Genomic DNA, 573,140 nt, shown 5'->3' with positions numbered 1-573,140 from the left:
GCCCCAACATCGTGCAGCCCGCCTCCAGTGGTGTCGCGACAGGCGTGAATGGAGGGACGAATGGAGACGTGTCGTCTTCAGCGATGAGAGTCGCTTCTGCCTTGGTGCCAATGATGGTCGTATGCGTGTTTGGCGCCGTGCAGGTGAGCGCCACAATCAGGACTGCATACTACCGAGGCACACAGGGCCAACACCCGGCATCATGGTGTGGGGAGCGATCTCCTACACTGGCCGTACACCTCTGGTGATCGTCGAGGGGACATTGAATAGTGCACGGTACATCCAAACCGTCATCGAACCCATCGTTCTACCATTCCTAGACCGGCAAGGAAACTTGCTGTTCCAACAGGACAATGCACTTCCGCATGTATCCCGTGCCACCCAACTTGCTCTAGAAGGTGTAAGTCAACTACCCTGACCAGCAAGATCTCCGGATCTGTCCCCCATTGAGCATGTTTGGGACTGGATGAAGCGTCGTCTCATGCGGTCTGCACGTCCAGCACGAACGCTGGTCCAACTGAGGCGCCAGGTGGAAATGGCATGGCAAGCTGTTCCACAGGACTACATCCAGCATCTTTACAATCGTCTCCATGGGAGAATAGCAGCCTGCATTGCTGCGAAAGATGGATATACACTGTACTAGTGCCGACATTGTGCATGCTCTGTTGCCTGTGTCTATGTGCGTGTGGTTCTGTCAGTGTGATCATGTGATGTATCTGACCCCAGGAATGTGTCAATAAAGTTTCCCCTTCCAGGGACAATGAATTCACGGTGTTCTTATTTCAATTTCCAGGAGTGTAGAAATCGGCGTAACTCACCTATTGTTATCAGTTGTTGGTAATTCAAGATCGCCTCGATCCTCTCTTGAGGAGGTTGTGTTTCATGGGCATTGATGGTGTGGCCAAGAAACTGCACCTCTGGTGCCCTGAAAACACACTTCACTGGATTTATAAGCAAACCGTGTGCACGAAGATGGTCGAAAAGCTGGCATAAATGGTCTAGGTGCTCTGTCTCTAATCTGCACATCACAAAACATCGTCGATATAGACGAAACAGAAATCAATGTCACGTTTCACTTTGGCCATAAACCTTTGAAAAATTTGAGCAGCATTGCATAGGCCAAATGACAACCTGGTAAATTCAAAAAGTCCAGGTGGAGTACACACTGCAGTTTTGGGAAGTCCTCTGGTGCGACTGGTATTTGATAGTAATATATTGTTGAGAAAATGCATTTACCATGTATGATTTATGCAAAGTCCTCAATGTGCAGCACAGGGTATCGATTGAGAACAGCCCATTTGTTGAGCTGATGATAATTACCACAGGGTCATCATCCATTAGTTTTCTTTGACATGATGTGGAGAGGCGAAGACCAGATGCTACTAGATGGTCGGCAGATTCCCTGCGCTAGCATTAAGGCATACTCCAGTTTTGGTGTTTTAAACTCATCCAGTTTCAACGCCATGGTAGTGCACTGGTCGATGGACCATGGGTTGTTAAAATGTGGTGCACCATATTGTGTTGTACTGGCGCAAGCGTGGGTGACTGTCACGTAATCTCGATACTGCTGAAGGCTGCGATATACAGTGAATCACCTGTTCGTATTCTGGCTCAGTCGCTGTGATGAAATCGACTCTGTCTGCTTATGTTGCATGTCGTATCCAGACAATCTGATAAAAATGCTCTTAACGCCTTTTTAAGAGACAATCTCCACTCTTTCCGATCTTTTCATGTAAGCATAGAAAGGATGTGGAATGATTTCAAAGAGATAGTACCAACGGAAATTGAGAGATATATACCACATAAATGAATAAGTGATACTGATCCCCCATGGTATACAACACGAGTCAGATCGCTGTTGCAGAAGCATCGAAAAAAGCATGCCAAATGTAAAAGAGCGCAAAATCCCCAAGATTGACAAGTGTTACAAAAGTTCGAAATATAGCGCGTACTTCAATGCGAGATGCTTTTAATTTCCACAACGAAACTCTGCCTCAGAATCTGGCAGAAAACCCAAACAGATTCTCGTCAAACATAAAGCACACCAGTGGCAAGACTCAATCAATACCTTCACTGCACGATAACAATGGTGAAGTCACTGATGACAGTGTCACAAAAGCAGAGTTATTAAACACGGTTTTCTGGAACTCCTTCACCAAAGAAGACGAAGTAAATATTTTTGAATTTCAATCAAGAACAACTACCAAGATGAGAAACATAGAAGTAGATACCCCCAGTGTAGCAAAGCAGCTTAAATCACTTAATAAAGGCAAGCCTCCGGTCCAGATTGTATACCAGTCAGGTTCCTCTCAGAGTATGCTGATAAATTAGCTCCATATTTAGCAATTATACACAACCGCTCGCTCATTGAAAGATCCATACCTTAAGACGGGAAAATTGCTCAAATCACACCAATACCCAAAAAGTGAAAGAGGAGTAATCCGCTGAATTACAGGCCCATATCACTAACTTCGATTTGCAGTAAGGTTTTTACATTACGAATTACCTCGAAGAAAAAGGTTTATCGACACACTGTCAGCATGGATTCAAAAAACATCTTTGTTGTGAAACACGACTAGCTCTTTATACTCATGAAGTAATGAGTGCTATCGACTGAGGATGTCAAATTGATTCAATATTTTTGGATTTCCAGAAGGGTTTCGATACCGTTCCTCATGAGCATCCTCTAACCAAACTGCATGCCTATGGAATATCGCATCAGTTGTGCGACTGGATTCGTGATTTCCTGTCAGGAAGGTCACAGTTCGTAGTAATAGACAGAAAGTCATCGAGTAAAACAGAAGTAATATCCCACGTTCCCCAAGGAAGTGTTACAGGCCCTCTATTGTTCCTGATCTATATTAACGACATAGTAGACAATCTCAGGAGCCGTCTTAGATTGTTTACAGATGATGCTGTCATTTACCGCCTTGTAAAGTCACCAGACGACCAAAATGAATTGCAAAATGATTAAGATAAGATACCCGTATGGTGAGAAAAGTGACAATTGACCTCGAATAAAGAAAAGTGTGAAGTTATTCACATGAGTACTAAAATAAATCCGGTAAATTTCTATTACGCGATAAGTCACACAAATCTGATGGGTGTGAATTCAACTAAATACTTAGGGATTACAATTGGAAACAACCTAAATTGGAATAGTCACATAGATATTGTTGTGGGTAGAGCAAACCAAAGACTGCGATTCATTGGCAGAACACTTAGAAGCTGCAACAGGTCTATGAAAGAGACTGCTTCTACCGTGCTACTTTGCCCTATTCTGGAGTAGTGCTGTGTGGTGTGGGATCCGCATTTGGTGTTACTGACAGATGACATCACAAGAGTTCAAAGAAGGGTGGCTGGTTTTGCACTATCGTGAAATAGTGCCACAGACATGATACATGAATTGGACTGGCAATCATTAAAACAAAGGCATATTTCGTTGCGATGGGATCTTCTCATGAAATTTCAGTCACCAGTTTTCTCGTCCGATTGCAAACACATTATTTTTGCACCCACCTACATAAGGAGAAACGATCATCACGATAAATCGGGGCTCGCACAGAAAAATTGAAGTACTATTTTTTCCGCATGCCGTTCGAGAGTGGAGCAGTAGAGAGACAGTTTGAATGTCGTTCACTGAACCCACTGCCAGGCTCTTTAATATGAATATCAGAGTAATCACATAGAGGTACATGTAGAAGATGGCGGTGTCTGAGGTCTGGAATTAGTCCAAAGTATGACAAAAAGTCTACTCCTAACATTGGATGCACTACGTTGGCTACTATGAACTGCCATTCGAATCGACGTCAGAGACCCAGTTTGAGAGGTAATGTTACCTGTCCACATGTTTGAATGGTGGAGCCATTGGCGGCAAACAATGTTCACGACTATGACGAGGTAGACATTTGTCCAGGTAAAGTGACACATCTGTTCTGGTATCTACCAAGAACGACTGATTCGTGTTTTGCTCGGTGACGAAAAGGCGACGGCTTTTATCTGTTGAGTCAGTTGCTGTCATCGCTGAGCCCCTGTCGTTGCTTCTCATTTCACATGGCAGATTACACTTCTTGGCCTCTGTACCGAATCATATGTGGTACCAACATACCCTCGTGGTTGACGGCGAGTGAATATGACCCCGTGTTGATCTAAGGCGCTGACGTCAGTTGGTACTTGTATGTAGAGCCACGACCTTGCTATAGTCTCTGTCAGTCGTACCTGTAAAGATGCAGACGTTGCTGTGGTGAGACTCTCGGGTTGTGGTGCGCAGCTGCCACACTTGCAGATGGATACATTTCCTCTATATGGTCGGCCATCTCCGCGAGCGCATCTAAATCTACCACACAACTGTAAGTATCTTTTGTGCAGGCATGATATACAGATACATTTGCCAAAGTGCGCAGATGATGTAGGAATTATGACGGAGTGCGAGAACCTAGCTTTTACTTGCACAGCAATTTCTCGAGTCTCACAGTCTCTGACTGTGACAGGCATTTGATTAGAGTGCTTTTAATTGTTGCATACAATTTCATGGCTCAGGGTGCGGGTAGCATATTCTGTATTTCCCTGGCCATCTCTTCATTTAGTGCCACAACGACGTAGTGGTACTTCATCTCGTTGGATGTGACATGCATCACCACAAACTGGTTCTCCAATCGAGCAAACCACAGCACTGGGCTTGGTTAGCAAAAGGGAGGTGGTTTGAAGGATATGAGGCTGACTGCCAGGATTGCTGGCGTCTTGCTTGTGGCTGTTGGCTCATATATGAGTGTGCCTAGGCTCCTCTGTAAGTTACGGGGGAATTACATGATACGACTGGCGCAGTCGTTATGAGTGTACATCAGTAGCAGGACAAAGTTCGTGTGCCCCTACTCTCCACTGTTGCCAAATTTATTCAACATGGCGGATACAAAATGGCGGCGATAGTTATGGCAATGTCTCAATGACGTCATGGTGGGAAGTTCAATTTTGGTGAAAAAAAGGTCACTTGGGCTACCTCCGCTAACCTAAGAAAATGGCAGGAAAAATGGTCACTTTGGTTACCTCCACTAACCTAAGACATCCGACCGCCACCTCTTCCTTGGAACTGGTGGGAAAAGTACTCAGCCTGTGCCGGGCTGCTGGAAAGGACGGACATAAGTCTTTATTTTGCAGACAGTGTTTATTTAAACAATTTGAGGCAGTATTTTTATCCAGCATGTTCACCATGAGGTCTGGAGTCCAACTGATCTAATGACAGTGCCGCCACGAGAGGGCGTTCTTCTCCCTTCCCTGACATAATCCAAGATGATGGTTGAGGGAAAAATGGTGGGAAAAGAACTCAGCATGTTCTGGGCTTCTTGAAGGGAAGGAGTGTACTTTATTTATTTTGGAACAATTTATTTAGGAACAGATTTCACATAGTCCATTTATTACACTGATACAAAAACTTCGCTCTCACGTGCTTCGGGTCTCAATAAATGGCCTACAGACCTGCAGCAAACTACTCGTAAATTATCGAAATAATGAAATACACTGATGTGCAGACACGCAAAAACCCCGTAAATTACCGAAATATGCATTCAGACCCTAAATACCGGCAAATTACTAGTAGATCACAAAAATGATGCATGTAAAACGCTCTGCAGACACTCTCATTAATAGTAAACTGTCGAAATAATGCATTTTACAGCCCACAGACATGCAAAACATTCGTAAATCACCGAAATAATGCAGTACACAGCTCTGCAGAGCGGAAACAACTCGTAAACTGTCAAAATAATGAAAGTAAAACGCTCTGCAGACACGCTCACTAATTGTAAACTGTCGAAATAATGCAGTACATAGCCTGCAGACCTGCAAACTACTCGCAAATCACCGAAATAATGCTGTATAACGCTCTGCCAACACGCTCACAATGCTGAAACAGCCGAAAATAATACAGTGCACGAACACTCATTGCAAGTAAAAAACGCATTCGAACTATCGCCAACTGCAATGTATCAGAGGCTCCAACACATGCACGTGCCAACGCCGCCGCTAGCCACTGCTGGACAGACTAACGCAGAGGCCCGAGCCATTGCTCTCAGGCCACTGTCGCCTACAGCCAGCAGGTGAAAGTCGCATCTATTTTCGGGTATACATTTAGAATTCTTCGGGTGTTGTATGACTATGTAAGTAAGAGCCAAGTGACCTCTCTACCTGCGGCTCAGCCAAGACCTAGCGACTCAACCTTGCAGATGCAGCTAACAGGTTCTCAGTATTATACTGACGTCACAGGTCGCACTATAGAAATCTGTTCGAATGCTTCCCAGAATTGCACAGGGTCCATTCTGCCTAGCGATCCTAATGGGACATGTGAGACGCCTCCAGCCATGCACATGTTTACTGTGGCTGACGCATAGCAGCGATATGTTCTCGTATCGAGTCACCATCACAGGCGCATCTAAAAGGTTCTCATTGTTGTACTGATGTCTCATGTCTATGTAAATAACAGCCAAGTATACCTCTTGGATATTGTAAAGCGCCTTAGAAATAGTTAATGGTTGCTTTTGTGGGAGCTTTTGTGATGTCTTATTTTGTCTGCGTGGAAATTTTTGTCCTAACAGAACCAGTTTACGAAAATAGCCCAGAATAGCGCCGAATTTATTCCTTCTGATGGTCCCAACGTGGCATCACGTCCATCACGTGTTACCTTTCCTGGAAGTCGTTAAGTCCTGCTTTCAAAAAACATCTTTGAAACCCAAACGTTCTCACCGCAATGTAGAGGCTCCTACATCCCAGGACAAAGCATGTCTTGTGAACGAATGGAGCATTATGATTAGCTCTTATTGAATTTACCCTCTGAATTCCTGATGCCGCCGGTGTGGAATCATTGTTTGCCATTTTTTCTTTCTGTAGATGAGACTTTCAGTGCCAAAACTGTTTTGTACAGATTGACATACTGAACTGACAGTTAAACCGGGCAAAAATTGCCTACAGATCATCAAATACAGAATGACGCTTGGTCAATTACACTGCTCTGCCACTGTGGACATAAATTTGAATATTTCAGCGCGAACAAATCTCCAGCCCAGTAAAATATCGTCGGGTACTGTGTCGTTGTAGTAAAAATACTATTCGTATCCTGCGCGATACAAAACCGCCCTTTTTGCACCATTCATATAGTTGTCGATCGCCAGACACTTGTACATATACCGTGAAGACAGACAGCGTAAGCACATGCACCGTAGGACTTAATTACACTGCTCTGCCCCTGAGGACAGAAGCTTGAATATTACAGCGTGAAACCGAGCTCCAACCGACAATTTATCACCACATTCCATGTCAATGTAGTAAACACACAGTTCGTATCCTCTTCCACGCAAAATCGCGCCTTTTGAATCATTCAAGTTGGTATCGACCGCCAGACACTTGTACACCTATCGCGAAGACAGATAGCAGAAGGACATACACTGTAGAGGCTCAGATGTTTCTGCGGAGATCTGGGGTGCAAATTTCTCGACCTCCGCTATCGTGTGGAGAAATGTAGGGTCTCCCTGAATAGTTCAGGCGTGCACTACACGCATGACGTTGCTACAAGGCTAGCGAAGTACGTGTGGAGTGCACATGAGGGTGCACTGCAGAGACAGGCTGGACAGTTAAGCGGGAGGCGTGTTTATAGCGATAAGAGGTGCAATAGTATCGAAGGAAATGGACAGAGATCCGAAATGTGAAATAATCTGAGTGAAGGTCATGGTTAAAGCAGGCTCAAACATGGTAATTGGATGTCTCTAGAGGCCCCCTGGCTCAAAAGCTGTTGTGGCTGAACACCTGAAGGAAAATCTGAAAAATATTTCGAGTAGATTTCCCGACCATGTTATAGTTTTGAGTGGCGATTTTAATTTACCAGGTATAGACTGGGAGACTCAAACATTTATAGTGGGTGGCAGGTACAAAGCAGCCGGTCAATTTTTTTAAGTGCATTATCTAAAAACTACCTTGGGCAGTTAAACAGAGAACTGACTCATGGCGATAACATATTAGACCTTCTGGTGACAAACAGACACAAACTATTTGAAACAGCTAACACAGAACAGGGATTCAGCGATCATAAAGCGGCTACAGCATCAGTGATTTCAGCCGTAAATAGAAATATTAAAAAAGGTGGGAAGGTTTTTCTGTTTGGCAACAGTGACAAAAAGCAGATTTCAGAGTACTTGAAGGCTCAACACAAAAGTTTTATCGCAAGTACATATAGTGTTGAGGATCAATGGACAAAGTTCAAAACCATCGTACAATATCCGTTGGATGAGTATGTGTCAAGCAAGATCGTAAGAGATGGAAAAGAGCCACCATGGTACAACAACCGACTTATAAAACTGCTACAGAAGCAAACAGAACTTCACAGCAAACATAAACATAGCCAAAGCCTTGCAGACAAACAAAAAATACATGAAGCGAAATGTAGTGTGAGGAGGGCTATGCGAGAGCCGTTCAACGAATTCGAAAGTAAAGTTCTATTTACTGACTTGGCAGAAAATCCTAAGAAAGTTTGGTCTAATGTCAAAGAGGTAGGTGGATCAAAACAAAATGTCCAGACACTCTGTGACCAAAATGGTACTGAAACAGAGGATGACAGACTAAAGGCCGAAATACTAAATGTCGTTTTCCAAAGCTGTTTCACAGAGGAAGACTGCACTGTAGTTCCTTGTCTAGACTGTCGCACAGATGACAAAATGGTAGATATCGAAATAGATGGCAGAGGGATAGAAAAACAATTAAAATCGCTCAAAAACAGGAAAGGACGCTGGACCTGATGGGATACGAGTTCGATTTTGCACAGAGTGCGCGAAGGAACTTGCTCCCCTTCTTGCAACGGTGTACCGTAGGTCTCTAGAAGAGCGTAGCGTTCCAAAAGATTGGAAAAGGGCACAGGTCATCTCCGTTTTCAAGAAGGTACGTCGAACAGATGAGCAGAACTATAGACCTATATCTCTAACGTCGGTCAGTTGTAGAATTTTGTAACACGTATTATGTTCGAGCATAATGACTTTTCTGGAGACTAGAAATCTACTCTGTAGGAATCAGCATGGGTTTCGAAAAAGATGATAGTGTAAAACTCAGCTCGCACTATTCGTCCACGAGACTCAGAGGGCCATAGACACGGGTTCCCAGGTAGGTGCCGTGTTTCTTTACTTCCGCAAGGCGTTTGATACAGTTCCCCCACAGTCGTTTGATTATCAAAGTATAAGCATATGGACTATCAGATCAATTGTGTGATTGGATTGAAGAGTTCCTAGATAGCAGAACGCAGCAGGTCATTCTCAATGAAGAGAAGTCTTCCGAAGTTAGAGTGATTTCAGGTGTGCCACAGGGAAGTGTCGTACGACCGTTGCAATTCACAATATATATAAATGACCTTGTGGATAACATCAGAAGTTCACTTGGGCTTTTTGCGGAAGATGCTGTAGTATATCGGGAGGTTGTAACAATGGAAAATTGTACTCAAATGCAGGAGGATCTGCAACTAATTGACGCATGGTGCAGGGAGTGGCAATTGAATCTCAATGTAGACAAGGGTAATGTGCTGGGTATACATAGAAAGAAAGATCCTTCATCATTTAGCTACAATATAGCAAGTCAGCAACTGGAAGCAGTTAATTCCACAAATTATCTGGGAGTAGCCATTAGGAGTGATTTAAAGTGGAATGACCATTTAAAATTAATAGTCGGTAAAGCAGATGCCAGACAGATTCATTGGAAGAATCCTAAGGAAATGCAGTCCGAAAACAAAGGAAGTAGGTTGCAGTACACTTGTTTCGCCCACTGCTTGAATACTGCTCACCGGTGTGGGATCCATACCAGATAGTGTTCATAGAAGAGATAGAGAAGATCCAACTGAGAGCAGCGCTCTTCGTTACAGGATCATTTAGTAATCGTGAAAGCGTTACAGAGATGATAGATAAACTCCAGTGGAAGACTCTACAAGAGAAACGTGCAGTAGCTCGGTATGGGCTTTTATTGAAGTTTCGAGAACATACCTTCATCGAGGAGTCAAGCAGTATATTGCTCCCTCCTACATATATCTCGCGAAGAGACCATAAGGATAAAATCGGAGAGATTAGAGCCCACACAGAGGCATAACGACAATCTTTCTTTCCACGACCAATACGAGACTGGAATAGAAGGGAGAACCGATAGAGGTACTCAAGGTCCCCTCTGCCACACACCGTCAGGTGGCTTGCGGAGTATGGACGCAGATGTAGGCATACATCTCGCAGCACTAGATATTTTCCCGCAAGGTCGGGCGGTCATTGACCACAGCCGACAGTCACAAGTCATCCAGTCCCGACGCGTGACCAGAGCGCCCTCAGCAGACCGAAGTCACTGTCTGATCCGTTGTGCAAGGGCGGGCTCGTTTCCCCTCAGCGCAATGGCGTTACTGTTTCTGGCCCCGACTTGCATGCTTGCTTGCTTTCTAAATGCATCTCCAGACTCTCAGATTACAAGAACATATGTAATTTCACATGGTTTGCCGGAATTTCATACCGTTTACGTGATACTTCTTGATATCAAGCACACAGCAATATTGCTTGCATATCAGTACCGCTCGCACAGTATAATTCCAAAGATACAGACTGGAAATTATTTCTGTAGAAACTCGAAACTTCAGCGAGGTGCAGTGTGCTGTAAACCACTGAGTAACTAGAACCTTATCCCGTCTGCGAAGACTTTTACGTGAGAACTCGAAAGAAATAGAGGAAACTGATATTTCCACTCGCAAATACTGATGTCTGTGATATAACACATTCCAAATCATCCTTACAATTTACAAAGTCAACTAAGGTGTTTCTCATGTCTAGAGAGCCAGCAAACGTGTCCTCCAGCCGTTTTTCGCCTGCTAGATCAACATCACAATCGATGTTCTCTCAACCAAATAAAGACAGGAAATGTGAAGAAGCAGTGAAACGGACAATTTTCATGGGATGGAATAATGGTCCAGCGCAAACACACGTCCATATTGTATCTTCCCAAATTTCCACGCAGTCACGAAAGATATCCAACTCATACTAAGTATCAGTCCGCTATTCAGCCGTCTAGAGGATGACATGGTTAAGTCAATTACATTCCTGCATCGCAACAGGCCTTTCCATTTCGACAGCTCCTGCCGTTAGTCGGAAACGTGAATCACTCCCGCCAAGCATGCATAGACAGAATCGTCCTAGGAAACGAGCCACATACATATTTTATCGTTATGCTTACAATTAAATATTACGATCGCGGTCTCAAATGGATGACATTTGACAATGAGCGAAGTATCGGAAATACACCCTGATGACGGCTGCGGACCTGGAAACAGAAATATCTGCAAGGAGTATACCTACGGTGCATATGCTTATGCTGTCTGTCTTCACGGTATAGGTACAACTGTCTGGCGGTCGATAGCTATAAGAATGGTGCAAAAGGGGTGATTTCGTATGGCGCAGGATACGAATTGTGTGTTTACCACATCGACATGGTATGCACCGATAGATTGGTGGGTTGGAGATCGGTTTCACGCTGAAATGTTCAAGCGTCTATCCTCAGTGGCAGAGCAGTGTAACTGAGCAAGAGTCTTTCTGTATTTGACGATCTGTAGGACACTTTTTCAGGGTTTAACTGTCAGTGCAATATGGCGATCTGTACAAAATAGTTTTGGCGCTGTAATTCTCGTCTGCAGAAAGAAAAAAAAGGTGGACAGTGCTTCCACAACGGCGGCATCAGTGATTTAGCGGGTAAATTCAGTAAGAGCCAATCATAATGCGCCATTCATTCACAAGACATCCTTGTGCCGGGACATAGGAGCCTCTACATAGCGGTGAAAACGTTTGGGTTTAAGAGATGTTTGTTGAAAGCATGACTTAACGATTTCCTTGAAGTGTAACACATGATTGGACGGGACGCTAGGTTAGGACCTTCAGGAGGAATGCGTTCAGCGTTATTCTGGGCTATTTATGTAAACTGGTTCTGTTAGAACAAGAATTTCCATGCAGACAAGCTGAGACATTATGAAAGCTCCTACAAAAGCAACCATTAACTATTTCTAAGGTGCTTTACGATTTTCAAGAGGTAACGTTTGTTGTTATTTACTTAGACATGAGACATCAGTACAACAATGAAAACTTTTTAGGTGCGCCTGCGATGGTGAGCCACTATGCAAACATTTCACGGCTATGTGTCTGCCACGGTCACACAGTCACAGCCACATGCACTGCCGGAGGCATCTCGCATATTCTGTTGGGATCGCTAGGCACAATGCACCCTGTGATATCCTGGGAAGCATTCGAACAGATTTCTACAGCGGGACCTGTGACGTCAGTGTAACATTGAGAACCTTTTAGCTGCATCTGTGAGGGTGAGTCACTTGGCAGTTAGGTCTCTGCTGGAGTGGAGGTAGAGAGTCATCATGCCAGCAACAGTAAACATGTGAGCGTCCAGAGGGTGACTTAATTCTTTTTTACATAGTCATTAGTGGGTTAGATTAGTGGAGGTAGCCCTACTTACTTATTTGCCCAACAAAATTTTAACTTCCCGCCATGACATTACGACATGCCATATCTGTCACCTCCACCCGGAACAAATTTGGCAAAAATGGAGAGTGGGGCCATACGAACTTTGTCCTACTACTTACATCATGGCATGGAGTGTTTACGAATATGCTGTAGGCGACATGGTCGTTTAACTTGTTAGTGGCGCTATCACGTCGGGTTCACGACTAAATGTTGTGTAACACATATCTTGTAGTGACCATTTTCGCAGCAGCTGTATATAAATTGCAGTTGTTTCAAAGAAAATGCCTTTTTTGCGTGTTGCACATTGAAATTTTTATTTTTATTTATGCAACCAGATGCGTTTCGCCTTTGTTGCAAGGCATCTTCAATGAGTATCCTGAAATATTACATGATTTGTCCGTTTTACACAAAGGTTATGGTCTCACACCTACATTATAGATTTTGAAAACAGTTCCTTAACGTTTTGTATGAAATGGAAAGGTACTTATGGGTAACTTCTAATTCACTGCATCTAAGCAAACTGCTTTTTCTCATCTGGCAACCAGGTGGATGTCTTACAGTTTACTGTTTACATTACACATCACTGTAGCTACCATCTATTTAATACAGAGTTTCATTTGTTTTTCTAAGTGTTACCAACATTATCAGTTTACTGCATCCAACTGTTTTGTGTGTGTGTGTATTTGTGTATTAGAGAGGGAGAGAGATTTTTTAATAAAATAAAAATTATTTATTTTATTTTATTACTATTTTTATTCATTTATTTATTCTTAAAAATATATTAATTATTATTATTATTATGCTTTCCTATATATACTTATCATAGGAATCAGATGTGTAATCATTTGTTGGAATATCTGTCTATTTTATGATCAATCAATGTAAACAGCGAGTTGTTAGTCATATTTCCTTGGTCATTTTGTAGTTGTTTCTTTTCAGTCTTTGTTTGTATATATGATAATGAGGATGAAATGATGATGATAAGGACAACACAACACACATTCCCTGAGCAGAGAAAATCTCTGACGCAGCCGGGAACCGAACCTGGGCCGTTAGGTATGACATTCCGTCACATTGACCACTCAACTACCAGGGCAGACATCTAAATGTGCGAAAGCTAATTAGAATACTGAATACATTATTGATAGTTATCCTTGATTACCAACATGTAGTTAATAAAGTCACAGCTGCAAAATACTAACGCGAATTCTTTACAGACAAATGAAAAAACTGGAAGAAGCCAACCTCGAGGAAGATCAGTTTGGATTCCGCAGAAATGTTGGAACACGTGAGACAGTACTGACCCTACAACTTATCTTAGAAGAAAGATTAAGGAAAGGCAAACTTACGTTTCTAGCATTTGTAGACTTAGCGAAAGCTTTTGACAATGTTGACTGGAATACTCTCTTTCAAATTCTGAAGGTGGCAGGGGTAAAATACAGGGAGCGAAAGGCTATTTACAATTTGTACAGAAAGCAAAAGGCAGTTGTAAGAGTCGAGGGGCACGAAAGGGAAGCAGTGGTTGGGAAGGGGGTGAGACAGTGTTGTAGCCTACCCCCGATGCTGTTCAATCGGTATGTTGAGCAAGCAGTAAAGGAAACAAAAGAAAAATTCGGAGTAGGTATTAAAATGCATGGAGAAGAAATAAAAACGTTGAGGTTCGCTGATGCCATTGTAATACTGTCAGAGACAGCAAAGGAACTGGAAGAGCAGTTGAACGGAATGGACAGTGTCTTGAAAGGAGGGTATAAGATGAACATCAACGAAAGCAAAACAAGGATAATGGAATGTAGTCGAATTAAGTCGGTTGATGCTGAAGGAATTAGATTAGGAAATGAGACACTTAAAGTAGTAAAGGAGTTTTGCTATTTGGGGAGCAAAATAACCAATGATGGTCGAACTAGAGAGGACATAAAATGTAGACTGGCAATGGCAAGGAAAGCGTTTCTGAAGAAGAGAAAGTTGTTAACATCGAGTATAGATTTAAGTGTCAGGAAGTCATTTCTGAAAGTATTTGTATGGAGTGTAGCCATGTATGGAAGTGAAACATGGATGATAACTAGTTTGGACAAGAAGAGAATAGAAGCTTTCGAAATGTGGTGCTACAAAAGAATGCTGAAGATTGGATGGGTAGATCACATAACTAATGAGGAAGTACTGAATAGAATTGGGGAGGAGTTTGTGGCACAACTTGACTAGAAGAAGAGATCGGTTGGTAGGACATGTTCTGAGGCATCAAGGGATCACCAGTTTAGTACTGGAGGGCAGCATGGAGCGTAAAAATCGTAGAGGGAGACCAAGAGATGAATACACTAAGCAGATTCAGAATGATGTAGGCTGCAGGAGGTACCAGGAGATAAAGAAGCTTGCACAGGATAGAGTAGCATGGAGAGCTGCATCAAACCAATCTCAGGACTGAAGACCACAACACAACACCTATTATTAGGCACAGTGTAATCTTTGTACAGCAAGAATTACTGAACTTGCACTTTCAGCTAACAAACTCAAAATAAATTACGTTTTTTTAAAGTGGTGTCTCTTCATAGAGTCATCTTAAAAATCGTCGTTCATTCTCAAGTTACACCCTATGGAACACCTCAAAAAGAAATCTTTGTGTGGCACATCCTCTGTCCTAGCTGCTCATTCTGCCATGATACAACACACTCTACCCATGACTCAACAACTAATACCGCACAAGGCTACAAGTGTACTTGACCAAGGAGGTATATAAACTACATAGAGTGGCTATCTGTGAGGTAACAGCGCTCCCAGCGGCAGCAAAAAGCAACACCGGTCGCCATTTTTTGGAACGTCTACATGTCAGTATATTTACATTTGGTGTATAGTACTGATGTTAGAAATTCACTGTTTTCCCGCTGTAATTTGTTTTAAAAGTCTTAGTGACCGATCGCGAATCATGCCCAGTGTATAGGCAGCGTACAATTGCGCTAATAGAAGTGATAAAACAACTGGAATATCATATTTCAGGTGAGTATCTAAATCCTTGATGCACTTATCGTCTTGTCCATCATTTTCGTGTTTAAGCTGGTTGCAAAATGTAAATAAGCTACTGTATAGGCTACACATCTCTTTATTTTTAGATTTCCTCTGAAAAAGAAAGAGCTGTTAAGTCAGTGGGTAGCCAATATGAGGCGAGATAAGTGGCAGCCAACTCACTATAGCTACATATGCTCGTTTCACTTTGAAGATTGGTACATGTATATTACAAACAAGAAAAGGCGACTTCTGGCAAACGCAGTATCGACAATATTTACGTTTCCTGACCATCTGCAGAAAACAACTATAGTAGAGAGAAAACCAAGGAAATGGCCTGTCAGTGAAGAATCAGCTTCCTTATTAAATGAACTAGGTAAAATAGTCTTCCTGTTATTTATTTGCTATGTGGGTTGTGTGTGAATTTTACTATTAATCAATGTAAAGAAAAATAAAGCTTCATAAGAATACTTCATTTTTGTAGGTGAAAGAGTGTATCAGAATGATCATACAGATCCTCCTTACTGTTTGCTGAGCCCCAAAAAATTGGAACAGAATTATGAGGCACTACAGAAAAGGACCGAGAAGCTGAGGAAGCAAGCGAAACGTGCAAGGCAAAGTGTTTCAAGAAAGAAGAAACAAATTGTGACTCATAAAACATTGATTGCAGGCCTAAATAAGAGACTTCAACACTGTGCTTCTGAAGTGATAGGATGTGACAAAAATAGTGATATTCTGAAGCAACTTTTTGCAATGCAAAACAAATGTTCAATTCCTGAATATCCTAAAGAAATAAGACAGTTTACCCTTACACTCAATTTTTACTCCTCCAAAGCTTATGATTATTTGAGGAAGTTTGTTAAATTACCCCATCCTCGAACACTCTGCAGGTGGGCAACTACAGTAAATGGCGGTCCTGGATTCACACAAGAAAGCTTTAAAAAATTATCAGATGAGGTTCAAAGTAGTTCAGGACCTACTTTAACTGCACTTATGTTCGATGATATGGCTATTAAAAAAGACTTAATATGGGATGGTAATAAGGTCTGGGGTTATGTTGACTTAGGGCATGGATGGGAGGAAAGTGATGATAGCCAAACAGCAAAAGAGGCACTAGTGTTTATGGTCACTGGGATTAATAGGAGTTGGAAAATTCCTGTTGGCTATTGTTTCTTTATGGTTTAACAGCAAGTGTGAAACTTAATTTACTGCAGCAGTACCTCTGTAAATTGGAGTAAACAGGCGTGCATATATACTCCTGGAAATTGAAATAAGAACACCGTGAATTCGTTGTCCCAGGAAGGGGAAACTTTATTGACATATTCCTGGCGTCAGATACATCACATGATCACACTGACAGAACCACAGGCACATAGACACAGGCAACAGAGCATGCACAATGTCGGAACTAGTACAGTGTATATCCACCTTTCGCAGCAATGCAGGCTGCTATTCTCCCATGGAGGCGATCGTAGAGATGCTGCATGTAATCCTGTGGAACGGCTTGCCATACAATTTCCACCTGGCGCCTCAGTTGGACCAGCATTCGTGCTGGACGTGCAGACCGCGTGAGACGACGCTTCATCCAGTCCCAAACATGCTCAATAGGGGACAGATCCGGAGATCTTGCTGGCCAGGGTAGTTGACTTACACCTTGTAGAGCACGTTGGGTGGCACGGGATACATGCGGACGTGCATTGTCCTGTTGGAACAGCAAGTTCCCTTGCCGGTCTAGGAATGGTAGAACGATGGGTTCGATGACGGTTTGGATGTACCGTGCACTATTCAGTGCCCCTCGACGATCACCAGAGGTGTACGGCCAGTGTAGGAGATCGCTCCCCACACCATGATGCCGGGTGTTGGCCCTGTGTGCCTCGGTCGTATGCAGTCCTGATTGTGGCGCTCACCTGCACGGCGCCAAACACGCATACGACCATCATTGGCACCAAGGCAGAAGCGACTCTCATCGCTGAAGACGACACGTCTCCATTCGTCCCTCCATTCACGCCTGTCGCGACACCACTGGAGGCGGGCTGCACGATGTTGGGGCGTGAGCGGAAGACGGCCTAACGGAGTGCGGGACCGTAGCCCAGCTTCATGGAGACGGTTGAGAATGGTCCTCGCCGATACCCCAGGAGCAACAATGTCCCTAATTTGCTGGGAAGTGGCGGTGCGGTCCCCTACGGCACTGCGTAGGATCCTACGGTCTTGGCGTGCATCCGTGCGTTGCTGCGGTCCGGTCCCAGGTCGACGGGCACGTGCACCTTCCGCCGACCACTGGCGACAACATCGATGTACTGTGGAGACCTCACGCCCCACGTGTTGAGCAATTCGGCGGTACGTCCACCCGGCCTCCCGTATGCCCACTATACGCCCTCGCTCAAAGTCCGTCAATTGCACATACGGTTCACGTCCACGCTGTCGCGGCATGCTACCAGTGTTAAAGACTGCGATGGAGCTCCGTATGCCACGGCAAACTGGCTGACACTGACGGCGGCGGTGCACAAATGCTGCGCAGCTAGCGCCATTCGACGGCCAACACCGCGGTTCCTGGTGTGTCCGCTGTGCCGTGCGTGTGATCATTGCTTGTACAGCCCTCTCGCAGTGTCCGGAGCAAGTATGGTGGGTCTGACACACCGGTGTCAATGTGTTCTTTTTTCCATTTCCAGGAGTGTAGTTGGTGTTGTTTGTGATGGAGCTGCAACTAACAGATGTGTTATGGACAAATTAGGAATTAAGGTAGGTGTAATTAACTACCAATTCTGGTTTCCTCATCCCTCAAATGATGACAAATGGTGACAAAACTTTTTTGATGTTGCTCACATGTTGAAATTAATGAGGAATACTTTATGTGAAAAAAATAATATATGGGGACAGTCAAGTAATTAAGTGGGAATATTTCTAGTTGAATTGCAAGAACAGGAAGGGTTGCATGTGGCAAATAAAATGAGGAGGACACACATTCAGTTTGAATCTCAGAAAATGAAGGTAGCGTTGGCTGACCAGACTCTGAGTAATTCTGTTGCTGATCCAATGATTTTTTGCAGCGACTTACAGTTACCATAGTTTGTCAGTTGTGAGGGCACTGTTAAGTTCATAAAAATGGTGGATACTGTTTTGATTTATTTAATTTGTGCAACCTTATGAACAAAGGTACCAAAACACCAGTGTTTAAAGGTAATAAAATAACAGTCTGTAAAATTATTGAAAAATTGATTCAGTATTTTATGAAAATGAAACTTTCTAAAGGTGATCTACTATATTTTTCAGGTAGAAAAATGGGTGTTTCTGGAATGGTGTTTGATCTCTTAAGCTTAAAACAAGTGGCTGAAATGTATGTATGGACTGAATCTCCAGTGCTTAAGTTTATTTTGGCAAGGAGGATGAGCCAAGAACACATAGAACAAGTCTTCTCTAGCATTAGCAGAAGTGGGGGCAATAGGAATAATCCCAATGCATTGCAGTTTAGATCAGCATACAGAAAGTGCTTGATAACACAAATAGAGCCCTCAAAAGATTGTAATAGCACTGGAGGAGATTTGGAGACACTTTTGGTGCTAATATCAAATCCTGTAGAGAATTCACATGTTGTTTAGGAATTTGACCATGATTAGTGCATTCCAGAGTACGAAAGGTTAACTCTATATTCGGAAAGGCTGGTAGAGTACATTTTGGAAGTGTTGTCAGGCATGTGTGTAAAAAGGTTAAATGTGTAGGTTGCTTACAGGTTCTCCTTTCTGCCCAAACCGAAGGAAAATAGATTTAATTGCACTAAAAGATATCAACAATAGTTTGTATACTGCACCTAAGAATGTAATTGTTGTGTTAGCAGAAGAGCCAACACCGTGTTACTAGAGGAGTCCGAAATGCACGCGTTTTAGCTTACACAGGCTGGCGTGAGGAGGGAAGGACTATACTGACGTGAGGTCTGGAACATGACAAGGAATTTGAATTCAGAAAGCGGACGTAATTAGTTTGATACTTAACTTTAATCCATTAATGATGAACGTCGCTCTTGACGGTACATAATTCACAATATTATCTGTTCAGATTATAGTAACTGAATATGGCGCCTTGCTAGGTGACGTAGCTAGGTGATGTGGCTGAAGGCTATGCTAAACTGTCGTCTCTGCTAATGAGAACGGATGTAGACAGTGAACCATCGCAAGCAAAGTTGGCTGTACAACTGGGGTGAGTGCTAGGGAGTCTCTCTAGACTAGACCTGCCGTGTGGCGGCGCTCGGTCTGCAATCACTGATAGTGGCGACACGCGGGTCCGATGTATGCTAACGGACCGCGGCCGATTTGAAGGCTACCACCTAGCAAGTGTGGTGTCTGGCGGTGACACCACAGGAATCAGATTGTTGACAGTGGCAGAAAGGGTCTTCAGGAACTGTCAAAACTTAATATGGAAGAAGAGCTTTCATTTGCAATTGTATGTGGAAGTGTTCAGAATGTTGGGTGACAGGCCGAATTTATTTACTCGATTCTGACTATCTAATGGTGCCAGCTGAATTTAGAAAAGAGTCACATTACTCTTTTCTAATCAGGATGGCATTAAAATAGTATTTTAATTTTAAGTTACACCATTTGTGCAAAAACCGCGCCAATAGAATAAAGAGCGACAAATATATACGAACTTATATTGTTCAAGCGACAATGAAACGTCCTGCGCTGTCAATTGATCGTTTTTGGACTACTGAACTATTTAAAATTGTTTTTGGCCTAATCTATATGGCATTGCAGCGAAATGAACTGCAACATTTCGTAATAAGCTTTTCAATTAATCGATGTCAGAAGTGTGTTTCATTTCTTTTAGCGCTCATCACTATATGTTTTACAGTAGAGACAATCAGAATGTCAGTGCAGATTGCTTTTTTTTTACGCCATGCATAGTAAACAATGACAACATTCGGTATTAGCAGACGACGAGTAGGCTGCACCTTGACGTCACAAGATGTGGCGGCTCAGTTTTCAAGTCACTTCAAAGATGGTGGTGTCATAGCCAGTCTATGTTGTTTATCTAGGTCGTTGTACTTGACTGTTACCTACTTACTTGCATACCCTCTAGTCAATAACGGAACCTCTGGAAATCAGAGTATGTATCACTCATGTGTTCAGCATGCTAAGGTGTTTAAAGAGGCAACATTCCGAATAAACTATTAATTTTTGTTGTATTTTCAATCAAAGATGCATAAGATGTTAACATACCTAACAAACTGTGTTTTACTACTATTTAATTTAATGTATAAATCTCTCATTTACCAACAATTAAGACGTTATCCCGACGATGGTGAATTTTTACTACCCCTACCTTTTAGTGTCAGCTTCCATTCAAGTATCTCTGGGAGGCAGTGCTGCTCGCCCTCCTTGCATCATCTGCGCAATTAGCCACTGTTCTGGACGACAGCCAAAGAAGTATTGGTGCTACTGTCCACCAAAAAGTCAACAATCACTGGTTATCGTTAAGTTTTTTTCCAAAAAATTACAGCTATGGCAAACAAAATTTAGAGATTATGATACAGGGTTATTGGCGTTAAAGAGATCGTGAGACATTTTCATACTCAAACAGAAGCACGAACAGTGATAATCTATACATATGCTCATGTTTACCTTCAGTGCCAGCAGTTCAAGGTGGAACACTATATTCATGTAGAAATCGGACATTTCCCTGGGTTACCAGCCAGGAGGGTTCAGTCACATACACATCAAACTGTTGGCACTCTACCGCCTTTAGTAGGCCACAAGTACATTCTCATGGCACCTGACACATGAATGAGGTGGCCAGAAGCTATACCAATCACAGACATATGCCTTCTACATATTAAAACAGACCAGGGCCAGTAATTTTCGTCCAGTCCATTCAATGAACTGTCTAAACTGTGTGGCTTCCAATGGTGCCACGTTACAAGTGTCATCTTAATAGCGAAAGCATAGTTGAAAGGTGACATAGAACTTTAAAGGCCACCCTCATGTGTCATCAACAGAAGTGGACAGCAGCATTACGTCTGGTCCTTTTAGAACTAATCCTATAAAGTACAGCATTGCTGCAATGGTGGCCAACATTGTTTATGGGGAACCATTGAGGACTCTGGTAGACTACCTCAAATCTACACCACTGTCAGACCAAACAGCACTGCCACTGTTAGCACAGCAGATTTGGAAGCATGTGGCAAAAATTTGACAGCCGGTGGATTTGTACCACGACAAATGACCGATTCTTGTACACAAGGCATTGGCAAACTGCTCACATCTGGCCCACATGATACACTGGACAAGTAAACTACATTTGACTCCAGTCCATCAGTAGTGACCACATGTACACTCAGGAAGCATTCATTTGTAATTATCATTTACATATGTGTTTAACTTACATAGTCAATATTTTATTAGAGTTTCTACACAGTAGTTATTTAAGCTTTCACTGCTCTAGTGGCTTCATTTACATTTTTCATGCATCTGATTTAATTTGTTTTCTTGTTCTGGGATACATGTAGGGCCCAGATTCTGAAGATTACATAGAAAAAAGTTTCCTTACGGAGTTTATGCTCTGTTTCCCTTTCACTTCTCTCCACTTCCTTCTGCTTTTGAAGTTACTTTTCCAAGTAAACCAAACCACTTACCTTCCAATAAAGTAATATGATAGTACACTTGAATACTTGCAGTTACCAAACAAGCAATTATTTTCTATCTCAGTTACCGAAATCCATTCACTGCAGAAATTGGATCTCAATTACGTTATCTACATCACTTCGCTAGTGCTTCCTGCTATGTCTGTTCAGAACTCATTAAATTTTATCAGTGGGCACTGTATCTCACATTAACGCTAACACCAAACTGTACACAATATGTAATATGGCATGCAATCGTAGAGCAGAAATATCTGTGGAGTGAGTGTTGCATTCTGCCACAGACATACATTACTTGACTGGCAATACTGTGTGCAGTATCATTGCTGTCACTGAAGCCTGCAATATAGGTCAGCAATATGGAGGCGAGCGCAAAGGACGTGTACATAACTGTTTTTTACTGATTAAACACTCATTATAAGTACATCACCAATAGAGTTTTGACATAATGGCCCATACATATGTTGTGCTGTGCTGTAATTTTTCATAGAATAGACAGAAGATACAAAGAAAGGAACATGTCTCATTGCAAACATAACTAGAAACATCTTACGTATTTTTGCTTTTGTACTGTATACAAGCCTAAATAATTACATCACATTTTGTCTTGTTGGAAATACCGACACTATTTAAATAATTTATGTATATTTTACGGGGTTTAATAAAATATTATTAACAGATGTAGCTTAATGATATGCTTTCAATAGTTGAGATCAACTTCAACTTTTCTTCGAATAGTAGTCTCGCTATGAAAGTGCTCCTGTAAGTAGAACGTGCTATTTGTCGTTGATAATAAGTGTAAGCTAATAAGGTAAGGAATGAGGAGGTTCTGCACATAATCGGAGAGGAAAGGAATGTGTGGAAAACACCGATAAGGAGAAGGGACAGTGTGATAGGACATCTGTTAAGACAAGAGGGAATAACTTCCATGGTACTAGAGGGAGCTGTAGAGGGCAAAAACTGTAGAGAAAACAGAGATTATAATACATACAGTAAATAATTGAGGACATAAGTTTCAAGTGCTACTCTGCGATGAATAGGTCAGCACAGGAGTGGAATTCGTGGCGTACCGCATTCAAACCAGTCAGAAGACTGATGAAAATAAATAAGAAAAGTGTCTTTATTCATGTGGCTGTTCTTATGAAAACGTAGGCCAGTTTTAACGTGTTAATATATAACTTGATGCTCTTCTCATAACACGATTCTACACTGTGTTTGTTAAACTCAACTGTTGTTGTTGTTGTGGTCTTCAGTCCTGAGACTGGTTGGATGCAGCTCTCCGTGCTACTCTATCCTGTGCAAGCTTCTTCATCTTCCAGTACTCACTGCAACCTACATCCTTGTGAATCTGCTAGGTATATTCATCTCTTGGTCTCCCTCTACGATTTTTACCCTCCACGCTGCCTCCAATGCTAAATATGTGATCCTCTGATGCCTCAGAACATGTCCTAACAACCGGTCCCTTCTTCTTGTCAAGTTGTGCCACGAACTCCTCGTCTCCCCAATTCTGTTCAATACCTCCTCATTAGTTATGTGATATACCCATCTAATCTTCAGCATTCTTCTGTAGCACCACATTTCGAAAGCTTCTATTCTCTTCCTGTCGAAACTATTTATCGTCCATGTTTCACTTCCGTACATGGCTACACTCCATACAAATACTTTTAGAAAAGACTTCCTGACTTTGATGTACTGTGCTGTAATGGTTACATTTTAAATAAAGGTTTTACCCCTCTTGCTGCTGTGTCATTTCTTGTTAGTGATTTGTATAAAAGGCTATTTAGATTTACAGCTAGGAAACTGGCTTTTCTTTTGATAGTGGTAAACCAGAGAAAAGATGCAAACGTTGGCACCTTTTCCACACTGTACATTTATGGTAACTCCAGCTGCATAATTTGTGGCCATTTTGTTTGTTTTAAACTGAAGTGTACATCCCAAGCAGTACTGTGTAACACTAAGAAACAGTTCCATGTTTTATTCAAACGCAAAATGCTCATTAAATGCTCCAGTTGTGGTTGGATAGGATGTTTTGCAAAATAGAGAGGAAAAATTGATTTTGTGCATGTGTGTGTGTTTGTGTGTGTGTGTGAGAGAGAGAGAGTGTGTGTGTGTGTGTGTGTGTGTGTGTGTGTGTGTGTGTGTGTGTGTGTGTGAGAGAGAGAGAGAGAGAGAGAGAGAGAGAGAGAGAGAGAGAGAGAGAGAGAGAGAGAGAGAGGGGGGGAGGGAGGGAGGGAGAGGGTTCAGAGGGGGGAGAGAGAGAGAGGGAGGAGGGGGTACAGAGGCAGAGAGAGAGAGAGAGGGGGGTGCAGAGAGAGAGAGAGAGAGAGAGACAACTTTTTAGACTGCAGTATGTAAAACCAAGAGTGAACAGGAAGTTAAATATATGGTAATATGAATGTGAACTGAAGATACACAAAAGCTGGGAAATCTGACATGTTGCATTGAATGAAATTTCAGCAATTATCTTAAAGACATTTCCTGCATAGTCTTGTACAGAACAATTGCTTTTATTTTTGTCACAATACTGGCATCTTTACACCTAGGCTGTATATTCAGCTTTGGAAGTAACTCGCTAAGAAATCTAATGATTGAACGTGAATCATACCCATGGGGAACAAAAGTCAACAAAATAATCATATCTGGCTTGGTAATGCATTTACATACATTCATACATTAATCTTTGTTCCATAGATCATGAATATGAGATATCATAATGATTTGGAACATGTCACTGTAACTTAAGTTTTCTTTATACAAAATAATTGAACTTTTTTTCCTTTTACAGTTACTACTTCATATGTAAGAAGTAATCTATTGAGTAGAAGTTGTCATTCAGAAATTTTTTCAATTTGCTTTTAAATGTTGGTTGGCTATCTGTCAGACTTTAAAAACTATTTGGCAAATCATCAAAGATTTTTGTAGCAGCATAATTCACCCCGTTCTGTGCCAAAGTGAGATTTCATCCAGAATAGTGAATATCGTCAATTCTTCTAGTGTTGTAGCTTCGCACTTTGCTGTTATTTTTGAACTCAGACGACAAATTTCATAAGTGAATGTATGTATTGCGAAGTTGCTGTGAAAATTCTGAGTTCCTTTAATAAATGCCTGCAAGGTGATTTTGGGTGGGCACCAGCTATTATTCAGATTACATACTTTTGTGCAATGAATACTTTCTCCCTTAATGTCGAATTGCCCCAAAATGTGGTGCCATATGAAAGCAGTGAATGTAAACCGGCATAGTATGTTAATTTACTGATACGTTTATGACCGAAATTTGCAATAACCCTAATAGCATAAGTAGCCGAACCTAACCCTTCCAATTCAATTTCTCATTAATGCACACACCCAAGAATTTTGAGTATTCTGCCTTAGCAATAGACTTCCGTTCATAGTCTATATTTATCAATGGTGTTATGCCATTTACTGTACAGAATTCTATAAAGTGTGTTTTATCAAAATTTAGTGAGAGTCCATTTGCAGAGAACCACTTAATAATTTTCTGAAAGACATTATTTGCAATTTCCTCAGCTGATTCTTGCTTCTCGGTTGTGATTACTATACTTGTATCATCAGCAAAAAGAACTAGCTTTGCATTTTCATGAACATGGTATGGCAAGTCGTTAATAGATATTAAGAACAGTAAGGGACCCAAGACTGAACCCTGTAGGACCATTCTTGATATGTCCCCATTTAAAGGACTCTGCTAGTTTTGCAGGGTATCTGTACTGTTGATTTCAAGCTTCTGCATTCTTCCAGTTAAGTATGAATTAAACAATTTGTGCAATGTCCCACTCATACCACAATACTTAAGCTTATCTAGAAGAATTTCATGATGCACACAATCAAAAGCCTTTGAGAGATCACAAAATATCCCAATGAATGATGTTCAGTTATTAAATGCATTTAATATTTAATCAGTGAAAGCATATATAGCATTCTCTGTTGAAAAGCCTTTCTGAAAACCAAATTGACATTTTGTTATTGCTTCATTTCTACAGATATGTGATGCTAGTCTTGAATACATTACTTTTTAAAGAATTTTGGATAAAGCTGTCAGAAGTGAGACTGGGCAGTAGTGTTAGCATCAGATCTATCCCCTTTTTATGCAATGGTTTAACAATAGCGTATTTCAGTCTACCTGGAAAAATGACCTGTTTCAGTGAGCTACTACATATGTGGCTGAGAATCCTACTTATTTGTTGGGAACAAGCTTTTAGTACCCTGTTGAAAATACTATCAATTTCATGTGAGGTTTCACTTATGAGTGAACTATTATTTTCCTAATTTCAGTAGGAGAGGTGGGTTGAATTTCAATTTTATCAGATTGCACAGGTACTGCCTCTTCTGTATACTGCTTTGCATTTTCTTGTGAATAGCTGGATCCTATCTTCTCTACAACACTTAAAAATGATAACTAAAAATGTTTTCTACTTCTGACTCCTTGTTGAACATTTTATAGTGTTTGATATAAATACAGTCTTCCTGCACTTTCAGTTGCCCTGTTTCCCTTTTCACAATATTCCAAATTGTTTTAATTTTGTTTTTAAATGTGCTAATCTGAGACATAATGAACATACTTCTGGACTTTTTAATAATTTTTCTTAATACAGTGCAGTAGTTTTTATAATGTTTCATTGTTTTGTGATCATTACTCCTACTAGCTGTAAGGTACATTTCCACTTTTCTGTTTACCAGATATTTTTATCCCTGTAGTAAGCCATGGCTTTTTACATGGTTTCTTACAATTATATTTCACTATTTTCTTAGGGAATCTGTTTTCAAATATACTCACAAAAGTATCATGAATTAGGCTAAATTTTAAATTAGTATCATGTTCCCTGTAAAACTTACCACAGTCTAACTGTTGCAAGCTTTCCCTAAAATTTTGAATTGTTAAATCGTTTATGCAATGCACTATTTAGGAGGACTATTTTGCATTACTTAATGGAGCTTTGTCATGTACTGTAAATAGCTGTGCATCATGATCAGACAGACCATTCTTAACGGGAAAAGTTTTTATTTGATTAAATTTATCTTGGTCTATGAAAACATTATTTGTCAGTGTATTGATTTCCCGTACAATCCGAGAAGGAAAATCAATAACTGATGTCAAATTGAAAGAAACAAGTAATACTTCAGTTCAAGCTTTCTATCGGACTCTTTCAGAAAATCTACATTGAAATCCCCACAAACAATAATTTGCTTTCCTTTGTCTGACATGTAGCACAACAAAGAATTCAAGTTTTTCAAAAATATTTGAAAATTTCCCAATGGGGACCTATACACGGCTACAATTATAATAGTGCCATTATTTAGTTTAAGCTCACATCCACATGCTTCTGTGTGTTGCTTTATGCAAAACCTTCCCTCCATGAACCGTGGACCTTGCCATTGGTGGGGAGGCTTGTGTGCCTCAGCGATACAGATGGCCATACTGTAGGTGCAACCACAATGGAGGGGTATCTCTTGAGAGGCCAGACAAACATGTGGTTCCTGAAGAGGGGCAGCAGCCTTTTCAGTAGTTGCAGGGGCAACAGTCTGCATGATTGACTGATCTGGCCCTGTAACACTAACCAAAACGGCGTCGCTGTTGTGGTATTGCAAACAGCTGAAAGCAAGGGGAAACTACAGCCGTAATTTTTCCCGAGGGCATGCAGCTTTACTGTATGGATAAATGATGATGGTGTCCTCTTGGGTAAAATATTCCGGAGGTAAAATAGTCCACCTTTCGGATCTCCGGGCGGGGATTACTCAAGGGGACATCGTTATCAACAGAAAGAAAACTGGCATTCTACGGATCGGAGTGTGGAATGTCAGATCCCTTAATCGGGCAGGTAGGTTAGAAAATTTAAAAAGGGAAATGGATAGGTTGAAGTTAGATATAGTGGGAATTAGTGCAGTTCGGTGGCAGGAGGAACAAGAATTTTGGTCAGGTGAATACAGGTTTATAAATACAAAATCAAATAGGGGTAATGCAGGAGTAGGTTTAATAATGAATAAAAAATAAAAGCTACTTCGAACAGCATATTGACAACATTATTGTGGCCAAGATAGACACGAAGCCCACGCCTACTACTGTAGTACAAGTTTATATGCCAACTAGCTCTGCAGATGATGAAGAAATTGATGAAATGTATGATGAGATAAAAGAAATTATTCAGGTAGTGAAGGGAGATGGAAATTTAATAGTCATGGATGACTGGAATTCGACAGTAGGAAAAGGGAGAGAAGGAAACATAGGGTGTGAATATGGATTGGGGGACAGAAACGAAAGAGGGAGCCGTCTGGTAGAATTTTGCACAGAGCATAACTTAATCATAGCTAATACTTGGTTCAAGAATCCTGGAGATACTAGAAGGTATCACATAGATTTTATAATGGTAAGAGAGAGATTTAGGAACCAGGTTTTAAATTGTAAGACATTTCCAGGGACAGATGTGGACTCTGACCACAATCTATTGGTTATGAACTGTAGATTAAAACTGAAGAAACTGCAAAAAGGTGGGAATTTAAGGAGATAGGACCTGGATAAACTGACTAAACCAGAGGTTGTACAGAGTTTCAGGGAAAGCATAAGGGAACAATTGACAGGAATGGGGGAAAGAAATATAGTAGACGAAGAATTAGTAGCTTTGAGGGATGAAGTAGTGAAGGCAGCAGAGGATCATCGTCATCATTTAAGACTGATTATGCCTTTCAGCGTTCAGTCTGGAGCATAGCCCCCTTATAAAATTCCTCCATGATCCCCTACTCAGTGCTAACATTGGTGCTGCTTCTGATGTTAAACCTATTACTTCAAAATCATTCTTAACCGAATCCAGGTACCTTGTCCTTGGTCTGCCCCGACTCCTCCTACCCTCTACTGCTGAACCCACGAGTATCTTGGGTAACCTTGCTTCTCCCATGCGAGTACCATGACCCCACCATCTAAGCCTGTTCGCCCTGACTGCTACATCTATAGAGTTCATTCCCAGTTTTTCTTTGTTTCCTCATTGTGGACCCCCTCCTGCCATTGTTCCCATCTACTAGTACCTGCAATCATCCTAGCTACTTTCATATCCGTAACCTCAACCTTGTTGATAACGTAACCTGTATCCACCCAGCTTTCGCTCCCATACAACAAAGTTGGTCGAAAGATTGAACGGTGCACAGATAACTTAGTCTTGGTACTGACTTCCTTCTTGCAGAAGAGAGTAGATCGTAGCTGAGCGCTCACTGGATTAGCTTTGCTACACGTCGCTTCCAGTTCTTTCACTATGTTGAAATCCTGAGAGAATATGCATCCTAAGTACTTGAAACCATTCACCTGTTCTAACTTTGTTCCTTTTATTTGGCACTCGATCTGTTTATATTTCTTTCCCACTGACATTAATTTCGTTTTGGAGATGCCAATCTTCATACCATAGTCCTTACATTTCTGATCTAGCTCTGAAATATTACTTTGCAAACTTTCAATCGAATCTGCCATCACAACTAAGTCATCCGCATATGCAAGACTCCTTATTTTGTGTTCACATATCTTAATCTCACCCAGCCAGTCTATTGTTTTCAACATATGATCCATAAATAATATGAACAACAGTGGCGACAGGTTGCAGCCTTGTCTTACCCCTGAAACTACTCTGAACCATGAACTCAATTTACCGTCAATTGCTGCCTGACTATCCATGTAAAGACCTTTAATTGCCTTCAAAAGTTTGCTTCCTATTCCATAATTTCGTAGAACAGACAATAACTTCCTCCTAGGAACCCGGTCATATGCCTTTTCTAGATCTATATAGCATAGATACAATTCCCTGTTCCACTCATAACACTTCTCCATTATTTGCCGTAAGCTAAAGATCTGGTCCTGACAACCTCTAAGAGGCCTAAACCCACAATGATTTTCATCTGATTGGTCCTCAACTAATACTCGCACTTTCCTTTCAGCAATACCTGAGAAGATTTTACCCATAACGCTGATTAAAGAGATACCTTTTTAGTTGTTACAATCTTTTCTGATTCTGTGTTTAAAGATTGGTGTGATTACTGCTTTTGTCCAGTCTGATTGAACCTGTCCTGACTCCCAGGCCATTTCAATTATCCTGTGTAGCCATTTAAGACCTGACATTCCACTGTATTTGATGAGTTCCGACTTAATTTCATTCACCCCAGCTGCTTTATTGCACTGCAATCTATTCACCATTTTCTACACTTCCACAAATGTGATCCTATTTCCATCATTATTCCTATCCCATTCTACCTCGAAATCTGAAACATTTCTGATCGTATTTTCACCTCCATTGAGCAACTCTTCAAAATATTCCCTCCATCTGCCCAAGGCATCCACAGGATTCACCAGCAGTTTTCCTGATCTGTCCAAAATACTTGGTCATTTCCTTCTTACCTCCCTTTCGAAGACTGCTAATTACACTCCAGAATGGTTTTCCAGCAGCTTGGCCCATAGTCTCCAATCTGTTTCCAAAGTCTTCCCAAGATTTCTTCTTGGATGCTGCAATTATCTGTTTGGCTTTGTTTCTTTCTTCAACATAACTTTCTCTGTCCACCTGAGTTCTAGTATGTAGCCATTTTTGATATGCCTTTTTTTCCTTTTACAGGCTGCCTTGACTGTGTCATTCCACCTAGCTGTTTGCTTCATCCTACTTCTACACACTACTGTTCCAAGACATTGTTTAGCCACTTCTAGTACTGTGTCCCTGTACCTTGTCCATTACTTTTCCAATGACTGTAATTGAATACATTCAACTGCCTGGTACCTTTCTGAGATCATTGTTATGTACTTGTGCCTGATTTCCTTATCCTGAAGTTCCTCCACTCTTATCCTCCTACATATGGACCTGACCTCATGCACTTTCGGCCTCGCGATCCCAATTTCACTGCAGATTAAATAATGATCAGTGTCATCAAAGAATCCTCTGAATACATGTGTGTCCCTCACAGCCTTCCTAAATTCCTGATCTGTTATTATATAGTCAATGACAGATCTGGTTCCCCTGTCTTCCCAAGTATACCGGTGAATGTTCTTGTGTTTAAAAAAGGAGTTTGTGATTACTAAGCCCATACTGGCACAGAAATCCAAGAGTTGTTTCCCGTTCCTGTTGGCCTCCACATCCTCTCCAAATTTACCCATAACCTTTTCATTCCCCATTTTTGGTTTCCAGTCCTGGCGTTAAAATCACCCATGAGCAGAACACTGTCCTTGTCCTTTACTCTAACAACTACATCACTGAGTGCCTCATAAAAACTATCCATCTTATCTTGATCTGTCCCTTCACAATGCGAATATACTGACACAATCCTAATTTTCTTGCTAGACATTGTCAAACCTATCCACATCAGTCGTTCGTTTACATACCTTATTGCAACTACCCTGGGTTCCATTTCTTTCCTGATGTAAAGCTCTACACCCCACTGTGCTATTCCTGCTTTGACTCCTGACAGGTAGACCTTGTATTCTCCCACTTCCTCTTCTTTCTCACCCCTTACCCGAATGTCACTAACAGCTAAAACGTCCAGCCCCATCTTACTTGCAGCCTCTGCCAGCTCTACCTTCTTCCCACAATAGCCCCCACTGATATTAATAGCTCCTGATCTTATTACCATTTGTTTGCCAAGTCGTATCTTAGGAGTCCCTGGTTTGTCAGTTAGAGGTGGGACTCTGTCACCTCCAAAGGTCCGAGGCATTTTGCTCTGATTATTGCCAGTATCATATTTAAAGTACCAGGGAGGCAAGTTACTAGCCTTACTTGCCCCGAGTCCCATTGGTTTTACCCCTAACGGTTGAGGGACTAACCGGTGGATTTGGTAGTCTTTGCCATATGAGCACAAAGGTGACCACACCTCAGAATATGTCCAAGGTGCCCAGCCTTATTCCGAAGTAACTGGTATCCCAACTGTCGGGAGCACTTACTTAGCCACTCATACGTATCCCGTGGTTCATGAACTAGGACATGACTACAGGAACTCACACCATGATCCTACTTGAAGCAGAGGATCAAGTAGGTAAAAAGACGAGGGCTAGTAGAAATCCTTTGGTAACAGAAGAAGCATTGAATTTAATTGATGAAAAGAGAAAATATAAAAATGCAGGAAATGAAGAAGGCAAAAGGGAATACAAATGTCTGAAAAATGAGTTCGACAGGAAGTGCAAAATGGCTAATCAGGGATGGCTAGAGGACAAATGTAAGGATGTAGAGGGTTATCTCACTAGGGGTAATAGATACCGCCTACAGCAAAATTAAAGAGACCTTTGGAGAAAAGAGAGCCACTCGTATGAATATCAAGAGTTCAGATGGAAACCTAGTTCTAAGCAAAGAAGGGAAAGCAGAAAGGTGGAAGGATTATATAGAGAGTCTATACGAAGACGATGTACATGAGCGCAATATTATGGAAATGGAAGAGGATGTAGATGAAAATGAAATGGGAGATACGATATTGCGTGAAGAGCTTGACAGAGCACTGAAAGATCTGAGTGGAAACAAGGCCCCGAGAGTAGACAACATTCCATTAGAACTACTAACGGCCTTGGAAGAGCCAGTTCTGACGAAACTCTACCATCTGGTAAGCAAGATGTATGAGACAGGCGAAATACCTTCAGACTTCAAGAAGAATATGATAATTCCAATCCCAAAGAAAGCAGGTGTCGACAGATGTGAAAATTACCGAACTATCAGTTTAATAAGTCACAGCTGCAAAATAATAACGCGAATTCTTTACAGACGAATGGAAAAACTGGTAGAAGCAGACCCTGGTGAAGATCACTTTGAATTCCGCAGAAATGTTCGAACAAGTGAGGCAATACTGACCCTACGACTTATCTTAGAAAATAGATTAAGGAGAGGCAAACCTACGTTTCTAGCATTTGTGGGCTTAGAGAAAGCTTTTGACAATGTTGAAGGGAATACTCTGTTTCAAATTCTAAAGGTGGCAGGGGTAAAATACAGGGAGCAAAAGGCTATTTACAATTTGTACAGAAACCAGATGGCAGTTATAAGAGTCGAGGGGCATGAAAGGGAAGGAGTGGTTGTGAAGGGAGTGAGACAGGGTTGTAGCCTGTCCCCGATGTTATTCAGTCTGTATATTGAGCAAGCAGTAAAGGAAACAGAAGAAAAATTCGGAGTAGGTATTAAAGTCCATTGTGAAGATAAAAACGTCGAGGTTCGCCGATGACATCGTAATTCTGCCAGGCTCAGCAAAGGACTTGGAAGAGCAGTTGAACGGAATGAACAGTGTCTTGAAAAGAGGGTATAAGATGAACATCAACAAAAGCAAAACAAGGATAATGGAATGTAGTCGAATTAAGTCGGTTGATACTGAAGGAATTACACTCCTGGAAATGGAAAAAAGAACACATTGACACCGGTGTGTCAGACCCACCATACTTGCTCCGGACACTGTGAGAGGGCTGTACAAGCAATGATCACACGCACGGCACAGCGGACACACCAGGAACCGCGGTGTTGTCCGTCGAATGGCGCTAGCTGCGCAGCATTTGTGCACAGCCGCCGTCAGTGTCAGCCAGTTTGCCGTGGCATACGGAGCTCCATCGCAGTCTTTAACACTGGTAGCATGCCGCGACAGCGTGGACGTGAACCGTATGTGCAGTTGACGGACTTTGAGCGAGGGCGTATAGTGGGCATGCGGGAGGCCGGGTGGACGTACCGCCGAATTGCTCAACACGTGGGGCGTGAGGTCTCCACAGTACATCGATGTTGTCGCCAGTGGTCGGCGGAAGGTGCACGTGCCCGTCGACCTGGGACCGGACCGCAGCAACGCACGGATGCACGCCAAGACCGTAGATCTTACGCAGTGCCGTAGGGGACCGCACTGCCACTTCCCAGCAAATTAGGTACACTGTTGCTCCTGGGGTATCGGCGAGGACCATTCGCAACCGTCTCCATGAAGCTGGGCTACGGTCCCGCACACCGTTAGGCCGTCTTCCGCTCACGCCCCAACATCGTGCAGCCCGCCTCCAGTGGTGTCGCGACAGGCGTGAATGGAGGGACAAATGGAGACATGTCGTCTTCAGCGATGAGAGTCGCTTCTGCGTTGGTGCCAATGATGGTCGTATGCGTGTTTGGCGCCGTGCAGGTGAGCGCCACAATCAGGACTGCATATGACCGAGGCACACAGGGCCAACACCCGGCATCATGGTGTGGGGAGCGATCTCCTACACTGGCCGTACACCTCTGGTGATCGTCGAGGGGCACTGAATAGTGCACGGTACATCCAAACCGTCATCGAACCCATCGTTCTACCATTCCTAGACCAGCAAGGGAACTTGCTGTTCCAACAGGACAATGCACGTCCGCATGTATCCCGTGCCACCCAACATGCTCTAGAAGGTGTAAGTCAACTACCCTGGCCAGCAAGATCTCCGGATCTGTCCCCCATTGAGCATGTTTGGGACTGGATGAAGCGTCGTCTCACGCGGTCTGCATGTCCAGCACGAACGCTTGTCCAACTGAGGCGCCAGGTGGAAATGGCATGGCAAGCCGTTCCACAGGATTACATCCAGCATCTCTACGATCGCCTCCATGGGAGAATAGCAGCCTGCATTGCTGCGAAACTTGGATATACACTGTACTAGTGCCGACATTGTGAATGCTCTGTTGCCTGTGTCTATGTGCCTGTGGTTCTGTCAGTGTGATCATGTGATGTATCTGACCCCAGGAATGTGTCAATAAAGTTTCCCCTTCCTGGGACAATGAATTCACGGTGTTCTTATTTCAATTTCCAGGAGTGCAGATTAGGAAATGAGACACTTAAAGGAGTAGAAGAGTGTTGCTATTTGGAGAGCAAAATAACTGATGATGGTCGACGTAGGAAGGATATAAAATGTAGACTGGCAATGGCAAGGAAAGCGTTTCTAAAGAAGAGCAATTTGTTAACATCGAGTATAGATTTAAATGTCGGGAAGTCGTTTCTGAAAGTATTTGTATGGAGTGCAGCCATGTTCGGAAGTGAAACATGGACGATAAATAGTTTAGACAAGAAGAGAATAGAAGCTTTCGAAATGTGGTGCTACAGAAGAATGATGAAGATTAGATGGATAGATCACATAACTAATGAGGAGGTATTGAATAAGATTGGGGAGGAGTTTGTGGAACAACTTGACAAGAAGAAGGGACCGGTTGGTAGGACATGTTCTGAGGCATCAAGGGATCACAAATTTAGCATTGGAGGGTAACGTGGAGGGTAAAAATCGTAGAGGGAGACCAAGAGGTGAATACACTAAGCAAATTCAGAAGGATGTAGGTTGCAGTAAGTACTGGGAGATGGAGAAGCTTGCACAGGATAGAGTAGCATGGAGAGCTGCATCAAACCTGTCTCAGAACTGAAGACAACAACAACAACATGGCAGCTCCTCTCCTCTCCATAATGTCTCTACTTACATGTGCTGAAAATTTATATCCACCCACATTTACCATTCCAATACCTGTGACTGCATAATGTTCAGACAGGCATAGTACATCTGTTCCACCTTCAGTTTCTAAATCTTCTAAACAAACAAGAAGCTCTTCTACTTTGTTTTTTAATCCCCTGGTATTCTGATGCAATGTATTAACATTATTTTTCATTGTGCTTTTATGTGAATCTTGTGGCATACTAATATTATTTTTCACTGTGCTTTTATGAGAATCTTGTGTATTTTTCACATCTCTAGTACCTGCCTGTCTGAATTTCTCATTAAACTTGATTCCAATCAATATAGGATGAATGGACACCGATCTTAGCCTAAAAAAGTATTCCCATGAGTTTCAGTGCCCCCCTCCTCAAAGATTTTGGTATCATCCCAGCCAGTTTACCCTTCCCTTTCCTATTGAGATGTAGGCTATGTCTTGTAAACTCCCACCTACCAATATCATCAACAGGAACCAAACCTATGCCTGACAAAGTAGCCACCTGAAGCGCTTGATCTAGCTCCATATTAACCTTCCTGAAAGAGCTGTTCAATTGGGGCCGGTCATACTACATGAAAGAAGGAACCAAGCCAACATTTGTATGGTTCGTTGCATACGCTATTTTCACCAGGTCACACTCAGTATTGTAGCCCTGATCCCGATCAATAGTGCTTCCCGCTCCGCCCACTACCACAACATGATCGTGCTTTGTAAAACCCTTCCACAATGATGCTACATCCTCTATCACTTGGCTAAGTCACGTACTGGGCTTGAAAATACTTGTGACCTGGTACTTGTCACCTACTTTTTTCTGCAAGTTCTGACCCACATCTCTTCCATGGCTACTACCTAATAACAGAACTTCCCTCCAACTTTTTTTGCAACAGTTGGTTTCCTAGTGAAAGTCTGATGAGTGCTGACTACACTTACATCTACTTGAACCTCTTCCTCTGCTGACTGAGGTAGCAAGGCAAATGTATTGTTTGTGCCAATGATGAAATTGTTTGATGCTGTTCTCTTTCTGTGCCCCTGTTCCTTGCTACCACTCCCTGCCTGTTTTCACCCTCTTCCCCCCTTAAACTCATCAGTTCCATCCTAGCACTATCCAGTTCAGCCTGAAGAGCTCTGATCTTCCCTTCCCGTTTCTCTCTTTTCTTATCCTTTGAAAATAATCTGCAATACCATAGAAGAGACCCATTTACTTCACCCAAATGTAACCATCTGCCACAATAGTTGCACAGAACCCCAGAACTGACTTTCCTACGGCAGCTCAAACACTTATTGCTCATGGTTCTTTACAATACTTTTTACAAAATTTATCTAGGCGATAATAGTAATATTCTATTAACTAAAGATCACAAAAGTCACTTAAGTTACGTGGAACACTAATATACGTGTATACTATTAATATAGTAACGTAATGCAATTAAACTAACGTTAAAAATCAGAACTTGTATACCCGAAAAATTAGGCCTAAGATCGTGTATGGGCGATGCGTGCTTTACGCGTTTGGAAAGGAAATAAAAGATAGAACTTAAAACCTTTCATTCCCCGAGTAGATACGGCACTACTAAATATATGTGTAATAAAACAACCTAAATTCTTCACTTAATATTTAAAGAAATGTCTTAAAATGTATGTAAACCTACGTTTAAAGTACGCAGAAACCGGCCCTTACATTACGCTTTTTTTGTTGTTTTTTTTTCGAGAAATACTTTGAAACGAAAGAAACCTTCAATAGATAGTATAAAACATACTCTAATTAACTTCTTTAAGGCGTAATATTAACGGACAGTTATTATAAAATTAATTACTTATCTTCACGAGCTTCATATTCAAGCATGTGCAATCTGCGCCAGTGCTGCCAATTTAACCAGCGATTGTGCTTTTTAATCATATCTTACTTAAGTCTCTAAAGTAGTGAGAGTAAATGCGCTAAATATATATGTCAAAGTGTTACCAGTAAGCTAAACTGTGTGCTAGCCTACAGAAAAGAGGAAAATAAATCCATAAAAATTGGAAAAAATCATTTGAAGCAAGTGGTATATGCAGCAAAATCGGTGCTTTTCGGACAGTTTCAAGACACTAGCTTGCTATCAAGTCGTTCTGCAATACTGTCACAGCAGACTTTGTGATAGGATTAAGTTCCGTGTAATACTGAAAAATTGCGGTTGCAGACACAGAAACCAAAAAATGGGTGCGTCTGACCTACGAAACTTGTCGCAAAGAAGCTCTTCAAAGTTTAGGTTTTTGATATCCATCATTTCTCTTCAAACCGGTTTATTCCAGGTATCACATACAAATTATTATGATATTTACGAAACATCTATGGAAACACACGCCAGCTACGAAGAGAGTCTTTCTGTACTAGTAATGTAATGACATTTTAAATGTACATTTCCCTTTATGAACAAACCTACAGCATCCCAAAATCATGTGACACAGGCAACAATGTTGACAACACAAAATCTATTCTGCACACCTGAAAGCTCACTCCAGAGATCCTTCTACTCTATGTGTGGAATAGATACGGCTTAGGACATCAGCGAAAAAATATATGCCACTATGTGACGGGAGTGCATCAGCCCCTTGTTGCTACTGTAAACAGCGCTGACAGCTAAAACATTGTCTTTGCAGCTTATGTAAGGAGAAAACAATGTAAGGTATTCGTTTGATTAAGTGTATGAATCATGTACCAGTGAACCTGGCACTGCTTCACAACTGCTGAATATATATGAGAACTGGATATACATCCCGTGACGACTGCGATTCTACGCTAAGTATCGCCAAAATACCCGAAAAATACCGTGTTAACTAATGCAGTCCAAATCAAGCCGTATCTAAACAGACGTTTCTCCAAATTTTACTTCCCAACACAATATCTGACAGTGCATTTATCCCAGTTTAGCATAGAATAATCATATTAAATAAGACTTAAGGACATTGACAAAAAAATGTCTCTAACATCAATAAACAAAGGAATACCAAAGTTCAGTGATGAACCCACAATTTTACACGTCTCATTCAAAGTAATCACAACCTGTGTGGTTTGAAAGCTACCCACCTTTGAATTACCCGCTATAGAATGTTAGCACCAATAGCAAGCGAGCTTCACTGTCATTGGTCGACGTTTAAGAAATTAATGGCGGGCGCCCTTGTCTAAGTAGCAAAGCATTACAATACTTCTTGTAAATGCTACGGCACACGAATTTAGACACATACCCTCCAAAAGTAAAAAAAAAAAAAAAAAATTACACATGCAGCGGCAGCAGATTTAAAATGTAAAAAAAAGGAAATATTTAAAAGGGAAATGGCTACTGCTAATGAAAGTCAGCAATGTCTATATAGAACACACCTCTTCGTGGGGAACACTTTTATTTTAAGAAGACAAATGTTACGTGTATATCTGCCAAAAGGAAATTGAAATTGGTTTCAATAACTTTGAGTCTTTGAGAGGAGAGCGCTGCTTTTAAATCTTATCTTGTGTGTTGTGACGATGGTCGCGATATCGACGGCAGCTGACTGGTCCTGGTGAAACGCTGAGATCTGCTCCCACGGTCGTGTGATTGCAGCTGATGATTTTTCCTCGTAATAGGGCGGGCGGTGGTATTCATTAAGCTGCAAATCTGATTACAGTGGCGTTTTGCAGGCCAAGGGTTGGTCGATGTAATTGTTGTTACAGATGTCCGTATGTGCACAGTATTAATGTTTCTCGCACACACAATTTAAGTTTACTTATGCCACACACAGTTTATAAAACTTGCCGACGGCGAATTCTATAGAAAGTCAATTCGTATTATGATTGCCGCGATCGCGAAAAACCGTCCTGGGCGGGAATACACTCGCACACAATAGACAGTTCGCATAAGTTCATAACGACTGTTACTGATTATAGGCGTCCGACAGTTCATCGAAACGAGAATAAATATGTAAGTTCACAGTACTTGAGTGAACGAAAACACAGTCAAATACAAATGCAGTTCAATTCACAGACACAAAGCTACAATACCGCCCATTCTCGGTTGCACTGTCATAGTTACTTCGTCTCACAGCACAGTCTCAGTATTTACTTCGCCCAGTTTCTACACTCACTATTATCATATCACGTACTGGTATAAAAGAGTCATTCAAAATATACATCGCTTGCCACTAAACTCAATCTTCACCAGTTCGTAAAAGTCACAACTCCCACAGTAAAACATGTGTCCGTCTCTCTAGCTATCCAACAACACAAAAACCCCATTTGTTGGATAGACTATCGATATTGCTCTCTCTCTCTCTCTCTCTCTCTCTCTCTATCTCTCTCTCTGTCAATACTCTCGCCCATAGTTTATACAACATCAAAGTAAATTACACATATCTTTACACAACTATTTTCTACCAAACTTATTGCTGTAAACGATAAACAAACAAAAATTAAAGCTTTCCACAACCTATAAACTCTAAACATATTTATCCACTTACAAAAAAAAAAAATAATTTCCAGTTCCATATTACGTCTAGAAAACAACTTTTATCTCTATATTACAGGACAAAAGAAAAAGTGCGCTACAACATCAAAGATATATGAACAGACAGGGAAGAAAAGATAAAAATGTGTATCTATCGCAAAATAACGATGTCTTCACAATCCTAATCTTCTTCTCTCCCCTCTCTTTGTCAATCTCCACCTCCCTGACTTTTTCCATACCCTTCTCTTCTTCCCATCTCCTTCCATCATCTCCTGCCCCCCCTCTTTCCATCTCCTCCTTCCCCCTCTCTCTGTCCATCATCTACTCCCCCTCTTTCCATCGATCTTGTCCTTCCCCTCTCTAAGTCCAGTTTCTCTCCCAGCCCTATCTCTGTTCTTCTTCTTTTTCCCCTCTTTCTGACCCTGAGCCTTGTTTATTGTTATCTCAAACTTAGATTGTGTAATAGTGTTTCAATCATAAGCAAACTTCACTGTTTTCTGTGGAAACGACTGCCAGGAAGAAAGCAAAACAGTACAGTTTAATTTTTTTATTTGAAAATATGTATAATGGGGAAAGAATATACAAGGGAGGAAATGTTTGTCTCATGCTTGATGTGTACTGCTATAAATGTTAGAACTTACTGTGAGAACGAAAACAAAATACGCATTTTCACAGCAGAGAACAACACAGCATTTTCTTTCTAGTAGACGGTTTTTAACAGAAAACCTGTACACTGTTGTTTTAAAAAAATGTAGCTTATGTCTGTCTGAATGTTTATTAGCGTTTTGTGTATAAATTTGAATTAAATCAGTCAAGAACGTATTGAGATTTTTGGTAAAACGTTTTCCTTTCATATATTTCGTATTTATGTATATAGAAAAAATATGTAGCTTATGTCTGTTCAGATGTTCATGATAGTATCTTGTAAACATCTGAGTTAAATCAGTGAACAACGTTTTGGTATTTTTGATAACATTTCCCATCCTACATATATATACTTGTGTAAAAATTCGAAATAAATTGGTCAAGAGCTTTTTGCGATTTTTGGTGACAATGTCACCACTGTATACACAAGATAAGTCCAGAAAGTAACCACTACTGCAACACTATAGTTCGATACACACGAAAGATGACGGTTCACGCATGTCGAGGCACGGACAGGGATTTCATTGTTGACCATTCCAAGCAATAGTTGTGGAACGTGCAAGTGTATCCTTTGCGCTTGAAGAAAGCAAATATCCTGCAAACTATGTCTCTCGCTTTCATATGCAGAATTTATTCCTTACCACCACAATCAACGATGACAACTCGCAACAAATGGAATAGAAATTCACTAAACAATTCGCTACGATCACGTTTAATGTTCAAATTAGCCTACAGCATTCACAGCAGAGCGCTGAGAGCACTATTGAAGGCTCATTGGCTGTCATGGAATAGATGGTGTATGTGCGCAGAACGTGCCTATACTCGACCAGGCGAACCCCAGCGTTTGTGACTCCAACTATGATGTCACAGGTCTGCGCATTCATGTTCGCCTCTCTCGGTCATTGTCTTTCCACCGACGCCATTACAGCCGTATTTTTTCGTGTTTAGATTTTCTGGTGATCATTGGAAGTGTTTAAAACCATCTCTGAACCCACTGACTGCGATATGCAACTGCAATAACATTTTTGAATGCAAAGAATGTTAAGCCAGCTGAAATTCATGATCAGCTTGTAGAGATTTATGGTGAAAATGTAACGAGTGATGGAATGTTAAGAAAATGAGTGAGACAGTTCAATGATAACAAACCATTTTTCATGATTAAACATCAAATGAGCACCCTTTTGTTCTCATTGAAAGTTTGGTTGAGAAAGTGAATGAGAAAATTCATGAAAACAGACTGTTCACAATAAGCATGCTTTGTGATGAGTTTTCACAAATTTCAAATTTTTGCTTGAGACTTTTTCAAATGGGTTAAATGTCACAAACTCTGTCCACATTGCTTTCTGTAAATGCTTATGGATGCCAACACCACAAACTGACTTGGAAGCTATTTGATATTTCTTACCTGATACAGTGATGAGGGAGATGAATTCGTTTACATAAATGTAACCCCTCAAGAAACCTGTGTTTGTCATGGAACTCCAGAATCAAAACAACAGTCGATGGAGTGGAGACACTTAAAACAACATTGCCAGCACAAAAAGAACCCTGTGCACATTGTTCTGGGACAGACATGGCATTCTGCTTGTTGAGTTCCTTCCCAGAGGTGAAACCATAAATCAGTATGATACTGTGAAACATCTGCACACAATTCAGATAAAAAAACATGGAATGCTCACTCAAGGCATTGTTTTGCTCATGACAATGTATGCCCCCATTCTGCTGCATGATCTCGCACTTATTCTTGAACCTGGACTGCGATTTTGGTGGAAGGAATTTTGACAGAGATGACAATGCAAAAAAGGGTGTTCAACAGTGACTGTATTCACTGGCAGCATCTTTCTATAAAGTGGGCACTAAAAAGTTGGTTTCCTGCTGGGAGAAATGTCCAGTCAATGGTAGTAACAATGTAGAAAAATAGTTTAAGAAAGGCTCATTCTTGTAAAAATAAATATCAGTTTGCAAAAAGGTTTTGATGTGTTTTTTTTAAAAACGGCATTTACTTTCTGGACATGCTTCATATTAACATGTATCAAAAATATATAGATCATATCCATCCAAATGTTCATCACTGTATCCCATAAAATTGTAAAATAAATCTATCAAGTCCTTTTCGAGAGTTTTAGTAAGAACTTTAAACAATGACTTATTTTTATAGAGAACTAAAGGGTAATAAATAACATGTACATGTCATGATGTTTATTTGGATTCGTCCCCAGATCTCGAAATTCTATAGCTGTAGACCTCATTTTGCACGTATAAAACTGGGTTTAGTTATGTGTGCTTTTTGTCAAGATGGATAGAACCGTTTCCCCCCAAACATTTCAGTCAAGCAAAAAGACCCACCGCTGCAATCAGGTTCGTTTAATTAAAACGCCGTGTTTCTGTCAAAGACAGCGACTGTCAGTAACCAGTAAAATGTAAGTACTTTCTTAAACGTGAGTAACATCAAGCTTCTCGCATTCTGGCCCTCCAACACGGTGTTTTGCTACAAAACGAATATGTATAGTGACTCTGATAGGATTAAAGTGATTGTAAAACGTTTGGGCTCACAAGTGATTGAAGAAACTGAAGACGCTCTATAACGATATTGTTACATCTCTCTCAAATAGGCCGTATTGTGGCGTTACGTTTTGCCACCAGGAATACGTTTACAAAAGTACTGTCGGGAGAATACTCTAGGAACACATAACCATTGCAAATGCTGCAAACCGTATGTGCTTTGGCTGGATCTGAACTGGAGGAATCATTATGCATCTTTTGATTACGTAGGTTACCAGACAATATTCGAACAATTTTTGCTGCTTATGCAGATATACTGTTGCAAGACTTGGCATGTGGGGCAAGTGCCATGATCATTGCTTTCAATTATTTGACTTTTTGCTAATAAATCCAGCAGAGGGGAGACACTGGCTATGCAATGTGCAGGACTACAGCAGCCAATGCCCATGGCCCTGGAACACACATAAGCACATGCACCAACCGCATTGGCCCCAGAAATATATGACACATGCCAACACTGGTAGCCCCAAAATGTGCCTAGTAACTTTAAAACAATGGTACACTAACAGCGAGCCCTCTGTCGGCGAGCTAGCTGTAGAGTTGTCTTGTATTAGTGCAAAGCTAGAGAGAAAAGAACCACAGAATGACCACAACAGAAGGGGACATACAAATGGCGCCACAAAATCTGACGACAGTGAAGTGCTCAGGTGGTGCTGCTACCAAAGGTGGTTTGACAATGCTGCTTGACAGTGTACAAGGCCTTGTAATTACCCAAACTCTGCAGACACCATTCAATGTCACTATGAAAATGCTACAATGTCAATGATCAATCACTCCAAGTTGTTTTCTATCCAGGACCGAATCTTTGGCGAAGTATTCCATGCTGACTTAAGCTCAGAAATCAGTGTTTACCCTTAGAGACATAACAAACAACCTGTGACTGCTACATATCATACATTGATGACCGCCAATGGTACCAACATTTTCACCTAAATAGTAAGGTGGTTAATGTTGTATCTGAATGGTGGTTTTCATCCTACATGAACTCTGGGGGTAGCTGATGGTGAGTGGTACAATAATAATTGCCGATTTCCAACTCATGCCAAATCTATTGAACTGGTGACTACTGCATATTTCCTCAGAAAGAACGTTGCCTGTCACCCATTCTGTGTGGGTTCACCTGATGTGTGATTTGCATGTACCTGCCCACATGAATATGGCTGGTACTGTTGCATGAATCACATTGTTTCTACCAGATTTGATACTGCGTCCAACACAAGGCAAATCGTACATGCATGTGTCACATGCACAAGATTCCATCATCTACAACAGCATATCTGAAAGTAGGCCAAATAAACTTTTAGCATTAAAATACATGTAGTGCACTGAAAGCTAAAATGAATGTTATGCAACAAAAGCATCTAACCGCAAGACAAAGTAGGTAAAACTTACATAATAGAAACACATACATAAAACCACAATTCACTGCCAGAATAAAGGAACTTAAAGAGGCTAAAGTGGAAAATGAAAGATTAAACGAGGAACTCAATCATCAGTTACTATCTAGGGAGAATGACAAGGTAATGTCTGTGACAGACAAAGCTGTAACACCATCTGACGATGCATTTTTTCAAAGACTACTTCAGGAATGCCCTGCACTTACTGACCAAGCCACTGTTAACAAAAGCATCAGAATTCAACGCAATGGCATATTCGCATAATCCCTGGACAGCCAATCAGTGCACGACCCAGCTGGTTACCACCGGACAAGTGTATGGCAACAGTAGCCGATTTCGACAAAAAGCTTAAACAAGGTATTGTAACGACATCTGACAGCTCTTACGCTGCACATGGTGCGGAAAAAGGACGAACATGGAGGCTCTGTGCCTATTAGAAGGCATTAAATGGTCATACAGAGTGCATAGTCGATATTCATTTTGTAATGTAGCGGTCATAATAGTAACAGTGTGAATGCTCACATATTGATTGTAACTTATTGTGCTAAAGCGTTTTCACAGATACCAGTGACTCAAGCTGACATGCAAGAAACAGCTATTATCACTCCAGTTGGTCTGCCTCAGTTTAAATTTCTACTGTTTGGTCCGAAAAACGCAGCACAAATCTGGCAGCGTTCCATGCATGGAGTGCTAAGGCACTTCCTTTTCATTTCTTTGTTATGTTGATGGTATTTTTGCATTCTCAGCATCGTAAGAGCTGCATCTGAAATATATACTATAACTCTTTCAGCAATTAGATGAGTATTGCATTTTTGTGTTGGCCAAAGCCGAAATCCAATTACTGGGATTCTCTGTTCCATGTGAAGGCCTGGCTCTTGTTCCTGTGTGTGTAGAAGCTGTCTAAAAGGCGCCACTTGTTCCATCTACAAAGGACTCCACATATACATTTGGATGGTTAATTACTACTGCAGGTCCTCACCTCACGTAGCAACTGCAAAGGAGCTCCTTAACAAGCCGCTTAATGGAATAAAGACATGTTGAGCAACTGGGAGGTTCCATGGGCACCTGAATCAGAATTCGCCTTTCAAGATATCAAGATGGCACTGCTGCAGGCTCCACTGCCCAACCTCCCCTCCCCAGAACAGGGGTACATTTAGCCCATATGGTCGATGCAAGCCAGTCAGCAGTCAGTGCTGCCTTGGAACAACAGGTCAATGGAAGCTTACGTTTTCATTTATTGCATATTTAAAGATCTGCTGACTGTTATTTTAAAATCAGATTGTACATTATCCAGGGTGAAGCGAAATTCACGCACTCGGGCTTCGCAGCACGACTCCTCATATGCCAGCGATAAAAAAAATATGTTACAAAATTTCGTCCAGCGAGTATGTCTGGCAGAAAATGGACTTTAAAGAGTGGAAATCTGCCAACACTGTAACCACATGTATGGTGACAACCTCTGCCAGCATACGTTCCTCGTCCTGTACAGCTGGTGCGGAGGATAGAGTTTTGGATTAGCATCCTGGCTTGAGGCATGTTTTTTATTTGGTAAATGTAGTCAACGTGGTTGGTATCTGGCATCTTAATCGTCAACAGCGATTGCAGCAGGTCATCTAGAAAACATTTGCACTTACATACTACAGTCGTAGAAATGTAAGATTGGTCAGCTTTGAAAGAAACCCTTTCCACGTCGTGTGCGTGAACTTATTCACACCACTTCACCTACTAGATGCGAAATCTGTTTTCTTTCTACCCTCCTCCAATGGTACAATAGATTAGTAGCAACTATTATTCTTGCCTCGTTCAGGCCCATTACATTTCGTTAGAGCCTTACGTTACCAGTAGGACTAGCAATGTGCTTTATGAATGATGTCCAAACTCAGTTGCTGTTAGTATGTGTTATCAACATTATGCCTTTCAACACTGAGTCTGGTAACCACATGCTTTTTAGCATGTATCTCAATCCATTATTATTATTATTATTATTATTCTATCAATGGGGTTGTGGAAACATCACGTCTATTACCATTAGGGAAACAGTGTAATTCGAAACCGAACCTTTTACAATTAGCGGTGTCGAGATGAATCATGCAGAACAATATCTGTCAGAGGGAAAATACGCTTTAGGTGGAACAGAGCGTAGGACTGATGGCGTGTTTATACTGTATGTGCTGTCCACCAGACAGGGACGAGTTGTGAGCGGAGTAATGCGCCTATGACAGGCTCCAATTTACATGTGTACATGTGTCGATTTTTCTCGTTGTAAACCTCTAAACCAGTGTGGCAGGCGTATGGCATACACAAACGCTAAATATGTGGATATGCTTCTGGTCCTTGGTGCATCTGATAACCGGGCTGGTGTTGCCACTCGTGAATATGATACTAGATATCCTCGTCGACGCGTTCCAGATTGTCTGGAGCTGCGCCTTCAGGAGTCTCGTTCTCTCCTTCCACCATCGCATGACAGAGAACGTCCATGGGCTCGCCATACTCCAGCTACAGAGGAAGCTATTCTGGAGGTCATACACCAAGAACCTCAGCGAGGTGAACGTAGCATAGCAAGGCAGCTGTGTGTCTTGCAACTCGCAGTCGTTAACGTGCTGCACGAGTATGGACTGCACCACTGTCATTATGCTTCCATGCAACACCTGTATCCTACAGATGGACATCAGCGGATGCAGTTCTGTCAGTGGTCCCACCAACAACAGGAAGCCAGTGATAACTTCGTGAACACCGTAATACGGTTGGGTGAAGCAGCATTCATTCGTGAGGATGTTTTCAATATGCAGAATGTTCACCATTGGAGTGAGGTTAACCCGAACATCACCCGTGGCTGTAGATATCAAGTTCGCTTTGGTACCAACGTCTGGGCCGGAATACTGGGTTACATGTGCTTGGACTCCTGCATGTTGCCTGACCGGTTGACTGCACGAAGGTATCATGCATTTCCCTCAAACTATCTCCGTGGTGTGCTGGAAGATGTCCCACTACCTACCTGTTCAGCAGAGGATATGATTCCAACATGATGGTGCATCTCGACACTGTGGAATGTGCAACAGTATTGGACAGAATATTTCCAGGGAAGTGGCTTAGGCGTGGAGGCCCAGTTGTATGGCCACCGCGTTCACCTGACCTAAATCCCCTGGATTTCTTCCTGTGGGGACAGCTGAAGGAACCGACGAATGTGGAAGAATGAGTAGTGTGTATTCATGTTACTCTTGCTACTGTCGACGAAGCTTTGCTGCGAAGGGTCCAGAGCTGTATGATCCGGTGGATTGTATAATGTTTGCATATGCAAGGAGGTCGCTTTGAGAATCTGTTATTCTGAGAACAACGAGTTCTGTTGTGGAGGTCATGTGTACATTAATATGGAGATTATTATTGTCACTGGTTGCTAATGCGTGACATCTGAGCACTCATATTACATGTAGTATAAATGACAAGTAGATGTGTTGTTGTACTGTGCTATCATCTTCAGCATCTCGAAATTGATATTGTTTTTGTAGTTATTCTGTCCTATGACAGGTCATTTGTTTCAACTATTTCTTGTTTGGTGACCATGTATTTGTTATGTTCAGCATTACTAAATGTTATAAATGTAGGATACATGTGACCTAAGAAACGGTGTATATTACAGTATGAAATGTCAGAATGGAATTAGAAAATTATCAAAATGTGCCTCAAACTAGGATCAAACCCTCAACCATCTGCATGCTAACAAAAAACTGTAGCTACTGCACCAATGTACAGTACAACCAATATTTGCTTCAGAGGTACTTACCCTACATGTGATTACAGTGTTGCCAGATTGTCACTCTTTAACATCCTTTCTCTGCCGGATATACTCGCCGGACGAAATTTTGTCACAGACATTTTTTTATCGCTGGCATGTGAGGAGTCGCGCTGCGAAGCTTGAGTGTGCCAATTTCGCTTCACCCTGTATACTTTTATATGTAACAGTACAGTGTTCCACATTACTAGCAAAATTTGTTTTGAGGAATAAAACAAGGATAATAACAATGAGATACAAATAAAATTAAATTAGCTGTAAGAAGCAGAGTGTTAAAACAATAGATGTTAAAAATTTAGAAGTAAATAATAGGAAGATAGGAAAGGGATGATCTCAAATTTACTTTTTCTGTTAAAAAAAAGTACATTATGGTTCATGTTGTTGCTATTTCAGGTAGAAAGGCATCAGCAGAAATATCGAACCTGTCCCAAATGAAGTGGCACACACCATTATATCTTCTTATTTTATTAGATGAAATAGATCATGAGTTACTATGTGTACATTTTTTTCTACTGTCTAAGGACTGTTACTTCTAATTACTCTTTTAGGGCATACCTTGAAACCTTATCAGCGATGTCTAGAGCACATCATTTGTGTAGGTCACATAATATTTTTAATGTCATGATATTCTGTTACAGGTCCTGTGTGTATGAGCGTGTTGCAAGATAATGCCACATGTTCAGGAGACCCAAATGCCCCACATGAGCATGTAGAGCTCTGCCGAAGGCCCACATGGTTTAAATGTGTTGGATACGCGTTAGGGCCCGTCAAAGAGTGTACCAAGCCATGGTTTGTATCTGCAAACTTCAGCTTTAGCGTTTTCCACACATTGGGGAAGAAGGAGGAAATGTGACAGCCTCTGTCAGTCGTCTCCCACTCCCATTTCCACGAGTCAAGGCGCCATCTGTTTAATTGATGCATGTCTACGATGTTTTCCCTTGTTATTCCTTGTACTTTGTCAGGTCTACCCCTCTTTAGCCAGTGTATTACTGATCTGTGATGTATAGTGACGGCAATGGGGCAAGTCCTCAGAACCACACTCAAGACTTCTACTGATGTGGTGCCAAAAGAACCTGACATTGTGAGTTGTATGCTTCTCTTTCCTCACCTCACTCTGTTCCTATAGGTTACTAGACACAGACAGTGCACCAATCACTTGCTGCAAACTATACTATGGTTTTGAAGAGAGTTGTGCGACACATCCATAGTGTTTTCAAAGGTAGTCTGTGTTGTGTGGTATTTAGCATTGCAAGTTTGTACATCAGTTTCTTCACTTTGTCAATTGCCAGTCTTGCATGCACCTTGAAAGTTAGTTATATGTCAATATGTATTCTTAAACATCGTGCTATATCCAGAATGAGATTTTCACTCTGCAGTGGAGTGTGCGCTGATATAGAACTTCCTGGCAGATTAAAACTGTGTGCCGGACCGAGACTCAAACTCGGGACCTGTGCCTTTCGCGGGCTAGTGCTCTACCAACGGAGCTACCCAAGCATGACTCATGCCCCATCAGAGTTCGAGTCTCGGTCCGGCATACAGTTTTAATCTAGCAGGAAGTTTCATATCAGCGCACAGTCCGCTGCAGAGTGCAAATCTCATTCTGGAAACATCCCCCAGGCTGTGGCTAAGTCATGTCTCCGCAATATCCTTTCTTTCAGGAGTGCTAGTTCTGCATGGTTCGCAGGAGAGCTTCTGTAGAGTTTGGAAGGTAGGAAATGAGGTATTGGCGGAAGTAAAGCTGTGAGGACGGGGCGTGAGTCGTGCTTGGGTAGCTCAGTTGGTTAGTCGGCTCTCAGCCGTGGCAGCGTGCGGACGGCCCCGCGCGCCGGCCCCGTGCTCTGCTGTAGGCGTTGTTTACTTCCGCGTCGTAGCTTTAAGGCTTGTGTCCGTCTACCGTGAACATGTCGAGCGCTTACCGCCGTGCGACCCTTAAAGTTTCCTTCCCAGCTGAACATGCGCGACCTCGTGCACATGAAGTTGAAACGTTCCTACGTGAAGAAGTTCGTTTAGATCCTACCCACGTTCTCGGTATCCATTTTTCGATCACGAGTAGCGTCGTTCATATTAAAATGACGAACACCGAGGTGTGAGAAGATGTTATGTACCGCCATGCCAATGGACTTAAGTTCAAATACTCTGATGGTCACGTCGGAGCTGTAACACTTGAACTCGCAGAGTACGGTCAACGCACGATTAGGGTGTCTGAACTACCTTTTGAAGTGCCAAAGGACGTAGTTGTCTCTGCGTTACAACCATACGGTAACGTCATCGGTTACGTCGAGGAAAAATGGCAAACCTTCACAACCTGCCATGTCCTTAATGGTGTGCGTCACGTCAAAATTGGACTGAAAAAACATATACCATCATACCTGACAATTGGCGGGGTGCGCGCCATTGTCATGTACGACGGCCAACCCCGAACATGTGCGGGTTGTGGACAAGAAGGCCACGTCAGATCCGCCTGCATGCGACGCCGCCTGATCCAGACGCCGGTCGGCGAGGAAGCGTCCCCAGTGCTGATCACTCAGATCCCTGTCACATATGCCAAGGTTGCCCACGAAGGTAGCACCTCTACACAGGGTCTTCCTGCTCCGTTGACGTCGTCTGATCAGGTAGATGCAAGCGCTACTGAGATTCCTTCTGAGATGCCACAGACGCCAGATCCTGTCCTGCCGTATCATCGCAGCACTGTGACTGAAAATGCTACTGAGATGGACGTTGATCCGGGAGTGGTACCTACTTCTGCTTTCCTTCAGACTGGTCCGGAATCAGACGAAAGCCACCCGCAATCAGACTCGGAACGACCTGTTCGAAAACAAGGGTCGACACGAAAGAGAAAGAAACGTAGCCGTACACCCCCACATGAATCGATTCTACGGATGGATACCGGGGATGCAGAACCGAATATGGACGACAAACCGCTCTATGATGACCAAAAGTCTGATGCGAACGACCCGCCACAGGCGATCACAGGCAACGAACACTCCTCCTTACTGGCGCCGTCGCCCCCACAGGTCGACGTTGAAGAGAGTATATCCGCTGAGCCGATAACTACGTCTCCTCTCCACACGGATGATGTACATAGCCGGTACCCTACCGCAGTATCAGTCTCCTGGGCAGACGACGTGGAGATCGAAGGGACTGGGGTGGATGGTGCTGATGATGGGGCGCCCCTATCGGTTGCCCCCTCGCCCGCAAACTCTCCACAATAACAACCTCTTCGGCGGACCGACAACATCGACGACCTCTCGCTCCTGAAGAAGAAGCCCCACCTGTGCCTGTGGGACTCCAACACCAGCATTATCGTGTCGCAACGATTAACCTCGCGACCGCTCGTGCACCCCACAAACTAGCGCTGCTCCGCGATATGATTTATGATGCGGACATTGATATTGCGCTTTTTCAGGAAGTGCATGTCGCCGATTTTTCACCACCACATGGCTTCACGGCGCATCTTTCTCCCGCTTCGGACACCGGTAGTGGTGTTGCCATCATCTTACGAGAAGGTCTTCCTGCCGAAGATGTCCTATACCTCCCCAACGGCAGAAGTATGGCCCTTACTCTCTTTGGTGTACGCATCGTCAACATTTATGCGCCGTCGGGCTCCAGCTACCGTCGTGAACGCAATGCCTTTTTCGCAGATGAAGTTACACCCCTTTTTGTGGGACCACACGATGACTGGGTCATGGGTGGAGACTTCAACTGCACCCAGCGACCTCAGGATCAATTGCCGCGTCACTCACCATGCGCAGCTCTGGAAACAGTCTTGACGCGGCTACAATTTGTCGACACGTGGAGACATGTTCACGGTGATATTGTGGGCTTTACTTACTACACTGCGCACTGCTCTAGCCGACTGGATAGCATCTACATCTCGCAATCCCTAATTCAACACACTCGACAGGCTGAAATCTGGCCTGTTGCTTTCTCAGATCATAAGGCTTACTTCTGTGACGTTGTTCTCACAAGACAGGCAGTATGGCACGGACTTGGTTTATGGAAAATGAACACGGCACTTCTTAATTCACCTGACTGTCGACATCTAATAGAAGACACTTGGATAACATGTAACAGACGCCGTCCCACGTATACGTCTACAATATCCTGGTGGATCCAGTGTGCAAAACCTGCTCTTCAAAAAACTTTGATCCGGTATGGCAAAGATGTTGTCGCCTGGAGGAAGAGCACTATGGACTTTTACTACAGGACCCTACGAGAATGCTCCACGATGCCAGCCTCCCCTGAGCGCCATACAAGGATGAACCATGCTAAGGCCCAAATCTCCAATCTCATGCGAAGGCATTTGGAAGGAGCGATAGTACGATCTCGTACTGCTGATCGCATGCCTCATGAACATCCATCTATGTACCATATCATCCAAGAACGCCAACATCGACGCCGAAAATTGATTCCCGTCCTAACAGACCAAGAAGGGCGTTGCTACGTCACCCAATCTGCAATAGGGAATGAGCTTCACGCTCACTGCCAGCAGCTCTACGCCGCAATTCCACATTCCCCAGAGTTGATCGAGGAAGTCTCACAGTTCAACTTCGGCGGTATCCCGGCAGATGCGGCGATTGACTTGGTCTCAGAGGTGACTGATGATGAAGTCCGCGATGCGTTCCGGGCAGGAACCATCAATCGCTCCCCAGGACCCGACGGTCTTCCCCTCGAATTTTATCGCACCTTCAGTGATTTGTTAGAGTCCACCTCACCTGCATCTTTCGGGAACTGATTTCTCCGGAAGTACCTGTGCTGGACGCTTTCATGAAGGAATTATTATTCCTGTACATAAACATGTCAGTGATTATCGGCCCCTCACCCTCCTTAACAGTGATATGAAAATCTTCACTCGCCTTTTGACGGCACGACTTAAAAACGTTGCCCGATATGTTGTGTCGCCAGACCAAGCATCTTTGGGAGGGGATAATAATATCCGGACGGCTTTATGCCGCTACAGGGATATGATCGCCGTTATCCAGGCACAACGCCTCTCTGGGGCACTTGCTTCTTTGGACTTTAGTCAAGTTTTTGATAGGGTTGACCATTCGTTCCTTACGGCCGTTCTCCACCATATGGGTTTCCCAGTCGCATTTATCACGGTAGTGATGCGCCTTCTGCGGGGTACCTCTTCCAGGATTATGTACAATGGCAGACTCACTCCTCCGATAAAAATAGGTCGATCCGTACGTCAAGGTTGCCCTCTATCAGCGATTTTGTACGCCTTTTCCTTGGAATCCTTGCTATGTGGACTCAGACAACGTTTGGTAGGGTTGTCCATAGATCGATACCGATTCTGTTGCGCTGCCTATGCTGACGATGTAGTCATCTGTTTACGTAATGCCGACGAGGTTCGATCTGTTTTGACGTGGGTAGCGACTTATGGTGAGGCGTCGGGTAGCTCTTTAAACGTACATAAGTCACAAATTATGTTCAATGGCACGGGACTCCCTGTGGAGTGTGTTACACCTCTCACCACCGTTGATACCATTCGCTGTTTGGGAATAGATTTTTCATCTGATCTCCGGCATTCAGCCGCCATCGACTGCCGACGCCTCCTTTTAATGATCAGAGCAGGTCTTATGGACCATCGTCTTTAATCCCTAGATATTCTCCAACGAGCTCGATATGTCAACATATATATGGCATCCCGAGTTCCCCATGTATCACAAGTTCATCCTTTCCCGCTTACTGTGGCACGTCGCATGTTGGCAGCGATGGCATCTCTCGTCAGCTCTGGGCTGTTGTTCAAAGTTAACTATGCAACCCTTACTCTTCCCTTTGAACGAGGTGGGATACGTCTATTTCACGTGCCAGATAGAGCTCGCGCCCAATTTGTCAGCTCCCAGATGACGGTATGGACACGTTACCCAACGAGCCTCACTGGTCTTCTCCTGTCAGCATATTCGCCGGTCTCACTGTCAGCCCCAGTGATGATCTCGGATGTTCCGGCCCAGTTCCATTATATACGATACTTCTTTCTTGAACTCAGTTATCTACGCCCCACCTTACCAAGACAGCTTTTACTCAAGACAAAGGCAGTATACGATGTCCTCCAATTAGGTCTTCCACCTAACCCGATTGAACAAAAGTTCCCCCAGATTGACTGGCGTCATGTATGGCGCGCGGTTTTCACCCGTTACCTTGCCACGAATGTTCAATCTGTCTGGTACCTAACTGTCAATGGTAAGCAAATCAACCAATTTCGCATTCATCGTATCCACCTCGCCCCATCACCTCTCTGTTCCACGTGTGGAGTGCCAGACAATGATGAGCATCGGTTTGTTTGCGGACCGGCGGCGGAGGTTTGGCATTTGTTTCGTCGTATTGTCGCTTTTCTAACGCGGGACATTCCGGATCGGATTACTCCCCTTTCATTATTATTTCCGGAACGTGAATAATTTCCTTGGACAAAGACCAATGCTGTGAATTGGATTCGCGGACATGCCATTCGCTACCTATTTGGACAAACCGTAGACTCTGTACTCGATTTTTCGACATACCTCAATGACCGTCATTATGTCGTTGTCCGTCACCCAAAATACAGACAATTTTTCTCGAACTTCCTTGGGAGTGCTTTCCACGACCCGCCTCGCAGCTGGAATGTGTTAAGCCAAGAGAGAAGAAGTTTTCCTGTTTGAACCAATGAACATTTCTGAACAAATGAACAGAACACATCAATTTCGAGAAGACGTGACTCAACATATTACCAGCGGGGCGCAGAAGGCCTCTGATCAATTACACAAAAAAAACATAACAACAATAAAAATAAAAATAGAATTCAGAAAAAGGAAGATTTTGTTTTGTTTGTAAGGATAGCCCTAATATGATTTTCTATCCCATCAGGGAGGAGATTTCTCAGCAGAAACTCTGCCGAGCATCTCCAGCCCTGTGTCGTCGTATCATCTGACTGTTTAAAGCTGACAGAACTGTTGGGGTCTTAATTCGTACTGTATGTAACTTGAACGGTTCTCTCGATATGTTGTTCTGTTGTGTTTTAACAAAGTTGCCCCAATGGTTTTGTCTTGGTTTGTTTAGTTGTTTTTCTTAATTTTGTTTTGTGTCATGGTGTAGTTCAAGTCCAAGCTATCGTTCTTGTGCTAGCTTGGCTCGTTGGTAGTATCTTCTTTTGTCACTTGCATTATTTTTTTAATAATTTCTCTGGACAACAGAAGTTGTATGCAATCGACAGGGATTTGCTTGCCACTTACCTGGCAATCAAACACATCAGATAGTCCACTGAAGCTCAACCTTTCACTATAATCACGTGTCTTAAACCACTCACAACCATTTTGCAACGGGTTGCTGACCTCATCTCGACCGGTTAGTGCTGGCTGCAGTGGCGATTTGTCCTACGGCGCAAGGGGCCAAGAACCGTCATAGAAATATTCGTGCCTGAGAAAATCTTACAATGTGCAAAGAATTTAAACTTTGAATAATTTGTTCTTCTACCTCTGTTACAGGTAATTAACTACAGTCACGTCTGGAAATGGCAGTAAGCTCTTAAGCACACGGTTCGACTCGTGCACAAAATCCAGTTATGCATCCCATAGTACCACAAAAAAATGGCTCTGAGCACTATGGGACTTGACATCTGAGGTCATCAGTCCCCCAGAACTTAGAACTACTTAAACCTAACTAACCTAAGGACATCGCACACATCCATGCCCGAGGCAGGATTCGAACCTGCGACCGTAGCGGTCGCGCAGCTCCAGACTGTAGCGCCTAGAACTGCTCGGCTACTCCGGCCGGCCCATAATACCACATTCCAACCACTGAATTTGTCGGTTAAAGGTGGAGGAGGGAGTGAGGGAAGGACCTGTCTCCTATCCCGAGCATTGGAGCAACGCTCCAAACTGTATCTGTCATACAGACTCTTGTGTTGAAACTGGCCAAAAGGCGTTCTGCAAACATGACGCATAAATAGCAGATTTTGAATCTAATTCGTATCTACACTGTTCTATAACTTATAATATCTGCTGTGTCGTTGATACCTGCAAGCTACTATACTTCTGAAACTGCAATAACAAACAAGAGTTTAGTCAGAGACGATAGGCAAAAGATTGCTCTTGTTTGTTCCAGGTAAGTTACCGAAGCTTTTACTGTTTGTCACACATGGAGATTCGATATGAAGTGCAGTTGCGAATTTGAGGACATGATTTCTCAGGTGTGCACCGTCTACAGTGTGAAGATACTGTGTGTCACAATACAGTCCAAAGGCTTATGGAAACTAATATCTCTCCCTGTCTCTTGAAGATAAGCTCTGATTTGGACGTTTACAATCTCGCACTTTTGTCTCGCAAGGTAAAGGAACATGAACGGTCTAAACCACTTACGATTGTGCAGCTAGAGCACAATCTTTTAGGGAAACACTATATTAGACAAGAACTGAACGGTGCTTATAGGCAGTCAATTGAAAAATTCACTGATCATATTCACAAAAGTGGTTACATACTCTCTAAAATTTTGGACTGCATTAAATTTTGTGGTACTTTTGAGCTTGTACTTCATGGACATCATGAGCTCAGTGACTTGTCAAATTCAGTAATTATTATCAGCCTTATAAACTTCACTGCTGAACTCGATGCTCTGCTGAGCGACCACCTTTCGAAGGCTACTGTTTTCAAAGGCTCTTCTAAACGTATTCACAATGATTTACTTCCCTACATGTTGGGGCTTGTAAAAAACAAAATTGCTGCTGCTGATTTTGTGTCAGTTACTGCAGACAAGACAACTGATGTGGTGGTTGGCAGGAGAGCCAACCGTGTTTTTCTAAAGGAGGCCGAAATGCACGCGTCTCAGCTCACGCTGACAAGGGAATTAGAATTGAGAAAAACGGACGTAGCTGGTGGAATACTTAACTTTAATCCATTAATGGAGAACGTCGCTCATTATGGTACATGATTCAATATCAATAGAAACTGATCATGGCGCCTTGCTAGGTCGTAGCAAATAACGTAGCTGAAGGCTATGCTACCTATCGTCTCGGCAAATGAGAGCGTAGAAGTCAGTGAACCATCGCTAGCAAAGTCGGCTGTACAACTGGGGCAAGTGCTAGGAAGTCTCTTGGACCTGCCGTGTGGCGGCGCTCGGTCTGCAATCACTGATAGTGGCGACACGCGGGTCCGACGTATACTACCGGACCGCGGCCGATTTAAAGGCTACCACCTAGCAAGTGTGGTGTCTGGCGGTGACACTACAACTGATATTTCGACAATTTCTCAGCTTGTCATGGTTATCAGATTTGTTTCGTCTTAAGGTAAATTTTGGAGAAAGGTTTTGGTACTTCTTCACTCCTCGTGAATATGATCGCTTGCAGCAACTTTACTCTATACTGTAGATAGTTCAGATCAAGCTGTTTCTGAGACCTACGATGGTGCAGCTGTTGTGAGTGGTCGTCATTCGGGTGCACAGACTCTTCTGAAAAAGCATTTTAAACATCCCTTTCTTGTTCATTGTTATTCCCATGAACTAAATCTGATTTAAAACCAAGCAACAAACCAGAATACAAATTTTTATTACTATCCCTAGTGAGATTCCTAGTTTTTCAGTAGTTCTTCACAGCAAACTGTGATATTAATTGACTTAGTGAACAGAAAAGTGCCCCATCTTGGCAAACAACAGAATTTTAAATCAAGAATGCCAGGAGCAAATTGAGCTTATATCTCAGCAAACTTCTACAATTACTCAAGCAACAGTGCTCCACCTGAAATTAGAGCACCCTGCATTTCAAATTCGGTCGTCTATACACAGTCATTGACATGTTATGCAGTCAATTACAAATATGTGCAGTTGACCCAATGACTGCACAACAAGGGTTCGAACGTTTTAAAAGATCCGTATTGTATATCCAAGATACAGTAGTATCACTGACACGATTTCCACGCCCTTGTAGACGACGCAGATGTTATCACACCTATCACTGGCCGGCCTGGTTGGCTGAGCGGTTCTAGGCGCTACAGTCTATAACCGCGCGACCGGTACGGTCGCAGGTTCAAATCCTGCCTCGGGCATGGATGTGTGTGATGTCCTTAGGTTAGTTAGGTTTAAGTAGTTCTAAGTTCTACGGGACTGATGACCTCAGAAGTTAAGTGCCATAGTGCTCAGAGCCATGTGAACCATTTGAACCTATCACGGAGGAGGAAGTAGACGTACAACTTTCCTCTCTTAATGCCAGGAAGGTCGGTGTCTGTGACTAGGTAGAGGCTGTCACGCTAAAACAACTCCCGCCTGACGCACTCTGGCCCGTTATGGACGCTTTTAACCATGCCCTGAGGATCGGCAGCTAGCCCTCTGCGTGGAAACTGTAGGTAGTTGCCATTCAGAAACAAGGAGAAGACACGAAGCTTCCACAAAATTACCGGCCAATAAGTCTACTCCTGTTCTGTACCTCCACAGAAATTCGATTTCCAGCGATTGATAGGCATATCAAATGGAATCTTCATATACGCGAAGTGTGAGGGAATGCACATGCCCACTTAAAGGATCTTTGCCTCTTACTTAACCCAGAAACGACGCTTCCGCAACACTGTGGCGTGACGCTATATCTGCAACTGATCCAACCAGTGTTAGAATGTGTGTCCAAGTATGGGAAATTGCAACAGATTGCCACATAAGTCAGTTTCAAGGCATGTAAAGTAGAAACCTGCGACTCTCCTTGCACCTTCCGCGAGACTGCCCAACTAGGCCCTTGCATGAAAAACTGGGTATCTCTATGATTAGAGCCCATATAAAACAGATTACCCAACGTCTCTGCGAGACGTTGCGGCAGCCTGAAAATAGGCAAATTTCGAGTCTGGGAAACCAGTGCTATAGACGCCAATTCGGATTCTTGCAGGCTGAGTGTGACTAGGTGTTCCGACCCGCTTCTGCAGTTAGCTAGCTGTTCAAAATAGCGTGTCAAAAGCTCACAACACAGAAAGTCCATACAAAACCATTAGGAAATAAAAATACGGATTAAGGAAGCGCAGGAACCATTTCAGAAACTTAAACTGCACAACCAAGACAGAAAGGACTGTCTTTTTACAAAGCAGCAGGAGTACCATGTGCAGCAAGGTACGATATCTTGTGAAAAACAGAAACAAGGTTCAAATGGTTCAAATGGCTCTGAGCATTATGGGACTAAACATCTGAGGTCATCAATCCCCTAGAACTTAGAACTACTTAAACCTAACTAACCTAAGGACATCACACACATCCATGCCCGAGGCAGGATTCGAACCTGCGACCGTAGCAGTCACGCGGTTCCGGACTGAGCGCCTTAACCGCGAGACCACCGCGGCCGGCCCAGAAACAAGGAAACGAAATTCCAAAAACTGTTGCTGCATAAGAAGTTTGTGATACAATTATGCTTAGATTGCTGAACACTTTGATTTCACACGGCATCTCGTCTCTGCAACTTAATTTAATTTGGAAAAGTGCTATTATGGACTTCCAGCATACTAAGGGTGAAATAGTACCACAATTTTTCTTTATTGCAGTAAATGGTTGGAATTCCATCGCAATTTGCATTAATAAGTATCCTTTATTTATTGGTGGAGACTAGTTTCAGACATGGTGTACATTCTTAAACCATCCTCCGACATAGGCCATTGAAATACAGTCAAGGATGCTTGTTTGAAACAGCCTCAGTAGACAATCCAAGACATTGAATGTAAGTAAGCTTCATTACTTTTAAAAGAGTCAATACTATTGAGAACGAACTTCCTAATTTGTGTTGTTATTTTAGACAAATATCAACTTATTACATACTCAAATAACAAGAATAATCATACCATTAGTAAACTGTACACACAAGATGCATAATATTCCCAAGTTAAATGCACAAATGCTAATTGAAGATTCAGAAACGGAAAAAGACAATAGATGTGGGCACAGCTAGGTTTATAGCATCTAGTTTACATAGCTAACTACATAAATACCTCACAATATGAAATATTGAAATGTAAATACACTTTGTGTTGTACTAGTTTGTCTTATTCACTCACTGCACTCGTGGGTACCCTAGGACCAGATCGGTACTGTAAATGCATCACATGTGAATGAAGACTCACATCACACTCCACTCCCTGTGAATTTGTTGAAAAACAGACCCCTTCCATGATATTTGTTGTGGGCAGACAAGTGTGCAGCCAATCTGTGCAGTGTAGACTGGGAATGCCGATCTGCATAAGGTATGTGAAATGCAGGTATTACATGATGTGATGTAGTACTGTTCCCAAGAATCAGTTGTCTGCACTAAATGAGGTTGCCGCGAGGTGGTGTCGCATCATCTCATAAACACAGAAAGAGGACGAACAACAGTATCATGCCAAGCACGAAACTCATGCTGCCACACCATAAAATACATAAATAATAGTCACACACAAATTTGTTTGACCTTGTGCAAAGATGCAACCACACTCACTACATAGTCATCCCTAAAGAAACTTTTTTGCACATAAAATATATTTCTGTATTGGTTCTTCACTGGTAGTGATACCAAATTCATTAAATCAATCACGGGGAACATGCTCAATTAGTTCCTTATGCTACAACACTAGCAAAGATATTCAAAAAGCCTGTCATATCCTCATATGGCGATATTATTTCTACAAAACTATTCATTTACATTCTCTTCCATACAGCAATGGTACAATTTAATATTCTCCACATCATGAAGTCCAAAATATTTTTTGCCATTAAGTCTCTCCAATGTGACAGACAAAGAATGAAATCAACCATGTGATGCATTTACAGTGTCCATCTAGTCCTAGGGTACCCATGAGTGCCATGAGTGAGTAAGACAAACTAGTGCATCAAAAGTGTATATACATTTAAATATTTCATATTGTGAGGTATTTATGTAGTTAGCTATGTAAACTAGATGCTATAAACCTAGCTGTACCCATATCTATTTTCTTTTTCCATTTCTGAATGTTCAATTAGCATTTATACATTTAACTAAACATCCTTTGCCATTGATTAATTGAAATGTGGTAATATCAGCACATAACCTCTTACCAAGACGCAATGGAGTTCACTAAATAGTTGTGTTTTAATTTTATTTCCGGCGCCCTTCATTCTCAGTGTCTTCTAAACGATCAACAGTCCACAACAACTCACCCAAATTACTGAATGTTCACGAAGCTAACAGTTTTCTTACTTCCACAGTAAATGTTTATAAAAATTATAATTTTATCATCACCACTCATGAGGTCGTCTAGATCAGTGTTCTGCATCTGGTGTGCCGTAACACGCTGGTGAACTGCCTCAAAGTAAAGGGTGTGAGACTAACATTTAGATATTTTTGTAAGACATTACGAGATGTCGATTTTACACATACTGACAATTTTCATGTTTTTAAAGAAATTAAATGTGATTTATTTCCTTTGATTTTAAGTAAGAAGGCTCTTATGAACTCTTTAATTGTTTAATACATGGTGATAACTTACATTATCATTGAAATTAATTTATTTACCCAATATTATTGTTATACTTCGTAAGGTATCAGGCAAATCCAACACCTTCCATGAAAACCCTGACATGATAAGCAAATCCAGTAGTATGTCACATAGCTCCGAATAAATGGTGTCATTAAATTAACCAAAGTAATACGAGTAACGAGTGAGCAAATGGAAGAACACAGACTAACACAAGAATGCCTAAATGCATGTTATACCTTCCCACCGTGAGACAGACGCAGTTCAGAGGGGAGAAACGAGAACAGAACCCCTTCCACTAAATTTAGTTAGTTTTAAGATTCTTTTACAGGGAGTGCAGTGGAGCTGACGCTGAAATCATTAAGTATTTGATTATATCATTTGATTATATCATCGTTAGTCTCACTGAACTCTTTTGAATTCTACATGTCATGTGTGGTCTGGCGTCTCCTTACCAGCAGCAGGTCCTAGATTCAAACTAGTCAATTCCCTAAAAAACACACGCTCAGAGCGGCGTTGCGCGAAAGTGGTAGGGAGACACGATATAGAACAAACAGACACCACTCAGAATGTTAGAACTTCGATTATCTTAAGTTAATTGTATTCCCGCATGTATCACTGCACTGGCTGCGCTCCTAGGTTGCGAGTACTTTGTAACAGTACATCTTTTGTGTACACATGGCTGTATGTCCTTTTCCTAAAATTCTGGGGACTGGCAAAGAGCCCTTCCCTTATTATTTTTCTTGCCTTGTTTTGCTATTTGTTCCAGTTTGTAGCTGCTTCTCAAATTTTATTGCTCTGTTAGTTTGTCACCAAAAGACCCACACATTCTCATGACAATATACTACTTCAATTCAACAGTTTTGTTGTTACTCCATCAATTCAACAATATTGTTTTTATTCCATCCTCTACTTTCTACTATTTGAGTATTTCAGTTAAGTTTTATCACTGCCATGCTCCATAGTAATGTGAATATTGTAACTGCCACATCAGTATCTAGTCTTAATGTTTTATCAAACTATTTTCTTTTCATATGGATAAGTTCATTGTCTGGAATGGTCTGTCCCACAATACAAGTAGTGAAACCATTGAGTCTGAAAAAAAACAGAAAGTAGTTCAAAGAGAATGTAGTAATAATTATTTATCGTATGGCTTTTTTTCTGTGGTGACAAAGCATTTCCAATCCCCAAATGTCTTGTGTGTGCTGAAAACTCAGTAATGCTGTGATTCCAAGTAAATTGAAATGACGTTTGTAAGCAAAACATTCATCTCTGTTAAGTAAAGAAAAAGCAAGGGAAGCTTATGATTGCATCTGTACATATTTTGGAAAAAAATGTACAGGAAGCTTGATATAAAGAAACCAAACTTATCGTAAAAGCCTAAAAACCACACACAAAAGCAGAAACGTTGTTAGTGTCCACATGTCAAGTAATGGAGAAAATAGTTTTTGGTTCAGAAGGTGCTACTGAAATTTCAAACATTCCTCTCTCTGCTGAAACAATCAGCAACTGAGTTAGTGATGTGTCCAATGACACTCAAGACTTTTAGCAGAAGGAAATAAAGAGCAGTCATAAGTTCTCATTCAGATGGATGAGTGTACTAATATTATTAGTCACAGGTAACTTCTTTTCCATATAAGGTATGTTGATGAGGATGCAGTTGCAAGTACTTATTTTCTTTTTTTCCCTTTTTTTACAAAGAACTATCCAAACAAGAAACTGGTGAAGAAGTATTTCATGTGTCTAATGAATATTTGGGCCATAATGAATTACTGTGAGAGGATGGTGTTAGTGTTTGTAAAGAGAGCCACTTCTACGACAGGCTGAGTTAAATTATTCATGGACAAAGTGCCAAAGTAGATACTAACTTACGAACTGACCATTCTCTCACTCACCATGAAGACATTGGTGCTAAGTCATTACCTTTCAATCCAAAAATTGTGTGGACAAAGTAGTAAAAATCGTGAGATTCATCAAATCACTGTCCCTAAACCTGCAGCTTATTAACTTGTCTCAAGAAATGGGATCACAGTACATTAATCTTTCATAACATACAGCAGTATGAAGGTTATCTCTAGATAAAGCATTAATGTGAATGTTTGAACTTGGAAATGAGATACTTGCATTTTTTACTATTGAGGGGCATGAGTATACAGATTTATTTGTTAGATGATTAATGAGTATCTAAGTAGGTATATGTTTCCGATATTTTTGCACACATAAATGAACTAAACAGAAAAGCTCAAGATAGAAACGAAAATATTCTGACCTGTATTGATAATATTTAAGAATTTGTTAGTAAGTTGAATTTCTGTATACAGACACATGAAAATGAATTGTGTGAACTGTTTCCAACTATGGGACCTTACTAATGGCAATAAGCTTTTGAAGGACTTACTTACAGTAGAGTTTCAAATAAATATTTTGGAGAGTGAATTTTTGATCCATTCACAGATTAGAAATATCTTCTAAATTACTTAGGTTTGCCTTACAAGAGCAACTGGTACATTTCAAAGCAGACAGAACACTGAAATTGAATTGTCCTTCAATTCATTGTGATTGTTAGTAAGCAGTGAATACCTGGCTAAAACCAAGGTGGCAGTTAATGTGTTATTACCACTTTCGACTACATATTTGTGTAAACTGGGCCTCTCAACTTTGACTGAAATTAACACATTGAAATGAGGGAGAGAGAGAGACCCATTTCACTTAATGAAGAAACAGGGCATGCTTTATCAACGATGGCGCCACAATCCAGCCATCTGTGTCCATTGAAGCAGGCTCAGTTATAAAATTGAAGGTGTGAGTAGAGTTATTTACTGTAAAATTCATATTAGAGATGTCTATTTTCTACAGTGAATTAAAGATAGTAAGTTGTTAATACATGTATGTGGTTATTGTTGTTTTATAAATATAACAATAACAATACTAATAATTGATTACATAATGTCATTATATTATGATACACATGACTTTTGAGAGGACAGACGTTTGGTACGCCATGTTGAGTGTAGGTCCATCTGTATACACTGTGAGTAATAAAAGGTTGCAGAACATTGGTCTAGATAACTATTCAGTTCTCATTGTTTTTGAGGAAAGTTATGCATTGACCCTTCATTGCATTTGTAACTATGCATTTAAAATAATTTTCTTTAATACTTTGTTGATCCTCTAGTGACCAATACTTGCAGAGAAACACATTTCAAAAGTCTGCAAGTGTAGTCAATTGATCAGATACACAGTTTCCCCATGTTCTAGCCCTTACAGTCCTATGTCGAACACAAAAATCTTCTGAGACTCATTCTGAATTTGTGTGAAAGAACGCTAAATTGTCTCATGAAATCGTTTAAATGTAACTCTTTATGGTGATCGAACTTCTTAAACTGTCCTTGCACAAGCACATTATCCACAATAACATATATACAGCAACCTGCACTATGATTTTCTTATGCTAGTGTTTTTTCTGTCTGATTAAGTTTGTTTTAACCTGCATGTTGCATATTTTTAACTTATTCTTTTATCTTTAAGTTCCTGTTCTTTTGATTCTAAATTGGAATTTTAAAAACAGATTTTTTATTTTGTTCAAATGCATCTCATTATTCATTACTGCACAGTCCAGTAAAACTTGTTTCCCAATTTCCTGTTGTCAGTTTACTCAGGCACGTATTTAAGTTACATCCTCTTCTATGTGTTGGTAGTGTGTGTTAACCTCTCGCATGAATTCAGGTTTTTGCACATCGAGCAATTTGCTATATTCCTTACTAAGTTTACGGAACTGACCCTGCACCTCGTTACTAATATCTGCCCACATTTGATCCAACATACAGATTAAATCTATTTTCAATTATTTACTATGAAACTAACTCTTTAATTATTTTTTTAAATCACTGACCAACAGAATTTTCCCTGACAAAGACAACTCAAACTTAACCTATTCATTTATTAACCACAATATACAAGCCCAACGTAATCTGACTGCTATACATTGAAAATGTAACTTTCAATAACTAACACAAAAGAATGTCCCTGAATTGCAAGAAATCCTAACAATAATACAACTCTAAAAAATATGAAATTAATGAAATATGAAACTACCTCCAGCTCTGTTAATTGCCTAAACTCATTTCCATCACGATTCCTATAGTGGGAACACCGTTCTGTTTCACAAGTCACTTATCTCACAGAAAAACTTCATAACATGAACTACAGTAATTACAGCAGGTAGCAACAAAAGCAAGCTAAATAAAAGGATTCCAAATACTATTGATTCTAACTACTAGGAGACATATGATTAACAAAAGAAAATTTTTTTGAAGAGCAAACAATGTATGAAGAGCAAACAATGTATTTAGAAAGTTTTACCTTATTCATGTGACATCCAGTTCCAAAAATTATATAGTTGTCAATAATTCCACTACCCAAACATTATCAACCAGACATCCATTAGCACACCTTCCCTTGCATATTTTCCTATAAGAAATTTCATCTCACTTTACATTGCGTGTCCTACCACACAGAGTCTCCACAAAGAAAAACGTATCCATACACTTGTCCACCCACTCGCCAACTGCTGGACCATCCAACCACAGAATCTCTTGCTGAGGTTGTAGAGCAGCTGTCAAATTAAAAACAGGCTACTTACATAGCGCCCCTGTTACCCTCAACAAATTTTACAAAATGTATTGAGATGTGGCCAAGACTAAGTTGTTAAAAATTTTATATTAACAATATGAAATAATGCAGATGCTCACGAAGGTTAAGTAATATGCTGTTGGTCAATAAAGTAAAAATTCTCCTCACAGTCCCTAAAGACAATCCTAATAATTCATCAGAAGGAAGCCTACTTCAGTTTTACGCACAAATGCCCAGCAGTATATGAAAATGCAGAAGTAAGTAATGGACTACCATGCAGTTTTGAAGAACTGGTGTTGCCCTCCACACAGAAACACTGTGCTAACTCTTGACATGAAGTTTTCAGTGGGTATCATGAGATTGGTAATGAGCCACAACAGAGCAGAACCACAGCAGTATCAGTCGAAGTCTTGAAGGATATTGGTAGAATTAGTGTGTCATCACAGGGCAGATCCACTAGAGCCTTCAAAGAGATTATGATAGTAGTGACCCACCAAAGGTGCAGACACACTGTAGTCCTTGTAGAGATAGCCAGCAGCTATCTGTTGGGACTGTGCTGGTGCACAATCACAATTGAAGAGACTTGAGGATAATATAGCAAGTCCATGAACTACCATTGTGTAGTCAGTATTGATGCATATTACACGTTTCTGAGCCACCACTTATGCACTCACTAATTTTTCTTTGCAATGTCCTTACAAACAGCAATGCTTTTACACAGTCCCTTGCTGAATTATCAACACATGTGCAAGCACTAACACAGTCATATAATATCTGAATTTGATACATATAGTATGACCAACAGACAAATGTGTGCAGTAAAAAGAATTCCTACTATTCATCTAACTTGAAGAAGTGGCGTTTATACAATTACAATTTTACAGCATAAGGATATAATTACAAATGCAAAGAAAATATCACTAAAGTAAAGAACATGATAATACACATAATATTTCAGTTATACAGACTTTACAAAAAGAATAGAAATAATTGTATATATGAGTATTACAGGAATTATGACTTAAATAAATAAATGAAAAATGAGAATATCAGTAGGAACATTAACTTGGAACATAAATATTAAAAGAAAAGATAACAGAATAAATAATGTGATTCTTGAGTTTCTCCCGGCGAATTTGATAATCAAAATATCCACGGGTGTACTGCCGGTCTGTAGTGTCCAACGGGCACAATATTTCGGCGATCAAACATGTCGCCATCATCTGGTGAACTGACGGACTGAGCTCCTGTGAACGCGCCGGCACGGAGAGCCGTACGCTATGGCTGCTCAGGGGGAACTGGGTTCGGTCGCGGCGGCGGCCGATTTAAATACTCTCCGCCCGCCGCGCGCTCCCTCCGCTGTCCGCGCCCCGCGCCACGGTAGCGCGGTGGAACAGATTGCGACGGCGTCTGAGATGACGTCGGTGTGATGGCTCTGTCCGCCGTGGTCTTCACAACTATGCGTTTGCTCGATTTACTCTTGATTAACCCAATCGCTGGTTGCCAAGCCTTGCTAAGATTATAGCCACAGTCACGGTTTATGAGGTCGTCATTGGTGCGAATTTCGATGGCCTCTCTAACAACGCTGTCCCTGTATTTCGACGTCTGTACCAGAATCCTCGTGCGGTCATACTCCATAGCGTGATTTTCCGACAAATAATGTTCAGCGACCGCCGACTTGCTCGGATACATCAGTCGAGTGTGCCTCTGGTGCTCACGGCATCGATCCTCGACGGTACGCATCGTCTGACCAATATACGACTTGCCACATTGACACGGAATCTGGTACACGCCGGCCTTCCTCAAACCGAGGTCATCTTTGGCGCTCCCCACCAGTGCACGAGTTTTATTCGGAGGACAAAACACAGTTCCGACCCGGTGTTTCTTCAGAATGCGGGCGATTTTCCCCGAGAGTGCGCCTGTGTATGGAATAAATGCAGTGCCTACCTCCTCCCTCGTGACTTCATCCATCTCAACAGGTTGTGATGCAGTGGTTGGGCGGAGAGCACGTTGGATCTGCCACTCTGAGTACCCATTTTTTCGAAATACAGTTCTCAGATGTTCCAATTCCTGGGGTAGACTCTCTGTGCCGGAGATAGTGCGCGCCCTATGTACTAGAGTTTTAAGTACCCCATTCCTCTGTGAAGGGTGGTGGCAGCTGTCTGCGTGCAAATACAGATCAGTGTGTGTTGTCTTTCGATACACCCCATGACCTAGGGTGCCGTCAGCCCACCTCCTGACCAAGACGTCAAGGAAAGGTAATTTACCCTCCATTTCAGTCTCCATAGTGAATTTGATGTTGGGGTGTATGGAGTTTAGATGTGTAAGGAAGTCAAGGAGTTTATCCATACCATGTGGCCAGATGACGAACGTGTCGTCCACATAACGGAAAAAGCAAGTAGGTTTCCATTCGGATGACGACAGGGCTTCCTCCTCGAAGTTCTCCATGTACAAATTCGCTACCACCGGTGAGAGTGGACTACCCATGGCGACTCCTTCCGTTTGTTCGTAGTATTCTCCATTAAAAAGAAAATACGTGGAAGTCAAGACATGCCTAAAAAGTTCAGTGGTGTTCTCGTCAAACCTCTGACGAATCAACTCTAGCGACTCTCGAAGGGGTACCCTCGTAAACAAGGAAACGACGTCAAAACTCACCATGATATCTGACTCATCCAACCTGAAGCTATCAAGGCGTTTAACAAAATCCACGGAATTACGGATGTGATGAGGGCATTTACCCACATAAGGACTTAATATTCCCGTCAGGTATTTGGCCAACAAATATGTAGGTGCCCTGATGTTGCTGACAATGGGGCGTAATGGTACCCCCTCTTTGTGAACCTTCGGGAGTCCATATAGTCTAGGCGGTACCGGGCCTTGGGGTAACAATTTCTTATCGTCACCCTCCGGTAAATCTGCGTCCTTGAGAAGAACCCTCGTCTTGTTCTCCACCTTCTTTGTAGGGTCAACGCTGATCTTCCGGTAGGAATCGTCATTTAGCAGGCTCTGCATCTTATCAGTGTAGTCCTTATGGGAGACAACAACTGTAGCATTGCTTTTGTCAGCCGGTAAGACAACAATTTCAGAGCGTTCCCTCAGATCACGAATGGCCGCCCTCTCTTTCCTGCTGATATTTGACTTCATCGGCTTTGATTTCGTCAACGCACGACAAGTTTCACGACGTATTTCCTCGGCTGATTCTGGCGGAAGTCGAGCTGCAACCTGTTCAACAGCACTAACAATTTCTGCGACCGGAGTGAACTTGGGGGGTGGGAGCGAAGTTGAGACCTTTCTGCAAAACCGAGACCGCATCATCACTCAACACCATGCCACTCAAATTGATGACAGTCTTGCACGGAACCTGCAGAGATGGTTTGTCAAGGAGACGTGAGAACTTAGCTGTTTGACGTCCCGTAGCCTTCTTATGGGCGGAATCAGCTGACACCCAGGTGACACCATCAATCCAATCCCAGGAAAAAGAAGTGAACTTAGTAGCCAGTTGTAAATGTAATTTGAGTAATTCCTGTGAGATAAACTCAAGGCTCCAGCGGGTCAATTGCACTCTCTCACGTACCAATGCGTACCGCACAAGGATTCTGGTACAGACATCGAGATACTGGGACAGCGTTGTTAAAGAGGCCATCGAAATTCGCACCAATGACGACCTCATAAACCGTGACTGTGGCTATAATCTTAGCAAGGCTTGGCAACCAGCGATTGGGTTAATCAAGAGTAAATCGAGCAAACGCATAGTTGTGACGACCACGGCGGACAGAGCCATCACACCGACGTCATCTCAGACGCCGTCGCAATCTGTTCCACCGCGCTACCGTGGCGCGGGGCGCGGACAGCGGAGGGAGCGCGCCGCGGGCGGAGGGTATTTAAATCGTCCGCCGCCGCGACCGAACCCAGTTCCCCCTAAGCAGCCATAGCGTACGGATCTTCGTGCCGGCGCGTTCACAGGAGCTCAGTCCGTCAGTTCACCTGATGATGGCGACATGTTTGATCGCCGAAATATTGTGCCCGTTGGACACTACAGACCGGCAGTACACCCGTGGATATTTTGAGAATAAATAATGTCTGAACATCTTACTACAGTAAAGAACATGGTACAAAAACAGGGATTAGGGTTGGGGATAGCAGTATTCCTCATCATAGTGAATGCAACTTAGTATTGGAAGCAAAAAAATTCTACCAAATTTAGCAGGTAGACACAAAGAAGTAGGAATAACATAGAGAGACAAGGGTACACATAGATATGTCAGAATAACACAAAGGAAAGGACAGCATCTGTTTCCAAGTGTAAATGTGTCAATGTTTAGATTAGATTAGATTAATACTTGTTCCATAGATCATGAATACGACACTTCGTAATGATGTGGAACGTGTCAGGTTAATAAAAGATGTCTGTACAAGAAATTACATTACACAAAATATTGCATGACACTAATGATTAAGTTTTTTTTTTTTTTTTTTTTTTTTACTTTATATCTAAAAATTCAGCCAATGAGTAGAAGGAGTTGTCATCTAGAAATTCTTTTAATTTATTTTTAAATGTTAGTTGGCTATCTGTCAGGCTTTTGATGCTGTTTGGTAGGTGCCCAAAGACTTTTGTGGCAGCATAATTTACCCCTTTCTGTGCCAAAGTCAGATTTAACCCTGCATAGTGAAGATCATCCTTTCTCCTGGTGTTATAGGTATGCACACTGCTATTACTTTTGAATTGGGTTGGATTATTATCAACAAATTTCATAAGGGAATATATATACTGTGAGGTTACTGTGAGGATCCCTAGATCCTTAAATAGATGTCTGCAGGATGACCGTGGGTGGGCTCCAGCAATTATTCTGATTACACGTTTTTGTGCAATGAATACTTTTCTACTCAACGATGAATTACCCCAGAATATGATGCCATACGAAAGCAGTGAATGAAAGTAGGCATAGTAAGCTAATTTACTGAGATTCTTATCACCAAAATTTGCAATAACCCTAATAGCATACGTAGCTGAACTCAGACGTTTCAGCAGACCATCAATGTGTTGCTTCCAGTTTAACCTCTCATCAATGGACACACCTAAAAATTTTGAAAATTCTACCTTAGCTACAGACTTCTGTTCAAATTCTATATTTATTACTGGAGTTTTGCCATTTACTGTACGGAACTGTATATACTGTGTTTTATCAAAATTTAAAGAGAGTCCGTTTGCTGAGAACCACTTAATAATTTTGTGAAAAACATCATTTACAATTACATCACTTAGTTCTTGGTTTTTGGATGTTATTACTATACTTGTATCATCAGCAAAAAGAACTAACTTTGCATCTTCATCAATGTGGAATGGTAAGTCATTAATGTATATCAAGAACAGTAAAGGACCTAAGACCGAACCCTGTGGGACCCCGTGCTTGATAGCACCCCAGTTTGAGGAATCAGCTGTTTTAACATTACACGAACCACTTATTTGTCAGTGAAAGTGTAACATTTGATTCTGCAGAACTTGTGGTGTGCATTTTATACCTCTGTTTCATTTTTGTCGTTTCAAGAATATCTTTAGTGCTCGTATTTACTTTACTTTCAACCGAAACTACCTTATTTCCAACCAAAATGTCATTTTATTCTCGCAGACCTCTCTTACTTTAACATACATTTCCACAAAAAATCCAATCTAAGGATGCCATCTGTGTTTACACTTTCAACTATTGCTTATACTTCCACATTTTTCTTGCATCATCATTCATTTCCAAGAAGATCCTACCTAACCCTTTTGTCACAATATCCTAATTATACATGCTCATTTGCTCTTTCAAAAAAATTGTCCCTCATTATACAATACTCTTTGGCCAGACCTTTTCCTTGTAGCTTCTCAATGCATCTCTTCCCAACTCAAGACAACTTATTTGCTTATATAGCATACCCCTTCTTAAGCTAACTTAAACCAGCTGAGCTCAGATACATGAACTAGAGAATGGGACAATGCAGCAGCACAAAAAAATCATCACAAGCAACAATGACAAAAGTGCAAATTGGCAAAGCAAACAGCAGCATATCTAAATTAGCAAAGCAAATGCAACATTACAGCTAATATAAGACACTAGACAGCAAACAAGAAAAGTAAATAAGTGGTAAAACTGGCTTAGCACATTAATACAAAGAAAATTTAGTGGGACGTTGCCTGACAAAAAGCAGCAGCAAATGCAATAAGTTGTACATAAACATGACAAAGCACAAGCAGAAAAAATATTACAGTAATGACAGCAATGCAGATAAGGGAAATATGTGTACATATGTGATCATCAAAACTATGCAAATCGCTAGCACAAGGAACAAGATCTATACTATCTCCCCATGTGAAATGCAATGATTCTATGTCACATCTTAACACTTAAGTGTTGCACCACAACGTCTTACTGTAAAAAAAAAAGTTATCAAGTTCTTGAAGAGAAAATTATGTATGTCGTTCCTGTTACTAGTCCCTTCTCCTTCTTATTGTTCTTTCCTTTCCTAATGCTCCTTTATTTTAATTATGTGAATTATAAAATTATTATTTAACGAATCTGTTGACAGAAAGTGTTCACATTAGCGTATGAATTAAATTTTATGTTATAAAACTGATGCTGCAGCGCAGCTAGAAACCAGATATAAAATTAAATGAGCAAATATCTACGAAGAAAAGCATAAAAACATCATTCAATTGCATGTGACATTTCATAAGTCTGTAGAAATTCTCCCAACTCTCGTAGAGAGACACTTGCCATAATCAGTTGTGTAAATGTAAGAATATTTCTCATCAATTCATAAGCATTTCAGTAAGTAGCACGAAGTTGAAGTTCCAAAGTGTAATAATATGTTTACAAATAGTAGTGTATGTTGTGTTTGTGGTGTGTTCTACAAAGAAATGTCAATAGCGAAGTCAACGGCCTCTCTTTTCTACCGCTATGCGAGCACCAGAGGGAGTGCAACAAGCCTGAAAGCGTCTGAAGTGGTACCAGTCAAGTTGAAAGGCAATCCAACAATGGATATATTTCAAGATGACTAGTGCACAGCCCAGCACAGCAGAGCATTATGTCAAGGTCACATACACTCTTTACCAAAATATTTACGACAACAGTTTCAGCTACAGTGAGGGTTTCAAAGAAATAAAGAAAATTTCACTGCTTCAAAAATTACAGAAGTATGTAGAAACGAAATCTCATCAATAACAGTGTTGAAAAATTTCTGTCGACATTCTTGTACTCACATTCACATATATACTCTCTTTTCATATTGATCATAACAATATCTAGACGTCATAATACACCTCACTGTCGTAATAATATCATTATTACACATCCATCAAATCTTCCTTCAATAATCTCAAAACCTCTGAAAATGCTCTGTTTTCGCTTCAATAGCGTCATCTACCTCAAACGTACTTCAGAAATCATTGTCCATATTATATATATCACTCAAAGCTCTCTCAGTATCAAAATGGTTCTGAAAATATATGGGAACAGTTCACAACAGACAAAGTACAATTTCATAAATGCAAAGTAATTCAACTGTGTAATTACCTAGACATGTGTTAGAGATGTAGTAAAGATGTTCATTTTTCTGTGTTAAATGGCCAGATAGTTGTGTTATTCTGTGTTAAAGAAATGTGGTACCAACGTATAAAACTGCGTAAGCAAATACCATATTAGTGAGGGTCCCTTGCACTTGCCACATAATGGTACACATTGTAGGTGTACCCCCTGAGGGATAATGTAATTTATAGATTAAAACTGCAGAATGAAATGTGTTACCAAAAATCTTCTATGTATCCTTGTTGTTCAAAAAGATATTTAATAATGTTTCAAGGCTGGCCGCGGTAGCCGAGTGGTTCTAGGCGCTACAGGCTGGAACCGCGCGACCGCTATGGTCGCAGGTTCGAATCCTGCCTCAGGCATGGCTGTGTGTGATGTCCTTAGGTTAGTTAGGTTTAAGTAGTTCTAAATTATGCACTCATTAGTAGCATCGTAATATAATCGTGTAACTGTCAAACAAAACAAATCATGTGTCGTCTGTGATCTCTCAGAAAGTACTTTAATTAAAAATGTATTATCATGTAAACCAAAACGTTGCAGTAAAACCTCATTAGCAGTATGTGTTCCAAGAATGTGAACATCATAGTCGTGATATAGTCGTGCAACTGACAATCGAAAATGTACTCACAGTAAGGCTGTGTCTTCTGTTCCCTAAAAAAGTGTATTGTAAAATTACTATCGTAATATGTTCCATAGGTTCTTGACTGTATAGTTAACTTCAAAACATCGCATGTTAACAGTTTTTAAATGTGTCAAAGCACAATAGCTACTTGAAGTGAAAAATTTTATAGCAAAGACTAAGTCAGAAAGCAAATTATTTCTCCATAAACGGTTTTACATGAGAAATGTTGTGTTATCCTTAACATTTCATAGTACGCAGTGTTTCAAATTCAACGCAATTATTATGTGGTATACGTTGGATCCTGTAAGGTCCATTCCAAATTAGAAAGAATTTGTGACTTAAATGTTTCTTCTTATGTGACAATGAATGGGCTCTGATGAGAACTTTTTTACCATTGTGTTGTTTCTTTGAATTTGTCTTACTGTGTAGTTTTCTCCTTTTTTCTGCAGAAGAATTTATATTTTTAATAGCGAAATCAATTATATCTTTATGTCGAAGTTTACATGTACTCAGAAAAGGTACTAGCTCACTGATTCTGTTTGATGGTTACTCCTCGGTCAGTACAAGAGTACATGGTAAGACAGTGGATGGCTGGCTCTGAGCACTATGGGACTTAACATCTGTGGTCATCAGTCCCCAAAATGGCTTTGAGCACTATGCGACTTAACTTCTGAGGTCATCAGTCGCCTAGAACTTAGAACTAATTAAGCCTAACTAACCTAAGGACACCACACACATCCATGCCAGAGGCAGGATTCGAACCTGCGACCGTAGCGGTCGCTCGGCTCCAGGCTGTAGCGCCTATAACCGCACGGCCACTCTGGCCGGCGGTAAAGCAGTGGAGTCGTGAGGCATTTCATTCAGTACATTTTGAAATAAGTGTAAGTACCTGTCCCAGTACTGATACTTCTTGTGACAATAAAGTCTGCAAAGCTTATTAATTTCTTTCATAATGCTTTCAGATGGGTTACAATGTCGAGAGTACAATTAAATAGAAATAGATTTGATTTTATGATTCCAAAGCATGTGTGACCAAGTAGCAGATCTTAATTGTGGTCCGGTATCTGAAATGAACTTGCCAAAGTGAACAACTTCATGTAAGAAATTTTTAGCAAAGGCGTTTGATGCAGAACGTACAGTGGCTTTGGGTAACAATATGAAAGAAACAATTTTGAAGTAAGTTCAAGAGCAACGAAAACGTACGAAAATCTATTAAATGTTTTAACAAGAGGTCCCACTGCAACTGCAGTTAATTCTTTTAATGTAGTAGGAATAATAGGAAACTATGGAGCTCGATGTGAGATGGTACACAGTTTAGGTTTTTCACAAAGTTTGCAAATAGACAGAACTGTTTTAATTCTTGTTTCCATGTTTTCAAAATAACAAGTCGTCTAAAGTATGTGATAACATTTTCGTAGACCAAATTGTGCGTAGCTGAGATAAATATACCAGATGAGCTTATTAACAAAATTGTCAGCAATACAAAGTACCCACAGCTTGCCAACAACAGTGCAACTTTTAAAGAGTGTGTTATTTCTAACCAGATAATAATGACGAATCTGCATCTGTGTCTTTTGATGTAATTTGCTTTTAATATCTTTCAAATCGGATCCTTGTCTTGCTCATGAGCAACGTCCTTTAAAGATGCACTGGCAAAGTTTTCAAAAGCTACTTTTTGAATGTAAAGAATACTGAAATTTTTCTGTGTTGCTTTACTCAAGGCCAGAAAAAATGTTTTCCGTGACAGCAATGAAGACTATGGTGAAGCAGAATTGTTGCCGAAACGATGCCCAACGTTTCAACCTGTCATCACTTAATTTTGAACATAAGAAATTGCAATACTCGATGATCACTATAAGTTTTTATGTGTTTGTCAGAAAGAAAGAAACGAAATATCTCAAATGCCCAAACGATAGCTAAAGCTTCCAATTCAGTGATGGAATAATTTTTCTCAGGTTTTGTTAGCACGTGGTTTTTTGAGCAGTAATGTCATTTTCTATAACTTCACCAAGACCAACTTTAGAAGAATCCATGCTAAGACACAAATCCTGTGACAGATCTTGGCGAGCTAAGATTGAGCCCATTGAGTAGTGCTTCTTTCAAAGAATCCGATTGTGCCTGTTCATCCCAGTTCCAAATTGTGTTTTTGCCAGTGAGACAACAAAGTTTTGGAATTACTAGAACGACAGTAAATATTCACGTGACCTAGCAAACTTTGAACTTGTCTTTTTGTGGATGGAGCAGGAATAGCGCTGACTGCACCCAACTTTTCAGGACTCGGCTGAATGCCCTCAGAAGAAATATGGTTTCTCTGTCTCTCTACTATTTGCTTTGTTTTACTATTACTTGCGTAACAACTAATGTATGAGATAAAATACGTTGCTACGAAAAGAGCCCCGAAATACCTTTTAGTGATGCTGTGCTATGACTTTCTTTGGATCATTAATTTTCAACAAAACAAAATATATTATTTTCTTATTATTCTGGATCTGGCTTTCTATTTAAGGAACATTTTTTCGTTACTGTATCTCGCCATAAATTTCAACATATCTTCCTTACTTTATAGTTATTGAAAAGGTTAATGAAAATTACTTTGTTATCAATACTGATGTTACAGTATGCAATGATTATTCAACATCAAAATTTTGCAGTGGATTTTTGTTAACAGTATAACACCATTAAGTACCACGACTAACACGAAAACATGAGACTATTGTCATGGAAAAAGATGTTTTTACTATAAGGTTTACCAGACCAGAACTACGCACAGCAAGATTTCTTTTATGTTATGAAGGTAAATTATCTTTTTGCACTGTTAATAATATATTATCAGCAGTGTGCGTCAATCTGTAAAACACCTCATAAAATCTGCTGCTCTGCTCTGCAATTCCGAAAGCTGAAAGAAATAATTTTAGTTCACTATTACCTACCTGCTTCTTTGCTGTATGATTGATTTCATTTGATGCAGTTTGAATGCGCCGCGGCAGCGGCTCGTTCGTTCGTAGCGCAGCTCTGCACCACAAATAATATTTAAATAACTGAAAAATGTCTTAAAGGGATGGGATAAAATACCAGACAAGCTTATTACAAATCATAATGCAAGGTTTCACTAAGTAACTCTATTCAAAATATTTAAACAAATCAAGTTATTACACACCTTTCCAAAGCTATGACTAATGGCGTCCCTCTCACAATCTTGACAAAAGAATGCTACGCAAGCGTACAATATAATATCACAGGGTCTTCCTACTAATGTAACTACAAGAAGGCGGAAGAGAAATTAATGTTCGTTCTGTACTATTTATACTAGTCACATATTCTCCTCTTTGTTTGATATTTAATAAATATCGTCTGTGGTGATTTCAGTACTCACCGACACAGATATTATCTAAATAAAAAAAATCCAGTACATTATTCGGTACAAGAACAAAACATGACACATAATGCTTTCTCTTTATTACATAATATGTCTTTCGCTAAGAGACATTACAATGCCCCCTGGCAGCAATTAACTAACCTTAAGAATGTTCGGCAATATGCTGCCACTAACGTCCGTTGTCCATTTCGTCATCATTTGTCACCTTATTTGGAATATTCACTATTCACTGGTTTGTTCTTTTGCACTGTAGTTTTAATTACGCTCTTTATGGTTTTCTCACACTTTGCGAGGTGACCGTAAAACTGGTCCTAGTGTCATTACAGTTTTCTGGCTCCCCCATTCGGGCTACATGCAGTCAGAAAACCTGGGAAAACTGCGCCGTTTGTCGTAATACACAGTCTGATTGCTTATGAAAAAAAGGTTGGCATTTATCAAATGTTCACAGATAACGAAGGTTATTTATGATAAAATGTTAAACTTTTAGTCCCCTTGTTGAAAATGTACCTTCTACTCTCTTTCACATTCATGGTAATATTTGTGATCTGTATCACACTGAAATTCAATCATTAAATAGTTTTACAGTAGTGTAATGGATTGTCTCTACACTTACTCACGACAAATGTTCTACCAAGGTGTGGCATTTGTGTCAGTTTGCTTCACTAATATGACGAAAACATATAACATATATCATCGAAGAAATGAATATTATGAGTTTTTACACAGTAAACTAAAGAAAAAAAATGTTTGTCACGTAATTTCGTGTCCAATAAATCATTTTCATATTAGTAAATTAACAGCGTTGTTGGTAATGTTCGGTTGAATGTCGACAATGTCGTACGGAGCGGTCGGCGCGAAGCAATTGCTGCTAGCGTCGTCTGGAACGCGGCGTGTCAACGACCGCTGGGGTCGACGACCTGCTCGCCGTAACAGCGGCGGCGTGTCGGGGTGGAGCCCGCGCAGTCGCGAACCGCGCCGAACCATTCACCAATATCGGCGTGCTGCAGTTGTTTCCTGCTACCGGCTGGCTGGCGTCACGACACCCGACTCTCCTTCTCCGCATGGCTCCCAGTCACAACGCATGAAACAAATATTCCACAACGGTGTACTGTCTTTAAGGGTACAGATTATTAGCTGTGGAAGAAAATGCAACTTGGTTAAAAGCGTTTATTGTTCTGTAAGCCGTTGTTTCGCTCGTACGCACACGATGTTTTGGCGTGATGCCAGGTTTCTTGTGGCTTCACAACTGAATCGCATTGTGACACTGGTATTTAGGGTTCGTGACACGCGTGTTGTACTACACATTTTCATTTGTACTAACGGTCGATACGCTGCCAGAGCGTCTCTCAACACGCGAAAATGTTTCGGTTCACACACACTAAATGTTTCCGTCGAGCGATGTTTGTTTGAATCGACTCCGAACGGATCACTAACTACCGTTTTTACACACAGTAAATTTATGGTTCGTTGAGCACTGCACTATGACAGTTAGTTAGTCACTCAACACTTGACTTATTCCGACGTGTATATTGGTGCAAGTACAAGAGACATTTTCTGTCCCTGCTACACACAATATTCCGTCCTTTTCTAGATTGTCTATGCACATAGTTTATTTTTAATACATATCAACTGTTCTTTTGGTACATAATATTCTTTTCCTTTTTCGGTGCAGCTTGCCAGGTTATCACCCATCTAGCAAACAGATTTAACCATGTGCATGACAGCTGGACTAGGGCATATTGCTCAATAAATACTTCATTTAGTATTAGTATTTTTTTAAATGATCTGTCCTGCAGAACTACAGTGTAGTTTCCGCGTAGATTAACTTGATTTGCGTACCGCGTAATTAATATTCAAGGATGTGTACCAAGTTCACAGGCTTCAATTGAAGCATCGATACATAATAAGTGTAGGTTACACGGAATGGCTTTGTCTTTGATTGAATTCTGCTCCAGTGTCGTTCTCAGATCACTATTGGCAACAACGTTACATCACATAATTGTTTCATACTACAAAGTCATTTTTTGTCCAGTAGAGACTCTCTCTCAGGGTTCCTTAATTCTAACACAATTACACCTCTTACATTACTATATGAAATCTCATCATTAATTGTACTTACTTACTACAAATGAAAAATGATTCAAGAAATTATTCATTACTTTGTCAACAAAAAATTGTTCATTGCTTGATGAGCATATAGTATTTTAATGACACCAATTGTCTGCAAACAAAGTCTTCAATTTGCATGCTATTGCCCAGTTTGTTGATTCTACTTTCATGCTATGCTTACTTATTTATGTCTTGCTTTCTCAAAATTTTAAATACACACAAATTCTTTCTTAAAGCTAACATACTTATAGTCTAAAACACAATTGAAATCTTCTTACTGCTACTATTTACATCTGATAGGTCATTGAATAAATAATTTCACTATCCCACTCAAACATCTTCCGAATCTCTTTAGCCATTACTTCCCTCCTCGACCAAGGGATGGAGTAAGAGGCGCGACAATACGTTTTGTGGGGCATCACCTCTATGTGATAGTGGTACCCCTTGATTATTCCTGGTCTGTTGGTAAATACCATAGTATATTCCGATAGCAGCTGCGTTAACTGTTGCTTTTGTATATTGCTCAAACTTTCGGATTTCTGTACTTTGGTTTGAAATACATCAACATTTGTTTCAAAATTTTTATCTTCAATACTAGCATTATAGAGATCTGCCACATGTGAATAATCATGTAGGTGTAGTACCCACGGGTTCCTACATTTGATATTAATTCGGTTGCAACATGGCAAGAGTATCTCCTTTGATTTCATCATAGACAACTCAATCCTCCTACCATCATTAATTGTGCTTATTTTTCCCGATGAGAGGTCGATGACTGCGTCCCTCTCACGGAGAAAATCTACTCTCAGAATTCAGGCCACCTTTAACCCTTTAACAATAAGGAACGAGCTCACTATGGCTTCGCCCTCGTTACAAATCTCCACCTGCACCTGGTGCTTAACTAATTGGCTCTGTGCACTTATAGCTCCAGACACCTTGCAATTATTAACCGGGAAAGTCGGTATGCTACGTCCCTTCCCCAGCGCTTTAAACAATTCTGTACTCATTACACTCACTGAGGCACCTGTGTCGATGATTATATTCACTGCAACATCATTGATTTTCACTTCTATTATGACTTGCACATTTTCGTTGCGATATTTATTACATGCATTGGGGTTCGATCAGTAGACCTTTATCCATACTGATACCGTTGGTGTATCGGAGCATATTTATTCCAGGCATATTATTGTCATTCGTGTTGCTCTCTCTCCACCCCTCGGCCAGTGACGGAGAGCATATCGTGGCCGACTCTAGTTTGTTGGATGGCTTGCTTGCGAGGTACTTGGACTGCTATTGTCCGCAACCTCTACTGTGTGTATGTTTTGATTTGTAGGCCGCCACGACTGCGCAATAGGCGCATTTTGCAGTGGTGGTCTGTTGTTATCGTACTGGTCATTACTTTGCAGTTCTGGGCTTGGTCACTGATTCTGATTCCACTTGCGGTTACTGTCGCTGTAATTGCTATGCCACTGACCTCGCGCATTTTTCCAGCTGTTGGTCCCTGGTGGTCCGGAATCGTACCGGTCGTCAAATCGACGCTTTTTGTTATGGGACGGCTGCCCATAGCCGTTCTGGCTTCTACCATTATTACCATTTTGCGAGTGCTCTTGCCGCTTGTTACCGCCCCCACCATTTCCATGGTTGTGGTTTTGTGCACTATTATTTCTGTCATGTTTACACCCTGATCCGTTGTTCCGTGAGTGATCACACGCTGCTTTTGCGTATTCCTGGATTAAGTCTATTGAATCCAGAACAGACAGAAAATGTTCCATGTCGTTCTCTGGTACGTGTATTAGTTTCTCTTTAACATGAATGGGTAAATGTGATTTTAGGAGTCCTATTATGTCTCTTGGAGAGATAGGCTCAACCCAGTAGCGCGTCTTGTTTTTATATTTCTCGAAATACCGTCTCAGATTCCCAAGACGGGGTGAGTACGGTTCGGGATTGTATACGTCTTTTCTTAGCCACTCTTGTATACAAGGCGACCAGTATTTCGACAAAAACGCCCTTTCGAACTGTTCATACGTCATGCAGCTGTCTGCTACTTCCGTAGCCCACAACGCTGCATCACCCTGAATGCATGATATTACGTATTGAAATTTTCTGTGCTTCGTTCCACACACTAGGCAAGATATTTTTTAAGTTTTTTATGAATACTACTGGATGTACTGACTTCCGTTCAGTAGTACACGTTTGAAACTGCCTATTTTTGATCAAACTTTCGTCAACCAATATTTTTGGACTATATGGTTTGCTCCTGGGACATAGGCTGTGTGCTCCGAACCGAAGCTACACCTCTTCGCATTATCGCCTAAAGAATCACCATTGTTGCGTCTCGTGTAAGTTTGTGCGTTGCCAAAAACATTGGCTGTCGGCGACATAGTTTCATGTTCAAGATGTTTGCTGCTCTGTGCTAAACCCTTTTTCAATTCAGATATCCGTTAGTAATATTCACTTGCCACTGCGGAATGTCCTCATTGAGTATTTGTTTGATGGTTTGCACGTCGTTCTGCACTTGACTATTTACTGCGGTACTGAACGATTCGGAATCTCTATCTGCCATGGCTGGTTGCACCTTAGAATCAATATTTTTGTCGATCTCGCTTTCCTTAGCTAGCCATGAGTTGAATTCGGTTTCAATTTTAGTCGCTTGTTCGTTCCACTTCTGCTCTACAGGCTGTGTGGAATCTATTTCTAGCTTTTCTAATCGGTTGGCCAAGACGCCTATCTCGTTTACAATGTTAGAGTTTGCTACTTGCTGGTTGTTGATCTGTACAGTCAACTCCTGCATGGCCTTAGGTACTGACTCATAATTCTGTTTCATACAGGCAATCGCTTTTTTTCATAATTTCTAACGATTGCACAAGTTGCTGACCCCGCTCATCTTGCTGGCGATCCCGCTCGGCCTGTTGGGCAAGAAACTTTTCCTCTAGCTGGCGATCTCGCTCAGATTGCTGTGCAAGGAAATTTTCCGTTAGCTGGCGATCCCGGTCAGCTTGCTGGGCAAGGGAGCTCTCAATTTTTTCGTCCTTTTCAGCTTGTTGTTGCGCAAATTTTGACTGGTAATCCACCACGCGCTCTAATATCGCCTGAAGGGAATACCCACCAGGCAGATTACCACTCTCTGGTGCTTTTCTGGGGGTGGTTTAATTTCTTTATCTCCATCTCATTGAGCACTGGTGGGTGGTGGCACCACTTCCTGTGCCCTGCCCCCACATTTTCGCATGGTATATCCTCATAGAGAGTACTTGTACTGCTTAATGCACCCGTTTCTACATTTCCTGCACTAACTAATCGCTGTCCCTCAGTATCCATATTGCTCGCACGTTGACTACAATTTAACCACATTCATTCATTCCCTACTCGAACACAGGATCTGACAGTTTTGCCACTTGCACATAAAATATGGTAATTTAACTACAATACACTGCACACTAAAAATTACTATCTACACTCAACTTTGCCCTGTCATAAATGCTAACGCCAAACTACGCACGCCACTAGCGATATGAGATCACTTCACTGGAGTTAAGCTTCTACAAACAGGACAACTACACTGTAGTCTTACCTTTAGTTTATCTGATTTCGGGGTTCGGCTGCCCCCGGATTACGTAGCCATTACAGTTGCTCAGTACTATTATTACCTTTCCCTCTGACTCGCTTACAGTGGTGCGTTTTTCATGAAAGAATTTTTGTACATTCATTAATACATGGCATTAATCATGAGACACACACACACACACACACACACACACACACATATATATATATATATATATATATATATATATATATATATATATATATATATATATAAATGAAAGAAACACATAAAACAGTTACTAATTTCGTGCCCACTGCAAACTCGGGGCCCACGCTTTAGAGCGACAGTTTCGTTGGCTCTCTACTATTTGCTTTGTTTTACTATTACTAATGTATGAGATAAAATATGTTGCTACGAAAAGGGCCCGAAATACCTTTTAGTGATGCTGTGCTATGACTTTCTTTGGATCATTGATTTTCAACAAAACAAAATACATTATTTTCTTATTATTCTGGATCTGGCTTTCTATTGAAGGAACATTTTTTCGTTACTGTATCTCGCCATAAATTTCAACATATCTTCCTTACTTTATAGTTATTGAAAAGGTTAATGAAAATTACTTTGTTATCAATACTGATGTTACAGTACGTAATGATTGTTCAACATCAAAATTTTGCAGTGGATTTTTGTTAACAGTATAACACCATTAAGTACCACGACTAACACGAAAACATGAGACTATTGTCATAGAAAAAGATGTTTTTACTATAAGGTTTACCAGACCAGAACTACGCACAGCAAGATTTCTTTTATGTTATGAAGGTAAATTATCTTTTTGCACTGTTAATAATATATTATCAGCAGTGTGCGTCAATCTGTAAAACACATCATAAAATCTGCTGCTCTGCTCTGCAATTCCGAAAGCTGAAAGAAATAATTTTAGTTCACTATTACCTGCCTGCTTCTTTGTGGTATGATTGATGTCATTTGATGCAGTTTGAATGCGCCGCGGCAGCGGCTCGTTCGTTCGTAGCGCAGCTCTGCACCACAAATAATATTTAAATAACTGAAAAATGTCTTAAAGGGATGGGATAAAATACCAGACAAGCTTATTACAAATCATAATGCAAGGTTTCACTAAGTAACTCTATTCAAAATATTTAAACAAATCAAGTTATTACACACCTTTCCAAAGCTATGACTAATGGCATCCCTCTCACAATCTTGACAAAAGAATGCTACGCAAGCGTACAATATAACGTCACAGGTTCTTCCTACTCACATAACTACAGGAAGGCGACATAGAAATTAATGTTCGTTCTGTACTATTTATACTAGTCACATATTCTCATCTTTGTTTGATATTTAATAAGTATCGTCTTTGGCGGTTTCAGTACTCACCGACACAGATATTATCTAAATAAAAAAAACCAATACATAATTCTATACAAGCACAAAACATGACACACAATGCTTTCTCTTTGTTACATAATATGTCTTTTGCTAAGAGACGTTAGAAATGTGACTGAAAACTTTCACTTTTGTCCTACCAAATTCAGATTTTTCCAAATGAACTGAATTCCAGATTCAGCAAACATATGTAACAAACTTTTGAGGGTGCAATTATGTTGTTCCCAAGAGACTTGTGCTATTGAAATGTCGTTCACGTATGATGTGATGTGTCGGTTTAAAAACTCAGGTAATATGGAATTTAGCCCACGAATGAATGCTGGCGAAGAAATGTTCAAACCAAAAGGAAGTTTCCGAAATTGATAACAAACGCCGAAACAAACAAAAACCATACATTTTCTACGTTCTGGATGAAGTTCAATGTGCCCAAAGCTGAATCCAAGATTAATAGAAGACACTTTTACGCCAATGAAATTTTGAGGAAGCTCTTCCATCATTTGCAGCCTGTATGTTTCAGGGATGATTGCGGTAATTATTTGTCTGGAATCTAGAACAAGCCTGGTCGATCCATTTTTCTCCTGAATAATATGTAATGGATTATTTTATGAGCTTACCTCTGGTTCAATAATGCCCTTGTCATGCATAGATTGTCTTTTCGTTCTAACATGGTCTGTATAATGTGTTGGAACTATGTATTGTCAGACGCAAAATTTTGTATGCTCACGAGATTTGTACTGAAATCCTTTAATTGTTCCTGTTTTGTGAGTAAAAACTGTGGAATATGTAAGATGTCAAAAAGGTCCTGCCTATCAATGTCATTACAGTTCCCAAGTGTTTGAATTTTTTCTAAATTAAAACGTTAGTATCTATTACATCATCCATATCATCCCTGCCAGTACTTGTCAAATTCTGTCGAAAGTTCCAAACTGTCATCTGACATAAGATAAAGCCGATTGATTTCCTCATGATGGTTTGAATGCTAATCTTCAAATTTCAAAGCTGTTGACTTATATTCTTTCTCTAAAATTATTTCAGCATAGTGAAAGTTTAAAACTGCTTTATAGTCATTAAAAAAATCTATACCTAATATAATCTCTGAGGACAATAACGGAACAATAAGAAAATTCATAATAAATCTGTGGCTATTACTAAAGAATTCTAAGTTAGTTTGTTGGCATACATCTACACTTTTTCCAAAAATTGCACCTTGTAATTTAAATTTATGTAAAGGAAGTGTGGGGCAGTCGTTCGATTTTTTGCATTTACTGACAGTTGGTTCACTAATTACTGAAATAGAACTGCCAGAGTCAAGTACTGCCGAAAATTTTATTTCATTTGTTGTAATGTGAATTACAGGATATGCATTATTTTTCTGTTGCATGTCATGTTCCTTAAGTAAAATGTCCCTAATGTCTTTCATTTTCACATAATTGGTAGTTATGGTAGCCACTCGTCAGCCTGGGGTGCGAGTCATTGTCTATTATTTCTTTGTCCTCACATGTTCTTATGGGATTTGGAGGTCTACTTTCTACAATTTCAACTTGTCAAAAGGGCCCTCCCCTATATGAATCACGCCAGTTCTGATTGAATTCAGGTCTTTTGTCATGACTATAGCGTCTGTCGTCTTGTCGGTAATTCTGCAGTTTCTTACTTGTCTTTTAAGTGGTAGAGAATTTCTCTCAGAATCGGAATAACGAGGTGAACTGTTGTGTTTAAAGTAATTTTGTCTCCCTCGATATTAATATTCTGGTTCCCATATTGTCTATGGCTTCAGATGTCTCTGTTGTAGTCATTATCATGGAAATGTAATCTCTCTGTAATTATTGTTATTTTGCCAACTGTTGTCATATATGGTGTCTGTTTTGGTCACGATTTTCGTTATAATGGTAGACTTGTCGTGTATGGTTATTGTTTCTGTCGTCACGAAATTGTGATGGATGTGACCTGTAATTGTTGTTGTTTTTCTGTTTTCGCATCATGCGATTGTTCATCTCGATTTCCAGTTCTTGTAAAAGTCCCCGAAAAACTTCGATATCATCTTTACAATGTCCAGCCAAAATAATATGTCTTAAGTGTTCAGCAATTTAATTAAGCAAATGGGAATAAGTTACAAGGGGCTGTACGTATTTGACAAATACTGATTCTTACGTAACATTTCTTGAAAATATTTTACACGGCTGGAAAATTAAGACTGTTCAAAATGCTTCATCAATGTAATAGTGTGTTTGACTCGTCTTCTGTAGCCTGACACCAATATACAGAAAGAAAGGCATGATAAAAATCTCCTCACCCTGACAGTCGCGAATAACTGATCCCATTCTTACATTTGGTTCATTTTCTAAACAGCTACTCATCAATTCTATTCTATACTCCTCCAATTAGGAGGAAAACAATGAGAAAATTGAGGAAGCCAAGCTTGTGGACGTATGTAATTACTAGAATGCTTTAATGTTTTAAATTTACGTGCTGTGATGAAGAGCTTATCGTCAAAGTCATCGTGTTGGCGAGTCGCAAATCGGTAATTGTTATGTCGTATCGGCGGTTCCATCTCGAGGTTCTGTGCACCCTGACAACTCCTTTCAAGATCTCCAAAACACCATGTATTATTATCATTTGACTTTTCCATATTTCTAAATCCCCCTTCCCATGTCAGAGCGGGAGTATCCTCTTAAATATGTAATCCACTGACCTTGTACTTCCCATATTTCTCTTTTGTGTTGTGTATTAATTTGTTTCTGACTGTGTTTAAATTTCCTAATTTCCTCATACTCCTCTGTGTCAGTAAAGGCTACCGGTCTTGTATCATTCAAGTCATCATCTACCTTTGTAGATAAATTTGTTAACTGATCCGAAAGTTCGGCCATTTTTCTATAGTGTGATAATTCCTCAATGTGATTTTATGAGCCAAGTTTTAGTGTCCATTTGTGTCATAATCGTAGGTACTGTGCCCTTTAAATTTTCCTCATTTTTTTATAAGTTTTGCAACCGTATCAGTAGATGCAGCAGGATCGGTTGTACCCTGCAAGGTATGGTGTTTTCGTGTACAGTGGTCTGCAGTTCTTTTATTGCTGCTTCATGGTTCTGTAATGTTTCTTCACGTCGCGAAAAGTAGGCTGAAACTGCTCAAAAATTGTGTTTTTACATCGTCAGAAATGTTTTGATATTTCGATTTGATTTGGTGTATCTCAGCAGTTAAATCTTCACATGTTTGTTCAAGTGTTTGATTAATTTCATCAGTTGTGTCTAACTTTTGAAGATTTTGGTCTGTTTCATCAAAATTTTGAATTAATTGCAATAAGAATGCATTATTGACTGAAACATGTTCCTTTGTGGTTTTCGTCAGTGCCTTTGCATCGGCAATATTCGTATTTTGAAAAGCAGAGAGTGTGTCTTGACTTAACTGAGTAAAGTGTAGTGATACAAAACATGAATTTACGCTATTTGCGAGATTTTGCTCTGTTATTTCGCATTCCTGAGGCGGACTGTTACTGACCGATCGATCATCAATAGTTCCCTGTTCAATGAGTGTTTCAATTTCTGCCCCGTTATTTACTGTCTGGTTCATGTCCCTATGCATTATTACCAAATTATTGTCTTGAACATTTGTCAGTTCATTACTAGGTGGTGCTAACAAGCTACATTCATCATCACTTTCATTTCTGTTTGCTTTGCTGCCTAGTGTTATGCTTTTCACTCGCAATGATTATCGCACTATTTTACACAATAACACACAGAAAACAATTTGAAAAGTAAAAATAAGAAGAGACACTAAAATAGCATTGAAAATAATAAAATCTAATTAGTTGCAAGAGCGACTATGAGATACTTAGTGCAAACACAAATGCATGCTATATCTACTTTGCTCATGACAATACAGTACAAAAATAGGAAACTACAGCTACAAAGGAAATTCCATACATACAATCATGTGCTAGCAGTAAACAATAACTAATCATACACTAATTATTCAAACTACAAGAAAATCAGAAGATTACAGTGAAGTATCCTTAGCTAAGGGTCGACAGGTGAAGCTAACTCTTCAATTTTTTTTTAATCACTGACCAACACAATTTTCCCTGACAAAGACCACTCAAACTTAACCTATTCATTTATTAACCACAATACACAAGCCCAACGCAATCTGACTGCTATTCATTGACAACATGACTTTCAATAATTAACACAAAATAATGGTCCTGAATTGCAAGAAATCCTAACAATAATGCAACTTCAAGAAATATGAAATTAAAGAACTATGAAACTACCTCCAGCTCTGTTAATTGCCTAAACTGATTTCTGTCATGAATCTCAATAGTGGGAACCTCATTCTTTTTCATATGTCACTTTCCTCTCAGAAAAACTTCATAACACGAACTCCAGCAATTATAGCATGTAGCAACAACAGCCAGCTAAATAAAAAGATTCTTACTACTATAGACACAAATTACTAGGAGGCATATCGTTAGCAAAAGAAATATTTTGCTGAAGAGCAAACAATGGATTTAGAAAGTTTTACCTTATTCATGTGACATCCAGTTCCAAAAATTATATAGTTGTCAATAATTCCACTACCCAAACATTATCAACCATACATTCATTAGCATACCTTTCCTTGCATATTTTCTTATAAGAAATTTCATCTCACTTTATATTGCGTGTCCTACGAACACAGAACCTTCACTAAGAAAAACGTGCCCATACACTTGTCTACCCACTCGCTAACTGCTCGTTCATCCAACCACACAATCTCTTGCTGAGGTTGCAGAGCGCTGTCAGCGATATTAACACATTCTATAGCACCACCAACATACAAACAGGCTACTTACAACTACAATAATCAAATTTTTGTTCAGTTTTTTCTTAGCATGATCAAATTTTTTTAATTAACACTGCACTTATTATCATCTACTTTTTGTCAAAGTAGTCAAATGTTTTGTCTGTTTTTGTAAAAATTGCTTAAATATATCCTCCCTTCCTACATTCTCAACATGATTGTTATTCATCACTGACTCATGTGCTTCAGCGTTTATGCTGAAGTCCGAATTTTCGTTTTCAGTTGCCTCTACAACTTGATTTCTTTAATTAGCCCCAATTCATTAATTAGTTAATTAGATCCATACCAACACTGTCCTGATTGATACTGACCTCTCCATTAATTACAGTCTATTAATTACAATACCGTTGACTGACCATTTTACACTGCACACACAATTTGTAATCAATGTAACAGTTCACCTTCTGCATCCTTTTTCCTTTCCAATGTTGACTAAAGAATCAAGGTGCCACAGTAAACTTCGATTTCACTCACTGTATGTTGATATTGGCAATCAGGCTACATATTCAAAGATTGTTACAGGATGCAACATCTTTACCACTGGTCTCCATATATAACATGACACATCAGTGTCCTGCAGTCAATGATGTTGCTACCTCACTCCACTCCAAGGAGCTAATGACATGTGTATTTCATTTACTGGTAATTTGAGGAAGAGGACAATGATGGGTTCAACTGAAAATATTTATTCGAGAATCATAAACTGTACAGTTTATTACCGAAAATGTTTCTCCTTTTAAACACTTAAATTACATCTATTCTACCAAAATATCACATGCCACTATACAACATTAGTCATTTCACACTGATACTTTACATCCGTCAGAACATGGCTCAAATAATTATCCCAAGAACATATTATCAAGCGCCCCAACTTAGCCAGCTCACACATAGAGTCTACATGGAACTTAGCTCCAGACTGCCGCGCCAAGAACTCACATCAAGCAATGACAAACACTACTTCAAAATGCATTGTCAGTGTCCAAATGCTGGACTCAGTTAAACGAGTAGTAGTTGCAGTAATATAACACATAATCTGTGATTAAGCAAGTCGATAAGTTTACAATGAAATATCACAAATAGAGTAACCAGTACATACACTCCTGGAAATGGAAAAAAGAACACATTGACACCGGTGTGTCAGGCCCACCACACTTGCTCCGGACACTGTGAGAGGGCTGCACAAGCAATGATCACACGCACGGCACAGCAGACACACCAGGAACCGCGGTGTTGGCCGTCGAATGGCGCTAGCTGCGCAGCATTTGTGCACCGCCGCCGTCAGTGTCAGCCAGTTTGCCGTGGCACACGGAGCTCCATCGCAGTCTTTAACACTGGTAGCATGCCGCGACAGCGTGGACGTGAACCGTATGTGCAGTTGACGGACTTTGAGCGAGGGCGTATAGTGGGCATGCGGGAGGCCGGGTGGACGTACCGCCGAATTGCTCAACACGTGGGGCGTGAGGTCTCCACAGTACATCGATGTTGTCGCCAGTAGTCGGCGGAAGGTGCACGTGCCGGTCGACCTGGGACCGGACCGCAGCAACGCACGGATGCACGCCAAGACCGTAGGATCCTGCGCAGTGCCGTAGGGGACCGCACTGCCACTTCCCAGCAAATTAGGGACATTGTTGCTCCTGGGGTATCGGCGAGGACCATTCGCAACCGTCTCCATGAAGCTGGGCTACGGTCACGCACACCGTTAGGCTGTCTTCCGCTCACGCCCCAACATCGTGCAGCTCGCCTCCAGTGGTGTCGCGACAGGCGTGAATGGAGGGACGAATGGAGACGTGTCGTCTTCAGCGATGAGAGTCGCTTCTGCCTTGGTGCCAATGATGGTCGTATGGGTGTTTGGCGCCGTGCAGGTGAGCGCCACAATCAGGACTGCATACGACCGAGGCACACAGGACCAACACCCGGCATCATGGTGTGGGGAGCGATCTCATACACTGGCCGTACACCTCTGGTGATCGTCGAGGGGCACTGAATAGTGCACGGTACATCCAAACCGTCATCGAACCCATCGTTCTACCATTCCTAGACCGGCAAGGGAACTTGCTGTTCCAACAGGACAATTCACGTCCGCATGTATCCCGTGCCACCCAACGTGCTCTAGAAGGTGTAAGTCAACTACCCTGGCCAGCAAGATCTCCGGATCTGTCCCCCATTGAGCATGTTTGGGACTGGATGAAGCGTCGTCTCACGCGGTCTGCACGTCCAGCACGAACGCTGGTCCAACTGAGGCGCCAGGTGGAAATGGTATGGCAAGCCGTTCCACAGGACTGCATCCAGCATCTCTACGATCGTCTCCATGGGAGAATAGCAGCCTGCATTGCTGCGAAAGGTGGATATACACTGTACTAGTGCCGACATTGTGCATGCTCTGTTGCCTGTGTCTATGTGCCTGTGGTTCTGTCAGTGTGAACATGTGATGTATCTGACCCCAGGAATGTGTCAATAAAGTTTCCCCTTCCTGGGACAATGAATTCACGGTGTTCTTATTTCAATTTCCAGGAGTATATATATATATATCGGTCATCTGCCCTCTCCACTGCCACTGTGTATGGGCCACAGGATTGCCAGCCACAGTGGTGGGGGTAGTCAAATGGCATCTTTGTATTTCATTTTATGATTGATTCTAGGCAACTTTCAGTAACATCTGATTTTGTGGGCTGATGGGTGTTGATGTGTCATTTGTGTTCCAAGCATCCTTCTTCAATTGTATGAATAGTTTGTCTGACATTTACATTTCTGTACTCGCATGGTATGTAATACACTCCAGATTTTTGGAGTTCCAGTTCGTCTTTTACTGTCTCTAAATGGGATCTGGTCTTTGCTGGTGGGTGGTACACACATTTGATATTTTGTTGTCATAAAATTCTGTCGGTTTTTCCAGATACACTGCCCATCTTTTTTGGTTGGTTTTCATTGGCTCATGGCTGTGGTGTGACCTTTTGCTTGGAGATGCATCGAATTTGGAAGTCGCTATAGCCACTTTCTAAAACATGAACCTGAAGTGGTTCAGTTCCAGTTTTAGGCTTTCTTAACTGGAGGTCACATGAGCTCTGTGAACCAACATGTATAGCAATCCTTCCCTTTGTGATGGGTGATGACATGTATGAAGGTCCTAGTCTGTCTGATTTTTCTGCCAATAGACGCTGTATCCTAGTGTTCCACCCAATTTCACTATATCAGAACTTTCAAGAACGGCAGCTGACAATTTTTCTGCACTGTCATGGTTAACTGAATTTGGTTGTGGATGCACTTCAGAAATTGCAAGAAAACTTGAAGCTCATCTTTCCATTGACGCCAAATGACAAATGTATCGTAAGTATATATATAAAAGATTGTCGGTTTTAATGATGCTGAGCTTAGTGCCTTGTCCTCAAAGTCTGCCATATGTTTGTCATTTTGCCTCGTGGAAAGATGAGCTTCGACACTTGAATTTTATCCAGACTCAGATTAAAGTCACCATGGAGGGGGAGTTGCCATTTTTTTCATTTTCTGATGTGGAGAAAGCCAGACAGAACACTGGGACACAGCGTCTACTAGAAGAAAACCCACATTGAATAGTACCTTCATGTCTCTAACTTGTCTCTAACTGTCATCACCTGTCACAAAGGGAAGAGTGCTAAACACACTGGTCCACAAAGCTCATGTGATGTCTAGTGGGCACAGTCTGAAACTGGAACTGGACTATGTCAGGGACATGTTCCAGAAAAGCGTCGATAGCGACCGCCAAATAGCTAATAATATTGAGCTCGCCCATCATTTACATGCACATTTCCATCACTTCTTCGTGTTAGTATCTTTTAAACAGAACTGGAGTCCTGTAAAAAAACATGGGACAACTGTAACATGAGGAATATCTGTGATATCCACATGTTCCCATCTAGAATAGTATTCTGTCAGAAAAGTGATTCATGCATAGCAGTTAAATTATTTAATAACTTACCCAGCATGTTAAAACAACAATACAATAAAATTCATTTAAAATCTATTCTAAGTAATTAATAATAGAAGATTGCTTTTAGTCTGTAAAATTTATTGAATTCTAAACCACAACTATTGCAAACAGAAATTCATACCGTCAGAAATTTGTATAATATCAATATTTGGGTTGTTCATATTCAGAGTCCTGTTATAGCATGTGATGAATCAAAACAGACAAATAAATTGTGATGATGTGGTTTTGGAGAATATAGGACTGAATAAAGAGATTGATATTTGAGAAGTATGTAAATCTTTTAAGCACTTTCGTTTTATTCTTCAGGATGTATATGCACAAATTATCAACATTTTCTGTGTAGGTTCTAATGGGAAGTTTGCAGAAATTCTTGAAAGGAAGTTCTATTCACGGCAGTGCGAAAGCATTGCATACGTAATAGCTAAAGAAAAAATGTCCACAAATGTTGTAAGTCTCTATATGACTTTTCGTACTTAAATACAAGTGTAAACTGTGATTTTTTCCACTATTTGTGTTAATAATGAGCCTGTAATCCAGTAGAAATTAAACTTATTGTTATATATGGTAAAATCAACTTCTTAGAACGACTCCAAATGATATTACAGTCTGTATTTGCAGAAAGTGTTAGGAATATATTTTTCTTCTGCTTCGACTTCGATACTCATCGTACAGTTGAGGAATCGCAGAGCTTCGCACAGTGAAGATCGACCTGTTGTTTGTTTACTTTGTATCAAGAGGGCGTGACAAACATTTTTGTCTCTTTTTTATAAGATCTGATAGGAGTGTTTTTAAGTAGAGCAATGCAAAGTGAATGAGTGAATCAAAGTGCAGAAGTGTTTTCGCTTGTCAACTGAGAGGCTTTACCCCAAGAAATGGTACGATTTTGTTACCTGATTACTCGCGTCTCAACTACTGTGTGTTGATTTGAATATAGCTGGTGCAGCATTAGTGTTTATATTTGTGTAGTAACTCGTATTTATAATAAGTCTGTAAACATTTAAAGCAATAAATCATAAACATTCAACTCAATAAATCGTATACCCATGATCATCATTATGTTAGCCGTAAAAAATACGATTTTTGGGAAACTTTAGATAAATTAAAGTTTCAGGAATTTCTTGGGGGATTAGACGTTTACCATTGAAAATTATGAAACAGTTAGAAATAGTGATTTTGAAGGAAGAAGCTGAACATATAATTGACCGGACGGCCTTATGTTTCTCCCTATTAATATAGTAGAATGAATCTACTTTGAGGCCTTTATTTAAATCACTATGTATTGTTGCAGTGGTATCGCCGTACGTCGAACCGCGTTTGAGATTTGTGATTGACAACGTGAATTTATTTAAAAAAAAAAAATCCCCATCCATCCAATGAACACAAAACAGAAGAATCATCTTTATGTTGCAAACAAGTCTGTTAAGCATACATTCACATTTTGCACCGTGAGGCAGGCGTTATGCCATGTAGATGACGTGAGACGTTAGACCATAAATACACGAGAGGATGTTAAGTGCATGGTTCGAAACCACTTGTACCAGTCTCTGAGCGACTGCAATGTAACAGCTAACGTGGCAAATTGAACATTAAGTGAATGTTAGCATCATTTCAATATCTCAGTATGTTAAAACAGTTGAGTGTTCCTTCCAGTATGAATAACTCTTGGGAGTCGTGTGATAGGTAGAGTTTTCTATCTAACTCAGACGGCAAGCTGTATGAAACTTCATTACTATCAAATTGTAAAACCCTTTTCACAGTTCTTAAAACAAGTGAATAACACCCACAAATCTCAAAAAATAAGATATTCCTAGAATAAAGCAAAAACGGTGTGGACCATTGAGAACAAGAAGCAAACAAAAACAATGATTTAAATAATATTCAATTCTCAGAAAATAACTGTGGCAGAAAAGGTTACACATTGAAATTATTGAGCAACAAGTTCAATACTGACATCCTGACAGTGACCTCATACATTGTATCTACTAATAAACATTGGAATTATGGAGCCATTATGTTGACCTCAATGAAGGCTATTTGCACAACCAACATACTTATAGTTTCAAAAATGAACAGCTCCTGTGGATATTACAGAATTCATTAGTCACTAAAAGTGGTAATATTTTTGGGTATGGTAATGTTTCCCCTGCAGAATTGATTATGACTACTTTGTGATCAGTCAATAGCTGGTTATATTTTCTGACAGCATTAAGATGGTGTAGGAACACCCATATATAAAATGGTAGATAAGCAAATTGCCACTAATTACAGAGCCATTCCATTATATGTATTTATTTTTTTAAAGAAGATTTGGGACAGTGACCCGTGATAGAATACACATTTTTCTAAGCAGCACTTGTTATGCACTTGGTTGGGTTTTTGTATAGGATTCACCACTGAAAAATCTTTCAAAGCATACAAATGAAGTCCTGGAAGACCTAAAGAAGTAAATTTATCCTGTGGGTTCATTCTGAATCTTGTAAAAAAGTTTTAACTGTATGGACCACAGAACTGTTAGCTGGGAATTTGAAATGTTATGTCATTAATTTCCTCTCTCTTGCATGGCTGGAGTCTTAACTTCATAACAGACAGCAGGTAGTGATATTGATAGACTGTCATAGAAGCTAAGCTCAGAGCAAAAATAATTTGCCTGTAGACTTTGCCTTCAGGAATAGGGTTCAGAATGGATATACAGAGTCGTCTTACACATTTCTCAAGATTGTAGAGGGAACTTAGTAGATTGAGTTTTACGTAGGAACGCATTTCCGTAAACTTTGTCCAATGACACTAAACATTGTCAAAGTCATAGGTGCTGGCACCCGTAAATATGTGTATATACACGATGGTTCTGTGATGATGATACAAACTTTCAGGGATGATGGAGAAGGATAAATTTATGAATTTGAGGTAAGGGCTCCTTTACCAGAAATGAATGAGTTGAAATTTATAGGTGCAAACCGTCCTGATGCCTCTGACTGTGAAATATGTGTTCAGCACTGTTGTTGTGAAAATTGTAGGGTAGGCAATGTTCAAAAGCGGTAGTATGGAATAAAACAAGCAAACAATGGCAAGCAGATACTTTAAAGAGCTATGAGCACTTGTACAACAGAGGAGGTGCATTACACACTAGCAAAGATGAGCAAGTGCTCATAGCTGCTCTGTTATGCATTTGAGAGCCCTTGTTTACTTGACTTTTTTTTCTTGTCTTGGTCCATACTACCAGCTTTGAAATTTGCGTACTCTACCTTCTTAGCAACAATAGTACTAATACTTGTATTCCACTGTCAGAGGTATCATAATGATTTTCATGTGTCACTTTCAACTTGTTCATTTCTGAACCAGAACCCTTACCGCAAATCGATACATTTATCCATCTCCATCATCTCTGAAAGTATGTAACATCATCATGGAATCACCCTGTATTTACATACATTTACAGGCCCCAGCACCTATAACTTTGGCGCTCTATAGCATCGTTGGCCACTTTTACAAATAATTATATAAATTTAAGAATTGAAAATTTCTGTTATTTGCATGGCAATTAGCAATGTTCATTATGAAATTGCATGACAGGTAGTTGTGTACTATGTACGCATCATCATCATCTTGAACAGTTTCTGGCTCCTGGCTGGGTTTGTTTGGATCATAAGGCTTGCCAATTAGTCCTGTTTTCTACCACAACCTTTTGCGTTCACTCTGGTCAGCCCTCACCTCTCTCTTTCAACACACTACTCCACACCTTTCAGCCATCTATCCCTTGGTCGTCCTGTTGGTCATTTCCTTTGCATCTCCATTTCACGTATCTTATTGAAAATCCTCCTGTTTTCCATTCTCTTTCAGTACCCATACCATAGGGATGGGAAAACTGACAGGTTAAAAGTGATACCGGTATATTAGTTCTGAGTAACTGGTATTTTTTGGAATTTATTTGGTGTCAGTTTTAACAGAAGTTTTTTTACTAAAAAGTGGATAAGAAACTGAAATATCAATTGTCCATAGCAGCTATGCTAAATCTTTTTGCTTTTAAATTAACCTTTTATAGCAAAAGGGCAATTTTCATTCATAAAATTTTCATTGTTTTGAAATATTGTGTTTTCATAGAAAACAAGAAAGCTATCAGCGTTGTATTAATGCCGCACGGTTTGAGGCATCACACCATGGACTGCAAGGCCTCTCCCACCGGAGGTCCATGTCCTTTCTCGTGTGTGTGTGTGTGTGTGTGTGTGTGTGTGTGTGTGTGTGTGTGTGTGTGTGTGTGTGTGTTTTCTTAGCATTTGTTAGTTTAAGTAGTGTGTAAGTCTTAGAGACCGATGACCTTGGCATTTTGGTCCCTTTGGAATTCGCACACATCCGAACATTTCAAGCTATATTAACAACAGATGCATGGCATAAGAATAGGTACAGCATTGCTGCAACAATAATGTCCCTGTTGCCATCTGCTGTGGCTTAGGTTACACTTATGTGTGCAGTGTGCAAGACTTGCCTCCTCCTGGTCTGTATGGTATTTTCTCACTGTCATCTCTGGACATGCACAGTATATCAGAGGGGCGCCAACCCTAGTCTCGAAATATTGTAGAAAGTGATGTAACAATGAAGTAAAATGCTTAATTTGCTTTAAAAGATTAACCTTGATCTGTCGTTTATTTGACATATCAAAAGAGCAAGGAAATTATGGTAACTGCAATAAATTATAAACTTAACATTTCATTCTTAGTTTACAATAAAAACAGGAAGTAACTTATCTGCTGCCTGTGTCTACATAATATGCTTTATCTACTTGTAGTGATTGAAAATGGACAAATTAACACGAAACATAGAGTTCTTTAACCTTACTTTTCACCCTTTAGTACTGAAATTCTCTTAACACCCAAGCAGTTGTTTAATCACTGATTGCAACATTATTCTTGAGTGGAGTTTCAAAAAATTAGAATCAGTAGGTGATTCGTGATTATTTTCTTTAAATGTTCAACAACTTCTCACTTTTCAAGAAAAGCAGTGAACTGTAGACAGGCAAAGTTTTGTTTTATTTGCGTAAATAATTTTCAATCTCTGTCCGATTTCTACATGTATTACAGGAAGTAACAGGAATAAAAAACCGAAAATCAGTTATTTCAGAAACCGGTTATTCTGAGCAGTTGTAACAGTGAAGTTAAACTGGCATGGGAAAAAAACTATATAACTGAAAACCAGTTGTTTCAGTGCTTACTGCCATCCATCTTAGCCTTGATGTTTCTATCACACTCTGCAAGGATTCCTCTTTCACTATTTCCCTTACCCTTTCATTCCTTACCCTATCTCTCCTTTTTACTGCTATCCTACTTCTGAGGATCTTCATTTCACAGGCCTGTGATCTGTTCACATCTCTTTTCTTCATTATCCATGTTTCAGGTCCATAGATGAGCACTGAGATGTGTACACACACACACACACATACACACACACACACACACACACACACACACACACACACACACACACACACTACCCCTGTAGGTCTGGGGGTTAGAATCTACATCTACATCCATACTCCGCAAGCGGAGGGTACCCTGAGTACCTCTATCGGTTCTCCCTTCTATTCCAGTCTCGTATTGTTCGTGGAAAGAAGGATTGTCGGTATGCCTCTGTGTGGGCTCTAATCTCTCTGATTTTATCTTCATGGTCTCTTATACGTAGGAGGGAGCAATATACTGCTTGACTCTTCGGTGAAGGTATGTTCTCGAAACTTCAACAAAAGCCCGTTCCGAGATATTGAGCATCTCTGCTGCAGAACCTTCCACTGGAGTTTATCTATCATCTCCGCAAAGCTTTCGCGATTACTAAATGATCCTGTAACGAAGCGCGCTGCTCTCCGTTGGATCTTCTCTATCTCTTCTGTCAACCCTATCTGATACGGATCCCACACTGCTGAGCAGTATTCAAGCAGTGGGCGAACAAGCATACTGTAACCTACTTCCTTAGTTTTCGGATTGCATTTCCTTAGGATTCTTCCAATGAATCTCAGTCTGGTATCTGCTTTACCGACGATCAACTTTATATGATCATTCCATTTTAAATCACTCCTAATGCGTACTCCCAGATAATTTATGGAATGAACTGCTTCCAGTTGCTGACCTACTTGTCTACATTGAGATTCAATTGCCATTCCCTTCACCATGCGTCAATTCGCTGCAGATCCTCCTGTATTTCAGTACAATTTTCCATTGTTACAACCTCTCGATACACCACAGCATCATCTCAAAAAGCCTCAGTGAACTTCCGATGTCATCCACCAGGTCATTTATGTATATTGTGAATAGCAACGGTCCTATGACACTCCCCTGTGGCACACCTGAAATCACTCTTACTTCGGAAGACCGTCTTTTTCGAAACCCATGCTGATTCCTACAGAGTAGATTCCTAGTCTCCAGAAAAGTCATTATACTCGAACATAATACGTGTTCCACAATTCTACAACTGATTGACATTAGGGATATAGGTCTATAGTTCTGCACATCTGTTCGATGTCCCTTCTTGAAAATGGGGATGACCTGTGCCCTTTTCCAATCCTTTGGAACGCTACGCTCTTCTAGAGACCTACGGTACACAGCTGCAAGAAGGGGGGCAAGTTCCTTCGCGTACTCTGTGTAAAATCAAACTGGTATCCCATCAGGTACTGCAGCCTTTCCTCTTTTGAGTGATTTTAATTGTTTCTCTATCCCTCTGTCGTCTATTTCGATATCTGTGCGACAATCTAGAGAAGGAACTACAGTGAAGTCTTCCTCTGTGAAACAGCTTTGGAAAAAGACATTTAGTATTTCGGTCTTTAGTCTGTCATCCTCTGTTTCAGTACCATTTTGGTCACAGAGTGTCTGGACATTTTGTTTTGATCCTCCTACCACTTTGACATAAGACCAAAATTTCTTAGGATTTTCTGCCAAGTCAGTACATCAGAACTTTACTTTCGAATTCATTGAACGCCTCTCGCATAGCCCTCCTCACACTACATTTTGCTTCGCATAATTTTTGTTTGTCTGCAGGGCTTTGGCTATGTTTATGTTTGCTGTGAAGTTCCCTTTGCTTCCGCAGCAGTTTTCTAACTTGGTTGTTGTACCATGGTGGCTCTTTTCCATCTCTTATGATCTTGCTTGGCACATACTCCTCTAACGCATATTGTACGATGGTTTTGAACTTTGTCCACTGATCCTCAACACTATCTGTACTTGAGACAAAACTTTTGTGTTGAGCCATCAGGTACTCTGTAATCTGCTTTTCGTCACTTTTGCTAAACAGAAAAATCTTCCTACCTTTTTTAATTTTTTCTATTTATGGCTGAAATCATTTATGCAGTAACCGCTTTATGATCGCCGATTCCCTGTTCTGCATTAACTGTTTCAAATAGTTCGGGTCTGTTTGTCACCAGAAGGTCTCATATGTTATTGCCATGAGTCGGTTCTCTGTTTAACTGCTCAAGGTAGTTTTCAGATAAAGCACTTACAAAAATTTCACAGGATTCTTTGTCCCTGCCACCCGTTATGAACGTTTGAGTCTCCAAGTCTATATCCGGCATATTAAAATCTCCACCCAGAACTATAACATGGTGGGGAAATCTACTCGAAATATTTTCCAAATTATCCTTCAGGTGCTCAGCCACAACAGCTGCTGAGCCCGGGGGCCTATAGAGACATCCAGTTATAGTCTGTCGGTAAACTGAAGAGCGAGCGCCCGAGTCCCCACTCTGCCTACCCTGCTACATCACAGGGCGCTTCTACAGGCTGTTCCACAACATAGTACCGTCCCTGCCGTGGCGCGCGGTTTAAATCTGTGAGGACGCTGTGTACAGATATGTCCCGTCTGCGTTTGTTTTTAGACAAATGCGTTAAGATTATAAGGAAAACAAAAGACGATAGCTTCTTTGGAACAAAATATTATAGAGTAAATAATATTAACATAAGAATGGAAGTAATTTGGTTCTATGTGTGTAGTGGTACACACATAGAACCAAATGCCTGTTCATATGAATGTATGTTCCTCTATTCGTAAGACAAACCAGATTTAGTGCAATCAGTCTGTAGAATTTAAGGCTTGTTCTTACTTTGTGTTTCTACTAAGAGTTAGAAGTTTTCTTTGAAGGGCTGCATTAAAACTTAACAATTCATGCAACACGAAGAGTGTTTAAAAAGTAACCAGAAATTTATAATTACGTGTGTTGTATTAGTTCGATTCGCACTGCTTTTTTTGCCATTGTCTTCGTAAACATGTCTGAAAAGTATTTCCAGGTAAATCCCATTTCATGCAATGTGTCGTGTAAAACATATTTTTGCAACGAAAATGTATTTTTTGTTTCATGCCAGTGAGTAATTTCCGTACTGTGGGCATTATTTTTTGGTTTATGTTGGTTTATGTAAAAGTCCCCCATTGTTTGTCGAATGACCGATTTTGTGAAACTGTCTATAACGATGGGTTTCCTCCCTAAATTATTAGTTTTCCTTCGTGGCGATTCCACTAAACCATGCGCCTTGTTTTCGCTTCCCTTCCTTATGCATCCTATTTTGGTGATGCTCACGTTTGCATAAACTGCAGCCCTTTGATTGGGATTGGTAATATTAGCCAACAGTTCTTTTTGTGTAGCCTCCTTAACACAAGCTGTAATAACATTAGAGACGATCAAACGCTCGTTCTGCGCAAGTATCTCCTTCGTATTCTGCACATTTTCTTGCAATGCAGAATGATTATCCATCACTTCCGGATACTGAAGTATATCAGTGAGTACACTGAGTCAACTGATCCCACGAACAGAAACGACGTACATCACTGCACGCCGAACTACACCGCTACATAGGTAACGGGCAACAGGCTTTGGGTTGCCCTGTAGGCTAGTTGCAGTGTCCTTCTGGGAAAGGCCACTTCCCCACGAAAAGCCCTGCTCGCTCTTGAGTTTACAGACAGACTATACCATGTCTAAGCCTGCTTTAACCGTGACCTTCACCCAAATCATTTCACATTTCGGATCTCTGTCAATTTCCTTCGATACTATTGCACTTCTTATTTTTATAAACACGCCTCCCCCTTCACTGTCCAGCCTGTCTCTGGGGTATACATTCCAATCTGAGTTTAGGATTTCATTACTGTTTACGTCTGGTTTCAGCCAACTTTCTGTCTCTAGTACTATATGGGCGTTGTGACCGTTTATTAATCAGAGCAGTTCTGGGACCTTTCTATAGACGCTCCTGCAGTTTACTATTAGCACATTAATATTGTTATTCCCTGTTGCATTTTGCCTACTCCTACCTTGCCGCATCTCAGGAGGCGTCTTTTCGGGCCTAGGGAGGGAATTCTCTAACCTAAAAAACCCCCATGTGCTCGAGGTATTCTTGCCTGTCGTAAGAGGTGACTAAAAGAGGTCTCACACATTTCGGTCTGTATGTGGTGGTCCGCTGACTGGTTTGACATTCATCTCTCTCAATTTTCCTGAAGAGCAAGCCAATTGTGGAAGAGCGCTTTACCTGGTGCATCATGCCCATCATGCATTGAGATCTTTAAAGCCCACTTTCTTGTTGTCGCATTGCAGCCTCGCTCATTCTCCATCTTTTGGGTGAGGACACCTTCCTGGGTGCATTTTCCAGCATGCATTATGCAGTGTCGCTTTCTGTGCTGACAATGACCATGGACTTGTTAGCATCTCATATCCAGCATGATAGCCAGTCCATTGTGGTGGGGCTGCCATGTACCCTGTTGGTTGTAGCCCCATGACAACACACAGATCACTCTGCTGATGCCTGTGCTAATAACTCCCCACATATGCCATGGAGTAGATGCCCATCTACCTCAGGCATTGGGACTCCCAGCAATGGCCATCCTGCCAGGTGGCCCTTGCTGAGGCTGGGTGGCGCCCGTGGGGATGCACCCTGGTCGGAGTTGGTGGCATCAGGGTGGATGACACACAATGAAGCTAGTACATCATCTCTTGCTGGTGGTCTGCCGCCAGCAGTTTCTACGTGGGCAAAGTCTAACTTCAATGCTAAGAAGTATGACCCCAAATCGTTCTCCTACCTGGCCACACCATGGGAGTAACACCAGGTTAAGGATGGCAGTGAAGCTTATTCACCCCAGTACCTTGTATGTATGAGAGTTGATGGGGAATCTTTCATGTCCATGAAGCCTCAGTTTTTTGTGGAGCATTTAGATGGCAAGTTTGGGGAGGTGGAGGGCTTGTCCAAAATGCGCTCTGGATCAGTCTTCATAAAAACAGCATCCTCTGCCCAGTCTTGGGCATTACTCACTTGTGACAAGCTGGAGAATGTTTCTGTTACCATCACACCCCATAAGAGTTTAAATATGGCCCAGGTTATTACATTCCACAGGGACATTCTTTTGCAGTCTGACGATGAGCTGCGCACCAATTTAGAGCAGCGAGGTGTTCATTTCTTCCAGCACATCCATTGGGGTCCAAGGGATAATCAGGTTGTCACCCGTGCTTTCATCTTGGCCTTTGAGGGTGACACATTGCACGAGAAGGTCAATGTGGTCCTTTAAGTGCTGGAAGTTTGGCCATATGTCTTCCCACTGTACTTCCATCATCAAATGTCGAGACTGATGTCCATCACGTCCCAATACTCCATGTGCCCCGCCTCCCATCTGTGTCAACTGCGGAGAGCATAATTCACCTTGATCGCCAGACTGCAGGATTTTACAGAAAGAGTGGAAAATCATGGAATATAAGACCCTGGACCGATTGACCTACACTGAGGCCAAAAGGAAATTTGAGCACCTATATCCTATGGCTATGACCACCTCTTACGCCACCACGAGAACAGTTGTCGCCCCATCAGTTCCTCGCATTCCTGTCGCCTCTCAGAACCAGAAGACTACACCTGTTCCCTTGACGGTGGGGGGCACTTCCCTCCCTGTTGCTCCCCCACCACCTACTTCAGATTCAACACCCCCCCCCCCCCCCCCCCCCACACCACAACCATCAGGGATATCAGTCCCCACATCTGAGCCTGAGAGGCATAAGTGGGAAAGATAACACCCTCCAGTGGCTGAAGAGCCGAAAAGCTGCTGGTCGTAGGGCTTCACACTTATCCTCAGTCCCGGAGACTGAATCAGTGAAGTCCTCCCAGCCAGGGAAACCCAAGGAGCAGCGAGAGAAATCCAAGAAGAAGGTCCCCAAGACCAAGGGAATTGTGGTGGCACCCACACCACCACTACCTACAAGGTCTGTGTCTGCAGATGAGGTGGAGATTCTGGCGTCCGCTGAGGACCTAGATCTCGATGGACCCTCAGGCAAAAAGTCAGTGGCAGCAGGTGACTCTGAGGCATAAACTGCCTCATTGATTGTTTCATGGCTTCTCAGTCTCACGATGGCGTCCTCCAGTGGAATTGTGGCAGTTTTTTCCACTGCCTGGCTGAGCTACGTCAACTGTTAAGCTTTACACCTGCTTTCTGCATTGCTCTCCAGGGAACTTGGTTCCCAGCAATGCGGACCCATGCCCTCTGCGGCTATAAGGGAAACTACAGGAACCGTAGCGACTATAATCGAGTGTCAGGAAGAGTTTGCGTTTATGTCCTAAACTCAGTCTATAGTGAAACTGTGCCCCTTCACACCCCTCTTGAAGCTGTGGCTGTCAGAATAAGAACGACAAAGGAAATAACTTTCTGCAATGTATATCTTCCTCCAGATATATCAACTGTACTGATCAATCAACTCCCTAAACCTTTCCTACGTTTTGGAGATTTTAACACCCTGAATCCCTTGTGGGGTGGCACCATGCATGCTTACTGCCTGAGACAGAAATGTTGAAACTTGACTGTCTCTGTTTGACCTCTGCCTCTTAAATACTGGGGCTGCCACACATTTCAGTGTGGCTCATGGTAGTTACTCAGCCATTGCTTTTTCAATTTGCATCCTAGGACTTCTCCCATCTATCCACTGGAGAGCACATGATGATCTGTGTGGTAGTGACCACTTCCCCATCTTCCTGTCAGTGCCCTAGTGTCAGGCCCACGTATGCCTGCCCAGATGGGCTTTAAACAAGGTGGACTGGGAAATTTTCATTTCTGATGTCATTGTTGAATCTCCCCCACACAGTAACATTGACGTGGATGGTTGAGCAGGTAACTACAACAATCATTTCTGTGGCAGAAAACATGATCCCTCGCACTTTAGGGTGCCCCCTGCGAAAGGCAGTCCCTTGGTGGGTGCTGGAAGTCGCTGAAGCAATTAAGGAGCGTTGGCCAGCTCTACAGTGGTGTAAGCGGCATCTTTCCCTGGAGCACCTCATAGCCTTTAAGTGGCTCCGTGCCTGCGTTCGCTAAATTATCAAACAATGGTAGCAGGAGTGTTGTGAGACATATGTCTCGACCATTGGGTGCCATATGTTACCTTCCCAAGTCTGGGCAAAGAGCAAATGTGTTTTCGGGTACCAGACCCCAACAGGTGTAACCGGTGTTACCATAAATGGCGTATTATCTACCGATGCAAATGCGATTGCCGAGCACTTTGCTGAGCTTTTCACACTCTCAAACGGCGGCTGGAAGGGAAAGCTCTCTTGTTCACTACACGTCACAGTGAATCCTATAACGCCCCATTTCCAGAGTGGGAGATCCTCAGTGCCCTTGCACATTGCTCTGACACAGCTCCTGGCCAGATCGGATCCACAGTCAGATGACTAAACATCTCTCATCTGACTACAAGCAACTTCTCCTCATCATCTTCAACCGGATCTGGTGCGATGGCATCTTTCCGTCGCAGTGGTGGGAGAGCACTATCATTCCAGTGATAAAACCCAGTAAAAATCCACTTGATGTGGATAGCTACCGGCCCATCAGCCTCACCAACATTCTCTGTAAGCCGCTGGAACGTATGATGTGTCGGCAGTTGGGTTGGGTCCTGGAGTCTCGTGGCCTATTGGCTCCATGTCAGGGCAGCCTCTGCCAGGGTCACTCTACCACTTATAATTTGTGTCCTTTGAGTCTGCCATCCGAACAGCCTTTTCCAGATGCCAACACGTTGCTGCTATCTTTTTTGATTTAAGAAAAGCATATGACACCACCTGGTGACATTATATCCTTGCCACATTATACAAGTGGGGTCTCCGAGGCTCACTCCCGATTTTTATCCAAAATTTTCTGTCACTTCGTACTTTCTGTGTCCAAGTTGTTGCCTCCCATAGTTCCCCCGGTATCCAGGAGAATGGAATCCTGCAGGGCTCTGTATTGAGTGTCCCTCTATTGTTAGTGGCCATTAATGGTCTAGCAGCAGCTGTAGGACTGTCCGTCTCATCTTCTCTGTATGCAGGTGACTTCTGCATTTTGTACTGCCCCACCAGTACTGATGTTGCTGAGCGGCACCTACAGGAAGCCATCCACAAGGTGCAGTCATGAGCTCTACCCCATGGTTTCCAGTTTTTGGCCACAAAATTGTGTGTTATGCATTTGTCCTACCATCCATCCAGAACCAGAACTTTATCTTAATGACGATCCACTGACTGTAGTGGAGACACATTGATTCTTATGACTGGTTTTTGATGCACGATTGACTTGGCTTCCTCACCTTCATCAGCTTTAGCGGAAGTTCTGGCAGCACCTCAATGCCCTCTGCTGCCTGAGCTACACCAACTGCTGTGCAGATCGCTCTACGCTGCTGTAGCTCTACAGAGCCCTTGTTCAATCCCACCTTGGCTATGGGAGTCTGGTTTACGGTTCGGTGGCGCCTTCAGTGTTGTGTTTACTCAACCCAGTGTCCCACTGTGGCGTTTGCCTAGCGACAGGAGCTTTTAGGATGAGTCCGGTGACCAGCGTCCTTGTGGAGGCTGGAGTCCCTCCATTGCAGGGTAGGTGCGCACAACTGCTGGTCAGTTACATTGCACACGTTCGTAGTTCTCCTGCGCGTCTGAATCACTGTTTCCTTTTCCCACCCATGGCGGATCATCTCCCGCATTGGTGGCCCAGGCCAGGGCTTCCAATTGCAATTCGTGTCCGATCCTTTCTTTCCAAACTGGAATCCTTGCCTTTACCACCTATACTTGATGTCCATTCACGTACATATCTGTGGTGTACACCTAGGCTGCAGCTTCACCTGGTCCTTTCACATGGCCCTAAGGACTCAGTCAACCCCACAGCTCTCCGCTGCCACTTCCTCTCGATTCTTGACAAGTACAGAGGCCACCAAGTGGTTTACACCAATGGCTGATGCTCACATCAGCTTCGCATATGTCCATGGAGGATATATTGAACAGCATTCCTTACCCAAAGCCTGCAGCGTTTTACACTGCCGAGCTGGTGGCTGTATCTTATGCTCTTGAGCACATTCATTCATGCCCTGGGGAGTCGTTTCTTGTGTGTACTGACTCCTTGAGCAGCCTACTCCTTGAGCAGCCTACAAGCCATCAACCAGTGTTACCCTCATCATCCTTTGGTAGTGACGTTCAGGAGTCCATCTATGCCCTGGAACGGTCCAGTTGTTCAGTTGTGTTTGTCTATACCCCAGGTCATGTCGGAATCCCAGGCAACGCACTTGCCAACGGGCTAGCCAAACAGACTACACGGAAACTGCTTATGTAGATCGGCTTCTCTGCAACTGACCTGCGTACAGTACTGTGCTGCAAGGTTTTGCAGCTTTGGGAGATGAAATGGCATAACCTCAGCACACACAACAAACTGCATGCCATTAAGGAGACTATGAATGTGTGGCAGTCCTCCATGTGGGCCTCTTGCAGGGACTCTGTGGTTCTCTGTCGACTCTGCATTGGCCACTCTTGGGTGACGCATGGCTACCTCCTGTGATGTGATGACCCACCTCAGTGTCGGTGCAGTGCCTGGCTGACAGTGGCTCATATCTTGGTGAGCTGTCCTTTAGCTGCCTTGCAATGGAATCTTCAGTTACCGGACTCATTGCCATTAATTTTAGCTGACAACGCCTCAGTTATATGTTTTATACAAGATGGTGGGTTTTATAATTCTATACAAGTTTTCACGCATGTCCTTTTTTCCTTTGTGTTCTCCATTCTAATGCTTTTAGGGTGGATGTTTTAATGTGTCGCAGAGTGGCTAGCTTTTCCTTTTTAGTCTCTTGGTCAGCCAGTCACGGTCATCTGCTCTCTTGTTTTTACCCCTTCTACCTGTTCCTTGCTTCTCTCTGTGGTTTTCTTTTCCTGCTTTGTCCATGGTAGTGTTGATTGTCCTTCTGTCATTCTTCTGGTTCTTCCTTTCTCTTGTTATTGTGCTGTACATCTCGTTTCTTTTCTTCTTTCACTTGTGTTATTATTTTACTAGGAACAAGGGGCCCATGACTTCGCAGTTTCGTCCCTTCCCCTCCCTCTTTTAAACCAACCAGCCTGTTCCACTCACAAATGGATCAAGGGAAAAATGACTCTGTGTATGCTTAACTACAAGCCCTGTTTTCTCTTCTCTTCGGGATCCTTACGTTGCTGGCAGTATAATCGTTGTAGACTCCATCGCGAATGCCAATTCTCTAAACTTTCCTATTAGTGTTTTGCAAAATGGGAATTATCTTCCCTCCAGGGATTCCCATTTAAGTTCAGGGAGCATTTCTATTGATTTAACCTACTGTAACAAATTTAGCTGTATGCCTCTGAATTGCTTTGATTTTTTTCTTTAATCCGTACTGGTGGGAATCCCTGATTCTCAAGCAGTACTCAAGAATGGGTTGCACAAGTGTTTTGTACACGGCATACTTTATACATGAGCAATACATTCCTAGAATTCTCCCAATAAATGGAAGTTGACCATTCACATTCTCTACAACTGACCTTATGTGCCTGTTCCATTTCATATTATACTGTGTATAGCAGCTTAACACCTCTACTGTATTGAAACATTAAAGGATTATTTTTCATACAGCTCGGCATTAAGCTACATTTTACCACATGTAGAGCAAGCTACTACTCATCACACCAAACAGAAATTCTGTCCAGGTCATACTATATCATCCTACAGTCACTGAACAAAGACTTTCCCACACTTTGGTGTCATCGGCAAATGGTTGAAGATTCCTGTTCACCATATTTATCAGGTTGTTTATGTATGTAGAGAACAAGAGAATTCCTATTACTTTTCTGTGGGACACCCCTGACGATACTTTTGTCTCTGATGACACTCGCTATCCAGAACAGCATACTTAAAAAGTCTTTGAGACATTCACATGTTTGAATACCTATTCTATATGCTTGGATCTTTCTTGAAAGTCTGGAGTGCCACATTGTGTCAAATGCTTTCCATAAATTAGGAATATGGAATCTGCCTGTTGCCCTTCATCAGTGGTTCGCCAACTGTCATGGGAGAAAAGTGTGAGCCAAGTTTCACAGAAGCGGCGATTTTTTAATCCATTCTGTTTTGTGCACAGAAACTTTGCCCTTTCAAGGGAATTTATATTTTATTCAAACTCAGAATATCCTCAAGAATTCTGCAGCAATCTGGCATTAAGGATGTTGGTCTGTAGTTTGCATGTCCATTCCTTTACCCTTCTTACAGACACGAGTCACCTATGCTTTTTTGCAGTCTTGGGATTTTGCATTGGATGACAGATTTGTAATAAGTGCAAGCCAAATAAGGGGCCGTTGCCCAATAATGCTCTGTGTAAGCCTCACTTGGGGTTTCATCCATACCTGCTGACTAATTTGTTTTCACCTATTTCTGTTGCTTTTCAACACCATGGGTACCTGATTCTGTGTTCTACACATTGGAATTAATGCAATCCTCCCAAACAGATACTTTTTAAACACGTAAAACATCATTTTTTCCTTTGCTGTCTTCTATTGCTATACCAGACAGGTTAATGAGGACTCTGAGTGGGATCTTTTGCTAATGCCTGATGGTGGAGTAGTTTTTTGCTTCACACTTTGATCTTTTTATAGACATAAATATTTCTACTATCTTTGCTTGTCAACATTTCTGCATTCTCTTTCGTTCCAAGAATACAACAATCAGTTTTCTCAGCAATTTCCAAATTTTGTTATTAAACTGCAGAGGGTCTTTTCGAATCTGTTTATTTGGTACACACTTCTCCAGAGTGGTACTACATGGTGTTATTGTTTAAGTAGAAAGGTAAGATTGTCTGCTTTTCTGTATTAACTTTAGTAACAGTTCTGGCTTTGATGACAACGTGACTACTGATCTGTGTTTCTATACTGATATTGTTGGTGAGGTCAGACCTGTTTGTAGACATAAGGTTTAAAATATTTCCATAGTATTAGGGTTGTCAAACTGTTTGTTCAAGATAGATTTTTGAGGAAGCATTCACAAGTACTTTCCAAGACTGTCAGTTCATACAATCTGTGATTAATCCATAGAAATCTTCGTTGACACTCACTGGGGTAAGGTTTTTTTAATCTAATATTGTATTATCGTAATATTTCTACACTACTGAATGTAGACTTTCTTTGAATGACCCTGCAACTATTAAAATGGAATCGGTTGGCCAGTATAAATACCCAAGGATTAATTTGAAGTCACCTAGGCCGGTTACTCTGATTCAATCTTGACTGTGGCATGCATAGTATGTTTGTCAATGAAAATGAACGCTCTCCATCCTGTGATGTCTAATCTGCCTTTACGATATGTGTTCCGTGCCTCATTACGAATTTCAAAGCTTTCTACCTCAGGTTTCATCCACCTCTTGGTTCCTAGTGTTATTGGGTGCAACAGCATTCCTGGTGGTGGTAAATTGAGGGATTTTGTTACAAATGCTTTGGAAAATTATCATTAAAATATTGATATTCAAAGTGTTCTTACTTAGTACACAATCTGATTTCAGTCTCTGCATATTGACTGATGAATGTTCATCATAGGACTGCAAACTGTCACCTAGCATAATGAAAACCATGTGCACTTGACATGTACTCCAGTAACTACTTCCTCTGTGTAGTGCGCCCCCTAACCTACAATTCTCCACCACATACTGCAGGTCCAGGAATCTGCAGCCAAGACCATTTCAGAATCTACTGAACCTCTGGAACAAAGGACATATATCAGTTCTGGGTACAATACTGCAAATTGTAAGCTTTACTTGTGCCCCTTAAGCAAGGCCAATAGTCTTCACCCCATCTACCATCACGTGTTAGATATGAGAATGACCTCAGAACTTGAGCAACAGGAGTAATTGATGCCAACACATATCACAACTTGTGGATGATTGACTTCACCCTCGATAGCTGCAGGTCGGGGCCTTCCTGACATCTCTGCTGTCACCCCGCCCCCTCTCTCCCCTTTCCCTCCAGCAGACATACTGAATTCATGTCAAACTTTTTTCCAGCCTTGGACACTATTTCCATGAGGGGATCCAGCTCCTGATAACTAGCAAAGCTCCTCTCCCACTCGCTATGCGACTGCTTGGACCATGCTGAAGGAGTGACCACTTGCTTACTCATAGGGTAATTGGGCAAGGCCAGATGGTCAGTGTACTCATTCACCCTCCATCTCTAGTGGCACAAATGGGTTACAACCAGCCACTCATCCGAAGCAGTGTCCCAGTTTCTCCGTTGCCACCACATCTTGAGGCAGCAGCCTGCAGACAGCTGACTATGGCCAACAGCATTTTGCGCTATTCATGATCTGCAGACAGCTCCTGTATCCATACACAGCAAACATACTCCGTGTCCACCTTAATAATAGGATTTCAATGAGGGCAACAAATAAAAATTGGCCAGATGTGAGTAGGACTTGCACTCTGAGGTCTCTGTACAAACTTATATTTGTATGTTGACAGTTCATCTGTTTCGGGAATAAAAAATCTCAACTGTTTTGGCCTGTTATTGATATTGACAGTGGCTAGATATCGGTCCCAGGAATTCCAAGACTGTCGAGTATTTTTTAATTATAATTTTGAAATCAGGCAACAAATGACAAAAGAAATATTTTTTTCATGTGTTAAAATTACAAGTGAACAATTTTCTGCATTTTTCCCTTTACTTGTACTGTGAAACCTCACTTCTTGCAAATTCTAGGCTATAGGTTTTAGTTAGTGAGTTTGTGAGTGTCAAAATATGTGACATAAATGGGTGGATCTTTTGATTGCATTGGCTTGAAAGCTCAACTTTTTATACCACCAATGGAATGTCAACCTTAGTATGTGATGTAAATTTCAACTTTATTCATCTACCCTTTCATTACAATGTCATTTTAACAGGTGGATGAACAGATAGACTGTCGAATAACAGATGACAAAAAAAAATTTTTTTTGGTATGATATAATTACAAATTAATGCTATAGGATTTTTCCCTTTACTCCTTTACTTTTGCAGTTTGAAACTTTTCTTCTTGCCAGAGTCATGATTCTAGGCCAGTGGGAGACATTTCATAGGTTTCGATGAGTGAGTCTGTGAGTATCAAAATAAGTTATATAAATGGCCATATATTTTGATTGCTTTGACTTAGGAACTCAAGGGACTGTAAACCTTACTAGCATGTGACATAAATTTCAACATGATATGTCTACCCACTCCTGAGAAACAGGATTTTTAACATTCAGGAAGACAGGCAACAGTGTGATCCTATAAGGGTTCCGTTTTTACCTTTTGATTTATGGAACCCTGAAAATGACTCTGTTGTCTTTTAAACACAAGTTTGCACTACCATTGTTCTTAAAATCACAAATGCAAGCTACTAGAAAACAACGATCCTGTCTCTGACACAAGTTCACTGTAGAATGACCTCTTGTTACAAATGTGGGCAGTTACTTTCTTTGATGATACGAATGTCTTCATGTAAATATTAAGGTGCCAATAGGAGAGAAACAGCAGTTATCTTGATCTAATTAGTACGAGCAGTACATTGAACACAATTTTGTTTCCCAGAGGCCTTAACAACTTGAACATGGTACGGTCTGAGGGACGACTAGCACTGCTGCTAGCGTGGGCTTTTGAAAGTATGTGCACACATTGCTGCATTCTTCTTCTCTTAAGCAGACCACAGATTCTTGAGACGTCCTTGCTGTCCCCCTCATCCACTGGGCTCTGGCTAAGGTGGTGTGGTACAATGGCAGTGTTGGTCTGAAGTGAATTGCTTCACGTGTGGATGCAATTTGTGCCCACCTTCCCGTGTCAAACCATACGGCAGCACCAGCGTCGCTGAGGCTGTTTCCATGTCAACCTCGGGCATCGACTATGGTGACGGTGCTCATGGTGCTGATGATACTGGCATCAGCGATTGCTCAGGAATAGGTGGCGGAATCCCTACGGTGTTAGAAGCAATAGAAGAACTGTCGGTTTGGCTACCGAGGACAGATGCCCTTGCCCACACGGGAGTGGAGAACTGACAACAGCAGGTGATGTGACGCTCAGTGTGGACGGGCTCGGAAGCAATGGTGTGCCATCAGGGGGTACCCGGTTGTCCGTGCAAAGGTGAAGCTGATCACTGTGTCGCGAGCAGAGGCTGCCCTTTGTGCGGACAGTGCCCTCAACATCTAATGATGACAGCTGAAATCCATTTAGGGCGATATCTGAAACAGCACTCCCAGACAGCCACACCCGACCAGAAGAGGTGTGGCAGCTGCTTGGGTGGGTCCAGGTGGAGGACGCAGGAGGTGTAGCAGTTTCCTTGGTTGACATCCATGGGGTAGCTCTGTTGGGCTCTTCTTGCCAAATGGTATGAAACGGTATGAGGAAAGAAGCCAACCTCAAGTCAATGTCAGATGAAGAATGAGCAACATACTTTTTCGTCTGAGTTTTGAACATTTGCACAAGGGCTTCCACCTCACCGATAGGCTGTGGATTGAACTTTGGGGTGAGGACATGACAGATGCCACGGTAATCGGAAAAATGTTGCAGACTCTTGCGATGAAAAATGTGCACTCTTATTGAACGCTAACATTGTGGGCAAGCCTACAAGTGAAAATCAGTTTGGACAAGGCTGTGATGGTGCCAGTTCTGGATGTGGAAACACAATGAGTGACATACAGAAAATGAGAATATGCGTCAACAAGCAGCAGTGAGAAAGAGGGCAGCGAAATCCGCACATATACAGTTCCATACATGCTACACCCGTGGAGCTGCTTGGTGTGTTGCACCCTGTGAACAAGAGGCTCCCAGGCAGGTAACATCACTGTTCAAGCCAGGTCAAAACACATGTTGGCGGGCCAATGCTTTTGTGTGTGATACACCCCAATGACCTGTATGTAATAAACGGAGAACCACCGAATGAAGCACTGAGGGGATCACTACCCAAGGGCCTGTGTGATCTGTGTCTAAAAGCAGAACACCACGCACAACAGAGAATTTATGTCAGTTGATTTTATAATTACGGAAAGGGTCAGATGCATGAGAAGGTGGTGAATTTGGACAAACATGTTGTACAAATGGTATGACCTTTTGGAAAACGGGATCCAAAGGTACAGCCTGTGCGACCCATGTGCTGATTATGGGAAAGCCATCAATCTTGTGCTGTGCGGCAACAATAATGTGGAAGCAAAGTAATTCCTCTTGACCAAATCCTGGGTCTGGACCAGCCAGCAGGTGGGTCAAAGCATCGGCGTTTGAGTCACAGGGCAAAAATGAGTCTTGTAGTTGTAACACAAAAGCAAAAGATCCCAACATTGAATGTGATGTGCCATTTTATCTGGTAATGACACAGAAGGGCTGAATAAGGAAACCAATGGTTTGTGACCAGTGATCAGGTGGAATTTGGTACACAAAAAAAAAAAAAAAAACTGAGAATTTCTTCAAACATATACAATGCCCAAAACTTCCTTTTCTGTCTTATAGTACCTAGTTTGAGCAAGAGTTAGTGTTTGAGGCACAAGAAATAGGCTGTTTGGAGCCATCAGGATATCTGTGAACCAGTATCACTCCCCTAACCTATACTCTGAAGTGTACGTCGCAAGTACTGTGTGAAGGCCTGGGTGGTACGTCATTAAGCTGGGTACAGACTGGAGCATAGTCTTAAGGGTGGAAACATGGTTTCACAAGCCAGCGACCAGTGAAACTTAGTCCCTTTGCACATCAGTGCATGTACCCGCTGTGCAATTGTCGCTACCCCTGGAAAAAATTTATGGTAGTAAGTGACTTTGCCTAGAAAAATCTGAAGTTCTTTGATTGATGTAGGATGTGGAAACCACACACTAGTAGAAACATATTGATGCAGAGGTTTGAGACTCTAGCGAGAAACTTCAAACCCAAGATAAATGATAGAAGGTTGCATAATTTTATATTTTTCTAAATTGTACTTCAACCCTCAACCTCGAAGACAGAAAAAAGATTACAGAGATTTTGCAAAAGTTCCTCTGGGGAGGCACCAGAAAATACTGTGTCATTCAAATAGTTTTTGCACAACCCGGCATAGATGCTGTAAGTTGGTCCAAAAAACATTGGAAACTAGCGGGAGTACTGGCGACTCCAAAAGGCAACTGCAAATATTGGTACAGTCCAAAAGTGTTATTGACAACTAACATATGTTGTGACTTTGTATCTAAAGGAGCTTGTAAGTAGGCATCCGACAAGTCAATTTTTGAGTTATATTGACTACCTGACAACTTTGCAAAGAGTTTGTCTGGGCATGGTGTCAGGTATGCATCCACTACAGATTGTGTGTTCACAGAAACTTTAAAATTGCCTCAGAGGTGTAACTGGCCTAACAGTTTCTTTACTATAACTAATGGGGTAGACCATTCACTTGATGTGATAGGCCAAATGATGCTAGATTCCCTGAGGCGATCTAATTCATCTTTGACTTGTTCCCTGAGTGCCGCTAGAACCTGACAGGCCCAGAAAAAACAAACTGAGCAGAAGATTTCATGGTAATGTACCCTTGAAAATTGTTAGCACACCCCAATCTAGGAGAGAACACGAAGGAGAACTCAGAACATAATGCATTGAAGTGTGTATATGGCACATTTCAGACACTAAATTCACTTTACCTGAAATGGTGACTCTAAACAGCTTAAAAGCATATAATGCAAAAAGATCCTCTGTACAGGTATTATCTACAACAAGAAATGTAAGTGGACAGACTAGAGACGTGTAGGTCACTGGGGCAGACAATTGGCCAAGAATAGGAATACTCTGTTTATTGTAATTTACTAACTTTCGTGATACAGGGGGAAGCGGAGGGTAGTCCAAGTCATTATAAGTTTGAAAGTTTGAGAGTTTAACAATGTTACTGCAGCTCCTGTATTCACTTGTGTGTGTGCAGAACTTTATGAAAAACCATAACATCAGTGAAAAGTTGGTTTGGCGCAACATAAATAGCTGGTACAATGTTTATGTCTATATCTGCATCAGGGTAGTTGTTGTGAATTTTTTGGTTACAAACAGAACCAATGTGACCTTCTTTGTTGCAATTATGACAGGTAGCTCAGCATTTTGGGCAGTCTGGTTGCTCTGTTTAATGTAACAATAAGGGCAGGATGGGAGCATGGAATGCGTATGTTGCTGTTGATTGACCTTTTTACTTTGGTGGTATGGTTGCTGCTGGGAGCGAGGCTGGCCGCCTTGATGCTGTGATGTGTATGGACCACCATGACCTTCTTTCCCCTGCGAACTATCAGAAGCTTGGTGTGGAGGAGAGGGTTGGATTACTAATACTTCATGCCATTAACCGCAGCTCGTGACACCTCGAACGGGTGTGCAGTAGCTAAAACCTCAGAGGGATGGATTTTCATACTGGAGGGCATGCTGTCACTCCTCACAAATGGTAGCATCTCTCACCATCTGTTCAGCATACGGCTCTTTATGCACATAAGTCACAAAATGATGACGATACCTTAACCCGTGGATTTCAGCCACATATGCTTGATAAGATTGTTGTAGTTGCTTGTTACAGCCGGAAAACTCAACCCAGGATGTAACAATGTGGGTGCACTATCATGAAAGACGATCACACAATTGGTCAAACACTGAAGACGATGGATCCTACAAAGGGGCAGGTTGACATAGGGTTTGTTACAGTCTTGGCGATATCCATGAAAAGAACAAGGCATGACACAAAATAGCAACTTGAACACAGTATTTAACAAACATTCCGCAGGAACCAATTATGTAGGCAAAGAACTGTAGCAATACAGACAGAGAACTGACACACACACACACACACACACACACACACACACACACACACAAAGCACACAAACAAGTATAAGGTGTCCTCTGGGCATAACTAAGGAAGCAGCATTTTTTCTCAAAATAGCAGTGTTCCTGTTAATTTATAATGTAGCTGGCATTAGCGCAAATTGTATTAAGAAGCGTCTTTGATAGTGTATTGTTGAAGAAACTTACGGTTTGATAGTCTTTTCTCTTATTGGCTGTGTAGTGTGACACATTCTTAATGGGAACTATAGAACGTGTGGATGAATGAATGATTGAATAATGGAGGGATGCAGTAATAGCAAGATTATTTAAAACAAGGGAAATATTGATAGGAATTTACTTAACTTGAAATTGACTTGCTAGGTCTTCCCTTTAATTTTATTTGCACAGAGAGCTCTACATAAAATGTTTTATTTATTATTTTAGAATAATTCTTGAATAGAGTAAACTGATGTGTCACACAGATACTTTTTAGACTATTGTTAATGAAAGTGTTACTTCTCATTCCTTTGATGTTATTAGGCAGTGAACTGCATATTTTACTGCCATCCTGCTTTATCCCCTTTTGTGTGAGTACAAACACTTCAGCCCAGAGTGGAATTTGTCTTTCCTTCTAATGTTGTGATCATAATATTAACAACTTATTTCAAACTAAGCATGGTTATTAATGACAAAAACACACGAGACAGTAAATTTAGCAAGATGTTATAGTCATTATAACAATTTGTTTGAAAATATTATGGTATTAGGTTCAGGGACATACTTCAAATATAATTCTAATTGCTCTTTTATGATCTCAGGAGACTTTTTTTTTTTTTTTAATTTTATGTTGGCATGTTACCTCTGAATATTGTGCTGTAACATGTTATGGGCTGAAAGTAGCAAGAATATGCTGGTGCTGAGATACTGGAGTAACAAAAATAGGAGATATCTCTTAGAATAAACATTGCTGATGACAACTGTTTTACTTTCTGGGCAACGTGACTTTTCCAGTCCAACCCGCTGTCAAAATGAACACCAAGAAATTTTCAGAAGTACACTTACAGCAAGTGCTAAGAAAGGATAAAATGTGCAAAACCAGCTGTAAAAATATTATGCCAGGTCAATAATTGGAGACACGAGAGACAGTGTTTGAAAGTTCCTCTTGTTTATTCACTCACAATCAGCCATTTTACTAAAAATGCAGTAAACTATGATACTAAAAGAAAATTAAACCAGCACACAAGCCAAAAGTTGATTTGCGGACTGCAGTGTTTTACAAGGCATGGTCCTAATGGAGATGGTATGCCTTTGCCTTCCTCTAATGTTTGAACTAACTGACACTGTTATATAAAAGGCACACACAGTTTAAAATATGTTCCAAATCTCAGTGGAGCTTGAAATGTTTGTGTTACTGCAGACGAAAGAAGTCAGAATTGGCTAAGGACCAACTAGGGCAATAATCTGGAGCCTCTTGATTTGTGATTGGCACCTAGCCGCAAAGCCACACGAACTGTGCTATGCGCAACTGCAACATCAGAATATAAATAATATCCTCATTGACTTTAAATCATTCCTTTAATTCCAGTTTACACCAAAGTAAATAGATTTGAACAAGGATTTACAGAATAATTCCCCAGTGTTCACTACACTTTCCTTTTACCTATGAAGAAGTGTTTACACTTGGGAGAATGAAAGAGAATACAAAAGAATGAGCTTTGAAGCATTCAAACACTTCTCTCTCTCTCTCTCTCTCTCTCTCTCTCTCTCTCTCTCTCTCTCTCTCTCTCTCTCTCTCTCCCTCTCCCTCCCTCTCCCCCCTCCCTCCCCCTCTCTCCCTCCCCCCTCTCCCTGTCCCTCCCTCCCTCTCTCCCTCCCTCCTTCCCTCCACCCCCTCCCTCTCCCACCCTCTCACCCTCCCCCATTTTCTTCTTCAGAACTAATGCTCAGGTAGGATTCCTCTAGCATGCTGTTGGTAAGGAAGTACGCGAAATAAAAAGAAAAATGTTATAGATTTTTTTTTCCCCCAAGTATGTTAGTGGTATACCTTCCACCAACTACATCTGCAGCCTTGTTGGTATTGTTCCAAAACATTACATTACATGTTTATTGGCTAGGTTTTCACTGACTGTGATTGAGGGTGAAGTTGCAAAACCAGGCAATAACTACAGATAAACAACATTACCTGAAGAACAGTTAACAAGTAATCTCCAATTCCGAGCAACTGAGACAGTTATGCAAGTCTGTTACTTGACCCAGTCCCAAACTTGTCCTTTTTACTCCTTTGGCAGCTTTCGGTCAAACTTTATGTCAAACTCTTAGGCAACCTGACTACTGGTATAAGGCAGAAAACTGGAAATACTGCTGTATTCACAGTAAATTGGTAACATACTCCCTCCAAATTTTCTGAAGAACTGAATTTGGCATTACAGAATCCTTTGGTAAATAATTTCCGGAGCTGTATTTAAAGTCAACAACTAAATGGAATTGATGTGTTTCTGCAGAGAATATCTACAGAAAAGCCTTCCAACTTGTACTAGGAAATTTGCACCTTGCCACTAACAGCTTTAAAGTCTTCAGAAAGCTTGTGGAAAATACATGTTTTTTTTTAAGTTTGCTCCTACCCACCATACTCACTTCCCTTTGTTATCAAATTAACATTTCTTTGAAGCCTCAGGGGTGTCTTGACAGTCTACCCCTTTTTTAGCCAAGTTTCACCATAAAGTTCTTGTCTCTACAGTTCGATTCAGAACCTCTTTATTAATTATCCATTTCTATGCACCTGTCTTCAGTATTCTACTGTAACACCATATTTAGACTAACAAAAAAGCAGCAGATGGGAAGTTAGAAGGACTCTGAACTGTTCTTGTGTTTACACATCATACTTCAATTAGCTGCATGTAACTGTTTTGTTTTCTTATTGTTATTTCCATATCGGAATTTGCATCATGCTATGTAAATTATTGTATAAATGTTACTAACACTCATTCAAGTTGCAGACACGGCACAATTAAAAGATAGTTACATAAAGCTTTCGGCCACAGGATTCATCAGTGAAAAAGACACACACACACCATTCATATACACAAGCGGGCACATCTCATTCACACATGACTACCAACTCCAGCGTCTTGGGCCTAAATGCCGGCCCACGATGCTGGAGTTGGTGGCTGTGTGTGCATGAGGTGTGCTTGCTTGTGTGTGTAAATGGGTGTCTCTCTCTTGCATTTTTGCCTTCTTTAATTGTTTTATGTGGAATGTACTTACCTATACCCCATTTTATAATGGCTTTCAGTATCAGCCACATTTGTCGTGCATTTGCCAAACATGAACTATGTATTGTTACTTCATTCTTTGAACAAGTTTTCAGTGATGCACTAGCAATTCAACCAAACACAAATATTCTCCTAGCTTTCTTTATGACATTTTTGCCTCTACTGGCCAATGTTCCTGTGATAGCATCATGGTCTTTAATCCCCTCATTGTTGACATTCTGTAAATGAGGTGGCCATAAATTATTCTTTTATGGTGGGTTGTTGGACTAGTTGGTTGAAGAAATTGTCAGATAGTGTTTTCAGTGTTATCGTGTAAGTCTATGTGCCGTTATTGCTGTTAACATACTCATTGTTTTTCCAGTCAATGTTGGGCAGATTTTATCACCTGCTATGACCATATGCTGTGGGTATTTCCGTGCTACCAAATTGAATAATCCTATGACTTTTGTGTCTGAATCTAGTGGTCAGTAGAAGAATCAGATTTGTTAATTCAATTTCACAAACCCCAGCTGTCCCAGTCCGATTCATTTTGGGCTTTAGTAGACCTAATTCTTCTGCTCGTCACTATAAACACTCTTATTCCCAGAGAGTCTAATCAATCTTTCCCTTGTATGTTCCATGCAGTGTTGAAAAATTATCTACTTTCTACCTAGGATGTCAACCATTTCTCAATTTGTAATGTAATATGAGAGTGCCAGCTTTCAAGGAGGGAGGTGAGCTCTGGGGCTGAACTGTAAGTACTATGCCAATTAGCAACTAATGTTTTGAAAATGTCACTTACTGTATTTCCTACATTGTCTGTTGCAATAATTGGTTTATCTGATGATTGTTTTTCTTCAGGGGTGCTTATCTAATAAAAAAAAAAAAAGAAAAAAATGTTTCTGTTATCTGCCACGTGAGTGGCCATTTCTGGTGTATATTTTTCACCTGAGCTACTGATGGTGACTTCACAACTTTACAAACATTCCACTATTTAACGTAGGTTGAAGAAAGGTGACACCTCTGATTTAGACCCCCCCCACTCGGCTCCAGGCCACAGGAGACCCAATCAGTTCTCAGAATGATGTTGTGAGATGACAGGTGCCAAGAGACCTCAAAAGCGAGGCAAGCTGTCTTCACCTCTCCCACCAGACTATGGAAACAACTGGTAATGATCTCAGAACTTGGGTGACAGATGCTGCTGATGCCAATGTGAGTCTACAGCTGACTGCAACATGCACTTTCAGTTGCTTCTGGAGCAACATCTTCCACTTGAAAGATTGTTCCTCCTGGCATACACACTGATTGGACATGTGGTTTGTTTCCATTATGTGATGCCAATTCCCTGAGAGAAGCCATCACATGTCTAACATTGGAACTGCCTTCTGCTGACAGCCCCTTCTTTTTCCTCTGTGGGTGTCCTGAGCATGAGAGTGCAGAAATCACTGCTGAAGCAGGAGAGGCAAGGCCCGCTGTCTGTCATATTACCAGTGGGAGGCAGTGGCTCAAACATATTTTTTAAACTGTGGGGCTAGCCTTTTGGCTATTAGCCACATACAATGTTCCTCATGAAATAGCTCCAGACCTGGGCACATCGTGCTATGCTAAAGCTAACATATTTTGACTATTGAGAATGCCTATTGAATTGCTGATAGAATTTTGTGTGGTAATGCTGGAAGAATATAGTCTTTAATTATTTTTATTGGAAATATTTCGTTCTTATCCGGTGGCTCAAGGATGTGTCATGTATTGGTCATTTTGTGCAGTGCATAACTGACAAATTCTCGCAATGTTTCATATTTATAGCTCTGTAGAGGAAAACCGTATGTCGACATGAGGATAGATTTAGAAATTAATACTGTACATTTATAATAATACTTGGCTGCAGCAGGGGTAGTTTTCATTGGCAAGTCTCTGTGATTGGTGTGAATGTGTGTATTTTACTAGAAAAAGAGCATGAGCTCAAAAGCTAGTGTGAATACTGTTTTCTGTTCTGTGCATCTATGCACTACTTGTCTATCTGTTATAGGCGAGTGACTGGCTTTTCCTTATTTTAAATGCTGTAAACTTGCTGTTCAAGTAATAATCTCTTATTCTTTAAAATGGAACCTAGTGCACATTTTCTCCTTGATATCCCTTGCATTGCTCTTGTAAATATTCACTGCTAAGAACTACTCTAATGCTGGATTCTGAAGAACCTATTGAAGCTGTGGCATCGATAGGTCACATTGACCATGTAAAGCATGATCTTTGAACTCTTAACTGCTCTGATGAGTTGCCATGTTAATATTCCAGTCAGCCTTTGTGCCTTGTACAGTGTACACGTGTATCTTTCTTTGTGCTGAAATATATGTATGTATAGACATTTATGGGAACAGTTTGTTGCGTATACAGTTATCCATATTCCCATTTCCCATAAAGCTAATGCCCATGATAGTTGGAAACATACTGCAAAAGGTAAGATAACACACACATCTTCACACATACATGACCACTGTCTCTGGGTGCTGTAGATGGACTGTGGACAGCAGTTGTGCCTCATGGTAACAGTAATCTGGTGTAGGTGATGTGGATGAAGACGGGGCATGGGGCAGGGAGGGGGAGGTATAATAGGGTAGGGGTTGGGGAAGATGAAGTGCTGCTTGTGGGAGCAGGCAGGGACATGGTCGGGACAAGGTGGGGCCACTAGGTGTAGTTGGAAGGTTTGGGTTTGGTGAGGGGGAAAAGGGAATTGGAAAAGGAGAGGAGTAGGGGGGAGATAGAAGGCTGTGTAGTGCTGGAGTGGGAGCAGACAAGAAGATTGGTAAGGTGGTGGACAGGGACTAGTGAAGGTTGAGACCAGGGGGATTATGGGAATGAAAGATACAATGCAGGGAGAGTTCCCACACCTGCAGTTCAGAAAAGCTGGTGTTGATAAGAAAGATCCAGATGACACAGGCTGTGAAGCAGGTATAGAAGTGAAGCACATTGTTTTAGGCAGCATGTTTAGCAAGTGGTGGTCCAACTGCCTTTTGGCCACTGTTTGTTGGTGGCCATTCATGTGGACAGACAGGTTGTTAATTGTCATACCCATATAGAAAGTAGCACAGTTGGTACCAAGATGCAGGAGGAGTAGGGAGAGTGTCAGAGACCTGGCTGCATTTTCCTGGTGTCCAATTTGGGAATTTGAGGTAGAGGCAAGACCAGAGGCACCAAATGCAACTGGGGTCACAGCCAGAACTGACAGGTGACAGGTTCAGTGGATGTGGCAAATAGCTGACAGCTTCTGCTTTTGTCCATCCTCGAGATTGGCCAGATGTGCGTGCCCAGACATAGGCACCCCCAATTCGTAAGTGGACCTGTATGCAGGATGGGGACACTGCAAAGGACACGGGCTAACAGGATGTGATGCTGGCACCTGTATATTTTGATTTGACAGACCCACATTCATGGGCGTTGACCTATACGTCACAAGGAAGCTGTGTAAAACTGACACCTGTAAAGCATTTTGCATCTGTGTATTGAATATGTGAACTAGCCATAAGTTTCAGCATTGGAGGCAGGGTGAAAGGAGGCTGCACTCAAATGTTTGATGCTGTTATGGCAACAGAAGGCCTGGAACAGAGGAGATGTAAATTGGGGCCCATTGTTCAGCCCCAGGGTACAAGGTGCTTCTCAACAGTGAAAATCCTCTTAAGGGCATGTTGATAGCAGAGGTGGTGGTGGTGTACACACCACAAACAAGAAGGCATCCACCACCACCACCACCACCACCACCACCACCACCACAAGCAGCCATTTAGCTCCCTGAATAGCCTGGCAAATTCAATGTGAACCCTCATCAGTGGGTGATCAGGATGGAGCCATGCCAAAAATCGTTGTGCCGAGGATGCCTTGATTGAGGGAGCAGGAGCAGCTTTCATTGCTGGCATTGATGCAGACCAGTAGGCGTACTGTCAGGCCAATGCCTTCATGGGCATATTACCCCAATGATCTTGAAGTAGCTGGAAGATGTGAGCCCAGAGAAACATCGGTATGATGGCCCAGCAGTCAGAATCCATCATAGGATATGTTAAGATGTTGTGTGTGGCATTGAGCTGGTAGTGCAGTGCGAAATAATTTCAGAAAACCTGGTCGACCTGATGGGAAACCTACTCTGCTACCCTTTCTGGACTACCAACGAAACCTTCCATAGGAGTTCATTGTGGGACAATGCTGATGCATCTCACTTGACATTGGAGAATTTGTTGAGGAGCATTTGTGCGGCAGGACAGGGCTTCTGCAGTGGTGTGTTGGGCAATGGGTGAAAACATTCAAGAACTGCAGATGCTGCACTGTTTTGTCCGGAATCTGAAATAAGGAAATCAAAGATTTATTGTCAGTCAGCAGGTGGAGTTAGGTATAATGCAAATACACTTGAAATTTCTCGGCCCCAAAATGTGTGGGAATAGATAAGTTGGACAGCAATCAGCACTTAGGTGGTGAAGGCTATTGGGTGCTCAGAACCATCTGACAACTTGTGGGAGAAAACTGCCACTATGGTGTACTTGTATGTGTTCATTACCAGTGTCAATGACAGGACCAGCTTGTATGGCATCAGACATGGCACCACTTTGAGACTGACCTCAAGGAATTGAAAAGCCTGTTGACAGGTGAGTGATGACACAGAGTTGACACCCCTTTTGTGCAGCTGGTTGAGAGGGTGTGTGACTTGTGCCACTTGGCGGATAAAGTTGATGTACGTTGAGAGAGAAGAAATTATTCAGGTAGTGAAGGGAGACGAAAATTTAATAGTCATGGGTGACTGGAATTTGACAGTAGGAAAAGGAAGAGAAGGAAACATAGTAGGTGAATATGGATTGGGGCTAAGAAATGAAAGAGGAAGCCGCCTGGTAGAATTTTGTACAGAGCCTAACTTATCGTAGCTAACATTTGGTTCAAGAATCATGAAAGAAGGTTGTATACATGGAAGAACCCTGAAGATACTAGAAGGTTTCAGATAGATTATATAACGGTAAGTCAGAGATTTAGGAACCAAATTTTAAATTGTAAGACATTTCCAGGGGCAAATGTGGACTCTGATCACAATCTATTGGTTATGAACTGTAGATTAAAACTGAAGAAACAACAAAAAGGTGGGAATTTAAGGAGATGGGACCTGGATAAACTGACTAAACCAGAGGTTGTACAGAGATTCAGGGAGAGCATAAGGGAAAAATTGACAGGAATTGGGGAAATAAATACAGTAGAAGAAGAATGGGTAGCTTTGAGGAATGAAATAGTGAAGGCAGTAGAGGATCAAGTAGGTAAAAAGACGAGGGCTAGTAGAAATCCTTGGATAACAGAAGATATCCTGAATTTATTTGATGAAAGGAAAAAATACAAAAATGCAGTGAGTGAAGCAGGCAAAAAGGAATACAAACGTCTTAAAAATGAGATCAACAGGAAGTGCAAAATGGCTAAGCAGGGATGGGTAGAGGACAATTATAAGGATGTAGATGCTTATCTCATGACGGGTAAGGTTGATACTGCCTACAGGAAAATTAAAGAGACCATAGGAGAAAGAGAACCACTCGCATGAATATCAAAAGCTCAGATGGAAACACTGTTCTAAGCAAAGAAAGGAAAGCAGAAAGGTGGAAGGAGTATATAGAGGGTCTATACAAGGGTGATCTACTTGAGGACAATATTATCGATATGGAAGAGGAGGTAGATGAAGATGAAATGGAAGATATGATACTGCGTGAAGAGTTTGACAGAGCACTGAAAGACCTGAGTCGAAACAAGGCCCCCGGAGTAGACAACATTCCATTGGAGCTACTGACAGCCTTGGGAGAGCCAGTCCTGACAAAACTCTACCATCTGGTGAGCAAGATGTATGAGACAGGCAAAATTGCCTCAGACTTCAAGAAGAATATAATAATTCCAATCCCAAAAAAGCAGGTGTTGACAGATGTGAAAATTACCAAACTATCAGTTTAATAAGTCACAGCTGCAAAATACTAACGTGAATTCTTTACAGACGAATGGAAAAACTGGTAGAAACCGACCTCGGGGAAGATGAGTTTGGATTCTGTATAAATGTTGGAACATGTGAGGCAATAATGACCCTATGACTTAGAAGAAAGATTAAAGAAAGGCAAACCTATGCTTCTAGCGTTTGTAGACTTAGAGAAAGCTTTCGACAGTGTTGACTGTAATATTCTGTTTCAAATTCTGAAGGTGGCAGGGGTAAAATACAGGGAGCGAAAGGCTATTTACAATTTGTACAGAAACCAGATGGCAGTTATAAGAGTCGAGAACATGAAAGGGAATCAGCGGTTGAGAAGGGAGTGAAACAGGGTTGTAACCTGTCCCCGATGCAATTCAATCTGTATATTGAGCAAGCAGTAAAGGAAACAAAAGAAAAGTTCAGACTAGTTATTAAAATCCATGGAGAAGAAATAAAAACTTTGAGGTTCGTTGATGACATTGTAATTCTGTCAGAGACAGCAGGGGACTTGGAAGAGCAGTTGAACGGAATGGACAGTGTCTTGAAAGGAGGGTATAAGATGAACATCAATAAAAGCGAAACGAGGATAATGGAATGTAGTCGAATTAAGTCATGCGATGCTGGGGGAATTAGATTAGGAAATGAGACACTTAAAGTAGTAAAGGAGTTTTGCTATTTGGGGAACAAAATTACCCATGATGGTCGAAGTAGAGAGGATATAAAATGTATACTGGCAATGGCAAGGAAAGCGTTTCTGAAGAAGAGAAATTTGTTAACATCGAGTACAGATTTAAGTGTCAGGAAGTCGTTTCTGAGAGTATTTGTATAGAGTGTAGCCATGTATGGAAGTGAAACATGGGCAATAAATAGTTTAGACAAGAAGAGAATAGAAGCTTTCAAAATGTGGTGCTACAGAATAATACTGAAGATTAGATGGGTAGATCACATAACTAATGAGGAGGTATTGAATAGAATTGGGGAGACGAGGAGTTTGTGGCACAACTTGACTAGAAGAAGGGATCGGTTGGTAGGACATGTTCTGAGGCATCAAGGGATCACCAATTTAGTTCTGGAGGGCAGCATGGAGGGTAAAAATCGTAGAGGGAGACCAAGAGCTGAATACACTAAGCAGATTCAGAAGGATGTAGGCTGCAGTAGGTACTGGGAAATGAAGAAGCTTGCACAGGATAGAGTAGCATGGAGAGTTGTATCAAACCAGTCTCAGGACTGAAGACCACAACAACAACAACATGTGATTTTACCCAGAAATGACTACAGTTGTTTAAGGTTATTTATGGCTGGCATGACCATTATTGCATTGACATGGTCGCCCATAGGTGTGATATGTTTGTGATTAAGTGCCCCAGGTATTTAATGCAGGAGTCAAAGAAGCAGCACTTTTCAACTGACAACGTAAACCATTTCCACGGAACTGTTTAATGGGTGATTCAAAGTGCTTGTGATGTTCTGAAAATGTCGACCCCATGACTGTATTGTTATCCAAATAATTGATTTAGTGCAGAATCCCTTGAATCAGTTGTTCTAAATACTTTTGGAAAATGGTGGGTGCAGTTGCAACCCCAAACAGTAAACAGCTGTGTATGTACAAGCTGAATGAAATATTTAAAACTAACAACTGATGTGATGCATCATTAAGCAGCAGTTGGAGATACATATTCTTTAAATCAATAATCAAATAATGATGACCCCTGCCAGTTAAGTCAACAGCTCCTCTGGCTGAGGCGGTGGGTAAACATCAGTATAGCAATGGGAGTTAATAGTGGATATGTAACAACATGTTTGGCATTTTATTGACTGCCATAGGTTTTGCCCATTGACTGAAGGAAGTCAAAGAGACAATGGCTTTGTCGTGAAGCCATGCAAATTCAGCCCGAACAGCCTCAAAAACCCCAAATGGAAGCAGGCAAACTCAGTAAGATTTAGATACTGCAGAAGGCCTCAGGGAAATGTGAACCATAAAGTTATGTGCACACCCAAGTTTTGGTTAAAAAATCTCCCTACATGTCATGCAAAGTTCTACAAGATCATAAGAAGACTTTGTGTCTTGCACTAAATTAACTTGGTCCTCTACTCTGAATCCAAAACTGATAAAGGTATCTAAGGTGAAATTGCTGTTAGTGTATAAACATGCACAACTAAGAAGATTAGTATGTGTTCCACAAATTTGTACTTTGCTGCCAATGACAGTTCTCAGAGGAGAGGCTGTAAGAAACAGCCCAGTGCCAGGTCTGCCGTAGCAGAGGGTAACTGAGCTCGTGACATGTCCTCATTGATTATAGACATGGCAGCACTAGTGCCCAGTTGGAATCCCACAAATTGGCTGAACAGCATCAAGTCCAAATTGATCTTTCGCGGTGGAAGGGAATACACCTGCTCATCAGTCGTAAGTGTGTTGGCTGCAGCTGAGCAAGCAGCCAACAGGCCCAGCAGCCTACTGCATGATGCAGGCAGTGGCTTCTGATCTGCCCATTACTGCAGTCAGGACGGGACTGAAGTTTCTTCAACGTGCGTGACGTAGCTCTCAATGCTGAGGATGGAGGGTGTTTCTGACCCAACCGAGCAACATTAAGAAGAAAGTCTTCTGGGCGAGGAGGAAACAGAATAACTGACATAGTTAAATCTCTTATGAAGTGCTGGCAATCTGGACACCCTGAACTCAAGTGAGACTCGGAGGCAGAATTAGAGGATGATGAGTCTGAATCGTAAGATGACCGGTGCTTCCTGTGGCAAATAACAACTTAGGAAATATGAATTTCATTTGTAAAAGTATGCTGAGTTACTGAATCAACCTCAAAAGGTGTAGTAATTTAAAGACTTCACCAATATTAGGATCAGACTTAAACAAAGCTTTGGCTGTGGCCTTCCTGTCAGATTCAAGGCTCACAATCACATCTTGAATCAATGATTCTATGCTCAAAACTTTACGGTTCTGGCATGTGAAATTGCAATAGTGCATGAGATGCTGCGAGTTGGCACCCAAAGCTGCATATGACTGTCCATGTTGGTTATGACACAACACGGTGCATCTGCTGACCGTGGTATTCACTTAACAACACACGGAGATCATTGACAGACAGTTCGCTAGAATCTGAGAGTGGCTGCAATTTCTGTACCACTTCTTGTACATGACTACTAGAAGACAAAAATAAGCCACTGTGATTTCTACCAGAAATGCTGTAACCAAAACAGTACAGTTCAAAATAGTGAGGTAGACTTACCAGCTTTCCAAAGATTTATCAGCAGCAAATGGCAGTGAGCACTTAGCTGTGGCCATCAATAGAGGTGGTTGTTGCTGCTGAGTCACAAGCTGCAGGAGATTGGCCTGCTGTTCTTCATGCTGTTGCCACAATTGTGGCAGCAATTGCAGCAAAAGTTCCATAAACTTGTGGTCTATAACATTGTCGTGTCACCAAAAAACCAAAAACACAACAGGAGAAGTCTTTGTCATCAATGAAGTATGTGTGCCTGTTATGCACTTGTAATCCATGATCAAATCCAAGTTCATAGCAGTGAATAAACACCAAAAATGATAGCTGTTAAGTAAAGGGTCCAGAGCAGGGTCAGTATACGTATAGAAGCTAGGCTTGATTTGTAACTATACATATGGCGTACTGTTGTGGACTGAGCTGTGGCAGCCTGCTTAGCCTCTGATTGGCAATAGCTCATTCTATGTGACCTGCCTTCCACAACTGTGGTGGCGCTCCTCTCTAATGAACTGCAGTGCCTGTGAACTGGTATTGATATCCTCTGCTGGTGGGGATGTTAAACATAGGACACATCACACAAATGGGTCTTCCACAAGGTATGAGCCTGTGTCAGGTGGTTGTGATAGTCAAGCATATTTTAGCATATTTGGTTGGATGTCCTTGATTTCCACATTCAGTGATAAGTAGTCCCACTAGTGCAGGATGTGGTTATGTTGTTCCAATCAGGGGTGCTAAGGGGGATGCTTCTTTGCATCTGGTTCTTGGGAGTGGTTGGGAGATTAGGAGATGCATGTTAATATTTTATGTTATTAGTGATTCAGTTTATTTATTTCTTTCACAGTTTAATGAACACCTGTGCCTATGGAACATGTCCTCACATAGCCAGAATTGTCTTAGTGAAATAAACCTGTATTGCTAGGGTTTCGAAGTACCTCTGTTGCAAAGAGTGAAAGATTGGTCGTTAATAAGTGATCTATACGTAATTATTACTTTCGTAACCCACAAATTGAATTTTCCTGCAGGTAAGAGGCAGAGCAATAATTCAAAATCAGAATTTCTTATATTACAAATTAGCATTACTGCCGATAGTCCTCCATGTCACCCTGAATCTTCCTAATTTTAACTTCATACACTTCTCACCCAAGATGTAGTAGGAGGAAGCAATATATTGGTCGATTCTTCTATGAAATTATGCTCTTCGGTCTTTAACAGTAAGCTGCACTGTGACCCAGGATGCATCTCTTGCAGCATCTGCCACTGGAGTTGGCTGAACATCTCCATGATACTAACTGAACCTTCAATGAAACATGCTACTCTTCTATGGATCTTCTCTGTTTCCACTATTGATCCTATCTAGGACAGAGCCGAGACTTACAAGCAGTATTCAAGTATCGGTCACACGAGGATTTTGTAAGCTACTTTCTTTTTTGTTGGGCTACATTTATTGCCCAATGAATCTCAGTCTGGCATCTGCCTTATGTGCGATTAAGTTTATGTGGTCATTCCGCTTACTCCTAGAAGTACTTGCTTCCAGTGATTTTCTGCAAAAATAATATAACTGTACAATAATGGTGTTGTGTCTATGGATATGCATATGTTACATTTGTTTATGTTGAGGGTCAATTGTCAGTCCTAGAACCAAGTGTCGATCCTATGTATATCTTCCTGCATTTTGCTACAATTTTGTAGTGTTGCGACTTCTCTGCATACAACAGCATCATCTTCAAAATGCCTCATGGAGCTTCCAAACTTATCCACAAGATCATTTATATATATTGCAAAAATTAGTGGTCCTATAACACACTGTTGGGGTATGTGGGAAGTTACTTTTGCTTTTGAAGATTTCTCACTATTCAGAATGACAGTCTGTCTTCTGTTTGGTAGAAATTCTTCAGTCCATTCACACATGTGGTTGATGCTCTGTTTGCTCATATTTTGTTCATAAGGTGGCAGTGTGGAACTTCATTGAATGCCTTCTGGAAGACTAGAAACTTAACCTCAAACTGGGCACTGCTTTCTAGGTCTCGTGGATGAACAGAGCCAGATGGGTTTCTCACAATTGTTTTCACATCCATGTTGACTCCTCCAGAGGATATGTTTGGTCCCCAGAAATATCATAACACACAAGCATAAAACATGTTCCAGAATTCTACAACAGATCGACATCAGAAAAATAGACCTTCAGTTTTGTTTGTTTGTTCGGCGACAGTTCTTGAAAATGGACTGTAGTTAAATGCAAACAAAAGCAAAAAGCACTTTGCTATCTACCAGAAATGTCATAAACAAAACAGTTTAAAATGGCAGACATGGACTTCCCAGCTGCCTGAAGACTCATCAGGCAACGAATGGTGATGGGGACGCAGCTGTGGCTACCGATGACTTTTTTGTTGCTGCTGAGAGCTGCAAGCTATGGGAGAATGGCCTGTCATTCTTTGAGCTGTTGCTGTTGTAGTGACAGCTGTTGCCACCAAAGTTCTGTAAGTTTGGGGTTCATAACATTAGAATTGGTTGTGAAAGTATCACTGAAACTAGGAACTAATGCAATCTTCCACAGTACTTGGACAATGGCTTCAAAGTGTTTACAGATTCAACTTAAGACCAAACTTCTTAGGATTTTCAGTCAAATTGATAGACAGAATTTTATTTCCAAACTCACTGATCGCATTACGCGTGGCTCTCCTTGTGCTACTTTTGGCTTCATTCTGTTTTTGTTTCACTACATTTAAATTTACAGTGCAGCTGTCTTTGCATTTGTAGCAGCTTTCTAATATGCCTGTCAAACCAACCCGTCTTTTGCATTTCTCAAACTGTGCTCAGCACGTACCTTTCTAAAGCATATTGTAGAATTTTCTTGAACTTTGTTTATTGATGCTCACCATTGTAACTGCTCGACATGAAATTTTCATGTTAACTGGTCAGGTAATCTGCAATTTGTCTCTTGTCACTCTTGCTACTTAGAAATATCTTCCTAACCTTCTTTATATTCCAATTTACAGCCACATTCAGGGATGCTGTAATGGTCTTATGATCACTTATTCTGTGTTCTGTGCTAACCGATTTGAAACATTCGGTTGAGTCTGGTGTTGACCAAATCTAATACACTATTATCATACATTGGATCACTAATTAGCTGCTGAGGGTAATTTTCTAAGGCATGTAGAACCCCCATGAACCATGGACCTTGCCGTTGGTGGGGAGGCTTGCGTGCCTCAGCGATACAGATAGCCGTACCGTAGGTGCAACCACAACGGAGGGGTATCTGTTAAGAGGCCAGACAAACGTGTGGTTCCTGAAGAGGGGCAGCAGCCTTTTCAGTAGTTGCAGGGGCAACAGTCTGGATGATTGACTGATCTGGTCTTGTAACAATAACCAAAACGGCCTTGCTGTGCTGGTACTGCGAACGGCTGAAAGCAAGGGGAAGCTACGGCCGTGATCTTTCCCGAGGGCATGCAGCTTTACTGTATGATTAAATGATGATGGCGTCCTCTTGGGTAAAATATTCCGGAGGTAAAATAGTCCACCATTTGGTTCTCCGGGCGGGGACTACTCAAGAGGATGTCGTTATCAGGAGAAAGAAAACTGGCGTTCTACAGATCGGAGCATGGAATGTCAGATCCCTTAATCAGGCAGGTAGGTTAGAAAATTTAAAAAGGGAAATGGATAGGTTAAAGTTAGATATAGTGGGAATTAGTGAAGTGTGGTGGCAGGAGGAACATGACTTTTGGTCAGGTGACTACAGGGTTATAAACACAAAATCAAATAGAGGTAATGCAGGAGTAGATTTAATAATGAATAGGAAAATAGGAATGCGGGTAAGCTACTACAAACAGCACAGTGAATGCATTATTGTGGCCAAGATAGATACGAAGCCCACACCTACTACTGTAGTACTAGTTTATATGCCAACTATCTCTGCAGATGACAAAGAAATTAAAGAAATGTATGATCAAATAAAAGAAATTATTCAGATAGTGAAGGGTGACGAAAATTTAATAGTCATGGGTGACTGAAATTTGGTAGTAGGAAAAATGAGAGAAGGAAACGTAGTAGGTGAATATGGACTGAGGCAAAGAAATGAAAGAGGAAGCCGCCTGGTAGAATTTTGCACAGAGCATAACTTAGTCATAGCTAACACTTGGTTCAAGAACCATAAAAGAAGGCTGTATACATGGAAGAAGCCTGGAGATACTGACAGGTTTCAGATAGATTATATAATGGTAAGACAGAGATTTAGGAACCAGGTTTTAAACTGTAAGACATTTCCAGGGGCAGATGTGGACTCTGACCACAATCTATTGGTTATGAACTGTAGATAAAAACTAAAGAAACTGCAAAAAGGTAGAAATTTAAGGAGATGGGACCTGGATAAACTAAAAGAACCAGAGGTTGTACAGAGTTTCAGGGAGAGCATAAGGGAGCAATTGACAGGAATGGGGGAAAGAAATACAGTAGAAGAAGAATGGGTAGCTTTGAGGGATGAAGTAGTGAAGGCAGCAGAGGATCAAGTAGGTAAAAAGATGAAGGCTAGTAAAAATCCTTGGGTAACAGAAGAAATATTGAATTTAATTGATGAAAGGAGAAAATATAAAAATGCAGTAAATGAAGCAGGCAAAAAGGAATACAGACGTCTCAAAAATGAGATTGACAGGAAGTGCAAAATGGCTAAGCAGGGATGGTCTTACAAATGTAAGGATGTAGAGGCTTATCTCACTAGGGGTAAGATAGATACTGCCTACAGGAAAATTAAAGAGACCTTTGGAGATAAGAGAACGACTTGTATGAACATCAAGAGCTCAGATGGAAACCCGGTTCTAAGCAAAGAAGGGAAAGCAGAAAGGTGGAAGGAGTATATAGAGGGTCTATACAAGGGCGATGCAGTTGAGGACAATATTATGGAAACGGAAGAGGATGTAGATGAAGATGAAATGGGAGATACGATACTGCGTGAAGAGTTTAACAGAGCACTGAAAGACCTGAGTCGAAACAAGGCCCCCGGAGTAGACAACATTCCATTGGAGCTACTGACAGCCTTGGGAGAGCCAGTCCTGACAAAACTCTACCATCTGGTGAGCAAGATGTATGAGACAGGCGAAATACCCTCAGACTTCAAGAAGAATATAATAATTCCAATCCCAAAGAAAGCAGGTGTTGACAGATGTGAAAATTACCGAACTATCAGTTTAATAAGTCACAGCTGCAAAATACTAACGCGAAAAAAAAAAAAAAACTGGTAGAAGCCGACCTCGGGGAAGGTCAGTTTGGATTCCGTATAAATGTTGGAACACGTGAGGCAATACTGTCCCTACGACTTATCTTAGAAGCTAGATTAAGGAAGGGCAAACCTACGTTTCTAGCATTTGTAGACTTAGAGAACGCTTTTGACAATGTTGATTGGAACACACTCTTTCAAATTCTGAAGGTAGCAGGGTTAAAACACAGAGAGCGAAAGGCTATTTACAATTTGTACAGAAACCAGATGGCAGTTATAAGAGTCGAGGGACATGAAAGGGAAGCAGTGGTTGGGAAGGGAGTGAGACAGGGTTACAGTCTCTCCCCGATGTTATTCAATCTGTATATTGAGCAAGCAGTGAAGGAAACGAAAGAAAAATTCGGAGTAGGTATTAAAATCCATGGAGAAGAAATAATAATGTTGAGGTTCGCCGATGACATTGTAATTCTGTCAGAGACAGCAAAGGACTTGGAAGAGCAGTTGAACGGAATGGATAGTGTCTTGAAAGGAGGATATAAGCTGAACATCAACAAAAGCAAAACAAGGATAATGGAATGTAGTTGAATAAAGTCGGGTGATGCTAAGGGAATTAGATTAGGAAATGAGACAATTAAAGTAGTAAAGGAGTTTTGCTATTTTGGGAGCAAAATAACTGATGATGGTCGAAGTAGAGAGGATATGAAATGTAGACTGGCAATGGCAAGGAAAGCGTTTCTGAAGAAGAGAAATTTGTTAACATCGAGTATAGATTTAAGTGTCAGGAGGTGGTTTCTGAAAGTATTTGTATGGAGTGTAACCATGTATGGAAGTGAAACATGCACGATAACTAGTTTGGACAAGAAGAGAATAGAAGCTTTCGAAATGTGGTGCTACAGAAGAATGCTGGAGATTAGATGGGTAGATCACATAACTAATGAAGAAGTATTGAATAGGATTGGAGGGAAGAGAAGTTTGTGGCACAACTTCACCAGAAGAAGGGATCGGTTGGTAGGACATGTTCTGAGGCATCAAGGGATCACCAATTTAGTATTAGAGGGCAGCGTGGAGGGTAAAAATCGTAGAGGGAGACTTAGAAATGAATACACTAAGCAGATTCAGAAGGATGTAGGTTGCAGTAGGTACTGGGAGATGAAGCTTGCACAAGATAGAGTAGCATGGAGAGTTGCATCAAACCAGTCTCAGGACTGAAGACCACAACAACAACAACAACAACAACAACAGTAGAACAATTTCACAATATTCCCTGTCCCTACTACATGTCTTAATCATTTGTGTTTCACACCCTATATCTGCCAAGTCGAAATGTCCACCTAATACCATAACATGCAAAGAAATATTTTCCAAGTTCTTCCTCAAATGTTCTGCCACTTTGCTCCTGAGGCAGGAGCCTATAAAAGCATTGGCTAACCATGTGTGATCCACTTTTAATCTCTATGTTCACGAGCTCCCAAAAGCAAATAACCTAAAGCCTCCAGAAGTGTGTATAAAAAGGGATGTCAGTAAAAGTAAAATGGATTTATCCGCAGTAAATTAAGTATAATAAGCTGGCCTGTAGATTACAATAGTTCAAGCTTGATAAACTATGTAAAATTCTTAAGTTGTTTCTTGGAGGTATTTAATGAATCATTTCCTCATAGTTATAAGCAAAAGAAAGTTAATGGTAAACTCAAATGGATTACAACAGGAATAAAAATCTTTAGTGCCAGAAATAGAGAGCTCCACATTGAATTAAAATCAAACAGAAGTCCAGATTTTGTTATTTATGTCAAACAGTATAAAGCTGTCTCCAGAATGAGATTTTCACTCTTCAGTGGAATGTGCGCTGATATGAAACTTCCTGGCAGATTAAAACCGTGTGCCCGACCGTGACTTGAACTCGGGACCTTTGCCTTTCGTGGGCAAGTGCTCTACCATCTGAGCTACCGAAGCATGACTCATGCCCAGTACTCACAGCTTTACTTCTGCCAGTATCTCGTCTCCTACCTTCCAAACTTTACAGAAGCTCTCCTGCGAACCTTGCAGAACTAGCACTCCTGAAAGAAAGGATATTGCGGAGACGTGGCTTAGCCACAGCCTTGGGGGTGTTTCCAGAATGAGATTTTCACTTTGCAGCGGAGTGTGCGCTGATATGAAACTTCCTGGCAGGAGAGCTTATGTAAAGTTTGGAAGGTAGGAGACGAGATACTGGCAGAAGTAAAGCTGTGAGTACCGGGTGTGAGTCGTGCTTCGGTAGCTCAGATATGACACTCTATCAGGGCATCACAAATTTGGAAAACAGCCAGAAAACATCTTTTAAACAATTTGAAAAAATCACCCAAAGGGATGTGGAAAAGGAAATATTGTCTCTAAAAAACAAAACCTCACATGGGTGGGAAGAAATAACAACATCTGTAATCAAGTATGTGTACGATATTATTTCTCAACCACTTTTGATTCAGTGAACCATACATTACTCCTCCACAAATTACAGATGTATGGAATAAGAGACACTGCTTTAAAATGGTTTAGCTCTTACCTGTCAGGTAGGAAACAAAAAGTAATTTTAACTTAAAATGGAACCCATTATTCATCAGACTGGAAAACAGTTCCCCAAGGAGTCTCACAAGGTTTGATATTGGGTCCCTGTCTGTTTCTTTTTTATGTAAATGACCTACCACTTGCTATTGATGTTCATTCAGTCTTATTTGCTGATGATACATCAGTTCTGATTGAAAATGAGGTATCTGAAAATATTCCAGAAAAAGCCAAAAATACTTTAGAAAAACTTGAATCTTGGTTCTATCAAAATGGACTAAAACAAAATGTAACTAAAACCAAAATGATGCAATTTGAAGCTAAATCTGTAGAAAGGAGTGAAATAAAGATAACTTGCAATGATCAGGATATCACAGAAGCAAACCACGTGAAGTTTTTAGGCCTAAATCTTGACAAAAATTTAAATTGGAAGGTACACATAGATTACTTATCAAATAAACTGAACAACTTGGCATTTGCAATGTGTATTTTGTCAGGTGCCACAAACATGGATACCAGAAAGATAGTTTATCACTGCTACTTTGAGTCAGTTATTTGTTATGGCATAATCTTCTGGGGACATTCAGCAAATGTCACTAGGCTCCTAGTATTACAAAAGAAAGTAATTAGAAACGTGTTGCAAAAAAACAGGAATCCTGTCAACCACCGTTAAAAAATTTAAAAATACTATCTATCCCCTCACTTTACATATATGAGATGGTGGTGATTCTATATAGAAATCAACATACACTAGACACTTTCCGTTTTGACCACAACTACAGCACTCGCCACAGATATAACGTCAAACTTCTAACACATTGTTTAAAACTTTATGCCCAAACGCCAGAGTATATGGGGTTAAAAATTTTCAATAAAATAAAAGGCAGTAATATATTTAAAATGGAGATTGGTGCACTGAAAAGATTGCTGTTTACTCTTCTGGTGGAAAAGTGTTATTATTCTATTGATGAATTCATTGAGGACAGCTTCACAATCTGAACACAGGGATTGTATTACATGTATTATTTTATGTACATGTGTAGCTGTGACTTAGAAATGTAAAATATGATGTAAACTTTTGTATTTCTCTTAAAAAAGTGATAAAAGTTTCTTTTGTAAACCTTGACATGTCTCCTGTACATCAAGTCAAATGATTTGAAAATTGTACGTAATGAGATGAATAAACCACATACCACATATACATACCATATCACATTTTTAATTGGGCATTGTGGAAGAAATTAGGTTAGGAAATGAGACACTAAAAGTTGTAGATGAACTGTGGGAAGCAAAATAACTGACAATATATGTAGTGAAGACAATGTCAAATTTCAACAAGTAATAGCAAGAAAAGTTTCTCTTAAAAAGAGAAATTTGCTAACACTGAGTATGAATTTTTAATTGTTGGAAAGTGTTTTCTGAAACCATTTGTCTGGAGTGCAGGATGGCATGGATATGAAAAGTGGGCGATGAACAGTGCAGACAAGGGGAGAAAACTCTAACAGTTGTATGAGAATGTTTCCAGCATTGGTAGGGTTATAGTGTGAGGATATGTGTAGTTGCGTAGTAAAAAAGAGCAGTGCTTTTTTTATTGTTGAAAAGTGTGTCAGAATATTGTATAATACTGTAAGACAGAACCACAGCATGGCCACAATGAACCAGAGTTTATTCTTCTTCCACATACATGCAAACAACAGTTGAGAACATGGACTCAAACCTAGAAATAATCCGGGTACTGATACAAGCAGTTGCTGACAAGTATGAACACGATATGAGAGCGAGTGCCTGCTGCACTGCACTTATAAAGAAGAGGCGCAATGGATGCCGTGCCTTGTGCACAAGTCATGTGGCCCGTTGCAGGTGGTCTCTCATGGCCGACATGGAGAGATGCTTTTGGCGGAATATTCTAAGTATAGTGTGCCAGTGGCCTCATGCTGTGGTGCGTATCTAGGGGTTACGTACAGGGTTACAGCACTTCTTCCCCCTTGGGTAAAAGACACTTCGTTGATGCAGACATCTGGGTGAATGTTGAAACATCCATGGCCTGTACAATGGATGCCGAAGGTGATGATGGCAGTGGCAGAAGGAGATTTTGGCCAAGAACCGATGAATATTGGCAAAAGTGGCACAGTTGTGGACACGCGTGGCAGCCGCCCCACCGCAAAGTGCTATAAGAGAGGACTGATGACTAGGGTGCTGGTAGCATGTGAAGGCACCAGCTGCTCGGTCAGGGACACCAGTGGTGAAGTACGTGAAGGCAGCGGAGCATCCTGTGGCAGAATTGCTGGGTGCAATGAAGCATTGCGAGAAGCAAAAATAGTTGTCTCCCCCCACCCCCTCTCCCCTCCCCAGCAGAACTGCTCTGTGAGGCTGGGACAGGTGCTGAGGGAGGAGGTGCAGGTCGCAGCAGCAGATCCACAGCCCTCGCCATGGCTCAACGATGCAACTGGTCATGGTGGTGTGCCACCAGCCCATCACTGGTGTGCACCATACAGAGACGGTGGCCTCGGCAGCTTTGGCCTGTGGCCAGAAACTACTTTGGTTGCTACCAAAGCCCTGAGCCCAGACTGCAAGCCATTAGTGAACTGATGGGTGTTTGTGGGTAGACTGAGCATATGCAGGAGATTGCATGGCTGGGAGAAATGCAATATCTTGGTTGGATTCTGATCCTAGTGGCATAAACCTGTAGGAACTCAAGAAGTGTGTCAGCATGTCATTCATGGAGTAGTCCATGAAGTACTTCTTCATTTGAACCTTGAACATGCAGATGAGACATTGTGCCTCGACATTAGATTGTAGGTGAAAAAGAGGAGCACTCATGTGACAAATACCTTGATGGGCACAGAAATCATAGAAGGCCTGAGGCACAAACTTTGGACCATTATCTGTCATAAGCATGTAAGGTGATCCATCAATAGAAAAAATCTTGGTGATTGCTAGAATCATGGCTGTGGCTGATGCTGAAAGACAGTGGATAACGTATGGAAATTTTGAGAAATCATTGACAACCAACAGCCAGTAAGAATTTAGGTAAGGTCTCCTGAAATTGACATGAATGTGTTCCCAGAGACGCTGCGGTGCGGGCCATGTAGAGAGTGTTGCCCACAGTGCTACCTGTTGGGTAGTGAATTAAGAGCAGACCGTGAAAAATGTACAACTTCACTGGCGATACTGGGCCAAAACACATGTCAATGGGCCAGAACTTGGTATGAGAGACCCCAATGCTCTTGATTTAGGAGCTGATGCACATTCCACCACAGGATGGCCAGGATCACAACCCCAAGCAACAGCACATCCATAGCTAAGAGCACATCATCAAGTAATGAAAAGCAGATATGGATGGTGAAATAGTTTCGCTCGCAAAGGATCAGAAGCTGTGACCAGAGACCTATATGGCCAACTGTGCTGAATGAGATGAACAACTTGACTCCAAACCGGATCGGCAGTGACAGCAGCTGCAATCCAGGAGCCCATAAAGGTAACCCTCCCACTTCATGTTGTGCCTCAACATCAAAGTGAAAACAAGGTAGTTCATCCTGTTCAAAACTGGAATACAGCCCCATCAGAAGCTGGGACAGTGCGTCAGTGTGGACAAGCTGCATGGTAGGCCGAAAATGATTTTCATAGTTGAGACAGAAACAGGGCCCAACACTGGAGCTGATGCGCTGCTTTGTTGAGCAATGAAGCAAAAGGATTAGACAACAAAACCAAGGGCTTGCAGTCAGTATTGAGGTACATGAACACCTGAAACTTTTTGCGGGTGTAGACGAGAGCAAGTGCTTCCTTTTCAATGTGGGATTCATGCTGCTGAGTGGACTTGAACACTTTTCATCCATAAGCCATCAGTCATACTGATCTGTGAGAATGGCCCCAAGTTCATACTGAGAAGCATCTGTAACGTGAACCAGGCGGTGACCAGGATGGAAAATGACCACCCAAGGAGCAGAATGTCATTAGATTTAAAAGTGTGAACGCACTCTAGCAGGTCTAGTTTATTGAGCAGTTCACGGAGGGGCTGGCCAGTGTGGCTGCACCTGGAATAAATTTGTGATAGTAAGCAATTTTACCTAAATATGCTTGGAATTCTTTGACTTCTTGGACAACACAGAGCTATAAGACAAAGCTATGACAGTGGCAACATGATGACGTAAAGGCTTAACGCCGTCTAGAGAATCCTCAGACCCCCAATACGCAATGGATGGCTGAAAAAAGTGTTACTTGGTCACATTGCATTTCAACCTTGCAACATGTATCACCACGAACAATGTACATAAGTTACATGAATGCTCTTCTGCGGATCACCCATCAGAACGATGTTATTGAGATAGTTGATGCACCACGGAATAGACATTGTCCGTTATTCCTAAACATGAAAAGAAAAAAACATGCTGAAAAATTGTCGAGGCACTAGGGACACCGAAAGGTAGGCAGTGATACTGCTACAACTTAAAGGTCTTCTTAGTAACAAGGAGCCATTTAGAATTGTCATGCCATGGATCCTGTAAATAGGGTTCAGATAAATCAGTTTTGGAGAAAAACTGGCCCCTGGTGAGTTTAGCCAATAACTTGTTGAGACATGGCAAAGGGTAAGTGTTAATGAGAGATTGATAATTGATAGAAACTTTGAAGTCACTGCAAGAGCGAAGCTGACTAGTCAGTTTTTTTAACAATCATGAGGAGGGTAGGCCACTCACTCAGTGCAATAGGTTTTATGATCCCCAACGACATCAGCCTGTCCAACTCTGATTTCACTTGATCATGCAAAACTACTAGAATAGGGCGTTCACATAAAAAGCACAGTCGCACCATGGGTTTCAGGGTAATGGGGGCTGCACAATTAGTGGCACAACCTAACCCATCTGAGAAGAGAGACGAGAACTCGGAATGCAGAGACTCTAACTACTGGTAAGGCACCTGGTTGGAAATGCGGTGCACTGTATCCAAAATGGAAAATCCTAAAGCACTGAAAGCATATAAAATGAAGAAAATTGCTGTGACAGTAAAGTCAAGGAATGAATCACAGTTTTATACACAGTGGGAGCCGTAAATTACCCTGAAATTGGAATATGCTGCTTATTATAATTCACAAAACATCGAGTAACTGAGACAACACCAGAGATCACACATCCACATACATTTTTGAGTTCAATAAAGTCACATCTTCACCCATTTTCCCTTATAGTCTCAGCATTTTGTCCATCACTTGCACTTCCATAAACTGTTTGTTATGATTCATAACAATTCATATGCACTGAAAATACACAATTAACATCCATGTCCATGCCCTCAGGAGGGGGCTGGGAACAACATGCAGACACTGTATGTATTTTTTTTTCTACACTTGTTGCAACGTGCCCAGCGCTTAGGGCACGTGGCCCTGACATATTGCACGAAACGGTACGGCTGAGATGGGAGTGTGGAGTGTTGCATGTGCTGTGGTGGTTGTTGTTCGCTGTGTTGCTGTCTAGTGCAGCATGGAGGTGATATCACATCAAGCCTGAATCTGATCAACAGGAGCACTACATATCTCTAAAGTTTGAGCAATATTTAACACTTCAGCCGAAGATGGATTGTCGCCCTCTACAGTGTGTGTTGACAAACTTCCTCGTCAGGAGCCAACCGAAAGAAAGCATCATAGACTATGGAATCAGCATTAGAATCATGATGTGCATTGGTAAGAAACTGACATATGCTACTGCAGCTTTGGAGTCTGGCTGATCAAGACTGGTAGTGCTTTTTATGACAATGATATAATTCTACATGCATTGCAATGACATGCGCGTGTTTACTGTGATGTCCACAGTTCGTGGTCTAGTGGCTAGCATTGCTGCCTGTGGATCCCAGGTTCGATTCCTGGCCAGATTGGGGATTTTCTCTGCCCGGAGACTGGGTGTTTGTGTTGTCCTCATCATTCATCATCATCATCATCATCATCATCATCATCATTCGTGACAGAGGCTAGATAGGACTGTGTAAAAAAAATGGACTGTGTAAAAATTTTGACTTCATATGATGATGATCATCATCATCTACTGTGAAAATTTGACAACATACACTTTCCATTGAACGAAAGCAGTGCAGGTTCGTGGAGTGGGGCTAACTGGCAAAACACCTGATAGCACCTAAGAGAAATCCAAGAAATGAATGAAGTCTTACACGTTTCCAACAGTGACATCAAAGACTAGTAAGTGTTGCCAAAGTCACTTTTCTTAAGCCCCTTTGTCTTCAGCTGCATCGTCGTAGGGGGAGGTTGGCAGATATGCTGACAGCATGGAAGCCTATATAGTCAGTCTGGCTGAAAAGTTCGTACAGCAACCATAGGAGCCTGCTGTTCGAGGATGGCGGGAGCACTGCCACCGTGGACAGAAGAATTGGAGGAACAACCAAATAGGCAGAAGTAAACAGAGGCGGAAGTAAACTCCACTCTCATCGCCAGACACAAATAACAGCTTGGCCACAATGAACCAAAGTTTATTCTTCTTCCACACAGAAGTGAACAACAGTTGACAGAATATACACAAAGAAACAATTCAGCTACAGTTGCTGACAATAAGTGTAAATACAATATGAGAGTGAGTGCCTGCTGCACTGCGCTGATAAAGAGGAGATCTCTGGTAAGTGGCATGATGGGTGCCGTGCCGTGTGCACGGAGAAAGGGCTGTGGTAAGCGGCATGGTGGGTGTTGTGCCCTGTGCGCAAATCAAGTGGCCCACTGCAGGCAGCCTCTGGTGGCTGGCCCATGCAGATGCTGTTGGCGGAATATTTGAAGTGTACTGTGCTGTGGCTAATATCCAAATATTACATACAGCGTTATAGCAAATATGATCATAGAAAATAGTGTTTTTAGTGGGATTTGATGATCTATCATTGCGAAATGAAAATAAAAAATAATAAAATTCGAAAAAGTGAAACTGAAATTAAATTGCATACTGTATTTCCCATATACATGATGTGCTGAGCGGAATGTGTTCCACGGGGTATACGTGCAGATGGACATGGCTGAGCAGAGGAAGGCATAGGAGGGAGGAGATCAACAGACAGAGAGGGGGAGGAGGAGATGGACAGAGAAAGTAGGAAGGAAGAGATGAACATAGAAAGGGGAAAGGAGGAGCTTTACAAAGAGAGTGGAAGAGTGAATGGACAGACGGGGGAGTAGGAGATAGATGGAGATGGGACTAGAAGATTGACAGATAGCGGTGGAAGGATGAGATTGACAGGGAGAGGGGGATGAGGCAGGTGGAAGATGGAAAAGGATAGTGGGCACCTGGGAAAGAAAGAGTGTATGATGGGGTGAGGGGGTAGGTAGAAGAGGGGGAAAGGTATGGAGTGGAGGGGAGAGATGGAAGAGGGAGAGAGTGTGTGGAAGCAGATGGAAGTTGAACAGGTTTGAGGAGTCAGGTGGAAGAGAGACAGGTTGTGCGGAGTCAGGAGGACGATGTACAGGGTTTGAGGAGGCAGGTGAATGAGATACAGGATGTAGGTGTGGAAGTAGGTGGATCAGGGTCAGGGTGTGATTAAAGCAAGTGGAAGAGAGAAAAGAGAGGTGTGGATGGTAGAGTAGAGGAGGGATTAAAATTTTTATTATTATTTTTATGAAACAGCAGAGATTCGGGCAAGTGCACAATATATGTGACATGTGTACATGGCTGAAACTATGGATAGAAAGCTAGTTTACAGTAAAAGTTACTTCTTTCATTTTTAATCCACAGTCTGCCATCCTTTATTGTTCAGCACTGTTTTGATTTTTTGAGAGATGGAGATGACAAGGGAGCTACAAATATGATGTTGCCAACTAATGCTATCCCACATTGCAAAAACATCATTCTGAAGTACCTCTTGTTCTTGAGAATGTTCATGACACAGTAGCCAGTTTTGAATCATTAGTGCCCAAACATTCTCAGTTGGATGGAAGTATATAAACTTTACAGGCCATTCTACTGTAAATACTGCAAACTGACTGTTCAACCAACTTACATGTTGTGAAATGACTGACAGTAAAGTAAGATAAATACAGCCTTGCATGATGGTATTCCAACACCAGCAGTCATTTTGCTCAACATGCCTATGTGATAATTCAATTTCATATCCCTATAAAGTATTACACCTAGGTATTATGAGTTGGCTGATTTCAGCAGTGACTCATTAATATTATAATCATAGGACACATTTTATTTATTTATTTATTTATTTTTTGAGATGTGCACAGTTTTACATTTCTGAATATTTAAAGCAATTCACCATTCTTTGCACCACTTTGAAATCTTATCAAGATCTGACTGAATATTTATGCAGCTTGTGTCAGTCAGTACTTCATTATAGATGACTGCATCATGTGCAAAAAGCCTGAGGCTACTATTAATACTGTCTGAAATTGTCTTATGAATATACAACATAAATACCAAGTGTGCCAACCACTTGTCTGGAGCACACCCGAAGTTACTTCTACAGATGACAATGACTTTCCACCCAAGATAACATGCTGCATCCTCCCTACTGTGAAGTCCACAATCCAGTCACAGATTTCACTTGATATCCTATATGATTGTACTTTTGACAATAAGTGTAAGTGTGGTACAGAGTCAAATGCTTTTCAGAAATCAAGAAATACTGTATCTACTTGATTGCCTTAATCCAAAGCTTTCAGTATGCCATGTGACAAAAGCATGAGTTGGGCTTCACATGATTGATGTTTTAGAATCCATGCTGCTTGGCATGGAGGAGGTCATTATGTTTGAGCTCAGAATATGTTCCAGGATTCCATAACTAATCAGTGTTAAGGATATAGGATAGCATTTTTGTGGATCACTTCTATTAGCCTTCTTGTAGATGGATGTGACCTATGGTTTCTTGGGTTAGGGGGCATGCTTTTTTTGTTTGAACAATCTACAATAGATTATGGTTAGAGAAGGGTCTAACTCAACCATAGATCCAATATAGAATCTGATAGGGATTCCATTTGGCCCTGGAGCTTTTTTCAATTTAAATTTTTTCAGCTGTTTGTCAACACCAATGACACTAATACTTATTTCACACATTTATTCAGCAGTTTCAGGATTAAATTGGGCCAGTCCTTCTGGGGTTTCTTATGTAAAGGAACATTTGAAAACAGAATTAAGCATTTCAGCAATCCCAAAGGTAAGGTCTCCTATTTTTTTATAAGTACATAGACCTGTTTATGTTCAAGCTGTAAACTGATGTCAACCATTGTAGAAATAAACAGGTCTATGTACTTATAACAAAATAGGAGACCTCACTTTTGGGATTACCCTCGTACCACTAATTTCAGTTCGTGTCTAATTCACTAGGGATTGTACACTAGCTTTGGTGCCTCGAAACAACTTTTATGTGGAATATTGAGGGGCACAGGGGCACTGGAGCAGCTAGGGTAAAGGGAATAATCAGCTGTTCCACAATCTAAATGTGAAAAGGCAAAAATTACAGGAAATTATCTGAAGGTAACAGTTAATGAAGAGTAATCTGTTGGCCTTTCCCTTCCTTATACCTTCTGTACATACACTCTTTCCTTCCCTTGTTTTCTATCACAGTGTAGTGAAGCAATGTTAGAAAATTCCAAAAGTTACAGATGCAGTTATGCTTTTACACTTACGTCTATCAGCGATATTCCAGTTCTTCCTATTTTGGGTGCTAATGAATATGCGTCCCCCTCTATAGTAGATAATATTAGTATGATATCATGATTGTATTTATTTCTTTTTCACACATATCCAGTTACATGTTTTTCTCATTTCTTTTTTTTTTCAGAAGACTGGAAATATCCGTTTAAGGTCTCGCTTTGGAGAAAGTACAGATGAAAGAACCGAATTTTTCCCAGAAAGTACAAGACCATTCCATCAAAATGGCACATATCCTTGGTATTCTGCTGTCCTGATGTTGGTGATTGGTGTAATACTTTTTCTTGGATGCACAATGTTAAATAATCAGCTGCCGAAACCAGTTTATATCAAGGATGCAAAGCAAGGAACGTTTGTAGCAGAAAATGCTATTCATCATCTTCAACATTTGACAAGTATGGGTCCAAGAGTTGTTGGCAGTTATGAGAATGAAATTTTTGCTGTTGACTTTTTGAAGAGAGAAATAGGTTTTATAATGCAGCGAGCTAAACCACAGCATCTGCTTACTCTTGACCTGCAAAAGCCAACTGGCTGCTATATACTGGCTTTCAGGCCATATGGTTTTGTAAATTGTTATGAAAATATACAGAATGTTGTTGTGAAGTTATCCTCAGCTGGAAATTGGTCCTCGTCAGCGGTTATGTTCAACTGTCATTTTGATTCAGTTCCTACAAGCCCAGGTAAGTTAGACTTTTTGAAATTGCACAATGTATTACTTTCATAAATAGGAGTTCAGTACTGTAAAAGTACTAGACACACAGGAAGAGGTTTGCATGCATTTGACAATAAACACAGGCAGATAAATGAACTTCAGTTTTTCCACACTGGACTTTGAGCTGCAATATCCTTTTAAATGTAGCCAGGGTGGAATTGATGCCTTAACTTGTCTTAAGAAAACAGGAGACTGAGAATCAAGTCAGTAATGTGATGAATTTCTGGACAGTGGCAATTTGTTATAAATACTTACTTTTGAAATAATTGAAGTGCTTGAAGAATTATGGACTATTGTGGAGCTGTCCTCTGTCTGAGATATGTTTTTTGTGCCATTATTAATAACTACATGCAGTGAAAACATACATAGCCTACAAATATTTTCATGGAATGCTTGAGTTCAATCAATAATCTCCCAGTCCTGCACTCACAGGTAGCACACTGCGTCTAGTACACATCCACTGCGGTGCTTGGGAACCACAGCACCAATTTACGACACCTGAAGATGGGCATATAAGAGCCCCGAAACCGGTCGTGTGATAACAACAGAAGTTTACAACTGAAGCAGTATTTTCAATCTCTGGCTGCAATAATCTCTTGATGATGTCACTGTGTTCTCTATTCATATCCCTTCAGAGCATTTTAACACTCCCTTTAACTACTTTACTGTTGTTTGTCCTAATAAGAATAGTAGACTCTGTGCATAACTGAGATTTGTCTTTAATGCTTTTTTAAGAGTGTGTTGTGATCTACACAATCAAATGCCTTGGAAAGGTCACAAAATATCCCCATTGGATACCTTTTGTAATTTAGTTCACCTAAAATTTCATCTGTTAGGTTAAATATACGTCTGTTTGTGGAGGAGCCGTTACGAAAGCCGAACTGTGTAGGCACCAGTACGCCATTTTGTGTAGTGTGACTATAAATCCTATCATCCACTACTCTCTCAAATACCTTTGAGAACAGTGGCAGCAGAGAGATGGGCCGATAGTTGGATATTTCATCCCTTGCTCCACTTTTGTGGATTGGCATCACTACTGCGTGTTTTAACCTATCTGGGAATACACCAGTTTCCATAGATTGATTACACAAATAGCACAATATATAACTGATTAAGTCTGCACATGATTTTAAAATCGTACTTGATATGCCATCGTATCCACAGGAATCTGAGTTTTTGAGTAATTTTATGGTTTTTTCAATTTCTTTAGGGGTTGTACTTCTGAAATGAAGTGCTACTTTAGATTTTATTTGCATATGGTTAAGTAGTTCAATAGCTTCTATGTGGGACTGTTTATTATGGTTCACTGTTTTTTCAGCTATAGTGAAAAAAAAATTGTTGAAATCTGAGGCTGCAACTTTGTGTTTATTATTGTCAGGTTTTATATTCCTGTTTGTCTCACTTTTTATGTTGTGTCATACAGTTTTTATTTTATTGTTTGAGTTGCCAATTTTTTGTACATAGTGCAACTGTTTGGCCTTCTTGATTGCACTTGTTAGAATTTTACAGTATGTTGAACAAATAAGAAAAATCACTTACAGCATGTTGAACAAGTAAGAAAAATCACTTGTTTCAGCTATTTGCATCTTGCTAAAACAGGCAATGTACTACTGATCTGCACCAGTGCAGCTTCATCTCTGCATTAAAAAATAATCCTCTATTTTCATGAAATATTAATAATTTTAGCTTGAAGGGCAGAAAAACAAAATTGGGCTTTGTTGTATTCCCTTACGTGTATACTTTCTTGGTTATGGTTCATCTGTTGCCAGATGGTTCATTTTGAGACTGTTCACTTGATATGCCTATCATAAATGTGTGAGATGCTGTAGGCGAGCAATGAGCAATATGAAAAGGCATACTTTCTTTTGATGCTCACATATGCCAACTATTAAAAAGCACTGCATAATTTTCTTTTGTTGTCAAGTTTGTGCTGGGTAGTGGAGTTCATTACAGTCTTTTTATAATCTTTTGTAAAACATCCACTTTCATATGAAATTGCTACTGATTTGGTTATGATTGTGTTGCAGGTGCCAGTGATGATGGCATCAATTGTGCAGTCATGCTTGAAGTACTAAGAGTACTGTCTCAGACGGATGTGCCTTTGAAGCATAATGTAATTTTCTTGTTTAATGGTGCTGAGGAAAACCCCTTGCAGGTAAATCAAGGAAGAACGTGAACAGTGCAGCATTACTGTAATGTGGACTTCAAGTATTATTTTATAAAAATATACTGCATCCAGTTGCTGTTAGCATGCTATAGCTTGCCTTAATCCTTCTTTATATGTAACAGTTATCTCCATAGTTGACCACAATATTATTGCACCTGGGAGTGAGTGCACTTTGGTCAGATTGTTGTGCGTTGGTATTATGATATTCCACAAGTGCATGCTGAACCACTAGATAGTACATGTGCAATTGACTTGAAATCATTCATTGTGAGACACATTTTCTTTAGTCATCACTGTGCTTGTTTACTGTAAGGCCACTGCTTGTTTCTGATAACAGCCGTGAGATACCAAGTGCAAAAATATCATGGTCAGGTAGTAAATTTGTACCTTTATTACTCACATACAATAGTAGCAACATAGTTTGTTCTACATGTGACTGGCAGAGAAGATTTAGAATGGCATGTTCATGAATATTGTAAAATTCACAGTCTATGACAGTGTCCCTATAATGTCACTTGTGTCCCATACCTAAAAGTGACTTCTATGGTTTATACACCAGAGGCAACTCTATAATAATGTGCAAGAGCATTTCCTTGAGTAAGGAGACCATGCGGGTTGGATAACAGATGTTAAAAAAATGGTTGTATCAAACCCTAAAATTTGTAGTGACAAATCGAAATCTTAAGACAACTTATATCAACGTGAAAAGGCCTGAGTCTCATATAATATTAGACATCATAAAAAGAAGGCTAAAAATTATATATGGACAGTATTTGGTTTATTAAGGCAGAGCAAAATGTGTTTTTAAAAAGTACTTTAAGTAGAAATGGAATGGATATGTATGGCACAATGAAAAATAATTTTTTGTTTAGTGTGATAGAAGTTGCATACTAATTTTAGCATTTTTTGGGCGAGAGTGGCCATTATAGGCATTCTAAAGTTTAGTGGTAAAGACAATAAATTCTTAATATGAGTCCATGATCAAATGACCTTTACAAGTAATTCCATCTAGATTGTTCTAAATTGTGCTAAAATCTCAAGCTTGTCATTTGTGTTCTATCCATGATTTTCAGCCCTAGAAATAATAGAGAACTGAACACAAAATCTCATGTCTGTATGCCTTCCAGGAATGTCCTAGAAGCTGCATAGAATGAACTATACACAGGGTGTATATGACCCAGGACAACCAGGAGATCTGGGAAAAACCCAGGAATTTTTTCATCTGGGAGGAAATCGGGAAAAACCCGGGAATTTTTTAGAATCCCAGGAATTTTTCATTGTTTTAGTTTTCAGTTAAATTTTTGTAACTTTGACTGGTAAGAACCAATAATCCAATAAAGTATGTCACTACTGCAGAATAATACTGCAACAATAAAACCTGAAAAACGAGCAAAGGAAATACGCCATATGTAACAACAAAACACATTGCTCATAGACGCGTCTGCCAGCTGTAAAATGTATCAAAGGCTTTAGGAAGACTATGCAATGTGCATAACAACAAATTGCCTCTGATGAGTGCGGCATTACAATTGCTTACATTGGATTAGTTTGAGCAATTGTGAGCACATGCGCAATTGAGTCGCGTATGAGTAGTACCTTCTCCCACTTCGGGCTGCAGAAGTGTGGCAGTTAGCTGTATAAGCAATGGCAGCAAGCAGCCAGATGCACCCAGAAAAATTTTACTGGTGCCCGCCTAAGCTGCCAGATTCACGAGTGTGCAACAGGCACTGATCTAGGGGGCGGGGGGAAAACTGGAGTATCTGCCGTGGGTGGCATTTTCAGGGGGTGTCAAATTCATATTCTTGAGGAGTAGGACCTTGCCTCTCAAAGTGCCTAGCATCCAGTGCACATTGGTCTAGTGATTATTCATACAATTTTGAAATGCATCCCTGTTGGTTTTTGACTTTTTGAACAAATTCTAAGTTGATTTCTGAATGAATCATAAGTTGATTTTTGAATGTGTGCATAGTGTACATGATGTCTCTGCCAGCGGAATCCCCATTGCATGTAGAAATTAACTTTCCTGCGCACATAAGGGGATGGGGCTATAGGAGCTAAGCGGAATAAAGCCAAATGGGCGAATGCCAATAGCTGTTCATGTGATTGTCTGGGTTTGTGAATGTTCAGCATTGTTACAATTACTAGCGAAATCCATAGAGTCAGACTACCAGAGTGGAAATAAACGACTAACAGAAATACCAAATAAGAAGCATTACATATTATCTTGTCAGTGTATCCAAGAAAATGAAATTTTGAAAGAAAATTTTTGGCCAGACTGCTACACTAGTAAAGGCCAGTTGAACAGTTCCTGGGTAGCAGCCACTAGAGTTCTATTCTGCGAGTAGTGTAGGAAACGTATTGTAGGAACGTGTAATAACACCTAACCAGAGAATAAATGCAGTTAACTAAAGCTGTGACTGTGGAAGGATTAGTGAAGTTAACCGGAGAATAAGTTTTGATGCTGGTAGGAATAGTTACAGAATTAGTGACGACAAGATTGTTCGTTAGAACGAGTGAGAAGAAGAAATGGGGACATCACACCAATTGTGAAAGAATATGACAATTCTAAATTTACATAAATATTTTGTACTACTACTTTTCGATCTCATGCTTCAGAAGTTAGAATGTATGAATGAAATGTGAAACTATTTCCTAACATAAAAGTTTGGCTTGTAGTAAGCCTAACAGGCATTTGATATTGGTACTTCGTGAATTATATTCCGTTGTGTTATAAAATTGACCATTTGTGCCAAAACAGTTTTGTTTATTTGGTGTATGTTGCAATTGCTGCAATATTAGCGGGGCCTATTTTGTTTTATCTAGCAGACATTGACAAAATACACACAAACAGATTGAGAAACCACATTTTGTGTTTTCATGTTGCAAAATGTTTGACAAACTTTGTTGAGGTAATAGATTCTTTCCGACAAAGGAAAGTATGCCATGTAAAGCGATTACTGATATTGCTATATAATACCATATCCCACTTTCCACGAGTTTGGTGTATAGACTTGAACAAGACATTCTGATCCAATGAGGAGGAAGAGTTTTAGCCCTGGCATCTGCTAGTATAAAAAGGCTTGGGAGCAGGGCGATGGCCCACCCCTCGTGATGTCCTGTGGAGATGTTGAAGGTGAGGAGAAAGCTATGTTGGATGTGGCATCGACTATGAAAGAGCTATGTTGGATGTGGCATCCACTTGCCTGTGGCCTGTGAGGTGTGACATCACTTTGTAGCCACTCTGCTGCTGATCCCAGCTGAGGCTGGAGCTGGTGGCTGCAGTGCATTTACCTGCTCAGTATGCAGTGGTGGCAGTGATAGCCATGGAAGCACTTGGACCACAGGGATACGACTTCCTAAAATCCTGCCCCGAAATGAGATCCATCCTTCATGAAATCCTCCCCACTCCACCAAGAGTGTCTTTCCGCCGTCCACCTAACCTTCATAACCTCTTGGTTCATCCCTACGAAATCCCCAAACCAACTTCCCTACCCTCTGGCTCCTACCCTTGTAACCGCCCCCGGTGTAAAACCTGTCCCATGCACCCTCCCACCACCACCTACTCCAGTCCTGTAACCCGGAAGGTGTACATGATCAAAGGCAGAGCCACGTGTGAAAGCACCCACGTGATTTACCAACTGACCTGCCTACACTGTGACGCTTTCTATGTGGGAATGACCAGCACCAAACTGTCCATTCCCATGAATGGACACAGGCAGACAGTGTTTGTTGGTAATGAGGATGACCCTGTGGCTAAACATGCCTTGGTGCACGGCCAGCACATCTTGGCACAGTGTTACACCATCCGGGTTATCTGGATACTTCCCACTAACACCAACCTATCCAAACTCTGCCCATACTCTTTGCCTTTAAATATATCTGCTTGTGTCTGTGTATGTATGGATGGATATGTGTGTGTGTGCGTGTGTGTGTGTGTGTGTGTGTGTGTGTGTGTGTGTGTGTGTGTGTGTGCGTGCGTGCGTGCGAGTATATACCTATCCCTTTTTCCCCCTAAGGTAAGTCTTTCCGCTCCCGGGATTGGAATGACTCCTTACTCTCTCCCTTAAAACCCACATCCTTTCATCTTTCCTTTTCCTTCCCTCTTACCTGACGAAGCAGCTGCCGGTTGTGAGAGCTCGAAATTCTGTGTGTGTTTGTGTGTTTTATTCATTGTGCCTATCTGCCGGTGCTTTCTCGCTTGGTAAGTCTTTGAATCCTCATATAATTTAACACATTCAAATTTTATTTTTGTAATATCCTTTCAACAAGCATTTATTTTAGTAGTTACTTCTTCAAATTGATTAGAGCAAAGTTTGGATTCACTGCCTATTCTTCTGACAACCTCCATTCCATAAGTTCATCTGCATCTTTGAAATATTTGAGAATTTCATCAATTCTGAAAATACTGTGCAATTTAGTTAGCTGTTGCCCTGTGTTGACTTGCAGATTATGATGGTTACAATCAATTTTATAATTTAAGTCATTCAGTTCTGAGGTCATCTCATCCTTTATGGAATTCATGGTACAGCCAAACAATGGATGTCACATCTAACCAAAAGAATGTAGAAAGTTGTACGTAGTAAGTTGATCAATATAATCTGGGAATGCAATTCTGACCAGGGGGAGAAATCATCTTTCATCTTTCCTTTTCCTTCCCTCTTTCCTGGCGAAGCAGCCGCCGGTTGCGAAAGCTCGAAATTCTGTGTGTGTGTTTTATTCATTGTGCCTATCTACCGGCACTTTCCTGCTTGGTAAGTCTTGGAAAGTAAGCTTTTGGCCAAAAGACATTCTTCTGATTTAGACAACATACAAACACACACATTCATGCAAACGTAACTCAAGAACATGTGATCACTGTTTGTGGCTTCCGAGGTGTGACTGGCCAGTTTGGTCTTGTGTGTGTGTGTGTGTGTGTGTGTGTGTGTGTGTGTGTTTTATTGAATTCAGAAGGCCATTTGGCAAAAAACTTACTTGTTTTGCCATCTTTTCTTCTATGACTCAACATCTCCACTATATGGTGAGTAGTAGTGTTTGCCTTTCATAATATTGTCAGTTTTGTTTTTGAGATGCTGAATCATGGTAGGGTACAACAAAAAGACTGTTGGAAAGCTAACTTTTTGCCAACAAGGCCTTTGCCAAAAATAGACAGCATACACATGCTCACGCAAACGCAACTCACATACACATGAGCACAGTCTCTGGCAACTGGAGCCAGACTCAAGAGAGCGGACAATTCTCAGACAGAAATTAAGAAAACATTAAACATATTTCCAACAATGCTTTTGTTGTGCATTTCTACGACTCAGCATCTCCGCTATATGATGAGTATCAACTATCCGTTTCATTATATTTAAATACTATACGTGTAGTTTCCTCTTGCTTTCTGCTGTTCGCAGTACCAGCATAACAAGACCTTATTGGCTGATCTTATAAGGCCAAATCAATCAACCAGGCTGTTCCCCCTGCAACTACTGAAAAGGTTGCCCCCCCTTCCCACATTAAACACAATTCCAACAGTGCTTTTGTGGCCTCTCCATAGATAGCTCTCTGGTGAGGTTGCACCCCCTATGGTATTGCAAGTAGTGTCAGTGAGGAACACAAGTCACCTGACTTCAGCGAGGTTCATTATTAGTGGAGGATCAAAAAATTCTAGAATTGACCAGGGGGACTGAACCCCAAACATTGTTATCAGAGTCTGCCTCATAACTATTGAGCCACCAAGCCAAATGCAATATGCTGGTCATTGTATGTTGACACGTTATTTTGTTGTTTTCAATAGCAGTAAGCCAAAAAAAACCACATGGAATTCTAGCTCTCATGATGACATCCTTCAAAAGAAGCAGATGACAATGAGCTCAGCCATGTCCTCCATTAGTTACTAAACTTTATCAGTTTCCATCATATTTGTGTTCACTGAGTGACAAAGCATCAAAACGCACCGTGTAATGACTATATTGTTTCTCTCTGGTGTTGGACTCTGTCCTTCAGTTGTTTTTCGATTATCTTGAACAGATGTTTTAATGTTTTCTCAATTTCTGTCTGAACTTTGCGTGCTCTCTTGAACTCTTTCTCATTGTTGAACTCTTTCTCATTGTTCTCAAACCACTGCTGGGCTATTCTGTCTAAATAAAGCCAGTGAGATCATCAGTTTGATTGGATTTCTGTTTTTGGCTGCTGGCACATCTCTGATGATATGAAGTGCGTTGCTGCACTGAGGTGAAGTCTTTTAACTGACTGTTACAAACAATATGCATGTTACAAGAGTAACACTTTGTGGTGTGGGCAATCATGGGGACCGTGACTTGTTTGGTAGCTGCTGCTTCTTTTACTAACAGAATTTACACCCACATGCAGTATTGTGGAAGTGTGACTGTTTGATGCCACACACTGTAGTGAGACATAAATCTGCAATTTTGCTTTAACTAAAATTGGAGAGGGAGTACTATGTTTGTGATTTAAAATAGAAACAAGATTGCACTGGTAGGCCAGTGCAGAGCTGTATCAGTCTCAGTAGAAAAGCAGTTTTATAATAACACGTTGTGTAAAAAAACATTTGATGAAGGGCATCCTGTGTGTGAAGTGCAACTTCTGGTTACATGAGAGGTGTGCAAACATAAACCCGAAGTTCGTAAATGACAATATTTGTTGGACCTATGGTGATTGTGTGCGTGACGAACCCCGAAGATCTTTTCAACATGGTACACACAAAAAATGAAATTATCAAGTTATTAAATAGTGATATTGAAACCCTCAAGAAATAAACAACGTTCTTGAAACAAGAAAACAAAAAACTCTTAAATGGAAAAAGTTTGTGTCTAGTGAAAACAGTGAAACAGTGGTGGAAAATAGCCACAAAAACAGTCGTATTGATATTCTTAAACATGATTTGCAAACCAAAAAAAGAGTTCTTTATGATGAAACAAACATAATATCGAACTCAAAATATGTTGAAAATACAAATAAATTTACGTGGACTACACTAAAGCCCAAAAACATAACACAAAACCATCAAGAAAGTGAAAATCAAAAACAGGGCACGAGAAACGGTGCACTGTTTACATCGAATAAGTTTTCAGCGCTTGACTCAGCCAGTGAAACAGTGAATAGTGTAAACAAAAGTAAATATAACAAATCCTCTGATAAAGGCCGAAACAAAAAAAGTCTAATGCCTGTAAGCACAAAAAAAGTAATTACAGCCACGGAAAAAGCCTTTCAGCTCCCCTTCATGAAGCTATACACGATGACTATCCTGTATTCGCAAAAGTTAAACCTGGAGCTACATTAAGTGCTGTAGTTGAGAATTTATCAGAAACAAACAGTCTAAAAAAAAGATGAGCAAGTTGTAATCATTGACGGTGCCAGTGGTTTTTACAAAAATGAGAGCAAGTCAGCACCCGCAGTTTACAGTAAGTTATTGCCTAATAAACCTACCAGTGCGACATGATCTCCCGCAGTGGTCGTGTATTAATACAGAAATTGAGTGCTGTAATTTAAAACTGCAGAAACTATGTAAAAAACTAAATCATGTGCACTTGCTAGACATAAGCAAACTGAAACGTCAAAACATACCAGTCACGGACTTCACTTAAACAGAAATGGAAAGCTCAAGTTAGTGAACCAGATAACGGAACATTGTAAGGAGCTGCATAAAACTATGGACCCAATCATCTTAGATTATAATCAACAAGTTTTTTTAGGCTCAGTTTCAAGCAACATGATTTTGCTGAACTAGACCCCTTGGATTGGAAAGAACTCTGTTCACATGCCGCAGAAACTGACTTGGAAGTGAGTAAATTGTCATTACAGTGCAGTGTTAAAGACTTGTGTAATAATTCAACTGATTCAGAATACCATGTCACAAAGTGTTGTAAAATATCAGTGAACTTTAGGATAATGCATCTAGGAATAAACTCAGTTTTGTGCAAGTATTTGTGGATGAGAATTCACCACACCTGTTAGTAATTACAGAACATGAACTAAAAGACAATGAAATTAGATGGTTATGTGTTAGCAGATAGTTACTGCAGACAACTGCAGAAAGAGGGTGGGGTGGCAATATTTGTAAATGAACATCATTCATTTAAGAAAATCTCATTTGTTGAACAATACTGTAAAGAAGGAAACATTGAAAAGGCTGGTGTTGTGGTCCACATAAACACTCATTCAAGCAGGTTTGCTAAACATAAAGATGTGCTGTGACTTAACAGGGCAATTAGACAAACAGGCCCCACTAACCTTAGTGTAGTTGGAGACTTATTGATGCAATCTCCTTTAGTATAACCTATTTGAAAATAACAGGTATATTAAACTCGTGTAATCTCACAAGTATAGTGAACTCTGACACTAGAGCACCGTATTTACTCGAATCTAAGCCGCACCTGAAAAATGAGACTCAAAATCAAGGAAAAAATTTTTCCCGAATCTACACTGCACCTGAAAGTTGAGATTTGAAATTCAAGGGGAGAGAAAAGTTTTAGGCCTCACCTCCAAATTGAAACGAAGTTGATCCATTGTAACATGCGACACAATTTAGGTCGGATGGATGAAGATACAGCTACAGTAGTTTGGTTCAAGTCGTAAGCTTAGCAGTTAAGCTTTACCAGGTAGGCATTGCTATGCATCAGGCACTCCATACGTATATTTATTCAGGCACCCTTCCTTTTTCATGTGCTTTGTCTGGTTTGAATCGATTGCTTATTTTGCTTTGATTTGATAAGTGCCGTTCTCTTCCTTATAGGTGTTTGTGTCACTCTAAGCTGAAAATGCATTATTTCACTGTGTCATGCATTTTTTGTCGCATTCCGATAATGAGTGTTTACGACCTGTCGGCCCTCGTGGCATGGCTTGCTTTTATGCGCGCTACCGACACTTAAGAAAAAAGAGAGAGAGAGAGAGGATTTGTCTCATTAGCGAAATAATGGCAAGAGACTGCTATTTAATAGACTGTGTATGATAGAAGAAGTTCTGAACGAAAGTTTAGAGAAAATTTTTCTTCGTTTGAAAATGTTTGCAGATGCCTCTTTAGTACATTACATTCTGCACAGAAATTAGAGTCATCTTAGATTTAAAAATCTAGTCATTTGCCGTGCTTAATTTCTGACTGTATCACTATTCAGCATAAGAATAATAAGAATATAAACATGACATGATACATATATTCTTCCGTGTTTGTGGTTGTCTCACTCTAGTTTCGTAGTTTCTTAGGCAGACAGGATAGCAGCAAACACAAAAGAATACATGGCAGAATGTGTACAATTGTATTATTCTTATGGTGAAGAGAATACTGCACGTGGTTTGATGCAGCTCTCCACGCTTTTCTATCCTGTGCAATGCAGAGTAGCAACCCTTGTAAAAAAGAATGAAAATAATTTAGAAGTTAAACGCAGAAAATTAAAACAAAATTTTATTAGGTTTGTAATACATCTTACAAGAAATGTTTAAAATTTCAGTCATGATTCTGAATCACTATCACTCCATTCTTTGTTGCTCATTTCTTCATACAGAGCATCGTCCTCCATTCCATCTAGTGCATTGGGTATCGAACAATTTTTAAATGCTTGTTGCACAGTCTGATTTGGAACACACTTCCATGCATCATAAATCCATTAGCACACTTGCGCGTTTTACACATCCTGTTAGTGTCAGTTGTCTGTCGCTTTTCGAAAGCCAGTCTGTGTACATGCGTTTAAGCTTGTAGAGAGGATATAAAATGTAGACTGGCAATGGCAAGGAAAGTGTTTCTGAAGAAGAGAAATTTGTTAACATCGAGTATAGATTTAAGTGTCAGGAAGTTGTTTCCGAAAGTATTTGTATGGAATGTAGCCATGTATGGAAGTGAAACATGGACGATAACTAGTTTGGACAAGAAGAGAATAGAAGCTTTCGAAATATGGTGCTACAAAGAATGCTGAAGATTAGATGGGTAGATCACATAACTAAGAGGAGGTATTGAATAGAATTGGGGAGAACAGGAGTTTGTGGCACAACTTGACTAGAAGAAGGGGTCGGTTGGTAGGACATGTTGTGAGGCATCGAGGGATCACCAATTTAGTACTGGAGGGTAAAAATCGTAGAGGGAGACTTAGAAATGAATACACTAAGCAGATTCAGAAGGATGTAGGCTGCAGTAGGTACTGGGAGATGAAGAAGCTTGCACAGGATAGAGTAGCATGGAGAGCTGCATCAAACCAGTCTCAGGACTGAAGACCACAACAACAAGAACAACAGCATTGTTGGTATTTTTGTTTAAAGAAATTTATTATTGTTGCTATGAATATTTGAAAGGCTGTTACATTCGAAGACGAACAATACAGAATTTCTATTTACTTCTTTGGATAATATATGAAAATGCAGTAGTCGAAACTCGGGGCAGAGAAAAAAGCTCGTCTTCTACCTTTTTTTTAAATTTATTTACTGATGCAGAGGTTTTGGCGCCAATATTTATCTTCGCGCCTGCTAAGCATGTCTGTGTAGCGCTACATATATTTGATGGAATAAGTTAGTTGTGGTGGCACCTACTAACATTTTTCAGAACTTCCGAGTACTTTGCACTCGATTCTAAGCTGCAGGCGGTTTCCAAATGAAGTATGTAATTTATTCCATAAGCATTTTATCTCTCCTTTTGACCAATCAGCTCCTATTATAGATCTACAGGCTGGAACACCAAATGAGGTCATGGATGGTATAGAGCTCGAATTTATGGAGGTGAATCAACAGGAAATATTTAACACAATGCTTTTGTCTCAGTAAACCATGAGCTTCTCTTAAAAGAACTGCACGCGTACAATATCAGTGATGCATCAATGAAACTTCTATTCACCTATTTGGTGAATCAGAAACAGTGTACCAAACTTACACATCAAATTGACAATAAGGTTTTAACCTTTAAATCCACAAGTAAAACAGTGACACAGGGAGTTACTCAAGGCTCAATTATTGGACCTTTCCTCTTTTTAGCACATGTTAATGTCGTTGTACACCCGATTAACTCGTACATTGTAAATTATGCTATTGATTCCTCAGTTTTATTTCATGGTAAAGACTGTGAGAATCTGAAATTCTCAGCAAGTAATGGGATACTAGAATTAAATTCATATTTTCCTGTACAAGGAGTAAAGGTCTATGCAAATAAATCCCAGATGCTAATATTTACAACTGCGTAAACTAGGTACGTGGCTAGTGGCAGAGGAAGCAAATGAGTGTAAATTTCTAGGGGTCTGTCTGGACTCAAACCTCCAGTGGATTAGCCATGTTAATGTTGTATGTAAAGAAATCAGCAATGGGCTGGATCTTCTTACCCAACTGTCCAAAATGGTGTCCACCCACAAGCTTAAAACTGTGTATTGTGGGACAATCTATCCCCATCTCAGCTATTGTATAGAAATATGAGGTTGTGCTGCAGACATTCACCTTAACAGAGTACTATTGCTGCAAAAAGGAGGGTTAAGGATTATACGTGGACTAGGCTATAAAGACTCTTGCCATGATGTTTTCAGACAACAGAAGTACTTCACCATATAGTCCTTGTTTCTTTATAAATTGATTACTTGGTTTGTCTCACAGAAAACTGAAGTAACTAAATGTAGTGATATACATGACCACAAAACCAGGCCCAAAGAGAATTACTACTGACAAAGAACAAGATTAAAAATGACGGACCAGAGCCCATTTACTAATGGACTAATATGGTATAATAAACTGCCACAGTCCATGAAAAACAGTAATAAAAAGCAATTCAAATCAAAACTAAATGAATTCTTAATTGAAAAGTGTCTTTATTCACTCAGCAAATTTTAAATGGTTAAGTTTAAGAGCTGTAAAATAATGTATACAAATAATTAGCTGTATTAATATGTTTTAGATGTAATGTATTTTGACATGCATCAATATACTGTTCAATTGCTACCTGGAAGGTAAGATCTAAATGTATTTTATGTTTGTAACTATACTCGATGTTCGCAAAAGCCATCATATTGACGACTCCAAACAAAAAAATCTAAATAAATAAAAATAAAATAAATAAATAAAATAAGGTTTTTACAAATGTCTTCTTGTGTCTGTGTATGTGCGGATGGATATGTGTGTGTGTGCGCGAGTGTATACCTGTCTTTTTTTCCCCCCAAGGTAAGTCTTTCCGCTCCCGGGATTGTAATGACTCCTTACCCTCTCCCTTAAAACCCACATCCTTTCGTCTTTCCCCCTCCTTCCCTCTTTCCTGAAGAAGCAACCGTAGGTTGCGAAAGCTTGAATTTTGTGTGTATGTTTGTGTTTCTATCGACCTGCCAGCGCTTTTGTTTGGTAAGTCACATCATCTTTGTTTTTAGATAAATAAATAAACCTTTATATGATGATGCTGTGGCAAGTGGCATCTGAAGATAATGATAGTTTCCTGTTATCAATGAACAGTGTTGTTTTGAGCACACTTTTGGCATACCTAAGTCAACATGAAATATATATTCTGCAGCTGATGAATGTAAAAAAAATGCCATCTTTATATCCTTACTTTGACAGGGCTCAAGTTTCCTCAGAATGCTAGCCTGCACACCCTGGTTGTGAGGCTGCCCCAAACTTCCCCAATTTGTGCTTGTGCTCCATCTCTAAGGACCATGATGTAAACAGTATATTAAGGCCTAATCCTCCTTCCTTTTGTAAGATTTGTGCACTGTCTTTTCACACTACTTAAATCTTAGTCTTGTCACTCACTTCATGTACGGACAGCTGATTGCACTAGTCACCAAATGACAATCTTCTGGGCTCCATGAGTGGTCATAATTTGCAAACAAAGTTGTAAACTATAAAACAACAGTAACACTGGCTGCTCACTAATATCGAAAATGTTCCTCGGTTTGCAAAACAGCAGAAATCTTTGAAGCTGGATATTAAAAGTTTTCTGTATCTTGTAAAATGCCAGAAAGAGAGCTGATCTGGGTGACGGCACAGCAGCTAGAAGTATTATCTGCTCAATTATGTATTTCAGCAGTTCATTCTACTGTAGGTGCTTGAAATAACATAGCTGCTGATAGTGCTGCTGTCCTTATTTCAAAACATTGTAGCCATGATGCACTGATGAACATGCAATTGTTTTCAGCCTCATTGCCATGCCAGTACTCTTGAGACAGACAGGGAGTGTGGCAGTGCTCTGTGTCCATGCCAAGTCCAGACCTAGTAACTGAGATGAGGGTGAGTGTATGAGTGCTTGTATGTGATGTGAGCCCAATTAATACTGTAGCATAAAGCAAAGAAATATCTGTCATGCCATGTACATTGCAGGCTGAGGTCCATATGCAAGTCTAGGTCCAAGCAAGGTAGACATCAGTAAGCAAACATTGAGAGAGTAATGCTTTATGAATGGTTATGCTCAGTGGATCCAACAGTACTACTGCTTTTAATTCCTATAATGGGCCTGTGGGTCTGTCCTTAATATGCCATTACCATGAAACCTTTTCTTGTTTATATTATTGGTGGATCTGAAGAGCATGCACATAACACCTTTGGTCCCTGAGTCTGAGTAAATTTGATATTATTGGACTGGATGATTATGAAAATCAATACAGATAGTGTGTGTGTGTGTGTGTGTGTGTGTGTGTGTGTGTGTGTGTGTGTGTGTGTGTGTGTGTGTGTGTGTGTGTGTGTGTAGAGGGGGGGGGGGGGGGAGGTGTGAATACTTAAGATGGACACACAGACTGCCATGCTTCTCCATACGAAATTGAGTAGATGGTAAATGCATTGTACAAAATGACATCTCCCACACAGAGCAAATCTTATGAATAAAAATATTCAACAGGGAACATTTCATTGTGTGTTATTTTGTCAAAAAAATCGATATGGTGAGACTTGGGACCTGTGAAAATACAGGTTAATTCTTACAGTAAAATAAAAACAGCAAACAGCCCCAGTTCATTATTCTATTTATTAGGAAGAAATAGCACCATTGCCTGTTTAGAACTAACGAGCTCATCCTCAGATGCATTTAAATTACATTATGCTGTAAAAATTAGATATACAGCATAAAAAAATTACAAATGTGAGCCTGCCAACTCGAAACCATAATGGCACTATTTGTACTAATAAACAGAATTATCAGCTATATGTATGGTTGCTGTTTTTAGCTTATTGTAAGAACTAACCTGTAAATTCACTAGCTCAGTCTCCTGAACTGGATTCTACATAGCATGCATGGCACACTCTTGAGAACTGTGTTACCACTTGCAGTCCTCACTCTACCTGTGCTGTGCTGGCAGCAATTCTACAAAGAGAGAGGTATTAAATTGCCATAGAGCTTCTGGACTGCATTATTAACAGCCATACACACTGTTGTATTGCTACATAAGTAATCATACTGTGTTACTTGACATAGACCTGCTGATACATCCAGTTTCATATCTTTCAACATTGTTCAAAATTTAAACTAAATAGCTTGTCTCGAAGTGTGATTTCCTCTATTTATGCCAGTTTGTGTGTTATATTCTTTGGCTAACTATGTTTGTGACTCTTCTGTGATTTATGAGAACCAGTGTTCATAAGGAACCTTGACAGATATGTAATAGAAATTTCATCAAATGGAGTTAATATGTTCTTTATTTATATCTACCATCCAAATATGAAGAGTCCTTCATCCATTGTGTGTAATTTAAAATACTGAATACTTCTTCTGTTGATGCTTGTTAATGAGACTTGTTGAGTGTACACAACAGCACAAAACTGCCAGTGACATGCTGCTTGTTTTATACTACCAAAGTTGCTGCCTTCTGCATTGTGTCCTTGACCAATAGAGTGAAAGGTCAAGAAATCCAGAGCTAAGAACATCACTGAATTATATGATTTGTGGTTGAGACCCCTCACTTTAATCCAAATCAGAGAACCCAGATATATTTTATAATCAGTACTGCAAATAGTAATCTTTTCCATTGCCCTGTTAACAATACCAATATTCTTCACACTGTCTGAAAGCATTAGATTGAAAATGACATGTTTAAACTGTTAATTAAATAGGCTAAGTTCTTGCTTCTCAGTTGCCTTCAAAATGGACATTGATTTACCAGTAATATCTTAGCTATCTGTTTGGAAATATACTTGGGCATTTGCATATTTCCAGGGAGCCCATGGATTTATCAGTCAGCATCAGTGGGCTTCTGAAGTCAAAGCATTTATAAACTTGGAAGCAGCAGGTTCAGGAGGAAAGGAAATTTTATTCCAGACTGGACCAAAGAATCCTTGGCTTCTAAGGGTAAGAGTACACTTTCTAACCAGACCTTTAACCCTCAGATTTTGTTCTACCTTTTGTATTTTTTGTTATTGCAGTGATTGATGCTTGGATGGTTATTGGGAAACTACAGTTTTATTGATGTCTTCTTGAGTGTTTGTGGGACATTGAGGGTGGCTTCTTACTTCTATGATGTTGCCAAGAACTCTGCTATCTTAATAGTGTTATCTGTTACTCTCATTAATTTACACTACTGTCAATATAAGAAGGTAGCTCTTACTTGATTATTTGAATAGTTATTTCTCTTAATGTTTCTTTTAACCCTGTGTGCTAGACTTGATTAAATTTTTCTGTTATTAAACTGAAGCTGATATACAAGTACAGACTAAATTCTCTTATTGTAAAATAATTATCACACCTCAGCATCTGTTCAAATAAGTGTTACCTTATGTGATAGACTTTAAAAGTGAGAGGTTAATATTTGCCCAGACCCTGTGTCAGCCACTGAGATTTAATGAATAATTGCAGGCTGTGCTGTGCAAATCACCAGTTCCGTTCCCATCTTTTGCAAGTATTTATAATTTAAATTCGTAGTTTTTGGAAGTTCTGGGATTACTTATTCATGGTATAATATAATTTATTAAAAACAAAGATTCCAAGACTTACCAAGCAGGAAAGCGCCGGCAGACAGGCACATGAACAAAACACACAAACACACACACAGAATTACGAGCTTTCGCAACTGGCAGTTGCTTCGTCAGGAAAGAGGGAAGGAGAGGGAAAAATGAAAGGATGTGGGTTTTAAGGGAGAGGGTAAGGATTCATTCCAATCCCGGGAGCGGAAAGACTTCCCTTAGGGGAAAAAAAGGACAGGTGTACACTCGCACACACACACACATATCCATCCGCACATACACAGACACAAGCAGCTGCTTGTGTCTGTGTATGTGCGGATGGATATGTGTGTGTGTGTGCGAGTGTACACCTGTCCTTTTTTTCCCCTAAGGGAAGTCTTTCCGCTCCCGGGATTGGAATGACTCCTTACCCTCTCCCTTAAAACCCACATCCTTTCATTTTTCCCTCTCCTTCCCTCTTTCCTGACGAAGCAACTGCCAGTTGCGAAAGCTCGTAATTCTGTGTGTGTGTTTGTGTGTTTTGTTCATGTGCCTGTCTGCCGGCGCTTTCCCGCTTGGTAAGTCTTGGAATCTTTGTTTTTAAGATATTTTTCCCATGTGGAAGTTTCTTTCTGTTTTATTTACATCGTATAATATAATTTGTTAGAGCATTCCAAGTTTGTATGTATAGGAGCATTTTCTCCAGAGGCAGGAAGTTCAGTTCCACATGTACTTTTGTGTGTGCTCAATAAACACTCTTTCAGTGTGAAGTATTAGTTTTGTTGATGAGTCTGTTCTTACAACTGGTACTTTATTTCGGATTCTACATGACGCAGTTTTGTGGGGAGGCTAGGTATTTCTGACATCAATGCTACTGTTGCTGCAATAAGGCTATGCAAACATTGTAGCCTTCACAAACAGAAATCCAAGTACAAACAATGCATTCTGCATATGGCTTGCATTGTCAGTGAACAGTGGGTACAAAACCATGCAACTTGTGTTCAAAGAAAGACTGAACTTTTGAAATAGCGTGCTGATTAGCAGAGGTGGTGCACTGCGGTTACTATGCACGCTTAGTGGCAAGTCTGCACAACAAACTGCTGTTAGCCTTGTTTCGCTGTGACTATTGGTTGTTGCTACAACTGCTGAAGTGAGCACACACCAAACTGTTTGTCAGATTGGTGACAAAGCACCAATGAAAGAGTTTTAAGGACAGCATGTGTGTGTGAAATTTTACTACAAACTTGCTGCAACTTTTACAGAGACATTTTGACTGGTTTGCAAGAATATGGTGAGCACAGTATTAGTTTCACACAGAGAGATGAGTGTTTTAAGCATTTTGCACAAGGCAGAATGCAGGTCAGTGAGGATCACAGGCCTATACGATCTTCCACATCAACAGATGATGACCATGTCGAGAAAGATTGTGCTGTGATTCTTTGAAATTGTTGTTTAACTGTTCAAGAAGCTGGTAGATAAGTGGGCATCAGCGTAGGATCATGCCATCAAATTGTGAGTGAAAAATGTGTGATGTATCATGTCAGTGAAAAATTAATGCCGTGTTTGTTGGCTGGCTATTAGAAACAGACCCATGTTGAAATCAGCCAGAAACTGCTTGCCACTGCAAATGACATTGAAAATGTTGTGGTTGGCAGGAGAGCCAACACCATGTTACTAGAGGAGGTCGAAAGGCACGCGATTTAGCTCACGCAGGCTGGCGTGAGGTCTGGAACAGGACAAGGAAATTAGAATTTAGAAAAACGGACGTAGCTGGTGGAATACTTAACTTTAATCCATTAATGACGAATGTCGGTCTTGACGGTACATGATTTAATATCAATAATAACTGATAATGGCGTCTTGCTAGGTCGTAGCAAATGACGTAGCTGAAGGCTATGCTAACTATCGTCTCGGCAAATGAGAGCGTATTTTGTCAGTGAACCATCGCTAGCAACGTCAGCTGTGCAACTGGGGTGAGTGCTAGGAAGTCTCTCTAGACCTGCCGTGTGGTGGCGCTCGGTCTGCAATCACTGATAGTGGCGACACGCGGGTCCACGGCCGATTTAAAGGCTACCACATAGCAAGTGTGGTGTCTGGCGGTGACACCACAGAAAACATCCTTGAGAACATCATAACATGAGAAATGGGTTTATGTCTATGATGTTGAAATGAAGATGCAGCCATTGCAGTGAGAGGGCAAAGGGTTTCCTCATCCAAAAAAAGCAGATATGAGTTGGTCAAAGATCAAGGTGAGGTTGGATGTGTTTTTTGACTACAAACACACTGTCCATCACCAATTTGTACCACCTGGTCAGATGTTAAACAAGGAAGTCAACCAGGGAATTTTAGCACATTTGAGGAATATGTGCACTGGAAGGGGGTTGAATTGTGTGCAAAAACCAGACTCACTACTATTTTCTGGCCAATGCACCACTCTTTGTCCATACTATCTGCCTTACCATCCTACTCCCATTGTGACTGTCTACCCTATTCTCTGGGCACAGATCCAGCAGATTTTCCTGTTTGGCAAACGTAAAATCACATTGAAAGCACATCATTTCCAAACCCTAGAGGAGATTCAGGGCAGTGTGATGACACCTACATACCATCTCACAAAGTGAAATCTGAGAGGCATCCAAAGATGTGAAAAGCGTTGGGAATGGTGTATTGGCAGTGGAGGGGACTACTTTGAGGAGGGATTGCGATTAAATTGTAGCATGATGACCATATTTATTTTATTTTTTATATATTTTTTACAAACCTTATACATAAATAAGATGCATATCAGGCATCCAGCATAGTTTTTGGGAGTCACTGGCCAGGATTTGATGAAGTGACTAAAAGGAGTTGACTGTGTTGCTTAAATACAATTGTTAGAGTGAAATGGTGTGTCTTTTCAATCTGTCCTTAGACTTGGACAGCATAGCCCAACAGTGGTTTGAGAACAATGAAAAAGAGTTCAAGAGACAGGACAAATTTCAGACAGAAATTTAGAAAACATTGAAACATAAGGTGATAAACAGCAGCGGGTCAGCATAACAAAAAACAACTGAAGAACAGAGCCTAACACCAGGAATTCTAGTGCTTTGTCATACAATGAACCAAAATATGATGAAAATTGACAGAGTTTCACAACTAATGAAGGATGTGACTGAGCTCATCTTCAAATGCTTCTTTTGAAGTGTATCAACTCCACAGGGCACTTCACCAGGTAGTGCCAGCACATTGAGACAATGCACCAGAAAGAGTATGCTGAAACATATCTGACAATCTTCTGAATGCAACCACTGTCATGGAATCCTATATGTACTTCACATTGTTAATACAGCAATAAGTCAGAGAAAAGAGAGGAGGGTGTATGACATCTCTTAATGTTGAATCCAGAGGGTCAGAAGTATCATTGTTGAATAATGAACTCAGCCAGATGGGGGTAGCATGCTAATTCAATAAGAGATTCATTGGTCATTGACACTGATCTTTGCAAGACAGGCTTACATTGAGGAATATAAATCTCAGGTTTATGCTGCAACTATCAGGCAACATCCAAAGTTCTTGATGATATAGATGCAACAATCTTTCATACCAATTCAGTTGCCATCCACTAAAATGGACATTTAGAGAACTGAGGGCAACATGCAGGAGTGTTTCCATTGTGAACGCATGGGAATGTCTTATGCTACTGTAAAGAAAGAAGAAGAATTTTTGCCAAATATAATGCTTCAAATCTTCAGACAATAGGGCCATTTTATGTACACTAGGTAACTGAAGATGACTACAGCTTACCTGTGGGATGATACCCATTGCTGTACCCTTGGCCAGATCACTCTCCAAATGCCACAGTCATCCCCGTTTTAGTACAGAGACTCCAGCTGCTCTCATGGCAGTCAAAATTAAGAAAACTAAATGGTGTGACGATCTATAGAGGTGAGGATGCTGTAGATACTGCAGCTGGCTAGAGCTTGCTGTAATCACATCATACTATTTTTGTTAAAGAATAGGATCTTTTTGCAGGCAACTTATTTCAGAACTGAATCAGTTATGTGGACAGTTGTAGTGGGTGATTCAAGATAAAACTTTATCACTTCAATGAAAAATGGAGCATCAAATGCTGGAGCAAGTGCCTGCATTTCTGCTGACCGCCAGCATGATACAGTGAGTAGAGTAACCAGTGAGACAGAACATTGAGGGACACAGGTACCTGTATTTAGACCCCTGTGTAAAGGTCATTAGCTTTACAGAACTCTCACAGGTTTCCTGTGCTGTCATCAGTTCATATGAGTGGGTACCCCCCCCCCCCCCCCCCCCCCCCCCCCCAAAAAAAAGGAATAACATTGTCATGGGCAAAGCTTGTGTAGTACACATTTTTGCTGCTATGTATGTACAGCACAGCTCATTGCCAGTTCAGTGCCACCTCTGTCGTCAGCCTGCCTTGTTCTGTTCATCTGCATTGATTGTTTTTGCTAGTGCTGTTTTGTTCTTGTTTCGTTTTGTTTTTTTTTTTTTTTTTTTTTTTTTATGGCAAGTTTAAGTGAACAACGTGCATCTGTGAAATTTTGCTTTCTATTCAGTAAAAATTCTGCTAAAACTGTTTTAATATTGAAAATGGCATGCCAATATGATGCTACGGGAAAAACCCAAGTGTATGAAGGCTTTTCTCGATTTGAAAATGGTGACATGTTAATTGATGGCAAACCTTGTTCTGGACATCCGTCAACTGCCTGAATCGATGAAAATATTGAAAAACTTTGAGAGCTTGTGCACACAGACCATCAACAGACAATTGATCAACTGTCAGAGATTAGTGGGTTATCTTGGAGCTCAGTTCAGCGAATTTTAACAGAAGATTAGGGAATGGAAAGGGTTGCTGGCAAGTTTGTTCCTTGGGCTCTAACTGACAATCAAAAAGTGCGTTGAGTTGAAACATGTTGTGCTTTGAAACAATAGCTTGAAACTGATCCATAATTTCTGTCAAAGGTCATTCATTACTGGCGATTTGTCATGGTACTATGGTTAAGACCCAGAAACAAAGCAACAGTCAAGCGAATGGGAGATGTGATCTTCAACCCCTTTCAAAAAAATGTTGTCAAGTCAAATCAAACATCAAAACAATGCTGATTTGATTTTTTTTATGCCAAGGGCATAGTTCATTCAGACTTTGTTACCTCAGTTCAGACCATTAGTCAGACCTTTTATTTGGAATTTTTAAGAAGACTGCGCAACAGTGTTTGTCAGAAACGACATGATATGTGGCAGACAGGAGACCATTTCTCCCACTACGCAATATCTACATCTACATGACTACTCTGCAATTCACATTTAAGTGCTTGGCAGAGGGTTCATCAAACCACAATCATACTATCTCTCTACTATTCCACTCCCGAACAGCGAGCGGGAAAAACGAACACCTAAACCTTTTATTTTGATGATCATCCTACCTATGTAGGTTGGGCTCAACGAAATATTTTCGCATTCGGAAGAGAAAGTTGGTGACTGAAATTTCGTAAAAAGGTCTTGCCGCGACGAAAAACGTCTATGCTTTAATGACTTCCATCCCAACTCGTGTATCATATCTGCCACACTCTCTCCCCTATAACGTGATAATACAAAACGACCTGCACACACAGCTATCTCTGTTAGACACTGTTTGGCTAAAAATGGCATGGTTCTGCTACCCCAAGCACCTCACTTGCCTGACCTGGCTCTGTGCGAATTTTTCTTATTTCCACACCTGAAAAGGGACATGAAAGGTCGCTGATTTGGCAACATTGAAGACAAGAATAAAATGAGGGAGGAGCTGTCAGCCATTTCTAAAAATTACTACAAAAATGTTGTCAACAGTGATGGGACAAATATATTATTTTTAATGGAGTTTTCTTTTTTTTTGTTGTTTGAAGTGGATAAGGTTATTTTGTGAAAAGTTTGAAAGTATATTGGTTTTAAAAAATAGTGCCAGTTTTTTTGGGTACTCCTCATAGAAGAGAAGATGGGAGGTGTGTTCAAAAGATAACATGAAGTTTTGTTTTATGGAAAGAATATTTATTCATCTGTGTTAATGTTACCCCTAATCCCAACACACTTTTGGGGTAGCCTTTACTTCTCTTACAGCAATGTGTCTTCAATAACATAGTAACATATACACTTTTGAAATGAGAGCCCCCCCCCCCTTTTTTTTTGGAAAATAGAAAAAAGTTTTGGAGGGCCATGTCTAGTGAATATGGAGGTTGGGGCATAATTACTGAATGTTTTTGGTAGAAAACTAGCAATGAAGTGTGAGCATATATATTATTGTGGTTCAAAGGACATGAATTGTTTCACGACAAATCCAGACTTTTTTTCCGGATTGCTTCTTGCAAACAGGAATGAAATTTAGGTTAGGTTAGGTTAGGTTCCTTACTGTGGCAAGAAGTCAAGGTATACTGTGCTGTTAAAATTGAAGAACACAATTAGTTTAACCAACACATTTTACAGCACTTGTTGAGCTTTATTTGGTCTTGGCAATCCAGAATGCATCCACTCGTATTAGACAGCCGTAATTTTGATGGCAGATCTGTGAACCCATGTTTCATCACCAGTTTTGAAATGTTTCAGTAGCTCTGCATTACTGTTGAATTCACCTTGTGACTCTGGACAACTTCGCAACTTCCATTCACTGATTTATTTATTCGGGATTCAACAATTTTGGAATAAACTTTGCTGTCACATGTTTCATATCAAAAGCATTCAAAAAGTTTCACGGAATGTGCTCATTGATATGGCAAATTTATTTATCATTAATAATAATTTATTTCATTTCTCCTTGATTTCATCAGTTAATGATATGCGAGGGTGTCCAGGGTACTCCTTGTCTTCAACACCTTCATGACCTCCTCCTAAATGTTTCTACCACTTATAAATCCTTGTTTTACTTGTAACACACTCGCCAAAAGCAATATTTAACATTTATGAAACTTGGCTGGACTTGATTCCACACTTACAGCAAAATTTAATTCTGATTCTCTGGTCCAATTTTATACAAAATAAGTAATCATCAGTACTACCAAAGCACATGCAACTTTAGGCAGCTGACAGCATGCTAAATATCCAATATGGCTAACATTCTCATTTCAAATGTTCCTTTATAAAGGACAATCCAGGAGAATTTTCCTAATTTAATCCCTGTACTACTGAAAAGATGAATGAAATAAGTATTAAGTGTCAGTGGTATTGATAAACAGCTGAAATTGTTAAAATTGAACAAAGCTCCAGCACCCTATGGAATCCCTGTCAAATTCTATATTGAATTTGCGGCTGAGTTATCCCCTTTTCTGACTATAATCTGTTGTAGATCCCTTGAACAAAAAACTGTGCCCAGTTCTTGGAAAGAAAGCACAGGCCACACCTGTCTACAAGACAGGTAGTAGAAGTGGTCCAGAAGACTACCGTTCAATATCCTTGGCATCACTTTGTTGTAGAATCTTAGACCGTATTCTGAGCCCATTCATAATGAGGGGTCCTGAACAGAATGACCACCTGAACACCAGCCAGTGTGGATTTCAAAAACATCAATCATGCGAAACCCAACTTGCACTTTTCTCACATGACATACTAAAAACTTTGCATCAAGGCAACCAGGTAGTTGCAGTATTTCTTGATTTCCAAAAAGCATTTAACTCAGTATCACACCTACATTTATTGTCAAAAATATGATCATATGGGATATCAAGTGAAATTTGTGACTGGATTGAGAACCTTTTGCTAGGCAGGATGCAGCATGTTATCTGGAGTGAAGAGTCATGGCAGATGTAGAAGTAACTTTGCGTTTATCCCAGGGACGTGAGATGGGATCTTTGTTGCTCATGTTGTGCAGTAATCACCTTTCAGACAATACTAACAGTAACCTCAGACTTTTTGCAGATGATGTCATTATGTATAAAGAAGTACTATGTAAAATAAGCTGCGTATATATTCAGTCGGATCTTGGTAAGGTATCAAAGTGGTGCATAGATTGGCAACTTGCTTTAAATGTTCAGAAATGTAAAATTGTGCACTTCACAAAACGAAAAAATGTAGTATCCTATGACTATAATTTCAAAGAGTCACTGTTGGAATCGGCAAACTCATACAAATACCTGGGTGTAACTTTTTGTAGGGATGTGAAATGGAATGTTCACATATTCTCAGTCATGGGTAAAGCCGTGCCCGTGGTGGATTCTGATGACCTAGCTGTGTAGTGCCCCCCGCCATAAGTCATCATCATCATCATGGGTAAAACTGATGGTAGATTTTGGTTTATTGGTAGCATACTAGGGAAGTGCAACTAGTCTACAAAGAAGATTGCTTACAAGTCACTCATGCAACCATTTCTGGAATATTGCTCAGATGTTGGGAGCCACAACAAATAGGACTAATGGGATATTGAATGTATACAGAAAAAGGCAGCATGAGTGGTCATAGGTTTGTTTGATCCCTTGGGTAGTGTCACAGAGATACTGAAGGAACTGAACTGCAAGAGTCTTGTAGATAGATGTTAACTATTCCAAGAAAGTCTTTTTATAAAGTTTCAAGATCTGGCTTTAAATGATTACTCTAGGGTTACAACCCCCTGTATATTGCTCACATAGGGATGGGGAGGATAAGACTAGAATAATTACTGCATGCAGAGAGGCATTCAACCAGTCATTCTTCCCACACTCCGTATGTAGATGGAATGGGAAGAAACCCTAATAACTGGTACAGTGGGACGTACTCGCTGCCATGTTGGTTTGCAGAGTACAGATGTAGATGTAGAAATACAATATGTGAAATTAAAAAAAAAGTTACCATTACTTTTTACATACTCTTCCTGACTTATAAGGCACTAATCAGTTCTGGGACACTGTTTGCTCTGATATCATACGCATATCAATGGCATCTCAGATATATTACTTTCCAAGATTCATAGGCTGTTGTACTGAAGACTGAAAATGGACACGAACTTGCTTATGAGAATAATTAGAATAACTATTAGTGACAGCTAATTTGATTTTTGACATATTACCATGATGCAGCCATGATGTTGACCTTGAGTGAGACTTCTTAGAAGAACACAAACAGTCTTAGACTTCTGTAACATACTATCCAGATGGGGGAGGGCCACTAGGCAGTTGCATTGGAAAACTGTAAGTGGTTGGAAAGACCAAGTGAGTGATCGCTAACCATACACAGAACCAAAAAGGAAAAACCCAGATTAATTCAAATGTGAAGCCAAGAATCCCCAACAGCACACAAACAAAATTGGAGTAGCAGACTGAAATACATAACAAAGAACAAACATCTCACTGTGTCGAAATAGTAATGTCAATGACCAGAAAGATAGTAACGTCAATGACCAGAAAGATTTTTGTACATCAACACATTTGCCTGTGGAATGCACATGCATTTTCTTTGTTCCAAATGCCAGCAGAAGCTCCCATCCATGCCACCTGCAATGCATCCATGAAACTGTACAACTTTTGAGGGCCAATGCTGGTGTGTTCATTCAGTGTCTCAATCTGATGACAGTTCTAAATCCCTCTCCCCTTTAATACACACATAGAGCTGGAAATGACCAGATCTGTATTTCACCCTCTTTGGCAATGATGAGTGTTTCATAGGCAGCCCCGTCAGTGGCTCCGACAGCATCACAATTTCCGGGATTTCCTTCCCTATGGCATCTTCTTTGCTTGCTACTTGGTTCATTAGAGGCTGCAGTTATGGCTGAGGAGTTGAGAGTGTTGATGATTGCAGTGTTGGAGGACGTGACTCAACCTCCATGTGTTTCCAACCCTGTGCTGGTTTGGTTGCTGACTGCTGCTGCTGCTGCTGCTGATAATGATGACATGGGTGCAGTTTGTAATGGAGCTGTGGTTGTGTCCATGGTATGAATCTAAGAGCACCAGCATTTGGCAGGGATGGTGTGAAACGATGGTTGTTAAGAATGATGGTACTGGAAGTGTCCTGTGCTGGCTTGAGGAGTGGAGATGGCTTGTGCGTTTGTCGTGGCTGGAACTTGATCGGTTGATGCATCAAGTTCAGATGCTCCTGGCTGGCTGCAGCGAGGAACATTTGATGCCCCTTGTGGCCTAGAATGACTCCAGGTGCCCAACCTGGCTTCTGGCCAAATGTGCGAGCCCACATGATGGCACCCTGCTAGTAGCAGGGCATGTAACTTGGGCTCTAAGCTCTCAGGGTAAGACAGCAGACATTGGAGCATGTACTGGCTGTGCCATATGTGATACTTCAGCTGAACTTCCCTTGACTGGGGTTGACTGATAATTCGCAAGAAACTGTTAAGGCCTCAGCAGTGTGAATTGATACCAGTGTCTTCCTCATTTATGCCTTGCGGGTTCTGACCAGCCATTCTGCTTCCAGTTCCATGCCGGGTTGAAAGGGGCAGTGCCAGGTGTTGTATTCCATTGTGTGGGCAGAAAGCCTCAAATTCTGTTGAAGCAAACTGAGGTCTGCTGTAGAATACTAAGGTGTGAGGGGGGGCTTCCCTGTATGTCGTAAAAGGTAGCTAGTGCTCTGATTGTAGCATGTACAGCTGTAGAAGTGCTTTATACCACATAAGGAAAATTATTGTGTGCATCCTTCACCAGGAAACCACACTGCACTCTGAAAAGGACCAGCAGAGTCAATGTGCACCCTCTCCTGAAGGAGCTCAGTGCAGGGTAATGGAGAAAAACATTGGGCTTGGTTGCAAGTGCAAACATGACATATACGCACTGTATCCTCAATTGTGCCATCCGTCCCTGGCCAATAAATGTGGCACCGAGGTATAGCTTTCATCCTTGACATGCTCCAGTGGAATGTCTGTTGCAGCTGAAGGATGTGACCACGAAGTGGAGGTGAACAATGATGTGACATTCGGCACCCTCTGTTGAGATCAACATTAATCTCTGAACAACATTAAGTCTATGTTTCATAACAAAATAATTTTGCAACAATGGGCCTGATAGTTTTAGGAGACTGTGGCCAACAACTTTGCACTGTGGACAAGACACTACACAGGAGGGGGCTCCTGGCTGGTAGCCACTGCTGTTTTGTGAACGGTGATAGGGAAATCTTGCAAGCCATGGTGAATAGTCCTGTCCAGAGCAAAAAACACATTTTCCGTTTGGTCAAACTCAACAATGGAGCCATTGAGGAGGTGTGATAATACATCGGCATTTGTATGCTGTGCAGTGGGGCAATAATGAATGACAAAGTAGTAATTGTTTAAAAATAGAGCCCAATGCTGCAAACACTGCTCTTTTGTCTGGAAGGTGAGAGTGTGGACCAAAAAGAGAAAAGAGAAGTTTGTGGTCTGTAAGTAATTGGAAATTATTCCCATTGTAGCGGCTCCACCGTTTGGGATAGGGAAAGTCAGTTTTGTGAGATATTCTGAGCACAAGTTATAGCCATGTGCGGGCCGGATTGCAGTGAGTTATGCATACCAGCAATTGTGAAGGCAAATAGAGGCCACAGGGCATAGAACTGGCGGAGAGGGCACACACAGCAGTTTTCATGGCCCAAGTCACAGGCAGAAGGGGGCCACTGGCCAACCTAAGTGTTATGTGTACGTGGCGCAAAGTGGCATGTTGGCAAAGCAGAGGCACACAGCCAAGTATAAATAGGTGCCATTTTCTAATGAAATTCATTCAAGTGTTGCACCTCTCCTGGACGGTGGAGCATGTCACACCACCAGCTACGCACAGCAGCAGATGGGGTGCCAGCGTTCTAGTCCATGGTGGGTTGTTGGTTCGACCCTCTGAGGCCGACGCGGGGTCCGTAGCCAGCCAGCCAGCGGCGGGCCACTTTACGGCTCACTACCGCGGGCAGCTATCCTGGCTTCCAACACACATCGGTGACAACCGGGGCAAGGGTCGCTGACTTAGCTGTGGACTGCAGCCGCTTATCATCACCACATCCTAAGCAATGCCCGTGAGGGAACATGGCACGGACCATCTTGCAGTTGTCAGCGGGCTGCTCAGTGGCGCCTCGGAGCGGCGTGGAGGCAACGAGGATGAGGACAGCTGAGTTTGCAGCCGGGGCATTCTGACAACGCCGCAACTCCGCTGGCGTTCAAAGCTGGCTCGACACAGCATTGCACTGCATGAGCCGCTTTGGTGCTTCCTCAGCATTGCGGGGCTCTGTGACGCAGACTGAGGTGTATGAGGGCACTGTAGTTGGAAACAAATAAATCACTTGGAAAGTTCTTGCTGAGTTTTAGTACGGCACATTCTACCTCCTGGCCTCCACCCACTACATATGGTGTCAGAATAGCAAACGTCGTCTGTTCAGTACGAAATTCAAGCCCACCGCCTGCATTACGGCCACAACATGTGGTGAGTTGTGACCAGTTTTCTTATGAGTATTGGACATTTTCTTGCCTTTTTTTGTTTTGTTTTTTCAAGTATGGCTCCTGGCAGGCCACATTGTAGATGTTCTGCGTGGGCATAGTATTTTTTGTTGTCAGAGTAAGATTTATTTATTTATTTATTTTTCGTGGCATTTGACTACTTTTGTATCGGTTTATCATGATACTGAGTGTGATGACACGGAACTGTAGGAAGTCAGGTTGTTCTTGTATTTAAATGTTTCGTTCCGGGACTAACTGGGAACGAAAGCAACACAATGCCAGAGTCAAGGACGCAAGGAGTGTCAAAACCAGAAGTGGTGCAGATTTTGATGGAAAAGATAGCACAATTGACAGTGGACAATATGCAGTTGAGAAGTGAATTAACATCTAGAAGTGAGCAGGAAACCACATCGGATGAGTCGTCATTGCCAGGATGCCGCAGTAAGAGAGAGATCCAGCTGCCGCGAGTTTGATTACTCCGTTTTCTGGCAAGCCATCTGAGGATGTGCGTTCATTTGTGGAGGACTTGGAAATTTCAGCTGTGATGAATGGTTGGTCTGATGAACAGTTGTTACATGTAGCCAAGATTAGATTAACGGGTGAAGCGAAAATGTATGTAAGGTGTTCTGAGGCCTTAAGGAAGGCAGAACATTTTAAGCAGTTGAAGGAGGGGCTTTTACAAAGTTACAAGAAATAGAATAGCGCTCGGTACTTTAGAGAGAGGTTGAGTACAATACAAAGAAATGAGGAAGACGATGGAGAAATTTGCGTACAGGACAAGGGAAATTAATGAATATACTTATGAGTTGGGTCAGAGCGATGAAGTGAATAGTGTTCTGTTCCAGGAGGCCGAGCAAAGGCACTTGATGTATTTTTGAGAGGGTTACCAGTGCACATGTCATGGAAAGTGCATGCAGGGAAACCGAAATATTTGTATTCAGCCATTCAGCTGGCATTGTGAGGAAGTAGACGTGGCAGCAGGTGTACGCGAGAGGCAAACAGTGTTTACAGCAGGTATAAAATGTTATAAGTGTGGTCGTACGGGACATGTGCAGAGGCAATGTACCTAGTCACCAAGGAATAGAGGAAGAGGTCTCCACCTCTTCCGGTAATCGTTGTAGCTTTATCTGTTCCCAACTCAAACCTGCAGCGTGGAGGATGGAGAAGTGGAGATAGGAGAGGTGGACAGTTGTTAAACGGCAGAGGGGGCCCAAGACCCACCTAAGGGAGCTCCTGTTTAATTTCAATGATACGAATACATATGCAGAGGTGGAATGTTCAGTGGTAGGATCCATAGGAACTAAAGAGTTTAAGATTTTGTTGGACACAGGGGCGCAAGTGTCAGTGGCTACTAAGAATATAATGGGACGAAGGAAGTTAGGTTGCATGAAGTGGGGGATAAGGAATTCACTCCTTTGGGGTTGGTGATAGTTGACTTTCGAATAGAGAAAGTCTGATTTAATGCATGCATGGAGTTAGTACCATGGGTAAGCGAGGGCTATGACATGATCCTAGGAGTAGATTTCTTGCATCAACATCATGACAAAATTGACCTTGGAACTTAGTGGAATGTTATTTCAGGTAGGGGAAACTGTATCAATGCAGAGCTGTCATGAGGGGCATTCAACATAATGAACAAACCAATTGGACTGCGTACATTAGCATTAAGGCTTAATTCAGATGAGTGTGTGTCTAGTGGCACCGGGAAGTCGCTTTGATTAAGTGCGGAGTCAAATCTACCTGTGGGTACAGTGTGTGTTATTGAACCATTGGAGGGTAATGAAGTTTTGGGTTCATTGGATTGTTTTGTGGAACGTAGTTTTGTACGTGTACAGGAGGGGAATGACAGGCAAGTAGTTCCCCTGAACGTGGAAAAATGTAGGGCTGTAGATGTGAATTTGAGGAAAGGAGTTTTAGTAGCAAATTTGGATGTTCCAGATGACAAAGACTGGTGTTAGAGAGGTAGGCAAAGCGATCAACCACTAACTGCTATAGAACTGCATTGTGTGACAAAATTAAACATTTGAAAGACGGAGAAAGTGAGCATTTGGAAGAATTATTGTGGGAATTTAAGGATTTATTTTTTCCACAAGGGCTGTTACCAGCAACTCCATTAGTTCAACATAGGATACCAACAGGGAATGAAGCACCTGTTTACTGTAAACCATACAGAATACTGAGCTATTTGCAGCCGATTGTAGAGGATTTCATTGATCAGCAGCTTGTAGACGGTATTATAGAGCATAGTAATAGTTGCTGGGGAGCGGGCATTGTCGTTGTGTCTAAAAAATCTACGAATGGAACTAAGAAATACAGGTTCTGTTGTGACTACCGATACCTCAATAATAAGACAGTAATGGACGCATACCCCATTCCAAACATAACAGAGACTTTGGATCACTTCGGACAGTGCCAGTACTTTTCTGCAATGGATTTGACAAGTGGTTATCATCAGTTAGAGATGGCTCCAGAGGATCATCCAAAAACAGCTTTCTCTACTCCTGGAGGCCATTGCCAGTACAGTAGAATGCCATTCGGTTTAAAAAATGCTTCGGCAATGTTTCAGAGGTTGCTAGACAGTGTCTTGGGGGGTTTGAAACCATGGCAGTGTCTGGTCTATTTGGATGACAATATAGTGTTTTCAAGTAATATGTAACAACATAGACAGTGATTAAGGGATGTCTTTAGGAGGTTAAGAGCAGCTCGTTTGACTTTGAGCTTGGTGAAGTGTCATTGTGCATTTTAAGAAGTAAAATATTTGGGTCTTATTATCAGTAAAGACGGAGTGCGAACAGCTCTGAGGTTGGTACAGGCTGTAAGTGATATTCAGGAACCAAAAACAGTTAAGGAAGTGCAGTCATTCATCGGAATTTGCAATTTCTATTGAAAGTTCATGAAGGGTTTTGCAGATTTGGCACAGCCATTGACACGATTTCAGTGGAAAGGTGTGAAATTTATGTGGACAGAAGATTGTCAGAAAGCGTTTGACAAATCGAAAGAAGTGTTAAAATCAAGTCTGGTTCTTGTGTTTCCAGATATTGAAAAGCAGTTTATACTAGAACGTGATGCATTGAATCAAGCATTAGGTTGTGTTCTTAGTTAGGAAATTGATGGGAAAGAACATATTGTAGCCTATGTGTCTAGGCAGTTGAATGCAGCAGAAAGGAATTACTCAACAACAGAGAGGGAGATGCTTAGCGTAATCTATGGAATCACTTATTTTAAATGTTATTTATATGGGAGATTTTGGGTAGTGACATAACATGCTGCATTGAAGTGGTTATTGGGATTGAAGGATCTGTCCACTAGACTCACCAGATGGGCTGTGAGGCTTAGTGAATTCGACTGTGAGGTGGTGCAAAAGCCTGGGAAGAAGCACGGTAATGCAGATGCACTAAGTAGGGACGTGGCAAAAGTAGAAGTCATAGGTTATGACCTAGTGATATGGCAAAAATTACAGGACATGGACAACAATTGTAAATTGTACCAGACACAACCACAATTTAATATGTACGGCGGTCTTCAGTGCAGGGAAACTAAGTTAGGGCCAAGGGTAGTAGTGCCAGTGAAGTTGAGGGATGAGGTTTTAAAGGAAGCACATGATCATGTGGTATCTGGTCATGGAGGGTGTAGAGCGACAAATAAGGAGAGTGGCGGAGAGGTATTGGTGGAGACGTAGGAAAGGAGATGTGGATCAGTATGTCAAGAATTGTATACCTTGTGCGCAGAGAGCAGGTTTGAGTTGGGAACAGATAAAGCTACAACGATTACCGGAAGGAATATGTCCATTCTCTTTGCTGGGGATTGATGTCTTATGATCTTTAAGGCGAACACCATCGGGGAACAGATTTATCCTGACAATAATAGACCACTTTTCAAGGTATGTGGAGACGGTGGCTATGCCAAATCAACAGGCAGCAGTGGTCACGTAATGCATTAGTAAACATTGGATTTTTAAGTTTGGTGAACCAAAGACAATAATTACTGACCAAGGGACCAACTTCATGTCGGATTTAATAAAGAAACTGTGTAAATTGTTGGACATAAATAAGTTGGGGACGAGCGCGTTGCATCCACTGGCCAACAAAAGGACAGAGCGGGTACAAAGAACAATCAGGAAGATGCTGAGTTTTTATGTGGGTTCTCATCACCATCAGTGAGATGAGTATTTGAAGCATATTGTATGTGCATACAATGCAAAAGTCCATACAAATACTGGTTTGTCTCCATATGAGGTAGTGTACGGGTGAAAAATGCCGTCACCGTTTGATTTAGTGAAGCTACAAAAAGGAAGGGCTGGTGAATCTGTACGTCAATTCACAAGGACAACTTGGGATGTTTGGAAACTGGTTCAAAAGGCGAATATGAAGGCTTTGGAAAGGCAGGAAGATGCAGTAAAGCAGAAAGGAAGTTTACTGCAGTATAGAGTGGGGCAATGGGTAATGCTGTCCAGCCCCTACACACAAAAAGGGAAAACGAAGTAGTTTCTCACAAGGTATTAAGGGCCATACCAAGTTGTTGAAGCCACATCTCCCATTAATGTTAAGCTTTAGCTAGCATCTAGAATGATGATAGTAAATGTTGGGTGGTTATGCCCATTTAAAGGTTGCCCTGATGTGATTCCAGGAATGTTACAGGAAGGAAAGAGGAAGAAAGAGAGAGTGAAGAGAGGTACTAAGCACAGAGAAAATCAGGAAGATAGAGACAGCATGAAGTACCGTATGCTTTGAGATCCAATTAGTGGTAGAGTATTTGTAGCTTTCATTGTTTTTCTGGTTATGTATCATTGGGTCTACATAGATTAACTAGGCATTGTATTTTATATGTGTTTTCGAATATTGTGAGCCTACATGGGCAGCAGTGTTTTTGAAGAGGGAGGAAGAGTGATGGTATTCACTGTCCTCAGGTCACTGAAAAGGGAATGGCAAACTTGTGACCAACAAAGTGATTTGCCTTTCTGTATTCTTGTATTTTGCCTGTACAGTAATTTCCCTGCACGGAGGGATCTTTGGCAAGTTACATGAAATAATTAGCCGCAGCAGTGGCCGCAGCTGTGGGGAGCCCAAACACCGAAAGATTTCCTGCTTGATAAGAGAAACTGCTGCCCACATATCTTCCTGAGATTGGAACTTAATACCATTGATATCCAACTCATTCAGGATTTTATCAAGCGCATGGTCAGTTTGTGCCAAGACTGGCGTTATAGTGAACGCCGACGTTTGGTCAGGTTCTGGACACTGGTGACGGTCGTGGCGCATGCAGCAGTCAGGACAAGACTTAAGCATCAAAGGGGGGGGGGGGGGGGGGGGGGGAGTGGTGAATCCAACACTGAGGGGATCTTCTGTCATTATATAAGGAACATGATCTGTTTCGAAACACGTGACTGATTTGCATCTGTCTACTAAGTTCACTGAAATCTACTTGGCAGCAAGAAATGTTTCATTGTGCAGGACTACACCCTTAGTTCCATCCAGAGGACTAACATGTTGGCACTTGGTAGAAAGATGATCTATTTGCCAACTACCCGAAAATGCATTTTGAGCTGTTGCTGACACAGACATTTTATCATTATTTGCTATTGCACTTAGCTCCTGGTTGGATGATTCCAAAGCTCTAATGTGGACCTTCTTGTCCAGTGTTAATCGGACAACTACATCTGTGATTACAAAATCACCATATGAGACACAGCAGCTCGTACTTTCAAACTAGCATTTGCAGGTGACGCCTAGCAAACACGTTATCCAGGATGTATGAAACTAATTACTACATTTCCCATATTGGTTAAACTGCAGCTGTGCTGCAACAATATCAGTTTGATGGTGGAGATGCTCACTATGCGGATTTGCACAGTTCTGTAAATTCTAACACTTCAGGGTCAGTCTGCAGACACAGCTTTTGAACTGTTTTATAGAGACTGCTACTAGTTGTAAGTAATAGAGGCCTCTGGACTGTGGGATCTAATATCTTCCTTAACTAGCAGTACAGCATTAATCAACACAGGGAAAACTACCGCTGTTGATTTATGACATCTTACTAGTCTACAGTGACGTCAAGTGTGGCAAACAGCAAGGGCGGGGGTGGAGGTTGCCCCACAGGTGCTTGACCCACAGGCTACACTCTCACGTTTTTTATTAGCTATGCATTCTGCTTGATCAACTTGTGCACCTGCTGCTGCTGCTGCTGCTGCAGGGGTTGATGTCAACCACACCCATTCCTGCTGTTATTCAATTCTGTGAAATCCCCAGAAACTCTTGATCCATCATTACCAGCTATTTCGTACGCGAGAGTCGACCGTGGCACCCCTTTACCAGGAGTGGTACTCCACTCGATGGTTTCTCTGAAAAATGATAAGTGGCCGAGAAGAGTGAATGAGGGCTAACTGTACACAAATCTGAAAAGATAAACCAGTAGGAATTCAATCATGAAACCAACAATTGTCAATAGCATACAAACAAAACCTGAATAGCAGACTGAGGGAAATAACTAAGAACAAGTATGTCACTGTGTGCAAATAGTAAACCAACTGGAAAGCCTCAGATACATCAGCACAACTGCTCGAGGAATGTGTATGCTCTTTCCTTGTGGGCTGTGCTGCCAGGGAGTCTTGCCATGTGACATAGTGCCCGTGCAGCCTGCGGTGCAGCCAAGAAACTATTCAGTTCTGGACGGTCTGGTGCATGTATATCCATATCAGTGTCCGAATCCAGTGATAATATTAGCCTACGGAAGATTTGATATCCGAATTGAAGAAGCTCCTAAAGCAAGTTCAAGAAACGGAGTGTTCTGGACTGTTATCTACGACTGAAGAGACACTTTCGCCACTGGCATCAGCAAGTCAAGTTCTAGTGAATAATATGGATACTTGGTTAACCTATGAAGCTGTAGCTGAGTGCAAAAAGGTATTTATCCTCACAAAAGTAATCTATATGCCAATGATGATCACAGCCATTACAAATGGAGAAGGCGAGACCTCTGGGTTACCAGTTCTCATAAACATGTGCAACCGTTTTGCTAACGGTAAGTATGTATATAGAGATGAATGAGCCCAAGCAGATAGCTCCGTACCATCGCTGGAGAATCTTGCTTTACTATATGGTAGACTTGACTCTTCACTTGCCAACAGGTCCTGGTTTCACTGAGTAAGAATGTCAATGAGTATTGACCATCCTGTGTCAATTTTGAGGTTCATTCAAGTCAGTAGTGCAGACATGGCAGACCAGATCCAGTGTGAAACATCACATAAATACTGTGGATCACTACCCCCCACCCCTGCCTCCCCTCCCCTGTCAGTCACCTCTCATGTAGGGTATCCCCAACAGAATGCTGGATAATTCAACAAGAGGTGAAGAAGTTGTGACAACAACATTCTGCCATCAAAAGTCTTTGAACCTCAGCTGTGATCCTCATGAAGAAAAAGGAAGACACAAGGCATTTCTGTGTCAGTTACCAGTGACTGTACAAAATTGTTAAAATGATGTATCTCCAATGCCATGAGTTAATCACACCTTGAACTTTCTGATAAGCACAAAATATTTGTCCACTGAGGATATACAGACTGATACTGGCAGATGAAGTCATTGAAGCTGACTGGTAAAAGACTGATTTCATGAAAACGTGATGTCCTCTAAAAGTTCAAAGTTTAGCTGTTTGGTTTGTGCATCCAGTGAAGTGGACAATTTCAGCTTTTCTTCCTCCTGTCAAAACTGGCTGCCAGTCAAAGTTATGGAACAACTGTTCATGACTTTGGGCCACCTGTGCTTTGTAATATCAGTGTATGTTTATTATGTAGCAAACATACTAGATCAGAAACTCACAGTACACAATTTTAAAGAGTCTGATTCACTGAACAATTTGATATATTCTTTTGTATCCATACGAAGTTAATTAGTTGTGATTTCTTGGAATGAAGAAAAATTTAATGGCCAAATGTCACAAAATTAACAACCAGTTAACCAAGATAAGTTCAAAGATAGTAGGGGGGGTCAGATTAAAAACCTCAGAGACACATCAGCTTGTAATCTTAACCTTCCACACGTCACCATAAAGTTTTCATTCTTTGCACAGATTTTGAAAACTTCAAGAGGAGTAGGATTACAAAAGAATAACAATAACTTTTTTATTTGTTGTTGTTGTTGTTGTTGTTGCTAGTTTAAAATCTTGCTGTGTTTAGGAGAAGTACAGTCTTGCTGCTGAAAATTTTGATTTAATGTATCAGGTTCTTGAAGATGAAATAACTGATGAAGAGTTGCCTGTTGCAATAAATATTTTTTAATTTTATCTCATTCTTCTAAATCCCACCAACTTTGTAATTTCCACATTAAACCAATAGTTGCATTATTGGTGATAAACTTATAAAAATGTCTGCTTCCATCTGAGGCACGCCCACAACAACTTACTGCCTGCCTTACTCACAATTTCCAGAGTTTACAAAGCAAAAGGGTTTACAAAACGAAAGATGAATCATCGCTAAAATATATCATTATTTTATAAATTAATGCAGAAATAAATCGAATAATTCACATTAGATTATGCAATTAATAATATGAATTTTAAGTAGGCTAGAAATTTGGTAATTTCAGTTGTTCTAAAAAGAAGAGTAATTTTAACTGTTAGTACATATCGATTGTAACACATTAATTTCATTTTTATACATTTTATTGTGAAATCTTATACATCGTATATGATATGATATGAATTATTTAATGAAACAGCTGAGATAATTTTAACCTATGCAAGAATTGATAGTATTCATGGTATCGGTTATCTGTATGAAAAAAGATAATGTTAGAGGATGGTTATTCATTACAAGCTGATATCTCCAATTTTGTTGGAAACACAATAATTGGCCACTAAAACCCAGTTATATGCAAATCTAATCAAAAGCCACTTTAATTAGTCAAAAAAGACACTTCTCCACTGTAGCAACGCAACATGTGCTAGATTACCATCATCCACACCACATACCAATCTATTGTCATCTGTGTTCCTTGCATAAAGCATTATAATAGTTCTGAGATGCAGATTGATGATGTGGCCTTTCATCTACATCTACATGGTTACTCTGCAATTCACACTTAAGTGCCTGTCAGAAGGTTCATCAAACCATTTTCATACTACTTCTCTACCATTCCACTTTTGAATGGCACAAGGGAAAAAGGAACACCTAAATCTTCCCGTTGAAGCTCTGATTTCTCTTATTTTATTGTGATTATCATTCTTCCCTACGTAGGTGGGCGTCAACAAAATATTTTCGCATTCGGAAGAGAAAGTTGGTGATTGAAATTTCGTAAATAGATCTTGCCGCAAAGAAAACCGCTGTTGTTTCAGTGACTGGCATCCAAACTCGCGTATGATATCAGTGATACTCTCACCCCTATTGCACAATAACACGAAATGAGCTGCCCTTCTTTGCACTTTTTCGATGTCCTCCGTCAATCCTACCTGATAAGGATCCCCTACTGTGCAGCAATATTCCAGCAGAGGATGAACAAGAGTAATGTAGGCTATCTCTGTAGTGGGTTTGTCGCATCTTCTAAGTGTTTTGCCAACAAAGCACAGTCTTTGTTTCACCTTCCCCACAATATTAGCTATGTGGTCTTTTCAATTGAAGTTGCTCATAATTGTAATTCCTAGGTATTTGGTCGAATTGACAGCCCTTAGATTTGTGCGATTTATCGTATAACCAAAATTTATTGGATTTCTTTTAGTACCCAAGTGGATGACCTTGCACCTTTCTTTGTTTAGCGTTAATTGCCACTTTTCACACCATACATCAATTCTCTCTAGATCATTTTGTAATTGGAATTGATCATCTGATGACTTTACTAAACAGTAAATTACAGCGTCATCTGCAATCAATCTAAGGGGGCTGCTCAGATTATTACCTAGATCATTTATATAAATCAGGAACAGCAGAGGGCCTATGACACTACCTTGCAGAACGCCAGATATCACTTCTGTTCTACTTGATGATTTACTGTCTATCACTACGAACTGTGACCTCTCTGAGAGGAAATCATGAATCCAGTCACACAACTGAGACGATACTCCATATGCGTGCAATTTGATTAATAGTCGCTTATGAGGAACGGAAAACTAGGAATGTGGAATCGATCTGAGATCCCTTGTTGACAGCACTCATTACTTCATGGGAATAAAGAGCTAGCTGTGTTGCACAAGAACAATATTTTCTGAATCTGTGTTGCTTATGTATCAATAAGTCATTTTTTTTAATGAGATTAATAATGTTTGAGTACAATATATGCTCCAAAATCCTATTACAAATTGAGGTCAGTGATACGGGTCTGTAATTCAGTGGGTTACTCCTATTTCCTTTCTTGAATATTGGTGTGACCTGTGCTACTTTCCAGTCTTTAGGAACAGACCCTTCATCAAGTGAACAGTTGTATATGATTAATGAGAAAGTTAAACCAGTATTTATTGGCTCCACCCTCTTTTTTCATTTCTTGATTGCAACAGAGATGTTCCATTGTCTCTTTACGTGCTGCCAGATTTTTTTGAGTGTTATATTGTTCCCATCTTTAGAATTTTTTGTCCCTCTAAACTTTCAAACATCCATGCATCTAATCTAAAGCTGCCTTGTGTTTTCTGTTACTGTATGTCAGGAACCAGAGATTGATTATCTCATTCTGCACATGCATGAATCATTGATTTAAGGTACAGCTGCAGCTGTATGTGTTATGATACCAGGAGGATTATGGAAGCAAAGGGAAATAGTGCAAGGATAGCTACCATCTACGTCATTCATTAGAGCTAGTGTTGGCAGTTGTTCATTTTTCTCTTTGCAAACAAGTACATTGATTATGAGATGTTGAGGTAATTGCCTCCTATAAATATTAAAATTAATAAACAGATGTTGTTACTCCTGACTTGTGATTTTTGCCTTATGTGCAAATTTATCCTTAAATGAGAATTGCGATGGTACCTAATGGTTACTGCTGAGCAGCTGCTTTTTTAAAAAGCATCCCATACGACAAACCAGGTGCATTTTCACCTGTATGTTAAAAAGAATAGCTCGATATATTCGTGGGGTCGAGCTGCGCATGTCTGCTTTCGTGTGCAGCAGTGAATTCACTGCGAAATAATACCTGTAGCTGAGACCGTGCTGTCAAATAGTCTATGCACTAGCTAGAATTGTGACTTAATAAAATATACAGAATTACAAAATAAAAGTTAAATGACTATTTCAATAACAAGGGTTATGTTGTAACATATATAATTGATATAGATGACATAAAATTATGTTGAAGACTGTTTGTTCAATAAAGGACATCTCATATAAATAGGAAGTGCCCCTATGATATTCATTTAAAATACAGACAGAAAATACCTGTATCAAATGTAGTAAAGTTATGTTGAGGTCATTAAGAGAATGGTAGCAAAATACTCAAACAAAATAGTTATAGAAGATATGTGAAAATCAAGTCCATTTCATAATCACAATATATGAAATATTCACCAGTTCAAAACAGTTCAGAGTTCAACAACATAATTTACAAATTATCACCTGCAATACAAAGAATAGCTACTCATTCTCTGTGTATCCTCAGTTGCATAATTTAAGATGAAAATGTTAGAGCGTCCTTCTGTGAAGCACATTCAGATCTCTTGAAATATAAAATCCCGTCAGATGTTAAAGTATGGAAGTATGGTAGTGGCTGTTCACTGCCCAGAATCAAACACCTATATGACTGAATCACAGATGTTACAATAGGCAGGTCTGCCTTCTTCCACCACTCGGCACAAAGTGTCTAGAATCACATCCTTGAGCTCTTCACTCGAAAAGTTCCAGTCTCTACTTGACTCCCGTAGTGTTCAGCTGAAGGCCATCCCCACCAAAAATACATTCTCACATGCTAAAGGCATGATTTGACTCATCTTGACCACTTTTACACACTAACTGACCTATTATAACAATATTTAAATAAAATAAATGTTATAAACATTCAGTTACATTCATTGATAACAAATATAGGTAATAGTTGGGTCATAAATAAATAAGCCAGTATTCTTGTGTGTGTGTGTGTGTGTGTGTGTGTGTGTGTGTGTGTGTGTGTGTGTGTGTGTGTGTGCTCACACTAAATGACTGCAGATTACCATTAAATATGATTTAAACAGTTATTTATGTCTTCTTAGCAGAAACAGCTTGTGGTTCTCTTTTGTATGACAGCAAACTTTACATGCAACAGATATAATCTTAAGATCCTTTGCCTTGTAAAGTTTGCTGTCATACAATCTCTCTCTCCACCCTCTCCCTCCCTCTCATGTTCTCTTTATATTCCTTCCCCCTCTGCCTCCAGCCTTTCATATCTACCTATGAACCCCTATAAGAATTGTCAATTGTGTATTATTTTATTTTATCACTGTAACCAATATGATTATTGTACTTAAAGTTTCTAACACCTCTCCTGATTGTATAAATGAGTATGAACTTTATGCTATTTTAAGCTGTCAAAATCGTATTTACTTACTGCCTGAAGTATTTACTCCAACAAATGTATTCAACACCTCCAAATCCTTCAAAAAAGTTTTCTGTAATAATGTTGTTAGGACGTATATTCTCTGGACTTTGTGAGAACGTTTTCTCTTTTGCTGTACGATCCATGAACCTAATAGATTACGACGCCATATTTGTTTATACAATATGATAGTGTTCATGTGATGTGTTACGACTGTGAAAGGATCCTGTGACCACTGGAGGTACTTTATCTTACTTAATTTATGTTTACTGCTAGATACAAGTTCAATTTTTGTCAAAACAGACCAAGTTCTGAAATACTGTTTTGTTTTCTCCACTAGACAGTGTCACAACTTCCTCCAAAGAAATCGTAACACAACACAAACACACAAATGCCATATTAACTGATGTATATCCACCTGATGATGGAGGTTTAAACCTTCGAAACGCGTCGTGGAAACAAATAAACAGTGACTGGTAACAGTAAACTTATTGTTTCATTTAATAAAATACTATAGAGACAGACACTTAGCTTTCAGTGATGATAGCTATAGTGCAATGTTATCATTTGAGATAACATTTGTTGAAATTGCATGAAGTGATTAAGGTTTGTTGTTTCAGATGTTTATTGTGTAAATGTTTATTCACTGTGAAATATTAACTACTGCAGTTTTAAAGATATTGAAAAATTGTTGCATCACTGGGTATGTCACATATGTGAGAGATCACAGTTGCATTCAGATTCCCATTATTATCTGACTATAAATTATTATAGACTCTCAAAGAGCTGTAAGAAGCCATCGTTCAGTTTCTCTCAAAGCCCAAAGTTGCTGGGAACATAGCCGACTCTCGTAAGTGATCGACGCATCATTCAAATTCCCCATTTGAAGCCATTTTGACTATTTTTTGACCGTTACAGTCTCAAGAAACATGTAAAGGTTTTTTTAAATTACCACTACCAGTCACAAACTTTGTTGACTATTGTATTACTTACTTATTTAGCAACATGTTTCAAGGGAATACCTTATCTCTAGGCTTAAAAAAGGCATTACGAAAACAACTTTAGAATAAGGTCATACTGATGTTACATAAACTTTTTGTAAATGCTGTGGTCATTCTGTGGAAGAAGAGAAAACTTAGTAAGAGGCGATGTCACTTTGGTCAGTAATTTCTTCCATTGTCTTGTTTCCTTATCTGGTATGCCACCTCAACAGTAATGGGCTTTTTATCTGTTTGTTATTGCATTATTGGCGACGAAGATGCAATTTTCATTTTGGAACGGAATGGCCTCCTTCAAGGAGATTCTTCAGTCCTTGGTGGAAACTCTACAGCAGATTCAGGCAACACTCATGCATTCAGAAATGCACTCTAACTTGCCAGAATTGTGGGAAATTCCATCACAGGAAAATTGAACACTTTTCCTGTATCTCCACTGACAGTTCTGGCTTTCAGTAGGTCTGTCGAACCATGATCAAATAATGTCAAACGGTTGGAACAACATTTACTGGCACTGGGATCCATGACAAAAACTGAAGTTGAGCTTTTCTCTTAGCCACAGTCAGTCCACAGATGAACCCGGAGCAGTCCCCTCGAGATCTCTCATTTACTCACATTAGGGGTTGCCCTTTTGAGTACTTTGATGCACAAATACATGTCACCTCTGCACGTCAGACTTTCTTTTCTTGTTGAAAGTCCCCTGGTTGGACTTATCAGGAATGGATTACGACACTCCAGAGTCTGTCCCGTGATTGTAAATTGTGGTACACCAATGTTGCCTGCAAACAATCTTATGCGTCTTCGTTGATTTGCTATATGGTGGTGTTTTACACACCAGACGAGGGTTTTCAGGCTGATATTTAGAAGTTACAGAATCTGTCCCTCGACACCTATCTGCTCATCATTCGTGCGTTTGAACAGTCTCACCAGCTACAACCACTGCGTCTTGATCCCACTGTTTTCACAGCTCTCCAGTTGCTTAGTGCCAAGCGGGAGCCTCATTGATTTCTTTTGTCCACTCCGTGACAGGAAGTCTTTCACTCAGATTCCATCCTGTCCAGCCTGTTTCCGGACTCACCAATGGTTGGAGTGCCCCCAGTGGTGAGCGAGATGTACAGCTTGCAGCCGAGCGGGCCATATTGCCGTGGTGTCAGGCTTTACAAAAACATTGCATAGATGCTACGCTTCATGCGGACACACAGGCTTGTCACAAATCATCACCTCAGGACTTGGAAGCCTCACATTCCATTGACGACTAAGTATTCTCCGTCACTCACCAGTTGAGTACCTGTTTTCTCCTTACCTTGAAGGTCATGCATATTCCAGTGGTCTTCCAAATTGACTTGGTGTCATCCGTTTCTCTTGTGGATGGTGCTACATACCAACGTTTGGGCTTGCCAGCTTTTGTCCCTGTACACTTGTGCCTTGTGCAGTTTCAGTAATCAATATGTATCAGTCAATGGCATTTTTTCCACACCAATCTCTTACAACGGTCATTCCTTCACCACTCAGTTTTTGTGCTTGTATCTCCCGACACTACTAACCTTCTGGGTGCGGACATTTCTGGTCGTCCGAGTTTTTCAGTGCAGGATGCGGTACAGGCAGTGTTGATTCCCTCATAAGATACTCTCCTCATGAAATATAAAATGTTGTTTGCATCCTCCACACTGGAGGTGAAGGGTTTCACTGTGCATATTTAACTTCTTCCCTCTTTTTTTTAAGGCCTGCCCGATCCCCTTTGCTCTCCAAGACAGGCTCCAGGTGGAACTTTGCTGCTTACAAGATGAAGGCATCCTTTCTCCCGTTATGCACAGTCACTGGGTGATGCCTATTATGATAGTCGAGAAGCTGAATGGTGCTTTATGCATCTGGGGTGATTTTAAGGTCACAGTCAATTTTCATTCCATCGTCGATGCATATCCTGTCTCGTTGGTGGATGAAACACTCACACGTCTTGTGGGCTCAACTGTTTTTGCCAAAATTGATTTGCGTGATGCTTATTTGCAGCTGCCATTCGACAAGGAATTGCAGCAGATTCTCGTTATTAATACCCTGTGTGGCCTTTTCCAGTACAACTGCCTCCTATTTGGCATTGTTAGCGCCCCTGCCATTTTCCAACGTTATTTGGAACATCTCACAAGCCAGGTGCCTGGGGTGGCCAGTTATCTGGACGATGTTATCATTGGTGGCTCATCTGTGGTGAACCTTGCAGACAAGCTGGATCAGCTGTTTCGGTTTTTTCCTGAGGCTAACCTGCATTGCCGGAAAGGAATGGGTGACTTTTTTGCACAAGAGGTAAGCTATCTTGGGTTCACGATTGATACCCGTGGTCTACATGGGTCTAAGGAGTATTTCGAGGTGATTCAAAACCTGCGTCGCTCCACCAATGTGAAGCGTCTGCAATCCATCCTTGGTCAAATAAACTATTATTGGCATTTTATATCCCATGACACCGAGATTTCAGTACCCCTGATCGGGTTATTGTGCAAGGGTGTGTGTTGGGTTTGGGATGCAGTATGGGAGCAGGCTTTCACATGTCTCAAGTCAGCTCTCTCCAGCAGTCCTTGTCTGGCCATTTGCAATCCTTCGTTGGCTGTTAATCGTCACTGCTGATGTCTCGGACTATGGCCTGGGTGTGGTCTCTTCCAAGTGGTTGATGGTGTTGAGAGGCCGGTGGCTTTTGCATCCAAAAAATTGACCGACACTCAAACCAAATACAATGAAATTGAAAAGGAAACTTTGGTGCCGGTTTTCACCTTGGTGAAATTCTACTGTTTTGTGTATAGTCATCATTTCACACTGCAGACCGACCAAAAACCTTTGGTTTCTTTGTTTCCCCTTGTGGGTGCTTCTGTGTCCACCCAGATGGCGCCCTGCCTCCAGCGTTGGCACTCTTCCTGGTGACGTTCGACTTTCATATTGTCTACCACACCTCTGAAAGGCACGCAAGTGTTGATTTTCTGTCCCAGCTGCCTGCTGGGGCGGACCGTGAGTTTAGCGCCTCTCCCTTGGCCTGTTTCCACTTGAACACAGCTCTGGACGTGCTGCTGTTGGATGCTACTGTGGTCCAGTGGGCCACTGCTCAGGATCAGACGCTGCAAGCTCTCCACCGCCAAATTGGTGCAGGTTGGCCGACCAGTTGTAACGTCCACGATAAAGGGGTCCAGCATTTTTGGGATCATCAGCACAGTCTCTTTTTTTCTGCAGTGGCGTCATCCTTTTGCTTAGTGATTCCCAGGTGGTCATACCGCCGTGTCCTCCACCTCCTCCATGCAGGCCTTTGGGGCATCATCCTCACCAGACAGTTGGCTCGCCAGCACCTTTATTGGCGCAGTTTGGATAAAGACATTGCCTTCCTTGTGTCCGTCTGCACCACGTGTCAAACACATCAGGCAGCACCCCTGTGCCAGTATTTTTTTTGGCTGGATGCAGCGTATGTGGGAACGTCTCCATTTGAATTTTGCAGAGCTGTTTCATAGTTCCCAGTAGCTCATACTGATCAACTCCGGGTCGGGATAGCCTTATGACTCCTGCATGATGAACACCACTTCTGCAGAGACTATCAAAATTCTCCGGCACCTCTTTGCTGTTGAGGGCCTCCACAAAACGATTGTTATGGATAATGGTCCACAGTTCACTTCGACCGAGCTTAAGCGATTCTGTACTGCCAGTGGAATTTCCCTCATCCGTACTGCCCCATTGCATCCTGCGTCAAACAGCCGGGCAGAACATTTTGTGTGGACGTTCAAGACCCAGCTCGATAAGCTGCTGAGCCATCACCTGCTGGAAGATGCAGTGCTTCGTTTTTTTGCTACATACCGTGCTGCCCCTCATGCTGATAAAAGTCCAGCGGAAATACTTCATGGTCGACCTTTCCACTGTCCCTTATCTGTTCTGGTTCCTGAGGCTTCTCATCCTCCCGCCAGAATAAATCCTGCCAGTACTTACAGTGGCCCTAGCATTGTATTCACTCAGCGTAACATTATAGTAGCACATTGTATTTTGTATTGGGTAGTGTAGCTTTTGGTCAGTAATTTCTTCCAGTGTCTTGTTTCCGAATCTGGTTTGCCATCACAAGAGTTGTGGGCTTTTTTTCTGTTTGTTCTTGTGTCTAACATTTAGTGTATGCCAAGAAGGTGTTTTTATTTAATGATAATAAGGTGTGTTCAAATTGCCTGTCAATTCTTTCCTGCAAACTGCAGGACACTACAATTGACACTACACATGCTGGCAGATGACGTTCACCAGGCATTTTTCATACCCACATTCTGCCATTGGATCACCACATTGTGTACCATGATTCATCACTCCACACAACTTTTTTTCACTGTTCAGTCATCCATTGTTTACACTCCTTACACCAAGCGAGGCATCATTTGGCATTTACCGGCGTGATTTATGGATTTATGGCTTACGAGCAGCCGCTCGATCAAGAAATCGAAGTTTTCTTACCTCCCGCCTAACTGTCATAGTACTTGCAGTGGATGCTGATGTAGTTTGGAATTCCTGTGTGATGGTCTGGATAGATGTCTGTCTATTATACATTACGACCCTCTTCTTCCGTCGGCAGCCTCTGTCAGTCAACAAACGAGGTTGGCCTGTACGCTTTTGTGCTCTACATGTCCCTTCACATTTCCACTTCAGTATCACATCAGAAACAGTGGACCTAGGGATGTTTGGGAGTGTGAAAATCTCACATACAGACGTATGACACAAGTGACACCCAATCACCTGACCACGTTCAAAGTCCGTGTGTTCCGCAGAGAGCCCGATTTTGCTCTCTCACGATGTCTAATGACTGCTGAGCTCGCTAATATGGAGTACCTGGCAGTAGGTGGCAGCACAATGCACCTAATATGAAAACATATTAGTTAGTTAGTTAGTTAGTTATATTACTTGTTCCATGGATCATGAACAGGATTCTTTCGTAATGATGTGGAACGTGTCAAAGTACACAAGATTCATTTATCCCAAATAATCATTGTTAGTCTTATATACGGTACAATTGTTAATGCTTACTGTATTTATTTGGCCTATGTCTAAAAATTCATCTATGGAGTAGAAGGAGTTGTCATTCAGGAATTCCCTTAACTTACTTTTGAATGCCGATTGGTTGTCTGTCAGACTTTTGATATTGTTTGGCAATTGACCAAAAATCTTTGTGGCAGTATAATTCACCCCCTTTAGTGCCAATGTCAAATTCAATGAACGGTAGTGAAGGTCACCCTGTCTCCTAGTATTGTAGCTGTGGACTGTGCTATTAATTCTGAAGTGATCTGGGTTACTAACAACAAATTTCATTAGGCTGTATATATATTGTGAAGCTACTGGCAATATCCCCAATTCTTTAAATAATTGTCTACAAGATGATCTTGGATGAGCCCCAGACATTATTCTGATAACACGTTTTTGTGCAATAAATACCTTCTTTCTTAGTGATGAATTGCCCCAAAAGATGATTCCGTAAGAAAGCAACGAATGAAAATATGCATGGTAAGCTAACTTACTGATGTGCTTGTCTCCAAAATTTGCAATGACACTAATAGCATAGGTAGCTGAGCTCAATCGTTTCAGTAGATTGTCAATGTGTGTCTTCCAGTTTAAATTCTGATCAATACAGACACCCAGAAATTTTGAACAATCTGCTTTAGCTAAAGATTTTCCCCCACACTCTATATTTATTTCTGGTGTTATGCCTTTCCCTGTACTGAACTGTATGTACAGTGTTTTTTAAAAGTTCAATGAAAGTCCATTTGCGGAAAACCACCTAATAACTCTTTGAAAAACATTATTTGCATTTTCCTCAGCTGATTCTTGCTTTTTAGGCTTGATTACAATACTTGTGTCATCTGCAAAGAGAACCAAGTTTGCATCTTCATGAATATAATTAGGCAAGTCATTAACATATATTAAAAACAATAAAGGCCCCAAGACAGAACCCTGTGGTACCCCATTCTTGATACATCCCCAGTCTGAATAATCTGCTGCCCTTTGTGTACTATGTGGGTTTACTGTTTCAACCTTCTGCATTCTACCAGTTAAATATGAAGTGAACCATCTGTGTACTGAACCATTCATTCCATAGTACTTCAGCTTACCTAAGAGGATTTCATGATCCACACAATCAAAAGCCTTAGAGAGATCACAGAAAATCCCAATTGGTGATGTTCTACTATCCAGAGCATTTAAAATTTGATCAGTGAAAGCGTGTATAGCACTATCTGTTGAAACACCTTTCTGAAAACCGAACTGACATTTTGTTAAAACGTTATTCCCACTAATGTGTAAAGTTACTCTTGAGTACATTACTTTTTCAAACACTTTTGAGAAGGATGTCAGAAGTGAAATAGGACGATAATTGTTGACTTCTGTCTTGTCACCTTTTTTATACAAGGGTTTAACTATGGCATATTTCAATCTGTCAGGAAATATTCCCTGATTCAATGAGCTATTACATATGTGGCTAAGAACTTGACTTATCAGGTGTGGACAAGATTTTAGTTTTCTATTGGAGATACCATCAGTTCCATGTGAGTTTTTATTCTTAAGTGAATTTATTATTTTCTTAATTTCAGACGGTGAGGTGGGTTTTCAATTTCATTTGTTTGCACCGGGAATGCCTCTTTCATATAGAGTTCTGCCCTATCTGGTGAGCAGCTGGTGCCTATATTTTCCACTACATTTATAAAATGATTATTAAAAATATTTTCAACCTGTGATTTTTCATTTATAAGCTTTTCATTGTGCTTAACAGTAATACTGTTGTCCTGTGACCTTGGTTGCCCTGTTTCCCTTTTAACTATATTCCATATTGTTTTAACTTTGTCATCAGAGGTGCTAATCTCAGACTTGATACACATACTTCTGGATTTTTTTATAACTTTCCTTAATATATTACAATATTTCTTATAATGGTTGAGCTTTTCTTCATATCGACTTATTCTAGTGTCTTGGTATAGTTCCCATTTCCGGCTACAAGAAATTTTAATCCCTTTAGTCAGCCATGGTTTTTTATCAAGTTTATTTGAATTATGATTCACTAATTTCTTAGGAAAACTGTTTTCAAATATACCCACAAGTTTATCATGGAATAAGTTAAATTTAACATTTGCATCAGGTTCCCGATAAACATCCTCCCAGTCTACCCTTTTCAAGCTTTCCTTAAATTGCTTTTAGTGTTGTCTGGATGCTTTTGATCATGCCCAGAAATGAGGGACATACTATCCATGATCCTCACCATTCCACCACCCACCTTGTGATCGATCACTATACCACTCCCATTCCCAGCCCCTTACCACAAGGGTCATATCCCTGTACAAGATCCAGGCACAAGCCCTGCCTAATTTACTCATCCAGCACATCCTGCTCTGGTCTTGTCAGATGTTTTCCCTATGTCATCTGAGGCAGTACCACTGGTGAAAGCAGCCATGTCACATACCAGCTTTTGCTGAGATTTCTGCACAGCATTTTAAGTAGGCATGACCACCAACCATCTGCCTACCAGAATGAATGGCCGCTGCCAATCTGGGGCCAAGAGCAGAGTTGACCACTCGGTGTTGGAATATGCTGATGAACACAACATGCTTGAGTTCAGTGGCTGCTTCACAACCTGTGCCATCTGGATCCTTCCCCAGCCCCAGCTTTCCTAAACTACACAGATGGGAAATCATTTTTGTAACACATTCTATTCTCCTGTAATCCTCCTGTCCTCAATCTCTGCTAACCCACTGCATTCAACCCTCTACTCAACAGTCTCCCTTCCTAATCCACATCTCCATGTCATCACCATTATGCAGTGCACAAACTTGCAGGCTCTGGTCCCTGTGTCGCATTCTTGTCCTGTACACTTGCTGCCTCTCCCTCTGACATTCCTATCGCATAAACCCTCTGCTTCCCTCCGAGCCATCAGCTACCCCTCCCCAACATCTCCTCCTCCTCTTTCTTTCTCTATACACTCCACTTGAGGCCACACCTAACCCCAGTCTACTTGCTTTGCAGTCCTGGCATTGTGGGTGTGTCTGGCACAGTGTTGCTGTTTGTGGGTGTGGAGCAAAAAGGGGGGAGGAGGGGGGGCAGCAGACAGGGGTGTCCAAAAGCTAGAAAAGTTCTCTTTCTTTTTTGTGTTTCTGTTTACAATTCAACATTACTATTCAGTGAATGACTTAAGTAAAATAAATAAATGAACCACGGACCTTGCCATCAGTGGGGTGGATTGTGTGCCTGAGCGATACAGATAACCTTACTGCAGGTACCCTCACAACAGAGGGGTATCTATTAGGAGACTAGACAAATGTGTGGTTCCTGGAAAGCAGCAGCAGCCTTTTCAGTTGGTGCAAGGGCAACTCCTTATGATTGACTGATCTGGCCTTGTAACATCAACCAAAGTGGCCTTGCTGTGCTGGTACTGTCAACCACTGAAAGCAAGGAGAAATTACAGCTTTAATTTTTCCCAAGGACATGCTGCTGTACTGTGTGGTTAAATGATGATGGTGTTTTCTCGGGTAAAATATTCTGGAGGTAAAATAGTCCCCCATTCAGATCTTCGGGCAGGGACTACTCAGGAGGATGTCGTCATCAGGAGAAACATTCTACGGATTGGAGGATGGAATGTTAGATTCCTTAATCAGACAGGTAGATTAGAAAATATAAAAAGCAAAATGGGTTGGTTTGAAATTAGATATATTGGGAATTAGTGAAGTTCGATGGCAGGAGGAACAGGACTTCTGGTCAGGTGAATACAGCGCAATAAACACAAAATGAAATGGGAATAATGCAGGAGTAGGTTTAATAATGAGTATGAAAATAGTAATGCAGGCAAGCTACTATGAACCGAATAGTGAATGCTTTATCAGAGTCAAGATAGACACAAAGCTTATGCCTACCACAGTAATATAAGTTTATGTGCCAACTTGCGCCGCAGATGATGAACATACCAAAGAAATGTATGATGAGATAAAAGAAAATATTTAGATAGTTAAAGGAGACTAAAATTTAATTGTAATGGGGAACTGGAATTCGACTGTAGGGAGAGGAAGACAAGGGAAAATTGTAGATGAATATGAACTCGGTGAAAAGAATGAAAGAGGAGGCCACCTGGTAGAATTTTGCACACAGTATACTTTAATCATCACTAACACTTGGTTTAAGAATCATAAAAGATGGTTGTATATGTGGAAGAGACCTGGAGACACCAGAAGGTTTCAGATTGATTATATAATGGTTAGGCAGAGATTTACGAACTAGGATTTAAATTGTAGGACATTTCCAGGGGCAGATGTAGTCTCTGACCACAGTTTATTGGTTATGAACTGTAGATTAAAATTGAATAAATTGGAAAAAGATACGAAGTGAAGGAGATGGAACCTGGATAAGTTGAAAGAAGCAGAGGTTATTGAGAGGTTCAGAAGGAACATTGTACACTGGTTGACTAGAACAGGGGAAAGGAATACAGTAGAAGATGAATAGGTAGCTGTAAGAGATGAAACAGTGAAGACAGAAGAGAATCAAATAGGTAAAAAGAAAAGGCCCAGTAGGAATCCTTGTGGATAGCCCAAGTGATATTGAATTTAATTAATGAAAGGAGAAAAATTTAAAAATACAGCAAATGAAGCAGGTGAAAGGGAGTACAAATGTTTAAAAAATGAGATTGGCAGGAAATGCAAAATTGCTAAGAAGTAATGGCTAGAGGACAAATGTAAGGACTTAGAAGCATATTTCACCAAGGAAGAGATAGAAACCACCTGTAGGAAAATTAAAGAGGCCTTTGGGGAAAAGAGAAGCTGCTGTATGAACAACGAGAGTTCAGATGGGAAACCAGTCCTAAGCAGAGAAGGGAAAGCTGAAGGATGGAAGGAGTCTATAGAGGGTCTATACAAGAGAGGTAAATTTGAAAGCAATACTGTAGAAAGGGAAGTGGACGTAGATGAAGATGAGATGGGAGATATGATACTGTGAGAACTTATGAAAGATCTATGTTGAAACAAGGCCCCAGAAATAGATGATATTCTGTTAGAACTACTGATAGCCTTGGAAGATCCAGCCATGACAAAACTCTTTCATCTGGTATGCAATGTGTATAAGACAGGCGAACTACCCTCAGACTTCAAGAAGAATGTGGTAATTCCAATTCTGAAGAAAGCAGTTCATGATTGATGTAAAAATTATTGAACAGTGAGTTTAATAACAAGTCTTGGTTGCAAAATATAAAAATGAAATCTTTACAGAAGAATAGAAAAATTGGTAGAAGATGACCTTGGGAAAGGTCAGTTTGGATTCCAGAGAAATGTAGAAACCCTTGAGGCAATACTGACCCTACAACTTCTCATAGAAGATAGGTTAAGGAAAGGCAAAGGTACTTTTATAGCATTTGTAGACTTAGAGAAAGCTTTTGACAATTCTGACTGGAATACTCTTTCAAATTCTAAATGTGGCAGGGGTAAAACACAGGGAGTGAAAGACTATTTACAATTTGTACAGAAACCAGATGGCAGCTATAAGAGTCGAGGGGTATGCAAGGGAAGCAGTGTAGTTGAGAGGGGAGTGAGACAGGGCTGTAGCCTATCCTGATGTTATTCAATCTGTATATTGAGCAAGGTCCTGTGTATGTATCCTGATTCACAGACAGTTTTAATCTGTTAGCAAGGTTCAAATCAACACACATTCCATTGTAAAGTAAAAATTCATTTTGGAAATCAGAAGTTCTTTGGTTTTATAATTTAACTTTCGAATATTTTGATGTGATAAGTTTATGTTGATCTCTTTTTTATCTTAAAGTTGTTTAGATTCAGATTTTTTTGCTTCTTTTGATACTGGCAGCCTGAAATTTGAGTTAACTCTTAAAAAATTCTACCTTCATACCATTTGCTAAAGGAATATAGTCATTGGTGGCAATGTTGTCTCTTAAAAATTCTGCTATTAACCCAGTCAGTTTTTTTCCCGATTGTTATTGAGGTGTAGGCCATGCCTCATAAAACCCGAACTGCCAATAACTTCAACAGAATCCAAACCTATCTTTAATGCTGTAATTGACAGAAGCAGATTATCTAAACTTGTGATTCACCTACAGCTTGGAAATGTCCCACTTGTGAAATTGCTCTGCTGGACTGACACTAGACAAGCTGTCCTTGTCATTGGAATGTAAGTTAGTGTCTCATCCTCTGGATGCAGCTGCTTTGGTTTCATTACTGCAGCTATTGTTGGCTATACACCATTTCATATGTTTGTAAAATCCTGTTTTTTCTTTTCCACATTGGTACAATATTTTATTATTTGTTTGTTTTTGAATCAGAAGAATCAGAAATTGTTTTCTAGTACTGTAATTGTGCATCTATTGATATACAGATGTATGCTGATTCTGCTCCTCACCCCCATGGTACAGTTGTTGGAGAAGAAATTTTCCAGAGTGGTTTGGTTCCTTCTGATACGGATTTCAGAGTGTTTAGGGATTTTGGTAATATATCAGGTAAGGGAATATTGATTTTTTAATGCATTACACAAGTAAAACAGTGACAAAATTTCAATTGTCATTACAGTTGCATGAGAGAACACAGTGAAAGCCTATTGGTGGAGCTGACTTTAAGTGCCATGGAGTTTGTTTCTATCTTTTTCTTTTTGTTGATGTGAACTACACACTTTTTGTCATAAACTATTTTTTTTCAGGATTGGATTTTGCACATAAAGCAAATGGATATGTGTATCATACAGTCTTTGACAGTATATTCTACATTCCTGAAGGAACATTTCAACACACTGGGGACAACATGCTTGCCCTCGTCAAGAAAATCGCATCTTCCAGTGAGCTGACCAATCCGGGACAAGCCTCAGATGGTCGTGTTGTCTACACAGATGTCGGTGGACTTTTCATGGTGTATTATTCAGAGTTCACTGGAACCATAATAAATATGATTGCATTTATTTTATCACTGTACACAACAGTGTACAATATAATGTTTGTTGGGAAAGGTACTACATTCAAAATTCAATTAAAGTTATATTTATTTTGGTTATTTGTTATGCATGTACTGATTTTACTGAAACTTGTCTGAAATGTTTTTGTGGGGGAACAAATATAAGTTGAGAGCTCAGCCATAGTTAGACCAAAACCATGAGAAGGAAGGGGAAAATCAGTTATAATTTGAAAGATTCGTCTTTTCCCTTCCTTTTTATTATGTATGCTCTCTGAAGCCTTCCCCTTCGTCTTTGTCTCCTCATCCTCGAAACAGGTGGGTCCCCCTGTCAGAGTGAGATCTGAGTAACCTTTCTTTCCACTATCAATCCCTGTTTCTTCCTGAGGAAGGAACATAGAAGTCATGAAAACTAGAAATAGTTAATTCTACGTTTAAGTGTTTTTGTAAGCGGTATCTGAAATTTTGCCTTCTGAAGGTTAATACTCTTCAGCCATTCTCTCCATTGTAATTTAACAGATTCCTTTTATTATTTCTCTTATTTAAAGTAAGTTATCTTATACATATCTCCAGTTTCCATATTCCACATATATTATTTATTTATTATCAAGATTACAAACATATGTTCATGAAATGACACAAAGAAACAGGATGATCCAACTTGCTTCTTCTCCATAAGCAATATTTATTTCTTCTCCATCTCTGGAGATACTGCATTATTCAGAATTTATGGTGAATCACCAGTCTTTTTGGTGCGAAAACCTTTAAATCTCCCATCCAAATCCCACAGTCAATCATCATGATAATCATTCTAGTCAGAGATGAATAGCCTCTCAGCCAGGATTACATGAATTTGCCACATGTTTGCCTAGTGCAGGTGCCTTCATGGTTATCACTTCTCAGCCACCATCATACATATAATTTTTTAAAACTTTTTTAACTCAGAAGGGATCAAGATTCTTGGCTTTCAGCTTTAATTTTGGTCCAGATTGTGGCTGCTTTTACACTCCAAGATTACCAAATTTATATGTAAAAGACTTCTTCAGACATTGATCAAAGCTAGCCCAATTTTTGTCTTGAAACTTACTGATTTCTAATTTAATATCCTCCCTGATTTGCACGTGTTCTTCGTCATATGAATAAATAATCTGTTCTTCAGATTGTTTTGTGATGTGAAGATCATACTGTGTATGTATCTCTACTTCTGTCGAAAGCTTAAATGGAATATTCCAGTGCTTCTGTTTTATGTTGAATTCATGGAATGATGAACTCGTGGTACTGTTTTGTACCATTTGTTGTTGCATTGTTTGCTAAGCTTAGCAATGTTCATAGACAAAGAAAAATAGGTCATCTGAATTTGCACATTCACTGTAGTTCAATTACTTATGCCATGCAGTGCTCCTTGATTCATGGGAAGTAAAGCAAGTCCCTGTATCAGTAATTACGTAGTTGGACTCTGAAAATTAGTTTTTTTCTGATTTCACCTTACTAATTTACCATCACTAAATGTTGTTGTCTTTACATGATACAGCCAACTAAACTTGGCAAATATGTCAGTAATATTTAGGATGTGTCTGCATCCTTTATGAGTCAACTGAATTGTTCCAGAGTGATCTGTATATATTACTTTTGAAACTCTTTGAATAATTGGTGAAGGAAATCTGCCTTCTTTTCTGACTTCTTATTTGTGGTTATGCATTTTATACATTTGGAGATCACTCGTTGCATCTTGTTGGTCAAATTTGCCATTTAAGAACTTCATTTTCTCTTCAGTTTGCTTGAAAGAGTAATGTCCTTTTTCAGCATAAACTGGATGATGATATCTCCTTGCATTGTACATGGAATCACTAAAGTTTCTCTTCTGTTGAACTTGAAAAGAAGCCCCTCTCTTACTAAAAAGTTGTTGTAAGGTCGTTCTTTGAGCATGTTTTTATCATTGCCACAACACTGTCCTTCATTTCAATTTTCTGATTCTGCCTATTAAACCATCTGCAAAACCAAACCCTACATTCAAACAGCAACTTAAAGCATCTACATGTTTCATTCTAAAATCAGTTCAGTGGTGTAACAACCTCTTTTAGTTTTATACTTTTGGTTGTAGATGTTTAAAATCGAATCTAATGAAAGAATGTATTTGAGCATCTTCATAGCTTGTTCCTGTTGTTCTTCAAACTCTCATTCCTGGTTGTTTCTGAGCAGACCACTCAGGGGTTTGGCAATCACTGAGTAATTTTACATTAACTTGACATTAACTACTTAAAGTATCCTGTTAGTCCTAGCAATAGATTTCAGTTCTGCAAAGTTTTGAGTGGTGTCTGTCTTCTCTGAAGGAGGTCAAATTAGTCAACACTGTATGACATACCCAAAAATCTCAACAGCTCTCTTCAAGAACTACCATTTTAAAAAAGTAATTTCCACACAGTTTTCAACACTAAATATGTATATTTAATAACATCCATGTGAACAAATATGATGTTCTCTCAAGCCACTTCCGTTGATGCTGGTCTCGTCCATACCAAAGGCCAGCTACACACTTATGTTCACATTAAACCAACCAACAAACAACAATACTTACATTTTGACAGTTCCCTCCCATACAGCCTTGGCATGAGGTAAATGTATTTGTTCGGATGCAGACTCTTTACAGCAATACACCACCATTCTCACCTCGGCTTTCACTGCACATAATCACCCCACCAGCCTAGTTAAAAAGCAGATTTCCCAGGCCATCACATCAAATCCTGGCACTGCTGATCCCTCTACATAACAGCTTCAGAGAACACCATTGGTGAGTCAGTATTATCCTGATGTGGAATGCCTTAATCAGCTACTTCGGCATGGCCATGACTTCCTAAAATTATGCGCTGAAATGAGATCCATATTGTCTGAAATTTTGCCCACCATGCCTAGAGTAGTTTTCCATCACCCTCCCAATCTCTGTAATATTCTTGTCAGACCCTGTGTTCTTTCTGCACCCATCTTCCTACCCTCCTACCCCTGTGACCATCCCCGCTAAAAGACTTACCCTATGCACCCTCCTACCACCACCTACAACAGCCCTGTAACTGGCAAAACATGTACTAGCAAAGGGAGAGCCACACGCAGAATGACATGTCATATACCAGATATTATGTACACAGTTCAGCCTTCTACACCAGCATGACCGCCACCAAATTATCAATTACAATAAATGGGCACAGGCAGAGGGTATATACTGGCAATTCACGATATCCTGTTGCAGAGCACACTCTACAAAATGAGATTCGTGACCTCAGAACCTATTTCACCACATGTGCCACCTGGATTCTTCCCCCAGACACCAGTTTCTTAGAACTCCACAAGTGGGAACTAGCACTACAACATGTCCTTGGTTCTCAACACCCAGTTGGTCTTAATTTACATTAATTTCTTTCGTCTCAGCTTTTCTTCACTGTAACTACTCTTTGCTTCACTCCATTTTAGTTTCTACATCTTTAATTCTCTTTCCTGTCTATTTTTCTCTGCCCCCACCCACCTCTGTTATGTACAATGCTCTTAGGTTCTCACTCTTATTAACTCATGCATGACATTTTAATAGTAATCTCTGTCTTACCCTGTTTTCCTCCTTTAAGCTCTCAGGTTTCAAATCTCATCCGATGCAGTTCCAAACAATCTGTCTTTCCTTCTACGTCTCCCCTGACCTGCAGTTCTGGTTGACTTTCCCAAAATCTACCCCTTTTGCTAGACCTCTCCAGTCCTTTTCCTTCACTGTTCTTCCTTCCCCTTTAACCCTTCTGCCTGAAGAAGGAGCCATTGGCTCCAAAAGCTCGCCAATCACAACAGTGGTTTATGTGTGTTTTCTGCCACAGCTTGGTGGGTAGATTTTTTATCGATTCGATTAAATAATTTTATCAATAATTGATTGTTTTCATTGTTACAATTCTTTTCCTTGCTGTATTCATGTGAGATTTGACCAAACTTGTTGCAATTGAAGAGTCTATTGCCCTTATTCGTGTGTTTGCAGTTATTTAATCTGTGGCTTTGGCACCACAGTTGAAACACTTCCTGTTTGGTTCCCAAACTGTGCTTTTGGTGCTTTTGTTACATGTGCCTTTAGCATTTTTTTACTGAAATTTTTGAAATTTTCATCCCTGTAATTTTAATTATTATTTTTTGTTTCAGCAATGACTTGATAGCACTTTCGTAATGTCTCAGTTCTTTCTTGAACTCTCTCACATTTCACATGCCATAAAGCAGAAGTCTTATACTTCAGTGGTCTTATATCTCATCTATCACACATGGAATAGTGAATTATTTGTAATATTATCTCAGTTCGGTAATTTCTTTCACTGCAATAATATACGCTTAAGGTGTTGTACCCCTTTTTTTTTCTTCATAAACTCGTATTTTGTAGGTCTTTGCAGTCTGGTCTCCTTGTTGGATTTTTATTACATAACTCTCGGGCATTTCCAATTTTTTTTTCCTCATCTGAAACTGTTTCAGAAATTAACTTATTTATGAATTTGATGGCTTTTAGCAGTGCACCTGTTATATTTTTATTTATTCTTTCTGTTTCACATAACACTGTGATTTATAGAGATTTTACTGACTTGGTTGAGTATAAGATAATTTTTGATAATATTCAAAATAGCACAGTTGAATTAGTTATAGCATATGAAAATTAATGTGTAGATGAACCTGTCATTAGGAGTTCAAGAGTGATGTTCCACATTCAAACATATTTTGTGTAGTACTTTCTTTTTTCTTTGCTGGTCATTTTATCTTTTGTAACAAGTGACATTGAGGGCAGTCATTTAAATTCCTATTCCAAATGTTGTAGCCATGAAACTAATCAATTTAGGAAAATATAATATAACTGGATAGATAAAAAAAAAGTACTTCGCAAGTGGCATTAAGAGAATACACATATAAAAGTTAAGGAAATGTGCAAGCTATTGGAGCCAGTGGCTACTTCTTCTGGCAAAAGGGTTGGATAGGTAGGAAGAGGGATGAAGGAAAAGGGCTGGCAAGGTTTAGGAAATGGGGAGGTTTACAGAAAAGTTGCCCTGAACCGAGGGTCAGGGGAGACTTGCTGGACAGAATGAAAAGGAAAGACCTTTCTCCTTCAAACCTTCTGCCAGTAGGAGCCACTGGCTGCAAAAGTTTGCACATTTCTTTAACTTTTATACGTGTATTCTCTTGCCGCTGCTTTCTCAGTAGACTTTTTATCCATCCAATTACAGCATGAGCTGGACATTAGTGTGTATATATGTGTGTGTATATGTGTATATACACCAAAAAATAATTAATGTAGAGTAATGAAATTTTGGGGATACATTTGTCTAGGTAACATATTTATGTGATTAACATTGGAAGATCATGGGTTATTGCAAGTGTGAGGTAAACAACTGAAAATGTGAAATGCTGGTATATTGATTATCAATGTAACCACCAGAATGGTGAACGCAAGCATGCAGATGTGCATGATCTATGTTGCACAGGTGTCAGATGTCAGTTTGTGGGATGGAGTTCCGTGCCTGTAGCATTTGCTCAGTCACTACAGGGACAGTTAATGCTGTTTGTGGTTGATGCTGGAGCTGTCATCCGATGATGTCCATTATGTGCTGACTGTAGACAGATTTACTAATAGAGCAGGCAAAGGGCCATGTTGACACTTTGTAGCTGTGGCATATGGGCAAGCAGTATCCTGCTGGAAAACACTCCTTGCAATGATGGGTTCATGAATGGCAGCACAGCAGGTCAAATTACCAGATTGATGTGCAAATTTACAGTTGGGATGTGTGGGATAACCATGAGAGTGGTCCTGCTGTCATACAAAATTGTACCTCAGACCATAACTCCAGGTGTAGGTCCAGTGTGTCTAGCAAGCAGACAGGTTGGTTGCAGGCCCTCAGCTGGTCTCATTTTAATCAATACATGGCCATCACTGGTACCAAGGCAAACCAGCTTTCATCAGAAAACTCAACAGACCTCAATGCTGCCCTTCAATGAGCTCTCGGTTGACATCACTGACATCACAAATGGCATTGGTTTGGGGTCAGTGAAATGCACACTACAGGGTGTGTAGTTGAGAGCTGTCCTTGAAGTAATCAGTTTGTAACAGTTCATTGTGTCACTGTGAAGCTAACTGCTGCTGAGATTGCTGCTGCAGGTGCAGTATGGTGCACCAGAGTCATACAGTGAACGCTGTGGTCTTCCCTCTTGTTAGTGCCATGTGGCCATCTTCTTGCTACCATCCATTCTCGTGGCCACCACTGCCAGCAATCATGTACAGTGGCTACATTCCTGTCAAGTCTTCCTGCAATATCGCAGAAGGAACATCGAGCTTCTTGTAACCATATTACATGACCTCACTCAAACTCAGTGAGGCGTTGATATTGGCATCTTGGTTGCCTTAAAGGCACTCCTGACTAACAACAACTCACCGTGTGCAATATAATGCTCATGATTGTTACAGTGTGTGTTTGAAGCAAACCTGATTTCCATCCACATAGTGGCACTACTAGCACCACTCTTATGCGAATGACTTGAAATTGGTTAAAAACAAAGATTCCAAGACTTACCAAGCGGGAAAGCACCGGCAGACAGGCACAATGAACAAAACACACAAACACACACACAGAATTACTAGCTTTCGCAACCGATGGTTGCTTCTTCAGGAAGGAGAGGGAAAGACGAAAGGATGTGGGTTTTAAGGGAGAGGGTAAGGAGTCATTCCAAGCCCGGGAGCGAAAAGACTTCCCTTAGGGGAAAAAAAGGACAGGTGTACACTCGCACACACACACACACACACACACACACACACACACACACACACACACACATATCCATCCGCACATACACAGACAATCAATACTTGGCCATCACTGGTACCAAGGCAAACCAGCTTTCATCAGAAAACTCAACAGACCTCAATGCTGCCCTTCAATGAGCTCTCGGTTGACGTCACTGACATCACAAATGGCATTGGTTTGGGGTCAGTGAAATGCACACTACAGCACTACTAGCACGGTGTCTGTGTATGTGCGGATGGATATATATGTCTGTGTGTGTGTGTGTGTGTGTGTGTGTGTGTGTGTGTGTGCGAGTGTACACCTGTCCTTTTTTTCCCCTAAGGGAAGTCTTTCCGCTCCCGGGATTGGAATGACTCCTTACCCTCTCCCTTAAAACCCACATCCTTTCGTCTTTCCCTCTCCTTCCTGAAGAAGCAACCATTGGTTGCGAAAGCTAGTAATTCTGTGTGTGTGTTTGTGTGTTTTCTTCATTGTGCCTGTCTGCCGGCACTTTCCCGCTTGGTAAGTCTTGGAATCTTTGTTTTTAATATATTTTTCCCATGTGGAAGTTTCTTTCTATTTTATTTACATCATCATTGACTTGAAATTTGAATAGACATTATCTTTCAGAAGTAAAAATGTGCCTACCAACTTTTGTTTTTGTTGTACAACTCCTTGATGTTGCAATTTTTTTCCATCAGTGTGTATTGTTCATACAGTCTGTTATGTCATAAATTGTTCTAATAGACCTGAACTATTTAAAATTGTCTTCAGAAATCTAGATGTTGGTTATGGGTGATAGAGAAAAAAATAATTTTGGGAAATTGTCCTGTTATGAAGACATAGCTTTGCTCAAAATAAATTGTGCTATTGAAATACCTGAGGTCAAGTAGTATAGAAATGAGAGGGCTAGTGATGAGTACAGATAAAAAAATGAAAGAAAGGAATAAAAAAGAAATATCAAGGAAGAAAGAAAGAACTGACTAGAGCAAGAGAATAAACAGTAACTCTGGATATGGGGGGAATGGCTGCATGATTATAGTGCTGAAGCAAAAATGGAATTCTTCACTGTTCTAGTGCAATGTGTGTTCTTCTACCAACAACTAGTACTACGCATGTATTTCGTCATTATTGTCCAGCAAATAGGGAGAAGATCCTCCTGTGATTTGAAAAAAGTTATGAGGTATATCAATTTAGAGTAACAAGTGTTGCTTATATATTACACTAACTACAGTCAGTATTGGATACTGTTTTTATGTTGTATTAATAAGCTGCACTTGCTTTTCTTTGTTTATTTATTTTTTAATGCCACAACATAAATGCTTCACTCTTTATACAGGAAAGCTGCTGCTTCAAGAAAATCTACATTTCTAGTTATTTTATTCAGCTGCAGTTTACCAATTTGTGCACCTTCTCATTCTGTAAATATGTGAATACTTTGATGAATAGCAGTACATATGCCTGTTTTGTTTTCCTGTCTATTTCAGTAATATCCAGCATGCATTTCTCCATACTTGCTGAGCAGCCCTCAGTTTTTGAATGTTTTTGTATTAAAATCCTTGTCTCTCTTCGACAAATCAAAAAAGTGGTAATATAAAATGATTTTAAACTTTTGTTCTCAGTCACATTGGAAGCTTAGTTCAGATAATCCTACTTAGTTTCTCTGAAGCACTCCAAGCCAGTTTTACCCTTGTGTTTCTTTCTTTTTTTGTCCTTCCAGTAGTTCTCCTTAACTGACCCAAATGCAAAAGCTTATCAATTTATTGTTAAGGTGTACCAGTTTCATTGGAAGTTATTGTAGTCTTGTTATAATTGAGTTTCAAGCCTGCTTGCAAACTTTTTCTCATAGGTTCTTCCATTTGTTGTTGAAATTCACCTGTAATGGTAGCAAGCAGTAGGTCTACACTGTCATAAGCAAAACAAATGTTGTTGAGACATGTTTGGATCATATGTATTCTTTTTTGTTTTCTCAGTTTAAGCACATGAAGAGTACATCTAGGACTGTTGAGAATAGTTGTGATGATATGTAATTTCTTGGCTGATCATCTTTCAGTTCTGAATTTCACACTATTGTGTCGAAGTCTGATGGAAGCTGTACATGTTTTTCTGTAAGCTAATAAGAATAGAATCAGTACCTTACTCCACAAGGACTGATAGTACATCTTTTTTTGGAACTGAATCAGAAGCTCTTCCAAAATCTATGCATTGATGATTCATTACAGTGTAACAACAGTACTACTTTGGCCATCTACATAACAACTCCAGTGAAGAAATAATGAGAAAGTGCTAGATTTCTCCCATTATTCTGGTCTTTATTTATATTAATATGTGCTGTCCTTCCATCAGCTGTGCTGTTCTCCTATTTATTATTTTGCTTTCTAATTTATTTCCCATATCCCCCTGTGTTCCACCACTGGTTGCCTCATCCTTTTTCCCTTTTCTTCCTTCCTTCTTTCTGTGTTTTCTTCATTATATTATTTGGAGTTTTTCTACTTCATTTCGTGCTTTCATTTTTCACTGTTACCTTTTGATTTGTGCCTGTCATTGATTAATATTTTCTTCTCATTTTTTTTCTAATTACCAATTATCTTTTTCATGGTTCATAGAACCTATACTCTAAGTGACTAATTCCTTGTAGATTGTACAGCTCACCCACATTTTTGTTCTTGTTTTTTATGCTTCCCTTCTTCAGAATGACAAGAAGTGCGTAAAGATTAAGGAAGTAAGGAACATTAGGATGTAATGACCATGGCCATAAGAGGTGGAGCATAAGCTCATTGTACAGAATTATGAGGAAGAAAATCAGCTACATCCTTTTGAAAGGAATCATCTTGATATTTGCCTTAAGTGATTAAGGGAAACTATAGACAACCTATCTCTGGATAGCTGGACAGGAATTTGCGCGGTCGTCTTCCAGCTGCAAATCCAGTATGTTAGCCACTGTGCCACCTCATTCGAGTTTGGAAAGATCGAAACTACATACTCATTTTGGTGGCATTGCTTGCTGTATTGTACTTCTGCTCTATGTTGGAAAGATTTAGGTTTTTGTCTTTATTTTCTGTTTTGATAGGCTACTTGTTGTGTTTACAGTGGTGAATAATTTAACCCGATGCAAGTCAGATTTGCATCTCTGTTGCTCCCCTCTCTGTCAGTATTGCTTTTTTGTATCAGACACAAAATTCAGTTGAGGAAACTGTTAAACTTTCAAAGAGATGGAAGAAAGGCAGGCAGTGTAGTGCAAAGTACTCCAAAGAGTAAATTTAATTGGTTTGTGTTTCTGAACTTTCCTAACTGCTATTGTATTGCCTCTGTGAAAAAGCGGAAGTTGGCAGCTTATCAAACACACAAATTTATAATGAGAACTATCTGATACTGTTGCAGTTGTTGGTTTCACCACCAAATGTTCCTTGCCTTCAAGATATGAAGGTACTGTAAGTGTGGGATGAAAAGAAAAAGGAAAAAAAGAAAAGAAAAATAAATCAACCCAGAATAATGATAATGAAAAATAGTTCTGCCAGAAACAGAGAAGTGACCCAGAATTTGATTCACTTTATGTGCAGAAATTCAAAACGAGCTAACTTACAACACAGATACTACACTGTTGCTTATAAGTGAAAGGAAAAAAGAGGACTATCCAGGGATTTCAAAATATAAGATATGTATAACATTATTGGAGATTTTTCCCAGGAGAGCAAATCTAATAAGGCATACAGGACTGTTTTTGTGGAGTTTGAAAAGCAGGAGAGTGCAACTGACAGAATTGAGGATGTTGAGCAGGTCATGAGCCACTCCTGAATAGCTCAGTCATTAACAGTGTAACTCACAAAATGTATGGGTACGGGTTTGGGTTCCACTCAGATATATGGTTTTAATATTTCAGGAAGTTTCTGATCTTATTATATTTATTCAAATTGCATGTTATTTTACAGGACTGAACCGAAAGCAGCTACTGAAACAGATACTGTTGGCAGCACTTGTACCATTCTTAGGGTGGATTTTATCAGGCTGTGCTGTTGCTGCCATAGCTTCATTGCTGGATGCTTGTGGAAAGAGTATGAGCTGGTACTCTAGTCCTTACATAATATTCTTTATTTACTACTGCCCAGTTCTTGTCTGCTGTATGTTTCTTCCACTAATCGTTAATGAAGCACGTATTGGTTTCAAGGTATGTATCACAGTGAAGTTCAGTAAACAGAATATTGAGTAAGGATGGTCTTACATTTTAAAGGAATAGCTCTAATGTAACTTCTTGTTGTCCAGACTACAGCATACTTTGCAAGTCAGTAGGATAATACCTAACTCCATTCTATAATAAGTGATTGATATACATGTTTTTCCATTCTTTCTGCCTTGTAAATCCACCCCACCACGCTATAACAGTCCTTTTAGTAATTATGGTCCAGTGGGGAAGTGCATTTCAAATCCCCAAACAAAGTAAACTGCAATCTAACTTTAATTTTAGTCAACATAATGTAAATGGATAGATGAAAAATCTACTCACCAAGCGGCAGCAGGGGAAAACACACACACACACACACACACACACACACACACACACACACACGCACACACATGCACACCCACGCGCGCACACAGACACACACACACACACACACACACACACACACACACACACACACACACACACACACACACACACACAGATTCAACTTTTACAAGCTTTAAGAGCCAGTGGGTCTTCCTTCTGGCAGAAGAGTTGAAGGGGGAGAAGGAGAGGTGAAGGAAAAGGACTGGAGAGGTTTAGGGACAGGGGGTATAGTTCAGAAAATTCCCCCAGAACCCTGGGTCTGGTGAGAGTTACCGGATGGGATGAGAAGAAAAGATTGATGGGGACTGCACCAGAAGAGATTTGAAAAGCCTGAAAGCTTAAAGGTGGAAGACATGGTAATAAGCAAGATAGAGATTATTACTGTTCCATCATACATGAGTTAATAAGGGTGAAAAGATGTTTTAGCAGGAATATCTATCTTGCATATTATCCTGTCGTTCAGCTGTAAGCTCTTAGGTTTATCAAATCCCACCCAGTAAAGTCTCCAATGATCAATCTTTCCTTCTCATCCAATCAGATAAGTCTTCCGTGACCCAGGGTTCTGGGTGACTTTTCGGAAATATACCCCTTTCCCTAAACCTCTCCAGTCCTTTTCCTTCACCCCTCTTCCTTCCCCTTCAACTCCTCTGCTGGGAGAAAGAACCACTGGCTCCAAAAGCTTCTAAAAGTTAAATCCTTTTATATATATATATATATCAAGCGGGAAAGCGCCGGCAGACAGGCACATGAACAAAACACACAAACACACACACAGAATTACGAGCTTTCGCAACTGGCAGTTGCTTCGTCAGGAAGGAAGGAAGGAGAGGGAAAAATGAAAGGATGTGGGTTTTAAGGGAGAGGGTAAGGAGTCATTCCAATCCCGGGAGCGGAAAGACTTCCCTTAGGGGAAAAAAAGGACAGGTGTACACACACACACACACACACATATCCATCCGCACATACACAGACACAAGCAGACATATTTAAAGGCAAAGAGTAAGGGCAGAGATGTCAGTCGAGGCGGAAGTACAGAGGCAAAGAAGTTGTTGAAAGACAGGTGAGGTATGAGTGGCGGCAACTTGAAATTAGCGGAGGTTGAGGCCTGGCGGATATCGAGAAGAGAGGATATACTGAAGGGCGAGTTCCCATCTCCGGAGTTCGGATAGGTTGGTGTTGGTGGGAAATATCCAGATAACTCTGACGGTGTAACACTGTGCCAAGATGTGCTGGCCGTGCATCAAGGCATGTTTAGCCACAGGGTGATCCTCATTACCAACAAACACTGTCTGCCTGTGTCCATTCATGCGAATGGACAGTTTGTTGCTGGTCATTCCCACATAGAAAGCGTCACAGTGCAGGCAGGTCAGTTGGTAAATCACGTGGGTGCTTTCACATGTGGCTATCCAGGCTATCCGTGATCTGAAAGCTGACCGATCCATCATCATTCTTCCGGCTGACAAGGGTTCCACGACCGTGGTACTTGATCGTCGGGAGTATGTGGCGGAGGGACTGCGTCAGCTTTCAGACAACTCTACATACAAAGTTTGCCGAGGTAATCCCATTCCTGATGTCCAGGCGGAGCTTCAAGGAATCCTCAGAACCTTAGGCCCCCTACAAAACCTTTCACCTGACTCCATCAAACTCCTCACCCCACCGACACCTCGCACTCCTACCTTCTACCTACTTCCTAAAATTCACAAATCCAAACATCCTGGCCGCCCCATTGTAGCTGGTTACCAAGCCCCCACAGAACGTATCTCGGCCTACGTAGATCAACACCTTCAACCCATTACATGCAGTCTCCCATCCTTCATCAAAGACACCAACCACTTTCTCGAACGCCTGGAATCCGTACCCAGTTTGTTACCCCCGGAAACCATCCTTGTAACCATTGATGCCACTTCCCTATACACAAATATCCCGCACGTCCAGGGCCTCGCTGCAATGGAGCACTTCCTTTCATGCCGATCACCTGCCACCCTACCTAAAACCTCTTTCCTCGTCACCTTAGCCAGCTTCATCCTGACCCACAACTTCTTCACTTTTGAAGGCCAGACATACCAACAATTAAAGGGAACAGCCATGGGTACCAGGATGGCCCCCTCGTATGCCAACCTATTTATGGGTCGCTTAGAGGAAGCCTTCTTGGTTACCCAAGCCTGCCAACCCAAAGTTTGGTACAGATTTATTGATGACATCTTCATGATCTGGACTCACAGTGAAGAACAACTCCAGAATTTCCTCTCCAACCTCAACTCCTTTGGTTCCATCAGATTCACCTGGTCCTACTCCAAATCCCATGCCACTTTCCTAGACGTTGACCTCCATCTGTCCAATGGCCAGCTGCACACATCCGTCCACATCAAACCCACCAACAAGCAACAGTACCTCCATTATGACAGCTGCCACCCATTCCATATCAAACGGTCCCTTCCCTACAGCCTAGGCCTTCGTGGCAAACGAATCTGCTCCAGTCCTGAATCCCTCGACCATTACACCAACAACCTGAAAACAGCTTTCACATCCCGCAACTACCCTCCCAAACTGGTACAGAAGCAGATAACCAGAGCCACTTCCTCATCCCCTCAAACCCAGAACCTCTCACAGAAGAACCCCAAAAGTGCCCCACTTGTAACAGAATACTTCCCGGGACTGGATCAGACCTTGAATGTGGCTCTCCAAAAGGGATACGACTTCCTAAAATCCTGCCCCGAAATGAGATCCATCCTTCATGAAATCCTCCCCACTCCACCAAGAGTGTCTTTCCGCCATCCACCTAACCTTCGTAACCTCTTGGTTCATCCCTATGAAATCCCCAAACCACCTCCCCTACCCTCTGGCTCCTACCCTTGCAACCGCCCCCGGTGTAAAACCTGTCCTATGCACCCTCCCACCACCACCACCTACTCCAGTCCTGTAACCCGGAAGGTGTACACGATCAAAGGGAGAGCCACATGTGAAAGCACCCACGTGATTTACCAACTGACCTGCCTGCACTGTGACGCTTTCTATGTGGGAATGACCAGCAACAAACTGTCCATTCGCATGAATGGACACAGGCAGACAGTGTTTGTTGGTAATGAGGATCACCCTGTGGCTAAACATGCCTTGATGCACGGCCAGCACATCTTGGCACAGTGTTACACCGTCAGAGTTATCTGGATACTTCCCACCAACACCAGCCTATCCGAACTCCGGAGATGGGAACTCGCCCTTCAGTATATCCTCTCTTCTCGATATCCGCCAGGCCTCAACCTCCGCTAATTTCAAGTTGCCGCCACTCATACCTCACCTGTCTTTCAACAACTTCTTTGCCTCTGTACTTCCGCCTCGACTGACATCTCTGCCCTTACTCTTTGCCTTTAAATATGTCTGCTTGTGTCTGTGTATGTGCGGATGGATATGTGTGTGTGTGTGTGTGTGTACACCTGTCCTTTTTTTCCCCTAAGGGAAGTCTTTCCGCTCCCGGGATTGGAATGACTCCTTACCCTCTCCCTTAAAACCCACATCCTTTCATTTTTCCCTCTCCTTCCTTCCTTCCTGACGAAGCAACTGCCAGTTGCGAAAGCTCGTAATTCTGTGTGTGTGTTTGTGTGTTTTGTTCATGTGCCTGTCTGCCGGTGCTTTCCCGCTTGGTAAGTCTTGGAATCTTTGTTTTTAATATATTTTTCCCATGTGGAAGTTTCTTTCTGTTTTATTTACATCATCATTAATTTGAACCCAACAATTACGTTTGTTATTGTCTCTGTTGCATTTCGAAATCTTCTCTATCGTGTTACTTTCTCTTTTCGTTTGTACAAGAAGTTCCACTTTGTATTCATCTTCCATTTTTCCGTAATCTACCATACATTTTATCCTGCCTAATTATACTCAATAATACGTAATTTACTTCCAAACCATAACCTAAAATTTTCAACGCTTTCAACATAACCGCTGCTATAAAATCCATTGTTCCAACTTTACAAACATTTCGTGTAAACTCGTGAATACTATTTCACAGCTTCAGTTCCTTTCACCCATTACACAACCATCTCAGTTTTTTTCCAACAACTTTCGTTTTATTTCCATTCCCGTTTTTCCTACAAAACCGATCATTTTTTAGCAGCTTCCCACAGGTTTACACGCTATTATTTCTTCATCAAACAATTGTTAGCCTCATAATCATAACCTGCCAGTACATAACCAGTCCTTTGAATACATTTACACACATATTCTTCGAGATTTTATTCGAAAATTCTTTTCGAATTTTTTTTTTCAAATTTTCTTGAATTTCCCCACCCTTTAACGTGATCTGGGGACAACATAACTACCCAACCTTTGCACCCATTGTTGTTCACCAACCTAAGTTCAGCACATGATCAAAGTAGCTCATCTCAAACCAACACTTTTTCGACTTTTTTCACACCTTTATCTCTCCCTATACAAATCTCTCTTTACTTTCACTTTAACCTCATATTACCCTTTCCACCTACTAATACCATGTCAACCTCACAACATCCCTACAACGACCCCATTAAATTTTATTTACATTCCCTCCGCAAACATGCCTTCACCCTAGCCAGATTACGCTCCCATATTTTATTTACTCAGGCTTGTCTGACATTTGGCATTACTCCCAAAGGCCTCACACTTAAAGTTCCCATCTCTGGCTGCAATCCTTCTTTCCATCAGTCCTTATACCAGTTCCAAACAGCACAATCCATAGCCCTCACCCGCCTAATCCTTCACCTATACATCGACTCGGCCAATGAACACACCCGTCAACTCCTATCCCAAATCAAAGTCCTCAATCTTTCCTCTCCCACATCCACACCGGCTGTACATAGCATCCTCCTACAGGCCAACCGCAAATTAGAACAACATGCCACCCTCCACCTCAAAAAACTATCCAATCTCCTGGTTTCCCACCTCCGGAAAGGCAACTCACTCACCCTCCACAACCTTTCCAACAAACCTCAACCTCCTCTCATTGCACACAGACCCAGTCTCTCCCATCTACTCAATCTCCCACTTCCAGCTCCACTCCCCCCAACACCTCAAAATTCCAGTCAACACAATCTGGAACCACAACACCCCAATTCAGTAGTTAACCTTTCCTCCAAACCCCTCTCCCAATCCGAAACCTCTGTCCTATCCAAAGGCCTCACCTTCAGCCCCACTCCCAGGTTCAACCAAACTGCCCTTGCCAAGGATTTACTGTCCTACACTCGTAGTCTCTGCTGGAAATATCACTTTGCCACGAAGAAAAACAATCCTGATCCCACTCCTAATGATCCAACTCCCCAAGACACTATCCAAATTGAACCCTGCCTGCAACAGTTCCGTCCTCCATCACAGCGGGACCCACCTCCTCTTCCTCAAAATCACCCTCTCCAAACCTTCCAGGAATTTCTCACTTCCAGCCTTGCCTCTGAATCTTTCTTGAAAAACCTTAATCCTACTCCCAACATCACCACAGCCGAATCCCAGGCTATCCGTGATCTGAAAGCTGACCGATCCATCATCATTCTTCCGGCTGACAAGGGTTCCACGACCGTGGTACTTGATCGTCGGGAGTATGTGGCTGAGGGACTGCGTCAGCTTTCAGACAAATCTACATACAAAGTTTGCCGAGGTAATCCCATTCCTGATGTCCAGGCGGAGCTTCAAGGAATCCTCAGAACCTTAGGCCCCCTACAAAACCTTTCACCTGACTCCATCAAACTCCTCACCCCACCGACACCTCGCACTCCTACCTTCTACCTACTTCCTAAAATTCACAAATCCAAACATCCTGGCCGCCCCCATTGTAGCTGGTTACCAAGCCCCCACAGAACGTATCTCTGCCTACGTAGATCAACACCTTCAACCCATTACATGCAGTCTCCCATCCTTCATCAAAGACACCAACCACTTTCTCGAACGCCTGGAATCCGTACCCAGTCTGTTACCCCCGGAAACCATCCTTGTAACCATTGATGCCACTTCCCTATACACAAATATCCCGCACGTCCAGGGCCTCGCTGCAATGGAGCACTTCCTTTCACGCCGATCACCTGCCACCCTACCTAAAACCTCTTTCCTCGTCACCTTAGCCAGCTTCATCCTGACCCACAACTTCTTCACTTTTGAAGGCCAGACATACCAACAATTAAAGGGAACAGCCATGGGTACCAGGATGGCCCCCTCGTATGCCAACCTATTTATGGGTCGCTTAGAGGAAGCCTTCTTGGTTACCCAAGCCTGCCAACCCAAAGTTTGGTACAGATTTATTGATGACATCTTCATGATCTGGACTCACAGTGAAGAACAACTCCAGAATTTCCTCTCCAACCTCAACTCCTTTGGTTCCATCAGATTCACCTGGTCCTACTCCAAATCCCATGCCACTTTCCTAGACGTTGACCTCCATCTGTCCAATGGCCAGCTGCACACATCCGTCCACATCAAACCCACCAACAAGCAACAGTACCTCCATTATGACAGCTGCCACCCATTCCATATCAAACGGTCCCTTCCCTACAGCCTAGGCCTTCGTGGCAAACGAATCTGCTCCAGTCCTGAATCCCTCGACCATTACACCAACAACCTGAAAACAGCTTTCGCATCCCGCAACTACCCTCCCAAACTGGTACAGAAGCAGATAACCAGAGCCACTTCCTCATCCCCTCAAACCCAGAACCTCTCACAGAAGAACCCCAAAAGTGCCCCACTTGTAACAGAATACTTCCCGGGACTGGATCAGACCTTGAATGTGGCTCTCCAAAAGGGATACGACTTCCTAAAATCCTGCCCCGAAATGAGATCCATCCTTCATGAAATCCTCCCCACTCCACCAAGAGTGTCTTTCCGCCGTCCACCTAACCTTCGTAACCTCTTGGTTCATCCCTATGAAATCCCCAAACCACCTCCCCTACCCTCTGGCTCCTACCCTTGCAACCGCCCCCGGTGTAAAACCTGTCCTATGCACCCTCCCACCACCACCTACTCCAGTCCTGTAACCCGGAAGGTGTACACGATCAAAGGGAGAGCCACATGTGAAAGCACCCACGTGATTTACCAACTGACCTGCCTGCACTGTGACGCTTTCTATGTGGGAATGACCAGCAACAAACTGTCCATTCGCATGAATGGACACAGGCAGACAGTGTTTGTTGGTAATGAGGATCACCCTGTGGCTAAACATGCCTTGATGCACGGCCAGCACATCTTGGCACAGTGTTACACCGTCAGAGTTATCTGGATACTTCCCACCAACACCAACCTATCCGAACTCCGGAGATGGGAACTCGCCCTTCAGTATATCCTCTCTTCTCGATATCCGCCAGGCCTCAACCTCCGCTAATTTCAAGTTGCCGCCACTCATACCTCACCTGTCTTTCAACAACTTCTTTGCCTCTGTACTTCCGCCTCGACTGACATCTCTGCCCTTACTCTTTGCCTTTAAATATGTCTGCTTGTGTCTGTGTATGTGCGGATGGATATGTGTGTGTGTGTGTGTGTGTGTGTGTGTGTGTGTGTGTGTGTGTGCGCGAGTGTACACCTGTCCTTTTTTTCCCCTAAGGGAAGTCTTTCCGCTCCCGGGATTGGAATGACTCCTTACCCTCTCCCTTAAAACCCACATCCTTTCATTTTTCCCTCTCCTTCCTTCCTTCCTGACGAAGCAACTGCCAGTTGCGAAAGCTCGTAATTCTGTGTGTGTGTTTGTGTGTTTTGTTCATGTGCCTGTCTGCCGGTGCTTTCCCGCTTGGTAAGTCTTGGAATCTTTGTTTTTAATATATTTTTCCCATGTGGAAGTTTCTTTCTGTTTTATTTATATATATATATATATCTGTGTGTGTGTGTGTGTGTGTGTGTGTGTGTGTGTGTGTGTGTGTGTGTGTTCACCTGCCATTGCTTGATGAGTAGATTCTTTTATCTATCCATTTACATTATATCATCAATAATTCATTATTTTTGTTGTTATATTATTTTAGTCAGTATTTTTTATTGATCAATAACCACAGAGTCGTCAGTGAAAATGAATACTGTCAGAAATAAACAGTTTGTGTTCAACTTGCAGTATCCTGCCACTGAACATGCTACAAGTTCATATTTTATTTATTTGTATTTATTTATTTCATTGCTTGTCCTTTACAATATTATGAGAAATAAAGTTGCCACTCACCAAGTAGTGGAGATGCTCAACCGCAGATGGGCACAACAAAAAGACTTTCACAGTTAAAGCTTTTGGCCATTAAGGCCTTCGTCAACAATACACGCACATACACACAAGCACACACGCTCATGCAAACACAACTCACACAGACAGCTGCAGTCTCAGGCAACTGAAACCACACTGTGAGCAGCAGCACAAGTGCATGATGGGAGTGGCATCTAGGTGGGGATAAGGAGGAGGCTGTGGCAGGGAGGGGGACAGATGTATGGTGGGGGTGGCGGGCAGTGAAATGCTGCAGGTTAGACAGAGGGCAGGGCAAAGGTGGGGGGATGGGAAATAGCAGAAAAGGAGAGAAATAAAAAGACTGGGTGTGGTGGTGGAGTGATGGCTGTGTAGTTCTGGAATGGGAACAGGGAAGGGGCTGGATGGTTGAGGACAGTAACTAAAAGGTTGAGACCAGGAGGGATACAGGAATGTAGGATGTATTGCAGGGCCAGTTCCCACCTGTGCAATTCAGAAAAGATGGTGTTGGCAGGAAGGATTCATATGGCACAAGTGTGAAGCAGTCATTGGCAGCGTGTTCAGCAACAGGGTGGTCCACTTGGTTCTTGGCCACAGTTTGTCGGTGGCCACGAATGTGCACAGCCAGCTTGTTGGTTGTCATGCCTACATAGAATGCAGCACAGTGGTTGCAGCTTAGCTTGTTGATGACAGACTGGTTTCACAAGTAGCCCTGCCTTTGATGGGGTAGGTGATGGTGGTGGGAGAATGTATGGTACAGGTCTCGAATTTAGGTCTATTACAGTGGTGTGAGCCATGAGATAAGGAATTGGGAGCTGGAATTGTTTAAGGATGGATGAGTATACTGTGTAGGTTCGGTGAACAGCAGAATACCACTGTGGAATGGGTGGGAAGGATAGTGGGCAGGACATTTCTCATTTCAGGGCATTTCGATGTACTCTGTCAGTGATGTAACCCACCTATTTCAGCCTACATTTTCGGAGTACATCAAAAAAGTTCAAAGAAGGGCATCACGTTTTGTATTATTACGAAATAGGGGACAGAATGTCACTGAAATGATACAGGATTTGGACTGGACATAACAAGTGTTTTTCATTTTGGTGGAATCTTCTCATGAAATTTCAGTCACCAACTTTCTCCTCCGAATGCGAAATCTTCCTATACCACCCAACCTTTTCCAAGTATACATATTCCTCTTGTGGTACTTGAACAGAATATTTGCTATTACAAGTTGAAATTTACTGAAGAACTCAGTTAGTCTTCCTCCTCTCTCATTCCTACTATGAAGCCCGTATTTGCCCAGAACCCTTCTTCTACTCCTTCCCCTACAACCAATCTCCAATACCTCATGACTATTGTTCATCTCCGTTTACAAACTGAATTACTTGTTCAGTATCTTCAAATGCCTCTACTATCTCTTCTTCTTTTGCTTGCTATGCCGGAATGAATATCTGAACTACAGTTGTCGGTGTTGGTTTGCTACTGATTCTGATGAGAACAATTGTCTCACTGAATTGTTCACAGTAGCTCTCTCTCTCTACATTACCTCTCCACATTACCCTATAGTTGTCTGACCAGAAATCCTTGTCTTCTTTCCATTCTACCTTTCTATTCACAACGAATCCTAGTTCTGCATTCCCCTATAGTTGTCTGATCAGAAATCCTTATGTTCTTTCAATTTCACCACACTAATCTCCACTATATATTTTGACTAAAACTGAGCAGTTTCCTTTCCACATTTTCTAGCTTCCATACCATGTTTAAACTTATGGCATTCCATGCCCCAGCTCTTAGACTGTTACCTTTTCGTTAGTTATTCAGACTGCTTTTCATGGTCAACTCCATCTTTGCAGTCCCCTCCCAGAGATCTGAATGGGGGACTAGTCTGGAATATTTTGCCAATGGACAGATCATCATGATACTTTTTCAATTACAGGCCACATGCCCTATGGATACACATTATGTTTCTTTAATGCAGTGGTTTCCATTGCTTTCTGCATCCTGACACTATTGATCACTGCTGATTCTTCTGCCTTTTAGGAACAATTTCCACACTTCAAGGGCAAGAGAGTGCCCTGAACCTCTGTCAGCTCCTCTGCCCTCTTTGACAAGGACATTAGCAGAGCAAGGGTGATTATTTATGTGGGAAGTCTTTGGCCATCATTGCTGATGATTTTTATTCCAAATTTAAGCAGTGGCAAGCTTTAAACCCAGGACCAAGGATGTTTTTATTACTAATCAAAGATGCTATACCTAGACCACCTCCAGTCCCTACAGTGCAAACGCATTTTACCCAATCTAAAACCAGTATTGGAGTCTGCCTCAATAAAGTTGCTCCTCTGCATAATTGTGATACACTCCCACTTCCCTGGAATCATCTCCTGATAATTTTTCAGAATTTCTTAGCCTCAAACACTGCCTACCATCATTCCCCAAATCCCTCAGCAGGCAAACGAATCCCTCATCTGCAGAAAGAATAACAATCCTCCACCTGAAAACTGATTTCAGTACATCCATTCTTGCTAGGTAGTATGATAAGACAGTAGCCAATATCAGTGGCTGAGCCTATATGGTCAGACAAAACATTGCGCAAAAGTGCACCAGTGTACTTGTTTGCTATTGCATGATATTTTGTCTGGCATATAAGCTCGGCCACTATGTTACCATAGAGGGCCTGATGGTGACATAATCAAATGCTAAAACCAGTTGCCTATGGAATAAATCAGAGATGAAAATACAGCTGTTGGTTCTCTAATTGCTTATTGTACCTAAAAACTGATCACAACTTTATAGTCGTACTGGCTGACAAAGACTACACATCTGTGGTTAAGAACCATATTGATTAACTCACTGATGGGCTTCATCAGCTGTCAAATAGGTCCAAAAACAATCCTCTCCACAGTGGCTCCATTAAAAAAAAAAAAAAAAAAAGATCTGAGTTCCTCTTTAAATTCCTAGATACATCCTAGAACTTCTCCCTTGAGTCTGTGTCTCTCTTCAACCCCATTAATCCCTGCACTGCCCCATTTGACATGCTACCTAAAATACACAAACCCAACTATCAGGACACCCCATTGTATGTAGACACTTTGCTCTCACAGAGAGACCCCCCCCCTGCGGGTTCGGGGGTCAGAGTAGGCCAGCGGTATTCTTGCCTGTCGTAAGAGGGGACTAAAAGGAGTCTCAAATGTTTTGACCTTAATGTGATGGTCCCCTTAGGGGTTTGACCACTACCTTTCAAAATTTTCCGTTAGTGCATACCATTTGGGGAAGGACACCTTACGTGGTGCATTCTATATCCATCTTGCCCTAAGATCTGGTACACACAATGTTGTCATGGAGTTGGCCTTACTCCGAGCTTCCCTGTATGCTGACGACTTCTGCTTTTACTACAGCTCTATTGGCATTGCAGCTGCTGAACGTCAGCTACAGGGCGCAATCCGCAAGGTGCAGTCTTGGGCTGTAGTGCATGGTTTTCAGTTTTCGGCTGCCAAGACCCGCGTTATGCATTTCTGCCAGTGCCGAACGGTACATCCTGAGCCACAGCTTTATCTTGACAATGAACTTTTTGCTGTGGTGGAGACCCATAGGTTTTTGGGTGCCGTTTTTGATGCCCGGTTGACTTTGCTGCCTCATATTCAGCAGCTTAAACAGGCGTGTTGGCGGCATCTAAATGCTCTGAGATGCTTGACTCACACCCGCTGGGGCGCCGACCGATCTACCCTGTTATGGCTCTACCAGGTGTTAATCCAGTCTCATCTGGATTATGGGAGCCTGGCTTATGGCTCAGCATCCCCATCTGCGTTGTGGGTGCTGGACCCAATCCTCCACAGCGGGATACGCCTTGCCACTGGTGCCTTCTGGACCAGCCCTGTGGACAGCATACTTGTGGAGGCAGGTGTCCCACCACTGCAGTTACGACGCCAACAATTACTGGCTGCTTATGCTGCCCATGTTTTTAGCTTGCCTGGGCATCCAAATGATCGTGTCCTGTTCCTGCAGTCAGTCGTCCATCTGCCAGAATGTCGGCCCCGGTCGGGTTGTCCGATCGCAGTACACGTCAAAGAGCTTCTCTATGGTCTTGGGTGTTTCCCTGTTCCACTTCCTTTCCGGGCACCTGTGCGTACACTCCCATGGTGTGTGCCTCACCCTTGCCTTCGGCTCAACTTGGCACAGGGCCCGAAGGACTCAGTCCCTCCGGAGGCCTTCCGATGGACTTTTATTCCATCCTGGCCACGTATCAGGGCTCTGGCGTTGTCTACACCAATGGTTTGATGGTTGTTGGTCGTGCCGGTTATGCACTAACTCCAGGGGACCATTCCGAACAACGTTCCTTGCCGGATGGCTGCAGCGTTTACACTGCTGAGCTGGTCGCCATCTTTCGTGCCCTAGAGTATATCCGCTCCTGCTCAGGTGAGTCCTTCGTTATCTGTAGTGATTCCCTGAGCGGTTTACGAGCTCTCGACCAGTGTTTCCCTCATTCTCGTCTGGTGATGGCTATCCATGAGTCCCTGCATACTCTTGCCCATTGCGGCGGCTCTGTGGTCTTTGTGTGGACCCCCGGTCATGTTGGTATCCCGGGCAATGAACATGTTGACCGCCTGGCCAAACAGGCCACCAGTGAACCCACTCATGACATTGGCCTCCCGGAGACTGATTTGAGGGCAGTCTTATGCCACAAAGTTATCTCGCTTTGGGATGCTGAATGGCGCAGTCTGACCACCCCTAACAAACTCTGTACCGTCAAGGACACGACAACTGTGTGGCACTCCTCCTTGCGAGTCTCTCGCAAGGAGTCTGTCGTCCTCTGCCGACTGCACATTGGGCACACACGGATGACCCACGGCCACTTATTTTACCGTGGGCACCCCCTCTATTCCGCTGTGGCTTGGCATTAACAGTGGTCCACATTTTGTTGGACTGTCCACTTTTATCTGTGCTCAGGCAGACGTTTGCGCTGCCTGACGCACTCTCTGCTCTTTTATTAGATGACTCTGCCATGGTGGACTTGGTTTTCCGTTTTATTCGGGCAGGGTTTTTTTATCATTTAATCTGAGTGTTTGTTTTTTAGTGTTGATTCTGGCTTTTAGCCTCTGATTTTAAACTGAGTTTTTAATGTGTTCTTGGTGGTTGGGTTTTCCTCTTTTTTTCTCCATGGTCGGCCAACCACCGTCACACTCTGTGTAATTTTAATTTGTTTTGTCTGGTCTCTGTCAGAGTATTTCTTGTCCTGTTTCATCTGCTGTCTTTCCTGTTGTCGTTTTTTATTCTCTTTGGGTGGTTTTAGATTTTTGGAAAAAGGGACCGATGACCATAGTAGTCTGGTCGCTTTAATCCCACAAACCAACCAATCCCACAGAGAGAATCACTGTCATTGTGGGCCAACATCTTCAGCGTACTACCTCTACCCTCCTAAATAAAATACATTAACTCATTAACCATTTCGCCTACTGACTCTTGACTCTCCACAGTTCTGGTCCCTTTACCAGAAGGCACCCTGCCTGTCAGTGTCATGCCACCCCACTCCATAGTAACATCTCCAGTGTCCACTGCACTGCTGCCATTGAGCACTACCTTTTACGACACCCGACACACACATAACCTGCAACCTCCTTCCTGGTCACCATGACCAATTATATCGTAACTCAAAATTACTTCTCCTTCATCACCTACAAACCAACCTAGGTTAAAATCATAGGCACCTGAATGGCACTGTCCTATGCCAACTTTTTCATGGGCCATCAGGAGGAATCCTTCCTAGCCACCCAGAATCCCAAATCCCTTATCTGTTTCAGATTCACTGACGACACCTTCATGATCTGGACTAAGGTTGAGTACACTTTATCTGCACAGACTTCAGAACCTCACCCTTCTCCCCCATTCACATCACAGGATCCCTGTAAGCTCAACACACCACTTTACTCAATGTCAACCTCAATCTCACACATGGTTCCGTCAGCACCTTTGTCCACATCATCTTTCCAACCATCAACATACACCTCAACTTCAACATCTCCCACCCATTCCACATCAAAAAGAACCGTCGCTGCAGCCTAACAATCGACGGTCGTCACATCTGCAATGACAAGCAGTTCCACTTAAAATATTATTAGGGTCTCACTGAGGTCTTTATAAACTATAATTACTCAGCACAGTAACAAATCTCCTATGCCTTATCTCCCCTGTCACTTATCATCCTGCACATAGCCACTGACTGGCCCCAAAGGAGACTTCACCTTGTGACTCAGTACCAAGCAAGACTGGACCAACAGAATCACATTCTCTGCTACAATGTCAACTACCCCTTGTTGTGCCCTGAAATGACAAGTACTGTCCCCGCCCCTTCCATATTAGTTTTCTACAACCTATCAAACCTACTCAACACACACAGCAAGGTGGTGCAGTGGTTAGCACACTGGACTTGCATTCAGGAGGACAACGGTTCAATCCTGTGGCCAGCCATCCTGATTTAGGTTTTCTGTGATATCCCTAAATCGCTTCAGGCAAATGGCAGGGTGGTTCCTTTGACAGGGCACGGCCGACTTCCTTCCCCATCCTTCACTAATCTGATGACACCGATGACCTCGCTGTTTGACCTCCTCCCCCAAATCCACCCAACCCAATCCAACCCAACCCTACTCAACATCCTTGTCTGTTCGTTCTCTTGTCTGTAAAGTAGGTAGTTCAGTTGGAGAAGAATTGATGTCTCTAAACAGAATTTGGAAAGAAACCCTGGGTAACAGAAGAAATACTTCAGTTTATTGACAAAAAAAAAAAAAAAGGAAAGTACAAAAATGTCCAGGGAAATTGAGAAGTACAGAAATACAAGTCAACTTAGGAATAGAATAAATAAGAAGTGTGAGGAAGCTAAGGTGAAATGGCTACCCAAAAAACTGAAGAAACTGTAAGAGAAGGACAGACTGAGCATATAGAAATGTCAAAGCAACCTTCAGTGAAACTAAAAACGAGATCGGTAACATTAAGAGTGCAATGGGAGTTCCACTGTTAAGTTCTAAGGAGAGAGTGGATAGATGGAAAAAAATACATTGATGGCCTCTACAAGGTGGAGGATTCATGTGATGAAGTGATAGAAGAGGAAACAGTTGTCGACAGGAAGAGGTTGGGGATCCAGTACTAAAATCGGAATTTAAAACAACTTTCTAAGACTTAAGATCAAATAAGGCAGAAGGGATGGCTAACATTCCATTGTAATTTATAAAATTATTGGAGGAAGTAGCAACAAAATGACTGTTCACATTGGTGTGTAGTATGTATGAGACTGGCAATATACCATCATACTTTTGGAAAAACATCATCCACATAATTCCAAAGATAGTAAGAGCCAACAAGTGCAAGAATTATTGTGTAGTTAGCTTAACAGCTCCTACATTCAAGTTGGTGACAAGAAGAATGTATAGAAGAATGGAAAAGGAAAGGAGATCTATTAGATGACAACCAGTTTGGCTTCAAAAAAAAGGTAAATGCACCAGAGAGGCAGTTCTGACATTGTGATTGATACTGGAAGCAAGAGTGAAGAAAAAATCAAGAAAAGCTCATAGGATTTTTTGATCTGGAAAAGGCATTAGACAATGTAAAATGATGTTTGAAATATTGAGAAAAATATGGGGTAAGCTATAGGGAAAGGGAGCTAATAGACAATATGTGCAGGAACTAAGAGGGAACACTAAGACAGGAAGACCAAGAATGAAGCGATTGGATTAAAAATGATACTGTGATGCAGTCTTTTACCTCTACTACTCAATCTATACATCGAAAACGGTTATGGAAATAAAATAATGGTTCAAGAGTGGGGTCAAAATTCAGGATGAAAGGCTATCTATGATAAGATTTGCTGATGACATTGCTGCCTTCAGTGAAACTGAAGAAGAATTGTGGGAGCTGTTTAATGGAATGAACAGTCTAATGAGTACAGAATATGGATTCACAATAAACTGAAGAAAGATGAAAATAATGAGAAGTAGCAAAAATAACAGATCAGTATCTCTAACATCAGTTTGCTGCAGAATCCTTGAACATATTCTCATTTTGAGTATAATAAATTTCCTTGAGAGAGAAAAGTCTCTGTCCACAAATCAGCATGGTTTTAGAAAGAATCACTCATGCAAAACTCAGCTTGCCCACTTCTCACATAAGATCCTAGGAACCATGGATGAAGGGGCAACAGATGGATTCCATATTCTTAGTTTTCCACAAAGCATTTGATATGGGGCTGCACTGTCAACTGTTAACGAAGATAGAAGCATACAGAATAGTTTTCCAGGCAGGTGAATGGTTCAAAGACTTCTTAAGTAACAGAACTCAGTATGTTGCCCTTGACAGTGAGGAGTGACTCATGGAAGTATGATAGGACTGCTGTTATTTTCTATATACATAAATGGTCTGGCAGACAGGATAAGCAGCAGTCTGTGGCTAGTGGCTGCTTGCTGATCATGCTGTGTTGTAGGAGAAGGTGTCATTGAGTGACTTTAGGAGGATACAATATGACTGAGGCAAAATTTCTTGTTAGTGTAACGAATGGCAGCTATCCGTAAATGTAGAAAAATAGTTAATGCAAATGAGAAGGAAAAACAAACCCATAATGTTTGAATACACTGTAAGTAGTGTGCTGCTTGATACAGCCACATCAATTAAGTATCTAGGTGTAACATTTAAAGCAATATGAAATTGAATGAGCATGTAATGTCTGTAATAGGGAAGGTGAATGGCCGACTTAGGTTACTGGGAGAATTTTACGAAAGTGTGGTTCATCTATAAAGGAGACTTCATATATAACACTAGTGCAACTTATTCTTGAATACTGATCAAGTGTTTGGGATCTACACCAGGTCAGATTAAAGGAAGACATTGGATCATTTCAGAGGTGGGCTGCTCGATTTGTTACCATAAGGTTCAAACAATGTGCAAGTATTATGGAGGTGTTACAGGAACTCAAGTGGAAATCACTGGAGGAAAGGTGACATTCTTTTCGAAGAGCACTATTGAGAAAGTTTAGAGAACTGGCATTTGAGGCTGACTCCAGAATGCTTCTACTGCCGCTAATGTAAATTTCAAGTAAGTACCTTGAAGAAAAGATTAGAGAGATTAGGGCTTTTACAGAGGCTTACAGGTACTTGTTTTTCCCTTGCCCTTGTTGCGAGTGGAACAGAAAAAGGAAATGATTATTAGTGGTACAGGATACCCTCCACCATGCCCCATACAGTGGCTTGCAGAGTGTGCGTATATTATAAATGGATTGGTAAAAGTCTGCTCACCAAATGGTGGCAGGAGAACACACACATAACAAGGTTTAACTTTTTATGATTTCAGAGCCAGTCGCTCCTCATCCTGCCAGAAAAGTTGAAGGAAAAGGAAGAGGGGTGAAGGAGGACTGGAGAGGCCAAGTCTCCCCAGGTCAGGGGAGACTTACTGGGCAGATGAGAAGGAAAGACTTTCTTTCTCATCCCCTAAACCTGCATTTAATCATACTGGTTTGGTGAAGGACCTACTTTCCTTAACATGTAACATCAACGGGCAATATCACTTCGCACCCCAATCCCAAAACCTTTTCAACAGCAAACCTGACATTGAACCCTGCCCTGAACAGTTCTGATCATGATCCAATCTTGGCCCACCACCACTACCTCAGAATCATCCCTTACAAGCCTTCCAAATATTCCTCACATCCAGCATTGTTTCACAACCATTTCTCAGGTCCCTACAACATGACCCTAAGCTGTCCTCTGCAAAACTCCAGGAATAGTCCAGGCTCTGTGCTCCCTAAAAGCTGAAGACTCATCATTATCCTCCTAGCAGAGAAAGAAGGTGCTTGATAACAGGGGTATGCTGGTGAAGGTTTGCGATGGCTGGCTGACACCTATACGTACAGCATCTGCCATTAAGATCCCATCGCTGTGATTCAGACTGACCTGCAGTTTGTGAGCTAACATCCCAAGATGGTCGGGCTCACATGTGGTTCCTCTTCATGGAAATGTCTTGGCTCAAACTTGTCTGGGGGTTGAACCACACGTGTTGCATTGTTGTTGTTGTTGTTGTTGTCTTCAGTCCTGAGACTGGTTTGATGCAGCTCTCCATGCTACTCTATCCTGTGCAAGCTGCTTCATCTCCCAGTACCTACTGCAACCTACATCCTTCTGAATCTGCTTAGTGTACTCATCTCTCGGTCTCCCTCTACGATTTTTACCCTCCACGCTGCCCTCCAATGCTAAATTTGTGATCCCTTGATGCCTCAAAACATGTCCTACCAACCGATCCCTTCTTCTAGTCAAGTTGTGCCACAAACTTCTCTTCTCCCCAATCCTATTCAATACCTCCTCATTAGTTACGTGATCTATCCACCTTATCTTCAGTATTCTTCTGTAGCACCACATTTCGAAAGCTTCTATTCTCTTCTTGTCCAAACTAGTTATCGTCCATGTTCACTTCCATACATGGCTACACTCCAAACAAATACTTTCAGAAACGACTTCCTGATACATAAATCTATATTCGATGTTAACAAATTTCTCTGCTTCAGAAACGCTTTCCTTGCCATTGCCAGTCTACATTTTATATCCTCGTCTTTGTACCTACTTTATCCTCTGCTGCCTTCACTACTACATCCCTCAGAGTTACCCATTCTTCTTCTACTGTATTTCTTTCCCCTATTCCTGTCAACTGTTCCCTTATGCTCTCTCTGAACCGCTGTACAACCTCTGGTTCTTTCAGTTTATCCAGGTCCCATCTCCTTAATTTCCCACATTTTTGCAGTTTCTTCAGTTTTAATCTACATGTCATAACCAATAGATTGTGGTCAGAGTCCACATCTGCCCCTGGAAATGTCTTACAATTTAAAACCTGGTTCCTAAATCTCTGTCTTACCATTATATAATCTATCTGATACCTTTTAGTATCTCCAGGGTTCTTCCACGTATACAACCTTCTTTCATGATTCTTAAACCAAGTGTTAGCTATGATTAAGTTGTGCTCTGTGCAAAATTCTACTAGGCGGCTTCCTCTTTCATTTCTTAGCCCCAATCCATATTCACCTACTATGTTTCCTTCTCTCCCTTTTCCTACACTCGAATTCCAGTCACCCATTACTATTAAATTTTCGTCTCCCTTCACTATCTGAATAATTTCTTTTATTTCATCGTACATTTCTTCAATTTCTTCATCATCTGCAGAGCTAGTTGGCATATAAACTTGTACTACTGTAGTAGGTGTGGGCTTCGTATCTATCTTGGCCACAATAATGCGTTCACTATGCTGTTTGTAGTAGCTTACCCGCATTCCTATTTTCCTATTCATTATTAAACCTACTCCTGCATTACCCCTATTTGATTTTGTGTTTATAACCCTGTAGTCACCTGACCAGAAGTCTTGTTCCTCCTGCCACCGAACTTCACTAATTCCCACTATATCTAACTTTAACCTATCCATTTCCCTTTTTAAATTTTCTAACCTACCTGCCCGATTAAGTGATCTGACATTCCACGCTCCGATCCGTAGAACGCCAGTTTTCTTTCTCCTGATAACGACATCCTCCTGAGTAGTCCCCGCCCGGAGATCCGAATGGGGGACTATTTTACCTCCGGAATATTTTACCCAAGAGGATGCCATCATCATTTAATCATACAGTAAAGCTGCATGTCCTCGGGAAAAATTACGGGTGTAGTTTCCTCTTGCTTTCAGCCGTTCGCAGTACCAGCACAGCAAGGCCGTTTTGGTTAATGTTGCAAGGCCAGATCAGTCAATCATCCAGACTGTTGCCCCTGCAACTACTGAAAAGGCTGCTGCCCCTCTTCAGGAACCACACGTTTGTCTGGCCTCTCAACAGATACCCCTCCGTTGTGGTTGCACCTACGGTACGGCCATCTGTATCGCTGAGGCACGCAAGCCTTCCCACCAACGGCAAGGTCCATGGTTCATGGGGGGAGGACGTGTTGCATTATACGCCCTAAATTAGGCACTTGTGACCCTTTGGTTAAATTGTCTGGCTGGTGGCAAGTTTGTGAAATACAAAGTTAACATATCATATTATAACAGTAATAATAATATTGGGAACTAAATTAATGACCCATAAATGATGTAGTTAGAATAATGTTTATTCAGAAAGCAAACTAATAGGGAAAGTGCTCATATTTGGTGTTACTGTTACACTCGAGTGCATATTCATTTGACACAGTTTGGTAATTCACAATCTCATTGCGAAAAGTTAGTTCACACCAGGTGCGTGCCTGCTCACTGCTCAGAGACTAAGTCCCGCGATACTACACAGCGCAAAATTTTCGAAGTCATTTTACTTCCTAGCTGCCTAAAGACTGACTTTCCACTTTTTCATCTCAATCCATACTGTCCCTTTTGGTGTCTCCAGTAGAACTGTCGGTCCCCAGCTGCGTTTCCCGCACGCTCAACTGACTATGACAGTTCCCTTTTTCCTGAAACCATCCATCTGATTGGCTATAGCTTATTCTACAATATCTTGCACTTTAACATATTTAAATAATCAAAGCTTGACCACTTTCATGTTCTAAATAAAATAACAATAATATCCATTACACAATAAATGTTAAATTCTTTTACATAAAACCAATACAATTTCCTTCTTAGCTTTGAATGTCATGGCCAGTAGCCTTGCACCAATGTGCTTTCTGATAAATAAATAAAGAACAAAAGTAACTATTATGCACTAAACGTTACAACAAATGTTCTATTATCTAATGATTCATAAGGTTTCATGCTGTCAAGTAATTTAAATTTACTATATCTTTAAAAAAATAAAGTTACAGTGTTGACATTTACAAGGTTTGTCATTTTAATGATGAAGTTGCATATGAAATGTCAATTGTTAAGATCAACCAAAGTGTTTAGATTTTAGCATTCAGGTCTTTATTACAAAACTTGTTAATTTCACTTTAACAGTAAATCCTGAACTATTATAGATTTGATCAGTATTCAAGTTTTATTGGAATTACCATCAAAATTTATGGAGTATGGCAGATTAAAATTACTGTGGCTTGATTCCCTACACTACTACATAATTAAATAGTTTTCATAAATGTTTCCCTTTATGGCCAATCTTAGGTCCTCAATATTGAACACTACTACATCTCATCAACCACAAAAGCCTTCTACTGGGTTTCTCTATGACGTAAGTTCTTGTCTGTCTCACTCGTGCACTACAGCACTTAGGGCTCAATAGACAATAGACGCCTTTGAGTTTCCCCATCTTGCGGTGAATCTGCACCCTTTGTGGCATTCGGTTCTGGATGACAGGGTTCGTCTCACAATTCCTGAAGGCTGACTCTCTCGGCCATATACTTAAATGAGAGCACAATGCTCATTAACTCACAAGTTTATCCTTAAAATTTCAGGCCCCTCACGAGGACTGACACCTCAATCCACAGAACTTTTTACGCCACCCAGAACAGGCACCCTCATCTTTTGTCTTCTTCCCAAGATCCACAAATCCAGTCGTCCTGGTTGTCCTATAACTCCTGGCATTCAAAGCACCTACTGAACACATATCTGCCATAACTGGTCAGCACCTACAACCCATAGTACAAAGATTTCCTTCCTATATTAAAGGCACCAACCATCTCCTAGATTGTCTGAAATCCATACCCATCCCACCCCCACCACACACCTTGCTTGTTGCCGTTGATGCCACCTCCGTCTATATCAACATCCTGCATGTACTTGGCGTGTCTGCTTCTGAACATATCTCCAGTCATTGCCCACCTGATTCCAAACCCATGACATCTTCCTGCTCATATTAATCAGCTGTCTACTTACCAACAACTACTTCATGCTGCAGACATACTAGCAGATCAGGGGTACAGCCATTGGAACCAGAAAGGCTCCTTTCTAAGCCAACCTTTTCATGCGTTTCCTGACAGGGGCTTTCCTGGCATCCATAAGCCTTCAGTCACTGGTTTGGTGCATGCAAGTGGTACTCACATCCACATAAGCACAGTCTCTTATATCTGAAGCCAGACCATGCACAGCAGCACATGATGGGAGAGGCAACTGGCTGGGGGTAAGGAGGAGGCTGCGGCGGGAAGGGGAAGAGATAGCAGGGTAGGGGTGGGGGACAGTAAATTGCTGCTTGTGGGAGTGTGCAGGGATGAGGTGGAGAGAGGGTAGGTCAGATATGTGCAGTCAGGAGGTTAGACAGAGTGCAAGTGGGGGGGGGGGGGAGGTAAGGGAGAGAGAGGGGGGGGGGGGAGAGAGAGAGAGAGAGAGAGAGAGAGAGAGAGAGAGAGAGAGAGAGAGAGGTGGGGGGGGGGGGGGAGGAGGGGGTTAGTGGAAAAGTGGAAATGTCAAAAGAATGGTTTGTTGGTGGAGTAGAGGGCTGTGTAGTGCTGGAATGAGAACAGGGAAAGGCTAACAAACATTGAAGCTTTTGTAGACCGACACCTTCAGCCTATCACCTACCGCCCACTGTCCTACATAAAAGTTACCAAACATTTGCTCCACTAACTCTCCACCATTCCCATTCCTTTATAACACAGTGCCCTGCTCCTCACTATTGATGCCATCCCCCTTTACACTAACATCCCTAATGCCCATGGCCTTACTGGTATTGAACACTAGCTGTCCCAACACAACATTCCAAATCAGCAACCTCCTTCCTAGTTGCCATGACCAATTATATCCTCACCCACAATTACTTCCCCTTTGAAGGCATCACCTACAAACAAATCCGGGGTATGGCTATGGGCATCCACATGGCGCCAACCTGTTCAAGGGCCAGCTAGAGGAATTCTTCGTATACACCCAGAATCCCAAATCCCTCACACGATTCAGATTCATTGATGACATCTCCATGATATACATTGAGGATGAGGACACTCTATCCCCATTCCTTCAGAACCTCAACACCTTCTCCTCCATTCACTTCATCTGGTCGTATTCAACCCAACAAGTTACCTTCCATGATGTTGACCTCCACCTCAAAGATGGCTACATCAGTACCTCTGTCCACATCAAACCTACCAACCACCAGCAATACCTCCATCTCAACAGCTGCCACCCATTCCATACCAAAATGTCCCTTCCATACAGCCTAGTCACCCATGGCTGTTGCATCTGCAGTGGTGAGCAGTCCCCCTGGAAATATACAGAGGGTCTTACCTTGTAGAAAAACATATCTCCTGTACTTTATCTTTCCAGTCACCCACCACCTCCCAATGTCCCACTGTCTGCCCACGGAGGAGCATTCTCCTGTGATTCAGTACCACCTAGGACTGGAACAACTGAATTACTTTCTCTGCCAGGGTTTCTACCCTCTCTCATCGTGCCCTGAAATGAGAAATATCCTACACATTATCCTTCCTACTCCTCCACAGTGGTATTCCACTGTCCACTGAACATACACAATATCCTTGTCCATTCCTACACAACCCCTTGTCACATGGCCCATAACCCTGTAATAGACCTACCGTATTTACTCGAATCTAAGCCGCACTCGAATCTAAGCCGCTCCTGAAAAATGAGACTCGAAATCAAGGAAAAAAAAATTTTCCCGAATCTAAGCCGCACCTGAAATTTGAGACACGAAATTCAAGGAGAGATAAAAGTTTTTGGTTGCATCTCCAAATCGAAACAAAGTTGGTCCATTGTAATATGAGACACAATTTAGGTTGAATGAATGACGACACAGCTACAGTAGTTTGGTTCGAGTTGTAAGCTTAGCAGTTAAGCTTTACCAGGTGGCCATTGCTTTGCGTCAGGCGCTCCGTCCATATTTATGTGGGTACCCTTCCTTTTACACATGCTTCATCTGGTTTGAATTGGTTGCTTATTTTTATTTGATCTGATAAGCGCTGTTTTCTTTGTTATAGGTGTTTATGTCACTCTAAGTTTAAACTGCATTACTGTACTGTGTCATGCATTGTTTGTCGCATTTCTGATTGTGCATGTTTACGGCCTGTCACCACTAGCGGCATGGCTTGCTTTTGTGCGCGCTACCGCCGCTTAAAAAAAAAAGAAGAGAGAGAGAGAGAGAGAGAGAGAGAGAGAGAGAGAGGAATCGTCTCATTAGCGAAACAATGGCAAGAGACTGCTATTTTTTGTTACTTACACTGCTGCTTTCTTTGATAATGATCAACAAGAACCAAATAATAGACTGTGTATGATAGAAGATGTTCTGAACGAGAGTTTAGCGAAACTTTTTCTCCATTTGAAAATCTTTGCAGGTGCCTATTTATTACATTACATTCTGCACAGAAATTAGTCATCTTAGATTTAAAAATCTAGTCAATTGCCGTGCTTCATTTCTGACTGTATCACTATTAGGCATAAGAATAATACGAATATAAACCTGACATGATATGTATATTCTTCCGCGTTTGCTGTTGTCTCACTCTAGTTTCGTAGGTTATTAGGCAGACAGGATTTAAATGAGAGAGCAGGAAACAGGAAACATTACATGGCAAAATGTTGATATTCGTATTATTCTTATGGTGAAGAGAATACTGCATGTGATTAACAATTCATAACAGTTGCTATTAGTAACCATCTCTTCTCACAGGTAGGAAAAAATTCAGAACGTAGAGTTGGCCATATTGACAAACATCCCAAACAGTCTTGCCAGTCGGATTTTCATAGTACATTAAAATGCTGCTACATTCGAAGATTAACAATACAGAATTTGTATTTACTTCCTTGGATAATTTATGAAAATGCAGTGGTCGAACTCAGGGCGGAGAAATAAGCTCGTCTTCCTCCTTTTTTTAAAAATTTATTTGCTGATGTAGAGGTTTTGGCGCCAGTATTTATCTTTGTGCCTACAAAGCATGCATGTGTAGCGCTACATATATTAGATGGCAGAAGTTATTTGTGGCGGCATCCACCAACATTTTTCAGAACTTCCGCTATCTTTGCACTCGATTCGAAGCCGCAGGCGCTTTTTTGGATTACAAAAAACGGAAAAAAAGTGTGGCTTAGATTCGAGTAAATACGGTAAGTGCATGACTTGTCCCATATATCCTCCTCCCAGCACTACCTATTCTAGTCCAGTCACTAACATCTCCTATCCGATCAAAGGAAGGGCTACCTGTGCAACCAGTCATGTTGTCTACAAAGTAAGCAGTAAGCTCTGTGCTGCATTCTACGTGAACATGACAAAGAACACCCTGCGTGTCCACATGAATGAACGCCAAAAAACTGTGACCAAGAAACCAGTGGGCCACCCTGTTGCTGAACACGCCACCCAACACTATGTTCTTCATTTCAGTGACTGCTTCACAGCCTGTGCCACCTGAATGCTTCCCACCAACACCATCTTTTCTGAAGTCACAGGTGGGAACTCTCCCTGAAGTATATACTACATTCACATAACCCTCCTGGCCTCAACCTTTGTTAGTCATTGTCCTTACACATGTAGCCACTTCTCTGTTCTCATTCTAGCACTACACTGCCCTCTGTTTCACCAATGCATCCAGCGTTCTTACTTCTCTCCTTTTCCACTAGAATCCCTCTTTCCCCCGCCCTCCGTCTAAGCTTCTGACTTCACGTAGCTGCCCTTCCCTCTCTCCACCTCATCCCTGCACGCTCTCACTATCAGCACTTTACCGTCCCCCCCCCCCCCCCCCCCCCTACCATGCTATCCCTCCCCCTCGCCGCCTCATCTCCTACTTGCCCCCACCCGAAGCCTCTCCCACCATTCACGGCTGCTAGTAGTCTGGCTTCAGCTGCCAGAGAGTGTGGTCGTGTGTGTGTGTGTGTGTGTGTGTGTGTGTGTGTGTGTGTTTTGTTGTGCCTATCTGTGACTCAACATCTCCGCTATATGATGAGTAGCAGCTATCCTTTTCATTATATTGTTACATTCCATCCTGCATTTTCCATTGTTTGAAACAACAGTACTTGCATTTTGACAGTTGTCATCCTTTCGAGGTTAAATGATCCCTCCCATGCAGCCTTGGAATTTGAGTCAAATATATTTTTTAGGTGCAGACTCTTTACAGCAATACACCACCATTCTCACCTCATCCTTCACAAACTACCCCACCAGCCTAGTTCAAAAGCAGGTTTCCTGGGCCATCACATCCAAACCTGGCATTGCTGATCACTTGGAGGACACCACTTGTCACTCAGTGTTATCCTGGTTTTGAATGTATGAATCAGCTAATTTGACAAAAGCCATTACTTTCTAAAATCATGTCCTAAAATGAGATCTGTTCTGCCTAAGATTTTGCCCACCACACTTAGAATAGTTTTTCGTCACCCACCAAATCTCCACAATATCCTTGTCAGACCCTGTTCTCCTTTTCACCCATCTCCCCACCATATGGCTCCTACCCCTCCAACTGTCCCCACTGCAAGACGCACTATGCTCCCTACTACCACCACCTATAACAGCCCTGTAATTGGCAAAACATATACTATAAAAGGGAGAGCCACCTGCGAAATGACACGTCATATACCAGCTGTTATGTAAACTCTGTTCTCCTTTTTACATTGGCAAGACTACCACCAAATTATCAGTTAGCATAAATGGGCTTAGGCAGAGGGTGTATTTTGGCAACTCGGATTATCCTGTTGCAGAGCTTGCTCTACAACATGCCATTCATGACCTCGACGTCCTTTCCTCCAGACACCAGTGTCTCAGAACTCCAGCAGGTGGGAACTAGCACTACGGTATGTCCTTGGTTCTCACCACCTGTCTGGCCTTAATTTACGTTAATTTCCTCCGTCTCAGCATTTCTTCACTGTAACTACTCTTTGCTTCACCCTGTTTTAGATTTTCTGCATCTTTCATTCTCTTTCCCATCTATATTTTTCACTGCCCTCCCCCCCTCCCTCCCACCTCTGTTATGTACAGTGCACTTAGCTTTTCACTTTTATTAACTGATGCGTGATGTTTAAGCAGTAATCTCTGTCTGCATATTACTCTGTCTTCCACCTTTAAGCTCTCAGGTTTCCAAATCTCTTGCAGTGCAGTTCCAGCAATCAGTCTTTATTCTCATTCTATTCAGGGTGACTTTTCTGTAGTTTACCCCTTGTGCTAAAACTCTCCAGCTCCTCTCCCTTTGTCTCTCTTCCTTCCCCTTCAACCTTTCTGATGGAAGAAAGAGCCACTGGCTCCGAAAGCTTGCTTAAGTAAAACCTCTTTTATATGTGTGTTCTCCTGCCGCCACTTGGTGAGTAGATTTCTTATCTATCCAATTACGTTATATTGTCAAAAATTGATTAGTTTTGTTATAAATCTATCCTTTTCTAATATACATGGTTTATGGGAGCTTAGATGATGCTGGTGTAACTCATTTATAACTTGATGCTAAGGGTTTGTATGCTTATGTCATGTATTTTGGTTAAAGTTTACCATAAGGGAACAGTATGGTTTATCAAGAGGATTATTATAATTTCTTTTATTTTCCATTTCTGCTGTTGCTAATGCCATTGCATGTATGAGACTTTACTTTTGGATATTGTACTATTGTCACCGTAGTACTTATTTGCTTTATACATAGAATGAGGAGTTCTTGACAGTGAAGCACATGTTGGTAAAGATGTACTGTGATGTCATTGTGGGTATTTATAGTTTTCAAACATGAAAATTTGATAGAGTATGAAGGCTTTTATACTAGTGGGTTGTCCTGGTGGATTGTGGTTATATGATGAACAATGGGAGGTTCTCTAGGCAATGTATGTGTCAGGTTATTTGTGAGATGTTTCATTTAAGAGAAGAAACATCAAATGGCGGCTCCTCTGGAAATACTTTGTATCTTGGAATGACTTGATCATGTGGTATGTCATGGAGAGATAACATTAAAGGCATAGTCAATATCAGTTCAGGCAGGCTAGGAAAAAATCTTACCTTTATAGTCTTGGATATTGTTGAATTTAGCATATGTTAAAATGAAGGACTAAGTAAGGAATACGTATTTTTTTTGTTTTCTCCAAAACAAATTTCTGCTCTGAGATACAGCCCTCCAAAGATGCCACTGCGCATACCATTTTGAAGATGCGAATTTTGGAAAAAATTTTAAACAGTTCTAGATATTTTGTTGTTGTTGTTTTTTATTTGAAAGATAATTGCTTTATGATTACAAATAAATCCTCCATTTGGACTTATTGGTCAAAGTCCTTTTACTATAGCATTTTGAACTTTTTTTTATAATTTATGGATTTTTTTTTTAAATGCCAATCCATAAAATTTTGATATTTTTCTGTTGATTAGTACCGTAGAATTCTACATTCCCTGAAAAGGAGAGCTTTCACTTTTAGGGTGAACAGGTTTTATTAACAATTGAAATTTTTGCTATACATAAAACCTGTTTTATTACCATATTATCACATAACATGCTCATAAAAATCAAAACCTAGCCTTATTTAACATAATTTTAGTTTTGAAAGATGAATTAGACTCATTTTTCAAGTATTTTAAATGGTTCCAAAATGTATCTGAAAGGTCAAAAGACTAAAAGATTTCAATTTATACAACTTCTGTGCACTATGTTTTGTACTGAAATTAGACAGTCAGTGAACTAAAAATGTGTTCCTCTGCTTCAGAATCTCCCTTTGATATAGAGTGATGCCTTCCCGTTGTACCAATATGAACTAGAGCACTTAAATTTTCAAACATTGTGAACACAGGATGTGAGCTCTGATGGAATTGTTACTGTCCTTCAGCTGGAAACCCGATCCAGCAGTTGGTCCATGAGGCAGCATGAAGTCACTACAGTTTTGTTTAACTACATAACTGGTGTCTATAATCTCTGCAATCCACCAGTCACAGTCATCACTTATAACTGCAACACTTGTGGCCTTGTTTTGAAAATATGTCACTCTTGTAAAAATTGAAACCTGGTCATTACTCCAATGATACCCTTGTAGTTCTTGTGGGAGAATTACAGACCTGTTCTTAGCAAAATCACTGTGAAGCACTAAACATAGTACTTCAGCCTGTACACACCCTTCTACTTCTGCAATGTGACGTTGTTACAATCTCTTCAGATGCTCGTGTGTTAATGCTTTCACTGACCATTTACCAAGTTCATCAATGAAACTTTCAAAGGCAACAGTTTTCTTAATTAATTTTCCTCCCATGTCACATATGTAATTTCTGCAGAGTTTCTGATACGTCTTCCAGGCCAAGTGCCTGTAAAGACAGTCCTCCCTTTCCAGGGCAGTCACCACATTCTTGAAACAAACAAGTCTCTCGCTTTACATCACAGACTAATAATGACTTCACACCCCCAACCAAGGTGTCATATGTTACGTGCTCCAGTAAGTTCTTCAATGTTATCACACGAAGTTCAAAATTCATGCAGTACACACATAAACAGACATCTCTAGGTGGGTGTGGAACAACCCACTTAGGTCATAGTGCATAAAATTTTGATCTTCCAATATGTGAAGTTGTATAGTTGCTCTTATAAATTGCAAAAAGTTTCTTTAATATGTGAGTCATGTACCTCTTCACTTTCAAAACTTTTTGACGTTCAGCTGTTACAGTTATAGTGCCTATTTTGTTGGCACTCTGGCGAGAACAGTCCCATTTATCTTCCAGACAAAATAACTGCACTATTTGAACTAGAGCTGCTTCTACAGGATGACTGTAATGGGGATTTGGTCTTCCAAAGACTTCTTTGTCAGTCCTCACATTTATTGATTTGTCTACCATCTACTTTGATACTGATGGAACATGGTTCAAAATAGTTTTCTTTGAAAATGTCTCTGGAATAATAGCTAAAACTTGCACCTTTTGGCTGTAGTATGCACAATATTCGTCTGCTGAATTGGTATTTGTGAAAAATTCCTGGTGAGAGGTGCAAGAAGTGCAAGAGTGCTTTGGTTCATTTTCTTTTGAAGATGGAATTTCAACTTTGAAGAGCGTGGTCAGTTTTGCTGTAGTGTATTCATCCATAGCTTTAGTAACTTCTCTGTACATTCTTGATGCAAAGAGCTTATGACTCGACTTCACTGACCATGGTTTCTTAACAGGACTAGTTGACTGATTCAGCATATTTAATTCTTCCTTTATTGATGCAAAATGTGCATCATGGGAGGCTTCACCTTGTTCAGATACTATCATTGTTGTTGTTCTGTCAAAACATTTAGAAGACAAAAAGTCGTCACTGGAAACATCTTCACTTCGAAACAACCTCAACAAAGTCTGTTTTTTTTTTGTTTGTCTTATATATCACTCTTTTATGGATATACAAATAGTCAGCACACTTCACTCTCCTGTGGCCCCAGTCATAAGACATTTCAAACAGTCCTTTTCACAAAATACACTCCAGCTGTGTCAACTAGTAAATTCCTCATGAAAATACAAAACTCACTAGATGGTGTCAGATGTGTTAGAAGCCTCTTCAGTAAACAAATTAGCACTGAACAGCGACAATACAGAAACCTGCAATGAACATCCATGACAAAGAAACAGACAAGAAACTACAACAAAGTGTAAGAAATATCTACAACAATGAAAGTGAAAAGAAATAACTGCAAAAAGAAAGTGATAAGAAATAATTGCACCAAAGACAAAAGAAATAAACATTGTAACAAAGAAATTAGCAAGAAACAACTTCAGTGAAGACATAATTACCCTTAAAAGTTAAAAAAAGGACTGTTTAAAAATAACACCTGTCCAACTTAAAAGTGGAAGCTCTCCTTTACAGAGAATATAGTACTACATGGTACTATTCAACAGGAAATATCTAACTTTTCTGGATCGACATTGCCGAAAAATAAAATTTTTTTCTGTAAATTATAAAAAAAATTCAAAAGGTGTCAGTAAAAGAACTTTGACAGATAAGTCCAAATGGAGGATACAATTGTAATCATAAAGCAATTATCTTTCAAATAAAAACTCTAACAAAATATCTAGAACTGTTACAGAGATGTTCTGTCAAAACATTTAGAAGACAAAAAGTCGTCACTGGAAACATCTTCACTTTGAAACAACCTCAGCAATGTCTGATTTTAAAAAAGTTTTCCAAAATTCACATCTTCAGAATGGTGTTTGCAGTGTCATCTACATCTACATCTACATCTACATGACTACTCTGCAATTCACATTTAAGTGCTTGGCAGAGAGTTCATCGAACCACAATCATACTATCTCTCTACTATTCCACTCCCGAACAGCGAGCGGGAAAAACGAACCCCTAAACTTTTCTGTTCGAGCTCTGATTTCTCTTATTTTATTTTGATGATCATTCCTACCTATGTAGGTTGGGCTCAACAAAATATTTTCGCATTCGGAAGAGAAAGTTGGTGACTGAAATTTCGTAAAAAGGTCTCGCCGCGACGAAAAACGTCTATGCTGTAATGACTTCCATCCCAACTCGTGTATCATATCTGCCACACTCTCTCCCCTATAACGTGATAATACAAAACGAGCTGCCCTTTTTTGCACCCTTTCGATGTCCTCCGTCAATCCCACCTGGTAAGGATCCCACACCGCGCAGCAATATTCTAACAGAGGACGAACGAGTGTAGTGTAAGCTGTCTCTTTAGTGGACTTGTTGCATCTGCTAAGTGTCCTGCCAATGAAACGCAACCTTTGGCTCGCCTTTCCGACAATATTATTTATGTGGTCCTTCCAACTGAAGTTGTTCATAATTTTAACACCCAGGTACTTAGTTGAATTGACAGCCTTGAGAATTGTACTATTTATCGAGTAATCGAATTCCAACGTATTTCTTTTGGAACTCATGTGGATCATCTCACACTTTTCGTTATTTAGCGTCAACTGCCACCTGACACACCATACAGCAATCTTTTCTAAATCGCTTTGCAGCTGATACTGGTCTTCGGATGACCTTACTAGACGGTAAATTACAGCATCATCTGCGAATGGTCTAAGAGAACTGCTCAGATTGTCACCCAGGTCATTTATATAAATCAGGAACAGTAGAGGTCCCAGGACGCTTCCCTGGGGAACACCTGATATCACTTCAGTTTTACTCGATGATTTGCCATCTATTACTACGAACTGCGACCTTCCTGACAGGAAATCACGAATCCAGTCGCACAACTGAGACGATACCCCATAGCTCCGCAGCTTGATTAGAAGTCGCTTGTGAGGAACGGTGTCAAAAGCTTTCCGGAAATCTAGAAATACGGAATCAACTTGAGATCCCCTGTCGATAGCGGCCATTACTTCGTGCGAATAAAGAGCTAGCTGCGTTGCACAAGAGCGATGTTTTCTGAAGCCATGCTGATTACGTGTCAATAGATCGTTCCCTTCGAGGTGATTCATAATGTTTGAATACAGTATATGCTCCAAAACCCTACTGCAAACCGACGTCAATGATATAGGTCTGTAGTTAAATGGATTACTCCTACTACCCTTCTTGAACACTGGTGCGACCTGCGCAATTTTCCAATCTGTAGGTACAGATCTATCGGTGAGCGAGCGGTTGTATATGAGTGCTAAGTAGGGAGCTATAGTATCAGCGTAATCTGAAAGGAACCTAATCGGTATACAATCTGGACCTGAAGACTTGTCCGTATTAAGCGATTTGAGTTGCTTCGCAACCCCTAAGGTATCTACTTCTAAGAAACTCATGCTAGCAGATGTTCGTGTTTCAAATTCTGGAATATTCCATTCGTCTTCCCTGGTGAAGGAATTTCGGAAAACTGCGTTCAATAACTCCTCTTTAGCGGCACAGTCGTCGGTAACAGTACCATCGGCACTGCGCAGCGAAGGTATTGACTGCGTCTTGCCGCTTGTGTACTTTATATACGACCAGAATTTCTTCGGATTTTCTACCAAATTTCGAGATAATGTTTCGTTGTGGAACCTATTAAAGGCATCTCGCATCGAAGTACGTGCCAAATTTCGCGCGTCTGTCATCTTTGGAGGCCTGTATCTCAGGGCACGAATGTTTTTGGAGAAAACAAAAAAATGTGTGTTTCTTACTTACTCTTGAATATATGCTAAATTTAATAACACTAGAGACTATGAAGGTAACCTCGCTGCTGAAGTGATATGGATTATGCCTAAAGCATGGAGGATCAGTCTACCTCAATTCAATGTACAAGGAATTTTCTCTCTTGTGGGAATAATGAAGGAATATAGGAGTATGTGAGAACAGAAACTTTAGTATTTGAAATGCTTCAGGAGCCAAACTGCAGAACACTTGCACATATGACCAAAAGTAGTATGCAACTGTTATCAAGAATTTTTCATGACTTTGAAGGGAGACCTGTAATCCACCACTCCTATGGTTGATAGTATCCATGCAAAACTATGTAATTTTTGGTAGGAATATTTATTTTTTCCTGGATTTTGAATTATTTCTGAACCCTCGTAGTATCTGTAAAATGTTAGTTTTTAAAATGTGGTGCAAGAGACTGAGACAGTGTCATTTCAAGTTTTGTTTTCTTTCTTTTTTTTCAGAATCTTCTTGCATGTGAACACCAAGCACAATTATATTGTACATTTGTGCAGCTCATATGGACTTTCCTGATGCTGCTGAGTTCAATGTTCGAACTGCGTCTATCATTTCTGCTCATGCTCTTTGTTCTGTTTCCCACAGCTGCCAATCTTGTTGTTATAATGAGCAAGAACCACCAAAGAAGTATGTTGAATATACCAGCTAAGTAATGAATTTTTTGTAAATAAATTATCATGCTATTCTGCAGCTGACAATCAGTTAAAGAAATGTGAACCCCGTAAGTAGTTAATAGACCTTAAATTATGTTAGCCTCTTTGGATTCTGTTAGTAACAGGAAAGGCAAATAGTATTTCAGAAGGTGTTAAAGAGCATTTAATTTAATTTTTTGTTCTGAGTATTACATGATCATTGAACCAATTTACAACATTACTACTTACTACTTACTACTTTAGTTATAAGAGTTGTTGTATAGATGAAAGACTCACTCAGTCTGTGGGGGAAAAAAGGCTTATAGGAGTTACTTTTCAAAGATTGTATAGAAAAATCCCAGTCCTCCAGTCCTGTTGTAGTGTTTCCCCTCTTAAAATATGCAGTAGTTCCTGCTGTGATGCATTACAATATGACAGACTAACCGCACAAGCTGTACTTTGCAGAAGGCTACATGTGAGAGGCTATGTTGAATGAACCACAAAGGTAAATTCTAGTAAACTGCTCTTGATTGGAAGTATGCTTATCTCATCTCTTATAAAGCTGTTTTGTGCTACAATGAAGTTTCGATACACATGAGGACACCTCATTTAATAATTCAAGCCAAAATGTGGAAAAAGTGTCTGTACATTTATTTATTTTGCATGATAGCCAGTCTGAACCCATGAATGATAATAACAATCCTGTAATCTGATGATAAGCTTCAAGCCTAGTCATATTCACAAAACAGTGCACTGAATCTGTTTCTCTTTCCACAGTTCAGATCATCACACTCTTCAGACTAAAATTTTAGGTGAAATGTAGCAGTTGTGATGTATACCTGTTCAATATCTTCTGGCTGGCATTACTAAACTGGGGTGGGCTATTCAAATTCTTTCGAATCTGCCTGCACAAGGGTGCACTTTCTTGGTTAGTCAGTTAAGTCTGCTAATCATCTGTAACATTAGATTAATTGTGTTGTTAATCTTTGCAGGTCAGTTGTTAGTAGCTGGAATTGTTGTGTAAACATCAGTGTGGATCAAGTCTTCAGCATTGTTAGCTAGGTTCCTCGAAGAGCTATGCATCTCGGTGCCAAATCTGATACGGGACTTGTTGCTATCTTTTGTTGCTCAAGGACAATTCAGTCTATTCTTATCACTTTCCCACACTCCTGATTCGTAGTGTGTGACCATCTGTCACTTGGGGGAACTGGTCTTTCCTACTGGCTTGCATAGCTACGGCAGCGTAGAGCGAGACAGAGAGAGAGAGAGAGAGAGAGAGAGAGAGAGAGAGAGAGAGAGAGAATGTGTGTGTGTGTGTGTGTGTGTGTGTGTGTGTGTGTGTGTGTGTTCAATGCCTGGTACCTATGACCTGGCATCTGGCATGATCCAACTAACCATGTCAGTGACTGGTACTTTCGTATGGTCCCTCAAATCAAGAAGGGAATATCTAAGAAGAAGAAGCAGACAGTGATCTATCTGAACATTCCACCTGCCATCTGTCCAGTTCTACATGGGAAAGGATTGCCAATACCTGAACCACTGACAGAGTATGAGATCACTTCTGACGGGGATTCTGAATGTTCTGAACCATGTACATCACAAGATCCAGAGTTTCTTCCAAATATATCACCAACTGATGATCCACAAAAATTGTCCCAAAATGAGTTAAGTGACCTCATTAGAGATTTGGAACTCTCTAAAGCTAAGGATGAGATTTTAGCATCAAGATTGCAGCAGCACAATTTTCTGGAAATCAATGAAAATGTTTCATTCTACCACAGAATAGAGCAACAATTCACTCCTTTTTTTAACATGCAAGATAGTCTTGCGATATGCGTAGACATAAATAATCTAATGAAGTCTCTCAGAATTAATTACAACCCTGATGAGTGGAGACTCTTTAATGATTCATCAAAGTTGAGCTTAAAAGCAGTGCTTTTACACATTGGTAATGAGCTTCCTTCTATTCAAGTTGGGGATAGTGTGCATGTGAAAGAGTCATACCAAAACATGAAAATTTTACTAGAAGCTATCAATTATGACTCTCAGTGGCAGGTTTGTGGTGACTTGGAAAGTGGCTGCACTGCTATTAGGTATGCAGCTAGGGTATACTAAATGTTGCTGCTTTTTCTGTGAATGGGATAGTTGAGCTTGTGCATCTCATTACAGTAAACATGAATGGCCCACCAGAAAATCTCGTCAACCAGATATGAAGAATATTAAGAGTGAACCTCTACTAGACCCTAAAAAGTTTCTGCTCCTGCCCTTGCACATCAAGTTGGGTCTCATGAAAAACTTTGTTAAATTGATTCAACAAAGATGGGGGCAAACTCTGTAGGCCCACAGATTTGAGAGCTTTTTAGAGGCCATACTTTTGATGGAAACATACAACGTGATGAGAAACATGCATGGAAATGTTTTACGACAGTCTGTTTATAGTTCTTAGGGAACAAACGAACAATAAATTACAAGGAGATTGTAGATAACATGTTGTCATATTATAAAAAACTTGGTTGCAACATGTCACTGAAAATAGCATTTCTTACATAGTCATCTTGACTTCTTCCCCAAAGATTGTGGTGTGGTAAGCGATGAACATGGGAGCGATTTCCTCAAGATATTGCCACATTTGAGAAGATGCATGTCGGAATGTGGATCCCTACTATTTTAGCAGATTACTGCTGGACTGTCATAAGGGATGTTCCCGAGTATGTGTATAAACATCAAGCCAACTGAAAACGGTCATCTTCTGAATTTATCTCTGAACAAAATATGTAATTGTATATACTGTACATATGGACATTTAACATTTGAAATTTATTTATTTATTTATTTATTATTTGTCCCATAGATCAAATCAGTACAATGGCTTGTACAACTGATATGGGATAAGTCAATACAAATATACAGTTTACAGGAGTCTAAAACAGTAAACAAGAACACAGAAGAATGATTATTTTACATTACTTACAAAATTATGTTACTTAAAGTTACGGCTTTACAGAGAATTGTTACATGATGTGACAAAATTGACTTAACAACATTCAGCTTTGATACATTATCATGCACTAAGACAATTTTGATTCCAAATATTCCTGGATGGTATAAAAGCAGTCTTTTATTAAAAGAGACTTCACTGTCTGTTTGAATTTATTTATTTCTTGGATTTCTTGTATAAAAGTTGGAAGATGATTATATAATTTTATTCCCATACACTTGACACCATCACTGTACAGTTTTGTTGAGTGGGTAAGTATTCTTAGAGAGGTTTTTGATCTTGTGTCATAATCGTGGTAATCCATACTTTTGCTAATTTTGTTGATACTTATTTTGGTAAAGAATAATAATTCTAGTATGTATTGGCATGGGAGGGGCAAAATATTTAGTTTCTTAAATCCTTTATATACATTTGTGACCAATTAATTTATATATTTTCTTTTGTGCTTTACATAGTTCTGGTACAAAGTACACTTAAAAAGTATTTTCATTCATTTGTTGTTGTTGTCTTCAGTCCTGAGACTGGTTTGATGCAGCTCTCCATGCTACTCTATCCTGTGCAAGCTGCTTCATCTCCCAGTACCTACTGCAACCCACATCCTTCTGAATCTGCTTAGTGTACTCATCTCTCGGTCTCCCTCTACGATTTTTACCCTCCACGCTGCCCTCCAATGCTAAATTTGTGATCCCTTGATGCCTCAAAACATGTCCTACCAACCGATCCCTTCTTCTAGTCAAGTTGTGCCACAAACTTCTCTTCTCTCCAATCCTATTCAATACTTCCTCATTAGTTATGTGATCTACCCATTTAATCTTCAGCATTCTTCTGTTGCACCACATTTCAAAAGCTTCTATTCTCTTCTTGTCCAAACTAGTTATTGTCCATGTTTCACTTCCATACATGGCTACACTCCAAACAAATACTTTCAGAAACGACTTCCTGATACATAAATCTATATTCGATGTTAACAAATTTCTCTTCTTCAGAAACGCTTTTCTTGCCATTGCCAGTCTACATTTTATATCCTCTCTACTTCGACCATCATCAGTTATTTTACCTCCTAAATAGCAAAACTCCTTCACTACTTTAAGTGTCTCATTTCCTAATCTAATTCCCTCAGCATCACCCGATTTAATTTGACTACACTCCATTATCCTAGTTTTGCTTTTGTTGATGTTCATCTTATATCCTCTTTTCAAGACACTGTCCATTCCGTTCAACTGCTCTTCCAAATCCTTTGCCGTCTCTGACAGAATTACAATGTCATCGGTGAACCTCAAAGTTTTTACTTCTTCTCCATGAATTTTAATACCTCCTCCAAATTTTTCTTTTGTTTCCTTTACTGCTTGCTCAATATACAGATTGAATAACATCGGGGAGAGGCTACAACCCTGTCTCACTCCTTTCCCAACCACTGCTTCCCTTTCATGCCCCTCGACTTTAATAACTGCCATCTGGTTTCTGTACAAATTGTAAATAGCCTTTCGCTCCCTGTATTTTACCCCTGCCACCTTTAGAGTTTGAAAGAGAGTATTCCAGTCAACATTGTCAAAAGCTTTCTCTAAGTCTACAAATGCTAGAAACGTAGGTTTGCCTTTTCTTAATCTTTCTTCTAAGATAAGTCGTAAGGTCAGTATTGCCTCAAGTGTTCCAACATTTCGACGGAATCCAAACTGATCCTCCCCGAGGTTTGCATCTACCAGTTTTTCCATTCGTCTGTAAAGAATTCGCGTTAGTATTTTGCAGCCGTGGCTTATTAAACTGATAGTTCGGTAATTTTCACATCTGTCAGCACCTGCTTTTTTTTGGGATTGGAATTATTATATTCTTCTTGAAGTCTGAGGGTATTTCGCCTGTCTCATACATCTTGCTCACTAGCTGGTAGAGTTTTGTCAGGACTAGTTCTCCCAAGGCCGTCAGTAGTTCTAATGGAATGTTGTCTACTCCGGGGGCCTTGTTTCGACTCAGGTCTTTCAGTGCTCTGTCAAACTCTTCACGCAGTATCGTATCTCCCATTTCGTCTTCATCTACATCTTCTTCCATTTCCATAATATTGTCCTCAAGTACATCGCCCTTGTATAAACCTTCTATATACTCCTTCCACCTTTCTGCCTTCCCTTCTTTGCTTAGAACTGGGCTGCCATCTGAGCTCTTGATATTCATACACATGGTTCTCTTCTCTCCAAAGGTCTCTTTAATTTTCCTGTAGGCAGTATCTATCTTACCCCTAGTGAGATAAGCTTCTACATCCTTACATTTGTCCTCTAGCCATCCCTGTTTAGCCATTTTGCACTTCCTGTCGATCTCATTTTTGAGACGTTTGTATTCCTTTTTGCCTGCTTCATTTACTGCATTTTTATATTTTCTCCTTTCATCAATTAAATTCAATATTTCTTCTGTTACCCAAGGATTTCTAGCAGCCCTCGTCTTTGTACCTACTTTATCCTCTGCTGCCTTCACTACTTCATCCCTCAGAGCTACCCATTCTTCTTCTACTGTATTTCTTTCCCCTATTCCTGTCAATTGTTCCCTTATGCTCTCCCTGAAACTCTGTACAACCTCTGGTTCTTTCAGTTTATCCAGGTCCTATCTCCTTAATTTCCCACATTTTTGCAGTTTCTTCAGTTTTAATCTACAGGTCATAACCAATAGATTGTAGTCAGAGTCCACATCTGCCCCTGGAAATGTCTTACAACCTAAAACCTGGTTCCTAAATCTCTGTCTTACCATTATATAATCTATCTGATACCTTTTAGTATCTTCAGGGTTCTTCCATGTATACAACCTTCTTTCATGATTCTTAAACCAAGTGTTAGCTATGATTAAGTTGTGCTCTGTGCAAAATTCTACTAGGCGGCTTCCTCTTTCATTTCTTAGCCCCAGTCCATACTCACCTACTATGTTTCCTTCTCTCCCTTTTCCTACACTCGAATTCCAGTCACCCTTTACTATTAAATTTTCGTCTCCCTTCACTATCTGAATATTTCTTTTATTTCATCGTACATTTCTTCAATTTCTTCGTCATCTGCAGAGCTAGTTGGAATATAAACTTGTACTACTGTAGTAGGTGTGGGCTTCGTATCTATCTTGGCCACAACAATGCGTTCACTATGCTGTTTGTAGTAGCTTACCCGCATTCCTATTTTCCTATTCATTATTAAACCTACTCCTGCATTACCCCTATTTGATCTTGTGTTTATAACCCTGCAGTCACCTGACCAGAAGTCCTGTTCCTCCTGCCACCGAACTTCACTAATTCCCACTATATCTAACTTCAACCTATCCATTTCCCTTTTTAAATTTTCTAACCTACCTGCCCGATTAAGGGATCTGACATTCCACGCTCCGATCCGTAGAACGCCAGTTTTCTTTCTCCTGATAACGACATCCTCCTGAGTAGTCCCCGCCCGGAGATCCGAATGGGGGACTATTTTACCTCCGGAATATTTTACCCAAGAGGATGCCATCATCATTTAATCATACAGTAAAGCTGCATGTCCTCGGGAAAAATTACGGCTGTAGTTTCCCGTTGCTTTCAGCCGTTCGCAGTACCAGCACAGCAAGGCCGTTTTGGTTAATGTTGCAAGGCCAGATCAGTCAATCATCCAGACTGTTGCCCCTGCAACTACTGAAAAGGCTGCTGCCCCTCTTCAGGAACCACACGTTTGTCTGGCCTCTCAACAGATACCCTTCCGTTGTGGTTGCACCTACGGTATGGCCATCTGTATCGCTGAGGCACGCAAGCCTCCCCACCAACGGCAAGGTCCATGGTTCATGGGGGGAAGTTCATTCATTTAATATTATCTTAATTTTTTCTTAATATTTTACTTTTGCATGTCCAGAATGGCACTGAAATTTATCAATGGATAAAACATTAGATAATTCAAGTAATTATCCACTTAAAATTTGTTATGTTGAAGCTTGGAACATGAATGCATATTTAGTTAATCACTTATTTACACAAAAATGTAGATTACTTTTTAAAAAGAACTACTTTAAAAAAAAAAAAAAAACTAGAGCTAAATATTTATGAAGATAATTTTGTATCATTTTATACTGAAATAAAAATAACTAACTCAAAATCATGCAATTTACATACTTTCACTTCAAATTTGTTGTTTAGTGTAATTTTTATTCCAGAAACATGCATTACTACTATACCCTCTGTGTTCTTAATAGAGTAAAAAAAAAATGCCTGTGAAATGCCATTCACGTCACTTCCACTGTCCAGTAAACACTTAACATGTATCCCTTGTACCCTTGCTGTTATTACAGGGTGCCTCACTTCCTTTTTACTTACCATATGATCTTCTTCATACAACAAATCCTCATTAATCATTTCCCTGGAAAAACTTATCATCCTGCATACCATAATGGTTATCACACACAGTCAAATGACAGGTAGCATGGTCTTTGTCCTCACTACAACTCTCACACTCTTACTCTTCATTAGGCCTAATATTATCCTCCTTTATTCTTTCTTTACTTACCACGTGGCCATCATTATCAATTATAAACTCAAATACCTCATCCTCATCACTACTGGATTTGTCACTGCTATCATTACCACTACTGCCAGAATTAGACCCACTGTCACTTTCACTGTCCTCAAATATTTGGCTAATTACTTGATCCTTGTTTTCAGTGTTAGACCACAAAGCAAAACACCTGACTTCCTTATATTCTCTTGAAAATTTAACATACATTTTGACACTTTGGATATCCTGAGCAACAGCAACACACTCTGTTTCATCACTTGATTTCATTATAATAAGTTCCTCATCTCCTTTTATGGGATAAACATTGCTACCCACGCCATCATTCAACATCTCACTAGAATTAGAAATTGCACTCATCTTACTACAATAATTTTCATTGCCCTTACCTGTGGTTTCATCACATTTAGATACAAGTGGCTCTTCATCACTACCTGCTGGAGTGCAAGCCAAAACTTAGGCATTATCTACTTTAAATGGTTTGATCCAGAATTAAAGTCACCTCCTCCATTTCTTTTACTTGAATTTCTTCCATCATTTCCATGCCCATTCTGGTTATCCACCACCCAACCATTCCTTGAATATCTACTGTAATTAGTCCTGTTCATCCTATTTACCTGAAATTCTCTCCTTGATTGATTATTGTCATCAAAATGCCTCCAATGATCTGCCACTGAGGGCTTCACCCCCTCCACTTTGTCAACAAATTCAAGAAATCCCTAATATTACCCCTAGGGGCAGGTACAATCGATTCTCTAACTTTCTGAGACAACTTATTTTCTAAATCCATAATTATTGATTGACTATGCAGTATAAGTTAGTCTGAATTATTTGTTTAAATGATGAAATGAACAGATATTGTTATGCAAACAGTACTTTTGACAAAACTATTAATTACTTTGGAAGTAATGAAGGGCTGGCTTTGCTAACATCTTTTCAATTAGAGCCAAATACATCCTTTAAGAATACTATTAGTTGTTCCCCCAAATGTTTATGATTAGTACTGAACTGATATTTGTTTATACATCAACAATGGAATTTAAGTTATGAAACAGTTACTGATTTCACCCTATAACAAAAGATATTAACTAGGAATAGTCAAAATAAATTAGAAAAATTACATACATAAAACTAATCACAAAATTAGATCTGATGTTATATTCTTTAAAACTGAGGGCCAACCTTCCTCAAAATGCAGATTATACTTATGTATGTTAATGGTAATTAGTTAAAAGTGAAAAAATGTATTTTAAGGAGGTAGATGGCAAAACAAGATGAGAAGTCAAAATATTCCGGCTTGCTTTGTCACAGAGACAATAGAAGATTATTGAAATGTGTTGTTGTGGGAGAATATGGAAGATTGGATAGATAGATCAGAAAATGAAGAAAAGGCACTGAATCAAGTTGGAAAAAAACAATTTGTATCACAACTGGACTAACAGAAGCTGTTGCTTGATATACACATTGTGAGGCATCAAGCAGTACTTAATATGGTATTAGAGAGAACTGTGGGAGGTAAGCACTGCAGAGGGAGATGAAGACTTGAGTACAGCAAGCATATTCAGGAGGAAGTGGGTTGCATAGTTATGCGGAGATGAAGAGATTTGCACAGAATAGACTAGTGTGAAGAGCTGTGTCAAACTAGTCTTCAGATGGACCACCATGATAAGAACAACTTTCATGTTAGTAATTCAGTCAAGCTGGAAAAAAGGTGAATACCAGAATGTGTAAAAAGAGGAACTGAAGATACACCAAAAATGGAGCTATTATTTATACTGTGTTTGAAACAGTCAGAGCAATTGGAAGATCAGTCTGCAATTCGGTTTCACATGAGCACATATTTAAGCAGTATGAGGAATCTACATTACATTTAGCTGTTGGTATTTTATGTAGGTTTAAGAACAGTCCCAATTATAAAGCAGAAGTAACCACTTCATATGATGCAATTAATATTACCAAATCCAAAGTACCCCTGAAGTTGACAGATATTTGAAGCTTCAGCTGAAGTACACTTAGAGTTTAGCACTTTAAATACAGGTACACACCACTTGTAACAGTCCTCCCTTTCTTACAATATTTACAATGCTCATTTAGCAGTTGCAAATTTAATCAAGGCTGTTGGAATATATTTGGTTGGGGATGAATATGCTACAAACAGACGAACAAGGGAACATTAAGAGATGTGACCATCTGTGTGTAACCAGTGCCCTGTCCCTGTCTTGATTTTTTGACATAGCTGGAAAAATTTTGCATTGAAATATAATAAATAATGTAATGTCCTTGGTTATAACTTATGAGTAAGAAGAAATATTTCCAATTAAAGACAATGTTTGTTAGACATAGTTTCAATCTAACTATATTTCATTTTGCAGTCATACTTGTCATCCTCCGTACAACTCGTTTTATTCTGGTTACCATCATTGTGGAATATTTTTTCATGAAATTCACAGAATTTTAAATTGAGTACTATTTTGGAGAAGTAGCATTTCTCAATATGCACTTACAATTGTTAGTTTTAAACATTGGAACCACAAAATGTCTGATGTGACTTGTTTCATAACATCTTATTACATTAATTTACCCTGAATTTTTCAATTAATGTAGAGCCTATCACTAAGGGGAAACTACTGTTAAAAATTTAAAAATACTATTCATCCCTTCCCTTTACATATATGAGGTGTTGATTTTCTTGTAGAAAAAGTAACATACACTTTCCATTGCAACTACAGCAATTGTCATTAGAAGGATTTATAACTTCTGACACACTGTTTAAAATGCTATGCACAAACAACAAAGCATATGAAATTGAAAATTTATAATAAAATATAAGGCAGTAATGTAATTAATGGGGAGTGTTATTCACTGAAAAGATTACTATTCACCCTTCTAGTGGAGAAGTGCTATTATTCTGTTGAAGAATTTATTGACAACAGTTTCACTGTTTGAAAAAGTGAACTGTAAATTTTATTTTTTGTGTTCAGAAAACTGTAATAAATATTTATTAAGCTGTATCCCAGAAATATATGTAAAATAATATAAACTTTCGTATTTAATATAAAAATTATTCTCATCATAAAACTTGGCATGCCTCCTATAAATAAAACCAAATGATTTGAGAATTGTATGTTACAAGATGATAAATCACATTTACGAGACGAATAAATCACATTTCATATTGATGAAATGAGTCAAGGTATACTTTAACAGAATTGTAGCAGCTCTTAGAAGTCAAATCTGTTCATTGTCTTGACAATAATATATCACTGTATTTGTAAATACTATTTGCAATTATGTTAGTTAAATGCAACCTAAAAATTGTACAGGAAAGCTATTGCTTTGGAGGAAAACACTGTTGCTTCTTCACTTACACTAAATAGCTATTGTTTTCTCCTACTGATTAATTAATATTTTTATGAATATTTTGAAAAAGTAAGCAACTGAAAATCCAGGATGGAATAACAACAATATTATGAAAAGAATCAATTATTGATAATATAATGTAAATGAACAGTTAAAAAAATCCACTCACCAAGCAGTGGCAGGGGAACACACACACACACACACACACACACACACATATTTAACTTTTACAAGCTTTTGGAGCCAGATGCTCCTTCTTCTTATGAAAGAGCTGAAGGGGAAGGAAGAGGGATGGAGGAAAAGGACTGGAGAGACTTAGGGAAAGTGTTACAGTTTAGAAAAGTCACCCGGACTCCCGGGCAGGGGAAGTTTACCAGATGAGATGAGAAGGGGACTGCACCAAACGAGATTTGAAAAACCTGTGATCTTACAGATGGAAACCAGCGTAATATGCAAGACAGAGATTACTACTAAAACATCTTTTCACTCTTATTAACTCATGCACGAGATTATTACTAAAATATCGTAAAAGTTAACTCCTTTTGTGTGCGTATTCCCTTGTCACTGCTTGGTGAGTAGATTTTTTCATCTGTCCATTTGCATAATATCATGAAAGGATAGATTGCTACTCACGATATAGAGCAGATGTTGAGCCGCAGACAGCCACGAAAAGAAGACATGAGTTTTTGGCCAAAAGCCATTCTTCTAAAATTGACAATACACAAGTATTGATGCAAGCACAATTCACATGCACATGACCACTGTCTTTGATTGCTGGGGTCAGACTCATGTGTTTTGCAGTTTTTTTTTTTAATTGTGCCTGTCTGGGACTCAACATCTTCTCTATATGGCAACTATCCTTTTGATGTGTGTGTAATGACTATGTTTCCATTGATGGCTTGGGATTGGAAGTGTTTTGTCATATCATTTCTGTTCTATCAAATGAGTAATGACCTTTATTTATACATCTCAGAATGTTTCTGGTTGTACTAATTCTTGTTTGCTCTTTCTGATACTTTTGTTTCATAGTACACAATTTTACTTTTGAAATGACTTCCTAGTCTCTCTCTCTCTCTCTCTCTCTCTCTCTCTCTCTCTCTCTCTCTCTCTCTCTGTTCTTTTTCCTATATTAAACCTTACTTTATTGAGCCTCATTTTACTTTTGAAGATCAATGATGAACTATTTGACAACACAGTGTGCATTTGACGTAGAGACTATTTCAAAAATGTTTGCTGTTATAACAGTTTCTTTATTTTTTTGCAGTGTCAGTGTGGCTGATGTCATTGATTGCAAGTCTTGCATTCCCGACATTTTTGGTTTTATGGTACACAGTGCTTGTGTTTGAGTTATTCATTCCCATAACTGGAAGAATTGGACCAGACAAAAATCCTGAAATATTTATTGGAGGAATATCCTTTTTAATGTGCATACTAGCTACAAGTTATTTGGTATGTTAAACTTTTTAATTTACATGTACAAAAGTCATAGTAAATTATGATTTTTTAAAATAATTCTAATCAGATTTTGTTTTCTCTGCCTTTGTGTGGAACACATTGCGAGGTTCAAAAGTAATAGTATTTAAATTAAGCATTTTGTATGTGTGTGCGTGTGTTTGTGTTTGTGTTTGTGCGTCTGCGTGTGTGTGTGCGTGAGTGTGTGTGTGTGTGTGTGTGTGAGTGAGAGAGAGAGAGAGAGAGAGAGAGAGAGAGAGAGAGATATTACCATGTGCCACTGGACAGCAGGCATATTGAATAATTAGTTGTCTATTGGTGTGCAATGTCTACCTGACATACTCCGGTCTTATTGAAAATGAATGGCATGTAGGAATATTAATAATATCAGAAATGGAAGTAGAGCACATATCTGCCAGCTGCTATAACAGAGAGAGACTGAAAAGCACCTCTTCAGCTTGCAGCATTCTTCAAAGCTCATTCATCCCACCCCGTCCCACCCAATAATTTTTATTTGTTTGCTGTGCTTAACATGCAACAATTTTGATGGTATTAGGTCATCTAGAGAAGAATAAAAAATACATGGCCATGGCACTTTGTAAGGCACAAAAGGAATTGGAAATCCCTCATTCCAGACACGTGTCCAGTATCTTTAAAAATAGACTGTTATGTACGTCCACCATTTTTTTGATGTTACCTCTGTTTGTGTCAGTGTGTGTCATCTGTATCTGATCATACCACCTTAGATACCTATCTTACATGAAACCTATAATTTCATTCTTGTCACTGAAACTATGCTTGGTTTTATCACTGGTATTTCACATGAATCAGGGTCACTTGTACCTGAGGCTTCCATGAGCTAGGTGCTTCCAGTTGTTGAATTCAGAACATAATCATTGATTTCTCACTCAGAAACTGTAATTGAATATAAATCCTTAATTTTTTTCCAACAGTTAGTTTTTAAAATTTTACTTATCTGATCACTCTGTGATCCTGCAGCTGCTGCTGCCTGCCTTAATGTGAGATTCCACTTATGTAAATATCATACTCCAGTCAGGAATTTCCATTGTTGTGTTATATTTGTTTCTGTCACATGAAGTGAACTGGGAAACGCCCAAGTAAACACTTTTATGAATTTCAAATTTCCCCTTATAACCTTCATGTTTAAGGCACAGGTCCTATTTCCAGTCCAGATCTCCGCATTTATAAGCTGACAATGTCACCTCTGATTTTACCAGGTACCACAGAGTGTAAGACACTGAACTCATTTTTGGAAGGCGAGTCTCAAATCCAGCCATCCAAATTCAAATTCTGTGTTGTCCTATCACTTAAATATGACTGCCATAATGGTTCTTCTGAATAGCATGATTTCCTCCTGCATTGTTGTACAACTGGACAAGTGTTCTGTCTCTAATGATGTACTCAAAAATGTTTTAAACTCTAACCTGAATTTTCTTTTTCCTTCCTTCACTCTTCTACAGTTCTGTAACTATTGCTCTTATTTATATACAAATTTATTTGTTATATTTTCATAATAACTTTCGAGGTTGGTTAATTCTATTGCTAGTGAGAAATTTCTTTTTCATGTTGTGATTTAAAACTGGTGTGGACTAGAATCTAGAAACCATATTCCCTTGTAAGACCAGGATTTCATAAGTAGCACTCTAATATTGTATCAGATACACCTAAAATTGTACCTGTTCTGTGAAGAGAAGTTAGTTGAATCTTTATGACATTCTGCAGCTCTTCCTCACATATTTCATCAGTGCCTCTTAATTATTTTTCTGTCTTACTATACTCTTGGATTTTGTCCTGTTACCAAATGTGTCATTCCCACCCTCTCAAAAATTCCATCATTGACAAGAAATACTTTCATCTCTCTCTCTCTCTCTCTCTCTCTCTCTCTCTCTCTCTCTCTCTCTCTCCCCCTCCCTCCCTCCCTCCCTCCCTCCCTCCCTCTCCCTCTCTCTGACACACACACACACACACACACACACACACACACACACACACACCAGTACAGCTACATTGTGCCAGCTGAATAAACAGTGCAGTGACTGGAGTTTGACAGGCAGACTGTGATAAGTGTTTGCATCAGATGGAGTGGGTGAAGGAAGGAAAGAAGAGAAGGTAGGCCAAGGGTGGCTAATGGCTCAGATGCAGGTAGGATGTCTAGAGATAGAAATTCGAGAGGCAGAGGCAGCAGGTGCAGAGCCCCATCTCAATCCACTCCCCATGCTCTAGTCATAATGCAGTGCACGAAATCACTAGTTCTGGTGCCCGTGTGTCATTTTCCTATCTCGTACACCTGCTGCCTCCCTCCAAGCCACCAGCCACTCTTCCCTAACTCCACCTTCCTACCTCTCCCTAAATCTTTTCTCCCCTTGCCTTCTCCATCTGTCAGAGCCCATCAGCTCAGTCCACTGAACTGCAGCGTCAGTGTTGTGTATTTTGACAGTGCAATGTAATTGTACAGGTGTGTGTGTGTGTGTGTGTGTGTGTGTGTGTGTGTGTGTGCTCTATTTCGAAAAATGATTTGCATGAAAGCTAGATAAGTTTTCTGTCATGTTTGTGCAGCTGTTGACTCAATGTCTGTACTATTTTGTGATTTGTTTCCTGTACTTTTAAACCATTTACATTCTGTTGATCCTTCCATATGATATTTCCAGTTTTCTTTTGTAATTAGTATTTAGTATGAACTCAAACTAAAATTACTTATTGGGTGTTTCGTGTTAGACATTAGTACCAATAAATGAAAAGTATTGGTTTGGTTATTACTACAGCTGGGACTACAGGTTAAAGATTGAAAGTGTAGTTTTATATGCCCCGTCAATAGACTGGTCTCAGATTAGTGTGGCACAATGTTCAGTCCAAGGATTTGTATTGATGTGAGAGTAGTGAAACACAAAGAATAATATATTTTTCAGCAGCAGCTGAGTTCATCTGATGTGTTATGCTATTTTGAAGCAGCAAAGCTAAGCTCAGCGACTGAATGCAGTCTACAGAACATGTAACTAATAGTCTCTCATTAACCGTACACATTGACTCACATCAAAGTACAGGTCCTTTCATAATAACAGTTTGTCAACTATGTGAAGTCTCTCATTGACTAGATATGTTGAGTGATGCCAAGGTAGTTGTCCTTTCATAATAATAGTTTATCCACTTTGTGGAGGTCCACCAGGTTCATAGAAAAAACAGGAAAGGACTTATCATTGTTAAAAAGAAAACTCAGAGATAGGAATAGTGTCCCAAAATGAAGATGACTGACCTCTCATTTGCCAATGAATGGTGGGAGACACATAGAGACACAGACAAAGATCACATAGGCTCATTAACTTTGTCAGCTTCTGCTCTATTTCTAATTTTAACTGTTTATAAAAACATATATATGCATTGGGCACCACACACGCCTACCCCTGCTTGAAAACTGCTGAGTTTCTACAATCTTTATGTGTGAGTATGTGCCACGTGTGACTTGCCTGCAGATAGATGGGCGCATATCCTTATGTTTGGATGTAGAGATTAAACATTTATGTTTTTTCAATTTGGAAGAAAACCCTCACATTAACAAATTATCTTTCTGTGTTTGTGTACATATCAATTGTGGAGAAATGGCTAATGACAGCCTAGGTGGGAAGTTTCAAAACAATACACACTACATTGCACAGTGAAAGATTCATTCTGGAAGCAACCCTTAGGCCATGGTTGAGCCATTTCTCTGCAGTACCCTTTCTTCTTGTAATGCTGGTCCAAAAGGGATGCCGGAGAGATTATGAGAAACTGGATAGTAAGACAGTGGTACTAGCAGAATTGAAGCTTGGAGACCATCCATGAATTATGAATGAATTGCTCCATTAGAAAGAATTTTACCCATGGAAGACAAGTTTTTGGGTTTGTATTCCTGTTTAGCACACAGTTTTAATCTGCCAGGAAATTTGAAAACTGCACACACAGTGCTGTAGAATGAAAGCTTCATTCTGTTACTTGAGCGATTCTGACAGCACATGATTAGATTAGATTAGATTAGATTAGATTAGATTAGATTAGATTGATACTTGTTCCATAGATCATGAATACGACACTTCGTAATGATGTGGAACGTGTCAGGTTAATAAAAGATGTCTGTACAAGAAATTACATTACACAAAATATTGCATGACACTAATGATTAAGGCCAATGAGTAGAAGGAGTTGTCATCTAGAAATTCTTTTAATTTATTTTTAAATGTTAGTTGGCTATCTGTCAGGCTTTTGATGCTGTTTGGTAGGTGCCCAAAGACTTTTGTGGCAGCATAATTTACCCCTTTCTGTGCCAAAGTCAGATTTAACCCTGCATAGTGAAGATCATCCTTTCTCCTGGTGTTATAGGTATGCACACTGCTATTACTTTTGAATTGGGTTGGATTATTATCAACAAATTTCATAAGGGAATATATATACTGTGAGGTTACTGTGAGGATCCCTAGATCCTTAAATAGATGTCTGCAGGATGACCGTGGGTGGGCTCCAGCAATTATTCTGATTACACGTTTTTGTGCAATGAATACTTTTCTACTCAACGATGAATTACCCCAGAATATGATGCCATACGAAAGCAGTGAATGAAAGTAGGCATAGTAAGCTAATTTACTGAGATTCTTATCACCAAAATTTGCAATAACCCTAATAGCATACGTAGCTGAACTCAGACGTTTCAGCAGACCATCAATGTGTTGCTTCCAGTTTAACCTCTCATCAATGGACACACCTAAAAATTTTGAAAATTCTACCTTAGCTACAGACTTCTGTTCAAATTCTATATTTATTACTGGAGTTGTGCCATTTACTGTACGGAACTGTATATTCTGTGTTTTATCAAAATTTAAAGAGAGTCCGTTTGCTGAGAACCACTTAATAATTTTGTGAAAAACATCATTTACAATTACATCACTTAGTTCTTGGTTTTTGGATGTTATTACTATACTTGTATCATCAGCAAAAAGAACTAACTTTGCATCTTCATCAATGTGGAATGGTAAGTCATTAATGTATATCAAGAACAGTAAAGGACCTAAGACCGAACCCTGTGGGACCCCGTGCTTGATAGCACCCCAGTTTGAGGAATCAGCTGTTGTTTTAACATTACACGAACCACTTATTTCAACTTTCTGCATTCTTCCAGTTAAGTATGAATTAAACCATTTGTGCACTGCCCCACTCAAACCATAATGATTTAGCTTATCTAAAAGAATTCCATGATTTACACAATCAAAGGCCTTTGAGAGATCACAAAAAATACCAATGGGTGATGTCCGGTTATTCAGAGCATTTAATATTTGATCAGTGAAAGCATATATAGCATTTTCTGTTGAAAAGCCTTTCTGAAAACCAAACTGATATTTTGTTAGTACTTTATTTTTACAAATATGGAAGGCTACTCTTGAATACATTACTTTCTCAAAAATTTTTGATAGAGCTGTCAGAAGAGAGATTGGGCGGTAGTTGTTGACATCCGACGTATCCCCCTTTTTATGCAATGGTTTTACAATGGCATATTTCAGTCTGTCAGGGAAAACACCCTGCTCCAAAGAGCTATTACATACGTGGCTGAGGATCTTACTTATCTGTGGGGAACAAGCTTTAAGTACTTTGCTGGAAATGCCATCAATTCCGTAAGAGCTTTTACTTTTCAGTGAGTTTATTATTTTACTGAATTCAGAGGGAGAGGTTGGTCGAATTACAGTTGTTTCAAACTGCGCAGGTATGGCCTCTTCTATTAATAGCCTTGCCTCTTCTAGTGAAGATCTAGATCCTATTTTCTCCACAACATTTAAAAAATGATTTTTCAAAATATTTTCAATTTCTGATTGTTTGTTAGTGCACTTGTCATTCAGTTTTATTGCACTAAAGTCTTCCTGTGCTCTTGGTTGCCCTGTTTCCCTTTCAATAATATTCCAAATTGCTTTAATTTTATTATCAGAGTTACTGATCTCAGACATGATACACATGCTTCTGGACTTTTTAATAACTTTTCTTAGTACCGCACAATAGTTTTTATAATATTGAACAATTTCGGGGTCAGTACTCCCTCTTGCTGTTAGATACAGTTCTCTTTTACGGTTGCAAGATATTCTTATACCTTTAGTTAGCCAAGGTTTTTTATATGTTTTCTTGGAATTATGTTTAACTATTTTCTTGGGAAAACAATTTTCAAATACCCTTAAAAATGTATTGTGAAATAAGTTATATTTCAAGTTTGCATCGGGTTCCTTATACACTTCATCCCAGTCTAGCTGCTTAGGCTTTCCCTAAAGTTTGCAATATTTATATTGTTAATTGAACGCACTGCTTTGAAAGTCTGATTTATTATACTGCATGGAGCTATGTCATGTACTGTGACAAGCTGTGCACTGTGATCTGAAAGACCATTCTCAACAGGATAAGCATTTATGTCCTTAAACTTATCTTGGTCTATAAAAAAGTTATCTATCAATGTACTGCTGTTCTTTGTTATCCGAGTAGGAAAATCAATGACGGAGCTCAAATTGAAAGAACTGAGTAATACTAAAAGGTCATTCTTCCTATTACACTCTTTCAGGGAATCAACATTGAAATCCCCACAAATGATAATTTGCTTCCCCCTGTCTGACAGATAGCACAACAAAGCATCCAAGTTTTCTAGAAATAGCTGGAAATTCCCTCAGGGGGACCTATACACTGTTACAATTATGAAAGTGCCATCATTTAGTTTAAGTTCAGTGGCACATGCTTCCATATGTTGCTCTACACAAAATTTTTTAGTTTCTAAATTTTTTGCACTGTGGAAGCTTTTGACATATATGGCAACTCCTCCTCTCATCATTTTATCTCTACTTACATGTGCAGCTAATTTGTACCCATTGATGCTAACCTTTTGCATATCAGTGACAATGTGATGCTCAGACAGGCATAGTATATCTATTACATTCTTGGTTTCTATATCTTCTAAACAAAGCAGAAGCTCATCAATTTTATTCTTCAATCCCCCAATATTTTGATGAAATATACTAACAGTATTTTTCACTTTACTTTTGTGAGTATCTTGAACTTTTTTAACATCTTTAGTACTTGCCTGGCTGAGTTTCCCACTGGACACTGATCTTACACTAAAAAAGAGTTTCCACCATGAGATGTAGTTCCTCCCCCCTTTAAAATTCCTGCTATCAGCCCAGCCAGTTTACCCTTCCCTTTCCTGTTGAGGTGTAGGCCATGTCTAGTATAGTCCCACCTACAGAGTGAATCAACAGGAACCACACCAATGTGTGACCCTGCACCAGATCCAAGTAGCCGTTCCAACTCCAAATTAACTCTTCTGACAGAAGAGGTCAAATGAGGTCGGTCGTGGCGCTCCAGAACCGACACAAACCCAACACTGGTATGATTCGATGCCGATGCAATCTTTGCCAGGTCACACTTTATGCTGTACCCTGGATCTCTGTCAATACTGTTGCCCGGCCCACCCACAATAACCACGGTGTCTTCCTTAGTAAAACCTTTACATAGTGAACCTAAATCCTCTGTAACCTGCCCAAGTTCAGCACTAGGTTTGAAAAAATTTGTGACCTGGTAATCCAACCCTAATTCATCCTGCAGAAGTTGGCCCACACCCCTAGCATGCGAACTACCTAGCAACAAGACTTTCTTTCTCTTTGCAGACTTCCCTACATTCTTAATCAATTTGCTGCTGAAAGCTTGTTGAGCCCTGTCTACATCTACTTCTGTGAGAGGCTCATCAGTTTCTGACTGAGGCAACAGGTCAAACCTATTTTGTACATTAATAACAAAGCTGTCAGAAGAATTTCTTGGCCTGTTCCTCATGCCTGTTGCCACTTCCCACCCCTGTTTACCCTTCTCCCCCCTTAACCTGCCCAGTTCTCGCCTAGCCTCATCTAACTCAGCCTGAAGGGCAGCAATTTCCCCCTCCTGTTCCACAATCTCCCTATCTCTACTGCATAGCCTACAGAACCACTGATGAGTCTCGCTCATTTTCCCAATTCCCACGCCACTACAGTCGCCCCAATGAAAAAAGTTACTACATCCATCACACCAGACCCCGGAGCTAACGATCCTACGGCACGTCAGGCACTTTACGCTCATGGTACAAATCGATTTTAGTGACAGAAAGACAATTAAGTTACCGGAAAACAATGAAAATACGTGTACGAAAAATTAGGCCTACTCGCGACTATGTAAACAGTGGTTCAGAAGTTTTTTACTGGAAATTACTTAAGAGATGACGATACTCTACAGATATAAAGGGGCAGCAAACGTATTTAGCACACTAAACTATCAGTAAATGCACTTAAGATTGCGGTATGAAGTTTAATCTGAAAACTCAAAAGTTCGGCCTGGCCGCGATATGTAAACAAAACGAACTTTACGTGATTACTGTGAAAATACGCGAGTAAGACAAAAACCTTTAATGGTACGCTTGCAGAGCACTATAATTAATGTATTAAATTAGTTTAAAGTGTTAAAAAACAGTTTATTACTACTTAAATTACTTATCTTGTACAAGAGCTGTGACTCAGACATCCGTGTAGCAGGCGCAGGGCTACCATCATGAGTGTGTTATTGTTTTGTTTGATTTATGAAGATCAAATATGATGTTAGAAATTCCTGGATGAAATTCAAATAACAGAATGTGTAAAGAAAATACTTACCATGTAGTTGAGGTTTTAGGCTTTGAACAGGCAAGTAAAAAATACTGTAACATTGGTGAGCTTTTGCACAGTGCACTTCTTCAGAGTTAACTCAAAAAAATTTATGTTATTGTCAGTCAGCACTTAATAAGCATGTTGTTTGGAAGTTGAGCAACCTTTACAATCATGTTTATGTGCTTGTGATCTGCTCTATACCTCAGCTATACAGTGAGTGGTTACCTTTACTTACTTGGGGTTAATAGAATAACAGCAATAACAATAACATTAGATTAAAAATGAAATATCACATTACCACTTACCTTACTTGATAAGTAAGAGCTCTATGCAATGTTTATGATACACTTGAAAAAAAAAATGGGGGGAACAAGGGTGGGTGAGGGGGAGGAACAAGAGACAACACAGAAGCTCTTGCACTTACTGTTACTGTGTGAAGAAGTTGTAGTAGTATGAAGGAGAGTCAGATATTATGAACATTTTTGATTTTACAGTGTATTTTCAAAAAAATGTTGGTTTGTCATGTACATTATTTTCCAACATATTCTCTTTTCTTTTTATTGCATTTGGTCCAGCAGTCTATAAGCTTGCATGTTCCTGTAAAGAAGAAGGTTTCCTGTTGGTCATGAAGCCATTCTTGACATACTTTCTGTGCACAGCATCTGAGGAAAATTCATGACCTCACAAAACAAAGTCAGAGGGAGCATAATGCGGGCTGTAGGAAGGGCAGTGTAGCAGCTGTGAACACAATTTATTGACAGTGTGGTGAGCCACATGCAGTCATTATCATGCAAGAGCAACAGTTTCTTTGACAACAGAGCTCACTGTTTGCTAGCATTATGCTCCCTCTGACTTTGTTTTGTGAGGTCATGAATTTTCCTCAGATGCTGTCCAGTTATGAATAAATTCTCCTTGTTACCTGAAGTAGGAAGGGAGGAGCCAAAAACAGGAGTAGTTGAAAGTAGGGTGCAGCAGACTACTAAAATTGGTAACAGCATTAGGTCGGGAAAATCTAGTAATAGGAAAAGAAAAGTCTTGCTGCTAGGTAGCAGTCGTGGGAGGGGTGTAGGCCAACTAGTGCAGGAGAAATTAGGAGCAGATTACCTGGTCACGAGTTTGTTTAAGCCAAGTGCTAGGCTTAGCCAGGTGATAGAAGACATAGGACCACTCTGTAGGGACTTTGACAAGAATGATGAGGTGATAGTAATAGGTGGGGCAGGAAACAGCCTGGCTAAGGATAGGAATTATGATATTTAACTAATTAATGGAAAATCTCATATAAAGATGTGAAACAATTACTAACAAAGAGATAGAGGGGCTGGCCAGTACTTACCTCAGCTCAGTACAGCCGATAGAGACACAAAAAACAACCGAAAATTTAAGCTCCTAGCTTTCGGAATAAATGTTCCTTCATCAGGGAGGAGAGAGGGGAAAGAAAGGGAAGAAGGGAAAGTGGATTTAGTTACTCACAACCCAGGTTATGAAGCAACAGGGAAAGGAAAACAGGGAAGGTAGCAAGGATGGAGGCATGGTTGTCAGAGGGAAGCCAAAGATATTCTACTGCAGGTACTGTGCCAGCTTCAAGCCAAAGAGGATGCATACAGAAGTAAAGAGGTGTATAGTATAAAGATGTAGGATGGAAAGATGCATGAATGGCTAAAGAGGAAAGGGAAAGAGGAGAAGACTGAAAAGTAAATGGGAGTGAGGTTGTTTAACGTAGGTTTAGTCCAGGGGGATGGCGGGATGAAAGGATGTGCTGGAGTGCAAGTTCCCATCTCCGCAGTTCAGAGGGACTGGTGTTGGGTGGGAGAAGCCAAATGGCACGTACAGTGTAGCAGGTTCCTAGGTCCCTAGAATTATGCTGGAGGGCATGCTCCGCTACTGGGTATTGGACATCTCCTAGGCGGACAGTTCGTCTGTGTCCGTTCATGCGCTCAGCCAGTTTAGTTGTTGTCATACCGATGTAAAAGGCTGTGCAGTGCAGGCATGTCAGCTGATAAATGACATGTGTAGTCTCACACGTGGCCCTTCCTTGAATTGTGTATGTTTTCCTAGTAGCGGGGCTGGAGTAGGTGGTTGTGGGAGGATGCATGGGGCAGGTTTTGCAGCGGGGTCGGTTACAGGGGTAGGAACCGCTGGGTAGAGAAGGTAGTCTGGGAATATTGCAGGGTTTAACAAGGATGTTACGGAGGTTAGGGGGACGACGAAAGGCAACTCTGGGTGGTGTGGGGAGAATTTTGTCAAGGGATGATCTCATTTCAGGGGTTGACTTGAGAAAGTCATATCCCTGGCGGAGTAATTTATTGATGTATTCGAGGCCAGGATAATATTGGGTGACAAGGGGGATGCTTCTGTGTGGTCTGAGGCTAGGAATATTGTTGTTGGACGGGGAGGAATGTATTGCTCGGGAGATCTGTTTGTGGACAAGGTCTGCAGGATAGTTGCGGGAGAGGAAAGCACTGGTCAGGTTATTGGTGTAATTGTTGAGGGATTCGTCACTGGAGCAGATACGTTTGCCACGAATACCTAGGCTGTAGGGAAGGGAGCGTTTGATGTGGAATGGATGGCAGCTATCAAAGTGAAGGTACTGTTGTTTGTTGGTGGGTTTGATATGGACAGAGGTGTGGATGTGAGCTTCAACAAGATGAAGGTCAACATCCAGGAAGGTGGCTTTGGTTTTGGAGAAGGACCAGGTGAAATTCAGATTCGAAAAGGAGTTGAGGTTATGGAGAAAATTAAGGAGTGTTTCTTCACCATGAGTCCAGACCACAAAGATGTCATCTATAAACCTATACCAGGCCAGGGGAAGCAGCTGTTGGGTCTTCAGGAATACCTCCTCCATGCGGCCCATGAAGAGGTTGGCATAGGATGGAGCCATCCTGGTTCCCATGGCAGTTCCCCTGATTTGTTTGTAGGTCTGGCCTTCAAAAGTGAAGTAATTATGGGTGAGGATGAAGTTGGTAAGTGTGATAAGGAACGAGGTTTTTGGAAGATCTTCGGGTGGGCGTTGGGAGAGGTAGTGCTCAAGGGCAGAGAGACCATGGGTGTGTGGGATGTTTGTGTAAAGGGATGTAGCATCTATGGTGACAAGAAAGGTTTCAGGTGGGAGAGGAGTGGGAATGGATTTGAGGCGTTCTAGGAAGTGGTTTGTGTCCTTGATGTAGGATGGGAGCCTGCAGGTGATAGGTTGGAGGTGTTGGTCTACCAGAGCTGAGATACGTTCTGTTGGGGCTTTGAAGCCTGCTACAATGGGACGGCCAGGATGGTTCTCTTTGTGGATTTTGGGTAATAGGTAGAAGGTAGGGGTACGTGGCTCAGGTGGAGTGAGTAAGTCTATGGAAGCCATTGTGAGGCCTTGTGAGGGACCTTGGATTTTTAGGATTTTCTGCAGCTCAGTCTGAATGGAGGGAATGGGATCCAGGGTAACAGCTTTGTAGGTTGAGGTGTCGGAGAGTTGACGCAGTCCTTCTGCCACATACTCCACACGGTCAAGTACCACAGTTGTGGAGCCTTTATCCGCCGGAAGGATTACAATAGAGCGGTCTGTTTTCAGCTGTTTTATGGCACGGGATTCAGCTGGGGTGATGTTGGGGGTTGTCGGAATGTTCTTCAAGAAGGACTGGGAGGCAACACTGGATGTGAGGAATTCCTGAAACGTCTGCAAGGGATGGTTTTGGGGGAGGGGAGGAGGATCCCTTTGAGAAGGCGGTCGGAACTGTTCTAAACAAGGTTCAACACTGGGTCTAGTATTTGGGGGCTGTGTTTGGGTGGTGAAGTGATATTTCCAGTTGAGGTTCCGGGTGAAAGAGAGGAGATCTTTAACCAGGGCAGTGTGGTTGAATTTAGGTGTGGGGCTAAAGGTTAAGCCTTTTGATAGAACAGATGTCTCTTGAGGAGAGAGGGATCTGGATGAGAGGTTTAGAACTGAATTGGAGTTGGTGATATGTGGCATTTGACTGTGGTTATAGTTGAGATTTGGTCTGTGTGGGGTATGTGCTGGGATGGGGAGATTGAGTAGGGTGGCTAGGCTAGGTTTGTTGGCTATGAGGGGGGTTTGTTGACGGTTCTGTTGTGGTTGGTGTTTGTGAGGGATAGGGAGAGGGACCCCACTTCTTAGGTGTTGCACTAGCACTGTGGATAGTTTTTTCAGGTGGTGTGTGGCATGGGACTCAAGTTTGCGGCTGGCTTCTAGGATGATGTTCCTGAGTGTGTTCTCCAAGCAAGGGTTTGAGAGGTGGAGGACTTTGAAGAGAGATAGGAGCTGTTGGGAGTGGTGGTTACATGAAGTAGTGTAGAGGTTCAGGACAAGTTGGGTAAGGGCTAAGGATTGAAGGTTCTGGAAGTCCAGGAGAGATTGGTGGAAGGAGGAATTGCACCCAGAGATGGGAACTTTTAAGGTAAGTCCTTTAGGGGTAATTCCAAAGGTTAAGCAGGAACGGAGAAAAGTATGTGGGATTGCAGTTTGGCTACGGTAAATGCATGTTTCCGGAATGAATGTAAATAATGTGGTATAGGATTAGGGTACATAGTGGGTAACTGGTGGGTAGGGAAATTAAATAACTAAAGTTAGAATAGTAATCATAAGAAGGAATAAAACACGGAAGGAAGGGCGAGAAAGAAAGAAATTGTGTTGGTAACGTTAAATACCAAAGAAAGACCACCGAATAAGAAAAATACGGAAAAAGTTGACCAGACCAAGCAAGTATGTCCAGATCAGGGGAAAAAGAACACACGCTGCTCAAAAACAGAGATAGCGAGTAGCGAAAAAAAGATCGCGCGTGACGCAAAAAAGATCGCGCGTGACGCAAAAAAGATCGTGCGTGCGCAAAAAAGATCGCGCGTGACGCAAAAAGGTTCGCGGGTGGCGCAGAAATGTTCCAAAAAATGTTTCCTGTGGCAGAGAAAGATAGGCAATGGCACGAAAATATCACCAGCAACACGAAATCGACGGAATTGGATGATACTGATAGGTGTGGAAGAGATTGTTGGCAGTGATTGTTGGCTGGAAAACAGCGAATAACGAACGTTAAAACTATGGAATGTTAAATAATGGAATGTTAAATAAATAAATCAATAAATAGAAAAAGAGAAGTGGACTATAAACCGAACAAGACAATAGGAGGCAAATGAAACTAGCACAGTTGGTGACGAAAATAAAACACTGAAGAAGAGAAAGTGTTTAGATGACAGATGTAAGTGATAGCTAACAAAAGGGACAAAACAATGAAGAATGTGGACCATATAGGTGATCTAACTAATTAATGGAAAATCTCATATAAAGATGTGAAACAATTACTAACAAAGAGATAGAGGGGCTGGCCAGTACTTACCTCAGCTCAGTACAGCCGATAGAGACACAAAAAACAACCGAAAATTTAAGCTCCTAGCTTTCGGAATAAATGTTCCTTCATCAGGGAGGAGAGAGGGGAAAGAAAGGGAAGAAGGGAAAGTGGATTTAGTTACTCACAACCCAGGTTATGAAGCAACAGGGAAAGGAAAACAGGGAAGGTAGCAAGGATGGAGGCATGGTTGTCAGAGGGAAGCCAAAGATATTCTACTGCAGGTACTGTGCCAGCTTCAAGCCAAAGAGGATGCATACAGAAGTAAAGAGGTGTATAGTATAAAGATGTAGGATGGAAAGATGCATGAATGGCTAAAGAGGAAAGGGAAAGAGGAGAAGACTGAAAAGTAAATGGGAGTGAGGTTGTTTAACGTAGGTTTAGTCCAGGGGGATGGCGGGATGAAAGGATGTGCTGGAGTGCAAGTTCCCATCTCCGCAGTTCAGAGGGACTGGTGTTGGGTGGGAGAAGCCAAATGGCACGTACAGTGTAGCAGGTTCCTAGGTCCCTAGAATTATGCTGGAGGGCATGCTCCGCTACTGGGTATTGGACATCTCCTAGGCGGACAGTTCGTCTGTGTCCGTTCATGCGCTCAGCCAGTTTAGTTGTTGTCATACCGATGTAAAAGGCTGTGCAGTGCAGGCATGTCAGCTGATAAATGACATGTGTAGTCTCACACGTGGCCCTTCCTTGAATTGTGTATGTTTTCCTAGTAGCGGGGCTGGAGTAGGTGGTTGTGGGAGGATGCATGGGGCAGGTTTTGCAGCGGGGTCGGTTACAGGGGTAGGAACCGCTGGGTAGAGAAGGTAGTCTGGGAATATTGCAGGGTTTAACAAGGATGTTACGGAGGTTAGGGGGACGACGAAAGGCAACTCTGGGTGGTGTGGGGAGAATTTTGTCAAGGGATGATCTCATTTCAGGGGTTGACTTGAGAAAGTCATATCCCTGGCGGAGTAATTTATTGATGTATTCGAGGCCAGGATAATATTGGGTGACAAGGGGGATGCTTCTGTGTGGTCTGAGGCTAGGAATATTGTTGTTGGACGGGGAGGAATGTATTGCTCGGGAGATCTGTTTGTGGACAAGGTCTGCAGGATAGTTGCGGGAGAGGAAAGCACTGGTCAGGTTATTGGTGTAATTGTTGAGGGATTCGTCACTGGAGCAGATACGTTTGCCACGAATACCTAGGCTGTAGGGAAGGGAGCGTTTGATGTGGAATGGATGGCAGCTATCAAAGTGAAGGTACTGTTGTTTGTTGGTGGGTTTGATATGGACAGAGGTGTGGATGTGAGCTTCAACAAGATGAAGGTCAACATCCAGGAAGGTGGCTTTGGTTTTGGAGAAGGACCAGGTGAAATTCAGATTCGAAAAGGAGTTGAGGTTATGGAGAAAATTAAGGAGTGTTTCTTCACCATGAGTCCAGACCACAAAGATGTCATCTATAAACCTATACCAGGCCAGGGGAAGCAGCTGTTGGGTCTTCAGGAATACCTCCTCCATGCGGCCCATGAAGAGGTTGGCATAGGATGGAGCCATCCTGGTTCCCATGGCAGTTCCCCTGATTTGTTTGTAGGTCTGGCCTTCAAAAGTGAAGTAATTATGGGTGAGGATGAAGTTGGTAAGTGTGATAAGGAACGAGGTTTTTGGAAGATCTTCGGGTGGGCGTTGGGAGAGGTAGTGCTCAAGGGCAGAGAGACCATGGGTGTGTGGGATGTTTGTGTAAAGGGATGTAGCATCTATGGTGACAAGAAAGGTTTCAGGTGGGAGAGGAGTGGGAATGGATTTGAGGCGTTCTAGGAAGTGGTTTGTGTCCTTGATGTAGGATGGGAGCCTGCAGGTGATAGGTTGGAGGTGTTGGTCTACCAGAGCTGAGATACGTTCTGTTGGGGCTTTGAAGCCTGCTACAATGGGACGGCCAGGATGGTTCTCTTTGTGGATTTTGGGTAATAGGTAGAAGGTAGGGGTACGTGGCTCAGGTGGAGTGAGTAAGTCTATGGAAGCCATTGTGAGGCCTTGTGAGGGACCTTGGATTTTTAGGATTTTCTGCAGCTCAGTCTGAATGGAGGGAATGGGATCCAGGGTAACAGCTTTGTAGGTTGAGGTGTCGGAGAGTTGACGCAGTCCTTCTGCCACATACTCCACACGGTCAAGTACCACAGTTGTGGAGCCTTTATCCGCCGGAAGGATTACAATAGAGCGGTCTGTTTTCAGCTGTTTTATGGCACGGGATTCAGCTGGGGTGATGTTGGGGGTTGTCGGAATGTTCTTCAAGAAGGACTGGGAGGCAACACTGGATGTGAGGAATTCCTGAAACGTCTGCAAGGGATGGTTTTGGGGGAGGGGAGGAGGATCCCTTTGAGAAGGCGGTCGGAACTGTTCTAAACAAGGTTCAACACTGGGTCTAGTATTTGGGGGCTGTGTTTGGGTGGTGAAGTGATATTTCCAGTTGAGGTTCCGGGTGAAAGAGAGGAGATCTTTAACCAGGGCAGTGTGGTTGAATTTAGGTGTGGGGCTAAAGGTTAAGCCTTTTGATAGAACAGATGTCTCTTGAGGAGAGAGGGATCTGGATGAGAGGTTTAGAACTGAATTGGAGTTGGTGATATGTGGCATTTGACTGTGGTTATAGTTGAGATTTGGTCTGTGTGGGGTATGTGCTGGGATGGGGAGATTGAGTAGGGTGGCTAGGCTAGGTTTGTTGGCTATGAGGGGGGTTTGTTGACGGTTCTGTTGTGGTTGGTGTTTGTGAGGGATAGGGAGAGGGACCCCACTTCTTAGGTGTTGCACTAGCACTGTGGATAGTTTTTTCAGGTGGTGTGTGGCATGGGACTCAAGTTTGCGGCTGGCTTCTAGGATGATGTTCCTGAGTGTGTTCTCCAAGCAAGGGTTTGAGAGGTGGAGGACTTTGAAGAGAGATAGGAGCTGTTGGGAGTGGTGGTTACATGAAGTAGTGTAGAGGTTCAGGACAAGTTGGGTAAGGGCTAAGGATTGAAGGTTCTGGAAGTCCAGGAGAGATTGGTGGAAGGAGGAATTGCACCCAGAGATGGGAACTTTTAAGGTAAGTCCTTTAGGGGTAATTCCAAAGGTTAAGCAGGAACGGAGGAAAAGTATGTGGGATTGCAGTTTGGCTACGGTAAATGCATGTTTCCGGAATGAATGTAAATAATGTGGTATAGGATTAGGGTACATAGTGGGTAACTGGTGGGTAGGGAAATTAAATAACTAAAGTTAGAATAGTAATCATAAGAAGGAATAAAACACGGAAGGAAGGGCGAGAAAGAAAGAAATTGTGTTGGTAACGTTAAATACCAAAGAAAGACCACCGAATAAGAAAAATACGGAAAAAGTTGACCAGACCAAGCAAGTATGTCCAGATCAGGGGAAAAAGAACACACGCTGCTCAAAAACAGAGATAGCGAGTAGCGAAAAAAAGATCGCGCGTGACGCAAAAAAGATCGCGCGTGACGCAAAAAAGATCGTGCGTGCGCAAAAAAGATCGCGCGTGACGCAAAAAGGTTCGCGGGTGGCGCAGAAATGTTCCAAAAAATGTTTCCTGTGGCAGAGAAAGATAGGCAATGGCACGAAAATATCACCAGCAACACGAAATCGACGGAATTGGATGATACTGATAGGTGTGGAAGAGATTGTTGGCAGTGATTGTTGGCTGGAAAACAGCGAATAACGAACGTTAAAACTATGGAATGTTAAATAATGGAATGTTAAATAAATAAATCAATAAATAGAAAAAGAGAAGTGGACTATAAACCGAACAAGACAATAGGAGGCAAATGAAACTAGCACAGTTGGTGACGAAAATAAAACACTGAAGAAGAGAAAGTGTTTAGATGACAGATGTAAGTGATAGCTAACAAAAGGGACAAAACAATGAAGAATGTGGACCATATAGGTGATCTAACTAATTAATGGAAAATCTCATATAAAGATGTGAAACAATTACTAACAAAGAGATAGAGGGGCTGGCCAGTACTTACCTCAGCTCAGTACAGCCGATAGAGACACAAAAAACAACCGAAAATTTAAGCTCCTAGCTTTCGGAATAAATGTTCCTTCATCAGGGAGGAGAGAGGGGAAAGAAAGGGAAGAAGGGAAAGTGGATTTAGTTACTCACAACCCAGGTTATGAAGCAACAGGGAAAGGAAAACAGGGAAGGTAGCAAGGATGGAGGCATGGTTGTCAGAGGGAAGCCAAAGATATTCTACTGCAGGTACTGTGCCAGCTTCAAGCCAAAGAGGATGCATACAGAAGTAAAGAGGTGTATAGTATAAAGATGTAGGATGGAAAGATGCATGAATGGCTAAAGAGGAAAGGGAAAGAGGAGAAGACTGAAAAGTAAATGGGAGTGAGGTTGTTTAACGTAGGTTTAGTCCAGGGGGATGGCGGGATGAAAGGATGTGCTGGAGTGCAAGTTCCCATCTCCGCAGTTCAGAGGGACTGGTGTTGGGTGGGAGAAGCCAAATGGCACGTACAGTGTAGCAGGTTCCTAGGTCCCTAGAATTATGCTGGAGGGCATGCTCCGCTACTGGGTATTGGACATCTCCTAGGCGGACAGTTCGTCTGTGTCCGTTCATGCGCTCAGCCAGTTTAGTTGTTGTCATACCGATGTAAAAGGCTGTGCAGTGCAGGCATGTCAGCTGATAAATGACATGTGTAGTCTCACACGTGGCCCTTCCTTGAATTGTGTATGTTTTCCTAGTAGCGGGGCTGGAGTAGGTGGTTGTGGGAGGATGCATGGGGCAGGTTTTGCAGCGGGGTCGGTTACAGGGGTAGGAACCGCTGGGTAGAGAAGGTAGTCTGGGAATATTGCAGGGTTTAACAAGGATGTTACGGAGGTTAGGGGGACGACGAAAGGCAACTCTGGGTGGTGTGGGGAGAATTTTGTCAAGGGATGATCTCATTTCAGGGGTTGACTTGAGAAAGTCATATCCCTGGCGGAGTAATTTATTGATGTATTCGAGGCCAGGATAATATTGGGTGACAAGGGGGATGCTTCTGTGTGGTCTGAGGCTAGGAATATTGTTGTTGGACGGGGAGGAATGTATTGCTCGGGAGATCTGTTTGTGGACAAGGTCTGCAGGATAGTTGCGGGAGAGGAAAGCACTGGTCAGGTTATTGGTGTAATTGTTGAGGGATTCGTCACTGGAGCAGATACGTTTGCCACGAATACCTAGGCTGTAGGGAAGGGAGCGTTTGATGTGGAATGGATGGCAGCTATCAAAGTGAAGGTACTGTTGTTTGTTGGTGGGTTTGATATGGACAGAGGTGTGGATGTGAGCTTCAACAAGATGAAGGTCAACATCCAGGAAGGTGGCTTTGGTTTTGGAGAAGGACCAGGTGAAATTCAGATTCGAAAAGGAGTTGAGGTTATGGAGAAAATTAAGGAGTGTTTCTTCACCATGAGTCCAGACCACAAAGATGTCATCTATAAACCTATACCAGGCCAGGGGAAGCAGCTGTTGGGTCTTCAGGAATACCTCCTCCATGCGGCCCATGAAGAGGTTGGCATAGGATGGAGCCATCCTGGTTCCCATGGCAGTTCCCCTGATTTGTTTGTAGGTCTGGCCTTCAAAAGTGAAGTAATTATGGGTGAGGATGAAGTTGGTAAGTGTGATAAGGAACGAGGTTTGATAGCTGCCATCCATTCCACATCAAACGCTCCCTTCCCTACAGCCTAGGTATTCGTGGCAAACGTATCTGCTCCAGTGACGAATCCCTCAACAATTACACCAATAACCTGACCAGTGCTTTCCTCTCCCGCAACTATCCTGCAGACCTTGTCCACAAACAGATCTCCCGAGCAATACATTCCTCCCCGTCCAACAACAATATTCCTAGCCTCAGACCACACAGAAGCATCCCCCTTGTCACCCAATATTATCCTGGCCTCGAATACATCAATAAATTACTCCGCCAGGGATATGACTTTCTCAAGTCAACCCCTGAAATGAGATCATCCCTTGACAAAATTCTCCCCACACCACCCAGAGTTGCCTTTCGTCGTCCCCCTAACCTCCGTAACATCCTTGTTAAACCCTGCAATATTCCCAGACTACCTTCTCTACCCAGCGGTTCCTACCCCTGTAACCGACCCCGCTGCAAAACCTGCCCCATGCATCCTCCCACAACCACCTACTCCAGCCCCGCTACTAGGAAAACATACACAATTCAAGGAAGGGCCACGTGTGAGACTACACATGTCATTTATCAGCTGACATGCCTGCACTGCACAGCCTTTTACATCGGTATGACAACAACTAAACTGGCTGAGCGCATGAACGGACACAGACGAACTGTCCGCCTAGGAGATGTCCAATACCCAGTAGCGGAGCATGCCCTCCAGCATAATTCTAGGGACCTAGGAACCTGCTACACTGTACGTGCCATTTGGCTTCTCCCACCCAACACCAGTCCCTCTGAACTGCGGAGATGGGAACTTGCACTCCAGCACATCCTTTCATCCCGCCATCCCCCTGGACTAAACCTACGTTAAACAACCTCACTCCCATTTACTTTTCAGTCTTCTCCTCTTTCCCTTTCCTCTTTAGCCATTCATGCATCTTTCCATCCTACATCTTTATACTATACACCTCTTTACTTCTGTATGCATCCTCTTTGGCTTGAAGCTGGCACAGTACCTGCAGTAGAATATCTTTGGCTTCCCTCTGACAACCATGCCTCCATCCTTGCTACCTTCCCTGTTTTCCTTTCCCTGTTGCTTCATAACCTGGGTTGTGAGTAACTAAATCCACTTTCCCTTCTTCCCTTTCTTTCCCCTCTCTCCTCCCTGATGAAGGAACATTTATTCCGAAAGCTAGGAGCTTAAATTTTCGGTTGTTTTTTGTGTCTCTATCGGCTGTACTGAGCTGAGGTAAGTACTGGCCAGCCCCTCTATCTCTTTGTTAGTAATTATGATATTTAGAGTGACCTGGATAAAATAGGAGCTGCAACAGGATGTACGAATGTGGGTTTTGTTGAGGTATTGCAGCGTTACGATCAGCCCTCGGTTAACCCTTCTGTGTGGCAAGTTAACAGAGAGTTGAGCGAGCAGCTGCTGGACGGTGCAAAAACACACATTTATTCAGTGCCTGTTGGTAGCATTGGGAGATGGGGATATACTCGACATAGCCTGCACCTAAATAGTCTAGGGAAGGATAGATTAGCTGATTTAATTGTAGGTCGTCTAAAGGGGGCCACTAGCACTCAAGGCAAAACCCCTGTGACCCGAAAGGGCATAGGGGCACCTTTTTTAGGTTGAACAAGATGTCCAGACAGGCAGCTCTTAAAGGTAAAAAAATAAATGGTTCGAATAAAGGTAAAGGAAACAGTTGTGTTAATATATTTCACCAAAATATCAGGGGATTAAGGAACAAAATAGACGAACTAATAATTTGTTTTGAGAATATTAAAAATACAACAGAAGTTGATGTACTGTGCCTGTCTGAACATCATATGACTACACAAATGGAAAATGTAAATATTAATGGGTATAAACTAGCAACTTATTGTTATAGAGACAATATGGAGAAAGGAGGAGCTGCCATTTATGTGTTAAGGGGGAACATAGTTTTAAAAACATAGAAACCGCAAAATTCTGTGTAGAACAGCACATTGAAGTATGCGCTTGTGAGCTTAAATTGGACAGTGGTAAATTCATAATTGTGACTGTGTATAGGTCCCCACTTGGAAATTTTCAAATGTTTCTTAAAAACCTAGATCTCTTGCTGCGTTATCTGTCAGAAAAGGGAAAACACATTATCATTTGTGGAGATTTTAACGTAAATTTTCTTAAACACTCAAGCAAGAAGAACGACCTTGAACTATTACTTTGCTCTTACAATCTGACATCAGTCATTGATTTTCCTACTCGCATTGTACAAGACAATAGCACCAAGATAAATTAAAAGAAGTAAGCACCTATCCTATTAAGAACGGGCTTTCTGATCACGATGCACAGCTACTTTCAATTCATGACTTTGCTCCATACAGTAATGTGAAAAAAACAAACAAAATAATACGCCCAATTAACCATATAACAATTCAACAATTTAAGGAAAGCTTGAAAAGGGTAGACTGGAGGATGTTTATCGGGAACCTGATGCAAATGTTAAATTTAACTTATTCCATGATAAACTTGTGGGTATATTTGAAAACAGTTTTCCTAAGAAATTAGTGAATCATAATTCAAATAAACTTGATAAAAAACCATGGCTGACTAAAGGGATTAAAATTTGTTGTAGCCGGAAATGGGAACTATACCAAGACACTAGAATAAGTCGAGATGAAGAAAAGCTCAACCATTATAAGAAATATTGTAATATATTAAGGAAAGTTATAAAAAAATCCAGAAGTATGTGTATCAAGTCTGAGATTAGCACCTCTGATGACAAAGTTAAAACAATATGGAATATAGTTAAAAGGAAAACAGGGCAACCAAGGTCACAGGACAACAGTATTACTGTTAAGCACAATGAAAAGCTTATAAATGAAAAATCACAGGTTGAAAATATTTTTAATAATTATTTTATAAATGTAGTGGAAAATATAGGCACCAGCTGCTCACCAGATAGGGCAGAACTCTATATGAAAGAGGCATTCCCGGTGCAAACAAATGAAATTGAAATCCTACCCACCTCACCGTCTGAAATTAAGAAAATAATAAATTCACTTAAAAATAAAAACTCACATGGAACTGATGGTATCTCCAATAGAATACTAAAATCTTGTCCACACCTGATAAGTCGAGTTCTTAGCCACATATGTAATAGCTCATTGAATCAGGGAATATTTCCTGACAGATTGAAATATGCCCTTGTATAAAAAAGGTGACAAGACAGACATCAACAATTATCATCCTATTTCACTTCTGACATCCTCTTCAAAAGTGTTTGAAAAAGTAATGTACTCAAGAGTAACTTTACACATTAGTGGGAATAACGTTTTAACAAAATGTCAGTTCGGTTTTCAGAAAGGTGTTTCAACAGATAGTGCTATACACGCTTTCACTGATCAAATTTTAAATGCTCTGGATAGTAGAACATCACCAATTGGGATTTTCTGTGATCTCTCTAAGGCTTTTGATTGTGTGGATCATGAAATCCTCTTAGATAAGCTGAAGTACTATGGAATGAATGGTTCAGTACACAGATGGTTCACTTCATATTTAACTGGTAGAATGCAGAAGGTTGAAACAGTACCCACATAGTACACAAAGGGCAGCAGATTATTCAGACTGGGGATGTATCAAGAATGGAGTACCACAGGGTTCTGTCTTGGGGCGTTTATTGTTTTTAATATATGTCAATGACTTGCCTAATTATATTCATGAAGATGCAAACTTGGTTCTCTTTGCAGATGACACAAGTATTGTAATCAAGCCTAAAAAGTAAGAATCAGCTGAGGAAAATGCAAATAATATTTTTCAAAGAGTTATTAGGTGGTTTTCCGCAAATGGACTTTCATTGAACTTTTAAAAAACACTGTACATACAGTTCAGTACAGGGAAAGGCATAACACCGGAAATAAATATAGAGTGTGGGGGGAAATCTTTAGCTAAAGCAGATTGTTCAAAATTTCTGGGTGTCTGTATTGATCAGAATTTAAACTGGAAGACACACATTGACAATCTACTGAAACGATTGAGCTCAGCTACCTATGCTATTAGTGTCATTGCAAATTTAGGAGACAAGCACATCAGTAAGTTAGCTTACCATGCATATTTTCATTCGTTGCTTTCTTACGGAATCATCTTTTGGGGCAATTCATCACTAAGAAAGAAGGTATTTATTGCACAAAAACGTGTTATCAGAATAATGTCTGGGGCTCATCCAAGATCATCTTGTAGACAATTATTTAAAGAATTAGGGATATTGCCAGTAGCTTCACAATATATATACAGCCTAATGAAATTTGTTGTTAGTAACCCAGATCACTTCAGAATTAATAGCACTGTCCACAGCTACAATACTAGGAGACAGGGTGACCTTCACTACCATTCATTGAATTTGACATTGGCACAAAAGGGGGTGAATTATTCTGCCACAAAGATTTTTGGTCAATTGCCAAACAATATCAAAAGTCTGACAGACAACCAATCGGCATTCAAAAGTAAGTTAAGGGAATTCCTGAATGACAACTCCTTCTACTCCACAGATGAATTTTTAGACATAGGCCAAAGAAATACAGTAAGCATTAACAATTGTACCGTATATAAGACTAACAATGATTATTTGGGATAAATGAATCTTGTGTACTTTGACACGTTCCACATCATTACGAAAGAATCGTGTTCGTGATCCATGGAACAAGTAATATAACTAACTAACTAACTAACTAACTAACTAGAAATTACTGACTTTTGTGTGTTTGTCAACAAATTGCTCTAAGACTCATTGTTGATGGTTGTTCTCTTTGTCATATGTTCCATTATAGGCCCAATTTGCGTCCTAAATAATGTTTAGCATAACCTTTCCTGCTAATGAGAGTGTCTGTAATTTTTTGTCTTTGCTTATCCAGAGTTAAAAACTCATACTGTGGTGTGTTGATTTTGGTTCATAATGGTGAATCCATATTTCATCAACAGTGACTATCCTGGTCAGAAATGATTCACCTTCCCTGTTACAATGATGGAGTAAGTGTTAGGAACTGCCCACATGTTTGATGTTGAGCTCTTGAGTAAGTTGTCTCGGAACCCATCACGCAGAAACTTTATGGAAGCTGAGTTCTTCCTGAAAGGTATGATAAGCAGAATCATGATCAGTGTCATAGTAACTTGCTTATCCACTAAAATCATCTATTGAGATTGCTAAATCTTTTGGACTCTTTTGGATGAACACACTGATCAGTCTTCATATGTCACACTCAACCAGCCACTTTCAGACATCTTGAGTCACAAATAAATGGTTTTACATGATGTAGCACTGCCCTGTATCATGAAAGTCTACAGTGAATTTCAGGTCCTTTGACCCCTTCTGACCAGAGAAATTGAGTAACTGCACATTGTTCCTCCTTGGTACAAACTGGTAGCATAATGGACGTGTTTACATTGTCACTGACAGGATGCAGCCATAGTGGTCAGAATCAAATGGCATGTGTTTGACTACAATGGTACCAACTAAAACTTTGCATCCATAGAAGGCAATGTTAGAATTATGAAGAAGTGTTTTGACAAAAGTGTAGATAATTTTTGACACTCTTTCGTAGTACTATTAGTACTTACTATAACTGCAGCAAGAAGAAGTGTTGCCTTATATTTCCATTTATTTTGCAGACACCACTAATTGTGCTGGTGAAAAAAGGTGGAACATTTCTCGGTATTCTATTAGCCTTGCATTTGGCGGCATTGCTAGCTGCAATTGCCACTCCTTCCTTATTTCCATACAGTGCCAATGTACTGTCTCCCACAACACAGAGGATATATGCTTTTGTAAGTATTGATAGTTATTCCTAAATGAAAACTAACTGGTTTCTTGTTTCAAGGGAAAAACCTCATTAATGTTGTTGATTTCTTGCTCTCGCTTTACGTGCAGAGTACTATATTAGATGAAATTAAGGAAGTTGGTATAATATATGATTAAAGACATAAATAATATTAACTATGATTTAACTGGAATTTAGTTTTTTTTTCCATTGATGTAATGTAACATGAAGCTGACTAGGTAATTTATTTCCATTTTGTGTGGCCAAGTGATAATATTTCTATGCCTATTGAAATTGTATCTGTCAGTGTCATATTCATGATGTTTCACGATACCTATAATAGGCTTCTAGGGATTGTAGAGGGAATTTAGTAGATAATATTTTGATAACAAACGCGTGTCCAGAAATATGTCCAGAAATGCACTGTGACATGGGGACATCTACATCTACATGACTACTCTGCAATTCACATTTAAGTGCTTGGCAGAGGGTTCATCGAACCACAATCATACTATCTCTCTACTATTCCACTCCCGAACAGCGAGCGGGAAAAACGAACACCTAAACCTTTCTGTTCGAGCTCTGATTTCTCTTATTTTATTTTGATGATCATTCCTACCTATGTAGGTTGGGCTCAACAAAATGTTTTCGCATTCGGAAGAGAAAGTTGGTGACTGAAATTTCGTAAAAAGGTCTCGCCGCGACGAAAAACGTCTATGCTGTAATGACTTCCATCCCAACTCGTGTATCATATCTGCCACACTCTCTCCCCTATAACGCGATAATACAAAATGAGCTGCCCTTCTTTGCACCCTCTCGATGTCCTCCGTCAATCCCACCTGGTAAGGATCCCACACCGCGCAGCAATATTCTAACAGAGGACGAACGAGTGTAGTGTAAGCTGTCTCTTTAGTGGACTTGTTGCATCTTCTAAGTGTCCTGCCAATGAAACGCAACCTTTGGCTCGCCTTCCCGACAATATTATCTATGTGATCCTTCCAACTGAAGTTGTTTGTAATTTTAACACCCAGGTACTTGGTTGAATTGACAGCCTTGAGAATTGTACTATTTATCGAGTAATCGAATTCCAACGGATTTCTTTTGGAACTCATGTGGATCATCTCACACTTTTCGTTATTTAGCGTCAACTGCCACCTGACACACCATACAGCAATCTTTTCTAAATCGCTTTGCAGCTGATACTGGTCTTCGGATGACCTTACTAGACGGTAAATTACAGCATCATCTGCGAACAACCTAAGAGAACTGCTCAGATTGTCACCCAGGTCATTTATATAGATCAGGAACAGTAGAGGTCCCAGGACGCTTCCCTGGGGAACACCTGATATCACTTCAGTTTTACTCGATGATTTGCCGTCTATTACTACGAACTGCGACCTTCCTGACAGGAAATCACGAATCCAGTCGCACAACTGAGACGATACCCCATAGCTCCGCAGCTTGATTAGAAGTCGCTTGTGAGGAACGGTGTCAAAAGCTTTCCGGAAATCTAGAAATATGGAATCAACTTGAGATCCCCTGTCGATAGCGGCCATTACTTCGTGCGAATAAAGAGCTAGCTGCGTTGCACAAGAGCGATGTTTTCTGAAGCCATGCTGATTACGTGTCAATAGATCGTTCCCTTCGAGGTGATTCATAATGTTTGAATACAGTATATGCTCCAAAACCCTACTGCAAACCGACGTCAATGATATAGGTCTGTAGTTAAATGGATTACTCCTACTACCCTTCTTGAACACTGGTGCGACCTGCGCAATTTTCCAATCTGTAGGTACAGATCTATCGGTGAGCGAGCGGTTGTATATGAGTGCTAAGTAGGGAGCTATAGTATCAGCGTAATCTGAAAGGAACCTAATCGGTATACAATCTGGACCTGAAGACTTGCCCGTATCAAGCGATTTGAGTTGCTTCGCAACCCCTAAGGTATCTACTTCTAAGAAACTCATGCTAGCAGATGTTCGTGTTTCAAATTCTGGAATATTCCATTCGTCTTCCCTGGTGAAGGAATTTCGGAAAACTGCGTTCAATAACTCCGCTTTAGCGGCGCAATTGTCGATAACAGTACCATCGGCACTGCGCAGCGAAGGTATTGACTGCGTCTTGCCGCTTGTGTACTTTCCATACGACCAGAATTTCTTCGGATTTTCTACCAAATTTCGAGACAATGTTTCGTTGTGGAACCTATTAAAGGCATCTCGCATCGAAGTACGTGCCAAATTTCGCGCGTCTGTAAATTTTAGCCCATCTTCAGGATTTCGCGTTCTTCTGAACTTCGCATGCTTTTTCCGTTGCCTCTGCAACAGCGTTCGGACCTTTTTTGTGTACCACGGGGGATCCGTTCCATCTCTTACCAATTTATGAGGTATGAATATCTCAATTGCTGTTGCTACTATATCTTTGAATTTGAGCCACATCTCGTCTACATTCTCATAGTCAGTTCGGAAGGAATGGAAATTGTCTTTTAGGAAGGCTTCTAGTGGGTAATGTTCCGAGTACTTGTCATTGAGTTTTCTTCTACATAACAACAGATATCCTCTTCAAATTCTAGAGTGAAGTGTGCATTCAAACACAACAGTTAACCCTAGTTGCGAATGTACCAGTTTGTAGTAGCTGTTACTGTAGTTGGACAAAAATGGTATGTGATGACATAATTACAACAGGGACTGACGACTGCGCCCCCTTCTCAGTTTGTGCACATACTATGGAGCAGGAGATTTGAAACTGACCCAGTCTTCCGAATTGTATTATATCCAAACTGCCCATTTCTGGACATGGGATCCTTATCAAAACTTAGTAGAAAAAGTCCCCTCTACAATCCCTTGAAACCTCTTATAGGAACTGTGAAACAATCTGTATAATATATCACTAGCTACTGCAGAATCACATTTGCAAAAGTGTAGGATAAACTGTGTGTTCCTGATCATTATGTTTCATTTTCAGTGCTGTTACCGACTACTCATTATTGTGATTTACTGATTGTACAAACTTTTGGCACTGGCATTTGTGCATCTATTTTACCATAATACCTTCACTTTAATGTACTTATGATGGCTTTCCATGAACTGCCGACAAGGCTTGTTGTTTGTATGATGCTAGTTACCAGTCACATATTTATCACAACCTTCCTTCCCCTGCTAGCTCTGCTGTTCTTTTCTCTTATGGATGTTAGTGCAGCAGCGCAGCAGGAGAGGATTTGTAGACCTTGGAAATGAAAGGGGGAGAGGGGGGGATGGGGGAGGGGTATGGGTGCAGAAAATGAGTGACAAATTGAAACTTTGATCTGGTCTGTTTGATATACACTGCCTGAAAAAATTCAGGGATTCCAGGTTATAGAATGCTGGTCTAGCACAAAATTTTATGTTGTCACAAAAATGTATTCTCCATTCTCTCTGCACACTGAATTGAACTTTTGGTTTCTGTGTGTGTTTATCACCAGGTTATTTTCCTGGTTTCTGAGTCCCCCATATCATACCCACAGAAAATGTCAACTTGATTGGTGATGTTCACAAGCTCAGATTGGACTACGGTGGGAAGGGAATTTGCTGTGTTTTTTCAATAGAGCTTTTCTGGCATTTGCAGTAACCAAGTAAGAGAAAAAACCACAGGCTACCTTATGTGCCTATGAGAAGTAGTGTATTGCAACTTCTTATTTATTTGTTTTTAGTAAAGACATGTAGCTGAAAGAGTTTCCATATTTTGCATTTCTAGCATAATGTGAACTGACTATAATACAGTCTCAGACCACCACAAGTGCTTCAATTTTGCAAACTGTAGAAGTGGTTGTCTGCCTTGGAGCAGCAATGCTCTGTGAATTAGTGTTCATTTAGCTGCTTGTGCTTTATGTTTGTGTGACGTTATAGTGTCACGTTCAGTGCCATGTAAAAGACATCATAACTAGTTTTCCATATTTTTATTTTACTTGTTTAGCAGTTAGAATGGATGCAAACTGTGCTTGTTGTGTGGGGACACCAAATGAGTTGGACACTATCTGGAAACAGCTGGAAGCTGTTTTGGTCACCCTTGACAGGCACCAGGCTGCTGCTCTAATTTTCAACACTGTTGCGGCATCTTTAGTCAAAGCTAAAATACCTGTGGTACTGTTGGCATCTCCTAGAAACCTCTCTGAAAGGGAGGTTGAGTGACAGACTGAGGTTGGTTTGTGTATTTTTAGTGGAGGACAAATGAGAGTACTGACTGCACAGCTTCACATCATGCCTTAACATAAAATGTGAGGTGCTGCCCAATGCTGGTAACACATCTGAACTGGCATGGGATGCATCTGTTCTGCCAGTGACATTTCCCTGCCAGGCCTTGGCAAGCTCAGAGAACGGATATGGTGGTCAATGCCTCTAAGTTGTGGCAGAGGCTCTGCCAGCACTTTCTGAATACAGTGGGTGCCAGTGGTTGCAGATAATGGCTCATATCTGCATGAATAACACATCCCTACCTGGGTTCTTATGCCATCCTATCAGTTCTTTTAGGTGAATGGCTGTATTGGTGAAGACATCAAGCTTTGCATGTGGAATGGAATTCCAGCTCACTATTTGCAATATAAGACCTATTACTGAATGTAGTCCTGTGATTAGTAGCAGAGTGGAAGGTCTAAACCTGAGGCTCAGACAATTCTGCACCAATCTCAGATAAGAATTTCTTGATCTCTGCTAGCAGATCGATAATTGTAGGTAAGGAGTGCATTATAGGACCAGGATACATATGGTGTGCACGTTTTTCTACTCCCTGTGTTACTCGTTGGAGGAAACTTACGCCATTGCAGGTCAGAAAGAGAAAATATTAATGCTGTGTTATTAAGTTGCAGGAACATCCAAGGTAAGGTACCAGAATTAATATTGCTTATTGAAGGTTATAATGCCAACTTATTATTAGGAACAGAAAGCTGGCTAAAATCAGCGGTGAAATATTAAATTCAGATAGGGATATGTATAATAAGGAATAGGCTATACCCCAGTCGTGGCAGCATATTTATTGCCATAAAGAACTCTATAATAATTAGTTATATTATAACAGATTCCAAATACGAAATAATCTGGATGAATGAAAACAGGAAAGATGGGTCAGACATGATAATCACATGCTCTTATAGAACTCTTGGCTCAGAAGCCGTAGTGGCAGAGTGCTAAAGAGAAAATCTGGAGAACATTACGAGTAAGTTTATTGATCCAAGTATCGTAATAGGGGGAGACTCCAGATTTCCAGGCACAGAATGGAAGAGTCATGTGATCAAAACTGGTGCCAGAGACAGAGATTAGTGTGAGACTATGTTGTCTGAAAATTACTTTGAGCAATCTGTGTGTTTCATAATACTGTTGATATTCCATCCTGGACTTTTCATTGTTTGATTTTACCTAACAGCATTTGTTCATCCCACAACCCAGTGCTGTTTTCCTTAGTTACTTTTCACTAACGATTTATTTTACTTAATGTTCACATTTTTCTTTCTCTTCTTTCCTGTGTTTTACCTGTCAGCTACCAAAGAGCACATGGTCTGACTTACTAGTCACACAGTATCAGTGGTCTCATCTGCACACAATAAGCAGCTGCACAGCTACATGGTTGCAAGGGTTGTTGGTGCAGTGTCTCATGTTCCACATTCTTCCTTCCTAGGCCTTAAAATAGATCACACTTCTTCCCTCACTTTCGCACATTTTTGTATGTTATTTTTCATATTTTCTTGTGCCACACGAACTTGTTGAACATCAACCATATCTCCTCCCACCTCTCTCTCTCTCTCTTTCCCTCATCTAATTCATTTACACCTGCTGTTCCCTCTCCTTTCACATATCGACCCACCGAAATGCATCACACTATTATCATCTTTTTATATAGTTTTCTCTTTGAGGTCATTGTGTTTCCACATCAATTTTAGTTCATTGTCACCTTTTACTATCAACCCTAGTGTCACACATTTCACCTTCATACATTTTGTCTTTTTTGTAAGTATTTTCCATGTATTTTTATGTATTTTACGTACATCTATGCCTTCTTTATCTTCGACAATGAATCCTTGGTTCTTACGTTTGCACTGATATAGAAAACTTTCCAGATCCAGAGCTAGAATCCAGTCCCACACACTGTTCCTGCATTGTTGCCTAGCTTGTGGAATCTACCCCCTCGCCTTTCCCCATATAGTCTTGCCATCAAATTACCCACATCCGACTGTGATCCACCTTTCACATTGACCTATATCTGTTCAAATTCTGCAGTCCATAGCCCTAGTCCAAAAAAACCATGTAAATCAGGCTGTGTAAATCGGGCCAACTCCTCGCTGTACCTCCCACCCATGAAAATCTCCTGCTCTGCAATCCCAAATTCCTGCATCTTATCTCTCACTACAAAACTAGAGCAGCATGCACGACACCTTAAAAAATCTCTCCAGCCCATTGACCTCCTACTCCTGCTTTGGAGTTCCACTATCCACCACCTCTACACAAGCCTCCAATCCTTTCCTGAATCCCTTCAGTGCCAACAAACTTTGCTGCACTGATATAGTGCATTTACCATACCCTCAGGCAGTCCCTCTCTCCACAATACAGAACTCAGAACTGAAACAGACCCAAAACAGGGTCATGAACCTTTCACCAAAAACTTTTCCATCATCATCACCTGATTTAATTTGACTACATTCCATTATCCTGATTTTGCATATATCCTCCTTTCAAGACACTGTCCATTTCGTTCAACTGCACTTCCAGGTCCTTTGCTATCTCTGACAGAATTACAATATCATTGGCAAAGTGCAAAGTTTTTTTTTCTTCTCCATGGATTTAATTCCTACTCCAAGTTTTTCTTTTGTTTCCTTTACTGCTTGCTCAATATACAGATTGAATAACATTGCAGATAGGCTACAACCCTGTCTTAAAGTGGCAGTATAAGATAGTAAAACAAGAGCTGAAGTTTTAAATTTTGCTTTTAAGAAATCGTTCATGCAGGAGGAACGTACAAACATACTGTTGTTTGACCAGTGCACATATTCTCATATGGAGGACGTAGTAATAGGTATGCCTGGCCCAGAGAAACAACTAAAGAGTTGGAAACAAATAAGTTACAATGTCTGAATTGTATCCAAATTCAGTTTTACAAAGAGTAATTGATGGTATTTGTCCCTTACTTCGCTTGCATTTATTGCGAAACTCTCACCCATCGCATAGCCCTAGTGAGTGGAAAAAATAGATGATTGCTGTATGTATGAAGGGTAAAAGAATGGACTCACAAAATTACAGACCAATGTCCTTAACATCGACTTAATGCAGAATTCTCACTTTGAATATCATAAATTTCCTTGAGATGGAAAAGTTTCGTTTGTGTAAAACTCAGGTTGCCCTTTTCTCGCATGATATCCTGGGAACTATGGATGGAGGCCAACAGACAGAATTTATATTCTGAGATTTCTGAAAAGCATTTGACACTGTGTGTGAACTGTTAACGAAGGTACAAGCATATGGAGCAGGTTCCCAGACATGTGAGTGGCTCAAAGACTTCTTAAGTAACAGAACGCAATATGTTGTCCTTGATGGAGAGTGTTCATCGCAGACAAGGTGTTGTCAGGAATGCCCCCTGGGAAGTGTAATTGTATATGTACATAAATGATTTTGTATGCAGGGTAAGCAGCAGTCTGCAGCTATTTGCTGATTATGTTGTAGTGTATGGGAAGATGATGATGATGAGTGGTTGTAGGAGGGTGCAAGACGACTTGGACAAAATTTGTAATTGGTAGGATGAATGGCGGCTGGCTCTTAAGTTAATACAGATGAATAGGAGAAACAAACCCATAATGTTTGAATACAGTAATATGAGTGTGCTGTTTAACATAGTCATGTCGATTAAATAACTAGGTGTAATGTTGCAAAGCAGTATGAAGTGGAATGAGCACATAAGGGTTGTAGTAGGGGAAGGAAATGGTATCCATGATTTATTGTGAGAATTTTAGGAAAGTGTGGTTCATTATCGGGTTAGAGTAACCCTCTAAAACAGGTTGTTCCAGCTCATCAGCTCCTTTGTGAGCCGGGGAGCGCTCCCTGCTCCAGGGAGCTGTGTCGCTCGCTGTGACCATTCAAGTGGGCCGGCACGTGGCATGGCTGGCTGAGGCAGGCAGCGAGGCAAGCGTTTTGATGTGCCAGCTGCGTCTTACAAGATCGACAACCTCATACTCTTAGCTGCTAAGACGTGGTAACATGCTACATCAGGAAATACGATGTTCAGGAAATAAATAAGAAACAAGTGTTTTACAAGAAATTGCGTACTAAATTTATTGGGCCTCTGTAGCTTGACATTTTCTTTTCATTACGAGATCGGAAATACCAGGCGTCAAAGTGATCACAGCGTTCATGCAGAGGATGGCCTTCATTGTTGCATCCTGAAGAAACGATTGTTCATTACTTTTCACTCTTTTCATTGCTGAGAAAAGCTGCTCACAACAATACGTAGATCCGAACATGCACATGATCTGGGCGACATTGTCGTGAAGCTTGGGAATTATTTTTTGCTGTATTGAATGATACCATCATGACAAATCCAACGTGTTGTAGTACCTCTCTTTCAACAACGTTGAATTTTTCAAATCAATAGTCTCCAATTGAAGTGACGATGGCAAGTCATCGGGGGAAACTGAAAAAGGAGTGCTGAACACCTTAAGTTCCATGTACAAACTAGTGAGGTCTCGGAATCATGTTTCAAACGACATGATGAGCTGCTTTAACTTTGCTCGGTAATCGCTGAAAAGTAGTACCTTCCGGAAGTTTTAAAGAAGCAAGACGATTGCAGAACATTAAATGTCCATTACTCATCTGCCTACCAAATAAACATAACTTTTTCATGAACGCTTTTATCTGGTCGTGCATGTCAACGATTAACTGCCCTTTGCCCTGCAATGACAGATTTAAATTATTCAGATGCATATTTATGTCAGCTAGGAACACCAGGTCTGATATCTCTTTTATATCTTACAGACAACGCATTTCTTTCCCTTTCATTTCGAGAAAAAGGGATATTTCCCCACGAATGGCAAGGAAAACATCAATAACTTTTCCCCGACTCAGCCAACGAACTGTGCTGTGGTAAGGTATATCCCCATACTTCGCTTCCATATCTTTCAGGAATCCTTTGAATTGGCGGTGATTCATACCGTGACGCTGCACAAAATTCACACACTTCACGACATCTACGCCACCTAGCTCTACTGTTTCAGCACACAGTGCCTCTTGGTGAATAAAACAATGAAGAGTCCTTGAGTTTATTTTTCAAATGAGAAGCAAAACCTTGGTGACGCCCGATCATTTGTGGTGCACCGTCTGTTGCTACAGAATGGAGCTTATCCCACGGAAAATTCATATTGTTCACTGATTCACAAACAGCTTCAAAAAGGTCATGCCCTGTTGGGGTTAATCGAGTGGTACCACATCCAAGAGTTCTTCAGTTACTTGCAGCTGCATGTCAACACCACGCACAAAGACTGCAAGCTGAGCACAGTCCGATATGTCGGTGCTTTCGTCAAGCGCTAGCGAAAATGTAACAAACCTCTCCACCTTTTTCGTGAGCTGTGTCTCTAAGTCTGCTGCCATGTCCAGGATTCGACGAGACATTGTTTGCTTCGACAGGCAAGCCCCTTCAATTGCCTGCACCTCCCTTGGAAACAAACATTCTGCAACTGCTACCATGCACGATTATACGAGTGACCCACTGAAATGGCTTGCCACTCGTCGCGATGATGTGAGCGACCCTGTTATCTTGCTCGAATTGCAGATTCAGTATTGTTTTCTGTGCTCTCATTCACCTGAAAATTATAAACGCGATACAGAACACGAACTATGTTGCATGTTTTGATACCCTTCATATTACAAAACAGTTTTTAAACTTATGTCTCCTGGTATGTCATTCTCAAGGCTGGCTACCATTTCTCTGCTTGCAATGCCTTCTGCCTGATCGTAGTGCACTGCGTGAAGACGTGTATAATGTCGTCGTATAATTTACCTCTTCGCAGAATTAAATACTTTATGACATACAAGACACTGTGGGTGACCATCCCTCTCAATGAATAGAGGTACAGGGCTCCCGTGACTAGTCATAGGTGTCATTGAACATGGATTATTGCATCAGGTGTGGCTGCAGGCGGCCAGGGGGCGGGGCAGTGAGTTCGCTTTCCCCCTCCACGCGGGCTCCGAGCTGCTGCAGTGAGCGCTCCGGAGCGCTCCGGCTCCTTGGAGCCCGGTTGGAACAGCCTGCTCTAAAACCTGAGTTCTTTCTAGAGGAAGGAAAATTTTTCTTTATGTGGTAATTCTCTTAGATGATTTTTTAATGATTTTAGATTCAACATTTGTACAAAAATATGTACACATTTTCATAACATACTTTGTACACTTGGCTTCATTTTACGGAGTGTAATAACTAATTACAAAATAATCTCTATTGCAATAAATAGTAAAATGATCATTCACTAATTAACACGCAAAATAACAATTACAATATCCAGTTATACAGTGGAATATAGCGAACCATCCACATCCACGTGTTGTGGTGGTTATGAGCTGCTGCACACTGCTACATTGACTTGCTGATAATTTCACAGTGATCCCAGCAATTGTCAGTACATGTGCATGATGAAAAGATTGAACACTCACAAATGTGTACCTTAGGTTTCCATTGGGAAAAAATTCTTCTGACCCATCTAAGAGACAATAAAAGTTAATGTACACAGCTGTAGCTCGAGGGTCTAAAAGGGTTAAGGGAAGACATCAAATCATTTGAAAGATGGGCTGCTAGATTTATTATTGGTAGGTTTTAGCAACACATGAGTATTATGGAGATGCTTTGGGACATCAAATGGGAATCCCTGGAGGGTAGGGCTTATTAAACTAGACTTCCCAAGTGTAAAGTGGCCTTCAGCTTGTTCCAGTATGTTCAGTACATATTTTCACCTCTGGTATGTTGAACACCTGTTGTGAGATATAGATTGCAAGGCAAATGTTAGCAATAAGCCTTTGTGTCAGTATATGTTATTATGTGGTAATAACCTCAGAATGTGAATGGAAGGCAACAGTGCCTATTGATATCATGTGTTTTGAAGTACAGGTCAGTAACTTTACTGTATTCCAGGTTTTTGTTCATCAGGTGCAGATGTGAGTCCCCTCATCCTCCTCGTCATACATTTTTTTCCCTTTCAGAATGCTATTTTGTTTTAGAGTGCATTTGAAAGGCTAAATATCAGCCAGTGTATACTAGACTAACATAATTGTTGGTCTTTGTAGATATGAAATGGAAAGCATAATTTTATTTTTTATCTTATTTTGAAAAACTTGGAGTGCCAAAAATTAACAAAGAATTTCATGTAACAAAAGGCATATGAAAAGGAACTTCAGTGAAAAAAAAATTCAACTGTATGTAGTAATAAGTTAAGAGAAGTTGAATGATCTAATGACAGTTCCATTTTAAGAAGTAGTAACTGAAGAATTTTTGAAATGTTGAATGACAATGGTGCACTTAGAATCACATGTCTGAAGATTTCACAGATTTAAAAAAAGTCTCAATAAAGGATGTGGAAAATGTGATATGTCATCATTAAAGTAAAAAACTCTGCTGTGGGGAATAAAATACCCGCTGAAATGATTACAGCAGTGCATCACATAATAGCACCTCCACTAACTAAAATAATCAAACAATCTTTCGAAAAGGGATGCTTTCCTCATATGTTGAAGCATGCCTAAGTCAGAGTTCTGTTTAAGAAATGGTCAAGGGAAGACATGGCAAACCATCACCCAAGTTCTATTATTACAATCCTGTTGAAAGTGTTAGAGAAAGTGGCTGCAGATGAAATTCAAAATTTTATTGTAAAAGTGATATTATAGTAAGTAACCAGTTTGGATTACAACAAGGAAACACACACTCTGGCTGCAGTGAATAACTTTACTGAAAAGATATGCAAAGCATTGTATCAGAGGAATAAGGTTCCAGGTATCTTCTGTGATCTTACATAAGCCTTTGACTCCATGAACCATGACTTTCTTATCTACAAATTTAGTAAGTATGGGATTAAAGCCAATGCTCTAAAATGGTTTACTTCATACTCACAGAACAGAAAACAAAGGGTAACTATAACTTCAAATGCAGTAAATTATTGTTCTAAATAGAGTACAGTGCCACAAGGTGCATCGTAAGGCTTCATTTTAGGGCAAATTCTGTTCCTATTCTACATAAATGACTTACCTGTAAATGTAAATTGCCCATCAGTTCTGTTTGAATTGAACATTTTTAGATATGGTGTAATAACTGCAAAATAAATGAATAAATAAATAAAAATTATTATTTTCTCTGAAGAAAACTCACGTTAAAGTGACACATTCCACATCATTACGAAATGTCATATTCATGATCTATGGAACAAGTATTAATATATGTATGTATGACACAGAAAAAAATCTGAGCTCAATTGTGAACACACTGGATGTTCTAGAAAACTAGTTTCATTTAGATGGATTGAAACTGAATGTTACAAACACTCATGGTACATTTCAAACCCAGACATTCAAAACATGGAACTTAAAATACAACATAACAATCAACTTACGGGAGAAGCTGACGCAATCAAGTTTCTTGGACTAAATATGGACAAGAACTTAACCTGGAATACACATATTGAGTTCCTATCAAATAAACTAAGCAGTTTTGCATTTGCAATACAAACACTAGCAAATTCTACTGACCCAAGTACATAAAAAATAGCGTATCATAGCTATTTTGGACGTGTCATTAAGTGTGGTATAATTTTCTGGGGAAGTTCAAATAGTGCATCGCAAATGCTGAAACTACAGAAGAAATTATTAGTTATATGCGCTACTAGACTGTGATGTGCAGTTGTCTGGCATTGAACGACATATGTACTGCTCAGCAAAAACGAATCTTTTTGGCCCATATTTTGGAAACTGTTCCCTCCATATACATTTACAAATTATAATTGTTATAATGTCAAGTTTTACACATATATTTGAGAACGACACAACACATATAAGTCACCGAGTAAATTGACAAGCAAGACATGTGTACACACTAGCATTCGAATGAGCACTGAGTCCCAGTCTAGCGGCCGCTGCTCAGCTGGCCGCTTAGGTGGCGCAGCTGCTGCATGGCTGGCAGACAGTGCCGCACGTAGAGGACGCGTGTAATTGAGCGGCGGCGCTTTGAATGATCGGCGAGTCACAACACTTTTCCCCCCTTTGAAATTGTTGCACTGGTCCTGATGGAGGTGTCCTGGAGATGGCTAACGTCCATAGGCGTTGTTTGACTCACCGTAAAGTCTTGAGGAGGAGGCTTCCCGTACGGATGGAAGTGTCCCCGATGATAGTGAGACGTAGGGGTCGAATCTGCTGGGGCCCCATGTACCAATCTGCCCATTGCGGCAAGTCCAGTTGATATAACAGGAGCCATGGGTGATGCTTCGGCGTCCGTTGGAGGAGGAGGCAAGTAGATTGGCTCTGACAGAGAATGGTCATCCAGTTCCTGCATGAGCACGTCTCCTGGTGGCGTCCGTTTTTGTGCTGACATTGCAATGACGGTGAGAGGGCTGCTTTGTGAGCATTGAGAGATGCCAAGATCCCGAGCGTCAGGTAGAGCCGAAGGTGGTGTAGCAGCATTCGGAACAGGCGTTGCCAGCACACGAGGCTGAAGCTGGTCCGAATGACACACTACAACACCCGTGTCCGTCTGGATTTCATACAGGCGTCGGCCACGGTGTCGTAAGATGCCACCCGGGCTCCATTTTGGCCGCCTGCCATATCCCCATACCCAGACGAGGTCATTGGCAGTGAACTGGCCAAGTGAAGACACCGGTGGCCGTGAGGTGGAAGGCCGCAGAAGATGAAGTAGCATTTGGGGCTATCGGCCATGTAAGAGCTCAGCCGGGCTGTGGTCGCCCATGGGTGTCAACCGGTAAGACGCGAGAAACTGGAGAAGCGCATCATCAGCAGCATAAGAAGTCAGAAGTTTCCGCACATGAGCCTTAAATGTGTGGACCAGTCGTTCAGCCTCACCGTTTGATTGTGGATGGAACGGCAGGGCTGTGACATGCATAACGCCGTGACGAGCACAAAAATCCGCAAATTGGGAAGAGGCAAATTGCGGACCATTATCAGTAACAAGAGTAGAGGGGAGGCCTTCCAAAGAAAAAATGCAGGCGAGAGCACTGGTGGTTGCCGCGGTGGTAGGCGACATGCAACGGACAATGAAAGGAAAGTTAGAGTAGGCGTCAATTACGAGGACCCAATAAGTACCTAAAAAGGGTCCCGCAAAGCCAGCATGAATGTGCTCCCAAGGCTTCTCAGGCGAAGGCCACGGTGACAAAGATGACTTCGGGGCAGCGGCCTGTGACACACAAGGGCCGCAGGCAGTAACCATGTGTGCTGTTTCAGAGTCGATGCCAGGCCAGTACACATGACGGCGCGCCAGAGTTTTTGTGTGAGACACACCCCAGTGCCCTTGGTGAAGGAGACGCAAGACCGAAGCATGTAAAGACGCAGGTACCACAACATGCGGTAAGCATTGTCAGTGGAAACGAGGATAACACCATCCCTAGCTGTGAGGCGGTAGCGCAAAGCGTAGTAGTTCCGCAATGGATCAGAAGTCTGGCCAACCCTTCTGAATACAGCGTAAAACCCGGGAGAGGGTAGGGTCAGAACTCGTAGGAGCCGCCAGCCGGTCCCCGATGATGGGGAACCTGTCCACAACCCGCTGCTCGGCAACATCCAGGTGGAAACAAAAGTTCGTCCCTATCGAATGCCAAATCAGGACCCATGGGAAGGCGAGACAGAGCATCAGCATTTGCATGTTGACCCGTTGGCTGGAAATGAATCTCATAATTGAAATGAGACAAGTAAAGAGCCCAACCCTGGAGGCGTTGTGCAGCCTTGTCGGGAAGTGATGTTGATGGATGAAACAAGGAAACAAGTGGTTTGTGATCCGTAACAAGATGAAATTTTGAGCCATAGAGAAAACACCAAACTGGTGAAGAGCATAAATAATGGCCAAAGCTTCTTTTTCAATTTGAGAATACTTTTGTTGGGCATCCGTGAGCGTTTTGGAGGCATAAGCAACGGGTTGTTCCGAACCGTCAGAAAAACGGTGCGCAAGGACTGCACCAACCCTGTATTGAGGGGCTTCTGTGGCAAGAACAAGATGTTGGCCAGGTCGATAAGTAGCCAGGCACGGGGCCTGTTTCAGCATAGTCTTCAATTTCTGGAAAGCCGCTTTGCATGACGCGGACCAGTGAAAAGGCACTTTTTTATTCAACAGGCGATGCAATGGCTGAGCCACCGAAGCCGCAGATGGTTAAAACTTGTGGTAGTATGCTATTTTCCCCAAGAAGGCCTGCAGTTCCTGAACAGATGTAGGATGAGGAAGGACATCGATCACAGCGACAGTTTGCTGAAGTGGACGAATACCATCTCGAGAGAGTTGAAACCCCAAGTATGTGATAGATGCCTGAAAAAATTGTGATTTCTGAAGATTACACTTAAGATCGGCAGTCTGTAAGACATGAAAAAGTGTGTGGAGATTTTGAAGATGTTCTTCAGTGGTGGAGACAGTGACAACAATGTCGTCCATGTAATTGATACACCCAGGGACAGGGAGCAATAATTGTTCCAAGAATCGCTGAAAGAGAGCAGGGGTGCTGGCAACCCCGAATGGCAAGCGTTGGTATTGATAGGGGCCGAAAGGCGTGTTAAGGACCAGAAACTGCTGAGAAGCAGTGTCGAGAGGAAGTTGATGATAAACTTCTGACAGGTCTATTTTAGAGAAATAGTGACCTCCAGCAAGTTTAGTGAACAGTTCTTCAGGACGGCGCATAGGGTAAGTGTCGAAGAGGCATTGAGCATTTACAGTGGCTTTGAAATCGCCACAGAGATGAATATCACCATTTGGCTTAGCAACGACGACAGGAGAGGACCACTCACTGGAAGTGACAGGAAGCAAGATCCCTGAAGTAGTGAGATAATCCAACTCCCGTTTTACCCGATCACGAAGAGCCACAGGAATGGGCTGAGCCCGAAAAATCTGAGGCTGAGCAGTGGGTTTGAGCGTGATATGAGCTTCAAAGTCATTTGCACGGCCTAACCCAGGAGAAAAGAGAGACGAAAATGTCGTCGACAAGGAATCCAATTGGGCATAAGGAACAGCATCGGAGACGATATTAACAGAGTCATCTACGGAGAACCCAAAAACACGAAAGGCAACGAAACCAAAAAGATTCTCTATGTTACTCTCGTCGACCACAAATATAGCAACAGTGCGAACGACGGATTTGTAAGATACCTCAGTATTAAACTGTCCCTAGAGAGAAATCTTCTGTTTATTGTATGTCCGTAATTGCCGAGTGACAGGAGTGGAGAACCCAACTGAAGATACGTCTGAGAATTAATTATAGTGGCAGCAGAACCGGTATCCACCTGCATGCGAACATCTCGACCAAGGATTTGGACAGTGAGGAATAACTTCCCTGAAAGGGAAGAAGTGCAATTGACAGACAACACAGAATCAGAATCAGCGTCATGTTCATGAACATCATGTATGCGGTCAGATTTGCAAACGGAAGACACATGACCTTTCTTTTTGCAATTGTGACACACAGCCCAACGTTGGGGACAATCCTTGTGTGAATGTTTTGTAAAACACCGCGGACATGAAGGAAGTTGCCGAGGGTTTTGCTGCAGTTTCTTAGCGGTTGTTTACAGTTAGGCCGAGGCAGCGCATGGGAGCACACTGCGGCCACGTCGGCTGGTGGGGATGTGCCACACGCATTGTCAACAGCGCAGAGGCTGTATTTCCCCGACACCACCTCACGCCTCTATTTGCGCCTCCGCGGTGCAAGAAATTTCAAAAGACTGTGCAATGGAGAGAATGTCATCTAGAGTCAGATTTGCCAACTGAAGGGCACATTGCCGAATTTCTTTGTTGGGCGCTGACCGATTAATAGCATCCCATACCATGGAATCAGCATAGGATTCTTTGTGAACGTCAGTAACAAATTGACACTTTCAACTGAGACTGTGAAGTTCAGCAGCCCAAACACAATAGGATTGATGTGGCTGTTTTTGACAACGATAAAAGGCAACACGAGAGGCTACCACATGCGGTTTCTTTCGAAAATAGACAGACAGAAGTGGGCACATTTCAGCAAAGGACAAAGACGCAGGATCCTGCAAAGGAGCCAATTGCGACAACAACCGATACATTTGAGGTGAAATCCAGGAAAGGAACAGAGACTTACATTCTTGTTCGTCTGTGACATGAAATACCAAGAAGTGCTGTCGAAGACGTTTTTCGTAATCAGACCAGTCTTCCGCCGTCTCGTCATAAGGAGGTTTAGCCAACGACGAGAAAACCCCCACATTTGACGCCGTGACGAAATCGCGAATCGCTGCTGTTAGAAGTGTTTGCTGTTCAAGGAGATTTTGCAATAGTTGCTCGACAGTGATATGGAAACCTATGGGTCAATGGTGAAAAGGAAAAATCCACTACCTTGTCGCCAATTGTTATAATGTCAAGTTTAACACATATATTTCAGAACGACACAACACATATAAGTCAGCGAGTAAGTTGACAAGCAAGACATGTGTACACGTTAGCATTTGAATGAGCACTGAGACCCATTCTAGCGGCCACTGCTCGGCTGCCCGCTTAGGTGGTGCAGCTGCTGCATGGCTGGCAGACAGCGCCGCATGTAGAAGACGCGCGTTATTGCGCGGCGGCACTTTGAATGATCGGCAAGTCACAACAATAATCTCCCTACACAGCAGAAAAAAATTATTTCAGGATAATTATTTTAATGCCACATGCAACCAAGAAATGAAATGGATTTCATGCTGCCCATGCAGAATTGAAATTGTACGCATGGACTCTACACTATGTGGCAGGAGTTCCCAAAGTGCTGTAGCACTCAACCTCGCTGCACACTTCACCCACCATCATGCCATGCTGTCTGAGAGTGAGGAGGGGAAGAGAGGGAAACTGTGAACATGCCACATTTAAATATATATAATAATATTTCACATTTCTCAACAACCACAAACAAAACAAATTTTCAGTATTACTAAATTATTTTTGAGCTGCTAAAAACATAATATAATTTTTGTCTGCTACAAACTATTGGCATACAGACATATGCAGTTAGTTTCAATCAGGTTATCACGTAATCATGACTTATTCAGTTTCGCAACTGAAAAAAAGTCTTTCACATAAATCTATTGATCAAAATATTATACCATTTCAAAACTTTTATCCATTATGGATGTTGAACACTGTGACTGTGATGAATAAAAGTTTTGAGAAATTACTACAATCAGTTGCTTTTTGTAATTATTCAGTTTTTATTTATCATGACCAGTTCTGAATCTCGTAGCAATTTATAATCAGATGGTACATATTTATTGAATATTTGGAGCCTTGTAGGAGTCATGTAGGTGTGGCAAGATGCACATATGAAACATGTAAGCATTGATCTCATGATCTGAGTAATTTTTTACCACATTCATTGCTTACATGTGAATCATTTTTACAACTTGGCACACCCACATGACATCTGTGAGGCTCCAGACATACAATAAATATGTACCATCTGGTGGTGAATCAGCAGTCAATTTGAAACTGTCATGATAAATAAAAATTGAAAAATTACAAAAGGCAGTATAGCACTTTTACAACCTCATGATGGAGATGTGGAAACTGTACAGGAGGAAAGCAATGTAGATGTCCTTGACAGATTTAACATAAAATTATTTGTCATAAAAACAGAAATTACCATGCAGCTCAGTCAATTAAATTTACTCACGCATAGGGGCATTTTCAACTGAAATGGCAAATTGTTTCGAAAACAGATGTAAGATTGTCAGTGCCCTCAAAATGTTTAGAAAACAATCCCTATAGCTCTTTCAAGGCCACAATGAATTCTTCATGTCATGCATTTTCATTAACAACTGTGAGAGTAGTGAACTGGACTGTGTTTGTCAGAATGTGTCTATAACCCAATTTTCTTTTTAAATGCATCCCCATCAAACCAGAAAGAAATTGCTTCTCCCTCTGCAATGTCTTACTGTGGACAGTATGCAGTCAACTGAAAATGTGAGACAGGCAGTCCATTCTTAATGCTCTAATTTTTGTTTTTGCAGTCGTTTTTTCTTTCATAAATTCAACAATAGCAAGTTTTAAATTGAAAAATTGTTCCAGGCTTCCCCCCTTGATTTAACCCACACACTTTACACTAATATATAAAGTCTGCATACTTTCCTTTCAGTTCCATCAAAAACTGTTGCAACTTACACAGGAATAATGTTTGTGACTTTAGAAATTATTCTATTGATGGGTACCAATAATTTCTCCAGGTGGTGCATGCCTCTAAATTCAGTACACGTGATTCTTGATGTACAGACAAATGAATCCCATCTGTTGATTATTGTATTTTTTTGACCTTTCATTGTCAACTAAATCTTTAAATTCTTCTTGCATAGTATTATAATATTGTTCCGTAACAAATTTGTAGTACGCACTGCTTATGGGAGTGTGTAATATCTACTGAGAATTCTCATCCCTCTATTCTTCCATTCCCCATTATTTTTAAAGGCTTCTAATGATAGATCACTGGACTGCCTGGAACTGTGAACGTCCTTACCACAAACAAATAGCTAAGGGTAAACAGTGCTGTCACCACAATACTGCTGAACTGAAAAGAGTTGTGTCCACTAACATTGTTAGCTGCAACATGCAGAAGGCATGCTTTGTTAGTGCTGCACATTTTAGCAGTTTTGATTGAGATAAACTAATGCTGCAGTGTTCTTCTTTGGCATATCAGTGTAGAAGTGTGCCCAGAGTCAGCTAAGTGAAAAAGCCATTAAATACGCATATTTATTTATGTATAAAAGCCAACTTAGAAATTTTCCTTTGTGTGAGACCGGATGCACAAGATTCTGTGCGATTTAAAGTTCTAGATTCGCACATTTTACTGTTTGTGTCATTTCTGTGTAACCTTTCATTGCTTGTGTCAATATCTACTTGTATTGTGATACATTGTGAATTTTTGAACAGTGATAAACTTGTACTGTTATTGTCAATTATAGGCTTTAACTTAACTGTTCTCTTTTAAAATTTTTGAGAATACCAGGTAGTGGGCGTACCCTGGTTAAAAAAAAAATTGTCTAATGTCATTGTACAATTATGTGAGAAATGGGTTATTTTGAGAATTTTTGGACACTTACAAAACTGTATTTTTGCAACTTACTGATACAATTGTTTTGGAAACGTAATTTGTTTTGTAGCAGATCAGTGTTTGTGGTTCACAATTCTCTAAAGAACTTCATTGTATACGGAGGCAAATAAACGTGTGTTTTTGAGAATTTTTGGAAGCTGCCATTCTCCTTTGCATAATCTATGAGCAGTTTGTAGCAAATTGGCATCTGTGGTTTAGTTACTGTAGCAGATTTTCTAAGTAACATATTGTGTTACATCTAATTTTCCCTTAAAGAGGAATAGCCCTATATATTATCTGCATTTATCATAAATTAACTCTGTTTTTGAGTTTTCTAACATATGCAATTTACCTCAAAACTGTAGCTTTTACCCTAGGTTTTTATGTTGTGTTAATAGAAATCTTGTTTTGTGTATTTGCTTCAGTTCTTATAGGGAATTAGCAACTTTTCAGCTCAACAGAGTGAAAGATAATCGGCAGACAAATTTAAAATTATCAAAATATCCACGTGTGTACTGCCGGTCTATAGTGTCCAACGGGAACAATATTTCGGCGATCAAACATGTCGCCATCATCAGGTGAACTGACGGACTGAGCTCCTGTGAACGCGCCGGCACGGAGATCCGTACGCTATGGGTGCTCAGGGGGAACTGGGTTCGGTCGCGGCGGTGGCCGATTTAAATACCCTCCACCCGCGGCGTGCTCCCTCCGCCGTCCGCGCCCCGTGCCACGGTAGTGCGGTGGAACAGATTGCGACGGCGTCTGAGATGACGTCGGTGTGATGGCTCTGTCCGCCGTGGTCGTCACAACTATGGGTTTGCTCGATTTACTCTTGATTAACCCAATCGCTGGTTCCCAAGCCTTGCTAAGATTATAGTCACAGTCACGGTTTATGAGGTCGTCATTGGTGCGAATTTCGATGGCCTCTCTAACAACGCTGTCCCAGTATCTCGCCGTCTGTACCAGAATCCTCGTGCGGTCATACTCCATAGCGTGATTTTCCGACAAACAATGTTCAGCGACCGCTGACTTGCTCGGATACATCAGTCGAGTGTGCCTCTGGTGTTCACGGCATCGATCCTCGACGGTACGCATCGTCTGACCAATATATGACTTGCCACATTGACACGGAATCTGGTACACGCCGGCCTTCCTCAAACCGAGGTCATCCTTGGCGCTCCCCATGGTATGGATAAACTCCTTGACTTCCTTACACATCTAAACTCCATACACCCCAACATCAAATTCACTATGGAGACTGAAACGGAGGGTAAATTACCTTTCCTTGACATCTTGGTCAGGAGAAGGGCTGACGGCACCCTAGGTCATGGGGTGTATCGAAAGACAACACACAGTGATCTGTATTTGCACGCAGACAGCTGCCACCACCCTTCACAGAGGAATGGGGTACTTAAAACTCTAGTACATAGGGCGCGCACTATCTGGTACAGACGGCGAGATACTGGGACAGCGTTGTTAGAGAGGCCATCGAAATTCGCACCAATGACGACCTCATAAACCGTGACTGTGGCTATAATCTTAGGAAGGCTTGGGAACCAGCGATTGGGTTAATCAAGAGTAAATCGAGCAAACCCATAGTTGTGACGACCACGGCGGACAGAGCCATCACACCGACGTCATCTCAGACGCCGTCGCAATCTGTTCCACCGCACCACCGTGGCGCGGACAGCGGAGGGAGCGCGCCGCGGGCGGAGGGTATTTAAATCGGCCACCGCCGCGACCGAACCCAGTTCCCCCTGAGCAGCCATAGCGTACGGATCTCCATGCCGGCGCGTTCACAGGAGCTCAGTCTGTCAGTTCACCTGATGATGGCGACATGTTTGATCGCCGAAATATTGTGCCCGTTGGACACTATAGACCGACAGTACACCTGTGGATATTTTGATAATCAAATACGCCGGGAGAAACTCAAGAATCACAGATTTAAAATTATTTATTCACTGCCTTAAAATACAATTCACCAGCCAAATGCAGCCCCACTGTGAATGCTGCTCTCAAACAAGGGATGAGTTGGTTGATGTTCATAAGCAACTGGAAATCGCCCTGACTACTGTCAAATGATTGGCAGCTGCTGTTTTAGAAGAGCTACTGAGAATTGTGTACCTGTGATACCTGTATCAGAGGTACCTCAAGTACTATCCTCTCCTGTGGATCCTGTCGTCTCTACAGAAAGTACAGGATCTCTCATTACTTGTCCACTTGACTGCGAGTGGCGTGTCAATGGTAGATCTAGGTGTCCTAGACAGGAAGGATGGGGATTAGGGAAGATTCCAAGTTTTGTACCGATCCCTCTAACCAACAAATTTGAGGTGCCGTCTTTCACTGAAACCGAAACTGAGCCAGAGGAACTTAGTTCTTTTGTCTTGAGGAAACCTGTTTTGTTCTGGTGTCAGGAGGAGGCAAACACAAAAGGATAGGGGGTCTATTAATCGTAAGCATGTGAATGATGGTACCCCGGAGGGAAATGGCAGCAAGGGACAGGAATGGACAGCAGGTGCACTCAGTGTGTATGTGTGGGGGCCTCATTTAATGTGTTGAAGAGGCTATTCCGGCAGCCATTGAGGGAACAGGGTGCAACCATCTGCAGGTTGTGGCATACGTTGGAACAAATATTGCCTGTAGTCTGGGCTCCGAGTTCATTCTAGGGTCATTCCAGGGACTGGCAGAGAAAGTTGAGAAGATCAGCCTAGCATGTGGAGTTTCAATGAAGCTCACAATTTGCAGCATTGTCCCCAGAATTGATCATGGCCCTTTGGTTCTGAGTTGAGTGGAAGGACTGAACCAGAGACTTCAGAAGTTCTGTGACAAACAGAGCTGCAACTTCCTTGACTTAAGCCATAGGGATGAGAACTGTAGGGTCCCCCAAAATGGGTCAGATGTGCACTACCTCTCAGAGGCTGCTACTCAGGTAGCTGACTTTGTGTGGGGTGCACACAAGGGTTTGCTAGATTAGGCAACTCTCCATCTAATCCAGATAATGGTAGCCATAGGAAACCCAGAAGTATCAGTGTAAGATTGAAAGATATGCCTCCCACAGTTGAGAGTATTAAAATCCTAATGGTAAACTGCTGAAGAATTCAAAACAAAGTGCCAGAGTTTGAAGTGCTCATGGCAAGCAGTGAAGCTCACATAATACTAGATACAGAAAGCTTATTGAAACCTGAAATTGATAGCAGTGGGATTTCAGAAGAAAATTTAAGGGTCTTTCAAAAGGATAGGCGAATAAGAAATGGAGGTGGTGTATTTGTCGCAGTAAACAAGAAACTTGGATGCACTGAGGTAGAAATTGAAGCTGCAGGTGAGATTGTTTGGACAAGACTCAGCATCATGGGTGGACATAAAATGATAATTGGATCCTTCTATCACCCACCAGACTCATCTCTTGATGTAACCAAAAACTTCAGAGAAAACCTCAGTTCACTTGTATGTAAGTTTCCCAATCATACTGTAATCACCAGTGAAGACTTTAATTATCGAACAATTAATTGGGAAATTACAGTTTCATTAGTGGTGGACATGAAAAGACATCCTATGAAACTTTACTAAATGCTTTATGTGAAAACTACTTGGAACAGGTAGTTAGAAACCCCACTCATGATGGAAAAGTATTTGATCTTATGGTAACAAATAGACCTGACCTCTTTGAGGACGTCCACATGACACAGTTGTGGCAACAGTGGTTACCAAAGTACAAAGGACAACTAAAACAGGCAGAAAGATGTACATGTTCAGTAGACTATATCTTCAGTAGACTAGATAAAAAAAATTCAGTAGTGTCATATCTCAGTGAGGAACTTGAAACTTTCAGCACAGGGCAGGAGGTTGTAGTAGAACTCTGGCTCAGATTTAAAAGTATAGTTGTCCAAGCACTATATAGATGTGTACCCAGTAGAACAGCCCATAATGAGAGGGAACTTCCTTGGTATACAGTCATTGTAAAGAAACTTCTAAAGAAACAGAAATTACTGCATAACAGGTATAAAACAAAGCACAGGGCTGTAGGTAGAGAGATGCTCAATGAAACATGCTTGGCTGTCAGGAGAGCAATGTGTGATGTGACTACTATATCAGAATACTGTCAAATGGTCTTTTACAGAACCAAAAGAAATTCTTGTCATATGCAAAGGTTGCTAGTGGTACCAAAGTTAGTGTCCGATCCCTAGTAAATGAGACAGGAACTGAAATTGAGGGTACCAAAGCAAAAGCTGAAATGCTTAACTCCATTTTCAAATGTTCCTTCATGAAGGAAAACTCAGGAGAATTGCCCCAATTTAATCTTTGTACCACTGAAAAGATGAATGAAATGAGTATTAGTGTCAGTGGTGTTGAGAAACAGCTGAAATCATTGAACAAAACTCCAGGGTCCAATGGAATCCCTGTCAGATTCTGTACTGAATTTTCAGCTGAGTTAGCCCCTCCTCTAACTATAATCTTTTGTAGAGCCCTCGAACAAAAAACCATGCTCAGTTCTTGGAAAAAGTCACAGGCCACAACTGTCTACAAGAAGGGTAATAAAAATGATTTACAAAACTACCATCCAATATTGCTTTGTTGTAGAAACTTAGAACACATTCTGAGCTCAGACATAATGAGGTATGTTGAACAGAATGATCTCCTGTATGCCACCCAGCATCGATCATGTAAAACCCATCTTGCACTTTTCTTGCATGACATACTGAAAGCTTTAGATCAGGACAATCAGGTAGCTGCTGTATTTATTGATTTCTGAAATGCATTTGACTCAGTACCAAACCTATGCTTTTTGTCAAAACTACGATTATATGAGGTATTAAATTTGTGACTGGATTGAGGACTGTTTGGTAGGGAGAATGCAACATGTTATCTTGGATGGAGAGTCATCATCAGACGTGGAAGTAACTTTGGGTGTGCCCCAGAGAAGTGTGCTGGAACACTTCCTGTTCATGTTGTATATCAGGAAGTGTGTTGGAACACTTGCTTTTCATGTTGTATATCAATGACCTTGAAAACAATATTAATAGTAAAATCAGACTTTTTGCAGATGATGCAGTTATCTATAATGAAGTACTATGTGAAAGTATACAGTCAAATTTTGATAAGATTTTTAAGAGGTGCAGAGATTGGCAACTTGCTTTGAATGTTCAGAAATGTAAAATTTTGCACTTCACAAAATGACAAAATGTAGTATCCTATCACTATAATATCAGTGAGTGACTGTTGGAATTGGCCAGTGAGTCACTGTTGGAATTGGCCAACTCGTACAAAGACCTGGGTATAACACTGACCTGGGTGTTACACTTGGTAGGGATATGAAATGGAATTATCACATAGGTTCAGTCATGGGTAAAGCATATGGTTAGACTGCTTTATTAGTAGAATACTGAGGTACTGCAATCAATTTACAAAAGTGGTTGCTTACAAATCACTTGTGCGACTCGTTATAGAAAATTGCTCATGTGTGTGGGATCTGTACAAGATAGGCTTAACATGGGATATGGAACATATACAGGGAAGAACAGCATGAATGGTCACAGGTTTGTTTAATCTGTGGGAGAATGTCACAGAGATACTGAAGGAACTGAACTGGAAGACTCTTAAAGGTAGACTTAACGATCCTGAGAAAGTCTATTAACAAAGTTTCAAGAACCGGGTTTAAATGTTAACTCTAGGAGTATACTACAACCCCTTACATATCACTTACGTGGAACCTACCCTCTGCTGTGCATCTCACTATGGTTGCAGAGTATAGATGTAGACATATTAGATATAGACAGAAAAATGCCACACCACAGCTGTGCTGAATACTTCTTTGAAGGAACAAGCTAAGCCAGTACAGACCAAGACTTTGCCCACACATGGCCCTTGTGAAGTTTGGCACACCGTAGCCATCTGTGGTATATGGGGATGGCAATATACAGGGTGTATGAAAAAGGATCATCTGATTTGACTTATTTGATATGTCTATATTTCTGAAACTAACAAACATATACAATGATTTTTTTTTGATGAATGAGAAACTCAAAAAGCTTTTTTCAGTGCTCAATATGCCTGCCCTTGAGATGCATGGCAAATGTCAGTGTGGTATTCAAATTGTTCCCACACTGCAGCGAGTGTGTCTTGAGTCATGGCTTCCAAGCTGCTGTTATGCAATGTCTCAGTTCATTAATTGTTGTTGGTAACAGAGGCACATAAACAGCCTTCTGTAAACCTCCACAAGAAATAATAATATACAGTCATGTTCAGTGACCTTAGAGGACAGTAATGTAAGGCTGAATCATTTGGTCCAGTGCGATAGACCCATTGTTCAGTAGCCCTTTGATTTAAAAATTCCCACACTTTCAAATGCCAGTGTGGCGGGGCCTATCCTGTTGGTAAATGAAATCATTCAAATCAGTCTTCAACTGTGGGAAAAAAAAGTTCTCAACCATATCAAGATATGTGCTTCCTGTAACAGTGTTCTCAGCAAAGAAAAAGGGACCATGCACCCTTACCCATAAAACTGCACAAAACACATTAAATTTTGGAGAGTCGCTCTCACACTGTACAACTTCATATGGTTGTTCTATACCCCATTTGGTTCACCTTTTCATTTAAATTGAATGTTGCCTCATCACTAAATACTAAGCTTGGAAGAAAACTGTCATCTCCATCTTGCCAAAAGTGAAATTACAGAACTCCACATGTTGTTTGTCACCTTCATGAAGAGCTTGCAATAGCTGAATTTTGTATGGATTCATGTGTGAACATTGACGTAACACATGCCAGATGGACGTTGGGGGGGATATTGAGCTGTTGAGCTGTTCAGTGAACGGATTTCTGCAGACTCCACATGAAACTATGATGGATGGTTTCAGTGTCTGTGTCAGACATTTGGTGACAGCCCAGCAATTTGGCTTTACACAAACAACCTGTTTCTCGGGAATGTTAATGCCATTGTCCAGTGCTCTGTGCTGTAGCAGGATCCACGCCATACCTAATGCGAAAATCATGCTAAACAGTTATTACTGACCCGGACTGTGCAAAACATAGAATACAAAACACTTTCTGTTATCCTGACACCATTTTTTTCTAAAACTGAAGCAAGTGCACACTGCTGCTACTTAGCGGGAACCGTGAAAAACTAGTGTGTTTGCTCTTTCCAACAATATGTTGTTCATGAACACTTAGCAGATGCAACAAGTCCACTAAAGAGACAGCTTACACTACACTCGTTCGTCCTCTGTTAGAATATTGCTGCACGGTGTGGGATCCTTACCAGGTGGGATTGATGGAGGACATCGAAAGGGTGCAAAAAAGGGCAGCTCGTTTTGTATTATCGCGTTATAGGGGAGAGAGTGTGGCAGATATGATACACGAGTTGGGATGGAAGTCATTACAGCATAGACGTTTTTCGTCGCGGCGAGACCTTCTTACGAAATTTCAGTCACCAACTTTCTCTTCCGAATGCGAAAATATTTTGTTGAGCCCAACCTACATAGGTAGGAATGATCATCAAAATAAAATAAGAGAAATCAGAGCTCGAACAGAAAGGTTTAGGTGTTCGTTTTTCCCGCTCGCTGTTCGGGAGTGGAATAGTAGAGAGAAAGTATGATTGTGGTTCGATGAACCCTCTGCCAAGCACTTAAATGTGAATTGCAGAGTAGTCATGTAGATGTAGATGTAGATGAACATATATCAACTAACTTAATAGCTATGATTTTTTAAAACTTGATTTTTTTATACACCCTGTATGACAAATTAATAGACTAAACGTATTTAATATGAAACCAGAAATTCTAAAAATAAGGCTATAACAGGTTATGTGGGAGAAATGCTATTATTTGGTAGAAAAATTTATGGAGGATGAAATGATAACTTGAGTAATGGATAATTTGATATTGGTTTTTTATGGTATGAGTATGTATGTTTCTAGAATAATAAAGTACAAAAGAATCTCTTAATGGGAAAGCTTTCATCTGTCGAGATGTGTCTTATAATGCCAAATAAATAATTCATACAACTTCGTTTATGTATTAGACTATGTTTAATTACCCCTTTAAAATACTGCTTGTCTTTAAATGTGAACATTTTTAGGTTAGGCTTTACCGTGACTGTTACTGACATTAAATGAAACAAAAAGTTCACTGTTACCAGTCACCGTTACTAGGCAGATTAACTTTAAATGTGAACATTTTTGCTAGGCAGATTAACTTTAAATGTGACTGGTAACAGTGAACTTTTTGTTTCATTTAATACTGCTTGTCCTTTGTTTCCCAAGTTGTATATTAGTTAGCTGAAAAACCTGTTGTGATATCATTATGAGAAGTTGGAAAACGTGCTCAAAAATAGTATCTATCTAAGCTATCTGTCTTTATAGCATACAGAACGGGTTTTCTATGAGAAGGAAGGACAAGAATTGAAACGAGATGCAGGCTACTGGATGGTACCTATGGATCGACATGGTCCAGAGACAATAAAGACATTATTCCCAGAAGCTCAAACTACAGAAAATGACTGCAAAGATAAGTTGCTGTGTGGTTTACCAGCTTTTACTGTCAGATTACTGCAGATATGGTGAGTATTTGTTTTTAAATTAGTCTGTTATACTGACATTCCATTACATTGCTGAATTAATCCAAGATGCTCCTGTAGTCTTATAAAGAGCATAGCTTGAGCTACTATACAGGGTGTTACAAAAAGGTATGGCCAAACTTTCAGGAAACATCCTCACACACAAACAAAGAAAAGATGTTATGTGTACATGTTTCCGGAAACACTTAATTTCCATGTTAGAGCTCATTTTAGTTTTGGCAGTATGTATTGTGCTTACTCGATTCACCGCCATGATTTCATACGGGATACTCTACCTGTGTTACTAGAATATGTGCCTTTACAAGTACGACACAAAATGTGGTTCATGCACGATGGAGCTCCTGCACATTTCAGTCGAAGTGTTCGTACGTTTCTCAACAACAGATTTGGTGACCGATGGATTGGTAGAGGTGGACCAATTCCATGGCCTCCATGCTCTCCTGATCACAACCCTCTTGACTTTCATTTATGAGGGCATTTGAAAGCTCTTGTCTACACAACCCCGGTACCAAATGTAGAGACTCTTTGTGCTCGTATTGTGGACGGCTGTGGTACAATACGCCATTCTCCAGGGCTGCATCAGCGCATCAGGGATTCCATGTGACAGAGGGTGGATGCATGTATCCCCGCTAACAGAGGACATTTTGAACATTTCCCGTAATAAAGTGTTTGAAGTCACGCTGGTACGTTCTGTTGCTGTGTGTTTCCATTCCATGATTAATGTGATTTGAAGAGAAGTAATAAAATGAGCTCTAACATGGAAATTAAGCATTTCCAGACACATGTCCACACAACATATTTTCTTTCTTTGTGTGTGAGGAATGTTTCCTGAAAGTTTGGCTGTACCTTTTTGTAACACCCTGTATATTTATTAAGATGAACATATTCTCAGTTCATTTAATGGTGATAACATTTTGCCACTGACTTAATGCAGTGGTCAATACATTGAATTTGTTTTTAGAAAGGGATTGAAGTCTACATTTGGACATATAGAGTTAAATTCGTCTTGAGTTTCTGCTACACTTTCAAGAAATGCAACAAGAGTTCCATCAACTACTTCCATTTTATTATGACTGACCCGCCATTTTTTTTTTGTTGGATCTGTCAACTTTGAAGACCATGGATAACAAACTGCATTTATGTCAACAATCTCCTCTGCACAGTTTAAAAGTGTAACCCTTCTCTATTTGTTGTTAGATTTATGTTGCTTTCCAGTGAGTCCTTAACCATAAATAATGGCAGATGTAGATTGTTGCCGATAGATCTTATGGTGAACTGCATCAGTCAGATAAAAAGGAAATGTAAAGTCTGCTGTTGCTTTCCACAGGTATTACGTTTTTGTGCTCATAATGTTACATAAAATGCTAAACATTATTGTTTTAACTTTTTTTTTTTGCATGCTCATGTGTGGCATGCTCGCAGAGGCTATGTTGCTGAACTCCTGAGATGTATTTCGACTCTTGTTGACTTGCTTATGTCTGGTTTTCTTGTCAAATCAGTAACAAATGTGCTGTCATTATTATGTACTCTTGTGAGATAACTGCCAAGACACGATTTCTTGTCTTGTACTTGTATGAAAGCATGCATCATTTATAGAGTCCATGGTGTTCAAAGTGCTTTGAAGCTGAAAAACATCAGGGTGGGGAGCAGTTCCAATCACAGACAGTAAAGAGGACTGCTGGATGTCGCAATATTGGCGAAAGAATGATGAAATGAATTTTTACACAACATCAAGAAACTTTAGGTTGGAGAGGGGAGTGGGGAGTGAAATGACAGCAGTTTGTATTGGACAAGTTCTATGTGGAAAAGTAGTTTCCAGCTGTAACAGACTTATTGGAAAGGGGGTCACTCCATGGTCTACAGGTTTCCACATGACCATCATGTGTTTTTCTGAAATTTTGTGTCAGCATTTGCGCAGGTTACCAATGAAAATTGGCAAATTTTCAGGACCACTAGTTCAGTACTAGCAGGGACATAGTTATTTGTTTGACAATATAATGCAGCTTTCAACACAATACCCTTGAGTTGTCAACAACTTTGAGACAAAATGTCCAGCAATATTTTCTTGAAAGAAATGAAACTGAGCCATCATGTACAACATTTTGAGTTCTCTTAAGTGAAATAATAATAATACAAAATGATTTCATGAGCAGTTTCCATTAAGATAATTTGAGGTAAAGTCATCCAAAAAATATACACTAGGAAAGAAAAGTTAAGCTAAGCTTTCTCTATTTCTGGAAGTAAGTGCATGATAAACCTGAAACATTGCATGTGCCATTATACCAACAAAAAGTCTTCAAATATAATATTTCATCCTCCTACTGCTTTCCAATTGTTTACAAATTGAGGCCAAAGCTGATGAGTTTATAACAAAGCCAAAATTGTGGATTTTTCAGCCCAGTTTTACAAAAAAGGTATTTTTTGCACATTCTTTTGAACCATTTCATTAGAAAAATCATGTTCTAAACCACCTAAAAAACTAGACTTGGTTTCACAATGTGAGCATATAAAGCTGTAAAAAATAATGACAAGGTGAAGGTGCAGTGAAAATATGCCTTTATTCTGTTGATACTCAAATTAAATTTGTAATTTTTCATTATATTTTACAGTTGTGTAATGCTCTGTGGGAAAGGTAATATTAAAAATTATGATGAATAGGAAGTGAGCTAAAGGCAGAACAACTTGAAGTTAAGGAAACAATGACATCTATTGTTGTGACTCATTGTGACACATTTCCACCATTGTTTCTGGTAAAATAACTACAGAATCAAACTAGTTAAAACTTCAAAATTTAAGTGTGCATTACCGAGGCATTGGAGATCACAGTAGCGAAACTGTTGCAGAACAGTTGCAACTCACATTCTATAAACTGTCTTCAAGAGTTACACTATTGTTGCATGTGTAAATTTTGGTGAAGTATGTAGCAGTCTGCCTGACATCTTTTGGAAAAGGATTTGCATTAATGAGAATTTTGATTTGAAGTGTTACTGATGTGCTAGTACAATTCCAGTCTAAGGTATAGCACAGTTTCTGTTCACATAGTTTGTGGTTTCAGTGGAACATAACTGTACCAATGAAAAATTTCATAAATTGCCAAACTTAATGATTTTCTGCAGGTCCTGCAAGAGTATGCCCATACTTAAACTTTCTTCTTTTGACATTTGAATTTCTTCTTTTCTAATGAAAGCAAATGTAATGCCATTATTGGTTTCAGAGCAGAAGTAAAACAACCAATAAGCAAAAGAATCTGCCTGTTAGCTGGACGTTGTGGGCTTGTGCGTGCTGCTAATCACTTTGCTGTATCTCCAATCCCATTCCAAGGTGGCTTTCCATGACTTCAATAAAAAAATTCTATTGTCATTCCAAATATCACAAATTGAGAAATTTTTTGAATGTTTTGTATAGGGTGCTGGAGCCACCAGTAAAATAATGGATGTGGGAAATTGAGCATACTGTGTTTTTATATATTTGATCAGTTTCATGATAAAAACATGAATGGTACCTCCCACCCCCACCCCCTCTGTGGAAATCGTACTTGCATTCTGAAAGATAAATGAATAATTTTCAGAAAAATCTTGTACAACATTAAGCTTATCTTCCTTTAGATCATATTTAAGGGCTTTAAGATGTAAACTTTGATGATGGCATTACAGAATTGAAATTCCTGTTCCTGTTTCTTCAATAAATTCATCCACTGCCATTTGATTTGCTTCTGGTGTGTCCCTATCAATATGGTTCCATTGCGTGGACACAGTAATTTCCTATGTATTATTTTGTATGAAATAGCTGTGTACTGCAGATGCTATAGCTTTTTATCCAGGCCACTTTTCACAGCTATGTAGCAAGCATTCTTTAAATTGCAAACTGCGAAACTGCCATGCTGAGAAGCTTGGGTGATTACCTCAAATTCTTAGAGGGAAAAAAAGACAAAAGTATCCTTATTATTGGATTCTTTATGCACTTTCATTTTTTATAAAGAAAATTTTATAGCGCTGAATACTGTAGAGAGATTTAAAACTCCTGAAACACTGCTGTTATTGTACATTATGACTTCTGGTTTTACTTTCCCCATACACTAATAAACAATTATAAAACATAGTAAAAATGTCAGACTTGAGTACTGGTGGGATCTGGGTGTATTTTTGCTGCACCTTTGCTCTATTACTATTTTTAAGGCATTACACACTTGCATTTCCAAACCAAGTCTAATTTCTTAGGTGGTAATTTAGAACATGGTCTTTCTAATGAAAATATATTTGTTGCAGAAAATATCTTTTCGCAAAAGGGGGCTGAAAATACCATTTTTTAAAGTTTGTACAAAAATTGACAGGTTTGCCACCAACTTGTAAACTATTGGAAATCAGTAGAAGAATTAAATTTTAAATTTGAATGCCTTGTGCTGTAAATTAATGCATGCAAAGTTTCAAGTTTATCATGCACTCACTTTCAGAGATGTAAGAAGCCAAACTTCACATTTTTTCAAGTGGTTATGTTTCTGACCATTTTGCTGTAAATTATCTATAAAAAATTTCTCATGAAATCTTTTTTATTATTATACTTAAGGACCCCCCATGAACCATGGACCTTGCCGTTAGTGGGGAGGCTTGCATGCCTCAGCGATACAGATGGCCGTACCGTAGGTGCAACCACAACGGAGGGGTATCTGTTGAGAGGCCAGACAAACGTGTGGTTCTTGAAGAGGGGCAGCAACCTTTTCAGTAGTTGCAGGGGCAACAGTCTGGATGATTGTCTGATCTGGCCTTGTAACACCAACCAAAACAGCCTTGCTGTGCTGGTACTGGGAATGGCTGAAAGCAAGGGGAAACTACAGCTTTAATTTTTCCTGAGGGCATGCAGCTTTACTGTATGGTTAAACGATGACAACGTCCTCTTGGGTAAAATATTCCAGAGGTAAAATAGTGCCCCATTCGGATCTCCGGCGGGGACTACTCAAGAGCATGTCGTTATCAGGAGAAAGAAAACTGGCGTTCTACAGATCGGAGCGTGGAATGTCAGATCCCTTAATTGGGTAGGTAGGTTAAAAAATTTTAAAAGGGAAATGGATAGGTTAAAGTTAGATATAGTGGGAATTAGTGAAGTTCATTGGCAGGAAGAACAACACTTTTGGTCAGGTGAATACAGGGTTATAAATATAAAATCAAATGGGAGTAATGCAGGAATGGGTTTAATAGTGAATTTAAAAAAATAGGAGTGCGGGTAAGCTACTACAAATAGCATAGTGAATGCATTATTGTGGCCAAGATAGACATGAAGCCTACACCCACTACAGTAGTACAAGTTTATATGCCTACTAGCTCTGCAGATGATGAAGAAATTGATGAAATGTATGATGAGACAAAAAAAAAAAAAAAATCAGATAGTGAAGGGAGACGAAAATTTAATAGTAATGGGTGACTGGAATTCGAGAGTAGGAAAAGGGAGAGAAGGAAACATAATAGGTGAATATGGATTGGGGGTAAGAAATGAAAGAGGAAGCCGTCTGGTAGAATTCTGCACAGAGCATAACTTAATCATAGTTAACACTTGGTTCAAGAATCATAAAAGAAGGTTGTACACATGGAAGAATCCTGGAGAACTAGAATGTATCAGATAGATTATATAATGGTAAGACAGGAATTTAGGAACCAGGTATTAAATTGTAAGAGTGTAGATTAAAACTGAAGAAACTGCAAAAAGGTGGCAATTTAAGGCGATGCAACCTGGATAAACTGACTAAACCAGAGGTGGTACAGAGTTTCAGGGAGAGCATAAGGGAACAATTGTAACAAATGGGGGAAAGAAATACAGTAGAAGAAGAATGGGTAGCTCTGAGGGATGATGTAGTGAAGGCAGCAGAGGATCAAGTAGGTAAAAAGACGAGGGCTATTAGAAATCCTTGGGTAACAGAAGAAATATTGAATATAATTGATGAAAGGAGAAAATATAATAATGCAGTAAATTAAGCAGGCAAAAAGGAATACAAACATCTCAAAAATGAGATTGACAGGAAGTGCAAAATGGCTAAGCAGGCCTGGCTAGAGGACAAATTTAAGGATGTAAAGGCTTATCTCACTAGGGGTAAAATAGATTCTGCCTACAGGAAAATTAAAGAGGCCTTTGGAGAAAAGAGAATCACTTGTATGAATATCAAGAGCTCAGATGGAGACCCAGTTCTAAGCAAAGAAGGGAAAGCAGGAAGGTGGAAGGAGTATATGTTGTTGTTGTGGTCTTCAGTCCTGAGACTGGTTTCATGCAGCTCTCCAAACTACTCTATCCTGTGCAAGCCTCTTCATCTCCCAGTAACTGATGCAGCCTACATCCTTTTGAATGTGCTTAGTGTATTCATCTCTTGGTCTGCCCCTACGATTTTTGCCCACCATGCTGCCCTCCAATACTAAATTGGTGATCCCTTGATGCCTCAGAATATGTCCTACCAACCAATCCCTTCTTCTGGTCAAGTTGTGCCACAAACTTCTCTTCTCCCCAATCCTATTCAATACTTCCTCATTAGTTATGTGATCTACCCATCTAATCTTCAGCATTCTTCTGTAGCACCACATTTTGAAAGCTTCTATTCTCTTCTTGTCCAAACTATTTATCGTCCATGTTTCACTTCCATACATGGCTACACTCCATACAAATACTTTCAGAAACGACTTGCTTACACTTAAATCAATACTCGATGTTAACAAATTTCTCTTTTTCAGAAACGCTTTCCTTGCCATTGCCAGTCTACATTTGATATCCTCTCTACTTCGACCATCATCAGTTATTCTGCTCTCCAAATAGCAAAACTCCTTTACTACTTTAAGTGTCTCGTTTTCCTAATCTAATTCCCTCAGCATCACCTGACCTATTTTGACTACATTCCATTATCCTTGTTTTGCTTTTGTTGATGTTCATCTTATACCCTCCTTTCAAGACACTGTCCATTCTGTTCAACTGCTCTTCCAAGTCATTTTCTGCCTCTGACAGAATTACAATGTCATCGGCGAACCTCAAAGTTTTTATTTCTTCTTCATGGATTTTAGTACCTACTCCGAACTTTTCTTTCATTACCTTTACTGCTTGCTCAATGTACAGATTGAATGACATCGGGGAGAAGCTACAACCCTGTCTCTATCCCTTCCCAACCATTGCTCTGTGGCACAACTTGAGAAGAAGAAGGGACAGGTTGGTAGGATATGTTCTGGGGCATCGAGGGATCACAAATTTAGCATTGGAGGGCAGTGTGGAAGGTAAAAATCATAGAGGGAGACCAAGAGATGAATACTCTAAGCAGATTCAGAAGGATGTAGTTTGCATTAAGTACTGGGATATGAAGAAGCTTGCACAGGATAGAGTAGCATGGAGAGCTGCATCAAACCAGTCTCAGGATTGAAGACCACAACAACAACAACAACATACTTAAGAAAGTGCAAAAAGTTGTATAAGATGCCATAGTTTTGTTTCCTTCAAGAAACTATTGCCAGAGATATTATGGTCCAAAGTTGCCAAAACTCAGGGATGCACTGTTGAAAACTGCTCTATGCGACCAAACAGATGACAGTTTCTCTGCAAGTATTAAACTGGAGAAAGTAATTGTGTACCAGTGTTCACTGCGAACATGTGAGAATGTTCACACAAAGTTTTATCAAACTCTGTGACGGTCAAGTGGAAACTTTTTCCAAAAATGACTTCTTGGCATGGAATGGCACAACATGAATTAGTCATTTGGTCTGTTAATTGAAAATTGAGCTTCAGATTCAAAGAATTCAACAAAAAGCCTTTGCTGATGGAGAATAATCGAAGAGTAGGAAAGAAAAGACAGGATTTTGTGAGAGAATAGGGAAACTTGTGAAATACTGGAGGGGCTAGTAATTAGCAAGACGTGATGTGATCCAAATTACTCCAATATGTTTGGATTACAAGAACAAAAAGTTCCCCATGAATCACAAAATGCATGTTATCACCACAGAGGAAGTTTTCAAAACAGCTATAAAATTGGAATTCAGGCATTTTCTGGTTCTGGAATAAGAATTGCAATGTGCTGTGTTGGGAACAACAATGGGTTATTGCAAATTGCAGGCTTATATTTTACTAGGGGGCAAAAAGGTACATAGCCATTTTGATGTGTCATTCAGAAGCATTCTGAAAAAGATACCGGATGAACCTGTAATCATTATAAACAAGGCTGCCTATAATATGATGATAAATCCAGTATTTCATAAATATTCAAGGATAGATTTTGTTACAGAATAAATGGAAAGCAGTGTCATAAATCTTCTGTCTGATGCCACATATTTTGAGGGATGTGCTGAAGCAGGTCTCCAAGAACACATGCAACCTTACTTCACATCACAAGAATTATGTTTGGAGAGTGTAATTCACTCAGTGGATAAAGATATTACACTTGTATGGCTGCCCGAGGCATGTTGTGAATTCAGTTCCATTGAAGTTATTGGGGTCATTATCAAGAACGAAGTAGCTAAAGAGAACAAGATCTTTAAGATATAACATACTCTACAACTGTTTCCCTCTACTCTGCAAAGTATACTTCAGAATGTCTGTAGGAATTAAGTGTTACACCTGCACAAACTTTAAAACAAATTTGCACGTGACAGTAGAACTGTTGCTGATTCAAGTTGATGGCCACAGAAACAGGAAGACCTTAGGGAGCTGCAAAAGTTATTTAGTAAATTTATTTACATATTTATTTATGTGTTTTAAATTCACCATTCTGGTCTGAAAAATTTATTCCAGTTAATCAATGCACATCATAGATTGAGTCTTCATTTACTGCTACAAATGCACAATATATTTCAGTGTTCATTTATTGAGAACAACTTGTATATTGCATGTTCATCAATTTCCTATTTAATACTTCTTGAAAGATAGATTCTTGTCCTCTGTGTGCAATGATTCTGTATTGGAACATGGAAATAAAGTTGCATATCATGCATTTCAACAGTGGCAGCACACTGGTATGTCATCTACACTTGACCACAATATCACATATATGTCAGCCATGTGGTACAAACAGTGGTACAAATTCTTCACTTGTAAACATTGGGAGTATTCATCTAGCAACTAGTAAAGCCTTCCAATTGGATTTTTCCACTGCAATGGCTATGATGGTAAACTCAGCATCTTACATTTGGCATTATTGTGAGTAAACGACGACACACGGAAAAAAAGAAAAGCCATTGGCAAGTAGAGAAGGGTTGTCTATCCAAACTGTGAACAGGTGATTGTTGACAACAATATAGTGTGGTTTCTGTGTTTGTTCAAAGTTGACACCCTCCAAAAAATACTTGAATATGCAAAAGGTCTTGTAAATATTTCTATGTATCCCAACTCCTTTTGAATCAAAATATTATATTCTCATATGAGACAAAAGTAGAAACTTCATCGTTTCCAGCAAGGAGCAACACACCAATAGTCATCATGCAAAGTAGCTTGAAGCTAGCTTACAAAATACTTGGAAGACCAATTCTTGAGTATTGCTCATCAGTATGGGACCTGTAACAAGGTGGGTTAATATACTAGATAGAAAAGATCCAACAAAGGGCTCTGTGTTTTGTAATGAGATCATTTAGTCAGTGCAAAAGCAAAACTTAGGAAAACACTTAGTGGAACTAGAAGTATCCTCTGCCACAAAGCATAAAGTCGTTTGCAGAGTGTGGACATAAATGTAAACATGGACTTTTCATTGATTTTTATCTGATAAACATTATATCAATATTGAGTTAAATCTTTACAAAACTCAACCTTGATACAAAGACTGGCAACTAGCTTTTTACACAGGGAAAGGTAAAGTTATGGTGTTCACAATAATTAAATTTGTAATAGCATTGGACCACATAATTAATGAATGAGTACTAGAACTGTATGCATCAGCACATTGGAGAAACGGTGTGTGGGTATGTGTCAGGTGGAATGCTTACATGCTCCCAGTTTTGCGTCATTCATTTATTAGTAAGATATTAGTAAACCGCATTTTCACTACAGAAAACATAGCTTACAAACACTTTTATTACCACTCATGAAATGTTTTTCAGGTATTAAATGAAAGTGTGTGGTTCCAGAGACATTTTCAAGTCTCAGATATCTATGACATATTATACATACTGAAGTGATGAACGAAATTTTGTAATGAGGGCAGGATTTGAACCATCCTGCCCTCATTACAAATTTTCATTAGTTGCTTCAGTCTTCTTATATACATCATTTTTCAAGAACATTGGATCCATATCAGGTCAGACAAGCTGGGGACATGAAATGTCATCAAGAGTGAGTTGTGTGAGTGGTGGCAGTCTTGTTTGACTTTAAGGAGGTCTTAACAGAATATCTGAAACATCTTAATTGTCAGGCACTGAAAGAAAAATGTTGTGTATCTCATGAAGATCTACATAGAAAATTACAAGGAGGGGTTTTCACACTGGAAAGCAGACATATTCTCCAATACCCTACACAATAATCCAATTTCTGAATATAAAATTAGGTGAATCTCAACTTTGCAGAGGTGAGAGCCTATTATTCTTTTCACACTCCCTCTTATGAAATGAGAAACAAATTTATCATGTCATTCAGGAATTATTTTCAGTTTATAGATATAGATGTAGGATGATAAGACAGAGATATTAAGACATCACAAATAATCTCCATGGCATTAATTATTTAGGACATTGGATGTGAATGCTATTCTGAGATGCCCCATAAGTGGTTCCCCATAAAGTGCATTGGTCTAACTTTTATTGATATTTTTTGATTCCACAGTCACATATCTTTTCTGTAATTTTTGTATTTGTTAGACAATCAGAACAGGGAATCTTAGTGTGCTTATCAGTGGAACAAGTATGAAGCCAAAATTAGGATTTCAGTCTTTATTGAATCATCTTTCATTTCAGTGACTGATACATTGACTGTGGGGTAATTATGGTCCATTACCTACTCAAGAATAAAATCCAAAGTGTTTGGACAACTTTGCTGTAAGTTGTTGCAAGTAACTAATTCCAGGTTTACATTTTTTCCTCTCTGACATGCAAGTATGTATTTCTCTTCTATAATTATCATGTTAATAGGGCCATTGGGTTACAGGAAGTAAACTCTAGTGCATTCATTGAGAACATTCCTTGCTAAAAGAAGTCTACTGCTATTGAACATAAACATACCTTGATTAAAAGATGTCTACTATTATCAAACATAGGCCTTAATTTGAGGAAGGGGGAAAAAGCTGCAAAAGAAGAGAATTGAAGTATTTTAGATTTTGTTTTGATGAAAATTAAGTAAACTGACAAGACAAGAAGTGAGGAGGTACTCTGGAGAATTGAGTGTATATGGAAAACCCTGACTAGAAGAAGGGATAAGCTAATAAGACACATATGGAGACATCACAAATAACCTTCATGGCATTAACTATTTAGGACATTGGATGTAAGTGCTATTCTGAGATGAAGATATTGGCACAGGAGCGAAAGTTGTGGTAGATCACATCAAAGCGGTAAAAATAAAAAAAATAAAAAATAGATAATTTACTCATACTACTAACTCATGCCCATGTAAGATTTCAATGAACCCACAGTGGGTTTCTGAAACTGTTAACATTTTTGGTGGTAGACAGTATAACAGTACCCAGGATGATTTTTTTACTCTGCAGCAGAGTGTGTGCCGATACAACTTCCTTGTAGATTAAATTTGTGTACTGGACTGAGACTCAAACTTAGGACATTTACCTTCACATGGAAGTGCTCTACCTAATGAGCTATCAATGCGTGACTCAAGACCTGTCATCACAGCTTTACTTCTGCCAGTGGCTCATCTTGTACCTTCCAAGCTCCTGCAAGGAAGTTTCACATCAGTGCACACACTGCTGCAGAGTGAAAAAGGCATTATAGAAACATGTCCCAGGCTAAGCCATGTCTCTGTAATATCCTTTCTTCCAGGAGTGCTGTTCCTGCAAATCTTGCAGAACTTCTCTGGAGTTTGGAAAGTAGGAGGTGAGGTACTGGCAGAAGTAAGCTGTGAAGGCAGGTCGTGAGTTCTGCTTGGGGAGTTCCTTTGGTATAACTCATGCCCATTAAAGACAAAGGTCCCCATATTTCAGGCCTTGGTCCAGAACAGAGTTTTAATCTCCCATAAAGTTTCATTGTATTAGCTGTGTGTGATATGCAGTCAAGATACAGGGTGTTTCAAAAATGACCGGTATATTTGAAACGGCAATAAAAACTAAACAAGCAGCGATAGAAATACACCGTTTGTTGCAATATGCTTGGGACAACAGTACATTTTCAGGCGGACAAACTTTCGAAATTACAGTAGTTACAATTTTCAACAACAGATGGCGCTGCAAGTGATGTGAAAGATATAGAAGACAACGCAGTCTGTGGGTGCGCCATTCTGTACGTCGTCTTTCTGCTGTAAGCGTGTGCTGTTCACAACGTGCAAGTGTGCTGTGGACAACATGGTTTATTCCTTAGAACAGAGGATTTTTCTGGTGTTGGAATTCCACCACCTAGAACACAGTGTTGTTGCAACAAGACGAAGTTTTCAACGGAGGTTTAATGTAACCAAAGGACCGAAAAGCGATACAATAAAGGATCTAAATAAAATAGAAAGAAACTTCCACATGGGAAAAATATATTAAAAACAAAGATTCCAAGACTTACCAAGCGGGAAAGCGCCGGCAGACAGGCACATGAACAAAACACACAAACACACACACAGAATTACTAGCTTTCGCAACCGATGGTTGCTTCTTCAGGAAGGAGAGGGAAAGACGAAAGGATGTGGGTTTTAAGGGAGAGGGTAAGGAGTCATTCCAATCCCGGGAGCGGAAAGACTTCCCTTAGGGGAAAAAAAGGACAGGTGTACACTCGCGCACACACACACACACACACACACACACACACACACACACACACACACATATCCATCCGCACATACACAGACACAAGCAGACATATTTAAAGGCCCCAGTATTTTACAGTAGGAAAAAGGAGATGGAAGTTTGAAAAATTTCAACGGACTGGGTACGTGACGGATGAACGTGCTGGAAAGGTAGGGCGACCGCGTACAGCAACCACAGAGGGCAACGCGCAGCTAGTGCTGCAGGTGATCCAACAGCGGCCTCGGGTTTCCGTTCGCCGTGTTGCAGCTGCGGTCCAAATGACGCCAATGTCCACGTATCGTCTCATGCGCCAGAGTTTACACCTCTATCCATACAAAATTCAAACACGGCAACCCCTCAGCGCCGCTACCATTGGTGCACGAGAGACATTCACTAACGATATAGTGCACAGGATTGATGACGGCGATATGCATGTGGGCAGCATTTGGTTTACTGACGAAGCTTATTTTTACCTGGACGGCTTCGTCAATAAACAGAACTGGCGCATATGGGGAACCGAAGAGCCCCATGTTGCAGTCCCATCGTCCCTGCATCCTCAAAAAGTACTGGTCTGGGCCGCCATTTCTTCCAAAGGAATCATTGGCCCATTTTTCAGATCCGAAACGATTACTGCATCACGCTATCTGGACATTCTTCGTGAATTTGTGGCGGTACAAACTGCCTTAGACGACACTGCGAACACCTCATGGTTTATGGAAGATGGTGCCCGGCCACATCGCATGTCTGACGTCTTTAATTTCCTGAATGAATATTTCGATGATCGTGTGATTGCTTTGGGCTATCCGAAACATACAGGAGGCGGCGTGGATTGGCCTCACTATTCGCCAGACATGAACCCCTGTGACTTCTTTCTGTGGGGACACTTGAAAGACCAGGTGTACCGCCAGAATCCAGAAACAATTGAACAGCTGAAGCAGTACATCTCATCTGCACGTGAAGCCATTCCGCCAGACACGTTGTCAAAGGTTTCGGGTAATTTCATTCAGAGACTACGCCACATTATTGCTACGCATGGTGGATATGTGGAAAATATCGTACTATAGAGTTTCCCAGACCGCAGCGCCATCTGTTGTTGACAATTGTAACTACTGTAATTTTGAAAGTTTGTCTACCTGAAAATGTACTGTTGTCCCAAGCATATTGCAACAAACGGTGTATTTATATCGCTGCTCGTTTAGTTTGTATTGCCGTTTCAAATATACCGGTCATTTTTGAAACACCCTGTACTTTCCACATGGATTGTTCCATATCGACTCTTATAAAGGGTTGCCATATTAATTGTAAGAAACATCAGAAAATTTTAAAAATATTGTACTAAAAAAGCCAGGACAAATGAGTAAAAATCATAACATGTTTCAGTTTTCATATACACATATTAAAAATTTATTTTGACAGAATAGGCTATTAATAGCATTATTGGGTGTACAGCTTGGATATCAATACAAATGTTACAAGTTTTGGTTTGAAGTTTGTGGAGGATTTTCATCATACAAACTGCTACAGCGTGTTCTGGATAAATAACAATTAAAAGAACCATCTTGGAATTCACATGACGAGAAGAATCAGTGGTAACTGAAATAATCCTTTGAAAATGGAAGTTATGACCACCACGAAGATGCAGTATGACTTAACTTTATTCAATAACTTGTTTTTATAGTATTATCATCATATGATCAAATCTATTAACACAACATCTTGATTTAGATTGTGTACAAAGACTCCCCAATTTTGAAGATGTAATGGCATATCAAAACGTGATAGCAAAAACATAACTGAGTCATATTGGCCAACTTGGAAGGCCAGTGTCATAAGGCATAAATCTACAAACATTAGAAAACTTTTGTATATCTGTTGTATACAGGATGAGTCACCTAATACCTGCATCACATACACTATTTGATCAAAAGTATCTGAACACCCCCAAAAACATATGTTTTTCATATTAGGTGCATTGTGCTGTCACCTGCTGCCATATCAGCACCTCAGTAGTCATTAGAAATCGTGAGAGAGCAGGATGGGGCACTTTGCAGAACTCACGGACTTCAAATGTGGTCAGGTGATTGGATGCTACTTGTGTCATACATCTGTACATCAGATTTCCACACTCCTAAACATCCCTAGGTCCACTATTTCTGTTGTGATAGTGAAGTGGAAACATGAAGCGATGCATACAGCACAAAAGCATACAGGCCGATGTCGTCTGTTGACTAACAAAGACCGCCGACAAGTTGAAGAGGGTCGTAATGTATAATAGGCAGACATCTATCCAGACTATCACACAGGAATTTCAAACTCCATCAGGATCCACTCCAAGTACTATGACAGTTAGGCGGGAGGTGAGAAAACTTGGATTCCATGGTCGAGCGGCTGCTTATAAGCCACACCTCATGCCGTTAAATGCCAAACAATGCCTCACTTGGTGTAAAGTGTATAAATATTGTACGATTGAACAGTGGAAAAACGTCGTGTGGAGTGACGAATCACAGTACACAATGTGGCGATTTGATGGCAGGGTGTGGGTATGGAGAATGCCTGGTGATCATCTGCCATCGTGTGTAATGCCAACAGTAGATGGTGGTGTTATGGTGTGGTTGTGTTTTTCATGGAGGGGGCTTCCACCCCTTGTTGTTTAGCATGGCACTATCACAGCACAGGCCTACATTGATGTTTTAAGCACCTTCTTGCTTCCCATTGTTGAAGAGAAATTCGGGATTGGCAATTACATCTTTCAATATGATAGAGCACCTGTTCATAATGCGTGGCGTGTGGCACAGTAGTTACACGACAATAACATCCCTGTAATGGACTGCCCTGCACAGAGTCCTGACTTGAATCCTATAGAACACCTTTGGGATGTTTTGGGAAGCTGACTTCATGCCAGACCATACCAACTGACATTAATACCTCTCCTCAGTGCAGCACTCCATGAAGAATTGCTGCCATTCCCCAGGAAAACTTCCAGCACCTGACTGAACATGTGCTGGTGAGAGTGGAAGCTGTTATCAAGCCTAAGGGTGGGCTGACACCATATTGAATTCCAGCATTACTGATGGAGGGTGCCACAAACTTGTAAATCATTTTCAGCCAGGTGTTCAGATGCTTTTGCTCACATAGTATATATTTCATAAATGGAAAGTGGTATTGATGTGCGTTTTTCACAGAATGAGTTGTTAGTCAGGGGACATTTTGTTAGCTAATCAACAGATTGCAGTAATACTTAGGAAGTGTATTTTTTGTGCAAACATACACTTTCTATAAATGGAGTAATGCATATTGACATTAACAAACTAAAAGTAGTTAAATTATAAAGTCAGTGGTGTTTGTTGCAGGATCCTAGTGCAAGCCGCGTACGAGATACCGTATTTTGAAAAGTTCCCCCAGCAACACTTGTACTATACCTGTGATAGCACACACTAAAGAACAAGTGCATACACTAGTTATGTGGATTCTGACCAGTTATGAGATGACTGACCATCACAGATTGTGTTGAAAATTACCACTGGTAGCGGCAGTACATGCTTCCAGTCTGGTAGGAAATGACAGTGCATATGGACAAGCGTTTCATTGGAGATGTTTGAGCAGGTTACAATAATATATCATTGCATATCATCAGGTGTAGTTAGTATGTCATTGTAGACAGGGTCTTTCAGCTTTCCCCACAAAAAGAAGTCTACAGGTGTGAAATCTGGAGAATGGGCCGGTCAAGGTACAGGTCTTGTGCATCCAATAACATGATTTGGAAACAATTTGTGAAGGTGCGCCATAGCACTTCACACAATACAGGCTGAACAACCATTATGTTGGCACCACAAGTTCCTCCTAGTCTGCAGAGGAACATCCTCTAGCATCTGCCTGTTAGGAGACTGCAATACTTGTGCATGTTCAGTGTCCCGTCCATGAAAAATGGGCCTACAAGCTGATGGTTCACTATCTCACTCCACATGTTTGCACTCTATGGATGCTGACATTCCACCTGATGAAGGCAATCTCTTAAGACTATGGGGATTGTCAACAGACCAATAGTGCATGTTTCAGCTGTTTACGTGGCCGTGATTGGTAAATATGGGTTCATCATTAAATGAGATATATGATGCTTCTGGGGTAGCCTGTCTTAATGCCCATGTACGGAAGTTGATGCATTTCTCATAATCGTTTCCATGCAGCTCTTGATGGAAAGAGGTGCTGTAGGTGTGGAACCTATGTCAATGGAAAATGCATAGGACACTTGCCTGACTCAAGCCACTTCCTTGCTCAATTGTGCGGGAGCTAACATGCAGATCAATATCAACAGCAGCAAAAACATTAATTTCCCCCTCTTCTGTCATCACTTGTTTCCTTCTTCTACGTTGTCTGGCTGTTATACTATCACTTTCATGTAACTGGTTGAAGAGGTTGATAAATAATTGCTGAGATGGTTGACACCTATTGCAATGTCTTGCTGCATACACTGTACAAGAATGAACTGTGTTCTTCCTGCACTCTCCACCATGAGCATGTTGGCATTTTCTGCATTGCTGAATCCCACCATCTACTTGTGACCTACTGCTTGGACTGGCACACGCTATAACTAGGAAGTCACAGTGCACTCATGGAAGACATAAGCAAATTGAAGCTAACATAACAACATTGTACCTAGCAACTATGCATGTTGAATATTACAAAGAAGTGTTGGTGCGGGAAATTTTCAAAATATGCTATCTCATAAATGACCCGCACTAGAAGAACCCTGCAACAAACATCACTGACATTCTGATTTATTCTAATTTTAGTTTGGTAATGTCAATAGGCATTGTTCCATTGAAAAAAGTGTGTGTTTGCACAAAAAATACAGTTTTAATTATTATTGCAGTATGTTTATTGGATAATAGGAGCCACTGACTACCAGTCTGTTCTGTGAAAACTGCACTTCAACAGCACTTTCCATTTTCACAACATTTACGGTGCTAGTTTTACTTAATTCACCCTGAATGCAAATCAGTGTGTATGTTTATATGTCCGGGTCTCCTCCCAAACCTCTGGATCGATTTGAACCAAAGTTGGTGCAGATACAGCAGGCTTCCTAAGAATTAGCATTGTTTGGGTTATAACCTCTAGCTCCAATAGGAATGGAGGTATGGGTCAAAATATATTTTTTCCAACCACTGCCATATAAGCTGCCCTGTGCTACAGGCATTTTTTGTGAGAACAATGTTGGTCTACCAAATCAACCTGCCTCGCAGGGCAGCCAATATGTCAGGGGCAAGAAACGATTTTCCAAGCCCCAACATGTAGGCTGTCCTGCATATCAGGCATGTTCTGTTGACGTAGTATCGACCTGCTTTACCTGGCGGCCCCTGATGTGTAGTCTGATGGGCAGATGGAAAAGGAAGAGAGGGAGGTGGAGGTAGGAAAGAGAGGAGGAGTAGAATTAAATCGTGTGTGTGTGTGTGGGGGGGGGGGGGGGGGGGGGAGATATGGACAGGCAGAAGGGGTGGAGGATATTACAAAGAGAAGGGGAGGTGGAGATGATGAGTGGGAGTGGGATGGAGGAGATAGGTAGAAATGGGAACGTAGGGTAGACATGCAAAAGGAGGGAGAGTTGGCCACATAGAGGAGGAGGAGAAGGATTTGCTTAATATACATGTAAATACATTCACAGGTGAAGCTGCACGGGAAAGGGTAATGTACCTGTAAAGCTTAATAAGTTATTGAAATTCATTCCAGAAATTAAACTTAACTGTAATAAATATACATGTACTAACTAAAACTAGATACAAATATTTCTGCCACTCTGACCCTCTATGTTTCTAAAAGATTGCAAAAAGTAGTCACCAGATGCTAATGGAACTTTGTTATTTCCATAATGTATTTAGGATGTAGCCCATCATCATCTGACATGATAAATTAACAACATGTTTCCATATTAAAAATGTGAAAGCATATGGAAATGTATTAATGCATGCATAAAGGTTTGAAAAATTAAAATTCAATAAAAAATTTTTTTTTACTAAAGTACATACTGCAATACAATATAATTACAGTGCTGTGACAGAGAAGCTTCTTATTTTTAAGTCCATGAAGTTACTATATTCACATAAAGAGAGAAATACCAAAATGACATATAGAAAGCTAGCAGGCAAGTAAATGTAGTAGTCCTCACCACCGTATAGGAACCTCTTTCACAAGATGGTGTGTAAGTGGTGATGCTGCAGCCTACCATTATAGGGTAGTAAAGAATTATTTTTTAACAAGATTTGTTTTACAATAAGAGCAGAACTTCATACAAATTTAAAGTAGGATATATTTCATGCCAACATATAGGAAAAATAAAACATGTATAAGACAAACAGTGAAAAAAAGTGAAATAAAAAGATTAGACCTAAGCATGAAATCATACTTGCAAAGTAACTCATTTCATTTGTTTCTTTGTGTAAACCACAAATAAAATGGTAGATAGTGCATTTGTACTAGTGAGAACTGCAAACATGAAGCTAACGTAGCGGCTCATCAAAAATGCTGGAAACCCATTGTCTGTTATTAGGTTAGTACAACGATAAGCATAAATTTCAAGGTCTTCCAAAATGTCGAAATTCCTGCCCTTGGGCTCAAAGTATAGAATATTTAAACTACTCTAAATAGGACATAACTGGTGGGTGTTGTCACACAAATGACAACATATGGCAGTGGTATTAGTTGTATAACTGTGCTCCCTGAATATTGTTTTAAAGTCCCTTTCTATTTGGCTTATATAGCAAGTTATCAGAAAGCAGTAGTTACTTTGTAAACATTGAAAGCAAACATTCCAGACACTGTGAATTTAATGAATGGAAAGCTGTAAAAGTGAAGTCGGCAACTATCATAAACAGTGGACAAAGAAGTGCAGTGTGCTATTTCTAGTGGACAACGATCGAAGAAAGCTTGCTAGCATTTTACTGGATGTGAATATGGACTTTTGTGTAACTGGCATTGTGAAATCCAGTGCGAGAACAAATAGTGTTGTTGAAGATGTCTCAGAACATATGACTATACTGAAGGACAGTAATTTTGTTGTTTGTGTGACTGGTGCAAATAACGTGGCACATAATGAATCCAAAAATTTTATAAAAAGTTTGCACTGTTGTTGTGATGATACCTTATAGACATGAGTTGGTCTTTAATTCTGTGTTAACAAAGAGATCAGTAAAGCCAACATTAAAATCATACAACTATTCCCCAATTACACAAAATGCAGTGTTGTAGATATTAGTTGACTAGAGAAAACTCTGCACACTGAAAATGGTGAGCAACCGAATTACCATGGGAAGAAATTTCTATATCAAGAGAGAAACAGGATTAGAAATTAATTCACAAATACAAGCATCTTGTTTTTAAATAAATTATTTCTGTGCATGTTAAATACCTCGTTTTTAAGGGGGAAAATACATTACAAGGAAGGAGGGTAGAAACTGCATTAAGAGGAAACTGCAGAAGACGAATTCATTCAGATAATTGCACTGCGTTATATCACCCAGTGAAAATAAATGAACATGCAAGATCCAGTGAAATGAAAATATCTTTCTGTGCTAATAACAGTATTCTCCATGTTTCTATAAATGTACAATGTGTTATAGGTGAAGTCATTGAACACTGGATGAAAGTCTTGAAATAGACCTGTGTGTTGCACTTCGATACTTGTTAGTAACAAGCAACCACAGAAAAAGAATGTCACATGGTGGGGTCTTAATCTACATTAAAAGCAATCTTGATTTGCATTACTCAATCATAGACCTTAGCAGAATATGCTATGAAGGCATATTTGAAGTAGCTGGTGTGGTAATATACACACAAAAACTTGTAATTGTCTCAGTTTATCAAACTCCAGACTCTGATGAAATAGTATTTTTTGAAAAAAATAATACTTTAATACTGCAATTGCCAAAAAAAAGGCTGAAAACTGTAATTGTAGGTGATATTAATATAGATATAAAGACAAATATATAAATTTGATGCATGTGGTTAATTCTTTGAAGTCATTGAACTACTACTGTCTCATGAAAAGCCCACCAGATTGAAATCATGTGATGATAATGTAATTACTAATATACATAGACACATTCTTGAATGTGATGTTATAGAGCTAGGAATATCGGATTATCCAGGGCTATAGCTTTAAATTGAAAATTCAGCTCTTGATACTGCAGGAGTAGAAGTTTCATATAGACTACTAGGAGAATCTAATGTAAACAATATGATAGACTAGTTAAAGGAAATGGATTGGTCTAATACAATGGATAATAACAAAAGTATTGACAAATGCTTTTCCAGTTTTCTGAGAGAGATTACATGCATAGTAGGAAATACATGCCCTATGTAAGCAAAATATCACACATAAGCAGCATCATACCATCTAGAGGTACACTCCACAGCTTAACAAATTCAGGATGTTGTTGTTGTTGTTGTTGTTGTTGTGGTCTTCAGTCCTGAGACTGGTTTGATGCAGCTCTCCATGCTACTCTATCCCATGCAAGCTTCTTCATCTCCCAGTACCTACCACAACCTACATCCTTCTGAATCTGCTTAGTGTATTCATTTCTTGGTCTCCCTCTATGATTTTTACCCACCACGCTGCCCTCCAATACTAAATTGGTGATCCCTTGATGCCTCAGAATATGTCCTACCAACCGATCCCTTCTTCTAGTCAAGTTGTACCACAAACTTCTCTTCTCCCCAATCCTATTCAATACTTCCTCATTAGTTATGTGATCTACCTATCTAATCTTCAGCATTCTTCTGTAGCACCACATTTCTATTCTCTTCTTGTCCAAACTATTTATCGTCCATGTTTCACTTCCATACATGGCTACACTCCATACAAATACTTTTAAAAATGACTTCCTGACACTTAAATCAATTCTCGATGTTAACAAATTTCTCTTGTTCAGAAATGCTTTCCTTGCCATTGCCAGTCTACATTTTATATCCTCTCTACTTCAACCATCATCATTTATTTTGCTCCCCAAATAGCAAAACTCCTTTACTACTATAAGTGTCTCATTTCCTAATCTAATTCCTTCAGCATCACCCGACTTAATTTGACTACATTCCATTACCCTCGTTTTGCTTTTGTTGATGTTCATCTTATACCGTCCTTTCAAGACACTGTCCATTCCGTTCAACAGCTCTCCCAAGTCCTTTGCTGTCTCTGACAGAATTACAATGTCATCGGTGAACCTCAACGTTTTTATTTCTTCTCCATGGATTTTAATACCTACTCTGAATTTTTCTTTTGTTTCCTTTACTGCTTGCTCAGTATACAGATTGAATAACATCGGGGAGAGACTACAACCCTGTCTCACTCCCTTCCCAACTGTGCTTCCTTTTCATACCCCTCGACCCTTATAGCTGCCATCTGGTTTCTGTACAAATTGTAAATACCCTTTCGCTCCCTGTATTTTACCCCTGCCAGCTTCAGAATTTGAAAGAGAGTATTCCAGTTAACATTGTCAACAGCTTTCTCTAAGTCTACAAACACTAGAACCGTAGGTTTGCCCTTTCTTAATCTAGCTTGTAAGATAAGTCGTAGGGTCAGTATTGCCTCACATGTTCCAACATTTCTACGAAATCCAAACTGATCTTCCCCGAGGTCGGCTTCTACTAGTTTTTCCATTCGTCTGTAAAGAATTCGCGTTAGTATTTTGCAGCTGTGACTTATTAAACTGATAGTTCTATTCATTCACTATTTCATCTTTGGGCAGGACATCAATGAGCAGAGTGCCCTTCCTGTCGCTGACCATTGTGCACATCACGTTCTACACTAACACAGTCTGTTTGATTTTGTCTTGACTGGAGATCCACTGTGGTGTCAGTGCATTGACTGCTCTTGGTTTCTGGAGTCAAGTGAGAAATCCATGTCTCATCGCTCGTGGTGATCCTATCAAGGAACTCATTGCCGTCATCATTGATACCGCTGCAGAACTGCAGTGCTGCTCCAAAACATTTTGTTTTGTGTTTGGGTGTCAGGTTGTTTTGGCACTGATCTGGCACACAGGTTCTTGAGCAGCAGGTGCTTAGTGACAAGGCTCATGATATCTGTGGAAAAAGGCTGCTGAGCTCCTTAAATGTGAAGCAACGGTTATCCAGGATGCACTGCTGCACTAGCTCAACCAGATGATAATTGATGAGGGATGGTCACCCACTGTGCTCTTCGTCATGGATACTTTGACGTTGTTGTTGTCTTCAGTCCTGAGACTGGTTTTATGCAGCTCCCCATGCTACTCTATCCTGTGCAAGCTTCTTCATCTCCTAGTACTTACTGCAACCTACATCCATCTGAATCTGCTTAGTGTATTCATTCATCTCTTGGTCTCCCTCTACGATTTTTACCCTCCACACTGCCCTCCAATACTAAATTGGTGATCCCTTGATGCCTAAGAACATGTCCTATCAACCAGTTCCTTCTTCTTGTCAAGTTGTGCCACAAACTCCTCTTCTCCCCAATTCTATTCAGTACCTCCTCACTAGTTATGTGATCTATCCATCTAATCTTCAGCATTCTTCTGTAGCACCACATTTTGAAAGCTTCTATTCTCTTCTTGTCCAAACTATTTATCGTCCATGTTTCACTTCCATACATGGCTACACTCCATATAAATACTTTCAGAAACGACTTCCTGACACTTAAATCTATACTCGGTGTTAAAAAATTTCTCTTCTTCAGAAACGCTTTCCTTACCATTGCCAGTCTACATTTGGTATCCTCTCTACTTCGACCTTCATCATTTATTTTGCTCCTCAAATAGCAAAACTCCTTTACTACATTAAGTGTCTCATTTCCTAATCTAATTCCCTCAGAATCACCCGACTTTATTCGACTACATTCCATTACCCTCGTTTTGCTTTTGTTGATGTTCATCTTATTCCCTCCTTTCAAGACACTATCCATTCCGTTCAACTGCTCTCCCAAGTCCTTTGCTGTCTCTGACAGAATTACAATGTCATCGGCAAACCTCAACGTTTTTATTTCTTCTCCATGGACTTTAATACCTACTCCTATTTTTTCTTTTGTTTCCTTTACTGCTTGCTCAATATACAGATTGAATAACATCAGTGACAGGCAACAACCCTGTCTCACTCCCTTCCCAACCACTGCTTTCCTTTCATGCCCCACGACTCTTATAACTGCCATCTGGTTTCTGTACAAATTGTAAATAGCCTTTCGCTCCCTGTATTTTACCCCTGCCACCTTTAGAATTTGAAAGAGAGTATTCCAGTTTACATTGTCAAAAGCTTTCTCCAAGTCCACAAATGCTAGAAATGTAGGTTTGCCTTTCCTTAATCTATTTTCTCAGATAAGTCATAGGGTCAGTATTGCCTCAAGTGTTCCAACATTTCTGCGGAATCCAAACTGATCTTCGCCGAAGTCGGCTTCTACCAGTTTCTCCATTCGTCTGTAAAGAATTCCCGTTAGTATTTTGCAGCTGTGATAGTCCGGTGATTTTCACATCTGTCAACACCTGCTTCTTTTGGGATTGGAATTATTATATTCTTCTTGAAGTCTGAGGGTATTTTGCCTGTCTCGTAAATCTTGCTCACCAGAAGGTAGAGGTTTGTCAGGACTGGCTCTCCCAAGGCCATCAGTAGTTCTAATGGAATGTTGTCTACTCCTGTTTCGACTCAGGTCTTTCAGTGCTCTGTTAAACTCTTCATGCAGTATCGTATCTCCCATTTCATCTTCATCTACATCCTCTTCCATTTCCATAATAATGTTTTCAAGTACATCGCCCTTGTATGGACCCTCTATATACTCCTTCCACCTTTCTGCTTTCCCCTTTTTGCTTAGAACTGGGTTTCCATCTGAGCTCTTGATATTCATGCAAGTGGCTCTCTTTCCTTCAAAGGTCTCTTTAATTTTCCTTTAGACTGTATCTATCTTACCCCTCGTGAGATAAGCCTCCACATCCTTACATTTGTCCTCTAGCCATACCTGCTTAGCTGTTTTGCACTTCCTGTTGATCTCATTTTTGAGACGTCTGTATTCCTTTTTGCCTGCCTCTTTTACTGCATTTTTATATTTTCTCCTTTCATCAATTAAATTCAATATTGCTTCTGGTACCCAAGGATTTCTAATAGCCCTCGTCTTTTTACCTACTTGATCTTCTGCTGCCTTCACTACTTCATCCCTCAAAACTATCCATTCTTCTTCTACTGTATTTCTTTCCCCCATTCCTGTCAGTTGTTCCCTAATGCTCTCCCTGAAACTCTGTACAACCTCTGGTTCGTTCAGTTTATCCAGGTCCCATCTCCTTAAATTTCCACCTTTTTGCAGTTTCTTCAGTTTTAGTCTACAGTTCATAACCAATAGATTGTGGTCAGAGTCCACATCTGCTCCTGGAAATGTCTTACAATTTAAAACCTCTCTCCTAAATCTGTGTCTTACCATTATATAATACCTTTTAGTATCACCAGGTTTCTTCCATGTATACAACCTTCTTTTATGAATCTTGAACCAAGTGTTAGCTATGATTAAGTTGTGCTCTGTGCAAAATTCTACCAGGCGGCTTCCTTTTTCATTTCTTAGCCCAAATCCATATTCACCTGCTCCATTTCCTTCTCTTCCTTTTCCTACTACCGAATTCCACTCACCCATGACTAATAAATTTCGTCTCTCTTCACTACCTGAATAATTTCTTTTATCTCATCATACATTTCATCAATATGTTCGTCATCTGCAGTGCTAGTTGGCATATAAACTTGTGGTATTGTAGTAGGCATGGACTTCATGTCTATCTTGGCCTTAATTATGCGTTCATTATGCTGTTGGTAGTAGCTTACCCGCTCTCCTATTTTTTTATTCATTATTGAACCTACTCCTGCATTACCACTATTTGATTTTGTATTTATAACCCTGTATTCACCTGACCAAAATTCTTGTTCCTCCTGCCAACGAACTTCACTAATTCCCACTATATCTAACTTCAGCCTATCCATTTCCCTTTTTAAATTTTCTAACCTACCTGCCCGATTAAGGGATCTGAAGTTCCACGCTTCGATCTGTAGAATGCCAGTTTTCTTTCTCCTGCTAACGATGTCCTCCTGAGTAGTCCCCGCACGGAGATCCGAAACCGGTACTATTTTACCTCCAGAATATTTTACCCAAGAGGACGTTGTCATCATTTAACCATACAGTAAAGCTGCATGCCCTCAGGAAAAATTACGGCTGTAGTTTCCCCTTGCTTTCAGCTGTTCACAGTACCAGCACACAGCAAGGCTGTTTTGGTTAGTGTTACAAGGCCAGATCTGTCAATCATCCAGACTGTTGCCCCTGCAACTACTGAAAAGGCTGCTGCCCCTCTTCAGGATCCACACGTTTGCCTGGCCTCTCAACAAATACCCTCCATTTTGGTTGCACCTACAGTACGGCTATCTGTATTGCTGAGGCATGCAAGCCTCCCCACTAATGGCAAGGTTCATGGTTCATGTGGGGTTGGATACTTTCATAACTTTCAGAAAAAAGCTTACACGAGCTTGGGTGTAGTAATTACAGATGAAATGGTTTGCACAGAGTAGAGTAGCATGGAGAGCTGGATCAAACCAGTCTTCAGACTGAAGACCACGACAACAACAACAATAAAAATACAACAAATGCCAAAAGCACTACTGTAGTAACTTGATTGAATACAAAGCAAACAACTGAAATTCTGAAAGAACTGAGCACTTTATTGAAGCTGCAGTATTACACTCCTGGAAATGGAAAAAAGAACACATTGACACCGGTCTGTCAGACCCACCATACTTGCTCCGGACACTGCGAGAGGGCTGTACAAGCAATGATCACACGCACGGCACAACGGACACACCAGGAACCGCGGTGTTGGCCGTCGAATGGCGCTAGCTGCGCAGCATTTGTGCACCGCCGCCGTCAGTCTCGGCCAGTTTGCCGTGGCATGCGGAGCTCCATCGCAGTCTTTAACACTGGTAGCATGCCGCGACAGCGTGGACATGAGCCATATGTGCAGTTGACGGACTTTGAGCGAGGGCGTATAGTTCGGCATGCGGGAGGCCGGGTGGACGTACCGCCGAATTGCTCAACACGTGGGGCGTGAGGTCTCCACAGTACATCGATGTTGTCGCCAGTGGTCGGCGGAAGGTGCACGTGCCCGTCTACCTGGGACCGGACCGCAGCGACGCACGGATGCACGCCAAGACTGTAGGATCCTACGCAGTGCCGTAGGGGACCGCACCGCCACTTCCCAGCAAATTAGGGACACTGTTGCTCCTGGGGTATCGGCGAGGACCATTCGCAACCGTCTCCATGTAGCTGGGCTATGGTCCCGCACACCGTTAGGCCGTCTTCCGCTCACATCCCAACATCGTGCAGCCCGCCTCCAGTGGTGTCGCGACAGGTGTGAATGGAGGGACGTATGGAGACGTGTCGTCTTCAGCAATGAGAGTCGCTTCTGCCTTAGTGCCAATGATGGTCATATGCGTGTTTGGCGCGTGCAGGTGAGCGCCACAATCACGACTGCATACGACCGAGGCAGACAGGGCCAACACCCGGCATCATGGTGTGGGGAGCAATCTCCTACACTGGCCGTACACCTCTGGTGATCGTCGAGGGGACACTGAATAGTGCACGGTACATCCAAACCGTCATCGAACCCATCGTTCTACCATTCCTAGACCTGCAAGGGAACTTGCTGTTCCAACAGGACAATGCACGTCCGCATGTATCCAGCGCCACCCAACGTGCTCTAGAAGGTGTAAGTCAACTACCCTGGCCAGCAAGATCTCCGGATCTGTCCCCCGTTGAGCATGTTTGGGACTGGATGAAGCGTCGTCTCACGCGGTCTGCACGTCCAGCACGAACACTGGTCCAACTGAGGCGCCAGATGGAAATGGCATGGCAGGCCGTTCCACAGGACTACATCCAGCATCTCTACGATCATCTCCATGGGAGAATAGCAGCCTGCATTGCTGCGAAAGGTGGATATACACTGTACTAGTGCCGACATTGTGCATGCTCTGTTGCCTGTGTCTATGTGCCTGTGGTTCTGTCAGTGTGATCATGTGATGTATCTGACCCCAGGAATGTGTCAATAAAGTTTCCCCTTCCTGGGACAGTGAATTCACGGTGTTCATATTTCAATTTCCAGGAGTGTATTTATAACATCTTTCTTGAAGTGTTTTCAATCTTTGTTGATACATTTTGTCAAATTATCTGGCATACTGAGGCATACTTGTTTATACACAATCAATGTCTTAAAAAAGTGTTGTATATAATTTTTTTCATTTTCTCATGTTTGTGGTTTTTGCAGCATACTGTTTATATTAAAGATAAACCCCAAAAGAACAAACCCAATGCTGTAGGGTCAGGAGATCTGGGTCACATTTCTGTTACCCCTCACCATCCAATAACTTTCCCACTAAATACCTCATCAATGTCATTTTGCATAGCTGTTGCGTAATGTGGTGGACCTCCATCACATTGAAAGTAAAGTGAGTTGAAGTTGTTCTTGGTTATTTGTAGCACTAGAATGACATAATGCTCTGGCACTTGTCTTTATAATTATCACAAACAAACATGATTATTTTAGTATTTTCAGTGAGTTGCTATAAGTTATTACTTTTGGCACACCCCATATTACATCAGAATCAATTTCTGTTTCATACAGTTTTAGGTTATACTTTTCAAAGGAGTTTTGTCTGAAGCAATTGTTTAGATGTAAGTTGAGTCATCACAGTCAGTTTCGAACTTGGGCAAAGAAGGCAAGTACAGTAGAATTATATCGCATGTGGGAACTGGTCACCGAAGTCAGAATTAAAAGTTACATTTTTTTAAGAGATTAAAGAAAAATGCAAACCTTGCTTAATATCATACAGTAATTAAAATAAGACTAGGGAAATTTTTCCAGTATTCTGAAAGAAATTACCCTATAAATGATTGCAGATAGAGAGAACCATGCATTGTAACGTGTATCAGTGTATTCCATTAATGAAATGATGCTTTCCATTTAAACCATGGAAACTAAAGTTCGTAATATCAACAATACTGTATATGCTCACATTCTATTTAATTTCACCAGAGAAAAAATTAATTCTAGTCTCACTCATTATTTCTGAATCATGTTTCACGATGTTAAAACATTAATTTGTTGGTTTAGTGATCACAGAGTCCTAATTTATTCATACTTTTCAGTGCACTAAAACAGTTTATTTAATAGGAGAGGTTATGAAACAGATCATTGTTTGAAAGGGTTATGAAATAATTGCATACCTTATGACTGTTGAAAATTTGTGCCAGAATATGTTCAGCACTTCTGAGTAGGATTTCACTGAAATCATTGAATGTAATTGCTTTTAATTGATTTCATCCCCATTGGATCCATTCAGTTAACGTAAATAAATTTAATTCACTTGGTGTTAGATTAGATTAGATTAGATTAGTTTTTCGTTCCATAGATCCGTGTTGAGGAGATCCTCGTGGATGTGGAACATGTCACTTTTTTATTTATTTTTTTTAAAGCTGAAATAACAATACTAATAGTATAAATATATACAACACATCATTTGTTTCTATTAAAAAATTCGTCAATGGAGTAGAAGGAGTTGGCCACTAGTAAGTCTTTCAGGCTCCTTTTAAACTGATCTCTATTTGTAACTAATTTTTTATGTTTGCTGGAAAATTATTGAAGATGAGTGTTCCTGAGTAGTGGTCCTCTTTTTGAACTAAAGTAAGTGCTTTTAAGTCCTTGTGCAGATCATTTTTGTTCCTGGTATTGTATGTATGAACTGAGCTGTTTGTTGGAAAAAGAGATATATTATTTAGGACAAATTTCATTAAGGAGTAAATATACTGAGAGGCGGTAGTTAGTATACACAGTTCTTTGGAGAGGCTTCTACAAGACGTCCGTGAGTTTACTCCACAAATAATACATATTACACGCTTTTGGACTCTGAAAACTTTTATTTGACTTGAAGAGTTTCCCCAAAATATTATACCATATGATATTATGGAATGAAACCAGGCAAAGTGTGCAGGCTTTTTCACTTTTATGTCACTTATGTCTGCTAACACTCGAATTACAAATACAGATTTGTTAAGTCGTTTCTGCAGTTCTGTTGTGTGCTCCTCCCAACTGAATTTATTATCAAGTTGTAATCCCAGGAATTTAAGACTGTCAACCTCTTCTATCTGCTCTTCTTTGTACTTTAGGCATATGCTGGGTGGAAACCTATTACAGGCTCTGAATTGGATATAGTGAGTCTTTTCGAAGTTTAATGTCAGTGAGTTGGCTTTAAACCATTTATTAATATCCATGAAAATATCATTATCAGATTTTTCTAGAACTACACTCGACATACTATTTATTGCAATACTTGTGTCATCTGCAAACAAAACGAACTCTGCTTCTGGCAGTGTAACTGATGACAGATCATTAATGTACACAAGAAAAAGCAATGGCCCTTCCCATTCTGATGATGACTGATGACTTAATTCACTAGTCCCTTGCACTGAGACCCTTTGTTTCCTGTTAGCGAGGTATGACTTGAACCATTTTGCAGCACTGCCCATGACACCATAGAATTCTAATTTATTTAAAAGGATGTTGTGGTTTACACAATCGAATGCCTTTCACAAATCACAGAAAATACCTGTTGCTTGTAACTTGTTATTTAATGAATTAAGTACATTTTCATTGTAGGTGTAAATAGCCTTTTCGATATCAGAACACTTCAGAAATCCAAACTGTCTTCTTGATAATATGTTATTTGTGGTCAGATGGTTGAGAAGCTGCCTGTAGATTACTTTTTCTAAAATTTTTGAGAATGCTGGCAAAAGTGAAATCGGTCTGTAGTTTGATGGCATCTCTTTATCCCCTTTCTTGAATAGAGGCTTAACATCTGCATATTTCAGCCAGTCAGGAAATGTCCCAGTTATAATTGACTGGTTACACAAGTAACTTAGAATTGTACTAAACTCACAAGAACATGCCTTAATTAACTTTTTTGATATTTCATCGTAACCACTAGAATGCTTTGTTTTTAAAGATTTTGTTATGGAAGTTATTTCTTTTGGTGATGTGAGTGACATATGCATGTACCTGAAGCTATTTGTAAAGGCTAGTTTCAGATATTCAAGGGCATTATTTACTGATCCTGACAATCCCATTCTATCAGTAATGGATATAAAGTACTTGTTAAATAGATTTGCCACACTATGCCCATCCGTTACTAATGTGTCATCTACCCTTAGTGCTATTTGCTCCTGTTCCTTTCTGGTTCTACCAGTCTCCTCTTTCACTATATCCCATATTGTTTTTATTTTGTTCCCTGACATTGCTATCTTCTTCTCGTAGTGTATTTGTTTAGATGTCTGAATTACATTTTTTAATATTTTACAGTATTCCTTGTATTTAGCTAAATCATCAGCATTGGAGCTATTCTTGGTCTATAGATACATTTTCCTTTTTGTGTTAGAGGAAATCTTTATTCCTTGAGTGATCCATGGTTTTATTATAATCTTCTGTTTAATTTGAGTAACTTTTAGAGGAAAACAGTTTTCAAACATGGTACTGACATTGTTCATGAATGTGTTATATTTTTCATTCATGTCATGAGCACTATAAACATCTTTCCAGTTCATATCTTCATTTTTGGTTGATTGAATACTCTCCTGTACTCAGATTTAGCAGTCTTGATAATCTGCTTAGAATTTACATCTAAAACAAGGAGCTGCATGTCATGATCTGATAGTCCATTTATTACAGGTTTTATGATATGATTTTGTTCCTTTGATTTGTCTATAAAAATGTTATCAATGGCTGCCCTTGAGGATTTAGTGATCCTAGTTGGAAAGTTTACAGTGTGAGTTAGATTGAAAGACAACATTACTAACTGCAGTAAATGTTTACTGGAAGATTGAATTAGAAAATCTGTATTAAAGTCACCAGCAATCAAAATTTCTTTGTTTCTTACTGTTAAATAACCCAAAAGAGCTTCTAGATGATTTATGAATAGATTATAATTTCCTGCAGGTGCTCGGTAAATAGTTACTATTATATAGGATCTGTTATGGAACTCTACTTCTGTTGCACATGCTTCTAGATGCTGCTCCAAACAGAATTTATTAATGTCAATGTTCTTGAATTTATGGCAGTTTTTAATAAATGTGGCAACTCCTCCTCCTTCCATATCTACTCTGCAGAAGTAGGAAGCTAGCTTAAATCCTGAAATGTCTAACATATCTATACCAGTGGTCACTTGATGTTCAGAGAGGCAGATTATGTCAATTTCGTTAGATGAATTCATTTCATCGATACAAATGAGTAGTTCATCAACTTTAGTTCTGAGTCCCGGAATGTTCTGTTGTAATAAAGATAACTCATACTGCATACTAATGGCATTATAACTGCTTTGGTGAAGATGAACTGGCAGTTTGTGATTACTTTCTGTTAAACATTGTTTAAACGGAGGCTGTATGCTAAAATCTGACTCCTGTTCATCTATTTTCTCAAAGTGAATCTGTCTGCCAATCTCTCTTAAAACTCGTTTTCTATCCCCCTTCCCTATCCTAAAAAAGGCATCCCTCTGACACCTGTGACCACTGGTATTTTACCACTTGTGACAGTGTCCCCCCCGTAAGTTTTCTGCAATCAAGCTAGACAGTTTTCCCTTCCCTTCCCTTTCCTATTGAGGTGAAGGCCATGCCTAATGTGGTCCCTCCTATCAATAGTAAAGTATTTATGGAAATTTTGGTTGTATCTATCATAAAGAGTGTGAAAATAACAGCTCATGAGAAAAATGTTACTGCTGGATGTCAAACAATATGAATAATATTTTCACAAATATCACAGTGTCTCAAATAGTGCACTACAGGTTGGTGACAATCCATCAATAGTTTTTCAAAACATTGTCTGCTGATACTTGCACAATAAGGACTTTATTAATTCTCGGAGAATTATGCCAAATGTTGTTTTGTATAGTTGCAAGACCTAGAAATGTCAAAATATGATAACCATTTGGTATTTGTGATTCCTTGTAGTACCTTTTGTTACATTTATATGGTAATATAAACATCTGTTATTGTGTGATTTTTAGACACTTTCTGAAATACTGTATTTTACCAGATGATTATAAAATCTCTATGTTCACAGCAAGCGTACACTTTGGATTCCAAGTCCTGCTCCTGTTATTCATAACCCAACAAAACTGGAACTTTTGTCTGCAAAATCATTATCAAAATCTGTAAGAAGATTAACTTTCAATGCCACAGGTAGGAGGAATAAAACTAAGATCGAGTACATTTTTAAGAGGTTTTGAACATTTCTGCAATGTAAGACTGGTGATTTTGCACAATGAAAACATTCAGTTTAAGATTATATGGTCGAGTGGTAGTATTTCTGATAAACATTTAAAATTTGTTGGTCATTTTAGTTATCTCAACCAACATTGAGATATTGGATTCTTATACAGAGAGAGGCTGAACTTTTTTCTTCCAAACATGAGTTGGTCAGAATTTCATAATTTGCTAAATTGTTACAAAGTTTACCTAGGACTTACATTTTCTTTCATATTTTGCATATGTTTGTTCTAGGTCCAGATCATATGCAGCTACATATTTCACCTAAACCAGGAGTTAAGCTCCTGGGATGGAGTTTTTGTCAAGATGTTACATCTGGTGAACCAAATTGGAATGATCGTCCAACATATTTTATTCATTATGGACGCGGACTTGATAGCCCACCATGGCAGTTCTGGTTTGACCTTGAGGTAAACAAAAGGATTTTATCTCGGTAATTCATTGTAGCATATCAATTGGTTGTGTGAGAATATTATTTTTAGGCACGGCATTGTTTTCTTAGTAGCATCTTGTTTTGTCTAGCTTTTATTTTAGACTTGTCTGACTATTTTGGTCTATTAATAATGCATTGTTCAAAGCATCCAATCCAACTCCATGCTTCTTACATTCTCTTATTAATTTCAGACAGTGTTTAAGAAACCCTGGAACTGTTGTGCAAGACAGGACTGGATAAAGAATTTTTTCACATGCGCAACTTATTTGCCCCTACCCCACTCCCTCCCCTTGCTCCTTTTACCCAATACATTTTCACCCTTTTTAGTTTTCAGTATTAACTGTGAAGCACACTGTACACAAATCTTGCACTCAGTTGCTGCCACTACTAATTGAGGTACACACTGTACAGAAATCTTACAGTTGTGGTGCCTTTGGTGTCCCTCTCAGTTTGGAGCCCCAAGTTATGGCTTGTATCACTTGTGTCTAACTGTCTCTGGGGTTAGATATGGGTTTGGATTATTGATGAAGAAATTCGTTCATCTTTTTGTAATAACGAGCCACTAAACCTGAAGAAAAATTAATTTCTTTGAAACAAGCATTGAATATGTTTTGAGAATATGCTTCCATACATAACACCTATTTCCTACATCATTTGCAGTAGTAAATGTCACCTTGATTCTTTATCAAATGCGTTTCCTAAGTCAACAAATATGTCTAGATGTCCTTCCCTTTCCTCATCCGTTTTCCCATCAGTTCAAGGAAGGTAGCAGTAACTTCAGTATAGCTTCTGAAACCAGTTGATCTTCTGTCAAAATGTTCTCCACATTTCCTTCAGTCCATCCAAGGGCAATAGAGACAAACATGTTTGAGGTATGTGATAGAGAATAATATCCACTAACCCATAGGTGACTGGTGTGGGGCATAGAAATGTGAAACAGAAAACAGCATTTATACTAGCTTTTGAGCTCTTACTCTTTCTCTAGTAAAAGAACACACACTCACACATACACAACCACACAGACACCCAAACTCACACACTTACGGCCGTGGCAAGAATCTCGCCATCAGGTTGTGAATTTGGTTGTCTGTGTGGTTGTGTGTTTAAATGTGCATACTTTTACTAGAGAAAGGGCAAGAGCTCAAAATCTAGTATAAATACTGTTTCCTGTTAGGTTTATCTATACGCCACACATCAGTCAGTGGTAGTTTATTTTACATCTACAGCTACCCTCTGCAAACAACTGTGAAGTGCATGACAGAGGGAATGTCAAATCGTGCCAGTTATCAGGGTATTTTCCTGTTCCATATACATACGGAGCACAGGAGAAATGATAGTTTAAATGCCACTGTGTGTGCTGCAATTGATCTAATTTTATCCTCACAATCTCTATGGGAGCAACATGTAGGTGACTGTAGTATATTCCTTGAGACAATATTTAAAGCCAGTTATTGAAACTTTGTCAGTAGACTTTCTTGAGTTAGTTACCATCTATCTTAGAGTTTGCCAGTTCAGTTCTTTCAACATTTCAGTCACATTCGCCCAAAGGGCAAACAAATCTGTGACCATTCGTGCTGTCCATCTCTGTGTATGTTCAGTGTCCCCTGCTAGTCCCACAACACTTCAGCAGTATTCTAGGATGGATCTCATGGGTGCTTTGTAAGCAGTCTCCTTTGTAGATGGATTGCATTTGGCTAGTAATCTATCAATAAACAGAAGTCTGCTACCTGCTTTACACATGATATAGCCTCCCTGATCGTTTCACGTCATGTCCCTACTAAGTGTTACAGCTAAGTATTGGTATGAGTTTACGTATTCCAACTGTGACTCATTAATATTACATTCATAGGACACAAGGATTTTTTTCTTTTCTTTTTTTTTCATTTTGTGACTTGCACAATTGTACATTTTTGAAAATTTAAAGCAAATTGACAATCTTTGACCCACTTTGAAATCTTGTCTAGGACTGACTGAATACTTGTATAGTTTCATGTGGACTGCACTTCATTGTAGATAACTGAATCATCTGTGGAAAGTCCATGTTTGCTAGGACATTAATATGCAACATGAACAGCAAGGGACCCAAAACACATTCCTGGGGTACACTTGAAGCTACTTCTGCATCTGTTGATGACCATCCATTCAAAATATTAGGATGTGTCTTCCCTACCAAGAAATTCTCAGTCCAGTCGTATATTTTGTCTGATACCCCACATGATCATACTTTTCATAATAATTGTAGGTGTGATACTACGTTAAGTGCGTTTTGGAAATACAGGGTTTACACAAAGCCCAGGAACACTTCCAATTATTTATTGCACAAGAACTAAACATTGTACACTGTCATACATACTGCATTTTGAAGAGAAACTCTGGAAGTTTTTTTACAAATGTTCAATGTGCGAACCATGAGTGGCTCTGCAGATGTCAATATGCTAATCGAATTCTTGCGATACCTGACCCAACATGGCATCGTCGACTGTAGCAGTTGCTTCCCATATTTTCTCCTGGAGCTCTGCTACATCACGTGATAGAGGTGGTACATAAACCAGATCTTTAATGTGTCTCCACAGAAAAAAGTCACACGGAGTGAGATCTGGTGATAGGGGAGGCCATTTCATGAAACAGATTGCTCCGCACCTGAACTCACAATGTTTGTGACTAGCACTGACTATCAGCAAATTACCAAACTGTGCTGTGGCGGTAGACATGGGGAAAAAAAAAAAAACTTTCAGGGTTTCTCTTCAAAATGACATATGTATGATTCCTATACAATGTTTGATTCTTGTGCAGTAAATAATTGAAAGTTTTCCTAGACTTTATGTACACCCTGTATTATTCCATTGAGGAATTTCCATTGTTGTGAAAATATAATGATTACTTTGCACACTCACAAGTCTTCTATGTTGTTTTCTTGGGTATGAGAACATTAACAACTTTTTTTACAGTCTATAGAATTTGTGCACCCTTTCTTTCTATTCTCGTAGTGCTATTATGAACTCCACGGGTACTTATATCAACCCAAGGAGCATTTCAATGGTTAACTGTGAAACTCTGTGTCAAAGTCTGAAATGAAGGATGAGAAACTAATGATTTCAGTTTATCGTATCTGCTATTCAGTATGTTTCAAAAAAGCAGTGGTGGAAGTAAAATTCACAACAAAAATAAAAGAGCAAGGGAAACTGACTTCGTGACATTCTCTGTGGATGCTACCTTTCTGGATGAGTGCAAATAGCAATTAGTACTATTATATTAGATGGAAATGCTGCTTAACACACAATTCTGATGAAGAATAAGCATACTAAAGAGGAAAGTAATTAACAACATTGAAAATAATTATTCAAATTATCATTCAAAATGAGCATGATGGAATAGAAGTAGGTAATTAATTTTGTTGTCTGTGAAACAAGATTAAAGACGTGAAAAGAGTAGAATTAATGAGCAGACTGCCAAAAAGATCAATCTTGTTTGATGTTTGATGGTTAAATGAGGCAATTGTCAATGCTCCTTTACATCGTCACCATCATCATCATCATCATCATCATCATCATCATCTTCTTCTTCTTCTTCTTCTTCTTCTTCTTCTTCATCTTCTTCCTCTTCTTCTTCTTGAGCAGTTTCCAGTTTAAGTTTCGATTTGTTTGCAACATAAGCCTCACCATCTTGTCTTGTTCTCCAACCATCTTTTTGTGTTCACTCTGGTCCAGCTGTCCCTTCTCTTTTTCAGCACTCTCCTCCACACCTACTCCTTGGTCTTCATCTTGGTTCTTTCCCTCGCATCTCCATTTTATGTATCTTGTTGGGAATCCTCTTGTTTTCCATTCTTATTAAGTGCCCATACCATCTTAGCCTTGATGTTTCTGTCCTGCTCTGTTCCTCTTTCACTATTTCCCTTATTCTTTTATTTCTCTTCTTATCTTTACTTGTTACTCCTAGCCTACTTCAGAGGAACTTCATTTCACATACATGTAATATGCTTTCACCTCTTTTCTTCATTACCCATGTTTCAGATGCATAGGTCAGTATTGGGATGTAGTAACTTCCATACATAACTTCTTTGTTTTTTGTGGGATGTCTTTGTTCAAAACCAGGCTCTGAACACTTTGCAGGGATGTTTCTGTATGTCTGCCACATTCACTGATCTCTTTTGACTTCTTCCATTTTTCTCTACCACACTTCCCAAGTACTTGACACTGCCCATCTTCAGTTGTTCACCTCCAATCCTTTTTCCACTAGTTGGTCTATCTATCTTTCTTTCTAGTTGTAATGAGGGTCTCACATATGTTTACGTTAAATTGCATTCTGTGCTCCTTTTCAATAAATAAAAATCCATATGTAGATGTTTACACTGTTTTATCAGTTTTCTGTAAATGTAGGTACACAGAAACTGCCATCTTTGATTTTGTAAACAAAGCCTTGACGCAAGTACACCATAAATAGCACCTGTCTGCTATATTTTTGAACCTCACCAAAGCTTTTGATGTCATAAACCATAAACTACTACTCTCAAAATTGGGACATGTAGGTCAGGGGACTGGGACAGAAATGGATACAGTCATAACTGAACATTGGGTAACAAATAGTGGAACTTAATATCAAGAAGGAACCAGTATTGGCCAACTTATGTATCAGTCTGGGAAACAGAATGTTAAATGTGGTGTGCCCCAAGATTCCATTCTAGGTCCAATTTTGTTCCTGCTGTTTATAAATAACTTATAGTCAGCAACCCCTTCCCAGACTTCCATAAAATTTGCAGACGATGCCAACATTCTGATAAAGAGGAAGACTGTAGGTGAACTGGAGAATGAAATCATAGCATACATGTTACACATAACTGATTGGTTCTTGTCATGAATGCAGAAAAGACAGTGACTATTCATTGACATATTGCACAAAGGATACACCCTTCAAGCTCTATCAAAGTGTTATCTGGCAAACAATTAGAAGTTGTAAACAGCATTAAATTTCCATGAATGTGGATTGAAGAAAATCATCATCACTAAGAAGTTAACTACCACCTGCTATTGCACGAAAATTCTTACTGGCTGTATGACACAGCAAATGATCAAGAGTATCATATTACACACAGGTGGAATCACTGTTGAGATATGGCATAATTTTTTGGGGAACTCACCTGGTAGCAGAAGTTGTTTTATTGTCCAAAAAAGATTTATAAGGATCATAGCAAATGGAACTGCTAGAAGATAGTAACAAAGGATAACAGCACTGGGTTATGGGATGGATGAAAAACTATCAGCCAAAATTCAACAATGGAAAATCCACTATGGAATATAACAATATTATGAAAAGGATAGTTGCTACTCAACACACAGCACAGATACTGAATCACAGATAGGCACAAAAAAAAGAGACTGTCAGAAAATGAGCTTTCGGTCAACAAGGCCTTCGTTAGAGAGAGATGACGCTCGCGCGCGCACGCGCGCGCATGGGAATGCAATTGTCACACTCATGACTGCAGTCGCTGGCTGTTAAGGCCACACTGCGAGCAGCAGCGCATGATGGAAGTAGCAACTGGGTGGTGGTGGTAAGGAGGAGGCTGGAGTGGGGAGTGAGAGGGGTAGCTGGGTAGGGGTGGCAGATAACAAACTGCTGCTTGTGGGAGCATTCCCCCATTCTTTTTACCAGGTCCTGCCCAGCCCGTATTCCTGTAACAGACCTAGATGCAAGAGTTGTCCCATACATCCTCCCATGACCACCTACTTTAGTCCAGTCACTAACATCACCTATCTCATCAAAGGCAGGGCTACTTGTGAAACTAGTTATGTGATCTACAAGCTAAGCTGCAACTACTGTCCTGCTTTCTATGTGGGTATGACAATTAACAAGATGTCTGTTTGCATGAATGCCCACCAACAAACTGTGGCCAAGAAACAACTGGACTTCCCCATTGCTGAGCATTCCACCCAACACAACATTCTTCATTTCAATGACTGCTTCATAACCTGTGCCATCTGGATCTTCTCCACCAACAACTTTTCTGAGTTGCGCTGATGGGAGCTCTCCCTGCAGTATCTCCTATGTTCCCACAATATTTCTGGTCTCAACCTTTCTTAGTCATTGATCTTACACATGTAGCCCCTTCCCCATCCTCATTCCAGCACTACACAGCCCTCTATTCCACAAATGCATCCACAGTCTTTTTACTTCTCTCCTTTTCTGCTACCCATCCTGCCTCCACCCCCCAACCTCCTGTACCCACTGTATAAGCTCCCGGCTGCATGTAGCTGCTCTACCCTCTCTCTACATTATCCCTGTATGCTCCACGAACAGCTCTTTACCATCCCCTGCCCCTACCTTTTGATTATGTTGTAACTACTAGAAGCTCACTCAGGCCTTTGTTTTAAAAACCTACAAATTCTCCCACTGTGTTGATTATAAAAGGTGTACAAATTTGAATCTGCCGTTTGCTGATAGGTGGTGACAACGGTAAGTAGCGGTCGAAAGGAACAGATCACAGATGTCAGGCAGTTAGCTTGGACCTTGGTCAACATAACCTCATTCAAACATTAGTCAATAAGTGTCTGCATCATAAAGTTGTTCTTGATTGAAAATGTCAGTTTACGAGCCTAATTCTCATCATTTTTGGGAGGTGTTACTGTTTTGTTTCAGTATGAAGAAAACAGCAACTGAATCTCATTAAGTTCTCTCAGGTATGTATGGTAAGGATGTTATTAATGAAAGAAAGTGTTGTGAGAGGTTTCATCACTTCAAGAACAGTGATTTTAATGTCATAGACTGGCATAGTGGTGGAAGAGAGAATGTTTTTGAAGATGCAGAATTGGAGACATTTCTGAGTGAAGACTCGTGCCAAACTTAAGAAGAATTGGCACAATTAGTGGGAGTGATGCATAAAGTCATTTCAAAACGTCTCAAGGCTATGGGCAAGATTCAGAAAGGAGCAGCTTGGGTCCTGTGTGAGCTGAAATGAAAAGACATTGAATGGCGTTTGTGTGTTTGTGAACAGTTGATTCAGAGGCAAAAACGGAAGGGATTTCTGCATCGCATTGTGACCAGGAACGAAAAATGGGTTCATTACGATAACCTTAAAAACAAAAAATCATGGGGATATCCCGCTCATGCTTCCATGTCGACTGCCAAACTGAATATTCACGGCTCCAAGATCATGCTCTGCGTTTGGTGGGACCAGCTTGGCATCGTGTACTATGAGGTGTTAAAACGAAGTGAAACAATCACAGGTGCTTGTTATCGATTGCTATTAATGCATTTGAGCAGAGCATTAAAACACAAACACAATACAGTGAGAGGCACAATAAAGTGATTTTACAGCATGACAATGCTCGACCCCACGTTGCAAAAGAGATCAAAACATACTTGGAAACATTAAAATGGGGGTCCTACCCCACCCACCGTATTCTCCAGACATTGCTCTCTCTGACTATCACCTGTTTAGATAAGTGGCATGTGGCCTGGCTGACCAAGACTTCAGACCTCATGAAGATGTCACAAATTGAATCGATTCATGGATCTCTTCAAAAGATGACAAATTTTTTCAACACATGATTTGTACAATGCTCGAAAGATGGGAGAAAGCAGTGGCCAGCGATGAAAAATACTTTGAATGATACATGTGTAACCAATTTGTTTCATTAAAGCCTCAGATGTTGGGGAAAAAACATTGGAAGCAAAGTTGTACACCTTGTACATTTTGGGAGTTACACGTTTCATTAAGAAAATAACAGACACTGAAGACCAACTAGTGAAAAAAAAAAAAAAAAGAAAAAGAAACAGTTCATATGTACAACACTCTGCACAATGGAACTTGAGAGTGAATATGCAAAAACAAAACTTCGACAAGATGAGCCTCTAGTAGCAGGGAAAAAACTTTAGAACAAGTTACAACACATTAAGACACAAAAATTTAAGGAATTTTGAAATGGCTCTGAAATATTTATTTTAAATAAACTGTGTTACAGTGATAATGAATATATAGAATCTTAAATATATAGAAGCTAGTTGCTTCTAAAATCTGTATGGGTTCCTGTCAAATACTCCAGTCGGTAACATAATCACTGTTAGTGTATGTCATATAAATTGTAAATATTTTCTAATATTTACATTTGTGTTTTTAGTACCAATGCAAAACCTATAAACTATAGTCGTGAAGATGCCATAAAAAATATAAACATTACTCTGCTTTTCTAATTAATAAGATCAAATATTGTCAATTCATAAGAAAATGGTCATGATTTAATGTAAATTTGTTTCCTTAAAAAAAAATTGTAAGTGATGGTCAACATAATGATGTAAAAATAGTAAAAATTCTCTTGCTTCTTTAACTAGAAGACTGTTATAAGTTCTTGAGAAGAGCATGAAGACAGCAATCTGTATATATAATTTTGTTTACAGTTTTGTGTTTGTAATTTATTTATATCACAGTAGATATGCAATTCATAATCATCACGTTAATTGGTGTCTCATCTCATAATCTGTCAAAAATTGACTTGTCCAATATCAATTTGTAACTATGTACAAAAATGTTGGAGTGGACCAATAAAACAATCAATCAGTCAATCAAAGCAGTAAAGCATTTGCAGTGTATTATTGCCTTACTCAAGCTATCAAACGAAACAGATAATTACGTATGTTTTGATTTTTGTTAGGGATGGGGTGGGGGCCTTCCCTGGAGCTATTTGCCATTAAAATCGTCTGTTTTATACTATCATGAACCTCAATCCAGGCACCAGCTCTGAGGTCATCAGGGAATCACAATAGTTATTTCATACTGAGTGCTTGTGTGCACTGCGTGAATATATTTTCAGTTGTAATATGCCATTTGCATATACTTCCTGAGTGTTCCATTTGTCACATTTGATCTTGATGAAACTATTGTTGCAATTTTCAGTTGCTGACTTGTTAATCTGTTTTTGCATATAATATAAAATTATGTTTCATTGTACCTGAACTCACATACTCGTGTAAAGGTATTGTATGTTTTTTGTCATTTTGTTAAGTTTCTAACATTAATAATTATTACATGTTTACAACTTCTTTGCAGGTGCAGTCATTGTCAAATGATACTATTCTTGACTTAGCACTCTCAGGACAGTATATGACATCTGGTCATCAGATATCACCCATCTTCAGAGATATGTTGAGCAAATTTCCAGATTATGCCAAAGTGGTGGCATGGACATCTTCATACAAGCACTGGCAGTTTTAAGTTTGTGCTGAGAGTTAACAGTTCTTCCAAAGAAAGTCTTCTATATGTGGGTTATTTTTACAGTGAATTTTTGATGATGTGTGTACAGACTGAATTTATAGGTGTATTTGGATATTTTTTTCCAGATAATATAGTGTAATGATTACCAGGATTCAGAAGCGATAATGCAGTTGAAGCAAATCATCTTGATTATTAGGTATATCACAATTTTAAGAATTCTAGCCATTGCGTACTGTCCTTAACACAGATTTACGTTGTGACAATTGTGTATAGAAAATTTTATGACTTATATTGATATTAAATAGCACTAGGAAGTAGTTGTTGCTTTTGTATATGGTCTATGAGAAATGAAGACTGTTTTGATACTTCTGACTAGTTTTTCTTGATTTTAATTTGTGATGTAACTAGAATCATCATGCTTATTCTACACTATTTCACTTTTAACTGATCACTTAACAGTAACAGGACTGTATATTATTTGGAATCACTGTAGGATGGTTGTGTAGTGTTATAGTTAGTTACATGTTCAGTTGATTATTTCCATGATTTTGTTTATAATATGGAATATATTATTTCATGGTTACACGGCATAGTTGTGCATTGAGTAACACTGGAATTACTATATTCTTAACCGATTACAGATTGGGCATTATGGGCATGTGGTGTTCATAAAGAATTTTAGAGAATACCCGGGTGAAGGTGCTCCAGATGAAATGATTGAGACTGCAAGTATAGAATAAATACACACTATTCCTTGGCAGTGATACATCAAAATGCATGCACATACTACAGTAATTCAGAATGAATGGGCTCCAAAGATCGTCCTGCCACATACCTGAGCCACTGATTCAGAGAGTTTTCTACACTGAAGGGAAAAAAATTGCAACATCAAAAAATAATTAATGTAGAGTAATGAAATTTTAGTAATATATTTATCTAGGCAATGTATTTCAGTGATTAACATTGCAAGATCACAGGTTAATGTAAGTGCGAGATTACCTATTGCAAATGTGAAAAGCCAGTTCATTAATAACCGATGTAACCGCCAGAATGTTGAGTGCAAGCATGACAACACTCACGCATTGTTTTGTACAGGTGACAGATGTCATATGGTAGGTTTGAGTTCCATGCCTGTTGCACTTGGTCAGTCAATGCAGGGCTAGTTAATGTTATTTGTGGATGAGGCTGGAGTTGATGTCCGATGATCTCCCATATACGCTTGATTGGAGACAGATTGGGTGATCGAGCAGGCCAAGGTAACATGTCGACACTCAGTAGAGCATGTTGGGTTAAAACAGTGGTATGTGAGTGAAAGTTAGCCTGTTGGCAAACAGCCCCTGGAATGCTGTTCATGAATGGCAGCACAACAGGTTGAATCATACGACTGACATACGGATTTACAATGAGGGTGAGTGGGATAACCACAAGAGTGCTACTGCTGTAATACGAAACCGCATCCCTGACCATACCTCCAAGCATAATTACAGTATATCTAGGATGCCCACACATTGGTTGCAGGCACTCAAGTGGACTCTTTCTAACCAATATATGTCCTCACTCACATAGGGGCAGAACCAGCATTCACAAGGAGGTCAATTCCAACACGCTGGAAAGGCGTTTTGGCTGGTAGAATTGGTGTGAGTTGGCCACGTGGTTTCTGAGCCTGCCTTTCTCCTCTGGCACTGTTGACAATGCAACACATAGTGACGGACACTCCTAAATAAACCTGGCTAGAAAAATCTCTTGCGGATCCTATTTTATGTCTTAATAAATCTTAAATGTCTGGCCTCAGGTGTGTCATGGAATTTCTGTAGAACATCTAAGCGCATGTGTTTAGGAATCACTGGTAGCCACCTCTTTCCAAACGGATAAAAGTTTTTCTTACAAGGTAATCCATTAACTACCTTAAACTGTCCTTTCACATCCTCTGACCGATTTAAGGCAAGCATAATTTGAGATATCTTGGCATCCTCCTGCTCAGCAGAGAGATCCTGGAGTGCAGAGAAACAGTCACTATCTTCATCAAAGTCTTGATGGTCTTGCACAGGGTTCCGTGAGAGACAGTCGGCATCTTGGTGTTTTGTTCCACTTTTGTACTCTTGAAGATGTAGTGCCCACCTGGTGAGTCAACCTGTTGGATCCTTAAGACCTGTCAACCAACAAAGTAGAATGATGGTCTGTAACAACTGTGAATGGCCTTCCATAGAGGTACTGTTGAAATTTGCACATGGCCCAGATCACAGTAAGACATTCTCTTTCTGTAATTGAGTAGTTTCTCTCAGCTTTTGTAAGTGTCCTAGAAGCAAAGGCTATAACCTTCTCTTTTCCATCTGAAATCTGCTCCAGAACAGCACTGATCCCAAACCCACTGGCATCTGTGTGTAGTTCTGTAGGTGCTCTCTCATCATACAGACCAAGTACTGTGTCGGTCGTCAGAGCTTTTCACAGCACATCGAAAGAATCTTGTTGAGCACTACCCCAGATAAATTTAGCATCGGCTTTTGACATCACTTGGAGTGGCCTGGCTTTGGTACAGAAGTCTTTGATAAAATGACTGTAATAAGAACACAGTCCAAGGAAGCTTCTCACATCTATAATACTTTCAGGAATAGGAAATTCTGTTATAGCTCTCACCTTTTCTGGGTCTGGCCACACACCTTCATTTCACACAAGGTGCCCATGTATTTTGATTTCTTTTTCTCTAAAGAGACACTTTCTTGGATTAAGTTTCAGTCTGGCTTTTTGGAGACACTTAGGAACGGCCCTCAGTCTTTTTATGTGTTCATCAAATGTCTCTGAGAACACTATAATGTCATCTAAATAACAAAGACACATCGTCTACTACAGATGCTTTAGAAGAGTAACCATCACTTGTTCAAAAGTTGCTGGTGCATTACACAAACCCAATGGCATTACCTTAAACTCATACAGGCCCTCAGGGGTGATGAATGCAGTTTTCTCATGATCATCCTCATCTACTTCAATTTGCCAGTATCCCGAGTACATGTCCATGGTTGAGAAAAACTTAGCCCCCTTCAGGCAATCTAGTGTATCGTCAATTCATGGAAGAGGGTAAACATCCTTTTTAGTTATCTTATTAAGCTTCCTGTAATCAACACAAAGGCGCCAAATGCCATCCTCCTTCCTGATGAGAACCACTGGTGATGACTATGGGCTCTGCGAAGGCTGAATGATGTCACTCTTCCTCATTTTCTCTACCTCGGCGCAAATTATTCGATGTTCCGTTGCTGATACACGGTATGCTTTCTGGCTTACTGGTTGATGGTCTCCAGTGCTAATCCGGTGCTTTACCATTGATTTGTCTAATTTGCTCTTCACCTGTGGATTGAGGCATTCAGGGAACTCTTGAAGAATGGCCAGTAGCTTCTTCTGTTGTTCCGTAGTGAGATCTGGTGATAGTAGCTAGAAGATCATGTCTTGTAGTGATAGTGCTAATTTCACCCACAGACTCTGTATGGGAGGTTTCTATGATGCTCAGCTGTTCTGCAATTAATGGCTCAGCATTTGCTATGCAAATGGATCTTGCAAGGATCTGCGGTTCTCAGTGACAGTTAACTATCCGCAATTCACCAAATCCGCTCTTCAATGAGACGACAGAGGCTGGGATGACCAAGTTATTCTTCAGTGGTATGCTTCTCTTACATTCCACTACAAGATCCATGGGTTGATACATGGCATGACACATGACAGATACCTTTCTAGCCCTGACTACAGGAATGATCAATTCATCCAGCACATAGTCTCCATACACACAGATGCGCATCTTCCTGTCCACAGTATCTCATCTTGTCTTGCATAATCTTCCAGTGACTACAATCTATAACTGCTTGAGAAGCTTTAAAAAAGTCCCATCTGAGAATGACATCATGCCTACACTCTTGTAAGACGATGAATTCTATGGGCTGTGTATGGCCACTTAAACCCACATTAATGACTTATCTTCCTGTAGGTTTTACATATTTCCCATTAGCCACCTTCAGCAGAGATGTTTTGTTGTTGATGAATATGCTTTTCTGCAACTAGTGATGGTACTTCTCTGAAATGACTGAATATGATGCTCCAGAGTCCACAAGAGCTCGGGCTGGTTGGCCATCCATGAGGATATAGACATAGTTTCCTATAATTTTTGTAGTGATCAACGGCGAAGGATTTTTCTCTTTGGCGGCCCCACTCCCAAGGAAGGTCGCATCCTCTAGTTTTCCAGGTTGCCGTGGCTAGGTGATCGGCTGGAGCTTCTAAATGGCGATGGAGACTTTGATGCGCATGTTGGGGAGCGTCCTCTCCAATGGCTAGCTAGTGGCGATGGTGACCTACGTCACCCTGCACCCACATCGTCTTGGTTCATCTTCGTCAACCCGGAGTTGGCATCAGCTAAGATCGGTCTGTTGTCTTCTAGTGCGGGCATTGTCAAATATCTACCACCCTTCTTGACAATAGCACACCATACGTCCCAGTCATCTGTAGTGGAATCATACTGGTTGGTTATCCTGGGTCCTCCAGACATCAGTCTTCCTTGGTGCCCAAACAGGTTCCTCATGCGGCATTGTAGGAACGTATCTTCACCTTGGTCTTGACATTTTACTGTTTTAAGGGAAATGAAGAACGAGAGATTGGGTTCAATGTCTGTTCCACTTCCTCCCTTATGACCTCTTAAAGTGTCTCCATTTTCTGCTCACCGTGCAATCCAAGTGCCTTCTGAACTTTCTCTCTCACTATCTGACAAAGAACACTTGTGAAATCAGTTTCTTCCTCCATCACAGACATTGATATGATGTTTGGAAGCTGTTCAAACTTCTAGTATGTAATTCTTTTCTGATGCATTGTCTCGATATACTGGCACCATTTTATGAATTTGTCTGCTGTCGAAACCTCCTTCAGGAGTAAGGCTTGATACATGACCTCAGCAACACCCTTCATGAGATGTGCAACCGTATCTTCCTCCTTCATTCGAGTATTCACTATTTTACACAGCTCCAAGATGTCTTGAATGTAGGATGATGCTGTTTCTCCTGGACGCTGTGCCCTGCACTTTAATTTATCTTCAGCTTTGCACTTCTGTCATCATGTGTCCCTGGAATACTTGCGCAGTTCCACCTGGAATACTGAGCTTCTCCTCGTTGTCCTCATACCATTCCTTGGCAGTGCCCTCCAAGTAGAAAAATACGTTAGGCAAACACACAGTGTCATCCCATTTGTTAAATTTGGCTATACGCTCATATACCTCCAGCCACTTGTTTGGATCTGGGGCATCGTCACCAGAGAACCTGGAAGGATGTCTCATGTGATGGCACACAGTTGCTATCATCATGACATCCTCTTCTTCTTTTGTCTCCGATAGATTGTGATCTGTTGAATATGGCTCAAACTCTGTTTTCTCGCCATGTAAATGGCAGCTCTGTCGTGGCCTGATGCCTCTGTGTCATCGATAATGTGCGTTATCACAGTTTCCAATACCTGGCACCTCCACCAGAATAATGTCACATAGAGGAATGTCTAAGTAGATGAATAATGAACACTAACTTCACTTAATGAAGGTTTATTCAGCACTTCCACATACAAGAGGGCAGAGCGAACTGCTTCCAGCCAGTACACATACGGTATACAGAACATTCCAGTACAATGTTTCTTACCATCTGTGGATACTTCTAGAATTACTCGAACCAAATATATAAATTAAAATTTTTCACTTTAGATGAATTTTGAACTCATGACCCTCCATCCAACAATCTAGTATCATAACCACTTTTTTAAAATCTAATTTTGTTCGCTTTTGTTCATTGCATCTGCTCGGGGCAGACGTCTTAAGACATCCATTTAAGTTCATTGATGATCAATTAACTCAGTTTTTTTATTACAGAGGGCACGTAGCCCTCTGACCGAACATGCTGAGCTACTGTGCCGGCAACCACTAGACTACAACAACTGTGCTACTCATGTTCTTCTAATACAATATTCATAAATTCAGTTACGTCATAAAAAGGATTAATAAGGAAGTGCTTTAACAGCTTGCTTCTGAAGATAGTTATGTTAGCTGACCAAGCAGAAAACGGATGTTTATGTAAGCTATTGATTAGATGGGAATTCCCTGTTCTTGCCAACCTTTGCCTTGGTATATATAATTTTATTTTACATGTAGTGTTACGATGGTTATTATTTTACCTCATTTCGAAATCTCCTATATTGTATTTCACATATGTTGCTATAACTGTTAATATTTCGAGCTGTATTAATAGAGGTCGGCAGTGCTCTTATCTACCAGCATTACTCATTGCCCTCACTATGTTCTTTTAAATTTTTCAAATATATTACTGATGTGAGAAGAATGGCCCAGTATCAGCAGTTCATACTCTGTATGTGTTTGAAAGAGTCCGAAGTGAATGACTTTTGAGTATGCCTTTGTTACCAAGGCTTTCAGTTTCCATATTAAATAAGTAACTCGAGACATTTTTGACAGATATGGTTGTTGTGTGTTTCTCACATAAACTTAGTTTGCATGAATTCTTAGAATGTAAGTGCTTGCACCTCTACCTTTTTTGACAATTCTAGTATAATCTGCTGGTTTTTATCAGGGTTGCAAAGCAATGTATGTGATGAGAACCAATTTATTGCTGCTTTCTTGCCAGCTTGCATCATATCTTGTAAGGCTAATGTGTTTTCATGCTGAGCTTGCAATGTTGTGCATCAACATTCAAGTAATTGAGATGGGAACACAGTGGGGTAAATCATTGACTGCAATTACATATTACCGGACTGGATCAGAAGGAAAGTCCAGTAAGAATCCCCTGACCCGGGGTTCTGGGTGACTTTTCTGAACTGCACGCCTTTCCCTAAACTTCTCCCGTCTTTCTCCTTCACCCTTTTTCCTTCCCCTTCAACCATTCTGCCAGAGGAAGGAGTCACTAAATCTTTGTGTGTGTGTGTGTGTGTGTGTGTGTGTGTGTGTGTGTGTGTGTGTGTGTGTGTGTGTGTTCCTCTGCTGCCACTTGCTCAGTAGATTTTTTTTATATATCCATTTATATTATACTATAAATAATTGGTTATATTCATTTTATATAAAATATCTTATTGAGACTTAACTCTAAACGCGTCACTTGACAGTCTCACAGTACAGTATTACCTCCAACAGGATGGTACCAATTACATGTGACAGCAATAAATATATAAAAATCTCTGAATGTTAATGTGCCACAGAATAGTTTAACAATAATTTAATTCATTCAATATGATAGAACCTGTTATGTATGGCAACCACAAATATGTAAAATCTTTTAATTTAATGTGCCACAAGATAGGCTTGATGTAGTGTACTGCATCAAACGGTCATAACCTGTTATGAGTGACCACCCAACGGGATCAAATTAAGCTCAACTGGAAATTTGGCACAGAAATGAACTATCAACACAAGCATCGGTCAGGAAGCAGTTCAGACTCTTAAGAACAACAAACACAATGACTTAACAAGACTGAATAATTGAGTGCAGTGACATCTAGTTTGTTTGGTGTCTTGCACCAACAACATATCCTTAAACACAGTGCTTCAGAAAAACTGGATACACATTACAATGCTCCCTATTATGCTTTCTACCACCATTGCTCTGCGCATTGCTACAGTAAAACACCCTTTCAATTTGGGACTCCAAAGAGCCACTGATTTGTTGGACATCGGATTCTTGTTACTGATATTCACTGCTGTGCCCTAGTTATGCCTCCAATGTCTGTGTAATCTTCTCTCTTTGCTTCTCTCCACACTTGATAAACAAATACAATGGAAGGCAGCACACCACAGCCACAGCCAAGTACCCACCTCAGTCCATAGGCATCATGTCAGTGAGGGGAAACTACGACAGCATGCAGCAAGCCAGGCACACTTGCTTCTAATTTGGTTCCATGCGGCACTGTGTTGCTTACTTTCTCTCACTTTGGTGACTACTTCCTTCTTTCTCTGTGGACATTTGCATGCTTTCTAGTTTCTCTCACTGCAGCTACTTTGAGTGGTGCTGCTCAAGTTTTTTCTGGGTCAGAGAGGCTCCTAGATGCCACTATGTTGAGGGAATTTCTCTCTGAAATTGATAGTTACTGGCACAGCTCAGTTTGTTGTGATCGTCATGCAGATCGGATGCACTGAGAGTGCTTATTTTCCCCAAACAATGGGGGCATCCAATGAAAAATGTATTCTGAAAGCTATATGTTTTTTTTAAAGATGGTTGGGTAAAGTGTGATCCAGGACCAGTAGACAGTGGGAAAACTCCCATATCAGCCTCAAATTGTCCAGTGGAACCATCGTTTAGCAGTGTGTGGTGCTGTGCTATGAGGTTTTGAGAAGCTACAAATTCCAGGAGAGGTCATTTTTTCAACATTGAAATTACACTCAATTTTCCTCTCTTCTAGTGGAGAATATTTTTTTTTCTTTTGATGAATGTGGGATCATAGATTAAATACAGGTGATCACATTTGGCATGCCTAGTGTCTGGAAAGCTTGGCTGTCTAAGTTCTTCCGTTAGCAGAAGCGACCAGTGAGGGTGTCAGAGGGCTGGTTTCTGGTCTATGCAGCCAATCATCTGCTGCTACAGGTGGATTCAATGGAAGGAGTTTCCACACAGTTCCCCCCTTTCAAGAAGAAAACACCGGTGTCTGCGCAGAAGGGTGTTTGAAGCTGGCTGGTGATGCTTGCTGGAGGGCAAGCACGGGTTGTTAATTCTGTGCTCGTGCTGTGGTTTCCGGTCAGAGAAGGGGCAAGGGCAGGTCCAACGCTTGGTGCTTGTAGCATGTGAAGTAGCATTGCTGCTCCAGTGGTGTAGGTGCTAGCGGCGGTGGTGCCGACACTGTTGAGAGTGAGGGGGCCTGTGGCGGGTGGGGCGCTGTCTACGTCTGTTGGAGGCTGCGATGGTGACATCATGGTCCTAGGCACTGGGGCACGGAGGGGGGGGGGGGGGGGTCATTCAGGTAGTGGGTTTGTGGTGGACCAGTGGACCGGAAGCAGCGTTGGCTGGTGGTATGTCAGACACAGCATCGGGGGTGGTGTCGGCAGGTGGCATGTTGGGGATAGCAGAGGAGACCGTGTTGGCCTGTGTCATATCAGGTGCGATGTTAATGGTGCTGTGACTGGATTTGGTGGTTGGTGAGAGCAACTCTACCATGGTGGTGCTGTGCCTGTTGCCTGGAGGGGGCTCTAGGACATAGGCCGGCTTGAGCGTGTCTGTGGAGATGGTTGTAGCGACCCCATTCAGATGAATGGAGAATGTCTTGCCCCTGCGTTGCAACACTAGATGTGGGCTCGAGAACTGAGGACAGGTTGCCGTTGGTATGCATCCACCCAAAGCATGATGTGAGTGCATGATGTGAGATCATATGCATGAAGGTACGGTGCACACTGTGATGTTACAGAGGTGTTGGTCACAGTTGGGCCACGTTGCCCTGCAGCTTCTGCATGAAACCTGGGATGGGAGCAGGGTCACTGTAGCAGAAGTTCTCAGGTCAGTTTTGTGTGTGATTCACAGGCCTAGAAGTATCAATGGTAGGGCAGCAAACTATGCAGAAGAATAATGTGAGGGCAGCTTTTAAGTGTGCAGTGGAACTGTGCTACTATGGTGTTAGCTGCAGGCTGGTAGCTGGTGATATGGTGAAAATTGGAGCCACAGGTGGCTGTCAGGGATCAGACGAGGGCCGAGGTGAACTGGCACCTGCGATCTGTATTGATCTCATGTGAGCGACTGAAGTGAAACACCCAGGTCTGAACAAAGGCTGCAACCACAGTTCAAGCATGTAAACCTGTCAGTAACTGTCAGCAGATATCGTATCCACTAGAGGAGGGTAGTGGGCCATCAATGTCAAGGTGAATTTGCATGATCCGATGTTGCGATGTTGTGTGGTGCACTGGCATGGAACACCGTACTGGCCCCAATTGCTGCAGTCACGTTGGATGCTGGCCACATGAAGCATGGAGCAGGTGGCTCAATGGTTAGTGCACTGGAATCACATTCAGGACGACTACGGTTCAAACCTGTGTCTGGCCATTCTGATTTAGATTTTCCACGATTTCCCTAAATTGCTTCAGGCAAATGCTGGGATGGTTCCTTTGACAATGCACAGCCGGCTTCCTTCACCATCCTTTCCCAATTCAATGGGACTGATGCCCTCACTGTTTGATCCCTTCCACCAAATCAACCAACCAGCCAGGTGAAGGGTTGTTTCATGAGGTTGGCAGAAGGATGGATGCCTAGGTGTATGAGGCCATGGACAGAGTCAAATGCCGGTTTTCAGAAGGTGGGAGGGAGGAAGGGATGGGGGTGATCGTTGGAATCATCAGGTTTTGAAGGATCAATGAAGACATCAGCATGGACCAGGTCCAGGTTGCCCTCTTGAGCAGTGGCCAGGGCATTGTAGTCTGAGGTGGGTTATGGTGGGGGTGCTAGAGTGGCTAAGGCAATTTGCCACAATGTTGTTGATGCCAGCAATGTGCTGAATGTTGGTAGCAAGTTTTGTGATAAGCTCCTATAGCCTAAACTGTCAAGGTGAGATGTGGTCTATGTCTTTCTTGCAAAAACCAGAGGCAAGGGGGCAGTGGTCTATGAAGATCACAAAGATGCATCCCTCGATTGAAGATCAGAATTAGGAGATGGTTTTGTGGACTGCAAGCAGCTCATGAGCATATCATCTATGTAGGTGAAAGACCCTGCTGCACCCTGGAGGATGTTTCCAAAAATCGTTGTCATGTTTGTGCAGTATTATGGAGGCCAAATGTCAGGAATGCACTCTCGAATAGGCCAAAAGGTGTGATTATGTCTGTTTCCTCAATTACTCTGTGGCAACTGGGATTTGTGTGTAGGCTTTAGTGAAATCTATGTTACTGGAGATTGTAGCTCCTGAGATTGTGTCATTGTAGGCACGGAGGAGTGAGACTGGATCACAGCCAGGAATGGTGTGGGCATTGAGCTTATGGTAATCGGCACAATGGGCAATGTAATACATAGTGTCATGCTGAATATTCTGGGGGTGCTGCGTAGATGAATTTTGGGGGGGGGGGGGGGATTCTGCAAGGAGCTGAGCATATGGGCCTGAAACTGCCAGCTGTTTCATGCCAAAGCACATGGCGGGGTGGGAGCTGCAACGAACAATCCTGCTGGAGGTGCTGTCAAGTAAATGGCCCATTGCTGTATCAGTCAGTAGGCTGTAATGACTGAGGTAGTCAGCACCGAGAATAGGGTTGGTAGCATGTATGTCCACGAAGGTCTGCGGAAGTTCACACTAGAGGTCCAGGTTCGGCAAGCGGGTATGCACCCCGTAACTAGGAATGGCTGAGTTCTTGTTGGGACTAGCACCGTTCAAATCTCATATGAATAGGCGCTGTGAAGTGGTACAACAACTGGGCGCACCTACTGCCAGGGGCTGCTGGGTTTCGGGGACCAGGAACAAGGAGGTCTGCAGTTGGTCACTTTCTTGCGAAACATCTGATGTTACCAGCAACCTGTGCCTAGTTTGCATTGGTTTTGGGCATTGTGTCTGTGAGGCAGTCGTTCACTGGCAGTGGGTGCATGAGGTGCAGGCAGGCAATGCTGGCAGTAAGAACACAGGTGTGCCAGAATCTGGTAGAGGTCTGGGGCCTCCATTGTGGGCAGAGAGTCATTAGCGGCACGTGGCATGAGTGAAGTCGTGCTTACTGAGGTTTGGGGTGGGGCGGTAGGGGTAAGTGAGTAGCTGGCTGGAGCCACGGAGTGGTAGCTGGCATTCTGTGCTGTAGCCACAATGGGAAAAGAGCTCAGGGTTTTGAACAGTTTATCGGCCAAGATAAGTACGTTGCCTAACAATAAATGGGCATGTGAGGTTAGGGTAGCCTGAATGGGGGTGCGAAGGCACACATGTCAGCCTTTAGGGAGGATGTGCGGTTCGATGATTGTTTGGGTGTGATCCAGCAATGCTAGAAACGTAGGTTTACCTTTCCTTAATCTTTCTTCTAAGATAGGTCGTAAGGTCATGTGTTCCAACATTTCTACGGAATCCAAACTGATCTTCCCCGAGGTCGGCTTCTACCAGTTTTTCCATTCGTCTGTAAATAATTGATGTTAGTATTTTGTAGCTGTGACTTATTAAACTGATAGTTCGGTAATTTTCACATCTGTCAACACCTGCTTTCTTTGGGATTGGAATTATTATATTATTCTTGAAGTCTGAGGGTATTTTGCCTGTCTCGTTCATCTTGCTCACCAGATGGTAGAGTTTTGTCAGGACTGGCTCTCCCAAGGCCGTCAGTAGTTCCAATGGAATGTTGTTTACTCCAGGGGGCTTGTTTCAACTCAGGTCTTTCAGCGCTTTGTCAAACTCGTCACGCAGTATCACATCTCCCATTTCATCTTCATCTACATCCTCTTCCATTTCCATAATATTATCCTCAAGAGCATCGCCCTTGTATAGACCCTCTATATACTCCTTCCACCTTTCTGCTTTCCCTTCCTTGCTTAGAACTGGGTTTCCATCTGAGCCCTTGATGTTCATACAAGTGGTTCTCTTATCTCCAAAGGTCTCATTAATTTTCCTGTAGGCAGTATCTATCTTACCCCTAGTGAGATAAGCCTCTACATCCTTACATTTGTCGTCTAGCCATGCCTGCTTAGCCATTTTGCACTTCCTGTCGATCTCATTTTTGAGACGTTTGTATTCCTTTTTGCCTGCTTCATTTACTGAATTTTTATATTTTCTCCTTTCATCAATTAAATTCAATATTTCTTCTGTTACGCAAGGATTTCTACTAGGCCTCCTCTTTTTAACTACTTGATCCTCTGCAGCCTTCACTACTTTATCCCTCAAAGCTACCCATTCTTCTTCTACTGTATTTCTTTCTCCTATACCTGTCAATTGTTCCCTTATGATCACCCTGAAACTCTGTACAACCTCTGGTTTAGTCAGTTTATCCAGGTCCCATCTCCTTAAATTGCCACCTTTTTGCAGTTTCTTCAGTTTTAATCTACAGTTCATAACCAATAGATTGTGGTCAGAGTTCACATCTGCCCCTGGAAATGTCTTACAATTTAAAACCTGGTCCCTAAATCTGTGTCTTACCATTATATAATCTATCTGATACCTTTTAGTATCTCCAGGGTTCTTCCGTGTATACAACCTTCTTTTATGATTCTTGAACCAAGTGATAGCTATGATTAAGTTGTGCTCTGTGCAAAATTCTACCAGGCGGCTTCCTCTTTCATTTCTTCCCTCCAATCCATATTCACCTACTACGTTTCCTTCTCCCCCTTTTCCTACTACCAAATTCCAGTAACCCATGACTATTAAATTTTCGCCTCCCTTCACTACCTGAATAATTTCTTTTATCTCATCATATATTTCTTCAATTTCTTCGTCATCTGCAGAGCTAGTTGGCATATAAACTTGTACTACTGGAGTAGGCATTAGCTTCGTGTCTATCTTGGCCACTATAATACGTTCACTATGCTATTTGTAGTAGATTACATACACTCCAATTTTTTTAATTCATTATTAAACCTTCTCCTGCATTACCCCTATTTGATTTTGTATTTATAACCCTGTATTCACCTGACCAGAAGTCTTGTTCCTCCTGCCAACGAACTTCACTAATTCCCACTATATCTAACTTTAACCTATCCATTCCCCTCTTTAAATTTTCTAACCTACCTGCCCAATTATGGGATCTGACATTCCACACTCCGATCCGTAGAATGCCAGTTTTCTTTCTCCTGATAACGACGTCCTCTTGAGTAGCCCCCGCCCGGAGATCCGAATGGGGGACTATTTTACCTCCGGAAGATTTTACCCAAGATTACGCCATCATCATTTAACCATACAGTAAAGCTGCATGCCCTCGGGAAAAATTATGGCTCTAGTTTCCCCTTGCTTTCAGCCGTTCGCAGTACCACAACAGCAAGGCTGGTTTGGTTAGTGTTACAAGGCCAGATCAGTCAATCACCCAGACCATTGCCCCTGCAACTACTGAATAGGTTGCTGCCCCTCTTCAGGAACCACACGTTTGTCTGGCCTCTCAACAGATACCCTTCCGTTGTGGTTGCACCTATGGTACGGCTATCTGTATCGTTGAGGCACGCAAGCCTCCCCACCAACTGCAAGGTCAATGGTTCATGGGGGGATCACACTTTCAATTATGTTAAGGCAAGGGGAGGAGCCACTATGGTTGGTGTCCTTTTGTCCTTCAACTGTAATTATTCTAGGGATATGGGAGGAGTCAGTATGGTTGGTGTCCTTACCATCTGTAGGTGTAAAAGGACTGATAATTAGAGATGATCTAAGGAACCTCTTCATTGTACAGCTGGTAGTTGCATATACATATCATCTCCAATTTCCTATTAAAAGTAACACTAACTCAAGAGCCTACTTATATTATGGTTAGTGATGGTAATTACTAACATACTTCCTCAGCTTTATAATAATACTAAGATAAAAGAAATTCACAGACTAAATACTGCATGTCAGTGGCTAATGTATTCATGTGGAAATGCCATTAAATTTATGCCATTCATTATTAGAAAAAGAAATAAAACGTTCTTACATAACCATTCACAATAGTACTTTTTCTCTCAACTCTGGCATTCTGCCACTCAGCACAATCTTGCCCTTTACAATCAGGCATTGTACTACTTACCTACGTTAGTACATTATATCACAATATCTTATTTGTGTATATTTGTTTCTTTTAAACTATCTCGTGTCATAACTGGTAAATTATCTGTTAATATACTGGCTTTTATGCATTGTATCACATAGTTTGGCATGTTCCGCAACTTAATTATTTGTTTATGAATGCTGTTACTCATATTTAGTTATGTTGTATTGTTAACCCTTTGACAAATAGCTGCAGTGTGTACATTTTTACTTGATATCTGCGTATCTCTTTCTATTCATCTCTATCTCATGTTATGCCTGTACCTATCATTCTGCTCCACTTGTATGTATTATGTTTCTTTTCCTTGAAGAAGAGAAGGAATTAACACTGCTTCTCTTTACTAAATCTCCTTTCTTTCCTCACTAAACTTACTCTCTTATATATATGGCATTTGTCTGATGTCACTTCCTCAATCCTTCTACAATAATATAAAACAATGGAAAATCCAGGATGGAATGTGACGATGTTATCTGAAGGATAGTTGCTACTTACCAAATAGCGGAGATACTGAGCCGCAGATAGGCACAACAAAAAGTGTTTCACATTTAAAACTTTCCACCAATGGCTTTGACAACAATAGACACACATATGTTTGCACACACACTCACACAAACGCAATTCACACACATGTCTGCAGTCTCAGGCAACTGAAACCACATTGCAAGTAGTAGCACCAGTGCATGATGGGAGTGGCAGCTGGGTGGGGGTAAGGAGGTGGCTGGGGTGGGGAAGGGGATGGATAGTACGGTGGGGATGGCAGACATTGAAATGCTGCAGGTTAGGTGGAGGGCAGGGTAGAGATGGGGAGGGGTGGGAGTAGTAGAAAAGGAGAGAAATAGAGAGAGAAAGAGAGGGGAGAAAAAGGCTGGGTGTGGTTCTGGAATGATGGCTGTGTAGTGCTGGAATGGGAGCAGGGAAGGGGATAGGTGGGTGAGGACCGTAACTAATGAAGGTCTGAGGCCAGGAGAGTTAAGGGAAAGTAGGATGTGTTGCAGGGAAAGTTCCCATCTGCACAATTCAGAAAAGCTGGTGTTGGTGGGAAGCATCCATATGGCACAGGCTCTGAAGCAGCCATTGAAATGAAGGATATCATGTTTCGTAGCATGTTCAGCAACAGGGTGGTCCACTTGTTTCTTGGCCACAGTTTATTGGTGGACATTCATGTGAGAGACAGCTTATGCCTACATATGTAGACGACAGTTGCTTGTGTGTGTGTGTGTGTGTGTGTGTATGTGTGTGTGTGTGTGTGTGTGTGTGTGTGTGTGTGTGTGTTGTTGTTGTTGTTGTTGTTGACAAAGGTCATTGGTCAAAAGTTTTAAGTGTGAAACTCTTTTTGTTGTGCCTATCTGCGACTCAGCATCGTCTACACTAATATATAGGGTGTCCCAGCTATCTTGTCCACCCAAAATATCTCTGGAACTATAACAGCTATTAGAAAACGACTTTCACCGGTATCAATTTAGGGCTGGGACCCATGAATGTACATATTTGGAAACATTCTAAAACGAAAGCATATGTGTTTTTTAACACAAACTTATGTTTTTTTTTTTAAATGGAGCTCCTGTATGTTTCCTTCAGCAATCCATAGCATGACAAAGCACATACACAATGGCGTTGACTGCATTGGCGTTCAGGCAGACCGACTGTACAGAAGATTCCCTGACAAGCCATCGCCTCGCACCGGATGTTTGGTCGTCTCACATCTCGTCTACGTGAAACGGGAAGCTTGAATCCAAGACCTCGACATCATCCTAGATAACGCACAGATTAACGTGCTGAAGTTGCTGTGCCTGCTACCATAGCTGTGAATCCTCAAATCAGCACACGTCAAATTGAACGTGAAGTTGGTGTGTTGAAATCAAGTGCACAGCGTATTCTTAAACGTCATAAGTTTCATCCTTACCATGTTCATTTACACCAGGATCTTCATGGAATTGACTTCCGCAATAGGGTAACATTTTGTTGGTGGGCTCAGCGAAAACTTCTGACTAATCCAAATTTGTTTGCAGATGTTCTCTTTACCGACAAGGCATCATTCTCCAACAAAGTAATTGTCAATATGAGGAATATGCATTATTGGTCCGCAGACAATCCAAAATGGCTCCGTCAGGTAGAGCATCAACATCCGTGGGAAGTTAATGTTTGGTGTGGGATTATTGGAGATACCATTATCGGACCTTTCTTTATAAATGGCATCCAAAATGGCAGACAATACCCCAAATTTATATGACACAATATTCCTGTTCTCTTGGACACCGTACCTCTGAACCGGAGAATGGTCATGTGGTATCAGCATGATGGATGCCCTGCACATCACGCCTTACGAGCACGACTTCTGAACCATAAGTTCCGTGGTAGATGGATTGGACGAGGTGGCCCAGTTAGGTGGCCTGCCCGATCTCCAAACCTTACACCGCTGGATTATTTTCTTTGGGGAACAGTGAAGGATGCTGTTTACCAACATGAATCAACAACACCAGAGGACATGAAGCAAGGCATTATTGATGCTTGTACAGCCATCAAAGAGGAAACAGTAGCATAAAGTAGGGCATCCTTCATCCACTGAGTGACCCTATGTATGCAAGCCAATGTTCATCACTTTGAGCATGAGATGTGAATGCTATGTTTAGTATGTAGTGCTGGTATCACAGTGGAAGTTTCTACAAAGGGCCATTTTACCCAGTGATGTTAAGAAACATTTGTTTGCAACAATTTGTCATTTAACGCATTAGATAAACATAACATTGATAATTATGTGATAATAAAACTAATTGGTTAAACATGTTTACATTCATCTTCTGTGTCCTACCTGAACTTCACAAATCAAAACATTTTTACCTAAACAACGGTAACACTTTTAGTCCACTTGCTCATTTCACTAAAACCATCAACATGAATTTTACTATTACAAGTGAATGATTAATTGTCACTTGCGCTAGATCTACAGTAAAGTAAAGTTTTAATGTTGAACGGCATTACCTTTTTAGTAACAGATTAACGATAAGCGAAGTTAACTTTGTGACTAACGTTGTGGTACACAGATATGTTACAGAACCGCATCACCCCTAGCCTATGGGATAAATACCTGCTGGAATGTACGACGTTAATGCAGGATGGCAGCAGACCGTATTATTTGTTTCAGACCTCTTGATAAGTATGGAAGTGTGATTATGCATGTCAATCACATTGTGATTACGGGCAGCATGGGGTTCACGCCTGAGCCTCAGGATGTGCGCTAGCTGCGCATGTTGGGTGTTTCAAGCATCAACTTCGCGTCTCAATATCTTGGGATGTAATGGGAATATTGTGATGCGATCAACGCCATTGTATATGTGCTTTGTCATGCGATGGATTGCTGAAGAAAAAATACAGGAAGTCAAAAAAGAAGTAGTTTGTGTTAAAAAACACATATGCTTTCGTTTTAGAATGTTTCCAGATATGTACATTCATGAGCCTCAGCCCTACATTGATACTGGTGAAAGTCGTTTTCCAATAGCTCTTATTGTTCCAGAGATATTTTGGGTGGACAAGATAGCTGGGTCACCCTGTATATACTAAATGCATCATATACCATCTATTTTTTCTGACACCCATAGTGACAGACTCCATTTCTCATTCACTTATCATTCTGAAGATTCTTTCTGTTCTAACAGTAATAAGTTAGTTTTTACATGTCATACTTATACTTACCCCCCATGAACCATGGACCTTGCAGTTGGTGGGGAGGCTTGCGTGCCTCAGCGATACAGATAGCCGTACCGTAGGTACAACCACAACGGAGGGGTATCTGTTGAGAGGCCAGACAAACGTGTGGTTCCCGAAGAGGGGCAGCAGCCTTTTCAGTAGTTGCTAGGGCAACAGTCTGGATGATTGACTGATCTGGTCTAGTAACAAAAACCAAAACGGCCTTACTGTGCTGGTACTGCGAACGGTTGAAAGCAAGAGGAAACGATGGCCGTAATTTTTCCCAAGGGCATGCAGCTTTACTGTATGATTAAATGATGATGGCATCTTCTTGGGTAAAATATTCCGGAGGTAAAATGGTCCCCCATTCGGATTTCCGGGCAAGGACTACTCAAGAGGATGTCGTTATCAGTAGAAAGAAAACTGCAGAGGATCAAGTAGGTAAAAAGAGGAGGCCTAGTAGAAATCCTTGCGTAACAGAAGAAATATTGAATTTAATTGATGAAAGGAGAAAATATAAAAATTCAGTAAATGAAGCAGGCAAAAAGGAATACAAACGTCTCAAAAATGAGATCGACAGGAAATGCAAAATGGCTAAGCAGGCATGGCTAGACGACAAATGTAAGGATGTAGAGGCTTATCTCACTAGGGGTAAGATAGATACTGCCTACAGGAAAATTAATGAGACCTTTGGAGATAAGAGAACCACTTGTATGAACATCAAGGGCTCAGATGGAAACCCAGTTCTAAGCAAGGAAGGGAAAGCAGAAAGGTGGAAGGAGTATATAGAGGGTCTATACAAGGGCGATGCTCTTGAGGATAATATTATGGAAATGGAAGAGGATGTAGATGAAGATGAAATGGGAGATGTGATACTGCGTGACGAGTTTGACAGAGCACTGAACGACCTGAGTCGATACAAGGCCCCCCGAGTAAACAACATTCCATTGGAACTACTGACGGCCTTGGGAGAGCCAGTCCTGATAAAACTCTACCATCTGGTGAGCAAGATGTATGACACAAGCGAAATACCATCAGACTTCAAGAAGAATATAATAATTCCAATCCCAAAGAAAGCAGGCATTGACACCTGCTGCTCAAGAACCTGTGTGCCAGATCAGTGTCAAAACAACCTGACACCCAAACACAAAACAAAATGTTTTGGAGCAGCACTGCAGTTCTGAAGCGGTATCAATGATGACGGCGATGAGTTCCTTGATAGGATCATCACGAGCGATGAGACATGGATTTCTCACTTGACTCCGGAAACCAAGAGCAGTCAATGCACTGGCACCACAGTTGATCTCCAGTCAAGACAAAATCAAACACACTGTGTGAGTGCAAAACGTGATGTGCACAATGGTCTGCGACAGGAAGGGCACTCTGCTCATTGATGTCCTGCCCAAAGACGAATAGAACTATCAGTTTAATAAGCCACAGCTGCAAAATACTAACACGAATTCGTTACAGACGAATGGAAAAACTGGTAGAAGCCGACCTCCGGGAAGATCAGTTTGGATTCCGTAGAAATACTGGAACACGTGAGGCAATACTGACCTTTCGACTTCTGTTAGAAGGAAGATTAAGGAAAGGCAAACCTCCGTTTTTAGCATTTGTAGACTTAGGGAAAGCTTTTGACAATGTAAACTGGAATACTCTCTTTCAAATTCTAAAGGTGGCAGGGGTAAAATACAGGGAGCGAAAGGTTATTTACAATTTGTACAGAAACCAGATGGCAGTTATAAGAGTCGAGGACATGAAAGGGAAGTAGTGGTTGGGAGGGGAGTAAGACAGGGCTGTAGCCTCTCCCCGATGTTATTCAATCTGTATATTGAGCAAGCAGTAAAGGAAACAAAAGAAAAATTCGGAGTAGGTATTAAAATCCATGGAGAAGAAATAAAAACTTTGAGGTTCGCCGATGACATTGTAATTCTGTCAGAGACAGCAAAGGACTTGGAAGAGCAATTGAACGGAATGGACAGTGTCTTGAAAGGAGGGTATAAGATGAACATCAACAAAAGCAAAACGAGGATAATGGAATGTAGTCGAATTAAGTCGGGTGATGCTGAGGGAATTAGATTAGGAAATGAGACACTTAAAGTAGTAAAGGAGTTTTGCTATTTGGGGAGCAAAATAAATGATGATGGTCGAAGTAGAGATGATATAAAATGAAGACTGGCAATGGCAAGGAAAACGTTTCTGAAGAAGGGAAATTTGTTAACATCAAGTATAGATTCAAGTGTCAGGAAGTCATTTTTGAAAGTATTTGTATGGAGTGTAGCCATGTATGGAAGTGAAACATGGACGATAAATAGTTTGGACAAGAAGAGAATAGAAATGTGGTGCTACAGAAGAATGCTGAAGATTAGATGGGTAGATCACATAACTAATGAGGAAGTATTGATTAGGATTGGGGAGAAGAGAAGTTTGTGGCACAACTTCACCAGAAGAAGGGATCGGTTGGTAGGACATGTTCTGAGGCATCAAGGGATCACCAATTTAGTATTGGAGGGCAGTGTGGAGGGTAAAAATCGTAGGGGGAGACCAAGAGATGAATATACTAAGCAGATTCAGAAGGATGTAGGTTGCAGTAGGTACTGGGAGATGAAGAAGCTTGCACAGGATAGAGTCCCATGGAGAGCTGCATCAAACCAGTCTCAGGACTGAAGACGACAACAACAACAACAACAACTACTACTACTTATACTTACATATTCAAGCTGTTCTCTGAATACACAGATTGTTTTTGTGTTATTCAATACCACCTTTATAATTCAATGTTTACTTTCTACCACTGCAAACTTCCATCTCCTTTTTCCTACTGTAAAATACTAGGGCCTTTAAATATGTCTGCTTGTGTCTGTGTATGTGCGGATGGATATGTGTGTGTGTGCGAGTGTACACGTGTCCTTTTTTTCCCCTAAGGGAAGTCTTTCCGCTCCCAGGATTGGAATGACTCCTTACCCTCTCCCTTAAAACCCACATCCTTTCATCCTTCCCTCTCCTTCCTGAAGAAGCAACCATCGGTTGCGAAAGCTAGTAATTCTGTGTGTGTGTTTGTGTGTTTTGTTCATGTGCCTGTCTGCCGGCGCTTATATATACTTCCACATGGGAAAAATATATATTTCAATGAAATATGTCTGCTTGTGTCTGTGTATGTGCGGATGGATATGTGTGTGTGTGCGAGTGTAAACCTGTCCTTTTTTCCCCCCTAAGGGAAGTCTTTCCGCTCACGGGATTGGAATGACTCCTTACCCTCTCCCTTAAAACCCACATCCTTTCGTCTTTCCCTCTCCTTCCCTCTTTCCTGAAGAAGCAACCATTGGTTGCGAAAGCTAGTAATTCTGTGTGTGTGTGTTTGTGTGTTTTGTTCATTGTGCATGTCTGCCGGCACTTTCCTACTTGGTAAGTCTTGGAATCTTTGTTTTTAATATATTTTTCCCATGTGGAAGTTTCTTTCTATTTTATTTACATCATCATATATATATGTTGATATTAGCAATTTTTCTGACAGGGACATAACAATATTCATAGTTTTACAAGTTCAGCATTTGATAATATTTTAAAATTTACAGGTCTGGGATTACAGTAGAAGATTTGGAGCACCTTTTGGGCACTAACAATTTTGGAAGAGAAGGGTAACCATGATTTTAAAGTTTACAGCAATCCACAATTAAGGATTGAAAGATCTTCAAATCGAGCAAAGGTTAAGGCAGCAAGAATAAGACATGGCCAGACTGGCAGATGCAAGGCTTGGCTAGGATGGCTTAGGGTAGCAGACACTTCGTTTTAAACTTAAGACAATTTTCACTCTCACATCCAGACAGTCAATCATGCGCAACAGCATAGAGCCCAGCACTCTACACTTACAATGCCTCGTACAAGTAGCCACTCACTAGGATGACCAATGCTGATCAGGCCCTGTAATCACACACTCACCATTTGTTACACATTCCTCTCTCTCACTGCACCACCATCCATTGACAACCTGCCTCCAACCTCCTCTAACCAAAGAGCCAACTATAAGAAGACCGTAGTGCCACCCAGTGGCATGACAGGAAAGCAGGTTGTGGCAGACAGGAAAGCAGGTTGCAAAGATATAACAGCTTGGAAAACGAGCCGACATGGTTCAGACTCCAACTGCAGAAGTGTGCGGGACGCAATGTGGGTACTGGCTGGTGCAGGTGTGGGACATGCTCGATACTCTGGTCATTGTAATAAGAACTTACTCCTCCACAGTTAGCTACAGTGCAAGTATGTCTCATGTAATAAAGGACTTGTTAAACAGTCCGTAGCCCGTCCTCTTACATTACTATCCTTGTGGAAACGGTGACTTATTGTGTTTGTGGTATGGGCATAGAAAATTTCCTAATTCTTAACTGTTATCTACAAGCCCACAGTAATATCACACAGTGTCCCACTCCTCTTAGGCGATCTGATAGTGACATCATCATTTTCAACATACCTAAGCTCCAGGTTAGTAAATGTCTAATCAGTATTAAGTATTAATTTTGAAGAGCATGGTGGGCTGTCAATTGTTTAAACATTTAATTTGCTTAATTAATGCACTGCAGCAACTGTTATACATTTTAAGTTGCATATTTAAGATCTTGAAAAGTGAGTACTTTGAAAAATCAGCAGATTGTAACAAATAGCCCCAAAATTGAAAATAGCAATGAAAGAAGATGTGTTCCAGTCTTGTCATCGGACAAAGTATTCTGCAGCAAAAAACACAAATGATGAGTCAGTCTGACAGTTAATAAGAACACAAGCATTGTGGGATTTTGGATATTAAATCATCCTCTCATGAACCATAAACCATGGACCATGGACCTTGCTGTTGGTGGGGAGGCTTGCGTGTCTCAGTAATGCAGATAGCTGTACCGTAGGTGCAACTGCAATGGAGGGGTATCTGTTCAGAGAGGCCAGACAAATGTGTGGCTCCAGAAGAAGGACAGCAGCCTTTTCAGTAGTTGCAGGGGCAACAGTCCGGATGATTGACTGATGTGGCCTTGTAACACTAACCAAAATGGCCTTACTGTGCTGGTACTGCAATGGCTGAAAACAAGGGGAAACTACAACTGTAATTTTTCCTGATGGCATGCAGCTGTACTGTATGGTTGAATGGTGATGGTGTCCTCTTGGGTAAAATATTCTGGAAGTAAAATAGTCCCCCATTTGGATCTCCATGTGAGGTCTACTCAGGAGGATGTAATTATCAGGAGAATGAAAACTGGCGATCTACGAATCAGAATGCGGAATGTCAGACCCCTTAATCAGGCAGGTAGGTTAGAAAATTTAAAAAGGGAAAAAGGACAGATTAAAGCTAGATATAGTGGGAATTAAGGAAGTTCGGTGGCAGGAGGAATAACACTTCTGCTTGTGAGGTAAGTGGCGCTCTGTAAATATTCTAAGTTCGAAGTTGGTGCGGCCACATGGGCCGCTCGGCAAGCCGAGGCCTGGCAGAAAACACGTGGTGCCGAACGTTAGCCGGACAAGAGGGGTAGCCACAGCGCATGGTCCAGGCCGAGCAAGTGGCTGGGAATTCCTTAGTGACGCTGTGTTGATGAAGGAGACACGCCAGAGGTGCCAAAGATTGCAGACTTTGTGAAACCATCATGGCAGACATTTCACAGTCCGTATAGAAATTAATAGTAGCCAGATGAATCATGATACCTCAAAAAGAAACATGTACATTACTATTATTTGCATGACGATTCCGATGGTGTAATCAGTCGTAGTCGTCATCCCCTAGGTTCACGCCGGTCGTGGACATCGTGAGTGCAGTGGAACAGGTTGCAGCACGATTACCACCTGAAGCAGCAGAAGAAGTGCGTCGGGAAACCTGCCGGGCTCTGACCAGGACTAAACCTACGAAGACTAACATTATCAGTAGAGAGAGTAGGGGGCCTAAGAGAGTCCTCTGAGATTGTTATTTTACCTGCTGATAAAGGCAATGCCACTGCCACTGCTAGATGAAGTCTCCTATAGGAAGATCAACGCTTGCCCCACGAAGAAGGTGGAGAACAAGACCAGGGCTCTACTCTAGGACGTGGATCTACCAGAGGGGGGCGCCAAGAAATTGTCACCTCAAGACTTTATGGACCCCTAAGGTCCACAAAGAAGGGGTACCTATGCGCCCGATTGTCAGCAACATTAGGTCACCTACTTACTTGCTGACAAAATATCTGGCCAAATTACTTAGCCCCTATGTAGGTAAATGCCCTCACCATATCTGTAATTCTGTGGATTTCGTGAAACATTTCGACAACTTCAGACTGAAAGACACTGATATCCTAGTGAGCTTCGACGTGGTTTCACTATTCACCAGGGTGCTTCTGTGAGAGTCAGTCGAGCTTATTGGGCAGAAATTTGACGAGAAGACCACCGAACTCTTTACGCATGTCTTGACCTCAGTGTATTTTCTGTTTAATGAGGAATACTATGAGCAAACTGATGGAGTTTCAATGGGCAGCCCACTCTCACCGGTAGTTGCGAATTTGTGCATGGAGTACTTTGAGGAAGAAACCTTGGCGTCATCCAATTAGAAACCTCCTTGTTTCTTCCGTTATGTCGAGGACACGTTCGTTATCTGGCCCCGTGGTTGGGAGAAGCTCCTGGATTTCCTTGCACACCTAAACTCCATACATCCAAACATCAAATTCACTATGGAGACTGAAGCAGAAGGAAGATTACCATTCCTGGATGTCATGGTTGAGAGAAGAGTTGATAGTACCCTGAGCCACGGTGTGTACAGGAAGAAAACGCACACTGACCTGTACCTGCATGCAGATTGCTGCCACCACCCTTCTCAGAGGAATGGAGTACTAAAAACACTAGTACACAGGGCGCGCAGCATCTCAGACACAGAGAATCTGCCCCAGGAATTGGAAAACCTGAAGACTGTGTTATGAAAAAGCGGGTACTCAGAATGGCAGATTTTACTCGCTCTGCATCCCACCACCACAGCGCAACCTGCGGAGACGGATGAAGTCATGGAAGAAGAGGTAGCCACTGCCTTTATTCTGTACAATGGCGCACTATTGGGGAAAATCGACTGTATATTAAAGAAACACCGAGTTAAAACTGTCTTTTTCCAACGCAATAAAACTCGGGCATTTCTGGGAAGTGTGAAAGATGACCTCGGTTTGAGGAAGGCCGACATATACCAAATTCCCTGTGAGCATGGGAAGACTTATATCGGACAAACAGTACGCACCATCGAAGATTGTTGCCGAGATCATCAAAGGCACACTTGACTGAAATATCCAAATAAGTTGGCGTAGTAGAGCACTGTTTGTCCAAGAAACACGAGATGGATTATAAGCGTACCAAGATCCTGGCTGAGATTCGCACCAGGGACGATCTTATCAACCGAGATTGAGGCTACAATGTCAGCAAGGCTTGGGACCTGGCATTGAATGTAATTAAGAAGACTCTCAACAAGAAGTACGAACTGGCGACCAGGGCAGACATAGCAAGCGATCGATGCTGTGACAGATTCTGATGCCCACATCTTCGCGACTGCCGGCACGTTGGTGCAGACGGCGAAGAGAGCGGCCCGTGGCGGGAGAGGATTTAAATTGGCCGTCCGCCCTCAGGAGCTCAGTTCGTCAGCGCACCTGATGATGGCGACATGTCTGATCGCTGAAATATTCTGCCCATTGGACACTATGAACTGGCAGTATAACCATGGACTGTTCGAGCAACAAATACACTGGGAGAAACTGAAGAATTATATTTTATTTAATTGCTGGACCATTGACACCAATAAGTGTTTGTCAGAAATATACCACATTCTCAAAAGTACTTCTACTATTGTACTCATCATTTAAAGTCATTAAGATAGTACCTGCAAATTTTATTTAATTGCAGTCTTTCTTTTATAAATTTATATGTTACATTCATAATTTGCAATTTTTGAGTGATAGAAACTTTCAACCTTATGACTCATGTGTGTACTCTGATCGTATACTGTAGACTCTAGCCGTATTTGGCCTGTAATGTGGCAACTACATATCCCTGCCCCTAGACAACGAAACCAGCCAAAACTTTTAATACTGCAATGTTGAGTCGGAGGGTACGTGGTTGAGGGCAGCCTCACATCCTTTCATGATTTAATTTGAAATCCCACATACAGGCTTATAATTACAAAATAAAATAGGGGTAATGCAGGAGTAGGTTTCATTATGAATTAAAAAAAAAAAATAGGAGCACGGATAAGCTACTACAACAGCATAGTGAACGCATTATTGCAGCAAAGAGAGAGACAAATTATTCAGATAGTGAAGAGAGACGAAAATTTAATAGTCATGCGGGACTGTAATTTGATAGCAGAGTAGGAAGAGAAGGAAAAGTAGTAGGTGAATATGAAATGGAGGTAAGGAGTGAAAGAGGAATCCACCTGCTAAAATTTTGCACACAGCATAACTTAATCATTGCTAACACTTGGTTTAAGAATCACAAAAGAAGGCTGTACAGATGAAAGAGACCTGTAGACACTGGAAGTTTCAGATATATTATATAATGGTAAGACAGAGATTTAGGAACCAGGTTATAAATTGTAAGACATTTCCAGGGATAGATGTGGACTCTGACCACAAGCTATAGGTTATGAACAGTAGATTAAAACTGAAGAAATTGCAATAAGGTGAAAGCTTAAGGAGATGGGACCTGGATGAACTGAAAGAACCACAGGTTGTTGGAAGTTTCTGAGAGTGCATTAGGGAGCAATGGACAAGAACGCGGGAAAGAAATACAGAAGAAGAAGAATGGGTAACCTTCAGAGGTGAAATAGTGAAGGCAGCAGAGGATCAAGTAGGTAAAAAGATGAGGGCTAGTGGGGTAACACAAGAGGTATTGAATTTAATCGATGAAAGGAGAAAATATACAATGCAGTAAATGAAGCAGGCAAAAATGAACACAAATGTCTCAAAAATCAGATTGACAGGAAGTGTTAAATGGCTAATCAGGGATGGCTACAGGACAAATGTAGGATGTAGAAGTATATATCACTAGGGGTAAGGCAGAAAATGCCTACAGAAAAATCTGAGAGACCTTTTTAGAAAAGAGAACCACTTGTATGAGTATCAAGATCTCAGATGGAAAACCAGTTCTAAGCAAAGAAGAGAAGGCAGAAATGTGGAAGGAGTATATAGAGGGTCGGCACAGGGGCGATGTACTTGAGGGAAATGTTATTCAAATGGAGGAGGGTGTAGATGAAGATGAGAGGGGAGATACAATAATGTGTCAAGAATTTGACTGAGCACTGAAAGAACTAAATTAAAACAAGGCCCCGGGAGTAGACAACATTCCATTAGAACTACTGATAGCCTTGGGAGTGCCAGCCCTGTCAAAACTACACCATCTGTTGAGCAAGGTGTATGAGAATACCCCAGACTTCAAGAAGAATACAATAACTCCAATCCCAAAGAAAGCAAGTGTTGACAGTTATGAACTGAACTATCAGTTTAATAAGTCATGGCTGCAAAATACTAAGACAAATTCTTTACAGACAAATGGAGAAACTGGTAGAAGCCAACCTAGGGGAAGATCAGTTTGGATTCCATAGAAATGTTGGAACATGTGAAGCAATACTGACTCTACAACTTATCTTAGAACGTAGATTAAGGAAAGGTGAACCTACATTTCTAGCATTTTTAGACTTAGAGAAAGCTTTTGACAATGTTGACTGGAATATTCTCTTTCAAATTCTGAAGGTGCAGGGCTAAAATACAGGGGACAAAAGGCTATTTACAATTTGTACAGAAATCAGATGGCAGCTGTAAGAGTCAAGGGCCATGAAAGGCATTCAGTGGTTGAGAAGGGAGTGAGATAGGGTTGTAGCCTATCTCTGATGTTATTCAACCTGTTAATGGAAACAAGAGAAACTTTTGGAGTAGAATTAAAATCCATGGAGAAGAAATAAAAACTTAGATGTTTGCCGACAACATTGTAATTGTGTCAGAGATCATGAAGGACCTGGAAGAGCAGTTGAATGGAATGGACAGTGTCTTGAAAGGAGGATATAAGATGAACATCAACAAAAGCAAAATTTGGGTAACAGAATGTAATCAAATTATATCAAGTGATGCAGAGGGAATTAGACTAGGAAATGAGACACTTAAAGTAGTAAATGAGATTTGCTGTTTGGGGAGCAAAATAACTGATGAGGGTTGTAGGAGAGATGATATGAAATGTAGACTGGCAATGGCAAGGAAAGTGTTCCCGAAGAAGAGAAATTTGTTAAAATCGAGTATAGGTTTAAGTGTCAGGAAGTTGTAAGTGCAGGAAGTCTTTTCTGAAAGTACACTAGACTTTCGCTAATCCGGCCATTCCTGGCACATATTGGTGCCAGTTTAGTAGGAATCTGAAATTTATTTTATTCGTTTATTTTGTTTTTTGTTTATTTTGAAGACATGGGGGATGTAGTGTACTGTATTGAATTAAAATGAAGGATACAATTTTAAAACATAGAGGATATTATTTATTAAATCCAAAAATAAATTTATTTTCAAAGAAAACTTAGCCCTTGAGTGTATACGGTACATATTTATACAGTTGTATCACTCACTATGAAACATGTCCCTAATTTTTAACTGTCGCAATAATGATACGCAATGGTGGCATGCTTTATCACAAAACCACTTTACAAAAATTACATCAGTACTGCACGTATCTGGTTGTTGCATAATATACTCCAGGAAGACCCCAGCAGCTTCAGCACCAGCAGTGTGAGAAATCTTCGTGCTCACTCCTGTCTCCTCTTCTTCATCACTTTCATCATTACTGTCTTGCACACTTTTGGTTATTTCTTCATCTGTTTAAGTTTGGTCCATATCACAGTTTTCCTCGTTCAGCTTGTTAATAACGTCTTCATCATCAATTTCTTCTCCTCCTTGAAGATTGTAGAACATGTCAGTGTGTAAAGTAATTGATAATTCCAAATTGACTGGCTCATTGCTGTCACTCACTACTGGATCAAACTTGGCATCAATGGGTGACCACAATTTTCTCCAGCTCTTGATTATGGTAGCACTCTCCATTTTATCTCATGCTTTGGCTGCTTGGGAAACATCATCACCTATGTTAATTGCTTTCCACACCTTCAGCATAGTCTCAATAGAGTTGTTTTCACTTTCACTCAGCAAGGAGACGAGAAGTGAATGTCGATAATGACGTTTAATTGATTCCAAAACTCCCAGGTCCATGGTCTTGAATTAGGTCTGCCACATTGGGTAGGAGAAAGAATGCTTGTACATGTATACCATCGGACTTTAGAGAAACATCTGAAGGATGACTGGGAGCATTGTCAATTGTAAGGACAACTTTCAGTGGAAGCTTTCTCTTCTTTAGCTCTTTTCTCATTGCTGGTACAAACATTACATGGAACCACCGAGAGAATATTTGTCTGTACATCCATGCTTTCTTCTGAGCGTAATACTGCACTGGTACAGTATTTATGTCAGTGTGTTGAAAACAATGTGAATGTTGTGATTTTCCAGTCACCATAAGCGGTGGTTTATAATTCCCATTTGCATTAAAACATGCCATTAATGTTATGCACTGTTTTTGTTGCTTGTAACCATGAGCTTCCTTCTTGTTCTTGGCAGCTAATGTTTTTGAAGGAAGCATCTTGTAAAAGAGTCCTGTTTCATCAGTATTATACAAGGCATCAGCAGTTAAATCTTCTTCTTCTATTATCTTCCGTATCTTGCTGACAAACTCATATGCACCCTTATTGTTAGCTGAGCAACTTTTCTGGGTGACTGTCAGCTGCTGAATACCATGTCATTTTTTCCAATTTGATAGCAAACCTTTGCTCACTGCAAACAAGTTACTACCGCCAAGTTTTTTGTTATTAACTATAGATGTGGGGTGCTCACAGCACCCCAGGTGTAAAAGTTTACTGGTATTTACTGACTCATATTGGTCACACTGTTGAGCAACTTTTTACCTTTGTTCAATGGGATGCACATTATTACAAAACCATTGTTCATGTTTTTAAAAGTACACAACACTGTACACAACAAGTTTTAAACACTGGAGTGCTGATAAAACCCCACCTACCTAGTAGTGTGACTTTCTGTGTTTAGCAGTGTACATCATGGTGTCATATGAGGAGGAGAAAAAAGTCTTAGAAGGCTGTTGGATGGAGGAAGTTTTTAATGAAGATGAAGACTGTGAGATTCCAGAGTTTGAAGATTCAGATGACAATGAAGAAGACAGTGTGAAGAAAGTGATCATGCAACTGCAAGTGATCACTCTGATGATAATACTAGTGAAGATATGGCTTCCTCCTTTCCAACAACACCGAAGAGGTTTAAGCTTGGTAAGGGCAAAGTAACTAAATGGATGACTACACCTAAGCCTAATAATATCAGAACAAGGAAGCAAAACATAGTATCTCAGCTTCCTGGTACCAAACTAATTGCTGACTGTAGAATGCTTTGATGTTATAATGAAGAGCAACATTCCCAGTTTTGCTGTGGAATGATGGCAATTTGTATGACAGGTGGTTCAGAAGCTTGTACAACCCCAGGTTTTAAAAAGAGCTTCAAACTCAGCTATACCAAGATCCATCTGGCTGAAGGCAGCTAAGATATGAAATATGGAAGAGTTTATTCCAACAGTTCAAAGTAATAAACACACATCAGGTAGATACACAGTTTGTCCAATAAATGCTGTATAAAAAGCGAGGTTCTTCTGTTGCAAGCGTAACCAACTTGTGTGTTTAAATCATATGAAAAACGTCTGCAGCAAATATCAATTCAGAATCTTCTACCAGTAAAGATGAAAATGTCCAGTGTTGAAATGTGATTTTTCTCTAGACTTTTGATATGAATGGGTGTTTTAAGTTATATAAATATCTCTGTTGCTTTGTCTGTTAACATATCTCTGTAATTTTAAAATGGTTAAAGCTTTTCTTATTTGATTAATTTGAAAAATAGTATGCATACGAACATCAACATTTACATGGTTACTCTGAAATTCACACTTAAGTGCCTGGCAGAGGGTTCATCGAACCATTTTCACACAGTTATGATACTTATGAAGTTGAAGATTTTGACCCGGACACAAGACCACAAATGATCAGAGATATGGTCCATGTCCTTCGAATGAAGCCATATAAGGATCCTGCAACCCAGGATAAATTCGAATCTCCAGTGACAGGCAACAAGCAGAAAGGTAGCTAAGAGCGTAGTGATAAAGGAAGTTCTAAGAAGATCACCACCAGGGCGAACATCATTCATCGGGAGTCAGAGTATGCAGGACTGATAACCACCTCCAAACTGCTTCCAAACAACACGAGGACCCGGACAGCTGCATACAAACAGCCAGTGCGTCTCCAAATAAACACAGTGAGCCTACTGAAGCCGCGTCTTCGGATATGCCATCACCCTTTCTGAAGCAAGGACTTTCACATACTGCTTACTGCCATGACTCGCCGACTCCGCCATCTTCTATGACACTTCGGACGACTGTGCAATGGCAAAATAAAGTTAAACCAAAGGACTCCGTGGCTGGAAGTAACTCAAAAAGTAAAGTCACCACAAAAACTGGTACAAAACCTGCGGATGTAGGTTCGAAGTCCGAGGTGAGATGGACTGGACTTCCTACGCTTCCTGTCACCCACAAGTCTCAGACGATCATGAGTCAAGCTTATAAGTTTTTGTCCCTGAACATAAATAGAGTTAGGACAGATCTAAAATTAGCAATGCTACGGCAGTTTATCTATGAGTCCGAAGCTGATATAGTTCTGTTACAGGAAGTGTCTATCTTAAGTTGTCATGTATCAGGATTTGCAACAATCGTAAACACTGTGGCGGACGGGCGTACAGGTACGGCCATTCTATCACGGGACGGAATCCCAGTGAGCAATATCGAAATGTTGGACTCCAGTAGAGGCATAGGTTGCCAAATGTTTGACGTCACCCTAGTCAATATCTTTGCTCCATCTGTAATGACCTTCAAATCAGGAAGAACTAACTTCTTTAAACAAGACATCATATACTTGTTACGCCACAACCCAACCCAGTTGATAATTAGTGGTGATTTCAACTGTGTGATCCACAGGAAAGACCAATCACCAAACTTTAATTACTGTAGGGAACTACATGATCTGGTGCATCACCTGCAGCTGAAGGATGCGTGGGAACTAAAATTTACTACCCTGGTAAAGCACATGTACCTGACCACCACCGCATGTAGCCGTCTAGACCGTTTGTACATCTCTGAGAACATTTGCCGACATATTCTGGACACCGATGTCATTCCAGCTAGTTTCTCCGACCACTGCGCCCTCTGTGTCACGATAAATCAGGCCAAACAGCTCACTAAATGGCATAGGATTCCGTGGAGCTAAATGTTTATATTCTCGTCGATGCTACACTACAAGATGTCATCTCCACGACATGGGCGGGTTGTCTTAAGCAATGCTGCAGGTATCCGAGCAAATTAGCCTGGTGGAATGTTGTAGTCAAGCGGAAAATGTGATTATCCTTAAGAAACTACAGTTGGCAATGGGCGCAAGATGTCAGACGCATGATTGATTTTTACCAGACTGTTCTGCGAGAGTTGTATGCGACTACATCACCAACCAACATGCAGCTGATGATCATCAAACAAATAAAGGTGAAGCTTATAGGCATAAAGCGAACACAGCTTGAAGGACTGAAGATCAGATCTAAAGCAAAATCGCTTCAAGAGGACAAACTTGCATCGCTGTATCACCTCATAAAACATCGTGCTCATCGCAAGTGAGCTTCTATCAGGGAGCTGGACACAGATGATGGACTCCGTTTGACCCAACAGAGTGATATACTTACTGCAGTTTACTGGTACTTCACGGATCTGTACTCGAAATGCGTTACATATGGTGATGATAGCGATGATGTTGTGCGTGCTCTGCCCACCGTAGTCACGCCTGTGGACAACTCAGCAGTCATACATGATTTTGCTCCAGACGAAGTCCTTGAACTGATTTCTGGGTCACCATCGAATAAATCACCTGTCCCTGATGGTTTACCACGGGAATTTTATCTGCGTTTCTGGCCCATAATCGGACACACATTTACAGATATTCTCAATGAAGTGATGCAAGGGAGTGACGTGCCGGCCCAAATGAAGGAAGGCCAAATTGTATTGATACCAAAAGGCAAACACTGAAAAACCTTAGATAACTTCTGACCAATTAATTTACTCAGTTTTGATTACAAAACTTATGCCAGAGCACTCAACAGTAGATTGCCTCTGTTAATGAAGCAATTGATTAACAACCATCAATCATGCTTCCCTGGTCGCACTATTATGGCGTCCCTTTTGGAGTGTAGAGGTGTAATAGCCATAGCATCGGTCACTAACGTGAATCTCGCATTGCTGTTTATCAACTTTTGCAAGGCATTTGATCACGTCCGCCATGAGTACCTCCTACAGCTACTGCAGCGGTGTGGGTTTGATCAATGGGTTATTAATGTCATGCAACATTTCATCACGGGCATTAAAACCAGAATCAATGTAAATGGACAGCTTACTCAACCCATCGAGGTCCAAAGAGGAGTGCCGCAGGGGAGCCCTCTCTCAATGATGTTATTTGTTTTATTGCTTGAGCCGCTCTTACGCTCTATTCATGACAAACTTGCAGGCCTTTTGATCACCGGGACATCCTTTGTGGTTCGTGCTTACGCAGACGACGTCGGAGTGTTATTGCATGACGACGGAGACGTATCAACCCTCAAGACCGCGGTAGACGAGTATTTTTGTGCTTCCGGTGCTAAAATCAACGCCAATAAATACATCTTTGTCAACATTTGAGAATTAGACACAGTTATTATACCTTGGGTGAAGCGTGTTGAAGCCCACACTACTCTGGGTATGATTAATGACAAATGCCCACTAAAAATGAATGCAAAAAATTGGAAGCAGGTCACCAATAAAATGCAAGGTGCCATCTATGAAAACAATTGGTGGTCCATTGATGTTCTCCAATGCATACGACTCCTCAGCAGTTATATATTCAGTAAAGCATACTATATGGCCCAGTTATTTCCAGTTCCCAAGATGCAGGCCAAACATGTGATGAAACTCTCTAATAGATTTATCTGGAAAGGGCATCTGTTCAAAGTGAAATACACCAGGTCGGCGGTCTCAACATGCCTGACATTAACCGAAGGTGTACTGAGTTATATATTAAACGAATCACCCATTTGTTGGACAAGGAACCTCTCAGCGTAACCAGTTGGGTCTTCCGAACCTTACAGCCCACCGATATGCGCCCACCCACTGATGTAGGTAAAATACATTACAAACTACGACATGTCAAGCAGTTTTTTCGTGAATTAAGATATACACTCCTGGAAATTGAAATAAGAACACCGTGAATTCATTGTCCCAGGAAGGGGAAACTTTATTGACACATTCCTGGGGTCAGATATATCACATGATCACACTGACAGAACCACAGGCACATAGACACAGGCAACAGAGCATGCACAATGTCGGCACTAGTACAGTGTATATCCACCTTTCGCAGCAATGCAGGAGGCTGCTATTCTCCCATGGAGATGATCGTAGAGATGCTGGATGTAGTCCTGTGGAATGGCTTGCCATGCCATTTCCACCTGGCACCTCAGTTGGACCAGCTTTCGTGCTGGACGTGCAGACCGCGTGAGACGACACTTCATCCAGTCCCAAACATGCTCAATGGGGGACAGATCCGGAGATCTTGCTGGCCAGGGTAGTTGACTTACACCTTCTAGAGCACGTTGGGTGGCACGGGATACATGCGGACGTGCACTGTCCTGTTGGAACAGCAAGTTCCCTTGCCGGTGTAGGAATGGTAGAACGATGGGTTCGATGACGGTTTGGATGTACCGTGCACTATTCAGTGTCCCCTCAACAATCACCAGAGGTGTACGGTCAGTGTAGGAGATTGCTCCCCACACCATGATGCCGGGTGTTGGCCCTGTGTGCCTCGGTCGTATGCAGTCCTGATTGTGGCGCTCACCTGCACGGCGCCAAACACGCATACGGCCATCATTGGCACCAAGGCAGAAGCGACTCGCATCGCTGAAGACGACACGTCTCCATTCGTCCCTCCATTCACGCATGTCACGACACCACTGGAGGCGGGCTGCACGATGTTGGGGCGTGAGCGGAAGACGGCCTAACGGTGTGCGGGACTGTAGCCCAGCTTCATGGAGACGGTTGCGAATGGTCCTCGCCGATACCCCAGGAGCAACAGTGTCCCTAATTTGCTGGGAAGTGGCGGTGCGGTCCCCTACGCCACTGCGTAGGATCCTATGGTCTTGGCGTGCATCCGTGCGTCACTGCAGTCCGGTCCCAGGTAGACGGGCACGTGCACCTTCCGCCGACCACTGGCGACAACATCGATGTACTGTGGAGACCTCACGCCCCACGTGTTGAGCAATTCGGCGGTACGTCCACCCAGCCTCCCGCATGCCGAACTATACGCCCTCGCTCAAAGTCCGTCAACTGCACATATGGCTCACTCCACGCTGTCGCGGCATGCTACCAGTGTTAAAGACTGCGATGGAGCTCCGTATGCCATGGCAAACTGGCTGACACTGACGGCGGTGGTGCACAAATGCTGCGCAGCTAGCGCCATTCGATGGCCATTGCTTGTACAGCCCTCTCGCAGTGTCCGGAGCAAGTATGGTGGGTCTGACACACCGGTGTCAGTGCGTTCTTTTTTCCATTTCCAGGAGTGTATTTATGGACATTATTTCACACAGGATGTACTGACGATGCACCTGTTATTAAAAAGATGGACATCTCCAATACTCCGGAGTCCCATTGAACTTAAATACCTGAGTGTTCATTGGAAGGTAGTTTGGGACAACATGAGTTTAACCATCCACACTGTTGAAGTGGCATCCACATGGTATAAAGTGGTAAATGATGTTATACCTACTAATGAAAGGTTGCATAGAATCGGCTTATGTGACAGTGATAAATGCATCAGCTGTGGTCTAGTTGACACCTTACGCCATCGCTTCACTTGTGGCGGTCATCTCATTAACTGGAAATGGGTGCAGCAGAGGCTGGGCCTGATTACCACAGCAGCCCAGTCAGCCATTGCACCGACATCCTGCTCTGGCTGGACACGAAACATTTTCCCGCTACCAAGAAAAACACCGTGATGTGGCTGTTAGAACAGTTTGTGACATATATCATCATCCGCTATAGTGAAGATAATCTCATTAGTTTAGAGGCTTACATGAGAACGGCGCGTTGGAACATGAAACATTACCCAAATTTTAGGAAGATGTTTGCTAACATGTTAAACATAATTTTTGAAAAACAAGGCGTAGGGTAATTCTCAATGCTAGTAAGAACACAAATCACAAGCAAGACTATGTAGCGAACAAAATACACAACGAATAAGGGGTTACACCTGTTCCTAGGACTGTTCCCGACTTCTCAATGGTATTATTAACTTCATTATGACGTTTTCACTAATTTATGTTTCCTGTACATGTCTTGTTATCTGTTTGTATGCTCCAAATGACTTTGAGTTTGGATGGTTATGAATCATATGACAGTACTGCCATTCTAGCTAAGACAGTCAATTATATATATGTTTGCATTTTGGTTCTATGTCTCTGTCTGGACTGAAGAGGCTATTGTCAGTTTACTATTTTTGTTCTATTTTGTAAGCTTACAAATGGCACTATATTGAAATGTGTTCTTCAGTCTATTGTAGGATACAATTCATGTTGAAACAGTTCCAGCACTTCATTATTTTGTTTTTGTGCTTATGTACATAATGGTTGTTTTAATAAAGGATAAAAAACTGTGGTGTAGTGGTTATGATACTAGACTATTGCATGGAGGTTAGTGAGTTGAGTTCAAAACTTACCTGAAATGTAAAATTTTAATTTTTATTTTCAGTTCAATTACATTGTGGAAGTATCCACAAAAGTCATGAATCATTGTACTGGATTGTTCTGTAACTGTATACATACCATGTTTTCTGGCTGGAGGCAGTTCGCTCCTCGTTCTTGTGTGTGCAAGTGCTGAATAAGCGTTTGTTAAATGAAGTTAGTGTTCATCGTTCATCTAATTACACCTTCTTCTACATGACATTATTATTTAGGAAAGTAGCATGTGTCCCTAGAGCTGACATAGATAATTATTTGATGTAGCCCTTAATAATTTTACTAATTACTATATAGAGCACCATGCAGCTAAGGAGAACTGATTCTAAAACTATACTGGTGAAAAGTTTTGCATCTCTCTGCATTTAGTTCCAGCAATCAACTGACACAACAATTGGTGAAATCCAGCAGCAGAGGATTGAGCCTGCTGCAGATTGCACCTAATGGGTGCACACAGGATATTGTCGAAGAATTTGAAATGTTTAAACATAGAAAAAAATGTTTTTAATGAGTACTTTTCTTCTGTTGGAAAATCCATTGATGACTACTCAGTGATCTTCAGTATCTACTCACCAAACGGCGGCAGGGAACACACACACACACACACACACACACACACACACACACACACACACACACACACACACACTCACACTTTTAACTTTTACAAGCTTATGGAGATAGTGTCTCCTTTAGCTGGCAGAAGAGTTGAAGGGGAAGGTAGACAGGCAAAGGAAAAGGACAGGAAATATTTAGAGAAACGGATGCAGTTCAGAAAAATCACCCAGAACTCCGGGTCAGGGGAGAGTTACCAGATTGGACGAGAAGGAATGTCTTTCATGGGTGTCACCACTGTGATTTCAGGTGCCTCAGTCGTGTGTGAGTTGCATTTGCGCACACTTGTGTGTGTGTGTGTGTGTGTGTGTGTGTGTGTGTGTGTGTGTGTAGGCGCGCATGCGCATGTGCATATGTCTGTCTATTGTTGATGAAGGCCTTAACGGCCGAAAGCTATAACTGTGATTGTCTTTTTGCTGTGCCTATCTGTCACTCAGCATCCCTGCTGTATGGTGAGTAGCAACTGTCATTCTCATAATACTGTTATATTCCATATTGGATTTTCCATTTTTTGATCCAAACCAACATTAAAATTAAATAGAATCTACCTGAGAAATAAATAACCATTGACCAAATTAAGGTAAGTACTGCTACAAAAGTAACAAAAAATTATTTTTTTATGTCATTGTTTCTACCACTGGAAAACATAACAGTTTGAAGATGATGATAAGTGAACATATGAAAAAGAATAAAAACTACTGAACAAAAGCATATGAGTAAAAATAATTATTTTAAATAGATTAGAGCAATATTTAACTTGAACTTCAGTCTCACAAAATGTCATGTGAATATCTTATATATCAATTATTTTTACATGATAGCAAGAGGCAAATTATAAACTGAGTTAACCAATTTAGCAAAAAACATTCTGATGATGTACAATGAAATGAAAATATTATTTCCTTACACCACACCTCATCTAAAATCAGAGTATTTATTGAAGAGTAGATAGTTCTATCAACTAAACAATTATTTGATTTACATGGAAAATGGAATTACTGGTTAATTAATTATTTAAAAATATTTTTGCTGTGATTGAAATTTGTCACTAAATATCTTAAATAACACTAAGTTCATCTTTATACACATATACGGCTGGACACTAAAGTCTACATACACCCCAATTTTGTAGCATGTTGCGTACAGCCTGGATGCACAGAGGTAGATGTGCAGCTCTGTGCCTGCTTCCGCATCTGCAATAACATAAACCAAGGTCTTCAGACTGGTATTGTGCACTGCAGGCATGATAGATGCAACAGTATTTGTTTACTGCGGTACAGAAGTCAACATACACTTTGAGTAAGTTGTTAATTTGCAAGAGGGCCATTGCAGTGAACACAGTGCAAGTTATGTGATTTGTTGATATAATTGATTTGTTGATATAATTGATTTGTTGATCCATTTTCATCTAAAGCTGCACAATGTGCAAGAGATATTTGGATTTTTATGTTAATGTTAACAGTTTTACATATAATATACCTTTGTACATAATAACACACATTAATATATCAATTAATGATGAATACTTAAATAAAAATGTTGTTATGCTATATACAGAGAGATAAAATACAAATGTTCTTCTGAATGAGAGTTCATTGGGTTAACATAGAAAAATTTATTTTTGTAGATATTCATTTACTGTGAATAGCAGCGATCAACCAAGTACGACTTCAATTTAGATTTGAAGTGACCTTTGTATGTGTTTAACGGTATCTAGTAAGGCGTTGTATAGTTTGATACTAGGATGGATAAGACCATTTTGAAATAACTTTGTGTTGGCTCTTCGAACATGTACATCCAATTTTTGTCTTGTATCATAGCTGTGCATTGTGTGATTTTGAGTGATGAGTGGTCTTTTTGTATGCAAGCTTTGCTTTAAATACATTATATTTTCAAGTATATATATGCAAGGAAGTGGCAGCATCATCCTTTTCTGAAACAATGGTCTACATAACTTGCGATTATCTACCCCTTGCATTATCCTTTTAATTTTTTTTTATGGCATCTCCAGGATTTCCCCAGAACATAATCCCATACCAGAAGTGAGAGTATACAGCTGCATAATATACACACTGAAGGGGCTTGTAGCTGGTACAAATTTTAATGTATGTAACACAAAACAAGAAGTACTTAATTTTTTGTTCATTTGCTCAAAATGTGCTTTCCATTTCAAGTTCTCTAATAGATGAAGTCCAAGAAATTTGGTACAGGCTGTTTTGGCAATTGTCTATCCATACAGCTCTAGATTGGCTGATATCAGATTTTTTGTTTGTGCTGTGTGTATATCCATAGCGACAGTTTTTTCAGTGTTTATTATTAAGTCATTGTCATCAAAATAACATGTTAGCCTGTCAGTGGCTTCTCTTATGTTTTTTAGAAGACTTTCTTCTGAGTTTCCTGTAATTAGAACACTCGTATCATCAGCAAATTGAAGTATTTTACTGCTGTCATTGCTTATGTTTAGGTCATTTGCATAGAGTAAGAACAGAACAGGACCCATTACTGATCATTGTGGCACTCCATATTTAACAGTCAGTAGCTTGGAATTATATTTCGTAATGACAGTATCCCTTTCCTGGTCTATTTCCACATATTGTTACCCGTTCTTACGATAAGAGCTGAGTCAGTTGTTAGCTGTTCCCCTAATGTCAAGATTTTCTAGCTTGTGTAGCAATTTGTCATGATTTCTGGTGTCATATGCCTTTGACAAATCTAAAAATATGCCCATGGTAAGTTTTTTGTTGTCTAATGCTATCAGTGCCTCCAATAGAAAGGAGTGAACTGCTGATTCGGTTGAACAGTCTGCTCTAAATCCATGTTGAGATTCTGGCAGAATGCCATTATCCTCTGAGACGTCTGTTAGTCTCTTATTAAAAAGCCTTTCTAATATTTTTGAGAAAACAGACAGAAGTGCCAATGGTCTGTAATTGCAAATATCATCTTTGTTTCCTTTGTTGTATAATGGCTTTACTTTTGCTATTTTCAAACATGAAGGAAAAGTTCCTGTAGCAAAAGATAGGTTACATAGGTGAGTTAAGGGTTCAGTGATCAAGTCTCCACATTTCTTTATAATGAAATCAGGTATATCATGTACACCTGCAGAGTGTTTCATTCTGAGACTTTTTATTGTAACCTGTACTATTTCTACATTTGTTGGGTACAGAAACATTGATCTGTTTGAGACTTTTTTCCCTGTTTCTGTATGCTGTTTTCTATTAGAGGTGAGGTCTGTTGCAGTAGTTTCTCTGTTACATTTATAAAATAGTTATTAAACATATTAGCTACTTCCTGTGAGCTATAAATGTTTTCCAAGCCAGCCTTCAATACTATATTATTAACTCTATTTTTGTAAGATTTGGTTTCTGTCTTTACAAGTTGCCAGATTGCTTTGGTTCTGTTTGAAGCATTTTCTAAGTATTTTTCACTGTCTCGTTTCTTTGCCTCCTTTATTATTTTATTTAAGGTAAATTTATATTTTTTTAAAGTAACTATCAAACTCCTGAGTTGTGTTGTAGCTTCTTGCAATATTGTGAAGGTACCATTTTCTAGCACAAGATTTCCTTGTACCAGTAGTAATCCACTTGTTGCTTTTAGTGGTTTGGGTTGTTTTGGCTTTCAATGGAAAAGCAAAATCAAAATAATATTTAAAAATATGCATGAATGTCTGAAACGTATCAGACATATTTTCTGTACTATATACTAACTCCCATGATTCTTGTTGGAGGTAATTCTGGACTGTTGGTACTGCAGCATTACTGAAAGTTGTGCCCATGTGTGTAGATGGATTAGTGTTTACGCAAAAGCTTATAGCCTGTGCATAACGGTCTGCCAGTCCAGCTTTAATTACAACAGATTTACATTTTGTTTTGGAGTTAATTATTGGTTGGTTGGTTTGTGGGATTGAAGGGACCAGACTGCCAGGTCCATCGGTCCTGGAGCTAATTATTATTTGGTCTATAGTAGTACTAGAATGATTCATTTCACATGTAGGGGAGTGGATTGTAATCTCCACATTATTGGCTGTTAATATGTTCATCAGCTCAGATTTTGAATTGCTTCGCTTATTAAATTCTACATTTAGATCTCCACATATAAGAACTGTTTTTTGATTTGTTACTACTTTATTTAGTAAAGTATCAAGCCGAGTGTTGAATTTTTTTAGGTGGGTATCTGGAGATCCATATAAACATATTACAATTAACTGGAATTTCAGTGCCTGATATTTCAAAATCTTTCTGAGTGTTTAAGGATTCAACATTGTCTTAGTTATTGAATTTGATATCTTTCTTTATGTATATGCAGTTCCCTCCACGTGTAAACCGATTTCTACAAGGTTGTGCTGTTAACACATAATCTGTTATTTTCACTGTCTTTAACTCATTTCCTTTCAGCCAGTGTTCAGATAAGCAAAGCATATTAACATTTCTGAGTTCACTTGATAGCAAGATTTCCAGCTCTCTTACTTTATTCCTAAGTGACTGTATCTTCTGATGAAGAAGAAGAGTGACCTGGTGAGATTTTAGGTTTGTTCTGATTGTACTTGGTTGACCGCTTACCTTTATTCCTGAATTTAAATTATATGGGAAATCTTCATTCTCATCTTGAAGTGTGAGGTTTTTTTTTCCCCATTGGTCATAAGAAAAATGTCCTGATGGCGAAAAGGGGCAGTTCTCCATATGTTTGGTCATTTTACTTGTGTGGTCAATGTTGAGGTGGTTTCTGTTTTTGCTGCAAGGACTGCTTCTGGAGGTGGTGTTGATAGGTGCACTAATTATCCTAATTTGGTCTTGAGGCTTTTGAGAATAAAAGATCTTGTAGATGACATGGTCACCTTACATTTCTTCTCACTGAATTGCTGAACTTCCTCCTGTTGCTGGGGTGGTAGTAGTTGATTGTTGGTGTTGACTGATACATGTAAAATTAGACGTCCTTGGTGATACTTTTGAGACTGGGTCTGCTGATGTCCTTAGTGGGTCTCCTGTAGGTACTGCTTATGGTTTCCAGTGCCCAGTTCTTCTTGTTGTATCTTGAATGACTTCGGGTGTGGAACTTGGTTCAGTTGCTTTTTTTGGGTTAGATGCCTTTGCCGGCATCACAGCCTTGTTTAGTTGATGGTAGATTTGTTTTGCTGTATGTTCTTTGAGTGATGAAGGTGTAGTACAGCCCTTTTTTGTGGCTCCTCATTTGTCTTTCATAACTATTGAGTTGGATAGGTCCGTTTTTGCTGCTGATTTTTCTTGTGTTTTCACTGTCATATTTGCTGAAAGGTCTTCACATTGTATGTATGTTAGAGCTGGTATTTGGAGATTGGCATGTACTGCTAGCTGTAAATGTCTACATAATTTCTCTTTGCCTTCCATTCACAAGAGAAGTCCATGCTTTCTATAGTCGCTTCTACTGAAGATTGTATTGATGTCCATTACCATTATTTGCTCATAATTTTTTGCAGATGTGTATTGAAATACATAATTCAATTGCATAACATGGATTCAAAAGGAACTGAAATACCAGTGGAGGTGAGGAAAAACATTATTGAGCTCAGTAAAAAGGGCTTTCCACTGCGGAAAATTGGGGTAATTGTTAGAAGGAGGCAGGTGTCCAGCCCGTAATAAGAAATTACAGAGAGCAAGGAAGTGTAGAAAACAATGCTAGAAGTGGACGCAACCAAGATTATCTAACAGGGAGCACCGGCACATCATTATAAAAGTGAGTGTGGATCCTTGAATTACAGCTATGGAGTTGGCATTAGATGTTGCAAATACTAGTGGAAATAATGTTCATCCCATAACGGTACAAAGATTGCTGCACAATCATGGATTTGAAAGTACAACAGCAATGAAGAAACTGTTCATAAGCAGGGTAAATGAACAGAAGTGCCTAGAATTTCTAACTCTGCACCGAATTAAAGATTCCAAATTTTGGAATACAGTACTTTTCACGGATGAGAGTAAGTGTAACATCTTCCAGTGTGATGGACAGCAAAAGGTGTGGCGAAAAAAGAATGAAAGTTGGAAGAAGATAAATCTTGTCCCATCAGTGAAATATGTTGGTGGCAATTTTCTTGTGTGGGGTTGCATGTCTGGAGTTGGAATTGGGAATTTAGTACAGGGTGCGGCAGTCAAACCTGCATTAATTATTTGTGCACGGAAGCTTTGGAAGAAGTGGGAGGGGGGGGGGGGGGGATAACCCAGGTCACTACTGAGTTCACCAACACAAAGCATTTCAGTAGCCATGGAGCAGTGGACTATGCAACAATGGTCATTTGCGGTGAAAGCATTCTACAAAAGCATTAGCTATGTAGTCGCTCAGCGTCGTTTCTGGGAGCATTTTCAAATTGATCGTAATAGGCCAATGTCTTGGGTTAATTCAATAAAAACTTGGGTCAAAAACTTCTAAAACATCAGTGAAACAACAAAGAAAAAGAGGTGGCAGCGTGAAGACAGTGTGTACTCCTGAGAAGGTGGAACATGTAAGAACTGCTGTGGAAAGAAGCCCCCGGAGATCAACACATAGACAGTGTGCTGCAATTGGAATTTCTGACAGGACTGTCTGAAGGATTTTGAGGTTGGCCTTACATCACCACCCATACAAAATCCAAGTGGTTAACACTTTGAATAATGACTTCATAGCCCAACAGCATTTCCATGAAAGTCTTTTGCAAATGATTGAAGAAAACGAAGAGCTTGTTCACAACACATGGATGAGTGACGAGGCAAATTTTCACCTCAATGGATATATGAACAAACAGAACTTTAGATATTGGAGTGATCAGAACCCTCATTGACGCCATGAAAATCCCCTGCACTCAACCAAGGTAGCGGTTTAGTGTGCAATGTCCTCATTGGAAATAACAGGCCCTTATTTTTTGAGAATGAAAGAGGACAATCTGTTACCATGAATGCTGAGCACTATTCAACAATTTTAAGGACGTTCTTCATTCCTCAGCTTCTTCAATATGCAGTAAATGATGAAACATTATTTCAACAAGATGGAGCATCAAGTCAAACAGCCCGCATGCACATTAATGTTCTCAATGAAGTTTTTCCTAACTGGTTGATTTCCAAGAATGGAGTGATTGCTTGGCCCCCCATTCACCTGAGCTTATAGCTTGTGATTTTTTCTTATGGGTTACCTTACGAGCATAATGTACAAAGAAAAACCTCATAATGTTGGTGATCTCAAAGGAAGAATCTGGCTGTAAATCGAGAGAATTCCTCAAGGTATGCTCAGTCATGTGAAGGACAGCTTCGTAAATCACCTGCGGAATGCCGTGATGAGGAAGAACACATCTTGCTGATGTTATTTTCAAATAATGAAAAACAGTGTTGACCTTTGTTAAAAGCTTTTTCTTGTAGAATAAGACTGTATGAAAAAATTGATATCTGCATCCATGTTTATTTTGCAGTCATTTAAAAAATACAGGTTTGACTGTCACACCTTGTATTTATTGAAGGTATTATGGATAAAAGGAAGTATCTCACCATCGTAAAGGAGAGTCTGGAGCAATCTGTGGAGAAACTGGGACTAAGAACAGACGGAGTGTTTCAGCAAGACAATGACCCCAAGCATATGGCCATTGTTGTAAAAAAAAATGGCTTCTTTACAATGTACCAAAACAGTTACATGTCACCAGACATTAACCCAGTTGAACATCTTTGGGGAGAACTAAAGTGTAGGATAAAAGAATACATCAAAAATGATTTAAAAGCAGTCTTAGTGAAAGAGTGGAATAACCTTACACCTGCTTACACAAAAAATTGATGGAATGTATGCCTCAACATTTGGAAACTGTAATCGAAGCAGAAGATGGTAATACAAAATATTACACTACTGGCTATTAAAATTGCTACACCAAGAAGAAATGCAGATGATAAATGGCTATTCATTGAACAAATATATTATATTAGAACTGACATGTGTTTACATTTTCACACATTTTGGGTGCATAGATCCTGAGAAAACAGTACCAAGAACAACCACCTCTGGCCGTAATAACGGCCTTGATATGCCTGGGCATTGAGTCAGACAGAGCTTGGATGGCGCGTACAGGTACAGCTGCCCATGCAGCTTCAACACGATACCACAGTTCATCAAGAGTGGTGACTGGCGTATTGTGACGAGCCAGTTGCTTGTCCACCATTGACCAGATTGGTGAGAGATCTGGAGAATGTGCTGGCCGGGGCAGCAGTCGAACATTTTCTGTATCCAGAAAGGCCCGTACAGGACCTGCAACATGCACTGTGTGGTTGGTCCTGGCAGAGGTACGAGTCCTCCCTCGGGCATGGGTGTGTGTGTGTGTGTGTTTCTCCTTAGGATAGTTTAGGTTAAATAGTGTGTAAGCTTAGGGACTGATGACCTTAGCACTTAAGTCCCATAAGATTTCACACTGATTTGAACATTTGAACCTGCAACATGCGGTTGTGCATTATCCTGCTGAAATATAGGGTTTTTCAGGAATCGAATGAAGGGTAGAGCCATGGGTCGTAGCACATATGAAATGTAGCGTCCACTGTTCAAAGTTCCGTCAATGCGAACAAGAGGTGACCGAGATGTGTATTCAGTGGCACCCCATACCATCACGTCGGGTGATACGCCAGTATGGCAATGACGAGTACATGCTTCCAATGTGTATTTACCGCGATGTCACCAAACACGGATGCGACCATCATGATGCTGCAATCAGAACCTGGATTCATCCAAAAAAATGACGTTTTGCCATTTGTGCACCCAGATTCGTCATTGAGTACAACATCACAGGCACTCCGGTCTGTGATGCAGCGTCAAGGGTAACGGCACCCATGATCTCTGAGCTGATAGTCCATGCTGCTGCAAACGTCATCGAACTGTTCGTGCAGATGGTTGTTGTCTTGCAAACATCCCCATGTGTTGACTCAGGGATCAAGATGTGACTGCATGATCCGTTACAGCAATCTCGACTGCTAGTGATATGAGGCCATTGGGATCCAGCACGGCTTTCCATATTACCCTCCTGAACCCACCGATTCCATATTCTGCTAACAGTCATTGGATCTCAACCAACGCAAGCAGCAATGTCGCGATATGATAAACCGCAATTGCGGTAGGCTACAATCCGACCTTTATCAAAGTCAGAAACATGATGGTGCGCATTTCTTCTCTTTACATGAGGCATCACAACAATGTTTCACCAGGCAATGCCGGCCAACTGCTGTTTGTGTATGAGAAATCGTTTGGAAACTTTCCTCATGTCAGCATGTTGTAGGTGTTGCCACCGGTGACAACCTTGTGTGAATGCTGTGAAAAGCTAATCATTTGCATACCACAGCATCTTCTTTCTGCCGGTTAAATTTTGCATCTGTAACACGTCATCTTCGTGGTGTAGCAATTTTAATGGCCAGTAGTGTAAGTTGGCCCAAAAGAGGAGAACAACATAGTTATTTTTACTTTTGTACCCGACTGCTGTTTCATTCGTATGCTCAAAATGGCAGTATATGGAATTATTATTAATTATGCAGTGTTGGCTATTTGTTGTTTTTCAGTTCCTAATATGTCTGTTTATATCACAGAAAGTGAAAACATAATATTTTCTGTATTGATTTTTGGCTTCAAGTGTTATTTTTATGGTGTATGTAGACTTTAGTGTCCGACTGTACATTCCATAGAACTTTATTCCATAACTACATTAAAAGTCAAAGTGTCCCCTCTCTTCTCATAGCAGTTAAAACATCTTCTGCTGTAAAAGGAATTAGATAGCATACTGACATTTAATGCTAGTCCAGACAACCATTCATTGCCCATTGTGTTTCCCTGGTAAGTCTTCACCTTTTTATAATGAACTTCAGGAAACGTCATGGGGTGTCTCTTTTAGTTTGTTTCTTTATTTGTCTAGGTACCCCGATAACAGATTCAAACACTTGTTTAGCTAAGTTTGATGATTTTTCAAATATCTTGTGAAATCATTTTTTCCTCTCTGAGCCAGTTATTGTTGGCCTACTTATATTTGAATTGCAGAAATAGTAATTAAAATTTGTGAATGATAGAGGATTGCAAATAAATTTAAAAAAATAACATATTTACAGTGTAACCTACAATCAGACTCACTATGGTTACAGTTAGTATTAAAACCAGACTCTATATGCAAATGCATGTTTTTGTGTATGTTGGCTACATTTCTCAAACTCTCGTATCACCCATTCCATGGCCTAATAATATCAAGTAAACGTAGTTTTCCTGTAGGCGTTTACATATTTTGACCTTATAGTAGTAAATGCATGCATACTGCTAATTTTGATTTTTATACTTAATATGACATATTTTACACTTTAGTTCTCCATATTAATCACCTTATCTGCCTTTAGTGCATAATATTATGCTATTGTGCATAGCAGTGCATTTTTTTGTTTTTTTTTTGTTTTGCTCCATAAAATATGAGATTCCCACAAAGAAGACTAAACCATTTTATTAGATAATGATCTCGTAGTTTTCACCAGATATATAATCTCATTACTTAGAAGGGCTGTATTTTGGCGTTCATGCTCTAATCTCCCTTCACCCTCGAAGTTCAAACTACATTCTTCTTCTTTCAGTCTGAACTTAAGGTGAGGGAGTGATCAGGAACAGGAAGTGCGAATTTTTTGGAACACCGTCAATATTACCGACAGAGCTTGTTGGAATAAACAGATATGATATCGTTCTGTTTGACAGAGATGCTACAACAATGTTTGGTAGCGAAAATACAAAAGGATATGAAATTACTGAACCTTACACTTTCCCGAATGGCCGAGCGGTTCTAGGTGCTTCAGTCTGGAACCGCGAGACCATTACATTGCAGGTTCGAATCCTACCTCAGGCATGGATGTGTGTTATGTCCTTAGGTTAGTTAAGATTATGTAGTTCTATGTTTAGGGGACTGATGACCTCAGATGTTAAGTCCCATAATGCTTAGAGCCATTTAAACTTTCTCAAATTTCGTCATTTATGTATGCACCTGTCACTTGTAGCAATATGGAAAGTTCATTTTCTGCATTTAAGAGTGTTCCAGCAGATCATCTCATGAGCCTAAATAAGGAGAATTTGGATTATTATTTATTTATCGTGTGGTTTTTACTGCTGGAAGTCTCTGTAGAAATTTTTGTCTCTCCCTTGATGCACCTCTTTTCATTTATGCAGAGAGGTTGCATCTTTGAGGGAATTGGCATCTATGATGAAAGAAAGGTATCCAGAAGGAATTGGCTGTGGCCCATAGTAAGAGACCAACCCCAGCACTTTCCTAAACTGAAAGTGAGAAAGAAACCACAGAAAACCATTTCCAAGTTTGCTGATGGATGGATTCAAAACATCTCATATCTCAAATCCACAGATTTGCTTCAATACAGCCCCTCAGTGCGCAGAGCTATGCCAGTCAGCACAGATTTTGGAAAAGTATGTTGTTGAACATTGTTTAAAAAAAAATGAAATGCATCACAACAAAAAGACGGAATTCTAATATTGCATGTTTTTCCTTTAATTGTGCATGTTTGATCAGTTGATGTTGCTTGAATGCGTGCATATTTTCAGATTTAATTGTATATGGAATTCCAGGCTCAGTTATTGTAGTATTGGAGGGCAAACTGTAAAATGTGCTTTCATCGTTCACCCCTTGCGCTCTCCACAGACTCCTTCCCATTATTCTGTATCAGAACTGGTTTTCATAATTAAGAACTGTTCATGTGCCCAGATTGGGCGATATTATCCTATTTGGGCTGCTAATAATAGAATTCTGAACAATATTTTAAAGAACTGCAACCATCGCCATTTGGGCAGTAATTTCGTTGATCGACACAATGTTTGGGTGGAACATCTATTTTTATCCTCTAATTTTAATTTAATCTTATTTCCAATGATGTTTGCTACTTCACTACCTTGTGAAATACTACTGAAACATTGCAACCCCCAATACTCTACCAGTCTGCAAATAAAGACTGCAATGCTAACATTATACTGCTATAGAGAGGAGATTAGGCTATTACAGTAGTGCATACATATTTTTAACTTACCATAACGCTGGTCGATGAATCAAAACCGGTTTCCTTCTTCTTTCATAGCGATATTTACAAACTATAACAACAGCATACAGCATAAAAACTATGGCATCACTTACATTAAATTAAATTGGAATTAAGAACCGAAATGGCCGACTATCGAAAGTGCATTTCCCTTTCTCGTGGTATGACTGAAAATCAAAATATCTTTCAGTTTCACAACAGGGCAACTAGGTCAGGTGTAATTTCATTTGAGTGATAGATGGGACAGCAGTAATGGACAGCCCGGTTGGCTGACTAGTGGGATAAGGATATCATATAGAACAAAGCGGGAATTATATCAAAATGTTAGAAGTAGTCACAATCAAGCTACTGTGGCCTATTACAAACAGTATTGTAAGGTGCTTACAAATGTTATTAGCAAGCAAAAAGTATGTGGTATGCAAATAGAATAGCTAATTCACAGGATAAAATTAAAGCCATATGGTCAGTTGTGAAGGAAGTGTCTGGTCAGCAGCACAAGGTTGATGATATAAAGTCAATTCGCAGTAATAATATTTCTGTTACTGATTAATCAGATGAGCATTGCTGGCGAATTAAATAAAAATTTAGTTTCTACAGGAAATCATATAAATTTCTTAGCAAATGCCTTTCTGAGATTGATGTCTGAAATACTCCTCTGTGAAAAATATATTAAAAACAAAGATTCCAAGACTTACCAAGCGGGAAAGCGCCGGTAGATAGGCACAATGAATAAAACACACAAACACACACACAGAATTTCGAGCTTTCGCAACCGGGGGCTGCTTCGTCAGGAAAGAGGTAAGGAAAAGGAAAGATGAAAGGATGTGGGTTTTAAGGGAGAGGGTAAGGAGTCATTCCAATCCCGGGAGCGGAAAGACTTACCTTAGGGGGAAAAAAGGATAGGTATATACTTGAGCGCGCGCGCGCACCCACCCACCCACACACACACACACACACACACACACACACACACACACACACACACACACACACACACGCACGCATATCCATCCATACATACACAGACACAAGCAGACTCTGTGATGCAGACAAGAGGGAGATTGAGTCAATAATTAAATCACTGAAGACTAAGGACTCTCATGGTTATGATGGAGTGTCTAGTAGAATATTAAAGTACTGTGCTGCACATGTTAGCCCTGTATTTAGCCATATTTGTAATTTTTCCTTTAGGAATGGTCAGTTTCCTAAGTGATTAAAGTATTCAGTAGTAAAGCCGCTTTATAAAAAGGGAGAAAGGGATAATGTAGATAATTTTAGACCTATTTCTGTGCCATCAGTGTTTGCAAAAGTTATCGGAAAGGCTGTGTATGTAAGGTTAGTTGGTCATTTTACATCACACGATTTGCTATCAAATGTACAGTTCGGCTTTAGAAGTCGTTTGACAACTGAAAATGCTATATTCTCTTTTCTTTGTGAGGTACTGGATGGGCTAAACAAAAAGTTTCGAAAGCTTTGCGTATTTTTTGATTTAACAAAGGCGTATGACTGTGTTGATCTCACAATATTGCTCCAGAAGTTGGATCGCTACTGAATAAGGGGAGTAGCTCATAATTGGTTCACCTCTTACTTTAGCAACAGACAGCAAAAGTCATCATTCACAATGCTGATAACGGCTGTGATGTGGGATCTGAGTGGGATACTGTCAACTGGGGGGTGCCCCAGGGATCAGTGTTGGGGCTGCTCCTGTTCCTTATTTATATAAATGATATGCCCTCTAGTATTATGGGTAACTCTAAAATATTTCTGTTTGCTGATGACACTAACTTGGTAGTAAAGGATGTTGTGTACAACATTGACTCGGTTTCAAGTAGTGCAGTACATGACCTCAGTTCATGGCTTGTAGAAAATAAATTAACATTAAATCACAGTAAGACTCAGTTTTTACAGTTTCTAAAACACAATTCAACAAACCCGACATTTTAATCTCACAGAACGGGTATATGGTTAGTGAAACTGAACAGTTCAAATTCCTAGGTGTTCAGATAGATAGTAAGCTGTCATGGAAAGCCTATGTTCAGGATCTTGTTCAAAAACTTAATACTGCCATTTTCACTATTCGAACGGTATCGAAAGTGAGTGATACTTCGACATGTAAATTAGTCTAATTTGCATATTTTCATTCATGTATGTCGTATGATATTATGTTTTGGGGTAACTCTTCCCATTCTAGAAGGATATTTTTGGCTCAGAAACAGGCGGTTCGGGCAATAAGTGGTGTGAGTTCACGAACCTCTTGTCGACCTCTGTTCACGAGTCTGGGTATTTTGACATTGGCCTCTCAGTATATTCCTTATTGTCGTTTCTTGTTACCAATATTAGTTTATTTCCAACAATAAGCAGCTTTCATTCAGTTAATACTCGGCAGAAAACAAACCTCCATTTGGATTGGACTTCCTTAACTCTTGTGCAAAAAGCTGTGCAGTATACTGCTGCATCCATTTTCAATAAGCTGCCACTCGAATTCAAAAATCTTAGCAGTAATCCATGCGCTTTCAAATTGAAACTGAAAAGTTTCCTCATGGGTCACTCCTACTCTGTCAAGGAGTTCCTTGAAAAATTATGCTTATTCTCTTTGTAATGCTGATAGCGTTTGCTTATACTTATGGACTGATTTTCTTTCAGGTTCATGAACATTTATTTTTATCTGTTATTACTTTTATGTTGAAAGTTCATGTTCTGACACGTTCCATGACTTTGGAGATTTTCTCCTCAATTTGGTCCTGCGGAACTTGACATGTAAATAAATAAATAAATAAATAAATAAATGGGTCTAGACCCCCTTTCCCTAATTGGCTATACCGAGCGAGGTAGCACACTGGACTCGCATTCGGCAGGATGGTGGTTCAATCCCGTGTCCGGCCTTCCTGATTTAGGTTTTCTGTGATTTCCCTAAATCGCTCCAGGCAAATGCCGGGATTGTTCCTTTGAAAAGGCACGGCTGACTTCCTTCCCCATCCTTCCCTAATCCGATGAGACCGCTGACATCTACGTTTGGTCTCTTCCCCCAAACAACCCAACCGAATCCCCAGTTGGCTATGTCTTTGATGTCCCCCTCCCCGTTTTGATAAAGAAGGAATTGTGTCATGTGCTTGTCAACCAGTAAATCTTTGTTGGTTATCTATGGGTGATACTTTAAGGTTATTACTATATAACTCTCTTACTATCTTATTTTGATTTTGTGCCAGGTCTGTCATGTTTATATTTCATATTGAAACCATTTCATTTACTTGTTTCTTGACATGGGGCTCACTGTTGGCTATGGCCTGAGCATATGCTGTTCAGTACCTGTCTAATCTTAGGTGCCATTTTCCTACAACACTTCACTCTGTATGTACATACTAAGTCACATAATATGTATGTTATTTAGGCAACATGGTTTTTGGTTCTAGCTGGCGTCGTTGAAATTCTCCTAGTGTCTTTGTGCACAGCTGGATTGTAAACGATAAAGATTTGTGTTTGCCATTTTATATTACAGTGCGCTGTTCTGTTTCTGTGACTGTTGTGTAATTTATCACTGTGGCGCTTTTAATTCAATTCGACTGTATGAGGAGGGGGGGGGGGGGGGGGGAGAAGAAGATGAAATTATGTTTGTTATATTTGTATTAACTGTACAGTCGGCTCTGAGCACTATGGGACTTAACATCTACTTAAACCTAACTAACCTAAGGACAGCACACAACACCCAGTCATAACAAGGCAGGGAAAACCCCTGATCCCGCCGGGAATCAAACCCGGGCAGGCGGGCGCGGGAAGCGAGAACGCTACCGCACGACCACGAGCTGCGGACTTAACTGTACAGTGTTTGGTTTCTGTACATGGTGTACAATTTCTATCTACTGCTCTCTGGATGTGTCCATTTGTACAACACACATCAAAAAAGTTTTACATCATCTCGGTTCCGAGAGTTCCATAACCTGTACAGAAAATTGGAATAGAGATCAACATAATCATCATTTCCGCCCGTTTTAATGCTCATAAAAACCACACATTGCATGTTGTACCAGCTTCAGAGGAGGTGCTCCAGATTGCTGTACACATTGGTACCTCTAATACGCAGTAGCACGTCCTCTTGCATTGATGCATGCCTGTATTTGTCGTGGCATACTATTCACAAGTTCATCAAAGCACTGTTGGTCCAGATTGTCCCATTCAAAGGCGAATCGGCGTAGATCCCTCAGAGTGGTTGCCTGGTCACATCACCGATAAACAGGCCTTTTCAATTTATCCCAGGCATGTTCAATAGGGTTCATGTCTGGAGAACATTCTGGCCACTCTAATCGAGCGATGTAGTTATCCTGAAGGAAGTCATTCACTAGATGTGCACGACGGGGGCGCGAATTGTCGTCCATGAAGACGAATGCCTCGCCAATATGCTGCTTATATGGTTGCACTATTGGTTGGATGATGGCATTCATGTATCATACAGCCATTATGGCCCCTTCCATGACCACCAGCGGCGTACATCGGCCCCATATAATGCAACCTCAGAACAGCAGGGCACCTCCATCTTGCTGCACTCGCTGGACAGTGTCTAAGGCGTTCAGCCTGACCAGATTGCTTCCAACACGTCTTCGCCGACTGTCTGGTTGAAGGCTTATGTAACACTCATCGATGAAGATAATGTGATGCCAATCCTGAGCAGTCCATTCAGCATGTTGTTGGGCCCATCTCTACTGTGTTGCATGGTGTCGTGGTTGCAAAGATGAACCTCACCAGCTGGCCGATGTGACCGAGCCGTTCTAGGCGCTTCAGTCCGGAACCGCGCGACTGCTACGGTCGCAGGTTCGAATCCTGCCTCGGGCATGGATGTGTGTGATGTCCTTAGGTTAGTTAGATTTAAGTAGTTCTAAGTCTAGGGGACTGATGACCTCAGATGTTAAGTCCATTAGCGCTCAGAGCCATTTGAACCATTTTTGAACCTTGCCATGGTCGTCGCACATCATGCCGCCAACTGCGCACAGTTTGAGACGTAACACAACACCCTGCGCACGAAAAGCTTTATTCAACATGGTGGCATTGCCGTCAGGGTTGCTCCGAGCCACAATACGTAGGTAGCGGTCATCCACTGCAATAGTAGCCCTAGGACTTCCTGAGCAAGGCATGTCATCGACAGTTCCTGTCTCATTGTGTCTCCTCCATGTCCGAACAACATCGCTTTGGTTCACTCCGAGATGCCTGGCCACATCCTCTATTGAGGGCTCTTCCTGGCACGAAGTAACAATACGGACGCAATCGAGCCTTGGTATTGACCGTCTAGGCATGGTTGAACTACAGACAACATGAGCTGTGTCTGTCTCATTGTGTCTCCTCCATGTCCGAACAACATCGCTTTGGTTCACTCCGAGATGCCTGGCCACATCCTCTATTGAGGGCTCTTCCTGGCACGAAGTAACAATACGGACGCAATCGAGCCTTGGTATTGACCGTCTAGGCATGGTTGAACTACAGACAACATGAGCTGTGTTCATGTTTCCTGGTGGAGTGACTGGAACTGATCGGCTGTCGGACCCCCTGCGTCTAATAGGTGCTGCTCATGCGTGGTTGTTTACATCTTTGGACAGGTTTAGTGACATTTCTAAACAATCAAAGGAACTATGTCTGTGATACAATATCCACAGTCAACGTCTGTCTTCAGGAGTTCGGGGAACCGGGGTGACGCAAAACTTTTTATGATGTGTATATTTATACTGCCAAAACTTACATGACAAAAATTCTTTTGTAATGCTTGTCGTGTCCCGAGAGGGAGTAAGGAGGACTCGTTTTAATTAAAAGGGCTTATCTCGATCGAGAGTATCAAAGTACGACTTTCGAGTGGGTAGCTGGTAGAACTACACCCTGTAGAGAACCTGCAATCTAAGAGGGTGTTCAGAAACACAGAACTCGGTGTGAATCTCAAGGAATCACTGACTGAATTAAACTCCGAATAACAGAGTTCAATGACAGTTCACTTGTGGCTCTACTGACGTTAACTCATCTGTTCAATTCACGATACTACTGTAAATGGCTCACTCAGCTTGAACAATCAGCTGCTTCCTATCTCGTTGTCCTGTGACTATCGTCTCAGTACTGTCTCGTTTCCTAGACAACTCCAAATATTCCAAGACCTCAGTTTGGCGACGACCGGCATAGGTGTGGCGTCGCAAATGACTACCTGCTGTGCTCTCCTTTTGGTTTGGGATGAGTCCCCTCTTTCTAGTGTTCACGAAGTTGCGGGAACGTTCACCCCGATGCACATCGCCGGCGATAGAGTGTATGGTGTGTGTTATGTGTGTTTGGTGCTTACTGGCACTCGATGGCGAGTTAATCAGTGCCCTTACTGAAATTAAAAGTAGCGAAAACAGAATGTACATTACCATATTTGGAGCAACTGGTGATGCACTTACGTCAGGTGATGCTCTGCTGTACGGGATCTGGGTCACACTCTGGTTGACAGTAGACCGCCTCGACACAGGATGTTTCTGTAAGAGCATGCAAAAATGCAACAGGACATGGAGAATGCTCCATTGAACAATTTGAGGTGGGGAACCTGGCGTCGGAGAGCCAGCTTAAGGAGATATGAAAGTAAACCTGTCTGCAACTTGGTCTAGCATTACTGTTTTCCAACTTTTTTACAACTAACATGCGAACTGTGCTGTTTATTTGCATTTACATTCTTTATTTCCTGCAGGGAAACAAGGACGCTGAGCCTGATTACTAGGAAGTCGTGATGCAGGTTTAGTTTACTTTACTTGTCCATAAGGTGGTTCTGTTGTATCGTATTTACAACGCCCCCTTGGCTGTTCGTGAGAGGATGTGGATACAACATGACGACGCACCACCTCACTTCAGTGTAAATGTCTGTAACCATCTCAATGCTGTATTTCCTGGTCACTGGATTGGAAGGAGAGGTTCTATTCCACGACCTGCGAGGTCACTTGAACTGAATATCCTTGATTATTTATTGTGCAGACATCTCAAGTCACTTGTGTATGAGATCTCAGTGGATACGAAAATGGAATTAGATGCCAGAATTGTAGCTGCCTGTGATGTGATTCAAGATACACAACGGACATTTGTCAGAGTGCATCAGAATCTTGTTTGCCAATGTCATGCTTGCATTGAGGTTGATGGCCGTCAGTATCAGCGCGTTTTATAAGCCACAGTACAAATGGTACTTTCATTGTGTTAAAGATAGTATTTGCAGTTAACTGTAATGTGATTCTATTCCTCAAGCTGGCGTCTTCGACTCCCGGTTCCCTACCTCAGATTTTTCAGTGGAGCATACTCTTATCTCCTGTCAAATTTTTACACGCTCTTACGGAAACATCTTGTATGTGTATGGTCTCTGTGCCATCCGTCGCCAGCCTGTCGCCGTTTGAATACCCGACTGCACCAATGCTTCCGCTGTCTTCCCTGGACAGTTCCTAGCCACGACTTGAATATAATGCCATATTTCCTCCCTTAATATTGGAATCTGCGACATGCTGCATTTTGTTACTTCGGCATTTTTATATGTTGCAGCAGCTGTATGGCTTCTTTCTAGGCGCGACTTTATGTAATAGTTGATCGATGCATTTCTTGAGTATTTTCCTAGTAGTAATATTCTTTGATATTCACTTTTTTCTTTGTATAACTGTTAATCTGCCGCCTGTAATGTTTTCTTCATCGATACGTTATCGGTGCGTAGTTTGGAACTTGACCCCTTAGGTATGACACTCTTATTTTTAATGACTTGCATGCTCACTTTCCTGAGCTTAGCTTTGTATTTTACAGTAAGTATGGCTATAAATTGCTATAATGTGGATGAAAAATTTTTCATTAGAATTTCTTATATTGTACTCCTCGCCGCAGCTGTGTTCTGATGATAATGTATCTACATCTATATCTATAGTCCTTAAGTCACCGTAGGGTGTGTGGCAGAGGGTACCCAGTAACGCTACTAGTCAGTTCCTTTCTTATTGGCTCCGAGCACTATGGGACTTAACATCTGAGGTCATTAGTCTCCTATAACTTAGAACTACTTAAACCTAACTAGCCTAAGGACATCACACACATCCATGCCCGAGGCAGGATTCGAACCTGCGACAGTAGCATCGCGCGGTTCCTGACTGAAGCGCCTAGAACCACTTGGCCTCTGCGGCCGGCTCCTTTCTTACTTCTTTCGCAAACAGAGCGCGGGAAAAGCACAGCCTATATGCATTGGAATGAGTCCTAATATCTCTAATCTTATCTTCATGGTCCCTACACGAAAAGTACATTTGCAGCTGAAGAATCGTTCTACAGCCAGTCTCAAATACTGGTGCTCTATATTTTCTCAACAGTGAATCCTGTTTGAGTTCTTGAAGCATCAATCAATCAATCAATCAATCTCTTTATTCATCAGTTAACAATATACATTGTATGGATGTAGTCAATTACAATATAGTTTATTATCTTTAATTAGTTTCAAAAACTTGAATAATAAATACAAATATTTTATATCAGTATATATAAATAATATTACTTTTCCATATTCAGATATTCTTCAATGCTGTAAAAACGATGTGTTAGTAAAAATTGTTTGAGATTTACCTTGAATTTATAAAATTCTTTAATTTTCTTTATTGTAGAAGGCAATGCACTAAAAAGTATTCTGGGCTGGTAGTTTACAATTCTTTGGTAGAGTGCTCCTTCGTGAGCACCTCTGTGAAAATCATCCCTGTTCTTTGTTTCATTGTTATGAACCTGATTATTTAATGTTGAAAATTCCTGATGAGTTTTCAGAAAGCATACACATTCATTGATGGATAAGCTAGGAAGAGTCATTATTTTAAATTCTTTAAATATTTCCCTGCATGACACTCTGCAGGGAACCCCTTTCATTATTCTAATAGCCCTTTTTTGAAGTTTGAAAGCTTGTTTTTCTGTACCTTTATTTCCCCAGAAGATCACACCATATATAAGCAAACTGTTCATGTACGCAGAATAGGCACACAGTATTGATTCAGTGTTGCAGAATTCCCGGAGCATTCTTAGCACATAGCAGCATTTACTTAATTTTTTACTCAAAACTTCTAGACGCTTTTCCCATCTCAAGTGCTCATCCACCCATATACTAAGGAATTTTGTGTATGGAGTTTGTGCAATAAGATAGTTTCCTAACTCAGCTTTTACTCTTCTTCTAGCTTTACTTTTAATATTACTGAAATTCATCAATACCGTTTTATCCTTATTTATGATCAACGCATTATCACTAAACCATCTTCCTGTCTCATTTACTGTCCTAGAGACACTCTGCTGTAGATCATCCTCAGTGTATCCTTTTATAAAAATGCTAGTGTCATCAGCGAACATAACCGTTTCTGCAACTGTCAGAAGGTTTGGCAAATCGCTTATGTACACCAAGAACAACAGAGGGCCTAACGCGGAACCCTGCGGCACTCAATAGCTAGTTTTTTTAAATATGAAGGATACTCTTTTCCTTCATGACATATTTGTACTTTCCCGTTGTCTGTCAGAGAGATAAGACTTAAACCATTTGAAGGCAAATCCCCGGACCCCATAGCATTCTAGCATTCAAAGGTACGCTTGTACCTTTGTTAACAGTCGACAATGTGCCACTGTGTCAAATGCTTTGAAAACCTAGGAATACCCAATCCGCCTGTTACGCTTCATCCCTGGTTCACAGAATATCATATGTATCGAAACACATAACAGTGATTGAAGTAATCTGCGATGAAGAAATTTCCAAAAACGCACTCTGAGCGAAATCAACAAGTCAATCAACATTCTCAGCAGTTAGGAACGTATTCAGTATATCATCTGTGGGTGGACCCAAACTATAATTAGTGTTATCTCGTAGGTTATGTTCATACGTAGATTCAGCACTGCTGAGCTGTTAGTCTTTTGTAGCAGTATACTTTGATACTTCTAAGCTGACCAGAGAAAATATTAGTCACTCCCTTAAAAGAGCACTTTGGTCCCTTTTGAGCACTGTAGACGGTGTAGAGTTTTTGCCAGGCTGTCATGTGAACCTCCACCGCTGAGGTTACGTCACGGCAGTGTAGGCCTACATATGCCAGTCGCTTTATGGAACCATTGTACTTAGGAAGGTCGACTTGGACGAGTAAAAATCACAGAAAGGAGCTATCATATTTTGACACATCCATGATCACACAGAGCACGAATGAAGTTTCCCAATTTGTTTGTGTATCAGCATTGAGTGCCCAAATGGTACGTCTTGGAACCTTGTAACGTGGCGTAAGAACAGTGGTCATATAAAAGATACTAAACGACAGGAGCTGGAGATGAGTTCCATTTACTGTGATTGTAGTGACTGGCGGCGTTGTCTGTACCTCATAGGCTTTCAGGTTCAATTTCTGGGAGGGTCAGAGATTTCCTTCCCTTGGGACTCGTAAGTAAGTACGCGCGCGCACGTTTGTGTGTGTGTGTGTGTGTGTGTGTGTGTGTGTGTGTGTGTGTGTGCGCGTGCCTGTGCGTGCGTGCGTGCGTGTGTGTGCCTGCCTGTTCGTGCATGTGTGTGTGTGTGTGTGTGTGTGTGTGTGTGTGTGTGTGTGTGTGTGTGCGCGCGCGCGTATGTGTATGCGTGTGTTTTGTCACTTGGGTTTTGCCAGACAGTAATAGCATACGACCATTTCGTTTTCATCATGCATTATCTGTGACAATCGGTTTTAAACCCTGCAGGAATTGCTTATGTCAGTGGTGTTGGTCAATTTCAACAAGGTTAGGAGCGAATGTTGCAAAGAGAACTGTACCCTATGGGCATTTGGAGTTGAGCACCTCGATGATGCAACATGTCGAAAGCACCTAGAGCCCAATAAGGCTTTTTACCCTCCACTGAGCTACGTTGCAAATGGGCAAAGAGAAGTTTCAATGCACTTTTCATTGTTGTCCTTGAAGTTTAATACCGGAAACTGCCTTGCATGTGGGCAATATTGCTTTTTGAAGGTAACCAAAAAGAATTTGCCACTAGGGGGGGGTGCCTTGGCGAGATGTCTGAGATTTGGCTTGACCCTCCCCCCCCCCCCCCCACCTCCCCCAATCTCACGTGAGACTCTTCAAAATGCGTATTTTTGGTGTAAATACTTTAATCTGTGCTTGACTGCGTTGGATTTATTTTTTTTAAAAAAACGTAATTTAGTTGTTAACACTTTTCAGTTCGGTTACTAACCATATGTTCTGTTCGGATATTACAGTTTAAAATTAGGATTGAGCAATTTTTTTGTACCAAAATGTGTGACTCTGGAAGCGAGAATGATGAAGAAATAGACAAGAGAAAAGGCTGCGTAACTCCTGAAAATAAGAAAAGAGGGGCGGCAGTAGCTTAACGAAACCGCTCACAGAAAAGGGAAATACCGAAAAGAATAGGAAGAAAGTCCAGGGTTCTGTGGTTGGATTGGGCCCATTAAAGACGACATTTTTTGTGGGTACTGTGTGTTGTGCAAATCTGTTTTCACAGCAGAATTGTTGGTGGTGAAGACCCACGCAAAAGGTACTTGAGTATTCCCCCTATGTATTGCGATCCCGAGATGTCTTTGTATAAAATAGAAAGAAATCTGTTTAGCCTACCTTATTAACAAACGCCAGAGTAGTCCAGCCCTTTCTCTCCCTCCGGTTCTCGAAGGTGCTGTTCGATCTCATGTGCAACACCAAGTGTTCCTTTTCCGGGAACCTCTGCTTCGTTGCCTTTCGTAACTTTTGTCCCTTCTTCCTGGCAGCACTTCTTCGTCTCGCCCAGCAGTGGCGATGCGTCCAATAAGGCTCTAAGGCGAAGCTTACCCAAAAAAATTCCAAATTAATTAGCTCAAACTGAACTGAATCGGAACTGATCACGTACCGTCGTAAATGTTTTCAAATATTTTACATTTGAACTTCGTATATGCACTCGCTAGTATTACAAGGCATCACTGCTCTAGCTGTGCAGCCAATAGCAGCTCAGAAGTCCGTGCTTCTTGTGAGCTTGCGCAGTAAGCTCGTTTCTTTCACGTCGCGTACTATGGTTTCCACAGCGTGGATACGGTTTTTAAAAGCTGGCGTTTGATTTGTTTCTACTTATCGCCAGCAGGCTGATACACACCTTGGAATGACAAGTCATTCAGCAGTTCCCTAATAGACAGACCTACTTCGCATCGTCTAGCACGCAGAATGAGAAACCATTAACACTTCATTTAAATGTTTACTTAAAACACAAAGAACAATAAGGCATTTTATTCATAGAAAGTAAATGTGAATGCATGATTAGATGTTGTTACAAGATGATGGGAAACAGACTATGCATTTTCATTGTTCTTCAGATTAAAATCTAGTAGCTTACTTATATCAAACATTGGTAGTTCCGTAACGTGTCTCTAGGTTAGTTGGTTGGTTTGGGGAGTAAAGGGACCAAACTCCGTTCAAACAGGTCTCGAGTTGAAAAACACTCCTAAAAGGAGTCGGGGAAGGTAAAAGGCATAAAACTAACTTCAAAACACACTAAAAGGCAAAACGAGAGAAGCTAACACAAAGGGGAAAACGCACATCAAACAGAAAAAGGAGTGGAAGGTATTGAAATAATATAGCAAATGGCCTGGGCTGGCTGATCGCAAAAATAAAAGGGTTGAGTCAGCCACTCTGCAACACACAAAAATATCCAGCCTAAAAGACAATGGGAGATGAACACACATATGGAAAAGACGCCCACCAAGCCAAACAAAATGCACAAAAAGAGTGATGAAGAGGTAAAATGGAGGGAAGGTGGAAGCCTGGGAGAGAAGGCCAGACGGCCACCCTTAGATTGTATGATAACGCCCCCCCCCCCCCCCCCCCCGCCCTCACAAATAAAACGTAAAACTAAATCAGTCGTCGAGACATCGTCGCCCAACACCATAGGTAGGGTGCTGGGAAGTTTAAAAGTCCGCCATAAAGAGGCTAAAATTGGGCAGTCCAATAAGAGGTGGACGACTGTCATGTGGGAGCCACAGTGACACTGAGGTAGGCCCTCGCGATGGAGGAGCTGACCATGTTTAGCCGATTATGGCTGATGTGGAGCTGGCAAAGGACAACAGAGTCCCTGTGAGTGGCTCGCGTGGATGACTGCCGCACATTAGTTGTCTCCTTGACGACATGGAGTTTATATGATATACTGAGGATGAGCCATTCATCATCCCAGATCGCGAAAACTTCACGGCAGAAGACCGATCTCTAGAGTTGGTTTACATGTAGCCTGTAGTCACTACAGATGCCAAAAGACTCACCGGCACAGGACGGATATGCTCAAGCGCGCGTTAGATGGCTACCAACTCTATATCCAACGTGAGTGTAAGCGAACCAGCAAGACTGTCGACCTTTGAGCCATCGGTTTAGACTATATCTGAGCCCTGGAACTCGCCGAGAAGGGAGAAAAATTGCCGGTGGAGGGCTTCAGGCAGAACTGAGCCTTTTGGGCCTCACGATAGGTCCAGACGAAGCTGTGGGTGAGGCATATACCATGGAGGTGTACGTAAGTGGACCTGCAGGAAAGGTGGTAGATGGAAAACGTCGAGTTCAGTAAGAAGTGACCGAACACGGATGGGAAGCGGATTCCCAGTTGTGGAGATTTTTCATGTCAACAATACTAGATGTGCTTATGGTGAAACCTGGAACAAGAATCCTGTCCTTAAAATGTAGTACGTAGTGGCAGTGATTAACTTATTGTGAACTATATTTCGTTGTGCCCTGTCACATATGAGGTGTCACGACAATTTGTCTCATCATTGTGTTGTCGAGAGAAAAACTGTAAGTTGTCTAACATTGTAATCATTATCGTGTAATGCACGATATTGCTGACTACCTAAAACTGCCATGGACTCGTTTATTTTATCATAAGATCCACTGTATTTTTTAAATAGAAAACCTTGCATTACTCTCTCATCTTTCTTTGGAAGATAAACTCCTGATGACAGAACGCAAGACGGCGCCAAGTCATGTCTGTTAGAAACTCTTATCGCAAATTTGTAAGACATTTCCAAACACAATGACCAAGAGGTGGCGCAGTAGTTAGCACACTGGACTCGCATTCGGGAGGACGACGGTTCAATCCCGTCCCCAGCCATCCTGATTTAGGTTTTCCGTGATTTCCCTAAATCGTTTCAGACAAGTGCTGGGACGGTTCCTTTGAAAGGGCACGGCCAATTTCCTTCCCCATCCTTCCCTAACCCGAGCTTGCGCTCCGTCTTTAATGACCTCGTTGTCGACGGGACGTTAAACGATACTAACCTAACCTAACCAAACACAATGGTACAATTCAAAACCATGGTTAAGTGGCAGCGGTGTAAGGAACAAACTTTCTTGTTATTACTATGTACTATTTGGAATGGTTAATGACGCCTAATGGCGGCTTTTAATGGCGTAAGTGTGGAGTAGGCGAAGAGTCTTGAAAATTTCTTTTCGAAAGCTAAAAAGCATCAATGTTCCTTTTCACAGATCACAGTAACTGTTAAATATAACCAGTTCGGAACAGTTAGAATTGGCCATGATCTCTTAGAAGCAACACGTCTAGAGGCTTTGAAACATAACGAGAAGTTTGACAAAAACAAAAATATTATGAAGAGACTTATTTCGACTATCTGCTTTTTAGCAGGGCAAGAGTTAGCTCTTCGAGGTCATGTTGGATCTGGGGAGTCAGCAAATAAAGGATTTCTTATCAGAAAAAGAACCATACATGAAAGATCATTTAGTATCCGATCGAGTATTTAAAGTCACTTCCTCTTGTAACCTCCCCCTCACTTATCGACCTTAATGACAGTGAAAAATTAAACCGCGTGTACCCAATGGGAATTTTGGAAAAGCAATCGTCACCGAAGTTAATCTGTCGGTAAAGAGAGAGAAGAGGGTTACATCTAAATAAAAGAAAAAATGCAAATGAAATTGGTGAAAATTAATTTTGAGAAAAGGGTAAAATTAATAAAGAAAGTAAATGTGCAGTCGTCACGTTAACAATTAATTGGCGTTAATTAGATATTTGAGATTTGGGGAAAATTACGGTCGCCAGTCCTATGGACAACTACTATAATAACTGAAAAAGAAAGGTTATTGCACATATAATTAGCACTGAAAGCGTGGCAACTGAAGGTTGACACGTGTTGTGTGAAAACTGAAAGTTTGTCAGAAGTAATAAATTTTGCTACACCCTGACTTAATTTAGCAAAAGAATTAACAAAACTGGAAAATTGAAAGTTAATTTAGTGACTAAAATTAATAGTGAGATTTGTTTCTGAAGGACTACGAAATTCAGTAAAATAAGGTAAGTCTTGGGCTACCTCAACAATCATTTCAAAAGCTACTTGAATCTCCGCAATTTAGAAATAAGAGATTTAACTTTGAACTTGAATTAAATGATTCTGAACAATTAACAATAGTAAAATTTAGTACATACCAAGCTGAGCTGCAGTCACAGGTAAGCTAAAATACGGTAACAAAACTCGCACTCTTAATTTGTGCTTGTGTAATCTAAATATTGTAGCCAGCTATGAATACCTTAACCGAACTTTGAAATTAAAGCAGTGAAATCGAATGATATTACTTTAATGCTGGCGTTTGAATTTCGACGACACTAGGGTTCACTCCGGAAAAGGAAGGGACCCTGCTTGATAATGCAATTGGGACAATGAGCAACAGAGGTTCATGCAACATTGATGTAATTTAGTGAGAAAAATTTAACAGTTTGAAAAGCTGAGGTCTGCCATACAGTTCTAAAACTTTATGTGTTACCAGTCTTCCTTCATGGTTGATTGAAGGTTTGGAGCCGTCGATCGAGGAGATGGCGACAGTCACTCATTGTCCGCCGTCGCTGTTGCAGAAGCTGGATGTTGGCGCGCCTTCTTCGCGGTACGGTCACCAGGCGAAACGGGCTCTTGATGTGCGCCAGCTAATGCTTCTCGTCCGCGACACCGTGTCAGAAACTATCATAGCAACTCGAGCGCAATTACATGCTGCCAAACCCCGAAAGCGCGGCAACTCGCGAGACCATCACACAACACACCTGCCCCACCGCCCTACTCCCGCCAGACTCTCTCTTCTGCCCGCGCTGCATGCGGCAGAGTTAACATTACCAAAGATCGTAAACACTTATCGATGTAATCGTTCGATAGCATAGTTTTCCATAGGCAAGACCCATCGTAAAAATACAAATAATATTTACAAAACAAACCAATTGTTGTTGTTGTGGTCTTCAGTCCTGAGACTGGTTTGATGCAGCTCTCCATGCTACTCTATCCTGTGCAAAGCTTCTTCATCTCCCAGAACCCACTGCAACCCACATCCTTCTGAATCTGCTTAGTGTAGTCATCTCATGGTCTCCCTCTACGATTTTTACCCTCCACGCTGCCCTCTAATACTAAATTGGTGATCCCTTGATGCCTCAGAACATGTCCTACCAACCGATCCCTTCTTCTGGTGAAGTTGTGCCACAAACTTCATTCCCTCCAATCCTATTCAATACTTCTTCATTAGTTATGTGATCTACCCATCTAATCTTCAGCATTCTTCTGTAGCACCACATTTCGAAAGTTTCTATTCTCTTCTTGTCCAAACTATTTATTGTCCATGTTTCACTTCCATACATGGCTACACTCCATACAAATACTTTCAGAAATGACTTTCAGAAATATATATATATATATATATATATATATATATGCATTCAGGCATTTATGCATTTATGGCGATGTCGATGTATAATTTGCCTCCCCCCATGAACCATGGACCTTGCCGTTGGTGGGGAGGCATGCGTGTCTCACCGATACAGATAGCCGTACCGTAGATGCAACCACAACGGAGGGGTATCTGTTGAGAGGCCAGACAAACGTGTGGTTCCTGAAGAGGGGCAGCAGCCTTTTCAGTAGTTGCAGGGGCAACAATCTGGATGATAGACTGATCTGGCCTTGTAACAATAACCGAAACGGCCTTGCTGTGCTGGTACTGTGAACGGCTGAAAGCAAGGGGAAACTACGCCCGTAATTTTTCCCGAGGGCATGCAGCTTTACTGTATGATTAAATGATGATGGCGTCCTCTTGGGTAAAATATTCCGGAGGTAAAATAGTCCCCCATTTGGATCTTCGGGCGGGGACTACTCAGGAGGATGTCGTTATCAGGAGAAAGAAAACTGGCGTTCTACGAATCGGAGCGTGGAATGTCAGATCCCTTAAGTGGGCAGGTAGGCTAGAAAATTTAAAAAGTGAAATGGATAGGTTAAAGTTAGATATAGTGGCAACTGGTGAAGTTCGGTGGCAGGAGGAACAAGACTTCTGGTCAGGTGACTACAGGGTTATAATCACAAAATCAAATAGGGGTAGGGTTAATAATGAATAGGAAAATAGGAAAGCAAGTAAGCTACTACAAACAGCATAGTGAACGCATTATTGTGGCCAAGATAGATACAAAGTCCACACGTACTACAGTAGTACAAGTTTATATGCCAACAAGCTCTGCAGATGACGAAGAAATTGAAGAAATGTATGATTAAATAAAAGAAATTATTCAGATAGCGAAGGGTGACAAAAACTTAATAGTCATGGGTGACTGGAATTCGGTAGTAGGAAAAGGGAGAGAAGGAAACGTAGTAGGTGAATATGGACTGGGGCAAAAAAATGAAAGAGGAAGCCGCCTGGTAGAATTTTGCACAGAGCACAACTTAATCATTGCAACACTTGGTTCAAGAATCATAAAAGAAAGCTGTATACATGGAAGAAGCCTGGAGATACTGACAGGTTTCAGATAGATTATATAATGGTAAGACAGAGAGTTAGGAACCAGGTTTTAAATTGTAAGACATTTCCAGGGGCAGATGTGGACTCTGACCACAATCTATTGGTTATGACCTGTAGATTAAAACTAAAGGAACTGCAAAAAGGTGGGAATTTAAGGAGATGGGAACTGAATAAACTAAAAGAACCAGAGGTTGTACAGAGTTTCAGGGAGAGCATAAGGGAGCAATTGACAGGAATAGGGGAAAGAAATACAGTGGAAGAAGAATGGGTAGCTTTGGGGGTGAAGTAGTGAAGGCAGCAGATGATCAAGTAGGTAAAAAGACGAAGGCTAGTAGAAATCCTTGGGTAACAGAAGAAATATTGAATTTAATTGATGAAAGGAGAAAATATAAAAATGCAGTAAATGAAGCAGGCAAAAAGGAATACAGATGTCTCAAAAATGAGATCGACAGGAAGTGCAAAATGGCTAAGCAGGGATGGCTAGAGGACAAATGTAAGGATGTAGAGGCTTATCTCACTAGAGGTAAGATAGATACTGCCTACAGGAAAATTAAAGAGACCTTTGGAGATAAGAGAACCACTTGTATGAACATCAAGAGCTCAGATGGAAACCCAGTTCTAACCAAAGAAGGGAAAGCAGAAAGGTGGTAGGAGTATATAGAGGGTCTATACAAGGGCGATGTACTTGAGGACAATATTATGGAAATGGAAGAGGATGTGGATGAAGGTGAAATGGGAGATACGATACTGCGTGAAGAGTTTGACAGAGCACTGAAAGACCTGAGTGGAAACAAGGCCCTCGGAGTAGACAACATTCCATTGGAACTACTGACGGCCTTGGGAGAGTCAGTCCTGACAAAACTCTACCATCTGGTGAGCAAGATGTATGAGTCAAGCGAAATACTCTCAGACTTCAAGAAGAATATAATAATTCCAATCGCAAAGAAAGCAGGTGTTTACAGATGTGAAAATTACCGAACTATCTGTTTAATAACTCACAGCTGCAAAATACTAACACAAATTCTTTACAGACGAATGGAAAAACTAGTAGAAGCCGACCTCGGGGAAGATCAGTTTGGCTTCCGTAGAAATGATGGAACATGTGAGGCAATACTGTCCCTACGACTTACCTTAGAAGCTAGATTAAGGAAGGGCAAACCTACGTTTCTAGCATTTGTAGACTTAGAGAAAGCTTTTGACAATGTTGATTGGAACACTCTCTTTCAAATTCTGAAGGTAGCAGCGGTAAAATGCAGGGAGCGAAAGGCTATTTACAATTTGTACAGAAACCAGTTGGCAGTTATTTGAGTCGAGGGACATGAAAGGGAAGCAGTGGTTGGGAAGGAAGTGAGACAGGGTTGTAGTCTCTCCCCAATGTTATTCAATCTGTATATTGAGCAAGCAGTAAAGGAAACAAAAGAAAAATTCGGAGTAGCTATTAAAATCCATGGAGAAGAAATGAAAACGTTGAGGTTCGCCAATGACATCGTAATTCTATCAGAGACAGCAAAGGACTTGGAAGAGCAGTTGAACGGAATGGATAGTGTCTTGAAAGGAGGATATAAGATGAACATCAACAAAAGCAAAACGAGGATAATGGAATGTAGTCGAGTAAAGTCGGGTGATGTTGAGGGAATTAGATTAGGAAATGAGAGACTTGAAGTAGTAAAGGAGTTTCGCTATTTGGGGAGCAAAATAACCGATGGTGGTCGAAGTAGAGATGATACAAAATGTAGACTGGAAATGGCAAGGAAAGCGTTTCTGAAGAAGAGAAATTTGTTAACATCGAGTATAGATTTGAGTGCCATGCCATATATATATATATATATATATATATATATATATATATATATATATACAAAAAGTAAAACAATTATAATATACGCTCCTGGAAATTGAAATAAGAACACCGTCAATTCATTGTCCCAGGAAGAGGAAACTTTATTGACACATTCTTGGGGTCAGATACATCACATGATCACACTGACAGAACCACAGGCACATAGACACAGGCAACAGAGCATGCACAATGTCGGCACTAGTACAGTGTATATCCACCTTTAGCAGCAATGCAGGCTGCTTTTCTCCCATGGAGACGATCGTAGAGATGCTGGATGTAGTCCTGTGGAACGGCTTGCCATGCCATTTCCACCTGGCGCCTCAGTTGGACCAGCGTTCGTGCTGGACGTGCAGACCGCGTGAGACGACGCTTCATCCAGTCCCAAACATGCTCCATGGGGGACAGATCCGGAGATCTTGCTGGCCAGGGTAGTTGACTTACACCTTCTAGAGCACGTTGGGTGGCACGGGATACATGCGGACGTGCATTGTACTGTTGGAACAGCAAGTTCCCTCGCCGGTCTAGGAATGGTAGAACGATGGGTTCGATGACGGTTTGGATGTACCGTGCACTATTCAGTGTCCCCTCGACGATCACCAGAGGTGTAGGGCCAGTGTAGGAAATCGCTCCCCACACCATGATGCCGGGTGTTGGCCCTGTGTGCCTCGGTCGTATGCAGTCCTGATTGTGGCGCTCACCTGCACGGCGCCAAACACGCATACGACCATCATTGGCACCAAGGCAGAAGCGACTCTCATCGCTGAAGACGACACGTCTCCATTCGTGCCTCCATTCACGCCTGTCGCGACACCACTGGAGGCGGGCTGCACGATGTAGGGGCGTGAGCGGAAGACGGCCTAACGGTGTGCGGGACCGTAGCCCAGCTTCATGGAGACGGTTGCGAATGGTCCTCGCCGATATCCCAGGAGCAACAGTGTCCCTAATTTGCTGGGAAGTGGCGGTGCGGTCCCCTACGGCACTGCGTAGGATCCTACGGTCTTGGCGTGCATCCGTGCGTCGCTGCGGTCCGGTCCCAGGTCGACGTGCACGTGCACCTTCCGCCGACCACTGGCGACAACATCGATGTACTGTGGAGCCCTCACTCCCCACGTGTAGAGCAATTCGGCGGTACGTCCACCCGGCCTCCCGCATGCCCACTATACGCCCTCGCTCAAAGTCCGTCAACTGCACATACGGTTCACGTCCACGCTGTCGCGGCATGCTACTAGTGTTAAAGACTGCGATGGAGCTCCGTATGCCACGGCAAACTGGCTGACACTGACGGCGGCGGTGCACAAATGCTGCGCAGCTAGCGCCATTCGACGGTTAACACCACGGTTCCTTGTGTGTCCGCTGTGCCGTGCGTGTGATCATTGCTTGTACAGCCCTCTCGCAGTGTCCGGAGCAAGTATGGTGGGTCTGACACACCGGTGTCAATGTGTTCTTTTTTCCATTTCCAGGAGTGTATAAAGAGTAAGAAAAATCATATCTTCAGGTGACAAAATAAAGAAAAAATTTATAGTACAGCAGATGGAAATAGGAGGATATGCATTTCCGGCGTTACACTCTGACACACAGATTGAATAATAGCTTATACTACGAGGTTATTTAAGAGCAAATTTCAAGTGAGATTAAAAACAGGCCTTTTATATCAGTGAAAGCCGACGAAACGACGCATGTCTAAACTAGAAGTCAAATGAGTGTAATTTTTCGTTTCGCAAATAACGAATCAGGAGAAATACAAGAGAGATTCGTAGGGTTTTATGACGTGCCCAAAGACCGGAGTGCACAAGCCATAGTCACTGTTTTGTTGCAAGTGCTAAGCATTTGGGATATTGATAAAAGAATATTAGTATCGCAAACAAACGACTGCTACAGTGCAATGGCAGGAAAAAATTATGGCGTCCATTCCATATCCCCATGCTCTCTTTAACCACTGCTACGTACATCAGTTGAACTTGGTCCTCCTCTATGCTTGTAAAAAAATTATGCACTTAAAATTTTTTTGGCAAATCTATCAGGATTTCATGCATTTTTTAACTGTTCCAGTAAATAAGTGAACTTCTGAGGGAAAGTGGATTTAAGCTACCACGTCCTTGAGAAACAAGGTGGAATTTTCATTCACACGCTGTACAAATCATTATTATTCACTATACAGACCTGAGAGCAACATTTAATAATGTGATACACAATGAAGGGTGGGATGATAATTCTTTACATCTAGCAATTAAGCTAAATAGTAGTGTACTGGATAATCACACTTTTCTTTTTCTACTGGAGCTGTACAATTCGATTTTCCAGCATACAAGTATCTCGTTTTACATCTTGCAACGTAAAACTGTGGACATAAGACGCTGTAAGCTTGAAACTGGAAACTGCATGAAGGCTGTTGAAAGACTTAAGATGTGAGGAAATTATTCTGAAACGCATTGTGGAAGGTAACAGCCTTGTAAATTCAGCTGGAGTATCTGAAATGAATTTTAACGAAACAGAAGCAAATATTCAGAAATTAAGAAGGCTGTGATTCTAAATAACTGACACAGTGGTACCAAACATGGGCCGGCCGGTGTGGCCGTGTGGTTCTAGGCGCTTCAGTCTGGAACCGCGTGACCGCTACGGTCGCAGGTTCGAATCGTGCCACGGGCATGGATGTGTGTGATGTCCTTAGGTTAGTTAGGTTTAAGTAGTGCTACGTTCTAGGGGACTGATGACCGTAGTAGATATTAAGTCCCATAGTGCTAAGAGCCATTTGAACCATTTTGAGCTAAACATGGAAACATTCCAGGACTTTCGTGAAACAGGTTTTACGGAAAACAGAAACGGGAAAGATTTTCAGGAATAGTGGACACAACAATTTCCCGATACGTGAAGCTGAAAACCTACTTTAAAATATGTACTTTCTTTAACAGTGAAAAACTGAAAGGAGACTAACGTTTATTTACACCAGTGAAGATAAACGTCTACAGCCTCAGGACATCCTTAAATCCATTATAAACAATGGATTGAAAAACACCTTCTCTGAATATAGGAATTTACTGTCGCTGGTTCTTGCAATTCTAACAACACACAGCACCTTGTGAAAGAAGCGTGATTACATTAAACCGCGTTAAAACATACCTTCGCAACACAGCGACACATAACAGTCTTTTAACATTGCGATTTTGGCTATTGAGAAGGGAACTGTGAAATATTCAGCCAAACTACAGGACTCCATATTTTACGTTATCGGTGTTTATGACCAGAAAAAGGACAGGAGGATAGAACTAATTATATAAGTTACTATGTGTTATATTTTTTAATGTGTAGCTGTTTAATATTTTTATGTATTATTTATAACAATTTCTGTAAGAGTTTCAGTTATTATAGTAGAATGTGTAATTTAGTTACTTTTGCAACGATTCTATTTTACAAGTACGCGTGTCGCTGCCATGGGGCTCATAGGCCGCAGCTTTCCCGAGTCGCGCGTTTGGCTGGCCAGCGGCCAAACAATCGAGGGGCTGCATATCCGCGATAAATATGATTGTGTAGGATGTAGCCATATTTTATCGGAAAAAATCTTTTACTTAATTTAAACTAGTTTTCTCACAATTTCACTCCCTTTCTTGCGCAAAAAAATAAATGAATAAATTAAGTGATATTTGGCGAGACCCCCTCGCCCCCGCGTCAGATAGGGTGAGATTCGACTCGACCTTCTTCAAATGGCTCTGGGCACTATGGGACTTAACATCTGAGGTCATCACTCCCCTAGAACTTAGAATTACTTAAGCTTAACTAACCTAAGGACATCACACACATCCATGCCCGAGGCATGATTCGAACCTGCGGCCGTAGCGGCCGCGCTGTTCCAGACTGTAGCGCCTAGAACCGCTCGGCCACTCCCGACCTTCTCCCCTTCGTAAGCGCCTTGCCTAATGAATGATCGTCCCGTACAATGCGCTACTGAGTTCACGTCGGGACAATGTGTGTTGCTCTGTGTAGCATTGCCGGTATGGCACATATTGATCTCTTTTGATGGCGATTGTTGGTAGTTGCAAGCAAGAACGCGTAAAAAAAATAGTGCTTTATAGCTGTAGAGTCTCTTTTTATTTCTTTCTTGTTATTCTTATTATTTGTCAGGCATGGAGAGATGGGCTACATGGGTTCTTCCCTTGGCTCAGAGGATGAGGTACAATAAAACATCCCTTACTCCAAGAGTTATTTATTGACAAACATTTCCTTGACAACAGTGCATTCAGCGGACTTCGACCGGTTTACTTTACTCGCTTGGTTCAGTGCTTCCGTAGCAACACGGCGTAGTGGCCTCGGTGCTGGCGGCGGCGGGAGATGCTAACGTAGACTGCAAGGAATGCCCCAGAAACAGCAGCTGACGACGGCCGCACGTGGCGAGCGCTGCTTACGCGGCAAGACTGTGTGCCGGCGAGTGTACTGGCTTGCAGTTCCGGGCGGCTGGCCGGCCACTGCGATGACGAAAGTTGCCCCGTGCTAGGAGCGAACCCGTGTTCTCAGATTCGGCGGCTCTGGGCGGCGTCCATTGAACTGGAGTTCTTCCCAATTCACGGGTGACTTTACTGGTACGGCCGCATCCCTTCGTCCGAACCAGTCACCCGGGTTATTCACTATACGTCTTCCTCCGTCGCTATTGGTGAGACTTCGACTTTAATGACTTGACTCAGAACGAAGACTCGACTTCTGTGACTTACTGGGGAAGGGACGACATCTTCTTCTTTCTTCGTAAGTCGTGGTAACTAGACGCTGCTATCAGGTTCGATGCTGTCCTATGACCTCCATAGCTGCCGCTTCTTCTTCATGCGTACCGTTGGGAGTACATCAGCACGCCCAGCAAACGTCACGAGGCCTCCGGAACATGACAAGCGTACTCCATAAGTTGACCAGCACTTCCAGCAGACTTCGAGCAGACTCCCAGCAGACTTCAGAAGAAGCTGCAAACTTCGAGAGGGAGCTGCCTCTTTCCGTGGTATTTATTTCGTGTTCCTGCTGACGGCGTGACGTTTGTAGCACAGTGACTGACCTCTGTGGTTCGATGCTAGAAGGTTCCCTCGTGTATCATACACGTGACTTATGCTGGCTCCTGATCCGTCTGCCCTGCTTTCCAACGGGGCGGGCAATGTCCTCCGGACGACGCCCCCAGTAGACTGCTGACTGCTTGGTTCGCATACTCGATCGGCCGATTACCTCTCCGCGGTCCTGTTCCACTTCCGTGTCTCTGCTAGCGTACTTGAGTCCCTGTAACTTCCTTCACCAAGTCTTTCCTTAATTTTATAACTAATATTTACACATACGATCACTACACCTATTACACTCCTCCACCATTCGTAAAAATTCGTCCTCGAATTTACACTATGTCCACTGTTTGGGAAATTCATCCTCCACAACACATCTATTTAGTCACAACACTTTGTTCTTGGTTATTATTTTCTCAATACATTTTCACAATACTGTCACTACTGTATTTATGACATTCCTCCCTCTCCACGAAATTCGTCCCGAATTTTTACCCTTAGCTAACACAACAACAGAGGAAATTACAAATAGAAGTACATAATGTAAACCTTACTATAATACTATAATATAATAATGTCATGTAATATATTTTTGTTCTAACGGAATGTAAGTAAAAGGGTAAGAAAAATTACAATTGTGGGCATTGTGTAGGTTTCAGCCATTCTGCCGGTATTTGATGTAGGATTACATTAGGGTTTGTTTTAATTTTCATTTGACGTACAGGAAAATAATACAAAGTATAACTATAACCAAGAAGCTTCCAGAAATACCTGTGCTCACAGTGATAAGTCGTATTTTATGTTGCTGCTGTAATTCTAACACATGCTGCATTATAGCATTGGTGTTAATTTTGCCTTGTTGTGCATTAATGAAAACGTCTAGGGATTGTAAGATAGAAGTATCTAGGGAATTATTTAGATATGACAGGTTTTGAGGAGGCAATAGTTGCATTGTTGTTTCTGGCCAATAGATTAGTGAGAAGTTTGAGGAAACAATAGTTGAACCGGTTACAGTTGCTGGTAAACGAAATTTTGGGCTGGAGAAGGAACAAAAGGTACCATTTACTAACAATCCGCTATCTCGAAGTTCAATGTGCTGACTTACAATAAGTACTCCGTTATTGTAACATTGCGTAACAACGCTGATTGGATGGTGTACTGCATAAAGCCAATGATTTCCTATTTGTTCGAAAAAGAACGGTGTATCAGTTAATACATCGCTTGCGCAATTTGAGGCGTTATTTCGTTGGAAGAATAACTGAGATTCACAATTCTCGGCGTTCACTTCTGTGGCACGTGATGGGCATATGATGTATTCCTCATGTATGCACTTATTCAATTCTGCAGTAGTCATTACTGCGGTTGAGTTCGATGCTTTCGAAACTAACAATACCTGGTTTGTGCGGAATTGTACAAATTTATTGATTTTACTCCACTTAACTGGAGATGGGTGTAGTGTGTAACAATCAAATATATCAGTTTTACCAGTTACTGGGAAGGAAATATGGATTCTTAATTTTACATCGTCTGTATCGACAAAGATTTTTGCTAAGTGGTAATACTGCGGTAAATATTCCTTGCGTGGAGGAAAAATTAATTGGAGTGAATCTGGTAGTTGTTTACGGATCTGGATCAAGGTTACTATGAATTTTCTTGGTGATATTAAAGTTGGTGATAAAAGTCCTTGTATTGCATGTTGTACAGCTTCTTTGAGATCTCCTATTGCTAACCGAGCATCTATTAACTTGTCTGTGAGTAACCGAAGTAGCTTTGCTACTAAAATTTTCCGGTCCGCCCAATCTAGCCTGGTTTCGACGATCCGTAAATCCGTATTTAGTAGCGCTGACGTAGTTTGGATGTATTTATTTAATTCTTGCGTGACATTTCGAATGATCTTTGTATTATTAAGTATTGATCGTTCTAAATCGTTCAGCCTTGTGGTATGCCACGCCATGCTAGCTCTATTGTGACTTACTGTTTCCGTAATATCTTGCAAAGTATTATTTAATTGAATGATGTCATCATCGTCGGCTGTACCAAAAAGAGTTTTTAACACTTTCCCTCCAGCGTTTATCCGTCCTCGCTTACCCGTCTAACTACATGAGGTACTAATTCTTCCAGTTGATGTAATTGATCTCGTAGTTGGTTGTAAAAGTTTTGTAGAGTTTCATACTCAATTTCTGTCTCGTTAAATATCTCTGCTTTTCGTGCCGTTGTGTTTAATGTTCTGAACTCTACGTCTAGCTTTCTTAATTCATTGCGTATTTGCCATAGATTATATTCTAACACTATCGTTCACTGGTGATTGGTTAATATTACCGGATCTTGGTGAACAAAAATGACGCCACTTGTCAACTGATGAACCTGCAACGCATCGGTCATGCATGTTACGAGTAATAGTAGTACTGCTGCATGGTAGTATTCCATTGTAGTGGAAGGCGATACCTGTAAAAATATGATTACCAAGTAAATTGCTATAAGTAAGTGATTAATGTATGTGAAGACCATGAGAAGAAAGGAGAAAGAGAAAAAAAACCAATTGTTCTCAAGGTTGTAAAATCTTCGTATCCGTGAGTAACCTTCACGCTTACCTACTTCCAGTCTAATACATATTATCTATTGCTATACCAATAATCCATAACAATTAATTAGTGTTTAGTATTGTATTTACACTCTTCCTTTCTTGCTATGATACCCTTATCGCTACAAAACCTATATACAGTTTCATCAACAGTCGGATGGCTTGTGCAGTGGATGCTTATTTCACTGTGCGCGGTCGAAGACGATATGGTGCTGTATGTATTTTTTGTGCAGGTGTGTCTGTTGTTTGTCGTTGTGTTGGTGCTGCACGTTTATGTTGTATTGGTGGAGGTGTCATATCTCCTTTGCCTCTGCTGGCATGTACTACAGTTGTTTTGGTTGGTAATTGCAACTTAACATTCACTGGTGATGTTATTTTTACTACTTGGTACGGACCCTGGTAATTTGTAACGAACTTCTTAGTTTTTCCTTTCGGAACGTAAGGTGTTGATAGCAGAACCCATTGTCCAATTTTAAAATTCGGATACTTGGCGTGTACGTTGGTTGCCTTTTCCTGTGGTTCCAAAGCTTTTGTGTTCGATTTTTGCACCTTTCTCCATACATCTTTAATGATTCTAGCAAACTTCCTAACTGCTTCTCCATTCTTTCCTTCTTTGGGCTTAATGACGTCGAATAGTGATGGCATCTTTCTGCCGAAGACTACTTCATAAGGAGACATGCCCGTTCCTTCGTGAATTTTGGTGTTGTACGCGGAAGTGCAGTAGGGTAAATAGACGTCCCAGTTTGTGTGTTCCTTATTTATATAGTGACTAAGCATTTTCCCTATAGTGCGGTGTACTCTCTCCGTTCGTCCGCGAGCCTGTGGGTGTAAAGGAGTGGTTCGTAACTTCCGTACTCTTAAGAGGTGACAAAGTTGCTGCATGATATCAGACATGAAGTTTCGCCCCTGGTCAGTTATGATAGCTTCCGGCACACCGAACTTCAAAATCCAATAATTTACTAGAGCCTGTGCAATAGTGTTCGCCTGCGGATCAGGTAAAGCGACCATCGTGAGATATCTTGAAAAATGGTCCAAAATAGTTAATATGTATTTATTTCCTGCTGCTGTTTTGTTAAAAGGGCCATAGACGCCTGTGCCGACGATTTGGAAGGGTTTTGAAGCTCCAGGGAGACTTTGTAAAGGTATACGTTGACGACAAACATCCGCTCGTTGTGCACAAGGTATGCAATTACGTACGTAGTGCGCGACGTCCAACTTTCTCGTCTGCCACCAAAAACGTTCGGCTACTCGTCGTTCCGTAGTTCTCTGACCTCCATGTCCTGATAGAATGTGTTCATGCGTCTCCCGCATGACTTCCTGTCTAAGGTGTTCGGGCACTACTATTCTCGGTCCGAGTCTCGTCATTCGACAAAGGACTCCATCCTCTACGCAAAATTGTCTTTGTTTAGCATATTTTTTACATTCAGCGTCTGATGACTGAGCTCTTTGCCATTCTTCTGCATTCCAACCTACGGCTTCTATTAGTGCAATCTTTCGACTAAGACAGTCAGCATTTAAATGATTTTTGCCTGGTTTGTGAATGACATCAAAGTCCATTTCTGATAAGCACAGGGACCAGCGCGTTAACCGACTCGAAGGATCTTTTAATCCAAGTAGCCATTTAAGGGCTGCGTGATCTGTTATTACTTTGAATTTATTACCATATAAGTAACACCTGAAATATTTAATACCGAAATGACGCTTAGTAATTCCTTTTCTGTGGTTGAATAATTCTTTTCTGCTGTATTCAACTGTCTTGACGCATACGCTACTGGATATTCTGCACCATTAATATTTTGACTCAGCACCACACCAATCGCGTGACCAGATGCATCGCACGATAGAATGAACTCTTTACTGAAGTCCGGATAGATCAATACTGGGCTGTGTATTAATTTGTTCTTTAAAGTTTTAAAAGATTCCTCGCATTCCGTAGTCCATTGAAATTTACTAACTTTCTTTAGTAACTGTGTGAGTGGTCGTGCTATTTCTGCATAATCCTTTACATATCTACGATAATAATTCGAGAATCCCAGGAATTGTTGTACTTCTCTAACTGATTGGGGATTTGGGAAATCTCTGACTGCTGATATTAATCGAGGCTCTATTTTTACTCCTTCTTCACTTATAACGTGGCCTAAATATGTAACTTCTTTCAGAGCGAATTGACATTTTTCTAAATTTACCGTGAGCTTGGCATCCCTCAGGCGTTGGAAAAGTTCTCGCAAACGAATCGCATGCTCGTTGATATCCTTCTTGAAAATAATTACGTCATCTAAATACACGAGACAGTGTCGAGGTTTTAATCCACGTACCACACCATCTAACAATCTTTGAAATGTTGCAGGGGCGTTTTTGAGGCCAAAAGGCATTCTTTTAAATTGCCAATGTCCACTAGGGGTAGAGAACGCGGTTTTGTGTCTGTCCTCTGGGGCTACTTCTATTTGATGGTAACCACTGCGTAGATCAATGGTGGAAAAATACCTACTGTTACCGAGGTGGTCAATGGTGTCAGTAATGTTTGGTAATGGGTAAACGTCTGAAATGGTTTTCCTATTTAGGTGCCTGTAATCGCAGCAGAATCTGTATCGCTTCGTGCCGTCAGCCGATTTTTTCGGAACAATGACAACGTTCGTGTTATACGGGGAGTCCGAATATTCTATGATACCGTCTTTTAGCTGTTGATGTATGAACTCATCGAGTAATGGCTGTAATTTATGTGGAACTCTGTACGGTTTTCTGTAAACTGGGGCACTATTTCCTGTAGGAATTCGGTGTTGGGTTATATTTGTAGCTAGTAGTGGTCCTTGTGAATTAAAATGATCGTGAAACTCGTTTAACGCTGTTTTTATTGCCTCTCGTTCGCTTCCTTTCAAATGAGAAATCTTTTGGCGCAATGCAGTGCTGTAGGCGTCTGGCTCAGTACTTGAATCTGACCAATCAAAATCATCCTCTTCCAGTGTACTTATATTAGCTATTAGCATTCCCTTCCTTAATCCTTTATCCTCAGACCCAAAATTATCTACATGTATCGGTACCTTCTGTACTCCGTCAATTTCTGTAACATGAACTACACTCCTGCGCACAAAACAATGTGCTGCGCCTAATTCGTCATTTTCTTCCAAAGGTTCCACTATGCATAGTGCGTTTGTGGGTGCGGCAGTATGAATGTCTACTCAAAGTATTTTTCCCGTACCGACCGGTATTGTATCCCGCGAATCTACCTTCAGGGAAATAGCGTGCAGTTTTGGTGCTTCCTCATTCCAGGGTAAGGGATCTTGCAACTGAATTTCCTTGGCAACGGTTTCACTTAGTCGAAACACGGTTCCACTAAGTTCCACGGTTTGTTGCCTGAGGTTGATTGTGGCGTGATGTTTGTGCAGGAAATCTAACCCTAGGATAGCATCGGACTCGTCGCTCACCCTCGATACTACCTCCATAACTTCTTGGAATTTTACTCCATTTATGTGAAAGGACAGTGACGTACAGCCTGCTGAACGTATGTCGCTTCCGCCAATACTACTCAACTTATACCCTGGAGGGTCGTATTTCTTATTTACTATACATTTCTTACTAACAACTGACACAAAAGCTCCGGTGTCGACCAATAGCCTACTTTCTTTACCATTAATAATGCCAGATAACCAGCATTCCGCCTTTGCATGCGCTTTGATAGCGTGGAATTTTACTGGGAACGCCGGCCGGCGGTTCCAGGGTTCCCTGATTCGTTTAACTGTCCCCTATTCTCTGATCTCCTTACACTTCTACATTCCCGAAATGTGTGACCTATTCTGTGGCAAACTGTGCACTGTGGCTGCCTGCAATTTTTTGCAATGTGTCCCTGTCTGTCGCATCGAAAACAGCGAACTCCTGTGGCGAAAACATTTTTCTTTTCTTTGTATTTTGTCACGACATCGATTTCCTCGAAAGCGGTAGCAATGCTAAGTTCTTTGTTTAAGTTTTTCGGAAATTATGCACGGACACGGCGTGAAGATTCGGGTGGCAAACCACGTAAAAAAGTATCTAAAGCTCTATTTTCAGCTTCCATCAAAATGTACTTATTCGCTTCGTCGCTCGCGGTCAACTGGTATGTGTGACTATTGACTTTCCATATCCTATCCACAAAACTTTGAAGTGTTTCATTATGTCTCGGAGACATGGTGTTTAGTTGTTCTCTGTAAAAACGGCAACTATTCTGTTTTTTATATCTTTTTAACAAGCCTTGCTTTAATTCCTCAAATGTTAATGCATACCGCAATTCCTCTTGGTATAAGTCATGTGTCTTTGCTTCTCCAATTAATCGTAATTTTGTCATTTGTAATAGCTGTTCATCCGTCCAAAACCCTAATTTAGCTGCTGCTAATAAATCTGCAAAAAATGCTTCTATGTCCTCACCCAGCTTGCCAGAAAATGGGGTCACTAAGGTTGCTGCTGATGGGTCTAACATGGTTGGGGTTGCTTTGGAAGATGAACTACTCTGGGATAATATGTTTAGCAAGTCATTGTTATCTTGTTTTAATTGAGCAACTTGATTAACTAAGCTTTGTATAGCTTCGGTTGCGAAAGCTTCTTGTACCTGACTGTTTGCCATTGTACTATTTTCCTGTTTACACAAGTACAATACAAACCAATATTTAACTTTACTACAGAAATCACTACCAAGTATTTGATTTAATGCAAGAAATAATGAGTACTTGTCTATGTCATTACCAAGAGGGAAAAACAAAATACAATATCAATTACTACTTGAAAAGAATAATAGTGACTCACATGAGTTTCGCTAAAAACAAAAAGAACGAAAGAGCAAAAGAAATATCGTTGGCCATTTTGCACTCACCAGAAACTGAATTAACGTCTGTTGATTGTAGATGGTTGCTAGCTATCTTGTGCCTGTGGCTGATACTGGTGTTGATGACTTCTTGAACCGTGGTCCTCCAATCAATATAGCCACTACCGACGTTTAGTTACCGGATAAATCCAAGTTCTTTCTGCCAATATATTTATGTCCTACACCCGAAAGAGCCAAGGTATTCTGACACCAAAAATGTAGAGTCTCTTTTTATTTCTTTCTTGTTATTCTTATTATTTGTTAGGCATGGAGAGATGGGCTACATGGGTTCTTCCCTTGGCTCGGAGGATGAGGTACAATAAAACATCCCTTACTCCAAGAGTTATTTATTGACAAACATTTCCTTGACAACAGTGCATTCAGCGGACTTCAACCGGTTTACTTTACTCGCTTGGTTCAGTGCTTCCGTAGCAACACGGCGTAGTGGCGTCGGTGCTGGCGGCGGCGGGAGATGCTAACGTAGACTGCAAGGAATGCCCCCGAAACAGCAGCTGACGACGGCCGCACGTGGCGAGCGCTGCTTACGCGGCAAGACTGTGTGCCGGCGAGTGTACTGGCTTGCAATTCCGGGCGGCTGGCCGGCCACTGCGATGACGAAAGGTGCCCCGTGCTAGGAGCGAACCCGTGTTCTCAGATTCGGCGGCTCTGGGCGACGTCCATTGAACTGGAGTTCTTCCCAATTCACGGGTGACTTTACTGGTACGGCCGCATCCCTTCGTCCGAACCAGTCACCCGGGTTATTCACTATACGTCTTCCTCCGTCGCTATTGGTGAGACTTCGACTTTAATGACTTGACTCAGAACGAAGACTCGACTTCTGTGACTTACTGGGGAAGGGACGACATCTTCTTCTTTCTTCATAAGTCGCGGTAACTAGACGCTGCTGTCAGGTTCGATGCTGTCCTATGACCTCCATAGCTGCCGCTTCTTCTTCATGCGTACCGTTGGGAGTACATCAGCACGCCCAGCAAACGTCACGAGGCCGCCGGAACATGACAAGCGTACTCCAGCAGACTTCGAGCAGACTCCCAGCAGACTTCAGAAGAAGCTGCAAACTTCGAGAGGGAGCTGCCTCTTTCCGTGGTATTTATTTCGTGTTCCTGCTGACGGCGTGACGTTTGTAGCACAGTGACTGACCTCTGTGGTTCGATGCTAGAAGGTTCCCTCGTGTATCGTACACGTGACTTATGCTGGCTCCTGATCCGTCTGCCCTGCTTTCCAGCGGGGCGGGCAATGTCCTCCGGACGACGCCCCCAGTAGACTGCTGACTGCTTGGTTCGCATACTCGATCGGCCGATTACCTCTCCGCGGTCCTGCTCCACTTTCGTGTCTCTGCTAGCGTACTTGAGTCCCTGTAACTTCCTTCACCAAGTCTTTACTTAATTTTATAACTAATATTTACACATACGATGACTACACCTATTACATAGCCTTTGGAGAGTATGCTGCTCCGTTCAGCTTGTAATTCTGCTAAAAAATCCGTAAGTACTACTTGAATCAATTTTGTTTGCCTGTGTGCAATAGTGCGTAGTAATGCTCTTACACAAACTCGAATCACAACGAATTAACGTCTCCTTTATTCTGCCTTCACTAAGTTTCTCTTGCTAGTTCAAATGTTGTAATGGAATCATTCTTGTATTTTGAAAGTGGACAACATGAAAGGACGACTTACGAAAACTTCGTGGCCTTAGAATGTCCGTCTGACAACTGAAATTGGTTACACTTTGACGATTCCGATGAAAATCCTACTATAATTGTAAATGATCTGGAATCAGCTAGCGATGGCAAATCCTTTGGACAAAAACAAAGTTCTTCATTGTAAATAACCTTTTTAGACTCAAAGGAAGTACCCCACTTCTCCCAAAAACGCTATGGTTGTCTACGCCGTATCAGTTTGTTAAATATTTTTTACTAACGAATCAATGGCAAAAATTATAGGTGAAATAACCTTTACTGCACGCAGAAGCATCCAAACAAAACAGTTAATTCCAATGTCCATGACATCGATGAATTTATAGGCACATGCTTTATTAACCCTTTGACTACGGTTGCCATCCATCCCGATATAACGGGACCGTCCCCATTATAAATAACGCCATCTGTTAGCGAAACAAACAATGCAGCCTCAGTTAGTTTTATTTAAATTAACAAGTTTGTGTTGACAAGGTCGTTCACAGATGGCGTTGCATGTGGCATATCCTGTAACGACGATGCAACACCTTCTAGATCTAGCATCATCATTCGAGAAAATACCAGACTTTCCCAGCAGTACGGGGCTGGAACTACTTAAGCAGAGCTACACGGAGGATTCTGGCAGTTCCCATCTGAATATCGATCTGGTAAGATGATTCTTTCTAAACATAATACGAACAACGAGTGCGAGTTAGCAAAGTTTGCAGTGTTTACTGTGGGTATATAGGGTGCGAAGTGCATAGTGACGTGTACTTTGATGACTGAAGTGTTATTGTGAACCGTTTACTGTCTAATAAACTTAACATACCTTACGAAAATGCCGTTTCGTATGATTACACAAAAGAGTGGTCTTTTGTCAAGATAGGACTTACGGATCAGGAAACGTTGTGTGAGATTTGTATTTGTTTCATCTCCGTAGGTCACGGAGGTAAGGCAGATGTGAGGCATCACCTTTCTACGAAGTATCATACAAATAGATTCGCGGTAGCACCGAAATAAAGTATATTTCTGTATTCATGATTAAAGAAGATACCTTGGAAGACTTGCTCGTTGATGCTGCAGAACTAACAACAGCTTACAAAATTATCAAGCATCATCAGTCCTTCAGTTCTCTTGACTGTACCGTAAACTGAGTGCTGCAATGTATCCTGATTCCATAGTCGCTGCAAAGCAATCTACAGCCAGGGCCAAAGCTACAGCAATGTACGACATCAGCACCGACGCATCGAAGCACAACCCTGAAAAGATGTTTCCTTTAGTTATTTAGTACTTTACTGAAACTGATAGAAAGCTAGAGAAGCCGTGGAACTTTGATTCGCTGAGTAACGAAACATCGGAAACGACTGCAAAGTTTAGCCTAGATACTTTAAGACAGCTGCAGATTCTATTAGATAAATTAATCGCTTTTTGTGAAGTTCTTGTTGTGGTCTTGACTCCAGAGACTGGTTTGATGCAGCTCTCTGTGCTGCTCTATCCTGTGCAAGCTTCTTCATTTCCAAGTAACTACTTCACCCTACATACTTCTGAATCTGCTCAGTGTATTCATCTCTTGGTTACCCTCTAGGATTTTTACCCTCCACACTGCCCACCAATACTCAATAGGTGATCCCTTGATGCTTCAGAACGTGTCCAACCAACCAGTCCCTTCTTCTCTTCAAATTGTGCCACAAATTCGTCTTCTGCCCAGTTCTATTCAATATCTCCTCATGAGTTCACGATCTACCCATCTAATCTTCAACATTCTTCTGTAGCACCATATTTCGAAAGTTTCTATTCTTTTCTTGTCTAAACTCTTTATCGTCCACGTTTCACATCCATACATGGCTACACTCCATACAAATACTTTGAGAAAAGACTTCCTGACACTTAAATCTATACTCGATGTTAACAAATTTCTCTTCTTCAGAAACGATATTTCTTGCGATTGTCAGTCTACACTTTATATCCTCCTTACTTCGACTATCATCAGTTATTTTGCTCCGCAAATAGCATAACTCCTCTACTATTTTAAGTGTCTCATTTCCTAATCTAATTCCCTCAGCATCACCCGATTTAATTCGACTACATTCCATTATCCTCGTTTAGCTTTTCTTGGTGTTCATCTAATATCCTCCTTTCACGACTCTGTCCATTCCGTTCAACTGCTCTTCCAAGACCTTTGCTGTCTCTGACAGAATTACAATGTCATCGGCGAACCTCAAAGTTTTTATTTCTTCTCCTACTCCAGATTTTTCTTTGGTTTCCTTTACTGCCGGCACAATATACAGATTGAATAACATCGAGTGTAACATACAACCCTGTCTTACTCTCTTCTCAACCAATGCCCCTCGACTCTTGTTACTGCCTTTTGGTTTCTGTGCAAATGGTAAATAGTTTCGCACCCTGTATTTCACCCCTGCCACCTTCATAACTTGAAAGAGAGTATTCCAGTCAACATTGTCTAAAGCTTTATCTGAGTCTTCAAAAGTTATAAACATAGGTTTGCGTTTCCTTAACCTAGCTTCTAAGATAAGTCGTAAGGTCAGCATTGCCTCACGGGTTCCAACATTTCTACGGAATCCAAACTGATCTTCCCGACGTCAGCTTCTGCCAATTTTTCAGTTCGTCTGTAAAGAATTCGTGTCAGTATTTTGCGGTCGCGACTTATTAAATTGATAGTAATTTTCACATCTCTCAACACATGCTTTCTTTGGGAATGGAATTATTATATTCTTCTTGAGGTCTGAGGGTATTTCGCCTGTCTCATACGTCTTGCCCACCAGACGGTAAAGTTTTGTCAGGGATGACTCTCCCAAGGCTACCAGTAGTTGAAACGGAATGCTGTCTATTCCCGAGGCCTTGTTTCGACTTTTGTGGAGACAATATCAATATCGACTTCGGAGGACTTCATCGACGCGGCCAGCTGAACGTGTTTCACCAAATTAAAGAACTAGGATAATATTTAGAAGGAATTGGATGCCCTGCCCATATAGGAAAACATTTAGAAGGAATTTGATGCCCTGCCCATATACATCACACACTATCTCAAGCACTGCTGGAGTCCTAACTGTCGACATTGAAATCATCATCATCATGAAAATATTTAATTATTTTTCAATATACAGTGTAAGGACAGAGAAGCTGAAAGATTGTACGTTGATGTCAATCATCAGACTCTTCACTCTTCTACCTCACTCAACACAAGGTGGCTATCGTTAATACCAGCAGCTGAGAGAATTATTAAGCTTTTGACTCCATTAAAGCAATTTTTTGACCCTGATGACAGGCCATCTAAAATAATTTCATATGTTTTCAGTAGTCCGGTCAGTAAAATTTATTTCATGTTTCTGTATTTAAAATTGGCTCTTTTTAACAAAAATATGGAAACCGTGGAGAAGAATAAAGTCACGCGAATTGAAATAAGAAATATATTAATTGACACTCAAAGATGTCTCAATGAAAGGAAGACTGTCAATTTTATTGGCATGGAAACCAAGATGAATACGATCAAATTAAATAACGAGAACCCTAACCAAGAAATAATTTATTTGATTTCGAAATCTGAGGCAGAGACAATGGCTTCCTATACCATAGCAGTTGATTACTTTGAGAAATGGGCCATTTCTTTTAATACGTTCAAGATTTTGATTGGATGACGCTATCTGAAACCTGAGATTGTGTGATGATTGAAAACACTGTTATATACCAGACTGAAAATGGTGTGAAGATTTCAGGCAACAATTATTTTCAGCAGTATATGTATCTGAAGGGCTTTATAGAAACTAAGAGTGACACGTAAGAATGAAAGTCTAAACTTTCCATGAAAGGAAGGTCGATTTACTTTCTTAAGAAATCTAAAAATCCTGAGCGCAAATGCCAACTGCTTCAGTTATGCGAGTATTTGTTTTCTACTCTTGCTTACAAAGCTACTGTGGAAATAGTATTTTCGCTGATGTCGGCCCAGTGGCCTGATGCAAGAAATCTATTGCTGCTAGGAACTGAGGAATCAATCTCACAGTGCCATTTTAACTACATGGAGTTTTATAAATACGTAAAATGAAAAAAAAAGCCTTGCTGATAAAGATGAAATCTTCCGAAAAATATGGTATACCAGCTACTTCAGCCACAACAGATGCCATGTAATTGTGTTCTAAACAAATAGTAATTATATTAAATGAAAATTGTACTTCATTTCTACACACCATCTCAGAGTGTCCCGACGCGGTCCCAGCTGGATATGGCAACCCTATCTTTGGCTCCTCCTACCGCTATTCGTAATCTCTGGACTCATATTTTTAGAGTTGAGGTAGACACAGAAAGCATCTCAGAGATACTTTTAGAGTCTAATGACTACGTTGCATTTCGGCGACAATACTAAGCGACAAGACCCTGAGAGTCGATATCATAACAGATAGTACAAAATTAGTTCTATAACTGCTCATGTATGATGTATGAGACAGGCGAAATACCCTCAGACTTCAAGAAGAATATAATGATTCTGATTCCAAAGTAAGCATGTGCTGACAGATGTGAAAACTGCGGAACTATCAGTTTAATAAGTCGTGGTTTCAAAATGCTAAAACGAATTCTTTACAGACGAGTGGAAAAACCGGTAGAAGCCGACCTCAGCGAAGATCAGTTTGAATTCCGTAGGAATGTAGGAACACGCGAGGCAATACAGACCCTATGACTTATTTTAGAAGCTAGATTAAGGAAACGCTAATCTACGTTCACAGCGTATGTAGACTTATAGAAAGCTCTTGACAATGTTGATTGGAATACTTTCTTTCAAATTCTGAAGGGGACAGGGGTCAAATACAGGGAGCGAAAGGCTATTTACAATTTTTACAGAAACCAGATGGCAGTTATAAAGAGTCGAGGGGCATGAAAGGGAAGCAGTGGTTGAGAAGGAAGTAAAGCAGAGTTGTAGGTTATCCCTGATGTTATTCAATCTGTATATTGAACAGGCAGTAAAGGAAACTGAAGAAAAGTCCGGAGTAGGAATTAAAATCCAGAGAGAAGAAATAAAAAAATAGGTTTGCCAATGACATTGTAATTCTGTCAGAGACGGCAAAGAACTTGGAAGAACAGTTGAATGGAATGGACAGTGTCTTGAAAGGAGAATATAAGACGAACATAAACAAAAGCTAAATGAGGATAATGGAATGTAGTCGAATCAAATCAGGTGATGTTGAGGGAATTAGATTTCGAAATGAGTAGTAGATAAGTTTTCCTATTTGGGCAGCAAAATAAATGAGGATCGTCGAATTAGAGAGGACATACAATTTAGACTGGCGATGGCAAGGAAAGCGTTTCTACAGAAGAGAAATTTGTTAACGTCGATCATAGATTTAAGCCTTTCTGAAAGTATTTGCATGGAGTGTAGCCATGAATGGATGTGAAACAGTTTAGACAAGAAAAGAATAGAAGCTTTTTAAATGTGGTGCTACAGAAGAATGCTGAAGATTAGATGGGTAGATCACTAAAGTCTTTTATCTTGATTAATTTTCCCTATTCCTCATATAATTGCTTTACCTTGTTATTTGAAGTTTTTTACAATTACAGTTGTTGTTTCGGGTGCTAATGAGGACGTACTGAATAGAATTTGTAAGAAGAGGAATTTGTGGTACAAGTTGACTAGAAGAACGAGACAGTTGGTAGGATACGTTCTGAGGCATCAAGGAATGACAAATTTAGCACTGGTAGAAAGCGTGTAGGGTAAAAATAGCAGAGGGTAACCAAGAGACGAATAGACTAAGCAGATTCAGAAGGATGTAGGTTGCAGTAGTTACACAGAGATGAAGAGGCTTGCAAAGATAGAGCAGCATGGAGAGCTGCATCAAAGCTGTCTTTGGACTGAACACCACAACAACAACTGCTACTACTGATCATGTGAATAAAAAATGTCTTTCAGTTGCAATTAGTGAGCATTTGTCAATTGATGAACAAATTTGTGCATCCAAACGAAACCGCTACATGAAGATGTATATAATAGACAAACCACACAAATGAGGTTATAAACTTTTCATTCAGTATGGAGAAATGGGCTTTGCACACAAAACTGAAATCTACTGTGGACAAGAGAATAATTGAAAATTCACATTAGATAATAAATAAGACATTGGAGCTCTGGAAACATTGAGATCCGCTTTGTAAGGGAAATTCCAAGGTACTGGAAACTATAACATCTATTTTAACAGATGTTATACCTCTATAGATCTAGCTGTACACCTATTCAAGCTAGATATTCAGTGTGTAGGAACAACCCAAATGAACGGAACACCAAACTGTAAATTTCAAAATGAGAAGGAGATTGAAAAATAATCCCATCAGTATTCTGAAGACTAAATTATGACCACTAACAAAGTGGACACTGCCTTCATTTTATATACAAGTAACGATATTGTCTGTTTCCTGTCTACTTTTGTTGGCGAGCTGCCAAAATGTAATGTGTAAAGGATTGAAAGAAGGAAGATTGAACACGAAATTATACCATGTTCTGCTGTTTTTTTTTGTTTGCAAGGCACATGTTTGAAACGTAGATTGATTACATGGCAACATTAGCAGATATAATAAAAAGATTAGATCAAAACGATGGTATTTATGTTTGTGTTTCCAAACTATAAAAATGTTCGTGGAGTATGTACAGAAGAGTACTCACAGAAAAAAGAGTAGCAGACACCAGTGAACCAGAGCAAGTTGAGAACTGAATTGGTTAAATCTACTTGCCAACCTGATCCTGGAGCAAAAATGCAAGGAAAATCAGCTCTCGCAGACTAGTAGAGATCAACAGCCTTAAATATAAGGGATCACAATTACATCGAAAAGATATAAAAATAGATCTCTTTAATCACTGGCCAGCGTGGCATGAGGAGCGAACAACATGCAAACTACCTAACTGCCACTATCTGATTTGATTTGATATGTTTTTGTTTGCCTCTTTAAAATTGCGTTTTGCATAAAGACTGTACTGTAACATAGGATAAGTGAATCAATAACACATTATACGGGCAAAAACAGAAGAAAAACAAATCGTACTGTGAACAATATACACTCCTGGAAACGGAAAAAAGAACACATTGACACCGGTGTGTCAGACCCACCATACTTGCTCCGGACACTGCGAGAGGGATGTGCAAGCAATGATCACACGCACGGCACAGCGGACACACCAGGAACCGCGGTGTTGGCCGTCGAATGGCGCTAGCTGCGCAGCATTTGTGCACCGCCGCCGTCAGTGTCAGCCAGTTTGCCGTGGCATACGGAGCTCCATCGCAGTCTTTAACACTGGTAGCATGCCGCGACAGCGTGGACGTGTACCGTATGTGCAGTTGACGGACTTTGAGCGAGGGCGTATAGTGGGCATGCGGATCAATGCTTGTTTCCATTCACGGGGTACAATTCCTTTTATCAAAATGTCTTTAATTACGCTGTGAATTTTCTGTATGCGGATAAACCCTCGAGTTTCTACATTTCTGCTACTATCCCATCCTCTCCTGGTGCTTTGTTATTCTTCAATGCTTTGATAATCTTTTCTATTTATTCTACTATAGATGCTTCAGATGTTGCATTTTCATGTTGTAGTTTTTGAAATTATGATCTGTCATTAGGGTATTCACAATTTAATAGATTTTCAAAGTATTCAGCTAAAATTTTTCAGTTCTCTTTATTACTTAAAACCATTTTTCCATTTTTACCTTTAAAATGTAAACTTGGTGGCCGGAATCCTATTAAAACTTGTTTGAAAGTCTTTTAGACGTCTCTAGCGTTGTTCCTTTTAAAGTCTGAATCCATTTCTTCTAATCTGTCTGTGTCATATTTTCTTTTCACTCATATGATGATTTTTGCTGTGTTTTTCCTTTCTTCTTTAAACTCTTCCCAGTATTCATGTTTCTTATTACTGTCCCATTTTTCCCTGCCTTTAGTCGATTGTCAGTTGCTTCATCACACAGCTCGTTCCACCATCTGTGTCTTGGCATTCTTCGTGGTTGTCCCATTTCTTTAACTGACTCTAGCATTGTTTCTTTAATTTCTTCCCAATCATCCATTTTCTTGTGTTTAATATATCACAGAATTTGTCATGATTTTGCATGATAAATTAAGTGTTTATTCTTGGAAATGTTTTCGGTTTTGGTTTAGGTTTGTACCGTTGGAACATGGTCTTTATTTCAGTCAGATAATGGTGTGAGTCTATGTTGAGGCCCTTCCTCACTCTTACATCCAAGATTTCCTTGTAGTTATGAGTCGTTATTGCCACATGGTCTAATTGATATTCACCTTGATTTGGATTAGATGATACCCACTTTTTTTCCCTTGCTTGCTAGTTTCCTGAAAAATGACGACATTACTTTTAGGTTAAATTATTTACAAAAGTCTATGAGTCTTTCAAAATGTCTGCTGGTTCTTTCATCTGCTGGATAATCTCCAGCTACTGATTCAAATTTTATTTCTTTGTAAACTTGTGTATTAAAGTCGCCCACTAAAATTTTGTTATGTTCTTTTGGTAATATGGATGCTTCGTATTCTAGCATTTCCCAAAAATTTCCACTTTTTCAACATTTCCTCTGTTATGTTGGTTAATAGGTTCGTATGCTTTTATAATGGTGGAACTTTATTGCCTGACTTGAACGTCAGAAATGAAATTCGTTCTGATGCGGAGCTAAAATCAGTTATTGTTTCCGTAAGCAGCTGTTTGACTATAAATGCTATCCCTAATATACTCGTAATATGGGAATATTTAATGGCTAGTTTTCCTTTGTAGATCCTCTAACCATCTGACTCAAATGCATTTCCATCCAGATGCCTTGTTTCTTGAAGTGCTAAAATAAGTATGTTGGGTTGATTGAGAGTGACTGTTAGGTGTTTCAGTTTTCCAACTTTAATGTGTGTTGACGTTCAGAGTCCTCACTAGGTGTTTTTTCTTGAGTCTTATGTTTCAAGAAGTTCTAGGAAGCTCCGACTCTCCCTTACATGGTCGTCTAGGCTCTCCAGAATCCGAAGGCCTAGTTGCATCGCCATGAATAGTGATGCAAGATTGGTTACTTCTTGGAGTAGCTTTCCTTTTGATATTTCCCATCATGTCTTAAGTTAAAGTTTAGTTTGGGGAAAGGTAGTTGAACCTTTCTATGATAAAAATTCAACCATTTAGCTTAGAATTGTAAGCCGCCCACTGTGGGAACAGACGCTACAGTCTTGTGCTTTTATACAAAAGCCTGTCTCTTTCGCCAGATCCGCGTTCTGATGAACTTCATCGCCGCCGTCACTGCCGTTAAGGTCTTCACCGTTTCCCTGGCAAGGGAACCTCACGATGTAGTACCACCCAGGCCAGGTTAACCAAGTTTTTTTAACGAGGTGTTACTCCTCCCCAGCTTTGGAGGATTTATATATATTCCAGAATTAAGAATGTATTATCATTTTGAACATTTTTATGACATCCTTGAAGAATTTCAGATAAAAAATTATTTGGCATTAAAAAAAAATTGAATAAAAGGTTAAACCACAGTACATGAATCGTGTAGCAGTTGAGGTAGGATGTTGTTCCATGATGTTTTGGGGTGTTTTTTGCACAATGAGTTTTGAAATGGTTCAAATAGCTCTAAGCACTATGAAACTTAACATCTGAGGTCATCAGTCCCCTAGACTTAGAACTACTTAAGCCTAATTAACCTAAGGACATCATACACATCCATGCCTCAGGCAGGATTCGAACCTGCGACTGCAGCAGCAGCGCGGTTCCGGACTGAAGCGCCTAGAACTGCTCGGCCTCGAAGCAGCCGGCAATGAGTTTTGACCATGATTCAGGGCACCGTGAACATAAACCACGGTGTTTATTTGAGTATTCTCGCAGACTGTGTAACTCTTTCCGAGCTTCCTGATGATCATGCTGTGGACACTCTTCTTCCAAGATTACTTTAGTCGTGTTCATAGGGCAATACACGTAATTTCCTGGTTTGTTGCTGTCGGACAAACACCCAGTAAGTGTCTAGTTACCTTGCAGGCACCCTATGGCACATCGGCTATCCCTCTGAATCACCGGATCTCAGTCCCAATAGAACAACTCGGGGACCACTTTGAACAGTGTGTGAAACACAGCAGTGAACATGCCGCTGTTCAGTGGTTCTGCAGGTCGTAGTCGTCAGTTAGTGGTTTCAGCTGGACATGGTATGTCTGAGGAAACTTGTGAAAACTGTTAATTTCCGAATTCAGGCAGTTATCAGAAGCAGAGGTGGCGTTACAAGGTTCTAGCGTTATGTCTGCTGGACTGACTTTTTTGTCCGGTTCGGTTACGCGTGAGCTGATTTGGTCGGCCGCAGGTTTCGTCAGGCAACTGACAAGCGCAGTCCGCAGCTCGTGGTCGTGTGGTAGCGTTCTTGCTTCCCGCGCCCGGGTTCGATTCCCGGCGGTGTCATGGATTTTCTCTACCTCGTGATGACTGGGTGTTGTGTGATGTCCTTAGGTTAGTTAGGTTTAAGTAGTTCTAAGTTCTAGGGGACTGATGACCATAGATGTTAAGTCCCATAGTGCTCAGAGCCATTTGAACCATTTTTGACAAGCGCTCTACTCATGTGGCGGCCTGTTGTGGGGACGGGTGGTCTGGTGGTCGGTTGGCGCAGAGCAGAGGTCAACGGGCCGCGGGCGCTCTGCTCTTCCCGGGTTTTCCGGCGAACGCGGCCGCGCCGCTCCGGCAGGGGTTTACATAATGGCGCCGCTATTAGCGGGCGCACAGTTTAATTAAAACGGCCTCTCCCGGCAGCGGCGCTGGTTTACGGCGCTCGTTCCCTTGTTGGGCGGCCCTGTTCGGCAGATAAACGCCCGCGTGTTAAGCGCCGCGCAGTGGCGTCTGGCTGGTAGGCGGTTGCACCGTGATAAACAGCGGCGCTGAAGGTGCGCGCGCGCCCTCAACACTTCCCCCGACTCCGGGCCGACGTTCGGCCAAATGCACGGTCCCGCGCGCCGCTCGCCACGATAACGCACGCCGCCGGAAACTTCGCCCGGCCCTAACTGCTGCGGTTACCGTGCGTGCGATTACTCCGAAACTGGTATTGCTTAACTCCAAGGTGACGTGATAAACGCTCTCAGCAACACAGGCGTTTCACGGCGATCACTTAGTTACATGTTCCGCAGGTAGGGCGACCATTTCATTATTGTTTTGAGGGAGATGGCCGATATGTGATTTAGATCTGAAGGGAGGTTTAACGGAGATTCAATCAGAATAAATTTCAACCGCATAACTACATCGCATTTTCTTGGAGTGGGTGACAACGTGTAACACCTTAGCTCTAATGCTGTACGGATTTATTTTGCCTTTTGCCATTGAGTATCTGTAAATGTTGTTTGATTGAATCGATAACACAAAATTGTATACTCCTTTCTTTGTTAAAACTTTGATGTCGTGGTTTGATTCTATGCAATGTAGTATATCTGTCATTTAAACTCTTTGCCCCACATGGAGGGAACAAAACTTACTATATATAATTGTAATTTCTGTGTGAATAATTTTTTGTAGAAATGTTAATATGTGCAAATGTTCTGTTTTATTTAATGTATTTGGATACTGTTATGTAAACTGCTGATCCTCGCTTGGGGTGTTTAGTTATTCTGTGTATACGAGGTAGTGTGGTTCCACTCGGGAACGGAACAGTGTAGTGCGCGCAAATTGTGGTTGGCCTAGGTAGGAAAGGTGGAACAAGAGTCAGTCGGGGACGAGCTACCAAACTGTGCACTTACATGTAAAAGTTGTATAATGTGTTGGTTCAGAGAGAGGCTTTTTCTGCCACTTTCCAATGCCTCGGATGGATGGATAAATAGCTGGAGCGATTCTGGAATTAGTATCCATCATCGCCACCAAGAAGGGACAGAGTCCAGCAATTCTGCCTGCAAATCCACCTAACAACATGCAGTTGCCACCATGTTGCGCAATCACTGTAACGGAATACTATAATAATGTACAGTGAAGGATCAGCTTATTCGATGTGTTAGTGTGCTAAAATATAAGGTAACTTATAATTGGATTCATGTGCCTACCTTGATATTTGTTGTTGTTGTTGTTGTTGTCTTCAGTCCTGAGACTGGTTTGATGCAGCTCTCCATGCTACTCTATCCTGTGCAAGCTGCTTCATTTCCCAGTACCTACTACAACCTACATCCTTCTGAATCTGCTTAGTGTACTCATCTCTCGGTCTCCCTCTACGATTTTTACCCTCCACACTGCCCTCCAATGCTAAATTTGTGATCCCTTGATGCCTCAAAACATGTCCTACCAACCGATCCCTTCTTCTAGTCAAGTTGTGCCACAAACTTCTCTTCTCCCCAATCCTATTGAATACCTCCTCATTAGTTACGTGATCTACCCACCTTATCTTCAGTATTCTTCTGTAGCACCACATTTCGAAAGCTTCTATTCTCTTCTTGTCCAAACTAGTTATCGTCCATGTTTCACTTCCATACATGGCTACACTCCAAACAAATATTTTCATAAATGATTTCCTGACACTTAAATCTATATTCGATGTTAACAAATTTCTCTTCTTCAGAAACGCTTTCCTTGCCATTGCCAGTCTACATTTTATATCATCTCTACTTCGACCATCATCAGTTATTTTACTTCCTAAATAGCAAAACTCCTTTACTACTTTAAGTGTCTCATTTCCTAATCTAATTCCCTCAGCATCACCCGATTTAATTTGACTACATTCCATTATCCTCGTTTTGCTTTTGTTGATGTTCATCTTATATCCTCCTTTCAAGACACTGTCCATTCCGTTCAACTGCTCTTCCAAGTCCTTTGCCGTCTCTGACAGAATTACAATGTCATCGGCGAACCTCAAAGTTTTTACTTCGTCTCCATGAATTTTAATACCTACTCCAAATTTTTCTTTTGTTTCCTTTACTGCTTGCTCAATATACAGATTGAATAACATCGGGGAGAGGCTACAACCCTGTCTCATTCCTTTCCCAACCACTGCTTCCCTTTCATGCCCCTCGACTCTTATGACTGCCATCTGGTTTCTGTACCAATTGTAAATAGCCTTTCGCTCCCTGTATTTTACCCCTGCCACATTTAGAATTTGAAAAAGAGTATTCCAGTCAACATTGTCAAAAGCTTTCTCTAAGTCTACAAATGCTAGAAACGTAGGTTTGCCTTTTCTTAATCTTTCTTCTAAGATAAGTCGTAAGGTCAGTATTGCCTCACGTCAGGTGGCTGACGGTGTGGCAGGCAGATCGTCAACCATACTTCACCACATGAGCGAGCGCCACTTGGTACATCGTCGTTAATGGTATATACCCGACATGGCACAAACTCCATGCCCTCGCCCTGATAGACACCCCCAACTGCCTGAGGTGTAATGTGAACGAAAAAAATGGTTTAAATGGTTCTGAGCACTATGGGACTCAACTGCAGTGATCATCAGTCCCCTAGAACTTAGAACTACTTAAACCTAACTAACGTAAGGACATCACACACACCCATGCCCGAGGCAGGATTCGAACCTACGACCGTAGCAGCAGCGCGGCTCCGGACTGGAGCGCCTAGAACCGCAAGGCCACCGCGGCCGGCTAATGTGAACGACAAAGACACAGCATCTCATCTGCGGTTCGGCGGCGGACGTAGGGTTCCTTCTCCAGCAGATACTACCCCTTCATCTCTGGGTGCCAGCGCACTTGATCCTCCGTAATGTCCTCCTCTATTCGGACGACGCGTATTTTCCACCATCAAAGATGCATGCTGTCACCTGCATAAAGTGTATGGCCGTCCTTTATCTTTTCATAAATGGGCGCAAAAACGTGAGCCATTCTTGAACGTATTTGTAACACGACACCATATAATGAGACAACGCGTCAAATATCAATCCACTTTTTCTAACTACTTAGGGAGCATTTTTTCCAGCCACCCCCCTCCCCGTAGATGGAGCCTCCCCAGTGAGTGGTGTTGATAGGTGCAGCTCTGTTCTGCTAACCATCAAAGGCTGGGCGCTGCTTTCCAAATCTATGTCCCCAAACGGCGTCTTCAAAACGAACGATCGCCGATTTGTTTTCGAACATCTTGGAGTTATTTATTTCTTGTATCCTATGTTAAATAAAGGACTTTTCTGTTATTCTTTTTACACTGTAGAAAAAGAAAAACAGACCCAAGCAGAATTATTTCCTTAGCTACCTGTATTCTGTAATTTCTACTCAGTGGATAAAAGATAATTGCAGAGAAAACGCTGTTGCATGAAAAACTAAATAAATGGTAAGGCGACTGCGATAAGCGGGAAATCCAGTTTCGGTCCCGCTCCGAGACAAATTTTAACTTTCATCGTTCCGTTATACACCCGATGGTTGTGCACGTTCGCAACTGCGAATATATTTCATGTATTTCATAACGGCTGTAGTCGCCGCAATGCGTGTTCCTTCAGACAAAGATTAATTCGGTGAATAACATAGGCACTGCAATATCGTAAAGACAAAACACATTTGTGACAGTTATGTAAAAATTAATCACCTTTATGAAACCTTTTGGCAGATTACAACTGCGTTCCAGGCCGAGACTCGAATCAGGGACCTTCGCCTTCCCCGGGCAAGTGCTCTACCGGCCGAGCTACCAAAGCACGACTGACGACAGCTAATGGTAAAAGTAAAGCTACCACGACGGGCGATAGCTCTGAGGTTTGAAAGCTCAGCTTTTAGAGCACTTACCCGTGGAAAGCGAAAGTTCCGAGTTCGAGTCCTCTGCCGGAAACACAGCTGTAATCTGTCAGGAAATTTAAGGTCAGCGCACGCTCCGCTGCAGCGTTAAATATTCATTCTGCTACGTCTACAGTTTGATCTAAACTTAAGCCTTGCTAGAACGGTAGTCTAGTAGTAAGAAGGCCAGAGAAACAGAACGATTTATTTGTTAATAAAATTCACAATATTTTCATCTAAAATTTACACAAACGTAGATTTAATAACTTGTAGGTGAAAGGACAAGGTGTGTTTAGTAGTCGAGGACGATTTTGACAAGGTAAAGAAGTGTGTCTCAGACGGTTGAGACTGACTAAACCGGTGGCGTAAAAGGCAGATAGTATATTCATAATCTGGCACGGTTCGTCAACTCATATGCGCTAAGCTTAGGTGATTTTTGTTGGCCAATTTGAGGTAGTTTCCCCGCTCGATAGGCTGCAAGTATCCTGTATCGAACTGTTCTTCTAGACTTCCCCTGCACCACTGTGGTACGTTGTAAACTCGCTGTATACTCTCGAGGGGCACGATTTGTCCAGTTCGTCAATGTAAAAAGTGCAACGCCACAGGTAAATGAAATACGTACGCCCACAGAAATCAATACAGAGTACAGTTTAAGACTCTGCTAAAACAATTACGTTTAGAAACTTTCTAAATAGTAATAAATGCAAATAGAAATAAGTCAGAAAGTTAATTTATTTTCCACATTTTCATTCGCTGAGATTCTATGTGTTAGCATTTTTAGGTAATATAAAATTATTCAATAAAGAAAAGGAAAACGTTGTAATGTTATGAGAAACACACACACGTGCATGTTTCGTAATTCTCTGTAAGTAGTCGTCCGTACTAGCAGTAGGCTAACAGCACGTTTACTTACACTTCTGTTTAAAATGCACCTCCACAATTAGGAAAATATTGGTCTTCACAAATACAGAACTGGGAGGAAAATGATATATAGTGATTTCTGTGGAATCAAATTACGGCTCAGAAAAAGACAAAAAAAAAAACAATGTATAATCCTTTACTTTGACAATCAGGCAACGGAGAAAACAAATTTATAGATGTGTGACAGCTCCGGTGTCATAAATTTCTTGGATACAAATAAAATGCCGTTTACAGTCGGAACATGATCACCAAGTATTAATATTTCGATTTCTTATGACACCCAAAATATAATGTAAACTGAAGGTGGAGGGGAGAGAACGAAAAAAAGGGAAGTGGTTATTGATATCAGTTGCATCAGGACTTTGCACGGCATTAGCTGCGGCGTGTGAAAATGTACCCAGGATTCGAACCTGGGATCTCCTACTTACTAGGTAGCTGTCTCGGCGCACCTCTCGGCCGACCCACATTCCCATCTAGTGGCTGTCTTTCGGACGTGTCTGACAGAATAGACGTCAAGGGTTTAAATAACCCCAAATATTTTTGGTATTTTACTGTATTGGTATTTTATTGTGTGGACGACATTAAAAAATTTTTATTTATCTAGATATTATAGCAACAATTATTTTCAGAGCAACTATCTGCAGCTCGTGGTATTGCGGTATAGCGTTCTCGCTTCCGGCGCACGGGGTGCCGGGTTCGATTCCCGGCAGGGTCAGGGATTTTCCCTGCCTCGAGATGACTGGGTGTTGTTGTGTGTCCAACATCATCATTTCATCATCACTGATTCGCAAGTCGCCGAAGTGTCGTCAACTAAAATGCAATGCGACGGCCGAACTCCCCGAATGGGGACTCCCGCCCAAAAATGCCTTAGTTTTTTTGTGTTATGACGCTCATGGAAAGCTATTCATAAAAATAATCAGCAAATGCTCCAAATGTGAGGGCTAAGGTACTGCTCCGAATTCCCATATGAGACGTACGCAACGCGACACGGATGCGACTTTACTGAAGCTCCTGTTGCAATAATGGGAGACACTGCTGTCATAACTTTCACGAGCAGGATATCAAATTAGGGTTGCCTATACGTCCACATTGATGCTGATGTGTCCGCATTTTCGATTTTTAATGTAGCGTCCGCATAAATTTTTACGGTTTCTGCCAATGTAGCTGTTATTTTTAATTTTCGTAATCAGTTTTTGATGTTGCTGAGCAACAGTCATACAATAATTTTTAAATGAACGTACCGCCATTTGACTGTATTGTTGTTTATTTAATTACGACCCAGGTTTCAGCCTTTTATGCCATTTTCAAGTGAATGAGTTTATGAGATTATATGTCATCAGTTTATGTCAATATTCGTTGATGACATAAACTGAATCACTTGGAAATGGCGTGAAAGGTCGAAACCTGAGTCGTAATTAAATAGACAACAATACAGTCAAATGGTAGCGTGTTCATTTGAATTACATCAATTGTCATTTGCTTACAATCGATCTGTTATGCTTGCAAATCCGAAAACGGCAATTTATATTGCTTTCAATCGATGTTTCGATCTTTTTAGCTTAGAGATAGCTTTGACGATTTAGCTAGCTCCTCGGCTATGATACTTCCCCTTCCCTACTATTTTCACTTAACACTTTATTTTTGTGTGATCTCGGCGGAGTCCTCCCTCGGGCATGGGTGTGTGTGTTTGTCCTTTGGATAATTTAGTTTAAGTAGTGTGTAAGCTTAGGTACTGATGACCTTAGCAGTTAAGTCCCAAAAGGTATCACACACATTTGTACATTTTGTTTCTATTTTTGTGAGATACACGTTTTTTAGCGAACTAACGTATTCATCCAGCTGCATCTTCTATAAATTACAAATTCCTCATCCCATATATCATCATTAACACAGGCACACTGGACAAAGGAGAGAAAAAGACAGCTGAAACTGTAAAATGGATTGCAATGGTAAAATTTGATTTAGCCATTTAAATTGCTAAATTCTTTATAATTTTTGTGTCAACAATAGGAACTTTTAAGAGAGATTTAGCCCAATGAGAAATACGCATGGAAAATGGGCTCTAAAGTAATGCAGTTATGTGTATAATCTTTTTATTCTGTTTGTTTCATACGTAATATAGTCATTTGACAACAAAAAATTGAAGTAATAGTGTTTCACTCGACGGTGCTAAAGAGATTACTCCGGATCTCGAGAGGGACATGACAGTTACTGGTTTACAGTAATCGCATTTTCTCATTTAAAAAATCGAATACAGCTCCCATTACATGGGCTACGCTACAGATAACAGTATGACAGTCATACTTTTTCACTTAAACAAAAAACAATTCTAGGACAGTTATATATAGTATGACAGCAATAGCCTTATTCTGCCTTCTAATCGCAATCCGGACTAGAACCGCACTAAAACCGTGTTAACAAATTCCGTTGATGGTGTTCTCACGGTCGGGTTTGACAGTATGGTAACCCTATACCAAATAACTTATTCCAACAGTACATGTCACCCATAGAGTGCGCATGAGACGTATACTTTCATATTAACTTCAAGTCAGCAACATTCATGAACTGACACAGCACGTGTTTCAGGAGGCTGCTTGCTTCAACGACACAACGAATACAAGGATTTTTCGCTTGCGTGGGAGTCACACCTCATACTGACCCTGGGTAATGGACATCAGTTTACAATGACATGAAAGTTTGATCATTCCATACTTTTTATGTGATGAACGTCTCCACAAAGTTTGATAAATGTTAGACTGGTGGTTCAAGGTGTAACATGTTCTCCATTTCCGTTAGTGTATGCGTTAACTGTTGTCAAAAACTGTGCCACTAATCTGACCCTCGCATAACGTGACTAACTCTCCCTATTTTGCAGGATCTCACGTGTCATAGGAGTTTCTTTGAAATACTGCTGGCTCACTTACCGACCGTCAGTTCGCGCCACAGATTTCGTCAGTGATCAATGTTATTGTGATTAACCCCGGGAAATACTAACGATGGTTCACATTTCCTGACGAACAGATCCCGAAAAGTTATCGTATAATAGTCTATATCTATCGTATAATAGTCTATATCTACACTGATGACATGCACTCTTTTCTCTATCATTGTGTCTACAAAAGAGGACGGTTGCCTGAAGGGAATGCGAAGAGCGGAGAAACAATGACGTACCATGACGTAGCCTACGCATCTGGAAGGATCGTGAGAGGGGGTCAGTACTGGCAACCTACGGCTGTGCTCGCCTTGTACCAGTTGGCTGCTATGGTGTAACATACAAATGTTCAAGACTTGCGAAAGCGGGTTAGAGAAGCATTCATGTTAAAACACAATCGTTACATTATTTATTTTTCAAATGACATAGACAAAGCGACATCGTTTCCCAACCCATCGAAAGAGATAGACCACTTAAGTTGGCAGCAATGGAAAACATAGGACGATCAATAGCAAATGTAGCAAGTTCTGTAGTCATCTTTTCGAAATCGTACCAACCGTACTGTCAGCGTTCACATGTGTCTTCATTTGCTTCTAAAACGAATCATTTTCGTCATGCGCTCACGCAGTGAAAATCGAGATGTAAAAACTCTACGAAGCAAGAAGATTAAGTACTTACGTTTTTAATTGAAGAAATGGGACGAACAATATTCTTGGTTAAAGGGCCTGTCCTCAAACGTTAACCGACCTTACTGACTGCTACTTTTGTGAGCACTTTGTGAAGTTATCCCAAAATATGATAAAAACTAAACTAAAATAATCTCCGCCCTAACAGGTTATGAAGGCCCAGCGATACCAATCGGCCGCCGTGTCATCCTCAGCCCACAGGCGTCATTGGGTGGAGATACTGGGCATGTGGTCAGCGCACTTCTCTGCCGGCCGTATGTCAGTTTACGAGACTGGAGCCGCTGCTTCTCAGTCAAGTAGCTCCTCTGTTTGCCTCACAAGGTTTGAGAGAACCCCACTTGCCAACAGCGCTCGGCAGACTTGGTGGTCACCCATCCTAATGCTAGCCCAGCCCGACAGCGCTTAACTTCGGTAATCCGACGGGAACCGATTTACTGATTCGGCAAGGCCGTTGGCCCAAAATATGATACTGTACGATATCAAACAGTTAAAGTTAGAGAAGTGTGCCTTTTTTATATTTATATCTCCGTTTATAACACTACAGCTTGTACAATCAAATACCAAGTCTGGCCTTATTACGTACTATGCCACAACAGAACGAAGTCCTGTCACGGAAAAGCCACGTATAACACTCTTGTCTACTATCATTTAATCAGGTGGTTCTTTTTGTTCCTGTAATTCACACTCCTTCAAAACATTTGTTAAGGCTCGCCCCAGTATAGTGTTATCTGGAGGTGCCTTCAAATTATGCCCCCGTGTTACATTAATGAATAATTCCTTCGGTTTTGGCCCAGTTCTACTTTCTGTATCTTGCTTTGGTAAAATGTCATTAATTTTTTCGTACCCTCTTTTAGTAAAAGTATATTCACTTTCGTTTACACCTGAAAATTCATCTTCACTGGAGTCATCACTACTGCCTTCCTCACCATCAGATTCACTTAAGTATACGGCTTTTGAACAATAGGGAAAGTTAGTACATTCATTCTTGTGACTACGAAGGCTTTCCCGGCGTAATAATTGATAATATTCTTCTCGGGTATGCAGCCGGATCATGACGTCTTCATGACACAATATTTCCGCGGTCCAACTGGCCGCCATCTTCAGGTGAGAGTGCTGGTGCACGATCTCGCCGGAACTGACTTCCCAGCGCAAGCGGCGGCCCCTATATAGGGCGCAGAAGACCCACAACGCGTGCGCGACAAGGTGCCGTAACCGCCCTCTAGCGCAGTAGACATACCCCGCCGCCAGTGATGGTGGAAAGAGGCGAAATCGAGATATCGCTGTCAAAAATTAAAAAATTAAAATAAATAAAAATTTTTTATTCCGACGATAGAACCACAGACCGTTGTTTTTTAATGTCAGATAACACTGGGTCCCAAGTCTTACTTAAAAGAAAACCCTTGTCTCTATTAATAAGATTGTCAGATAACCGAATCTCTATGGATTCTTTTAAAATACAGTCCCAATAGCGAGATGCAGGGGCAACCATTTGTGTCTCGTCGTATAGTATTCTGTGTCCCTCGGTGAGACAGTGTTCCGCCACTGCAGACTTCTCAGGTTGAAGCAGTCCTGTGTGCCGCTGATGCTCAACACATCGCTCCTGAATGGTCCGGATTGTCTGACCAATATAAGTCTTTCCACAGTGGCAAGGGATCTTGTAAACACCGGGCTTACTCAAACCCAAGTCATCCTTAACAGAGCCAAGGAGCGCTCTAACCTTGGCTGGTGGCCGAAAAATACTTTTGATGTGATATCTATTCAGAATCCTTCCTATCTTCGAGGAAACGCTCCCAGCAAAAGACAGAAAAGCTACCGATTTGCAGGTATCTTCTGGTGGTTCAGGCGAAGGTCCAAACTGGAAAGCACGACGGATCTGTTTATCTGTAAAGCCATTCTGCTTGAACACAATCTTAAGATGGTCCAATTCTTGTGTCAAGCTTTCTCCATCTGAAATGGCATAAGTTCTTCTCGCCAACGTCCGCAGGACCCCCGTACGCTGGAACGATGGATGACAGCTAGAAGCATGTAAGTAACGGTCCGTGTGCGTAGGCTTTCGATAATCTTTTTATGGAAGATTTTGAGGATATGGCGCTGAAGACAGCGTCCTTAAAACCAACCTGTTTTTGGAGGTACGTTGACGATACGTTTATGGTGTGACCTCATGGGAGAGAAGCTCTGGACCGCCTCCTAGATCATTTCAGTTCCCTGCATCCTAGCATCAAATTTACAATGGAGGTGGAAAATGATGGAAAGCTTCCGTTTCTGGATGTTCTGGTGTACAGAAAGAATGATGGGACACTGGGACACAGCGTTTATCGAAAGCCTACGCACACGGACCGTTACTTACATGCTTCTAGCTGTCATCCATCGTTCCAGCGTACGGGGGTCCTGCGGACGTTGGCGAGAAGAGCTTATGCCATTTCAGATGGAGAAAGCTTGACACAAGAATTGGACCATCTTAAGATTGTGTTCAAGCAGAATGGCTTTACAGATAAACAGATCCGTCGTGCTTTCCAGTTTGGACCTTCGCCTGAACCACCAGAAGATACCTGCAAATCGGTAGCTTTTCTGCCTTTTGCTGGGAGCATTTCCTCCAAGATAGGAAGGATTCTGAATAGACATCACATCAAAAGTATTTTTCGGTCACCAGCCAAGATTAGAGCGCTCCTTGGCTCTGTTAAGGATGACTTGGGTTTGAGGAAGCCCGGTGTGTACAAGATCCCTTGCCACTGTGGAAAGACTTATATTGGTCAGACAATCCGGACCATTCAGGAGCGATGTGTTGAGCACCAGCGGCACACAAGACTGCTTCAACCTGAGAAGTCTGCAGTGGCGGAACACTGTCTCACCGAGGGACACAGAATACTATATGACGAGACACAAATGGTTGCCCCTGCATCTCGCTATTGGGACTGTATTTTAAAAGAATCCATAGAGATTCGGTTATCTGACAATCTTATTAATAGAGACAAGGGTTTTCTTTTAAGTAAGACTTGGGACCCAGTGTTATCTATCGTCGGAATAAAAATTTTTTATTTATTTTAATTTTTTAATTTTTGACAGCGATATCTCGATTTCGCCTCTTTCCACCATCACTGGCGGCGGGGTATGTCTACTGCGCTAGAGGGCGGTTACGGCACCTTGTCGCGCACGCGTTGTGGGTCTTCTGCGCCCTATATAGGGGCCGCCGCTTGCGCTGGGAAGTCAGTTCCGGCGAGATCGTGCACCAGCACTCTCACCTGAAGATGGCGGCCAGTTGGACCGCGGAAATATTGTGTCATGAAGACGTCATGATCCGGCTGCATACCCGAGAAGAATATTATCACATTCATTCTTATTTGTATTCATATACCCTTCACCATCTGAACTATCACTGATTTCATTTTGGTCATCAGATTCTATTATTAACGCAACCTTTAAACACTGGGGCACATGATAGTTAACTATTTCATCTACATTGTTTTTTGAATAACTTTCTATACATGGCACATAGTTTGGACACGTAGGCATTTTTGTAGTAGCACTTTGGACAGTTTCAGGCTCAGTTACATACATAGTATACTCCTCATATACATTGATAACCATTGTTTCACTGTTTCTTTTACTATCAATTTTAGATAATCGAGCGAAATCCCTACCAGACCTCTCTGCATCAGAACCACAAAGCACCTTTTCCATCAACAATAATTTCATCTGCACTGTTTATAATTTTCACCTATTATTAATTGTGCACATGTCTTTTGAGTGGCATATTCTATCTTCCTTTCCTCTCTATTCATGATAACCTCCTACACATTTACGTCTTTTACTCATATACATCATTAACAGTACAAATATCCTCCTTTTCACTCGCACTTTCTGGCTCTCTTTCATTTTTAAATAATATCTTTTCACACGATTCTGACCTTGAAATATCATCACCAAATGACATATCAATTTTTTAGATAATTCTGCATTTCGATTTGTTTACTTTGCGCTGCCAATTGTGCAGAAATATCGTCATTTTGCGATGCAATTTGTTGCCCCAGTGCTGTGATTTGTGCAGATATATCGTCATATTGCACTGCCAATTGTGCGGAAATGTTGTCATTTTGCGCTGCAAATTGTTGCCTGACTGCAGCAATTTGTGTTGTAATTTGTTCAGACGACATCCTAATCAAATCAGTCACATCTGGTGTCTTTTCACTTTCGGTTTCTACTGCATTTTCGTGTTCACGTCCTACTTCCCTTGCTGTTTCCGGTTATTCGAACACATCCCTCGATTCGTTAGCATAGCCATTGTCTTTAGCAACATCGTCTGTTTCATCCTGTTTAGTGTGTGCAATGTTCGTAGCTTGGATCGGTTTGTTTACATCCTCCTGTACTCGCACGTCGCATGCCATGTATTGTTAAGCAGTCCAACCTGATACCGGCTACAATCTGTTCCTGCTCGTCTGGGTTTATTTCTAGTTTCCTGTCCATTTTAGTTACTTTTAAGTACTGATACCTTCTATTTTCAATTTAAAACTGAACTTTCACTATCCGTTCTGTCAAATAATATACAGATTCATGCCGCTGGACGTTTTATGTTCACTCTATGTTTGTAAAATGCTAACTACTTATAATTTTTTCCGTCTATAGATGCAAATTGAACAACGTCGTGTCACGAGGTGCCACGTATAACAGTACAACATCATCTACGTAGCTTGTACAATTAAATACCATGTCTGGCTTATTATGTACTATGCCACAACAGAACAAAATCCTGTCACGGTCGCCACGTATAACACTCCTGTATGCTACTGCTTTACTATAACCTTGAAGCTGGAGGCAGTTCGTAAAATAAAACTGTTTTATTAAAGCAAATATGGTATAACGCAACAGAGCAGTGTTACCCTGTAACCTCCCAACAAAATAAAATAATATGAATAATATTCTCATTTAGCATAACTACCCAACAAATATAATACAATGTGACAAACCTATAACCTGTCAATAATTGACAATCAATTTAACCTGGTAAATTTTGGACGTCAGCAATGCTGCGTCATGGCCCTGATACATCATTCTGAATAAACTGAAAAATCTTACCTTAATTAGATCGCCGGATAACGTGTATATATCTGCTCCTATAAGAAATTTTCCTGGCGCAGCTAAGTGCAATGCTGGCCGATAGATTTGTCTTATAAAAGAGGAAAGAACTGACTTTTGTTTTCAATAATCGGGATTGCCAAGGATTGGAGAAATTAATGAATTCTTTTAAATTGAGATAAATGTCAAAAGTTACTTTTTATGAGAAAGATTATTATTAACACATTTTTTTAAAAACATTTACATGGGACTTGATGTAACAATACTACATATGCGCGATGCTGCTTTTACCTTATCCTACAACGCTCAGGCTCCGCCATCGCTGCACACGACCGGCCCAGCCAATACGATACACCAGAACACACACTGCTCGCTACCAACCACTAACTGCTACTGCTACGCAGTTCTTACTACAGCCAATACTACTCTTTGGTCTCAGATTCTCTTCTAGGTTACATATCGCAGGCAGCGCGTGAGCAATACATCGAAATTACATCAGCTCGAGTGCGCTAGCAACAAGTTCTCTAATTATGGACCTCTTACAACCCTCTGTGAGGAATTTGGTTATGTTGACCGTGTTGTACCTAACGGAGGTGGCTTATCGGAATTGAAAATCAGAATTACGTAAATATTCAAACAGTAACAAATAATGTTTTACCTAGCTATACTGTTTAAAGAATAAGGAAAACGGTCGCCAGCCCAATTAGGCAAGAGAAAGATTAACATTCTTGTTTAAGAACACATACATATGTTTACGGTAAGACTGAAGCTAACAGCTAGAGCAGCACAAACTATTTGCAAAAATATAACAGATACCGAAATACACTATTACTTTCAGAGCTTGTTCAAACTGAATGGTCTTTATAACACTACTACCAACATTCACTGCAGAATCATTAATTGGACATACGTTCAGTATTATTGTTCAAACATTTTCCTAGCTTACATGAAATTAGAAATGTAGTTCACTGCAAAATTATGAACTGGTCACAGGTCAAGTACCTCTCAACTAAACATTATTCTGTTTAGAATGAAAGTTAAATGGAATCCACTAACAGGTTGCTTCTCACTATATTTTGAATAAAGAAATTATTGTTTTCATAAATAGTGGTAAAGGATAACCTGTGGATCTTAGTACACTATTAATATGTACTTTAAATACTCAAATGAAACAAGTGCTTAGCAAGCATCCTACTTTAACTCACTCTCTTGCCACATTACCTGTAACTTCCTTTTTACTATGTTCAAGAGCCATTAATTAGCAAAACCCTGGACTTTAATGTTCTTTCAATAAGGATACTCAGTAATCACTTTAGTTCAAATGGAGAGGAATTTGAGAGGTGTTATGATAAAGATAAATATGTGGGAAATTAAGGAGATGGGACCTGGATAAACTGAAAGAACCAGAGGTTGTACAGAGTTTCAGGGAGAGCATAAGGGAACAATTGACAGGAATAGGGGAAAGAAATACAGTAGAAGAAGAATGGGTAGCTCTGAGGGATGAAGTAGTAAAGGCAGCAGAGGATAAAGTAGGTACAAAGACGAGGGCTGCTAGAAATCCTTGGGTAACAGAAGAAATATTGAATTTAATTGATGAAAGGAGAAAATATAAAAATGCAGTAAATGAAGCAGGCAAAAAGGAATACAAACGTCTCAAAAATGAAATCAACAGGAAGTGCAAAATGGCTAAACAGGGATGGCTAGAGGACAAATGTAAGGATGTAGAAGCTTATCTCACTAGAGGTAAGATAGATACTGCCTACAGGAAAATTAAAGAGACCTTTGGAGAGAAGAGAACCACGTGTATGAATATCAAGAGCTCAGATGGCAACCCAGTTCTAAGCAAAGAAGGAAAGGCAGAAAGGTGGAAGGAGTATATAGAAGGTTTATACAAGGGTGATGTACTTGAGGACAATATTATGGAAATGGAAGAGGATGTAGATGAAGACGAAATGGGAGATACGATACTGCGTGAAGAGTTTGACAGAGCAAAGAAAGACCTGTGTCGAAACAAGGCCCCCGGAGAAGACAACATTCCATTAGAACTACTGATGGCCTTGGGAGAGCCAGTCATGACAAAACTCTACCAGCTGGTGAGCAAGATGTATGAGACAGGCGAAATACCATCAGACTTCAAGAAGAATATAATAATTCCAATCCCAAAGAAAGCAGGTGCTGACAGATGTGAAAATTACCGAACTATCAGTTTAATAAGTCACAGATGCAAAATACTAACGCGAATCTACATCTACATCTACATCTACATCCGTACTCCGCAAGCCACCTGACGGTGTGTGGCGGAGGGTACCCTGAGTACCTCTATCGGTTCTCCCTTCTATTCCAGTCTCGTATTGTACGTGGAAAGAAGGACTGTCGGTATGCTTCTGTGTGGGCTCTAATCTCTCTGATTTTATCCTCATGGTCTCTTCGCGAGATATACGTAGGAGGGAGCAATATACTGCTTGACTCTTCGGTGAAGGTATGTTCTCGAAACTTCAACAAAAGCCCGTACCGAGCTACTGAGCGTCTCTCCTGCAGAGTCTTCCACTGGAGTTTATCTATCATCTCCGTAACGCTTTCGCAATTACTAAATGATCCTGTAACGAAGCGCGCTGCTCTCCGTTGGATCTTCTCTATCTCTTCTATCAACCCTACCTGGTGCGGATCCCACACTGCTGAGCAGTATTCAAGCATTGGGCGAACAAGCGTACTGTAACCTACTTCCTTTGTTGTCGGATTGCATTTCCTTAGGATTCTTCCAATGAATCTCAGTCTGGCATCTGCTTTACCGACGATCAACTTTATATGATCATTCCATTTTAAATCACTCCTAATGCGTACCCCCAGATAATTTATGGAATTAACTGCTTCCAGTTGCTGACCTGCTATTTTGTAGCTAAATGATAAGGGACCTATCTTTCTATGTATTCGCATCACATTACACTTCGCTACATTGAGATTCAATTGCCATTCCGTGCACCATGCGTCAATTCGCTGCAGATCCTCCTGCATTTCAGTACAATTTTCCATTGTTGCAACCTCTCGATACACCACAGCATCATCTGCAAAAAGCCTCAGTGAACTTCCGATGTCATCCACCAGGTCATTTATGTATTTGTGAATAGCAACGGTCCTATGACACTCCCCTGCGGCACACCTGAAATCACTCTTACTTCGGAAGACTTCTCTCCATTGAGAATGACGTGCTGCGTTCTGTTATCTAGGAACTCCTCAATCCAATCACACAATTTATCTGATAGTCCGTATGCTCTTACTTTGTTCATTAAACGACTATGGGGAACTGTGTCAAACGCCTTGCGGAAGTCAAGAAACACGGCATCTACCTGTGAACCCGTGTCTAAGGCCCTCTGAGTCTCGTGGACGAATAGCGCGAGCTGGGTTTCACACGATCGTCTTTTTCGAAACCCATGCTGATTCCTACAGAGTAGATTTCTAGTCTCCAGAAAAGACATTATACTCGAACATAATACGTGTTCCAAAATTCTACAACTGATCGACGTTAGAGATATAGGTCTATAGTTCTTCACATCTGTTCGACGTCCCTTCTTGAGAACGGGGATGACCTGTGCCCTTTTCCAATCCTTTGGAACGCTTCGCTCTTCTAGAGACCTACGGTACACCGCTGCAAGAAGGGGGGCAAGTTCCTTCGCGTACTCTGTGTAAAATCGAACTGGTATCCCATCAGGACCAGCGGCCTTTCCTCTTTTGAGCGATTTTAATTGTTTCTCTATCCCTCTGTCGTCTACTTCGATATCTACCATTTTGTCAACTGTGCGACAATCTAGAGAAGGAAGCACAGTGCAGTCTTCCTCTGTGAAACAGCTTTGGAAGAAGACATTTAGTAATTCGGCCTTTAGTCTGTCATCCTCTGTTTCAGTACCATTTTGGTCACAGAGTGTCTGGACATTTTGTTTTGATCCACCTACCGCTTTGACATAGGACCAAAATTTCTTAGGATTTTCTGCCAAGTCAGTACATAGAACGTTACTTTCGAATTCATTGAAAGCCTCTCGCATAGCCCTCCTCACACTACATTTCGCTTCGCGTAATTTTTGTTTGTCTGCAAGGCTTTTGCTATGTTTATGTTTGCTGTGAAGTTCCCTTTGCTTCCGCAGCAGTTTTCTAACTCGGTTGTTGTACCACGGTGGCTCTTTTCCATCTCTTACGATCTTGCTTGGCACATACTCATCTAACGCATATTGTACCATGGTTTTGAACTTTGTCCACTGATCCTCAACACTATCTGCACTTGAGACAAAACTTTTGTGTTGAGCCGTCAGGTACTCTGTAATCTGCTTTTTGTCACTTTTGCTAAACAGAAAAATCTTCCTACCTTTTTTAATATTTCTATTTACGGCTGAAATCATCGACGCAGTAACCGCTTTATGATCGCTGATTCCCTGTTCTGCATTAACTGATTCAAATAGTTCGGGTCTGTTTGTCACCAGAAGGTCTAATTCTTTACAGACGAATGGAAAAACTGGTAGATGCCGTCCTCAGGGAGGATCAGTTTGGATTCCGTCGAAATGTTGGAACACGCCCTACGACAGCGTTTTGGGGGTGAGTCTGCTTTAAGAGGTGATAAATATCTCGCATTGGGGGAGCCCCAGCGCCAGGAAAGTCTTCATGGACATATCTGGATGCAAGAAGCAAAAGTTTGATATGTGATAACGCTGGTGCGATGTGGGCCAGGGCGGTCGGCGGTTGGAGTGAATTAGGTGTCGACCTTAACTCCAGTGGGGCTGTGAGTCGATAATTTCAAGACTGTACGTACGTAAAGAGCTATAGCGCGCGCACGGACATTGACCAGGGCGAGATCCCCTCTTCGCTTAGGGAATGTGAGGGTGTCATACTTGACTTTGAATATGTCACTGGAACTGACAAAATAATAGAAGGCCGCCAGCACTGAAGAGAAAGGTAAAATTTGTTCGATGTGTATTGTGCGGGATGCCATATAAATTGTAATAAACTGCACTTTCTGTAAAATGTCCGCTGCTCGCAATAAGTGACTTCGAACGGGCGTCTTGGCGCTCTGGAGAATACACTGAAAGTTGATCACCGTATAGCGACGGAAGCCTCGAGTGAAAACTATTCCTAGACAGTTCAGGGTCTCCACTGTCCCTAAGAGCCACACTTTCATCCAGGAGCTCCTTCCAGTTGTCGTTGCACAGGATTTGGCTACGTTCAAATGGCTGCCCGCTCCACTCCCTTATTGCTCGACCCACCGTGTTGCCTAGTGAATCTTCTCGTTGATGCATACAATGAAGAGGAGGTCGTCTGCATAAGCGCGGCGTTTGAATGTGTCCCCACAGGGTGATCCCTGATAAACGACGTTGAAGGCCGCACAGAAATGGTCCTAGTGCGATGGCATCCATGACTGTTGAAAGGGGGAATACCTGTTGGACTAACCATGCGATCGATGTTGGTGTCGTTATCTGTCCACTTACCATCATCCTCGACAAAGCATTACGAAATAGAGCATGATTATGAGGATGAAGGCAGGTGGGGAAGCCACACATTTTATCACCTGCGCCACGAAGGTGTCATTCACATGGTCAAACGCCTGATCAAAGTCCACAAATATCACGGCTTCCTGCAGCTGATGGACGTTGCACTGGTGATAATGTCTCCATAATCACTTAGCGTAGATTTCACGTTAGTATCTCCTACAAAGGACGTCCGGGCGGGCGACAGGACCTGGTACAGGACTCGTCAAAGACGCTTTGCTAGGAGACACGTAAAAATCTGAACATCCGAGTGCAGTAAAGCGATTGACTAATAGCAGTCGGCTCACATGCTCCATTGGAATAACTAGACCTTACAGAAATTCCTGTGGTGACAGTGTCGAAGAGGTCAGTAGTTCTTGGTACATTTCCCTCTATCACATCAGCATTAAGTCAAAGGTCCTATAAAATTCTAACGACAGCCCATATGGGTTGAGAGCCTCGCACTCGCGATAAGCGGGAAATTCGGGCTCGAGTCCCGATCCGGCACAAATTTCCATTGTCGTCATTCCATTATATGTACATCTGATGGTTGTCCATATTTGCAACAGTGAATACAAGTCATGTATATTGTCTTTCATTACCCGCGGGGAAGTTTAAATTACTAATGTTAACAAAACAAAAAATTTCAAAAATGAGGCCAACTGATCTGTGGCACTGTGGCTAGGTGGGTTTAGTGTGCCATTATTAAGTCGTTTCTCGGCTTGACAGACCTTAATTGTCCTTATGAAGTGGTACGTTGCAAACAGTTACCCTTTTACACCCTGTGCAACAAACCTATATATCTCGAATAAGTTAATGAAATTCAAAGGATTGTCATTCGGTAGTGCCTCCTTGTTTGTGAATCTAAGAGATATTATCAGTATTTTCATCGTCCACAAAATAATAACAGTCTCCTCCCGACTTCAATTAAATCTCATGCACAGCAAGTACACGAATGGGCCCACAATCGAATTTTATCGATGAACATCCTGCAATTTCTCGCTACTGAGAACTGATGTCCGCCTTTGAATTAATCGAGCTAGTTAGCATAGCTTTGTACATTCTTGTGTCCTAAATGAGAATTCAATCAGTCATATGGTAAGTCATTAAATATAGAGAAAATATAACGGGATGTTATGGTTGACAAAATCATGCCTTTGATAAATTGAAGAAAATTGTGAACAAAATTGGAAATTTGTGGTAAGGTCTTATGGGACCAAACTGCAGAGGTCATCGGTCCCTAAGCCTACACACTACTTAATCTAACTTTAAGTTACGCTATGGATAACACACGTGCACCCGTGCCCAAGGGAGGACTCGAACCTCCACACGGACCGTGACAAGGCCCCGAGACCGCTCGGCTAACCCGCGGGGCTAAGATTGTGACTGGTTGTATTTTATTAGTCAAAAATTTTAAAATTCATCAGTGATTTTATAAGTAGCTGTCTCTAACAAAACGATGTACCTTAAATACAAACTGCGATTATTTCAGTGTCGGTTTCTTGCTACATGAAATCCTTACAAATTTCAGAAAATGATGCACACAGAAGAAATGGTCGGTAGTCTGCCACGCTTATGGAAACGCCCTTCTATTAGACAGTTCTGATAGTAGTTGTTGTAGTCTTAGGAAGAAATTGTCCTAAAATAATAATTGAAACTTACATGACTAAGAACAGTACCTACCGGATTGTCATCAGGTTTTAATCTTAATTGTAGTATTATCTGTTTTATAGGAATTTTTGCAATTAAGACGTTATTCAGAAACGGACCAGAGAGAAATATTAATTTCATAAAATGTTTGTACACTTCGCTTCCTTAGTCTATTATTTTTCCTCTGTCTTCTCTATTTGAATTAATACTCTCGCCCGCTTTCAAAAACCAACGATCAAATACTCTCCTTTACAAAGCATTCCCACTTGCAGTTGCCATTATCCGCAGTCTCGTATGACTACTTTATCTCTTTTTTAAACATATTTTTCACTGATTTCATTTTATCTTATACATAAATTACAAATATGATACGAATATATCTTTTTTTTTGCGTAATCATAATGGCAAAGAACTCTGCACTCTGCTGTACGAAGTGTTGCAGACAGCGAAAATTATATCCAAACTATTATAGCCACTTCCTTCACCATTCGGAGATGGCACTCGGAAATGAGGATTGTCAGTATGAGTCAGTGAATACCTCAGTTTCCCTAAACTTAACGTTATCGTACCTGCTTGAAGTATACTACGAATGTAAGAGGGAGGAGTATGTTTCTTGACTCATTTCGGGACGCGTTCTGTCCGAATGTTAAGGTTGTCTTATGTCATATGCTGTACCTTTATTGCGTGTCTCATTAGAACTTGTATAACATTTCTGTGACATTCAGGCTGATTAAGCTACCTTGTGACAAATCGTGATAGTGATAGGAAGAAAGAAACTATGCTCTAGTAATGACAGAACGAGAATGTTAAATGTGACCCCTTTCATGAATGAATTAGAAATTCTGAATACTTTCCCAGCTATTAACATTGTGAAAATTGTCTTTCCCACAACTAGATTTGCCTAACGGAAATATCAGAATATCATGATGATTCCTTTGGGAAAAAAAAGACGGGGGCGATTTCCTGTCCTGTCCTTCCCTTGTCGAGTGTGTGCCTCGGGTGTCACTGCCATAATCGAGATGTTAAACCTCAGTCTGCCTTTTCCCAAGAAAATTTACGAGCTTCGGAAGCCGATGAAGAATCAGAGTAGAACTGCTACACTGTGCTCGGGGTAACGTCTGACGGTAGTTTCCACGATCGATGAGAATTAATGGTAACACATAATCCAAGGGGCAGAAATCTTGTTTCAGGACCGCAGAGTCTCATTTGGTTTATCGTAAATTAGTTTTCGCTTCAGTACTTTACAGTATTTACACACAAAGCGGATGCATGACGATTAAAGGCGGCTGCGCGCGGAGAGAATACATATTCGAATCCTAGTCAAGAGGGCCTCTCATAAAATTATTCTCTTCCCTATACCTCTCTTTCTTAATTTTGCCCGGTCACAAGATGGAAAATATTTCGAACAACCTATGTAGTGATTCTTCAAAGAGAATGTGTAGGCAGTGTAATCTTTCTTTAGATGTACGTATGCAACAGTAGTTGTAGGTTCATTACGCTCCTAGCGCTTATAGTTTCTCGCTCACCACTCCTGATGGGATGTTAGCCGTACTATCGGCGCTATTTTTAGCCTTCCGGAGCTACGTGTGTCCCGTCCCCAATATTTTCGTTCCACTCAAGTACACTGATTGATGAATCAACAAATAGTGTAGAATATATCAACTGAGATAGTTTAAGAAAGTTCTTAGATATAAGAGAATATCGCACATAATTGCCTTAAATTGGTTAAAATATGCCTGAAGCATGATGCCAAAGCCTGACTAATCCAGATTTTCTCGTAACACTGTTCTTTCGCTATAACTGAAAGAATGTTGGACTAACTACCAATGTCGTCACATACAACTCGAATGCCTAATATCCATACTTGCGATTGTTTTATCAAAATAAATCAGAATTAAACAAATGCCTACACTGAACTGATACGTGGGAATATTTCACGTCTACACCAGCAAGTAAAAAGTAAAGCGAAGTTATTTCTCTGTCACCCACCCACCCACCCTCCCACCCACCCACCCACCCACCCACCCACACACACACACACACACACACACACACACAACCACTCATATATTGAAAGACGAAATTATAAAATTACAATGATCGGCATTTAAGTAGGTAAAACTGACTGCCTCTCTACTCAGGCAAAACTACTGAGTGTTAAAGTTGTAATATTTTCTCAACGAAATTATACACGTTTGGCCCTGTGCCAATCTATGGAAGCTCAGTTAAACAGTATGGGCGTAATTAATTTTAACTGAACTCAAACTGTGGTGTGAAAGAACTACAACAAGGTTTCTATCGCTGTGTACATAATAATGTATGCCAAGTGTGATCTTCCTTCCGAATCTCACCCGCTATATACAGTGCTCAAATAACTGAACGGTACAGCAGTCGGGTGGTGTCGTCGGCAATCTCCGATATTTCGACAGGTGCAAACCCTGTCATTTTCTAGACAAAACTGCGCCGAGAAAGCATCGTGTAAAGGAATATTAAAGACAAACACACATTGTAAACACTAGATTAGATTAGATTAGATTAGATTAGATTAGATTAATACTTGTTCCATAGATCATGAATACGACACTTTGTAATGATGTGGAACGTGTCAGGTTAATGAAAGATGTCTGTACAAGATATTACATTAGACAAAATATTGCATGACACTAATGCTTAAGTTAGTTTTTTCCCTCCCTTAATTTATATCTAAAAATTCAGCCAATGAGTAGAAGGAGTTGTCATCTAGAAATTATTTTAATTTATTTTTAAATGTTGGTTGACTATCTGTCAGGCTTTTGATGCTGTTTGGTAGGTGACCAAAGACTTTTGTGGCAGCATAGTTTACCCCCTTCTGTGCCAAAGTCAGATTTAACCCTGCATAGTGAAGATCATCCTTTCTCCTGGTGTTATAGCTATGCACACTGCTATTACTTTTGAACTGGGCTGGATTATTAACAACAAATTTCATAAGTGAATATATATACTGTGAGGTTACTCTGAGGACCCCTAGATCCTTAAATAGATGTCTGCAAGATGACCGTGGGTGGGCTCCAGCAATTATTCTGATTACACGTTTTTGAGCAATAAATACTTTTCTACTCAACGATGAATTATCCCAGAATATGATACCATACGAAAGCAGTGAATGAAAGTAGGCATAGTAAGCTAATTTACTGAGATTCTTATCACCAAAATTTGCAATAACCCTAATAGCATACGTAGCTGAACTCAGACGTTTCAGCAGACCATCAATGTGTTGCTTCCAGTTTAACCTCTCATCAATGGACACACCTAAAAATTTTGAAAATTCTACCTTAGCTACAGACTTCTGTTCAAAGTCTATATTTATTACTGGAGTTGTGCCATTTACTGTACGGAACTGTATATACTGTGTTTTATCAAAATTTAAAGAGAGTCCGTTTGCTGAGAACCACTTTATAATTTTGTGAAAAACATCATTTACTATTACATCACTTAGTTCTTGGTTTTTGGATGTTATTACTATACTTGTATCATCAGCAAAAAGAACTAACTTTGCATCTTCATCAATATGGAATGGGAAGTCATTAATCTATATCAAGAACAGTAAAGGACCTAAGACCAAACCCTGTGGGACCCGTACTTGGTAGCCCCCCCAGTTTGAGGAATCAGCTGTTGTATTAACATTACATGAACCACTTATTTCAACTTTCTGCATTCTTCCAGTTAAGTATGAATTAAACCATTTGTGCACTGCCCCCCTCAAACCATAATGATTTAGCTTATCTAAAAGAATTCCATGATTTACACAGTCAAAGGCCTTTGAGAGATCACATAAAATACGAATGGGTGATGTCCGGTTATTCAGAGCATTTAATATTTGATCAGTGAAAGCGTATATAGCATTTTCTGTTGAAAAGCCTTTCTGAAAACCAAACTGACATTTTGTTAGTACTTTATTTTTACATATATGGGATGCTACTTTTGAATACATTACTTACTCAAAAATTTTTGATAGAGCTGTCAGAAGAGAGATTGGGCGATAGTTGTTGACATCCGACGTATCCCCCTTTTTATGCAATGGTTTTACAATGGCATATTTCAGTCTAACGGGGAAAACACCCTGCTCCAAAGAGGTATTACATACGTGGCTGAGAATCCTACTTATCTGTGGGGAACAAAATTTAAGTATCTTGCTGGAAATGCCATCAATTCCGTAACAGCTTTTACTTTTCAGTGAGTTTATTATTTTACTGATTTCAGAGGGAGAGGTTCGTGGAAATACAGTTGTTTCAAACTGCACAGGTATGGCCTCTTCTATTAGAAGCCTTGCCTCTTCTAGTGAAGATCTAGATCCTACTTTCTCCACAACATTCAAAAAATGATTATTGAAAATATTTCCAATAACGAAAGATAACCGACTTAAGAATTTATCAATCGTAGTTTTCGCAAAGGCATAAACATTGTGTTCGTGTTATGTTACAGGGGTGCTCCGCAAATAGACGGTTTCAATTCCAACTGCAGTTTTGCTTTGATGACAAGGTATGCAACTTACTGAAATATCGGCGTCTATCGATAATATCTCGTACTTTCGACATTGTACACAATACTACAACGCTACACGGACTTCATTCGTTTGACGCTATTTTTTCCTACGTCACTTATATAGTAATGCAAAATATTCGACTGCAAGAAATATTTCTGTTTCTCTGTGATGTACCTAATATAAAATATTTCTTTTGTTACTGATTTTCGCATAATTTCCAAGGACGATTGCGTATCGACTGGGCATGCCACGAACGATATATATCGAACGTGCGATTCTAAATAGACAACACAGCTGTTGCCGCGCGAATTACGGTAAGTGTTTAGTGCGTTGCCACGGAAACGTATTTAATAGTTCTCGTTTGTGAGTGGCAGTGGTTAATAGCGTTGACGTTCCTTCCGCCGATTCTTTGACGTGAAGACATTTAATTTCTGGTTTGTGTAAAATTGAAAGTTGTTTCCCGTTTAGTTGGAAATACGAGTTACTTTGCAGACTAGGAAAAGAGAAATTCTGTAGATTTGCGGTGGAGTGTAGTGTGTCAAACTGCAAGAAAGGTTCTGACGTTGACATCCCTTTACAACTGCAATGCATCAAGTATGAAAAAAGAATAACTGTGAGAAAAAAGAACATGGTTTGACTGTTCGAAGTCATAAATCGAGGAAAGCATAATTTTTAGTTTCTTGCTGGATTAGAGACTACACGCTGCAAGTGACAGCTTCTGAAACTCAACTACCAATGAACTCCGTATGCCAGTATTTTGGCGTCTGGCGAAAATATTGTTACGTGATAGCCACCAGCAAGGGTATTCCCATCGGTGGACCCAACAAGGTTGTGGAAGTAGATGAGTCGCAAATAGCAACAATAAAAAACCAGAGAGGATATTCGTTAAAAATGCAGGCAACGTATTTGGGTATTTGGCGGTGTTGAATGAGAGTGTTGCAAGTGATTCGTAGTGAGTTTATTCAAGAAACAAGCAAACTTTAGTCAGTTCTATTGAGCACTTCATGCTGCCAGATACGGAAGATATTAAAAACGCGTCCAAATCGTAAAAAATCTTAACGACGGAAGGATTTGATCAGAAGTTCGTTCATCAAGCCGGCCGCGGTGGTCTCGCGGTTCTAGGCGCGCAGTCCGGAACCGTGCGACTGCTACGGTCGCAGGTTCGAATCCTGCCTCGGGCATGGATGTGTGTGATGTCATTAGGTTAGTTAGGTTTAAGTAGTTCTAAGTTCTAGGGGACTAATGACCACAGCAGTTGAGTCCCATAGTGCTCAGAGCCATTTGAACCATTTTTTTCGTTCATCAATCTATGGAATTTACACCGTCGATTATGATATATTGTTAATTGGTACTTGTTGACCGTCTAACTACAACTGAATGAAACATAATATTAGTGCCATATGCGTTTCGCCTTTATTCTCTGCAAGATATCTTCGGTGGCCGGGAATATGAACATATTTTTACTATTTGGTTCACATTTTGGGACAATGTATACACAGGCTGCAAAAATTTCTTGTTTTTGGTTTTCCTATGGCGTACTAATACTTTAAATTATACTCACAGGTTCCGTGGATAATTTTCCACATGTTGTGTTTAAGTTCCGTTTAAGTTACCATTTGGGTTTTTGTTTTCCTCACTTCAGATCACTAGGAACTGAACACTTGTTTTGATGCTATGTTTTGGTTTTTATTGCCGATTGTCGGATGTTATGCTGAAGATCGAATGTTATTGCAAACTTTCGAGCGTAATTTTTTTTTTTGAAATATCTGTGATCTGATTGTGCATCTATGTGTATGTGTGTGCGTGTGAAATTGTATTTGTTTCAGAACGCTTTGTGTGTGTGTGTGTGTGTGTGAAATGGTATTTGTTTTGGTGTTTTTATGTGTGTGTGTGGGGGGAGGGGAGGGGAGCCTGAAGGCGGGAAGGAGGGGGAGAGAGAGAAACGGAGTGAGAGAGAGAGAGGGAGAGAGAGAGAGGGGGGCAGGTATGTATTTGTTTTAATGTGGCTGCATGTGTAAGAGAGATATTTTTACCTTGTCATTTCTTTTATTAAGTGTAGTAGGCAGCCTGTACTGATGTGTGTTTTGTCATTGTTCACGTGTTTGTTTCCAGAAATGGCTTTCTGGATGTGGAAGTGTTCTTGCATTTGTATAAGGTATTTGTCTTGGTTGTTTATTTTCATTATTTTCATATCTTGTTCCGTGTCTGTAGGATGGCAGTTGTGGTTTCATTCAGTTGTTGTTAGACGGTCAACAAGCAAAAATTAACAATATACCGTAATATCACAAGCAACTGAGGAAGACAGGACTACAAAAGTTGGAGATGTTGTGTCGTCGAGCTACCCGTCTGTTCACGTCCAGGGGAAATCAGTCGGATCTTCGATTAGGAGAGAGAGAGAGAGAGAGAGAGAGAGAGAGAGAGAGAAAGGGAGGGAGGGAGAGAGGGAGAGGAGTTAGGAGATAAACTTTAACTGGTTCGATACTTCTATTTCCACAAATTCAGGCTGCGTGGGACAGTTGACGCAGCTGAGACTATGTCGATATTTCTCCGTGACGTAGCAAGAGTGCATCCTGCAAAAAAGGATTGCTTTCGGTGGCTTGCACGTTAGATGGACTGGTCCATGACGACAGCGTCGCTGATGAGTGAAGTAAGTGAAGTCATTACTTTTATTTATAACTGCCTGTAAGTTAGTGAACGTTGTTGTTTTAGTGACTGCTGTAAACAACCGAGTGGTCAACTAGAGTCTCACGTTCGATATAAATCATTAGGGCCTGGGCATTCGATAATCATTCTTGGAAATTACCGACTTTCGCAATAATTAACATTGTTCTAATTACTTGGCTATGAACTCTGTTGGAATACTGTCAATAGCAAGTCGTTGGTAATTTCCAAGAACGATTGCCTATCGAAGTTGGAACGCTCCAAACATTACATGTCGAAATTGCGATAGTAAATCGATTATGGATGTCTCGTGGCGCGCGTTACGAGTATGTTTCAAGTTGTCACTAGAAAACGACAAAAGAAAAGCGTTAGAGAAGCGCTGGTAAATTGAAAGGAGACGACTTACCTTAGTCGCCATCGATGTTATCGTCTTGTGAGAGTCCGCTCGATGTACAATCTGCAGGGAAAAGTCCTTTTTTGCCACACCCGTGGTATACTCTGCCAATATCGCGTAGGAATATCGGCAGAGTGTCGCATGCGTCGACTTTCCCCTGGAGACGCAAGTTGTGAAAGTATAGGTACTGGAATAAATAGAATTCGTCCCTCTATCCTGGACGGCCTTCTCTTTTTATGGTTGAGTAGACAGACTTCCACAGGCGTTCTATGTTCTGGGTATGGACACTGGCGTCATCTGAAGAGACAAATTCCACAGAGTGGTTCACAAATTCGTGCACGAACCCTTCTGCTTTGAGTCTCTGGTACGACTGAAACCCGTCGGTGATGACTTTTGTTCCTGGCCGTATGAAATGCTTTATAAGACCCACTAGAGTCACCTTGTCTCGCGATAATATCCTGACAACGAAACACTTGCGTGACTCCCTCTCTATGCCGCCAAAAACCCAAATATGATCTACATCAGTTTTAGTAGGCCGCCCTCTGATTATTTCGCCTAGCATGTGAGACTCGTCAACTTACACTATTTTATGCGGTCCACCAATTGGCACACTGTCGTTTGTCACTATGACGTAGCACACTTCTCGGCAATATCCGAAGTAATCACATACGGTATTCACCGATAGCCCAGTTTCTGATGCTGTGGCTTGCAGAGTGTAATCACGAATCCAGCACGACACAAGAATTATGCTCGTCTCAATCGATAATTTAGAGGACTCGAAGCACGTATGTTTCCTGATGCTGATACGCTTTCCACAAAGCCCGCAATGAAATTGCAATGGATTCTCTGTGTCTGCACTCCTCTTACGCAGATTCACAGACCTGGCAGCACCACAGTCAGTACAGTCTCCCGTGACTTCGTTGGGCCGAAGTCCCTATTTCCGGGAAAATGTCAAACATTTGTCTACACTGCTTATGCATGGAATGAGAGTTCTCCATGTGAAGCAATCCGCAGACGAAACTTGAAAAGCACTACTCATTACACTCGCTATGAAGGGAAAATGTCACAAACAGTTATGGCCGGAACGTGATTTACTGAAACTGAAGAAACAATGCAAAACTGATACAAATGACAATCACAAGTAATTTATCATAACGCGCGCCACGAGACCTCCATAATCGATTTGCTATCGCAACTTCGATATGTATCGCTTGGAGCGCTCCAACTTCGATAGGCAATCATTCTTGGAAATTACCAAGCCGTTTCATTCGCATACACAAACACTCGTCTTTTTGTTATAAACATGTTTTTCTCTCTCATCTGTGATTACACCGATGACGACATCTGAAAAAGATTGCTGACGTCCAGCTGAGAAATTTACACTATGGCGATGAACAGTTTCGTAAATGCAGAATTAGTTGAAAATGAGATTGACTGAACCTGTGGCTTTGTCATCCACTTCTGCTGCTAAAACACCTATAAATGCAACTCGAACAATTTTTAAATGGCATTTGCTGATTGAATTCGCGAACACGCAGTTTTATAATCAGAACAGTGGACGCACACGTAAGAATATACAGCATTTGAGTGATGTGGCTGCATTTTTTTAAGCTTTCCCTTTAGACGTTAATCTGTGCTTGTCTCTCACAATAAATGATGCGATAATAACCTCACTGTTCAAGATTGCCTTCCCTAGTACAAAGATTGTGCAACAATCACTTCCATTTATACAGTCCATTTCTCCGATGTAGTTTCCCACTCATCCACTTCTCTCAGTCAAAACAAATAGCTGGTATCTTCTCTACATGCAGTGACTGCTATTGTTCTGTAAACTTAAACTTCTCTGAGTGAACTCACACAATTACTGTTCTTCTGATGTCTTGAATTCTTCATTCTTGGTGATGATCTTCTGCATCGACTCTTTTGAGAAAGCTCCTGTGTAGGTAAATATTACCTCTCCTGTCTTCTCTATTCTGTATTCTTCCTTGTCAGGTCATCTCCTCCTTCGAAACTTCAGAACCTCAATGTTCGTTGTAAAATGTAATGAATCATTACAATGCCGCCATCACCCACTTCTGCCAATTCCTTCATTCTGTTACTTTCTAAACTCCCTAAAGCGCTTTCGGCTCTCTCAATATTTCGACTCTCCTCTTCACGTATTACCATCAAATCAGTACCGCAAAAGAAGCAACTTCCTCTACAAAATACACACATCAAAAAAGGTTTTGCATCTCCTCAGTTCCCCCAACTCCTGAAGATAGACGTTGACTGTGGGTACGGACACAGTACCTTTGACTGTTTAGAGATGTCACTAAACCCTCCCAAAGACGTAAACAACCATGCATGAGTAATGCCTATTAGACGGAGGGTGTCTGATAGCCGTTCAGTTCCAGTCACTCCACCAGGAAGGAGGAACACGCCTCGTGTTGTCTGTAGTTCAACCATACCGCGGTTCGATAGCGTCTGAATTGTTACTTTGTGCTAGGAAGGGCTCTCAGCAAGGGAAGTATCCAGGCGTCTCGGAGTGAACCAAAGCGATGTTGTTCGGATATGGAGGAGATACAGAGAGACAGGAACTGTCGTTGACATGCCTCGCTGAGGCCGTCCCAGGGCTACTACTGCAGTGGAAGACCCCTACCTCCGGATTATGGTTCGGAGGAACCCTGACAGCAACGCCAATGTGTTGAATAATGCTTTTCGTGCAGTCACAGGACGTCGTGTTACGACTCAAACTGTGCACAATAGGCTGCATGATGCGCAGCTTCACTCCCGACGTCTGTGGCGAGGTCCATTTTTGGAACCACATCATGCAGCGCTGTACAAAGAGGCCCAACTACATGCCGAATGGACCTCTCAGGATTGGCATAACGTTCTTTTCACTGATGAGTGTCGCATATACCTCCAACCAGACAGTCGCCTGAGTCGTGTTTGGAGGCAACCCGGTCAGGCTGAACACCTTAGACACACTGTCCAACGAGTGCAGCAAGGTAGAGGGACACTGCTGTTTTGGGGTGGCATTATGTAGGGCCGACGTACGCCGCTGGTGGTCATGCAAGGCGCCATAACGGCTGTACGATACGTGAATGCCATCCTCCGAACGATAGTGCAACCATATCAGCAGCATATTGGCGAGGCATTCGTCTTCATGGACGGCAATTCGCGCCCCCATCGTGTACAACTTGTGAATGACTTCCTTCAGGATAACGACATCGCTCGATTAGAGGCCAGCATGTTCTCCAGACATGAACACTATCGAACATTCCTGGGATAGATTGAAAAGGGCTGTTTTTATTGACGACGTGACCCACCAACCACTCTGAGGGATGTACGCCGAATCGTCGTTGAGGAGTGAGTCAGTCTGGACCAACAGTGCCTTGATGAGCTTGTGGATAGTATGACACGACGAACACATGCACACATCGATGCAAGAGGACGTTGTACTGGATATTAGAGGTACCGGTGTATGCAGAAATCTGCACCACCACCTTTGAAGGTTTTGCTGTATGGTGGTACAACATTCATATTGAGGTTTTCATGAGCAATAAAAAGGGCGGAAATGATGTTTATATTGATCTTTATTCCAATTTTCTCTACAGGTTCCGGAACTCTCGGAACCGAGGTGACGCAAAACTTTTTTTGATTTGTGTATTATACCTTAGATGTTGGACAAACTTTCATTAATTTTAACGTTGTTACACCGAAAGTTTTTGCTTCATTCATTTTTATGGTTTTTGTACAAGCATAATTTACAACAGAGAAATTTTTTTACATGGACATTTTACATAATTTTCTTTTGTTAAGTGGGATATGTTTAACATCTAATACAATACAGTACAAAACTCTTGACACAATGTGGCACTTTTGAACTCTCATTTTACAGTACTTGTATGTAGATATTTTCCAGGAGAGAACTTCTTGGTGTCATTGTGCAGTATATTTACAAATTCAGTTTTCAAGATATTCTGATACTGAGTAAAAAAGTTTTCCAGAAGATATAAAGTTACATATTTTTTCAAGATATGTACTTAGTTAATGGCTTTGAAGCGACTTGGCAGCTTATTAAACAGTTGTGATCCTGAGCGGTATACACCTTTCTTGCGCAGAATGGTATAACAATGATTTCTGTGAATGGCACTACTTGACCTTGTACAATATTTGTGTACAGTTTTACCTTGAATGAATACATTTTCCTCTTTTAGAATGCTCTTTTTTACATACATGACAACCTAGAGTATATACATATATTGTAGGGGTAGGACCCTAAGTTCTTTAAAGAATGGTTTACGCGATTTTCGTCAGTTTGCATTTTACTATCCTCAAAATCTTTTTTTGTTTCGGGAAAGTTGTTACGTTGCAAAGGGAATTTCCCTAGAATATGACGCCATATCTCAAAAGGGAATGTATATGAGCGTAATACAGCACGCTAACTGTTCCAGCACTTGTGCTGTTCCGTATAATTCTCATTTCATAGGCCATTTTCGAGAGTTTAGAATTTATTGAAGTGATGTGGGAGTTCCATTTAAGATTGTCTCATAAATAAATGCCGAGAAAGTTTGTTTCAGTGACACTGTTACTTTTTGCTTTTCCGTGGACATATTTGATTTTAATGGGTTTTATTTTGCTGTGTATGGAAGTGTATGGCGACTGTTTTTTGAGGGTTTATTAGTAGTTCATTTCTCACAGTCCATTCTGAAATCTTTTCATTTGAGACTTTAGCATACAGACTAAGAGCTTTTTCATTTTCACCTTCGATCAACACCGGTGGGCGTCCTCAGCAGTACTGGTGGGGGTGTGTCAAACATGTTGAGGGAAGTCATTTACGAAAACTAAGAAGAGAAAAGGACCTAAAATTGAGCCTTTCGGTCCACAATGGGTTAATGTGGAAGATTTTGAGTGAAAAGCTTGGAGTTCGGTTTTTTCCATATGTTTGACCTGTGCTATCTGAGAAAGATTTTCGAAAAAAGGTTTGAGCAACTAGATCGGCAGCCCTCTTACACCACAGCACTCTAACTTTCTTAGAAGACTTTCATGATCCATTAGATCAAAGGCATTTGTTAAATCTAGGAAAATTCCTGAAACTTTTCTGCGACTATCCACTGCATTTAGAGTACGATTTATGTGTGTGAAAGTGACTGTTTCAGTACAGCGTCGTGGCCTGGAGACATGATGACATCCTGACGTAATACTTTTTTTTGGTCAAAAAATCGTTTAATTGTGACAGAATTAATTTTTTCGCTGATTTTTGAAAAGCCTGCAGGAGTGACATATGTCCATAGTTGACCATCTGCTGCCGGTCACCGTTCTTGTTAAGAGGTACAACTTTTGTAGCTTTTAACTGCTCTGGGAAGATATCACTTGACAGTGAATAATTGTAGATATCTAGCAGGGGTGAGAGTATCTGTTATGCCGATAGCTTTATCTGGTACATCATCATCTCTGGTGGAGTATTTAGGCGTCCTGATGCGGATCCTTTGCCAGTGTAGATAAATATACACTTACATGCTAATCTTATGGTAATGGGAAATAGAAGTTAGTCACACATCAGTAATAGTTGTAGAAAACAATGGCAAGAAACACACAAATCCATTAAATAGCGAGTACATGGATGTATCTTAAAGTACTAACTGGCTCACTGGGAAGCAGATTAAAGAGTGAAATTGTGTTGGGCACTTAAAGTACGTAAGCCCTGCTATAAAAGATATAACTGTCATGTAGTACAAAATCGTGAAGCTCATGCAGTAAAAACTAATCTTATCCATGCTTCTGTTTCACATGGGTACAAAATGGAATGCATGAGATGTGGAAAGAAGAAAATTAACTCAATGTTGTGAACTTCTGATCAAAAACTCAAGCGACAGATCTTTAAAATAGCTCCTACCATGCAGCTCGAATGTGAAATGTGGAAAGGAACTGAACTGCGAGGTAAGTCGTACAAGGTAACACATACTTGGCAAGCAAATACCGTTGGCGTTGGTCATCGGCCAGGAAATAATTTATTCATTTCCTTGAACTGACCACATATTATTTGACCCAAAAAACATGATATTATTACTAAAAATAAAATGAACGTATGGTATTGTTGTCCGGGATGTCCCATTCGGGTTCGGCCGCCAAGTGCAAGTCTTATTGAAGTCGCAACACGTTGGGTGACTTGCGACCGATGAAAAGGATGAAACGATGATCAGGACAACGCAACGCCCAGTCCTCGAACGGAGAAAATCTCTGGCCCGCCCGGGAACTGAACCAGGGCCCAGTGCACTGGGGGCAAGCAGGTTACCAGCCACCTAAGCAGGCGGACATGTTGTTACTGATTTGTTGACGAAGGAGTCAGCTACAGCTGCAAAGTACAGTCCAGCAGAATGCAAGGCTGACAAAATGGAAGAAGCAAACTGTTATCCGATGGAGACGCGTTTTAAAATGGCTCGGAGCACTATGGGACTTAACATCTGAGATCATCATTCCCCTAGAACTTAGAACTACTTAAACCTAACTAACCTAAGGACATCACACACATCCATGCCCTAGGCAGGATTCGAACCTGCGACCGTAGCAGTTTCGCGGTTCCGGACTGTAGCGCCTAGAAACCGCTCGGAGACCGTGGCCGGCTAGTCGCGTTTTAAATCAGGCAAGTGGGCAAACCACTTAGTGGAGAAAATCCTGTAGATACTAATTCACCCATTACCTTGAATTCAGGTAGATACCAAATGGACACCAGAAAACTTGCGAAACTCAAAAGAAGCTATTTGTGGTTGTTTCGATAAAAAAAGCCAAGTTTTCTTAAGTGATACCAACAAACTACAAGACAATTGAAAAAGTGAAAATCAACAATTGAAAAAGTGAAAATCAACCGCATCCGAAGTTAGGCTGTACTTTTTCTCAAAAATGGTTCAAATGGCTATGAGCACTATGGGACTCAACTTTGAGGTCATCAGTCCCCTAGAACTTAGAACTACTTAAACCTAACCAACCTAGGGACATCACACACATCCATGCCCGCGGTTCCAGGCTGTAGCGCCTAGAACCACTCGGCCACTCCGACCGGCGTAGTTTTTCTCAAAATACTGTCAACACCAATCGCTTTAGTTACTCACTTTGCAAAACCTAATCTTATTCATGTTATATATTGTAGATGTTTACGAATTAGACTACAAATGGTTTTGCGAGAGTCAAATGAACACATTTCCGCTGCCTTGTTGATTAAAAAAGTATTTAAACTAGTTCACAATTTTACCCGGCACATTGTGAGCCATACTAATCAGTGAAAATGTATTGGACTCGTAGGTAAGTTCTACTTGAAGTGAAATAATAATCACGTAATACAAAATCATGATGCCCATGCTGTAAGAACTAATTTCACCCATGATTGTGTTCTGTTTGAGATGGGTACAAAATAGAGTGCATGAGACGTTCAAAGTTGAAAATGAACTCAATATTCAGGACTGCCGACCAAAAATTCAGCGACACAACTCTCTAATATACCTTGTACCATGCCACCCAAAAGTGAAATGTGTAAAAGAATTGGAATAGGACGTACATCGCACTTCGTGACATATAGTTGCCATGTAAATACCATTGGTGTTGATCATCGACAAGAAAATAACTTACTTATTTTCTTCTTCTTATAATTTCCGGGTATGCAGTCACATACTTATTTTCTATGTTTCAAGTATGTGCTGAATTGACTTCGTAGTATTTGACCCAGAAAAAACATGGTGTTGTTGCTGATTTCTCTATTAAGGTGTCTGCAACAGTTTATAAAGTACCCACTGCCAGAATGCAAAGCTGACAAAACGGGAGAGAGGAGCTATTATATTATTCAAGGGAGTTGCGTTTTAAATAATTGAGTATAATTACTTAGTGGAAATCATCATGCAGATGGTAATTACACTTTTTTAGTTTTCAGATACGTAGCATATAGACACCAGAAGACTTTCGAAACGAAAAACAAGCTATTCGTGCGGGTTTCGTGTTTAAAAATGCAGCTAAATTTTCTTAAGTGATACCAGCAGATAACAAGAGAATTGAAAAACTGGAAATCCATCACATCCGAAGGTAAGTCGTACTTTTTCTCAAAGAACTGTCGCGTAGTATCACTTTCAGTAGCTCGTTTTGCAAAATCGTACTCATCTTTTATGTTTCAGATTGTTGCGTAATTGACTGCAGCTCTTTTGCGAAAGTGGGAACAACACCCTTCCACTATCTTGTCGATTAAATAGAGATTTAAATCAGTTACAGTGCTACCTAGCACATAGCGAGGAAGACCAATGAATGAAAATGTATTGGACTTGTAGGTAAATCCTACTTCATGTAAAATAACTGTGATGTGGTATGAAATCGTGATGCTCATGCTGTTAAATGTCATATTACCCATGCTTGTGTTTCAGATGGTTACCAAATAGGGTGCATGACAGGTGAAAAGTGGAAATGAAAACAATATTGAAGACTATCGAACAATAACTCAGCGACAACTCTCTAATATACGTCGTACCATACTGCCCCGAAAGTGAGATGTGGAATGGAATTGGAGTGGGATGTAAGTCGTACTTTGTAACTCATAGTTGCCAAGCAAATACAATTCTTTGGTGTTGATTAACTACAAAATAACTTCTCAATTTTCTTTTTCAGATATATATTAAATTGACTGTGTGGTTGTTGACCTAGGAAGACATGATGTTGGTCCTGATTTCAGTATTAAGATGTCAGCTACAGTTTGTAATGTACCCTCTAGCGGAATGGAAAGCAGACAGAATGCGAGAGACGAACTATATTCAACAGAGTCGCGTTTTAAATCAGGTATTTGAGTAAAATAACTTAATGAGGATCTTGCTGTAGATACTAATATTTTCCTTATTTCATTTTTCAGATGCATACTAAATGGACACTAGAAGACTTGCAAAACGAAAAACGAGATACTTGTGGTGGTTTGGTGATTAAAAAAGCATCTAGGTATTATTAAGTGACACGAGCACACCACAAGAGAATTGAAAATTACAAATCCATTGCGTACTTTTTCTCGTTGTTGTTGTTGTGGTCTTCAGTCCTGAGACTGGTTTGATGCAGCTCTCTATACTACTCTATCCTGTGCAAGCTTCTTCATCTCCCAGTACCTACTGCAACCTTCATCCTTCTGAATATGCTTGGTGTATTCATCTCTTGGTCTCTCTCTACGATTTTTACCCTCCACACAGCCCTCCAATACTAAATTGGTGATCCCTTGATGCTTCAGAACATCTCCTACCAACCGATCCCTTCTCCTAGTCAAGTTGAGCCACAAATTCCTCTTCTCCCCAATCCTCTTCAACACCTCCTCATTAGTTATGTGGCCTACCCATGTAATCTTCAGCATTCTTCTGTAGCACCACATTTCGAAAGCTTCTATCCTCTTCTTGTCCAAATAGTTTATCGTCCATCTTTCACTTCCATGGCTACACTCCATACAAATACTTTCAGAAACGACTTCCTGACACTTAAATCTATACCGGATGTTAACAAATTTCTCTTCTTCAGAAACGCTTTCCTTACCATTGTCAGTCTACATTTTATATCCTCTCTACTTCGACCATCATCAGTTATTTTGCTTCCCAAATAGCAAAAACTCCTTTATTTATTTATTTATTTATTTATTTATTTATGCATTTATTTTACCTGGCAAGATTAGGGCCTTCAGGCCCTCTCTTACACCTAACCAGGCATACTCAGATTGAACGAGTTACAGTTACTAAATAACATTAAGAACATTTAACGTATTATGCAGTATTGATGTCAAACGAAAAAAATTTGAGATTATAACAGTAGTACAATGATAGTTATAACAATAAAAATAATTATAACAATCAACGATAATAATGATAATAATAATGATAATAGTAATAATAATAATAATAATAATAGTGACTAAGTATATGAAAGTAAACATACATTTCTTTTGTGAATGTCAGTTAGTTGGGAATTTTCTCGTTATATTCTTGCAGCTTGTGAGTTATTCTCATCGAGCAGAGACATAAGACGATAGAATGGGGTGAAAGAGATATATAAGAGGTAGATAGGTTTGAAGAAGAGAAAAAGAATGGTAAAATTCGAAGCTGTGATGGAGAGAAGAAAGAAAGAGATGTTAGGGGCACAACAATGGTGGCTATACCGTCCCTAATATGTAAGTTTTGAGTTCCCTCTTGAATGTTGAGTAGTTCTGGATAAGACGCAGATCACAGGGGAGTGCGTTCCATAGTCGTATGGCTGAGATGGAGAATGACACGGAGAAAGATTTTGTGTTATGTAAAGGTACAGCCAAGATGATAGACGTATCCGATCTGGTATTGCGATTGTGGAATGATGATAGATGTTTAATGTGAGAAGATAAGTATTGAGGGCACCAGTGGCTAAGAAATCGATGAAGTAAGCACATCGTGTGGAGATCGCGTGCCTTATGTGGGCGTATCCAACCTAGCTGGGAATATGAAGGACTGATATGGTCATACAACCGAATATTGCACACGTATCTGACGCAAGCATTCATCACTAGCTCGAGGCATCTAGAATTTTCACTATTCGTGCCGTGTTGAACTACATCGCAGTAGTAAAGATTAGGCAAGACTAGTGTTTGGACTAATTTTTGTTTAACATGGGTTGGAAATATTTTTCTAAATTTTTGAATTGCATGTAGGGAGGAGAGCGATTTCCGGCAAGCTGTGACTGTTTGTTCTTCCCAGTTTAGGTGTTCATCCAAGATTATTCCAAGGTCTTTTACTGTTTTTTGGTATGGTAGTTGGGTACCATTGAGGAGTATTTTAGGGACCGTTTCGCGAAAGTACCGGCTGATTAACTTTGGATGAGATATAAGTGTGACCTGGGATTTCTTGGGGTTTAGTTTCAGACCTAGGTTCTGTGCCCATCGAGAAACAGAGCAAAGATCTGCGTTCATACTCGCTACTGCGCCAGCAATGTTTTTGGGGCTTGCACTTATGTACAGTTGGATGTCGTCAGCATATAGATGGTAGCTGCAGGAGTGAATCACTGAAGAAATATCATTAATATACAGTGAGAAGAGTAGTGGACCAAGGACGGAGCCTTGGGGAACTCCAGAGTGCACGCTTTTCCATGATGACTTTTCCGACCCACAAACGACTTGTTGACTTCTGTTTTTGAGGTAGCTGTCGAACCAGTGTATTGCGCTGATTGAGAAATTCAGCTGTTTCATTTTAATTAGTAATATATCGAAGTCAACTGTGTCAAAAGCCTTGCTAAAGTCAAGCAGTGTTAGGATAGTAGCTTCACGTCTGTCCATAGCATGTTTAATGTCATCAGTTACTTTGATTAATGCAGTTGCTGTACTATGGTGCTTTCGAAAGCCTGACTGATATTCGTCATGGATGTTATGAGTTTTGAGGTAATCCGTCAGCTGTTCATGGACGATGTATTCTAGGGCTTTAGATATTGCAGGTAGTATGCTGATCGGCCTGTAGTCACCTGGCGACTTAGGGTTGTCAGTCTTGGGTATAGGCTGGATTAAACTTTGCTTCCACTCAGTAGGATATATACTACTGACAAGAGACAGGTTGAAGATGTCTGTGATAACAGGAATAATAGTGGCTACGACGTTTTTAATCATGCCAATGCTCACTCCATCATTTCCTACTGCCTCGGAAGAGATTCTCATAATTGCCTTGTGTACTGTGCCGGTAGTGACATGTTTTAGGAAAAACTTGTCTCTCAAGAGATTGATATCTTGGGGCTGGTAATTTGTCGCTGCGTGGCAGATTACAGCTGTTGAGAAGAAATCGTTTAATTCTTCTGCAGACGCTTGATAAACAGCGTCATATCTTCGCTTCCCTATACCGAAACTGCGCAGCTTTTTCCACAGTGCAGCAGGTTTTGATATGCCGCATACGACAGAGCGGGCATGTCTGATTTTGGCATTTCTCACGCTTTGCTTCGTTCTGTTTCGGAGTTTCCTATAAGCTTCGTACGCCTCGGGAGTTGGGTTACGCTTGAAGGCCCTGTGTGCAGTATCACGTTTATTCATTAACTGGCGTAATGCAGTGGTGAGCCATGGAGCAGGAGCTCTCTTTACCTTGACAGTGCGTTGAGGAGCATGTTTATCATACAGTGCAATAATTTTGCTACATAATTGCCGAATTTTTCCGTCTAAAGTCGGTTCATTGCTTATATCATGCCAAGGGATGTCTGAGCAATCCTTTTGAAGAGCGTCATGGTTAACATTTTTTAAGTTTCTGTAGGTTACCAGGTGAGATTTTTCTTTGGTAGTATGCACTGAGTAATTTAAGAATATCACGTCATGAGCAGAGAGTCCCGGAGCGGATGTCTGATTGGCGCGGATTATTTTATCTGGTCGCTTTGTTGCTATTATATCTATGAGTGTGTGGCTGTGTGACGTGTGGTGAGTTGGGTCCAGCGGTGTTAAACTCATATCATTGGAGTGGAACAGTCGCCTTAGTTTTTCGGCAGAGGGAGATTTTAACTGTAAGTCGATGTTTGTGTCGCCCATAATGATTATGTGTTCATACTGTGTCACGAGTGAGGACAGGGCAGACTGAAAGGAGGACATGGCACCGACGTTTGGAGGTTTATAGATTACTCCAATTAGCAGTTTCTGATTTGATGTATTTATTTCGAAAAACAAGAACTCTGCTTCTCCTTCGCCCTTTGCATCCGATGTGCATAGTACAGTAGGTGTCAGATCAGAGCGAACATAGGCACCCACACCACCCCCGCGTCGTGTTTCACGATCTGCCCTTAGGAGAGAGTAACCAGCGATTCGGATAGCGTCGGAAGAAATGTTTGGTTTCAACCAAGTTTCAGAGACGAGGATAATGTGGAACAGCGATTGGCAGAACAGGTCACAGAACTCGTCGAAGTGAGCCGTTAGCGACTGCGCGTTCGCGTGGGCCACAAAGAGCCCGCCGCCTGAACCGGTCCGTCCCATTGTGGCCGCCTGTAGGACCGAGCGCGCTCCGTTTACCTGCTGGCCGGAAGAGGGACAAAAGCTGGATTTCGCGGGGGAAGACATGTTTACAGGTGTCCAAGGTCGTGACTGACTCAAGCGTCTGTGAACTAAAGGTGAAAAACACGCTGGAAGTATCGGAGAAGGGAGCGAAAAGAAAGATGGAAAGTGGCAGTAGTGGTTACGAAAAAGATAATAGTAGTAGTAGTAGTAGTGGCGAAGATGAAAATAACAGATATAGAAAGGCGGTTGTAAGGAGATTCCTGTTAATGGAGAATGTTAATTCCCATTTAACTGACAATATGAGTATGCATGAGCACTTATGATAGACAAATAAAGAAACAATATTTATGTGAAATAACTGACTGATTTTAAATAGAGTACTTATGGTACTTATAGAAATAACGGAGCTATATTTAAGCTAAAACATGAAAAGAAAGAATAAAAATTAACTTATATTAGACAGATTACAATATGAGACTTTGTGTCTCGCGAGATTTCGCTCAGTCTTTCAGTTCGAACATGTTCGTCACCGTTTTCCTCCCTCCTTCCGTCTTGACTACGATCCTGCCGTCCTGGGTCCATACATTTTGAAGGCCGAACTGTGTGATCGCAGCGTTCAAAACTTTTAGTCTTTCGCGCGTCAGATCTTCCCTCAGGGTAACCCCACTCTTGGCGAGTTTTCTTTTCTGAGCAAACACTTCAGCTCTTTTCCGGTACGACACAAATTTAATTATTATAGGCCTGGGTTTCGTGGCGCCTGGTATCCTGCGCCCAACACGATGGCTTCTGTCAATATCGGCCACGTCGATCTGCACGCCAAGTTTCTCACGCACGAGGCTAATGGCCAGGTCGTCGGTGTTTTCGCGATCGTTTTCAGCTACCCCGAACAAGCGCAAGCTGTTCCTTCGCTGATACTGCTCAATTTCATCGGTGGCAGCAGACAGTTTAGCTTCTAGCTCGGCGGCTTTTTTCTCTTGTGCGGCCAAGGACTTTCTAAGAGACTGGATTTCGGTGCTGTTGCGCCCGACAGACTCTTGCAGTTTGTCCATGACCGCGGCCGTCACAGAGTCCGTGATGGATTGGACGATTACGTCTAGCGTGTCTTTGCTGTGCAGCGCCGCACTCACCTGGGACCGGACGAGCTCCCCGATGTCGGGAAGCGGGGCCTCACCTGCCGCCGGAGACCGGGCGCCCGCGCTGCCTGCGCCCCTGTAGCCTCGCCTGCTGCCGCTTACTCGTGCTCTTCCCATTTTTCACTCACTTATCACTTATCACTTGTGGTAATCGACGGAGAACAATACACCACGGCAAGTAACACTTGTTTAGTCAGATGCACACGTTGTGGACTGTCGCACTTCTCTGTAACACCTTCAATGAGCGGAAAAACTCGCGAGCCGAAGAAACGCGCGTCACTCAGTGGCCGCCATTTTACTACTTTAAGTGCCTCATTTCCTAATCTAATACCCTCAGCATCACCCGACTTAATTCGACCACATTCCATTATCCTCGTTTTGCTTTTCTTGATGTTCATCTTATATCCTACTTTCAAGACACTATCCATTCCATTCAAATGCTCTTCCAAGTCCTTTGCTGTCTCTCTGTTTCTCAATGAACCGTAAATTAGAAAAGCGAATAAGCAAGTTACTCGTGGAGGTTTGATGTTTAATAATCAGCTACATTTTCTTAGGTGATACAAGCACTCTACAAGACAATTATAAATCTGGAAAAAGATCGCATTCAAAGGTAACTCCTAATTCTTCTCAAAACACTGCCAAGTAAAGTCGCTTTTAGTCGCTAATTTTGCAGAAACTAATTTTTTGGTGTTTTAGGCTTTAAATGGTTTCAAATGAAACAATTCCTGGTTTGCTAAAGTCAGACGATCACGTTTGTACTATCTTACTGATGAAAAAGGGATTTAAATCAGCTATAATGCCACCCAGCACATTGCAAGGAAGATTAATGAGTTGAAATGTATTGGGCTCGTAGTAAGTCCTACTAGAAGTGAAATAACTGTCATGTTGTATAAAATAGTGATGCTCGTACTGTTAAAAATAATGTTACCCATGCCTGAGAGGTACAAAATAAGGTGCATGAGAGGTGCAAAGTAAAAAATGAACTCAGTATTGAAGATAGTCGGTCTCAAACTCATCAACATCTCACCAATATACCTTGTATCATCTAGCCAAAAAGTGAGATGTGGTAAGGAATTGGAGTGGGATGTAAGTAATATTTTGTAACACATATTTGCCAATCAAACACCATTGGTGATCATGATCGATATGAAAATAACTTGTTTTCTTTTTTCAGATATGTGTTGAACAGACTGCATGGTATTTGGCCCACGAAAACATGATGTTGGTCCTGGTTCTAGGATTTAGGAGTAAACTACAGATTCTAAAGTACCCTCTATTGGAATGGAAAGTTGAGAAAACGTTAGAGGCGATCTATTATTTACAGGAGTCGTGCTTTAAATCAGATAGTTGAGTAAAATCACTTACTGGAGATCTTGCTGTAGATACTAATATTAACCTTTTTTAATTTTTCAGATGCATACCAAATGGACACCAGAAGACTAGTGAAACGAAAAACAAGCTAGTCGTGGTGGTTGGGTGTTTAAAAAAGCAGCTAGATATTCTTAAGTGACACCAGCACACTACAAGAGAATGGAAAAACTGAAAATCCATCGCATCCGAAGATAAGTCGTACTTTTTCTCAATAAACCGCCAATTAGAAAAGCCTGTAGTCCCTTATTTTGCAAAAACTAATCTTATTCATTTGTTATATTTTAGATGGTTAGGGTTTAGACTGCAGGTGTTTTGCGAAAGTGAGAACAAAACCCTTCAACTATTTTGTTGATTAAAAAGAAATTTTAATCACTTACAGTGCTACTCAGCACATTGCGAGGAAGACTAATGAGTGGAAATGTATTGGACTAGTAGGTAAGTCATACTTGAAGTGATATAACTGCCACGTAGTATAAAATCGTGTTGCTCATGCAGTGAAAGGTAATCTTACCTACGCTTGTTTTTCAGATGGGTACAAAACAGACTGCATGAGAGGTGCAAAGAAAAAAAAATGAACTTAGTATTGCGGATTGTCTGTTACAAACTCAGCGACAACCCACTAATATACTCCGTACTATCAGCCCGAATGTGAGATCTGGAAAGGCATTGGAGTGGGATGTAAAGTCGTACTTTGTAACACATAGTTGCCAAGAAAATACCATTGGTATTGATGATCGACTAGAGATAAGTTATAAATTTTTTCAGATATATGTTGAACAGACTGCGTAGTATTTGACCCACGAAGACATGATGTTGATCCTGATTTGAGGATTGCGGTTTCAGCTACAGTTTATACAGTACCCTGTAGCGGAACGGAAAGCTGACAAAACTGGTGAGACGAGCTGTTATTCAAGAGAGTTGCTTTTTAAATCAGATTTTTGAATAAAATCACTTAATGGAGAAATTGCTGTAGATACTAATTTTTCCACTTTTTCATTTTTCAGATGCGTACCAAATGGGCGTCATTAGACTTGCAAAAGGAGAAACAAGATATTCTTGAGGTGTAGGTGTTTGAAAATCAGCTAGGTTTTCTTAGGTGACACCAGCACGCTACAAAACAATTGAAAAACTGGAAAATGGTTGTATCCGGAGGTAAGTTGTATCTTTTCTCAAAAAACTGTTTAGTAGAGTCACTTTCAGTAGCAAATTTTGCAAAAACTTATGTTATTGATCTTTTATGTTTTGGATCTTTTCAAATGAGACTGTTGCTGGTTTGCTTAAGTCAGAAGAACACGCTAGTGCTTACTTCCTGATGAAAAACGGTTTTAAAGCAATTACAATGCTACCCAGCAAATTTCAAGGGAGATAAATGTAAATGTATGGTGATTGGGGCCTCACGTTGGATACGTCGTTGGCCAGGTGCAAGTATTTCGATATTACGCCACTTCGGCGACTTGCGCGTCTATGGGGATGAAATGATGATGATTAGGACAACACAACACGCAGTCCCTGAGCGGAGAAAACCTCCTATCGAGCCGAAAATCGAACTCAGCTACCAGGGGGGGAAGTACCAAGGAACATAAATGAGTGGAAATGTATCGGACTCGTTGGTAAGTCCTACTTGAAGTGAATAACTGTCATCTAGTGTAAAATCGTGATGCTCAAGCTGTAAAAAGTAACCCTACCCATGTTTGTATTTCAGATGGGTACAAAAAAGGGTGCATGAGAGGTGCAAAGTAAAAAATGGACTCGGGTATTCAAGATTGACGGTCACAAACTCATCGACATCTAACTAATATACCTAGTACCACGTAGCCGAAAAGAAAGATGAGGAGAGGAATGGGAGGGGGATGTAAGTTGTACTTTGAAACACATAGTGCCAAACAAACACCGTTGCGGTTGATGATCGATTAGAAAATAACTTATTAATTTTCTTTTTTCAGATATGCTGAATTGACTGCATGGTATTTGACCTAAGAAAACATTATGTTGGTCCACAGTTCAGTATTCAGGAGTCAGCTACAGCTTGTTAAGTACCGTCTAGCGGAATGGAAAGCTGGGAAAAACTTTGGAGACGAGCTATTCTTCACGGGAAGCATGTTTTAAATCAGATATTTGAGTAAAATCACTTGCTGGAGATATTTCTGTAAATACTAATATTTCCCTGTTTTTATTATTCAGATGCATACCAAATGGACACTAGAAGACTTGCGAAACGAGAAATAAGCTACTCGTGGCGGTTTGATGTTAAAAAAAAAAGCAGCTAGATATACTTAAGTGACACCAGCACACTAAAAGAGAATTGAAAAACGAGAAATCCATCGCATCCGAAAGTAAGTCATACACTTTCTCAATAAACTGTCAATTAGAAAAGCCTGTACTCGCTTATTTTGCGCAGCATAATCCTATTAATATTTTATATTTTAGATTGTTACAAACTGGACGGCAGGTGTTTTGCGAAAACGAGAACAAGACACGTCTGCTATCTTGTTGATTGAAAAGGAATCTAAATCACTTACAGTGCTACCCACCACGTCACGAGAAAGACTAATGAGTGAAAATATATTGGACTGGTAGGTAAGTCCTACTTGAAGTGAAATGACGGTCATGTAGTAAAAATCGTAATGCTCATGTTGTAACACTTAATCTTTCCCATGCTCGTGTTTCAGGTGGGAACAAAACACAGTGCATGACAGGTGCTAATTTGAAAATGAAAACAATACTGAGGACTATCGTTTAAAATCTCAGTGAGAACTCTCTAATATACGTCGTACAATTCTGTCCGAAAGTGAGGTGTGGGAAGCAGTTGGAGTTGGATGTAAGTCGTATTTTGTAACACATAGGTGCCAGGGAAACGCCGTTGGTGTTGATGATCAGTTAGAAAATAACTAATTAATTTTCTTTTTTCAGATATATTTTGAATTAACTGTGTAGTATTTGACCCAGGAAACCGTGATGTTGATCTTTATTTCGGGATTAATGTGTCAAGTACGGATTATAATGTATCCTTTAGCGGAATGGAAAGCTGACAAAACGAGAGAGAAGAGGTGTCATTCAAGAGAGTTGCTTTTTAAATAAGATATTTAAGTAAAGTCACTTACTGGACAACTTGCTGTAGCTACTAATTTTCCCCTATTTCATTTTTCAGATGCTTACCAAATGGGCACCAGTAGACTTACGAAAGGAAAAACCAGCTATTAGTTAGGGTTTTGTATTTAAAACTCAGCTGGGTTTTCTTCGGTGAACACGAACACCCTACAAGACAATTGAAAAGCTGGAAACTGATCGCATTAGACGTTAAGTCGAACCTTTACTCAAAAAACTGTATAGTAGAGTCGCTTTCAGTCGATAATTTTACAAAAACTAATCTTATTGATTTCTTATATCTTAGATAGTTTCAGGAAACACCGTTGATGTCAAATTAGAAAACAACTAATTAATTTTCTGTTTTCCTATATATGTTGGATTGACTGCGTAGTATTTGACCCAGGATACCGTGAAGTTGATTCTGATTTCGGGATTGAGGTTTCAGCTACAGCTTGCAATGTACCTTTATCGAAATGGAAAGCTGACAAACCGGAAGAGAATAGCTACATTCAAGGAGGTCACTCTTTATAACAGATATTTGATTAAAAAAAGTGAATGGACATCTGGCCGCTAATCCTATTCATCTTTTATGTTTTAGATGGTTACAAATTAGGTTGCAGGTGCTTTGCGAAAGTGAGAAAAAGACACTTCTGCTATCTTGCAGATTAAAAAGATTTCGAAATCACTTACAGATGTACACAGCACATTACAAGGGAGACTAATGAGTGTAAAGATATTGGACAGATAAGTAAGTCATACTTGAAGTGAAATGACGGTCATATAGTAAAAATTGTGGAGCTCACGTTGTAAAACTTAAACTTCCGCGTGCTTGTGCTTCAGATGGGAACAAAATAGGCTGCATGCCAGGTACAAAATTCAAAATGAAAACAATACTGAGGATTATCGATCAAATGCTCAGCGACAATTCTATAATGTACATCGTACTATTCTCCGCGCAAATGAACTGTGGAAAGCAATTGAAGTTGGATGTAAGACATTCTTTGTAATAGAAATTTGACTACGAAGTATTTGAACCGGGAAATCATGTTGTTCCTGTTATCCGGATTGAGGTATCAGCTACAGATTGTAATGTACCCTATACCTTAATGGAACGCTGACCAAACAGAAGTGAATAGCCAAAGGCGTTTCAAATCACATATTTGATAAAAATATGTTAATGGACATCTGGCCGTAGATACTATTATTTCCCTTTTTTCATTTTTCAGATGCATACCGAGCGGACACCAAAAGACTTGTGAAACAAAGAATAAGCTACTTGTGGTGGTTTGGTGTTTCAAAAAAGCAGCTAGATATCCTTAAGCGATAGCTGCACGCTACAAGAAAATTGAAAAGTGGAGATCAATCACATCTGAAGGTAAGTTGTACTTTGTCTCAATACAACGTCAATTAGAAAAGCCTGAAACTGCTTATTTTGCAAAAACTAATCCAATTCATCTTTTTCTTTTTGCTGGTTTCATATTAGACTGCTGGTGGTCTGCGAAAGTGAGAACAAGGCCCATCTGCTATCTTGTTGATTAAAGGAGAATTTAAATAAATTACAGTGTTACCCAGCTTATAACGAGGAAGACTAATAAGTGTGAATATATTGGACTCGTAGGTAAGTCGCACTTTTTTTTGCAAAAACTAATGCTATTCCACTCTTGTGTTTCAGATGGGAACGAAATAAGGTACATGACAGGAGCAAAGTTGGAAGTGAAAACTAACTGAAGACTATCGCTGTAAAACTCAGTGAAAGTATAGAATATACGTCGTAGCATTCTGCATGGAAGCGAACAGTGAAACGCAATTGGTGTTGGATTTAAGTCGTACATTTTGACGGTTGGTAGCCCAGGAATCACCGCGGATGTTGATGATCAATTGAAAAATAAATAATTAATCTTCTATTTGCAGGTATATGTTGGATTGACATCGTAGTATTTGAATCAGGAAACCGAGATGTTCATCCTGATATCTGGATTAAGGTGTCCGGTAGAGATTGTAATGTGCCCTCTAGCGGAATGGAAAGCTGACTATACAGAAAAGAATATCCATACTCAAGGGATCACGTTTTAAATCATATGTTTCATATAAATATGTTAATTTCCATCTGGTCGTAGATACTAATATTTCCCTTTTCTCCTGGTTCAGACGCATACAGAGTGGACACCAAAGAAATGTGAAACGAAGAAATAGCGACATGTGGTGGTTTGGAGTTTAAAAGAGCAGCTAGATACCCTAAGTGACAGCTGCACACTACAAGGAAATTGAAAAGTGACGATCCATCCCATCTGAAGGTAAGTCGTACTTTTATTTCAATACGACTTCAATAAGAGAAGATTGTAATCGCTTGTTTTGCAAAAACTAATGCTACTCATCTTTTTTCTTTTAGGTGGTTACACATTAGACTGCTGATGGTTTTCGGAAGTGAGAACAAGGCCTATCTGGTATATTGTCTATTAAAAACGAATTTAATTACCTTTCAGTGGTATCCAGCTTTTTACGAACAAGACTAATGAGAGAAAATGTATTGGACTCGTAGGTAAGTCGTACTTGAAGTGAAGTGACGGTCATGTAGTAAAAACTGTGTTGCTCATGGTTTAAAACGTAGTGTTTCCCATGCTTGTGTTTCAGACGGGAATCAAATAAGGTCCATGACAGTTGTAAACTTGAAAAAGACATGATACTGATGACTATAGTTAAAAAACTCAATGAAAAGTAAACAATATACGTCATAAAATTCTCCACGAAAGCGAGCTGTGAAACGTAATTGGTGTTGGATGTAAGTCGTACATTTTGCCAGTCGGAAGCACAGGAATCACCGCAGGTGTTGAAGATCAATTAGAATATAAATGACTTATTTTCCGTTTGCAGATATTTGTTGGATTGACAGCGTAGTATTTGAATCAGGAAACCAAGATGTTGATCCTGATATCTGGATTAAGGTGTAAGGTACAGGTTGTAGTGTACCCTCTATCGGAATGGAAAGCTGACCAAACAGAAGAGAATACCCATACTCAAGGGGTCACGTTTTAAATCATATGTTTCATATACACTCCTGGAAATTGAAATAAGAACACCGTGAATTCATTGTCCCAGGAAGGGGAAACTTTTTTGACACATTCCTGGGGTCAGATACATCACATGATCACACTGACAGAACCACAGGCACATAGACACAGGCAACAGAGCATGCACAATGTCGGCACCAGTACAGTGTATATCCACCTTTCGCAGCAATGCAGGCTGCTATTCTCCCATGGAGACGATCGTAGAGATGCTGGATGTAGTCCTGTGGAACGGCTTGCCATGCCTTATCCACCTGGCGCCTCAGTTGGACCAGCGTTCGTGCTGGACGTGCAGACCGCGTGAGACGACGCTTCATCCAGTCCCAAACATGCTCAATGGGGGACAGATCCGGAGATCTTACTGGCCAGGGTAGTTGACTTACACCTTCTAGAGCATGTTGGGTGGCACGGGGTACTTGCGGACGTGCATTGTCCTGTTGGAACAGCGAGTTCCCTTGCCGGTCTAGGAATGGTAGAACGATGGGTTCGATGACGGTTTGGATGTACCGTGCACTATTCAGTGTCCCCTCGACGATCACCAGAGGTGTACGGCCAGTGTAGGAGATCGCTCCCCACACCATGATGCCGGGTGTTGGCCCTGTGTGCCTCGGTCGTATGCAGTCCTGATTGTGGCGCTCACCTGCACGGCGCCAAACACGCATAAGACCATCATTGGCACCAAGGCAGAAGCGACTCTCATCTCTGAAAACGACACGTCTCCATTCGTCCCTCCATTCACGCCTGTCGCGACACCACTGGAGGCGGGCTGCACGATGTTGGGGCGTGAGCGGAAGACGCCCTAATGGTGTGCGGGCCCGTAGCCCAGCTTCATGGAGACGGTTGCGAATGGTCCTCGCCGATACCCCAGGAGCAAAAGTGTCCCTAATTTGCTGGGAAGTGGCGGTGCGGTCCCCTACGGCACTGCGTAGGATCCTACGGTCTTGGCGTGCATCCGTGCGTCGCTGCGGTCCGGTCCCAGGTCGACGGGCACGTGCACCTTTCGCCGACCACTGGCGACAACATCGATGTACTGTGGAGACCTCACGCCCCACGTGTAGAGCAATTCGGCGGTACGTCCACCCGGCCTCCCGCATGCCCACTATACGCCCTCGCTCAAAGTCCGTCAACTGCACATACGGTTCACGTCCACGCTGTCGCGACATGCTACCAGTGTTAAAGACTGCGATGGAGCTCCGTATGCCACGGCAAACTGGCTAACACTGACGGCGGCGGTGCACAAATGCTGCGCAGCTAGCGCCATTCGACGGCCAACACCGCGGTTCCTGGTATGTCCGCTGTGCCGTGCGTGTGATCATTGCTTGTACAGCCCTGTCGCAGTGTCCGGAGCAAGTATGGTGGGTCTGACACACCGGTGTCAATGTGTTCTTTTTTCCATTTCCAGGAGTGTAAATATGTTAATTTACATCTGGCCGTGGATACTAATATTTCCCTTTTCTCATGTTTCAGACGTATGCAGAGTGGACACCAAAGCCATGTGAAACGAAGAAATAGCTAGTTGTGGTGGTTTGGTGTTTAAAAGGGCAGCTAGATATCCCTAAGTGACAGCTGCACACTACAAGGAAATTGAAAAGTGACGATCCTTCCCATCTAAAGGTAAATCGTACTTTTATTTCAATACAACGTCAATAAGAAAAAATTGTAGTCGCTTATTTCGCTAAAACTAATGCTACTTATCTTTTTTCCCTTAGCTGGTTACAGATTAGAATACTGATGGTTTTCGGAAGTGAGAACAAGGCCCATCTGGTATCATGTCTATTAGAGACGAATTTAAATACCTTTCAGTGGTATCCAGCTAATTACGATGAAGGCACATGAGTGAAAATGTATTGGACTCGTAGGTAAGTCGTACTTGAAGTGAAGTGACGGTCATGTAGTAAAAACTGTGGTGCCCATGATTTAAAACGTAATGTTTCCCATTCTTGTGTTTCAGACGGGAATCAAGTAAGGTCCATGACATGTGTGAACTAGAAAAAGAAAACTAACTGACGAATAACTGACGAAAACTAACTAATCTCAGTGAAAAGTACACAATATGCGTCGTACATTTCTCCACGGAAGCGAGCTATGAAACGTAATTGGTGTTGGATGTAAGTCTCACATTTTGACAGATAGTAGCCCAGGAATCACCGCTGGTATTGATGATTATTTAGAAATTAAATAATTAATTTTCCTCTTGCAGTTTATTTTGGATTGACAGCGTAGTATTTGAATCAGGAAACCTACATGTTGATCCTGATATCTGGATTAAGGTGTCAGGTACAGCTTGTAATGTACCGTCTAGCGGAATGAAAAGCTGACCAAACAGAAGAGAGTACCCATACTCAAGGGGTCACGTTTTAAATCATATGTTTCATATAAATATGTTAATTTACATCTGGTCGTAGATACTAATATTTCCCTTTTCTCGTGTTTCAGACGCAAACAGAGTATACACCAAAGAAGTGTGAAACGAAGAAATAGCTACTTGTTGTGGTTTGGTGTTTAAAAGAGCAGCTACATATACCTAAGCGACAGCTGCACACTACAAGAAAATTGAAAAGTGGCGATCCATCCCATCTGAAGGTAAGTAGTACTTTTATTTCAATACAACGTCAATAAGAAAAGATATAGTCGCTTGTTTTGCAAAAACTAATGCTACTTATGTTTTTTCCTTTAGCTGGTTACAGATTAGACTGCTGATGGTTTTCGGAAGGGGGAACAAGGCCCATCTGCTATCATGTCTATTAAAGACGAATTTAAATACCTTTCAACGGTATCCAGCTTTTTAGGAACAAGACTAATGAGAGAAAATGTATTGGACTCGTAGGTAAGTCGTACTTGAAGTTGAAACGTCCCCTTAGAAAAATTATACACGATTGTGCTTAAACTGACACACAATAGTTTTTAGCGCAACGCAATCTGACTTTCAAAAATCCCTACGAAAGAATGGCCCTGACTAACATTAACCAATATGTTTCACAAATCTCTTACCTCACAAAAATCTTCGTTACTCGAACTACTGCAATACAGCGAGCGCCACTACTGCCAGCTAACTAAAGGATTCAAACTACGGAAGTCACTAACTACTGATAGGCACAGTTAGCAAATGAAAGATTTTAATAGAGAACAAACAATGTATTTACCTTTATAGTCATAATATATATATCAGTTCATGACACCAATTCTTACAAATTTCAAAACTCCACCATCTCTCTCCCCACGTCCACCACTGCTGGCGGCTCGCCTCCAACAGCGCAACGCTACGCGCTGTTAGCATCCAGCTGCCGCTGCCCGACACTACAATGGCAGACAACAATTCAAACTAGCCACAGACTGCGCACAGCACAGCCAGTGATTTTTCATACAGAGCGCTATGTGGCGTTACCAATAAGAAAACCTTAACAGCCTACTTACATAGCCCCCATGCTCCCCTCAAAAAAAATTTTACAAATTGTTTTGGGCAGTGGCCAATTATGATTTGATAAAACTTTTCATAATTACTATAACAAAGATATCAAATGCACACACTTATTGATACAATGTTGGTCAAAAGCTAAAATTTTCTCACAGTCCATATAGACAGTCCTGATCATTCATCACAGTAAAATTGCAGTTTTTTTTCTCAAAGTCTGAGTAGTAAAAGAAAATGCACACGGAAGTAGTGGATTTCCATGTAGTTTTGAAGAAGTAGTGTTGTCCCTCCAACGGAAAGACAGTGCTGACTCTTGACATGCAGACAGGTAATGGGCCACAACAGAGCAAACCCACAGCAGAGTCAGTCGAAGTTTTGAAGAATATTGGTAGGTAGGTCATCACAGAGTAGACCCCTTGTAGTCCTGGTAGAGATTACGGTATTGGTGGGCCACCAGAGATGCAGACCCACTGTAGACCTTGTAGAAATAATGGTATTGGTGGGTCATCAAAAGTGTAGACCCACTGTAGTCCTTGTAGAGATGGCCAGCAGCCATCTGTTTGACTGTGCAGGCGCACAATCACCATTGAAGAGTCTTGCGGATAATATACCAAGTCCATAACCACCACTTGTGCACTCACAAAAATTGTTTTTGAAATGTCCTTAGAACCAGCAATGATGTTATCCAGTCCCTTGCTGAATTATTAACACACGTGCAAACACTATCATTCCCTACTTCTCACATATTGTCCATATACTATGACCAACAGAAACGTGTGCAGTGCAATGTAATTTACAAGTTACTTTATTTGATGAACTGGTGTCAATTACAATTTTATAACATAAGAATACAATAACAAAGGTACAAAATACATCTTTAAAGAACATAACAATACAGATAACATTTGCAGTAGTACAGGCTTTGCAAAAGAATCGAAATAGCAAATACATCAGTGTTACAAAAATTACGACATAAGTACATACATAAAAGATCAGAATAACTTTTGAAACATCAACTTCACACATGAGCATTAAAACAAAACACAATAAATAATGTCTGAACATATTTACAAAGAAAATAACATAGTATTTAAAAAATTCTACAACATAAATCTTAGCTAAACACATAAAGACAGGAAAAAGACAAATACACAAGGGTACATAAACACATAGAGGGATAATACGAAAGGAAAGGACAGGGTTTGTTTTACTGCAGTATTTTGCATAGAGATCTCCCTTAGTTCATCATTATTCCCAAAAAGTCCTATCTAAACCTGCTTTCTGTATTCTGTTCACATCCTCTTTCAAAAATAGTTTTTCTCCACTGTACACTACTTTTTTGGCCAAACCATTTTCTTATAGCTTCTCAATGCTTTTCTTCCAATTCATCATAGTTTCTTATATAGTCTACCCCCTCTTAAGCTAACTTAAACCTACTGAGCTCAGATGCTAAACTAAGGGACGAGGCAATGCAGCAGCAGAAAACAGTTAATACAAACATCAATGACAAAAAATGCAAGTAAGCATAGCGAGCAGCAATAAATGTAATAATTTATATCTAAACATGACAAAGCTGAAGCAGAAAAAATATTACAGTAAAAATGTTTAATACCTATGTCACATCTTAACACTAGAGTGATGCATCACGAGAACATACGCTAACAGATAAGTTACCAAATCGTAAAAAAATTATTTTTGAAATTCCCGTGAAGGGAAATGTCTATTTGTGCTCTCTTTTCCAAGAAAGTAAATCATAAAATGATTCTTTACTGGGTCTGTAGACAGAAAATAGTGATATTAGTACATCTATTAAATTTTATTTTAACCAATGCTGCAGTGCAGATAGAAACTGAATATTAAACAAAATGAGCAATCTCTCAGCTAGAAAGACAATAGATATAAAATGTTTCTCATCATTTCATTTCAGTAAATATCATAAATCAAGAACTCTACAGTGTTTCCAAGTTTGAGTGTGTCGTATTTACGATGCTTTCTACAAAGGAATGTCAATAGCGAGGATAATGGCCTCTTTTTTTATTCTCCACCTGTGTCTCTGACAGGCACACAATGGCTTTCTTTTGTCAGGTGGCTGTCGCCCAGCTGGGTGCCCACGACGCATTACGTGCAGGTGGTCACTTAACTGTCTTACCGAAATATTTACGACACCAGTTTTCGCTACAGTGGCAGTCTCATATAAAAAATTTCACAGGTCAAGAATTTGCGTTACACATCTGTAGAAACAAAATTCTATTAATATAACAGTGTCCAAAAAGTTTTCGTCTGCATTGTAATACATTCAAGCATTTACATACATTTCATAACTCTTAAAGTACGATTCTTGGTTTTCAACAACCTTTTTCACAAACCAGATTCCCTAACCTCTACTCATTATTTCTTACCTTATTCGTCGACACTTCTTCAATATTCCATCAGAACAGATAAGTAGCACAATCAAATAACTCATATAGCATCAGCTTATTGATCATAAACATACCGCAACAGCGTAATACACATCGTCATCATAACATCATAAAACCTCAGCCTAATCTCAAAATCGTCGTAGCTTCCTCCAATAATTTCAAAAACCTAAAAAAAATTCTCTGCTCATGTCAAAAGTGTCATCTACCTCAAACGTACTTTAAAAATCGTGATCCCATACCAAATACATCATTCAAAGCTCTCATAGTATCACAATGGTTCTGAAAAAATAAGAACATTTCACAAAGTACAGACAAAATACAATTTCATAAGTGTGAAGTAATCCAACCGTGTAATTACGTAAACATCTGTCACTGATGTAGTAAAAAAATGTTTCTGTCTCAGATAAATGATCAGATAGCTGTGTAATTCCGTGTTAGAGAAATATGGTACCGATTTGTAACGTTGTATAAGTAAATACCATATTAGCTAGGGCTCCTTGTGCTTGCCACGCACATGGTACACAAAGTAGGCGTGTACCCCCCTGAGGATTAATGTAATTATATCCTCAGGTGTTACAGATTACAGCAATGGAATGAAATTTAGCACAGAAAACCTTTGTATCATTGTACTTCAAATATCTTTAAAAATAAATGTGTTAAGTACAAAATTAATCACTCAAATACGTGTACTGTAGCGATAAACTGTGCGTCTTGTTGTAAGATAATTATGTGGAAGTGTCGTAGTTATCGTCCTCTGTAAGCAAAGTTCTGCTGAAGTCAATGTACTTACCTCGTAATAAACGAAGTGAATTGCTTTGCGTATAAATATCTTAGTTATTACGCTTATTGCTTCGATGAAGAAAGTACTGTGCTGTAACGTATTGCTGTGCTATGGAAATGGCTGTCTAATTGTAGCTATACCACAAAAGTTACCACTAAAACATGTTTTACTTTCCAGAATAATTCAGAAAAACTGTGCAAATATAAAACAGATACACCAAAAGCACAATGTAAATTGTGTCACACATTAGTAGCGTCGTGATATAATCGTGTAGCTATCAAAGAAACCAAACGCTAAGTCATCTTTAATCTCACAGAAAGTACTTCAAATAAAGAATGTCTTTTCAACTGAACCAAAATGTTGCATTAAAACATCATTAACAGTATATGTTCTAAGTATGTAAGCCTTATAGTCGTTAAGTAATCGTGCAACTAACAAGCAAGAATGTACAAATAATAACACTGTGTCGTCTGTTCACTATAACAATGCATTCGTAATTTCTGTTTAAAAATGTTCCCTAGGTTCTGGACTGTATAGTTAACTTCAAAACATTGTTGCATGTTAACAGTTGCTCAGTGTGACAAAGCATACTAGAAATGTGAAGTGAAATGTTTTATGGCAAAGACAAAGTTAAAAAGCAGATTATATTTCAATAAACGGTTTTACATGTGAAATGTGGTGTAAACCTTTACTCTTCCTAGTACGCAGAGTTTCAACTTCAACGCAATTATCATGTGGTATACGTCGGATTCTGTAAGGTCCAGTGTAAACTAGAAAGAATTTGTGACTCAAGTGTTTCTTCTTATGTGACAATGAATGAGCTTTAATGAGAACTTTCTGACCAATATATAATTTCTTTGCATTTGCTATACCGTGTAATTTTCTCCTTTTGGCTGCAGCAGAATTTATATTTTTAATAGTCAAGTCAATAATGTCTTTGTGTCGAAGTTTACGCGTATTCGGAAAAGGTACAAGCTCTCTGATTCTGTTCGGTGGTTCTTTGTTATTCAGTACAAGAACAGGTGGTAAAGCAGTGGAGTCATGAGGCATTTCATTCAGCACGTTTTGAAATAAGTGTAAATATCTGTCCCAATGCTGATGCTTTCTGTGACAATAAAGTCTGCAAAGCTTATTGATTTCTTTCATAATCCGTTCAGACGGGTTACAATGTGGTGAGTACAATGAAATAAAAACAGATTTGATTTTATGGTTACGAAGCATGCGTGACCAAACAGCAGATCTGAATTGCGGTCCGTTATCTGAAATGACTTTACTAACGTGTCCAACTTCACGCAAGAAATTTTTAACAAAGGCGATGGATACAGACCGTCCAGTGGCTTTACGTAACGGAGTGAAAGAAACAAATTTTGAAGTAAGTTCAACAGCGACTAGAACGTACGAAAATCCATTAGATGTTCTAACAAGCGGTCCCAAGAGATCAACAGCAGCAAATTCTTTTAATTTAGTACGAATGATAGGAAACAATGGAGCACGATGCGAGACAGTAGATGGTTTCGCCTTTTGACAAAGTTTACAAATAGACAAGACTCTTCGAATTCTCTTTTCCATATTGTTAAAATAACAAGTCGTTCGAATAATATGATAACATTTTCGTGGACCAAAATGTGCATAGCTGAAATGAATGTACCAAATGAGCTTATTAACAAAATCGTCTGGAATGCAAAGTACCCATAGCTTGTCATCAACAGAGCATCGTTTGAACAGTATGTTGTTTCTAACCAGATAATAATGCCGAATCTGTGTGTGTGTCTTTTCATGCCATTTACTTTTAATGTCTTTCCAAATCGGATCTTTATCTTGTTCATGAGCAATGTCCTTTAAAGATGTGGTGATGAAGTTTTCAAAGGCGACTTTCTGAATGTAAAGAATACTGAAATTTTTCTCGAGGTTGCTTTCTGTGTTACTTTTCTCAAGCCCAGCCGGTGCGCGTGACAGTGCGTCCGCAACAATGTTCTCCTTGCCGGGAATGTATACTATTGTGAAGTGGAATTCTTGCAGAAACAATGCCCAACGTTTTAACCTGTCATGATTTAATTTTGAAGACATAAGAAATTGTAATGCACGATGATCACTGTATACTTTTACGTGCTTACCATAAAGAAAGAAACGGAATTTGTTAAATGCCCAAACGATAGCTAAAGCTTCTAATTCAGTAACGGAATAATTTTTTTCAGATTTTGTTAGCACTCGGCTAGCAAAAGCAATGGTTTTCTGAACGGTAGTGTCATTTTCTATGGCATCTTGAAATAAATGGGCAGCAAGACCGACTTTAGAAGAATCCGTACTAAGGCAGAAATCTTGTGAGAGATCTGGATGAGCTAGTATTGCCGCGTTAAGTAACGATTCTTTCAAAGAATTGAATTCCAAGTGTGTTTGTTCGTCCCAGTTCCAAATAGTATTTTTTCCAGTGAGAGAACAAAGTTTTGGTGTAACTAGAATTTGCATATTCAGAAAACGACGGTAAAAATTTACGAGGCCTAGAAAACTGCGGACTTGTTTTTTTTGTGGATGGAACTGGAATGGCTCTGATTGCTTCTAACTTTTCAGGATCCGGCTGAATGCCTTCAGAAGAAATAATATGTCCCAAAAACTTCACTTTTGTCCTACCGAATTCAGACTTTTCCAAGTTAACTGTAATTCCAGATTCTGCAAAAATATGTAACACGCTGTTGAGGATGCGATTATGTTGTTCCCATGAGGCTTCTGCTATCAGAATATCGTCCACATATAAGGTGATGTGACGTTTTAAGAGCTCAGGTAATATGGAATTTAGACCGCGAATGAATGCTGCCGAGGAAATGTTCAAACCAAAAGGAAGTTTCCGAAACTGATAACAAACGCCGAAACAAAGGAAAGCTGTGTATTTTCTACATTCTGGATGAAGTTCGATCTGATAAAAGCTGGATCTGAGATCAATGGAAGACAACACTTTTACACCATTAAAATTTTGAAGAAGTTCTTCCAACGTTTGCGGCCTGTCTGTTTCAGGAATAATGATAGTATTGATTTGTCTCGAATCTAAGACAAGCCTGATCGATCCATTTTTCTTCTCAACAGCATGTAATGGATTGTTGTATAAGCTTACTGCAGGCTCAATAATGCCCTCGTCAATCATAGATTGTATTTCTGTTCTAACACGGTCCCTATAATGTGCTGGAATTACGTATGGTCTAACACAAAATTTAGTATCCTCACGAACACGAAATTGGTATTGAAATCCCTTGGTTGTTCCTGTTTTGTGAGTAAAAACTGTGGAATGTGCTTGTAAAATCTCAAAAAGGTCCTGCCTATCAGTGTCATTACAATTCTCAATTGTTTGAATTTTATTCTGAATTAACTCATTAGTTTCAATTGTGCCGTCGATATCGTCCCTGTCAGTATTTGCAGAGCGACTGTTAGTGTCTAGTTCTGTAGAAAATTCCGAACTGTTGTCTAACAGAAGGTAAAGCCCATAAATTTCCTTGTCATGGTCTGAGAGCAAATCTTCAAATTTCAAAGCTATTGACTTACCTTCTTTCTCTAAACTTATTTCAGCAACGTGAAAGTTTAAGATTGCTTTGTATTCATTCAAAAAGTCTACTCCCAGTATAACTTCTGTCGACAATAATGGAACAATAAGAAAGTTCATAGAGAAGCTGTGGCTTTGACAAAAGAATTCTAAGTTGGTTTGTTGGCGTACATCTACACTTTTATGACTGCACCTTGTAATTTAATCTTGCGTAACGGAAGTGTGGGGCAATCGTTCGATTTGTTGCATTTGCTAAAATGCTGTTTCACTAATTACTGAAATGGAACTGCCTGAGTCAAGTACTGCCGTAAATTTTACGTCATTTACAGTAATGTGAATCACAGGATGTGCAATGTTGTTATGTTTTACGTCGTGTTCCTGGAGTAATATGTCCCTAATGTCTTCCATTTTAACGTAATTACTAGCTACGGCAGCTGGGTCGTCACTTTCATAAGTACGTTTTGTGGCTGCCAGCGGTATGAGTCATTGCCTATTGTGTCTTTGTTGGCGCGCGTCGTTATTGGGATTTGGAGACCTAACTTCTACAAATTCACCTTGTCGAGAGGGCCCTGCTCTGTTTGAATCCCGCCAGTTCTGCTGCAATTCAGGTCTGTCGTTACGATCATATCGTCTGTCGTCATGTCGGTAGATTCCATAGTTTCTTTCTTGTCGGTCGCGTGGTGGAGAATTTCTCTCTGAATCGTAACTGCGCGCTAGACCGTTGCATCTTAACTTATTCTGTCTCCCTTGATAATAATTATTTTGGTTCCCATATTGTCTGTTTCTCTGATTGTCTCTGTGATAGTCACTACTGCGGAGAGGTGATCTTTCCCTGTAATTATTACTACTCTGCCAACGGTTGTCATACGGGTGGTGTCTGTTTTGGTCACGATTTGTGTTATGAGAATAGCCTTGTCGTGTCCAGTTATTATTTCTTTCATCGCGGAATTGCGACGGATGTGACCTGTAATTGTTGTGTTCCTGTTTTCGCGTTCCGCGATTGTCAGTGTCAATTTCTAATTCTTGTAAGAGTCCCTGAAAAGCTTCAATGTCGTCTTTGCAACGGCCTGCCAAAATAATATGCCATAAATGTTCAGGCAATTTGATTAAGCAAATGCGGATGAGTTCTGACGGGCTGTATGGGTTTGAAAGATACTGATTCTTATGTAACATGTCTTCAAAATATTTCACAAGACGTTGTAAATTCAGATTGTTCGAAATTTTTCATCATTATGATGCCATGTTTTACTCGGTCTTGTGTGGCTTGAGACCAATATGCTGAGAGGAAGGCATGGTAAAATTCTCCTTCACTATGACAATTGTGAATGACCGATCGCATTCTTACAGCTGGTTCATTCTCTAAATACCCACACATAAATTCTAATCTGTGCTCTAATGACCAGTTGGGGGGGAAACAATGAGAGAATTGATGAAGCCACGCTTGTGGATGAATGTCGTTGCCAGAATTCTTAAATGTTTTGGATTTACGTGTAGTAATGAACAGCTTATAGTCAAAATCATCGTGTCTGCGGGTCGCATATCGGTCATTGTTACGTCGTTTCGGCGGTTCCATCTCAAAATTCGGTGTACTTTGCCAATTTCTTTCATAATCTCCAAAGTGCCCTGTGTTATTATTTTGTGGCAGTTCCGTATTTTTATGTCCCTCTTCCCGTATAGGAGTGCGAGTGTCCTCTGAAATACGTCATTCTTGTATTACCTGTGTAGCTGATCTTTGACGTCCTGGATTTCTCTTTGGTGTTGCGTATTACTTTGATTCTGATTTTGTTTGAATTTCCTAATTTGTTCGAACTCTTCTGTGTCATTAAAGACTACCGGTTTTGTGTCATTCAGATTATCATCTACCTTTGTAGATAAATTATTTAGCTGATCCGAAAGTTCAACTACTTTCTCTGATAATGAACTAATGTCCTCCATGTGTCTTTCTGAACCAATTTTCAGAGTATCTACTGTGTCCTTTAAGTTTTCTTGAGTTTTTGCAAGTTGCGTAACCGAATCGGTAGATGCAACTGAGTCAATTTTAGCTTGCAAGGGCTCATGATTTTCATGAACAATTGTTTGCAGTTCTTTTATGGCTGCTTCATGATTCTGTAATGCATTTTCATGCCGCGAAAAAATAGGTTGGAAATGCTCACAAATTTGTGTTTTTGCGTCATTACAGATTTTTTGACATTTCGATTCGATTTTATGTAATTCACTAGTTAAATCTTCACGTGTTTGTTCAAGCGTATGTTCCACTGAGTCTAACTTTTGAAGCTTTTGCTCCATTGCGTCTAACTTTTGCTGTGTTTGTCTCTGATTTTGTTCCATTGTGTCTAACTTTTGAAGATTTTGTTCCATTGTGTCTAACTTTTGAAGCTTTTGTCCCATTTGTTTCTGATTTTGTTCCATTTGTTGCATTAATTGCAATAATAATGTATTAGTGTCTGGAATCTGTTTTTCTATGCTTTTTGGCAGTGCATTTTCACCGGCAACATTTACATTTTGACAGGCAGAAAATGTGTCTTGACTCATTTGAGAAAACGGTGAGGACCCATAACCTAAGTCTACAGTATATGCAATATTGTGTTCTGTCATTTCGGATTCCTGAGGCGAGCTGTTGCCGACTGATCGATCGATAATTGTTCCCTGTTCACTACTTGTTTCATTGTCTACACCATTATTTGCCGCCCGCTCCATTTCCCTATGCACAGTTACCAAATTACTACTTCGAATGTCTGTAAATTCACTACACAGTGGTGCTGATAAGCGACGCTCGTCATCACTATTATTTGTCAGTTTACTTTGGAGCCTAGTGTTACGTTTTTCACACGCCATTATTGTCACAATATTTCACACGATAACACATAAAAGCACAATTTGAAGAGCAATAATAAGAGAACACATTAACATAGCACTGAAAATAATATCTAGTTAATTGCAAGCGAAGCTGCGAAATACTTGGTGCAAACCTACATGCGTGCCACAACTGTTTTACTGTACAACAATGAAAGACTGCAACTACAAAGGAAATTCTCTCTATGATTACGCGCTAGCAATAAACAAAGGCTACACTAACTACGCAAACTACAAGAAAAAATCAGAAGATTCCAGTGAGGTATCCTTGGCTAAGGGTCGACATATGAAACGTCCGCTTAGAAAAATTATACACGACTGTGCTTAAACTGACACACAATAGTTTTTAGCGCAACGCAATCTGACTTTCAAAAATCCCTACGAAAGAATGGCCCTGACTAACATTAACCTATATGTTTCACAAATCACTTAACTCACAAAAATCTTCGTTACTCGAACTACTGCAATACAGCGAGCGCCACTACTGCCAGCTAACTAAAGGATTCAAACTACGGAAGTCACTAACTACTGACAGCCACAGTTAGCAAAATGAAAGATTTTAATAGAGAACAAACAATGTAATTACCTTTATAGTCATAATATATATATCAGTTCATGACACCAATTCTTACAAATTTCAAAACTCCGCCATCTCTCTCCCCACGTCCACCACGGCTGGCGGCTCACCTCCAACTGCGCAACGCTACGCGCTGTTAGCATCCATCTGCCGCTGCCCGACACTACAATGGCAGACAACAATGCAAACTAGCCACAGACTGCGCACAGCACAGCCAGTGATTTTTCATACAGAGCGCTATGTGGCGTTACCAATAAGAAAACCTTAACAGCCTACTTACAAAGTGAAGTGACAGTCATGTAGTAAAAACTGTGTTGCTAAAGGTGTAAAACGTAATGTTACCCATGCTTGTGTTTCTGACGGGAATAAAATATGGACCATGACAGTTGTAAAGTTGAAAAAGAAAATTTACTGATGACTATCGATGAAAAACGCAGTGAAAAGTAGAGAATATACGTCAACAATTCTTCACGAAAGTGAGGTGTGAAACGCAATTGGTGTTGGATGTAAGTCGTACATTTTGACAGTCGGCAGCACAGGAATCACCACGGGTGTTGAAGATCGATTAGAATATAAATTACTTATTTTCCGTTTGCAGGTATTTGTTGGATTGACAGCGTAGTATTTGAATCAGGAAACCCAGATGTTGTTCCTGATATCTGGATTAAGGTGTAAGGTACAGGTTGTAATGTACCCTCTTGCGGAATGGAAAGCTGACCAAACAGATGAAAATACCCATGCTCAAGGGGGTCACGTTTTGGATCATATGTTTAAATAAAAATATGTTAATGGACATCTGGTCGTAGATACTAATATTTTCCTTTTCTCATGTTTCAGGCGTATACAGAGTGGACACCAAAGGCATGTGAAATGAAGAAATAGCTACTTGTGATGGTTTGGCGTTTAAAAGGTCAGCTATATAACCCTAAGTGACAGCTGCACACTACAAAAAAAATTGAAAAGTGACGATCCATCCCATCTGAAGATAAGTCTTACTTTTATTTCAATACGACGTCAATAAGAAAAGATTGTAGTCGCTTGTTTTTGCAAAAACTGATGCTACTTATCTTTTTCCCTTTAGCTGGTTAAAAATTAGACTGCTGATGGTTTTCGGAAGTGAGAACAAGGCCCATCTGCTATCATGTCTATTAAAGACGAATTTAAATACCTTTCAGTGGTACCCTACGTATTACGAACAAGACTAATCAGTGAAAAGGTATTGGACTCGTAGGTAAGTCGTACTTGAAGTGAAGTGACGGTCATGTAGTAAAAACTGTGTTGCTCATGGTTTACAACGTAATGTTTCCCATGCTTGTGTTTCAGACGGGAATCAAACAAGGTCCATGACAGTTGTAAAGTTGAAAAAGACATGTTACTGATGACTATCGTTAAAAAACTCAATGAAAAGTAAACAATATACGTCATAAAATTCTCCGCGAAAGGGAGCTGTGAAACGCAATTGGTGTTGGATGTAAGTCGTATATTTTGACAGTCGGAAGCACAGGAATCACCGCGGGTGTTGAAGATCAATTAGAATATAAATGACTTATTTTCCGTTTGCAGGTATTTGTTGGATTGACAGCATAGTATTTGAATCAGGAAACCGAGATGTTGATCTTTATATCTGGATTAAGGTGTCAGGTACCCTTTAGCGGAATGGAAAGCTGACCAAACAAAAGAGAATACCCATACTCAAGGGGGTTACGCTTTAAATCAGATGTTTCACATAAATATGTTAATTTACATCTGGTCGTAGATACTAATATTTCCCTTTTCTCATGTTTCAGACGAATACAGAGTGGACACCAAAGAAATCTGAAATGAAGAAATAGCTAGTTGTGGTGGTTTGGTGTTTAAAAGGGCAGCTGTATAGCCCGAAGTGACAGTTACACACTAAAAAAAAAAAAAACAAAAAAAAAAAAAAACAAAAAAAAACTGAAAAGTGACGATCCCTCCCATCTGAAGGTAAGTCGTACTTTATTTCAATACAACGTCAATAAGAAAAGATTGTAGTCGCTTGTTTTGCAAAAACTAATGCTACTTATCTTTTTCCCTTTAGCTGGTAAAAAATTTGGCTGCTGATGGTTTTCGGAAGTGAGAACAAGGCCCATCTGCTATCATGTCTATTAAAGACGATTTTAAATACCTTCCAGTGATATCCAGCTTATTACGAGGAAGACTAATGAGTGGAAATGAAATTGGACTCGTAAGTAAGGCGTACTTGAGGTGAAGTGACGGTCCTGTAGTGAAAACCGTACTCCTCTGTTGTAACACCTAATCTTTCCCATGCTTGTGTTTCAGATGGGAATAAATAAGGTCCATGACGTGTGCAAAGTTCAATAAGAATGCTAAGTGATGACTGTCGATGAAAAATTCAGTGAAATGTATACAATATACATAGTATAATTCTCCACTTAAGCGAGCCGTGAAACGCAATTGGTGTTGGATGTAAGTCGTACATTTTGACATTTGGTGGCCCAGGAATCACCGCGGATGTTGATGATCAATTGAAAAATAAATAATTAATCTTCTATTTGCAGGTATATGTTGGATTGACAGCGTAGTTTTTGAATCAGGAAACCGAGATGTTGATCCAGATATCTGGATTAAGGTGTAATGTAATGTACGCTCTATCGGAATGGAAAACTGACCAAACAGAAGAAAACACACATGCTCAAGGGGGTCACGTTTTAAATTATATGTTTACATATAAATATGTTAACGGACATCTGCTCGTAGATACTAATATTTCCCTTTTCTCATGTTACAGACGTATACAGAGTGGACACCAAAGAAATGTGAAACGAAGAAATAGCGACATGTGGTGGTTTGGAGTTTAAAAGAGCAGCTATATGACCCTAAGTGACAGCTGCACACTACAATAAAATTGAAAAGTCACGATCCATCCCATCTGAAGGTAAGTCGTATTTTATTTCAATACAACGTCAATAAGAAAAGATTGTAGTCGCTTGTTTTGCTAAAACTAATGCTACTTATCTTTTTTCCTTTAGCTGGTTACAGATTAGAATACTGATGGTTTTCGGAAGTGAGAACAAGGCCTATCTGGTATATTGTCTATTACAAATGAATTTAATTACCTTTCAGAGGTATCCAGCTTTTTACGAACAAGACTAATGAGAGGAAATGTATTGGACTCGTAGGTAAGTCGTACTTGAAGTGAAGTGACGGTCATGTAGTAAAAACTGTGTTGCTCATGGTTTAAAACGTAATGTTTCCCATGCTTGTGTTTCAGACGGGTATCAAATAAGGTCCATGACAGGTGTAAAGTTGAAAAAAGAAAACTAACTGATGACTATCGATGGAAAACTCAGGGAAATGTATACAATATACATGGTATAATTCTCCACGGAGGCGAGATGTGAAACGTAATTGGTGTTGGATGTAAGTCGTACATTTTGACAGTCGGTAGCCCAGGAATCACCGCGGGTGTTGATGATCAATTAGAAATTAATGACTTATTTTCCATTTGTAGGTATTTGTTGGATTGACAGCGTAGTATTTGAACCAGGAAACCGAGATGCTGATCCTGATATCTGGGTTAAGGTGTAAGGTACAGGTTGTAATGTACCCTCTAGCGGAATGGAAAGCTGACCAAACAGAAGACAATACCCATACTCAAGGGGTCACGTTTTAAATCATATGTTTCATATAAATATGTTAATTTACATCTGGCCGTAGATACTAATAGTTCCCTTTTCTCATGTTTCAGACGCATACAGAGTGGACACCAAAGAAATGTGAAACGAAGAAATAGCTACTCGTGGTGGTTTGGCGTTTAAAAGAGCAGCTAGATATCCCTAGGTGACAGCTGCACACTACAAAAAAATTGAAAAGTCACGATCCATCCCATCTGAAGGTAAGTCGTACTTTATCTGAATACAACGTCAATTTCAAAAGCCTGTATTCGCTTATTTTGCAAAAACTAATGCTATTCATCTCTTTTCTTTTAGGTGGTCACAAATTAAACTGCTGATGGTTTGCGACAGTGAGAACAAGGCCCATCTGCTATCTTGTTGATTAAAGACCTATTTAAGTAACTTACAGTGGTACCCAGCTTATTACGAGGAAGGTTAATGAGTGAAAAGATATTGGACTCGTAGGTAAGTTGTAACTGAAGTGAAGCGACGCTCATGTAGTAAACACCGAGATGCTCATGTTGTAACAGCTAATCTATCCCAAGCTTGTGTTTCAGATGGGAATAAAATAAGGTCCAAGACATGTGTGAACTAGAAAAAGAAAACTAACTGACGAAAACTAACTAATCTCAGTGAAAAGTACACAATATACGTCGTACATTTCTCCACGGAAGCGAGCTATGTAACGTAATTGGTGTTGGATGTAAGTCTCACATTTTGACAGATAGTGCCCAGGAATCAGCGCTGGTATTGATGATTATTTAGAAAATAAATAATTAATTTTCTTTTTGCAGTATATTTTGGATTGACAGCATAGTATTTGAATCAGGAAACCTACATGTTGATCCTGATATCTGGATTAAGGTGTCAGGTACAGCTTGTAATGTACCCTCTAGCGGAATGAAAAGCTGACCAAACAGAAGAGAATAGCCATACTCAAGCCTTCAAGGTCCGGGCAATCGCAGAGGGTGTGTGTATTTGTATTTGGGAGCTCCAATGTTAGACGCGTAATGGGGCCCCTTAGGGATAGGGCGGCTAAGGAGGGGAAGAAATCCAGTGTGCATTCCGTGTGCATTACGATTGGGGTCAATGCTGATGTGGAAAGGTTCCTTCCGGATGCCACGAAGAGCACAGGATGCAGTCAGCTGCAGGTGATGGCACATGTCAGCACTAATGACGTGTGTCGCTTTGTATCTGAGGAAATTCTCTCTGGATTCCAGCTGTTATCTGATTTGATGAAGGCTGCCGGTCTTGCTTACGGGATGAAGGCAGGATTCACCATCTGCAGCATCGTTGGCAGAGCCGACTGCGGACGTCTGGTGCAGATCCGGGTGGAGGGTCTGAATCAGAGGCTCAGACGGTTTTGCGATCGTGTTGAATGTACATTCTTTGATTTTAGCCATAGGGTGGTGGGGTTTCGTGTTCCGCTGAATAGGTCAGGAGTCCACTACACTCAGCTGGCATCTACACGGGTTGCGGTGGCTGTGTGGCGTAGACTGGGCCGTTTTTTAGGTTAGAAGGCCTCAGGAAAGTACGGGGTGGGCTGCAATCTCAAAGGGTGCATGGCAAATACAGGGCGTGCTTGGATCAAGGAACAGTCGGAATTGTAGTTGTAAATTGTTGAAGTTGTGCTGGGAAAGCCTCTGAGCAGCAAGCGCTAATAGAAAGCACAGAATATGAAATCGTTATAGGTACAGAATGCTGGCTAAAGCCTGAAATAAGTTCTGCAGAAATTTTTACGAAGTCTCAGACGGTGTACAGGAAAGATAGATTAGGCAGAAATGGTGGTGGAGTGTTTGTGTCTGTCAGTATTGGTTTACCTTGTAGTGAAGTCGAAGTAGATACTCCCGCGCGAATTGGTATGGGTGGAGGTTATACTTAACAGCCGAACTAAGTTAATAATTGGCTCCTTCTACCGACCCCCAGACTCCGGTGATATAGTTGCTGAACAGTTCAGAGAAAATTTGGGTCTCGTAACAAATAAATACCCCACTCATACGGTTATAGTTGGTGGGGTCTTCAACCTTCCCTCGATATTCTGGCAAAAATACTTGTTCAAAACCAGTAGTAGGCAGAAAACATCTTCCGAGATTGTCCTAAATGCTTTCTCCGAGAATTATTTTTAGCAGTTTGTCCACGAACCCACGCGAATGGTACGAAAACACACTTGACCTCTTAGCTACAAACAATCCAGAGCTAATAAAGAGCATCATGACTGATACAGGGATTATTGATCACAAGGTCGTTGTAGCTAGGCTCAATACCGTTTCTTCCAAATCCATCTGAAACAAAACCAAAATAATTTTAATTAAAAAGGGGATAAAGTGTCACTAGAAGCCTTCCTAAGACACAATCCCCATTCCTTCCGAACTGACTCTGCAAATGTGGACGAGATGTGATTCAAATTCAAAGATATAGTAGCAACAGCAATTGAGAGATTCATACCTCATAAATTGATAAGAGATGGAACTGATCCCCTATGGTACACAAAACAGGTCCGGACTCTGTTGCAGAGGCAACGGAAAAAGCATGCGAAGTTCAGAAGAACGCGAAATCCCGAAGATTAGCTAAAATGTACAGAAGCGCGAAATTTGGCACAGACTTCAATTCGAGATGCATTTAATAGGTTCCACAATGAAACATTGTCTCGAAATTTGGTAGAAAATTCGAAGAAATTCTGGTCGTATGTAAAGTACACAAGTGGCAAGACGCAGTCAATACCTTCGCTGCGCAGTGCCGATGGTACTGTTACCGACGACTGAGCCGCTAAAGCGGAGTTATTGAACGCAGTTTTCCGAAATTCCTTCACCAGGGAAGACGAATGGAATATTCCAGAATTTGAAACATGAACAGCTGCTAGCATGAGTTTCTTAAAAGTAGATACCTAAGGAGTTGCGAAGCAACTCAAATCGCTTGATACGGGCAAGTCTTCAGGTCCAGATTGTATACCGATTAGGTTCCTTTCAGATTACGCTGATACAATAGCTCCCTACTTAGCACTCATATACAACCGCTCGCTCACCGATATATCTGTACCTAGAGATTGGAAAATTGCGCGGGTCGCACCAGTGTTTAAGAGGAGTAATCCATCGAACTACAGACCTATATCGTTGACGTCGGTTTGCAGTAGGGTTTTGGAGCATATACTGTACTCAAACTTTATGAATCACCTCGAAAGGTACGATCTATTGATACGTAATCAGCATGGTTTCAGAAAACATCGTACTTGTGCAAGGCAGCTCTTTATTCGCACAAAGTAATGGCCGCTATCGACAGGGGATCTCGAGTTGATTCTGAACTTCTAGATTTCCGGAAAGATTTTGACACCGTTCCTAACAAGCGACTTCTAATCAAGCTGCTATGGGGTATCGTCTCAGTTGTGCTACTCGATTCGTGATTTCCTGTCAGTTCGTAGTAATAGACGGCAAATCATCGAGTAAAACTGAAGTGATGTCAGGTGTTCCCCAGGGAAGCGTCCTGGGACCCCTGCTGTTCCTGATCTATATAAATGACCTGGGTGACAATCTGAGCAGTTCTCTTAGGTTGTTCGCAGATTTTGCAGTAATTTACTGTCTAGTAAGGTCATCCGAAGACCAGTATCAGTTGCAAAGCGATTTAGAAAAGATTTCTGTATGGTGTGGCAGGTGGCAGTTGACGCTAAATAACGAAAAGTGTGAGGTGATCCACATGAGTTCCAAAAGAAATCCGTTGGAATTCGATTACTCGATAAATAGTACAATTCTCAAGGCTGTCAATTCAACTAAGTACCTGGGTGTTAAAATTACGAACAACTTCAGTTGGAAAGACCACATAGATAATAATGTGGGGAAGGCGAGCCAAAGGTTGCGTTTCATTGGCAGGACACTTAGAAGATGTAACAAGTCCACTAAAGAGGCAGCTTCCACTACACTCGTTCGTCCTCTATTAGAATAATGTTGTGTGGTGTGGGCTCCTTACCAGGTGGGATTGACAGAGGACATCGAAAGGGTGCAAAAAAGGGCAGCTCGTTTTGTATTATAACGTAATAGGGGAGGGAGTGTGGCAAATATGATACGCGAGTTGGGATGGAAGTCATTAAAGCAAAGACGTTTCTCGTCGCGGCGAGATCTATTTACGAAATTTCAATCACCAACTTTCTCTTCTGAATGCGAAAATATTTTCAAGAGCCCAACCTACATAGTAGGAATGATCATCAAAATAAAATAAGAGAAATCAGAGCTCGAACAGAAACGTTTAGGTGTTCGTTTTTCCTGCGCGCTGTTCGGGAGTGGAATGGTAGGGAGATGAACCCTCAGCCAAGCACTTAAATGTGAATTGCAGAGTAATCATGTAGATGTAGATGGTCACATTTAAATCATATATTTCATAAAAATATGCCAATGGGCATCTGGTCGTAGATATTAATATTTCCCTTTTTTTCGTTTTTCAGATGCGTACTGAGTGGACACCAAAAGACTGCTGAAACGAAGAATACGCTACTTGTGGTGGTTTGGTGTCTAAAAGAGCAGCAAGATATCCTTATTTGACAGCTGAACACTACAAGAAAATTGAAAAGTGGAGATCCATCACATCTGAAGGTAAGTCGTACTTTATCTCAATACAACGTCAATTAGGAAAGCCTGTAGTCGCTTATTATACAAAAACTAATGGTATTAATCTTTTTACTTTTAGATGGCTACTGATTTGACTGCTAATGGTTTGCGAAAGTGAGAACAAGGTCCATCTGCTATCTTCTTGATTAAAGGCGAATTTAAATAACTTGCGGTGGTACCCAGCTTATTCCGAGGAAGACTAATGAGTGAAAAGTTATTGGACTCGTAGGTAAGTCGTACTTGAAGTAAAGTGACGGTCATGTAGTAAAAACCGCGATGCTAATGTTTTAACACCTAATCTTTTCCATGGTTGTGTTTCAGATGGATATAATATAAGGTCATGACAGGTGAAAATTTGAAAATGAAAACGAACTGAAGACTATCGATCAAAAAGTCAGTGAAATGTGTATAATATACGTCCTACCATTCTCTACGGAAGTGAGCTGTGGAACGCAATTAGATTTGGATGATAGTCGTACTTTTTACCGCATAGTAGCCCAGGAAACACTGTTGGTGTTGGCGATCAATTAGAAAATAAATAAATAATTTTCTTTTTGCAGATATATGTTGGACTGACAGTGTAATATTTGAATTAGGAAACCGAGATGTTGATCCTGATATCTGGATTAAGGTGTCACGTACAGCTTGTAATGTACCCTCTAGCCGAATGGAAAGCAGACAAAACAGAAGAGAATACCCATACTCAAGGGGGTCACATTTTAAATCATATGTTTACATAAAAATATGTTAATTGACATCTGGTCGTAGATACTTATATTTCCCTTTTTTCATGTTTCAGATGCATACAGAGTGGACACCTAATGACATGTGAAACGAAGAAATAGCAACTTGTGGTGGAGAATAATTACATTCAAGACGTTCATGTTTGAAATCAGATATTTCATAAAGATATGTTGATGAATATTTGGCCGTAGATACTAATATTTCCCTTTTTTCATTATTCAGATGCGTACCAAGTGAACACCAGAAGACTTGTTAAACGAAAAACAAGCTACTTGTGGTGGTTTGGTGTTTAAAAAAGATTCTAGGTGTTCTTAAATGAAAGCCCTACACTGCAGGAAAATAGAAAAACTTGATTTCTATCTCTTGCGAAGGTAAGTCGTACTTTTTCTCAGTAAAACTACATTTAGAAAAACCTGTAGTCAGTTATTTTGCAGAGACTAATACTATTTATCTTTTTTTATTTTAGGTGGTTACAAAGTGGACTGACGAAGAAGACTAATGAGTGAAAATGCATTGCACTCGTAGTTGTCCTACTTGAAGTGAAATAGCAGGCATGTAGTAAAAACCGTGATGCTCATGTTGTAACACTTAACGTTTCCCATGCTTGTGTCTCAGATGGGAGCATAATGGTGTGCATGAGAGGTGCAAAGTTGAAAATGTAAGAATTACTGTGGACTAAAGATGAAAAACTTATGGACAAATCTCTAATATACGTCGTACCATTCTCCCTAGAAGTGAGCTTTTTGTAAAGTATCTACATCTACATTTACATTTATTTTCTGCAAGCCACCCAACGATGTGTGGCTTAGGCACTTTACGTGCCACTGTCATTACATCCCTTTCCTGTTCCAGCAGCGTATGGTTCGCGGGAAGAACGACTGCCGGAAATACCTGGTACGGATACCACATTGATGAGCAATACTCAGGTATAGGTCATACGAATGTTGTGTAAGCTACCTGCTTTGTTGATGGACTACATTTTCTAAGGACTCTCCCAATGAATCTCAAACTGGCACCCGCCTTACCAACATTTAATTTTATATTATCCTTCCACTTCATATCGTTCCGTACGCATATTCCCAGAAATTTTGTAGAAGTAACTGCTACCATTGTTTGTTCCGCTATCATATAATCATATCATAAAGGATGCTTCTTTCTATGTATTCGCAATACTTTATATTTGTCTATGTTAAGGGTCAGTTGCCACTCCCTGCACCAAGAGCCTTTCCGCTGCAGATCTTCCTACATTTCGCTGCAATTTTCTAATGCTGAAACTTCTCTGTATACTACAGCATCATCCGCGAAAAGCCGTATGGAACTTCCGACACTATCTACTAGATCATTTGTATATATTGTGAAAAGCAATGGTCCCATAAGACTCCCCTGTGGCACGTTAGAGGTTACGTTAACGTCTGTAGACGTCTCTACATTGAGAACAAGCAATTGGAGTGTAAGTCGTACTTTGTACCACATGGTTGCGAAGGAAATACAGTTGGCGTAGTCCATCGATGAGAGAATAACTTATTAATTATCTTTTGTCAGATATGTGCTGGATAACTGAGTAGTATTTAAACCAGAAAAACAGGATATTATTGCTCTTATCTTGATTAAGAAATGAGCTACAGCTAGTAAAATACCCTCTAGCGGAATGGAAAGCTGATAAAACGAGAGAGACAAGCCATTATTCAAGGGAGTTGCGTGTTAAATCAGCCCTATTTGAGTAAAATCACTTAGTGGAGAACTTGTTGTAGATACTAATTCATCCTTTTTTCATTTTTCAGATTCATACCACATCAGCACCAGCAGATTTGGGAAATGAAAAGCAAGCTATTCTTCGTGGGGATTTGATGTTTAAAAATCAGCTAGATTTTTGCATGTCATACCAGCACCCCACACCACATTTGAAATACTGGAAAATGATCGAATCCGAAGGTTAGCTGTATTTAAGGGAGTAGCGTTTTAAACTAGATGTCAGATTAAAATAAGTTAATGGACAATTGGCCGTAGATACTAATATTACCCTTTCTTCATTCTTCAGGTGCCTGCCAAATGGACACCAGTAGGCTTGCGAAACGAAAATCAAGCTATTCGTGGTGGTTTGGTGTTTCAAAAAGCAGCTAGTTATTCTTAAGTGGTACCAGCACACAACAACAGAATTGAAAAACTGGAAATCCATAGTATCCGAAGGTAAGTCGCACCTTTTCACAATACACCGTCAATTAGAAAAACCTGTAGTCGCTTATTTTGCAAAAACTAACATTATTCATCTTTTATGTTTTAGATGGTTGCAAATTAGACTGCAGATGTTTTGCGAAAGTGAGAACAACACACTTCTGCTACCTTACTGATAAAAAAAATGTAATTCTTTTACAAAGCTACCCAGCACTTTACGAGGAAGACTAACGAGTGAAAATGTATTGGACTCGTAGGTAAGTCGTACCTGAAGTGAAATGTTGTAACCGCTGTAGTAAAAATCGTGATGCTCACGTTGTAACACTTAATCCTTCCCATGCTTGTTTTTTTCAGATGGATACGAAATAGGCCGCATGGCAGATGCAAGGTTGAAAATGAAAACAATATTGAGGATAACCCTGAGTTAATAACGAGCATCAAACCCGAATAAGGGATTAGCGAACACAGAGTTGTGGTAGCGAGATTGATTACTGTAATCCCCAAATCCTCGAAAAATAAGCGAAAACTATACCTTTTCAAAAAAGCATATAATAATTCACTTGACACCTTGTGAAGAGACAATCTTCACTCATTCCAAATTAATAATATAAGTGTAGATAAGATGTGGCTTAAATTCAAAGAAATAGTAACGGCAAGAATTGAGTGATTTATACCAAATAAATTATAACAAACGTCGGAGCTTATCCTCTTTGGTACACAAAACGGGTTAGAACACCGTTGCAGAAACAACGAAACAAACATGCCAAATTTAAACAGACATAAAATCCCCAAGTTTAGCGATCTTTTACAGAAGCTCGAAATTTACCGCGGACCTCAATGCGAGATGCCTATAACAGCTCGCACAACGAAACTGGCAGAAAATCCAAAGAGATTCTGGTCGTATGTGAAGTATGTTAGCGGCAAGAAACAACCAATGCCTTCTCTGCGTGATAACAATGGATATACTACCTAAGAGAGTGCTGCCAAAGCAGAGCTACTAATCACAGCCTTCCGAAATGCCTTCACCAAAGCAGACGAAGTAAATATTCCAGAATTCGAATCGAGAACAGCTGCCAACATGGGTAACGTAGAAGTAAATATCCTCGAAGTAGTGAAGTAACTCAAATCACTTAACAAGAGCAAGTCTTCTGGTCCAGACAGTATACCAATTAGGTTCCTATCGGAGTATGCTGATGCAATAGTTCCATACTTAACAATCATATACAACCGTTTGATCGAAGAAAGATCCGCACCCAAAGACTGGAAAGCAGCGCAGGTTACACCAATGTTCAAGAAAGTTAGTTAGGAGTAATCCACAAAATTACAGGCCCATATCGTTAACGTCGATATACAGAAGGATTTTGGAACATATGTTGTGTTCCAACATTATGAATTACCTCGAAGGAAACGGTCTATTGACACACAATCAACATGGGTTTAGAAAACATCGTTCCTGTGAAACACAACTAGCTCTTTATTCAGATGAAGTGCTGAGTGCTTTTGACAAGGCATTTCAGATAGATTCCGTATTGCTGGATTTCCGGAATGTTTTTGACACTGTACCACACAATCGGCTCGTTGTGAAATTGCGTGCTTATGGAATGTCGTCTCAGTTATGTGACAGGATTTGCGATTTCCTGTCAGAGAGGTCACAGTTCGAAGTAATTGACGGAAAGTCATCGAGTAAAACAGAAGTGATTTATGGCGTTACCTATGGTAGTGTTACAGGCCCTTTGCTGTTCCTTATCTGTATAAACGATTTGGGAGATAATCTGAGCATCCGTATTCGGTTGTTTGCAGATGACGCTGTCGTTTATCGACTAATAAAGTCACCAGAAGATCAAAACAAACTGCAAAACTATTTATAAAAAATATGTGAATTGTGCGAAAAGTGGCAGTTGACCCTAAATAACGAAAAGTGGTAGGTCATCCACATGAGTCCTAAATGGAACTCGTTAAACGTCGGTTACACGATAAATCAGTCTAATCTAAAAGCCGTAAATTCAACTAAATACCTACGTATTACAATTACGAACAACTTAAATTGGAGGGAACACATGGAAAATGTTGTGGCAAAGGCTAACCAAAGACTGCGTTTTATTGGCAGGACACTCAGAAAATGTAACAGACCTACTAATGAGACTGCCTACAGTACGCTTGTCCGTCCTCTTTTAGAATACCACTGCGCCGTGTGGGATCCTTATCAGATAGGACTGACGGAGTACACCGAAAAAGTTCAAAGAAAGGCAGCACGTTTTGTATTATCGCGAAATATGGGAGAGAGTGTCAAAGAAATGATACAGAATTTGGGCTGGAAATCATTAAAAGAAGGGCGTTTTTTGTTGCGACGGAATCTTCTCACAAAATTCGAATGATCAACTTTCTCCTCCGAATGCGAAAATATTTTGTTGACACCGATCTACGTAGGCAGGAACGATCACCACGATAAAATAAGGGAAATCAGAGCTCGTACGGAAAGATATAGGTGTTCATTCTTTTCGCGCGCTATACGAGATTGGAATAATAGAGAATTGTGAAGGTGGTTCGATGAACCCTCTGCCAGTCACTTGAATGTGATTTGCAGAGTATCCATGTAGATGTAGATTGCAGGTCAGAGGCTCAGCAACAACTCACTAATATACCTCGTACCATGTAGCCCAAAAGTGAGATGTGGACAGCAATTTGAGTAGGATGTAAGTCACACGTTGTAACACATAGTTGCTGTTAGAACGGGAGTGATGAGCTATTATTCAAGATAGTCGTGTTTTAAATAAGATATTTGAAGAAAATTACTTAATGGAGAACTTGCTGGAGAACCTAATATTTCACCTTTTCATTTTTCAGATGCATACCAAATGGGCACCAGTAGACTTGCGAAACGAAAAACAACTTATTCGTGGGGGTTTGGCTTTTAAAAAAAGCGTCTATATTTTCTTAGGTGACACCAGCACCCTAAATGACATTTAAGAAACTGGAAAATGATTGCATCCGATGGTAAGTCCTATCTTTTCTCGAAAAACTGTCTAGTAGAGTCGCTTTCAATCGCTAATTTTGCAAAAAAACAATGTTATTGACCTTTTATATTTTAGATGGTTTCAGAGGAGACTGTTACTGGTTTACCAAAGTCAGAAGAACACCCTTGTGCTATCTTACTGATGAAAAACTTATTTAAACCAGTTATAATGCTACCCAGCACATTGCAAGGAAAAGTAATGAGTGGAAGTGTATTGGGCTTGTAGGTAAGTCCCCGTTGATTTGAAATGGCTGTCATCTAGTACAAAATCGTGATGCTCATACTGTAAAAACTAATCTTACCCATGCTTGTTTTTCAGATGGGTACAAAATAGACTGCATGAGAGGTGCAGAGTAAAAAGTGAACTCAATATTGAGGATTGTCGGTCACAAACATAGCGACAACTGTCTAAATTTCCTCGTATCATGTAGACCGAATGTGAAATGTGGAAAGTAATTGGAGTGGGATGTAAGTTGCCATACAAATACCATTGTTGTGATGATCGATTAGAAAATAACAAATTAATTTTCTTTTTTCAGATATATGATGAATTGACTTCGTAGTATTTGACACAGGAAGACATTATGTTGGTCTTGATTTCAGGATTAAGGTGTCGGCTACAGCTTGTAGAGTACCATCTAACGGAATGAAAAGCTGACAAAAAGGGAGAGACGAGCTATTATTCAAGGGATTCGTGTTTTAAATCAGATATTTGAGATAAATCACTTAATGGAGAACTTGCTGTAGAACCTAATATTTCCCTTTTTCTATTTGTCAGATGCTTACCAAATGGACACCAGAAGACTTGCGAAACGAAAAAAGAGCTACATGTGGTGCTTTGGTGTTTAAAAAAGCAGCTACATTTTCGTAGGGGACACCAGCACCCTACAAAGCATTTAAAAACTGGAAAATGATCGCATCCGAAGGTAAGTCCTACCTTTTCTATAAAAACTGTCTAGTAGAGTCGCTTTCAGTCACTAATTTTGCAAAAACTAATGTTATTGATCTTTTATATTTTAGATGATTTCAAATGAGATTGTTACTGGTTTACCAAATTCAGAAGAACGCCCTTGTGATATCTTACTGACGAAAAACTGATTTAAACCAGTTACAATGCTACCCAGCACATTGCAAGGAAGATTATTGAGTGGAAGTATATTGGACTCGTAGGTAAGTCCTCCTTGAAGTGAAATAACTGTCATGTAGTACAAAATCGTGATGCTCATACGGTAAAAATTAATCTTACGCATGGTTGTGTCTCTGGTGGGTACAAAATAGTGTGCATGAGAGGTACGAAGTAGGAAATGAGTTCAGTATTGAGGACTGCAGATCGAAAACTCAGTGACAACTCTCTCGTACGATGCAGACCGAAAGTGAGATGTGTTAAGGAATTGGAGTGCGAGTTAAGTCCTACTTTGTAACACAGAGCTGCCAAACATATATCTTTGGTGTTGGTGATCTATGAGAAAATAACATATTAATTTTCTTTTTTCAGATATGTGTTGAAATGGCTGCGTAGTATTTGGCCCCGGAGAACATGATATTGTTACTGATTTCTGGGTTAATGTGTCAGCTACAGCTTGCAAAGTACCCTTAAGTGGAATGGAAAGCTGACAAAACGGAAGAGATGGGTTATTATTCGAGGGAATTGTGTTTGAAATCAGATAGTTGAGTAAAATCACTTAATGGAGATATTGCTGTATATACTGATTTTTCCCTGTTTTCAGTTTTCAGATGAGTACCAAGGTAGCTAGATTTTCTTAACCCTTTGGTCATTATGGCCTCATATAAGGACATATTAAATAAATGTTTATATTAAAATTCTTCAAATTTTACCATTTGTGGTTTTGGCCGCATATTGTCACAAGCAGTTTATTGGAGAACAGTGTCGGCATCTCGTTTTAATCTGTGGTGGCACAAAACAAAACTGAATGTGCTCACTCACATGGACGCTTCCAGTAGTCTTTGTATCTCCCATCAGCAGTATAATATCTTCTGATTTTAGGTTAAAAAAATTTATTTGTGCGTAGAATGGTGCAATATTGAAGGTGAAAACTAAAGGTGTCTTTCAGAACGATAGGTAAGTGACATATTTATAACTTTATACATGTCTCCAAATAAGGACACTGTGATTGAAAAGATGTAATAGCATAGAAATTTAAGACATTATTTCGATACCTTTATAGTCATGGTGATTTCACATTTCCCCGAGTCCAAGACAGACGAAGGCCACTTACCGAAGAAGAAATTACAGATCTCCTTAATTCATCTCATACTGATGATCTATCCGATGATCCTGGCGATAATTTTGAAAGGGAGGATACAGATGGATGTAAAACGTTTTATATCATACGGTATATTGAAAGCTGAGTAGCCCAGACGCAAAGCCCGCTAACTGCGTGATAAGTAACCCTGAGATAATCACGAAACACTCGTCCCATCCAAACGTCAATGCAATGGCAACGAGAATGTTATTGTTGTGTACGAATTTGTTGCAACACAGCCAACCCAAAGCGCAATACGAAAAATATCCGTTCTAATCGATACAGAGTGATTTAAAATGGAATGATCATATAAAGTTGATCGTCGGTAAAGCAGATGCCAGACTGAGATTCATTGGAAGAATCCTAAGGAAATGCAATCCGACAACAAAGGAAGTAGGTTACAGTACGCTTGTTCGCCCAATGCTTGAATACTGCTCAGCAGTGTGGGATCCGCACCAGGTAGGGTTGATAGAAGAGATAGAGAAGATCCAACGGAGAGCAGCGCGCTTCGTTACAGGATCATTTAGTAATTGCGAAAGCGTTACGGAGATGATAGATAAACTCCAGTGGAAGACTCTGCAGGAGAGACGCTCAGTAGCTCGGTACGGGCTTTTGTTGAAGTTTCGAGAACATACCTTCACCGAAGAGTCAAGCAGTATATTGCTCCCTCCTACGTATATCTCGCGAAGAGACCATGAGGATAAAATCAGAGAGATTAGAGCCCACACAGAGGCATACCGACAATCCTTCTTTCCACGTACAATACGAGACTGGAATAGAAGGGAGAACCGATAGAGGTACTCAGGGTACCCTCCGCCACACACCGTCAGGTGGCTTGCGGAGTACGGATGTAGATGTAGATGTAGACTGAAAGGTAGCTTTGAACGTCCAGGTGGTATGTCTGGTGTCTGTTCACGTGCTTTGCATCCGCACATGGCAGGCAACAGCCACGCCTATTGGGGCATTCAGCGGGCTTCGCAGCCGAAGACAACACTCTGTTAGGTGCTTCTGAAACCGAACACGACTTTCGACAGCCATTTTCGACGGTTTGTAGCCGGTTTTGCAACCGGAAACGCATTCCGTCGTGTAGGCACCAAGGAAACCTATACGGCCGTGTGCTTACCTCAAAATCACCCTAAAATAAAAATTTTCGCTGTCAATATACACTCCTGGAAATGGAAAAAAGAACACATTGACACCGGTGTGTCAGACCCACCATACTTGCTCCGGACACTGCGAGAGGGCTGTACAAGCAATGATTACACGCACGGCACAGCGGACACAACAGGAACCACGGTGTTGGCCGTCGAATGGCGCTAGCTGCGCAGCATTTGTGCACCGCCGCCGTCAGTGTCAGCCAGTTTGCCGTGGCATACGGAGCTCCATCGCAGTCTTTTAACACTGGTAGCATGCCGCGACAGCGTGGACGTGAACCGTATGTGCAGTTGACGGACTTTGAGCGAGGGCGTATAGTGGGCATGCGGGAGGCCGGGTGGACGTACCGCCGAATTGCTCAACACGTGGGGCGTGAGGTCTCCACAGTACATCGATGTTGTCGCCAGTGGTCGGCGGAAGGTGCACGTGCCCGTCGACCTGGGACCGGACCGCAGCGACACACGGATGCACGCCAAGATCGTAGGATCCTACGCAGTGCCGTAGGGGACCGCACCACCACTTCCCAGCAAATTAGGGACACTGTTGCTCCTGGGGTATCGGCGAGGACCATTCGCAACCGTCTCCATGAAGCTGGGCTACGGTCCCGCACACCGTTAGGCCGTCTTCCGCTCACTCCCCAACATCGTGCAGCCCGCCTCCAGTGGTGTCGCGACAGGCGTGAATGGAGGGACAAATGGAGACGTGTCGTCTTCAGCGATGAGAGTCGCTTCTGCCTTGGTGCCAATGATGGTCGTATGCGTGTTTGGCGCCGTACAGCTGAGCGCCACAATCAGGACTGCATACGACCGAGGCATACAGGGCCAACACCCGGCATCATGGTCTGGGGAGCGATCTCCTACACTAGCCATACGCCTCTGGTGATCGTCGAGGGGACACTGAATAGTGCACGGTACATCCAAACCGTCATCGAGCCCATCGTTCTACCATTCCTAGACCGGCAAGGGAACTTGCTGTTCCAACAGGACAATGCACGTCCGCATGTATCCCGTGCCACCCATCGTGCTCTAGAAGGTGTAAGTCAACTACCCTGGCCAGCAAGATCTCCGGATCTGTCCCCCATTGAGCATGTTTGGGACTGGATGAAGCGTCGTCTCACGCGGTCTGCACGTCTAGCACGAACACTGGTCCAACTGAGGCGCCAGGTGGAAATGGCATGGCAAGCCGTTCCACAGGACTACATCCAGCATCTCTACGATCGTCTCCATGGGAGAATAGCAGGCTGCATTGCTGCAAAAGGTGGATATACACTGTACTAGTGCCGACATTGTGCATGCTCTGTTGCCTGTGTCTATGTGCCTGTGGTTCTGTCAGTGTGATCATGTGATGTATCTGATCCCAGGAATGTGTCAATAAAGTTTCCCCTTCCTGGGACAATGAATTCACGGTGTTCTTATTTCAATTTCCAGGAGTGTAGTTAATTCCCTAAAAAACACACTCAGAGCGTCGTTGCGCGAAAGTGGTAGGAAGACACGATATAGTACAATCAGACACCACCATGAATGTTTAGATACATCCAGCATCTCTACGATCGTCTCCATGGGAGAATAGCAGGCTGCATTGCTGCAAAAGGTGGATATACACTGTACTAGTGCCGACATTGTGCATGCTCTGTTGCCTGTGTCTATGTGCCTGTGGTTCTGTCAGTGTGATCATGTGATGTATCTGACCCCAGGAATGTGTCAATAAAGTTTCCCCTTCCTGGGACAATGAATTCACGGTGTTCTTATTTAAATTTCCAGGAGTGTATTTCACCAAAAGCCGTATACTTTAAGATATTTTATTCTGAAATCACCCGGTTTCGGCAATTCATTTTGCCATCTTCAGGCCCCATACGCTTTTATCCAAATAAACGAACTTATCGTAAAGTGCAATAAAAAACGCTTAGTGGAACGCTCAAAACTGACAGGAGATAATCGATTAAGACAAAGAGAAGTCATGGTAGATCTTGATAGGATCAAGCTAGACACGCAACAGGTAGATCAGCGTGAACAACGCGAGACAGAAAACGTAGAAATACCGAAAGAGACCGAAAATGCAACGCATGATGTTCAACATGATCCAAAGAATGGACATGAGAGCGGCGTTGCTAATGAATCAGACGCTGAGTCTGTAGATAATTATTTACAGTATATTGAACCAAACGAAATCATATTGAGTCAGTCAGCTTTGCAATTACATGAAGGGACGAGTGTTAGTGCTCCTTCACTATGTTCGGAAGTGAAGGAAACGGCTCACGAAAAACGAGACATGGAACGGTTGCATCAGAAATGGCGAAAATGGTGTAGATGAAAACGCCAACATATCTGGAATGTTGCAGGGTTTATTACAACAATTTCAGGAATCAGAAAGTCGTATAGAGGGGCGCGTAACACATCAAACAACAGAGTTTCAAATATCAGAATAGCGTATACAAGGGCGTATAACACAAGGGCAAAAACAATTAGAAGGGCGTATAACACAGGCTGAAAAAAGCTAACAAGGAGATAAAAAACAAAAAAAAAAAAAAACAAAACGCGGGTAAGTAATCAAGGCCAACTAGATCAAATGCGAACTGAAGCTAAGGAAGAGCAAATCACGCTTCAAACGCTCCTTACCGGGCACAAAAAATTGAGAATAGACATTGTCACTGTCTAAACAGACATGATTACGTTGCGTGAAGATACGCAACAAAGTGTCAAAAAGGTTAAACATAGATCGAAGCTTTTGCCATCAAAGCGAGGACAAAGGCGAAACATGTTATTGCTGAGACGACGTCTCACAAAAGAACGACAAAAGCAGCATTAAAGAAATTCGATGTTTGTGTTTCAAAAATACAAGAGAAAAACGAACACCAATTTCAACGGCTGATATCGGAAATTTTACGTTCGATCGAAAGTCATGGTGACATAGAAAGCGTTAGTGAGGAGTCGCAGACACGTCAGAATCCACTTTAGTGTCGGTAGATACTACAGTGAATACTGCAAAATCAACAGTTGCCGATAATACGACAGAAAGGGTACGCGAAACTACGTGTGACGTAAGACGGAAAGGAACATGTGGATGCCAGTCCGAAACCGCAAACCGCGAGCGGGAAAGTTAGTCCAAACCAGCGTGTGCCAGAACATCACGGTAACCGTAGGGAACAGTTTGGATTGCCACCATTTGTTCAAGAAAGAATAACAGGTCAATCTGGAATACAAGAGCGTGGTTTGCAACAGGGTTCAGTACGTCAAGCACAAAGCGTGACATAACGCTGATCAAACCATAGAGACGCGTCACGCAACGCCACAACCTGTAGGACGAATGCGAAAGGGTTGCAGTACGGCGCCTAACGAACCAGAATTGCTTACTCGTCAAGATACAGAGCCGGTAGGGGCCGTTATGCACGCATTTTGCGCAGTGAGACCTGCAAGTCATTCTACGGTACAAATGTCACAGAATGAACCAAGCTACACACGTTTCGCAAACCAAGGATAGAATTACAGTCTTCAAAACCCATCAGATACATAACAGAGAGAAGCGAGAGGTTTTGATGATAACAACTTTCTTACAGTGCGGAAATACTAGCACTATAAAGAAAGACACAAATATTCTCCACCCCCACATCTTTATTCACGAATTTAAAGTAGGAATACCGACATATTGGCCATTGAAACATGTTAGATTTTATTTGCGCACATATGGAGTGAAGTGTTGCTGAAACTGTGCATAAGATGGCAGAAACTTGCGATTCGTATGATTCGTTTAGAGGTGCCTTTGTAGCAGGATATTGGTCTTCTGAGGCTGAGATGAGAATAAAATAAGGTTTATTACAAAATGTCTCATTCAAAAATTCACATGAGAAAAAAGCAGTCAGATTCCTTGAGGAAGTGGCTAAAAGAAACCAATACTTAGATAACCAATATAGCGACGGAGAATTGATTCAAATATGCAAAACGAAACTGCCAATGAAGTATCAACAAGCCTTGATAGGACGTGGGGGCTATAATGTAGAAAATTTCAAAGGTGTTTTGAGAGAAGTAGAATTCATGCATGAATACGACGCTCAAAGACGTCGCGATTCAGGACAGAGTAATTCTGAAAGAAAAGGTAATAGTAAGGAGAATAACAATAATGATAGCTTTGGTAGGCCAGTATTGGGATTGAATTTTGGACAAAATGGGAGTAATTACGGAAATGGGAGTAGTGGAAACACTAGACCACAGCGTAATGGATATGATTTTAATAGTGGTTGGAACAGGCGGAGTATAGAAGAAAGCAGGAATAGAAACTGGAGAACTCGGGATAACGGACAGACTGACTTTAATCAGCGATCTCCAGGTTCATAGAGAGAAAGCAATGGGAAGGCAGTGCGAGAAAGCAGCCACAGGCAAATACTTAGGGTAATTACTGCAGAAACGAACGACAGATGAAAGTTAAATTACGTCCATCAAATCCTGGGAAGCGTGGGGATTGATTGTGGTTAGGTATTGCAGGAGTTCAAGCAGATAAAACACTTTCTGCAGAAACGGATGATAAGGCGTCCACAGCAATAAAAAAGTTTAGGTGTAACGTACAAGAGACGTAATTGGGAACAGGAACGACAGAAGGATCCTCAAAGGTATCCACACAGATACTACAAATAGGGAGGAACTCACAACTGAAGAGTAGGGGCGAGATAGGTTGGACTGACACTGACGATGTGGATGGACTGCCAGCATTACCTAGTAACGAAGTATTTGATTATGACGAAGCAATAATATATATATAGTGCAGATGTTTGATTCTGCAAAGACGAAAAATGATTTTCAGCAGGATAATACATGCGACACAACGATTGATCAAGGCGATAGTATTAACTGACAAAATACGGCTAATAAGGGTCATAGGAAAAAGAAGGAAGTACGGATAAGTACACTTGATCAAAAGTTCGGAACGATACAGGATCTACTAAAACCCTTCCACAAAACTTTGGAAGAAAAGCAGAAAGAGTCTGAGGCATTGTGGATTGTGGTAATCGAACACAGTTGGGAAGAACAAGTTGATAATGGAGAGGAAAATGATAGGGAAATATCCTGTCGGTATCGGAATGCCAACCAGATTATAAAGTATGTGAACAGTCTGATAAATCAGATTCAAATATATACAATTTTGGCACATACGAGGACGTAGTATGGCCGGGCGGAGTGGCTGAGCGGTTCTAAGCACTACGGTCTGAGACTGCGATTACACGATTACACAGATGTGTGACGAGGAGATAATCTTAAAGGAAGTAGCAGGGTGTGGAAATGAGGATTTAAAATCTAGATTTGTTACTTTAGAAGCTGATCTAGAAGCATCGAGACTAAAGCTGGACAATTTGAAAAAGGGAAGTACTTCTCCCCAAACTCTCAATGAAGACCATCAAATGTTAATGGAAAATGACGCAACTTTGGATGTCCATAAACATCCAGTTGTGACAGAACAAATACACATACATCAGTTAAATTACGAAGTAATTGAGGACTTATAAATGGAGGAAATCGAAGGCGAGAGTACTTCGGAGATAAGGCTGATACTCCGTCTAACAGTTAAGGATATTGACGTTAACGCAATAGTAGACAGTGGGGGTGAGTTAACAGCGATATCAGAGCCATTATCCAATCGTTGCAGTTGTGACAATGACTTATTAGTGTTAACAACCAGAAAGGTCATAGTATGTAGACCAGTTATGGGACGTTCGTCGTACATCACAAGGCAGACAAGACTTGCATTTGACTGCCAGGATCATGTAATAGAAACGAATTTTTCATAGTACCAAAGATGTCAGTCAATGTGATTATCAGAGGTGACTTCCTCAATCAACATAAAGCTGTGTTGGATGTGGGCAGAGGAAGTGTCATTTTAGGAGAAATTGCCTTAAAATTCGAGGAAAACCTGAGACATGAATAAATGTGTGGAAATTATACAGTTACAAATGCAATTAGATGGAGATATTGCTTGTCAGAATAATCTAAGGACAAATGAACCAGAGCCTATGGATTTGGGAATACCTGATGACATTTACACAGAAATCTAAAAAAAATACGAAGTCTAGAGGGATTAACAGATCAGCAAAGGTTAGAATTAGATGGAATATTACGCAAGCATGTGATTGTATTAGGACCGAAACCTGGAGCAATTAAAGATCTACAGTACAGATTCGAAGTTACGGACCATCCGCCTTTCAGAGTAGCTCCATATCACATCCATTGAGTTACTGATGTATGGTATTCTTGGAGTTAAATAAGATGGAACAATATGGTGTTATTGAACGGGTACCATCAACTTATAACAGCCCATTAGGCGTTGTGAAAGAAAAGGGTGGAATGATACATATCGTGTTAGATTCCAGACAAATTAACACAATTATAGTTCTAAAACCAGATTGCCCAGAGAGATTAGAAGTCTTGCTCCAAAAATTTCATAATGTAAAAGTATTCTCGTCACTAGATTTATGATATAGCTTTTGGCAAATTGAATTAGCTCCTGAATGCAGGAAATTTACTGCATTTACCACTTTTTGAAGGTGTTATAGGTTTAAAAGACTCCCTTTCGGATTGAATATTTCATCTGCACCTTTTATTCGAGGTCTAGGAAGTATTCTACCTAGGGAGTTACAGGAGCAATTGACATGTTATGTGGATGACATCTCATAGTAGAGTCATCGTGGGAGAAACATGATGAAATTCTGGATATCTTACTGAAAACACTTAAAAAATATGGGGTAGTTGTAAACTTGGAAAAATCAAAATTTGAGATACAACACATAAACTTCCTAGGACATGTCATATCTGCACAGGGAAGAAAACTGAACCCAGAAAAATTAGAAGCAAGAAGAAATTTTGTAACATCATATAATAGGAAGATGCTCAGAGACTTTCTGGGACTTATAACTTTTTTAAAAGGTTCATCTGTATAGACACTCTAACTACACCCCAATTATGCAGTTTAACTGGTAGAAAACTCCATGGATAAGGGATGATAATGCAGAACAAGAATTTCAGAAGTTGGAAAGGCGTTAGTGGAAGCACCAATATTGTCCCCAACCATTGGGGACATAAGTCCTCATTTCTCAGCTGGAGAAGTGTAAGTCTTTTTTTTTTGTTCCTCTCGCTAGGGAGGGGTCCCTTGGGTTCCTCCCTTCCCAGGTTTCCACTAGTGGGAAAGATGACACCCGCCAGTGGCTGAAGTGCCCAAAAGCAGCTGGTCATAAGGGTTCACCATTCTCCTCAGTCTTGGAGACTAAATCAAAGAAGCCTTTCCAGCCAGAGAAACTCAAGAAGCAGCAAGATAAATCCAAAAAGAAGACACCCCCCCCCCCCCCAAGAACAAATAAACTGTGGTGGCTCCCACACCACCGCAATCTACAAGCTCTGCATCTGAGGATGAGGTAGAGATTATGACGTCCACTGAGGACATAGATCTCGCCGGACCCACAGACACAATGGATATAGACTGCTCAGGAACTAAGTCGTTGGCAGCAGGTGACCCTGAGGCGTGAGGTGCCTCATTGAGCATTTCATGCCTTCGCTGCCTCACGATAACGTCATCCTCCAGTGGAATTGCGGTGGTTTTTTCCTTCACCTGGCTGAGATATAGCTTTACACCTGCTTGCCTGGTTCCCGGTAATGTGGAACCCTGCTCCCTGTGGCTGTAGGGGATATTACAAGAACCATAGCGAAGATAATAGAGTGTCAACTGGAGTTTGCGTCTATGTCCTAAACTTGGTATGTAGTGAACCTGTGCCCTTCACACTCCTCTTGAAGCTGTGGCTGTCAGGATAAGGATGGTGCAGGAAATAACTGCTCCAATGTATATCCTCCTCCAAATAGTGTGGTACCCCTGAACGTCTCTGCCACACTGGTTCATTAATTACCTTAACCTTTTCTACTTTTGGGACATTTTAACACCCATAACCCCTTGTGGGGTGGCATCATGCTTACTGGCCGAGGTAGAGAGAATGAAAATTTACTGACTCAGCTTGACTTCTGCCTCCTAAATACTGGGGCTCTCACACATTTCAGTGTGGTTCAAGGCACTTATTCGGCCACTGATTTATCACTCTGCAGCCCAGGACTTATCCCATCTGCCACTGAAGAGATGGTGATGACTTATGTGGTAGTGACAATTTCCCCACCTTTCTGTCACTCGCCAGGCGTCATGCCCATGAACAATTACCCATATGGGCTCTAAACAAGGCAGAATGGGAAGCTTTAACCTCTGCTGTCACCATTGAATCTCCCCCACATGGTATCATAGATGTGTTGATTGAGCGGGACACTAGAACGATCGTTTCTGCCGCGGAAAATGCGATCCCTTGTTCCTTAGGGTGCCACCGGCGAAAAACAGTTCCTTGGTGATTGCCGGAAATTGCTGAGGCCATTAAAGAGCGCAGGCGGACTCTTCAGCTGCATAAGCTGCACCCATCTCTGGAGCACCTAAGAGCTGCTTAACGACTCTGTGTCCGCATTAGGCAACTTATAGAAAGACAGAAACAGGAGTGTTGGGAGAGGTACGTCTCGACCATTGGGTGTCACACGTCACCTTCCCAAGTCTGGACGAAGGTCAGACGTGATTTTGGGTACCAGACCCTAACAGGTGTCCCTGGCGTTACCATCGATGCCGACGCAAACGCCATTGCCTAGCACTTTGCAGAGCACTATGCTCGAGTCTGTGCATTGGAGATTTATCCTCCAGCCTTTCGCACTCTCAAACGGCGGATGGAAGGGAGAGTCCTCTCGTTCACACACGCCACAGTGAACCGTATAACGCCTCATCTACATAGTCGGAGATCCTCAGCGCCCTTGCAAATTACCCCAACACAGGTCCTGGGCTGGATCAGATCCACAGTCAAATGATTAAACGTCTCTCGTCATCTTCAACCGGATCTGGTGCTATGACATCTTTCCATCGCAATGGCGGGAGAGCACCATCACTTCAGTGTTCCGACCGATAAAAACCCTCTTGATGTGGGTAGCTATCGGCCCATCAGCCTCACCAACGTTCTTTGTAAGCTGCTAGAATGTATGGCGTGGTGACGGTTGTATTGGGTCCTGGAGCCACGTGGCCTACTGGCCCCATGCCAGAGCGGTTTCCGCCAGAGTCGTTCTACCTCTGATAATCTTTTGTCTCTCGAGGCTGCCATCCAAATAGCCTTTTCCAGACGCCAACACCTTGTTGCTGTCTTTTTGATTTACGAAAGCTTAGGAAAGGACATGGCGACATCATATCCTTGCCAAATTGTATGAGTGGGCTCTCCGGGGCCTGCTCCCGATTTTTATTCACAATTTCTTGTCACTCCGTACTTTCCGTGTCCAGGTTGGTGCCTCCAATAGTTCCTTCCATATCCAGGAGGGTCTGCAGGTCTCTGTATTGAGTGTCTTTCTATTATTAGTGGCCATTAGCGGTCTAGTAGCAGCTGTAGGGCCGTCTGTCTCAACTTCTCTGTTTGCAGATGACTTCTGCATTTCGTACTGCTGCGCCAGTACTGGTGTCGCTGAGCGGCGCCTGCAAAGAGCCATCCACAAGGCGCAGTCATGGGCTCTAGCCGACAGCTTCCAGTTTTCAGCAGCAAAGTCGTTTGTCATGCACTTCTGTCGACGTTGTACCGTTCATCGAGAAACCAGAACTTTACCTTAATGACGATCCCCTCACTGTAGTGGAGATATATCGATTCTTAGAACTGGTTTTCGACTCCCGATTGACTTGACTTCCTCACCTTCATCAACTTAAGCAGAAGTCCTGGCAACACCTCAATGCCCTCCGCTGCCTGAGCAACACCAACTGGGGTGCAGATCACTCTACACTGCTGCAGCTCTACAGAGCCAATGTTCAATCCCGCCTTGACTGTGGGAGTATGGTTTATGATTTGGAGGCACCTTCAGCTTTGCGTTAACTCGACTTATGCACCTTTCTGGCGCTCGACTAGCGACAGGAGCTTTTAGGACAAGTCCGGTGACCAGCGTTCTGGTGGAGGCCTGAGTCCCTGCGTTGAAGGTTAGGCGTGCACAACAGCTCGCCAGTTACCTTGCACATATTCATAGTTCTTCTGCGCATCCGAGTTACTGTCTCATTTTCCCAACCATTGCGGTTCATCTCCTGCATCTGGTGCCCAGGTCAGGGCTCACGATTGATGTTCATGTCCGATCATTTCTGTCTGAACTGGAGTCCTTCCCTTTACCACCTCTACTGGAGATCCATTCACGTACACCTCCATAGATTAAACCTCGGCCGAAGCTTCGCCTGGACCTTTCACTTGGCCCTAAGGGCTCAGTTACTCTCGGGGCTCTCTGCTGCCACCCCCTCTCGATTCTTGACGTGTTTGGGGCTCTGAAGTGGTTTACACCGACAGCATGATGGCTGATGGGCACGTTGGCCTCGCCTACGTTCATAGAGGCCATGCTGAACAGCATTCCTTGCCCAATAGCTGCATTGTTTTCACTGCAGAGCTGGTGGCTATATCTCGTGCTCTTGAGCACATCCACTCATCCCCTGAGGAGTCGTTTCTTATGTGTGCTGACTCCTTGAGCAGCCTACAAGCTATCGCCCAGTGATATCCTCGCCATCCTTTGGTAACGACCATCCAGGAGTCCATCTATGCCCTGGAACGGTACAGTCGCTCAGTGGTGTTTGTCTGGACCTCAGGTCACATCGGAATCCCAGGCAACGAACTTGCCGGCAGGCTGGCCAAACACGCTACACGGAAACCACGTATGGAGATCAGCATTCCAATAACTGACCTGTGTCTTTATTACGCCGCAAGGTTTTTAGGCTTTGGGAAACGGAATGGCGTAATCTCAGTACACACAACAAACTGCGTGCCATTAAGGAGACTACAAAAGTGTGGAAGTCTTCGATGAGGGTCTCTCACAGGGACTCTGCGGTTCTCTGCCGGCTCCGCATTGGCCATGCAAGGGCGCCCCACAGTTATCTCCTGCGTCGTGAAGAGTCACATTAGTATTCGAGCGGCGCCCAGTTCATATTCTTTTGCGCTGTCGTAGTTTCGCTGCCCTGAGACATCATCTCCGGTTATCGGACTTGTCATCAATAATTTTAGCAGACAAGGCCTCATCGGCTAATTTGGTTTTACGTTTCATATGTGAGGGTGGGTTTTATAGATTGATCTAAGTTTTAGCACATTTCCTTTGTACCTCAGTATCCTCCACCCCTAGTGTTTTTAGGGTGGAGGTTTTAATGTGTTGCAGAGTGACTGGCTTCTCCTTTTATTCTCGTGGTCAGCCAGCCACGGTAGTCTGCTCTCCAGGTTTACTCTCTTCTACCAGTTCCTTGTGTCTCTGTCTACTTTTCTTGTCGTATTTTGTTCCTTGTAGTGTTCGTTGTTCTTCTGTCGTTCTTGTGATTTTTCCTTCCTCTTGGTATTGTGCTTCATGTCTATTTTGTTTCATTCTTTCCCTTGTGGAATTGTTACAAAAGGAACAAGGGATCTATGGCCAAGCAGTTTGGTCCCTTTCCCCTCTTTTAACCCAACCAACCAACCGAATCGGTATCAGTCGCTAATTTTGCAAAAACTAATATTATTGACCTTTCGTATTTTAGATGGTTGGCAATTAGACTGCAGCTGGTTTGCAAAACTCATAAGTACACATTTGTGCTATCTTGTTGATTAAAAAGGGACTCAAACCAGTTACAATGCTACCCAGCACATTGCCCAGTAAAAATGTGTTGGACTCGTAGGTAAGACTAACTTGAAGTCAAATCATCTTCATGTAGTTCAACATCGAGATGCTCATGCTGTAAAAACTAATCTTACCCATGCTTGTGTTTCAGATGGGTACAAAATAGACTGCATGTGAAGTGCAAAGTTGAAATTGAACTCAGTATTGAGGACTGTCGATCAAAAACTCTCAACAAGTCTCTAATATACCTCGTACCATGCAGCCGGAAAGTGAGATGGGGAAAGGAATTGAAGTGGGAGGAAACAATTAGTTGCCAAGCAAATACTATTGGTGTTGGTGATCGACAAGAAAACAAATTATTAATATTCTGTTTTCAGATATGTGTTGAAGTGACAGAATAGTATTTGACCCAGGAAAACATGATATTGTTGCTGATTTCTGGATTAAGGTGTCAGCTACAGCTTGTAAACTACCCTTTAGTGGGATGGATAGATGACAAAACGGGAGAGACGAGTTATTATTCAAGGCAGTTGCTTTTCAAAACAGGTAGTAGACTAAAATCATTTAATGAAGATGTATCTGTAGATACAAATTTTTTCCTTTTTTCACTTTTGAAATGCATACTAAATGGACACCAGAAGACGTGCGAAACGAAAAACAAGCTTTTCCCGGTGGTTTTGAGTTTAAAAAAGCAGCTACATTTTATTAAGTGAAACAGCACACTACAAGAGAATTAAAAAAGTGGAAATCCATCGCATCCAAATGCATGTCGTACTTATTGTCAGACAACTGTCAAGTAGAATCGCTTTGTCACTCATTTTGCAAAAACTAATATTATTTATGTTTTATTTATTAGATGGTTATAAATTAGACTCCAGCTGGTTTCCGAAAGTCTGAAGGACACACTTCCGCTATCGTTTTGATTAAAAAGGGTTGTAAACCAGTTACAATGCTACCCAGCAAATTACGAGGCACATTAATGAGTCAAACTGTATTGAACTCGTAGGTAAGTCGAACTTGAAGGTAAGTAAGTGTCATGTAGTGCAAAATCGTGGTGCTCATGCTCTAAAAACGAACCATACCCATGCTCGTAATTCAGACGGTGCAAATGTTAGTACATGTGACGTGCAATGTTAAAAAAGATCTTTATATTGAGGACTGTCGATCAAAAATCAGCGAACTCTTTCTAATATTATTTATACCATGCAGTCCCAAAGTGAGATGTGAAAAGGAATTGGACTAAGAGGCAAGTCGTACTTTGTAACGCATAGTTGCCAAGAAAATGCTATTGGTGTTGGTGATCGATGAGAAAATAACTTATAAATTTTTCTTTTTTCAGATAAGTTTTGAAGTGACTGCGAAGTATTTGACCCGGGAAAACATGATATTGCTGCTGATTTCTTGAGTAAGGAATGTGCTACCGATTGTATAATACCCTCTAGCAGAATGCAAGGCTGAGAAAAGTGTGGACACGAGATATTATCCAAGGGAGCTGCGTTTAATTCACAAAGATGAGTAAAATCATTTAGTGGATATAATCCTGTGGATACTATTTTACCTTTTTTATTTTCCAGATGTGTACCAAATGGACACCCGAAGGTATGCGAAAGGAAAAACAAGCTATTCGTTGTGGTGTCGTGTTTAAAAATGCAGATAAATTTTGCTCATCTTTCAGAAATTCGTTTTCTATGTTTCAAATGTCTGTTGGATTGACTAGATAGTATTTCGCCAAGGAAGACAGCTTGTAAAGAAACATTATGGGACAATGCAAGGCGACAAAGTGGGAGAAACAAGATATTATGCAAGGGAGTCCGTTTTGTATCAGATGAATGAATGAATGAATAAAAAAAGCCTGTGCTGTCCCATTGAGGGCAAAGTTCTCCTACAAGTAGGGGTAGCTGCTTTTGAAGACTCACACGGTGAGCTAGTCCGCATGAGAGGGTGCCGCACTTAACACACACTACACATTGAATTACACTTGATCACTTAGTTGTAGTTCTATCTCTTTCCACTCCTTTCTGTTTCTGACTATGCTGTCCACTCTCTTCCTGATTGTTTTCTGAACAAGTCCGACCATTTGCTTCTTGGTCTTCCTGGGAGTCTCTTGGCGATGTAGAGGTTTCATTTGGTAACTCGTGCCGTCCATCGGTTGTCTTGCAGCCTCGCTACGTGGATGCCCCACTTCCATTTGGTCTTCGTAGCCTGTTGTGCTATGTCTATTGTTGGTTACATCTTGTGTATCGAGGTGTTCGATATTCTGTCTTTCAGAGAGATGCCGGGGATCTTCTTCTTAATTTAGCTTTGGCATACCTGTAGAGTGCTTCTCTCTTTCACTTTGTGAGCCCACGTCTGACATCCATATAACAACACTGGAAGGACGCAGCTTTCGAGTGCCTCCATTTTGAGCCTCCTGTTCAGGGTTCTGTCGAGCAAAATAAACTTAAAGGCCCAGAAAGCTTTCCATGATAAGGAAACTCTTCGTTTTATTTCTTTCTCCATTTTGTCGCCAAGGAAATTACTTCACCTAGGTATATACGAGGGCTATCCACAAAGTACATTACGTTTTGGAATTAAAAATAAATAAAGTATTGGAAATTTTTTTATTATATACAGATGTAAGCCACACATAAATACTACTTTTCTACATAGTTGCCATTTAAATTAAGGCACTTATCGTAGCGATGGACGAGCTTGGAAATTCCTTTGTCGTAAAATTCGGCCGCCTGCGCCTTCAACCACGTGGTTACCTCTTCTTGAAGCTGTGCGTCGCCATCAAAACGCTGCATAGCCAACCACTTCTTCATTGCTGGGAAAAAGTGGAAGTCGCTCGGTGCCAGGTCGGGACTGTACGGCGGATGAGGAAACAACTCCCACTTAAAAGATTCGAGAACTTCACGAGTGGCATTTGCCGTGTGGGCCCGGGCGTTGTCGTGAATCAGCAAGATCTTTCCGCCCAACTTTCCCCTGCGCTTGTTTTGCAGTGCTCTTCTGAGGTTGTGCAGAGTTTGGCAATACCTTTGAGAGTTTATTGTAGTGCCTCTTTCCAGGAAATGCACAAAAACACATCTTTTCTGTCCCCAAAGACAGTCGCCACGTGGTTGAAGGCGCAGGAGGCCGAATTTTACGACGAAGGAATTTCCAAGCTCGTTCATCGCTACGATAAGTGCCTTAATTTAAATGGCAACTATGTAGAAAAGTAGTATTTAAGTGTGGCTTTCATCTGTATATAATAAAAAAATTTCCAATACTTTATTTATTTTTAATTCCAAAACGTAATGTACTTTGTGGATAGCCCTCATGTATTGTGGTGCACACATTAGTTCCGTTCCTTCACGATACATTGGAGTTTCTAATCCATTTGTTATTACTTGCGTTTTAGGTTTGTCCATTGTGAGTCCTGTCATCTTGCTTTTTGTGTAAAGCTTCTGGAGCAAGTTCCCTTGCAGTTTTGGCGAAGAGCACTATGTCGTCAGCGAACCTCAGATTTGTTAGTCTCATGCTGTTGAGGCATATTCCGTCTTTCTTAATCAATTTATTTTCCTGAATATGTCCTCCAGTATTCTGGTAAATAGTTTTGGAGTGATGAGGTCCCCTTGTCTAACTCCACTTTCCACACGTAGATGTTGACCTGTCTTTTCGATTTTAACGCTAGCGACACTGTGGTTTTGAATGTTTCTTAGTAACTGGATGAATTTCGTTCTACTCCTTGATTTCTTAGTGCTTGAAATATGTTTGGGTGTTCGATGGTATCGAATGCTTTGCTGTAGCCAACAAAAACAAAGTATATTTAGAGGTGGCGATCTTCCGATTTTTCTACTATATGATTAATGATTTGAATATGATCCACAGTGCTAAATTCTTTCCTGCGTGTTCTGATGGTTGGTTCTCCTCTAGTGTTTTTGTTAGTCACCTTGTTAGTAGTTTCGTGAACAGTTTATACAAGTTAGGCATCAGACTTATGGGCCTATAGTTGTTCATGTCATCTTTCGTTCCTTTTTTGTACAAAAGTGTAATTGCATTCTTTTTCCACTGACCGGGAATGTCTTCAGTTTGTTGGTGCTAGGAGGTCTTGGACTTCTTCTAAGGGCTCATTGTATATGTTGTCTTCTCCAGGTGACTTTCCATTTTTCAGTTCAGTGATGGTTGTTCCAACCTCGCTGTGTGTTATAGCGAGTGTAGTTTCAGTGATGACAGGGTTGCGGTCTACGGTTTTTCTTGGTAGAGAACTTGTGTATATTGCTTTGTAGAATTCCGTTGCTGATTTGATTATATCCTCTCTTGCGTTTAGATGTGCTTGTATCCCTTAATAAAATCCAGCTGCTTTTGTAAACTTCAAACCACCACGAATAGCTTGTTTTTCATTTGGCAAGTATTCTGGTGTCCGTTTGGTACGCATTTGAAAAAGAAAAAAACGTTAGATTATTACCTAACAGAAGATCCCCATTAAATGATTTTTCTCGACTATCTGATTTAAAACGCAACTCATTTGCATTATAGCTAGTCTCTCCCGTTTTATCAGTTTCCCATTCCGCTAGAGGGAACTCTACAAGCTGTAGCTGACGTGTTAATCCTGAAATCGGCAACAATATCATACTTTCCTGGGTCAGATACTAAGCAATCACTTCAACACATAACTGAAAAAAGAAAATTAATGTTACTTTCTCAGCGATCAGCAACACCAATGGTGTTTGCTTGACAAATATGTGTTACAAAGTACGACTTACCTCCCAGTCCAATTCCTTTGCACGTCTCATTTTCGGGCTGCATGGGACAAGGCATATTAGGGAGTTTAGATACAATTTTTCCCTTTTCTTATTTTTCAGATGTGTTCCAAATGGAGGCCAAAGGATGTAAACATACTGACATATCGGTGGCTTAGTTGTGGAGTACGTTTGCGGGCAGCCGCGTCTGCAGAGTCGAGCACGAGACACGGAACTGGTATGTTATGTTGTGGGTAGCTCTGCATGTGAGAGGCATTGTTATTATGAAGGTTGAAGTGTTGCTACAAGTGCTATTACAATAAAGTGATGAAATATGGAAGTGATTCAGAGGAAAGTGCGTCAAAATGTAATTAAAGATGAGTAGTGACGCCGATAATGTAGTTGTGTATCCTCTCGTTGCGTGTCGTACCATACAGTATCAGTCATCCGCGCCGTTTTCGGTCTCCCACAATGAACTAATGTCATCAGTAAAAATTAGAGTGCAATCATGTGCCAGTGACTTGTAGCGAGCGTGGGAAAGTGCGTTCGGTCATCGACTTTCCGCATCATCAACAATCACCCACGCCGTGTTGGGTTACGCATACGTTCATCAGAGTGTTATTGTGAATTGGTAATTATCCATTAATTGGAATAAACACTTATAAATTAGAATGGAAACAGCGCAACCTGCGATTTTCTTTTATTGTCTCAGAATATAGTTGTTCATACCAGATGTAGGACAGTGTGAAACGTCCCCTTAGAAAAATTGTACACGACTGTGCTTAAACTGACACACAATATTTTTTGCGCAACGCAATCTGACTTTCAATAATCCTTACAAAAGAATGGCCCTGACTAACATTAACCTATACCTTTCACAAATCACTTACCTCACAAAAAATCTTCGTTACTCGAACTACTGCAATACAGCGAGCACCACTACTGCCAGCTAAATAAAAGATTCAAACTACGGAAGGCACTAACTACTGATAGGCACAGTTAGCAAATGAAAGATTTTAATAGAGAACAAACAATGTATTTACCTTAATAATCATTATATATTCATGACATCAATTCTTACAAATTTCAAAACTCCGCCATCTCTCTCCCCACGTCCACCACTGCTGGCGGCTCACCTCCAACTGCCCAACGCTACGCGCTGTTAGCATCCAGCTGCCGCTACCCAACACTACCATGGCAGACAACAATGTAAACCAGCTAAAGACTGCACACGGCACAGCCAGTGATTTTTATACGGAGCGCTACGTGGCGGCGGCGTTACCAATAAAAGAACCTAAACAGCCTACTTACATAGCCCCCATGCTCCCCACAAAAAATTTTGCAAATTGTTTTGGGCACTGGCCAATAAGGATTTGATAAAATTTTTCATAATTACAATAACAAAGATATCAAATGCACACACTTATTGATACAATGTTGGTCAAAAGCTAAAATTTTCTCACAGTCCATAAAGACAGTCCTGATCGTTCATCACAGCAAAATTGCAGTGTTTTTCTCAAAGTCTGAGCAATAAAAGAGATTGCACTTGGAAGTAGTGGATTTCTAAGCAGTCTTGAAAAAGTAGTGTTGTCCTTCCAACGGAAAGACAGTGCTGACTCTTAACATGCAGACAGGTAATGGGCCACAGCAGAGTCAGTCGACGTTGAAGACTATCGGTAAGTAGGTCATCACAGAGCAGACCCACTGTAATCCTGGTAGAGATTAATATTGGTGGGCCACCAGAGGTGCAGACCCACTGCAGTCCTTGTAGAAATGGCCAGCAGCCATCTGTTTGACTGTGCAGGCGCACAATCACCATTGAAGAGTCTTGCGGATAATATAGCAAGTCCATAACCACCACTTGTGCACTCACAAAAATTGTTTTTGAAATGTCCTTAGAACCAGCAATGCTGTTATCCAGTCCCTTACTGAATTATTAACACACGTGCAAACACTATCAGTCCCTACTTCTCACATATTGTCCATATACTATGACCAACAGAAATGTGTGCAGTGAAATGTAATTTACAAGTTACTTAATTTGATGAACTGGTGTCAATTACAATTTTATAACATAAGAATACAATAACAAAGGTACAAAATACGTCTTTAAAGAACATAACAATACAGATAACATTTGCAGTAGTACAGGCTTTACAAAAGAATCGAAATAGCAAACACATCAGTGTTACAAAAATTATAAGTACATATATAAAAGATCAGAATAACTTTTGAAACATCAACTTCACACATGAGCATTAGAACAAAACAGAATAAATAATGTGTAAACACCTTTACGAAGTAAATAACATGTTATTAATGCAAATTATATTTGAGGATAACAGTATTCCTCATCATAGTGAATGTAGCTTAGTATTAGAAGAGAAAAAATTCTATGAAACAGTACACAGAGACAGGAAGAAAACAAATACACAAGGGTACACAAACAAATAGGAGGATAACACAAAAGGAAAGGCCAGGGTTTGTTTTCAGGATAACATTTGGTACTGCAGTTCAACCCAAAACTTCATTCTGTAGATGTTTCCTCCAAAAAAATCCTATCCAAGCATGCTTTCTGTATTCTGTTCACATCCTCTTTCAAAAATAGTTTTTCTCCACTGTACACTCCTTTTTTGGCCAAATCATTTTCTTATAGCTTCTCAATGCTTTTCTTCCAATTCATCATAGTTAGATTCTTATATAGTCTACCCCCTCTTATGCTAACTTAAATCTACTGAGCTCAGATGCTAAACTAAGGGACAAGGCAAAGCAGCAGCACAAAACAAATTAATACAAACAGCAATGTCCCAAAAAAATGGAAATTGGTAAAGCAATTGCAATATTACAACTAATATAAGGCGCTGTGCAGCAAACAAGAAAAACAAATCCCTAGTAAAACTGGCTTAACAGAGTAATACAAAGTCAAATTCAGTAACATTACGCCTGGCACACAGCAGCAGCAAATGCAATAGCTTAAAACTAAACATGACAAAGCTCAAGCAGAAAAAATATTACAGTAAAGACAACAATGCAGAAAAGGGAAATGTCTATTCACATATTAATATCTATGTCATTAAAGTGGTGCACCACAAGAAGTTATCCTACCATAAAAATTACCAAGTACTTGAAGAGAAAATTATGTATGCAGTTCCTGTGAAGGGAAGTCTTTTTGTGTTCCTTCGTTTTTTTAAGTACATCGTAAAGTTATTATTTACTGCATCTGTAGGCATAAAATAACTATATTAGTACAGCTATTAAATTGTATTTTAACCAATGCTGCAGTGCAGATAGAAACTAGATATTAAACAAAATGAGTGAATAGATATATAAAGCAATCCATATGGCATTTCTCTCAACTAGCAAGACAATAGCCGTGTAATGTTTCCCATCGTTTCATTAGGCATTTTAGTAAATATCATAAATTAAGAGCTCCACAGTATAATCATATGTTTTCAAGTTTGAGCGTGTCGTATTTGCGATGCTTTCTATAAAGGAATGAATGTCAATAGCGAGGATAATGGCCTCTTTTTTTTTTACCTGTGTCTCTGAAAGGCACACACTAATGGCTTTCTTTTTGTCAGGTGGTTGTCGCGCAGCTGGGTGCCCACGACGCATTACGTGCAGGTGGTCACTTAACTGTCTTATCGAAATATTTATGACAGCAGTTTCCGTTACAGTGGCAGTCTCATATAAAAAATTTCACAGGTCAAGAGTTTGCGTTACACATCTGTAGAAAAAAATCCTATTGTAATACATTCATGCATTTACATACATTTCATAACTCTTAAAAGTACGATTCTTGGTTTCCAACCACCTTTTCCACGAATCAGATCCCTAACCACTACTCATTATTCCTTACCTTATTATATATATACATATTCGTCGACACTTCAATATTTCATCATAACAGATAATCAAATTCCTCATATAACATCAGCTTATTGATCATAAACATACCTCAGCAGCATAATACACATCGTCGTCGTAATAATAACACCATAACACCTTAGTCAACTCTCAAAATCGTCGTAGCTTCCTCCAAGAATTTCAAAACCTAAAAAAAATTCTCTGCTCATGTCAAAAGTGTCATCTACCTCAAACGTACTTTAAAAATCGTGATCCCATACCAAATACATCATTCAAAGCTCTCATATTATAACAATGGTTCTGAAAAAATATGAACTGTTCACAAAGTACAGACAAAATACAATTTAATAAGTGTGTAGTTATCCAACTGTGTAATTACGTAAACATCTGTCACTGATGTAGTAAAATAAATGTTTGTCTCTCTCAGTTAAATGATCAGAGAGCTGTGTGATTAATGTGTTAGAGAAATATGGTACCGATGTGTAAAGTTGTATAAGCAAATACCATATTAGCTACGGCTCCTTGTGCTTGCCACACACATGGTATACAAAGTAAGCGTGTACCCCCCTGAGGATTAATGTAATTATATCCTCAGGTGTTACAGATTACAGCAATGGAATGAAATGTATCACGGAAAACCTTTGTATCATTGTACTTCAAATATCTTTAAAAATAAATGTTTTAAGTACAAAATTAATCACTCAACTACGTGTACTGTAGCGCTAAACTGTGCGTCGTGTTGTAAGATAATCTCTGAGGAAGTGTCGTAGTTATCTTCCTCCGAAAGATAAGTTCTGCAGAAGTCAATGTACTTACCTCATGATAAACAAAAGTGAAATGCTTTGCGTAAAGATATCGTAGTTACTACGCTTATTGCCGTGATGAAGTAAGTACTGTACTATAATATATTGTTGTGCTACAGAAAAGGCTCTCTCATTGTAGCTATACCACAAAGTTACTACTAAAACATGTTTTCCTTTGCAGAAGAATTCAGAAAAACGGTGCAGATATAAAACAGATACATCGCAAAAGCACAATGTAAATTGTGTCACACATTAGTAGCGTCGTGATATAATCGTGTAGCTATCAAAGAAACCAAACGCTAAATCTCACAGAAAGTACTTCAAATAAAGAATGTCTTTGCAACTGAACCAAAATGTTGCATTAAAACCTCATTAACAGTATATGTTCTAAGTATATAAGCCTTATAGTCGTTACGTAATCGTGCAACTAACAAGCAAGAATGTACAAATAACAACAATGTGTCGTCTGTTCACTATAACAAAGCATTCGCAATTTCTGTTTAAAAATGTTCCCTAGGTTCTAGACTGGATAGTTAACTTCAAAACATTGTTACATGTTAACAGTTTCTCAGTGAGACAAATTGTTCTAGTAGCGTGAAGTGAAAAATTTTATGGCAAAGACAAAGTTAAAAAGCAGATTATCTTTCAATAAACGGTTTTACATGTGAAATGTGGTGCAATCTTTTACTCTTCCTAGTGCGCAGAGTTTCAGTCTCAACGCAATTATCATGTGGTTACGTCGGTAAGGAACACTGGAATTTTGCTCAAGGTTAGCTTATGTTATTTTTCTCTGAGCCAGCCGGCGCACGCGGCTGCCTGCGGTGCGAGTCATTGTCTATCTCTTTGTTGGCGCGCGCCGTTATTGGGATTAGGAGACCTAACTTCTACAAATTCGCCTTGACGAGAAGGTCCTGCCCTGTTTGAAGCTCGACAGTTCTGATGGAATTTAGGTCTGTCGTTTTGTCGGTAGTTCACATAGTTTCTTGTTTGTCGGTCATGTGGTGGAGCATTTCTTCCTGAATCGTAACTGCGCGCTGGACCGTTGCGTCTGAAGTTATTCTGTCTCCCTTGATAATAATTATTTTTGTTCCCATATTGTCTGTTTCTATGGTTACCTCTGTCATATTCATTACTATGGAAATGCGATCTTTCTCTGTAACTATTATTATTCTTCCAGTGGTTGTCATACAGGTGGTGTATGTTTTGGTCACGATTTGCGTTGTAAGAATAGACTTGTCGTGTCCAGTTATTGTTTCTTTCATGGCGGAATTGCGACGGATGTGACCTGTAATTGTTGCGTTCCTGTTTTCGCGTTCCGCGATTGTCAATGTCAATTTCCAGTTCTTGTAACAGTCCCTGAAAAGCTTCAATGTCGTCTTTGCATCGTCCTGCCCAAATAATATTCCTTAAATGTTCAGGCAATTCTATTAAGCAAATGCGGATGAGTTCTGACGGGCTGTATGGGTTTGAAAGATACTGATTCTTATGTAACATGTCTTCAAAATATTTGACGAGACTGGAAAATTCAGATTGTTCAAAGTGTTTCATCATCATGATGCTATGTTTTACTCGGTCTTGTGTAGCTTGAGACCAATATGCTGAGAGGAAGGCATGGTAAAATTCTCCTTCACTATGACAATTGTGAATGACCGATCGCATTCTTACAGCTGGTTCATTCTCTAAGTAGCCACACATAAATTCTAATCTGTGCTCTAATGACAAGTTGGGAGGGAAACAATGAGAGAATTGATGAAGCCACGCTTGTGGATGAATGTCGTTGCCAGAATTTTTAAATGTTTTGAATTTACGTGTAGTAGTGAACAGCTTATAGTCAAAATCATCGTGTCGGCGGGTCGCATGTCGGTCATTGTTACGTCGTTTCGGCGGTTCCATCTCAAAATTCGGTGTACTTTGCCAATTTCTTTCATAATCTCCAAAGTGCCCTGTGTTATTATTTTGTGGCAGTTCCGTATTTTTATGTCCCTCTTCCCGTATTGGTGTGTGAGAGTCCTCTGAAATACGTAATTCTTGTATTACCTGTGTCAGCTGATCTTGTACTTTCCGGATTTCTCTTTGGTGTTGCGTATTAATTTGATTTTGATTTTGTTTGAATTTCCTAATTTGTTCGAACTCTTCTGTGTCATTAAAGACTACCGGTTTTGTGTCATTCAGATTATCTTCTACCTTTGTAGATAAATTATTTAGCTGATCCGAAAGTTCAACTACTTTCTGTGATAATGAACTAATGTCCTCCATGTGTCTTTCTGAACCAATTTTCAGAGTATCTACTGTGTCCTTTAAGTTTTCTTGAGTTTTTGCAAGTTGCGTAACCGAATCGGTAGATGCAACTGAGTCAATTTTAGCTTGCAAGGTCTCATGATTTTCATGAACAATTGTTTGCAGTTCTTTTATGGCTGCTTCGTGATTCTGTAATGCATTTTCATGCCGCGAAAAAATAGGTTGGAAATGCTCACAAATTTGTGTTTTTACGTCATTACAGACTTTTTGACATTTCGATTCGATTTTATGTAATTCAGTAGTTAAATCTTCACGTGTTTGTTCAAGCGTATGTTCCATTGAGTCTAACTTTTGAAGCTTTTGCTCCATTGCGTCTAACTTTTGCTGTGTTTGTCTCAGATTTTGTTCCATTGTGTCTAACTTTTGAAGCTTTTGCTGTGTTTGTCTCTTATTTTGTTCCATTGTGTCTAACTTTTGAAGCTTTTGCTGTGTTTGTCTCTGATTTTGTTCCTTGTGTCTAACTTTTGAAGATTTTGTTCCATTGTATCTAACTTTTGAAGCTTTTGTCCCATTTGTTTCTGATTTTGTTCCATTTGTTGCATTAATTGCAATAATAATGTATTAGTGTCTGGAATCTGTTTTTCTATGCTTTTTGGCAGTGCATTTTCACCGGCAACATTTACATTTTGACAGGCAGAAAATGTGTCTTGACTCATTTGAGAATACGGTGAGGACCCATAACCTAAGTCTACAGTATTTGCAATATTGTGTTCTGTCATTTCGGATTCCTGAGGCGAGCTGTTGCAGACTGATCGATCGATAATTGTTCCCTGTTCACTACTTGTTTCATTGTCTACACCATTATTTGCCGCCCGCTCCATTTCCCTATGCACAATTACCAAATTACTACTTCGAATGTCTGTTAATTCACTACACAGTGGTGCTGATAAGCGACGCTCGTCGTCGCTATTATTTCTCAGTTTACTTTGGAGTCAAAAATAGTGTTACGTTTTTCACACGCCATTATTGTCACAATATTTCACACGATAACACATAAAAGCACAATTTGAAGAGCAATAATAAGAGAACACATTAACATAGCACTGAAAATAATATCTAGTTAATTGCAAGCGAAGCTGCGAAATACTTGGTGCAAATCTACATGCATGCCACAACTGTTTTACTGTACAACAATGAAAGACTGCAACTACAAAGGAAATTCTCTCTATGATTACACGCTAGCAATAAACAAAGGCTACACTAACTACACAAACTACAAGAAAAACTCAGGAGATTCCAGTGAGGTATCCTTGGCTAAGGGTCGACATACAAAACGTCCCCTTAGAAAAATTGTACAAGATTGTGCTTAAACTGACACACAATATTTTTTGCGCAACGCAATCTTTCAATAATCCCTACAAAAGAATGGCCCTGACTAACATTAACCTATACCTTTCACAAATCACTTACCTCACAAAAAATCTTCGTTACTCGAACTACTGCAATACAGCGAGCACCACTACTGCCAGCTAAATAAAAGATTCAAACTACGGAAGGCACTAACTACTGATAGGCACAGTTAGCAAATGAAAAATTTTAATAGAGAACAAACAATGTATTTACCTTAATAATCATTATATATATATATATATATATATATATATATATATATATATATATATATAGTTCATGACATCAATTCTTACAAATTTCAAAACTCCGCCATCTCTCTCCCCACGTCCACCACTGCTGGCGGCTCACCTCCAACTGCGCAACGCTACGCGCTGTTAGCGTCCAGCTGCCGCTGCCCAACACTACAATGGCAGACAACAATGCAAACCAGCCACAGACTGCACACGGCACAGCCAGTGATTTTTATACAGAGCGCTACGTGGCGGCGGCGTTACCAATAAAAAACCTAAACAGCCTACTTACAAGTGTTGTGTTTTAATGTTGAGTGGCTTCCCTAAACCCGCTTGCATATTTCGATTGATGATTTCAGGCAAGCCAGCAGCAGTGTGGAGCAGAACAATACTACTGCCGCGGTTTATCAGGTAGGTGGTGTGCATAAGGCGCACGATCCAGAAGCGAAAAAACATTTTTAGGGTCCCCCGCCATTTGTACTCTCGGGCGTGTTACAAAGATTTGCGAAACGTCCAACAAGCTATTTGTGGTGGTTTCGTGTTTAAAAATGCAACTAAATTTTCTCAAGTGATATCAGAAAATTACAAGAGAATTGAAAAGGTGGAAATCCATCGTGTCCATGGGTCAGTCGCTCGTTTTGTAAAAACTAATCTCATTCACCTTTAATTTTTTAGGTAGTTGCAAATCAAACTGGAGCTGGTTTGCGAGAGTGAAATGAAGACACTTGTGCTGTCTTGATGATTGAAAAGCGATTTAAAACAGTTCATAATACTACCCAAAATACTGTGATCAGAGTGAAAATGTATTGGACTCATAAGTGAGTCCTACTTGATGTGAAATAACTGTCATGAGGTACAAAATCGTGATGCTCAAGTTGTAAAAACTAATCATTACCATGCTTGGGTTCTAGATGGAATAAAGTAGAGTGCATGAGATGTGCAAAGCTGAAAATGAACTCAATAGTGAGTTCTGTCGATCATAAACTCAGCGACAGCTACCTAATATACCTCGTACCATTGTGAGTTAACGAGCATTTCGCTCTCATTTAAGCATATGGCCGAAAGAGTCAACCTTCAGGAATTGTGAAACGAACCCTGTCGTTCAGGACCGTATACCACAAAGAGCGCAGATTCGCCACGAGATGGGGAAATTCACAGACGTTTATTGGGCTGAATGAAGCTTAAGCGCTGTAGTGAGCAAGTGAGACAGACCAGAACCTACGTCATAGGGAAACCCCGTAGAAGCTGTTTCTGATCAAGGAGGCGTAGCAGTGTTAAACATGACCTAAGATCGGCCATATAGGAAAACATCTAGGAAAGCTATTTAATTCTGTAGTAAATTTCTGTAGGAAATAAAATTTTTGAACAGCACGTTTTATTCCATTGTCCTTTGCAACAGTTTTCAATTGAAATGAACGAAGAGTATGGAGACTTCATGAATTACTGCAAAGTACGTTGGTTAAGTCAAGGGGCATGCCTTGAACGTTTTCTGATTTAAGACTGCCTTGTATTGAATTTCTGAAGCAAAAAGGAATGCAAGAACAAAAATTGGAACCTCCGGAATGGATTGCAGACTTTGCATTGTAACTAAGACATTGCAAAGTAACTTGTTCATGATTTGATGGGGATGCATTTAAAAAAGAAGTCGCGTTTTAGAAGGGACAGCTACTGACAAAGACGGTCCAGTTCCCTACGCTCTTAAAGAAACTATCTGTAACACTAATTTCTTCTTGTCTCCAAATTTAGCACAAAATGCTTCTTGATGCGCAGAACAACGCCTCCAGTATGTTGATCGATCAAATCTTTTGCTCTTTCATTGCAACTAAATCTTTAAATTCTTTCTGAATGATACTGTAATGTTGTTTCGTGGAAAGTATGCAGTGCCAGTCGCTTATGCGAACTGGGAATTCTCATCCCTCTCCTCTGCCACTCCAGTTCATTTGAAAGGATTGTCGCGATGGATCGCTAGATACCACATTTTATGCAAACATCCAATGGACCTATTAACGTCTTTCTACCACGAAGAAATAGGGACGGGTAAACAGCGATGACACCAGGTTCTGTCGAGCTCAGACAGTTTTGCCGACCGAAACACACGGCACAGCAACGCTAAATGAAATGTCACGCCGTCGTGAGTCGTTCCGAGAAGGACGGAGAAAATCCAACTGACACACAGCCCGCACAGGCTGCGAGGACAAAGTCTGACACGCCGTGGGCGGCCCTGTGGGAGACCTTTTAAATAATAATGAGAAGCAATGTTTGCCAGAGAGCAGAAGCAGCTAAAACAAAACAGAACGTTCTGCGTGCATTCGTGGTCCCTCCTTCTGCCCGATACCTCAGGGTGAGTCACGTAACATTACCGCTGGATATATTTCGTAAAGCACAGCAAATACTGACGAATCGATTCCACAGACCGAACGTGAGGAGAGGGGCTAGTGTAATTGGATAATACAAACCAAAAAATGCACAGGAGTATATTTTTTAACACAAACCTACGTTTTCTTAAATGGAACCCCGTTAGTTTTGTTAGCACATCTGAACATATAAACAAATACGTAATCAGTGCAGTTTGTTGCTTTGTAAAATGTTAATTACATCCGGAGATATTGTAACCTAAAGTTGACGCTTGAGTACCACTCCTCCACTGTTCGATGGTGTGTATCGGAGATCACCGAATTACGTAGAAATCCAAAGGGAACGGTGATGGACCTTAGGTACAGAAGAGACTGGAACAGCACATTAAGTCCACATGCTAACACCTTTTTATTTATCTTTTTCACTGACGCACATGAACATTACCATGACGGGTGATGTACACGTACACACGTGGTTTCCGTTTTAATTACTGAGTGGAATAGAGTGTGTCCCGACATGTCAGGCCAATAGATGTTCAATGTGGTGGCCATCATTTGCTGCACACAATTGCAATCTCTGGCGTAATGAATGTTGTACACGCCGCAGTACATCTGGTGTAATGTCGCCGCAGGCTGTCACAATACGTTGTTTCATATCCTCTGCGGTTGTAGGCACATCACGGTACACATTCTCCATTAACGTACCCCACAGAAAGAAGTCCAGAGATGTAAGATCAGGAGAACGGGCTGGCCAATTTATGCATCCTCCACGTCCTATGAAACGCCCGTCGAACATCCTGTCAAGGGTCAGCCTAGTGTTAATTGCGGAATGTGCAGGTGCACCATCATGCTGATACCACATACGTCGACGCGTTTCCAGTGGGACATTTTCAAGCACGTTGACAGATCATTCTGTAGAAACTCGATTTATGTTGCAGCTGTTTGGGCCCCTGCAATGAAGTGAAGACCAATGAGGTGGTCGCCAATGATTCTGCACCATACATTTACAGTCCACGGTCGCTGTCGCTCTACTTGTCTGAGCCAGCGAGGATTGTTCACGGACCAGTAATGCATGTTCCGTAGATTCACTGCCCCGTGGTTTGTGAAACCCGCTTCATCGGTAAACAGGTATAACTGCAACGCATTCTCTGTTAATGCCCATTGACAGCATTGCACTCGATGATTAAAGTCATCACCATGTAATTGGTGATGTAGCGACACATGAAACGGGTGAAAGCAGTAACGATGCAGTATGTGCATGACACTACTTTGACTCAGTCCACCGGCTCTCGCAGTGTCCCGTGTACTCATGTGTGGGTTCATGGCAACAGCAGCTAACACACCAACTGCACCCGCTTCTCCTGTGACGGGCCTGTTACGGACCCATTTGCGTGCTACGGCCGTACCTGTTGTATACAGTCGGCGGTAGATGTTTTGCAATGTGCGGCGCGTTGGATGCTCTCTGTCCGGGTACCGTTCTGCATACAGCCTGCAGGCTTCAGCTGCATTTCGTCGACACTCGTCATAGATGAGTATCATCTCCGCCTTTTCAGAGTTCGAATACACCATGGTCATAGTTCCCACAACACCACACTATCACAGACGTCTGGTAACACGGTGTACGACAGTTGGTCTGCGTGCGGAGACGGATGCAGAATAACAATAGCAGCAAGCGCTACATGCGGACACAACCAAACCACAACAGTGCACTACAGCCACATTCGTAAACACGGTCGTCATCGTAAACATGTCCCTGCAGATGCTGCTCGCCGACCGTGGCCCGTGTTTGTTACAACACGCAACTGAACGTAGGAGGTTTCAAGCGTCAACTTACGTTACAATATCTCCGGATGTAATTAACATTTTACAATGCAACAAACGGCACTGATTACGTATTTGTTTATATGTTCAGATGTGCTAACAAAACTAACGTGGTTCCATTTAAAAAAACGTAGGTTTTTGTTAAAAAATATACTTCCGTGCATTTTTGTATGGTTTGTATTAACCAATTACACTAGCCCCCCTCCTCACGTTCGGTAACATTAGGTGACTCACCCTATATATATATATATATATATATATATATATATATATATATATATATATATATATACTCCTGGAAATTGAAATAAGAACACCGTGAATTCATTGTCTCAGGAAGGGGAAACTTTATTGACACATTCCTGGGGTCAGATACATCACATGATCACACTGACAGAACCACAGGCACATAGACACAGGCGACAGAGCATGCACAATGTCGGCACTAGTAAAGTGTATATCCACCTTTCGCAGCAATGCAGGCTGCTATTCTCCCATGGAGACGATCGTAGAGATGCTGGATGTAGTCCTGTGGAACGACTTGCCATGCCATTTCCACCTGGCGCCTCAGTTGGACCAGCGTTCGTGCTGGACGTGCAGACCGCGTGAGACGACACTTCATCCAGTCCCAAACATGCTCAATGGGGGACAGATCCGGAGATCTTGCTGGCCAGGGTAGTTGACTTACACCTACTAGAGCACGTTGGGTGGCACGGGATACATGCGGACGTGCATTGTCCTGTTGGAACAGCAAGTTCCCTTGCCGGTCTAGGAATGGTAGAACGATGGGTTCGATGACGGTTTGGATGTACCGTGCACTATTCAGTGTCCCCTCGACGATCACCAGAGGTGTACGGCCAGTGTAGGAGATCGCTCCCCACACCATGATGCCGGGTGTTGGCCCTGTGTGCCTCGGTCGTATGCAGTCCTGATTGTGGCGCTCACCTGCACGGCGCCAAACACGCATACGACCATCATTGGCACCAAGGCAGAAGCGACTCTCATCGCTGAAGACGACACGTCTCCATTCGTCCCTCCATTCACGCCTGTCGCGACACCACTGGAGGCTGGCTGCACGATGTTGGGGCGTGAGCGGAAGACGGCCTAACGGTGTGCGGGACCGTAGCCCAGCTTCATGGAGACGGCTGCGAATGGTCCTCGCCGATACCCCAGGAGCAACAGTGTCCCTAATTTGCTGGGAAGTGACGGTGCGGTCCCCTACGGCAGTGCGTAGGATCCTACGGTCTTGACGTGCATCCGTGCGTCGCTGCGGTCCGGTCCCAGGTCGACGGGCACGTGCACCTTCCGCCGACCACTGGCGACAACATCGATGTACTGTGGAGACCTCACGCCCCACGTGTTGAGCAATTCGGCGGTACGTCCACCCGGCCTCCCGCATGCCCACTATACGCCCTCGCTCAAAGTCCGTCAACTGCACATACGGTCACGTCCACGCTGTCGCGGCATGCTACCAGTGTTAAAGACTGCGATGGAGCTCCGTATGCCACGGCAAACTGGCTGACACTGACGGCGGCGGTGCACAAATGCTGCGCAGCTAGCGCCATTCGACGGCCAACACCGCGGTTCCTGATGTGTCCGCTGTGACGTGCGTGTGATCATTGCTTGTACAGCCCTCTCGCAGTGTACGGAGCAAGTATGGTGGGTCTGACACACCGGTGTCAATGTGTTCTTTTTTCCATTTCCAGGAGTGTATATATATACAGCACTAAATGAGTACGACTGTAACGAAGAATAAATAAATTCTCAATTTTTGCTTTACTTGTGAGTGCAAGTCTACTCACCTGGCAGACTTGTAGATTTATGAGTTTGTTGTGTAATGAAGGCAATGATTACATTGTTACCCAAATTTACAAATTAAACGTGCTAATGTACTTGATTCAATTTTTTGTGTACCGTCTGCAAAAGTATGCGTTCGTAAATTGTGTGTTTCTCTAAAATCTGGTTTCTGTACTTCAAAAAGCATCTGTCATTGACCATAGTAAATTTATAGATGAGTTGGCATTTATGTCACAGCTGTGGTATTTAGTTCAAGTTATCTTAATTCCTTTAAAGTGTTGGCGAGTCTTTTACTGCAGTTAAGTAAATTTTTTTTGTTCTTCTGAAAGTTCAAATTTTGAATTAAATATTGCGTAATATGAGGTAACTGAAAGACCATAAGAACATTTTCATATAATTTGTCAGTAATTAGAGTTACTAAGGGCTGAAGAACATCGTGTATCGCGTAATTCCTTTTTTTGTTTTGGAACATATTGTTCCTTGGGCCTTATGTGACCGCTGGCTGGAATGTATGGAATGTAATGTCTCTAAAAGATGTCAAGTTATTGACTCGTAACACACACGTTCATATGCATGATGTGCTGGAGGTTTTTAATTCTTGTTTTTCTTATCCGTCTTTTGGCTGGTTTGATATGGCCCGCGACAAATTCCTCTCCTGTGCCAATCTTCTAATCTCATAGTAACACATCGAACGTAATCGATTACTTGTTGGAGATATTCCAATCCCTTTTTTGTTACAGTTCTTGTCCTCTGCGGCTCACTCCAAAATGATGCAAACTATTATCTTGTGACGTAACCCATGCATGGGCGCCTGCAGACATTTTTGTGTAAATGAGTTGGTGAGTGTTGAGACATATCCTACTATAAGAAATAACTTTAGGAGTGTATTCCAGATGGAGGGGGGATGCGCCACCACTTTTACAGTTTTCCCCGTATTTGTTTCCTTATTGATTCTGAGGGCAACCCCTCATTGCTTGTTTGAGAATACTCAATTTTCAGCGTCCTTCTGTAACCCCGTTTCTCGCGCGCTTGGGCGATTCTCTTCTTATCGGTTTTGCCACAGTCATCGTTCACTGGTATACAATGCTATGCTACAAACGTCCACCCCGAGAAATCTCATGCTCCTCTTAAGACCTACGTTCGATATTAGGAGATTTATTTTATAGAGGAGTGATTCCCTTGCCATCGCTAGTTTGCACCTTATTCCTCCTTACTAACGGATGACATATTGTGAAGAGAGATGCCGCGACTGTATAAATTTTTTAAAAGTATTTATTGTAACACTGTCAGTTACAATTAGTCACACTTGAGAACTAGTTTCGGTCAAATTTAATGATCTTAAGACCGAAAAATGAAATGATACTTTCATAAATGACTATTTATCTAGGTATCGCAGATTGAAAATATTTAAAATTATTAAAACTGTAGTCTACTTACTTACGAATTGCGAAAAGTCAAATACCTTTAAAAAATAACTTAGTCATAAGCTGTAAAATAAAAATAACACAGCACTACACTTGTGACAACATTCCGTGGCATCAAGCATTTTGCTAAACCCACTTACCTTCGTACACACCAATGTATCATGGATGGCAGGTAGGGGGTGGGAGGAGGATGGAGCGGGAGAGGAAAGGTACTAATACTGTGCGGCATTAAAATGTAACAAAGACGGTGTCTAAACGATTTAATGCAGTTAATTTTAACCTGGGAAGCAATTTGGATAGTGAACGTAGTATTGATACATGAGACATATTTCTAAAATTGATAATTAAACTAAAACGTAGGGCGCATAAAGTTTTTACCAGAGGCCTCTGAGATGTGTTTTTTTTTTTTGTTGCTTGTGTACACAGAGCTGTTTGCCCGCCGCCGCTCTGCTTGCAATTGCGGCGGCCTTTTAACGCCGTCTTCCTCCGAGTGGCGCCGTAGAAAACCTGGAGAGTTACTGCTGACTGGGACGTCTGAATACGTCGTCAACGTTCTTGAAGAACGCAGAATCCTTGAAGTCACACTGAAGACTGAGTATTTTATCTGATTCATTCAGGTAACTTCCATATATTTCAAGTTGTTCAAGAAACGTCCTTAAGGAGTCGTGTGTAAAATTTCAAGACGTGTCTCCATTGGTCCTACCGAGTCTTTTATTTCAATCAGATGGTGAAAACGTCCTTTAAAATATTTTAATACTCTTATGATTATGAAATCCGCCGGTAAAATATGCAAAGCTGAGTAATTGAGAAATGTTGACTGAAAATATCTGTAGCTGGAAATACGCGAAGCTCATGCTACACGATAGGAAATCTAAAGTAACCGGTCGATCAAATTATACGGCCGCGAGAAAGGATTTTATTCTCAATGTAATTTACGCACGCTATCTGACTCTGTCACAAAATGACTTATTGTTAAATGTTGGCCCTGAATGTTGTGAGTCTTTATTACCTTTGAAAATAATTGTGGTACCAGAACTATTATCGTAATTACTCAACAAATGATCACCGAGTGAATGGCATCTGGCTTTGTCTCTTAAATCTGTTTCAAACCACAATGTAGCACGTTCATAAAAACGATTCTACCTATGAATCTCAGTGGGACGTCTGCTCTTCCTACTATTTTGTTTTATGTGGTCGTTCCACTTAAGGTCGCTATGAATAATTACTTCTAGACTTTTTTTACTGTAAATACTGGTTGGAGCAATTTGTTATTAATAGTGTAGCTGTACAGCAGTGGACTTCTTTTCCAGTGTAAGCGCAATATGTTACATTCATTTACGTTCAGGGTCAACCCCCAGAGCCAACACCATTCATCAATCCTCTGCAGATCATTCTACAGATACACACTGTCTTCTGGCGCTGCTACTTTCATCTGCGAACAGTCCGACGCTTTCTACTAGATCATTTATATATCTTGTAAACAGTAAGGCTCCTATCACACTTCCATGAGGTAATTATCTTTGCATCAGTCGATATTGTTTTGTTAAGAGAGAAGTGTTGAGTTTTATCTGGCAGATTGTTTTAAATCCAGTCGCAAATGTGCTCCGACACTCGATAAGGTTTCTTTTTTTTTTTTGACTAAACGGTTATCCGGGATGGTTTCAAATGCCTTACTGAAATCAAGGAACACGACATCAGCCTGAGTGCCATTGTCTACGGCGCTGTGGATCCCACTGTGGAACAGAGCGAGCTGAGTTTCGCAGGATCTCTGTTTGCGGAACCCATGTTGGTTTTTATAGAGGAGATTTTCGTTCTGCAAAACTGTCGTGATTCTTGAACATCAAACATGTTCCATAAGTCTACAACAGATTGACCTCAACGATGTAGGTCTATTTGTCCCTCGGACCTTCTTAGAAACGGCACTGACCTGCGCTTTCTTCCGGCCGCTAGGAGGTATCGTTCGTTGCCCAAGCAATATACAATAAATTAGTACTAGAAAGGGAGTAAGCTCTTTTGCATAATCTTCGTATAATGTTCTAGGTATTTCATCTGGTCCAGACGCTTTTCCATTACTAAGCGATTGTAGTTGTTTTTCTAGTCCGTGATCGGTCATCTCAGTACCTGCCATTTCGACGTTCCTACGATAATTGAAAGGAGGGACCGTGTTACGATCTCCCGCGGTGAAACAGTTTCGGAAGATGGAATTTAGTATTTCGTGCGTCGCTCTGTTATCTTCGTTTTCGGTGCCGGTATGGACACTGCTCCCCCCATTAACCATGGACCTTGCCGTTGGTGGGGAGGCTTGCGTGCCTCAGCGATACAGATAGCCGTACCGTAGGTGCAACCACAACGGAGGGGTATCTGTTGAGAGGCCAGACAAACGTGTGGTTCCTGAAGAGGGGCAGCAGCCTTTTCAGTAGTTGCAGGGGCAACAGTCTGGATGATTGACTGATATGGCCTTGTAACAATAACCGAAACGGCCTTGCTGTGCTGGTACTGCGAACGGCTGAAAGCAAGGGGAAACTACGGCCGTAATTTTTCCCGAGGGCATGAAGCTTTACTGTATGATTAAATGATGATGGCGTCCTCTTGGGTAAAATATTCCGGAGGTAAAATAGTCCCCCATTCGGATCTCCGGGCGGGGACTACTGAAGAGGATGTCGTTATCAGGAGAAAGAAAACTGGCGTTCTACGGATCGGAGCGTGGAATGTCAGATCCCTTAATCGGGCAGGTAGGGTAGAAAATTTAAAAAGGGAAATAGATAGTTTAAAGTTAGATATAGTGGGAATTAGCGAAGTTCGGTGGCAGGAGGAACAAGACTTCTGGTCAGGTGACTACAGGGTTATAAACACAAAATCAAATAGCGGTAATGCAGGAGTAGGTTTAATAATGAATAGGAATGCGGATAAGCTACTAAAAACAGCATAGTGAACGCATTATTGTGGCCAAGATAGATACGAAGCCCATACCTACTACAGTAGTACAAGTTTATATGCCAACTAGCTCTGCAGATGACGAAGAAATTGAAGAAATGTATGATGAAATAAAAGAAATTACTCAGATAGTGAAGGGTGACGAAAATTTAATAGTCATGGGTGACTGGAATTCGGTAGTAGGAAAAGGGAGAGAAGGAAACGTAGTAGGTGAATATGGAGTGGGGCAAAGAAATGAAAGAGGAAGCCGCCTGGTAGAATTTTGCACAGAGTATAACTTAATCGTAGCTAACACTTGATTCAAGAATCATAAAAGAAGGCTGTATACATGGAAGAAGCCTGGAGATACTAAAAGGTATCAGATAGGTTATATAATGGTAAGACAGAGATTTAGGAACCAGGTTTTAAATTGTAAGACATTTCCAGGGGCAGATATAGACTCTGACCACAATCTATTGGTTATGACCTGTAGATTAAAACTGAAGAAACTGCAAAAAGGTGGGAATTTAAGGAGATGGGACCTGGATAAACTAAAAGAACCAGTGGTTGTACAGAGTTTCAGGGAGAGCATAAGGGAGCAATTGACAGGAATGGGGGGAAGAAATACAGTAGAAGAAGAATGGGTAGCTTTGAGGGATGAAATAGTGAAGGCAGCAGAGGATCAAGTAGGTAAAAAGACGAGGCCCAGTAGAAATCCTTGGGTAACAGAAGAAATATTGAATTTAATTGATGAAAGGAGAAAATATAAAAATGCAGTAAATGAAGCAGACAAAAAGGAATACAGACGTCTCAAAACTGAGATCGATAGGAAGTGCAAAATGGCTAAGCACGGATGGCTAGAGGACAAATGTAAAGATGCAGAGGCTTATCTCACTAGGGGTAAGATAGATACCGCCTACAGGTAAATTAAAGAGACCATTGGAGATAAGAGAACCACTTGTATGAACATCAAGAGCTCAGATGGAAACTCAGTTCTAACCAAAGAAGGGAAAGCAGAAAGGTGGAAGGGGTATATAGAGGGTCTATACAAGGGCGATGTACTTGAGGACAATATTATAGAAATGGAAGAGGATGTAGATGAAGATGAAATGGGAGATACGATACTGCGTGAAGAGTTTGACAGAGCACTGAAAGACCTGAGTCGAAACAAGGCCCCCGGAGTAGACAACATTCCATTGGAACTAATGACGGCCTTGGGAGAGCCAGTCCTGACAAAACTCTACCATCTGGTGAACAAGATGTATGAGACAGGCGAAATACCCCCAGACTACAAGAAGAATATAATAATTCCAATCCCAAAGAAATCAGGTGTTAACAGATGTGAAAATTACCAAACTATCAGTTTAATAAGTCACAGCTGCAAAATACTAACGCGAATTATTTACAGACGAATGGAAAAACTGATAAAAGCCGACCTCGGGGAAGATCAGTTTGGATTCTGTAGAAATGTTGAAACACGTGAGAAAATACTGACCCTACGACTTATCTTAGAAGCTAGATTAAGGAAGGGCAAACCTACGTTTCTAGCATTTGTAGACTTAGAGAAAGCTTTTGACAATGTTGACTGGAATACTCTCTTTCAAATTCTGAAGGTGGCAGGGGTAAAATACAGGGAGCGAAAGACTATTTACAATTTGTACAGCTACCAGATGGCAATTATTAGAGTCGAGGGACATGAAAGGGAGGCAGTGGTTGGGAACGGAGTGAGACAGGGTTGCACTCTCTCCCCGATGTTATTCAATCTGTATATTGAGCAAGCAGTGAAGGAAACAAAAGAAAAATTCGGAGTAGATATTAAAATCCATACAGAAGAAATAAAAATTTTGATGTTCGCGGATGACATCGTAATTCTGTCAGAGACAGCAAAGGACTTGGAAGAGCAGTTGAACGGAACGGATAGTGTCTTGAAAGGAGGATATAAGATGGACATCAACAAAAGCAAAACGAGGATAATGGAATGTAGTCGAATTAAGTCGGGTGATGCTGAGGGAACTAGGTTAGGAAATGAGACACTTAAAGTAGTAAAGGAGTTTTGCTATTTGGGGAGCAAAATAACTGATGATGGTCGAAGTAGAGAGGATATAAAATGTAGACTGGCAATTGCAAGGAAAGCGTTTCTGAAGAAGAGAAATTTGTTAACATCGAGTATAGATTTAAGTGTCAGGAAGTCATTTCTGAAAGTATTTGTATGGAGTGTAGCCATGTATGGAAGTGAAGCATGGACGATAAATAGTTTGGATAAGAAGAGAATAGAAGCTTTCGAAATGTGGTGCTACAGAAGAATGCTGAAGGTTAGATGGGTAGATCACATAACTAATGAGGAAGTATTGAATCGGATTGGGGAGAAGAGAAGTTTGTGGCACAACTTGACTAGAAGAAGGGATCGGTTGGTAGGACATGTTCTGAGGCATCAAGGGATCACCAATTTAGTATTGGAGGGCAGCGTGGAGGGTAAAAATCGTAGAGGGAGACCAAGAGATGACTACACTAAGCAGATTCAGAAGGATGTAGGTTGCAGTAGGTACTGGTAGATGAAGAAGCTTGCACAGGATAGAGTAGCATGGAGAGCTGCATCAAACCAGTCTCAGGACTGACGACCACAACAACAACAACATGGACACTGATTTTGCAGAAGACCAAAAAGTTTCAAGTTTTTTACTTAGACCGGTAAACGAAATTGTACTTTGAAAGTCATTGAACGCTTCTTTCATTGCTATCTCTGTGCTCATTTCTGCTTCGTTCAGCTTTCGTTTATCAGATTTTGACTTCTCTTGAATCTGAGATGAAGTTCTGTTTGTTTACGTAGCAGTTTCCTGACACGGCTATTAAATCGTGGTGGGTCTTCGCATCGCTTAAGACCTTGCTAAGGTATATTGTCTAAGGCATATTATTTGTTTGTTATTTCTTTTATGTCTACTGTGGCTTCCTGTATTTGGTACTTTTTAATTATTAGTTTTTATGGAGGAGGGAAGAGGGGACTATTGCTGCACTTGAGAATCACTGAGTCATTCCTCATGACTGACTTAAAACTTCTCAAGTACAGCAATAGCCCCTTACAAAAAAAAAATGTAATAATTTTCGAAGAGCAATTCTGCTGTTTAACAGAAAGAAAATAAAAACCCACTGGCGATGCTATGACCTCAGCTAAATGTGTCTGCGTAAAAGAAGAAAATATTGCGTTTGACTCAAGGCGCATCCCATCCAAAAACAAATTTAAGTTCCTGGGTGCGCGCTGTAGATAGTCTAACCTTGGCTTTGCAGTCCCTTCAGCAGTGATACGAAGGGCACTGAAGTAATTTCATGAGAGGCTTTCAATGAGTAACACAATAAATTTATTTCTGAAAGCAGGTTGGTTTTATTCGGAATTCCAATACACTATATTACCCCCCCCCCCTTTCTCCGTTTTGGCTACAAAATCATATTTTTCAACATAAATGCGATGACCTTACGCCAACTTACTGGCACGGCCTGAATGACCGGATGGTACCACTCTACTGGTCGAACTCCCCATCAACCACATACTGCTTCCTGCCCTGTGTATTCTTCACTAGGGAAAAGAGGTGATAGTCGGAAGGTATAATGTCCAGACTGTATGGCGGTTGAAGAAGAACATTCCAATGAAGTTTTTTGAGCTCCTCTTGTGTGTGTAGACCTCTGTGAACCTTCCGTTGTCATGGAGAAGTAGAACTTCGTCTACATTTTTGTGGCGATGAACACGCTGAAGTTGTTTCTTCGGCGTTGATCGTTGTACCATTAGAGAGGACATCAAACAGAATTGTCCCTTCAGAGACCCAAAAGACCTTCATCACGACTTTACCGGATGAGGGTGCAGCATTACACATTTTATTCGGAGGAGAGGTCGTGTGCGCCACTCCATGGATTGACGTTTTGTTTGCGCTTCGAACTGATCATCCCGAGTTTCATCGTCTGTGACGATGTTCGACAAAAAATTGTCACGATCAGTTTCGTAACGCGCAATCAGTTCCGCACAGATGGTACTTCGTTACTCTTTATGG

At 40.9% G+C, this 573,140-nt stretch overlaps 1 protein-coding gene across 2 annotated transcripts; it reads left to right on the top strand.

Annotated features, from left to right (window-relative positions):
• The first annotated feature begins 94,537 nt into the window (after positions 1-94,537).
• On the top strand, positions 94,538-358,912 carry LOC126272998 (endoplasmic reticulum metallopeptidase 1-like). 2 transcript variants are annotated; one of them, XM_049976357.1, is made up of 14 exons: positions 94,538-94,740; positions 147,814-148,363; positions 150,423-150,550; positions 165,657-165,788; positions 203,530-203,650; positions 203,848-204,150; positions 214,795-215,030; positions 248,933-249,113; positions 261,237-261,421; positions 286,723-286,878; positions 315,485-315,681; positions 348,700-348,818; positions 349,140-349,315; positions 358,376-358,912. In XM_049976357.1, exons 1-14 carry the CDS (start codon positions 94,738-94,740, stop codon positions 358,538-358,540), a joined length of 2,652 nt encoding a protein of 883 aa, XP_049832314.1. In that variant the 5' UTR covers positions 94,538-94,737; the 3' UTR covers positions 358,541-358,912. The 2 variants fall into 2 exon arrangements, with proteins under 2 accessions (XP_049832314.1, XP_049832312.1); XM_049976355.1 differs by having other exon boundaries at positions 94,543-94,740; positions 147,817-148,363.
• Positions 358,913-573,140: the final 214,228 nt, after the last annotated feature.

The sequence above is a fragment of the Schistocerca gregaria genome, chromosome 5 (genome assembly GCF_023897955.1).
Source record: "Schistocerca gregaria isolate iqSchGreg1 chromosome 5, iqSchGreg1.2, whole genome shotgun sequence".
Taxonomy (NCBI): Eukaryota; Metazoa; Arthropoda; class Insecta; order Orthoptera; family Acrididae; genus Schistocerca; species Schistocerca gregaria.
This window is presented reverse-complemented; position numbering and strand designations above follow the sequence as displayed.

Coding starts and splice junctions, on each gene's coding strand:
- LOC126272998 (XM_049976357.1), top strand. Junction 286,879..315,484: donor CACAGAGGATATATGCTTTT/GTAAGTATTGAT, acceptor CTGTCTTTATAG/CATACAGAACGGGTTTTCTA. Junction 349,316..358,375: donor AGTTCTGGTTTGACCTTGAG/GTAAACAAAAGG, acceptor ACTTCTTTGCAG/GTGCAGTCATTGTCAAATGA.